Source organism: Macaca thibetana, chromosome 12 (genome assembly GCF_024542745.1).
Source record: "Macaca thibetana thibetana isolate TM-01 chromosome 12, ASM2454274v1, whole genome shotgun sequence".
NCBI lineage: Eukaryota > Metazoa > Chordata > Mammalia > Primates > Cercopithecidae > Macaca > Macaca thibetana.
In genome coordinates this window covers 44,667,478-45,244,193 of record NC_065589.1, presented here as the reverse complement: position 1 = coordinate 45,244,193, position 576,716 = coordinate 44,667,478, and the positions used below count along the sequence as shown (strand labels likewise).

The window sequence follows — 576,716 nt, the reverse complement described above, 5'->3', positions numbered from 1 at the left end:
ATTGTTATTGCTTTTCTGGTTCTAGCCATCCAGTGGTGCTACTAGGCTCTAGGCTGGTGCTGCGGAATGTCTGTGAAGAGTCCTGTGATGCAATTCATCTTTAGGTCTCCCAGTTGTGGATACCAGCACCTGTTCTGGTAGAGATGGTAGGGGAGTGACATAGACTCTGTGAGTCCTTGGTTGTAGATATGTTTAGTGTGCCTGCTTTCTCAAATGCTGGTTATGCCAGCAGTGAAGCTGTCACCTGAACAGATTCAGAACCACTGGTTAGCCAGGATGTTGCAGGCAGTGGAATTAGCTGTTGTTTTCTCCTTCCTTGGAACAGGGTTGTTCTGCCATGAGTTGCTGTAATGTCCTGAGTTGGTTGACCTCTAGCCGGGAGTTGGTGTTTTGAGACAGCACCAGAGTTTTTCACCTGTCTTGTGGGAATTTGTAGTGGCCTGCCAGTTATTTTAAAGGATCTGTGATTTGTTTTGGTTTTCCTGATATGCTCCTAAAGTGGTTGCTGGAGCAAAAGTTCATGGTGTGAATCTCCCCAAACTGTTCTGTTCATCCAAGTGGGAGCTGCACATCAGCCCTGTCTCCTGACCACCATCTTCCCTCTCCCACTTTATTCTTTTTTATTGCTGAGTAATAGTCCATCGTATAGATATATCACATTTGTTTATCCGTTCATCAGATGATGGACATGTGGGCTATTTCCACCTTTTGTCTATTGTGAATACTGTTGTTATAAATAAACACTAGTGAGATGATACTTTACACCTATCTGACAACAATTAACACAGACAATACCAAGTATTGGAGAGATCTATTCAAGGGTATATTGCTGAGCAGAGTGTAAATTTGTTTAACCATTGGAAAATAACTTGGCATTATTTTGAAAAATGGAACACTCATACTCTCTATGATCCAGCAATTTCATTCCCATGTATATATCCAACAGAAACGTTAGCATGTAGGCACCAGGAGACATATACAACAGTGTTAATAGTAGTATTGTTTCTAAGAGCCAAAACTTGAATCACTGAAGTGTATATCAATGGCCATTTCTTTTAAGGCATTCTGCTCTAAAGGGAAGGAAAGAAATGGTGCAGTAATGGAGGTTGAGTTTTTTTTTTTTTTTTAATGGGAGGAAAAATAGCACACTTGTATGCTGAGGCACTACTTCAATGGAAAAGGAAAAAAAAAAATAGCAAGAATTTCTGAATAACCCGGTTTCTCAGACACTTAGCTTCAATTTATCTGCCTGTTCTGGAGGGTGCTGTATATACCTTTCAGTTTCAGGTTTTACCTATGTTCACTTGTCATTTTTTAAAAAACTTGTATTAGGTTCAGGGTACATGTGCCTGTTTGTTACATAGGTAAATTGTGTGTCATGGCAGTTTGGTGTACAGTTATTTCTCCACCCAGGTAAAAAGCATAGTACCTGATAGGCGGTTTTTCAGTCCTCACTCTCCTTTCTTCCTCCACCCTCAAGTAGGCCCCAGAGTCTGCTGTTTCCTTCTTTGTGTCCATATGTACTCAATGTTTTGCTCCTACTTATAAGTGAGAACATATGATATTTGGTTTTCTGTTCCTGTGTGGTTAACTTAGGATAATGGCGTCCAGCTCCACCCACGTTGCTGTAAAGGACATGATCTTGTTCTTTTTTATGGTTGCATAGTATTCCATGGTGTATATGTACCACCTTTTCTTTATTTAGTCTACTGTTGATGGGCATTTAGGGAAGATTCCGTGTCTTTGCTATTGTGAACAGTGCTGCAATAAACATGGGAGTGGATTTTTTTTTTTTTTTTTTTTTTTTTTTTTACAGTAGAATGATTTATACTCCTTTGGATATATACTCAATAATGGGATTGCCGAGTCAAATCATAATTATGCTTTGTGTTCTTTGAGAAATCACCAAACTGCTTTCTATAATGGCTGAAGTAATTTACATTCCCACCAGCAGTGTATATATGTTCCTTTTCTCTGCAAACTTGCCAGCATCTGTTGTTTCTTGACTTTTTAATAATATTCATTCTGCCTGGTGTGAGATGGTATCGCAGTGTGGTTTTGATTTGCATTTCTGTAATGATGAGTGATGTTAAGCATTTTTTATATACGTGTTGGCCACATGTATATATTCTTTTGAGAAGTGTCTATTTATGTCCCTTGCCTTTTTGATGAGGTGGTTTTCTGCTTATCGATTTGTTTAAATTCCTTATAGATTCTGGGTATTAGAGCTTTCTTGGATTCATAGTTTGAAAATATTTTCTCCCATTCTGTAGATTGTCTGCTTACTCCATTGATAGTTTATTTTGCAATGTGGAAACTCTTTAGTTTAATTAGGTTCCATTTGTCAATTTTTGTTTTTGTTGCAATTGCTGTTGGCATCCTCAAAAGCAATTGCATAGGACCTTCTGCCAGGTCCTATGTCCAGAATGGTATTTCCTAGGTTGCCTTCCAAGGTTTTTAGTTTTAGGTTTTACATTTAAGTCTTTAATCCATTTTGAGTTGATTTTTGTATATGGTATAGGAAAGGGGTCCTGTTTCATTTTCTGTATATGGCTAGCTAGTTATCCAAGCACCATTTATTGAATAGGGAGTCTTTTGCCCATTGCTTATTTTTTATCAACTTTGTTGAAGACCAGATAGTTGTAGGTCATTCTTAAACTGCTGGATTAAATAAGAGCACATCAACTGAGTGTCCAAAGTTACTTTTTGTATCTCTTATACAGAATTCGATTGGCCCACGTTTCATCATATCACTACAGAAATCAGATCCAAGTTACTATATGTGTTCAAAGGTTATTTTACAGCAAAATGAATGAATTACATGTATTAAGAACATATGAATGCAGTTACATGCAACAACATGGATTAATATAGCAACAAAATGTTGAACAAAAAGGCAAGTTGAAGACTACATGTAGTATTATATCCTTTTTAGAATATTTAAATAAAAATAAGAAAAATTAAACAATGTTACTTAGACATACTATGGATGTGATAACACGAATGTGCAGGAACAAAATTCAGAACAATGACCACCTCAGGGAGGAGGACAGTACGAGAAGGGAGCACACAGATCTAAATCACTGGTAATTTTCTAGTTCAGTGTTTCTCAAACTTTAATGTGCCTCAGAATCACCTTAATATCTAAATTACTGGGCCCTACCCTCAGAGTTTTCTGATTCAGTAGGTGGGGGATGGGGCCTAAGTATATACATATCGAATGAAGTTCCAGGTGCTGCTAGTTCTGCTGCTCTGGGGACCACACTCTGAAACCATTTGTTGTTCTTAGAGTGGGTTGTAGGTTCACAGCTGCTCCATTTTATTATTAAATGTATATGCTACTTAAATTAAAGGAAAAAAAAAGATAAAAAATGAGAGTGTGTTATGAACCAGGGATTAACATTAATTCAATTCTGGGCTCCTGAGGTTTCCTTCCCTAAAAAAAATTCTAGGGTTCCATTACTAAAAGCAAACTTGAGAAACACTATTTTAGAAGAACTTAAAGACCATTAAAAAAATTAACTATTTTTGAGAAATAAATTAGAAAATTATTCTTTATGTGAACAGTGACAGCATATTGCACTCCACTTTCCTGGATCTCAATAAACTTTGGCAAGAACTTGGCAGATCACAAATCTATTTTTGTTGATTCAGCAAAAACTGTTTAAAGACTTCCATTCTCAGTTCTTATCCTTCTCTCAAGTGCTGTAGGTAATGATTTTTCATCTTTTTTCTCTCTCCCTCCCTTCCAGATTGATTTAGGCTCTGAGATAAAATTTAGATGACGTTTGTGATATTGACTGGGCATGTGCAGAGCCATATACTCTGTCTTGCAGTATGCCATCCACGGACCGGTTTTAGGCAAACGGCTCAATAAAAACTCTTGCCTACAAGCAGCTGAGCCTAGAGGGGGAAACATTCATAAATATAAAATTACAATCCAAAGCAGGAAACACAACATCTTATGCAAAGGCAAAGAGGTTCGTCTTCTTTCATAGCCTCTCCTAAACCCGGCGACTCTGAGCTATTTTTCTGGCAAGCCGCAGTCCGTTGGGGCCCTGCGGCGCCGCGGCTTTGGGCCTGCGGAGGGCGCAGGCGCGGGTGGGGCGGGGCGGGGAGGGCGTTGAAGGCCCGCGCTCGGGGCCGAGTTTCACTGGTTTTCCGGTCGGAAGCTGCGGCGCGACCCGGCTGCGCATGCGCCGCTCACACGTGCTGTCAGAACACCGCCTCCTCCGCTTGCGGCCGGTTTGCACCATGCTGGGAAAGTCTGTCCTCCGGCTGCTAGGACGCACGGGGGCTAGTAGGCTCTCTCTCCTGGAGGACTTCGGCCCACGCTACTACAGTTCGGGCTCCCTCAGTGCCCGCGATGATGCTCGTGATGCGCGCGCCTACTTCACTACACCCATTTTCTACGTCAACGCGGCGCCGCACATCGGGCACCTGTACTCGGCACTACTGGCGGACGCCCTAAGCCGCCACCGTCGCCTCCGAGGTCCCAGCACGGCCGCCACGCGATTCTCTACTGGTACCGACGAGCACGGGCTCAAGATTCAGCAGGCAGCAGCTACTGCGGGCCTGGCCCCGACCGAGCTATGCGACCGAGTCTCCAAGCATTTCCAGCAGCTTTTCCAGGAAGCCGGTATCTCCTGCACTGATTTCATCCGCACCACGGAGGCCCGGCACCGGGTGGCTGTGCAGCACTTCTGGGGGGTGCTTAAGTCCCGCGGTCTGCTCTACAAGGGCGTCTATGAAGGTTGGTATTGCGCCTCCGACGAGTGCTTCCTGCCTGAGGCCAAGGTCACCCGGCAGCTGGGCCCATTGGGGGATTCATTTCCTGTATCTCTTGAGAGCGGGCATCCAGTCTCCTGGACCAAGGAAGAAAACTACATTTTCAGGCTTTCCCAGTTCCGGGAGCCACTCCAGCGGTGGCTGCGGGGCAACCCTCAGGCGATAACCCCTGAACCATTTCATCACGTAGTTCTTCAGTGGCTGGACGAGGAGCTGCCCGACCTGTCCGTGTCTCGCAGAAGTAGCCACTTGCACTGGGGCATTCCGGTGCCCGGGGATGATTCGCAGACCATCTATGTATGGCTGGATGCCCTGGTCAACTACCTCACTGTAATTGGCTACCCAAATGCTGAGTTCAAATCTTGGTGGCCGGCCACCTCTCATATCATAGGTAAGGACATTCTCAAATTCCATGCCATCTATTGGCCTGCCTTCCTCTTAGGGGCCGGCATGAGCCCGCCACAGCGCATCTATGTCCATTCCCACTGGACAGTCTGTGGCCAAAAGATGTCCAAGAGCTTGGGCAACGTGGTGGATCCTAGGACTTGCCTTAACCGCTATACTGTGGATGGCTTCCGCTACTTTCTCCTGCGGCAGGGCGTCCCCAACTGGGACTGTGACTACTATGATGAAAAGGTGGTTAAGTTGCTGAACTCCGAGTTGGCAGATGCCTTGGGAGGTCTCTTGAACCGATGCACTGCCAAAAGAATAAATCCTTCTGAGACCTACCCAGCCTTCTGCACTACCTGCTTCCCCAGTGAGCCAGGGTTGTTGGGGCCATCAGTTCGTGCTCAGGCAGAGGATTATGCTCTGGTGAGCTCAGTGGCCACTTTGCCAAAGCAGGTAGCAGACCACTATGATAACTTTCAGATATATAAGGCTCTAGAGGCTGTGTCCAGCTGTGTCCGGCAAACTAATGGTTTTGTCCAAAGGCATGCACCATGGAAGCTGAACTGGGAGAGCCCAGTGGATGCTCCCTGGCTGGGTACTGTGCTTCATGTGGCCTTGGAATGTTTGCGAGTCTTTGGGACTTTGCTGCAGCCTGTCACCCCAAGCCTAGCTGACAAGCTGCTGTCCAGGCTGGGGGTTTCTGCCTCAGAGAGGAATCTTGGAGAGCTCTATTTCTTGCCTCGATTCTATGGACATCCATGCCCTTTTGAAGGGAGGAGGCTGGGACCTGAAACTGGGCTTTTGTTTCCAAGACTAGACCCGTCCAGGACTTGGCTGGTGAAAGCCCACCGGACCTAGAAACTCAGTTCTTACCGGCTTGTGGTAAAAAAGCAGATGTGTTATTTTTTTATTTCTCATTTTCAGGGAACTTACACTAGTATTTTCTTAAGTTTGGAATCAAATGAGCACATAAGCTCTGTCCCTGTGAAAAGAGGTTTGTAGGCTTTCAGGTGCCTACTCCTATTCTTCATTTCTCTGTGACCATTGATCATTGTCCTTTGTGCATTGTGTGTCTAAGATATCTTCAGGGGAAAGATGGGTAAGAGACAGTGTTGCTAATGCTGTTCCTTCTTTGTGCCTCCTTCCAAACCACAGTTGTTTGCCCAAGCTACCTCTCATGGCTTGTTTTTCATTGGCCTGGTCTCTGCTTCTCAGGCTAATTAGTGGAGTCACTCCTTTCATTGAGGGTCAGGGTTGGAGGCCCCTTACAGGGGCTTTTACAGGGGGATCCTACCTTGTTACACATGTTGGGTTTCCTGATAAAAAGAGAGTATTTTATTAAACCTTTGAACCAGTGTCCTAGACCAGATGATTTTTGCCCATGTGCATCCCCATTTAAATCCCTACAACTAAGGCTCCCAGCTTTAATAGGCCAGCAGTTGGGTTGTGTAACATCACACTTCAACCAGTAGATGGCTCTAGTTTCACACATTTAATTACTAAAGATTGATGTTTCAGAATATTTAGAATAAATTCGTTTTCTGCTTTCTAGTTTTGCAGATCTTTACATTTTTATTGCTTTTCTTAAAATAAGGGATAGCTTTGCAACCACTATTGTTTTAATGGAAAGCAAAAACCCCCCCAAACATCAGAATCCTTGTTCTTTTTCAGACTACTGAAAAATGACATTTACTCTGTTAAATGTTTAATAAATGAATAAGTAAATGTATCAAGTTGTTTATATAATAAATTATAAAACTCGAGGCATTTGGTATGTTAAAAAATTTTAAGATTTAATATGATTTAAAAATTTGTAAATAGTTCCAAAGGGCAATGTTTTCTTTAAATTTCTTATAGTCTTAATTTTGTTATCCATGTACATAATTTACCTCATGATTTCTTTTGACCAATCAGGATCTATAACACAATATAGAAATTGTGTAATAATTATTATAAATGTTAATACACTTAACTTTCAAGTAATTTCAACTGATTATTTCTTTTGCTCTTTTAAGTTATTAAAGTTTAAAAGTTTGTAAGTACCTTATTCAGATCTGTTCTGTTGCATTCATTGAAGGTGATGGTGAACGGAGGAACTGACCAATGCTTCAGGAATCTCAAACTGGATTTAGGAATCTCTCTAAGGCTCCATCAGAGAACATCACAGAGAAGATGTTAGCAATTTATACAGTGACTCCAACATAGTAAGCCAGAGTTATGTCTCATAGGTGATTAGACAGCTGGGCCAAAGTTCAAAAGGAGAACTTGCCTTGGAATACATTCTAAGTATGGTGGCAAGTAGAGAGGGCCCACAGTGAAGTAAACTATTGTACTGGTAGTTCCCCTGGATTTATTCTAGGTGCCACCATTCAGTTCCAGTTTCCATTTATTAATCAGCAAAATGAGGAATTTTTTGTTGGTGGAATGTTGTTTAGAAGAGAATGCTTGAAGGCTTTCTAAAGGTGGAAGGACTGTTTCCACAAATGTTCCTTGAGACCCTTCTTATTATTAAGTCTGGGCTTTCCACATGACATGTTCAAGTTAACTGCTGGGGTTATTAGCACAGACTACTAGGGCATAGGATGTAGGAGTGTAGTATCTCCTATAGGTGGATAGAGCAGAGAGTGGAAAAAGATAACATGTATTTACATGGATGAAGGAAAACATTTGAAAACCAGTGAGATGATAACCTCTGCCTTTGAAGTGCTCTTATAGCAGTGTTACAGTTCCTACCATGGATGGAGACAGTGTCTTCCACTTGAATGATCTTTCCTATAGCCTAGTGCTGGTCAATACATGGACCTTTGCTTGCTGGAGGGTGTCAGTGGAGTTCTTTTAGTGCAGTCTGTCATTTCTGCAGGCACTTAGCTGGCTACCTGGATATTTGTGATGCTGGAGGACACGAGAACATAGGGGAACCAGATAGGACATGGTGTAATTATTACAAAGACAGGATATTTTAAATGGAGGAATGTGTGGTAAATTGGATCTGACTTCTGTGGTGATACTGAAGATGAACCAGTTGGATTCTCTGTAGGAGACACAATAGATACAGCAAATATTCTTTGAGTATTCAGTGATGTGTTTGAGTTGATCCAGCAGTTTAAGAATAGCAAATGGAGAATAGGTGAAAACTGGAGGAGATGTACTTCCAAGAGGGGGCATGCTAACCACTTTTGGTAGAAGATGATACACTTGTAGAATTCCCTACTCCAGCACTGTTAATACTTTATCTGGCATTTTCTGGATTCCTTCACCAGAAAGTAAGTGTCTTCCAAATACTACCCTTGAAGTTCTCAGATGCTCATTTTGGTATGTTCCTGGAAGCAGTATTGCAGGAGGTGATAGAGCACTGCCTAGATCAGGTATTCATGGATGTCACATTAGGAGAGTAATAAAAAGACGTCAACTCACTCAGCAGACTGTAATCCTCTGCGAAGTCATGTGAGAAGTGGGCAATGCATATTTTAAGTGGCACCATTATATATTGGAGGGCTGTTTCACAAGTGAACTCATAGATTAGACACCTCAGAAGTCAGAAGACCTGTGGCTATAGGAAGGATCATAAGAAATATATATAATCTCTGATTTTATTGAAACCTCAGTTTATTCTGCATGTAGATCTCATTATTTCTCTTAAGAATCTGTGGACTTGTAGGGGCTATGAAGAGCCCAATAAATTGAATACTAAGTTGATGTCAGAGTACTTAAGAAGGGCCTAGGCTGGAACATGGGCCCTGGGACACTGGTCTTCCCCTTTCCCCCCACCCCTCAAGGTGGTTGTTCCTGTGATTGGGACTGAGCTCTTTAGCTCTGGGAAATGTCAAAACTGAAGTGAAACCAGTAGTTGGTCAGGTTGTGAGCCCTCATTGAGGATGACATCATCATGAAGTGAGACCTGGGTGCTGGTGGGTCCTTGCCTTGTCTTTTGTCAGAAAGTGAATATCAATGGACCTAAAAGGGTGTGGACATATTGACAGCCATTTGTCTATTTTTGCAGCAATGATTTACTAGTTCAGGGAGCTTGGGAGGAGCTAGGACACAGGGGTAACCAAGAGCACAGATTCTAGAAGAAAGTCCTTGAGTCTCTTGTATAACTAAGATAGTATAATATATGTAATTTCAGCACAACAAAACTCGTCCTGCCCCTTCCTCTTGCAGGAATTTTGGAGAGGATTGGTTAACTTATCAAGAGGAACACACCAAATTTGGAGGTTAATAACGGCAATAACCTAGGTTAATGGGAATTTTAACCTTTTAAGAAGAGTATCTTATTCTTTCTGGAGACAGGATAGGAGAAGCCCAGGTTAAGCTTCCTTCCTATGTCACCAATAACTACTTTGAGCAGAGGGGAAGGGACTAACCAGTTTAGAGGTGAAATTAGCTTCTTCTCTTTAGTAGGTAGTCTTGGGTTACCCAGAATAGATCCTGTGAATTAAAGGAACTACCTAGCAGGAAACAGTTGTCCATATTTAAATACTTTGTTTAGGATTGTATCACCATTAGTTTCTACTTACTTTTCATGATGAGGGATGGAAACTGGAAGGAACTACACACCAAGAGGATCTTCCTATGGCCCCGACAACTAGAAATAATATATCCTCTACCGCGCCTCTTCTGATGAGTACCACTTGGGAGGTTCAGCCATACCTGGATGTTCACCAAGGTAAGCAAAGCATAGTACATATGTTTCATCCTTGGCCTTGAGCTGAATTTCACCCCCTTAGCTAATGGCACAGTATACTCACCACGGATTTTAAAGTCCACTGCTCCTCACTTAAGAACAGGATGGTGTGAGGTGTCAAGATGTTTCAGGAAACCAAGTGTACCATCTACAAGAAGAAAATTATAGCTCCAAGGAGAGATGAGCCCTGCCGTTGAGTCACTTCTGGATGAAACATCTGCAGAGGGCCTGACTCACTGGGTTAGCTGAAGGGACAGACCCAGGAGTAACTATGGAAATGGAGGATGCCACCTTTCTTAGATTATGGTGTGGGAGAAATGGTACTAACATCTCTGCGCTACTGCTATTAAGGCCATGTCTTGTACATGTACTCCTCATTAGTTGAGAATCAATTGTTTATGGGATTTAACATGATGATGAAGCTTCAAAAACTAGATAATGATTGTTATAGCTTGGTATCATCATACTATTCTCTTAATACATTCCATAAAAATATGACCAATTACACATTTTTTCCTGATTGTATATTTTTGGAACACATTAAATAAAACAACTTCAGTAGTTTGGCTTCCTTTGAAACCAGTCCAGAAGTTTCTATTGGTTAAAAAGCTATAGATATTAAAAATATAAAGTTAATAAACATGGTATACATCTTAGGTTAATCACAAAATAATACAAATAGAATGTATTTCTTTCAAGCCAGATGAAAAGAGACGTGAAAGAAAACAACAGAAGCCAGGAAAGAACAATGCAATAGAAGGCAGGGAGGAGAAAAAAGAGGCAAAGAAAAAGGAGAAATATTATAAATAGCCCAAAATAAAATGGCAGAAATAAATACAAATATGTCAGTAATTGTAATAAAATAAAACTTCATGAGTCTTTTGTCAAAAGACAAAACTATTCAAAATTAAATTTAAAAAGCAATATATGTAGTTAAAAGGGATATACTTAAACATAGAAGAAACTAAGACATATGAAGAAACACTAGGCATATATTAAAAGAAAGCTGGTATAGCAATATTAATATTACACAATCTATACGAGGGAGAAACCATTACTAAAAAAGTAGAATTTAATGTAAAAGTAATAATGCACCAAGTCATAATTATAAACTTGTATTACCTAACCACGTAGCCTCAAAATGTAAAAAGCGAAGATTGAAAATTACAAGAAATGTTCAAGTCTATTAAAAAAAAGGCCCACACGGTAAAAGTGTAACTCATACTAGACATTAGCATTTCAGTCTTTAATGCTTACTACTAAGTGTATCATCATTGCTAAATGTCGGAAAAAAAAATTAAGGCAGTCAAGGTTTTGTGACTCTAAAACTTTGTTTTTTTCCATCTATACCTGTGTGAAAATAACAGCTTGCTTTTTGAATATAACTGTCAGCCAAATATACCTATTCAGTAGGTCCTTTCAGTGGGCTATTAAAAGGGGGGAATCACATGGCCATAATTTTGCCAAATTTTCTGTTAGTTCAGTAATAAGTTGAGGGGACAGAACCAACAGTTCTGTATTCCTTACTTGTGTTCTCTCATTTATTTTTCCCATTAGCGCCTTGAGGTACTCTTCCTGTGTTTAACCCATTTTATGCCTGAGGTTGCAATTTTTTGAATTTTTGCAATCAGACCTTGGTGATGATCTTGATCTGTAGGATATAAAATAACCCCCACATGCTTGGCGTTCCAATATTGGAACACTAAGCATAAATAGGCTAATGAGAAACTGAGGTACAGTGATTAAGCAACTTGGCTAGGGTTATACAGCTTGTAAAAGAGAAGACCCTGGGACTCAATCTTGTGTTAATGCCAAAGCCTTAGCGCCACCTTTAGTACCAACACCACAATCAGTCAATGTGTATATACTGAGGGCATTGTTTTAAGTATCGTGGGGAAGAGGAAGTAGTATAATGAGATTTAAAGATCTGAAGATGAAAAGTCCAAATAAGAACCTTGAACTGAAATACATCAGTTAGTGTTTCAAGATGAGGAATCAGTTTCTTGATAGCCAGATTATGAAACTGATGAGTGCCAAAATAGAAATTCAGAAAAATATACTTACCTTTATCATGAAATATGGTATATTTCACTTTTGCTTTTAGTATTTTCTTTTATATCCTAAACCTGCTTATGTGTGCTGGTGCAAATTGTTAAAATTTTAAATAACTGTATAGTTCCTATTTTTGTTTGTCCTTATTTTCTTGTTTCTTAATTTTAGAATGATGTTACAATTTCTAGAATCCAGCAGTCCTCTAAGTGAAAGTATATAGTCATAAATTCATGAATCTAAGTATTTTTTAATGATATTTTACTAATTGTTTAAATACACATTTATCTCTGAACATGAAAGCATCAGTATTCATAAGTTTTATCTGAATTAACTATTACGGTAACAAAGCCAGAGAATTTTACTAGAAGCCACAAACACTGAAACTTTTTCATACATAGTTGTAATACAAATGAACTTATTAATATGACATCCATTTATTAACAATTTAAGTTCTATGAATTTATCAAACATTTATTACTATATTCTTATATCTTTCCTAACAAGCCTGCAGAAACCAGATTAAATACCCTTGACTGTGGTTATTACCAAAGCAAATACCACCCCGTTAGCTAAAATGCCACAGATCGGATAATTCCTGGTGAATTATACACCTCATATCACAGTTGAGACAAGCTCTTATACCCCCAAACTAAGAGACTTTACTATGAATTGCATAATAAATACACAATGCTGTATTTTACAGTTTTTTCTGTTTTTTCTATTTTGTTGGACATGATGTGTCTTTGAAGAACTGTGTTGAGTCTTTTTATATATGTCTCTTAGCTATCATCTAAAATGTATTTAAAAAATATCAAAAGGCATTAAAGTTCTTGCTAACTTGGAAGGCCAGGAAGACCTATATATTTATTCTATGTTTAAATAATTTTTTCAGGATTCTGTCTAAATGCAAGCAGTATAGTCCCATAGCAAAGCATGTATGCATGCGTTTTCATTTTTTTTTTTTTTGTATGGCAGGTTATGACTGTTTGACAGACTCAGATTGATAGATCATACAAAATGTCCTGATAGCATATTTAGATGACCTTTAAAGCTCACTTAAGGAGTTTATAAAGACTTTCTCTTTCTTTTTTTTTTTTTTTTGAGATGGAGTCTCACTCTGTCGCCTAGGCTGGAGTGCAGTGGTGTGATCTCAGCTCACTGCACCCTCTGCCCCCGCCCCCCAGTTCAAGCAATTCTCCTGCTTCTGCCTCCTGAGTAGTTGGGATTACACCCTGCCCGGCTAATTTTTGTATTTTTAGTAGAGATGGGGTTTCACCATCTTTGCCAGGCTGGTCCTGACCTTGTAAGGTAAGCAAGGCCTCCCAAAGTCCTGGGATTACAAGCGTGAGCCACCGCGCCCGGCTTATAAAGACTTTCATAAAGAGTCTTCAATTTTGGTAAATTGAAGTTACTGCATTAATTTTTTACATTTAAATTTCTATAAAGTTTATGTTACAGAAACATCCTATATTTTATGTAAAAAGCAAAACAGTACTGAGTTCTGTTTGATTTTATAAGTAATTACTGGAATATTATATCAAGTTAAAATGTTTAAGCAGCCTATTTATAGAAGAAAATTGTAAGTACTAACATAAGCAAATTTTTGAAAATATGTATATGGTTAATTGCATGAAAGCTGATGATTGCATTTTCATGCCATTTTAAGAGTTGAAAAAAGTTTTTTTTGGCTTGGCTATAAAGGAAGTATTTTTAACATTCATTGATATTGTTTGACCTACTACAAAAAATAATAGTCCTCAAAGTAGTAAATTATTTAAATGTTACGTACATAACCATCAGCCTCTAGAAGGTAGTTAATTCATAACAAATTTTAAATAAAACACTTTTGGTTGTAACTGATGTCCTAAAATTAGTCTTTTAGCTTAAGGAGAATATGTAGCACTTCTTTTTCCACAATCCATGGAGATGATCTAAAAGTGGAGCTATCAGCACTGGGGCATAAAACCAATATAAATGTATAACTGTGTAGCTATTCTAAAAACCTAAATCAGTATGATATCGAAAAAGAGGAAAAGTAGTGAAATTTTATTGCTTAACACAGAGAGAAGGGGACTAGCCAAGTTGAACCAAGTTACTGAAACCACATCATTGGTAAGTTGGCTGAGGTAGATGTTTAAATATTCAGTATGTGAAGGCAGGTAGGAAGGTGAGTCTGAGCTCAAGAGTTTTAAACAAACTGTCTAAACAGCTAGGGCACAAGCATGAAAATCTATTTGGTAAACACAGTGAGAAGTGACAACGTGCTAGCAGCCCTCGCTCGCTCTTGGCGCCTCCTCGGCTTCGGCGTCCACTCCGGCCGCTCTTGAGCAGCCCTTCAGCCTGCCACTGCACTGTGGGAGCCCCTCTGGGCTGGCCGAGGCCGGGCCGGCTCCCTCTACTTGTGGGGAGGTGTGGAGGGAGAGGCTCGCACGGGAACCCGGGCTGTGCACGGTGCTCGCGGACTCGGCAGGCCCCGCACTCCGGAGCGGCCGGATGGCGCCGCCCGCCCCAGGCAGAGGGGCTTAGCACCCGGGCCAGCAGCTGCAGAGGGTGCGCTGGGTCCCCAAGCACTGCGGCCGGCCGCCCGCACCACGTTGGAAAACTCGGTGGGCCTCGGCCGCCTCCCTGCGGGGCAGGGTTTGGGACCTGCAGCCTGCCATGCTGGAGCCCGCACCCCCACCGTGGGCTCCCGCATAGCCCAGCCTCCCCTACGGGGGCCGCCCCTGGCTCCGCGGTCAAGTCCCATTGACGGCCCAAGAACTGAGGAGTGCAGGAGCGCAGGGCAAGACTAGCGGGCAACTCCGCCCCTGGGCAAGGCATGGGACCCAGTAGGTGAAGCCAGCTGGGCTGCTGAGTCACGTGGGGACTGGGAGAACTTTTATGTGTATCTGGAGTATTGTAAATGCACCAATCAGCACTTTGTGTCTTGCTCAAGGATTGTAAATGCACCAATCAGTGCTCTGTGTCTAGCTAATCTAGTGGGGACTTGGAGAACTTTGGTGTCTAGCTGAAGGATTGTAAATGAACCAATCAGCACTCTGTGTCTAGCTCAAGGTTTGTAAACGCACCAATCAGCACTCTTTCAAAATGGACCAATCAGCTCTCTGTGAAATGGACCAATCAGCAGAATGTGGGTGGGGCCAGAAAAGGGAATAAAAAGAGGCAATGTATGCCAGTAGGAGAAACCAGCTCTGGTCCAATTTCAGGCGGTGGAAGGTTTGGTGTTTTATTTGTTTGCAATGAATTTTCCTACTGTTGATTGTTTGGTTTCATGCTGCCTTTATGAGATGTAACACTCAGCGAGAAGGTCTGCAGTTTTACTCCTGAGGTTAAGAAGACCAGGAACCCACCAAAAAGAACGAACTATTCCAGACGTACTGCTTTTATGAGCTGTAACACTCACCGTGAACGTCTGAGGCTTCACTCCTGAAGTCAGCAAGACCAGGTAACCACCAGAAGAAAGAAACTCTGGACACATGTGAACATGTGAAGGAACAAACTCCGTACACACCATCTTTAAGAACTGTAACACTCACCATGAGGGTCTGTGACTTAATTCTTGAAGTCAGTGAGACCAAGAACCCATGAATTCCGGACACAATAGGAGCGTTGCTGCGTTTATTTTAATTTTTCCTTGGACATAAGGAAATAGACAACATTAGGATATTAAATATGTTACTGTAATTGAAAGCTATTCTCACAGACAGTTGGAAATAGTCTAAATAAAATAATGCTAACAGGTTAACCGAAGTCAGTATGTGGGTACCTATATGGGGCAGAAAAGATTTATGTGTATTAGTATCTTTTAAAATATTTTGCGTAATAGTGTAGATACTAAAGGATTTTAGGAAATTTATGTGTTGCTACAAATATATAAATGAATATTGTGTAGCATTTTGGTACCAAATTAGACATGTTAAAAGCAAAGATGCTGAGTATGATTAGCAATTAATACATACTGTACTAAAACCATCTCAAATTGTTAATGAATAAAATTATCCTTTAGATGTTTTCTCCAAAACATCAAAGGAAAAAAATATGCTTTTTAGTTATACTTTTTATATTTAGGAAACGTTTATATACTATCATTGTGTTTCACAACTATATGAGGTTAAAGATGAGAGTTTTGTCTCTCTCTTCTTTTTTATAGCATGATTTATAAAAATGTTGATAATTAAAAGTTAAAGCATTGATCTTTTATAGTTATTAAAGCTATTTTTGCTATCATGGATATGTTACATTACGAAATAAGAGCCAAATATCACAATTTAAGCCGATTAAGTTTTTTGGGGGGAATACATTAATTTTCCTACCACCTCTGTTCTTCTGTACTTTGTATTTGGAGTGAGAAAGTAACATATAATCTTTGTAGAACTGAACGAAAGTAATGTGGAAGCACATCAATACGTTTATGGCAAAGAGCCAATTGCCTAAAATAAGCTAAGAAAAACACTTCAATATCAGTGTTTTTTGAATATACAATGACTCTCAAAATTTGCCGTGTGGAACAAAAATGCTTTGCTGTACACTTGAATAAGCCTGAATAATATAGGATTAACATGTATGCCGAAAACATCAGACAAGCTGAATATGAAATAGATTGTTTCATGGTATTTTGACTAGGGCTCTAATAACACTCTACTGGGCTTGTTCTACACAGCATGTTACTTTAAAAATAACTGGCTGGGTGCGGTGGCTCACGCATGTAATCCCAGCACTTTTGGGAGGGTGAGGCAGGCAGATCACGAGGTCAGGAGATCAAGACCATCCTGGCTAACATGGTGAAACCCTGTCTCTATTAAATATACAAAAAAATTAGCTAGGCGTGGTGGCAGGTGCCTGTAGTCCCAGCTATTCTGGAGGCTGGGGCAGGAGGATGGCGTGAACCTGGGAGGTGAAGCTTGCAGTGAGCCGAGAGGGCGCCACTGCACTCTACCCTGGGCAACAGAGCGAGACTCTTGTCTCAAAAAAATGAAATAATAAAATAAAATAAATAAAATAGTAAAAGCTGCAGAACTCAGGCCTGTAATCCCAGCACTTTGAGAGGCTGAGGCAGGCGGATCATCTGAGATCAGGAGTTTGAGACTAGCCTTGCCAACATGGTGAAACCTTGTCTATTAAAAATACAAAATTAGTAGGGCGTGAGGGCAGGCGCCTGTAATCCCAGCTACTCGGGAGGCTGAGGCAGGAAAATCGCTTGAACCCAGGAGGCAGAGGTTGCAGTGAGCCGAGATTGTGGCATGGCAATTCAGCCTGGGGGACAAGAGTGAGACTTCGTATCAGAACAAAACAAAACAAAAAACCAAAACAGAACAAAAAAACTGCAGAAAAAAAAAATTAAATAGATGGAGTAGCCTTAGGGTGTGCCAAAATATTCTTTCATATAACTATGCCATTACATTTTATTCCTTAATCTAAATATTTGAGCTCAGAAACATTAGTACATTATCTTTTATGAGACAAGGTAAAATAAAATTACCTAAAGTTATTACTGGGTTATCTTCCTAATATGAGAAGATTTTTTATGTATAATTCTTATTCTTGCCCAACAGAAGGACAAATCAACTTTAGATGTTATAATGGATGTGAAATTAAAATAGTAAAATCCTAGTATTTCCTAGTATTGTGCAATCGAATTTTATTAAAGGCCAGAATAAATTTCCATGTAGTCAATGTAAATATTGCTTGTTTTATTAATCTAATCTTCTATAAAAGGCGTATAGTGTTTTTAGAGAAGAAAGTTGGGATATATATTAAACAGGCAATATTTAAAGAAAAGTTACTGTGGCAATTATTTAATTTTAAAATGTTCTAGTTACAGTGGCATTTTTTAATTGTAAAAAGCTTCTCATTCTGTAAAAGCAGGCAATCATAGCTTCTTTGTATTTAAAAGGTGAAATATGCGTGGTGGCTCATGCCTGTCCATCGTGGCTAACACGGTGAAACCCCGTCTCTACTAAAAATACACACACACACACACACACACACACACACACACACACACACACACTAGCCAGGCGTGGTGGTGGGCGCCTGTAGTCCCAGCTACTCCGGAGGCTGAGGCAGGAGAATGGCATGAACCCGGGAGGCGGAGCTTGCAGTGAGCAGAGATCGCGCCACTGCACTCCAGCCTGGGGAACAAAGCGAGAGTGTGTCTCAAAAAAAAAAAAAAAAAAAAAAAGGTGAAACATGTAAATTGGATTCAGTTAAGGTTAATGTTTTAAAAGCCTGGAAACCTCACAAACTAAGATCTGAATGAAAGATAAAAAGGAATATTGACAGTGTCACTATGTTATAGGAAGCAATATGTATTGAGTCTAACATGATATATGCAGTGAATGCTTATACTTATTAAGATACCTTAAGGGGCCGGACGCGGTGGCTTACGCCTGTAATCCCAGCACTTTGGGAGGCTGAGGCGGGCAGATCACGAGGTCGGAAATCGAGACCATCCTGGTTAACAGGCTGAAACCCTGTCTCTAGCAAAAATAGAAAAAATTAGCCAGGCGTGGTGGGGGGGCGCCTGTAGTCCCAGCTACTCGGGAGGCTGAGGCAGGAGAATGGCATGAACCCGGGAGGTGGAGCTTGCAGTGAGCCGAGATTGTGGCATTGCACTCTGGTCTGGGCTACAGAGCCAGACTCCATCTCAAAATAAATAAATAAATAAATAAATAAAGATGCCATAAGGAATAAGGATCTTTATACTTCATGTATGGATGGCCAAAGAGGGCCAAAAATAGATATGGAGATGATCCAGATAATCATTAAGTATATTTAAGAATAGTGTCAATTTTGGCCATTGTAATTGGTATAAAATAAAAATATGACAGATTTCTGGATATTTTATATATATACAGATTATATTTTATGGATAGTTTGCCAACATTTCTAATATAAACTTAAGAGTTTGAAATGTTTCATCAAAACATTTAATACATGTAAAATATACACAAAGTTAAATGCAGTAAAATCAAAATAATGTAGAAACTAGAATCTACTTGACATATCTCCCTAGCAAGATAGTGTTTTTTTTTTTTAACTGTAATATATTATACAAATGGTCTGTTGCTACGCATGCATATTCTGTACATGCCATGGCTATGTCTACAAATATGAAACAGCTGGAATAAAATGGAAAAATCTAAACACCAAAGATGTTTTTATGTGGTTGTATATGAAATTATCATGTTGACAAAATAGCCAGATAATAACTAAATTTTTCAAACTCAAGATTTTTGTTGTCTTATAGTGTAACCTTTGTTCTATTTGTTACAGATTATAAGTCTATGTTACTTAAGTGTGTGAATGAAAAAGGAAACATTTAGTTTATCCTGCACCTCCAATGTTCTGGTTACTAAGATTTCTTTAATTCTCATATAAAAGCAAAAACATTTAACCTTAAGCACATCCAAACCCTCATATTTGTTACCAGATCACATTTGGAGCTAGTTGTTTTTTATTATTGGACAAAATAGTTACCCAAGATTCTACTTAACAGAATCAGTAGATGAAGGTGGAGTAAGAATTGAATCCTCTGCTCTGAAATCTTTTCTAGGATGAAAGTGTGGGCTTTGAGAATATCAAGGTTTCAAACCTACAGAAGACGGCTGAGAAAAGCTTCTCACAGAATCTAACCTTGGTTCCTATTAAGAGATTTAAAGAAAATTAAGGTTTTAATGCATTTTAAATGGCTCTAATTTTATAATTACTTCAGGGAAAGATTTAAAAAATCAGATTAACTGGGCCTGGATTCTGTGGAGAGAAGGTGTGTTTTAGGAAATTCCCACTAGAAAAAGTAGGTGACCTTATAACCTGCTGCTGCACAAGGAGGCATTCTAGGGCTATAAAAAGAGACTCACTTCAAGGGATCTGAGGCCACATCCAATGGTATTTCTAAATTATTAGATTATGCTTTCTTTGTATCATCCCTGAACTTTGGTAAAGATTTGTTGAAAAAAAGATTTATGAACTTATGATATACAAAATTAAGAGCAGATCTGATAGGTAATAAAGCAACTATCCAAAGAAAATCAGAGAATAATTAATATACTACTTCATGTTAATAGACTAACATCCTGTTAAAACATGCAATGAATAGACTCTGTGTTCCAACAAATGATTTTTATTCGATCCACTGCTGAACATAAGGATCCTTTGAGATACTGTTTTGTTCAAGAAACTGAGATAAGGAAATTTCAGTTAAGGCATCCATAATGAGTAAATGCCTACTTCAGGAGTCAGGATGTAACCAAATCCTTTTACCTAAAAATCTTGTAATTTTCTCTGCCTGCTTTAAGTGATTTGAGTTGTGATTGAAGAAGAATGCAAGTATCAAGGAGGTGGGGTTAACCTCATAAAGATGAACACAACTTTTGAAGTAGCACTTAAGCCAAATCAGCTGCTCAGCCTGCATCTAACAACAGAAATTTAATACTAAGTGTTCTGTTAGTTTTTCCAAAAACTTAACTAGGGACTTACATAGTTAAGGGAAATTAGCTAAAGATTCTAAGGTAAAAGGCAAATTTTTTGTTAAGAGGTATGTTTGATTATATATCGTAATTTTCATGATTTGGGTACATAGGCCACTCTGCTGACTTACCAAAACATTGAGCATGTCTACCAACAATCAAACAATTCGCCACTGCTGGAATAGGTAAGTATCAGGAGCAAGTAATAAAAACAATGGATAATTTCTTATGGCATATAAGACCTAGATAACTCTAGGGTCAAGTGTTTTAAATTGTGCAATTACACAGAGAGTTTATTCTTATCAAGTATCTTAAAGCAATATGAATAAGCTCTGTGTAAATGCACAATTATCACTTGTGAAGTCATAAGATAGTCTTTCAACTAGAAAAGAAACACATTTATGGTGTATTTTAATAATAAATTAAAGGTGGTTTATCAAAATCAGTGTTGTGAAAAAAATTCACTGCAATGACAGACTGTATTCAACCTTAGGCAGTGTTATAATTTTTGAGCTAAAAATACTTCAGTGGGCAATTATGATAATGACCCATTTACCTTAGAGCCACATCAAGTTTTATCAGTATAAAAAGTCTGGTACCTGTCATTAGGATGTAAAAAGGAACACTAAACTAGAATAACCCTTTCCCAAAATAGCAAATTCTACATGGAGGGCCTGTACTAAGACTGATACATGCCTACATTGTGGCAATTAGCAAGAAAAATGGAAAGGAAGAAAGAAGAAAAATAACATTTATTTTTGGTGAATTTTATTCTTTCATAAGCAGTGGAAATGTGCCATGTTCCCAATACACAAAGAGGACATGGCACAGCCTCTAGGTATCTTTTGCTATGGCAGGGATTAAAGTTTTTCTGGGATACCTTAGAAGTTCTTTCTTCTCACGCTGTGTTCATTCTTATATTTCCCAGAATGCTGACTTGCACGCTTCTAAAGAAAATTAAATTCTGGGGTAATTTATTTCCACTATTTTGGTTAGAAAACTGGTTCATATTTAGGTTACTTGATAAAAGCATGATTAAACAGTTTTATGTTTATCACAATTTATTTCTTTTCTTTAGAAATGAAATATTTTCTGATTCAGATTCACAGATGCTAAAGGGATTAGAGTACACTTTTATTTGAATTAGATTTAATTTTGGTGATTCAAGGAAAGATGGTCCATAATTCTTACATGGGACAAAAATTATTTTTGAAAAGCATTGTGTTAAGGAACTTCCCTCTCACTCCTCCTACCCTCCTCCCGCTGCCACTCCCCAGAAATCACTTGCTTCCTTGAAGGTGACCATTTATTGGTAAAAGAAAGTTCTGAGTTCTAACACTTAATAGTAATGTCACCTTGGGAAATTCTCTTAACCTTTCTGAGCTTCACTTCTTTCCTAAAAAAGTGCCTGATTATCTAAAAGAATATTGAGTGGATAAAATGAGATAATGCATGTGAAGTGCTTGTAAATTGTAAGGTGCTATATAAGGTATTACTCTTGTTTTGAAATAATATAGTGTGAAAAAATGTGATATTTTAAGCAGGACTTTATAGCACATCATCAACAAAGTTAATACCATTTTCACTTCGAATATTATCGTAGACTTTGAACAATCTTCAATGATTTAAGCAAAGCTTTTCTGTAGAAGAGCGAACACAGGTTAAGTTACCAAAATTTCAAGACTAGTATCTTAAGACTATTCCATAGTTATAGACTCTGTTTCTTCATATATAAAGTAAGGGATAATAGGATCTCTGGGATTTATTTGAGTCCTTAAATTATATAATTCTATGATTTCATATTTATAACATAGCAAAATAGGCTTATATCTAAACATAAGTCAATCTGTTTATATAGCTGTATAAGTCACTGGCTAAAGTGGAAACCATAAGGCTTCAAGGGTTAAAGTAATAAAGCAGTCTAGGCCTAGCCTCTACAGCTTAATCCCTTTTTAGGCCACACTTTTTGATCCTGATTTAATGTTACATTTATTGTGTAATATATTAATAGGCATATTAGTTATATTCTAATTTCCCTGAGACAGTCTAGGCTTACACTTACTGTATTACTAGAATTTTAGTTTTGAAAAACAGTTTTTGAATAGGATGATTTTATAGGCTTATTAACATGGCAAACTTCTCTGTTGGCCAATAAACACATATTTCAAAACATATGTAATTTTAATTCTTTTTGGTGCCCCGTTTGCCTCTTAAGTATTCATATTTGGATGATAAGTAGATGATTACCCCATATAAGGCCTCTGAGCAGAGATCAGCAAAGTCAAGAACTGTCTGACTATTACAAGGAGCAGAAGATAAAGCAGAATTTGATATGACTGATGAAACATCAGAGGACCTTGTCTATAGGTGAATCACCTTGATTTCTATACAGATAATAAAAATCAAGTCTGCTGCTCATCAATGCAGGTGGGGGTGAGATTCCAGAGGAAATATGTGTTGGAGAACAAGGACTCCTAATTCTGAGTCCATATAATGTTGTTTCAGAGAAGGTTAAACTAATAATTACATTGGAACTTGACATGTGTCTAAGGATGTAATCAGTTCTGAGAAGAGATGTAGTTATGTTACTACACATGACCTTATTCAGGCAGAGTGTAATTGTAAGTCTGTCTGTCTTTAATAGAACTAACTGTACTTTATTTAAATAAAGATGAGATTTCTTTTGAAACTGCATGACCTGAGATTAAATCATGTCAGTAAAAACTGTACTGTCACTTACCTTTAGCTAGCATGTATGAAGATGTTTGGTTTGAAGGATGTTTAATAAGGAAAGGCCAACTGGATGATTTATATGAAGAAATGACATTTAGGATGAATTCTGGATGTTTCTCCAAATAATTCATCATTTAGAAGAAAATAAGGAAAGCTGAATTCTCTGTAATGGATATATAAAATTTAAGCAAAGGTGACAGTGATTTAGAAAGTAATTTTCAAGAAGCAAGTGAATTAATGAGTTGTACTGAATGAGTTGTACAGTGTTAGGTTTACAGCCCAATTCAAAGTTTGAATCTTTAAAAAAAGTGTTTAATTTCAAAAAGTCCCATAAAAAAACAAACACATTATCTTTTCTTCTGCTTTCTAAAATTTTCCCATATCATGGCATAACCATAATATTCACATGGCGCAGTGGGGCTAACAAAGGAGCCTGTGCACACTGAAGGTGATGTGAAAAGATGTTCTGAATTCTCCCTTGTTGTTTTTAATATGGTTACTAAGATAACAAAGTCATTTATTCACTAGGGAGTAGGGGAAAAAATAAATAATACTTTAGACTGCCAATACAAACAAATATATATACTCCAGTTCTGTAGGAAACTGTCAGTTAAACATTTGATGCAAGAAGAACTAAATCTTTTTTTTTTTTTTTTTTTTTTTTGAGACGGAATCTTGCTCTGTCACCAGGCTGGAGTGCAGTGGCGTGATCTCGGCTCACTGCAATCTCTGCCTCCTGGTTTCAAGCTATTCTCCTGCCTCAGCCTCCCGAGTAGCTGGGACTACAGGCGCATACCACCACACTTGGCTAATTTTTTGTATTTTAGTAGAGACAGGGTTTCACCATGTTGGCCGGGATGGTCTCAATCTCCTGACCTCATGATCCGCCCACCTCAGCCTCCCAAAGTGCTGGGATTACAGAGGTGAGCCACTGCACCTGACCAAGAACTAAATCTTAACAAGGAATTCAGACTTTTATATTCTCAAAAATCAGATGTTGGTCAGTTCCCCCCAAAACTAGAAATAAGTCCACAGAATTTTGATCCATTAATTAGATGGGATTTATCAGTTGCTTTTTTGATATCCTCTACAAAGGGATGGAATGATAGCTGTTAGATAAAGCTGCAAAAACTCACCTGTTAAAAAATTAGAACCTGTCTCTAGCCTCAGATTCCCAGTCCAGACACCTAAAATAGGTGCCACACTACTTGTTAATAAGTAATGTTACAATAATATTGTCTGTTCTAATTAATATATGTTTTCTCTGTTATACTTCTTTATATGTATACATGTATGCATACACATATTTGTAGATATATATATTATATATAATATAGTTATATAAAAGCTCCAGTCACCAAGATATTTCTATAAAAGGACTTCACTATAGATTATCACAAAGCCTCAAGTTTCAGATGATTATATTCCATTAGATTAATTAGAAAAACAGAATGAATGATGACATGAGCAATTTTACCCCAACGGGCATCTGAAATTCAAATACTATGAGATATTGAAGGATGAACTTAGAAATGCTTTTTATCTCAAATGCTTCATGAGTGAAAGTAAAGCCACTATTAAATACCACAAGTCCCATTTGATGAAGAAAATACTTTACTGAGATAACGCATAGATTATATGATACTTTTTAAAGGAATAAAACCTATCAAAGACAAAGGTATAGAGAGAATGCCACAGAACTTGTTAGTGGTTAGTAAAGGGAGAAAATAAATATTAAGACGTTAGGGGCAGTTACTCTGAAGGCTTTATACCTCTGGAAAGAAACCTGACTCATTATAGAACAAAATAACAACACAAAACTACCATCTTTTAAAATGATATTTTTTCCCAGGAAACAAAAACTCTTAGAGATGTGTTTTATCTTCACCATCTCATGAAGGAAGCAATGGAGAAGAAAAAAGTAGGAGTCTAATTAAAGAACTTTCTTCTTAGACATTCTCTTTTCAGGCCTAAGGGTATACCAGAATCTTATTGGTACATCCCAAGAAGTGTGAGGATCTAGGTCCCCCAAATTTTCTCTGATGAACCACCACCAACTGTTGCTTATCTCCTGAAGTGAGAAGACTCTTAGCAGGGGAGGAAGTGAGGGGCCTTGGTATCTAAGTATAGAGAGGCCGCTTCTCACACTCCTGTATTTCAAAGGGAAGAGTAAGTCCAACAAACAGCAGCCACTGTAGTTGCTAATCAGAGAGTGGTATTCAACATGGAAGGACAAAGCTGATGCCATATTTTTAACGACTTATGCACAGGGATAAAAACACTGAATAGAGTTGAAAGAAACAGCACCAATTATGAATATTATTTATGTTAATTCTTTGGGTATAATTTTCCTCTTTGCCACTTTTAAGTCTATAGTGATTTCAGGATAAATTGGAGTCAAACTATAGGTCTAGAGGCCAACGATTTATTACAGTAACAAAGAGCATGTTGAAGCATGATATTGAAGTTGTGTCGGATGCCCTCCTAAAGTCCTTTGATTCTGTATTTTAATTCTATTGAAGTGCAATTTCTGGGAAAGATACAAAGAATTTTTGTGTGTGACCTCAAATCATTATTTTATAGTTAAGTGTAGCATAAATCCAGGAAACACACTCTTACATATGGGGGTTATCATGTATAAATGTGTTTGAAAATAATTGTACTGTTCTTGTCAGTAGAAATTTATAAAGCAATCTGTTATAAACTAAATCATACCTCTTTCCAAGCCATCCTTCTGAAATCAGCTGACAAAAGAAGTTAAAGCCTAATTTCCCAAGATTCTTTGTCTTTTGACATGGTACCATCTCCTATCTCTGATTGTATTAGAGACTTTTGGAAAACAGGCTGCGAAGTTATTACCGTGTGATTTTGGTACATGTACTAATATCTGTATTATCCATTTTATTTTAACATCCAGTGAATTTCAGATAATTTCTTCAGATTGGCCTTTCGAAATGGGTCCTAAGTAAAACCTTAATTTTCAAAATTATCTATTATAGATATACTACAAAACAGAAATAAATAAAATGGGCTTTACTTAGTATACGTAAGGAGAATTTTTGTTCTCTCAATCTATCTGTTTTTAGAAGTAACATGTGTGGGGCCGGGTACAATGGCTCACACCTGTAATCTCAGCACTTTGGATGGCCAAAGTAGGAGGATCACTTGAACCCAGGAGTTCGAGACCAGCTTGGGGAACCTAGTAAGACCCTGTCTCTACAAAAAATAAAACATTACCTGGGTGTGGTGGTACATACCTGTAATCCTAGCTACTAGGGAGGCTGAGGTGAAAGGATGGCTTGAGCCCAGGAGTTTGAGGTCACAGTGAGCCATGATCACATAACTGCATTCCAGCCTGGGCCCCAGAGCAAGACTGTCTCTTAAAAAAAAAAGTAACATGTTTGGGCTATTAAGCTAGGCCATGAAGAAGGCTGAATGATATCCTCCATTTATTCAATTGTCAAACTTCAAAATTTTTATTAGCTTATCAAAGCTAAATTCTAAGAAAGTGCATATGTATAAATTATATATGTGTTTATATATGTATATAAATGTATAAATGTGTATGCATATAATCTATATAGCTGTGGAAGAAACAAACTTGGGTATCAATTATTATCAAAATTCCTTATCCAATAATACATCATTAATTTTTATTAACAGTCCAGGATTTGTTTAGCATCTTGTTTAACATTTGAAAATCAAAACATAAACTTTTTGGTTCTCAAGGATAGTGCTATTAAAAGAAAATCTCGAACATCAGTGGTTAGTAATTTTTTACTTACAGAACAAAAACTTTTGAAATTTCATTGTGGGACTTAATCTATTTACATTCCTAAAACTGAGAATAATTAATGTACTTGAGATCCTTGTATGCTAGTATACATTCATAAGGTTCTACTGTTCTCATGAAACCATTTGATGGCAAACATATTCCTTACGGTTTCAAAAGAAAACACCCTATTTGACTCACCGGAAAAACCTTTGTGATCTATATCCTATTATTTCTTCTTCTGCTGCTGAGCATGAAATACATTTGGGGTTGAAACAGGAGAGGAAAGAGATAGATTTATTAGGGGAATATCAACTTTTATGGCTCCCCTGCCCCCTCCACCTAAAATTAGGAGGTCAGTGAAAGAACTGCAAATGAATGTAAAGAGGAATATTTCCTGTACTACTGTAGAAATTTTAGAGATTAAAAACCCCTATGATTTGTTCTGTACCTTTTGAACAATGAATGACTCCCCCTCCCATCTATTTTCCAATTTTTACTATAAAATTTTATTTAGAATCAGGATCTAAAATTTTCCTTTGGTGTAAAAAATAGTTTTGCATTTTATGAAAACAATTGTCCTTTTAAAAATTAATCACATATATAATTGAATATATTGGTTGCATATAAGAAGAAAAGGTTTAAGGATTAAAGCATTCAAAGAACATTAATTTGGTGGAATTTCAGTCAATGTTATGGGATCATGTCAGAGATGAACCCTTCTTTTATCAAAATTCCAAAGGTGGATCCATATTTTATAAAATTTGATACCAAATAAGTTATGTTATAGGAATATTTCAATGTTGTCTCAAACATTGAAGAAAAAATTTAATATGGTCAAATTACATGAAAAGGCAAGAATATTGATCATGTTGATGGTATTTCTAATATTTGGAAAATGTTATAAAAAAAAGAAGTATAAATACTATTCAGATTCTGAAAACCATGGCAGACGCAAAATTAAATAAGGAGTAACAGTAACAAATGAATGAAAAATTAGACAAAAGCATATTAAATGACAAAACAGCAAAGCAAAAATAGAATTAAGTCATTAAGATTAAATAGTATACTGTTGTAAAATATATGAAAGTATTAAAAGTATTATAATTAAAAATGATTCTTATCCTAAATATGAAAATAAATATCAAATAATATGAAACATAACATCTAATAGTTTGTTAAGAAAAAATAACACAAAGCAGAGAAAATAAAAGACACCTCACTATTCCCAATGTGGTTATTATTTATGGAATGGATAAAACATGTTGTAGAAAAGGTCATTACAGTTAGATTAGCACATAAAAAACCAACATGCCACATCTACCTAAATAATTTTGTAGAACAGCTGAAAAAGCAAATTTCATCAAATTTAGACAGTTTATAGTGGAATAACTGAGTATGGTGAGGTATTAACTAACACTAAGTTTCACAACGCGCAGCTTCTAGCTGGTTCGTTGAAGCTGGATCTCGGCCACACAAGGATCATTGGACAAGAAATCAGTTGAGCTGGACTAGAGCTGCCCAATTGTCTTAATAATGAATGCTCCACACTGTCTGTTAAGTAAAGAGAAAATATAGATCAGGAAGACTGAATGGAAAAAAACACACACACACACACACACACACAAGTTAGAACAGATGAGTGCAGACCATCAATCAACATTCACTAAATATTTGCAGAACCTTGGTACAAATTAAATTAGAATGTTACAAAGTGAGAGGCTAGCAATTAGGAGGGCTCCAGAACTCAGGAAAAGCTTGTCCCTGCTCTGTGAGAGCTTAGAATCTGTATTTGACAATCTCTAGTCTAGTGTTACAGTATAAATGTTTAGTAAATAAAATGAGGGATGGGTCAGCACAGATTACGAGTTACAACATTTCCTTCTATTAGGTGTGTCTTAAAAACTTGTTTTTAAAAGGGGAATAGTGTTTTTTGCAGGAGGTTATTTAGAAAGCTGCCCAAAACCCTGGCAGGGCGCAGTGGCTCACGCCTGTAATCCCAGCACTTTGGGAGGCCAAGGTGGGTGGATCACGAGGTCAGGAGATCAAGACCATCCTGGCTAATGCAGTGAAAACCCGTTTCTACTAAAAATACAAAAAAAATTAGCCGGGCGTGGTGGCGGGCGCCTGTAGTCCCAGCTACTCAGGAGGCTGAGGCAGGAGAATGGCATGAACCCGGGAGGCAGAGCTTGCAGTGAGCCGAGATTGTGCCACTGCACTCCAGCCTGGGTGACAGAGCAAGACTCCGTCTCAAAAAAAAAAAAAAAAAAAAAAGAAAGTTGTCCAAAACCCAAAAGTATCCTTTAAGTGGGCATAAGTAGGACAGGCATACAGGTACTTATGCTGTGTAATTCAGAAGAATTCCATATACCTGTGTCATCCTGGGATTTTTTTTTTGTTGTTGTTAATACCAGTTTGGGTCAAAGAATCAACCTAGTTACTACTACCTTTTTGGCAATTTGGGCCTAGGCCAGCTTCTAATTTAGGGAATCATGCTGTCCTAAGACATATTTTAAATTTTGAATAGGCTCAAAAATTTCCATATTTGTTCCACTATCTCTAGAGCAGCGCTGTCCAATACGAATGGCCCACGTTGATGGGAATGTTTTACGATTACACTATTAAGTATGGTGGCCACTAGTTCCATGTGGCTGTTTAGCACTTGAAATGTGGTTAGTTGCAACTCAGGAACTGAATTTTTAATTTAATTTAAATTAATTTAAAATTGAAATTCAATAGCCTCATGTGGCTAGTGGGTACCATATTGGAGACAGCATGGCTCTAGTGGCTCAAATTTGTTGGGTTTGCTAAAACCAAACTCTACAGACTGGCCTAGATTTCCCTGGCCTGTTTAATACCGTCCAGTACCATTTACTAATGTTCGTAACTGTATTCCCAGTGTCTAGAATAATGGCAAGCACAAGGTAGGTGCTCAGTAAGCATTTGTTGAATGACTAGATCTACTATGATAATACACAGCCATTCATACCTAGTTAACTACTTAGAGGTTATTGGCTGTAACCTGGTATATACTGGTCCTCTCAGGAGAAAATAGAGATACATGAAGTCAAACCGTTTTATGTATGTGAAATTACTTGGTTAAAGCCTCAATGTGCTAGAGAGAACAAGGAGCAGTGCTAACTTCAGTATATTCATATATGAATAATTTAGGTTGATAAATATGGGAAAATGAGAGAACATGTCTCACTCTGTCACCCAGGCTGGAGTGCAGTGGCATGATCTCAGCTCACTGCAACCTCCGCCTCCTGGGCTCAAGCAATTCTCCTGTCTCAGCCTTGTGAGTAGCTGGGACTACAGGTGCATGCCACCATGCCTGGCTAATTTTTGAATTTTTAGTAGAGATGGGGTTTCACTGTGTTGCTCAGGTTAGTATCGAACTCCTGACCTCAGGTGATCCACCCACCTAGGCCTCCCAAAGTGCTGGGATTACAGGCATGAGCCACTGCTCCCGGCCAGAGAATGTAATATTTAATGGTAAGAGTGTCACTAAAAGTTGATAAGAGTGATAACAGGGGAAAAATTAATGTCAGATAAAAAACTAAATTCAGATTTTATGCATGACTAAAAGATGGAAAGTGAAGATGTAGAAGTCTTGAAGAAATATATAGTAATCCCGGGCTGGGCGCCGTGGCTCATGACTGTAATCCCAGCAATTTGGGAGGCCGAGGTGGGTGGATCACCTGAGGTTAGGAGTTCGAGACTAGCCCGGCCAATATGGTGAAACCCTGTCTCTACTAAAAATACAAAAATTAGCTGGGCATGGTGGCATGCGCCTGCAGTCCCAACTACTCAGGAGGCTAAGGCAGGAGAATCACTCGAACCTGGGAGGCAGAGCTTGCAGTGAGTCAAGATCGCTCCACTGCACTCCAGCCTAGGCGACAGTGTGAGACTCTGTCTCAAAAAAAACAAAAGAAAATAAATATATAGTATTCTCATTAGGCAGTAATAGAGCTTTGAAAAGGGTTTTGGCAGTGGAGAGAGAAATTAATACAGCTGATCCTTGAACAACATGGGTTTGAACTGCATGGGTGCACTTAATAAATATGTGTGAAGGTTTTTTTTTTTTTTTTGTCTGAGACAGTATCTCACTCTTTTGCCCAGGCTGGAGTGCAGTGGCATGATCTCAGCTCACTGCAACCTCTGCCTCCTGGGCTCAAGCGATTCTCATGCCTCAGCCACCTGAGTAGTTGGGATTACAGTCATGTACAACCATTCCTGGCTAATTTTTGTATTTTTAGTAGAGAGAGGGTTTTGCCATGTTGGCCAGGATGGTCTTGAACTCCTGGCCTCAAGTGATTCCCCTGCCTTGGCCTCCCAAAGTGCTGGAATTACAGGCATGAGCCACTGCGCCTGGTCACTTACATGTGAAGTTTTTTCAGTAAATATATCAGAAAATTCTTTGGAGATTTGCAACAATTTGAAAAAACTCACAGATGAGCTTTACTGCCCAGAAATATTGAAAAAGTTAATAAGGCACTTTTAAAGTTAGGCATGTCATGAGTGCATAAAATATATGTAGGGTCATTCTATCATTTACTACCATAAAATATACACAAATATTTAATAAAAAGTTGAAATTTATCAAAACTTCTACACACAGACACAGACATGGTGCCATTTGCGGTTGAGAGAAATGTAAACAAATGTAAAGATGCAGCACTATATCATAACTTCATAAAATTTACTGTAGTACATACTGTACTACTGTAAAAATTTCACAGCCATTTCCTGTTCTGTTGCAGTAAGCTCAAATGGTGAGCTCAAGTGTTGTGTCTGCCCAAAATACCGTGTGATGACAATCATCTCTGTGTGAGCAGTTCACCTCTCCAGTAAATAGCATGTCAAAGTAAAATTTAATCTCTCTCACTTTTCGCATATTTCTCGTGTTTAGTGCAATACTGTAAACCTTGAATAACACCATAGAACCCTTATGAAATGCCACTAGTGATGCAGGAAGTGCTCCCAAGAAGCAAAGTCATGACAATACAAGAAAAAGTTGAATTGCTTGATATATACTGCAGATTGAGATCTGCAGCTAAGGGTGCCCACCATTTCAAGACAAATGAATCCAGTGTTAAGGACCACGGCAAAAAAAAAAAAAAAAAAAAAAAAAAGGAAATTCATGAAGGCATTGCTGCAAGTATGCCAGTAGGCACAAACACCTTGCACTTTTTGCAAAATAATACCTTTTGATCTTGTATTGAAAAATGCAGATTTTATGTGGATGTGGGATTGCTATGGTAAGAAAGGCATACCTATAGACTCTAATATGATTCGAGAAAAAGCAAAGTCATTATATGATAACTTAAAGCAAAAGGAAGGTGAAGGATCTAAAGCTGGATAATGTAATGCCTCTAAAAGGTGGTTTGATAATTTTAGAAAGAGGTTTGGCTTAAAAAATGTCAAGATAACAGGAGAAACAGCTTCCAAAAGGCAGCAGATGAGTTCCAAGATGCCATTAAGAAAATCACTGAAGAAAAAGGATATCTGCCTAAACAGGTTTTTAATGCAGGCAGAAGTGCCTTAGTCAAAAAACAAAAACAAAAACAAAAACAAAAACAAAACAAACCCACAAAAGACTTTATTAATAAGGAAGAGAAGCAAGCACTAGGATTTAAGGCAGGAAGGGAGAGGCTAACTCTAGTGTTTTGTGCAAATGCAGTCAGGTTTATGATCAGTACTGCCCTTATCCATAAAGCTGCTAATAACTGAGTCTTGAAGGGAAAACATAAACACCAGATGCCAGACTTTTGCACTGAAGGCATCAAAGTAATCTACTTGTCCCTAAGCACAATGCCTCTAATTCAACCACAGAGGGTCATAAGGACCTCTAAGGTGCATTACACATGATATTCTATGGAGAGAATTGTTAATGCTATGCAAGAGAACCCCAAAAGAGAGAACATCATGCAAGTCTGAGGGATTACAGCATTGAAGATGCCATTGTTATAGAAAAAGCTGTGAAAACCATCAAGCCTGAAATAATAAATTCCTACTGGAGAAAACTGTGTCTAGACGTTGTACCTAACTTCACAGGATTTACAACAAAGTCAATCAAGGAAATCATGAAAGAGATTATGGATATGGCAAAAATGGTGGAGGATTGAATGGTTTCAAGATACAGATTTAAGAAAAATTAAAGAGCTAATAGACACTACACCAGAGGAATTTACAAAAGACAACTTGATGGAGATGACTGCTTCGGAACTAGTACCAGACAATGATGAAGAAGACATAGAAGACGCAGTGCCAAATTGACATTAGACAGTCTGGTAGAAGGGTTCTGATCATACAAGACTGTTTTTGACTTCTTTTACAACAATGGACTTAGAAAACTCCCTTAGGAAGACAGTTTAGAGGACAAAGAGAATTGTGCTATAATTAAGGTAGTTGATAAGAGATGAAGAAATATATTTCTTAAAGAGACATTGAAAGATCAAACTGAAGGCAAAGAGAGTCACATCTTAGGAATAATAAAAGTTGAGGACAGGCTAGGTGACAGTATTGAATTAAATAAAATTTAAGAGGGCATGGACTAGCACAAGACCCTTGGGATTTGGCTAATAAGAAGCTGTCAAATATATCTTGGTAATTATCTTAAGATGAGTAGTTTGAATAGATTGCAATATTGAAGAAATAATTTCATATGTAATAATTTCATATGGAATAAAAAAGATACCCCTATATTCCTCCCCACACCTTTCTAAGACAGATAAATTAAAAATATTAATGATGTGTAGAATACAAAATCCTGCTACCTGCTCTCATCATATGTCCTGAAAGTAGAGGAAGATGTTATCTAAAGAATGTTTAAAAAACTATTCTGTAAGAGATTAAGGTGTCATAAGTTGAATTTTATGTCATGAAAAGTACACTGCATATCCATGTAGTCTAGGTTCTAAGGGAAAAGAAAAAACGCTAGGTAAAAGGAGAAAAGAATGTTCAGTTAGAAGGAATGATAGACTCAGAATGCAAGGAAAGTAAGTGCTCAAACTAAGAATGGAAAACCATAATTGGATATGAAAATAAAACAGTAAGATTTTTCCCTATAAAAGAAGTGTAGGATTTACTCAGAATACTGTATCAATCAATCCTCATCCTTACACAGGAATGAATGAATATCTCAAATTACCTTTTACTTACACTTTCCCCCTACTTAAGTATTTTGGCTAGGAAGGGCTTATGGCAAATGTAAATATCAAAACAGCCCAGAGGCTCAGGGTCAGATAATCCATGTTAAACTAAAAAGTAGATTTAAAAGATATAATTAAAAATGAAATTATAACAAATGAATTTATGCTATATTTCATATTATACTTTAAGAGGATACATTAACCTGTTAATGGATTAACTCAAGGGTCATAAAACTATGGACAGCAGGTCAAATCTGGCTCATCACCTGTTTTATAGATTAAGTTTTACTGGAACACAGCTTTACTCATTGTTTCTGTTATGTCTATGGCTACTTTCATGCTACAATGGCAGAGCTGGGTAGTTTTGATAGCAACTATGTATTTAAGCCTGTAAAACTGAAAACATTTACTATTGGGCCCTTTTGTGACCCCTGGTTTAACCTTTCTAGGCTGGAAAGAAATTTTGAGGCTGAGAACTTCTGATACACTATGAAAGGAAACCTTAATAAGGTGCTTTAAGAGCATAGGGTGAACATATTCTTGCTATGGACTGAATGTTTGTGTCCCAGCCACATTCATATGTTAAAGCCCAGTCCCCAGTGTGATGGCATTTGGAGGCGGGATCTTTGGGAGGTAATTAGGTCATGAGGGTGAGCTCTCATGAATGGGATTACTGCCCTTGTAAGACGAGACAGGAAAGAGCTTGCTTCTGCTCTCTCTGCTTTTCACCTTGCAGAAATGAGAAGACAGACATCAGCAAACCAGAAAGTCAGTCCTTAACAGATAATAGACCTCCCAGCACCTCAGTGTTGGACTTCCCAACCTTTTTGTCTCCAAAACTTTGAGAAATAAATGTTTGTTGCATAAGCTACCCAGTCTATGATATAGCTGTTATAGCAGCCTGAACTAAGACAACTTTATAATGTGGGAATAATTTATTACCAGACTTAAATATATTGGATTCACTTTAATTAAATGAAAATACAAATCAGAAATAACAAGTTTCATAGAAACCTTGAGAGAAAGAAGCTATAAAACACTAGTGCTTTTGAGACTAAAAGAACAAGATTAACTAGACATATGTTTAGATATTTAGGAAGATAAGTATTTGTGCACTTGCTACCATGGTTAAGTTAAATCTGTATTTATTCTGTGTTTTACTGTTAGTTGAAAAAAAAATGGTGAGGGGACATCCTTGCCTTGTTGCTGACTAATAGTATTTATTCATCTCAAAATAGAAAAGTGATACCTTTGAGTCACAAATGTTCACATAAGAATTTTTAGAAATGCACATTATGGTACTTATAACTTAACCTGATATCCTAGAGAAGATCTATTGATATTTCCCTCATTTATTCCTTTTACTTGTTTCCAAAACAAGATAATTTAACTTAGGTCCTGCCAGTTTCAATAAAAAGTACAACTGAATTTTGCCATATTTAAAGGAAATAGCCAATGACAATTCTAAAGTAACAGTTAAAGTTACAAGAAAATTATGGGCTCAGGTCATGAAGAAAGCTGAAAGTTATCTTGAGGGTAAGGTCTTATTAATTATATTTATAGCACTGCAAAATTCTTCTTCAATTGTCATGCTCAATGGACGTTTGATGAACTACTGAGGATGAGCTCTTACTTAAGGCTTGTCATATGGTAGAACCCATATGTTATTTCTATGTGAAGGGCAACTTATTTATGTGATTTATAGTTAACTAACGGCCCATAATACATGAAGATTCTGCCATATTTGACAGTATGTAGCAATATGTAACAGAAATGGCAATAATAACTTAAATCCTTAAGTAAAGTTTTATTTTAGCTGTTTTTTTTATTTTTTTTTTGAGACAGTTTTGCTCTGTCACCCAGGATGGAGTGCAGTGGCATGATATTGGTTCACTGAAACCTCTGCCTCCTGGGTTCAAGTGATTCTCATGCCTCAGCCTCCCGGGTTGCTGGTATTACAGGCATGCACCAGCACGCCCAGCTAATTTTTTTTTGTATTTTTAGTAGATGCAGGGTTTCACTGCATTGATCAGGCTGGTCTCGAACTCCTGGCCTCAAGTGATCTGCCCACCTTGGCGTCCCACAGTGCCGAGATTACAGGCATGGGCCACTGTGCCTAGCCTATTTTAGCTATAGTTGTAATATTATCCTCCAATTAAACAGATACATTTTTTTTTTCAGATTAGAAGGATAAACACACGATCTGATTTTTTATTTCTGTTCCTTATTTTTAAGAAACTTACTTAAGGAGCAGCATTCAAAAATGAGAAAAAAAACTTACCAAAAGTCAATATAGGAAGTGAAAATAAAGGGAACTGAAGTAATCTCTAGCTCATATAAGCATTATATGAATAAGACAAAATTGACAGTATGGAACAGAAGAGATATCCTATGAATATTTTTTAAGTAAAAATTATTTGACCAAACTTTAAAGTTGAATGAGGAGGCCTTTAAATAAACCTTGGTTTAAGTTTCCAGGATGACATGAAGAACTCTTCCTTAAAGGTTTACAAGAAGAAATAGGCAGCTACTTTCACATTGCAATGAAGAGCTACTACAGTTTGGGTTAGGAATATCTCATTGCAGAAAGAATTTATTCTGCAAAGATAAAGTGTTCTGCAATGTACAAATACTTTTAAATTTGTTATTATTTTGAAGTTTAAATATAAACAAAAAATACAACGCTCTTTAATAACACTGGTTCTTGAATGATATACCTAAGGTCTAAAGTTCTTAAGAAAGAATGGCAAAGAAAATGTATGGAATGGAATTTTATCTCAATGTATTTTATCTGATTTAGTTGTACACAAAGAAACTAACTGAAATTGATAGAATTCTATTTAAAGTCTGCATGATGAAAAAGAAAGCAGAAAATTACTGCAAAAAATACACTAAACATTCTTACAAAGTGAACCATTGAGACGTAATTATTTCCAGGTTATATGATACATTTGAGGTAAAAGTTATTGTAAAATTTATTTTAAAAAATGGATAAGATCAAGGGGAAATGTGATCTATTTTCTCTCTTTAGAAGCTTTTGGAATTTTTCTATTATTCCTACCATTCTGAATTTTTTTCTATTATTCCTGCCATTCTGAAATAACTGGCCTTAGTGTGAGTCTTTTGCAGTAATCGTGGCAAGTAGTTGGTAGGCCCTTTCAATTTAGAGACTCTTGTCCTTAAGTTTCTAGGAGTTTCAGTTTAGAGACTTTCAATTTAGAGGCTCTTGTCCTTAAGTTTCTTGTATTAATTTATTGATAATTTCCTCCAAATGATTTTCTCTATTCCTCTTTCTCCAATTTAAAAAATATTGGACTTCTTGGATTAATCTAATTTTATCTTTTCTCTATTATTATTCACCTCAGTCTTTTTTGATGCTACTTTCTGAAAACTTTTGCCTTTAATATTTAACTCATACATAATTTATTTCAGTTATCACATTAGTGAAAAAACTAGTGACATTTTAGAATAAGGTATATAGTTTAGAGGACTGTACTGATGTTCATTTCCTGTGCCAGTGCCCTCTAGCCAAAGGATGAAGTAGGTGAAGGATATACAGAAACTCTATTATTTCTATAACTTCTCAGTAAATCTGAAATTATTTCAAAATGCAAGGCTAAACAAATTAAAAGGACAGATGTTTGAGAGAAAAAGTATCAGGCTGTCTATGCATGTACCACTTCTCATTAGTTTTTGCCTATTCCGGAGAGGATATTAATTGTAGTTTCTTTGACATTTTCTTCTGCTCCCTGCATTGTATGTTTCTTATGAATTTCTTTTTTTCTGTTTATTTTGTTCTCTCACTCTAGAGGTTTTCTTCTAACGGGCTGCATGTTCATAGTTAAGAGGGACGCACTAAAATCCTAATGGGAAGTTCTTTGTGCATGGTTTGTCAGGGATCTTCACTGCGAGGATTTAAGAGACCAGCTAACTTTTCCTCCATGGTAGAAAGCATGCTTGGATTAGAATCCTGGATCTGCCCCTTACTCAACTATGCTACTGTGGGCAAGTTACTTTTTAAGCTTAAAGTGATCAAAGTTAACACTGCCAGTAATTAGACATATTGGCATCTCATATCCCCTGATATGACACACTGATAAGGGCATATCACCTCTGTGATATTATTGTCCCAAATTCATAACCTTTATCTAATTAAGAGAAAACATAGGCCAAACTCAAAGTGAAGAGTGTTCTACAAAATAATCAGTTTTTAAAAAAAGAATCAAGGTCATGAAAGACAATAAAAGACTATGTAAATGCCACAGATTGGTAGAGAATAAGGAGACATGACAAATTAATGTAGGATCTTAGATTAGATCCTAGAACAGAAAAAGAACATAAGTGAAGAAAATGGTGAAGTTTATACTTTACTTAATAGGTCTGTAGCTTACTTAATAGTACTTTATGAATGCTAATTTCTTGGTTTTGCTAATTGTTTCGATTATGTAAGCTGTTAAAATTAGAAGTTGAGTGAAGAGATACATGACCTCTATGTATTATTTTTACAACCTTTCTGTAAGTGTAAAATTATTTTAAAGTAAAATGTTAAAAAACAGGTTAAAAAGGCCAAGGACATTTGATGAGATGGGATGATGGGGTAAAGATAACTGCCAGGATATCTATGCATGGGTTGCCTCTCATTAATTTTGCTTGAGGCATGATGAATTCTTTTTTGATTTGTAAATTCAAGTCACAGTGTTTTTGTTTTTGTTTTGCTGTTAAAATTTCTGCACATTCTTTTCGTTCCATTTATTCTGTATTCTTTTCTTGAGAATTACTATTTTTTGGTTGGACCTGTCTCTCTGCTCTCTCTATTCTAGCATTTTATCTCATTATTTCATCTTTCATGTTATTGTCTTTTACATTCTGGAAGAATTAAAAATATCCTTCTCTATCAAGGGTTTCATTTTCTTATGTGACTACTGGCCCATTATGACAAAGGCAAATATGATTCTTTCCATCATGGCAATAGTTTTTGGACAGTATTTTCTTACACTAGCCAGCAACCATTTCATTTTTCCTATTTTTCAGTTTGCAATTGTTTTTAAAAGATCTATTACTGAGAATATGGGATATATCTTAAAAATTATATTTAATTTCCTCTCATACATATGTTCTTATACATATATACATATTTATACTATTCATCCTTGCCTTCAATGTAGTGCCATATTCAATTTTTTTTCACAGAATCCATATAATATAAATATATACTTTTCTGTTTACTCATCCTTGAATGGGGATCTACCCATGACAATTAGAACTGGTGTCACAAACACTTGATTCTCCTTACTGTGCTATGTCCCCTCTTTTAGATTTACATCAAAAAAGAGGCTTGGTGGACACAGAACCTACACAATTTCTAATGTCTAAGTGGATGAGCATTTATTGCTCCTCCTGCTTCATTCTTTATGAGTAAAAAACTTATTCTAGAGAATCTGAGGCTGTCTATTGTTTGACTATGTATAGCATACATGAAAATTTATACCCTCCTTATATATTCAGAGCTACAAAGCACCAGCTTTTCCTGCCTCTGCTCTCTAGATTACATTGCTTTATGCTTGTCCTTCCTAGGTTTTTCAGAATACAACACAATTTTAGTCTCTAAATTGATTTACAAGAAGTATTAATGATACTCAAATGAGGAAATGGTTGGGAAAAAGATACTGGTAGTGGAATCTTTTTGTGAAGTAGAGATAGTTGCTAATTTTTAGGTAAGTGCATGCTCCGGGCCTCTGAACTAGAAGCAGATAGTGGTAGTAGTTCAGATCCCTCTCCAATTTATTTCTGAATCACACTTTGTAGACCACTACTTGTGTTTTTCATTTAAGTCCAAACAGTCCTTTAACTAGAAGAAATTCCTTATAGCCTGGGCAAGTGGCTAAATATGATCCTTAATAGCTGTATGTTTTCATCGATTGTTAGTAGACATGGGAGTTAAATAAAATAGACATTGAATTTAATCCATATGAGAACAATTTTATTAGATACTTATATTAATGCAAAAATGTAAAAACACTGTAAGAAAACCGAAACACTTTAGAATTCTCCACTCATACCCTTCATACCTTGGGATTTGATATTTATCTTAGAAATATAATAGTTCACATACCCAGAAATACAGATTTCCCTTTTGTTCCTTCCTAGTCTAATTCAGTGGGATAATTTTGACGTTATGTGGTTTTGCTTTTTTTGACTTTAAAACTTAATTCTCTTTTTTTTCTTTTTCAAAATTACAGATGGGGTCTCGCCATATTGCCAGGCTGGCCTCAAACTCCTGGCTCAAGTGATCCTCCCGCCTTGGCCTCCCAAAGTGCTGGGGTTCAGGTGTGAGTTACCACACGTGGCCTAAAACTTGTTTCTGTGTGAGATGTTACTGCTGAATTAGGGAATGATGGCCCTAATTAGTATCATATTTATCTAGTTACCTCTATATTGGTCTGTTTTGTATTTACTCGTTTTTGTATTTGATTTGACAGAGTATGTAAGCTGTGGCTTACAGTCAATGAGTAATTTCTGGTAAACAGTACTTCATAGCAGTTAGACTTGTGCTTCGAACTCTGCATAAGGTTTCTATTTTATGGAATAGATTTGTTGCTTCAAGATAGTTTTGACATCTGAAATTCCTACTTTGGGATATCCTCGATTAACATTCATAAAGTTGTAATCATTAGAGTTTTAAAAATGAGTTTTACACTTATAAAAACAACAACTCTTCCAAAGAATATTTCCACCTTTCTATTTTAAAAGTCACCAAGATTTTTGGTACTAGAGAAAATTTGCATTGGAAGTAAAAAAAGGCTAATGTTTCAAATGTCATTCACTAATATTTTAATATTAGTAATATGTTCTAGAAAAAGATTGTTCTGTAATGTAGAACAACATTTGTATATTAAGATTTCCATGTTATAATACAAATGCACTATAAATAAAAATAGATAATTTGCCACATAGTAATACATGCATATTAAAGCATTTCTACAGCATTATACAGTTCTAGAAAACTACAGAAGTGGTTTTGGAGTTTCTGTCTCTGAGTGGGGCATCATTTTGTATTGAGGGTCACTAAATCACCTAAAGAAAAATATTGAGTATAAAATGCATAGAACATTTAACCTTAAAAAGTAAAAATGAGAAACACAAAATTCTACATAATTGTCTTGTGTTTCAGTTTTGACTTTGGAAGTCTATTTTTTTTGTCTCTAACAAAAGAGGAATTGGTAATTATTATTATTTTTTAATTTTAGAGATCTACATGGTCCCACTCTGTTGCCCAGACTAGAATGCAATGGCGTGATCATAGCTCACTGTAACCTTGAAACTTTGGGCTCAAGTGATCAGCCTGTCTCAGCCTCCTGAGTAGTTAGCACTATAGGGGTGCACCACCATGCCCGGCTAGTTTTTAAAATTTTTATTTTGTAGAGGCAGGGTCTCACTATGGTCTCAAACTCCTGGCTTCAAGCAATCCTCCTACCTTGGCCTCCCAAAGTGCTGGGATTACAGGCATGCCCCACCACACTTGGCCAGAATTGGTAATCTTTATATGACTATATTGAAGAGTAAGATACCAGTTTCTCCGTACAATTTCTGATGTTACCTAATCACAGATCTAAGAAAATTTAGAGAAATATATACTCTTAAGCTAGAAGAATTAAATTTTAAGAACGTTTAACATTAACATCCTTTGGAAATTTCTCCTATCCAAATACCACCCACCACTCCGTCCTCTATTCAAAATATTCAGTTTGTATAATTGTATAAATTATACAATTTCCATCACTTGTGATACAGCTCTCTCTCAGTAACTGAAAATAACTATCACTTACATAATATGGCACAGCAATATCAGCCATTTCTGCAGAAGTATATTTGGAGTAAATGTTAATGACAGAAGAAGTTTGTTTTAGATATTCTAACAATACTAAAAATGAAGCCTCTATAAGTAATGTTTAGTAACACTATAGGTTTTGACAATATGTCAAAATTATTGTTTTATTTCATGTTTGGTGTATAGTGGTAAAGTCAATGAAGGGATGCAGTGAGTGGTAATGGCGGTGAGTGGTAATGGGGTGAAGGGACACGAGAAGATCGGGAGGTTCCTTAAAGTAGACTGTCTTGGTATTGAGTTCAACACATAGGATGGGCCAGAACATAAATATGAGTGTGAAATAGCTAATATCCATTATTTTAATGCAAAGACCATGCCTATCTTCCTCACCAAAGTACACTGTATACAGAATTCATATTACCATCTCAACAGTTGCTCTTTACTGCAGATAAAGTTCATTTCCTTAAAGGGATGATGCAAGAGTTTCACTAAGAAACTTGTTCATGAGGGAATAGGAAGAATTCCCTGCTACATAGTAGAGAGTCAAAATATATTGAGGATATACATGGGTATAGCTAGATTATCATTCTTTGGCCTGAATCTGACTAAGAAGGCATGAATATGATTCCCAAACTGGAAGAGGAGATCATTAATTGTTTTCATCTCCCCATAAATGTCACATGTCATCAACATAGATAATAAAAATCAGAGTACTGTATATTAAATATCTAGAATAGGCAAATTCATATAGATAGAATATAGATTACAGGTTACCAGGGACTAGGGGTTGGGAAGAAGCACGAAGGAGGAGTTTTTGCTTAATGGGTGCAGAGTTTCAACCTGGGGTGAGGAAAAGGTTTGGAAACAATGGTGATAGTTACATAGCATTGTGAAAGTAATTAATGCCACTGAATTGCACACTTAACAATGGTTGAAATAGAAAAATTTTAAGTTGCATATGTTACCACAACAAATAAAAAAATGACTATTATAGTTAATTTAGAATTATGTTTCCTTCACACGAAAGAATTTGCTAATTCTGTACTTCTGATCACAAATATGACGTAAATATCCAAAGTTGTTCCTTTCTAGAAGAGAAAGTTGGAAAACTTGAAATACAATGGAAGAAATACAGAGTAAAAAGTCAAAACAAACTTCTTACTTTAATTGGTTCAGGCTGCATCACAGGCGCAGGCATACTGATGGCACTTGGAGCATAAACCTGGTGATATGTTGCTTGAACTCCATGATCAGAATAAGGCTATTACAAAAAAAGAGAGAAAAAATATCACCTTTCATTTATTAATTCAAAATATTTACTCAGCATTTACAATATACTAATCATCTAGCTATACAATGTAGAAACAGTTAAAAACACATTCCCTTATGTTTAATTTTATAATCTGATGAGTTAATATAATGAATTAGCTTATAATCTGATGAGGGAAATAGTAGTCAGAATGATCATAAGTTCTATAGACACATATAGGGATACAATAGGCAAGGGAAGAGATTATGTAAATGCAGTTATAGCTTGTCCAGCAGATGGTGGTACCATTCACTGAATATAGAACACAAGGAAAGCTCAATACTCATGTAATTGTGTGTGAGGGGTTGGAGAGAAGGAGTTAGGTTTGTGATATACAAAATTTGTGGTATTTGTAGGAATTCTAGTAGAGGTATACTGTTGATAGATGTGGCTCTAGACCAGCACTGTCAAATAGAAATATAATGTGAGCTACATATGTTATTTAAAATTTTCCCATTGTCATGTTAGAAAAGTAAAAAAAAAAAGGTTGAATTAATTTTTAATAATGTCTTTTATTTAAACTAATACATATTAAATATTATCATATAAAAGTACAATCAATTTAAACATTAGCAAGATGTTTTACATTCTTTCTTCATGCTGTGTCTTGAAAACCCAGTATGTATTTTACACTTAGGGGACATCTCAATTCTGTCTTACCACATTTCAAGTGCTCAATTGCCACATGTGGCTAGTGGCTATTGTAGTGGATAGTGCAGTCTAAAACTCAGGAGTGAGACTGGGGCTAGATATATGGCTAGGGATGATAATATCAGAGTGAGTATATGTGGTGAAAGAATGGAGAACCAAATATGAAATCTGCTTAAAAAGGAAAACAAAAGGAGGTAAAAGCATTGCCAGAAGAGAGTAGTATTATGGAAACCAAGGGTAGGAAGAGTTTTAGAGAGTAGGTACAATGTCTCTGGGACGTCAAATAAGATTAAAAAGAAAGGAAAGTTTGTGTCGGTTAGAAAGTCATTGAGGACCTTTACCCAATGCAGCCTCAGCAGAAAGGTAATGAAGTAGACTTCAGCAGGTGAGGAGTGAATGGGTAGTGAAGTAGCAGAAATTCTGAATGTAAACTACTTTTTCTAGAAGCTTGGCTTTGAAAGGTAGCAGAAAATTAGGGAATTGGTGGGAGTGTGTGTCACAGGATAATATTGCCTCTTACAAGGTGCTGGGCACTATACAAAGAACCTTGTATACCATATCTCTAGTCTTTACATCAATCCTGCAAAATAGTTTTTCCTGATGTCCTCATTTTACAAATAAGGAAATTATGAAAGCAGGACTATGAAGGGTTAAGTAATTCCTCAAAGTAACACAGTTAGTAAGTGGTGAAGCTGTAAACCAATGGAGAGAAGACGACTTCAAATACAAGAGAGAAAAAGAACAGTAGATGGAATGAGGTCCCTCAGGAGGAGGGAACTGATAGCATCTAGACTGCAAGAGGTAGAAATAACCTTGGACAAGACTGAATGTCACTAAATAAATATAAGAAGCTAAGGATGAGTTAGGATACAGGTAAGTTTGTGTTTCAGGGGTTGGAGCCTGAGTTGGTTTTCACAAATTGGTTCTTTCTTACTCTGCAAAACAGAAGGCAAAGCTATATTCTCAGAATGACATGGGCAGGTGGTGGAGTGGGTGCAATCTGGTAGTACTGGGGACTCGGCAAAAGTTTAAAATAATCATTGAAATAAGTGAGTGAAGATGGTTACTTTTTTTTTTTAAAAGGAAATCTGACTATAACACTCACAAGAAAAGTCCTGAAGTTCTTAATTTTAGGGAAAAAAAACACTTCAACTGTAAACCATCCCACTCTATTCATTAAGTTATATATTAGTCAGACTATACCCGCTACTAGAAACAATACCAAAACAAAAACACACAAATATTTTGTATGGAAATACCACACAAAGTACAAGTTTTAAGGTAATGATGAGCAATATTTTCAGAAAAGCTTTATTAGATTCCATTAAATAGTGCATATATTCTGATGGTAAGTATCTGATATCAGGAATTAAAAATATGATCTAACGCCAAAAGAGATTCTGACAAAAAATCAAATGTAAAACCATTCTTATCTCACTACCTGTCCTTGCAAACCAGAAAACAACAAAAAGAACAAAATATACATTTTTAAAATGCCATCATCAATTAAAGAAGAAAATGCCTATGACTCCCAAACTATACACAATGTAGAATGTCTGCCAAGTGCTGTGCAAGTTGGACCAACATAAGGGAGGATTCTGAAGCCTCCTTAGGCTTCAGAAAGGATAAAGATTTCCCTAGAGGTTGATGTTCTGGAAGACCTCCTCAGAGATACTTTAGAGTCTTGAGTGCAGAAGTATGTATTGGTCAGGGTGAGGTAGAAGCACAAAATATCTCCACAGAGACCCTATTAATAATTAGGATAATAATTAAAATAATTAACAATCCTGACTTAATAACAGGGGAGGCAGAACTGATGGATACATCATGTTTCTACAATTTTTCTTGTCTACTACCTAGCCTGAGGAATACTACTGCTGGAGGTGAAGCAGGGGGAAAGTGGCAAAGGAAGTAGCAATTGCCACATCCCAATACAGAACCCCTGTGATAAAAAGGGCTTTACAAGGAACAAAAATGATCTCTGGCAAGGATGTGGAGGAAAGGGAATCCTTGTACACTGCTGGTGGGAATGTAAATTAGTATGGCCATTTTGGAAAATAGTAGGGTGGTTTCTCAGACAATTAAAAATACTATCATGTGATCTAGAAATTCCACTACTGTGTATACACATCCAAAGGAAATGAAGTGAGTATGTTAAAGAGATATCTGCATTTCCATGTGCACTCCAGCATTATTTATAATAGTCAAGATATGAAACCAACCTTAGGCTCCATCAATCGGTGAATGGATAAAGAAAATGTAGTACCTATATACACAATGGAATACTGTTCAGCCTTAACAAAGAAGGAGATCCTGTCATTTATGACAACATGGATGAATCTGGAGGACATTATGCTAAGTGAAATAAGCCAAGCACAGAAAGACAAATACTACATGATTTCATTTATATGTAGAATGTGAAAAAGTTGAACTCATAGAAGCAGAGAGAAGAATGGTGGTTGCCAGGGGCTGGGGATGGGGAGTGAGATGGGAGATGTTGGTCAAAGGGTACAGAGTTTCAGTTCTAAAGGAAGAATATGCCCTGGAGATCTACTGTATAGCCTGACTATAGTTGATAATAACGTATTATATACTTGAAAATTGCTAAGACTTAAGGTACCTTCAACGTTCTCACCGCAAACAAAAAAAAGGATAACCATGTGAGGTGATGGATGAGCTTGATTGGGGTAATCATTTCACAATACGTACATATATCCAACCATCATGTTATACACTGTAAATGTATACCATTTTTCGTTATTTACAATTTAGTAAAGTTGAGGAAAAAAAGAAAAAAGCAACCATAAAAAAATAGGTGGGGTAGGCCGGGGTGCAGTGGCTCATGCCTGTAATCTCAGCACTTTGGGAGGCTGAGGTGGGTGAATCATGAGGTCAGGAGATGGAGACCATCCTGGCTAACATGATGAAACCCCATCTCTACTAAAAATACAAAAAATTAGCTGGACTTGGTGGCACATGCCTGTAGTCCCAGCTACTTGGGAGGCTGAGGCAGGGGAATCACTTGAACCCAGGGGGCAGAGGTTGCAGTGAGCCGAGATAGTGCCACTGCACTCCAGCCTGGGTGACAGAGTGAGAGTCCATCTCAAAACAAAACAAACAAACAAAAATGGGGGGGCATGAAACAAACAATAAAGAAATCCTAGTAAAAGTATTGATAGTAAATATTAAGATCCAACTGTGGAAATTATTGTTTCAGAACAAAATTATGTATTACAAAAGTAATAAAACAATGGACTTAAATTGGGAGGTAAATGCTAATTTCATAATCTTTAATGACACTGATTTAAGACATACTATGCCCATGGTACTGGTACCAAAGCAGACACAGATCAATGGAACAGGATAGAGAACTCAAATAAGACCACACATATCTACAACCATCTGATCTTCAACAAACCTGATTAAAAAAAAGCAATGGGAAAATAATTCCCTGTTTAATAAATGGTGCTGGGGAGGTCCAGGGCAAGATGGCCAAATAGGAACAACTGTGGTCTGCAGCTTCCAGTGAGACCAATGCAGAAGGTGGGTGATTTCTGCATTTCCAACTGAGGTACCCAGCTCATCTCACTGGGACTGGTTAGACAGTGGGTGCAGCCCATGGAGGGTGAGCAGAAACAGGGTGGGGTGCTGCCTCACCGAGGAAGCACAAGGGGTCAGGGAACTCCCTTCCTCAGCCAAGGGAAGCCATGAGGGACGGTGATATCTGACCCAGATACTATACTTTTCCCATGGCTTTTGCACCCGCAGACCAGGAGATCCCCTTGGGTGCCTACACCACCAGGGCCCCGGGTTTCAAGCACAGAACTGGGTGGCCATTTGGGCAGACACTGAGCTAGCTACAGGGTGTTTTTTGGTTCGTACCCTAGTGGTGCCTGAAACCCCAGAGAGGCAGAACTGTTCATCCCTTGGAAAGGGAGCTGAAGTCAGGAGCCAAGTGGTCTTGCTCAGCAGATCCCAATTCCATAGAGCCCAGCAAGCTGAGACCCACTGGCTTGAATTCTTGCTGCCAGCACAGCAGACTGAGTCAACCTGGGACACTCGAGCTTGGTGTGGGGGACGGGTATCCACCATTACTGAGGCTTGAGTAGGCGGTTTTCCACTCACAGTGTAAATAAAGCCACCAGGAAGTTTGGACTAGGCGGAACCCACCTCAGCACCACAAAGCCACTGTAGCCAGACTGCCTCTCTAGATTCCTCCTCTCTGGGCAGGGCATCTCTGAAAGAAAGGCAGCAGCCCCAGTCAGGGGCTTATAGGTAAAACTCCCATCTCCCTGGGACAAAACACCTGGGGGAAATGGCATCTGTGAGTGCAGCTTCAGCAGACTTAAATGTTCCTGCCTGCCAGCTCTGAAGAGAGCAATGGATCTCCCAGCACAGTGCTCGAGCTCTGCTAAGGGACAGAATGCCTCCTCAAGTGAGTCCCTGACACCTGTGCCTCCTGACTGGGAGACACCTCCCAGCAGGGGTTGACAGACACCTCATACAGGAGAGCGCCAGTTGGCATCTGGTGGGTGTCCCTCTGGGATGAAGCTTCCAGAGGAAGGAGCAGGCTGCAATCTTTGCTGTTCTGCAACTTCTGCTGGTGGTACCCAGGCAAAGAGGGTCTGGGGTGGGCCTCCAACAAAATCCAGAAGACCTGCAGCAGAGGGGCCTGACTCTTAGAGGGAAAACTAACAAACAGAAAGCAATAACACCAACATCAACAAAAACGACATCCATGCAAAAACCCCATCCGAAGGTCATCAGCATCAAAGATCAAAGGTAGATAAATCCACAAAGATGAGGAAAAACCAGCACAAAAAGGTTGAAAATTCCAAAAACCAGAATGCCTCTTCCCCTTCAAAGGATCACAACTCCTCGCCAGCAAGGGAACAAAACTGGACGGAGAATGAGTTTGATGAATTGACAGAAGTAGGCTTCAGAGGGGGTTAATAAACTCTTCTGAGCTAAAGGAGCATGTTCTAACCCAGTGCAAAGAGGCTAAGAACCTTGATAAAAGGTTACAGGAACTGCAAACTAGAATAACCAGTTTAGAGAAGAACATAAGTGATGTGATGGAACTGAAAAACACAGCATGAGAACTTTGTGAAGCATACACAAGTATCAATAGCCAAATTGATCAAGCAGAAGAAAGGATATCAGAGATGAAAGATTGGCTTAATTAAATAAAGTGTGAAGACAATATTACAGAAAAAAGAATGAAAAGGAATGAACAAAGCCTCCGAGAAATATGGGACTATGTGAAAAGACCAAACCTACATTTGATTGGTGTACCAAAAAGTGATGCGGGGAATGGAACCAAGCTGGAAATTATCCAACTTGGATATTACCCAGGAGAACTTCCTCAACCTAGCAAGACAGGCCAACATTCAGAAAATACAGAGACCACCACAAAGATACTCCTTGAGAAGAGCAATCTGAAGACACATAATCGTCAGATTCACCAAGGTTGAAATGAAGGAAAAAATGTTAAGAGCAGCTAGACAGAAAGGTCAGGTTATCCACAAAGGGAAGCCCACCAAACTAACAGCAGATCTCTCTGCAGAAACCCTACAAGCCAGAAGAGAGTAGGGGCCAATATTCAACATTCTTAAAGAAAAGAACTTTCAACCCAGATTTTCATATCCAGCCAAACTAAGCTTCATAAGTGAAGGGGAAATAAAATCCTTTACAGACAAGCAAATGCTGAGAGGCTTTGTCACCACCAGGCCTGCCTTCTAAGAGCTCCTGAAGGAAGCACTAAATATGGAAAGGAAAAACAAGTACCAATGACTACAAAAACATACCAAAATGAAAAAACCATCAACACTATGAAGAAACTGCATCAATTAATGTACAAAATAACCAGCTAGATTCATAATGACAGGATCAAATTCACACATAACAATATTAACTTTAAATTTACATGGCCTAAATGCCCCAATTAAAAGACATAGACTGGCAAATTGGATAAAGAGTCAAGACCCATTGGTGTGTTGTATTCAGGAGACCCATCTCATGTGCAAAGACACACATAGGCTCAAAATAAAGGGATGGAGGAATATTTACCAAGCAAATGGAAAGAAAAAAAAAAAAAAGCAGGGACTGCAATCCTAGTCTCTGATAAAACAGACTTTAAACCAACACAGATCAAAAAGACAAAGAAGGGCATTACGTAATGGTAAAGGGATCAATGCAATGAGAAGAGCTAATTATCCTAAATCTATATATGCAGCCAATACAGGAGCACCCAGATTCATGAAGCAAGTTCTTAGAGACCTACAAAGAGATTTAGACTCCCACACAATAATAGTTGGAGACTTTAACACCCCACTGTCAATATTAGATCAACGAGACAGAAAATTAACAAGGATATTCAGGACTTGAACTCAGCTCTGGACCAAGCAGCCCTTATAGACATCTACAGAACTCTCCACCCCAAATCAACAGAATATACACTCTTCTCAGCACCACATAGCACTTATTGTAAAATTGACCACATAATTGGAAGTAAAACACCCCTCAGCAAATGCTAAAGAATGGAAATCATAACAAACAGTCTCTCAGACCACAGTGCAATCAAATTAGAATGCAGGATTAAGAAACTCACTCAAAACCACGCAACTACATGGAAACTGAACAATCTGCTCCTGAATGACTACTGGATAAATTACAAAATTAAAGCAGAAATAAATAGGTTCTTTGAAACCAATGAGAACAAAGACGCAACGTACCAGAATCTCTGGGACACAGCTAAAGCAGTGTTTAGAGAGAAATTTATAGCACTAAATGCATGCAGGAGAAAGTGGGAAAGATCTAAAATTGACACCCTAACATCACAATTAAAAGAACTAGAGAAGCAAGAGCAAACAAATTCAAAAGCTAGCAGAAGACAAGAAATAACTAAGATTAGAGCAGAACTGAAGGAGACAGAGACACGAAAAACCCTTCAAAAAAATCAATGAATCCAAGAGCTTGTTTTTTGAAAAGATTAACAAAATAGATAGACCACTAGCCAGCCTAATAAAGTAGAAGAGAAGAATCAAATAGATACAATAAAAAATGAAAAAGGGGATATCACCACTGATCCCACAGAAATACAAACTATCATCAGAGAATACTATAAACACCTCTACAAAAATAAACTAGAAAATCTGGAAGAAATGGATAAATTCCTAGACACATACACCCTCCCTCCCAAGACTAAACCAGGAACAAGTCAAATCCTTGAATAGACCAATAACAAGTTCTGAAATTGAGGCAGTAATTATTAGCCTACTAACCAAAAAAGTCCAGGACCGGACAGATTCACAGCCAAATTCTACCAGAGGTACAAAGAGGAGCTAGTACCATTCCTTCTGAAACTATTCCAAACAATAGAAAAAGAGGGACTCCTTCCTAACTCATTGTATGAGGCTAGCGTCATCCTAATACCAAAACCTGCCAGAAACACAACAAAAAAAGAAAATTTCAGGCCAACATCCCTGATGAACATTGATGCGAAAATCCTCAATAAAATACTGGCAAACTGAATCCAGCAGCACATCAAATATCTTATCCAGCACCATCAAGTTGGTTTCATCCCTGGGATGGAAGGCTGGTTCAACATATGCAAATCAGTAAATGTAACCCATCACATAAACAGAACCAACAACAAAAACCACATAATTGTCTCAATAGACGCAGAAAAAGCCTTCAAAAAAATTCAACACCATTTCAGGCTAAAAACACTTAATAAACTAGGTATTGACGGAACATATCTCAAAATAATAAGAGCTATTTATGACAAACCCATAGCCAATATCATACTGAATGAGCAAAAGCTGGAAGCATTCCCTTTGAAAACTGGCACAAATCAAGGATGCCCTCTCTCATCACTCCTATTCAACATAGTATTGGACGCTCTGGCTAGGGCAATCAGGCAAGAGAAAGAAATAAAGGGTATTCTTCAATTAGGAAAAGAGGAGGTCAAATTGTCTCTGTTTGCAGATGACATGATTGTATATTTAGAAAACTCCATCATCTCAGCCCAAAAGCTCCTTAAGCTGATAAGCAACTTCAGCAAAGTCTCAAGATACAAAATCAATGTGCAAAAATCACAAGCATTCCTATACACCAATAACAGACAAACAGAGAGCCAAATCGTGAGTGAACTCCCATTCATAATTGCCACAAAGAGAATAAAATACCTAGGAATCCAACTTACAAGGGATGTGAAGGACCTCTTCAAGGAGAACTACAAACCACTGCTCAAGGAAATAAGAGAGGACACAAACAAATGGAAAAACATTCCATGATCATGGGTAGGAAGAATCAATATCATGAAAATGGTCATACTGCCCAAAGTAATTTATAGATTCAATGTTATTCCTGTCAAGCTACCATTGACTTTCTTCACAGAATTAGAAAAAACTAGTTTAAATTTCATATGGAACCAAAAAAGAGACCGTATAGCCAAGACAATCCTAAGCAGAAAGAACAAAGCTGGAGGCATTACGCTACCTGACTTCAAACTATACTATAAGGCTACAGTAACCAAAACAGCATGGTACTGGTACTAAAACAGAGATATAGACCAATGGAACAGAGACCTCAGAAATAACATCACACATCTACAACCATATGATCTTTGACAAACCTGACAAAAATAAGCAATGGGGAAATGATTCCCTGTTTAATAAATGATGTTGAGAAAACTGGCTAGCCATATGCACAAAACTGAAACTGGACCTCTTCCTTACAACTTATACAAAAATTAACTCAAGATGGATTAATGACTTAAATGTAAGAATTAAAACCATAAAAACCATAGAAGAAAACCTAGGTAATACCATTCAGGACATAGGCATGACTAAAACACTAAAAGCAATGGCAACAAAAGCCAAAATTGACAAATGGTGTCTAATTAAACTAAAGAGCTTCTGCACAGCAAAAGAAACTATCATCAGAGTGAACAGGCAACCTACGCAATGGGAGAAAATTTTTGCCATCTATCCATCTGACAACAGGCTAATGTCTAGAATCTACATGGAACTTAAACAAATTTACAAGAAAAAAAAACCCCATCAAAAAGTGGGTGAAGGATATGAATAGACACTTCTCAAAAGAAGACATTAATGTGGCCAACAAACGTATGAAAAAAAGCTCATTATCACTGGTCATTAGAGAAATGCAAATCAAAACCACAAGGAGATACCATCTCATGTCAGTTAGCATGGCGATCATTAAAAAGTCAGGAAACAACAGATGCTAGAGAGGATGTGGAGAAATAGGAATGCTTTTACACTGTTGGTGGGAGTGTAAATTAGTTCAACCATTGTGGAAAACAGTGTGGCGATTCCTCAAGGATCTAGAACCAGAAATACCATTTGACCCAGCAATCCCATTACTGGATATATATCAAAAGGTTTATAAATCATTCTTCTATAAAGACACATGCACATGTATGTTTATTGCAGCACTATTTACAATAGCAAAGACTTGGAACCAACCCAAATGCCCATCAATGATAGACTGGATAAAGAAAATGTGACACATATACTATGGAATACTCTGCAGCCATAAAAAAGAATGAATTCATGTCCTTTGCAGGGACATGGATGAAGCTGGAAACCATTATTTTCAGCAAACACAAGAACAGAAAACCAAACACTGCATGCTCTCACTCATAAGTGGGAGTTGAACAATGAGAACACATGGACATAGGGAGGGGAACATCACACACCAGGGCCTATTGGTGGGGGGAGGCAAGGGGAGGGATAGCATTAGGAGAAATACCTAATGTAGATGATGGGTTGATGGGTGCAGTAAACCACCATGGCACATGCATACCTATGTAACAAATCTGCACGTTCTGCATATGTATCCCAGATCACGAAGTATAATAACAAAAAAATGGTCCTGGGAAAACTGTGTAGCCATATGTAGAAAATTGAAACTGGACCCCTTCCTTACACCTTATACAAAGATTAACTTAAGATAGATTAAAGACTTAAGTGTAAAACCCAAAACTACCAAAACCATAGAAGGACTGGGTGTGGTGGCTCATGCCTGTAATCTCAGCACTTTGGGAGGCCGAGGTGGGCAGATCACGAGGTCAGGAGATCGAGACCATCCTGGCTAACATGGTGAAACCCCGTCTCTACTAAAAATAAGAAAAAATTAGCTGGCTGGGCGAGGTGGCACGTGCCTGTAGTTCCAGCTACTCAGGAGGCTGAGGCAGGAGAATCGCTCGAACCTGGGAGGTGGAGGTTGCAGTGAGATGAGATCACGCCATTGCACTTTAGTCTGGGTGATGGAGCGAGACTCCGTCTCAAAAAAAAAAAAAAAAGAGAAACCAAAACAAACAAACAAACACACACACACACAGACACACACAAACCATAGAAGAAAATATAGGCAATACCATTCATTCAGGACTTAGGCACAGGCAAAGACTTCATGATGAAAACATCAAAAGCAATTGCAACTAAAGCAAAAATTTACAAATGGGTTTTAATTAACTAAAGAGCTTCTGCTCAACAAAAGAAATTATCATCAGAGTCAACAGACAACCTACAGAATGGGAGAAAATTTTTGCAATCTATCCATCTGACAAAAGTCCAACATCCAGAATGTACAAGGAACTTAAACAAATTCACAAGAAAAAAAAAAAAGAACCTCGTTAAAAAGTTGGCAAAGGACATGAACAGACACTTCTCAAAAAAGACATTTATCCAGCCAACAAACATAAAAAAAAGCTCAACATCACTGATCATTGGAGAAATGCTAATCAATACCACAATGAGATACCATCTCAGACCAGTCAGAATGGCGATTATTAAAAAGTCAAGAAATAACAGATGCTGGTGAGGCTGTGGAGAAATAGGAATGCTTTTTTACACTGTTGGTGGAAATGTAAATTAGTTCAACCATTGTGGAAGACAGTGTGGTGATTCCTCAAAGACCTAGAGGCAGAAATATCATTTGACCCAGCAATCCCATTACTGGGTATATACCTAAAGAAATATAAATCATTTTATTATAAAGATACATGCATGTATATGTTCATTGCAGCACAATTCACAATAGCAAAGACATGGAATCGACACAAACGCTCATCTGTGATAGACTGGATAAAGAAAATATGGTACATATACACCATGGAATGCTACGCAGCCATAAAAAGGAACGAGATCACGTCCTTTGCTGGAAGGAGCTGGAAGCCATTATCCTCAGCAAACTAACATAGGAACAGAAAACGAAACACCGCACATTCTCACTTGTAAGTGGAAGCTGAACAATGAGAACACATGGACACAGGGAGGGGAACAACACACAGTGGGACCTGTTGGGGGCTGGGGAAGGGAGAGCATCAGGAAAAATAGCTAATGCGTGCCAGGCTTAACACCTAGGGGATGGGCTAATAGATGCAGAAAACCAACATGGCACAGGTTTACCTAGGTAATAAACCTGCACATCCTACACATATATACTGGAACTTAAAATAATATAAAATAAATAAAATATAAAATAAAACATACCATGCACAGTTCCTGGCACACAGATGGTGAAGCTATAAGTAATGGATCAGAAATATAATTTAAAGATGCTGAAGAGGATATTAAAATTTGTAATTATAAATTTAATTTACATTTTTGTAGGAAGAATTTTTTTAGAGATTTTTTTCTTCTTCATCTTAATTATATGCTTTTGACTATTAGAATGTTAGTAACAATACAGATTGACAGGCAAAATGAGAATGCAGGGTATTTGGAATTTTACTATGTCAAAAAGATCAAATCAAAGATTAGCATAGTGGAGTGAATGGTTGATTTGGGGAACGGTTCAGAACTAGTTAGTGAAAAAGTCTAAGATGATGCATTCTTAGATATAAGAAAGGGGAAGAGATTTGAATAAATCAACAAAACAGAAGATGAAGCAGTTTCAATGAGGGTCGTGAACAAATTTAAAAAAGAGAAAAAGAAATAAATATTAACATGAGGTAGTTATAGATCAATTACTTTAAGACTAATACATACCTCTGGAACTGAAGTTTCCATCAGAGACAGTGGAGGAGGAACACATCCACCATCCTGTGCAATTTCCACTGGTTGATAAATAACCTCAGAAGGTTGCAGGTATAAGAAAGGAGCAGAAGAGGCAGGAGGCTAAAACACAAAACCACATTTCTAATTCAAATACGATTACTTATCTCTGTTAAACCAAATGACTTAGCCAACAGATGAGAGAAGTATTTGCTTTATATTTTACTAAATTTTTTTTTAGGAATAGCACAGAAGTATCTCAGCAATGGATCAGAAACTAATCTGTTATAAATTCCAATTGTGTAGATGTAAATAATCTTATCACTGGTAAGCACTAAAACTTCTTAATGACTCAGAACCTCATATATAAATCCAGATAATAATTATGGTTATATTAATATCACCAGTAAAGTTTGTAATAAAGTGACCTGTGGTATTTAAATTGACATAAATGTCTGCTCTCAGCTCTGTGACTTCTAAAGGAAGTGGGAAAATGTCATTAAACAATTTTTTGGTGAAGTACTGTTTGTCACCAAAAGTTGGAAAATAGAATACTTATTTAGGAACGGAATAAGAACTGAAGCCAAATCCAAGTGAAGCTAGAAAAATGCTAAATTTTCAAATAATACTAATAGTAAAAAAGAGTAAGTTTTCATGTTTATACAGTACACATTTATAAAATGCTTTCACTTATGCATTATCATTTGATATTCACAAAAATCATATAAGGAAACTTACACAGGTATAGTATCATTACATACATTTTTACAAATGAAGAAACTGAAAACAAACTGCCAAAAGAATGTTAATAAATAGAGGAAGGTCTCAAATCTAGTTCTCCTGACTTTAGTATTCATGCAGTCATCACAAGAATATAACGAAAGAAGGATTTAAAATTATATATTGAAAGTTAACATTTACCTGAGGAACACTCCACTGCCACTGTCCTGGTAAATACTGTGCGGTGGCCTAAAATTAAATAAAAGAAAAGAAAAACCCACTCAGATTATAAATAAGGGTTAAAGCTAGATATCTACAGGCAAAAATATGAAGTTGAACCCTCACACCATACACAAAAATCAACTAAAGCCATATACAAAAATTAACTCAAAATGGACCAGAGACTTAAATGTAAGAGCTAAAATTATAAAACTCTTAGAAAAAAACATAGATGTAAATGTCTTGACCTTGAATTAGGAAATGTTTGTAAAATTATGATTCCAAAAGCACAAACAACAAAGCAACAACAAAAAATAGTTAAATTTGATTTCATCAAAACTTTTGTGCAAGTGAAAATACAACCCACAGGATGAGAGAAAATATGGAACTTATATCAAGAATGTATAAAGAACGCTTACAACTTAATAATCAAAAGGCAAGTAACCCAACTTAAAAATAGGTAAATGATATGAATAGACTTTTCTCCAAAGAAGATATGCATATGGCCAATAAACACAAGAAATAACGCACGACACCACTAGCCTTCAGGGAAATACAAATCAAAACCATAATACAACCATAATACACTTCATACCCACTAGGATGGCTTTAATCAAAAAAGTAGATCATAAGTGTTGATGGGCATGTGGAGAAATTAGAACCCCCATAATCTGCTGGTGGGAATGTAAAATGGTGCACCCCTTTAGGAAAATAAATACTTCCTTAAAAGGTTAAACAGAGTTACCATATGACCCAGCAATTCCACCCTAGTTACAAGACCTAACAGAATTAACAATATATATTCACATAAAATTTGTATGTGAATGTCCATCGCAGCATTATTTATAACAGTCAAAAAGTAGAAATAACTCAAGAGTCCATCATCTGATGAATGGATAAACAAAATGTGGTACAGTGTATCCATACAATGGGATATTATTATTTGAGAATGAAGTACTAAGACATGCCATGTCTCATTTATCATGACACAGATAAATCTTGAAATCATTATGCTAAATGAAAGAAGCCAGTCACAAAAGACCACATATTGTATGATTGTTTTTATAGGATATATCCAGAATAGGCAAATCTAGAAAAACAGGTAAGTAGATTACTGGTTGCCTAGGGCTGGGATAAGGGGAAAAAGAAGAGTAACTGCCAACTACTCAACTCGTCTACTGTAGCACAAAAACAGCCATAGACAATAAGTAAACAAAAGTGGCTGTGTTCCAATAATGCTTTATTTACAAAAGCAGGCTGCTGCTAGAGTTTGTTCTGCAAGCCATAGTCTGATGACCCTGCTATAGACCAAAATGGTCTGTCATTATAGTTCACTTATCCCCAGTTTCTCACTAGAATTAATGAAGAGTGCTGGTTAACTGAAAGAGGATGTCATAATATATAATAAACCACAATATATTATTTACTTTAATATAAATTATGTTAAATATAATATAGCCAGAAACTGACGTATGTTAACATTAAAAAACCAGCTTGCAGTCCAATACCTGTATCTTACTTTGGGAATTATTGCTGAAGACTTTTTAGATTAAATGTTAGCCAGGGGAGCAAAACTGACCTCATTACATTTGGTAAAAGGAAGCAAAGAGTCCATCTTCTTGTATGATATTGTTTAGTTCCCTCGTGAAAAAAGAGAGGCATGATGTCAGCAAGATGGCTGACCAGAGATGCCTGGTATTCATTTTCCACTGGCTCCCCATCCCGCCACAAGAAAGGACTAAGGCAATTAATAAACAGCTACAATTTGATAGGAGCATCAAAGGGAGAGTGCTAGAGTGCAGCAGGGGAGTGGAGACACACCTGTGGTGATTGCAAATCCAGGAGCACAGCATGGAGCCACTCAGCCTCTGCAACCCCTTCTCTTTTGCTAAGATTGGATCTGCCTGGAGCCCTGCAATTTCTTATTGCAGGGAAAAGGTACGCAGAAGATCCCCACCAGCCTGCATTGCTACTGCAAACACCCACACTCCTTGCAACAGGAGAATCCCATAGTCTCAGTTTGAAGAGTTGCTGGGAATTCGTGGCTGCGTTGCCCCAAATTAGGAGTACAAAGTATGTACTCCTCACCCCCTCAATCCCATCCCGTGAGCCAAGCTGCTACAGTGTGACAGCATCTTGAGGCCACAGCCGCCTCTGAAGTGCTCCCTCTTCTAGGGGGCCAATAGCTATTGCACGTCTCCAGCACTGGGGTTCCATTTTCATTCCGCCAAGTCCGTAGCAGTGGCTGAACACAACCCCAGCAGCATGGAACCTGAGGCTTAAGATTGGCCGTGATTCTGGCTCTGTACAGTACGGAAACCACCTTCTGTTGCCCTCACCTCCAGCTAGAGGAACAATTTGGCTGACCTGCCCAGGGTGAACCCACTCTTTAGCTGGTCAAACTGCTGCACTCCCCTGAGCAGGAGAGGTCCTCAAGCCTGGTAGCAGCTGACATGCTGCCGGGACGGAATGGTTACACACCTGCATACAGGGCTGAGAAACAGCCCAGAGGTGCCTCATGCCCTGCAGACAAGCCCCTGACCTATCCTGTGCATATAATTAGAGCCCAAGAAACAGCTCTGGGGACTGCCACTGGCAGAAACGTCCCCAGGGGAGTGGAGTGGCTGTGTGTCCATGCCTCAGGCCTAAGAATTGGCCTCGTGCCCACCCCTCTAGCAGACACATCCCCAGGACAGCTGAGCAGCCTTGAACCTGTGTCCAAGGCCTGAGAAGAAGCCCCACAGGCTGCTTCCAGTGGGCATGATCCCAGGCCGACCAATAGCACTGTGCCTGCATTCTGGGCCTATGGAACAGCCCTAACAGAAACGTTTCCAGGCCAGGTGATCCACCTTGTGCCTATGTCCCAGACTGGAGAAATAGCCCTGTGGGCCACCCCCAGCAGACATGTCCCCTGGACCAGGTGAGCAGTTGTGTACCTGCATCCCGAGCTGGAGGAACAGTCCCTGACAAACACGTCTCTAGCCAACTGAGCAGCCATGCAGCTGTGTCCACGGCCTGAGAAACAGTCCCATGGGTTGTCCCCAGCAGATGCACCCCCAGGTCAGCCAAGGAGCCATGTGCCTGCATACCCAACCCGAGAAACAGCCCCACAGGCTGCCTTTGGTGGGCACTCCCCGAGGCTGGCTGAGAAACTGCATGCCTGTGCTCTCAGCCAGAGTAACAGCCCTGTGGCCCCAAGCCAAGTGAGCCAGACTTACCATGTTCATGTACACAGCCCTGACCTGAGGAACAGCCCAGCAAGCCCAAGCCCCACCACCATTATCACAGACTCTCTTGTCCTAGGTCACTGAGAAACTTGCAAATACAACTAGAGAGTATTACAGCTTAAGAGACTACACAGAGACTACCCTACTATGTCCACCTAGAACCAAGGCCAATGCACCCCACTGAACCAACACCCCAAAATCCATTCACAGAAATAAGTCTTCCCCTATGAAACCTACTTCAAATTTGAAAAGGTGACTTTTGTACCAGATGTGTAGAAATCAATGTAGGGACACATCAACCATCAAGGAAACATGTTACCTCCAATAAAAATAGTAATTCTCTAGTAACAGACCCCAATCATAGGGAAATATTTGCATATATTTCATACTGCCAGAAAAAGAATTCAAAATAATAATTTTAAGGAAATTCAGCGAGATACAAGAGAACACAGACATACAATTCAACAAAATCAGGAAAACAACTCATAATTTGAATGAGAAATTTAACAAAGAGATAGATATCATAAAAAAACAACAGAAATCCTAGAGCTGAAGAATTCAATGAATGAAATAAAAATACAACTGAGATCTTCAACAATACACTAGACCAAGCAGAAGAAAGAATTTCTGAACTTGAAGACAGGTCTTTTGAAATAACACAGGCAGACAAAAAAAAAAAAAAAAAAAAAAAAAAAAAAAAAAAAAAAAAAAGAAGAATGAAGAAAACCCACAGGATTTATAAGACACCATGAAGAGAATAAATATTCATTCATATAATGAGCATTTAAGAAGGAAAAGAGAAGGGAAAATGTGAGGACAACACATTTAATGAAATAATAGCAGAACATTTTCCAAGTCTTGGGAGAAGAGATGGATATCCAGGTCTGGGGAACTCAAAGAATCCTAGTAGATTCAATCTAACGGATCCTCTCAGAGGCACATTATAGTCAAATTGTTAAAAGTCAAAGAGAAAGAATTTTAAAAGCAGCAAGAAAAATGTGTCAAGTCACAATTAAAGGACTCCCCATTATACTAACAGTAGATTTCTTAGCAGAAATCTTACTGGGGAGAATGGATGATATATTTAGATACATTCAAAATACTGAAGGAAAAAAACCCTGCCAGCCAAGAATATTAGACCCAGTAAAGCTATCTTTTAGAAATGAAGGAGAAATACACTCTTTTACACGGCCAGGTGTGGTGGCTCACACTTGTAATCCCAGTGCTTTGGGAGACTAAGGCAGGAAGATTACTTGAGCCCAGGAATTTGAGACCAGCCTGGGCAACATAGCAAGACCCTATCTCTTAAAAAAAATTAGCAGGCATGGCACATGCCTGTAGTCTCAGCTGTGTGGCAGGCTAAGGTGGGAGGGGTTACTTGAGCTTACGAGTTTGATGTTGCAGTGAGCTATGATCATGCCACTACACTCTGTCTCTTAAAAAAACCAACTCTTTCATAGACAAGCAAAAACTGAGAGAATTTATCACCACTAGATTGGCCTTACAAAAAAAATATTCAAGGGAGTCTTACATCAGGAAGTGAAAGGATGATAACAACCCTCATGAAACATGCAAAACTATAAAATTCACTGGGACAGTCATTACACAAAGGACAAAGAGAAGAAAAGAATCAAATCTTATAATTACAGAGAACCCAGCCACAAAAAATCACCAAAAAGAGAAGGAACAAGGAACAAAAGATATGCAAAATAACCAGAAAACAATAAATAAAATGACAGGATGTCCTCACCTGTCAATAACAGCCCTGAATTCAAATGGGTTAAATTTAAAAGATAGAGACTGGGTGAATAGATTAAAAAAAGAATGCTACCAAAAAGAAACTCACCTTACTTGTAAAGACACACCTAGGCTGAAAGTGAAGGGATAGAAAGACATGTTCTATGCAAATGGAAACCAAAGCAGGCAGGAATAGCTATACTTATATCAGACAAAACCGACTTCAAGTTAAAAGCTTTAAAAAGAGACAAAGAAGGACATTTATATAATAATAAAGGGATCAATTCCACAAGAGAATATAACAATGTAAATACATATGTACCCAACACAAAGCACCCAGATATATAAAGCAAGTCTTATTTGATCTAAAGAGAGCGGGAGAAACCCCAATAAAATAGTGGTTGGGGACTTCAACACCCCACTCTCAGCATTGGACAGATTATCTAGAAAGAAAATAAACAGGCTGGGCACAGTGGCTCAGGCCTGTAATCCCAGCACTTTGGGAGGCCAAGGTGGGCAGATCATGAGTTCAAGAGTTCGAGACCAGCCTGACCAACATGGTGAAACCCCATCTCTACTAAAAACACAAAAATTAGCCTGGCGTGGTGGCGTGCACCTGTAATCCCAGCTACTCAGGAGGCTGAGGCAGGAGAATTGCTTGAACCTGGGAGGCAGAGGTTGCAGTGATCCGAGATCATGCCATTGCACTCTAGCCTGCGTGACAAGAGTGAGACTCTTTCTCAAAACAAAACAAAAAACAAAAAACAAAAACAAAAACGAACCAAAAAAACCCCCAAAAACAAACATGGATTTAAACTGCACCATAGGCCAAACAGACCTAACAGCTATTTAGAGAACATTTAACTGAACAGTTGCAGAATATACTTTCTTTTCATCAGCATATAAAACATTCTCCAGAATTACCATATTTTAGGAAACAAAACAAGTCTCAAAAAATTAAAAAAAACTGAAATTATATCAAGTATCTCATCTGACACAATAGAATAAAAGAAGACATCGATAAGAAGAAAAACATTCAAAACTATACAAATTCATGGAAATTAAGCAACATACTGCTGAATGACCAGTGGGTGAAGGAAGAAATTAAGAATGAAAAGAGAAACACAACATACCGAAACCTATGGGACACAACAGTAGCAGTATTAAGAGGCAAATTTATAGCAATGAATGCTTACATCAAAAAATTAGAAATATTTCAAATAAACACCCTTACAATGTACCTCTAAGAATTATAAGAGCAAGAACAAGCTAAACCCAAAATTAGTAGAAGAAAAGAAATGATAATAATTAGGGCAGAAATAAACAATGTTGAGACTACATAACAATACAAAAGATTAACAAAACAAAAGGTTGACTTTTTAAAAAGATAAAATCGACAAACCATTAGTTAGTCTAAGAAAAAAAAAGAAAGTAGATCCAAATAAATAAAATCAGCAATGAAAAAGACATCACAATGGATACCATAAATACAAAGGATCAGTAGAGACTATTATGAACAACTATATGCCAATAAATTAGAAAACCTAGAAGAAACAGATAAATTCCTGAACATACACAATCTGCCAAGACTAAACCAAGATTGAAGAAATCGAAAACCTTAAGAAACAAGGCCAAGCGCAGTCGCTCATGCCTGTAATCCCAGCACTTTCGGAGGCCAAGGCGGGTCGATCACGAGGTCAGGAGATTGAGACCATCCTGGTTAACACGGTGAAACCCCGTCTCTACTAAAAAAAATAAAAAATTAGCCGGGCGAGGTGGCGGGCGCCTGTAGTCCCAGCTACTCGGGAGGCTGAGGCAGGAAAACGGCGTGAACCTGGCAGGCCGAGCTTGCAGTGAGCCGAGATTGCGCCACCTGCACTCCAGCCTGGGCGACAGCGAGACTCCGTCTTTAAAAAAAAAAAAAAGAAAAGAAAATGAAAAGAAAACCTGAAGAAACAAATTTAAGTAACAAGATTGAATCAGTAATTAAAACGTCTTCCAACAAAGAAAAGCCCAGAACTACATGGCTGAATTCTACCAAACCTTTAGGTAAGAATACAGGTCTTCCCAAACTATTCCAAAAAATCGAAGCAGAGGGAATTCTCCCAAATTCATCCCATTAGTTTGAATACATTAAACTAAAAAGTTCCTGCACAGTGAAGAAAACAATCAACAGAGTGAAGACACAACTTGTTGAATGGTAGAAAACATCTGTAAACTACCTATCTGACACAGAATTAATATTCAAATATACAAGGATAAACAAAATAAACAACAGCAAAATAAACAAAAAATAAACTGATTAAAAATGGGAAAATGATCTGAATAGACATTTCTCAAAAGAAGGCAAAGAAATGGCTAACAAATATTTGAAAAAATGATCAACATCACTAATTATCAGGAAACTGTAAGTCAAAACCACAATGAGGTATTATCTACCCCAGTTAGGATGGTTATTGTCAAAAAGAGAAAATAACAAAGGCTGGTGAGGATGTAGAGAAAAGGAAACTCTTCTACATTGTTAGTAGGAATGCAAACTAGTATAACCACTGTGGAGAACAGTATGGAGGTCCCTGAAAAAACTACAAGTAGAACTACCATATGATCTGGTAATCCCACTATGCGGAATTTATTTGGAGAAAAGGAAATCATTGATTCAGAGAGACATCTGCACCCTCATGTTTATTACAGCATTATTCACAATAGCCAAAATATGAAATCAACCTAGGTGTCCAACAACAGATGAATAAAGAAAATGTGGCATATATATACATGACGGAATACTATTTGGCTATAAAAAAGAATAAAATCCTATCATTCATGGCAGCATGGATGGAACTGGAGGTCATTATGTTAAATGAAATAAGCCAGGAACAGAAAGTTAAACAACACATGTTCTCATGCATATGTGGAAGCCAAAAAACACTGATCTCAAAAATCTGTCACCTGCACAGATATTTTTGAAATAAAAAAGTTTTATTTTCCCCCTCTTTCTTGTAATAAGTGATAAAATTCCAAGTCTTTTCAACTGCTTTTCAAGCAATGTTTACAAGAGAGTAGCTTATCCTCTGCTGGTCTACACTGGTTGCTCAATTCAACTTGTATTCCTGTTTTTGTATATGCAGCATTTAGACTTACATATGGCAAGAAGGCATTTTTTTTTTAAAGGAAACAAACTCGCAAATCATGAAGTGATGTAAAAGTTGCATATGCCTACAAAGCTCTGAATTCAGGTCCCATTGCTGTCAAAAAGAAATGAATGTAACTCCTACCCTAATCCATTTTTTATATGATAAAAGTGCCTTAGCATGAGTTGCAACTGTCATCACTACAGTAAGCTGGTTTACAGATGTTTTCCACTGAGCGTCACAATAAAGAGTACCATGTGCTACAAAAAATAAATAAATAAAAATAAATTGATCTCATAGAAGTAAAAAGAATACCGGGGGCTGAGAAGGATAGAGGGAAAGGAGGAATAGGGAGAGATTTGTGAAAGGATACAAAATTACAGCTACCTCAGGAATGGAAAACCAAACATCCTATGTTCTCACTCATAAGTGGGAGCTAAGCTATGAGGATGAGAAGGCATAGGAATGATACAGTGGACTTTGAGGACTTAGGAAGAAGGGGCGGGAAGGGGGTAAGGGATAAAAGACTACAAATTGTGTTCAGTGTATACTTCTCGGGTGATGGGTGCATCAAAAATCTCACAAATCACCATTAAAGAACTTACTCATGTAACCAAATACTATCTGTTCCCCACAAACCTGTGGAAATAAAAATTAAAAAAAATAAACAAAAAATCCCAAACACCCCTAAAATTACAGCTAGATGGGAGGAATAAGTTCTAATGTTCTATACCACTATAGGATGACTATAGTTAACAATAATACATAGTTTCAAATAGCTAGAAGGAGGCTATTGAATGCTCCCAACACAAATAAATGATTCATGTTTGAGGTGATGGATATGCTAATTACTCTGATTTGATCACCATATTATATGTATCAAAACATCACTACATACCCCATGAATAGGTATAATTATCATTTGTCAATGAAAAAAAATTTAAAAAGAAAAAAACACTACCAAGGATTAACTCTTTTTTATTTTTTATTTTCTAACTAATCATTTATTTTATTTATTTTTAAAACTTTTATTTTAGGTTCAGGGATACATGTGAAGGTTTGTTACATAGGTAAACTCGTGTCACAGGAGTTTGTTGCACAAATTATTTCATAGCCCAGTACCCAATAGTTATCTTTTCTGCTCTTCTCCCTCCTCCCACCCTCCACCCTCAAGTAGACCACAGTGTCTACTGTTCCCTTCTTTGTGTTCATGAGTTCTCATCATTTAGCTCACACTTCTAAGTGAGAACATGTGGTATTTGGTTTTCTGTTCCTGTGTCAGTTTGCTAAGGATAATAGCCTCCAGCTCCATCCACGTCCCTGCAAAAGATATGATCTCATTGTTTTTTATGGCTGCAAAATATTCCTTGGTGTATATGTACCACATTTTCTTTATCTATCTGTCATTGATAGGCATTCCATGTCTTTGCTATTGTGAATACTGCTGCAATGAACATTCGCATGCATATGTCTTTATGGTAGAATGATTTATATTCCTCTGGGTATATACCCAGTAATGGGTCTAATGGTAGTTCTGCTTTTAGTTCTTTGAGAAATCTCCATACTGCTTTCCACAATGGTTGAACTAATTTACACTCCAACCAATGGTGCATAAGTGTTCCTGTTCTCTGTAACCTTGCCAGCATCTGCTATTTTTGACTTTTTAGTAATAGCCATTCTGACTGGTGTGAGATGGTATATCATTGTGGTTTTGATTCACATTTCTCTAATGAAGTATCTCTTTGTAATTAGTAAAGTAGTTGCATGAGAGAAATAAATGAAAGTTAGCTAAGAAAGGACTGAAAGTTTCAGAGAGAATTTTAACTATAATTTATGTTTACCTGGTAGTGATATGCAGGTTGCTGATAAATGGGCTGAGCTACCATCACAGGGGAGCTACATACAGAACGTGACTATAAGAGGATGGAAAAAGAAAAATTAGGCAGAAGCCTTTAAAATAGCTCACAATAAAATTTATCTCAAATTATTACCTAAACCCAGTCAACTTCTGGTTTATGATTAGAAATGTTATTTTTCTACCCCTTATTGATATTATTACCGACTCTACTAAGTCTATTTATTAAAATCATCACAACATTTCTACTTCCACGTGGTTTCATTTCCATAGTAATGCTAAAACAACCACCAGAAAAGTTGCTTTTAGTCTGAAATGTACCACCTCCAAAGATTATAAAAATATAGTTCTAAGAGAAAACTTAGAGGAAAATGACAGCAAGACTTAGTGTGACGCTGCCCGTTTCCATTGTGAGGACCAGCAGGAAACAGTTAATGTTTATAATAGTATTTACAACTGAATGAATAGCCATATCTAATTTTCCCACTAGTTACAAATAATCAATGTTCTATTCCTTTGTTATACCTATAATTAAAGCAAAGATATTTTATTTTTATTTTAGTAATTTGACATTTAAATGAGTTAATAGTTTGACAAACTTATAAGCGAAAAATCCGTGTGTAAAAAAAGTAGAGGTAACACTTGATTATTCAAAGTGAAAGAGTAAGCCCCAAAACAGATTACTTAAAACCAGATTGTCAATAAAACAGGCAAGTTATATTGCCAGATAGTAAAACTGGCTCTAATATAGCAATTAAAATTCAATGTATAATGTGGGATCTAACTTATATTGTTTTGTTTTAATGTTTGCACCCCCAAAACTGAGGAAAAGTATCATAGTTTTGTACAATTCACAGACTATGGTATGCTAATAAAACTGTATCATAGATTAACATTAGAAAATAATAATGTAATTCACTATATTAATAGATTAAAGGAGGAAAAAATGGTAATTTCAACAGAGACAGAAAATGCGTTTGTTAAAATTCCATACCTTTTTATGATTAAAAACTCTTAGCAAACATAGTAGAAAATAGCTTCCTTAATTGATTTAGGGCAGTAATTCTCAACCATGAGTGATTTTGTCCTCTAGGGAACATCCGGCAATGTTGGGAAGACATTTTTGATTGTCATAACTATGGGGAACCTAGGGATACTTCTAAACATCCTACAGTGCACAGGACAGTCCTTCACAACAAAGAAATCATCTGGCTCAAAATGTCAACAGTGCTAAGATTGAGAAAGTCTGGTTAAGAGTATCTTCCCACTTACAAAGTATGCGCATGTGTGTGTGTCTATATACATATGTATATACGTGCATATATACATGCGTATGTATATGCGTGCATATATACATGCATATGTATATACGTGCATACATGTAAAGCTTAATAGTGAATCACTGAATTTGCTCCTTTTCAAGAACAAGGTCATGATGTATTCACTACATCAATACTGTAGCAGAGACACTGTCAGTGCAAAAACTCCAGGAAAAAAAGAAGTGAAAGAAATAGAAGTATACTGAATCATAAATAATGGTGTAAATGAGAGTTTGGCAGGGTTACTGATAGAATATCAATATTGAAAAATCAAGAGCATTACTATACACCAGCTCCAATCTTCTAGGAAATGTTATTTAAAAAACAGCATTCATCAAAGCGACAAAACTATAGTCTACTAAGAATAAGTTCAACAAAAGATGTGTCAAGCTTTTTTACGGAGAAAGAAAACTTTTTTATGGATAGAAGTAAAATAAGACAAATAAATGGAGAGATGTATCATGCTCATGGATGGGAAGATTCAGTATTTTAAAATACTGAAATGTCCCAAGTTATTCACACTATTTAATGCAATTCTAGTAGAAAAACAAGGGTTTTTCACTGAACTAAACAAGCTGAATTACAAAATGTATACCTATTAACACAAAGACATAAGGATAGATGAGAGACTCCTGAAGAAGAACAATGTACTTTAAGATTTCAAGATTCATTATAAAGTCAAAATAATTAGAACTGGGCAAGGTGAACAAATACACCAATGGAACAAAATAGCAGAAAAAAGACCCACACACACGGAAACTTAGTATTTGGCAGAAGATTAATTTCAAAATAGTAGGAAATAGATGGATTAGTCAATACATAAATTCAAGATTTGAGATCCAGAAGTAAAAAGTGGCAATACTATAGCTTTAAAAATAAAAAAATAGAATATATTCTTGTAGTAAAAAAACCCAAAAACTAAAAAAGATGAAAAAATCTTGTGCCAGTTTTCAAAGGGAATGTGTCCATATTTTGCCCATCCAGTATGATGCTGGCTGTGGGTTTGTCATAAATAGCTCTTATTATTTTGAGATACATTCCATCAATATCTAGTTTATTGACAGTTTTTAGCACGAAGGGCTGTTGAATTTTGTCGAAGGCCTCTTCTGCTTTTACTGAAATTAATCATGTGGGGTTTGTCGTTGGTTCTGTTTATGTGATGGATTACGTTTATTGATTTGCGTATGTTGAACCAGCCTTGCATCCCAGGGATGAAACCGACTTGATCGTGGTGGATAAGCTTTTTGATGTGCTGCTGGGTTCAGTTTGCCAGTATTTTATTGAGGATTTTTGCACTGATGTTTATCAGGGATATTGGTCTAAAATTCTCTTTTTTTGTTGTGTCTCTGCCAGGCTTTGGTATCAGGATGATGCTGGCCTCATAAAATCAGTTAGGGAGCATTCCCTCTTTATCTATTGATTGAAATAGCTTCAGAAGGAATGGTACCAACTCCTCTTTTACCTCTGGTAGAATTCGGCTGTGAATCCGTCTGGTCCTGGACTTTTTTTGGTTGGTAGGCTATTAATTATTGCCTCAATTTCAGATCTTGTTATTGGTCTATTCAGAGATTCAACTTCTTCCTGGTTTAGTCTTGGGAGGGTGTATGTGTCCAGGAATTTATCCATTTCTTCTAGATTTTCTAGTTTTTTTTGCGTAGAGCCCTCTCTCACCACTCTTGTTCAACATAGTATTGGAAGTTCTGGCCAGGGCAATCAGGCAAGAAAAGAAATAAAGGGTATTCAATGAGGAAAAGAGGAAGTCAAGTTGTCCCTGTTTGCAGATGACATGATCGTATATTTAGAAAACTCCATCGTCTCAGCCCAAAATCTCCTTAAGCTGATAAGCAACTTCAGCAAAGTCTCAGGATACAAAATCAATGTGCAAAAATCACAAGCATTCCTATACACCAACAACAGACAAACAGAGAGCCAAATCGTGAGTGAACTCCCATTCACAATTGCTACAAAGAGAATAAACTACCTAGGAATCCAACTTACAAGGGATTTGAAGGACCTCTTCAAGGAGAACTACACATCACTGCTCAAGGAAATAAGAGAGGACACAAACAAATGGAAGAACATTCCATGCTCATGGATAGGAAGAATCAATATCATGAAAATGGCCACACTGCCCAAAGTAATTTATAGATTCAATACCAACCCCATCAAGCTCCTAAAGACTTTCTTCACAGAATTGGAGAAAACTACTTTAAAGTTCATATGGAACCAAAAAAGAGCCTGCATTGCCAAGACAATCCTAAGTGAAAAGAACAAAGCTGGAGGCATCACGCTACCTGACATCAAACTATACTACAAGGCTACAGTAACCAAAACAGCATGGTATGGGTGCCAAAACAGAGATATAGACCAATGGAACAGAACAGAGGCCTCAGAAATAACACCATACATCTACAACCATCTGCTCTTTGACAAACCTGACAAAAACAAGCAATGAGAAAAGGATTCCCTATTTAATAAATGGTGCTGGGAAAACTGGCTAGCCATGTGTAGAAAGCTGAAACTGGATCCCTTCCTTACACCTTACACAAAAATTAATTCAAGATAGATTAAAGACTTAAATGTTAGACCTAAAACCATAAAAACCCTAGAAGAAAACCTAGGCAATACTATTCAGGACATAGGCATGGGCAAGGACTTCATAACTAAAACACGAAAGCAATGGCAACAAAAGCCAAAATTGACAAATGGGATATAATTACACTAAAGAACTTCTGCACAGCAAAAAAAAAACTGCCATCAGAATGAACAGGCAACCTACAGAATGGGAGAAAATTTTTGCAGTCTACCCATCTGACAAAGGGCTAATATCTAGATTCTACAAATTTACAAGAAAAAAGAAAAGAAAAAAAGAAAGAAAAACTCAAACAAATTTACAAGAAAAAAACAAACGATCCCATCAAAAAGTGGGCAAAGAACATGAACAGAAACTTCTCAAAAGAAGACATTTATGCAGCCAACAGACACATGAAAAAATACTCATCACCACTGGTCATCAGAAAATGCAAATCAAAACCACAATGAGATACCCTCATGCCCGTTAGGATGGCAATCATTAAAAAGTCAGGAAACAATAGATGCTGGAGAGGATGTGGAGAAATAGGAATGCTTTTACACTGTTGGTGGGAGTGTAAACTAGTTCAACCATTGTGGAAGACAGTGTGGCGATTCCTCAAGGATCTAGAACTAGAAATACCATTTGACTCAGCAATCCCATTACTGCATATATACCCAAAGAATTATAAATCATGCTACTATAAAGACACATGCACATATACGTTTATTGTGGCACTATTCACAATAGCAAAGACTTGGAACCAGCCCAAATGTCCATCAGTGATAGACTGGATTAAGAAAATGTGGCACATATACACCAATGAATACTATACAGTCATAAAAAAGGATGAATTCATGTCCTTTGCAGGGACATGGATGAAGCTGGAAACTATCATTCTCAGCAAACTATCACAAAGACAGAAAACCAAACACCGCATGTTCTCACTCATAGGTGGGAATTGAACAATGAAAACACTCGGACACAGGGTGGGGAACATCACACCCCAGGGCCTGTTGGGGGGTGGGAGGCTGGGGGAGGGATAGCATTAGGAGAAATACCTAATGTAAATGATGAGTTTTTGCAGCAAATGTATACCTATGTATCAGACCTGCACGTTGTACACATATACTCTAGAACTTAAAGTATAAGAAAAAATAAAAAATAAAAAAAGAAGAAAAAATTCTTGTAAAAAAAGACCAAAAAAATCATAAAATTTTCATGAGAAAAAAATCAAAAAGAGTTAATGAACAAGCCACAAATTGGAAGAAGATATTGGCAACCCACAAAATTCATGTAACGAACTCAAGATAAAAACAAATCACCCCAACAGAAAAATGGACAATGGATATGAACAGGCAGTTCATAGAAGAAAGTAGAATGGCCAATAAATACATGAAAATATGTTCAATATTACTACAAGTTAGGCAAATAAAAGTAAAACAAAATACTACTGCATAAAATAATATTGACATAAATTAAAAAATCTGGTAATTTTAAGGGTTGGCAGATTATGGAAAAATGGGGCTGTCATAAACTGTTGGCTAGAATGTACACTTTCAAAAGCTCTTTGGCAACATCTAGTCAAAGATATGCATATTTCATGAATGTGAAATTCTATGTATATATCCTAGCCTAGGCCAAGGTACATTAGGGAAGTACAAAAATTTTCCAGTAATAAATACATGGGCATGAATAACTTTAAGAGTACGAATTTTCATATTCTAAACTTCATATGTACTGCTTTCTGATGTGATCTGCCTGTGACTGTGTCTGTGTAATATGTATTCTTCTTTTAAAATCTCTCCTTTCACCATCACCTTTTTCCTTCCCTAAAGAAAGGTATATTTCTCTCTCCTTCTGGATCTTGCTATAATGCTTTGTTCAGGAATGTAAATACCAACAGGGCATCAAACAGATATACAACTCAAGAGGGCAATGCCCTGAGAAATGAGAGAAGGCAAAGTAGAAAGAGCTTGCATAAGAAGTATTAAAGGGGAGATGATACTTATTTCATCTAGGGAACAAACTTAAATTAGCCGATGGTCACATGGATACATATTAAATCATTTATTTGAGTTTAAAAATAAAGTCGGAATTTTCTAAAAGCAAGTTTTATTCAGTAGTTTTATTTGGTTGACCGGCTTTGTTAACTGAGTTATAGAGCAGACACTTTCCACTATTAAGTAAGCTAAATCTACAGATACAAAGTTTTGATGAAAATATATAAACCTACAATATACAATATTCCTAAACTATTTAAACTTATAATAAACTTCAGATATCAACTTAAAAATGAGTGACTGTTTTCATAATATTTCAAAAAAATTCAGAGATAATTTATATAATAAGTAAAACCTTAGAAAACCACTGCCCCACCCAGAAAAACCCTCACATAATACATACAAGATCTGGGTATTCAATGTAACCTTGTTTGTAGAAAAAACTTAAAATGTCCATCAATAGAGGAATATAAAAAATTGTAATACACTCATACAATATTATAAAATATTAAAATAGGTGAACTACATATACAAGGATCAATGTGATATAATCTAAAAAGAGATAAACATGGTTTGATCTCAAAAATATAATGCTGAGTGTAAAAACCAGATTATTTATACAGTGTTTAAAAACCACTAAAACAATACTAGATGTCATTTATGAATACATATATTTGTAGTAAAAATATATGAAATGAATAGGAAAGATATTCTGCTTACTTCTGAACAGGAAAGAAGGTAAGGAAAACTGACCTGAAGCTGTCTTACTTTACTCCCCATTTTAAGAACTTAAGTAAATGTTGCAAAATGTTGATGTCTATTAAATTTAGTTGACGTGTGTTATTATTTGTAATTATCTGTGGTTGAAATATTTCAGAAATAAAACAAACATTAAAAAAATCAATGAGTAATAGGTAGAAATCCTTTTTAAATGAAATTACTTACAGGCCAAGGTGGTGGGACAGAAGTTACCTCTGGAGTATGAAAATAAGCAACACCATTATGGTAAGTATAAGGATATCCAGTTGAAGTTGTTAGATACATTGTTCCAGCTGCTGGCATTATACTAGAACCTAAAGCAAAGATTAAATAATAATAATTAAAACGTTCAATTTAACTGTTAAAAATGTAGTTTCTAAGCACTTCAGAAAAATATTTATCTTAATATACCTATGTAGCTATGGTAAAAATGGAATGTCACAGGTATTTAAAAAAACTTCCTTATGTCAAAGTATCTTTGAAGCATGTATTTTTAAACTCAATACCTTAAAGCTTTTAGTTTAAGATGATTAAAAGAAAAGATAAACAATGCTAATAAGAAATACTAAATATGTATCAATTCAGATTCCAACACCAGTATGCTACACAGAGCTTAACAATTTAGATTATCATCAGCAAAGTAATTATTTGTACAAATATAAATTATGTATAATTACTTTAAGACTATATACACTATAGTAAAGTTCCTAAGGTCTTGGCTAGACCTTTTATTTCTGAAAGTTCAAAGATGATGGAGGCAGTAGAGTTGGAGAAGATTCTACTTTCCTGAAGACATTTTGGTTCCACCCTACTAATTATTTGGATATCCTACCAGCAAACATTCATTCATGCTATGGCTCTCTTTTCTCTCTCTTTTCTATGATCTATTCTCTCTCTAGTCTCCCTTTGCTACAACTGCTGCTGTTGCAAACATGACCTCAAGTCTTCATGTGGCTAGTCTGGGGTCCCCATCTCGTTTCCCAGGCCAAGTTATATAAACCCCCACCACAAACCAAAAAACAATAAATAATATACATATTTTTTTTTGTCATGGAGGAGATTTTAAAAGTTAAATTAGCCAAATTAGATTAGGGTCTTAACCAGCAAGGTTATATAAATTAGTGAAACTGACAATTCTTCTTCCACCTGTACCAGTGCTTCTCAAAGTTTCACATAAATTAGAATCACCTAAATTGTTTATTAAAATGCAAATTCCAGGGACTTATCTTCAGAGATTCTGAGTCAGTAAATCTGGGACAGGGCCTAAGAGTTTGCATTTTGACAGCTTCCAATGAACTGATACTGTCTGCAAACCACACTTCAAATAGCACGGGCCTATCACTTTAAGTAATACTATTGCTCCTCAGCTTTTATATTTTCACTGCATTTGATCTAGTATTGTTATTATTTATTTTAATGGTTCTTAATTAGATCTTTTTGAGAATCTGATGAAAACCAGGGACCTTTTCCTCAGATATATATACAGTCAAACACAATTTTACATGCAATTCTGGAGGTCCATGGATTCCCCCCAAAAGTTATTCAACTATTATTCAAAGATAATGATAATGGTTCATTATTCAATAATGGTTTATTATTCAAAGAACATGAACCATGCTTTACCTGCTAAATAAATAAATTTTCAGTGCATACTATCTCAAGGCATTGAACTGGGCCCTAGTGATACAGCAAAAAATAAAAAAATTAGACATGAGATGGTCTGTATCCTCAAAGAAGTTAGGTCTGGTAGGGAAGATAGTAATTAGTTGATTACACAATTAATTAATTAAATACAATTTTGATAAATACATGAGGCAGTATAGGGTATGATACTGAACATTTCAATTATTATATATATATATATAAAACATATAAAAATCTCTATATATACACATATGTGGAACATTTGTGATGAAATGATGTTTCAGCTAAGCTCTAAAGAATGAATTGGATGGCAAAGAACATTCTAGGTAAAGAAAACAGTATATTAGATTCTGAGAACAGGAGTATAGTATGTTCTGGAACTGAAAGAAGGCTAGATGGCTAAAGCATGGAAAGAAAAGGGAAGAATATCTCAAAATCAGCTGAGCATAAGACAATAAGAGGTGCACTTTTGAAAGATCACTCAGGCTTCCTTGTGAATGATGGACTGGAAGGGAGAAAGATTGGATTCACAGAGACCACTTAGGATGATTTTCCAGGAATTAAGGTAAACAAAGTGGTTAGCTGGGACTCGGGTGTTGGTAATGGAGACGGAAAGAAATGACAGACCTAAGAAAAAACTAAGATAAGAATCCCTTATTTGTAAATGTACTTTTAATACCTATTTTTCTTTGCAGAAAAGTCAAAAGAACTTTGGAATCAAACAGTCCTGCATTTGAAGGCTAATGCCCCCACTCACCATTAGGCTATTTAACCCCATACTTCTCAAAGTTGGATAAGGGATGGATGGTATACCAGGAGATATGAAAAGCAGAGGCTGAACATAGTAATCTTCCTACAGAATCAGTTTTATTCAATTGTTTTTGGGAAACATCTTTATATTCAAATAAACAATATGATATTATGGAACAGAATGCAAATTATACATGATGTTTTTACATAAATCGTGAGACTTAAGAAAATTTGCAATTCCAATATGCTGCAGTGGGTTAGGAACCACAACATGCCAAGATTAACTCTCCTCTACGAGTATTTCAGCAGAAACATTTTTAAAACAATGACTTTACCTTTTTGGGATTGAATTTTCTATTTACAAAAATAGATATAATAATACGTCATGCGGTTCTATGAAGATTAAATGAAAACCCATAACATTGACCCTTCCACTAAGTAGTTTTGAAAAAACAATTAGTATATTTGAAAGCATTCAGCATAGTGCTGATTTATTTTCTATTTCAGCAACTGGTAGATCATACTATGAACGTTACTATTTAGTACATATTGCTGGTGATAATGGGCTAAAGGACTGTTACTACATGTTCTAGCTTAATCTTTGCAAGTAACAACAATAGTCTGAAAATATTCAGCATTCTGCCATATTTAGTGCATTCCATTTTGTATTAACCTACTGAGGATATTTTGTCTCCTAAATTAACAGATACTAAGCCAAAATTAAACTTAATATACGTCAATCTCTTTTTTGTTGTAGTTGTGGCAACTGTATTAACTGAATATTTATTATTTCTAAGTCAAAAGCATAACAGTCCAAATGAATACAATCTATTAATTTGTTAACAGATTATACATAATAATTACCAAATGTTTTAAACATTCCCGTAGACACTAGGATGTGGCCAAGGGAAAATAAGTTAGTTATTAATTTTACATCACATTTCTCCTTCTAGCCAAAGACTGTTTGGAATTTTAATAAATATTAAAGGTAAAAAGTTAACTATAAAGATGCCTAACTTAATAAATAGAAAGAGTGAGGAAAGAATAATAGAATTGAAAGCATTAGAGACATTTGGGGAAAGTAGATACATAACTTAGCTAATTCCTAAAGCTTTAGGGATTGTCCCCCTGAAAATTATGACACACCTGGCTGGGTTACAGTACATAGCATGCAGTGAGTTTCTGATATTAGTTCTATGTTTTCACTTTCAATATTTTTACTCTGATTAATTTTAAATTACTTTCTAATTAAATTTTTTCTCATTAGTAAGTCTAAATTATTAAATTACTAATTACTTTTGCTATTTTAAATGATATTTTCATCATGAAAGATTGTTCCTTTAATGATATAACTACACAGAATATACTTAAGCATCTTTATGTATATAAAGTTTTTTCTCAACCAAAAAAAATTGAGATACATTATTTTGTGGCAAAAAATACTCAGTTTTTCCACCAACTTTGCTAAAATAACTATTAAATGAAAGAAACATGATATTTTAATAAAGTTCTATGAAAAGTCTCATATTTCAAAAAAGAACCATGCAAAAATATTTTAAAATACATTAGTTTTCAATACATACGAGGGATCCCTACTTGTTGTTTTCTTATTGCTGGACCAATGTTCAGCTTCTTATCCTTGTAATTAAGTTTTTCAGCCTAAAATAAAGAAAAAGGAAATTATTTTATTATTTTAGCACTATTATTAAAAAATAAATAAGGAAAAACCAGTTAGAAAGAATTTCAAAAATTCAGACTATAACATTCTTTGAAATCAGCAAGGAATAGTGGGAAAGAGCAGTCTTCAGACTGAAATAGATCTGGGTCTGACCGCAATTCCCCATTTGTAATACAGTCAATCCTCATTACTCATGGATTCTGTATTCGTGAATTTACCTATTTGCAAAATTTATTTGTAATCCTAAAATTAATATTTGTGGCAATTTTGAGGTTATTAGTGGACATGTGCAGAGTGGCGGAAAATTTGAGTAGCCTGATACACATGCTCCCAGCTGAGGTCAAATAAGGTGATATTCTTTCTTCTTGTTCCAGTGCTCATACTCTAAGAGAAAGCTTTCTATTTAGTGCCACGCTTTCTCCATTTTTGTGCTTTTTTGTTGGTGATTTTGCTATTTAAAATGGCCCCCATGTGCATTGCTGAAGTGCTGGCTAGCACAAGAAGACTGTCATAGGCCTTATGGAGAAGATATATATTAGATGTACTTAATTCAAGCATGAATTATAGTGCTGTTGGCCATGGTTTCAATGTTAATGAACCAGTAATCTGTTATATATGATGCCTTTAAATGGAAAAACACATAAAACAAGGTTATATATTGATAGGTTGATGGCAATATTGTGACCAGAGGTTCTTGGGAACCTTACCTTGTATTTCCCCTAGAAAGAGTAGTTCAGCATTTGCTAATTCAGTGTTCCTAGCAATGACAGAGAACATAACTGCCACAAATAACAAGAATTGACTGTATATGATTTTAATAACATATAATTCAAATTCTACATTTTTCTAAAAAAGTTAAATGTTATATTTGCCTTAACAAAGTTATCACACTGAATTGCTGGCTATAGGCTTTTTCTGTGAATATTCTTAGTATATATAATGTTTTTCACAGGAGGGAAATCATCTCAGATAACCTCACTGTTGGAATCCACATTTGTAGTGTTTTTTAAACATTCAAAATGCTATTAACATTTTGCAAAAGACATATCCCCAAGTTCTTAGTTGAAGTAAATAAAGCGAAACATTATATTACAGTTTCACAACCATACTCGTAATGATTTTGGAATTTGCTCTTCTGCAGATTAAGTTTCCTACAGACCAATGCCAATGCAAACCTTTTTAAAAAAGCAATTGATTACTGTATTCGAACCCTGAAAAGATTAGTTTCAAATACAAAAGTTCCAGAAATGAAGTTAAATACACCAAAAGATCATACCTCTTGTAAAATTTTTTGTGCATCTTCTTGTGTTTCAAAAGTGACGAAACCATACCTAAATAAATGCATTAATTATTACTAATTAATCATTTTCTTAGAATGTTATATTAATTATATTAAAATGTTTTAAAATTTTGCTTTTAAATAATGGGCCACTGTAGAAGTAGGCATCTTTCTATGCTGCACTAGCATGGGAATCTTAGAAGAATCACTCACAGTTTAACACTGTCACCTCCCTTAGTCAGGGAACTAAAAGAAAAAAAAAAAACCCTGAGATCCTGAAACACCTTCAGCCCTCAGCTATATGCAAGGAAGAAAAGCACAAGAGATTCATGCTGTGGCTTAAAAATTGGGATGCAATAAATTTCAATTCAGAGCGATAATCTCCTATTAAACTAATAGAAGTTTGGCTAAGAGAAATCAAAGTTGAAAAATAACTAAAAAATTAAACATTTCAACACAATAAAATTTCTTACATTGGTGAATGACTATGTAAATGTATTATTTAGTTATTATTATTAGCACATATAACTGATAATGTAATTATTAGTATATTTCCCAAACAATATCTATTAAAAATATGTACAATGCAGATTTCATATCTGTTTTTCATACATAATTAACTTCAAACACAATTCATATAATGTTCAAGATACAAATACACATAAATAATGTGCTCCATGTCCAAAAAGCCAAAATAGGTAGAGAAAAAAGTAACAAAAGAAAGAAAAAGTGTCTCTCTCAAAACATAATTGCTATTTAGATAACTTAAGGAAACTCTTCTGAGTAATGCTAAATATCTTCACTATTTTCTTCAATTCATAATTACTGGATCATATACCAAGTTTCTTCTTTTAAACAAAGGAATTTCTCTTTATCTATTTGCCCAAATATTAAAAGAGTTAAGGAATTATTTTTACATTTTTTTTTTTTTTTTTTGTAGAACACACACACCACCCAGTGGAAAAGGCATAAAATACAGTTTACATTTCCATGTATGTTTTTCAATGATTAAAAAATGGATATTACCAAAACATTGCAAATTCTGTTAGTAAAACAAAAGAGGTAAATCTCACTTCATCTTAATATTGTTTGGCATTCTGAGGAAGTATCTCATTTATTTAAAAATAACCTTTCTGTAGAATCCCATCTCTTCCAGAGTATCCATCTGTCTAATGTTGTTTCTCACTAATACCACCGCAATGGGTCCCTTTTCTTAAGCCTATAAATATGTGTCTTGCCTCTCTTTCAAGAAAATAAATACAATACTTTACTGCCTTATCTATTTTCTTTTAACTTTGCAGTCCAACTCCTTAAGTGAGTGTACTATGCAAGCTACCCCTTTTTTTTTTTTCTGAAATTCGGCTTTGTACACATAACAATCCACTGAAACAGCTCTATACATTTAAAGACACAGTCTATTGCTTTCTTCTCATTTTCATTATCATTGATAGGGCAATTCAAAATCATTCTCACTAGAATTATATTTCTCATATTGGTCCCCCAATTAGGTCTCTGAGGCACAACCTACAGACATTTCTTGGTGTCAGCTGTTTTCAAATAAAGCTCTCTATAGCCTAAAGCAGGGATACAATTCCAAAAGAATCTGATTCGTTTAGCTTCTCATTCCTCAGCTAATGTACATCTGCTACTCACATTAAGTGCTTGCTGCCTAACACTGAATGGTCCCTCCACCCATGCAGGAATAACTTCCCAACAAATTAAGAAATACTACAGTGTCTCCTCCCTCCAAAATACACACACACACACACACACACACACACACAAAAAAACAAACAAACAAAATAGGAAATCAAAAGGTAGGAGGAAAGAAGAGGGCATGATAGTCTCCGCTGGAAAATGGAACCAAAGTAAACTGGCATACAAAAACCTAATAATCCAATGAAAATAGAGTTGTTAATTCTATAGACAATCTATAATGATACTAACCCTTTGGATACTCCAGCTCTGTCATTTACAATCTTCACTTCTTTCACAGACCCATACTGGGAAAAAAATTTTCTTAAATCACTTTCATTTGTCTAATGGCATAAAAAGAAAACATTAAAAAACATTTTTTAGTTGATAAAAGATGAATAATTCTCATGCTTGCTCTGGAGACAGAAAAAGTTATAGATAAGATGCATGAAAAATGCCTCTCATGATCAAAACAGTGCATAAACCACCAGGTGATTAAAATCAAAATAAATACCTTGCTTTATACAATAGCTATGTTGTTAAATTACTATATGTCAATAAAAATGTAAGCTGAATTATTTTAAAACTACAAAGCTCATTATTTAAAGAAGTCTTTATGATTCTTGTTCGCTAGCTGGCCAGTTTTTTAAAAACCAACTTGGATTAGGAATGCTATTTCCATAGTAAGGGTATATTACTATTGGCTCTTGTGGCTCAGAGACACTCACGGCACTGGAACTAGGTTATGTTGGTCTACACCAGTCATTCTATTTTAATCAGTAGTCTCAGGAACTCCTTTCTTAAGTCAGTTTTAGGAAAGGAATGTATTTCCAAAAGTGCTTCAACTCAACTGTGAGAACAATGGAGTGACTATAAGATTTAAAGTTATTAGATTCCTTATCTGTACTCAATATACATTTCAGCTAAATTCAGACATTGTTTTGAGAGTAAAATAAAAATTGGAATCATAATTACATTTAAAACATACAAAGTATCTACAAAGATGGTTTTGGCATATCTGTTTTTCTAATCAAAATAGTCTGATAATAGACTCATATCACCTTTTCTCAGAATGCTGACACTAAATTCATTGCAATTTCATTTTCAGGTTTAGCTGTAATTGTTTGTCTACAAGAGTAACTTTTCTCTAGAAAAAAATTTCTTTATATACACCAGAAAAAGACATGCCTTAGTGCAGAGCTATGCCTTTTGAGTTCAACTGTCACCTCACTACTTACATACACTATTGGTTTTTAGCTGGTAACATAAAGCCTACTAAGCTGGATAATGACAAATACTGATTCAATCTAAGAAAAACTGAATGCCTTTTATTTCAGTTAACAGGAAATGAAATCAATGCTAGAATAAGAATTGTTACTAGATATTTGAATACAAATTAATTCCAACTATTCTCTGGTAGAATAATCACAGCTGAATTTTGTAGCTCCACTTCTTCAGTGACAAAGGGACAGTCAAGAAAAGTAAGCATTAAGAGAGATAGTCTGTTCGCTTCTAAAAATGAAAGGTTAAAAAGTCTGTGACTACTTGCTATTACAGTAAATTATTTCCTTGCTGGACTTTATCTGTGGTTTTGAAAAAGGTATAAGCATACAGGAGGGAGCCCTAGCAGTTACCGTAAAGCTATGGCTGCCTTATAACAACCGTTTCCAAAGTTCATGCTGCAGCTGATGGGCTTCAGTAACCTAAAATAACTTGGCCATACACATATTTATATTTATTGATAACTTATTTTTAAAAACATGCTAAGCTATTGTAATATAAATGAATTCCCAAATTGAACATTTTTGCCAGCCATCAGTATTTTCCACAGATACAGAAAACCTTTTTAAAAATAAATATTTTATAAGAAATAATTTTTCTTACTTTATTTTTAGTGAAACAATCATATACTTGTTTAAGACTCATTGTTTTGGCAAATACACTAAGTGTAACATTTCTCTTGTGCAGGAAAAAAGAAATTCCACCCAAATTGTAACAGATTGATTATATGGAAATAGTGAGTTATAAATGTCAAATATCACACCTAATGGCATAAGGAAAGTTTTTTTTTGTCCAAAATAACTCTCCCTATAATTTCTAATATGTAAAATAGAGTCTTGGAAATCCTTCCATATATCCATTTGAAAGTAAGAGTATTCCACTTACAGTATCTATGCATGCCTTTCTTGTAGGTGTTTACTCATGCGGGGTGGGGGGCACTGCACATCATCTCATGAACTATGCTTCCTTGGAAGAGTGGAATAGCTGATTACATGATGTAAATATATTACTTTTTAAAAAACTTTTATTTTAGGTTCGGGGTACACGTGCAGATTTGTTATAAAGATAAATCGTCATGGGGGTTTGTTGTACAGATTATTTAGGCACCCAGGTACTAAGTCTAGTACTGAATAGTTATTTTTTTCTGCTTAAATATATTATTTTTAAGATGCTTTATTTTGACAAGGACACAGGAGTTTTCTGGTAATCAAATCCTAAACTCTAACATAGAAAGTGCTTTGCAAAGAATAGACGCCTAGGAGGTTGCTCAGGAATCTGAGATAAGAGTTGGGATAAAGAAATAGTATTTCATAAAACTAAGATTTTAAAGAATTGAGTCTCTTTTGAAAATTATAATCATTCATTATTTTGGTTATTGGAGTATAGGCAAGAAAGTATAATTAGTTCTGGTATGGAAGAGTGTGGAGCTATGAGACAGAAAACGAGGCTTCTAGTCTCACTCTGTCACTATGTGGCTGGCTAGGAGCCTACAGCAAGTCAATGAGGCTCAATTTCCTTGTATTTGACATTGAACAAATAGTTTTTATACTTTATGTAACCTACATGTTGGTTCGAAAGATTCTTTATAAGAAGGAAATTTGAAATCTATTAATCATTATGCAAATATGATTTTATAGCTGCACAAATAAACAATTTCTGAGAAATAAAGACTTCTAATGAAAAAATACACTTTACTGCATGCATAAATAGGTACCTTAAAGTCAATTCCTCCTACAAAGATGCGATTAGGGATCACTGTTCCATATCTTGGGGCACTTGTTGGGTTATTCAAAGGCACAGGCGACACAGGATTAGGGGATGGAGATAATGAATCTGTTTGCATCTGGTTTGATGTTTGCTGTAAAATAAAATTCTTTTACACTTTTTGCACTGGGTATAATGCAGTCTGCTTTTGATGCAGACTGAAAATGTATATCTTTAAAAAAGATGAGTCATTTAGGTAAAATATAGTATTCTAGGCTTTACTTTTAATATTATAAAAATTATAATTAGAGCTAAGAGCTTTTTAGAGCAACAGAACTAGGAAACACAGAATCTACTCCATTATAGAGATTTTAAATATTAAGTACATTACTTAAAATGCTTATATTATTATCAAACCGATTACTTAATTGTTAAGGGGAATATTAAACTCATGAAGATGTTTGAGAAAGAGAAAAACAGTCCCAGCCTGACACAATCAGCTAGGCCCTGGTGTTGTTAGGAGTTGGCCTGGCACTCACGGCTAGGCTGTGGTGTTCTCTCATTAACAGAATACCAACATCAGACAAAGTCACCCTGTGACTCTGATGGATTAAGATTAAAAACAAGACCACTCCACAATCATGTTTGAAGGCTGACTAAAAAAAACGCATTGCCCAAATCCAATAATAACCAAATATCCCTCTGTTCTGGCTGATATGAGTGACTGCCCCTTCTTTATTAGTTATAGTTTTGGCCTCGATCCATTTTTCTTTCCTTTTAGATAAAAGTTAACACATCCAATCATAGAATTACTACCATTTCCTGACGATATACATTCCAGAGTAAAGCCCTGCTTCCTTAAACCCTCTCTAAAAATTGCTCAACACAAGCCTATATCCTATGAGTTCTAACACCTTCTGATTGAGAGGCCCCATGGTTTCTGTTTTCCTTTGTTTGAACGATTAACAGACCCAACTTCACTAAATGACGCTTGTGTTCCTGGTGGTCTTTAACTAATGGTCATTGATAAGTTAATAAACTGTAACATTCACATTCACCATTTTCAGCCTGAAGGTCAAAATTTTAAATGCCCTTGTCATTTTGAAGATTGGACTGATTTTGTTAAAAATTATATACTTATAGCTCATAAATGTTTATTCCAAAGAATTAGCTCAGTACATATCCATATGTTCACAACGATAAGTTAGAGGATCTAATTTAAATTTTAATAAACATATATAAATGTATAAGCCTTTGCAGAATGGTAAAATAATAGACTTTTAAGGTATAACTGAAAGAAAACCAGGACTTGAGAATCATGTAGAAGAGAAACCAATTCAAGAACTGGTGAATTATTTTCCATCTGGAAACACTAAACACACTTCTGAGACAGTCTAATATCCTAAATGTGTGCTTCAAAAAACTTGAAGTAAACTGGGTGTTGTGGCTTGTGCCTGTAATCCCAGTTGCTTGGGAGGCTGAGGCAGGAGGATTGCTTGAGGTCAGGAGTTCAACCCCAGCCTGGGCAACAAAGCGAGACCCCGTCTCAAAAAGAAAGAAAAAGAAAATAACAAATCTTGAAGTTCATAATTCAAATTCTCTGAGAAACAAACACATGAAAATGAATTTCCAGCTCAGGTAATAGAGTTGTTCTTTTTCAAATTTGTGTTCTTTCTTCTCTGGTCAATACAATCACAATCCCTCAATTAATCTTTGCAAGATGTACAGAGAAATGACTAGGGCAGGAGTGGCAATTGGGCTATAGGCTGGACCTTATGGGCTCTCTTCTCCATCCAGCCTTAAGGAAGTACATACTCCTAATAAGGGAATACGTAAATACTTCTTTTAAAACACGGAAAAGCCACCACATTTAATAATTACTATGTTGTAGTTTCCAATGAAAGAAACTGGGAATCTAATCTTAACAACTTTCTCTCTGGGCACTTGGAGGTTATTTGTGACATCAGTCACTTTGCTCAGTAGGATATAATGCTCAGAATGGGTAATTCTGGAATGCTTAGTATTTTTCAACTGTGGATTTTGTATTGCTAGAAATAATATAACAGCTCTACTAGATGTAATCTTGTCTTTCTGCCCATTTGTTTACAGTGTCAAAGTTACCTATTTGCTAAATTAAAAAAATCATTCTTCATGAAATTCTCTTATTGAAAATAAGATGTACTAATTTGTTTGCAAGTTTAAGTAAAAGACAAACCCCATTATATTTCATCAAGGGAAGGATGAAATGAACGGAAGTAAACAGTGCTTTATTTCCAATCTCGAGAAACTAAAGGATACTCCCTGAGAAAAGAAAAACCTTTCACACTCAATTCACTTCACTCTCCTCCAGTGTCTAAGGCTCCTGCTCTAATGTGGGCTCGCTTTGCTTAATTTTTCTCCCTCATCATTTTCTAACATACGATATAATTTACTTATTATGTCCATTATCCGTCTCCACTATTATGTAATGCACTAGGGCAGGAGTTTTGCTTTTTTCACGGCAGCATCTAAAGTACTGACAGTACACAGCAGGTGCTCAATGAATATCTGTTGAACGACTAAAAGTGAATCATGTCTTCAGGAGAGTCCTGCTCACGATATGCCAAATAGGCTGAAGGCAAAAGAATACAGTATAACAGCAGTGTACTATATATATACACATGTGTATATATATATATATTTGAGACGGAGTCTCGCTCTGTCACCAGGCTGGAGCGCAGTGGCGTGATTTCAGCTCACTGCAACCTCTGCCTCCCCGGTTCAAGAGATTCTCCTGCGTCAGCCTCCCGAGTAGCTGAGACTACAGGCGTGCACTAATTTTTTTGTATTTTTAGTAGACACAGGGTTTCACCATGTTGGACAGGATGGTCTCGATTTCCTGACCTCGTGATCCGCTCACCTCAGCCTCCCAACGTGTTGGGATTACAGGCGTGAGCCACCGCACCAGGCCTACAAAATATTTTAATGTTAGCAATAGCAAGGCTCAGGTAGAGGCAACATCTAAGTTCATTATTAACAATTAGTGATGCATTGAGTTAAACAACAAAGAAAGCCTCAAATTCTAACTAGCAATAAATTCCGCACGTGTTACGGAAGCACCTAGAAGGGGACTGTTGTCGGGTCTGAAGTCTCCTCCTCTTGCTAAAACTTCCAGCACTAGAGAGTTTATTAACTTCTCCTCCAAAGCAATGTGCCCTCACTGGCTCCTCCCCTTAAGTCAACCTCGAGATCTAGCATCTATTTTGCAAAGGAAGACAGCAGGAACGGGCGGGCTAACCGTCGCAGTCACTGCCTCGGCGCTCCTCCCCCTCCAAGGCCAGCAAGTTGCGGCACTGGGGGAAATGGCCGCGGCGACAACTTCCTCGAGTTCTCTCGGGTCATCGTGAACTTGGGCACCAAAACGAGGATCCACCCCCTCCCCACCAAAGTGCGGGAGGGAAAAGAAGGCTAGCCAGCGAGAAATTTTGCCCCGCAAATCCGCCAGCAGCAGTGGCGGGAACCCTCAACGGCACAGACCCCGCCGCTGGCCTCGTGCGCAGCTGGTCCCCACCCTCGCGCGGCGCTCCCTGATTGGCTGCTGGCGGCGGGACGGGGCGGGGCGGGACGGCACGTTGCCGCTGCGCCTCGGGCCTGTGTGGGCCGTCTTCCCTCACTTCCCCAAGTCCGCCCTGACTGGCTCGGGTGCACAGCCAGTGCTACAGTGTCCGGATCCCACCTGGGCCACAGGCGGGCCCCCGCGAGGTCTCTCAGACCTTCCGGTCCTCGCTGACCAGTCGGGGAGTGGAGGCGTCGACCGCCCTGACAACTCCTCGCTCTGGGCCGATGGGTCGAAGTTCGGCCGGAGGGAGCGTCAAAGACGCTGCCTAGCCCAATTTCGGCGGGAAAGCAGTTTATCTGCTCGGACTCCGCTGGGTGCCCGGCAGCCCGCCGCCTCCCGAAACATCTGCGCCTGAGGTCCCCTGGCCCGTCTACACCCAGTCCAGGCCCCGTGGCGGCGCCTTCCTGACCCCCATGACACAGCCAGACGAGGTCTGCGGGCGGGCGGCTCCTGGCAGCGGTCGATGGGGCACCTGGCCACGTTTCTTCCTAACCAGATAGCGAGCGTTTGGGGTCTTCACCTTGCCCCTCCAGGCCTTCAGGGACCGGCTCCACGCTGCTCCTTCTCCCCGCTACCCCGCGCCCTGGGGCCCTGATCGCCGTACTCACCTGCCCGGACTCGGTTTCCATCTTCCTCTCTGCTCTTCAGAGACGCGGGTAGGGAAGAGAAGCCTAAAGTTTGAAACCACCTTCACGCCAAGGCAGCAGCGCTGCTTGTCCTGCCTGGGACTCTCGCCCCCTGGCGGCGAGGGCGGCGGTGGCAGCTGCAGGGGAGCAGGCTCAGACCCGGGCCCTGAACCTGCCACCTGGCGGGTGGGGAGAAGCAGACGGCGTCGCCTCGGGTGGCAGGCGGCGGTGCGGGCGGGCGCCGCAAGCCGGAGAGGGGCGCGGGCGGGCGAGTTTCGGCTGCGGCTCTGGGACTCCGAGCCGGGGCGTCTCAGGGGCAGAGCGCACGGCACAGCGGGGCAGGCGTGGGGCGTGCGGAGCGAGGGCTCTGTTCTGGGACCCCTCTCGCCTGCTCTCAGACGGCTGGGGAGGAGAGAGCGAGCGGTCGGGCAAAGCTCCATGCACGGCACGCCTTCCCGTCTCCTCCACTTGAGAAGAGTCGGCCTCTGGGACTGGTGGGTTTCGAGAGGTTGAGGTGACCTTAAGCCTTTACTGGGCTGGAAGAAGCCGATTGACGGGCGACTTCCGAAGACTGGTGTAATGCGAAGAAGGTTCTAGAGTCAAACTCTGACTCTCGGGGCCTGACGCGCCAAACTCGGGGGCTCCTGAGAAGCCGCGGACGCCTCTCTGCACCTGTTGCCGCCGTCACTCATCCCGCCAGGCGGGCGGGGCCGCGCGGGTGGCTTCGTCAGGACCTGCCGCTCAGCCTAGTCGGGCTCCGGTGCCCGCCCCGGACCGTGCCCCAAGCGGGTCCCGGCCCCGCTGAGCACCTCCAGCAGTGGCACAGCCTCTGGAATGGTCCCGGACGAAGCCACCCGCGCGGTAGGGGGCGACTTAGCGGCTCCAGCCTCCAACAGCCTTGTGATCGCCTTTGGAAGAAGATTGCATTAAAAAAAAAATTAATGATTAATTAACTAATTATTTTTATTTTTGTTTTTGAGACGGAGTCTCGCACTGTCGCCCAGGCTGGAGTGCAGTGGCGCGATCTCGGCTCACTGCAGCCTCCACCTTCCAGATTGAAGCGGTTCTCCTTGTCTCAGCCTCCCGAGTAGCTGGGATTACAGGTGCCTGCTACCACACCCGGCTAATTTTTGTATTTTTAGTAGAGAAGGGGTTTCACCAGGCTTGAAATCCTGACTTCAAGTGATCTGCCTGTCTTGGCCTCTCAAAGTGTTGGGATTACAGGCGTGAGCCACCCTGCCCGTCCAGTTAACTATTTAGACACGAAGGCTCACTCTGTCGCCCAGGCTGGAGTGCAGTGGCGCGATCTCACGCTCACTGCATTCTCGACCTACTGGGCTCAAGCGATCCTCCCACCTCAGCCTTCTGAGTAGCTGGGACCACAGGCAGGCCCACGCCACCATGCCTAGCTGAAAGAAGACTGCTTTGGAAAGAATACATATTTCTAGTAGGTAGCTAAAATGATTACAACTGGATAAACTTATAGTAATGATGATTATTATAGCTGCCATTTATCAAGTACTTTGTTTCAGGCACAATGCTTTATGATCAGTATCATTTAATCTTTTCATTCTCACAGCAACCTTTCAAATAGATGCTCCAATTATCGTCATAGCACGTGATGAAGCAGAGATTTGGAGGATAAGTAATTTGGTCAAGATCTAAAGCTGTAGGAGGTTTAACCCTGGGTCTACCCCCAACCCACAGTTCTTGATCTTAACCATTTTGCCATATATTTTTAAAGAATCAGCAGTAACAACTATTAAAAGTTACACCAGTAATAACTACTGTACACACTACTATAAAAGTTTGACTTTGGGTTACTTTGCCTTCAAGATATAGAATTAAAAAAAGAGTAACTATATTAATTTTTGATTTGTTCAAAGATTAGCTCTTCATATTATTTACCCAAAATAAAATGGGAAACAATTTTTGTTTATCTTACGCGAAGAATCCCTAAAGTCATTATACATTTCTGCACGCAATTTAAGCTCATTTTGTCAGGTTTAAGTCTCTGTGGAAATAGAGAATACAAACCTATTTAGATGAAAACTCATATTCTAAAGCATAATAATTTTACTGTTCAATACCAGTAGAACTAATCTTCTTTGGGCATTATTTTTTTCCTAGGACTGTTGATGGATTTGGGTAGATGTTACTATCCTGTCTTGCCCAAATCTTTTTTGACTGAAAACACTTATTTTCAAGAATTGCATTCTCTTAAAAAAATGTATTCAGCGCAGTAGGTGTTTAATCTGAAAAAAATTTACATAATTTACGGAACACTAACTGTATTTCAAGGCTGGTGTTGGGTACTAGAGGTACTTTATTTTCAGTATGGCAATTCTCTGTTCTGCCTCTTACTATTAATTCTTACACCAAAAGGAATGTTCAACTTTAAAACTTGGATAAACCCCTTAAAATTATGCAATGCACCCCAATTTAGTAGACACTTATAGAGTTCCTATTCTATGCAGTACGTAATGGAATATAATATAGGAGATATGAAGATGAAGAACAGGGTGTCCAATCTTTTGGCTTCCCTGGGCCACACTGGAAGAAGAAAAATTGTCTTGGGCCACACATAAAATATACAAACACTAACGATAGCTTATGAGCTAAAAAAGTAAATCACAAAGAAACTCATAATGTTTTAAGAAAGTTTACGAATTTGTGTTGGGCCGCATTCAGATGTGGTCCACGGGCCACTAGTTGGACAAGCTTGATAAACAAGATCACACCTCTGTTCTCAAAGTATTTTAAATCTAGAAGGATAGAAAAAACTAATTACTCAAAACAGTGTAACATAAATATGCTTATAGGAACATAAAATACAGGCATAACAGGATAAGTGATATATGAACAATGATCAACCATCTGTGGCAGCGCAGAGGATAGCATCACAGAGCACAGCATCCAGGGCTGCGTAAGGGCGTCCTTAAGGCTAGAATGCTGGTCTGGGCAGAAAACCTGAGGGAAAGATGCTGAGCCTGTATCATGTACGCAATGCTGGGCTAGCCACATTCTTTTTAAGTCTTAGTTCTCTCTTTTTCTTAGTCTCTCTTTTTCTTTCTCTCATTGGAAACCTGAGTCTTGGAGAGGTAAAAGTGACTCTCGTGGTCACATTGCTAGTAAGTGGTGGATGCCATTTTCAAAACTTAGTTCCTTTTTTAAAATAATTATACTTTAAGTTATAGGGTACATATGTACACCGTGCAGGTTTGTTACATATGTATACATGTACCATGTTGGTTTGCTGCACCCATTAACTCATCATTTTCATTAGGTATTTCTCCTAATGCTATCCCTCCCCCTGTCTCCCACCCCATGACAGGCCGTGGTGTGTGATATTCCCCACCCTGTGTCCAAGTGTTCTCATTGTTCAGTTCCCACTTATGAGTGTGAACATGTGGTGTTTGGTTTTCTGTCCTTGTGATAGTTTGCTCAGAATGATGGTTTCCAGCTTCATCCATGTCCCTGCAAAGGACATGAACTCATCCTCTTTTATGGCTGCATAGTATTCCATGGTGTATATGTGTCACATTTTCTTAATCCAGTCTATCATTGATGGACATTCCCAGTCTTTGCTATTGTGAATAGTGCCGCAATAAACATACGTGTGCATGTATCTTTATAGTAGCATGATTTATGTTCAGGCACAGTGCACTTTGTCATGTTACTTATACATGGCAATAAAGAGAATTTTATTCTGGAGACCTTTGTAAATAGGGGCCATTGAAGATGATTGAACCAAGAAGTTGTATATTCAGAGCCAAATTTTAGGAAGATATTTTCATATCAAAGAAGAGTTTTTGAGGGGCACAGACTGGAAACAGAGAATTGAATTTGGAGGAGAAAACATTTCAAGTGAAAATAATGAGGACTCGAACAAAGGTGACAGGAGTGAGAATCAAATACTGGGAAAAGGTTAAAGAGATACCAGTGAGGAACTGAGACTATTGGGCATGGGTGATGATGGAGAGGGATTGGTGAGGCTCATTCAGAAATCTGGTTTCACATATGGGAGATACTGTTTACCAAGATAAACATAAAAGTATAGCACATTACAAATTGCAAACCTAAACATCCCATTTTCTTAAGTTTTCTTCCAGCTTCCCAATGTTTCTCATCTTTTTTCTTCACACGATCTGTTCAGAACATAGTCTTTGTTTCAGGGATTTACCCAAACCTACCCTTCTTGCTTGCCTTCCCTAGTTGGCAGTTCTTCCCTTCTTGCCTCTTGAGTTTTCTAACTTTAGATTCTAGCTCCTAATATCTACTTCTGGCTCTTGTTTTCTTGATAACCCTTTAGATGCATTCTGTAGTTTATAGATGTGGATAACTATCGTGTGCCTCCTGTGGGCAGGCTTTATGCTACGGCATGAGATACAGCAATAAATAAGGCCTAGTTCTTGCTCTGGTAGCAAGACCCTTTGGCAGCCTGTGGTCTAGTGCAAGAAGCAGCTAAGTAAGTAGAAAGTTTATACATTCATTGTGCTAAGCATGGCAGTAGAAGCTAAGTTGCCAGGTACAGAGATAGCCTAGACCAGGGAGTGATTTAACTTGGTAGATAAAACAACATGAAAAGACATGTTTAGAAGATGCCTCTGTTTCCAATTTCGTTCTTTCTTTCTTTCTTTCTTTCTTTCTTTCTCTTTCTTTCTTTCTTTCTTTCTTTCTTTCTTTCTTTCTTTCTTTCTTTCTTTCTTTCTTTCTTTCTTTCTTTCTTTCTTTCTTTCTTTTTTTACCTACATGGATTATTTAATCTGGTCTCAGAGTTTACAAAAGGAATAAAATGGTGTAGAAATGGATGTATTCCTCTCCTTTCTAATTCTGACCATACTCCTATCCCAATCTACTAATTGGGCATAGGATTACAGTGAGTTTTGCAATTCCATAAGATATAATAAGATGAGTGTGCTTATTTTCATGCCAAGCAGTGGCCTTAATTCATTCAACATCACTTTGAGGAGGTCATATTCTTGCTCACCCCAATTGGAGATAGAATATAGACTGAGGCATTCAATATGTTTGGTGGACTGAGAGGGTTATTTACAATTATTTTGGTGCTGTAAATAGTGCTTTGCATGGTCACTGAACTACTAGTAATACCCTAACTCCCACCACCAGCACCAACATTGTCACCACCACCATAATAAGATCAGTTACTGAGTTAATAAGTAGGAGAGCCATGCTTTGAATCCAAGGTGGTCTGACTCCAAAGTGCCTGCCCTTTCTGTTGTGCTCTTGCTACAAAGTGTAATCTTCATAGGCAAATCCTCCTACAGGGAGTAGGACAGTTACATCCTGTTTGGTGGCACCACTGTCAGGTACTCTTAATGAGACAATTCCAAGGCTTTTGTGGTCTCAGTTCAAGCCTAAGCAGCAGAACTCCTGAGTTCAGTCTCTGCTAACCTTTCCCTAATCTCTTATTGCTCCTTGTCCTTATCTTTTTATTATTATTATTATTATTATACTTTAAGTTCTAGGGTACATGTGCACAACATGCAGGTTTGTTACATATGTATACATGTGCCATGTTAGTGTGCTGCACCCATTAACTCGTCATTTACATTAGGTATATCTCCTAATGCTATCCCTGCCCCCTACCCCCTCCCCACAATAGGACCTGGTGTGTGATGTTCCCCTTCCTGTGTCCAAGTGATCTCATTGTTCAATTCCCACCTATGAGTGAGAGCATGCTGTATTTAGTTTTCTGTTCTTGCAATAGTTTGCTGAGAATGATGGTTTTCAGCTGCATCCATGTCCCTACAAAGGACACAAACTCATCCTTTTTTATGGCTGCATAGTATTCCATGCTATATATGTGCAACATTTTCTTAATCCAGTCTGTCACTGAGGGACATTTGGGTTGATTCCAAGTCTTTGCTATTGTGAATAGTGCCACAGTAAACATATGTGTGCATATGTCCTTATAGCAGCATGACTTATAATCCTTTGGGTATATACCCAGTAATGGGATGGCTGGGTCAAATTGTATTTCTAGTTCTAGATCCTTGAGGAGTCGCCACACTGTATTCCACAATGGTTGAACTACTTTACAGTCCCACCAACAGTGTAAAAGTGTTCCTATTTCTCCACATCCTCTCCAGCACCTGTTGTTTTCTGATTTTTTAATGATTGCCAGTCTAACTGGTGTGAGATGGTATCTCATTGTGGTTTTGATTTGCATTTCTCTGATGGCAAGTGATGATGAGCATTTTTTCATGTGTCTGTTGGCTGTATGAATGTCTTCTTTTGAGAAATGTCTGTTCATATACTTTGCCCACTTTTTGATGGGGTTGTTTTTTTCTTGTAAATTTGATTGAGTTCTTTGTAGGTTCTGGATATTAGCCCTTTGTCAGATGAGTAGATTGCAAACATTTTCTCCCATTCTGTCAGTTGCCTGTTCACTCTGATGGTAGTTTCTTTTGCTGTGCAGAAGCTTTTTAGTTCAATTAGATCCCATTTGTCAATTTTGGCTTTTGTTGCCATTGCTTTTGGTGTTTTAGACATGAAGTCCTTGCCCATGCCTATGTCCTGAATGGTACTACCTAGGTATTCTTCTAGGGTTTTTATGGTTTTAGGTCTAACATTTAAGTCTCTAATCCATCTGGAATTAATTTTTGTATAAGGAGTAAGGAAAGGATCCAGTTTCAGCTTTCTACTTATGGCTAGCCAATTTTCCCAGCACCATTTATTAAATAGGGAATCCTTTCCCCGTTTCTTGTTTTTGCCAGGTTTGTCAAAGATCAGATGGCTGTAGATGTGTGGTATTATTTTTGAGGGCTCTGTTCTGTTCCATTGGTCTATATCTCTGTTTTGGTACCAGTACCATGCTGTTTTGGTTACTGTAGCCTTGTAGTATAGTTTGAAGTCAGGTAGCGTGATGCCTTCAGCTTTTTTCTTTTGGCTTAGGATTGTCTTGGCAATGCAGGGTCTTTTTTGGTTCCATATGAACTTTAAAGAAGTTTTTTCCAATTCCGTGAAGAAAGTCATTGGTAGCTTAATGGGGATGGCATTGAATCTATAAATTGCCTTGGGCAGTATGGCCATTTTCACAATATTAATTCTTCCTATCCATGAGCATGGTATGTTCTTCCATTTGTTTGTGTCCTCTTTTATTTCACTGAGCAGTGGTTTGTAGTTCTCCTTGAGGAGGTTCTTTACATCCCTTGTAAGTTGGATTCCTAGGTATTTTATTCTCTTTGAAGTGATTGTGAATGGGAGTTCACTCATGATTTGGTTCTCTGTTTGTCTGTTACTGGTGTATAGGAATGCTTGTGATTTTTGCACATTAATTTTGTATCCTGAGACTTTGCTGAAGTTGCTTATCAGCTTAAGGAGATTTTGGGCTGAGACAATGGGGTTTTCTAAATATACAATCATGTCATCAGCAAACAGGGACAATTTGACTTCTTCTTTTCCTAACTGAATACTCTTTATTTCTTTCTCTTGCCTGATTGTCCTAGCCAGAACTTCCAACACTATGTTGAATAGGAGTGGTGAGAGAGGGCATCCCTGTCTTGTGCCAGTTTTCAAAGGGAATGCTTCCAGTTTTTGCCCACTCAGTGTGATATTGGCTGTGGGTTTGTCATAAATAGCTCTTATTATTTTGAGATACGTTCCATCAATACCAAATTTATTGAGCGTTTTTAGCCTGAAGGACTGTTGAATTTTGTCAAAGATCTGTTCTGCATCTATTGAGATAATCATGTGGCTTTTGTCTTTGGTTCTGTTTATATCCTGGATTATGTTTATTGATTTGCGTATGTTGAACTAGCCTTGCATCCCAGTGTTGAAGCCCACTTGATCATGGTGGATAAGCTTTTTGATGTTCTGCTGGATTTGGTTTGCCAGTATTTTATTGAGGATTTTTGCATTGATGTTCATCAGGGATATTGGTCTAAAATTCTCTTTTTTTGTTGTGTCTCTGCCAGGCTTTGGTATCAGGATGATGTTGGCCTCATAAAATGAGTTAGGGAGGATTTCATCTTTTTTCTATTGATTGGAATATTTTTAGAAGGAATGGTACCAACTCCTCCTTGTACCTCTGGTAGAATTCGGCTGTGAATCCGTCTGGTCCTGGACTTTTTTTGGTTGGTAGGCTATTAATTATTGCCTCAATTTCAGAGCCTGCTATTGGTCTATTCAGGGATTCAACTTCTTCCTGGTTTAGTCTTGGGAGAGTTAAGTGTCCAGGAAATTATCCATTTCTTCTAGGTTTTCTAGTTTATTTGCATAGAGGTGTTTATAGTATTCTCTGATGGTAGTTTGTATTTCTGTGGAGTTGGTGGTGATATCCTCATTATCATTTTTTATTGTATCTCTTTGATTCTTCTCTCTTTTCTTCTTTGTTAGTCTTGCTAGCAGTCTATCAATTTTGTTGATCTTTTCAAAAAACCAACTCCTGGATTCATTGATTTTTTGGAGGGCTTTTTGTGTCTCTATCTCCTTCAGTTCTGCTCTGATCTTAGTTATTTCTTGCCTTCTGCTAGCTTTTGAATGTGTTTGCTCTTGCTTCTCTAGTTCTTTTAATTGTGATGTTAGGGTGTCAATTTTAGATCTTTCCTGCTTTCTCTTGTGGGCATTTAGTGCTATAAATTTCCCTCTACACACTGCTTTAAATGTGTCCCAGAGATTCTGGTATGTTGTATCTTTGTTCTCATAGGTTTCAAAGAACATCTTTATTTCTGCCTTCATTTCGTTATGTACCCAGTAGTCATTCAGGAGCAGGTTGTTCAGTTTCCAGTTTTGATTGAGTTTCTTATTCCTGAGTTCTAGTTTGATTGCACTGTGGTCTGAGAGACAGTTTGTTATAATTTCTGTTCTTTTACATGTGCTGAGGAGTGCTTTACTTCCAACTATGTGGTCAATTTTGGAATAAGTGCGATGTAGTGCTGAGAAGAATGTATATTCTGTTGATTTGGGGTGGAGAGTTCTATAGATGTCTATTAGGTCCGCTTGGTGCAGAGTTTAGTTCAATTCCTGGATATCCTTGTTAACTTTCTGTCTCATTGATCTGTCTAATGTTGACAGTGGGGTGTTAAAGCCTCCCATTATTGTTGTATGGGAGTCTAAGCTTCTTTGTAAGTGTCTAAGGACATGCTGTATGAATCTGGGTATTCCTGTATTGGGTGCATATATATTTAGGATAGCTAGCTCTTCCTGATGAATTGATCACTTTACCATTATGTAATGGCATTTTTTGTCTCTTTTGATCTTTGATGGTTTAAAGTCTGTTTTATCAGAGACTAGGATTGCAACCACTGCTTTTTTTTGTTTTCCATTTGCTTGGTAGATCTTCCTCCATCCCTTAATTTTGAGCCTATGTGTGTCTCTGCATGTGAGATGGGTCTCCTGAATACAGCAAACTGATGGGTCTTGACTCTTTATCCAGTTTGCCAGTCTGTGTCTTTTAATTGGACCATTTAGTCCATTTACATTTAAGGTTAATATTGTTATGTGTGAACTTGATCCTGTCATTATGACAGCTGGTTATTTTGCTCGTTAGTTGATGCAGTTTCTTCCTAGCATCGATGGACTTTACATTTTGGCATGTTTTTGCACAGGCTGGTACCTGTTGTTCCTTTCCATGTTTAGTGCTTCCTTCAGGAGCTCATATTTTTATTTATCTGCATTGATAAGAAGTAAATCAAGCTTTGCTAATGTTTGATATGTAGATTCCACTCTTACCCTTACTTGGTCCATACATGGGTAAAAAAGATACTTTGAGGGAAGATTGAGAGTTCTAGAACATGGAGAATTTGACAGCTCCAACTCATTGCCTGGTCCATGAGCCCAGCTAAATGAATTTTAAATTATGTTGTGTTAGTTTGAATTAAACTAACTCAAGATGGATGCATGGCTTAAATATTCCAGAGAACATAAATCAAACATAATTTTAGTGAACTTTTCAAAAATTGCAGAGCTTGCCCTTCTATTCTTACTGCAAGCACGTTCTCAGCCACATCGCGAAGTAAAAACAATGGTAATATATCTTATAAGAAGTCAGCTCCCCAAAATTGACTTTTTAGTATGTGGATGTACACCTTCTTCTGTCAACAACAGAAGGCCCTAAATAGATATTGTGTCTTAAGATATTAGCTAATGGTGGTATAAAGCCATCACCATTAGCAAAACATTTTAAAGGAATATTTGCTTCATCTTCTTATAACTCTTTGGTGTATGTTTTATAATGTGCATAAATACTAATATAGAGACATAGTAAATGATGGGCATCTTTAAAAACCAACAAGAATTTGCTATTAAAATGTGTGGAAACTCTTACAGAAGAGCATAGTCCTCAGGATCTGCTTTTCTTTTGGTTTTATTTTAGAAGGCAGAGGAAATACCTAAAAAGGCAGACAAACTTAAAAAGATGTAAATATAGTACACTTGGTATAAAGGTGTTAAAGGAGAATAAATGGTGATTTGAGGGTTTTGGAAACACTTTCTGGAAAAGACAATGTCTGAACTGAATTTTGAAGAAGGAGTGATGGTTAGCTCAAGGAAGAGAGGTGGGAAAGGGATTTCATATAACCAAGATGTGAAAAGCATGAAATGCATTTAGTATTCAGTGGATTTCAAGTAGCCTAATAGTCCTAGAGTGTGAAAGAAGAGAAGTAGTGTAGCTAGAGAGGATTCCAGGGATATAGATAGGAGCCATGTCCATGTGTGCCAAAGACCCTGGACTCTATTCAGCTGGCACTGGGAAGCCAATAAAGCTTAATAGTGGGAAGTCAGATTTGTACTTTACATAAATCCCTCTAGCTACAATATGGAGGGAAGATGGATATTAGAACATAACACATGGTCACTGTAATAAACTTAATTGGTATTGGATGGGAATCAGGACAAGACAATCCAAAAGTAGACTGAAGTACATGTAGAAATGTGATATGTGACAAGAAGGATAATTCTATTCAGTGAGGAGGCAATAGGATTATTTAATAGTGCTGGCACAAATAGACATTTATCTGGAGGAAAATAAAAATAGACCCCCATCTTATTTTTAAAAATTTATTTGACACTTATACACACTCATTAACAATTATAAATATAAAAACCAAACTTAGAAATAAATTATAAATAGGCCAAATACATAGTTTCAAAAACCAATAAAAATCTTGCAGAAAAAGGTAGGATTTACATCTACAATTTAGCGGTGGAAAACTGCATCTTAATCAACAATGGAGACTCAAAAATTATAGTTGAACTGATAGACATTTTTGATTCTGTGAAAATTAATATAATGTGTAGGCAAAAGTTTCCATAAAGTCAATAAAGGATTGTTCTAGATAACTATTAATGTACATGACATAATAAGGATAATATTTACAATGTACTGGTTGAGTTCTCTGGGAAGCATATGGAGTTAGGGGTGCAAAAGGTTTATTGGGGAGTAAAATATTTGGGGGAAAAAGGAGGAGCAGGTGGTGCCATCACTCTTGTTACAAGCTGACTCAGCCAGCCAAGTGGGAGTTGTGGAGCAAGGATGTCTGTTGGTGGAGTCCTGTGATGGTGGAAATGGAGAGAGGCATGCCCTCAGCTATCACTGCCTCACTCATTCATTGGCCATGGGCTGCCTGAATAAGAACATTATGATCTTGGTTCAAATTTGAGGTAGACCCTGAATAAGTGAATAGCTGCAGGCTGTCAGTGAACCATACTCCTCGCAGCTGGGGACTGAGTCCTTTATCATAGCAGGGTCTGGGTGTGGCAACTCCATGTTTGCCACAAAACTCTTAGAAAATCCTGAGAAAATGGCATTTGATTCAGTAGAAAATAGGGCAAAGCACATTTGTAGACAATTTACTGAAGATCAAGACCAAATGGCCAAGAAACATTGGAAACAATACTTAGTAATCTGGAAAGTGAAAATTAAAATAACAATAGACTATAACTTTATACCTATAATAGTCACAGAAATTAATGAGAGCTACAATACTTTTTAAGGTGGAATGTGAAGTATTGTAGCTCTTTGGGAAAGCTATCAGGCATTATCTATCAAAGGTAGATATACCCCTTAGACCCTAAAATTTGACTCCTGGGAATCTATTTTATACAAATAAAACCTTTGGTTGATATATATATATATATAAAAATTATTTTTACAGCATTGTTTGCAGTTGTGAAAAACTAGAAATAAATTGAATACCCTAAATAGGGCAAGGGCTGAATGAATTACGATATATTCACACCATGGAATACTATGCAATTATTTAAAAGAATGAATTAGTAGCTATTGCAGAAGAGGTGGTGGGATTTTTTACTAGCTCTTATTGAATGAAAAAAGAAAGATGCAGAGGAGTATTGTATTGGTCTGTTCTCATTGCTGCAAAGATTCTATCTGAGACTGGGTAATTTAAAAGGAAAGGAGGTTTAATCGACTCACAGTTCAGCATGGCTGGGGAGGCCTCAGGAAACTCTCGGTAATGGTGGAAGGGGAAGCAAACATGTCCTTCTTCACAGGGTGGCAGGAAGGAGAATGAATGAATACCCAGTGAAGGGGGAGGCCCCTTTTAAAACCATCAGATCTTGTGAGAACTAAGGATGGGGGAAACCATCCCCATGATTCAAGTATCTTCACCTGGTCCCTTCCACAACACATGTGGATTATGGGAACTCAAGATGAGATTTGCATTGGGATATAGCCAAACCATATCATTCCACTCTTGGCTCCTCCCAAATCTCATGTCCTCACAGTTCAAAACATAATCATGGCCTTCCAACAGTTCCCCAGAGTCTCAACTCATTCCAGCATTAACTCAAAAGTTCAAGTCCAAAATCTCATCTGAGACAAGGCAAGTCTCTTCCATCTGTGAGTCCGTAAAAATCAAAAGCAAGTTAGTTACTTCTTAGATACAATGGGGGTACAGGCATTGGGTAAATACACCTGTTCCAAATGGGAGAAATTGGCCAAAACAAAGGGGCTACAGGCCCCATGCAAGTCCAGAATCCAATAGCACAGTCACTAAACCTTAAAGTTCCAAAATGATCTCCTTTGACTCCATGTCTCACATCCAGGGCACACTGATGCAAGAGGTGGGTTCCCATGGCCTTGGGCAGCTCGGCCTCTGTGACTTTGCAGGGTACAGTACCCCCCTCCTGGCTGCTTTCACAGGCTGGCACTGAGTGTCTGCACCTCTTCCAGGTGCATGGTGCAAGCTGTAGGTGAATCTACCATTCTGGGGTCTGGAGGACGGTGGCCCTCTTCTCACAGCTCCACTAGGCAGTGCCCTTGTGGGGACTCTGTGTGGGGGCTCCAATCCCACATTCCTCTTCTGCACTGCCCTAGCAGAGGTTCTCCACGAGGGCTTTGCCACTGCAGCAAACCTCTGCCTGGACATCCAGGGGTTTCCATACATCCTCTGAAATCTAGGTGGAGGTTTCCAAACCTCAAGTTTTGACTTCTGTGGACCCACAGGGTCAGCACCATGTGGAAGCTGCCAAGACTTGGGGCTTGCACCCTCTGAAACTATGGCCTGAGCTGTACCATGGCCCCTTTTACCCATGGCTAGAGCAGCTGGGATGCAGGGAACCAAGTCCCTAGGCTGCACACAGCAGGGGGTCCCTGGGCCTGGCCCACAAAACCATTTTTTTCCTCCTAGATCTCCAGACCTGCAATGGAAGGGGCTGCTGCAAAATTCTCTGAAATGCCCTGGAGACATTTTCCCCATTGTCTTGGCAATTAGCATTTGGCTCCTCATTACTTATGCAAATTTCTGCAGTGGGCTTGAATTTCTTTCCAGAAAATGGATTTTTCTTTTCTACTGCATTGTCAGGCTGCAAATTTTCCAAACTTTTATGCTCTCCTTCCCTTTTAAATGTAATTTCCAATTTCAGATCTCAATTTCAAAGTTCCACAGATCTCTAGGATGGGGGCAAAATGCCACCAGTCTCTTTGCGTAGCAAGAGTGACATTTACTTCAATTCCCAATAAGTTACTAATCTCCATTTGAGGCCACCTCAGCCTGGACTTTATTGTCCGTATCACTATCAGCATTTTGGTCAAAGCCATTCAAGTCTCTAGGAGGTTCCAAATTTTCCCACATCTTCCTATTTTGTGAGCCCTCCGAATCTCTAAGAAGTTCCAAACTTTCCCACATTTTCCTCTCTTTTTGTTGCATCCTCTAAGCTGTTCTAACCTCTGCCTGTTACCCAGTTTCAAAGTTGTTTCCACATTTTTGGGTATCCTTATAGCAGCACCCCACTCTACCGATACCAATTTACTATATGAGTCTGTTCTCACATTGCTTCAAAGATACTACTGAGACTGGTAATTTATAAAGGAAGAAGGTTTAATTGATCACAGTTCAGAATTGCTGGGAAGGCCTCAGGAAATTCACAATCATGGTGGAAGGGGAGGCAAACATGTTCTTCACAGGGTGGCAGGAATGTGAATGAATGAACACCAAGTGAAGGGGGAAGCCCCTTATAAAACCATCAGATCTTGTGAGAACTAACTCACTGTCATGAGGATAGGATTGGGGAAACTGCCCCACGTGATTCAATGATCTCCACCTGGTTCCTCCCACAACAAGTGGGGATTATGGGAACTACAATTGAAGATGAGATTTGGGTGGGGCACATCCAAACCATATCAAGTATATATAAAATTATCTCTCTCCCACATTTTTTCTGCTAAACAATGATGAAATATACTTTATTTATATATCTATGTGTATATATATACACACACACACACAGACACACACATATACACAGATGAATGTTAACTTGAGTTACCTTGCAAGGAGTCGGGAGAGTTGATGTGGGTGGAAGAGGGAAGATATGTCCAAGACAGGCAAAAGAAGATATGAAAAAATTGTACCAAAAAAGCATACATATGATCTCATTATGCTATAATTTCTAAACCTAATAAGAAAGGCAGAATCGGGGCTTACACAGCTTGCAGTAAAGAGATAAATGAGAAAAATGGGTCACAGAAATGGAAATCACTATATGCAATTTTATTGGATATATAAAAGTCTTTAGTTTGTACCAGTTTACTAGATGCCAGAAATATTTACTGGCTATATATAAATCAAACAGTATCTGGACATATGAACTGAAAATGAAAGCATGGTTGTGGAAAGCACAGGGCTTTCAGTAAACTTACATATGTCTATCACTCAGCACTAGGTTATATCACTAGGTTATATTACAGTGACAAATGACCCTCAAATCCAAGTGGTTTACAACAAAGGATGCTTTATTGCTCATGTTATGTGTCTGTTATAGATTGGTTTCAGTTCTGCTCCATGCCACTTTCACTCAGGATTCAGCCCCTATCTGGTGAACAATCTAGAGGCTGAGAAAATGAGATCATAGTTAAATTTATGCTGGCTTTTAAAGCTTCTGCTTTGAAGGAGGTTCTTTCACTGGTCAAAGCAAGTCACATGACTGAGACCACTGTCAATGAGATGAGGATGTGTGACCCTCCTGCAGGGAGGATCAGTAAACATCCCCCAGGGTATAAAGATCTGCTTTATGACAAAGAGTGTTAATGAAGTGTTTCCGTGTGATCACAGTAGTGAATGTTATTAATGATTGGTGGATTAATGAGTGGTGAGAATTAAGAGGAGAAATAAGAGGAAATACATTGTGTATGCTACTTTTTAGAATTAAATAAATGTTATTTTTATTATCCACTGGGTGTTAAGTATAAAGACACTCTTTTTGATTTTTTGTTTCAATCACAGATCACAGACCATCTCATCACATTTTCATAAAACAAAGTAAAATCCCTTTAATTCATATTCTGAATATAGAAAAATTATGATAGGCAGAAGGGTAAAATTTTAACTACATATTTTATTTTTCTGAATTTTAGAATTCACAGCAGTTTATTGATAAGAAATATAATGATCATCACAAATCAGAAAACAGATTCCTTCCTTTATAAATTATAATATAAAATAGTACTGTTTTGTGCTTTTTGCCCAGAGTTTAAGTATTTGCTTGTTAAAGAATCTTCCAAATAGATTTTATCTGCAGCTATTAGTTTAGTTATTAAATTTTTATTTTGGTTAGGAAAAAATTTGAAGAAAGTGCTGCAACCTCTTATTACACAAAATGTACAGTACCTCTTACTCGTTGTTCTATTTCACAAGTTAAATTAAATTTCAGTCCTTTACTGTTGTCTAATATTTCAGATGTTTCCTACAACATACTTAAACAAAATTTCAAAAACAATCGTAACATTATCTGAAACGTTTCACCAGTGCAATTTATACAGAACAGTGAATGGCAAAAGTCCCAAGTGTGGTTCAACAGCTGTTGCTCCTCTACTGTGGGCTGAGTAGAGGCAGTTGTATCCATGGTGACCTATATGACTTAGTGAGAGTGGGAGCTGCGGGATTCTCACAGGGGTTAATGACAGAGCAAACGCTGGAAAGCCAGCTTTCATCAAGAATTTGGCCTCAAATGTTTTTTTTCTTTTTTTAAAAAGCAAAGGATTCACTTTTTCTAACTCCTTATTTTGTAAAGCAGACAAACTTCATATTGTGCTTAACAAAAGAGCTATATACCTAAAAACTAACTCGGAAAAAAAGGGCTTACAAAACAAACTATATTTCACTTTTGTCCTATATTTTAATGTAAAACGTGCATTATGATTTTATATTTATTCAAATACTGCATTCTGCTTCTTCCTGCCAAAAGGTTTAAGGTAGACTAGAACAAAGGCATATGAATAAAGTCTATAAAATAGGTTTAAGAGTCTTATACATTATGAGTGGAGAAAAGAAGTGCATTAGAAAAAGAAATATGACTCTGCGGTTTCTTTCAGTGGGTCCTATGACACTAAAAAGCATTAATAAACTTCATACCTTGGCATAAGTTGGAGGATTAAAAACCCCACCATCATGTAGGTGATTTCGATTTGGGGAATGCACCTGGGATTTGGGGGCTGGAGGGGAGGAGGAACCTATTGTATATTCACTTCTGCATTGAAAATATCAGGCATTGGGTGTATATCTGGTTTGAAAAGGTTTCTGTCATAACTTTGTATCTGGAAAAGATGCCGGTTGTCAAATAAAACAGAGAATCAAGTTTTTATGGGGGCCTCATTGGTGCCATTTCAGTGGTGCTTTTCATAAGTGCCTCTGGCTTCTGCATCAGTGGGGGAAAAAATCATGACATGAGCTCCACCTCCAGGATCCATGTCAAAGTAAGTTAATACATAGAAAATAAATCAACACTGTCTATTTTTAAAAGACCTTTGCCATGCACAATACAGACTACTACCAGAGGATTGGCCTGGAGCTCCTGATAGTGCCTTAGCCCCAGGGTCTTCATGGGGTAATTCCTGAGGGAATGGTGCCAATGGATAGAGGCCCAGGCATTCTGCTCTCCTGCAGACAGTAGAGGTTTCTAAAACTCCGAAAGAAGCAGCAGTAATCAGACATTGAAGAACATTGGCTGTAATTAAAGATTTCTTAGATTTATTGCCTTTCAGTACTTTAAAGATTCATTAAACTGGGGAATCTAGACCTATTATAAGCAATTCGTAACTTCTCATTTTTGTAGGACTGTTATAATGGAGCACACTTTACTTGTTCTTTGAAATAAGATTAGTTGATTTTTATGTTTTAGTTACTGAAATTTCTTAATTCCTAATATAAGTGACAAAGAAATAACTTTCAAGAAAAAATGTGAATTTCAAAGAGGTCATATATCAAGTTTTGCTTATCTTTTATTGACTTGTATGTATTTACTCTACTATAATATTCACTCTACAAATTACAAAGTCTGTTTTCTTGAGCTAGCAAAGCAAAAAGATCACCATGTATATTGGGGAGGGCTATGACTGAATATAAAGATGCATGCAACTTAACTGAAAATGCTGTATGTCCTCTTCTTTGATTATGTGCAATGCGTCTTTTAACTTATTATGAGAACTGTCTCAATATAAAAATATTTTTCTTACACATATGTGAATGAGATGATAAATGTGTTTCCACACGCACTAATGAATCAGTCATACTGGTGGTCCATGTGGATGACATAAAGGTCATGCCGATGTTGAGAGAAGAGGTTGTCATGGTTAATATGAGTGGTCCCAGGTCTGAAGGAGTGGCTCTTCATTCTCCAGGACAGCTACTGGACTTGTATCTTATGAGAGCTTTGAGTAGCAGGAAGAATGTAGGCTTTGAAGTCACTAACTTGGCCTCAAATGCTGGTTCCTTCACTTCCTAGTTGGCTATAACTTCAAGCAAGCTACTTGACCCTTTTGATCCTCAGTTTTCTTATCTGTGAAGTGGAGATGAGAATACTCCAGAGAGGATTACCTGGTACATAGAAAGCAGTTATCAAAGAGATAGTTCTTTCCCCCCACTATGACTTCCTGGTAGTATATGGAAAGTTTTAATATTTTCACTGGGTTTTTCTCAGGCCCATGGTTCTGGACTTCATGGCTGGAAGGACTATATTGACATATCTAGTCTTTTAGTCTGGTCTAGGTATTTTCAGCACTGCTAGAACTTGCTTAGTTCTTATTGGTTGTCTTTTAGTCTAATTCTAGATTTCAAGTCATTCAAATTTATAAGTGCCCTTCTTCTAAGATTTGTAGCTGCTTGGTCTGGACCTGTTCTGATTTCTGCTGTAAAATGGAATTCTAGGATCCTTGAGGATGAGAAGTTCTACCATGCAGACAGTGACAGAACCATTTTTCTTTATCAGATTGATTATTTTATTTAGTCACAGGACTGCAAAAGTCTTCTGTCCATAAATATTTATTGAGCGCTTACTCTGTTCCAGACATAGTCCTGGGAGCTAGAGATACAGCAATGAATAAAATTGCAAGGTCTTTAGGCACACGGAGATTGCATTCTACATTGCAGTGAGGCAGATAGGGGGAAAGTAAAACAGAATATGTAAGTAAACAATTCCATGGAAAAGACAGTTTGTTCACAGTGCTAAAATCCTGTGAGAAGACAAAACACAGTAATACGAGTGACATGGTACGTATTGAGGGTTGTAGGGGCAACATGAGATTTGTAGTTAGAGAGTCCTTTCTGACGTAGTAACATTTGAATTTCCTGCTCGTTACCATTATTCACATAATAATATTGTCTAGTTGAAAGATAAAACATTTTGCAAGTTATGTGCTGTACTTTCTGGCTTCTGTTTCTTTTTTTTTTTTTTTAGATCACTGACCTTGAATGTTTGCTAATAAAGTGATGCTAATTTTAATATTTGTAAAAATAATTATCATAATGGTATACAAGTCTGTAGGATGAGGAACTTATAAATGACATTAATATCCTATAACAAGATGAGTGAGATAGAGGCAATTTTACATTTTTCAGAGGACAACCCAAGAATGGGACTTTTATTAGAGTAACAAAGAAAAATGAAGCACTGACAACTGTAAATGACAGAAGTCAAATGTAATAATAGTTGAATATCAAAGAAAAAAGTGATAGCCTAAAATAAGATATATTTCTGAGGATAGTAATTAAAAATATTTCCTATATAGCGTAGAAGGGAATTCTCTGAACTAAAGGAGATGGAAGACACGTATGGTTGTTTTAAGTCTGGGTACATTTTATTTTCCTCGTGTAGTCTGTGTGTTATAAAGGCATACCCGTTGAAAAGGAAACTTTTGTTGGGTTACCCCTCCTGTCTTTTAAAGATAGGGGGAAAAAGAAGCCTTTGCTGTTATAGATGCAGTTCTCAGAATCTCACTAGAGGGTGGTGTTGGTTCTAAAACCGGAGGTCACTGCTACTCTCTACAGTACATTCATTACTAGGCTGCACTTACGTTTAAAGAAAAGGTAAAGTCAAGCGTTCTCAGTCTTCCCTAGTAGTTGGTAAATGTCAAATCTGAAACCTCCCAAGTGCCCCTGCCAGTTCTGGCTGGTTGTAGCCCAGAGGAGACAGATAAAGTAGTGAAGAGATTATCAGAGGAGTTGGGTGGCGGATTCTAATTTCGGCTCCCGCACTAACTAGTAGACAAGGCTCCCTGGGCCTTTGTCTCAACTGTAAAACAAAAATGATGTCCTAGTTGATCCCTAAATCCCCATACATCTCTACAATTATGAGATTCAAACCAAATTGTTGGTCTAAAATGCTGAATAATTTCTCATGCTCTTAGCCAGACTAAGGAACAAGTGAAACCTCAAATTATTAAATTATTAATAATTAAGATACAATGTAATAAGTGAGGTTTAATACAGATTCTAATATCAAAGAAGTTTAAAATTAAAATGCCAAGTCTTTTGTCTTGCCAGGGAGCCTTAGAGCCATGGTTTGTATCTGAGCATTCTGTGGATAATTTCAGTGACTTAATGTATCATCCAAAGATCTCTCCCTTCTTGGTTGCTAGCTTACTGGAAATGAGTAAAATATGTTTTCATATAGGATTATATAGAGAAAGGAGGCTGAACCATTGTCAAATAGGAATGTTTTAGGATAGAGACTAAACTCCCCACCTGCATTTATCTGACTTGGATTGTAGCTGTGCTTTGTTAAGAGTCAGTCTTCGGAGGGATTTAGTTGGTTCAGTTCCTTTCACCCTCATGTCTTTTCATCTGACTCCTCTTCCTTGTTATATTTACTCACATTGCAGAATGAACTTCGAATCCTTTCCTGGAACCCGAGGCAAATTATGGAACCCCGAGATCCCAGTAAGCCTTAGTTTATCTCTGCAAGGACTTGACTTCTAAGAATTGGCCTGAGAGCCTGCAATTAGCCTCTGACCACGCGAAGCTTCACCCTGTCACCCCAAACTCTGGGACATTCATACTCAATACCTCCTTTCCTCCAAATTGCTTTGTTTGGCAGAAGGTTTCTTTCTCCCCCTTCCTTCCCCCCAACCTGGATTTTGTTGCATTTCAGGCTCGTTTAGCAAATCTAAACTTCCTAAAATATGCACGGAGCGCCTCCGGGTTCGCACACGCGCGCGCGCGCGCACACCCTGGCTCGAGTACACCAGCCCCGCTGGGCCGGCTCCCAGTTGCAGAACACATTCCATTCTTCGCGCTCAGGCACACCCCTCCGCAGTGAGGATTGGTCGGGCCGACCCCCCTCGGCGAGGCGAGGCTCCTAAGAGGCCCAGACGCCTGCCAATCCCCACGGGCTGTCAAAACAAGTCTCCCTCCCTGTCACAACAGAGCTGAGTGGAGGCCGCCGCCGCCGCCGCCGCCGCCGCACTTCCTGGGACCGCTGCGCCGCAGTCCGCTGGCAGGTGGCGGGTGCGCCCGGCCGCAGTCGCCCGGCTCTGGCCCCTATCGGGCCGCGGGCGTCCGGACTCCAGAGGCCGCCTGGCTGGGCGCCCGGTGCCTTTTGTCTGGCGCAGAGCCGGCGTTTGCATCACATTTCGGATACCTCTCTCTCTTTTTTCGCCTCTCCTTCTTACTCCCGCCACCGTCCCCCCGCCGGACTGCTAGCCTCCTAGACCAAAGCCCGAGGACGTCTCTGCCCGAGCGATGTCCCCTCTCCAGAAAGTTGCCGCCGCCGCCGCCGCCGCCGCCACCGCCGCCGCTGGGCGGTGAAACAAAGTCTGGCGGGGCCGCCTCCCTGTGCAGGAGCGCACCAGTGCCTAGCGGCTGGACTCCGCTGCCGGGCGTCCCGCCTTCTCCCGGGGAGCCCGAAACGCGCCAGGCCATGGCCGAGGGCGCGGCCGGCAGGGAGGATCCAGCGCCGCCTGACGCGGCGGGGGGCGAAGACGACCCCCGAGTGGGCCCGGATGCCGCCGGGGACTGCGTGGCGGCGGCCTCTGGGGGCCGGATGAGGGACCGTCGCAGCGGGGTCGTACTGCCGGTCACCGCGGGGACCCCAGCGGACAGCGAGGCGGGCCTCCTGGAGGCGGCACGGGCGACCCCTCGGCGCAGCAGCATCATCAAGGTAAGCGAAGCCGCGCCGCACCGGGAGCGTGGCTGTGGGTGATGGGCGGGTCGGGGACCCAGGCAGGATGTGAGGTGTCCGGAGGCATCCAGGCTCGGCATTGTTTTCTCCCATCTCCTTCAACGCCAAACCTTCCTTCCTCATCTGGAGGTTCCCAGACTTAGCTGTCAGCCGTGAGACGCACGAGTGACTTCCCCCCCTCCCCCTGACAGCAGAGGAAAAGTTCCGCTTTGCGTCTTTGCGTTCTGATGGATGCTTTCCCTTATTTTCTCTGCAAGCTTCACTAAACCGTTGATGGAGGGAGGAAGGGAGAATTCAGGATAAATGCAGACCCACCGGATGGTTGTGCATTGCTTTCCAGCGAAGGGTGAGCTTTTCCCGTACAATGAAGAAAATGCACAGCTTACTCTCAAGTGAAAAAAAAAAATCCCCTCTAGACTTAAATGATCCCGAAATTCCAAGACATGTGAACTTTCCCGGTAGGCAGGTAGAGTTCTGAGTGGACCCTGCACCACAGTAAAGAGCAATGCAAGAGCCCAGAGTTTTTGCGCTGCAGAAAGCACAACCGGAAAGCAATCAATCCTCCAAGCATTATCCCTTGTCCTTGTGGTTACCACCACATCCAGGGAAAACGCTTCCTGACCTGCTAATCACCTCGCAGAATTTCTCTCCATCCATTTGGCAAGGAATTTGTAAACCTTTTTCCTCCCCTTTCTCTTTCCATCTTCCTTCCACTTGGTGCTTGTTTCTTCTATTTGAGATTTCCTCTTTTGGGAGCATGACTTTGGGGTAAGGTTATTTGGGTAAGAACCCTCGCACAGGCTCTGGAAAAGGGCCTCAGTGTAAATGCAATCAATCATATGCATGTCAAATTAAAATTGATTTTGGTGGAGCAGTCAGTATAAAACGATATATATGTATGTATATATGTAAGTATATATATGAATGACAATGAAAGATGGACTTTGACTTACTATTGAATTTATTGGGTTCACTAATATATTCAAAAGCTCTGTTCAGGGTTAAGCGGCGTAACCAGTCCATCATGCATGTTCCAAACTCCCAGCACCAGCTTAGGTAGACTGACCACAGAATGTGGCTCCAGTATAGTCTTTTTCCCAACACTGACACATGGAAGTTTAAAATCAGTGGAGAAGTTTCTATAATATAGAAAGAAGAGTGGGTGGTAATTACAAATGACTTGGAGTAGTTTCTGTTATGTTGTGGCTTTTTGATTATGTGACAGGAGTGTTCTATTCTGGGTGTGAATTTGGACAAACGGAAATTACTATTTTGTTTTTAAACCACAGGTCAGAAAGCATACTGTTTTGAAACTTAAAAAACATCACAATTAGGAAACACATATATTTTGGATTCTACGATATTGATACTACGTGGTGTCCTGTGTGTGTAAAACAGGCACCACAAGAGACTTTAAAATATATGACAATAAAGAGCAAAAGGCTCTATAATGTTGTAAAAAACAAAAGTCATGGAATATAAGGAATATACAAATTCTTGCAACTGAGTTTGCCACTTTGGAATTGTACTATGCTGGTTTATATTCTCCAAAGGGTCGTTGCTGAGTAATGGTGCCTCTTTTGTTTTGAAGTTTCTTTCTGTGACAAAAAAGAAGGGAGACAACAGAGTATTAACTTGATTTTCCCCCATTTAATAGTGAATGCAATTAACATTTGGTAAATGGCCTTTAAATATATTAGAAAATAAAGTGAATTATTATGTTAGGTTTGTACTGAAAAAGTAACACATACATATAATTTTAAAAAATCAAATGTGGCAAAGGAGTGTGAAGGAAAGACCCTCAGACACTCCACATTCCCACTTACGTAGTCCACCCTCACAGATGTTAACACTTTCTTATGTATGCTTCCAAAATATTCCATGCATATGTAAGCATATATATCTATATGTGTCTATGATGAACTATAGCAGCTCCTGATTGATACAAAAAAATTTGGCTAGAGTTTTACAAGCCTCATAGCTTTAAACATTTTTGAAGCCTAGAGGCTAGTCTAAGGTCGTTGTGATGAACAAACTAATCTTCAAGGATAATCTGGTAGGTCTTTGGTGGGCAGCAGTCATTGGGGTCTGTTCCCAGAGGCCTTAACACCCTTCTAAGTGGAAAAAAAAGGCAGGTGGTAGGCTCTGTTCCACTCCTTCTCTGAGATCAAGAAACCTTTCTGTTGACGTTCTTGAATCTGCTGCCCCGTGGTTTTTTCCCTTTAGGAGAGTAAAAATGAGTTTCCAAAAAAAGTCTAGATCATATAAGAAATACATAGCACATGTTCTATATTGAGAGAAAACGCATTTTTCACAGTTTTGCCAAGAGTTTTTTTAATTTGGAATTGAAATGTACACAAAAAGAAAAGCTTTAGTACATTTTATATCAATTAAAATATTAAATGCTGTTCCAAATAGCTGTAGTGCAGTAATAATTGATATTCATAATGCTGAGCCACTGAAAGGTTGTGAATCATCAAATATTAAATTCTTTTCAGCTCAATTTAAGGTATTGTTTCAGAATAGTGCTATCCTGCCAGAAAACAGACTGTCTTGTATATTAATAAAAAGAATGTTTTCAGTAAATTTGCCCTCCCTAATTTGTGAAAACATGTGTTTAGTTGAGAAAACAATTTCCTTCTGAGCTGAGGAAAACAATGACAACATTTATCTGTATGCATCTTCAGAAATTCTTTCTACTGTCATTGTGTTTCTTCCCCCTATATAACCAATCCTAGCTTTAAAAACATTCAATGTGAGAATTAAACTAAGTTTTAAAAAATCTGTCTACTTTTTCGTATGTTTTTCTGTGTGATTGTTTCAATAGCATTGACATTGATAAATGCTGCATGTTTTTTGGTAAGTGCATTGTTATATACCACAATAATGCAATAGAATCCATTTTAATTTCTTCTTGATGACTTGTGGTTTGAAATGACAAGTTGGATACCTGCAGTATTGATAATCCCTAACAGTTGTTTACTATTCTGCATTTAAATATATTTCCAATTAAGAAAAAAGGCCATTAATTTATCTGGTACTTGATATCAAACTTATAGTATTTAAAATATTTAACATTTTAGATTATAGCTTATAGCCATATAACTCTGTAATGTTTTCAAAATAGGAAGCAGCATAGCTTATTTACTATATTAGATGGTGGGAACTGAGCTACATATGTATTTTAAAAATAGCAGTTGATTTTTCTTCCATTGTGTGTAATACATTGACGGGTTCTACTTTTTTCGAGTTCCTTTTGTTCTACTTAAGAACAAATTCTCTAGGCAAGGAAGAATAGAAATTGTCACTTGGATCTCATGGACATGGGTGTTGAGGATGAAGATGGGAGTTGGGAATGAGGTGCTGAGACCTGCACTGAAGCAGCTACTTGGGTGTTGTTCATGTCTCATTATTTCATATCACGGCAAGTCTCGCTCTATCATGTCATCATGGGCTGGTATGGTGAATTTTTGAACTGCAGCCTCAAAAGTGCCCCTTGGGTACTAGTTGACTCCTATCAAGATTATGGCTTTCCTCAGAGGGGCAAGAGGAATGCAGTTCACATTAAGTTTCTACTGCTATGAGTCATATACTAAACTAGGAGCTTTAGTACATTTGTATCACTTAAACCTCACAGAAAACTCTCTAAACTAGGGAAGGGAGGCACAGAGAGCTACTGTTAAAATCTGGAGTGATGACTGAAAGTCACGTCTGCTTAATTTCAGAGTTTGTGCTCTTGGGTTGGCTCTCAGATGCAAGAAGTCCACAATCCACGAAAACTTTCTAGGTTAGAAACAACCTAAACACGTAAGACAGTGACAGAAGAGTATGCATCTTAGGTCCCACGGTTTGTGGGGTAAATTATCTTTTCTCAACCCTCTTTCCTTCAGTTCAGAACATTTGGAGCTTGATGATTCTAGAAAGGGGTTGCAACCTTTTCTGTCTTTGGCTATTTTGTTAGGCCTGTGCTGTACTTGAAAAGGCAGAGCAATCTGGCAGGTGTTCTGCTTGGCATCAATATACGGAGCTTACACCCTATTGTTTTACCCCAGGCCCACTTCCCCCATGTCCCTGCAGACAGTGGAGTTTGTGAAGCATTGCATTCTCTTTTAGGCTGATACGCAGGCGGAAAAAATACCTGGGTCATAGGAATATATATGAATCTAGGGGAGTAAGAAAATGGGGGATCTTCATTTGGAGCTCTGAAAGTGTGTGTGTGTGTGTGTGTGTGTGTGTGTCTGTTTTTTTAAATAGGGACAGTTATGAGGGGAAATTAAATGTGATTAAAAATTAGTTAAAAATTTTAGGCACCCTTTGGATTATATAGGCATTTATCAGCATTTAGAGATTTTATTCTCTATAAATATGTGTTAAAAGTTCCAAATAACCAACTTATGGATGGATTTTGGAGAAATAACCAGAGGAGCTGGCCAGCCTTTACTTTACCGTAAGTGTTGCTGAGAGTGTGCCCTGGTGTTTTCAGTTGCGGCTATCCTCCCGAGATGTGATTTGGCTGAATGAATGGCATGAACCTCTTAGGTAGATACGGTCTATGATCCCAGCAACTTCAGTTAGAATGTTACTTTCTCTCAAATTGCCATAGTAACATGGTCACATTTCACCTTAGGAGTGGCTTCTTCTAATTGCAGGGCCTTTCTGATGTGATTTCTTATAGCACCCCTCAAGAAAATGAAGAATAAACTTTAGCTAAACAGTCTTGTCATACTTTGATGAAAGGTTTTTGAAGTGTCTGTTGATTAGTGTTTGCTACTATTATTAGAATTTACAAAATTTGTTTTCTCTTTTGGAAAATATATTAAGGCTAAAAATGTTAGTTAATTACATAGCCATTGAGGGGTTAAACACACATTGTGATTGAGACTGAATAGTGTTTTCCCAACCTTTCCCTTTTTACAATGGAGAAAACAGCTAATTAAATTTTGTACAGTAAAATGTCAATTGAACATTTATTGCCAAATGACACCTCAGGCACAGCAGGGCATTATGAAAAGATATCAGGAGACAGCCGACCTTACCTTGGTGCTACTGAACAAGCAATTCATTAACTGCTTCTAGGCAATGCCACAGCAAACTAATCCGGCAGTGGCCCAGGCAGTAACTCAATGAAGGAATTGTGGCAGTCTTCTCTGCGCCCTCACTCAATTCTGTTCAGCTTTAATAACTGTGAATATTAAAAATAACTCCACATTCAGGAGCAATGTCCAAACTGAGATGTGCTTAACACTGAATATTAAAATAAAACTATACAACTTTAGATGCCTAGACAGAGCTAAGAGGCAGGATCTCAGCAACAGTTAATGAGCCGTTGGTTATAAGAAGGAGGGAGAGAATCATTGTGTTGGACTTTACATTGAAATCTAAGGTAATAAATCAATAAACTTTATTATAGTGAAACTTTTCAGTTCTACAAAATCTTATATTTTGAAAAGTGTTTTAATAATGTAAAATAGGTTTATTTGTAGTTTTGTTGACTCTTATTCACCACCCTATCCTAGTTCATCTCTGTATTCTAGTTCCTGTAATAGGAAACAATAGACAGAGTTTATTGTAATTAATGATTATACTAAACTGACAATAACTATTAGGGTCAAGTGGCCAACTTCTGTAACAACAGCATTCAGTCTTACATATTGGCAAATGTATTGTGTATTTCAGCTAACTTTTAATGGCAACAAAATCATAGTATGGCAAAGTATTGGAATAGTCCATTGGATTTAAAATTTGATTTTATTTGTAGTTTTATCTGTAACATCTTTTGTGAATGTAAGAGAGAGATATAACCTAGTTTATTTTCAACAGTGCCATTTAAACTCATCTTATTAATAATCAATCTAGCATTATTTTGAAAAAAGTAGGATTGTACACAGTGAGTAGAAAAGAAGCATTGTTTATATTATCATTATCACTTCAGAAAGAAGGCAAGTTAATTGTGAAAATAATACAATCTATCAAGACAAAACAACATAAACTATTTTAGTGTGTTTCGTTTCCATATGTTTCTTAATTTGTATTTGTAAATTTATGAAAGTGTGTAGCTATTATAGGCATATGTGTTTTTATAGGCATATTATATATGTGTTTTTCCTTAACCATACATCTTTGTATTCAAAAGTTTAAAATACCTTTGAAAGATAATATCTGCTTTATTCTTATGCTGACCTTTTTCAAGAGCCTTTAATTTTTAACATTTTTACTTCTTTTCTCTTGACCTTTATTTTAGGTTCAGGGGGTATACATGTGTAAGTTTGTTACTTGGGTAAATTGTATGTTGCTGAGGTTTGGTGTATAAATGATCCTGTGAGCTAGTAAGCATGGTACCCAATAGTTAGTTTTCCAACCCAAGTTCCCTAACCCAACCTTCCCCTTCAAGTAGTCCCCAGTATCTATTGTTCCTCTCTTTGTGTTCGTGTGTATTCAGTGTTTAGCTACCACTTATAAGTGAGAACATGTGGTATTTGGTTTTCTGTTCCTGCATTAGTTCTCACTTAGGATAATGGCCTCCAACTGCATCCATGTTGCTGCAAAGCACATGATTTTGTTCCTTCTTACGGCTGTGTAGTATTCCATGGTGTATGCGTTCCACATTTTCTTTGTCCAGTCCACCACTGGTGAGCACCTAGGTTGATTCCCTGTTTTTGCTATTGTGGAGTGCTGTGATGAACATACAAGTGCATGTGTGTTTTTGGGTAGAACACTGTGTTTTCGTTTGGATATATACCCAGTAATGGGATTGGTTAGTCAGACTGAACTAATTTACATTACCACCAGCAATGTAAAAGTGTTCCATTTTCTCCACAACTTCACCAACATTGGTTGTTTTTTGACTTCTTAATAATAGCCATTCTGGTGTGAGATGGTATCTCATTGTGATTTGGATTTACATTTTTCTAATGATTAGTAATGGTGAGCATTTTAAAATATATTTGTTGGCTGCATGCCTGTCTTTCAAAAACCTTTTAAAAGATGCTATGTACTAAACACAGACTAAGCCCAGGCAATATGTACAAGCAGGCAAACTTGTAATATTTACACGGTACAATATCACGGTTAGAAATGGTGGGATTGTAATGCTACTGAGTGTTCAGAAATCAGAGATACTCAAATTCAGAACACCTTCTCTGTGAGACATTCTCTGATGAGAGGGAGATGGATGCACAAATAAGGCAAAAAGAGACAAAAGAACACTTTAGTGTTAGCTGGGACCAAAATTACAATGTAGAACCCTAGAAAGCTAGATCTGACCTTGTTGTAGGCACTTTTCCCTAAGGCCCAAATGACTTCAAACCAAAGCAAGCCAAATAGCCTGTATATGTAAAGCCCACATCCCACCCGCCAGATCTGACAGCCGATAATGAGGGTAGGCACACCCTGTAGGGTGTAATTAGGGGCACACCAATTAGGGCCAGACAATAAGGAGTCAGGGACATGGTCAGCAGGGGGAGAATATGTTTCCCCTCTAAGCCTCCCTTGGTGCAGGCTAGGTTAAGGCCTGGTTCAGGAAAAGGGCAATGGTGTCAGAAGAGTGATGGCCCTGCTCCCCTACAGGTCAGCCCTGATTGTTGGGTTGGAGAGGAGAGAGAGCAGACGATGCTATGTACACTCTGACCTCTCTCTCCTTTGAAAGCTTCATCCCCATATAACATACCCCATTAATGTCCTTGAACTTGCAATTTCTTAATCATTGATGATGACTAATTTTTGGAAGTGGGGGTGGGGATGGAGGTGAGGGAATTGGAGCCTCATGCTCCCCCTAGAGGCATATATAAAAGATGCAAAGTCATCTTACAGCATTTAGTAAACTCCAGCTTTGAAATATTTTGGAATTATTGATTTCATATCATAATTAAATGTTATATATTTAGAAATGTTATTAATAGTAAGTAGCTTTATTTTTATGTTTAATCTAATATATAAAACACCTAGTAACATCTTGAATTGGTTTTCCTCCTGAGCAATTTTCTTTATAATAATAGCAAATACTAATATCGTTTGTATGATGAGTCTGGCATTGTTTTGAGCATTAATGTGTATCAAATAATTTAATTCTCACAATAATCATATGATATGCATATTATTATTATTTTGATTTTTACAGATGGAGAGATGTTAAGTGACTTGCCTTAGGTTACATAGCTAATAAATGCAGAGCCAAGAAGTAGGTCCAAATAATCTAGCTCCAGAGGTTTCTTTTAATCTTTATGCTTTATATTCTCATCCTCTAAAACAGTATTGATTTAAAGCTTTGCTGGTGTGGAAAAAATAGCAGACTTTTTATTGTTATTTTAAACACTAAGTTCAGCTGACAAATCAAAAAGAAACAATTTTTAAAACAGTTTTGGGAAACTCAAGGATTACTTGAATATACATTTTTTCTCAGTTTCATAGCCTTCCTTTCACATAAAATACTCATGACTTTACTTTAACATTGCATTCCATTTTTCCTTGAGAGGAGTGAGGCTCCTAGTAGTACAAGGATACCTCACATAATCACACTTTGCCTCGTTATACTTTGCAGATATTGCATTTTTTTAAACAACTAGAAGGTTTGTGGCAACCCTGTGTTGAGAAAGTCTACTGGTGGCATTTCATGTCTCATTTTGGCAGCGTGTGCTCATTTTGTGTCTCTGTGTCACATTTTGGTAATTCTCACAAGATTTTTAACTTTTTCATTGTTATTATATCTATTATGGTGATCTGTGATCAGTAATCTTTGATGTTACTGTTATAATTGTTTTGGAGTGCCACAAACTATGCCCATATAATACAGCGAACTTTATTGATAAATGTGTGTGTTCTGACTGCTCCACTGACCAGCTGTTGTCAGTGTCTTTCCCTCTCCTTGGGCCTCCTACTCTGTGAGACACAACAATATTGAAATTAGTTCAGTTAATAACCCTATAATGGCCTCTAAATGTTCAAGTGAAAGAAAAGGTTTCACGTGTCTCACTTTACATCAGAAGCTAGAAATGATTAAGCTTAGTAAGGAAGGCATGTCTAAAGCTGAGATAGGCTGAAAGCTAGGCCTTTTTTGTCAGTTAGCCAAGTTGTGAATGCAAGGGAAAAGTGCTGGAAGGAAATTAAAAGTGCTACTCCAGGAAGCATATGAATGATAAGAAAGCAAAAACAGCCTTCTTGCTGATATGGAGAAAGTTTTAGTGATCTGGATGGAAGACCAAACCAACCACAACATTTCCTTAAGCCAAAGTCTAATTCAGAGCAAGATCCTAACTCTTCAATTCTATAAAGGCTGATAGAGGTGAGGAAGCTGTGGAAGAAAAGTTGGAAGCTAGCAGAGGTTGGTTCATGAGGTTTAAGGAAGGAAGCTGTCTCTATAACATAAAATTGCAAAGTGAAGAAGCTACAGCAAGTTCTCCAGGAAATCTAGCAGAGATTTTTGATGAAGCTGGCTACACTAAAAAGCCTCAAATTAGAAGAAGATGTCATCGAGGACTTTCATAGCTAGAGCAGTAAAATCAATGCCTGGCTTCAAATCTTCAAAGGACAGGCTAACTCTCTTGTCTGGGCTAATGCAGCTGGTAACTTTAAGTGGAAGCCAATGCTCAATTACCATTCTAAAAATCCTAGGGTCTTTATGAATTATGCTAAATCTACTCTATGCCCTACTGAGAGATGACAATGTGCTAGCAGTCCTCACACTCAGCGACTCCTCTGCCTCCGGCCTCGGCGTCCACTATGGCAGCTCTTGAGGAGCCCTTCAGGCAGCCACCGCAGGGTGGGAGCCCCTCTCGGGGCTGGCTGAGGCCGGAGCCTCCTCCTGCTGCTTGCAGTGAGGTGTGGAGGGAGAGGCACGGGCGGGAACCGGGGCTGCACTCACGGGCCAGTGTGAGTTCTGGCGCGGGCGGGTGCAGGCTTGGCGGCCCCACACACAGAGCGGCCAGCTGGTGCCACCCGCCCAGTGCAGTGAGGGGCCTAGCACCTGGGCCAGCAGCTGCGGAGGTTGCGCCTCATACCCCAGCAGTGCCAGGTCCTCCAGGGTCCTCCAGCAGTGCCGCCCGCCAGCGCTACACTCAAATTCTCACCAGGCCTTAGCTGCCTCCCTGTGGGGCAGGCCTAGGGACCTGCAGCCTGCCATGTCTGAGCTCCCCAACTGTGGTGGGCTCCCCTGCGGCCTGAGCCTCCCGGAGGGGTGCTGCCCGCTGCTCCGTGGTGCCCGGTCCCATCGACAGCCCAAGGGCTGAGGAGTGCAAGTGTGGCTGGGGACTGGCAGACAGCTCCGCCTACAGCCCCGGTTCAGGATCCACTGGGTGAAGCCAGCTGGGCTCCTGAACTGGATGGGGACTTGGAGAACTTTTATATCTAGCTGGAGGATCGTATGTGCACCAATCAGCACTCTGTATCTAGCTAACCTAGTGGGGACTTGGAGAACTTTTCCATTTAGCACTCTGTGTCTAGCTCAAGGATTGTAAATGCACCAATCAGCACTCTGTCAAAATGGACCAATCAGCTCTCTGTAAAATGGACCAATCAGCAGGATGTGGGTGGGGTCAGATAAGGGAATAAAAGCAGGCTGCCTGAGCTAGCAGCTGCAAGCCAGTCTTCTCTTCCATGCTGTGGAAACTGTGGTCTTATTGCTCTTTGCAAGAAGTCTTGCTGCTGCTCACTTTTTGGGTCCTTGCTGCCTTTATGAGCTGTAACACTTACCCTGAAGGTCTGCAACTTCACTTCTGAAGCCAACAGAGACCATGAACCCACCAGGAAAAATGAACAACTCCAGACAGGCTGCTTTTAAGAGCTATAACACTCGCCACAAAGGTCTGCAGCTTCACTCCTGACAGGGAGACCACGAACCCACCAGAAGGAAGAAGCTCCAGACACATCTGAACGTCTGAAGGAACAAACTCTGAACACACCATCTTTAAGAACTGTAACACTCACCGCCAGGGTCCACGGCTTCATTCTTGAAGTCAGTGAGATCAAGAACCCACTAATTCTGGACACACTATGAATGGAACAACAAAACCTAGATGACAGCACATATGTTTACAGCATGGTATACTGAATATTTTAAGCCCACTGTTGAAACCTTCTGCTCAGGAAAGAACTTTCCTTTCAGAATACTACTGCTTGTTGGCAATGCACCTGGTACCTAAGAGCTCTGATGGAAATGTAGAGGAGATTGTTTTCATCCTGTTACATAAGATCCATTCTGCAGCCTATGGATCAAGGAGTAATTTTGACTTTCAGGTGTTATTTAAGAAATACATTTCATAAGGCTATAGTTGCCATAGATAGTGATTCATCTGATGGACCTGGGCAATGTAAATTGAAACCTGGAAAGGACTCACCATTCTAGGAACCATTAAAAACATTGTGATTCATGGAAGGAGGTCAAAATATCAACATTAGCAGGAATTTGGAAGAAGTTGATTCCAATCTCATGGATGACTTTGAAAGGTTCAGGACTTCAGTGGAGGAAGTCACTGTAGATGGGGTGGAAATAGCAAGAGAACTAGAATTAGAAGTGGAGCCTGAAGATGTGACTGAATTGCTTCCATTTCATGATAAAGATTGAATGGATGAGGAGTCGCTCCTTATGGATGAACAAAGAAATTGGTTTCTTGAGATGGATTTTACTCCTTGTGAAGTTGTTATGAACATTGAAATAACAACAAAGGATTTAGAATATTACATTAACCTATTTCATAAAGCAGCAGCAGGGTTCAAGAGAGTGGACTCCTATTTTAAAAGAGGTACGGTTGTGAGTAAAATGCTATCAAACAGCATTGTAAGCTACAGATAAATTTTTCATGAAGGTAAGAGTCAAGAAATGTGGCAAACTTCACTTTTATCTTGTTTTAAGAAATTACCACAGCCACCCAAACCTTCAGCAACCACCACCCTGATCAGTCAACAGTGTTCAAAATGGAGGCAACGCCCTCCACCAGCAAAAAGATTATGACTGGCTGAAGGCTCATAATCATTGTGATTGTGGCTAATGACCATTAGCACTTTTTAGCAATAAGGTATTTTAAAATTAAGATTATATACATTGTACTTTTAGATGCAATGCTATTACACGTTTAATAGACTACTGTATAGTGTAAATATACCTTTTATATGCACGGGAAACAAAAATATTTGCGTGACTTGCTTTTTTGTAATATTTGCTTAATTGTGGTGGTCCAGAACTGAATTTACAATATCTGTGAGGTATGCCTGTATGTTTTATTCTTTGACTGAAGTTATCTTCTTTACCGTGAAGCAAGAGTTTATGGTCCAACTTTGGTATAAATTATATGGGCTAAGGATGGACCATTACTTAATTACTGCAACCTGTTATGAATTATTTTATATTTTGATAGCTTTGTCTCCCAGCATAAATAAATAAATAAATAAATAAATAAAAAAATAAAGAGCATTTAAGTTTCGAGTCCAAGAAGTTGCAACTTTTGTTTAGTGGTAGGAGAGCTGATGCTATATGGTCGAGATTTCCTCCTAATTAGCTTTGAGGTAGATATAGTGCCTTATATGTAGGAGGAACATGTTAAATATTTGTTAAATTGCATTAAACTGAAATTCTGTCTGATCACTTAATTTCTTATTTTTGGTAGAAATTCCAAAGTCAATATGTGGGAAATTGAAATATATGATTATGTCATGAAATTAGTGCCACTGTGGATGCTTTATTGTGTTAAAGGTAATGAATCCATTCTGCTGTGCAGAGATTTAGTGTTATGGCCAAATGGTACCCAGAAGTTTGTCCCCATAACTTGGAGACTGCCTAGTGTTAAAGGTACAGTCAGCTCTCTTTTGTATGTCAGTTTAAATTATCTATCTGAAGTTATGTTAAATTAGTGAAAGGTACAGTTCTTTGGCTCTCTCTCTAGTATTACAGCACTTATGCAATAAAGTATTTGGTCACATTCTCTTAAAGTGATTTTTTTTTTGTCCCAAAAGGGTTCTCCCAAGCATTTGAAACCTAAAAAACTTTTTTTTTCCTGATACTTTCTCATGTTTATTTAGCGTGGGAACAAGCTAGTTTTGTGATAAATGAAGTGATGTTTCTATGTGCGTGTGTGTGCACGTGTGGGTGCGTGTGTATACTTATGCTAGGTATATTGGAAGTCAGAAGTCTCAACAGGACGTAACATTTATTTTATTTTTTTAGTAGAGATGGAGGTTTTGCTATGTTTCCCAGGCTAGATTTGAACTCCTGGGCTCAAGGGATCCTCTCACCTCAAACTCCCACGTAGCTGGAACTATAGGCCTGTGTCCCCATGCCTGGTTTTAGGTAACATTTTGATCCCCAGTTTTCTTTCCTACAACTGGGAAGATGGTCTTTATCCAGAGACATCATCATCAAAGTAAGAACTGCATAGGCTGTGAGAAGTCACAAGCAGAAATGTTAGCTGTTAAGCTTGACCAGTAGTTGAGTTTTCTGAAAGGAGCAAAGAGAAAGAGAGGGATCAAGGTGTGCTAGAGGAGAATGGAGTCAGATGGGACCATGCTTATAAATGGGCTGAGAAAATGCCTTGACAAATGTGTTTACTTGAATCATTCTGCCAGAAGTTGTACATTTTGGAATTTATTTGTTTATTTTTTAAACTTTGATTGTCTTTGGTTCTTTTGGAGAACTTTTAACTGATGGGCACCTGACACCTTCACACACTTAGCAGTGATCATTGGACACAAAGCTCTTTGGGTCTAAAGATTCCTGAGAAGAATCAAGGGAGGACTGTTCTGGGTTGTTGGTGGTGATGATTGGCATTAAAAGTAAGCGTTGTCTACTTGGCCATTTTGCTAACCCCAGCTCTAGGAAAGTCCAGGGAGATTCTTCATTGTGGCACCTTCAGTATGATAGATTTACCAATAGGGAGAAATGACCTCTGACAAACAAATCATCGTAGAAGTTGGTGTACTAGGATGGAAGTAGTTGTGAGTGCTGGAATTAGCCACTACTGCTTTAAAAAAGGCTCTAAGTATTCACATACTCAGGCAACCATGACCCTCTCTTCCTTACTAAGAAGCTGCCTTCACTACCTTCACTATTTCTTTTTTTTTTTCTTTTTTTTAATTATTATTATACTTTAAGTTCTAGGGTACATGTGCATAACGTGCAGGTTTGTTACATATGTATACTTGTGCCATGTTGGTGTGCTGCACCCATCAACTCGTCAGCACCCCTCAACTCGTCATTTACATTAGGTATAACTCCCAATGCAATCCCTCCCCCCGCCACCCCCCCATCATAGGCCCCCGTGTGTGATGTTCCCCTTCCTGAGTCCAAGTGATCTCATTGCTCAGTTCCCACCTATGAGTGAGAACATGCGGTGTTTGGTTTTCTGTTCTTGTGATAGTTTGTTAAGAATGATGGTTTCCAGCAGCATCCATGTCCCTACAAAGGACACAAACTCATCCTTTTTTTTTTTTTTAATTTATTTATTATTATTATACTTTAAGTTGTAGGGTACATGTGCATAACGTGCAGGTTTGTTACATATGTATACTTGTGCCATGTTGGTGTGCTGCACCCATCAACTCGTCATTTACATCAGGTATAACTCCCAATGCAATCCCTCCCCCCTCCCCCCTCCCCATGATAGGCCCCGGTGTGTGATGTTCCCCTTCCTGAGTCCAAGTGATCTCATTGTTCAGTTCCCACCTATGAGTGAGAACATGTGGTGTTTGGTTTTCTGTTCTTGTGATAGTTTGCTAAGAATGATGGTTTCCAGCTGCATCCATGTCCCTACAAAGGACACAAATTCATCCTTTTTTATGGCTGCATAGTATTCCATGGTGTATATGTACCACATTTTCTTAAAATGCTCATCATCACTGGCCATCAGAGAAATGCAAATCAAAACCACAATGAGATACCATCTCACACCAGTTAGAATGGCCATCATTAAAAAGTCAGGAAACAACAGGTGCTGGAGAGGATGTGGAGAAATAGGAACGCTTTTACACTGTTGGTGGGATTGTAAACTAGTTCAACCATTATGGAAAACAGTATGGCGATTCCTCAAGGATCTAGAACTTGATGTACCATATGACCCAGCCATCCCATTACTGGGTATATATCCAAAGGATTATAAATCATGCTGCTATAAAGACACATGCACACGTATGTTTATTGCAGCACTATTCACAATAGCAAAGACTTGGAATCAACCCAAATGTCCATCAGTGACAGATTGGATTAAGAAAACTCATCCTTTTTTATGGCTGCATAGTATTCCATGGTGTATATGTGCCACATTTTCTTAATCCAGTCTGTCACTGATGGACATTTGGGTTGATTCCAAGTCTTTGCTATTGTGAATAGTGCCACAATAAACATACGTGTGCATGTGTCTTTATACCAGCATGATTTATAATCCTTTGGGTATATACTCAGTAATGGGATGGCTGGGTCATATGGTACATCTAGCTCTAGATCCTTGAGGAATCGCCATACTGTTTTCCATAATGGTTGAACTAGTTTACAATCCCACCAACAGTGTAAAAGCATTCCTATTTCTCCACATCCTCTCCAGCACCTGTTGTTTCCTGACTTTTTAATGATGGCCATTCTAACTGGTGTGAGATGGTATCTCATTGTGGTTTTGATTTGCATTTCTCTGATGGCCAGTGATGATGAGCATTTTTTCATGTGTCTGTTGGCTGTATGAATGTCTTCTTTTGAGAAATGTCTGTTCATATCCTTTGCCCACTTTTTGATGGGGTTGTTTGTTTTTTTCTTGTAAATTTGTTTGAGTTCTTTGTAAGTTCTGGATATTAGCCCTTTGTCAGATGAGTAGATTGCAAAAATTTTCTCCCATTCTGTAGGTTGCCTGTTCACTCTGATGGTAGTTTCTTTTGCTGTGCAGAAGCTCTTTAGTTTAATTAGATCCCATTTGTCAATTTTGGCTTTTGCTGCCGTTGCTTTTGGTGTTTTAGACATGAAGTCTTTGCCCATGCCTATGTCCTGAATGGTACTACCTAGGTTTTCCTCTAGGGTTTTTATGGTATTAGGTCTAACATTTAAGTCTTTAATCCATCTTGAATTAATTTTCGTATAAGGAGTAAGGAAAGGATCCAGTTTCAGCTTTCTACTTATGGCTAGCCAATTTTCCCAGCACCATTTATTAAATAGGGAATCCTTTCCCCATTTCTTGTTTCTCTCAGGTTTGTCAAAGATCAGATGGCTGTAGATGTGTGGTATTATTTCTGAGGGCTCTGTTCTGTTCCATTGGTCTATATCTCTGTTTTGGTACCAGTACCATGCTGTTTTGGTTACTGTAGCCTTGTAGTATAGTTTGAAGTCAGGTAGCGTGATGCCTCCAGCTTTGTTCTTATGACTTAGGATTGTCTTGGAGATGCGGGGTCTTTTTTGGTTCCATATGAACTTTAAAGCAGTTTTTTCCAATTCTGTGAAGAAAGTCATTGGTAGCTTGATGGGGATGGCATTGAATCTATAAATAACCTTGGGCAGTATGGCCATTTTCACGATATTGATTCTTCCTATCCATGAGCATGGTATGTTCTTCCATTTGTTTGTGTCCTCTTTTATTTCACTGAGCAGTGGTCTGTAGTTCTCCTAGAAGAGGTCCTTTACATCCCTTGTAAGTTGGATTCCTAGGTATTTTATTCTCTTTGAAGCAATTGTGAATGGAAGTTAATTCCTGATTTGGCTCTCTGTTTGTCTGTTACTGGTGTATAAGAATGCTTGTGATTTTTGCACATTAATTTTGTATCCTGAGACTTTGCTGAAGTTGCTTATCAGCTTAAGGAGATTTTGGGCTGAGACAATGGGGTTTTCTAAATATACAATCATGTCATCTGCAAAGAGGGACAATTTGACTTCTTCTTTTCCTAACTGAATACCCTTGATTTCTTTCTCTTGCCTGATTGCCCTAGCCAGAACTTCCAACACTATGTTGAATAGGAGTGGTGAGAGAGGGCATCCCTGTCTTGTGCCAGTTTTCAAAGGGAATTTTTCCAGTTTTTGCCCATTCAGTATGATATTGGCTATGGGTCTGTCACAAATAGCTCTTATTATTTTGAGGTACATTCCATCAATACCGAATTTATTGAGCGTTTTTAGCATGAAGGGCTGTTGAATTTTGTCAAAAGCCTTTTCTGCATCTATTGAGATAATCATGTGGTTCTTGTCTTTGGTTCTGTTTATATGCTGGATTATGTTTATTGATTTGCGAATGTTGAACCAGCCTTGCATCCCAGGGATGAAGCCCACTTGATCATGGTGGATAAGCTTTTTGATGTGTTGCTGAATCCAGTTTGCCAGTATTTTATTGAGGATTTTTGCATCGATGTTCATCAGGGATATTGGTCTAAAATTCTCTTTTTTTGTTGTGTCTCTGCCAGGCTTTGGTATCAGGATGATGTTGGCCTCATAAAATGAGTTAGGGAGGATTCCCTCTTTTTCTATTGATTGGAATAGTTTCAGAAGGAATGGTACCAGCTCCTCCTTGTACCTCTGGTAGAATTCGGCTGTGAATCCATCTGGTCCTGGACTTTTTTTTGGTTGGTAGGCTATTAATTATTGCCTCAATTTCAGAGCCTGCTATTGGTCTATTCAGGGATTCAACTTCTTCCTGGTTTAGTCTTGGAAGAGTGTAAGTGTCCAGGAAATTATCCATTTCTTCTAGATTTTCCAGTTTATTTGCGTAGAGGTGTTTATAGTATTCTCTGATGGTAGTTTGTATTTCTGTGGGGTCGGTGGTGATATCCCCTTTGTCATTTTTTATTGCGTCGATTTGATTCTTCTCTCTTTTCTTCTTTATTAGTCTTGCTAGCGGTCTGTCAATTTTGTTGATCTTTTCAAAAAACCAACTCCTGGATTCGTTGATTTTTTGGAGGGTTTTTGTGTCTCTATCTCCTTCAGTTCTGCTCTGATCTTCGTTATTTCTTGCCTTCTGCTAGCTTTTGAATGTGTTTGCTCTTGCTTCTCTAGTTCTTTTAATTGCGATGTTAGAGTGTCAATTTTAGATCTTTCCTGCTTTCTCTTGTGGGCATTTAGTGCTATAAATTTCCCTCTACACACTGCTTTAAATGTGTCCCAGAGATTCTGGTATGTTGTATCTTTGTTCTCATTGGTTTCAAAGAACATCTTTATTTCTGCCTTCATTTCGTTATGTACCCAGTAGTCATTCAGGAGCAGATTGTTCAGTTTCCATGTAGTTGAGCGGTTTTGATTGAGTTTCTTATTCCTGAGTTCTAGTTTGATTGCACTGTGGTCTGAGAGACAGTTTGTTATAATTTCTGTTCTTGTACATTTGCTGAGGAGTGCTTTACTTCCAATTATGTGGTGAATTTTGGAGTAAGTACGATGTGGTGCTGAGAAGAATGTATATTCTGTTGATTTGGGGTGGAGAGTTCTATAGATGTCTATTAGGTCTGCTTGCTGCAGAGATGAGTTCAATTCCTGGATATCCTTGTTAACTTTCTGTCTCGTTAATCTGTCTAATGCTGACAGTGGAGTGTTGAAGTCTCCCATTATTATTGTATGGGAGTCCAAGTCTCTTTGTAAGTCTCTAAGGACTTGCTTTATGAATCTGGGTGCTCCTGTATTGGGTGCATATATATTTAGGATAGTTAGCTCTTCCTGTTGAATTGATCCCTTTACCATTATGTAATGGCCTTCTTTGTCTCTTTTGATCTTTGATGGTTTAAAGTCTGTTTTATCAGAGACTAGTATTGCAACCCCTGCTTTTTTTTGTTCTCCATTTGCTTGGTAAATCTTCCTCCATCCCTTTATTTTGAGCCTATGTATGTCTCTGCATGTGAGATGGGTCTCCTGAATACAGCAGACTGATGGGTCTTGACTCTTTATCCAGTTTGCCAGTCTGTGTCTTTTAATTGGAGCATTTAGTCCATTTACATTTAAGGTTAATATTGTTATGTGTGAACTTGATCCTGTCATTATGATATTAACTGGTTATTTTGCTCGTTAGTTGATGCAGTTTCTTCCTAGCTTCGATGGTCTTTACATTTTGGCATGTTTTTGCAATGGCTGGTACCGGTTGTTCCTTTCCATGTTTAGTGCTTCCTTCAGGAAGGAAGCACTTCCTGCTCTCTTGTAAGGCAGGCCTAGTGGTGACAAAATCTCTAAGCATTTGCTTATCTGTAAAGGATTTTATTTCTCCTTCACTTATGAAACTTAGTTTGGCTGGATATGAAATTCTGGGTTGCAAATTCTTTTCTTTAAGAATGTTGAATATTGGCCCCCACTCTCTTCTGACTTGTAGAGTTTCTGCCGAGAGATCTGCTGTTAGTCTGATGGGCTTCCCTTTGTGGGTAACCCGACCTTTCTCTCTGGCTGCCCTTAAGATTTTTTCCTTCATTTCAACTTTGGTGAATCTGGCAATTATGTGTCTTGGAGTTGCTCTTCTCGAGGAGTATCTTTGTGGCGTTCTCTGTATTTCCTGGATTTGAATGTTGGCCTGCCCTACTAGGTTGGGGAAGTTCTCCTGGATGATATCCTGAAGAGTGTTTTCCAACTTGGTTCCATTTTCCCCCTCACTTTCAGGCACCCCAATCAGACGTAGATTTGGTCTTTTTACATAATCTCATACTTCTTGCAGGCTTTGTTCATTTCTTTTTCTTCTTTTTTCTTTTGATTTCTCTTCTCGCTTCATTTCATTCATTTGATCCTCAATCGCTGATACTCTTTCTTCCAGTTGATCTAGTCGGTTACTGAAGCTTGTGCATTTGTCACGTATTTCTCGTGTCATGGTTTTCATCTCTTTCATTTCGTTTATGACCTTCTCTGCATTAATTACTCTAGCCATCAATTCTTCCACTTTTTTTTTTCAAGATTTTTATTTTCTTTGCGCTGGGTACGTAATTCCTCCTTTAGCTCTGAGAAGTTTGATGGACTGAAGCCTTCTTCTCTCATCTCGTCAAAGTCATTCTCCGTCCAGCTTTGATCCGTTGCTGGCGATGAGCTTTGCTCCTTTGCCGGGGGAGATGCGCTCTTATTTTTTGAATTTCCAGCTTTTCTGCCCTGCTTTTTCCTCATCTTTGTGGTTTTATCTGCCTCTGGTCTTTGATGATGGTGACGTACTGATGGGGTTTGGTGTAGGTGTCCTTCGTGTTTGATGGTTTTCCTTCTAACAGTCAGGACCCTCAGCTGTAGGTCTGTTGGAGATTGCTTGAGGTCCACTCCAGACCCTGTTTGCCTGGGTATCAGCAGCAGAGGCTCAGTTGAAAATGCAGAAATCACCGGTCTTCTGTGTCGCTCGCGCTGGGAGTTGGAAACTGGAGCTGTTCCTATTCGGCCATCTTGCTCCGCCCCTCCACCTTCACTATTTCTTTGCCCAAACCCTTTTCCCGAGGCTGAGTAAGGGAATGACTGGAAGGGAGAAAGTAGACTTAGAGGTTGTGGGGAGGCGGAGCTATGGTTCCTGAAGAGAGCCTATTCCTTCCACTTACCTCATTGTAGGGTGAAGAGATAATGACCCTTACTGAGGTTGAGAAAGGACTCAAGTGATGATTCTGTTTTGTTTGTTTTGAGATGGTGTCTCACTATGTTGCCCAGGTTGAACTTGAACTCCTGGCTTCAAGCAGTCCTCCTGATTCAACCTTCCGAGTAGCTGGGACTACAGCACATGCCACTGCACCTGGCAAAGAGATAACTCTTGAGTGTAAGATTGGACTGGTAATGGTGGTGGCATTTAACTGTCTCCTTCTCCACCAAGTCTCCCTGTAAGTTTGGACTGGTGCCTACCTGTCTTTTCTTGAAAGACATTGAGTTACTGGACCATCAGAGCAGATGCTCTCCTGTTTGTGGAGAAAGAGGACACTAGAAGACATCCAGTCCTCTTGCTGCTGCCCCACCCAAAGAGGTTTCTTGGGTGAAGGGACCCTGGTAACAAAAGGCTGGGACAGGAGCTGGTGAGAGGTGGTAGGGAAAAGGTCAATGTTCACGCCAAATCTCCCACACCAGGATAATAAATGTGTGAGGAAGAAGGGCACTATGGGGAATAAGCAACCCCATAAAGAGTCAGCATTTGGATGCCAATGCTGGTTTTGGTTCTCTCCAAAAGTCAGCATTTGGAGAGAACCAGTGGTCAGTTCAGTGTTAATTTGAGGAGTAGAGAAAACCAACCCAGTGGGGCCTGCAACATCCCTATGGGGCCATCCTATGGAGGAACTTTGGCTTCTTTTATTCATCCTCCAGCTCAAGCCTAGAAAGGAAATGTAGCAGGGAAGAGAAAGGGAGAAGTGGGTAGAGTAGACCCATCCCCAGCCCTAGCCACTAAATCCACCATTCTAGCTTGCCGTGGGGGCTGTGAAGTAGAGAAGACCTTGAATTAAACATGAAATTGAAGTTTTAAAATGAACAAGACTGAATAAGGACTCAAAAGAACCCTTCTGATAATGGAAAGAGAATGACACACTATGGAATCTGAGTAGGCTATCAGTAATAACTGGAGTACACAGAGACAAAGAGGATCTGAGAATGGGTAGTTAGGGAAAAAATGTTTATACCACAACTTGAGATTGTTTAATTATTCAATTACATTATTATAGAATTGGAGAGCTGAATGGGAGCTTAGAGACCATTTTCCAATTCTACCCTTTCATTTTACTAAGCCAGCTGTCTACCATCCTCCCATTCTTTCAGAGAATCATTAAAATGAGATTATTTGTGATAATTAGATAATGTAATTAAAACTGTTTATGATACCAGGGATAGGTAGTGGAGGTTTCTTTCAAGCATTCATGTTATAGAATGATAATGAGCATACCATTGTCAAGATCTTACAATAGCTTCACTTCTTGTAGCAGTCTGGGAAGACCTGTAGCTATCATTATCACTTCTGCCTTACAGATGAGGAAGCCAAGGCTCACTGTTATGCATATGTGTGTGTGTGTGTGTGTGTGTGTGTGTGTCTGTGTGTGTAGTAGGGTTGGGGGAAGGCATATTTTTACTCTTCATTTTCTTTTATCTTCCAAACCTGCAACCTGAAAAAACAAGCAATGATTTCAGAATATATTCATCTGGCTGGAATGGACTTGAGCAGAAAAACAAAAGTTAAGGTGGTTCAACCCTGGCTAGTTTTGCAATAAAAACAACCACCATTTATTGAGTTAGGTGCATATATGTTATTTCATTTAAGTTGGAAGTAGGAAGGATCTAAGAAAAAGCAATGGATCTGAAGTAATTGTTTTGGCACAACTCCTAGGGCTGGGGATTGGGCTTCTCGCTCTTCAAAACTTACATGTCAGCAACCCCAAGTATTAGTTTCTTGTTGTGCTGTAACAAGTTGCTACAAACTTAGTGGCTTAAAACAGCACAGATTTATTATCTTATAGTTCTAGAGTCATTTATTGTGTTCCTCTATGCATTGTCAGTGTAATGGGGTATGTATGCCAGCCTGTATGGTAGTGTAAGATATTAAAATAGAACAAAGCCCAGTTTTCTTAGCACTGCTTATATCAAAGTGTGATTTCCATGTAAGCTCACATCATAGGGAATCAGTTGCAATCTGGTTTCATGGATAACAAGACCAGGTTACGGAATATTTTTCGTTGCATAAAGCCTGTTAAAAGCCAGAAGAGAAAAGCAATGCTTTCTGCTGACATTAGGATCAACTGAGAATATAGTGGGCTTAGTGGCATTAAATAAGATAAAAAAGTTGAAATCAAAAATTTAAACTCTCTAGATGTAGATATTAGGTATTTATTTACATAAAATGAAAATTCTGAAGTGGATATTTTTGCTCTTCTGAACTTCTTCAAGAAAAATTTGGAGAAAGCAAAACTGTGATTTAAGTTCTTTACCCACTGTGCCTAATACCTTACTATCTTTTAAAGAATTTGCTTTTTTACAAGCTACAAAAACATTGCTCTGAGGCTTCGTATGGATATTAAAGCTTAATTGTGTTTATCTGATTACGTTTTAAACCTTTCTGTATTCTTATTAATGGTTTAAATTTTGATATTTAGGTCTTACATTTGAAAATGGCTTAAACATTTTAAAGATCAAGTAGATGGTTAAGGTGGATTATTTATCTTATTCCTATAAGGATCACCGTGCTATAACCCACAAGGACTGTCTTTGTAGTTTTCTTCGAGTGCTCTTTTTCCCCCCGATCATTTGGGTCTTCTCCTTTAGAATAGTTTATTCTGTTTTCAGTGTTCAAGAAGTATATCACTGGTGGTGGTACTCAGCCCTCCAAATTATTGTTTGCTTTGGAGGAGATAGTTGGCTTGATCTACATCTGAACTTAAAATTTCACTATAAAAATCTTTTTTAAAGGGGGAATTTAGGTGAGAATATTTATACATGAACTTCTGAACTTTTGGAGTGAAGAGGTCCACTCTCCATATTTATAAATACTTTCATTTGATGGGAGGCTATGTTGCTCTGACAAAGAGATCCCTACACATAGTGACTCAAACAAGATAGTTTATTTCTTTAATAAGTAACATTAAGCAGGTTATTACAAATTAGGTGGGTGTCTCTGCTCCATAAAGTCATTCAGGGATCCAGATTTTTTGGTCTTCCTTTTGGGTCACCGCTTAAGATGTTGACTTGTCCCTTTGATGAAAAAGGCCTATCACCACATTTGCCTTCTATTTCGTAAGAAGGGGGATGAGGAAAGTGGAGGGTGATTAGCTTGTTTTTAAGGAAGTGACCTGTAAGTTGCACAAGCCACTTCTGTTCATATCCCACTGGCCCATTGGCCCATTGGTCATATGCCATACCCAGCTGCAAAGAAGGCTGGAAAATGTAGTCTTTATCTGGGTGGCCATGTGCTTAGGTAAAGATTAGGAGATTCTTATTAGTGAAATGAGCAAGAGGAGACTGTAAGTTTTTGTGGAGGTTAAAACAGTTAGTCATGAGACATATTCTTAATTTGGAGAAGGGACCAAAGTGTTTTGTAATAGGAGGGAATCAGACATTATTTTGTTTTTGGGTTCACATTGTTTAACCTGGTTAGGAAAATTGACCAGAACATGGCTCATGTGATACTGGGGTCTGTTTCAATATCTGTATGAGCCAGTTAGCTTCAAAATGATGTCTCACAGAGATGGACTGCACTTTTTATCCTGACTTTCAAATGTATACCATATGTGAATCATAGATAAACTCCAAGCAAGAACAATTTAGGATGCCTTGAGTAACTGTTGTGTGCCACATGCTGTCTGAAAGATCCTGTGGTGAACTTTTAGGAGAGCCTTTGGAGGTCATTTTTCAGTTAACCACACTAGGGCAGGAACCCTTCTAGATGTGCAGAATTTGCTTCCAGTCAGCAGGGTGTTGCTTCTCTTACTAGGGAGCCAATTTCATTTTCAGTCTGCTTTTGTTGTTTGAAAAAATTCTTATGTTGAGCCCAAATCAAGTTATTCTCTGACACTTTTCTTAGGCAGTCCTATTTCTACCTTCAGGAGCTATAAAGAGTAAGTTTAAGTTCTCACATGACAGCTCTTGACATATTTGAAGGGAGTTACGTGGGTGTCTCCTCCCACATTCCCACTATAATAAATAACCCCTGACATTTATTGGGTGCTTACCATGTTGCAGACACTGTTCTAAGCACTTTACATGTGTTAACTCATACCAATTCTTACTAGTCTTATGAAATAAGGACTCTCTGCCCCATTTCATGGATGAGGAAACTGAGGCACAGGCAGGTTAAGTTTTTGCCCAGATTCACACAGTAAGTGGCATGTTCTGATTTGTCAGTGTTTCATTTGAAATGGTGTTCCTAGACCTCAACACTGGTTGCTATGCCAGATGCACTGTGGTCCACCATAGTGTGAGACACTATGCTCCTGAATTTGAGAGGATATGATGAGTTCCCCAAAGGTAGGCTTGATATGGCAGCTGGAGTCAATTTAATATGATGTATAAAACTATTGTACTTTTCTTCAATAGGGAAGCAATTATAGGTAAAAATCATAGGTAAAAATTCAGTTACAATGATTTTCTATTTTTCCTTTTAAGAGATGGGCTCTCCCTATGTTGTCCAGGCTGGTCTTGAACTCCTGGGCTCAAGTGATCCTCCTGTCTTGGCCTCCCAAAGTGGTGGGATTACAGGCATGCACCACTGCACCCAGCTTAAAGATGATTTTATTAATAACTATGTGAAACAATAGAAATAAATTAGGGATTAGGAGAATGGCTAGAAGTTTCTAGAATTAAGTGCTAGATCTAAGAGGTGGTATAGTACTACCATTAAAAGGCCCTAGAATTGGACTGCCAGAATTGGAATACTGATTGTCTCTCTCTCTATATATATGGTCGGTGGTTTTTGGGAGGATTTAAATGAGAGGATTAATGTAGAGTGCTTACCTAAGTGGTTGATACAAGGTAGATAGTCAATGAATGTTAATTATTATTATTTGGAAATCGGAAAATAAAATCTGAGGCTAGTTTTGAAAGGATTGTCAGGACTTCTCAGATATGAAGAAATAAAGAAATAGTAATTCTTAAGACTGATCATAGAGGGCTTTGAATAAAATGGTATGTTTGAGTCATGGAGCAAACCTTGTCTTTTGATTGCCATATCTAACCAGATTGGAGTTGTGATGGTCATCTTTCTGGTAGATGGGGCAGTTCCAGTGTCTCATATTGGTCATCATTTGTTTTCTCTAATTTCTTGCAGTGTTATAAAGAAAAATGCCTAGAAACTTTGATTTGAGTTGATATAGTAGGTACTTTTTTTATGCTTCAAATTTCTTCCAAAGAAGTTTTGTAAACCACCCTTCAGTATGTGTAATTGTCACTCACTCTGTTCCTTCTTGACAAACAAAAGCACAATTTTTACTAAAGGGTCAAATTTGTTTAAAAGTGGTCTCTGCTTTCCTCAAATTCTAGAGTAAAAGAATGAGCTATGTATGAATTTAGCATAGCTTGATTTAATTCAGTAAATTATTTTTAAGTACTTACAGAACTTGACACTATATTCTGTCCTTGATTTTGATCATTCTTTTATCTAAAATTTCATATTAATGAACAATATATAATGTTTTTTTTTTCCTTGCTTCAAGTTGATTGAAATTTTAGAAAAGTCCCTATAATTCCCATCTTGACACAAACTAAGACTTAAGAGACACCTAAAACTTTGTGAAGACATCTGTTAGAATAACTTTCTTAATTTATCCAAACTGATTGCACCTTACAATTCAATGACATCTTTGAATTTTGCTTTTTACTGAGCAGAAGGCCTCTTATAGATGATGACTTCATACTTTTTTTTTTTTTTTACCCTGGAATTATGGCCATTTTGGTAAAATTTGTACTATATACAAAACGTGAATGAAAACTTAACTATTTAAAAAATCAGTCTGTAATCCAAGCACTTTGGGGAGCTGAAGTGGGAGCGTTACTTTAGCCCAGAACCTCAAGACCAGCCTGGGCAACATAGTGAGACCGCATCTGTACAAAAAATACAAAAATTAGCCTGGTGTGGTGGTGCATGCCTATAGCCCCATTTACTCTGGATGCTGAGATGGGAGGATTGCTTGAGCTCAGGAGGTTGAGGCTGCAGTGAGCTGTGATTGTGCCACTGCACTCCAGCCTGGGCAACAGAGTGAGACCCCATCTCAAAAAAAAAAAAAAAAAGTCATGTCTGACTCATACTCAGCTATTCAGCTTGTTTGTGTAAGAATCTGTCTTCCTTGTTAGACTGTAAATTCCTTAAAAGCCAGGACAACAATTTGTTGTCCAAAACGATGATCTGTAAAGGCAGGGGCCTTAAATAAGTAATGACTGGTCTTAAAATAAAACCTTAAAATTAAGGAAAGAGGTGAACCATAAAATTGGCAGCTATTACTCATTTTATTATAAGTAATAATTTGGTTAAGGGAGTAATATTACCTTTTTTTTCCGTACAGGCTTTTTGACCAAGCATGCTGAAAATCAGAGGTGCCTCTGGTTTTTTGTCTTAGGTGTTTGTCACCTGCCAGGTTCTCGTGGGTAAGACACAAGTCAGTGGGTGGAGGAGGATATAATGAATATAACATTCTTCTACTTCTTTCTTTATTCCTATTAGATTTAAACATAGCTTTCTTTACAAAAGCATTCTGAAATAATTGGAATTTTGGCTGTAATCTTTGTGCAAGCCAATCATGGATTCACTCTGAAATTCAGCTGCCATATGACACTGGACCCAGTCCTAGCATGACAGTAAAACGGAGCCCGTGTTCCTGGAAGTTTTAAGGCTATAAGCTCTTTCAGTAGAAGGCATAGGCAGTATTCTCTTAGCGAATCAGCTATAACCTTGGTTTTCACAAGGATGAAATAAATTAGAAACTGTCCTATAAACACTGGGAAATTACAGTGTCTCCTACCAACCCTATGAAGAAAGGGACCACGTTTAAGACTTTTCTTGCATCCTCTGTAGCTCCTACTAAGTGTTAAGCACGTACTTAATTTATCTCCCGTCTCCCACCCAAACTAAACCAAGACAACTCATTCTCTTCTACCTTCCTTAAGGGAATCTTGCCCTGAGTTAATGTAGTCTACCAATGCTAGGTTTACTCTGGATGCTGAGATGGGAGGATTGCTTGAGCTCAGGAGGTTGAGGCTGCAGTGAGCTGTGATTGTGCCACTGCACTCCAGCCTGGCCAACAGAGTGAGACCCCATCTCAAAAAAAAAAAAAAAGTCATGTCTGACTCATACTCAGCTATTCAGCTTGTTTGTGTAAGAATCTATCTTCCTTGTTAGACTGTAAATTCCTTAAAAGCCAGGACTACAATTTGTTGTCCAAAATGATGATCTGTAAAGGCAGGGGCCTTAAATAAGTAATGACTGGTCTTAAAATAATATCTTACTGTTTTCCTTAACAGGAACTTAAGTCTTTGAGAGACAGTGTGGGCAGGTAAGAGGACACAGATTTGAGAATTTGATCTGGGATCCTGGAATCTCATTTTTGCTACTTTCTAACTGTGTGATCATGAGCAAGTTTAAAAATTTTTCTGAGCTCAGTTTCTTCATTGGTAAAATGGGAATTTTAATGCCTATCCCACAAGTTTGCCGTAAGGCTTGCAGGTGAATAGTGCAGTATATCTGTTACATATTTTAGAAATATTTTAGGCTGTGCCTAAAAAAAGGACTTGACCATCCATTTTCTAGCAGTTCTTCTAATAAAAACACCACCCATTGGCTACTAATGAAAAGTTCGTAATTCTCTAAAAAATTTTACGACACAGTCTATGTACTTTCCTAGCAGTCGTAGGTGCCAGTATTTCCTTCTGGGAGGCTTTTCACTGAGCCTCACAACAGCAGTGGACTAGTGTATGAGAAGCAGTCCTATCGGCTGCCACTATCTCTTAATCAAACCACATATGACATGTCTTTAGTCAGACTACCATCTGTTTTCTTGAGATACCTTGTTCGCAATAGCGTAAGTGAATGTTTGTGAATATGGACCACGTCTAGCATGGATGGCCTATCATCTACCTACACTTCATCCTGTGAGATACAACTAAAATGAAAACAGTGTTCTTTAGGTAATTATATACAAAGGAATTTCTTAGTTCTGATAGATTTTGACTCTTTCCTTCAAATATTGAAAATTGAGTTGATATATAATTGATTTATACGTGAGGGTGAGGAAGAATGTGGACCTTTTCTCTTACTATTTAATGTTTTATGTTAAATCTTTAAATGTATGCTTAGTATCTCTGTTGTGGATCCAAGGCCACTGAAATTTAACTCTACTAACAGCCTTTTTGACAATGCTAATCAATTCTTTCTACACTATAATACATTTGGCACAGTTACTTTTTGGCAAAGTTACTGATTTAGTCATTCATGTGTTCATTGATGCTTCTAGCATTCATGACAAGACTATATTTGTAATATAGAGATTTGAAGGTGAGGCAGATATACATTATACCCAATGTATTAAAACTATAAGCCCAAATAGAATATAGGTGCTGTAACAGAAGTACAGTGTAGAGCTGAGCTCCAAGCCAGGTGCTTAAAAATGTTTATTGAATGAGTGAATATACCCAGGCCTGGGTATCTGTTTGCTGGATATTTCCAAGTTCCTAGATTTTTCCTTCTCTGTTTTTCATCTCGTGAATAGCACCACTATCCTCAGTTGCCCTTGCTGGCAATCTGGATGTCATCTTTGGCTCCTTTTTCCCCTCTTCTATCATATCCAGTATATCACCATGTTCTCTTGGGTCTACCTCCTAAATAGTTCTCACTGCTATGCTAGTTCAGGCCACTAGCTTGGCCTGTATCACTGTGGCATCTTCCCACATGGTAGTTCTGCCTCCAACCATTTTCTTCTCCAGAGTAGTAGCTAGTAGCTAGAGTATTATTTCTTTTTTTTTTTTTTTTTTGAGACAGAGTCTGGCTCTGTCGCCCAGGCTGGAGTGCAGTGGCGCGATCTCGGCTCACTGCAAGCTCCGCCTCCCGGGTTCACGCCATTCTCCTGCCTCAGCCTCCCGAGTAGCTGGGACTACAGGCGCCCACAACCGCGCCCGGCTAATTTTTTGTATTTTTAGTAGAGACGGGGTTTCACCGTGGTCTCGATCTCCTGACCTTGTGATCCGCCCGCCTCGGCCTCCCAAAGTGCTGGGATTACAGGCGTGAGCCACCGCGCCCGGCCAGCTAGAGTATTATTTCTAAGTGGCAAATCCAACTGCATCATTTTCTTCCTTAAAACTTTTTGATGACTTCTCATTGTCCTAGGAATAACGTACAAATCCCTTTACATGGTTCAGGAGGCCCAGTGCAATGTGGAGCCTGCTTTTTTTTCCAGCTTCAATTCCTACCACTTGCTACTTCTCACGTTCCAGTCTATGAGATGACACTGTGTATATATGCATATATATGTGTGTGTGTATATATATATATATATATAGGCAGGCATAATGCCCTGCTCATGGTTGCTCAATATATGTTGGCTATGCTTAGTTTTCTAAACGTGCCTTCTTGGAAACTGGCACAGCTGGGAAAAATGTTTTTAGGAGCATTAAGGGAGATTGGAAGGGAGAGAAGCTTAGAGTAGACAAGAGGATATAATGTAGGTGTTGGCAACAGAGTGAATATCACAATAAAGGTTAAGAAAATAATTAAATCCATTAAACTTTTGAAAAATATATTTTTGGGTTGGTTTTGAAAAATAATTCAGTGTAGCATTAAAAAAGTACTCTGTCGGATCTTAAATTTATAGTTTCCTGAGATTATGATCTAGTTTAGAAAAGTTGCCAGATATTCGCTCTTCAAGATTTACATTGTTTTCCAAAGTCCCCCAAATGGTCATAGCACTGTTGTTAAGTGTTTAGTTGGCTGCAGAATTTCCTTAAATTGTGATTTTTAGTCAATGGAATATGATGACTCACAGGGAATGTAACTGTTTTCTGTTTTAGCTTACTGATCTTTATCTTCACAAGGTCAAGAGTCTATGTTTCTGTTACTCTCACAGATTAGCAAAGATGTTTTTTATAAGAGATAAAATAAAATTTAATTTTGCTAACTTTTTTTGTCTAGTATTACAAGTACTATTGATAACTTGAGATTGAATCATTTAGGTCATGTTTTAGAGATGAATAGAAAAAAGTTTGTCATTATAGTTTTTCTATTGTGTTTTTATAATTTGGGTTAGAAGATTCATTTTCATTAGTTTGGAGTATATAGATCTTTTGTAAATATCAGTATTCCACTGGTGTTTATATTAATTGTGTTTTATTTATAAAACAATTTGCAAGAGATTGGTAGGTTCACCTGATAACTGTTGTCAAATTGCTTTGAAATAGTATAAATGCCACATAGAAAATTTATATTATTGAGACGTTTTGATGATCAAAATCACCTTTGAGTTCAAAACTTGTTTTACTAACAGTAAAAAAGCACAAAACATTTTATTTAGTGTCTTTGTGATTTTAAATTGTAGTCAAAGTTTTGATTTTTTGCTGATTCAATATCTATATTCGATTACAGAATTGTTATTTAACATAGGATTTAAAAATTCTTATGCTTGGATTATTGTAATCTAACAATCAAGTGTGGATTCTGAAAAAATATTCGGTAATGCTGATTTTGAAGTTTAGAACAAATCTTTTAAAAGTTGTAACTTTGCAATGTCATAGGAACTTTTGTAAAAGCATCCATATAGTGATGTGAAATGTGCTTATGTGGGCAGAAAATTGATTGCTGTGATCAATTTTATAATTGTATACATAAATCCATAATTGAATATCCCAATCATTGCCATTTGGGTAAAAGCAAATACTAAAAGCTGTTATGTCCCCTTAGGAAGCATATCTAGAACAGATTGAAGCAGAATGTCTTTAACTGTCTTAAAACAATTCCATAAATGGTTACCACTTTCTTTCAAAAGTTAGGAATCCTACTGAATCCATTGCAGTTCTTTACACAGGCTGCCAGATGATTGTGTAATTACATGCCGTATAGTACAAAGCATGATTTATGATGCTATTGTTATGGTGTGCTTACTCAAAATAATGAAAAATAGTAAGTATAGTATTAGCAGAGGTGCTGTAGGTGGTTGCCAGACAAAATACAAGGCATGCAGTCAAATTTGCATTCCAGATAAACAGCACATAAGTTTTTAGTATAATTTAGGCAAAATTATTTATTGTTTATCTAAAATTCAAATTTAACTGAGCATCCTGTATTTTTATTTGTTAAATCTGGCAACTCTAGCTGTACGTGATTGGATAGACTATAGGTAATAGTAAAGAAACAGATTTTTCTGATGAAACAGAATTTCTTCCCTAAGTTCCTCCAGAATCAAATAAAGAATATCTTGGTTACCCAGCTAGCAAACCATATTTGAAGCTAGTACCTGAACTTAGAGAGTTAGCTTTAAGAGCTGTGCTCTATCACCACCTCTCATATTGGTGTTTGTGTTAGTGAAATTAAAAGTAATTCAATTGCAGCGTTATACACTATTTCATACTGTATTATGTTGAAATTGTGCATCATTAAAATTATTAAAATCCATTTTTAAATTTTACATTAGAAATTAACTTATTTAATAAATTAATGTTTTTTCTTTTTAAAAGAGGCATTTTTGATGAGAATTTTCAAAAAACATGTAGATTTTTGCTGTTCTATTTTAAGTAGTATTCGTTAGTTTAACCAAATATTTTTGTTTGCTTTATGATTAGTAGTGATTTGCCTTTCATTTTCTTGTTAAGGCTGAATTGCTGTGTTTGTGCTATGCAACTGGGAAGCAACCATAGTTTGTAGCGGCACATTGCTTTGGTTGTTTCTTTAGCTTGGCTGGCTTCGGTCTCTTCTGCTGTAGCCATCAATCATCCAGTGCTCTTTGCATGCTGTGGGACATGTTTTTTTTCCCATGAGTGACACTGGTTGCCTTTTATGACTTAGCCCTCATTAATAATTAGGCAGGGATTACATATGAGATCTTGTAATAATTCATGATCTACATTCACTCATTTATAAGTATAAATAAATGAAATCTAACAGTCACAAAACTGGAACCTCTTAAATATAAAGATGAAAACATCACATCATAAGCCCCATTAGTTAAAAATATGCTTTTGAGAATGGTTAAAATGACGTAGCTTGATTTTTAAAAACACATTGCCACCTTTTCTGCTTTAATGGAAACTTTCCTCATAGGAACATCCAATGTAATGCCAATTTGGAACATTCAAGAGGAAAGAACAACACTTTGATTAAATAATAGAAAAAGTAGACTAGGAACTATTTAGAAAGATGATAGGGACTTATTTACTAATTAATTAATTTAATTAAACATTCTTATATTAGATTATAGCCATATGTGGATCAATGTCTTTCAGAATTTTTATTCTTTAATTTACATTTTTTATTTAAAAAATACTGTGAAAGAGTCTAACGAGATGATAATAAGTGGTATAAAAGTATCAATTATGGTAATGCTTTTAAAAAAATTTTAAATCTTTATTATTATTTCAATCTTTAGCTTCAAATGTTCTTGAAATTTCTCACTATTACAGTCATACAACTGAAATGTCTATGATTTTAAAGTCTTTTGAATTCTATATTAAAATTATAGAATTTGTTGGAAATCAACAGAATGGGTGTGACATTGAAGGCCATTAAAAAGTTGTGGTGGGTGGCTGGCAAGATTGCTAAATAGGAAAAGCTCTGGTCTGCAGCTCCCAATGAGATCAACACAGAAGGTGGATGATTTCTGCATTTCCAAATGAGGTACCCAGCTCATCTCATTGGGACTGGTTTGACAGTGTGTGCAGTCCGTAGAGGGCGAGCCAAAGCAGGGTGGGGCATTGCCTTACCCAGGAAGCACAAGGGGTCAGGGAACTCCCTCCTCTAGCCATGTGAAACTGTGAGGGACTGTGCCATGAGGAATGGTGCATTCTGGTCCAGATATTATGCTTTTCCCATGGTCTTGGCAACCCACAGACCAGGAGATTCCCTCGGGTGCCTACACCACCAGGACCCTGGGTTTCAAGCACAAAATTGGGTGGCCACTTGGGCAGACACCGAGCTAGCTGCAGGAGTTTTTTTTCATACCCCAGTGGTGCTGGGAATGCCAGCAAGACTGAACTGTTCATTCCCCTAGAAAGGGGGCTGAAGCCAGGGAGCCAAGTGGTCTAGCTCAGTGGATCTCACCCCCACAGAGCCCACCAAGCTAAGATCCACTGGCTTGAAATTCTCACTAGCAGCACAACGGTCTGAAGTCAATCTGGGATACTTGAGCTTGATGGGAAGAGGGGTGTCCACCATTACTGAGGCTTGAGTAGGTAAACAAAGCCACCAGGAAGTTTGAATTGGGTGGAGCCCACCACAGCTCGGCAAAGCCACTGTAGCCAGACTGTCTCTTGAGATTCCTCCTCTCTGAGCAGGGCATCTCTGAAAGAAAGGCAGCAGCCACAGTCAGGGACTTATAGATAAAGTCGCCATCTCCCTGGGACAGAGCACCTGGGGGAAGGGGTGGCTGTGGGTGCAGCTTCAGCAGAGTTAAACGTTCATGCCTGCAGGCTCTGAAGAGAGCAGCAGATCTCCCAGCACAGCGTTCGAGCTCTGCTAAGGGACAGACTGCCACCTCAAGTGGGTCCCTGACTCTTGTGCCTCCTGACTGGGAGACACCTCCCAGCAGGGGTTGACAGACACCTCAGACAGGAGAGCTCTGGCTGGTATCTGGTAGGTCCCCTTCTGGGATGAAGCTTCCAGAGGAAGGAACAGGCAGCAATCTTTGCTGTTCTGCAGCCTCCACTGGTGATACCCAGGGAAACGGTCTGGAGTGGACCTTCAGCAAACTGCAGCAGACCTGCAGCAGAGGGGCCTTACTGTTAGAAGGAGAACTAAGAAACAGAAAGAAATAGCATCAACATCAACAAAAGGGACGTCTACACAGAAACCCCATGTGAAGGTCACCAACGTCAAAGACCAAAGGTAGATAAATCCACAAAGATGAGGAAAAACCAGTGCAAAAAGGCTGCAAATTCCAAAAACCAGAATGCTGCTTCTCCTCCAAAGGATCACAACTCCTGGCGAGCAAGGGAACAAAACTGGATGGAGAATGAGTTTGATGAATTCACAGAAGTAGGCTTCAGAAGGTGCATAATAACAAACTCCTTCGAGCTAAAGGAGTATGTTCTATATGTTCTAACCTAATGTAAGGAAGCTAAGAACCTTGAAAAAAGGTTAGAGGGATTGCTAACTAGAATAACCAGTTTAGAGAAGAACATAAATGAACTGATGGAGCTGAAAAACACAGCATGAGAACTTTGTGAAGCATCAAAAGTATCACTAGCCGAATAGATCAAGCAGCAGAAAGGATATCAGAGATTGAAGATTGACTTAATTAAATAAAGCATGAAGACAAGATTAGAGAAACAAGAATGAAAAGGAATGAACAAAGCCTCCAATAAATATGGGACTATGTGAAAAGACCAAACCTACATTTGATTGGTGTACCTGAAAGTGATGGGGAGAATGGAACCAAGTTGGAAAACACTCTTCAGGATATTATCCAAGAGAACTTCCCCAACCTAGAAAGACAGGCCAACATTAAAATTCATGAAATACAGAGAACACCACAAAGATACACCTCGAGAAGAGCAACCCCGAGAATGGTCGGGTTACCCACAAAGGGAAGCCCATCAGATTAACAGCGAATCTCTCTGCAGAAACCCTGCAAGCCAGAAGATAGTGGGGGGGGGGGGCAATATTCAAATTCTTAAACCTGACAAAAACAAGAAATGGGGAAAGGATTCCCTATTTAATAAATGGTGCTGGGAAAATTGGCTAGCCATAAGTAGAAAGCTGAAACTGGATCCTTTCCTTACTCCTTATACGAAAATTAATTCAAGATGGATTAAAGACTTAAATGTTAGACCTAATACCATAAAAACCCTAGAGGAAAACCTAGGTAGTACCATTCAGGACATAGGCATGGGCAAAGACTTCATGTCTAAAACACCAAAAGCAACGGCAGCAAAAGCCAAAATTGACAAATGGGATCTCATTAAACTAAAGAGCTTCTTCACAGCAAAAGAAACTACCATCAGAGTGAACAGGCAACCTACAGAATGGGAGAAAATTTTTGCAATCTACTCATCTGACAAAGGGCTAATATCCAGAACCTACAAAGAACTCAAACAAATTTACAAGAAAAAAAAAACAAACAACCCCATCAAAAAGTGGGCAAAGGATATGAACAGACATTTCTCAAAAGAAGACATTCATACAGCCAACAGACACATGAAAAAATGCTCATCATCACTGGCCATCAGAGAAATGCAAATCAAAACCACAATGAGATACCATCTCACACCAGTTAGAATGGCCATCATTAAAAAGTCAGGAAACAACAGGTGCTGGAGAGGATGTGGAGAAACAGGAACACTTTTACACTGTTGGTGGGATTGTAAACTAGTTCAACCATTATGGAAAACAGTATGGCGATTCCTCAAGGATCTAGAACTAGATGTACCATATGACCCAGCCATCCCATTACTGGGTATATACCCAAAGGATTATAAATCATGCTGCTATAAAGACACATGCACACGTATGTTTATTGCGGCACTATTCACAATAGCAAAGACTTGGAATCAACCCAAATGTCCATCAGTGACAGACTGGATTAAGAAAATGTGGCACATATACACCATGGAATACTATGCAGCTATAAAAAAGGATGAGTTTGTGTCCTTTGTAGGGACATGGATGCAGCTGGAAACCATCATTCTTAACAAACTATCACAAGAACAGAAAACCAAACACCGCATGTTCTCACTCATAGGTGGGAACTGAACAATGAGATCACTTGGACTCGGGAAGGGGAACATCACACACCGGGGCCTATCATGGGGAGGGGGGAGGGGGGAGGGATTGCATTGGGAGTTATACCTGATGTAAATGACGAGTTGAGGGGTGCTAACGAGTTGATGGGTGCAGCACAGCAACATGGCACAAGTATACATATGTAACAAACCTGCACGTTATGCATATGTACCCTAGAACTTAAAGTATAATAATAAAAAAAAAATAGAAAAAAAAAGAAAAGAATTTTCAACCCAGAATTTCATATCCAGCCAAACTAAGCTTCATAAGTGAAGGGGAAATAAAATCCTTTACAGACAAGCAAATGCTGAGGGACTTTGTCACCACCAGGCCTGCCTTACAAGAGCTCCTGAAGGAAGCAGTAAATATGGAAAGGAAAAACCAATACCAGCCACTGCAAAAACATGCCACTGTCAATATTCGACAGATGAACGAGAAAGAAAATTAATAAGGATATTCAGGACTTGAACTCAGCTCTGGACCAAGCAGCCCTAATAGAATCTACAGAAATTTCCACTCCAAATCAACAGAATATGCATTCTTCTCAGCACCACATAGCACTTATTCTAAATTTGACCACATAATTGGAAATAAAACACTCCTCAGAAAATGCTAAAGAACGGAAATAATAATAAACAGTCGCCCAGACCACGGTGCAATCAAATTAGAACTCATGATTAAGAAACTCGCTCAGAACCGGACAACTACATGGAAACTGAACAACCTGAATGGCTACTGGATAAATAACAAAATTAAGGCAGAAATAAATAAGTTATTTGAAACCAGTGAGAACAAAGACACAATGTACCAGAATCTCTGGGACACAGCTAAAGCAGCATTTAGAGGGAAATTTATAGCACTAAATGCCCACAGGAGAAAGTGGGAAAAATCTAAAATCAACACACCAACATCACAATTAAAAGAACTAGAGAGGCAAGATCAAACCAATTCGAAAGCTAGCAGAAGACAAGAAAAACTAAGATCAGAGCAAAACTGAAGGAGACAGAGACACAAAAAAACCCTTCAAAAAATCAGTGAATCCAAGAGCTGTTTTTTTGAAAAGATTAACAACATAGATAGATGGCTAGCCAGACTAGTAAAGAAGAAAAGAGAGAAGAATCAAATAGATACAGTAAAAAATGATAAAGGGGAGATCACCACTGATCCCACAGAAATATGAACTACTATCAGAGAATACTATAAACACCTCTATGCAAATAAACTAGAAATTCTAGAAGAAATGTATAAATTCCCGAACACATACACCCTCCCAAGACTAAACCAGGAAGAAGTCAAATCCCTGAATAGACCAATAACAAGTTCTGAAATTGAAGCAATAATTAATAACCTACCAACCAAAAAAATTCCAGGACCAGACTGATTCACAGCCAAATTCTACCAGAGGTACGAAGAGGAGCTGGTACCATTCCTTCTGAAACTATTCCAAACAATAGAAAAAGAAGGACTCCTCCCCTAACTCATTTTATGAGGCCAGCAACATCCCGATACCAAAACCTGGCAGAGACAAAACAATAAAAGAAAATTTCAGGCCAATATGCCTGATGAACATCAATGCGAAAATCCTCAATAAAATACTGGCAAACCGAATCCAGCAGCGCATCAAAAGCTTATCCACCACAATCATCTTCATCCCTGGGATGCAAGGCTGGTCCAACAAACACAAATCAATAAATGTAATCCATCACATAAACAGAACCAATGACAAAAAACACGTGATTATCTCAATAGATGCAGAAAAGACCTTCGATAAAATTTGGCCAGGTGCTGTGGCTCACGCCTGTGATCCCAGCACTTTGGGAGGCTGAGGCCGGCAGATCACAAGGTCAGGAGTAAAATCTTGTCTCTAATAAGGATACAAAAATTAGTTGGGCGTGGTGGCGTGTGTCTGGAATCCCAGCTACTCAGGAGGCGGTGGCAGGAGAATCACTTGAGCCCGGGAGGCAGCTTCAGGCTAAAAACTCTCAATAAAGTAGGTATTGATGGAATGTATCTCAAAATAGTAAGAGCTATTTATGACAAATCCATAGCCAATATCATACTGAATGGGTAAAATCTGCAAGCATTCCCTTTGAAAACTGGCACAAGAGAAGGATGCCCTCTCTCACCACTCCTATTCAACATAGTATTGGAAGTTCTGGTCAGGGCAATCAGGCAAGAGAAAAAAATATAAGTATTCAAATAGGAAGACAGGAAATCAAGTTGTCTCTGTTTGCAGATGGCATGATTGTTTATTTAGAAAACCCCATAATCTCTGCCCAGGATCTCCTTAAGCTGATAAGCAACCTCAGCAGTCCCAGGATACAAAATCAATGTGCAAAAATCACAAGCATTCCTATACACCAATAATAGAAAAACAGAGAGCCAAATCATGAGCAAACTCCCATTCAGAATTGCTACAAAGAGAATAAAATACTCAGGAATACAACTTACAAAGGATATGAAGGACCTCTTCAAGGAGGACTACAAACCACTGCTCAAGGAAATAAGAGAGGACACAAACAAATGGAAAAACATTCCATGCTCACGAAGAATCAATATAGTGAAAATGGCCATACTGCCCAAGGTAATTTATAGATTCAATGCTATCCCCATCAAGCTGCCATTGACTTTCTTCACAGAATTAGAAAAAACTGTCTTAAATTTCATACGGAACCAAAAAAGAGCTGTTATAGCCAAGACAATCCCAAGCAAAAAGAACGAAGCTGGAGGCATCATGCTACTTTACTTCAAACTATGCTACAAGGCTACAGTAACCAAAACAGCATGGTACTGGTACCAAAACAGATATATAGATCAGTGGAACAGAACAGAGGCCTCAGAAATAATGCCACACATCTACAACCATCTGATCTTTGACAAACCTGAGAAAAACAAACAATGGGGTAAGATTCCCTATTTAACAAATGTCTAGCCATATGCAGAAAACTGAAACTGGATCCCTTCCTTACACCTTATGCAAAATTTAATGCAAGATGGATTAAAGACTTAAGCATAATACCTAAAACCATGAAAACCCTAGGCAGTCCGGGCGCGGTGACTCACGCCTGTAATCCCAGCACTTTGGGAGGCTGAGGCGGGTGGATCACGAGGTCAGGAGATCGAGACCATTCTGGCTAACACGGTGAAACCCCGTCTCCACTAAGAAATACAAAAAGCATTAGCTGGGCCTGGTGATGGGCGCTTGTAGTCCCAGCTGCTTTGGAGGTGAGGCAGGAGAATGGCTGAACCCAGGGGGCGAAGCTTGCAGTGAGCCAAGCCTGGGCGACAGAGCAAGACTCTGTCTCAAAAAACAAACAAACAAACAAAAAAACCTAGGCAATACTATTTAGGACATAGGCATGGGCACAGACTTCATGACTAAAATCCCAAAGCAATGGCAACAAAAGCCAAAATTTACAAATGGGATCTCGTTAAACTAAAGAGCTTCTGCACAGCAAAAGAAACTATCATCAGAGTGAACAGGCAACCTACAGAATGGGAGAAAATTTTTGCAATCTATCCATCTGACAAAGGGCTAATATCCAGAATCTACAAAGAACTTAAACAAATTTACAAGAAAAAAACAACCCCATCAAAAAGTGGGTGAAGGATATGAACAGACACTTCTCAAAAGAAGACATTTATGTGGCCAACAAACATATGAGAAAAAGCTCTTCATCACTGGTCATTAGAGAATTGCAAATCAAAATCACAATGAGATACCATCTCATGCCAGTTAGAATGGTGATCATTAAAATGTCAGGAAACAACACATGCTGCAGAGGATGTGGGGAAATAGGAACACTCGTACACTGTTGGTGGGGGTGTAAATTAGTTCAAGCATTGTGGAAGACAGTGTGGCAATTCCTCAAGGATCTAGAACCAGAAATACCATTTGACCCAGCAATCCCGTTACTGGGTATATACCCAAAGTATTATAAATCATTCTACTATAAAGACACATGCACACGTATGTGTATTGCGGTACTATTCACAATAGCAGAGATGTGGAACTAACCCAAATGTCCATCAATGATAGACTGGATCAAGAAAATGTGGCAAATATACACCATGGAATACTGTGCACCCTTAAAAAAGGATGAGTTCATGTCCTTTGTAGAGATGTGGATGAAGTTGGAAACCATCATTCTCAGCAAACTAACACAGGAACAGAAAACCAAACATTGCATGGTCTCACTCATAAGTGTGAGATGAACGATGAGAACACATGGACACAGGGAGGGGAACATCACACAGTGGCATGTCAGGGGTGGGAGGCTAGGAGAGGGATAGCATTAGGAGAACTACCTAACATAGATGACAGGTTGATGGGTGCTGCAAACCACCACGGCATGTGTGTAACTATGTAACAAACCTGCACATTCTTCTCATATATCCTAGAACATGAAGTGTAATTAAAAAAACATTGTGTTAAAATGTGCATAACAGAAATTTTATCATTTTAACCATTTTTAAGTAGATAGTTTTGTGGCTCTTAGTATATTCACATTGTTATATTCCCAGTGTACATGTCCAGAACTTTTTCGTCATCCCAAACTGACCCTCTATAATTAATTACTCCTCATATTCCGCCCCTCCCCATTCCTGGCAACCATCATTATACTTTCTGTCTCTATGAGTTTGCAAAGGCCATTTTTAATAGAGCGAAAACTTGATATCCACTATTAATAGGAGCTGTGTAATATGGTAGGACAAATTTGGGACTGGAGCCAAACACTTTATGTCATGTTCTAGTTTGTAATCTGGGCCAAACTGTTTGATTTCTTTGAGACTCTGTTTCTTCACCTCTAAAATGGAACTAGCAATTTACTGTGATGTTGTGAGAATTACATGAGACCATGTATGTAAATCATCAGGCTCATAATAGGCATTTAATAAATGATATTAGAAATATAGAATGCTCTCAAAATATTCTTATTTTATTTTATTTTTGTTCTTAAAGTATTAACTCATTTTTTTCAGTTGTACAAGTTTTTAATGACAGGAGCCAGTAAGACTACTACAGTGTAATGATAGTATGTCATTGTGAATTCAAATCTACCTATTTCCCAGGTTGGTCCACAGTATGTTACAAATGAATTTTTTTTCCTTGGAGAGTAGAAATTACAAGTTGTTGCATTTTATAAATTGAAGTTTTAAACAAAGTTTTGTGATATCTATAGAAATAAATATTTTTGACTGTTGCCAGTAGAAAGCTGAGAAGCGATTTAACTCATGAATTTTATTTTTGGCCAGTTTTTAAATCATTCTCCAATTTTCCTATTAAAATTATTGTTTGTAAAAAATCCTTACTCTTGTTCAATTCACTGTCTGTCACTTCCGTCTTAGAATATATAGAATAAATAAAAGGAGATTTAACTTAAGCTTGGTAAAGTTTTGTTAGCTCTGATAAAACAGGTCTTCTGTATTCCAGGAATCAGAGTATTTAAACCACCCAAATAATCAAGTTATGCAAATTAGTGAAATTCCTATATTGTTAAGTTACATATTTTACTATTTCTGATGTATTAATTGAAAAATATTTACTGGACAAATTCTCTTTTTTTAGAGATGGGTTCTCCGTTGCCCAGGCTGGAGTGCAGTGACATGATCATGGCTCACTGTGGCCTGGATCGCCTAAGCTTAAGGGATCCTCCTATAGGCACAATCTATGACAGATAGCTTATTTTTTTTAAGTTTTTTTTTGTTGAGATGGAAATCCTGCTGTGTTGCCTGGGCTGGTGTTGAACTCCTAGACTCAAGTGATCCTCCTGCCTTGGTCTCCCAAAGTGCTGGGATTATAGGTGTGAGCCACTGTGCCTGGCTTTACTGAGCAGATTCTGACCGTCAAGTATTAAGTGTCAGTTTTTGTGAGAGATTAAAAAAAATCTAAATCATGATCTCTTCCCTGAAAGAATTTAGAGTCTCCTTGGAAAGAGAGGCCACTTGTGCATTAAAGTTTAAGGTTGCAGTTCAGAAGGTCAGAGTCATGGGGTTTGCGAGACTAATGACGAGTTAGGATGTAGCCATGTCATATTTGAGGTGAAGATGGGATATCCTAATTTAAATGAGACTCTGGATCTCAGGACAAAAGACTGGCATGCTATCCATCATAGACGGTTTTATATGCATTAATGAAAAAAGCAGAATGTTGGTACAATTTGTAAACTTTGCTCCCTAATTAGTAAGTATATTTTAAATATTCTACAAAATAATCAAGTTTGACAGTAGTTTTCAGTTGCTACCTCTTTCTGTGGTCTCTGTCTGCTTAGCCATTTTCTTGAAATCAGTGGCTTCTGAAAGGAAGAAGGACATCAGGAGTATGTTAGAATTGCGCCTCAAAATCAGCTGACTTCAGGTCATATATCTTCACTACTTTCAGCAGAGAAGATAGATACCAAAATTCCAGCTTGGTTAAGCTAAGGATGGGAACTGAAGGAGGGAGGATGGAGAGCTGGGATTGGGCCAGGCCTGTAGAAAGGCATCTAGTTATGACTGGCAGGTGACCCACTGAATCAACTAAGTGAGTGGATTGGTTTCAGTGCACAAAGTTAGTGTGTAAAATTGTTAACTAAAATTAGGCTTCTGGAAAAATTTTGGGATTTTATTATAAAAGCTATGTTAATCCTTAATTATCATAGAAATCATTGATCTGCCTTGAAAATGGAAGAAGATATGCATCCAATTAGAATATTATGCAATTTAGCATCACCAGGGAAGGGAAACAGCAGCATTTGTTTGAAATTAGGGGCTCCTTTTTTCCAATTACATTTTTCAAAGTTTGCTATAAACTGTGATTATTTTTCAAAGAGTAGTCATTCCTATATTGAATTCAGCTGTGTGTTTAATAATTTTTACATTCTAAAATTTGTATGGGGTATATAAAGTTTCTTTCCTCAGTAGCTGAAATCGTTAGGTTAAATTAAAGATGAAAATATCTAGCATTTGCTCTCGGCTTGAAGGGAGCAGCATGTTTCTCAGGAAGTTCTTGCCTGGGAGCTCAGTTTGTTTGAGTTCTGTTATTTCTAGTGATGCTAGCTAATCATCTTTTAGAGTTTCAGTTTCCCTTTGGCTATGTCAAGAGGTCGAGTATGATGAACTGCCTTCTGCTTTCCTCACTTAGATGGGAGGGCCCATGTTATTCTACTTTCGAAGAGCATTTAGCTTCTCCAAAGAAAAACACTTAACCAACTAGTGAATCATAAGAGTTCTAAATGCTTTTCTTAGTAATGTCTCACTTTTACTCTGTAGTGGCAGAAAAATTTAGACAGCTATTATTTTCTCAGTTTTAGTGTTGGAGAAGACTAAGGCTGGGATTTTTCAGGAAATGAATGATGTTTTAACTTGAAAAATACTGGATCACAAAGAACATAACATGCGGTATGCTTTCAGTTTCTTTTAGAAAAAAATCATGAATTGAAAAAATTTTAAAAGCTTTCTATGTATGCTGGGTACTTCTATACCATTCTGGAGACACTAATCAAAGGAATATAAACACGTATGTCACAAATGATTGAAATTTGACTTTAAGGGGGTGAGTGGCAATGGAACGCCTCGGTACACTTCTTGTTTTACAGGGGAAGAGATGGAAATTTGCAGAAAAACTGACTTAGTTCTGTCTGCATGTGTCAAGACCATGAGCCAGGGCTGGTCACCATCCTGACCCACAGTAGAATCAATAGTTCAGTTGTAATTTTCTCCCTGATTTATCTAGAGAGATCACTGTTAAGAATTCTGTTAGGAACCTGCTTTATCTTAGAAATATGACAATGAGTAAAATTGTGAAATTTTTATACTGTTTTGGTGCCTATGCATTTATGTTGAATACTATTCAATGGAAAAGTATTGCCTTATGTATCTACTCTGTTCAGCTTTTGAATCTTTCATGCTGTTGTCAACTTTTACAAAAGAATTTAACACCACATTATTTCTTCTTACATCTGTTTTTGAAAAGCAGTTATTCTCAATACTACCCTAAATATTTAAAAAGAAAAACATTTCACTAACACAAGATTTTGTTATTTGATACCTCCCTGTCAACTCTGAACAGGGTACTTTTACAAAAATCTTTGAAAATAACCTTTAGAAATAGTCTGGAATCAGTTTTTGTCAAACAAACGTATGCTCTAAATCAGTAGTCCCCAACCCTTTCAGCATCAGGGACTGGTTTCATGGAAGACTATTTTTCCAAGGGAAGGGGGGATGGTTTCAGGATGAAATTTCCACCGCAGATCATCAGACATTAGTTAGATTCTCATAAGGGGCATGCAACCTAGGTCCCTCAGTGAATATGCAGTTCACAATAAGATTCAAGCTCCTGTGAGAATCTAATGCCGCCACTGGTCTGACAGAAGGTGGAGCTCAGTTGTTAATGCTCAGTTGCTCACCTGCAGCTTACCTTCTGCTGTGCTGCCCGGTTTTTAATGGTCCACAGACTGATACTGGTCAGTAGCCAGGGGGTTGGGGACCCCTCTTCTAAATAATAATTCTAACAAGCCACCTTAATATTCAATTCAAGAAATGCAGTCCATGATCAAGTAAAATGTTGTTAGAAGAAACAGGTTTTATATTTCATATCTCCAGAGAGTCTTTAAGACCATTAGACTATTCAGCAAAATTATCCATATATTATTTTTATTTTTTGCTTCCCATTAGCCAAATGCACATATAGTATTATTACTTTTTAAAAAACTGCATTAGTATGTTCTAAAGCTTCCTTTTCATTTCTTTTGTGATTTTAATCTTTGGAGAGTGAGCTAGAAATACCTATTAGAGATGAATTCTAGGAAAATAAATGTAAGCAGTAACTCTGGTTCAATTTATTTTTCTTCTCTACAAGAACTGTTTAAAACCTGGCAGTGGAAGTCTATTCTCTTGTCTACTAAGTATTATAGTAGAAAGTGCAAGGTCATATATAAATATAGAAGATTCTAGGTTTCTAAGGAAAGAGTGTATCTTAAGAAGGGTAAATGAAATAGTTGGCTAGAGGGAAAGGGAAATTTCCTTATTTCACCCTGAAACTTGGAGCATTTCTGAAACAGAGCTTGAAGGTTTGAGATGAATTAAAGAGAGTTTGTTTCACCTTCTATGGAAGCTCTTTTGCACCAAATTTACTTTCCCCATGTCTGGTCAGGAAGGCACTTCATCATTAGAGATTTTGTAAAACTTCATTGGTTGATTAAAATGCAGAAGCGTGCCTCTCGGTGAGAAAATAATTTTAATATTGTCAGTTTTAGAGATCTGTCTACATAAAACATAGGTGAGATAAAATGTGTTTTCAAGCCTGAATTTTTATGTAGGCTTGTTCACTAACTTCTCCATTTCATCATCAGAAGCTCACCCTTTTAAGCTACTTTGCTTTGTGTGTTGTGGGGAGACTGAGGGTGGGTAAGGCATTTTGGCACAACTCAAACTGGTCCGTTTTATTTCAGATAAGTCCTGATGAAAGAGCAAATCCTACTCTCAGCATCATCTTCTTTAGAAATAGGATGAATAAATGCTCCTGAAATGGATGCACAGTAAGGAAGGGCAGGGCAGATGCCATGATCTGGGGGCAACTCTTAAGCTGATGTGTGGCCCAATGATCCTCATATGTGGAACCCAAATGGACGATAGCACCCTAGCTTCCCTTGTAGTCCTCTTTGTTTGGTTTTATCAGTTGAGGGAGATGGCCTATTTCTTTGCCATGTGAGTAAACAACAGAATACAACTAATCTTCTAGTGGAAGATCATGGAAAAAGCTGCTACCTGTGACAATAGAAGTATATTTCAAAATTTGGTGTAAGTCAGAAACAAAGTCCTGGAAAGTAGTTAAATTTATTCAGCACTTCAGGGCTAACTTTTTTTTAAGTTCATAAACTTTACTTTTTAGAGAAGTTTTAGATTTACAGAAAATTTGAGCAGAAAGTACAGAGAATTCCCATATACTCCTCACATCCCACCCACCCCAGTTTCCCCTATAATTAACATCTTGCATTAGTGTGATACATTTGTTACTTTGATAAGCCAATATCAATATATTGAGACCCATAGTTATTTATATTTTTTATTTTTTTTCTTCATGAACCCATAGGTAGAGATTCATAGTTTAAATCAGGGTTCACCCTTTGTGTTGTCCATTCTATGGGTTTTGACAAATGCATAATAACATGTATCTATCATTATAGCACCACTCAGAGTAGTTGCACTGTCCTAAAAATCATCCTGTGCTTTGCCTGTCATCCTCTTTCCCTCTTCCAAACCCCTGACAACCACTGATCTTTTCACTGTTTCCATAGTTTTGCCTTTTTCAGAATGTCATATAGTTGGACTCAACTATGTATTGTGTTTTCATACTGGCTTCTTTCACTTAGCGATGTGCCCTTAAAGTTCCTCCATGTCTTTTTGTGGCTTGATAGCTCATTTCTTTTTAACAATGAATAATATTCCATTGTATAGATGTACCACAGTTTGTTTATTTATTCACTTATTGAAGGACATCTTGGTTACTTCTGAGTTTTGGCAATTATGCATGAAATTGCTGTAAACATTTGTGTGTAGGCTTCTGTGTGAAAATAGTTTTTAACTCATTTGGGTAAATATCAAGAGGTATAATTGCTGGATCAAATGGTAAGGGCATGTTTAGTTTTGTAAGAAATGTCAAGGTAACTTCTGATGTTCTGCAAATACTTGTAGATTTGAAGAAAGAAAAATGAAGCAGAAATGATGTGATGCCTTTTAAGAACTGAGACCCTTGCAATTGATTGGAAATCAAGTGGTCTATTGCTATATGTATTAGCTTGGTTTTATTGAAGACATGTAGGGAAGATCTTACCTTCTCCATTCTTGTTCTAGGTAAAAACTGCTCAGAAGGTTTTAGACTATGTTTTTAAGAATAGCTGGGGGAAAATGAAGCCTTCAGTAAGTCCAAATTTTTTGGCCTCATAGGATCTGAGATTGCCCATTAGGAATGCCTGCTAAGTTTTGTGCCAAAACTCCCCTACATTCTTACCTTTTTCTTTATCATTCCTCCTATCTTTCCCTATTACCATAGCTTACCTGCCCCTTACATGATCTGTGAATAGTCTTGTTTATTCTCCTACCCCTCATTCTAGTTTTGAGGAGAAAGGGTGAGCACACTTCTCCTTGATTCCTCTTTCTAAAGCTTTAAACTCTTGTTCCAGTGCCATCTCTGGGAACCCTACTCCTCTCTGGAGGTTAATGGATAGCTGGCATTCTGACTTTTCTCATCCAAATTAATGTTTTCCACTGATCTCCTGGACTCTCTCACACTCTTTAGTTTTATTATTATCATTCACTATCTCATTCCTCAAAATTGTCATCCTCCATCAGCACCTCTAAACACTGTCTCTCAAAGGATCATATAATCTCTGGGAACTAATGTTCCAGCTTCAAAATTGCAAACTTTGAATCTCTCTTATCTCATTTGTCTGTTCATTATAATTCTATTTTCTCCTCGCTCACTCTTAATAAACCTGTACTTAACCTTTTTTTGTGGTTTCTGATTTCTCAACACCCATATTCTAACCCATTAGCTCTCTTGATTCCTTTCTCAGATCCACAATCAACTCTATCAATGAGGCCATTACCAGCACCTAAAATTGTTCTTATCTCTTGTCCTTATGCCACATCTGCCTTGTGAACCTCTGTCATATGCTTTCTCAACTCTATTTCTCTCCCTTGAAGGAGAAAGTTATAAGGTAGAACTTTTTCATTTCACATACATGCACAGAGTGATATTTAACACTGAGCCTCATTTGCTGGACAGTAAGGAATAGGAAAGAATCCAAATTTGTTAATGCATTCAGGTCACTCTAGCACTCCATGATCTGGCTTTAATGTAAATTTTCGTACTTGTATTCTGTTACTCCTTTATAGCCTCTCCTGCCAAACCATATTGCTTATTTTTCTCATGTTTCTTTATTCATCTGGGTGTTTTATCTTACACCAGGGATGGCAAACAGATTTCATCTTATGTGACTGTTTTGCTGATTGTGGCAATGAGCAGGTCTATGTTGAGAAGGATTCTGATTCTCAGAACCAAGTCAGCAAGAGATTGCAATGATTGACTAGTAATGTCCACCACGGCTATGGAAGATGGAAGGACCATGCATTAGCTGGGCATTGCCCAGCGTTTGCCACATATTTTCCCCTTCTGCCTTACATTCTTCCTGTGTGATTCTATACATCCCTCAAGGTTCAGATTAATTTCTAATTAAAAGAACTTACATTTTTATTCCACATATCTTCTCTTTTAGACTACCATATAACTTTAGATATTTCCTGTGTGAAGACAGGTATTATTGGGTATGGGTACATGTGTTCTTCCTTCTATATTTTTAGCTCCTTCAAGGTAGAAATAATTCTTAATTATCCTATTTTGTTGATCACAATGGAAGCATGATGAGAATCCACAAGGAAAATCTCAAACAGTTGGCATGAACACAAATGGAGTATCCTGAAGTCACTTTTGACTTAAAGTAAAGGTCAAGATGGATAGTGGAGGAAGTTTCCATCCCAGGCTCTGCTAATGCTCTGCTTCCATTTGGTTGTCCTTCCCAAAACTTTACATACTTCCAAATTGAAAGATTTCCTAGATCTGAAAGGAGAAGGAACAATTTTAGTAGGTCTGGTGAAGAATATAGAAACTTACTGTTATTGCAAATAGTTGAAACAGAACCAAGGAACATTTGTGACTTGTCTAGTTTCACAGATAATGCTAACATTAATCATGGATTTCTGAATCAGGTTTTTCATCTTTTTACTAGGCAATGCAGCACCATATTTAAAAATTATTTTACTCATTTTGGAGGAACATGTATTGATTGCTATTATTTATTTATAGCAATTTTGCTATTAATAGTAAGATTGCTATTACTATTATTTTATCACACATCAAGTTTTATGCAATTAGAAATTAACCCATGGGTTTTGTTAAGAAGTACACATTTTCTGTAAAGTAATTTTTCATTAGGAAGAAGCTTATGGACATTACTATTATTATTTTTTGGCAAGTAAACTTTTATTTGAAATATATATACAGAAAAGTGGTACAAATCTCAAATAGATAATTTGATGGATTTTCAAAACAGTGAACCCATCTGTGTAACCAGCACCAAGATCAAGAAATAAAATGGTGTCAGCATCCCAGAAGCTACCCTCACACCTTCTCCCAGTTGCTGCCTCATCCTAAAGGTGACCACTCTGCTAACTTCTGACCCCATAGGTTAGTTTGACTCATTTTTGAGCTTTGTATAAGTGAGTCATATAATATGCATCTTCGTGTTTGGCCTCTTTCCCTCCACATAATATTTGTGAGATTTACCTGTATTTTTGTGTGAAGCAATAGTTTATTTTTATGGATGTTCAGTATTCCATTGAGTACATATACCATATTCTGCATTTTAAATGATTCTTTTACACTTACCGTCACTCTTAAAGTGGAGTTGAGAAACTGAGTATAAAATGTCTAAGATTATAAGGATCTTTGTGTTATTTAACTTATTTATCATTTTCATTATTTTAATCTACTTCATGGTAATTGTGGCTAAGGATTTCTAATATAAGCTCTAAAATTTTAGTATTATATTTTAGCTTTCTGAATACAGTGAATCAATATAGTAGGCCTTTGGAAAGGTATTTAAAGTAAATATTACCTGAAAAAACTAGTTTGTTAGAGGATTAAACTCTCTGCATTCTGTTCTTATAACTTCATATATGGCATTTCTTGAAATGATTGAAGGAATTCTTGGATTTAAAGGTCATCTCGATTTTCCTAGGAAGTCATTTAGACATTATAAATGATGGTTTATTCAGAAGAAAGAAAATGAGACATAGAGATTTCCTGTCAGTGCAAGGATATTGGAGGACAGACTTCAACATATTATTTATATATATTGGTATCCAGTTCAGCTCAAGGCAGATAATAGGTGAGTGTTTTGGTGCTGTGTGTATAGGTTCTGGTAGATTAACAAGTTATTCAGTCTTGTGGCTGTGTTTTCAGATTTGAATCAATTAATATTTGTAGAACATCCATGAGATAAAAAAATCAAGATGAAGGTGAAAAAATGACACAAGAGCTCTGAATTCCCACCTTTGACGGGGCGGCATACAATTTATTCAGGAAAATGACAAGTCAAAGATTCTTCAAGTTTGACAATTAAATACTAAAACAAATATTTTACACACACGTGCTAAGTGTATGTAATTGAAGAGGGTTAAGGAGGGAAGAATACAGAGTATTTCTTTTAAGTAGACCAGGAAGAAAGGACATTTGAGTTAGACTTTGGAAGTAGGAGAAGTGAGATAATTGGCATAGAAATGTTGGTCATTAAGTGGTGAAAGCCATCTCCATGGAAAAATAAGGCATAAAGGAGCCTGGTAAGAAAAGAAAAGATTCACTGGTGTGGAGGGACAGAGAATGAGGACGTGGTCAGGCTTTTCTTGGGAATTTGAATTAGTATTCCAGGTAAAAGAACGTCAACACAGTGCTTCTCAGTAGTTTTTAAGCCCATGCCTCCTTTAGATAAATGTATATCTTTACCACTCCATCCTAAAACTCTGATTACCTTTCCTCCCCATAATATGTAGGTGATTATCTTTTCTACATTATCTCCAGCCAAGATGACTTCATTAAGCTTCACTCTCTATAGTATATAATCGTAGAGAAAGGTATCCCCCCAAATGTAAATTAGATGAGAATATTGAGTTAAGTTAATAACTACATACATCCCGGGGACATTCCAACATGCCTCTGTATGTATGTACTTCTTCATTTCTCCTCCATCCTTTGAAAATCACCAAGGCTAAGTGGGATAGCCAAAAGAATAAATGAGAAAGGTGAGGTTTCCTCCCCAGTGCACTTGATACTAATTGAAATTAGGGTCCACAGACTAGGAAATTTAGCGAAATGGGTATATTAAAAGAACTAGGGTCTGGTCGGACAGTTTACTCTGAGAGGAAGAGGGGAATAAAATAGAATTTGAAGAAAAAAATCTGAAAGTACTGTTCTGAACTACGCTATTAAAATAGGCTATATATACACTTTCTCCAGGTTTTTTGGACTCTGGATGGAAAATGAAGTGTTTTGTTTTAGCCATTTGAAGGATTATGTGTCTGCATGACATTTGGTGGAGGTATTTGATAAGTACAGGAAGTAAAAGATTAGCTAATAAGAGAAAACAATCAGGACTGGAAAATTAGATTTGGAGATGATTCATATAGAGATCATTATAATTGCGAAGGCAAATTATGTTTAGGAGGCTCTGTATAGAGTAGAGAGCAACTAATCAAACCCTGGGGGAATATTAATAGTAGTACGAGAGAAGCAAATATTAGGTTTCTGTCTGAGTATTCAGATGACCAGAAGGCAAATCACCAGGAAAATATATTTTAAAAGTTAAAATTAGGAATCATTTTGGGGAGGAATTTATTTAGATTTAAAAACACATTTATTGAGGACCTACTATGGTAAGTGCTGGGGTTGTGAGTATAAATAGGATAGAGTCCCCTAAACCTCAAGAAGCTGACAAATATGGTAAGGAATTAAGAACTGAAGACAACTGGGGTGTAATGTGATGGGTGAGTGCCCAGTAATTTACAAAATAGTTATTTTCTAACTTAATTTGGCTCAGGCAAGAAAAAATAGTGCAAATGTTTGGGGTAGGAGGGTGAGAAAGCAAAGAAGTTGCGCAAGTATTGTGGTTTTATAGTAAATGTTGGCAAGGTGGAGACATATATGGATGATAGATCCTCAGGGATGTTTTGTGGGTTTAATATATACAATGGAAATTCTTTAGAGAAGGATTTGAAGAGTTGTGCAGCCGTATTGCTGATATGAGACTTGTGGTTTCTTTTCCACGTTTTATAACTATGAAGTAGTAGGCTGGGTCCTTGAATAAATGTGTGTTCTTTGGTTTGCATGAATGGTATGTACTTTGAATTCTCAAAATAGAACTCCAGTTTATTTTCTCAGTAGTCCCAGTGAGAACAGCTGTATTTCTTAAATATGATCAGAAAGCACGTGGTGGAGGAGTGTTTACTGTAGAAACCTATGATTGTCTGCAGGTACCAGCATACACATGTTCCCATTCCTCATCCCAAGGGAATAATCTCATTATTAAACCTGTGCAACCTTCAAGTTAGCTTATTTTTAATGTTTGTTTCATATTTTAGAAACAACAAGTGAACATGGAAAAAAGTTTAACAATATAAAGGAACACATAATAAATGGTAAGCCCCAGATCCTCAGTGCCCCAGATTCTCAGCACCCCAGAGGCAAATACTGTTAACAGTTTCTAGTGGGTCTTTCATACAATATGTGTTTTTATTTTTATAGAGAGAATGGCTTTTATTTGACCTCTGGAAGGCATAAAGGTAACTGTAGTTTCCTTGCAATGCAGTTGGCAAATTATTTTTACCTTCTTTTTCCAAGCAGACTCTGAAACATGAGTTTTGAGGAGCAGGATTAAATACTCTGACCTAAGAGACACAGATATTTGGATTTTTATGTAGACATGTACTCACTGAAACTGAAATTTGGAGGAACTGGAATTAATAACATTTTCCCTCATGTAATTCATGGACCTTACTGCTTTGACTCCAATTATGCATTTATGTTATATTCTGAATAATGCAAAGGAGAATGTTCAAACATTTTAGGCCATCAGAACACTTTTCCCACTCTCAAGCTGTCTCCCTATTGTATTGGTGCTGAAATGCCAAGCTGCATGTGACAGTAGAAGAGTTGGCAGTATCTCTGTTAGAATAAGCTTTCACATGCAGCTTCAAACACCTTTGTGGTTTGGGTTGTATTTTGACAGTTGCTAGGTAGCTTGAGTCAGAGAGTGCAGCTGTGCAATTTAAGATGCGTTTTCCTATCCTATCCTTTAAAGAGAGCTAAAAAAGTAAAACTGTAATCAGATTTCTAAAGTGTTAAAGGGGATCATACTACTAAGAACTTATACAATAGAATGAAGTAGATGAATTCTGATAAAGCACATAGATACTAAAGTATACCAGTGAATGTATTTCAGATGAAACTAGGTAGGCTCATTGTAAACAGATGAGCTTCTGAAATTTCTGAACTGTTTCATTGAAAGGTAAAACAATGGGTTTGGGAGCACCCAGACTTCTTGGACAGGTGAGTGGTTAGCACTCATTAACCACCAAATTCTCACACAGACATGCTGTTTATGAAGAAAAGTCAGGGAAGGAGACTAGGATTTCTGATAAGAAAGAGTAGAAGAAAATGTAGAAATTCAACTTACTTAGTAAAATGGGAATACTTCAGGATTCGAAATGGGCTCTTACAAAACGAGAAATAAAGATAGCTTTTTCATAGGCTTCCTATTCGGAGAGTTTTTCTTGTTGATTTATAGAGTGTAAATGTACTTCTTCCTGAAGACAAGGACTAGGCCGAGGTAGGTTTGATGTAAATGTGGGGACTCATTTGTTACGAACCCATAATAGACTGCTGTGGGAGAACATTGTGAACAAAAGAAGGAGTCAAAAAATAAACAAAAAAATTTTGTTTTTTGGCAAGTTATCTAAGACAGATCCTGGAGAAGGGCTGATTGAGAAGGTAAACTAGAACAAATGGCTTTGGAAATAATAGACAAGGTCAAAATATTTCTGGGCAAGAGGGACAATCAAACCACTTGCAGGTGTTGTGTTGCTGCCTAGAGACTGGTTTGGCCTGACCCAAGTGATGGTGTCTGGAGCCAAACCTTTTGTCAGGAGAAATATAGGACCACAGAGATGAGACAAGTACTACCAGCCCTGGGGAAGTAAAGAGAAGGAAAATTCCTTTCTTTAACTAGAGGGGATGGACCCTGCAGTCCACCTGTGTACTTGCAGAGCTATATGTGTTTGGTATTCTGATGTACTTCACAAAGTATATTTTATGCCCTAGGTGCTGACTAAGTGAATTGACAGTGAAGACTTGGTATTGAAGGAATTAAAGGGCAGGTGGAGTTCTGTTCCCAAGGCTACAGTCCATAGAATATTGGCAAGGTGGAGACAAACATGACATACAATCTTCCCTGCCTTCTTTAATCCCTGGGTGGATGATAGAAGGCAAGAGAGTAACAAATACAAGGAACAGTAGGTTTGCAGTATTGGTATTCTGTCATATATGTAATTGAAAGCCACAACAAAATAGCAATAGAAAAGAAAATATTGGTGAGGCAGCTCATGCCTGTAATCTCAGCACTTTGGGAGGCTGAGGTGGGAGGATTGCTTGAGGCCAGGAGTTTGAGACCAGCCTGGGTAACATAGAGAGACCCCATCTCTACAAAATTAAAAAAAAAAAATCAGCAAAAGAAAAAAGGCTTTTTTTTGTGTGTGCACATGTGTGTTTTTGGGAGGTCTTAATTTTTGCCTTGAATTTTAAAGGAAGATTTAAATGATTAAAGTAATGATTAAAGTAATTATGAGATGTGCAGACAACATAGAATAATGGAAATTAAAAGATAAATATTTATTGCCTTTTCTTCTCTGCTTACAAAAGCAATACAGCTCAATGCACGAAATTTAGAGAAATGTAAAAGGAGAATGGCATTTAAAAATAACCTTAAAATGTTTTTTTCTTGAAATATTCAATGGTGGTGGTGGGTAGACAGTGAGAGAAAGAAACTCCTCATGGACTTTGAGGAAATCAAGAGGGTTTAAAGAGCAATAAAAGGAACTGAGTACATCTCCTTTAGGATCTGTAGAACTGGGCTTAAATCAATACAGAAATGTCTACCAAGAGGCAATCTCTCTGGGGAGATTATTAAAGTGAGAGTAGATTATCATTTGAGTGACTGATTCAGGTTCTCTTAGGTGCTCTTGCAGTACCACTACTGTTGAAGCATGTATCTGAAATTGCCTTTTAACACAAATTTTCAGTGCTTCTCTTAGAGGTTAAACATACACACATACACACACACATACACACACACACACACACACACACACACACACACACACACACACACACGACTGCAGCCAGGAAGCCTGGCTCAGTCACCAGGTAGTGGTATGCCCTTGGGCAGGTGATTTAAGCTTTCTAAGGTTTAGCGGTTTCCTCATTAGTAGTGTGACAGGATTGAATCAGATTTTCTCCAAGGTTTCTCCCTGCTCTAACTCTTTTGTTTTAAGGAATTGATCTCATTCTCTCTTCCTGTCTGTCTCACCCCACCATTTCCCCTTGTCCCAAGGTAATTAAGCCATTTCCAGTTCGGACAGTGAGCTAAGTGCTTTTTGGAACATATGAACTTAAGGAATGCATGTTTTTGTCAATTATTTGAGAAAGTATGAATCCTGCATGGAGTTTAGAATATATTATTGTCAGAATTATCTTGATAAATATGGTGTGTGTGTTTGTGTGAAATAGAGAATACATGTAGGAATAAATGAGTAAGCATATAATTTTGAGTAATATTTGGAATGAGAAAAATTAAGAGGGTTCAATACTTGTATAGAAGGTGGCTTTCATAAGTAGAATAAACCTGAAGGCCATATACATATCAGGAGAGTTACTTTATAGCTTATATGTTCCTTTCCCTTCCGATATTATAGAAGACAGGTTATATTGTCTGTACAACAACTACACCTACCCACTCCAGGTCTTCATCTTTGGAGTGGGGACCTGTGGGAATCCCTGAGTTGGTACAAAGTTTATTTTAAGCTGAAGACATTTGAGATTCAAGAACACATATTGGAGCTTCCCTTATCTGACTAAAAGCAGCAACTTGTGGGAAATGAGGCTACCATAAATCCTCTCTCCAGGAGAGTTTCATGGCCTTGAAGAAGACAGAAAGACCACTTTCACCTTCATAAACACACATTATCACAACTTTCTTATCTACCGTTTGCTCTCCTAAAAATTGATTTGCCGTTTCTAAGGAAGCCTACCTGTTTTTCCCATAGGAGCTTCCTCCTCTTTCCCCACAAAGTTAGGTATATAAGTCTCATATTCTAACCACCCCTTTGAGTTAGTCGTCATTGGGCACTCCCATATATATGTGCATTGCCCGTGTAAAGAAACTCCTTCTTTTCTCGTGCTATTTTATTTTCTGTCAGTTTAATTCACATACCTCCAGGAAATAAACCTAAGAGAGCAGTGGAAAAACTTTTTCCTCCTGACATCTGTTTTTTGTAAATGCAGTTTTTGTAAACATGAAGATAGAATTTCTGGAAACTTCAGACTTTGGGAGCAGTTCTACATACATAGAAAAATACAACAAAAAAGTCAGTACAGATGCTTTTTAGTAATTAAGTAGCTTATCAAGTAATAATCAACCTAGAATCTGAAGAGTTTTTTCTATTGCACGGTGATGGAAGGATTGATTAGTTATCTGTCTGGAATAAAAGCAGTGCTCTGATTGGCTGCAGTGGTCTTTGGTTGAAGAAGCATATGAAGCTATTGGTGTTTATGGGAAGGCATGCTGCCTGAGCCGCTATAAGAAGAAAGACTTTCCCAATGACACCTAAAATCTGGGTACAAGTGACAAGAAAGAGAAGAGACAGGAACTGGGGAAGGTAGTGAAAAGCAGCAGAGACCGGGAGAAAAGGCATTGGCTCCAAAGGGAGCAATTTCACTTCTCTTACCCCTCACCTGAAGGTCCTGATACGGAAATAGGCATGGTAGAGGAGACCAGGAGAACAAGAAGGTCTGGCCTTGGACAAAGTTCAAGGGGCCTTTAAACCCCAACAAAATGAAATAGAAGAAGTACCGGCACCTGGCCCCATTCCCCTGACTCCACCTCACCCAAACCCTGATGATTATATATTAAGATTGTGCTTCTGTACCAATGTGAGGCCACGTGATAGATGGCTTGTGGCTGGGCATTTGGATTTACTGTTAGTAGTAAAAGGTGAATGTAGAACAATTTCCAAATAGCTCTCCTCTCATATATGAATAAGGATGGTTGGCATTTGATTTTTCTGTGTATTTTAAAGCTGCAGCAAATGCCATGAATGAATTCAGTGACAGGCTTTTGCCATGTTTTTGATGTACCGGCTGGTGATAGTTGGAGGTAGGAGGGACTTAATAGCATGTGGAATGAGGGCAAAAATATCATTCAAGGCAATGCGCCTTTCAATTCCTGGCACCCCCTGTTGCACAGCTGCAATGTGGCAGGGTGGGGGAGGGAGCAGGGAGGATGGTGGGGAGATGGCACTGCTGTGTGCTGCAGCCTGCCCTGGCCAGTCAAACTCTTGACACAGCAGCTGGAGAGTACCAATCCTGGCTCTAGATTGTCGTCTGATTACATATTGTTTTACCACCTTCATAACTGTTATCTGTTTGCTACACCTTGTAAAAAAATCTCTATGCTTGGAATGGCACGGTAGTGATTAAAAAGAGAGAGGAAGCACTTAATATGCTCATTCATTTGCATTTATTATAGTTTAAAGGAGGAGATGAAAGTGTGTAACTATCTTTTACTATTGATCTCAGGATTAATATGTCATATTGTTCCTGTCATTTAACATTTTTATACTGATGGATTTTTCTTCAATGTTCATATATGTATAGAAATGTTGATAGATGCCAGTCACTGCTAATAAATGTTATAATTCTCAGATGCTGGCGGGTTGTTGGTAGCTTTGGCCAAGGTCCTTTCTTTAAACCTCTCCTATTTTGGGCCTGAGGGTGAAACTAGTCGCTCCCTTTAGAATACAGAGCTAGGCTTGAATCTCAGAGCAGCCACTAGGATATCTATATACATCTATAATATAAATCTATGTCTATTTATATAAATTTTGTTTTATTATGGTAAATATATTTAACATAAAATTAACTATTTTAGCCATTTTTAAGCATTAAGTACATTCACATTGTTCTGCAACCATTACCATCCATCTCCAGAACTTTCTCATCTTCCCCAATTGAAATTCTGTAGCCATGAAACATAAACTCCCCATTTTCTCCTTTCTCCACTCCCTGGTGGCCACTGTTCTACTTTCTGTCTTTATGGATTTGACTCTTTTGTGTACCTCATATAAATGGAATCATACAATATTTGTCCCTTTATGACTCACTTATTTCACTTAGCATAATGTCTTCAAGGCTCATTTGTGTGGTAGCAGGTATCAGAATTTCCTTCCTTTTAAATTCTGAATAATATTCCATTGTATGTATGTGCCACATTTTGTTTATCCATTCATCTCATGATGGACACTTGTGTTGCTTCCACCTTTTGGCTATTGAGAATAATGCTGATATGAACACAGGTGTACAAATGTCTGTTTGAGTTCCTGCTTTCAGTTCTTTTGGGTGTATTCCCTGGAAGTGGGATTGCTGGATCGATCATATGGTAATTCTAGCTTTAATTTTTTGAGGAACTGTGATATCATTTCCTAGGACAAACTTTAATCTCTCTGTGCCTCGCCTTCCTTATTTGTGAAACAGGAATAATCATCCTTAACTGGAAGAGGGCTATCAGGGTTAGAGATAATGTGTTAAAGTTCCAGCATTTCTTGCCTCTAGAGCCAGTAGCAACAAAACGTGTAGTTTCTGCCTATATCTTACTATTTCTCACTGCCTCTGCTCTTGTTTTCTCTCTGTAATGCCCTTTCTTACCTGGCTTCCTCCTATGCATCGTATAAGACTTGTTCAAGGGCTGCTTTCTCTAGGAAGTTGTCCCTGTTTCTACCCAAGCTATATTGACCCTCTTTATGCTTTTATGGCACCTCTATCATTGTACCTGCGACACTGAATAGGGATTATCTCTTCATTCTTCCATCTCCTGTTCATAGACTAATTTAATATGTACTGAAATATCTAATATGTGGTCAGTGCTGGGGATTCAGTGATAGCAGACACTTACAGGATCTATCTGCAGGGGGCTTCATCTGGACCAGTTCCTCAGGGTGTGTTCCTAAAGACCACCTGCATCAGAATCCTTGGAAGCTTTGGGGACCCGTGCTGGGTCTGAGAATCTGAATTTTAACATTCCTCTTGGGTGATTCTTATGCACATTATTAGCCTGTGAGTTCAGAGGTTCCATGAGGGCTGGCCCTGTGTCACTTCAACACTGTATCCTTGGCCCTGTGTGCAATTCCTGGCACAAAGCAGTTACACAAAAATATTTGTTGGAGAAGGAGGGCACTCTGAATTGAAATGGGGCTGGAATATAGGCGTGACCAGCAATAGTATGGGGTTAAGATTAACTCTACCTTTTCCCAACAAGTGGAATACCAAGCCAATTCAAACATAAATCTAAACATATACTGATTTCTTACTGAGTGAGGCTTCTCTCTGCCTCAGCCATATCTCTAGGAGATTTCCTAAAGGAACAAAATGGACCCATTTTCATCTTAAATTACATTAGATTGTTGACTGGTTGACAGTCTTCATGCTTCTTTAGTTTCCAGGGAAAAAAAATCTTCACATGAGCTTTTATTAAGCATTATAGTGTTTGCAAAGGTATATAGTGCAAGAATTTGAAATAAAGTTTTCTGGATGCCATAATTTATGTTAACATTTATTTATAAAGAAATACATACATAATATTATAAAACATTGTATACAAGGACTCCACTTGTATATCTGTATACTAGGACAATACTTTTTGTTGACGTGTAATGAGTTAAGTTTATTTTTCAGCATTTGTGTAAGGAGAAAGGGAGGGAAGATGCAAATTACTTAAGGGCCTGAAATTACTAGCACTCAGGAGTTACTTGAATTTGACTTGTCAGTTTTTTTGTACTATAATGACATGCTTTCCCCTCCCCTACTCTTTTGCTTTTTGGTTTAAAGCTTAAGCTAAATATTATTCTGAAAATTACATGTTTAAAATAAGGACAGAAGTTTTACAGCTTGTCCTGTGGTCATTGTGAATATTCTTTTGGATAACTGATATGGTCAGTCACTAGGATAAAGATCCCTGTGCTGGTTGAGGCCCTCTTTTGGCTAATATTCTGGGAGCAAGTAACTTAATAAAGCTCATAAATATTCAAGTCAGTAAACTGATTTCCTCATTTAGTTTAGGGAAACTGGAGAAAGAATTTTGTTAAACTGAGAGGTGGGCTAAGGGAATAAAGTGTTCCTTGCATCCGTGTTTGTGACTGGCACCTGACATTAGTTTTCTCTCAGCTTACATGCTTGCCCATTCTAATCTAAGTAAATCCCACCCTTCATTTTAGCTTTGCATTTTTTCCTGGCACACTGCTATTTTTTTTTCAGAGCTGAAGCCACTTAATCCCCGCATGTGCGTTCTGCCCTGCTTTAGGTTTTTCTGCCAGTCCTGTTCTTAGTGACTTAGTCTGCTCATTCACAACAAATCAATCTTTCGTTGGTTTTGCTATGCCTTTGTCTGATTCTATTAATAAGCCTTTTTCTTGTTCATTGTGACCAAAATTCTGCACTATCACTTTCTTTCCACCTTTTCTGATAGCCCAGCTAGTCTGGTGCTGGGTTGCTGCCTGGATTCAATAGGCTTCTCCAGAACAATCTAGTTGGCTGGGTTTTAATTTATCTGCTGCCACGTCTTTCTATAATTCCAAGAGCTTAGTTACTTACATCTCTAGCTAACTTTCTCCTTGCCTAATGTAGGCTTGCCAACTTGATGTCCTTCACTTGTTCCAAATCACCTCTCCACTTGGGTGAGTCTTTGTGTCCTAGCCTTCTTTAACAAGGCCCATCCTGCTTCACCTGAATCCTGATTCAGACAACCAAAGACCAATTCAGTGGCTAAATTGTTAACATCTGTGTTTTTAATCCACTGCAGGAGAAACATCCTGGTTAACCTCTGCTTCTCAGTCAGTTGTTCAGATGTGCCATTTGAGCAACATAAAATATGTCACTTCAGAATGTTACTCAGTAAGGGCATCTGTTTTAGCTTGGTCACCTCCTTTGGACCTAAGACAGAGTCCAGCCTTATCTACAGCAAGTGTCCCCACCAAATTTTGTCTCATTGCATAAGCTTTACTTTCTAAGGTGATTTTGAATGGAACTTTAAGAATATATCAGACAATTTTGATTTACTTGTCTTGCTGTGCTTTTTATCTTACTGGTCCTAGAGGAAATACACATATGCATAACATTTTCTTTCCCAATTTAGGGAGTCATGGACTACTTAGAGGTCCACAGGTCCAGCCCCGTAGGTCATAGTGACATTGTGATGGAACATTTACTTCTTTTTTATAGTTGTCATATCCAACTATGCCTATTGTAAAGACAACTGATAAATGAGATAGAAGTTGAAATAAGTTAGAGGAGAATGATGCTAAAATTTGTTTAGCATTATAGGATCTTAGATTTATACTGTTTGGCTTACTGTTACTACAACGATAATTTTCTAAATGTTATTTTTAAAAAACAACTTACCAAAAGGTATATATGTGGGAAATGAACTTGAAAAAATCAGAAAAGCATTTATTTTTAACAGAATGTTATTGTCAACATTTTAAAATGTATTGTATGTATGCAGTTACAAGTTATATAAAAGTGAGTTTTGGCTCAACCAAACATCATATTTTATTCTGGTAGGGAAGAATCAGTTGGAATTTTATTAAAATTCAACCTGGACTATTTTACTTGGAAGTTGAAGAATTACAGCTAGCCTAGTGGTTTATACAATATGTAAGTTATGAAAAACCCTTTACAGGACATTTCATTGATTTGTTTCCAAGTTTAGTTCAGATAATCAAAGACCAATGTATAGATAAAGATGAAATGAACCATTATTTTGCCATTATTTGCAATATTTGTGACTTAACATTTATTACCTACATTATTCTTCGTTATCTTTATTCTGTTGTTTAAAACTACTTTTTAAAATACATTATGATGAGGCTTTTTGAAGTTTTTTCAAAGTGGCCTACTTTTTAAAATACATTATGATGAGGCTTTTTGAAGTTTTTTCAAAGTGGCCTAACTTTAAGAAGATTGTGTATTTAGAATTCCCATACTTTAAAAATACTTACTGAGAACGAGGGGTGGGAAGAGGGGGAGAATCAGGAAGAGCAGCTAGTGGATGTTGGGCTTAATACCTGGGTGATGGGATGATCCGTGCAGCAAACCACTGTGGCACATGTTTACCTATGTAACAAACCTGCACATCCTGCACATGTACCCCTGAACTTAAGATAAAAGTTGGAAATTTAAAAAAGAATGAACTTTTTGTTTTTAAAGATCACTTTGATAAGGAGAAAGTCAATAGATTGACAGAATTTTATAGCTGAAGCTACCAGAAATGTCACCCAGGCCAATTGTCTTAGATTGAGACCCAGAGATGGCATGTGGCCATTTCCGAACCCTTCCTGTGTTCTTTTCTCTATACCAGGCTGCCTGGCATGCTTTTAAGTCACCACCAGTACAACCTCTACAGAGAGCTTCAGCTATATTCTCCATTTTTCTCCCAAGGTTAAACCTTACGCAGAAAGTTTGTTCTGTGATAGGAATAGGTACACTGAATAAACTACTACAGTACTGCTGATCAGGGCTTCTGACTTTGAAACTGACCTGCAAAACAAATGATCAGCTGATCGTATCAGCTAAGTGAGGTGAAAAGCTAGGAATTCTTTGCAAACAAACAGTCTATTTAAATGTTAAAAGAGAAGAAATCTGGTTTCCATGTTGTAGTAATGATTTACTAGTTTTCTAGTGAAGGTCATTTGAAAGGAGAGTGAGCAGTGATGGGTATAGCTGAACACAGAATGATTAATTAGACGTTATTAAAACCTGGCTTCACTTTGGGCTTATTGTGCATAAGCAAGTTAATATATGCACTTGAAGAAACTTGATACAAATAGAATGAATGAAAAAAATGCAAAGGCAAGGGCATAAAATAGGTAGGAGAGCAAGATAGCTGCGCTCAATGTTTCTGGAATTATATAAACTTGCCCATGAGGAAGCTGGCATATGGTGAAAGGGATCTCGAAAAAAAAAGGAAGCCAAAAGTGTCCCTAATTGAGGGAATATGCCTTGCAATTTCTTCATCTAATCAGAGAAATGGACAGGAAACCAGGCCCTCTTATTCCTACATCATAGGGCTGTTGAACATACCTCATGAGAGAGAAGTGCTTAGATAGGCTCTGCAGTGAGGTATGTTTCGGGATCCTGAAGTAGAGATGTTTTCAATTGATATAAAACTTGGTATGGAGTAGATTACAAGGTCAAAATGAATATGTGATCTATTGGTAGGGAGGTAGCATGAGTATTGCAAAGAGCATATGTTTTGGAAACAAAGGGACCTGAGCGCAAATCCTGGCTTTCCAGCTTGCCATCCATGTGATCCCAAGGCAAGTGATAGCCACTGAATTGTAGCTCCTCTTATTAAATAAAGTAATGCTAACTGTTGAAGTGTATTTCCTGTGAAGTTAATGAGGCTTAGTGAATGAAGCCCCCTGAACGGCCCAAGCCATGTGTTCACATGGCTATCTGTTTTTATTAAGCCTGTGGTCTCCATTCTGATTTTTCCTCTATCGCGTTTGCCCTTATGTGGGGTGGTACTGGAGTTATCATGGATATTTTTGGATTTGTAATTATGTGTTTACTTCCTTTGTATGTATATTTTGTATTATTTTCCTATTTCTATATTATGTGTACTATTTTTCCTAATGAAAACTTCCCGAATTGGATAAATTTCATGCCTCACAATCCCTGGGTCTGCCATGTTTATTTCATAAGTTTCTTATTAAGATTAAGTAAAATAACCATGTAAAGCACTTTATCAGTTATTTATTGACAAATAAAAGCCCATCCTGAAACTTAGAAGCTTAGAACAGTAATTATTTTATTTGTTCACAATTCTGTGGAGCAACACTTCAGCCTGGGCTCTGCTTGGTGGTTCTTCTGCTGGTCTGACCTTGGCTCACTCTTGTGGTAGCAGTCAGTTGGCAGAGAGTAGGTGGTCTAAGGTGGCCTCAGTCAATTATCTGGCAGTTGTCAGGCTATCAGCTGGTTACCTTGTTTCTCCTTCATGGAACCTCTCTAGTGAGCTAGCTCAGAGCTGTTCACACGGCATAGCCTTTAAAGAGGGAGAGAGAGAAAGCTGCAAGGCCTCGTGAAATCTATGCTTAGAACTCCCACTTGTGCTGCATTCTATTAATCAAAGCAAGGCATAAGATTAGCCCAGATTTAAGGAGTCGAAAAGTAGATTCCACTGCTTGATAGAATGAGCTGCAAAGAAATGTGGCTGTTTATAGTCTACCACAAGCTCTGTGCCTGAAATAGGAGATCCTGAAATATGTTAGCTTTCTCTTCTTCCTCTTCCTACCTTGCTTCTTATTTCTGCTGAGGTTAAATAAACAAGAATAGAAGAGAAGCTTCCATGGAAGAAGAGAAGAAGAACTAGACATAAGTAAGGCTCCCTCAGATGTGTCTGATACTCAATTTTATAAATTCTTAATCTGTTGTTTAAATTAGATTGAATTTTAAACCTACTTATATCTTTTAAAAATAAAATGCTTAAAAAGTTTATATATGACTGGGCGTGGTGGCTCAAGCCTGTAATCCCAGCACTTTGGAAGGCTGAGACAGGCGGATCATGAGGTCAGGAGATCGAGACCATCCTGGCTAACATGGTGAAACCCCGTCTCTACTAAAAAATACAAAGTATCTAGCCGGGCGAGGTGGCGGGCGCCTGTAGTCCCAGCTACTCGGGAGGTTGAGGGAGGAGAATGGTGTAAACCCAGGAGGCAGAGCTTGCAGTGAGCCGAGATCTGGCCACTGCACTCCAGCCTGGGTGACAGAGCGAGACTCCATCTCAAAAAAAAAAAAAAAAAAAAAAAAAAAAAGTTTGTACATGAGACATTAAAATGTCTTGCCTTTTTCAGTTTATATCTGTGAAATTGTGAAATATATACAGTGATGCACCACATAACAAAATTTGGTCAACTATGGACCACGCATACAACAGTGCTCCCGTAAGATTGTAACGGAATTGAAAAATTTCCATAGTCTTGTGAGTTGTGGTGGTGATAAAGTCGTAGTGATATGTATTACCTTTCCTATGTTTAGATACACAAATACTTACTATTGTGTTACAATTGTTATAGTACTCAGTACAGTAACATACAGTACAGGTTTGTAGCCTAGGAGTAATAGGCCTAGGTGCATAGTCAGCTATACCATCTAGTTTTGGATAAATACATTCTATGATGTAAGCACAATGACAGAATTGCCTAACAATGCACATTACAGAACAGATCTCTGTCTTTTTAAAAAGTTTTTTAAGTTCAGGGGTACATGTGCAGGTTTGTTATATAGGTAAACTTGTGTCACAGACGTTTGTTATATAGATTATTTTATTACCCAGGTGTTAAGCCTAGTACCCATCAGTTGTTTTTCCTGATCCTTTCCCTCCTCCCAGCCTCCACCCTCAAGTAGGCCCCAGTATCTGTTGTTCCCCTCTATGTGTCCATGTGTTCTCATCATTTAGCTCCCACTTACAAGTAAGAATACGTGGTATTTCGCTTTCTATTCCTCTTATAGTTTGCTAAGGACGATGTCTTCTAGCTCCATTAATGTTCCCGCAAAGGACATGATATCATTCTTTTTTTTTTTTTTTTTTTTGAGACGGAGGCTCGCTCTGTCGCCCAGGCTGGAGTGCAGTGGCCGGATCTCAGCTCACTGCAAACTCCGCCTCCCGGGTTTATGCCATTCTCCTGCCTCAGTCTCCCGAGTAGCTGGGACTACAGGCACCCACCACCTCGCCTGGCTAGATTTTTTGTATTTTTTAGTAGAGATGGGGTTTCACCGTGTTAGCCAGGATGGTCTCGATCTCCTGACCTCGTGATCCGCCCGTCTCGGCCTCCCAAAGTGCTGGGATTACAGGCATGAGCCACCGCGCCCGGCCGATATCATTCTTTTTTTATGGCTGCAGAGTATTTCTCAGTGGATATGTACCACATTTTCTTTATCCAGTCTACCATTGATGGGAATTTAGGTTGATTCCATGTCTTTGCTTTTGTGAATAGTCCTTCAATGAAAATATGTGTGCATATGTCTTTATGGTAGAATGATTTATATTTCTTTGGGTATATATCTAGTAATGGGATTGGTGGGTCAAATGGTAGTTCTGCTTTTAGTTTGAGGAATCACTACACTGCTTTCCACAATGGTTGAACTAATTTATACTCCCTCTAGTAGTATATAAGTGTTCCCTTTTCTCTGCAACTTCACCAGGATCTGTTATTTTTTGACTTTTTAATAATAGCCATTCTGACTGGTGTGAGATGGTATCTCATTGTGGTTTTGATTTGCATTTCTCTAATGATCAGTGATGCTTTTTTTATATGCTGTTGGCGGTGTGTATGCCTCTTCTGAAAAGTGTCTGTTCATGTCCTTTGCTCACATTTTAATGGGGCTGTTTTTCTTGTAAATTTGTAAGTTCCTTATAGATGCTGGATATTAGACCTTTGTTAGATGCATAGTTTTCAAAAATTTTCTCCCATTCTGTAGGTTGTCTGGTTTAGCTGATAGTTTCTTTTGCTGTGCATAAGTTCTTTAGTTTAATTAGATACCATTTGTCAATTTTTGCTTTTGTTGCAATTGCTTTTGGCGTCTTCGTCATGAAATCTTTGGCCGTTTCTATGTCCAGAAAGGTATTGTCTAAGTTGGGATCCCTGTCTTAAGTGACACATAGCTGTATTTGGTCTTCACTGAGTTTCCTGGTGTACAACTCCTAAAATCCTTAAAATCTCCAAAGTGATAAGTGTCTTTTTGTTTGCTAATGAGATGACTGGTGGCTAGCAGTCCCTAGGAAGCTTCAGGATGGGGGCTGATCACAAGAAAGAACAAGGCATGATTATGTGGTTGGAACTTTTTAAGCCCTATTCCTCAACCTCTGAGAAGGAGAGAGGGGATAAAGTTTAAGTTGATACCAATAGACAATATTTTAATCAATCATGCCTACATAATGAAGCCTCCATAAAAGCTTTGACTAAGCTTCCAGATAGCTGAACACATGAAGGTTTCTGGAAGGTGGAGCACCTAAAGAAGGCATGGAAGCTCTGTGTCTGTTCCCCCATACATTGCCCTATCCATCTCTTATCTGGTGTTCATTAGTATCCTTTGTAACATCCTTTTAAATAAACTAGAAACTGTAAATAAGTGTTTCGCTGAGTTCCATGAGCCACTCTAGCAAATTAATCAAACTTGAATTATAGCCGATTGGTCAGAAGCACAGGTGAAATAACCTGGAATTTGTAATTGGCATCAGAATGGTGGTGGGTGGAGGATAAGGAGGGGAAGTCTTGGGGACTGAAACTTCAACCTGTGGGATCTGAACTACCTCCAGGTAGATAGTGTCACAATTGACTTGAATTAGAGGACTCCCAGCTGGTGTCTGCTACAGAAGTGATTGCTTGCTTGGTGCATGGGGGGAACTCCTACCCCTACATTTGGTCACAGAAATCTTTTCTGTTGACTGTTGAGTGAGAGTATAGGAGAAACTGACTTTGGTTTTTTCCTATATTCTCAACATCAAATAAGAAATTTGCGGAAGAAAGCTTGGTTTTGGAATGAAGATGAATAGTAATTTAAAATACGGAAAAAGGAATATATTTAGCAGTTTGACAAAGGCTCATGACACTCTTCTTTTTCAGTTTAATGGAATTGTATATATGTAATTAAGAAAACCAATAAAGCAAACTTCTAGCATTTTCTTCTTTAAGTGATAATTAATTGTCTGCTTGTTGAGTAACTAAATTAATCCGAGTCTACAGATAGATGAGTTACATGCATGTTTAATAATTTAGATAGCATCTATAACTTTTAAAAGCCTGTTAAATGATCACGAGAATCAACCAGGTTCTCCAGGTTATGCCATGATCATAATAATCAGCATTGCAACTAAAAACAATCATTTGGAGAATTAGTTTGAAACACTGTTCTTTATATAACTGACAATAATAAATATTTTCTGATGAATGCTAACTTGATTTAATGATTATTGGAGAGCTAAGAATAATGAGTGAAAAGAGATACAAAAATAAAAGGAAAAGGAAGTACATGCTACTACTTGTCTTTAGTTTATTTCTAGTGAAATCAGATCTATTAGTCAAGACATTTAGTTGCAAAGGACAGAAAATGTAAAATGGGAAATTATTGGTCATGTAAAGGGAGGGTTAAGAGAAATACATTTCAGTATAGCTGGATATAGGGGCCTGAGGAGGTAATGAAGACCCAGTTTTTCTTTCTCCATGTTTTTTGTCTCTTTCTTCTGTGTTGGTGCCGGTCTCAGGCTTGATGTGGGAACAGCTTACTTGTAATAGTTTAATTCCCTGTATTATTTTGGTTTAAGTACTGTAGAAAAGAATGGTTTTCTAATCTCAGGAAAATGCCTGAGATTAGCTCTGTTTAGGACTGCTTAATCTGGTGTGAGTCATGTGTCTGTTCAACCCCAGATGAACTAGAAGGATGGAATACAGTGATTATCTCAGGCCTGTCTCCTGCTTCACTTGTTGTTGTTCTGGAACAAAATCAGGGACCCTCATCCTAAGCCCACAGACTTAGATTGGGGAAGAGTAGATTCTGGATAACAATAGGAGGCTTCAAAAGTAGGGTAAAGCCGACATGGCAAGCCAAACACAGGTAGGGTCTATTACAAATGTAACATACATGTTCCTGGAATATAGTAGATGCTCAATAATATGTCTTGAATTAGAGATGGTTGTTAGAAAAGGATATTTTAGGTACTTTTTCTGTGGAGCCTTTTCAGTTTTTGTGTATTTTGCTCTCAGAACTCTGCTAGGTAAATATAAGTAACAGTTTGCACTGTCTAGTCTTAAAGCGTTGTTTTTTTTTTTTTTTTAATGATTATGTTCCTTTCACACAGTTATTTAGCAATAATAATGTTCTGATTTTACAGATGAAAGACACTGAATATGATGAAAAGGCTTGATGCTGTTTATAAAATTCAACATTGGACAAACTTAAAATGTTTTCTCCATTAAAAATTTATAAATTGTGTTTAAAAGTACTCAAAACAGTTATATTTGCATCCATCAGTTATATAAAATAGTCTTGTGACTATTAGTCTGATAACAGATAGATAAATATGATCAATTATTGCATGTTTCTGGGTAGCTTGTCATATCATAACCATTTCTAGAATTCTTGGACGCATTTAATGTATTCCTTTAAAAAATCAGAATGGATATTCTGATTTGTTCTGTCTGTTGGAAAATTCAAGTCAGAGGTGAATTAGCTTCTGCCAACCTGGCCTATTTAAGTAGTATAGGAGTTTTATACAATAAGATATAAAATTTCCTTTTATTATCATAGATTACTGTATAAATAGGTAATCATCTAATCAATAGTCCAAACTAGGACATTGTTGAGAGTGACAGGGGAAAATTACATTGGGAGACCAGGAAGAATCTAGACAAACCAGGACTTGAAGTCACCCATGTGTAAACAATACAACTTCTATTACCTGTACACTTAATATTAAATTCTCTCTATAAGGAACAATGTCAGAGGACTTTTTTAATACTGCAAAGCACTTTGATAAGATAGCTGTTGGTCATGTGACTTCTTTGTATGGCCTATTTTTCCTTTAAGAATTAATGACATTTTAAACACTCATAGACATAATAGCATTTGGAAAGTCCCACTGCTTCTTTCTGCATTTTTCTAGCAGAGTATTTAGTAAGAGGAATAATTAATTTTTTGAATGACAGATTTAGCTCTCTAACTATGTCCCTGGTCACCTCTTAGACTAAGATAGATCAGGTCAGGTAAACTGTGATAATAATGCCTGATAAAGATATCTTGATGGTATAATTGACAACACCTCAATAAGGCAGTGGAGGTTAGAAGAACAATGAGAGGTCTTCTACTGTCCCCTGCCTCGTTGGTCCTGCCAATTTCATTATATTACATGGAAGTTGTTTTTCTGTTATCCTTGCCCCTCTGGTTGGCATTTAAGATTTGAGCATCATGGTAACAGAGGGCCAGAGAATGAAGGCAACAAATCTCGTATCAACTCTTTCTTTTTTTTTTGTTTCTCTATGTTTCTGTTTATTTTTTAAGGAGTGAATTCTCTTTGTTAAGTATAATTTCTATTCTATAATAGTAATTTAATAAATACTTAATAATGTGAATTCATATTTCAATAGAATTTTTTTTTCTTTTTTTTTTACACAGGGTCTCACTTTGAAACCTGAGATGGAGTGTAGTGACACAATCACAGCTCACTGCACCCTCGACTGGGCTCAAGCAATCTTCCCACCTCAGCCTCCTGAGTAGCTGGGACTGCAAGTGTGTGCAACCATGCCTGGCTAATTGTTTTGTAGAGACGGGGTTTCACCATGTTGCCCCTCGAACTCATAGGCTTAATCATTCTGCCTGCCTCGGCCTCCCAATGTACTGGGATTACAGGCCTGAGCCACTGCACCTGGCTGATTTTACTCTTTAAAAAAAATCTTATTTCAACTGAACACATTTTTATACACCATAAAAACATGTTAAAAATTAGCAGTTACAGAAGCAGTTAAGAACTTCCTTGTGAAAGCACTGTTCACTCAGTCTTTATCTTGCAAGTGACTTGAATGCTCTTAATGCTAATTGCACCTTGATCTAAGCCACTTTATATTAAACCCTTTTATTTAAAGTTAGTTTCTTTTGAGCCCACTACATAGAGACCCTCTAATTCTGCGTAGTGACTTGTACTTCAGTGCCCAATTAGTGTGTGAATCAAGGTTAATTAGCAACAAATCATCTTTTTATAATTGAAGAATCTAAGGTACAGCAAGGTAAGTGACCTACTGAGGGACAGAGTTCAAAATAAAATAGGTTTCAGTCACTAAATGAAGCGCTCTGCTGGGAGATCTCCCCTGGTCCTGCGATCCTTTAGTGAAATATGGAGAAACCAGCAGGGGAGGCAGGTCAGATAGTTTATAACGGTGAGTCATAGGTCATATATTATAAGGAGCATTTCTCAGCACTGAAGAAATTTCACTAGATTCCAATTCACCTTTCCAAACTATTAAAAGCAAAACAGGACTGTTTTTCAAAAATTGGAAAGTAAACCTGACTTCTTGTTAAAAATTTGGAAAATACTGAGAAGTTTTAGACCCAGTCCCTTTAACCTTAAGGAGCTCACATGCAATAAGATGGAAGGGGCAGGGGAGATCAGCACAGAAAACGACTGATATGGCTGTAAGAGCATGGAAGCTTAGGGTCAGTGAATTCTTCTTGAATTTATCTTTTTATAAATCTTTACAAACAAATTTGGCTTTAGAAAAGCACAGATACAAATTGGAAATGCTAATTAGCACATTAAGTTAGATGAAACATATCAGTGGAATCAAACTTCAAGCTTCAAATGATATATTTTAATATTTTAAATATTATAGTTTAAGCTGGACATAGTGGCTCACACCTGTAATCCCAGCACTTTGGGAGGCCAGGGTGGGCAGATCACTTGAGCTCAGGAAAAAATCTTATTTCAACTGAACACCCTAAGGAGTTCAAGACCAGCCTGCACAACATGGTGAAACTCTGTCTCTACAAAAAATACAAAAATTAGCTGGGTGTGGTGGTGCCTGCCTGTAGTCCCAGCTACTCAGGAGGCTGAGGTAGGAGCATAGCTTGGGTCCAGAAGGTTAAAGGCTGCATTGAGCCATGATCGCATCACTGCACTCCAGCCTGGATAACAGAGTGAGACCCTGTCTCCAAAAAAAAAAAAAAAAAAAAAAAAAAAAAAATTTAGTTTAAGAAATGAGCAAAAATGAATAGCTAGGCAGAAATTTATGGTAGCTTTTCTTAGATTAAACACCAAAAATATCTTGAACATTTGCGTTGGCTGAAAATGTTCTTTGTAAACAGTGAGAAAAAAGCTACAGTTTTATTTTAAAAAAGAATTAGTTATGTTTCCTCGTACTTTCACATTGAATTAATTTGTCACTTATTCTAGTGGATAAACAAGAATAGAGCTACTTACCTGAATGTTAATGTGGCAGATACTACCAGAGCCAACCCTTATCCTCAGGACCTTTCACGTTGCTCTTGTGAACTTTCTACTGTCAGCATCTGCATCTCTGTGTCTGAGGGCCGCCCCTCAAATGCTGATTTGCCCATGGACAGCAGTTCATTCTAGGGAATTAATATGCCTGCTTTTCCAGCAGCCCTCATCTAATAACTCTCTAGAGGTGACATATAAATACCCCAGCTCCCTCACCCTCAGATGAGGTAATACTGAAGCTGTGTTTTGCACTAGTTCTCAAAGCTTCTCCAGGGAATTCAGCTCCAAGCACTTGCTCTGGCAGCTGATTTATTAGATACTCTTCCTTCTTTGTCTCTCTTCCCCACTTCCCTGCCACTGTCCCTACTTGGGGTCTGCTTCTGGAGAACCCATACTAAATCCTAAAATTAGGCATTATTGTTATTACACTTCTGTGCACCACCTGGATTAACCCCATGGCGATCATGGTTTAGGAATTCTCAAGTGTTTTACATAAAAGGCATCATTCATAAAGCTAAAGACGGACCAGTAGGATCAATAGTGCACACTAATGGATTGAAAGAGTTATCTAGCATGACCTGAGATGCATTAGCAAACACAGGAAATCTGACCTTGGGAGAAAGCCCCTGAGCTGAGCCTGGAGAGTAAGACTGAAGTCAGAATGATGAGACTTCCTTGTCCAGTGTCACAATGTTTTGGATTTGCTGTGGAGCTGGAGGTTCAGGGAGGGGCATTTCTGCAATGCCTCCTTTTACATTTGCATGTCCTTCCCGGCCTGACTGATGTTGGCAGTGATCTCATTTTATTCTTTCTCCCTAAATCTTCTGCAGTACTTTACACATAGATAGTGAATACTTGTTGATTAATGGGCCACTGTGCTATGCTGTCAGGTGCTATATTAAATTCTGTTATATCAGTTACTTCTAGGATCTGTAGGTATGTTTTTTTTTTTGCACCATAAGCCCCCTGGTCTTTGTTGCTATTACATTATGGAGCATTGTCAAATATTTTGTTTTCTCTTCAAGGAGTCCTTGGTAAAATTAGCATCTGATGATTTATTTTTGAAAATTAGTGATAAAATATTGATGAAATAGACATAATTTCTAATCTTTTGTTTCTAGTCCCATTTAGTTCTGTGCATGATCTTGTGAATGGGAACTTTCTTATACTAAGGAAATCTCTTCCAGCCTTAACCAGTAGCAATCAAGTCAGTTATTCCTGACACATCCCTGCTACACCTCGCTTCTCTGGCTGTGGTTTCCTTGGATCCGCAGGGCAGTAGTTAGATGAATACTGCCATCATCTTCCCTAGTCTGCTCAAGGATTTCTAGCATGGCTCACTCTCCCCAACCAGACGTCCTTATCAGCTATTCCTTAGAGATGTCACTCTGACTCTTGTGGTGATCTCACAGAAATACTCATAAAAAATTTGAATATGCTGCTGTGTGCTGGAAATTGTCTTTCTCAACTTGAAGTCATACCGCTTTAACCACTGTTCATCATTTCTGTGACAACTGTATGAGTATACTGTATACTTTAAACATGACAATGATTGATCCTGTAGGTAAAATACCAAATGGTTGAAAACAAGCGGCAAGTATTTTTACAATTGAAAGGCCTACCCACCCTGTGACCACTGCATTATTCATTAGAAATAGGTATTATCTTAGCTATTATAACTGGAAATTTTGTGAACCTTTTGTGTCCGGTCAAAACTGCAAACTCTGCATGTGCTTGCTTATGAATATTACTTCTAGCTAAAGAAGCATTCATATAGTCTTTTCCATTTAAATACATAGCCAGGCATTTACTGAAAAGTGAGCTATTTACCAATGGTAGATTACTGCAGTGTCTTTCATATCAGCTGTTGCTTATCTGACAATCTCAACTAGGTGGAACCTAGGCAAGAAACAGGTAGGAAGCTGAATTGGCTTGTGAGATAACCTAAGAGATATCCCAGTGTCTGTGCAGTACCTATTCTTGTGTACTTTATCTTTCTTCACTGGAAAACCCTTCTACAACCACATGCAAAATGTGTTTTAAAAAAATTTTACACTTTTTTTTTTTTTTTAAAGACAGGATCTTGCTTTCTTACCCAGGCTGGAGTGCAATGGCACAATCATAGCTGACTGGAGCCTCATTCCTTGGGCTCAAGTGATCCTCCTCTCCTGGACTTAAGTGATCCTCCTACCTCAGCCTCCCAAGTAGCTGGGACTAGAGGTGCATGCCACCATGCCTGGCTAATTAAATTTTTTTTTTTAAGTGGAGATAAGGTCTCGCTACATTGTCCAGGCTGGTCTTGAACTGCTAGACTCAAGTGATCCACCCACCACCCACCTCAGCCTCCCAAAGAGTTGGGATTTCAGGCATGAGCCACCATGCCTGGCCTTTACACATAATTTTAACGGGTTTGGTTCGGTTATATAATCTCCTGGTTAGTAGCAAACAAGAAGGGAGAGAAGAATAGACTACCAGAGGAAAATACTAATAAATTATACTTTGTTAATACTTAAATGATTAAAGTTAGTGAAAGAGTGAGTTTTAGTCACATTTTAACTTAAAAACTGATAATTGCGTTAGAAGGCTTCACACAGTTTATTGAGTGCCTGTTATGCGCTGAACAATGCAATGCAATGCTTACCAGAGTCCTTTCTAGCTCTTACATCTTGTCTGTGAGATAGACATTATTATTACCATTTTAAAAATTAGAGAACAACTGAGGCTCTGATGAGTGAAATGATTTGCACAAGGCCAAGTAGTAATTAACTGAGTTAGAATTAAAACCAGGACTGTCCGATTTAAAGGCTCTATTGTTTCTGTCATATCAAATTGCTTCCACATGGGCCATTCCACAAATGTACTTAGTGAAATTATTATTTTAAGAGCAATACACTTCTTAGAGGAACTTAATAATAACCACCTCTGACTCCTCTGAATTTATGTATCCTTTTTTTTTCCTAAATGGGGGTATAAACAAAAATCATGATTATTTTGATTTATATTTAAATAATAACTTTTTCACTTTGTATGGATTCAGTTTGTGATTCTAATAATACTATTTCTGGCCTCAGGCCTGTTGATGTTCGACTCATGCAGTCACATACTTGTTCTTTAAATGGTTGTGGGGAGGATCATGTGAAGGAAGGAACAGCCAGAAAAGCATCAAGATAATTGTGACAACTGCCACTGGTGGTACAGTGATTAAAGAGAACAGATACGTAAAAGTAATTTCTTTGCTGAGCCATCGCTGGTGCAGAGAGCAAAATAATGGGGACAGATGTGACTGAAAGAAGTTTTGATGTTATCCTAGTGTTTAGTTTTAATCCCTCCCCATCAATTTTTATCTGTCATGTAAAAACAGCAGCAACAGCTCATAGTAGAAGGTATGCTGCAACGGTAAATTTCATGGCGAGACTTCTTACATAATTCAGGGATCACATGAAAGAAAACCACAACATTATCTTCTAGCTTCTTATCTGATTTTGTAAAAAGGTTTCGAGCATAGTTTTTTTTTCCATAAGTGTTATTTATCAGAAATCTTAAATGGCAGAAACCAAACTTTGTGAAACAGGAAGGGTAATAAAAATTCCCGTGTATCTGGGCGGTCACGAAGCATCATGGAGTTTTTGTTTTGTTTCTCTGTGGAGTTCACTGGTTTTAGTAGTTCTACTGAACTTTAGCTAAAATGAATTACACAAAGAACTGATTAGAATTGACTCATGCTAGAATTTGAATTACTAAAGCATGCAGAAATTAGAGTAAATGCGAAGGGGACGCCTTGCTGCTTTTAGGTTGTTTGATGTGAATTCTGATCTGCTCACATACTACCTTCAATCTATTTGATACTATAGTACAAGGGACACTCAGGTACATGTCGGCTCCAAACCATTATCTAGTCACATTTTCATGCGCCACACTGACCTTTTTAGCATAGAATGTAGGTTAGAGGCCTATGGTTCTTTTTTGCTGCGTTACAGTCCCACTCACCCAAGACCCACTGAATGAGAATCTCTTGGTGTAGGGCCTAGAAACGGGCGTTTTAACTATTCTTCCTGGGTGAGTCTGATGCATATTAGGGAACCTCTGCACAGGCTCGTAAGTATGATAACCCCTTCTAAATATGTGGCATCTCTACCATCAGAGAGTGTTACCATATTTGTTAGCAGGAAGGGAAGAGAGAAAAGTGTCAGCCTTGAACAGAGGAGAACTTTGAACATCTATTCAAAGAGTGGAAAACTTTGAACCTCTTTATTCTGCTACCCATACCTCCAAGTCCAGCTGCCTTGGTATAATTATGTTTCTTGAAGATGCATATTTTCTTTTGAGCTCGAATAGAACTGCTTCTCCTCGGATGTGGAATTGATGTGAGGTAGATAGGAGTGACACTCTTTTTTAGAGCTGAGATTCTTACTACCGGGGGGAAAAAAGACCAGGCTGCCCCTGTTCCTTATCACACTCCCTTACCCTGATCATTGCAGTTCGCTATATCTGATACCATCTGTGATTCAGATGCTCATCCCTGGAGATGAGCTGTTTTTCTAGATATTAAACTACATGACCAAGAGTGAACGTTTTGTATTTGTGTAAAATTCCATGTTTGGGATGGTATGAGAGGCAGAGATACTTCCTGGGCCTAATGCCACACAGAGAGGCTTGATACTTACCCTTAAGCAAGAATGAGAGGTACATTTAAATTACTAGACTGATTAGACTCCTGAATTTAGACTCCTAATTTAAACTCCTGAAGAGTTAGCTGAGGGATGTGAGGGGCTTGTGCAGTTGCAGACACAGATCCTGTGCTGTCTGGGGAGAACCCCCTCATCTTCCCTACATCCCTGGCTTCAGATTTTTAGGGGCCTGTTCTTAGAATGAGGTTCATAAAGGAAGGGGCAGTGTGGCCCTCCTGAGACCAGAGGGAATAGGATAGGGCAGAAGTTCTCAGGTGTTGATAAGCACCAGGAACACCTGAGGCTCTTGGTAAAATGCAGATTCCCAAATCCCCTCCTGGATCCACTTGGGGGAGTGCATTAGTTTCCTAGGGCTGCTGTAACAAATTACCACACCCTTGATGGCTTAAAACGGAAATTCATTTTCTCATGGTTTTGGAGGCTAGAGATCTGAAATCAGGGTGTCAGCAAGGGGTGGTTCTTTCTGGAGGTTCTGAGGGAGAATTTGTTCCATGCCTGTCTCCTAGCTTTTGGTGACTGTGGGAAATCCTTGGCATTCCTTGGCTTATAGTAACATCATACCCCAAACAATACAAAACAAAAATAACAAAATACTACCTAAATTAAGTTAGGCGCACTCCTTAGTGTCCCCCTCCCTGAGTGCTTTGAGTAAATCTCTAATTTTGCATTGATTGCTCTGGTTAACATCCAACTCATAAGAACACGACCAGCACTGCAACACTCACCTATCTGACAAGGACGCCTGTGCTTTCCCCTCTACGCCCTCTACAAAGGGACTTGGAGGCTCTCTAATAAACCCAAGGACATACTTTCCATCGTGGGAAAGAAGTGGGGGCATGGGGGCAGGTACTTAGTTCCTGGGACTCCTGGTGAATGGCTAGTTTGTTCAGCTGTGCTCTCACCTTATTGCTGTAGACACTACATTCCACTCTGGATTACAAACTTTTTGTGAGTAACTCGGACTAATATTTTACAATGCTGGAAGATGTAAAATTTAAAAAGCCAGTTGACCTGAAATAATTTGTTAGTTTTTTTCCCCGGCCTAATCCAAGAGCTTTCTGCTTAGCTTGTCAGGTCCTCTGATGACCTTAATTTACTTTTAGGTTGCAAATTTCCTGTTCCATGCAAGCAGAGGAAGCTCTCTGAATGAAATATAGCCAAATCAGCACAATACCAATAACCTATCCTATTAATTTCTTTATACTAAGTCTGGAAGGCATCTAGGGCCTTGAATCTCTTTGCCTGCCTGTGTCCTCCCTCTTTCTCATTTGTAATCTGTCTCTCTGTTTTCCCCATTAAACTGTAGGCATCAATGCCAACCATAAGTTTTATGTCAAACGTATGACTGGCATCCCTTGCTGGGAGGCACTGTGCCTTAATGGTTAAGGGCTATGCCACAGATCCATGACTATATTCAGCTCTACCATTTACTAGACTGTGATCATAGGCAAGTTATTGAACTGCTCTAAACTTCATTTTTCCCTTCTGACAAATGGGGGCAATGATGACAAAGATCATGATACCCACTTTATTGGATGATTGAGAGAATTAGATTGGGTAAGCTTTATAAAGGGCTTGGTCCACAATAAATTATCAGATATTTTTGTGATTACAATTATAATTATATTATTATTGTTTGTTTAAAATTCCAGGAAGATAAGCTTGAGTAAAAGATTTCTTATACTAGGAAAGAAGACAATAACTACAGGATGACAAGCTGAGTAAAATTATTTGTATAATAACCCACATTGATTAGGCTCTTAGTAGGCATTAGCACAATCCGAAGTTCTTCCATCTATGATCTCATTTGATCATCATGGCATGCTGAGAACTATTACTATTACCTCATTTTCCTGATGAGAAAACTGAAGCACAGAGAGATTAAGTACCTTGTTCAAAGTTTGTCAGAGTTAACAAGGGTCTAAGATTTACCGCACACTATGTTATAGTCATTCCACTGGCTTCGAAAGATTAATGTAGGGAAGGTTTCTAAATTGCTCATTTTTATAATATAATTATTCAACATGTTTGTTTATTCAATACAAATTGTTTACTGTAACATTATTCAAAAAACTTTCTATTAATACACATATCACAAACACATGTTCCTTTGGGGTGGGTATAAAAAACCCCAGTATCTTAACTTCTAGGTGGAACCTGCAGGCATGGAGTGCACTTTTTTTCTCTGGTAGTTGCATAGGTTATAGAGCCAGCAGAGAGTCCAGTGCCTGTGGCCAGTACAGGAATAGCATGGACCCTGCTGAGAGACTGTCATCAAGCTGTGCTGGGCAGGTTCTTACTCTTTGTGGTGGGGAACTTTCTTGCTGGGAGAGGTTCTTCTGGGCTGTGGCTGCTCACAGCCATGCTATAATTGGCTTCTGCAAAGTAGCAAGCACGTTGGCTTTGCTACCCCCATCCATCTGGCTGAGTTTTATACACATGCAAATAATGGAACCCTTATTTGTGGCTATCCCTGGGACTTATGAGTCACAACGCATACATCCATACGGTCTACAGTGTCATACAGCCAAAGCTGGGGGCGGGGATTAGAACATTTAGATTCAGACATTCTGACTTTATCGTCTCTGTGCCTCACCAATACATCAGGCCACCTTCCTCCAATAGGAAAATCTCAAAAAAGTCCTGACATTGATGTCTCAATCTTTGCCAGATTTTTAGCACACCACAATCTGAGCTTAGATTGCGATGCAACACATTTTGGACAAGGCTCAGCATTGCTACTTGTTTGTTTGCTTATTTTTTGTTGGTAACCCAGTGTAGTTCATTTCACCTCCACACTCAGCTGTTCACTGATAGCTTTTCTTCTTAAAGGAAATAATTTTAATACTTGCTGATGTTGACTTTAGTAACACAGTATTATCAATAGTATTTAGAATGATTCTTTAACCAAAATATAATTTCAAAGCAACCTTATGAAATGTTACTTACAAATTTTTCATTTTATAGCACTTGCTCTGGGAAATAGCTACTTGTCAAAATAATGACTGATTCCAATCTCAATGGTATGTAGTCACATTTCCATAGTAAATATGTAGCCACAAGTCCTTTCTGGTATTTCAAATTTTCCCACTTTGTTAATATCAACTTACTTGATGTATATTCTATTTTCTTTAGATTATTTTTGAATATTGCAATTTGAAGGCTGATGAAATTATTTTCATTATAGAAAAAAGTAACTTTAAAAATTATAATAGTTTTAGTTTAGAAGCTTTGGAATATGTAAACAAAAAGAAAATAAAAATAATTAATAATCTCATCATCCAGAGATAGCCATTGCTAAAAATTTGTTTTTTATAATGAAATTATTTTAAAAAATTTACTGCTTATTGCAGGAAAATATACTGACAGAATTATCTGTTTACACTAACCTTGATAGATTTCTTTAAAAAGAAGCCCAAGTCCTCCAAACTATTTAAAAGTAAGCAAATAAACACTTTATTTGAAATTTTAAAAGGTGAAAAAGCATAAATATTAAGTTTCATACACATACACAGGTGTTTTAGATTTAGATTGTTTATGATTTAATAGTTAGATTTTTGTGTCATGTAGCATAATGTTGTGTTGGGATTCAATTTGCATATGGTACACTAAGGTTTCTTATGCATTGGTAGCATATGTTATATATATGCTTGTTTTCTAGAGTTTGGGGTGTACTTTTATGTATTTAAATTTATAATAGTCAAAACAACCAAAATGTTCTTTAATTGTAGGATAGATAAATAATAGTTTACCTAATGAAATACTATGCAGTGATGAAAATGAGTGAACTATAGCCATGTTCAACAACATGGATAAATCTCACAGCCATAATATTGAATGAAAGAAACCAGATACAAAATAATACATATACTCAGGCCAGGCGCAATGGCTTATGCTTGTAATCCCAGCACTGTAGGAGGCCGAGGTGGGCGGATCATTTGATGTCAGGATTTTGAGACCAGCCTGGCCAATGTGGTGAAACTCCATCTCCACTAAAAGTACAAAAATTAGCTGGGTGTGGTGGTGCACACCTGTAGTCCCAGCTGCTCAGGAGCCTGAGGCAGGAGGATCACTTGAATCCAGGAGATGGAGGTTGCAGTGAGCCAAGGTTGCACCACTGTACTCCAGCCTGGGTGACAGAGGGACACTCCATCTCAAAAAAAAAAAAAAAAAAAAAAAAAAAAAACCAAAAAAAACCCCCATATGAATGTATTTATATAAAGTTCAAAAATAGATATAACTAAACTATAGCTGGGATAAGGAGAGTTAGGAAATTATAATACAGTTAGGAATTCAGGATGTTTGTTGCTTTTGAAAGGAGGAAGAGGGTAGTGATTGGGAAAGGCACGAGGGAACATCTGGGGTACTCAAAATGATCTATTTGTTGACCTGGTTGATGGCTAGTAAGGTGTACTCACTTTTAAAAAGACCGCATTGAGCTTCCTTTATGTTTTGGGTACTTTGCTGTGTGCGTGATATACTTCAGTATAAAAAGCTAAATAATTACTACAGAAGTCATATTTATTTGATATCTACTCTTTGCTCCTGCTGTAACACCCAATCTTCCTATTATTTCCTCAGGGAAATATGGTCTGCTTTACTGTCATGGTTTCCAAGGATACATTAGGCTTAAAAAAATGGTAGAACTGCTACCATTTGTTTTGTCTCTATTGTGATAAAATTTCCAAGTCATTTAAATATTTTCTAGATGGTTGATAAATTTTATTAGTTCTTGTTCACAGCAGATGTGTGAGACAGGCTGGTATTGCAGTCTCTATTGTTCAGATAAGGAAAGTAGACACAGGGAGAGTAAATGTTTGGCTGAGCCTGGAATTGAAATGTAGTTCCTTTAGCATTCCGGTGTGCTGTCTGACTGTATAACACTGCTACAGTCATAGATAACTCAGAATTTCCCCAAATCTTGGACTCCCAGAGAAAAGATTTCCATGAACACGAATAGGCACTAACTATAAAAACATTTTTGTAGATGAAATTTACATTTGTATCTAAGAAGTATGGTTAAGCACATTGAGGGGAGTTACTCACTGATTCAACAAACATTTCTGAGCATTGGGTATTGTGCCAGCCTCTGCAGGAGATGGAGCTAGGAATATTACTATAATACAAATGTGATGAGTGAAATAATAGAGAATCCCACAGCGTTTGTGGAAAATGTTGGCCCAGAGGAGGGACTGGTAACCAGCTTCTTAGGAAAGAAGCATTTGGAAGGTCTTTTGAAGGAGGGGATGCCGGAATCAAATCTGAAATATACAGGGATGCATTTTATTTTATGTAGAACTAGATAGGTGAGTTAGATTTCCTACATTTTTGCCCTCATGATATTTTGACCTCCTAATTTTAAGAAACTTTATATTCTTAGAGAACTTTTTTTGTTTTTTTTGAAATTGAAAGAACAGATTGAATTTCCAGAGATGGCAGCTAGATGGTAAACTCCTTGAAGATAGGACATCTCATGCTACCTTGTTTTTTTCCCAGGGTCCAGCAGCATAGTAGCCTGTTCGTTAAGATTATTGTGGGATTGTTTTTAGAGGGGGCTATTTTTGGTGGAAGTGAGTTCTTCACTTTAATACTACACTTGCCTTCTTTGTCAGTGAATCTAAAGTGCTGAGCTGTTAGGCTTGAGGTTGTTCAGATATTTTATTTCAGCTGAATTCTAACATCATCAAGTCATGCATATCAAAATCCATTTACAAATAAATTCAGTTGAGCTGCATACAGCCTGTTGATGGTATTAATTTTTAAAAATAGGTTATGCTATAGATTTTATTTATAGGCATTTAGATGAGTGTAAAGCTCTAAGGAAGCAAAATCCCATGTACAATACTAACGCCAACATAGGCCACTTTTCAAGGTTGACATTTTTGTTTTTCAGATGTGATGTGTGCATCATCTTATTCTTTATGTGAGGTTCAATAGAGGATCCCTTGTTTGTAAACAGAGGTCAGGCCTAACCAAATTTCAGCAATGAAATTCAGTTACAGAAAGAAAATATAATAGCATCAAAACCTTTATGCAGAAATGGTATTTTGCATTTCCTGATAGACATATCCTGGCATCTGTAATGACATCCACTAAGGTGGTTCTCTGAAATATTTTATAATTGCTGATGAGTTGTTAGGTAATATGGAGAAAATGCCTTAGATCCTTTCTCTTCTTTATGGGAGGAATGCCTGGGAAAATAAATGAAAGTTCAAGTGGGAGACAGCAGAACATTAGTGATAAAGGAAGCAGCATGAGGGGCCTGTGTTTATAAGGGCTTTTAAAGTTAATTATACCATTAAAATTGTGTAAAATGTAAAATATTGGCCCATATTATAGGGTAGCTGTGGGAAATATCTCCTGGAAGTGATACTGTCATACTCTGCCACTTTTCCGCATCATCTTAACATTTGTAATAACCTAATGATGGAAAGGAAAAAGCACTTATGGTCCAGAAATAAAAAGAAGTCATATATTTTACCAAGTGAATGGTGAACTATTCTTAGCCAATTAGTAGCCTAATGATCTGCCCAGGCCTGACTGGTTTAAAACGATGGTAATTCTAAAATATAAACAATTGCTTAAATATATGTCAATAAGAAAGGAAATGAACACAAGTCCACTGCCTTAATTTTTTAGAGCAAATCCTAAACTAAATGTTTTGGGAGGTTAGAGTAAATGAAATAAAAATGAAATTACAGTAGTTTTGTAGCAGAGTTCTTGAATTAGGGCCTTTGGATGGATATCTTCAGGGAGTCCTCAAACCTCTTAAAATTGTGTGCAAATGTAGTAAATCAAAGCCCTGTTTCAGGAGTAAGTAGGTCCTACACTTTTTATCAGGTTCTCAACAGTTAAGAACTATTGATTACACCAATTCGTAGTGTGTGTGTGTTAGAGATAGTGGGTAAATAGTTAGGAAATATAACAAGCCTGTAAAATATGCCTATGTATATGGTAACAAAGATGAAAGGAGCCTGTATTTCTGGGAATGCAATAAAATGATACCTATGTTATTAAAATGTTTGCATAGAGAACTTTATTCTTGAGATGCAAAACTTTTATTTCCCTCTGTGCTATGTTGCCTTGTCCTGCAAACAGACAATGAGAAATAACCTTCTCCGTGATTAAAGCTGTGCTTAGATCAGAAGTTTGGACATTCTGTTTATTTTTCTTCAGTTATCACACTTTGCTTGTACCACATCACAGATTGAATAAGGAATAAAGCAAGGGTGGCCTGGTAGCAGCAAGCATTTGACTTGTCACTGAAAATGAGCTTACTGGATTTTGAATTGGTTACCTCATATCCCCAAGAACAATTTGCTTCCCCAAGAATAAAATGCTATGTACAGTTTGCTTTTTGTTAAGAACAAGGCCAACTGTGATTAAGGTCAGCCTATCTTTTGGAATATGAATGTATTTTAAAAGGATTTCCATTTTCTAGGATACACAAGCAAGATATTCCTCAAGTCAATGAGGGATGAAAGTGCTCCAGAAATTATCTGTGATCCTGGATCTGTGAAAAACTGTGTGTGTGTGCGTGTGTGTGTGTGTGTGTGTGTGTATACAAAGCTCATTGAACAAAGTATGATAGAAAAGTAGTGTCTACCTTAGGATCAAATTGAAGTTTCCACACCATTTTTTCACCCTCGTTTGACTAGGTTCTCACAGTGGTCTCCAAGATTGTGGATTATCAGGTTGGGGGAGGGAGAGTCAAGGAAATATTTTACTCTGTTCTTTCTCCCTAGTTTCCCTGAGATCTCAAACTGGCAGCCAGCTGGCTGAAGCCTGCCCACAAACATGTTTTATTTGGCCCATGCAGTGCTTTTACAATGTTTGTGCCAACATTTTAATAGGAAGATTTCACATATGGATCTGCATTTCTGCATTGTCTTGAGAAATCAGAAGACATGGGAATAACCGGCTGGAGCTGAGGGGCAGTCATCTCCCTCCCCGTGGGGCACAGCTTCCTTCTGCACCTCCTTCCATGACTTCATGTGCTCACACCCAGACCAAGCGGTTATTTACCTGTTTGACTACTGGAGGCGTCTGAGTTTGAGACTGGCTTAAGGCTGCCTTTGAGATTGCCTTAGTCTTCTGATTAATAACTAGGTTTTGTATAAAACTATCTTCTTGATCCCAGAGAGCCTTGTTACTTAATAATACACAGATATCTGACCATTAAATCTAATAATTTTCAGGTTCAAAGGATTTAGAATTTCTAATTTGGGCTTGAAGTTGGCAAGGAATGCAAATAAAAGAGAACATAAATGCCTAAAATGCTTATCTTTCCTTACAAACATTTAATTTCTGTTGTGTATCAGAGCTGGTCTGAAGCTGTAATTACAGTGGTGCTGTAACTAAACTTGTGCTTGCTGGTTCTGGAATTTGATGATAGAAAATGGATTTTTTTTTTGGCCTTAAGACAAAGAGTTGATTGATTAAAAAGGCATTATGGTATATGTAGACTTCTAGGATGTTATGATTTCTTTATGCTTTAGACAAAACCCTGAGGAAAATTTAATAGATTTGGGTTGTCTCTTTAATTCATGAGGCTGTAAATTTGTAATTTTAAATGTTTAATTATTTTGGTCAGGATAAAGGGCTGTGCAAATTCAGGTAGTCTTCCTTTCCATTTGTTCCAAACAACCCTTTTTGGTTATGGGCAAATCTCCTTGCCAAAACTCATATTCAACTTGTTGGAGGGCTAGCCTTTATCTTTCTACCTAAGGTCTTTGGAAGCCATTTTTAATCCCACTAAATTCTGCAGTTTAATTAAGATAGAGTGGCTGAAACAAGGTATTTAGTAATATAATAAATGTGAGGGTAATTAATATTTAATGTCTAAAAGAAAAAAACCAAAACTTGCCAGTGTGCTAACTTGGAACAATTATATTTCTTTCAAAACAATTTTGTTTTCACATACTGCTAGCCTAGCAATGAATTAGAATGCATAAAAGCTCAGGGGATTTGAATGTGGGAATGGATAAATGTTTTATAATGAGGTAGAGAATTATTGCCCAACCTTAGAAATAAAAGCTCCACAAAATTATGAATGTCCAGATCAATAGCATTTTTTAATATTATAAATCACTTTTGGCAATGCTTATGTATGAGCAGAGAAGTGATCTAATGATTATGAAATTAGATTTTTTTCCTCTCTCTCTCTTTTTCTCTTCTATTTTTTTCCTCATAGAGGCAGCCAAAGGACGTTGGGTAAACCACTATAACTTGCTGAATTTCCCCAACAGTGAAATTTTTAGAAATATGTTTGAATGTTCTGAGTACAGATTGTATTACTTCTGTAATTTTTTAGGCTGACCAGAGGTAACATCTATTTTTATGTGAAAAGTAAAAATGAGATACTCTGAAAGAATTAATTTTGATAACTGCTTTTTTACTTTTTAAGTAATTTTATAGTTTTACTTGTCTTCAGGTGTTCTAAGACACAATGGAAAACAAAAGAAAACAAAATGAATTTCCTTTCCTAGACTATAGGGAAAAAGGCAATCTACTCCAAAAGAAATGGAAGTGAGAATATGCTTCATTAGGATTTTATCTAGCACATCTAGAGTTTAGAATAAACAACATTATGTATAGAAGAAAAGTGGAATATTTATAGTTTTTTGTTTTTTAAAAAGATGAAATCTCACTGAAGATTCTTTATATAGCTCCATTATGGGAAGAATCACCTGGACAGATGTTCAGAATAAAGTCATCATGGTCAAAAGCAAACATTTACCAATGCATGACAGTTTTTGTCTTCTTTTAGGCAGTTGCCTTCTCTTTATTAGTGCCTGACAATTTGCTAGTTAGAATAAAACCATACCTTATGCTGGTTTACTGCTTTAAAATTATGCCCATCTGAAAATGTCTAAATGTGCAGAAATGTACCTTTTAAAGGTTAGTCAATCTGAATTTAGAGCTGTAGGGAATTTAGGTTGCTAGGGGACTCTGTGGTTCTCCTTCAGAATTGTTAAAAAATTCTCTGGCAGCCTGTGAGCTCCCTGAGGGCAGGGACTGTGCTTATCTCTGTAGTATCTCCAACTCCTAACACAATTCTTGGCATATAGTATATGCTCACTTTTCTTATCTAACTGACAAGTGAAGGGGTAATCAGCTGCTAGTGTTTCTGTTGCTAATGTGTGACGGTTTCAGCACCTTGCAAGGCAAGTGTGCGACTTTGGGAGGTTAACCAAACAATCTTGCAAATTAATGTAAAATTCTTGCTTCACTAATCAGATTTTTATCTCTGTTATAGGGGGACAGCCCTCTTAGTTTTGTGAGCAGAGCATAGTTTGTGAAAGAGCCCATGGGTTTCAGGCCCAGGTGGTGTTTCTTTTGAATTCTTACGCATCTAGTTTGGACTAGCTTCATGGTTTTTGCCATATACTTCTCTGCACTGGAGCAGTCTGTCTGGAAGAAGGAACAGTGCCTTGTGTGCGCACGTGTGTGTGTGTGTGTGTGTGTGTATAAGTGAGCTAGTTTTTAGTATCACCTCTGTAACTGCTCATGTGACTTTGGCAACTCACTTAACCTCTAGGCCTCAAAGTTACTCCTTTCATGCTAAGGTTGGGATTCATAACTGCTATGGCCCCTTTAAACTTCAGTATGCTATTTGAATGCATGGTTTAGCGCTTTTATTAGTCTGTATGTTCTTATGCATTTTTTTGGTGTGTGTTTTAAAAAACTTTTTATTATCAATAACTTTGACCATACACAGAAGCAGACAGATCAATAATATGAACCCTCAAGCATTTATCACCCAGCTCCAACGATCAATCCATCAACTCATAGCCAATTCTGTCTCATTCTGCCCCATCCTCTTACTGTCCTTATTATCTGGAAGCAAATCTTAGATAGTTATTATTTAATCTGTAAATATTTTGTATTTGTATGTTTTTTCACCTCTCAGGCACCTAACACAGAACCTTGTATACATTAGGTAACAGATGATGATTTTGAATAAACGAATGAGAGTGGGTTGGGAAAGGTAAGAGATGAAGCACCTCACCCCCCACCCCAAATTATAACTATGTAAAACATTTTAAAAATTGTTAACCTATAATTTCTCAGGGTAGTGGAGGGGGAGGAGCCAAGGCTTCCAGAGATTGGGAATCCTAATGTGGTGTGGAATTTTAAAGGGCAACATTATCTGTTACATGTAATCACTGTATCACTAGGGAGCCCCAGCATGTTCCAAGAAGTTAAGGTACATGCCAAAGATAAGCAAAAAAAGACATGCAACCCTATGGGTGCATCTTGAGGAAATATATTAGTATTAGGAGATAGCACAACCTAAAGGCCAAACTGTGTTCATCTAACTTAATGGGAATTCAAAAATTTATGGGAAGGGCTTGACACTTGATGCTTCTCTTTACACTTTGCATTATGTTTTCTAAACATTCTTTATCCTTTATAATAGTCACTTTTCCTTCTTTCTTTTCTTTTCATTATTTTCCTAACAATGCTAAAGCACTCAAGGGAGTTTTGTTGAGCATTGAATTAGGTATAACATATTTTAGCCAAAGAAGTATGCATGCTTACTTTGAATGTATTACTCCCAAATGTATAGGCAATATAGTCTGTACCCACAAATAAAACAAAAACAAGAATAAAAAATTCTAAGTAAAAAACTTTCCTTTATGCACTAAAAGTATTGGGTAAGACTGTTAAAAGCAGTATTGTGTACAATAAATATAAAACTGTAAATATATACTATATGTATACTTACTATGTATAGCAGATATAAAACTTCAAATAATCTAAATATCCTTTAACAACAGAATGGATAAGTGGAATACTATGCAGTAATTAAAAATAATAAACTATGGCTACCTGCAACATTATGGATGTATTTTACAGACATAATGTTAAGTGAGAGATTATATGTTACACTACTCCATTTACATCAGATTCAAAAACAGGCAAAATGAATTTGTGGAATCAGAAGTCAGGATAATGGTTAACTTGATGGGGAAGTAGGTGATGACTGCACAGAGCTTGAGAGAGGATTCTAGATACTGCAGATGTTCTATATTTTGAGTTGAGTGGTGGCTACACAGGTGTGCTCATTTTGTAAAATTTTATCAAGCTGTTCATTTAAGATCTATGTACTTCACAGTATGTAATTATATTTAAATGAAAAAGTAAAAGAAAAAATCCTTCCTTTTGATTAATTAGAAATACCTAAAGTTTAAATCTGTTGTCAGCCTGACCATATAAAAAGTAAAACTTGCCTTACTAATCAGATTTTCTCTGTTATATAGGAGATAGACTTGGTAGACTGAGGAAGAAGTTATACATAAAGTTTTTACTGTACAAAGTATTTGTCTCTCTGCCTCATGGGATAATAATCATCAACAGACTGTGAAATGATTGTTACAATAAAGTACTGGGAGCTGTGGAAAACTTATCATTATTTTCCTACAGGGTGCATAATTAATGGATCATGTAAGGGAAGGTCCCGACTTAGAGTTGGCGTATGTATTATACTTGCCAAAGTAGTATGACAAGAGGACTTCAGAATGAAGTTCAGCATATATTTAGTTGCAAGAGCAACTATAAATATAAGTAGCATTTTAATACAATGGAAATAAACCTAGGGCTGAATTGATAGGTGAATACAGTAAAAAATGTATTGCCTTTAGAAAAGGTAAAGCAAGTGATATTCACATGATATAAATAGTAACACTTTTAGATAGGAGATAATTCTTCCTTATATCAAGTTGAGTAGGGCTATTTTGGGTATCATGTGCAGAACGGGTCCTAGATAGCATTTTGCTACTGGGAACATTTGACTCTGGTGCCTTTTTTCTTTGTTTTAAGTACAGAATGGTATCATATGAAAACAAAACACGAACTTTGGAGTTAGACTGCTATTAGTTCAAATTTTGACTCTATCTTAAGTAGTTTGACTTTGGCAAGTAACTTCTCTGACCCTAACTTTTTCATATTTAAAATGGGGGTTTTATCTAACTGGGATATTTAATATATATATCAATTTATCTTTAAATCTTTGTGTCAGGACTCAAAATAACTGTAAACACACAATAATGTATTCCGCTTAAAAGAAGTCCAGAGATAGTCTAGCACTGGTACATCTGCTCCCTGAAATGGCCAGCCACTTAGGCTCCATTTAAACTCTTTAATCTGCCATTCTTAGCACATGAGTTCTATCCTCAAAGTGGATGTTGGAGCTCCAAGACATCTTCCTCATTCCAGACAGCAGGAAGGAAGATGGGGCATGGGGCAAAAAGTTTAGCTCCCATTTGAGTTCTCTCTCTTTCAGTTGTCCTAGAAGTCCTGTACAATACTTCCATTTTGTTTCTTATTGGCTAGAACTTAGCGACATAACCTCACGTAGCAGCAGCAGGAGACTGGGAAATGTAGTCTTTTAGCTGGAATAAAAATGTGAATTGGTTACTAAGGAAGAAATGGAAAGTGATTTTGGCTGTCAACCAGGAATCTCAGTCACGATGTTCTCAAAAAAACTCTTCATGGCCCCCCTCCTTATCTTAGCAAATTCTATCACTATCCACCAGATAGTGTACTCTGAAAATCTGAGATTCATTCACCAATCCTTTTTTTCCCTTCATTCCCCATATCCAAATTAGCAGCAATACCACAGTTCTAAAATACATCCTGAAATCAGAACCTTTTATCACTACTATTAAATCCGCAATTCAAATCACCATCGTCTGTCATCTGGATTCTTTCAGTTGGCTCCTGATTGATTCCCTGCTTCTTGTATTGCTTTCCACAGATCATTGCCTGCATAACAAACAGAATGATTTCCTAAAAAAAAAAAAAAAAAAAAAAAATTGAGGTTGTATTGTTCCTTTGCTTAAAGCCCTCCAACAGCTTCCCATTGCAATAAAAATAAATGTCACCTTCTTATTTGGCCTATAAGGCCTGACATGGTTTGGCTCCTGCCTCTGTAAACTCATCATCTACCCCTTGTCCCCAGGTTCTCATGCTCCAACCACAGTGGCTACCTTCCTGTCCCGCAAATGTACCAAGTATGTACTACCTCAGACTTTTGCTCTGGAAGATTCGCTCTCATTTTGCATGACTAACCCTTTCTGTATTAGTCAGGGTTCTCCATAGAAGGAGAATCTATTGGTTTTTTTTTATTTTTAAGGAGATTTTATTATGGAGAATTAGAGTATGCCAATATGGAGACCACAGTGTGCTGTCTACAAACTGGAGACCCAAGACAGCTGGTGGTGTAATTCAGTCTGAGTCTGAAGGCTGAGAGCTAGAGGAATTGACGGTGTGAATCCCAGTCCAAAGGCAAGAGAAGATGAAATGAGATTTCCCAGCTCAAGTGGTGAGACAAGAAACAGGGAAGTGGGAACAAATTCCTCTTTCTTCCATGTTTTGTTCTATTCAAAATGGATTGACTGATGCCCAGAGTGGGGAGGGCAATATATTTTACCGAGTCCACTGATTCCAATGCTAACTTCATCTGGAAACCCTCACAAACACACCCAGTAGCGATGTTTAATCTGGACATCCCTTGCGTGGTCCCGTCAAGTTGACACAAAAATTAACCATCACACCTTCCCGCAGTATGGGTTTCAGCTCAAACATTTTTCCCTCAGATAGGCCCTTTCTGACCATCTTTCTAACTTCATGTCCAAGACATCCTTTGTCTCGCTATCTAATTATATTCAATTCAGGGCTTGACATGTACTTCCACCCTGATCCTTTAAATAGACAAAAAATTTGGCCATGTGCTGAACTGACCACGGTGTGGAGGAAGATGTATTCTGCTGCATCATCAGTGGCGAGTAAATGCATTGGCTAAAACCTCTGTAGAGGGCACTTGTACAGTATCCGCTATACTTCATGAGGGAAAGAGACTATGGCCGAAGTAGGAGTTCAAAAACTTGTTGAAAGAACGGTGAATTTGAAGATTAAATCACAGAGTATCTGATTCCAGTTCTTTTTGACTTCCTTTTTTTCTCCATAGCTTTCATCCCATATTTAAAGTGTCCTCTGCTAAGATGCCAACACATATCCTTTGAAGTAAAATTTCTGGCTGGGTGCAGTGGCTCATGCCTGTAATCCCAGTACTTTGGGAGGCCGAGGCGGGTGGATCACTTGAGGTCAGGAATTCAAGACCAGCCTGACCAATATGGTGAAACCTCGTCTCTACAAAAAATACAAAAATTAGCTGGGTGTGGTGGTACGTGCCTGTAGTCCCAGTTACTTAGGAGGCTGAGGCAGGAGAATTGCTTGAATCCGGGAGGTGGAGGTTGCAGTGAGCCGAGATCACACCATTGTGCTCCAGCCTGGCAACAGAATGAGACTCTGTCTCAAAAAAAGAAAAAAAAAAAAGTAAAATTCCTCAAATGGGTGCATCCCAGTTCCTGGGTGCTAGGCCTCAGAATAAACCTAGTGCATCTTCCTGGATTGTCAGTTTATTTGAAGGTTTGTGAAAAAAAACTTATCAGAAAGAGTATGGACATATTAAAAATGTGAGGGCCTTTTGATCTACTTTCTAGGTCCCTGGGGGAACAAGCTCAGTGTCTTTGACACTAGGGGCTATTTGATGAAGTTTGAAAAGCACTATTTAAAGGTAGCTCTTGGTGGATGTTTGCATTTTGATAGAGAATTCTTCAATCCATCATAAAGTATTTTTTGAGGAATTTTGCTTACTGGGTTTAGCTCAGGGCAGTAGGTGCTGGATCAATCAAGTCTTCCTGAAATGCTAGTGATAAAGCAATATCCAGGAAGCCTTATGTTTGTATATTCTGTTATTCTCTTCAGTTTGCAAACTGCTTTAACATACATTATTTTATCTAATTAGCTCCTCACATCAACCAAGTTGAGTATAGGCATGCAAAGAATTAAACACTTCAAACAATATTACATTTTAAAATAACTTAAATGTAATTCCCCAGAGTCCTGCATCCTTAGTTCCAGTCCTGCATCCTTAGTTCCCGTCTCTAAAGGGGAATTTCTTGTATATCTTTCCAGACATATTTTATTAAGCACATACCATCTCAGATCTTTGGGTGTGATCTCTATGTATATTTTTCATAGGCAAATGAGGAGTAAACTACAATATATTCTGCTTTTTAAAAAAAGTATACTGTTTTACATTGGAATGTAGTGTTTTATTGTATGAAGTACCCAAAATTCAGTTAATTCTGAAGGTGGGGGGACATTTGAGTTGTCTTCAGTATTTTGCTGTACTAGCTGATGCTCTTAGGAACATCTTTTACATGATGATCATTTTTTTTCTCTGCCGATATAAATAAAATAAATAACACATTCCAAGGAGAGCAATTGCTGTGTTTAAGGCTGTGTTTAGTTCTGCTAAATATTGTAAAATTGCCCTCAAAAAATTTTTAACATATGCATTCCCCACTGATGGTATATGAGAGTAACTTTTTCCTACACCATGGTCAATTCAATATATGAAAAATTTTAATTTTATTTTAAAATATTGTTGATATGTATAAATTTAAGAGGTACAAGCACAGTTATGTTACATGGATATGTTGGTAGTGGTGAAATCTGGGCTTTTAGTGTAGCCATCACCCAAATAATGTACATTGTACCCATTAAATAATTCCTCATCCCTCATTCCCTCCCACCGTTCCGAGTCTCTGGTGTCTATTATTTCACACTCTATGTACAAGCACGTGAACAATTTAAAAAGTTTTGTTAATAAGATAGGGAAAAGGCCTGGCTCAGTTGCTCACGCCTGTAATCCCAGCACTTTGGGAGGCTGAGGATCACTTGAGCCCAGGAGTTCGCGACCAGCCTGGGCAACAAGTGAGACCCTGTCTCTACCAAAAACTAAGTGTGGTGGTGTGTGGCTCTGGTCCCAGGTACTTGGGAGGCTGAAGTAGGGGGATTGTTTGAGCCTGGAAGGTTGAAGCTGCAGTGAGCTGTGATTGTGCCACTCGACTTCAGCCTGGGTGACAGTGAGACATTGTCTCAAAAAAAAAAAGAGGAAAAAAATCTTATTTTTACTAGCAGTTATTTAATTGAGATTGAGCATTTTTCCCCCAAGTGTTTCAAAGCTATTAGCAATATATATATATATATATATTTTTTTTTTTTTTGTAAACTCTCTGGTTGTATTTCTCACCAAACTTCATTGAGTTGTTGGTCTTTTTCTTTCTTTTTTTTTTTTAATTTGTAAAGATTCCTCATATGTTAAAGATAGGTAATAAACCCTTTCTGCCATATGTATTTCAAATATTTGTTCCCAGTTAATTGTTTGTTTATTGGTGTTTATGAGCAACCGTCTACATTAAATTAGGTGAAAGTGGGCTTAATTAGAAACATTAAGGGCTTATGAACTGGCAGAACAGCATGGAGAGAGAGCAAGAAATTGAGAGAAAATGTCAGAGGTTGAGTCATGGAGCCGGGACTTTCTAGCTTTATGATCTTGGACAATCACTTAATGTCAGGAGACCTCAGTTTCCTCAACTTTAGAGTGGGGATAATTACAATACTTCCTCACAGAGTCATAAAGATTTAGTGACATCATGCATGTTAAAGTGCTCTATAAATAAGACTAAGTGAATATTAGTTTTTATTACTGATTTGATAACTGAACTATCTTGCATATTGGAATACAATACTTCAGGAAATAGAAATTTCTGTCGTCAATTATTTTTTGAAAGACAAAACTAATTTTTATATCTCAGATGTTTTTCTGCTGTTAGCATATCTCATGATTCCTGCTGATTCCATAATTAAGGAAGACAAATTTCATTCTAATATTGGAACTAGAAATAAAAGATACAATTATTAAATGCTAATGAGTAATAAAGGATGATATGACACTTTAGTATTGAAAAGTAAATTAATTATATTGAAATGGTAAGGCTATATCTTATTTCCTTTTTCAAAATGTCACTGGAAAAATTTGCTAAAATGCAGTTCTTTTATTTGCAGTTTTTTTAGATTATAAAAATAGGATGTTTTCAGTTTTGTATATGTGTAAAGAGAAAGTATAGAATTAGAGCTTTAAAAATTTTTGATCTGGAAACAACCTAGACATCATCTAGCCCCGGCTTGTTTTTACAGATGAGGAAGTGAGAAATTCCGAGAAGCATAGTGACTAGTGAGTCATGTGGCTATTGCAGAACAAAAGGGAAGAAATCTTCTGTCTGCTGTCTCCCTGTGTAGGGCCCCTTTCACTGTCCTATGTCATTTGGATGCATAGGTTGCATTTCTGCTACATGTTTGGGGTTTATGACACTAGCTATACCCCTTAAACTTGTTAAATGAACAGCCATGGTTTTTGAGCCTAGAGAGTAATAAGTTATACTCAAATTTTGCTCTTTTGGAGATATGATTTCAAGCTGCTTTAACCAAAAAACAGGCTTTAAAAACTCTTCCTATACTTCTGCTTACATTGAGTTTTAATATTCTATCAAACATTTTAACTTTTTTTCCTATTTACTTCAGGTTTTCATAGAGTAAGGACATTTTAGAAGAACCCAAGAAGCAAATATGTTCAAGTTTTTAAGTTATACCAACACACATTTTTCTGTTGATATTCAAGCATAATATATATTTAAAGCATGCAAAGTTGATCCAAACTATAAAATCCTGGCATGACTAGCAAATTTATTTCTGTTTTTTTCCTTGCAAATTTTAGTTTTGTTTGTGTTTTAGGCTAAATGTTAAAATTAGGGAAATAAATACCAATAAATTGACGTGTTCTTCCTGTGGTTGGTGTGATTTTAATTTTAATTTATTTTTCTTTAAAGTATCTTGAGTTCATGTAAAATATTAATTGAAATGAAAGTTGCTTGTAGGTTTCTTGTATAGTATAAGAAAAAAGACTGGCGATATCCCTCCACCTCCCCATTCATCCTTCTCATAGCAGAAGCAATGCCCCAATTTGGTGATAGTAAGAGAAGGTCATTGACATCAGCTTGCATACACAGCTTTGGTATCATGCTAAATAGAATAAAACAGTATTTAACAAATTCATCTTGGACAGTGAACATTCTGAAAGGTGAGAGAAGAGTCAACAGGGAAGGTGAAATGAGGTTGGAAACTGATTTTCACAACTGAAAAAATTGACAACAGATAGTGTCTTTATGCTGAAACTAATTGGTATTGTCAAAATTGAGCTATATCATTTCCACTGGAAGCCACAGTTCTTATTAGAAAAGTGTTATGAGAGAAGATATTTAAGGCTATTTAAATATTTTTTTCTGAATCCCAGACAATAGAAGGAACAGTTGTGAGAGCCAGTTGCTAAGGACAACCCATTTCCTACTTTCTTTTTCTCCCTCTTAGCAACACCACCAACCTTTGGATCACTGCCAACCTTTGGAAATCCCAGTCTTTGCAAGGAGAATAAGTGAAGCCATCATTTACTGTAACAGCATTTATTCCCTAAGCATTTAAAATGTGAAAAGCTTTAAAACGTAAAAATGATGTACATGTTTATTACACAAAATTCAAATTAAGAAATAAAGAAGAGAATAAATGTTATTCATAAACCTACTACCCGCAGACAACCACTGTTAACATTTTGGTGTATATTCTCCAGGATCATTATAGACGTATGTTGCAATTTGCTTTTTTATTTTTTTGCTCTCTCTCTATATATATATCCTGGGTATCCTTCCAATCAATAAATAATCAATGTCATTTTTAATGAATGCATATTCCACTAGATGGTTGTACTGTAATTAATTTAGGTAGATTCCAAATGATAGAGTTTTAGGTTGCTTCAATTTATTTTTTAACTTAGTATATGTAATGCTGCAGTAAACTAGCAAATATTGAACACCTACTCTGTCAAGGATGTGCTAGATGTTGGAGATACAGAGATACATAGTATGCATCTCCTACATTTAGGCACTCAAAGAGGAAACAGGCATGGAAACATGTAATTGCAATACTGCGTGAGGTAGACAACAACAGAGCCACAACAGGCCGATATTGACACTAAGGATGGAGTGACCCGTTCTGTGTGGTTACACTGAGAAATTTGACCAATGATGAGACAGTCTTAAAGCATAAGCAGTTGTTTCCCAAGAATCACCTGGGAGAGTGATTAAGATTGCGCCATCCCAGTTCTGTCTCCCAGAGAGCATGATTCAGAAGGTCAAGGATGGGGCCTCAGGTGGTCCTGTTGTTGCAGGTGATCTGCTCTTGACTGAGAAATAGGCATTGGGCATATGAAGGGGCTAAGGTGGAATTGGAAAGGGGATTACTGCTAGATGGTGGAGGAGCTTGACTGTCATACTGAAGGCTTTAGATTTTTTTTTTTGATAGGTGAAGTCATTGAAGGTTTTGAATGTCATGATTAGAACTGTGTTTGAGATAAGCTAATCTGACAGGGAGAATATTATGGGAATGTTTTCCCAGCTTCTTGTGCAGAGGTAATAAATTTTTGGTTTGCTGGTTATTTTTATCAACAATAAATCAAACTAAGTGCTGGATGGGCAGTGTTCAGTGCTTCTCAAACTTGAATGTGATTATGAACTACCTGGAATCTTGTGAAAAATATATATTCCTACTTGATAGGTCAGGGTTAGGATCTGAGATTCTGCCTTTCTAACAAGCTCCTAGGTGATGTTAATGGCTCTGATCTGTGCACTACACAGGAGTAGATGTGCCAAAGGAGGGCTTTTGATTAAATGAGAATTTCCACTTTATTCTTTACATGTGAGTGTACTTTATGATCTTAAGACTTCAGGGAGCTCGCTTTGAGATCTGTTATGGTAATATCCCTAACAAAGTTCTACTTCCGTTGACCCCTTTCTCTGTGCAAATAACATCCTGTTTACTCACAATTTACTATGTGAAAGCTTCAGTGCAGAGCCAACCAATATATATGTAACTCAGAGCCAATTTTCTAGTTAAGTCTTAAGTGTTTTCATAAAACTGAAAAATGCAGGTGGGTGCAGTGGCTTACGCCTGTAACCCCAGCACTTTGGGAGGCTGAGGTGGGTGGATCACGAGGTCAGGAGTTCGAGACCAGCCTGACCAACATGGTGAAACCCCGTCTCTACTAAAAATACAAAATTTAGCTGGGTGTGTGGTGGCACGTGCCTGTAGTCCTGGCTACTCGGGAGGCTGAGGCAGGAGAATCGCTTGAACCCGGGAGGGGAAGGTTGGAGTGAGCCGAGATTGCACCACTGCATTCCAGCCTGAGCAACAGACCATCTCAAAACAAAACAAAAAACAAACAAAAAAACCTGAAAAGCGTTATTGAGTAGGAGGAACTTTCACAGAATAAGCGGTTTGAAGTTAGTTAACTCTATTGAGTTACAAAGCCACCATTACTTATTTCTTGGTATAGTTGTTCCTTAATCAAATTTCTTAATCAGATATAACCAACAGATGAATTATAAAGTAGAATTTGGAATATCTGTAACTTTAGAGTACCTCTTTTGTTTGCCTTCACTACACATATAGTGTCTTTTTTTAGATTTGAACCCTTTTTGCTTCAAAATAGATTCTGTGTGTTGGCTAGAAAGCATAAATATCCTTTAGGGAAGAATAATTTAAAAACCAGTATTTTGTCTAGTGTTCTTGAGTCAACTCAGTGCCATAATATGTTTGTTGTCAGATTTGGGAGTGAGATAGATGGCAACTAAATATTTGTACAGGGAGCATAATACATACAAGAAGTATACAACTTTTTCATTCCTATAGCACGTTAGGGCTTATTCAAAGGGAGGTCCTTCATTTGACCCTCAGAACAGTCGTGTGAGATAGGCAGCACAGACATCATTACAAATGTGACTTCACAAATGTGAGAAGGCTGAGGCTCAGAGAGGTGAAATGATTTGGCTGAGATCAAAAGCAAGTCACAGTGAATGCCTGGTCTAGAGTCCAGTGTGTTTTTCATCTCAGCATGCAAATTTAAACCCAAAGAAAGTTAGCTGCTTAAATACTCTAGGTTAGCTGGGCTTTAAGTGGCTACTTACCACAGTGTTATTTAAATCTGTTAGAGAAATAGCTTCAAGCAACAGAAAGCTTGACTTAGAGTGGTTTAAACAAATAGGGATTTAATGTTTTTGTATAATTAGAAGCTGGAGGTAGGCAGTTGCTAGTGCTGGTTCTGCTGTTCTGTGACCCAGGCTCTTTGACTTTTTGCTCTGCTGTATTTGCATACATTGACTTTGATTCTCAGGCTTGTCTCCTCCTACTTGCAAGGTGGCTTCCCTAGCTCTGGGAGAAGGGTGATGGAGTGTGTGTGCAGTAAGGGGTGGGGGATAGTGTCAGCTTCATCTGTCTCTCTTATCAGGAAAAGAAAAAGCTGCCCAGAATTTCCACCAGCTGACTTCTATTTAAGTCATATTGGCCAGAGAGTTGGTTCATGTCCTCTTGTCTATCCCCTGTCCATGCCCCATTCCTGCCTTACGAAAAGGAAGGGAAAGTGAATATTTAGCTTTGTCAACCTTAAAAGTAGAGGCAGGCAAGGGAGACAGGTGATTGACAATAGGTGTTGAGTGAGCCGGCCTACAGTGCCTGTCACAGTCTTACTGTAATTCTATTTGGAACAAATAGCATTGGATAAACATTGAGTGAACATCTTCATAGTTTCCTGCCACTGATGGATTTTGTGATTATTGCTTCTGAGTGCTAGGCAGCTCTTTTCTGCTCACTTCTGGAGAAAGTCAAATTTAAATAACTATAATTACATGGGAGAAGGGAAGGGAGAAGAATGCTGGATTCTTAATAGTTCTTTGTCAGTATAACTAGCTCATGATTTTTTTTTGTAGGGGGTACAATAGTTACACATCTACCTTATCATCCTTTGTAAATGTTTATTTTCTGCATGCATGTAAATTAGTTAAGAATAGGAATTACACTGCGACCGCTTGTCTTAAGAATTGTGTAGGATCAGCAAGCCTTGGATTGTGTGTGTTTGCCTAGAGCTGAGTGTTTTTATGAAGAAGCAAAAACCTATTCATGAGTGTGTTTAAAGCTGCAGCCAAGTGATGATGTGTATTCCGTTTCTCGGGTAAGTGCAATGTAAAGAGAAGTTTTGGAGTCAAATGGACTTGTGCTATAATCCTGGGTCACCTCCTGAACCATGGTCCCTCCTTTTCCAAGTGAGGATAGGGGATTCATGACGTGGCACATGACTGGCAGCACCACAGAGCTGGGCTAACTTCACTGTGTTTTAGCTTCCTTTTTCTTTCTAGTTCTTTGTTTTCCATACAACACCATAGCTTGTTGAACTTGGAAGCTGTTTATCTATTTCCCTTGATAAAAAGGTTTAGTTTTTGTTTCTTACGAAAAGGGGAAGTAATTTAAAAATGTTGGCCCAGTGGATTTCCCTTTTGATTAAATACACAGCAATTATGTTTAATAAAAAAGATACAAGTGCCAGATAAAATTATCATAAGTTATCACTTTGTAGAGAGCATACTCTCTACCAAGAATAAAAGTGCTCCCTTAAAATGGAATCCATTGACATCTCTCCCTACCCTCGATTCATCTCTGTTTCACTTCAGTAAGCTATCTTGAGTAAGAGAAAGTAAAAAGTGCCATTCTAGGGCCATTTTGAAAGGAAAATACTAATTAGAATGTGTGCATCTAAGAGAAGAATATAGGTAAATAAAAGATCAATCATTTTTATTTTTCTTTTTGTTATATATTTTATATATATATACACATATAAAGCAATTTCCATATGTAGAAATTCATGTAATTCTTAATGAAGTCAAGGAGCACTACTTTCCTGACGTAGTTGCTTTTGTGATATTTATAAAGCAGGTTGTAAAATATAAGTAAATACTATCATTTTGGGTAGCTAGTTATATTGAATTCAGAACATTTATATATATGTACTTTAAATAGCATGCTCTGGAAACAGTTTTTTGCACACACATTTGGTAAATAATCAAGAAGCATTTCCATGATAAGTCGGATCTTGCCGTACAAGGGCCATTTGTGTTTATTAGAAGCAAAATGTGGAACTTCGCAATTTAGTGTTATAGAATGATCACGAGAACCAACATTAACATGTGAAATATGAGCGTTGAGTTAGAAGCCTTGAAGGAGAATGGAACACATCAGTGAAGCTCTAAGGCCTGTTGGTTTTGAAGCTTATTGGAACCATACCCTGCAATTCCTATTGAATTGATCATCTTTTGATTATGCTGTCACGTATAATGATGTGGTTTTTTTTTTGGGTAATTGCTGTCCTCATTCAACATTAAATATTATTCTTTGTTTTAGGGGCTAAAATGCATTTTTGGAATACCTGGCTGAGATTAGAATTATAAATCCGAGAGCCAGAAGAAAGCAAACTACTTCTTAACAAAATTGAACCTGTGACTTTGACTCAGTAGTCTCCGGCTTTCACTGAACTAAATGAGGCAGATTATAAACTGTGTATTGTTTAGTGGAGTCTTTATGTTCTGTTAATACTCTGAATTTTAAACTGTTGTATAGATTATTCTATCTAGTGTACAAATTAATACCAAAATTCCATATTAATTCAAGTATAGTATGTACTTTACAAACTCTTAGCTTAAAAAAATTTTTTTCATTATGTGACATGTCAGGAACATGCATAAGTAAGTAGAGTAGTATAAATAAAAAACAGAGAGCATCCTAGAGCAAAGCCCTATGTGCCCATCTCCCAGCTTCAACAATTCTCAACTCATGGTTTGCCTTGTTTCACCTGTTCCTCTTTCGACTCTCTGCTTTTTCCAATCTGGAATCATATCATTTTTATTTTATCTGTAAATATTTCAGCATATGACTCTAAAAGATAAAGACTAATCCCCAGTATTAAACAGTTTGAAATGGTTATTGTATATGGTAGATGTGTAAAATGTGAGACTGGTGCTTAACATCAGGTATAATAAATTGCAGATCGACATGGTTTTGGCACATGTCTGCATTCAAGCTCATTTTCTATAAGCTAGCACTTTTGCTGCTTAAAGTTTGGTGATCTTTGTTTCCATGCAATTTAGTTAAAATGCTAAAAGAGTTTTGCATTTGTTTTCCTTTCATTGGTGGCTTTTTTCCAGATAGAATTTGTTTGTGTCCACAGAGTAATTGGTCTCTGTTTTACATGAAAATGTTATCTCTAAGACTGGTTCCATGTGACCACTGATGACTCTCCAGTTGTACTTTTCTGTCTTAAAATTACCCTCTGTATTTTAGAGCAGATGGAAAGAAGATAAAAACCCCTAAATTTGAGAATTGGGGTTTATGACAGACATGTCATTTTCATTAGAAAACTATATACTGCTTTTAGTATTTTGTGATGAAGCCAAACAGTATGGTTGAACATTTCCATAATGATACTTTTGGGGATAGAAATATGACTCTTCTTCTTCTTCTTCTTCTTCCTCTTCTTCTTCTTCTTCTTCTTCTTCTTCTTCTTCTTCTTCTTCTTCTTCTTCTTCTTCTTCTTCTTCTTCTTCTTCTTCTTCTTCTTCTTCTTCTTCTTCTTCTTCCTCTTCTTCTTCCTCTTCTTCTTCCTCTTCTTCTTCCTCTTCTTCTTCCTCTTCTTCTTCCTCCTCTTCTTCTTCCTCTTCCTCCTCCTCTTCCTCTTCTTTTGTGTTTAACTTGTTATATGTTGTATCTAGTTGTGCTGAAATAGAGGATTTAATTTGCAGATTAATATGTAAGGATGTATATTATAATGAATTTGCATTTTTGTAGAAGAGAATGGAGGCAATATAGAGTGTTTGTGGTTCATAGTGTGGCTTCTGAGGCCATACCGTCAAGGTTTGGGTACCTGCGCTGCCAACTCATAGCCATAGGGTCTTGGCTAAGTCACAGAACTTCTAAAATCCTTAGTTTTCTTATCCAAAATATCAGAATAATAAGGGTACCTAACTTATTTTTTGGATATGCATTAAATGAGAAAAAAAACCCAAAAATTATTATTGTTGGCTTTAATTAATAAGATATTTATTTGTTAATGAACTTTCTTAATGCTGTAATTACTTGTTTAGTGACCAAAAACATAAAGATTGCTGGTTTTTGGATGTCAGGTGAATGTGCATTAAAGTATTATAAGTGTTAAAGTATTAAGAGGCAAATTTGTTATTCTGAGATCTGGTAGCTACTAAATATTTTATATGAGAATTTTCCTATATGCCAGATCTGTGATCCATTCAGCTCTAGTACTGCATATCCAATGTTACTTCAAGGAGCATGTGACAGGAGCTGAAACTGATTTTTGTTATGTCAGAAGCGGCCCTAGTTTACCTGAAATCCCATTTAGATTCATGATCATGAATTTATTAAAAGTTCTTACGCTACAGTTGTATTTTCAGTTTGTGCCATATATTGTAGTAATAAGTTCCACAGGCTCACCATCTCCATGTAGAGCAGCCAGGCATTTTAGCTAAAAGGCGTCTGTCCGGTTTGAGAAGGTACAGCTGAGCTGAGTTGTAGTGGTCTGGCATTTGTTCGCTTGCAGACTGGGACTAGCTAGATCTTTTTAATTGGCAGGGCTGGATGTCTTGATCTGAACACCAAGTGTAGTTAATTCAAATTTCAGGTCTTGGCTGGCTCTTTGAGTTCTTGGGGGCCTTCTTGCCTTAACTATGCCCTGAGGTAGGTTACTGGGCTCAAGGGTCTTGATAGATCAGAGGACAGTGGAACGCTCTGAACCAGGAAAGCAAGTACTGAAATGGAAATTAGAGAGACACCTACCTGCTTCATGAAGTTGCCAGATCCCGTTCTTGGGCTCTGTGAACTTATAGCTTGTCATTCTCTAAGTGTACTTTGTTTTATTTTTATCAGGTTGGCATTTCACACCCCAGAGATGCTTAATGTGTCATTTGCAAAATTTGAAACATCAGATTACTCAGTCTCTTCTAGTCCATTTATAAAATGTACTGCAAGGCTGATCTTGGCATCATGCCCAAGAGAACTCTCATGTTTTGCCCTTCTTCTATCTGAGAAGTACCTGTTCATCCTTAACTTTGTGCTCTGTTCCTAGTTTCATCTTCCTGATAGAACGTTTTTACAATACTTATAATTTATTAATATAAAATTGTGTGTGTATGTATTTCCTAGTTTCCTTAGTCCTTGACTCAAATACCCTGTGTTTGAACCTGAACTCTGATACTTGCAAATTGGTCATACTCATCTTTTCAACCTCTGTTTCCTCAACTGTAGCATAAGGGTAATAATAGTATTTACTTGAAAAGTTGTTGTATATACTGCATACTGCACTGTAGAGCATTCAGCACAGTACCTGCCATTCAATAAAGACTCACAAAATAGTACTGGTTTTCTTATTGCCATCACCTCAACAACACAGGCTCTCTTTAACCAAAATAACAGCATATTTCTGTCTCCTTTTTGTCGTATTCCTATTTGATCTTCAATATTCATTGAGTGTCTAGTATACAGCTCAAGTACTGTTTTCCAGACACTCGGAATAGTGTTAAACAAAACAGATTCTCTACTCTTATGGAATTTACAATCCAGTGGAGGAGAAAGAGAGTACATAAATAAGAATAATGATGCTAGTGATTAAGTATCATGAAGAAGTTTTAGACACATATTTCGTAATTTATATATATTTAGGTTGTCATTTCATCTACTTAGACTAAGGATAAGAATAAGAATAAGACTTTGGAGGAACTGAATTACTGTCACACAAAGTCATTTTCACATCTAGGATGCTTTAGCGCCAGAAAATGGTTTTGTCCATCTGGCACTGTCTGAATGACTTACAGGTACTCAGCAATAATTCAAGAGGACAGTGTAGTTTAGATTATTTTGTGTTTCCTATGACAATTTCTATTTGGAAAGTATTTTAAAAAATAGTAGAATGTGTATGAACCTTAATTAAATGAAGTCTTCAGCTAGTATGATCTGATGGGCTATAGAGTTTTCTAACTATCCATTGCTATTCCTTAACCAGACTAAGAAGGATTCTGCCTCAGGGCCTTGGCACATGAATTCTTTCTACCAGGAATATTCTTCTTGTAGACTTTTGTAAGGTTTGCTACCCCCCTCTGCCCTTCACCATGCTACCTAAGCTAGCACTCTCCTAGCAGCACTTTCTAGTCCCATACCTGCCTCACTTTTCTTTATAGCACTTAACACCTCCTGACATACATGTGTTTATTATTTGTCCCCACTACTAAAATGTAAGCTCTTTGAGAGCAGGAATTTGTTTTGATCACTGCTGTATTTCCAGCACTTAGAAGAGTGAGTACATATAGTAAGTGGCCAATAAATATTCACTAACTGAATAAATTCATGCAAGAGAGCTTACCAACTTTACAGAGGAAATATTTTAGAATCTATTAAGTAGGACAGTAAATTCTAAGTTTAGGTGAAATGGAGCTAAAGATAATGATTGTTTCCATAAGAGGAGTAAGAAATAGTGATTAAGATGGAATGGAATGGGCTCAGAGGAAATAAAGTAAATCTTGAGAAATTTAAGAAAAGAATAAGAAAATGGAATTTAATGTTGTGTATTTAAATATGTTGTCCAAGAGTATAAATATTCAGAAACATTTGAGTGCAGAAGATGTTGTGGGTTTCGCCAATGTGTGAAATAATAGTCCTTGGACCTCAGGATCATTGTCTAACTTAGCCCTGGTACAAAATCCCTGAAAAATCTGGGCAAAATAAATTGAACATTGACTTCTCATTTCAGTTTTTATTACTACCTCTTAGTCTTTTGTGCTCTTATTGTTAAGTTGTTTTCACTCAACTAATTATCGTATGTTTACAAAGTGAAGGGGTTGTCATAAATAATGTTTTTTCAAAACAAGAAAAAAGTGCTAACTTTTGACAGGCAGTAAAACCTCAGGGCTTTTCTGGAAGGTTTTTCTTGGAAGATGCAAGAGTAAGCTGGTTGGAGTGGAAGTCCCACACCTACCTCAAGGCTTCCCTGTCTACAATGATTTTTCTTCAAATATTGTAAACATTTTGTTTAAGCCCTTGTTACCAGTCTCCCTCTTACTCAACTTTACTTTCTGAAATTTTGAAAAAAATCTCTAAACTAGAGAAACAGAAAAATGGATTAGGTACATATACATTGAGAAGTGATGTCTTTTGGGATAGAATTTGTGACTAGCTGATAATTTACTCAATAATAAAGATATGTGTTTCTAAAGTGTACCCCTTTCATGATAAGGGCTACAGACAGTAGAAGTGAAGTTTTTTCGAATCAGAATCCAGAATCAGTATATGAGGAGACTTTCAATCTACTTTATTCATCATTACTCAGTACAGGTTGAGTGCTTATTTTGTGTAAGACATTACAAGGCATGGGAAGTTAACTAAGAAATGAGGACTTTATAATCTAGCAGAAAAGGCAAAAATATACAATCTTTTTGATACAGGTCAGTACTATAATAAATAAATAAAATAAAAGCTGGTGAGATGCACAGGACAAAGGGATCACTACCAATAAAGTTTCAGAAAAGGCAAGAGGCAGGAAGTGACATTTCTGCCACATTTCTGCCACTTCTGTTGGATCTTGCATGAGATTTTCTGATGAAGTAGGATGACAATATAGCATGAGCAGAGGCATAGAGATAGAATGTTATGGGTCACGTTCAGGCAACAGCAATGTTCCAGAAGAGAAAGAAGGGGAGGAAGTCAAGAACCAGGGTGGAAAATGTACCTTATAGGAAGGATATTTCCAACTGAGAGAGAGAGAGAAGCAGAGACCGAGAGGATAAAGATTCAGAGCAACTTGAAGTGAACACATCAAGGAGATTATTTCAAAGCTTCAAGCTCATTAGATTTGGGAGCAAAGTTATTGGTTGAAAGGAGGCAGATGAGAGTTATCTTCGGACTGCTTATTCCAAGAAGTTTACTTCAGAAAAATACTTCCTGAGAGGTTAGGTGCTTTTCCAGTTTGATACAAGGAACTAGAACCCAGGTCCTCTCATTTCGACACCAAGTGTTCTTTCTTGTCCAAAGTTAAAATTCCCTAAAGACTTATATACCAAAATAATTTCCTATGCTAAGCACTTCTTATCAAGCAAGTAACTTTGATCTATGCACATGAAATACAGGCTGGAAAAGAAATCATATGAACCCTCATAAACATCTTATTTTTAGAGGGAAAAAGGAGATTTGTTGCTTTCAGTTAAATGAAAACAACAGAAACATTATGTGTCAAACAAGGATGGCATACTGGCTGTGGCTCCAGAGACTGTTGGGGCACCGAGCAGCCCCATTTTCTGCATTACCATCCCTTTTGTGGGCCTGATACCCAGCTATCCTAGGACAGCCAAGGAAGGAAATTCTGGGCTTGCTGCTCTTGTAAGTCTATAGACCCTGGAATGGATATAGTTCCAACCAATGTCTTAGTTTTAGTTAATTTCATGGGTTTTGCAGAACCAGAAGTTAGGTACTCAAAGTGGTTTCTGGTCATTCATTCCACTTGGTCATCCAAGTAATTGTTGGACTTTAGGCAGCATGACAAGTTTGGGTTTGGCAGCTGTCAGTCCCAAGTGTGAATGTGACATTGGGTCATTGGTGTCACAGGAGGACATCAAGGAGAACAAAGAGCTACAGCTATACAGGAAAAAGTTTGAGCAGACAATAGGCAGCTCCCCAACAGTTTTGTAGGCTAATGGATTGTTTGCCCAGATATAAAAGTGAACATACTGGTATGAAGAACAGGATGAACTTACCACTCTTGGCATTTAAAAATGACAAATGCCAGGCTTTTCCATGTGCACACATGTGTATGCTGAGACTAAAACTCTCCTTGAGACAACCCTTGGCCCGCATATGGGGAGTCCTGGAAATGAACTTCTCTGGTTCTAAGTGAGCTGAGAGTCTTCACAAGAGGTGGAGTGTCTTGGGCTTCAGAGATTTCCCAGCCAGGTTTTCAGTTACAAGCTTTAGTTTCAGAGACAGATCTCAGCATCTGGCTCAGGAGTGCTGATTCTGCACTCATGTTACTATTGATACACTGTACAAAATATGTGTCTAAAATCTGTTGATACAGTTCATGAGATTTTACAAATATGGGGCATTTAACCTAAACAAAACATTTATAAAAAGTACCAAAAAGAAATTTTGGTCCATCAGTGAGCCAACAGGTGTTAGCATATTTTGATACTACCATTTGTCCCTTAATATTAGTCTTTGTTAGTTAGGAGAAATCACAATAATTCCCCAGACCAAGGTTGGGAATTTTTCTTAAAAGATCATATAATAAATATTTTAGGATTTTCAGAAGATATGGTCTCTATTGCTACTACTTACCACTAGCTACTGTTGTAAAAGCAGCCATAGACACTATGCAAATGCATGGATTTGCTTATGTTTCAATAAAACTTTATTTATAAAAGCAGGTGATGAGCCCCAGTTTGCCTACTCCTGCTTTAGTTCAATGCCTGTATTTTACTAAATCTCAGAGAAATATCTGGCTAAAGGTCACACAGTTTCAGGCTTGGGACAAAAATGTAGATATCTTCCTTTTTACTCCATTTAAAAATAATTTTTTTTTTTTTTTTTTGTAGACGAAGTCTCACTCCTGTAGCCCAGGCTAGAGTGCAATGGTGTGATCTTGGCTCACTGCAACCTCTGCCTTCTGGGTTCAAGCAATTCTCCTGCCTCAGCCTCCCGAGTAGCTGGGATTACAGGCATGCACCATCAGACCCAGCTAATTTTTGTATTTTTAGTAGAGATGGGGTTTCACCATGTTGGCCAGGCTGGTCTCGAACTCCTGACCTCAGGCGATTTGCCCGCCTCGGCCTCCCAAAGTGCTGGGATTACAGGCATAAGCCACCGTGCCTAGCCCAAAAATAATCTTTAATCATTGTTTTAGTTATTAATTACATAAATACTCATTAGATATGTGAAAGGTGCAAAGAACAATAAAACAAACATCTGGCGTGAACATCAGATAGTCAGTTTAGGAAGCAGAGCATTACTGTTTCCTTTAGAGTTCTGCACGTTCTCCTCCCTAGGCCCTTCCCTTTCTCTCCACCTCAAAGGTATTCCCTTACCTGAATTTTGGGTTCTTTATTCCCTTGTTTTTCTTCATGGTCTCATCTCATGTACTTGTATTCTTTTTGTAGGGTTTAAAAAGTCATTCTCTTAGATGGTTTTATTTCATTTCTCTTGTACTAGAAAGTTTAGAAAAAGATAGTCAAATTTGGCTTAGTGGATAGTCGCAGATTTTCTTTATTGGTTTTTTTCTTGGCTATCACTGAGCAGGCCCAGGAAGTCGGAGTAGGGTGCCTACAGTATATGACTTTAATTCATTTCATGGCCTATTCTTGGGTTTCTTGTGCCATCATAGAGTGTCATGGGCTGACAGACGAGTGTAGGAGTTTAGTGGCTTTCTACTCCCTCCCCGCTTCCTGAGGAAATAGTTGTGGTAAATCAGGGCTGTTTCTAGGAATGGCAGGGTATATTGGTCTGACAGTGATTTTATCTTTGAACTAAATGCATACGATAATATGTGCATAATTCTGAATTATATTAATTAGAAAAATTTTTTTAAAGAAAAATTTTGTTGCATATAATAAACAAAAATGTCAATCTTAAGAATAATATTTAATCAATTATCAAAAGTATAATTAGCTCTAATATTTATGAATATCACATATGTGAATATTAGAGCTTAGAATGTGATTTAGATGGACACATTCCTAGCTTTGTAGGTACCCAAAACTTTTTTAGCACCTAATTTTTCAGGGCATGCCATAGGTGACTCTGACAAATCATTTTGTTATCTACTTGCATAAGTGCTTCATTTTTTTCTCCTTTCTTAATTTAATTTTTTTTTTAATTATACTTTAAGTTCTGGGATACATGTGCAGAATGTGCAGGTTTGTTACCTAGGTATACATGTGCCACGGTGGTTTGCTGTACCCATCAACCTGTCATCTAGGTTTTAAGCCCCACATGCATTAGGTATTTCTCCTAATGCTATCCCTCCCCTAGCACCCATCCCCCAATAGGCCCCAGTGTGTGATGTTCCTCTCCCTGTGTCCATGTGTTCTCATTGTTCAACTCTCACTTATGAGTGAGAACATGCAGTGTTCAGTTTTCTATTCCTGTTTTAGTTTGCTGAAAATGATGGTTTCCAGCTTCATCTATGTCCCTGCAAAGGACGTGAACTCATTCTTTTTTATGGCTGCATAGTATTCCATGCTGTCTATGTGCCACATTTTCTTTATCTAGTCTATCATTGATGGGCATTTGGGTTGGTTCCAAGTCTTTGGTATTGTAAATAGTGCTGCAGTAAACATACATGTGCATGTGTCTTTATAGTAGAATGATTTATAATCCTTTGGGTATATACTCAGTAATGGGATTGCTGGGTCAAATGGTATTTCTGGTTGTAGATCCTTGAGAAATCGCCATACTGTCTTCCACAATGGTTGAACTAATTTACACTCCCACCAACAGTGTAAAAGTGTTCCTATTTCTCCACAGCCTTGCCAGCATCTGTTGTTTCCTGACTTTTTAATAATCGCCATTCTAATTGGCGTGAGATGGTATCTCATTGTGGTTTTGATTTGCATTTCTTTAATGACCACTGATGATGAGCTTTTTAAAACGTTTGTTGGCTACATAAATGTCTTCTTTTGAGAAGTGTCTGTTCATATCCTTCACCTACTTTTTGATGGGGTTGTTTTTTTCTTGTAAATTTGTTTAAGTTCCTCATAGATTCTGGATATTAGCCCTTTGTCAGATGGAGAGATTGCAAAAATTTTCTCCCAATCTGTAGGTTGCCTGTCCACTCTGATGATAGTTTCTTTTGCTGTGCAGAAGCTCTTCAGTTTAATTGGATCCCATTTGTCAATTTTGGCTTTTGTTGCAGTTGCTTTGGTGTTTTAGTCATGAAGCCTTTCCCCATGCCTATGTCCTGAATGGTATTGCCTAGGTTTTCTTCTAGCATTTTTATGGTTTCAGGTCTTACGTTTAAGTTTTTAATCCATCTTGAGTTAGTTTTTGTGTAAGGTGTAAGGAAGGGTTCCAGTTTCAGTTTTCTGAACGCCACTTTTCCAATGCCATTTATCAAATAGGGAATCCTTTCCCCATTGCTTGTTTTTGTCAGATTTGTCAAAGATCAGATGGTTATAGATGTGTGGTGTTATTTCTGAGGTCTCTGTTCTGTTCTATTGGTCTATACTTCTGTTTTGGTACCAGTACTATGCTGTTGTGGTTACTGTAGCCTTGTAGTATAGTTTGAAGTCAGGTAGTGCAATGCCTCCAGCTTTGTTCTTTTTGCTTAGGATTGTCTTGGCTATATGGACTCTTTTTTGGTTCCATATGAAATTTAAACTAGTTTTTTCTAATTCTGTGAAGAAAGTCAATGGTAGCTTAATGGGAATAGCATTGAATCTATAAATTACTTTGGGCAGTAAGGCCATTTGCACGATGTTGATTCTTCCTATCCATGAACATGGAATGTTTTTCCATTTGTTTGTGTCCTCTCTTATTTCCTTGTTTTGTAGTTCTTCTTGAAGAGGTCCCTCACATCCCTTGTAAGTTGTATTCCTAGGTATTTTATTCTCTTTGTAGCAATTGTGAATGGGAGTTCACTCATGATTTGGCTCTCTGTTTGTTATTGGTGTATAGGAATGCTTGTGATTTTGGCACATTGATTTTGTATCCTGAGACTTTGCTGAAGTTGCTTATCAGCTGAAGGAGTTTTTGGGCTGAGACGATGGGGTTTTCTAAATGTACAATCATGTTATCTGCAAACAGAGACAGAGAGACATGGAACATGTCTCAAAATAATAAGAGCTATTTATGACAAACCCAAGCCAATATCATATCGAATGGGCAAAAACTGGAAGCATTCCCTTTGAAAATCGGCACAAGACAAGGATGCCCTCTCTCACCACTCCTATTCAACATAGTATTGGAAGTTCTGGCCAGGGCAATCAGGCAAGAGAAAGAAATAAAGGGTATTCAAATAGTCATTTTTTTTTTTGACAGAGTCTTGCTCTGTCACCCAGGCTGAAATGCAGTGGTGTGATGATCTCAGCTCACTGCAACCTCTGACTCCCGGATTCAAGCCATTCTCCTGCCTCAGCCTCCTGAGTAGCTGGGACTACAGGCCTGTGATACCACGCCCGGCTAACTTTTGTATTTTTAGTGGAGACAGGGTTTCACATGTTGGCCAGGCTGGTCTTCAACTCCTAATCTCAAGTGATCCACCTGCCTAACTAAGTGTAGGTTGTTCCTCAGGGATAGTGAAAAGTTTGAGCTGATCCACTGAGATACTTTACCTTCAGTTACTTTGGGAAGTAACTGGATGCTGGGATTTTTCTGACCATGGCATGGGATGAAAAGAACTGCCATGAGAGGTTGGCACTATGTTCCAATATCTCTCTCAATTATCTCAAAATATTTTTCAAATTTCAATTCCAATTGTAACTACCCTAGTGCATAATTTCACATTTTGATTACTTCATATTAGTACCTTCTTATCTGGCCTTCTTGCCTCTTTTTCAATGGTTCTTAGTTCTGGCTGCACATTGAAATCACCCAAGAGCTAAAATACTACTGCCTGGTCTATCCCACAGAGATTTGTATTTAATTGGTCTGGGGCACAGCTTGAGAATATTAAAATCATCTTACATTCTAAGTGCTCTCCAGATGATTCTAATGAGCAGCTAAGGTTGCAGGCCACTGCTCTTGTACAAGAGGGTCATCTTTTTTTACCTATCATCTGATGTGAGTGATATTTGAGAGGGAGAATGGATAAGACTTGGGAAGTGATCACATATTTAGCATGAGAAAGAGGATGAGTATAAGATGTTGCATAGGCTTTGAGCTTTTGCAATGGATGGATGAAGGTGCCATTTACTGAGACAGCAAAAATAGACATGAGCTTAAGAGAAAAAATAATGATTTAGTTTTGAACGAGAGAATTTGAGCAACCCATGGGGAAATCCCTTTGAAAATAACAATTGTTAGGAAATATGAGCGCTGGCTAGAAATAAAATAGGAATGCATTCTCTATTGCTAAAAATAGTAAAGAATCCCTGCCAGGTGCTTAACTTTTGCTTACATATTTCTAGCAAAAGAGAATGAATTACTCATTCTATCTTTGGGCAGCTAACATAGTTTGGAGGTTCTTCCTTATATTGACCCCGAATCTACCTTGCTCCTAACCTCTGTCCAGTGATCCTTTTGATGTCTTCAGAGTTATTCACAACAAGTCTACTTTCTCTTCCATGAAATAGTCGTCAAGCCTCAGAAGAAATTTACTCTCAAGTGTTCTCTTCTTTGGACCCAAGGCCACCAGGTCCTCATTTAATATGTTTGCAGTAATCATACTTTTTAACTCATCTTCTTATCAAGTCAGCTAAAAATAAATGTTAATGAAATACCTTAGACCTGATTAAGGGAATAAGCATTTCCTGATCATGTCTTTATTTAATGACATTTAATATCCTAACTTAAAAAAACCCTCTTGATATATTTGCAGTATAGAAGAAGTGATATTATTGTCTGAAATAATGCTCTTCTTTTTTTCTATTCTCCATTATGTATTTTTAAAAATTACATTTAAAAATAGAAAATGTGTGTAAAAATACTTTATATTTTGTTGAATAAAATATTCTTGTAATTGTTTTAAGAATTAGCTCAATGTGGTCAAGTACTTGATTGTTTTGTTTCACGATTGATGAAAATGGTTATTTAAAAGTCTGTAAAGTTATAGAAGAGAGGAGTCACTCAAGGACCAAACAGAAGACTCGTGCTATTTCTCTTGTAGAAGATTTAATCTTCAAGGATAAATGTGGCATTCAGTTTCCCACTGCTGCTAGTCCAGAAGGTATGCACACATTTGGATAACTGAGCTCCCTTTTCTTCCCTTGGAAACTGTTTTGAGCTCGGAATTTGTTGTTTAGATCATGATTCATACGTCAGAGGATTGGAGAGTCTCCTTTAGGTACTTGGCAGAGCCAGGACATTTTTCCATATATAGCCGGAAAAACCTTTGTTGCCCATTCTGGTTTGAAAGAATGTTATTAAAAGTTCATTCCTGCTTTTTTTTCTTTTTTGCTAAGGAACAGAAGTGGGCACTAAAAATTCGTGCCTGGAAGAACAAAGACTTGTTCCATACAAGGACTGGCTGCATATTCTGAGAACCTCTCCTAGGTGTTCTTGGTCATTCCCTTTATAGCACTCACAGGCACATCTGTGGGTGGCAATTATTGATTCCTTCCTGGCCCACTTCCTCTTCCTGGCTCTGGGAAGCCCCACAGGCTGACTTTGCAGAGATGAATCAAGGCAGTGGCTAATCTCCTGAGTCATGGCCAGAGGCCTCTTGGTTACTCTCTGAAGATGGGATCTGTTTACCTCAGAGTTCCCTCTCTGAAGGTATTTGGAATGTTGGATGGTGGCCTGGAATTCTGGAGTGGAGTTCTCTAGGGAAGAGTTGTTCTGGTAGCAGTCGGCTTATAAAGTTTATGCTGTCTGCCCTTTGATAAGGGTCATAGGATGTAGTAAATATTCTTTGGGAAAATAAAAAGTCCAGTGGACCCTCGATTCTGGCTTTGCCAGAATTGTACTGTGACCTCCAGGCATCAGTGTAGGGAAATGGGAAGTGAGCTCTCTTTGAGTCTCTCCTTTGAATCTCTCCTTCATCTCCACCTATTGCAGTTCTACTCAGATTTCAAGGTCATCTTCAAGCGAGAGTGAGACAGACTTGTGTTTGAATCTTTGCCTTTGGTCAAAGTGTGGTGCTTTGGTCAAGTTAACTTGCTTATTTGGACTTGTTTTCTTCCTCTGTAAACTGGGGTTAACAATGCCTGTTGCACAGGGATTTAGGTGGAGATTAAATGAGATTATGTGGGTTAATGTATATAAGATGGTTAGCATATCTTCTCAGGAAAGCAAGTGTTTTTAGTCAAAAGGAGGTGGATTTTGAAACCATTCACACTTGGGTTCCCTGGTGGATCTCTTCTTTCCTAGCTGCACAATTGATCACTGAAGATGCCCAAGCATTTTGTTCTGTAACCTTTGGTTTCATCTTCTGTAAAACTGTACCATTCTCAGGGGACTGTTTTAAGATTTAAGCAGACATCTTGTCCTACTTGGGCAGGAATTAGTAGACACCCAACAAATATTAGCTCACTTTCTCCAAGGGCTTTACCCAAGCCCTCTTTCCACCCCACCACCACCACCTCAGAGACAATTGCTCCTTTTCTTGCCCTTTCAGGTTTTTTGTTTGTTTATTTTTGTTTATCACCTCACCTCACTATCTGGGTGAGAAAAACTCTGTTTCTTACTGTACAACAGTCTCTTCTCTACTTCATGGTCAATTGCTTTGAAGCAGAGTCTTCATCCTATTCATCTCTGTTCTCATAGGCCTCTGATATCAAACCATATTCCTTTATTCCCAGCAACTCGAAAATATCCCCTTTCCCCTCAATTCCCTTAAACTTGAATTCCAGGTTAATTCAGAGTTAATTTCTTAACCTTTTCTGCGTGACTCAAATATCCTGCAATAAATGACTTGAGAAGTAAATAGCTTAGTGTTCATTGTAATGCATATTACATTTAGTATTTACTTCAAAATAAAATAACTTTGTGTTTCTATTATTGTTCTGCAAAATTTAAGAGGGAAGCTAGAATAAAGATTATCTAGAAGTGGAAGCTTTATATTTTGATATAAAATCAATGGACAGGGCGTTTATTTAAAGTAAACTAAGCCTGAACACATTGTGAAATGAATCACAATCCAGAGATGTTGATATTTTGGGTATAATACACCTTATTCAAAAACTCCAAAAGCATACCGACTCAGTCATCTTTTAATAATACTTTAGTTTTGGGAGGCTGAGGCGGGCAGATCACTTGAGCTCACAAATTTGAGACCAGCTTGGGCAACATGGGGAAACCCCATCTCTACAAAAATACAAAAACTAGCTGGGTGTGGTTGCTCGCCCCTTTAGTCCAGCTACTCTGGAGGCTGAGGTGGAAGGATCACCTGAGCCTGGTAAGCTGAGGCTGCAGTGAACTGTGATAGTACCAGTGAGCTCCAGCCTGGGTGACAGGGTGTGACCCTGTCTCAAAAAAATAAAATAATAAATAAATAAATAAACAAACAAATAAAGTTTAGCAATTTAGAAAAGTACTTGAGGGAATATCCAAAAATCAAGTTTTCTCCAAGAATAGAAAAAATAATCAGGTTTGCTTCAGAAATTATGGTTTAAATATTAATTAGAACTGCATAAAATATTGTACTTTATTTACCTTTGGAAGATCACCCATTGCTTCCAGGCATTAAGAGTATGAATTAGGCCAGGATTTGGGAGTTGCTAATACTGTTAATTATTCCCCTCTTTTCCTTCTCTTGTTTCTTTAGCTTCCTGCCCAATTTGTGAGGAATGCCTAATATCCTGAGTCTGGCACCTGAACACTTTTAGCATATAGTATTCACTAGGATAATAGATCAAGAGTTTTCAGTAAAACAATGGGCATTTGCTCAATGACCTGCCTTTTGTCCTGAGTTCCAGTCTATGCTGCCCTTGACTGCCTGTCAGAACACAGGGAGAAACATTCCCGGCCCCCTGGAAAGCATTCCTTGCATGCATAGGAGTCTCTGGAAAGTTATACTTTTGAAGAAAATGGAGAGAGCTGCTACCACTTCATACATCTTAATGCTTCCAGGGTTATTTTCTAATGCCAGTCCCTTTAGACTTCCTTAAAAATACATTTGAGTCACAGCTTTGGACACTTCCACAGGGAACACTGAATCTATATTAACTGCCTTTGCTATCACACAAGGTGATGGTTGGGAAGAAGGTGCTGTCTAGAATCCGTCAACTTGTTTTTCTGACTAGGCAAGAAAAATGAAGAGCTTTCTCTTATACTGGATCTTCAAATTTTGGTTTGGCAAAGGTCTTCTGACTCCAACAATGTAAGCTGAAGTATGTAGAGATAAAATGATGGGACCAAAGCTGAAAGTGTACATTTTGGCTTAATGAATAGGAAATGAATAGCTTTCCCTGTCACGTGACTTCATGGGTGTTCTCTCTGGAGGCAGAAGTCACTTTTAGTTACTAGGAAAAAAATAAGGCCAATGTGAAAACACTTGGAAGATATCCATGTATATGTTAAACATATTTGGACTCCAAGGGCCAGTTTGCCAAGTTAGAGTCCCATATGCTAATGAAGTTGCTAATTCTAGTCTCCACCAACGATATTCAGCTGTGGGAAAAGACTGCTTCATCACTAAAGCCTTTTTAGCATAAAATGCAAGTAAAATAAAAGCAGGGACAAAAAGCAACCAGTTTACAGGGGTGTTGCAAACTGACTTAAGCCAATGTGTCATGAGAAATGATTAGGTTCTTTCAATAAGTAACATTTACCCATAGTTAGAGGTGGGCAGAGGTTAGTTATTCCACTACACATTCCCCTAACAGGTTACAATAAAAGCAAGACTTGATCAAATTTCATCATACATACAATGTTTAGATGTTTTTAGGTAAACATTTATTAGACAGCTTGTTTTATAAACTTGAGGAAGTCTCAAATGATCAAGGAAGAAATGCTTTGTTCTACACATTGCATGAAAGATTTACTCAAGGCAATAAGAATACTCTAGGGGAAGAAGTCAGTTAACTTTTTACCAGAATCCTCCAAACCTATGGCTGGACATAAACTATGGTAGTTTAGGGGTCAGCCTTGGACCCCATGGTGGAGGCAAAGTTCTATTTCCTTTTCATGAAAGGGTAGGGAATGTCTTGGTAATATATATATTGTATATATATAAAATATATATAATATATAATTATATATATAAAATATATATAATATATAATTATATATATAAATAAAATATATATAATATATATATTTTAACCAATTCAGTTATCTTGAATACATTAATTTTGCCAGTGACAGTCCATTTTCAATATCCATTATACTAATTAATTTGTCATTATTTTCACCAAGGAAAACTCATTTCTAACATTCATTGTGTTAATTAGTAAAGCCTCTGGTCATGACTAGAAATAGAGAGAGTTGAAGCATTTGTAGTAATGATAGTGTGGCCTTTCTGATTAAATGTTAGCTAACCATCCCAGGAGTATGGATCCTCAATTAGGGTAACTGAAACACTTCAGGGTAGATTAAGTTAATTTACACATTCATAATGTTGGAGCACTTAAGGGTAAGTCACAGACATCATGACATGGGTGTAAAGAAAAAGCAAAAAGTGAATATCTGATTTATATTGTAGTGAAAATACATAGGTCCTATTTGCTTTCACATTATATATATACATACACATACACATATATATACACACACATATATAATATATATATACACACACATATATATATATATATATTTTTTTTTTTTGAGATGGAGTTTCATTCCTGTAGCCCAGGCTAGAGTGCACTGGCGCAATCTCGGCTCACCTCAACCTCCGCCTCTCGGGTTCAAGTGATTCTCCTGCCTCAGCCTCCCGAGTAGCTGGAACTACAGGTGCATGCCACCATGCCTGGCTAGTTTTTTGTATTTTTAGTAGAGATGGGGTTTCACCATGTTAGCCAGGCTTGTCTCAAACTCCTGACCTTGTGATCTGCCCGCCTTGGCCTCCCAAAGTACTGGGATTACAGGTGTGAGCCGCTGAGCTCCACCATATTTTTATGTTAAAATACTCAGCACATGAAAGAGATACTGTTAAACAACTTTATCAAATAGCAGTCCTGTGTCTCAGGGTAATTTATTATATCAGTTAAGCCAATAAACAGTGATTGAATACCTACTGTGTGAGGGGGTTACAGAGATGAGAGGACACAGTGCTTGTCTTTGCCTCGCTTTAACTGATGTAAGTAGGACCACAACATAAGGCAATTGCAGCACAATGGAAGGGCGCACCATTTATTACAGGTGAACAGGAGGCCCTGCAATAGTGGCCTGGAAAGGAGTAACACAGTGGCTGAGAAGGGTATGTTGTTGCCTCATAAAGTAACCTGGAACATGACTCATGTTGTTGGAATTAAGAGTTGGATAAACAAGCATTTATTTGAAACGAAGTCAGGGACGTGGAACTCTTCCCAAGGAGCCAAAATACCATTTAGAGTTCTAGAGATCCTGCATTCTTGTTTTGACTGCATGCCCTGGATAGTTTGCAGTTCAGGTAAGAACAATTCCGTCTTCCAGATGAGATTAAAGTGGTTAATAAACTTAAAGCCTAGAAGGGGTTTAATCTTCAAATCATCTGCTAACTTGAAAACAAAATTTGGAAACAGTAATGATTCACCTGATTAAAGCTGATCTCAAGGATCAACCAGTAAAAGAAGTGACGGCAGTGTCAACAACACCACATAAAGTAGCAGTATTTGTATGTCAGCAGTCCCGTTTTTCAAGATGCCAAGTCTAAATCTATTTCCTACCCATATTTAAATAAGGAGCCAGTTTGGGAGGAATTTTACTTGTCAAGTGTGAAAGAGAGAAAGAGTCAGAAGACACTCTTTCCAAGAATTCTGTGGATAAAAGCAGGTTTTTTGTTTTTTTTTTTTTAAGTCCGATGACAGCAGGATATGAAGTTCCCAGTTCAGTGGTGCTGGGAGTTAAGCAGAAGAAGGTGGAGATCTTTCTTCTTCACAGCATGTGCTCCTTTCACAGAAGCGGCTTGTTAATCCTCAGGAAGGATTTCAGACAACCTAGTGATGATTTCCAGCTCAACTGCTTCCCTTCCATGAGGCACCAATACCCTATTTGTGCATGATAAGCTGGTGATTTCCCTTTCATCTCGAAACTCTGACTCAAGTGGCTGGAGGGGCTTGGTGATGGGAAGCCTGAGCGAGATACAGAGATGGAGAGTCATTTCTTTACCAATGACACTTCTTTTGGTATCTCAGTTGTTATTGTTTCTAGAATTAGCGTAAGATTTTTCAGAGGACAATAGGAGAAATGGCTAAGTTAGCATCAGACAATATACCAGCTTTAGTTGCTCTGCCTGGAGCCTGGTAGGCATACGTCTGTGGTTGCTTGTGGTCATATTAGTGCTGCAACTTGGAGATGTTGAAACCTTCCTTTGTCCTAAGCATTACATTCTTGAGGCAAAGATTGCCTAATTTTTCTCTGTGTTTTACTTAGTAGGAGTACATTTTCAGCATTCAGATAACATTATTTTGACTACTTATCAGTAATTTGTTTCATTCCTTTTTCACAGATAATGATTTTTTTTTGTAGTTCCCAAAAATGACTGATTTGGTGTTTCAAGTATTTTTAAGCACTGGGAAAGAATATAAATTGTTTTTAGCTTTTTATCTTTCTAGTTTCTAGGCAGTATGGATATTCTATAGTGGTTAAGATTATAGGCTGTGGACTTAAGCTGTCTGGATTCAGTAGTGGCTCAGTTACTTACTAGCTGTAAACATGGACAAGCTTCTTAATGTTCTCTAGGTTTCAGTTTTCTCATTTATAAAACAGAAATACTGATAGTATTTACATCTAGTGTAGTGAGGAGGAAATGGAATAATCCATGCCGTACACTTATATATGTACAATGCAATCCATGCAATCGCACATAGCACTCAATATATCATCATCATCATCATCATCATCATCATCATCATCACCACCACCAGCAGCAGCTGCAGCAGCTTAGAGAACAGGACAGAGTCATAGTTAAGAGAGCAGGCTTTCAGAGAAGGCCAATTCAAATTGCATACCCGATACTACCCAAAAATAAGAGTGAAGGGAAAATCAAGGATGGACTCTGATGCCCAGTGCCCAGCAAAATGATGTAGGCTAAAAAGTTATTACCTGCTCAACTGAAAAATGGGCAAAAGAACTGAACAGATAGCTCACTAAAAAAGATACATGATGACAAATAAGCATATGGAAAGATGTCATTAGGGAATTGCGAGTTAGACAAGATTAGGCACGTTCAAGGTAGTATGGCTGTAGATGGGAATTGCAAATTAGAACAACAATAAGATACCACTATACATCTATTAGAATGGCAAAAATCCAAAAAAACTGACAATACCAATTGCTGGCAAGGATGCAGAGCAAAAGGAACTGTCATTCATTGCTTCTGAGGAAACAAAATGGAACAGCCACTTTAAAAGACAGTTTGACAGTTTCCTACAAAGCTAAATATAGTCTTATCACACCAGAAGTTGTACTCCTAGTTATTTACCAAATGGATTTGAAAACTTGTCTACACAAAAACCTACATGTGAATGTTTTGACAGCTTTATTAATAATTTCTGAAAACTATAATCAACAAAAATGTCCTTTAATAGGTGATTAGATAAATTGTGGTATATCATAAAATAAAATATTATTCAGTGATAAGCAGAAATAGCTATCAAGTCACAAAAAGAAATGGATGAATCTTAAATGCGTATTGCTAAGTGAAAGGCTACATACTCTATGATTCTGCTTATACGATATTCTGGAAAAGTGACTGTAGTATAGTAAAACTATCAGTGGTTGCTGGCAGAGGGAAGCAGGGTTGAGTAGGTGAAGTATAGAGAATTTTTTAGGGTGGTGATGCTATTTTGTATGATATTGTAATTATGGATATATGATACTATGTATTTGTTAAAACCCCTAGAACTTTATAGTACACAGAGTGAACCGTAATATAGGCAAATGAAAAAATAAGGGGTTGGGGGATCCTAGGATTGAATGCAGAATGTGACAAGACCATAAAAGGAACCAAGTAAAAGGAACCAAGTCTCCTTATGTAAGTGGATGATTCTAGGACTGGGCAGGAGGTATACAAGATGAGCCTGTAGTATCTTGTAGTGCCATGAAGTAAGGAAGAGCTTAAAACAAAACAATAACAACAACAAACAAATCCACAAGAATGGGTTATGTCAAAGGGACCTAGGAACCAACTGAAAGAGCTTCCAATGGCCAACACTGAAACTGTTTGAGCAACAACATAGAGTAGTACTGGAACCTGCTCCACAGCCCCAAAGAAAATAGATCCGTGAGTCCATACTGATATAAAGAGTACAGTGTGGAAAGGTGGGTTAAAGTAACCTTACAGTGGAGAAATCCGACAAAAACTAGCCAGGTGAGCGAAGTTAACCTCAACAGTGAGAAATCATTTCATAGTGTGTATTCTCTATAAATACATATTTATCACTTGATATGATAAAAATGGCACCTTACCTCTGTTGTCTTCCTCCTCCAAACCCATAAGCCCAGTCTGATCATGAGAAAAACATCAGATAAATCCCAATTGAGGGACATGTTATATAATACTTGAACAGTACTCAAAACTAATAAGGTCATCAAAAACAAGAAAAGAATGAGAAACTATCACAACCAAGAGGAGCCTAAGGAGGAGACATGTCAACTAACTGCAATGTGGTTTCCTTGATGAGAGCCTAGAACAGAAAGGGTATTAGGCAAAAACTAAGGAAATTAGAAAAAAACATGGATTTTAGTTGATAATAATATATCAGTAATAGTTCATTAACTATAAAAACATGTACCATAATATGTAAGATATAAATAGGAGAAACGGAGTGTGGAGTATATAGGAACTCTCTGTACTATCTTCATTATTTTTCTACAGTCTGCTACTGTTCTAGAAATTAAAGTTTACTATAAAAAATAATGGTCCATTTAAAAGAAGATTTTTAACATGGATAAAGTTGACTGGGCACAGTGGCTTATGCCTGCATTCCCAGCACTTTGGGAGGTCGAGGCAGGTGGATAGCTTGAGTCCAGGAGTTTGAGACCAACTTGGGCAACATGGCGAAACTCAATCCCTGCCAAAAACAAACAAACAAACAAAAAAAACAACAAAAAAACCTGAAAAACAAAAAATTAGCCAGGTGAGGTGGCATGTACCTGTAGTCCCAGCTACTCGGGGAGCCTGAGATGGGAGGTTCACTTGAGCTTAGGAGGTTGAGGCTGCAGTGAGCTGTGATTACACCATTGCACTCCAGCCTAGGCAACAGAGGGAGACTCTCTCTCTCTCTCTCTCTCTCTCTCTCTCTCTCTCTCTCTGTCACACACACACACACACACACACACACACACACGCACACACACAAAGTAAAATAATGACTCACATACAGATATAAAAATTATTATAGTGTTAAAGATTTTACTTAATTCATGATGAAGGAACCAGGCAGATGCTATAACTAGTTTAAAGATAAATCCAAAGATCAGATATATTTATAGATCAAAAATATTGAAATGAACACGCAAATGGAGGCGAAACTAGCTTCTTTTGTTGTGAGGAAAGAAAGTCAATTTAACCTCCACTGGACAGGATGTAATGCGCATGTCTATAGGCAAGAATTGTTTTGTATTGCAATCAGTTGTCTATAATTTGTAGAGTTGTAAGACAACACCCATAGGATCAGAATCAGATACCCAGAAGGATGTTTTCTAGACAATGTATAGTTTTCTACTGAAGCACAAAGTTTTCCTTGTTGGGCATTTACCCACATGTGGTTTATTATCATGATGTTTTAACATAACTAAAAAAATCAGAATCAAGGTAGTTATTGGAAACTCCACCTCCTTGCCAATTCTAATGATGTTCCCGTGTCTTCGAAACCCCCATTCATTGACTTCCTTTATAGTTGTCATTAGTTCTGTTCCAAAATATTTTGGCCGTCTGCCTTCCTGACACAGGGTAGGAATGCATTTCCTAGCCTCTTTGAAGTTAGGCACATGACTTCTAATGACCAATGATACAAGAGAAGAAGTGACTTATGTTCCTTCCAGGAGGAAATTTTAATTTTCCTGCCTGCATGAATGGGGAAATATGTGTCCAAATGGAGCTTCTGTATGCCTGATTCTCTGAGTGACTAAGGAGAGCAGAGCACTCTCCTGATTACCTGTGTTGACCTTGAAGCGTGAACGAGAAATAAACTCATTGTGTTAAGTCTCTGGAAGAAAATGACAAGTTCTTAGATTGCTTGGGTTTGAATCCTGGCTACACACCATTTACAAGTTGTGTGATCTTGGGCAAATTCCCTAACCTCTTTGTGCTTTGATTTCCTTATCTGGAAAATGAGGGTTATAATAATGCCTAGCCATAGGGTGGTCATGAAAATGAAATAAGATCATATATATTGTCTTCTGGCACAAAGTCAGTAACAACTGGGTTATTGTTTATCCATTGGTCTTTTTGACTCTGCAGCTCAAAATTTATCAGTGGTCCCTCAAATTAAACACTTGAATATGAAACATTAATCACAATGCTGTTCAGAATAGCACAGCTATTTCTACAGGGGAGAGTGAGAGGGACAGCTGTTCCACAGACTGTCTCAGAATGCTCATTGGAAGACTTGTATCATCTTTCTGTCCAGTGCTTTTGATGTTGAGTGGTTTGTGAAACATGAAGAAACTGGACGCTACCATGTAGCATGGGGTGCTACATCAGTGACAAGCGGAGGACAGAGTGCCTGAGGAAGACTGAAACTTCTTTCTTGGAATTGGAAATTATTACTATTCTTCTAGCTCCTTTGAAATGGTAACTTCATATTTTGAAAAAAATATTAACCAAATGGCTGCTTCATTTTATTATAACATTTCTGATGAGTGAAGCAATTGAAATTAATGAAATGATTGCAAAATAGAGTAAGTATATAATAACATATGCAAAAGTACCTAAGGTTGCTCGCATAGGTTTATGCTGCTCAAATTATTATAGTTCTTACAGACCATATCTGGTGTAAAAAGATACACCTGCTATGGTCTTGTGCCCTCTGAAGAATATGTATAGAACTAAGGGTGGAATGAGTTGGCATATTTTCTATAACTTTGTTGCAGCTGTTTTCCAAAAGTGGGCAAATATCCAGCATTTGCAAACCCATGTAACTTTCTTTGCAAACCATGAAAGCCTTTCGTATTTTGATTTATGAGCAGTTTAATTTCCCAGCTCAATGAGAAAGGCTATGGAGATGCAATTGAATGTATACTTATGCCTTTAGTATCTAGTGATTGTACAGTCATGTGTCGCTAATGACAGGGCATTGTTAGGTGATTTTGTTGTCATGCAAACATCATAGATATACTCACTGACAAACTTAGATGGTATAACCTACTACACACCTAGGCTACATGATACAACCTGTTGCTCCTAGGCTACAAAGAGTGCAGCGTGTTACTGTACTACATACTGTAGGCAATTATAACACAATGGCATTTGTGCATCTAAACATATATAAAAATAGAAAAGGGACAGTAAAAAATACGGTATTATAATCTGTCATATATGAGGTTGGTTGTTGAACAAAGCATTATGTGGTGCATGACTGTATTTCTTCTGAAAATTTGGTTTATATTGAATGATAGCAAACCAGCATCTATCAGTTGCTGAGTGTTACTTATAATGGCATGGAATCTATGAAATAGGAAAACAAGAGGCACCTCTATTAATTAATTGGGGTCCTTTTCAAAGTTTGGGGTGAAAAATTGCTAGTTGTGGTAAGAATGTATGCCTTGATTATAAATATGTGGTGTGGAAAAATGTCCTCATACTTAATTCAGGCAGATATAAGCTTTTATAGTTGAATTAAATAAATGGATAAAAGTTCAAAAAATATAAATCAAATTTAAATAAATAAATAAATAAATAAACAAATAAGCATTTCTTTACCTTATACTTGGAAAAACAAGCATACCTGTATTTACCAACCAAAATCTCTATTTTCATGACTTAATTTCTATGCACACCCCACTCTTGTTCCATCTCTGTACCTTTGATCACACTGTCTCTCTCACCTGACATACACTTCTTTGAGTTTAATGTACAACAGAAATTGCATATCTTTTCTGAAATATGCAGCTGACTTCTCCAGTTCACACTGCTATTTCTCTTATCAGAATTTTTACAACTCTTGTAGTGGGTATCTCATAATATAACAGTCATGCAAACTTGTGTTATTATCTTTATATTTCATGTTTCTATATTTTCTCCTTTTGTATTTGGGAGGTGTAAGTGAAGGAAAGTGCCCTATCTAGCAGAATTCCAGGTGCAGATAGAGACAAGTGCAGGCTGATTGATGAATTCTCAGTTGAGAGCAGTCATATCACAAATACACAAACATCTTTTCAGGTGAACCCTCCACTGGTATTGACAATGGAGGAAGCTCTGAGAAATTCACCTTTAGATTTAGTTAATTTGAGTTGTGGTAAATCTTAGTAACAACAACAACAGTAGCACTAAAATGTATGTAGATGCATTAGGCTAAGTATTTTATGTGTATCACTCCATTTAATCTTTACAACAACCCCTTGAGCAATACTACTGTTGTTGATACAGCACTTTACAGACCAGGGAACTGAAGTACAGAGGGCTAAACTGATTTAATGAAGCGCTCACAGGGCTGGGACTGGCTCCAGCTCACTGTTGAGCACTGTGCAGGCCTGCCTGTCAGCACAGGGAGAGCAACAATTGAATTTAGCATCCTTCTCATCTGGGGGGTCATGAGTAGAAAAGTATTCATTGTATTCTGGACTTAAGTGGTTGACTGAAAACCCAGAGCATTTCAGATATTACATCTAGGATTTTTAACGTTACATTTAGTATTACATTTAGGGTTTCCATAATATTTGGGAATAATCTAGAACTGATCATAGAATAAAGTGAAAGGAATGCAAATTTCTAGCTGATTCCCTACCTATTTGTTGAATAAATTAGGGCAAACAAACAATTCTAAAATGTAGCATAATATTATGGCTTTGGTTTTTAAGATGGAAAAAGTAGTTTATAAATGAAAAGATTGAGAATCACTTTTTTACTTTTCCTGGTGGGCTATTTTGTGAACACTGTTGTAGTTCTTAATAATCTTGAATTTATGAATGTGCTGGCTAGGAAATTATCAACACCACATGCTGTTTCCCACACTGAAAAGTATTGAGAAAAAAAATCTGTATTTATATGGGTGATAAAGTGAAAAATATAAAATAAAATTTTCAGAGTTGTGAGGGATTTGTTTATATGCTATAGAAGTATATTGGGGAAGTTTTAAAAATCAGTTAGTTAAAAAAAATCAGTTACTTTGAATTTTGAGTGGGGTGGTTCAGTTCTAGCCAGTGGATTGGTTAATCAGTCATCAACATTTAGCTTCTGAGAAGAAATTTCTTCCCAAGTGAATACAGTAGACTCTTGGCTTTCCCAGATTTAACATTTTCAGTTTCTATTATTTGGGAATGAACTTTAAGCTCTTCAATGTGGTGATTTGTAATTCTGTCAAATCATAAATATGACAGTGAGAATGCAAGACTAATTTGCTGGAGCCACTCCCAGCCAAGGAGAAAGCCTGTACCCACATCTTCTCAAGTGTGTATTTTATGGAGGAAATCATATGTTGTAGTGGTATTTACAAAAGCCTGAGGACATCCATCACAAATGTTAATGGTCTACTAGTTGTACTTAAACTACAACTTTTCTCCATGCACTCACTAACACTCCCTCCCTTCCTCCCTCCCTCAGACCTCCTCTACACCAGAGCCTCCTGCCAAACCTTCCCACACCTTTGTCATTAACCCTTCTCATTTTGATCTCTCTTTTAACTGAAGGCCTGATTTTTCTACTCAGTTTTAAATGCTCTTAAGTATCATATTTTGTCACTCCATTCGTAGCACATCTGGCCTTTCTTCTGGATCTTAAATACATTCTGAATGAAATTCAGTCTTGTTTTGAAGGTCAGCTTTCCTTCTATTCAAACCGTGTTTGTCAGTTATGGCTTTTGGTTTATCTTTGAGGAGGTCCTGTTTTCCCTCTCATCTTTATGAATCCTTACGTGCTGCTCTACAACATGTGTAAATTTCCTGTTCACAGCATGTCAGCAAATAACTTGTCAAGCTTCAGTGGCTCACTGTGATTTTTTTCTACCTCCAAAGAGTATATGAGTAGATTCAATAACATGCTGTAGAGCCCCAAACCATCCTTGTGGGAGAGGTCAGAGTTACTCTCAGCTTTTGTAGTAGAGATTCAGGAATAAGTAGTGACACATAGACAGCAAACATCAGAATGTGACAAGCAATGGCTGAACCTACTTTGTGGATTTTGCATTGCCATTTTACCTCTTTAGGCAAAATAAGAGATTTCTGTTTCTGAGCCTAGTCTATTCCCTTAGAAACTTTCCATGTTATCCTTTATATTTATGCGATGTTTCCCATATGTCAGCCATTCATGGCCATTCACCATCCCATTTTTTGCTATGAGCTTTCAAACTCAAATTATAATTTACATGATATTTAAAAAATTTGTCTCTTCAACTTTGTATTCATTTGATGTTTCCCTTTCTAACCGTGACCATAAATAAAAACCCACTATCACATGCCACAAACATAAATAAGATCAAAAGTAGTCTTTTTATCATTTATCTACTATTGGCCTGTGCATTTGCTGAACCTGTAGCCTATTCTTTCTTTCTTGAAAGTGGGGAGCAGGAAGCTTTCTGGTTATCAGTTGCTGCAAAACAAGCCACCCAAAACTTAGTGGTTTAAAATAACATTTTATTACTATCACTCACGTTTTTGTGGGTTGACTTGGCTATCCTGTGGTTCTCGCTTGGGGTCTAGCATGAGGTTTCATTTGACAGCTGGGGCAGGGATTATCTGAAGGCTTGACTGGGCTGGATGTCCATGGTGGCTGTCTTATTTGGCTGGGCAAGGGCTGCTACCTGTTAGCTGGGACCGCCTGAAGCTATTTCCTGTAGTGCCTACACGTTGCTTCTTCATATGGTTTGTCATCACATGTGGCAGCTAAGTCCCAAGAGTGAGTGCTCAAAGAAGTCTCCGTGGCCACTGAGGTTCTTAGGATCTAGGCTCTGAAGTCCCACAACATCTTAATCACTTTCTGTTGATTAAGTCTAGTTCAGATTCAAGGAAAATAGTAGGGAAGAATTTGTGGCCATCTTTTATCTATCACAGTTATTGTCAGAGGGGTGTTAAAGAATAGCAAACTTAAGTGTTCTTTGTGATGTAGTCAGAGGGATTGAAAGGGAACTGAAAGAGGAATGACTTTCTACCATGTAATTTAATGTTATTTAATTCTGTCTCCATTCATTACTTTAGCTCATCTTGGTGACATCAATGTCAGTGAGCCCCTCCTCAATGTATTCACCCTCTTCTGTGATGCTTCATATCTCTTTCCTTTGGGATTTCAAGAAGAATTTAGTTGATATGTTCTTATATCATTTTGAGGGTTACCTTCTGTCTTTTCCTAATGCTAAAAATACAAAGAAGAAAGGCAGAAAGGCAAATGTAGCATTGTAATGAACAAAATTAGTGTTTTCAAGGCAAATAGCCAAGCATTACATAAGTCAATTCACAGGGCATTTTTACAAAAGTTCTGGAGAAATGGTTATGCTGGTTTCCAGATTTAGAAACTCTCTCTGGCTCACTTGAAAGGACTATTTGGGAGGAGGGATTCTATCACTAGACACGTTTTTTCATGGGTCAAACTTTTGACTCAAGTGTGCATGGGTGAGATACTAATATTTTTCCTAAGATGAGATAATTTTAATATCAAAATCTATGTTTATTATGGAAAATTTTAAGGCTATATGGTTTCTCAGGTATAACCCAAACAGATACTGATAATTAGCACCAGTGACGTTATGGCCAGATTATGTAAAAATTGACAAAAAAATATGGTGTAGTTTTTCCCTCTTTTAGGAAAAGCACAAAGAAGGACCCATTTTGTGAAAAATGCACAAACTCTCAAGCTTAAATTTAGAACCAAGGATCATTTTTAAATGAAATTTGATGGTATGATTTTTTTGATTGGTATATTGCTTTATAGCTGCATCTAGTCATTATATGCATATATTTCAACCAAAGGTATACAGTTTTAGAAACTTCCTTTCATCAAGTGTCAATTTTTACTTTTGCATTTATTGCTCAATACATGATTAGTCATGAGTAAGCATCCAGAATGATATATGTATTAGCTCTTCACTTTGGACAAGAAATTTCTTCTAATTTATATAATCACTCAACATGACTTAATTGTCATGGTTAAATCTCCTTGATTCTGTACTCAGTGGCATTAAGCAAGCAAATGTTGCTTATTTTCCACAAGTACTAACTATGAAGAGCTGTTAGGAGCCTCCAGGAAGTTAATTTACATGAAAATTCTCTCTTGATCCCATTACATGTTTAAAGAAGTATAGATACTAGCCAATGCTGGGAATATGTCTTAGACAAATATTCAAGATGCTCTGAGTGGAATCTGTGCTAACATTATTACCACTGGTATAGTTTTTCTCTGAAGATTTATGAAATGAATTATTATTTTGAAAGTGTTAAGCACTGTTAGGGACTTCTCTCTCTCTCTCTCTCTCTTTTTTTTTTTTTTTAACTTGAACTGGATCCCACAATTCCGAAAGTATTTATGAAAACAATATGATGAAGTGTTAATGATGGAAGTGTATCCTTAAACTTTGATTTTAAAAAGGTGTTAAATCACTGACGAGTCCTTGTCTTCACCTTTGCTTAGTTCCAAGATTAAACTCAGTCATAAACATGATATTTATAAAGAATTTCTAATAACTTAGATATTACAATAGTAAATGAAACAACAGAATTGATTCACAATTATGTATACATCTCAGCACAACAATGCAAAAATAAATATGCCTGGAAAAATATACCACCATGTCAATAGTCATTGCCTTGTATTTGGATTATATTGTTTCCCCTTTGGTAATCTTTTCCTTTCCACTTTTCTTTAATTTTTTCAACTTTTCTATAATGAGAACATTTTAGCATTGACATGTGTCACTTAACTAAATGAGATTCTGTGATTGCTAATGTATATGCTTCAGTGAATTGTTAGTTTTTAAATTATGTTAATGAATAAACAAAGTTTCCAGGCCAGTCATTTTCTAGCCTCATTAATGCCATAGTGACATTTATTATACTGTACTGCAACATTTTATATAAGGGGTTTGAGCATCCTTGAATTTGGTATCCTTCTGGGGTCCTGGAACCAATCTCCCATGGATGTGGAGGGCCGACTGTAAACGCCTTCTCCTGATTTGGGTTTTATACATTTGTATCAGCAGTCTTATAAACACCCCAGAAGGAAGCTCCATCTTCCAGAAGATGAGGCAGCATGCTCCTGAACTGGTGAATGAAGATTCTTTCCTGTTTCCACTCTTTGTTCGTTGGGCAGGAAGGCTCCTGCTCCTCACTTGGAAGTGGCTGCAGCTCAGTTATTAGCAGATCAGCAGTAGTGGCCTGATCATTTCTGTGACTCACAGTGACTTAATGGGAATCACATCAAGAATTCCTTCCTTTTCTCTTGACAGTTTTCAGGTACTTCAGAAGGTTAGGTAGAAGAGATTGAGTGATTAAGATATATTTTATAGGAATAATTGAAAGCTGGGCATTTGATACGTTTTGACTTTAGAACAGAGTACTGGACAGCTTCACATTTGGATTCTGGGTAGGTATGAATTCCAATGAGAGCATTAAAAACAGTGCTAGGTAACTAGTAAAGTAAGTGACACAGAAGACTTTCCTTTAGTTCTTCGTCCATCTTTGTTTCTCATTCGTTGACTTGCATTGCCTCGTCCTTTCTCTACTCTATCAGTGTCAAGTTATAGAATAATAGAAAGAAAAAGAAAACAAAAATAACATACTTAATATCAATTTATTTATTGAATCAAACATTACCTAAAGTTGTTCTTTTGACATTTTTTTCTCCTGTGATACACAGGTGTCTCACTGAGTATCAAATAGTGAAGGGGAAAGAGTCATTCCCATGGGGTGAATCTGCATGGACGAGTGTGCAGTAATCTGTGCAAATGACTACTAATCTTAGAACTTCTGAAGTAAAGAAAAATCCATTACTACTGCTCTGTATAAATATCAACAACCTAAAAGTAACTTAAGTGATCTGCAATGGAATATGTGCCATTTAGATCTTTTAACTACTTTACACTTTTATAAGACTTACCACATATCCCAACCTCCCACTTTAAACAGACGTTTTTGAAACTGTCAGTCAAGGAGAATCTTTAATTACTACATTGCTTCAGGAAAACATACAATTTTGCTAATAAGAAGCACTACTTCAACAGATCTGTTCTCCATAAAATAGAGTACATGCAAATGCTATGACTGAACTCAACTTCAGATGTTTGGCAGTTGAGCTATTTGGTGAAATGTCTTGAGAGAAAGATCTTTGGGTTCTTTTATACTTGATGACTTTATGTGAAAATTAAGGGGTTAAAATAAAATGAAATAACTGGGTCTTTTGTTTTTCTTCTTAATAGTTTATTGTGTAAAGAGGCCTCGTTTTCCTACTATACCTTATTCTTTGATGCTTTTCATTTCCTTGTATGTTTTGGAAAAATAATGCATGTTCATAGATCTCTAGGCACCATACAGCGACCATTGGTCAGGCCTTCTGAGCTGCAACACACTGCAGATGTTGAGGAAGAATTGTAACCAGTAGGTCATCTGCCTCCATAATTTTCAGGGAGCCATCTTGCTCCTACCAGGACACATATGGAGGGGCACATTTGCAATTTTATTAATAACATCTTTAACTCACTAAAGTTCCCACATAAGGAGGCCAGCACTGTCAAAGTTCTTTTTTCTATCTGGGAAGGGCTTATTTGGTTTATTGTGCCTTCTATGATCTTGTTTTCTATAAAGATAGGCTGCTGAAAGTGGTAGAGAGTTACTCTTTATTTGTGCCCTATTCTACATCAGTGCTGAATGAGCAGGGGCTGTGGACAGAAGGTCATGAGGGAGGGGTCAGTTGGAGGATGGCAAGGCAGGTAAGTGAAGAGTTTGGGCTAAGTCACATTATGTGCTCACCCTCTTAAGTTTCGTGTGGGTAAATTCCAGCTGGAATAAAAATAAGAGCCACCTTGATGGGAAAAAGAAACTGGGAGGTGTCTCAGATGGGAAGACAGAGCCTAAGAAGCAGTATCTATTGCTAGCAACAAAGCCTGGGCTCTCTTTGCCCCCATGAAAGTGTTTAGATCTGGTCGGTGAAAGTCAGACTTAAACTTTCCTCACCCACCTCAGAGCAGCATTCTGAAATAGTTGCTATCATTTTTAGTGCTCTGAGGATATTTCAGGGTTTTGTTTTTTTCTTTAAAGGATAAAGTCATTGATTGAACTATAATTACAAGGAGGCTCAGCTGTTGCTGTAGGTGGTAACAACTTATAAGGCAGTCTACACTGGCTGATCTTCAATTAAATTATTCATTTGTGCATGCAAATTCCACCCATTCTTTTCCTTTTTATGGCAGCAGCTACCAGTACCTTTATACAAATGATCTTGGTGGGGTTCCTGTCTTCCTGTTTGGAGGTGGCCTCATTGAGTGTGATTCAAGAAACAAACAGACCTCTTGCCTTCCTCATACCAACCTACAACCATCCAACCAACCAACCAGCCAACCACCCACCCACCCACCCACCCAACCATCCAATCACCCAGACAACCAATAACCTGACCTTTTCACCATAGGACAGAGGTCTTTATTCCCAGTTTTAAATTCAGTGGGAAGCATAAAGGACTATGATAAAATTATTTCTTGAATGTTTTATTACTACATTGAACATGAAAGGGGAAGTGGAGAGGTTTAAATTGTCAAAATTGGAGGGCTGTGGTTATTTTACACAATTTACATGTGTATACTCAATTTTGTTTAAGTCTAAATTGTAAAATATCCTGCATAGAGCAGAACTGGACTATTTTAAAGGAAATTTTTTTGAATGGGTAATGAGCAAGACATGGTGTGACTAAAGGACCTGAAAAAGTGCCAATTTCTCAGTTTTAGGCTTCTGTGATCCTCCCCATACTTTCTCTGTTGGCTCATTGCTACTCATATTGATTGCACGGTTCTCTGATACTCACTCATTCCACAGTTACCATCTGATGAGATGTGGCTAGTTTCAGCGCTCTGATTCTGTAGAATGAGATTACGCAGGGAACTTGGGTATTTTCTTCAGCTTGTGATGGTTTAGGAATTGCTGTCTAGGACCTCTTTTTACACTGCACTGAACACAGTTATTTCCCATTTTGAGGTACTTACGCTTTTTTGACAACCATTTTTTAAAAATTTAATTTAATTTTAATTTAAGTTCTGGGACACATGTCCAGGACGTGGAGGTTTGTTACATAGGTAAACGTGCCATGGTGGTATGCTGTACCTGTCAACCCACCACCTAGGTTTTAAGTCCGCATGCGTTGGCTATTTATCCTGATCCTCTCCCTCCCGCTGCCCCCTGATCCCAACAGGCCCCAGTATGTGTTGTTCCCCTCCCTGTGTCTGTGTGTTCTCATTGTTCAACTCCCACTTATAAATGAGAACATGCGCTGTTTGGTTTTCTGTTTCTGCTAACTCACTATTTTGCATGTGTATAGAAAGGTGTTTTACCTTACTTCAACTCAAGATCAATTTTTTAGTCACCTACTATGCACAAGACACTATTCCAGGTATTGCAGGAGTTCAAAGGTAAGTGAGACATGAGCTGTGGCAGTAAATTGATATTAAAGCAGGGTTGGGAGATGGCATTCAGAATGGTGAAGAAATAGAAGAGCATGTTAAATACTTCACTGTGAGTGTTAAAAGGAAAAAGAGATCACCTGAAATTGGGAGGCATCCTGATTTGCTTAGGTCTGCTGGTTTTGTTTTGGTGAGGTTTAGGACCAATCAACAAAACTTAATAAGTTAGAATTTCATAAAGGAAATAGTTTAAAGTATCTACTCCTAGAAACAAAGTATGTGTGAGAGGAGCAGTTATTGGCCATCTGCTTTTCAAAATGCTTGCGCTTGACTTGAAGGTATGAAAAGAGAATTTCAAAAAATTTCAGTGAGTGTGGTGGGCACTATATCCTAGCTAATTCTTAATTATTCAGGAGCTAAATATCAAGTTGGAGAATTATCTAAGTTGTTCTCTTTTTCTCTTTCCTTTCTTTCTGCCTCTCATCTGATCTTTGTGTTGTTTCCATATACTAATTGCCTCAGAGCTGGTAGAAAGGAAAAGAACAAGATTAAAAGACTAATTGCAAATCTTTAGAAATATTAGTTAAGGAAAAGGCTGTGATATTTGGGCAAAATGAGGGTAATTGCTGAATTGACTATTTGTTCTGGTTCATTATCATTGTGGATAATTGAGAGCTAATGGAAGTCACTGGAACTGGGCCTGCAGGGTGATTTAAGATCGGGATGTTTCTTAAGGGTGGGAAGAAGGTTCTTGATGTAATACAGTACAGAGCTCTTTCTTATTCTATATTAAATGCCCATAATGGTAGACCGGATAATTGTCATGAGCTATGGCCTCTATTATATAATAATTTTGTAGTCTTACTTTCTTCCTTTCTATATATTTTTTGGGTACAGTATTTAAATTTCTGAGCTCAAAATAAACTTCCTGGAAGAGTAATCTGGGTTAAAAATGGTTATAGCTGCAGAAATACATACTGTGAAATGCTCCCGGAAATCTGTAAGGCAAATGTAAGAGCATTTTGGCTCAACACATTTAACTCTAATGCATCTCATCCAATTAGAGTTTATGGCAACTGTCATTCAATATTAGCAGCTATAGTTAAAATATGAGTGTTTTAAAATGAATGTGTTTATGGTTCCTTTTTATCTCAGTAAAAACAGTTTGGTTTGCCAGCAAGTTTTTTTTTTTTTTTTTTTTTTTTTTGTTAGATACCTTCTAAGTTGTAAATGGACAGGAAGCTGTCTTTCAAGAGATTTCTTTCTTCAGCTCTTTTAAAAGTAGTGTGAGCTGGGGATGATATATAATATGATAAAATGCCTAATGGATCCCTGAATCCACTTTCATTGAGTTCATGGAAGTTTGTAAATGTGCAGCTGTAGTGGCAGAGTGTTTATTAGTGCTGAGAAGATTACTGTTCATGCTTTTGACTTTGTGAAGTCGGCATATTCACATCCACAACGCCTTTCTTGTAACCATAGCAACCAAGACAGAAGGTTTCTTTTTTTCTCTCTCATATTCAAAAGCACTATTAAGATGATTGATTTTATTTGAATGAGGTATTTGCAGATAAGAGAGGCATAAACTTAAATTCTGACCTCTGGATAATTTTTTTTTCTTTGTTAGGAAAGAAAAATATTTTGTAGTTGACAAAGAAAAATATTTTATAGTTGACAAAGATTGTATATATTTATGGTATACCAAGTGATGTTTTCATATATATATGTGTTGTAAAATGATTAAATCAAGCAAATTAACATATCAGTCACCTCACATACGTATCATTCTTTGTTGTGAGAACATTTAATATCTCTTTTACTTCTGTACAGCAAAAGAAACTGTCAACACAGTAAACAGACAACCTATAGAACAGGAGAAAATATCTTCAAATTCTGCATCTGACAAGGGTCTAATATTCAGAATCTGAATGAACTTAAACAAATTAACAAGCAAGAAATAAACAACTCCATTAGAAAGTGGGGCAAAGGACATGAACAGACACTTTTCAAAAGACGACATACACTCGGCCAACTAGCATATGAAAAAATGCTCAACATCACTAGTCGTTTGCGAAATGCAAATCAAAACCACGATGAGATACCATCTCACACAAGACAGAATAGCTGTTATGAAAAAGTAAGGAAATAACAGGTCCTGGTGAGTTTTCAGAGAAAAGAGAACACTTATACACTGCTGGGGTGGGAATGTAAATTAGTTCAGCTACTGTGAAAAGCAGTGTGTCAATTTCTCAAAGAACTTAAAACAGAATTACCATTCTGTATACACCCAAAGGAATATAATTAATTCTACCCTAAAGACTCATGCATATGTATGCTCATGACAGCAGTATTCACAATAGCAAAGACATGGAATCAACCTAAATACCCATCAATGGTAGACTGGATAAAGAAAATGTGGTACATAGACACCATAGAATGCTATTAATAGGTAACCATAAAAAAGAACAAGATCATGTTCTTTGCAGCAACATAGATGGAGCCAGAGGCCATAATCCTAAGTGAACTAATGCAGGAACAGAAAACCAAATACTGCATATTCTCACTTATAAGTGGGAACTAAACATTGAGAACACATGGATACAAAGGGGAACAACAGACACGGGAACCTATTTGAGGGTAGAGGGTAGGAGGAGGGAGAGGATTGAAAAACTACCTATCAGGTACTATGCTTATTACCTGGTTGACAAAATAATCTGTACACCCAACCCCTGTGACACACAATTTACCTATACAACAAACCTGCATGTGTACTCCTTGAACTTATAAGTTAAAAAAGAATCTCTCTTAGTGAATTTCAGGTATACCGTATGCTATATAGTCACCATGCTATACAATAGATCTCCCAAACTTATTCTGACACTTTGCACCCTTTGACCAACATCTCCCACCTACGCCAATTCCCAGTCCCTGGCAGCTGTCATTCTATGATCTACTTCTAAAGTTCAGCTTTTTTAGATTCCACGTATAAGTGACATCGTGCAGTATTTGTTCTTCTGTTCCTAGCTTATTTCACTTAGCATAATTCCTCCAGGTTCATTCATGTTGTCACAAATGACAGGATCCCCCTTTTTTTCCATTTGAGTAGTATTCCATTGTGTGTATGTATACATATATTAAACACACATACACCCCCACATTTTCTTTATCCCTTTGTACATTGATGGACACTTAGGTTGATACCGCATCTTAGCTATTATGAATAATGCTGCAGTGCATGGAGTGCAGATATCTCTTCGGCATATTGATTTCATTTCCTTTAGATGTACACCAACAAGTGGTGTTGCTGGATCATATAATTCTATTTTTAATTTTTTGATACACCTCCATTGTTTTCCATAGTGGCTATATTAATTTATATTCCCACCAACAATGTACAAGCCTTCCCTTTTCTCTGCATATCTTTCCAACACTTGTCTGTCGACAATAACCATTCTAATGGGCATGAGGTAATATCTTATTATGGTTTCATTTGCATTTTCTTGATGATTAGTGATTTTGAACATGTTTTCATATACCCATTGGCCATTTGTATGTCTTTTGAGAAATGTCTGTTCAGGTCTTTTCCCCGTTTTAAAATCGAGTTATTTGTTTTCTTGTTATTGAGTTGCCTAAGTTTTTTATGTATTTTGAATATTAACTTCTTATCAGATGTACAGTCTGCAGATATTTTCTACCATTCTCTGGGTTGTCTCTTCACTCTGTTGATTGTTTTTCGTTTGCTGTGCTGGAACTTTTTAGTTTTATGTAATTCCATTTGTCTATTTTTGCTTGTGTTGCTTGTGCTTTTAAGGTGCTTAAGGTTTTTTACTTATGCTTTTAAGGTCATACACAAAAAAATCATTGCCTAGACCAATGTCACGTAGCTTTCCCCCCTGTGTTTTCTGCTGGTAGTTATTTATAGTTTCAGGTCCTATATTTAAGTCTTCAATCTGCTTTGAGTTGCTTGTTGAATTTGGTGTGAGATAAGGTCCACTTAACATTCTTCTGCGTATGGATATCCAGTTTTCCCAAAACTGTTTATTGAAGAGACAGTCCTTTCCTCATTGTGTGTTCTTAGCACACTTGCCAAAGATCAATTTACCATAAATGCATAAATTTATTTCTGGGATGTCTATTCTGTTCTGTTGCTTTATATATGCTACTTTTTGCCAGTACCACACTGTCTCAACTACTGTCGCCTTTAGGATGTTTTGAAATCAAGAGGTGAGCTTCCAGCTTTGTTCTTTTTCAAGATTGTTTTGGCTATTTGGGGTCCTGTAAGATCCTTTATGAATTTTAGAACTGCTTTTTCTGTGTCTGTGAAAAATGTCATTGAAATTTTGGTGGGGATTGCATTGAATCTGTACACCATTTGGATAGGAATCACATTTTAACAATATTATTTTTTCCAATCTATGAACATGGATAATCTTTCCATTTGTTTATTTCTTCTTCAATTTCTCTCATCAATCTTTTGTAGTTTGCATTGTACAGATCTTTCACCTCCTTGGGTAAATTTATTCCTAAGTATTTTGTTTCTTTGAAGTTATTGTAAATGGGCTGGATAAATTTTGCAAAGCCTCTTTGTCTCATCTCCCTCACCAGCTACTTCTGTTGATTTAGGTCACCAAGCACACTATAATGTTTTCTGCCATATCATCCTTGAAATGTTGCAGAGATTGTTTGGACAAAGACATTTTAAAAATAAACCTTAGACATAGAATTTTGAAAACAAACATAAACTATACACAGCTACAATGAAAGATTAAATAGAAATCAATCAGGTGCTTTACAAAAGGATTAAAAGAACTTACGGTCAATTAGTGCCAAAGAGAAGGTTATAAAATAAAACCAAGAAAAAGATCGAAAGAATTACGATTTTTTTTCCGTGTAGAGGAATGAATGACTTGGGGTCTCATAATGTTTCCTAAATATTTAAGGTGGTATTTGTGTGGCTGTGTTCACTTTGTGCGTTGTACTTGGGACCTGTTGGGCAACAATCCCAAGGCTGGAGATGAATAGAGAAATTACTCCCAAGTCACTGGCACAGACCTTCAACTCTGACTTGATCACATCTGTGTCTCACAGATATCTTACGTTTTACATGTTTAAATTTCTTAATCTTCCCCTGGAATTATAGTTCTTTTCCAGTCTTCTTGAGTCAATAATGCCTCTATCTTCTTAGGACCTTGGGAAGCCATCTTTGACGTGTTCCTTTACATTCAGTGCATCATCAGTTTATGTTAATTGTACTTCCAAAGTGTATGTTTACCAACTTCCACGTCCACCTCCATTGCCACACGGTATTATTACAAGCCACTGACTCTTGCGTTTGAACTTCTATAGTAACCTCCTAATTGCTCTTGTATCTTGCATAAGAGTTTCTTCCAAACTTCCAGAAGAGTTTCCTCGACCTTGTCTCCACAGAAGAGAATATGTAGAATATGGTATCAGCTTTGTTGCTATGATGTAGTATTCTCTAAATAGAGTGTTTCAGACAAGATAGACATTTAATTATCTCTCAAGTAATATCTAAGCTAGACAAGGAGTCTTTAGCTGTTTGGGTTGTCCTACCATCCTCAAAACACGGTTTTTATCTTGGGCACAAATCTCCACTTGTTACCATCTCCTACCAGCAGTTAGTGGGGAAATGGCCAGGGGAACACATACTTAGTCCTTTCAAGGGGAATAGTTAGAAACTTGGAGAGTTTATATAGCATCCTGAAGGTCGCACAGCTGTTTAGTGGCAGTGCTGATTGGATCTGAGGTTTGTGTGATTCAGAAGCCACTAGACCGCTTTTATGGGGGAAAGAAACATAATGCATGGCTGTTGCATTCTAAGTTGACACTGACGCTATTAAAATCCATATTTTGAAATACTGTGCAAAGTTTTGCTAATCCCAAGTAGAGACAAGAAAATGGCAATATTAAGAGTGAAAAAATAAATAGAAATAAGAACATTCAAGTTCGTGAACACAAATGGTTGGAATGATCCTGTTTGTAAATTGTGAATTATAGGGAACAGATATTAAATATTTCATAAGAAAAGAACATACCTTCCATTAATGGGGGTGGGAACAGAGGTGAGAAGGAGGATCAGTGGCACTATCTCCAGTGGGAGTTCTTAACTGGGATAAAGCAATGTTCTCAATAAAATACTTAATTTTCTATTTAACTTCTTGATTACATCCATTTAATAGTTTTAGTAGAGAGATGTTGCTAAGTATAAGTAACTTCTGCTTTTTTAAGTTAATAGCGAGTAGAAGACAGGTGAAATCAGATTTTAGGATAACTATAGCAGTGTCTCTTAACCCTGGATACACATTAGAATGACCTGGGAGCATTTAAAAAGCCCAGATCCAGGGTTGCCTCTGCAATAACAAAATCAGAATTCTGGGAATGGGACCTGTATTCGTTTTCTATGGCTGCCATAACAAAGTACCACAGTCTGGGTGACTTAAATGGCAGAAGTTGATTTTTTTTCACAGTTTTGGAGGGTGGAAGTCCAGGATTGAGGTGTTGGCAGGTTTGGCTTCTTCTGAGGCTTCTCTTCTCTGCCGTCTTCTCCTCATGGTTTCTTCATGTGGTCTTCCCTCTGTACGCATCCATGTGTTCTCCTTCCTTTACAAGAACAGCAGTCTTATTAGAGTAGGGCCACCCTAATGACCTCTTTTTACCTTTTTACATAACCCATCTCAAAATACAGTTGCATGCTGAGGTACTCAGGATTGGGACTTTTTTTTTTTGGCAGAGGAGGGGACACACAATTCAACCTATAACAGGATCAAAGCATAGTGTTTTTAACCTGCCGCTGTCTTCCCCCTGGTGATTCTAATATGCAGCCAAATTTGAGAGTCAGTGCCCTAGGTGGGACTCTCAAACCTGGCTGCATTAGAATCACCTGGGTAACTTAACCCAAAAAACAACACACACCAATACTGATGCATCACCCTCAGAGATATGATTTGATCAGTGTGGGGTGGGATGTTGTTAGTTTACAAAGTCTCCCAGGTGATTTTAATGTGTAATCAGCTTCGAATATCACCGCACTAATATGTGTTTCTTAACTGTCTAAATGGAAGCATATTTCTTACCTTTCTCCAAATTGTTCCTTTTGAAAGTTCTCAATAAATACAAGTTATTTTAATGAAAGACATATATTTAATGATGTAGTATTGAGGTCTAAAAAATGAACAAAATACTTTTAAGGTGTTATGTTTCAAATCAAATGTGGGTTTTGTGCTATAATTTTCTTTGTGACTTATAGTCCTTTTTTTGCTTAATGAAAATAAATCAAAAGAACTTGAGCATATCACTCAGAAAGCAAATGAAGTGAAGAAACTGACACTTTAATGATTAAGTTGACTAAACTGTCATAGCTTTTAGTGAGGTAATTTCTTGATTAAAGAAATGATGTTTTTCAGCTTTCAGAAGGGGACTAGACTTTCCTTTCCAGATGATATCAAAATCTGATAAAAATTCCTTGATTTAATCAGGCCAATTTCTGTGTTTGGAAGTAAAGCCACTTATCTGGCATTTTTCATTAAGGCTTGACAACAGCTGGCTGCTTCCCAGAATGCAGTGCTGTGACAGAGATTATGTTATAAAGTCATGGATCAGCTGCCTTTGTAATTTGCTTAAATTGATTATGTGTACATTTCTTCACTCTCTGGACTTAAAAGAAGCCTGCATTTGGGTGAGGAAACAGTATTATTATTTCAATGACAAAAGACCATGTCTATTATGCCATATTACACATAGACACATGGCCTTTCCCATGGTGCTCTAATAGTATTTTTAGTTTCAATCTTTTTGGAAAGTTATTTTAAATACTATGATTTCTATTTCGGCTGAATTTTGTAGCTTTAATCAAATAATGAAAGAAGCAGTATTTAAGATCGGAAAAGCATTATTTAAACGATGAAAGTATACAGTCTTAGGAAAGTAGTTGATTTTTATTTGCCCTTTCTGTATGTTACTATCTGATGCAGAGATTTGCTGATATGCTTTTTTTAAATTAAAAAAAAACTAATAAGTAATCATTTTCTAAAGTTGCAGGGTGCCCATATCTTGCTGAAAGTTCTATAATAATTCCAAGCACTGAGATTAAACTAGACTTAACTATACCAATAAGTTTAGATACCTTGTGTAAAAACAAGTGTAGCCCTAGAAGTCCACTAGCAAAGTACCGAAAGAGAGGAACCAAATTATGTGTTTTCCTTTTGTTGAACTAAGTGACCTGGGAAGCAAGTGCTCCCACGGACTGAGGTAATGATTTTATCAATGACAGGGGAAACCGTTTTTTTTTTTTTTTTTTTTTTTTTTTTTGAGACAGAGTCTCGCTGTGTTGCCCAGACTGGAGTGCAGTGGTGCAATCACAGCTCTCTGCAGCTTTGATCTCCCAGGCTCAAGCAATTTTCCCACCTTAGCCTCCCAAGTAGCTGGGGCTGCAGATGTGTGATATCATGCCCGATAATTTTTCATTTTTTTATAGAGATAGGGTCTTACTATGTTGCCCAGGCTGGTCTCGAACTCTGGGCTCAAGCAATCCTCCTATCTTGGCCTCCCAAAGTGTTAGATTATAGGTGTGGGCCACTACACCTAGCTGGGAGCTACTTTTGGTTGAAAATTGATTAAATAAAAAAGAATGAGAAATGAGGTTTTGTGTTTTAGTTTTAATCATTTTCACTTTGGAACAAGAAGGTGAGATTCGGCCAGCAACTCAAAGCTGCTGTAATTCCCACTAATTGTGTGGGTTAGCCCTCACCATTCTACTTTCTCTCTGTCTCCCATTGTTGGAAAAGATAAGAAAATATAATAGGCTTATTACAAACATTAACATCTTAGCCCCACTGGTGCCTTTAATACTGTTTGGAATTGTTTTATTCATATCTTGGGGATCCCTATACAGTGGCATCTAAGCTTAGCTACCCACAGAGATCCCCTGGGGAACCTGTTAGAAATGACCGGCCGGGCGCGGTGGCTCAAGCCTGTAATCCCAGCACTTTGGGAGGCCGAGACGGGCGGATCACGAGGTCAGGAGATCGAGACCATCCTGGCTGACACGGTGAAACCCCGTCTCTACTAAAAAATACAAAAAAAAAAAAAAAAAACTAGCCGGGCGAGGTGGCGGGCGCCTGTAGTCCCAGCTACTCAGGAGGCTGAGGCAGGAGAATGGCGTGAACCTGGGAGGCAGAGCTTGCAGTGAGCCGAGATCTGGCCACTGCACTCCAGCCTGGGCGGCAGAGCGAGACTCCGTCTCAAAAAAAAAAAAAAAAAAAAAAAAAAAAAAGAAATGACCTCCCAGGTTCATCCCAGACCTACTGAATCAGAGTTTCTGGGGATGGAACTGGGGAGTCTGTCTGTTTGAGTTGGTGATTCTTGGTGCAGTCAGCCTTCCTTCACTCTTATCTCTCATTGATATGCCCCATTTCATTGATTTTTGCCATTTGCTAGAAGAATCACTTTGTTTTTAACTGTCTTTTCTGGTATTTACCTCCTCATGTGAAGAATATTTCCTTTTGTTATATGAGAAACATGTCTCTAGATAGTCATTGTCTTTCTTTGAATTTCACAGGAAAGGGCACCCTGATCACAAAGCAAACCCCTCCACTTTTGCTTTTCAATCAATCCATTTCCATCTTTAGTTTCCCTTTTCACCACCATTTAACTTTTTAAAAAAATTGCATCTTGCCCCTTTGCCTTTGAACAAACATAGATCTCCCCATCTAGAAAATTCATTCCTCCGTATTGCCACTACCACTGGATTTCTCATTCTTTCCCTACCAAACTTCCAGAAAGAATGATGTATTTCTTCTGTTCCACTAAAACTTGTGATTCTTGTTCTTACCACTCTAAACCTGCCCCCCTTGCTAATTTCCCCTGTAATTATAAAATCAATTTCTCCCTCTAGCAGTTATATTGGTGTTTCAAAGCAGGAAATAAAAAGTATGAAGAGAACTATGAAAGGAAAAGATTTTTATTGATCTTTTTTAGAAATGAAATTTGAAATACACATGAAATTTGAAGGGACACATGAATTTTATCTTTCATGAACATTTGATGAGTAAGTGTGAGTGCCCCAGTAAAGATTCTGGCTTCCTGCAAAGGGTAAGGTCAGAAGTCCTGTCCTGATTTATCCTTGATGTGTTCATCACAGGTTCTCTTCTCTAATGGCCCGTAGAACTAAGTGAGGCTTTGATTATGGTATCTAATGATGAATAATCAAATAGTTTATTGCAAGATGTTTTAACCAGACCTCTCCTGATTTGGAAATTTTTTCCTGTTATTACAATGCAAGAATTCCCTTATAATAGAATATCAAGCCAGGTGTAGTAGCTAACACCTGTAATCCCATTAATTTGGGAGGCCCAGCTGGAAAGATTGCTTAAGTCTGGGGGTTTGAGACCCATCTGGGCAATATAGTGAGACCTTGTCTCTACAAAAAAACAAACCTTAAAAAATTAGCCATGTGCAGTGGCATGCGTGGGATGGTTGGGGGTGGGGGAGCCTGGAATCACTTGCGCCCAGGAGGTGGAGGTTGCAGTGAGCCAGATTGTGCCACTGCACTCTAGTCTGAGTGACAGAGTGAGACCCTGTCTCAAAAAAAAAAAAAATCAGAATAATTCCCACATTCTCTGTAGTTGCCCGTAATTTATAAACTATTTTTATTTTTCATTATTTCTTGATTATGTAAATTTAAAAAATTATGGTGAAAGTATTACATGAAAATAATTGTTAAATACTTCTATAGGATATATATGTGTGTATATATATAGAATTCTTCACTCTCTTCTCTGATTGATTTGTCCCATTTCATTGATTTGTGCCGTTTGCTAGAAGAATCACTTGAACTGTTTGTTCTGGTATTTACCTCCTTACGTGAAAATAATATTCCCCTTGTTAAATCAGTTTACTTTCTATAGGGTATGTTAGGATTTTTACTCATTTATACCTTATATTTCATATACCTTTCCTCCCTTCTTCCATATATAATTGATTATGTCTACATTTTTGGTTACATCTTTTTTTTGTTGTTGTTCACTTTGTTGTGACTACGTAAATTTTAGCTTTCCAGTGTTGAGTGATCTGCACTGGAATGTGTGACTGCCTTTTGTATTTATTTTTGTTGTCATTTTTACCTAGAGTTAGTCATTGCCTCATTTTTTCTTTTAATTTTCTTTGAATGTCTAAGTCTTCTAATATCCCCAAACATTTCTGTAAAATATCTCTCATTACAGTGTTCTATGTGGTCAAGCAGACAGATAATTTACCAGTTCCTTTTTCATTCCTCCTTCTTGGAGCCCTTTGCTTCCTGCCCCAGCATGCGCTGTGCTCTCTGGGCATAAGGCACCGCTGTCACTCTGGGAATGTCCATTGCCTCTCTTCTCTGTTTCCTAAATCCACGTTCTCTTCTTGGTTTATTCCTTTGTTTTGGTGGGATATATCCTTTAGTGACTTCTTGAGAAAGGTTACTTGGAAAATGAATTCTTTAGAGTTTGTGTATCTGTGTAGATAGCTCACATAGATTCATTCAGTGTAGGTGGATCAAACAAGTTAGCTGGATTTTTCATTGAGGCCCTCTCAACATATCATTCTGCATAAATCTTTTTTCTTGGACAGTTTTGTCTCTTCAGAGAAGAATTCTCAGTTTCCTATCAGGGGAATGCAACCTGAATGCTGATTCTGGGGTTGAAGGAACTTAGTGATCAATATACAGATTTTCACACAATATCTCTATTTTCAGCAATGGATCTTTTGCTTGCCCTCCTTTGTGACTGCTGTGCCTGAGACTCAAGGTCCTATGGCTCACATTCGCTGGAGAATAAACCTCAGATTTCTAGTGGGTGGTGGAGGTTACAACTTGGGAGCAGTGGTGTGCTGGTAAATGTTTTAACAACTAGCTCTCTGAAACAAAACAAAGCAAGACTCTGATTTGTAGCATGTGCAGTTTGTGTTGTGTAAATACTTTCACTAGCATTGATTTCAAGCTAAGAATGTGAGGTCACTGCAAAGTTGGAAAGAGACGTTAACAGTAACTCTTGCAAGCTGGTATAAGCCAGCTGCAGCTCACCAATGATGAAGAGTCTAAATACCCATTCATTTTAGCAACTTCCCTTACCTTTAGCTTCTAAAGTACCCAGCATCTCAATTTCTTAAACATTTCCAGGGATAAATCAGCTTGCTTCTTGTAGTCATCGGCTTGACTTTTCTTCTCTTTGCTGTTTCCTCCAACTGCTTTCATCTTCAAGTGTTAGATTGCAGTCACTTCTTTATTTCATTGAAACTGGAGTTTGTGGTTTTTTTCCTATCATCTTTGTGGTTATGGAATTTTGAAAGAAGTAACAAGAGCAAAAGTATCTTTCTTTTGCCATCATGAAACTGAAAGTTTTATTCATTTTTCCAAATAAAAGCTATAGAGTTGTACAATGACATTCCTTATTGTTCACAGTATTTTAAATATCTTGTCTAAGTGTTTAAAATCTAATTTATAGCATAAGATCCTGGGAAGTACTTTTTAACCTTGCTATATAGACCAAACTAGTCATGGCAGCTTTGTAACATACACATTTCAGATCAGAGGATGCTTGGGAATTACAGCAGTTTATGGCGAGATTTTGAACGGAAAAGATGTGGGGAGAATGTGGGTTGGTCTAGAGAGATATCAGTTTTTGAGTTACCTGTGTTGGACCCTCATAGGTTCTTTATTAGATATTCTAGCCAAATGCATTGAGCTCTAAGATAGGTATGCTTTTTAGGAGAGGTAGGTGAGGGTGGGGATGAGGGCATGTTTATTCAGTTTTCTGATTAGAAACAGAATTAGAAATGCAGAATGTCCCAGTAAAATGTATACACCCCTTAGATGTTAGTAGCACAAACAACCAATTGCTTTTTCCATTTCACAGTCAACAGTGTTCTTCAAGACAGGATAGCATAGTGGTGAAGGCGTGGGGTGCTTTGGTTCCAGAGTGCTGCTCTGCCAATTGCTGATTGTGGGAACTTGAGCAAGTTTCTTCAGCTTGTGGTGCCTCAGTAGTCTCATCTTTAAAATTAAGATAGAAATAGAAACTCCTCATCAGTTTGTTTTGAGGATTAAATGAGTTGATATGTTTAAAGCTCTTATACTTTGTGAAGCATAATAAGTGCTAGATAAACAGTAGTTATTATTATTGCTTCTGTTGTTATAGCACAAGTGATGACCAAATTGGCATTGGTTAACACCTGTCTACTTTACTTACTAAAATTTATATTAATATACTTTAATATTACATCAAAGTAATATATGTATATGTACACACATTTTTATTAGAATATGTTGTTGAGTGTGATTCATAGCTATTTGGTACCTTTGTCACTCCTCTCGTAATTTAACAAACATAAATTTAGTGTCACCCATGTACAATTTTACTATGCTAAATGCTGAGGTTACAGAGTTTTCCAAGTGGACTTTTTACTTGGAAAAAAATGAAGCTAGAACATTTCCTCAACCTTAACACTAAAAAAGAACTCCAGACAGATAAGACTTAAACCTTTAACAAAAACAAAGAGAGCCATAGAAGTATTGGTGGGCTATATGGTTGAATGTTTTTATATATTTGGAGTAGAAGAAGCTTTTCTATTTATTTATATGAAAAATCAGAAAGCCTAAAGTAGAATATTGACATATTTGATGAAATAAAATTTTAACTTTTGCCTGAGGGGAGTCTCTAAAACAAAGTCAAGAGGGGAACACAAACTGGGAAAAATGATGACAGTACATACGATAGACAAGAGTAAATTTAATTACCAATCAGTTGGAAAATGGCAAACAGTCTAAAAGAAAACCACAAGAACAGACCATTTACAGAAAAAAAGGTGAAAAATGGCAAGCAAAGATAAGCAAAAGTCCTCACTATATTTTGAAGAAATTTAAAACAATTTTTTTTTTATTTATTGGAAATGAGAGTGCTAGGGGAAGTAAGAAAGATACATGAACAGATAACTACCATTTCCAGAGTTCTGCAATCAAGGGAGAATATCCTCTGGGAGCAGGATTGTCTTGACCTTTGCCCTGAGTACCTGGCCTCCTCTCTGCTTTCAAGATACTCTGTTGAGTAGAACGCTCCCGCAGGCTCCTTTCCTTGGAAAAATGCCTTGGCAGGTTACCTGTGATTTAATGAGGTTTTCCAGCTGTGCATTAGTCACAGCTAGCAATTACTTCACATTCATATGAGCCAAGCATGTTCAACATTTAAAAAAACTTCCCTTCTGAAAGAGCCTGAATTGGCTGGTGTGTGGCCATTTGGTTGGGTTTTGAGATTGCTTTCTGAGACCTTCTACTGCAGATCCCTGTGTACCTTTTCCTCAGGGGCCCCCACTCTAGAAGAGAACAAAATAAAGCAAATATTTAGGGCTTCTGGAGGAGAAGGGACAAGATGGGTTTATTTAAGGGTTCATTGACTCAGTAAATATTTATTAAGTGCTTACTGTGTGTCAGATAGTATTCTCATCATTGGGCATATAGGGGTGAACATCAGTTTTCATGGAGCTTATCTTTTAGGGGAGTGGGGATAGATAATTTAAAAATTTGATAAGAATTTCAGATGACTGCTATGAAAAAGATGAAATCAGATAATAAAGAGCAAAGGGTAGAGGTGCTTAGATAAATATACACATATATAAACATTGTATATGAACAGAATAGTGCTTCTCAAACTTTAGTGTACATCAGAGTTACTAGGAGGAATTATTGAAACACAGAATGCTTGGCCCTGTCCCCAGAGTTTCTAATTCAGTAGGGGCCTGGAGTGGGGCCTGGGAAACAATTTTCAGGTGCTGCTGCTGCTGTTGCTCTGGAGACACTTTGAGAACCACTGGAGCTGGGCAGAGGGTGATCCTGGAAAGCCTCTGCAAAGAGGTAATATTTGGTTAGAGACCTGAATGACGAGAAGCAACCATTGATGTGAAGATGATCAGTGGTGGGGAATGTAGGCTGGGAATGTGCAGAGTAGAGAAGCTGTTTGTGGTTTGAAGAAAGCAAAAAGGCTCTGAGGCTGCAATGTAATGAATGGAGACATTGGCAGCAGATAAAAGCAGAGAGGAAGATAGTCTGAAGATAGGCCATGCAGAATGATGATCCTCTGCTCTGAGTGCACACTTAACAAAAACCTCCAGTGATACCGGAGCCCACCCCAAGAGAGAGACTCAGATTTCATTAATCTGGATAGCACTTAAGTATTTTTCAAAACTCCTTAGATGATTCTACTAAGCAGCAAAAGCTGAGAATGATGGATAGGGGTCCTTTGCAGCCATGGAAAGTTAAGATTTTATTCCAAGTGTCATGAAAACCACTGGAGAGTTTTAAGCAGTAGAGGACATAATTAGGGGGTAGTTTCTGGCTGCTGGTTGTAGAATGGATTTTGTGAGGGGTTAAGAATGAGTGAGGAGACCAGTCAGAAAATATCATAATGCTCCAGATTAAAAGTGATGTTGGCTTATTTTATGTGGTAGTGGTGGGAATGATGAGAAATGAGACACAGGATGGTAGTGGGATTTTGGGGGTAGAGCGGAAAGGATTTGCTGATGGATTGGAGGATATGAGCAGTGGGAAAGTGAGTGAATTCAAAGATGGCTCCAAGGTAACCTTTTAACTAGCTGAAGGGTGACACCATTAACTGAGAATGCTGGAGTAGAAACAGCTTTATGGAGAAATGACAAAATTTTGTTTTGGATTTATTAACTCCAAGATGCCTTTTTGGAACAATTAAGAACCAGGTTGTTTTTAGAGAAAGGGAGTGGGACTGAGGGTAGACAGATGCCTTACTCCTTTGACAGACTGTGATAACTCCTTCGCTAGCTGGGATAGGGTTATTTTTATGTGAACTTTGTGCATTTTGAAACCTGTAAACTTTTCTGTAATTTTTTTTTCACCCACTACCATCCATGGCAAATATTTGGCTTTTTAAAGGCGTAAATAGAATCAGCGTAGGAACTTTCTAGAGGCTTAAACCTGTGAGCGTAGGCTGGTGAAACATGGTAGGCACTCAGTGTATAGTTGCTGAATGAGTGAATGCATGAACTCACTTTTACATATCAATCCCTTTTATCATTTTGATGAAAGATGTGGATTCAGATCATACTGTATATGGAACATCAAATATCCAATGGTTAAAGATTATGTCTCAATTATTACCATACAGTAACTGTCGGATGAATTCACTGAATCCAAAGGGGCAAAGGGTTTTGGTATAAACAGTGTTGTGTTCCTTGGGTTTTCCTTGGTAAAGGGCAGTAAATAGGATCTAAGACCCCTGTGGGTTTCTAGTCCCAGGTCTCTGATCTTCTGTTTGCCCTTTGTAATGAGCCAGTGTAATCTGTGTGATTTCAGCAAAATCAGCCCAAGTTTGAGATCTGCCTTCACAGAAAGTCCTCCTGCTTCTCTGCATGCCAAAGCCTGCCAGGGGAATGTTCAGAGATCAGAGGCAAGAACTCCCATAAGCCAGCGTGGTGCTGTGTATGATAATCTAGTTGGGATCATAGCTGATTATCTGAGATTTCACAGCTGTTCAACATCTGTCTATGAGTGCCTTTTCTGATAAACCAAAAGTCAGAATTTGTTTTTAGTAAGGAGAATCAGTTCTACAACTAGAGAGATCAGGGAGGCTGCTGAGAACTGTTCCCAGACTGTATTCAGATGCCCAGATTTGTGAATGAGCAGGTGGGATCTCTCCCTAGTCCAGGATGCTATATCTGAAGATTATGAAATAGGGAGACAGCTGCACTCATTTCTCCCCCATTCAGGGACCAGTGATTCCACTTCAATCTTGTGTAATGGGGTAAAAAGTTAAACTGATGATCTTAACAGCTGTCACTCAAGTTCTTCTCAAGGAGGAAAAAAACCTATTTGTGAAAATACCTTGATAATTCACTTAGGAGTACAAAAGGAAACCAGAGAACAAATCAGAAGCTAGACGCAAGGTAGCAGAGGAGAATGGCTAGGTTGATACCCTTACATAACAAGGAGAATTCGTTGTTCTCTTTCTAAGGAGGTAAACAGAGGGAAGAGGGAGAAGAGAGAAACTTCAGGGTGAAGGGACCTGAGGAAATAACGTAGTGGTAGGATGGCTGAAATTTAATTTAAGAAGGGAGATGTTCAATGTTCAGTTGGAAATTATTTACTTTGCTGACATGTAAACTCCCTTATGCTTCCCTTTAAATAATTGATAAAGTCTCTTATATTAATGGATGCATTGTGTGAGTGAGATTTATGTGTGGGGAACTTAAGAAAGTCTGAGCTTCATATCCAGTGTAATGGTAGAGAATAGAGAGGGCTATGGAAGTGGGAGTTGAGATGGCTTTGAGAATGCAAGTTTTGTCCCCACCTCCACCATGCATGTGCCTGGTGAATCCTCAGAAATTTGGGGCAGAGCTTGGCAGGAGACTCCAAATCCAGGTGACATTTGCATTGTAACATTTTGGATAGCAGAGACAATTTCTCTTGACAAAATTTAGGGTTCTCTCTCTGTTAAAGTGATTTGGCTCATCTTCAGTTTTGCTGGATGTTTCATTCAACCCGTGCTTCTGATTCAGGGGCCTTGCCACTGGCTGCTTCCAACTAGTAGAGTGTCCTTTGTTTGACTTTTCTCTGTTTTGGATCTTGTTCTCCTTCTCTTGCCCCCTCAGCTTTGTGGGAGACCAGTTCTTCAGTTCCACAGCTGGGGGTCTGTTGTACCCTGTCCAGCACCTGAATCCAGCCAGACCTCTAATAACCAGGGAAGGGAGGTCAGACATGACTAATATTCTGGGAAATTGTTTTTCTGAGCATAAGCATGGGTGGGGCATTTGTTTTTCAAAGACCATATGTTGCATGATCAGATAGATTTAAACCAGAAAGGAATATGGCATATCAGGTAACTTTAAAAGGTCACTGAAGAGAGGAAGAAGCAATAGAAGATTCACTAGCAGCTGTATTGTAACTCCTAGAACCAGTGTCTTGAAAGTAAGCACACATGTTTTTGGAGGAAATATTTACAAATACTAATATAATAGAATTAAAAATATATTTTAATATTTTTACTGAGTCTATTTTGCTACTTCAGATTTTACTAAATATAAGTAGGCAGAATTGTAAGATAGGAATGTGGTTTATATGTGGATATTAACCTTTTCACTAGAACAGTTGCCTAATATTCTCCTATAATGAAGTTGTTTCCAGTAATAAAATTGCATTGCAAAAGCTGCTTAGGTTATCTGAGGCCAAAATTAGACACCTAGAATAGCAAGAAAATAATTCTCGCCCGAGGGCTGCTTTAGACAGGAGAAGCATGGTTGTGAAACATTGTATTGTGTTTCCTTCTGTAGAAATTGCTACTTAGGAGGCTCTTTGTGTTCTAGTAAGAGTCTGAAGGTGGGAATGGTGAAACTAGTGGGCTAAGAAGGTCAGGGATACAATAGGTTACATGACTACAATGGCTACAAAACTTATGGTCCATGATTAAGTTTGGGGAAAGTATAATTACAAGTGAACAAACATGTTTTCATGCCATACTTGTCTCTGAAACAAAACTGCATGTAAGTACCTATAATGGTCTGCTATTGTCTATGCAGCCCTTCCCCAGCCTTTCTTCTGGCAACAGCACTCTCTTCCCTTTGGGAATGACTCGAGCGTCCAGTGGGTACTGCCTTGTCCTTCATATGACGCTGCTCCTTCCCTGCTCCCATTTGCTCTCTTACCAGGGCCACAGTGGACTGGCCAGGTTGGGTACCTGAATTAAGCTGGCTCTTCCCCTGAAATTTTCGAGCATATTAGGAAAGAGTCAGTTCCTTTGGCTGTGGAATTTATAAGAGGTGAAACCCAGGAGCTTCTGACAGCCAGGTTTGCTGCCAGAGGAAGCCGGTCTGCAGTGAGAAGGTCAGACTGTGGAGAGAAGCATACTTCCTGTAGTTTGAGTGTTCAATCCCTTAATAACACAGGCTATTTTAGCATTCTTCTAATATATTTTAATTTTGCTTTAACGTAATCTAATCTGGGTTTCTGTCACTTAACAACAGCAAAAATCCCAGTGAACACATAGGCACTGTCCATGGGAAGGATGTTTTATTAAGACTAGAAGACTGTTGGCATCAAAATAATTCTGAGGTTTAAAACACTCTGAACTGGTTGCTTGTGGGACGTAACTGAGGAACATGAACTTGTGTTGGTAGAAATCCCATTGATTTATTGAGTGATTTATTGTCTTCTGATAAATATTTAATAATTCACAAGGCCAGTTCAGAAACCTGAAGACTAATCTGTCTCTTTTTATTAGCAGGACAGTTGTCCAAACTCGTTCTGTCTTTGTAATAAGCATTCATGATTAATTTACCAGGACCGATAGGATCCTGTCACTGTGACCCCTAACTGAGCAAACAAGTCCTTTGTCAAACCTGAGTGAGAACAGCCTGGGTATTTACACTCAAGACTGTTTATTGGCAACATAATTTAGCAGTGAAAGTTTTCTTTACAATCCTTCTATCCCGTGATAGCCTCTTTTCTTCTCTGTGGGATTCCCTGGTGTTCAAGAAGGTGCCCTTTCAGGAAGTCAAAGAACATTCTCTAGACTTTTTACTTTATTTATGTCCTATCTTAAACCTTCCCAGCGCTAAGTTAGTACTTAACTTGAACTTGAACTAAGTTAGTGATTAGTTCAAGAGTGTGATAACCTGCTCTGTGCTGAAGTGAAATTCATTGATAATGGCCTATTTTGTTGGTCTTTTCAGTTAGCACTTGGCTTTTAATTCACCAGATGAGTTAGTTGTGGATTGAAGACACATAGCAAGAAGGAAAATTTTTTTGTGGAAGCAGCACCCAAGTACCAGCAGTAGACATCATTAAATTTATTGATGCTGAAATTCTTCTCTCATTGGAGAGCTTCTCCATAACCATTCTTGGTAAGCAATATTTTATTTCATGTCTATATTCTGGTGGGGATCCTACATCATTGCTCTTGTGTGGATGAATCATGCCTAATATGGTTGGCAAATCTCTTCTTGAGTTGTAGCTCCCACAATTCTCACATGTTGTAGGAGGGACCCAGTGAGAGATAATTGAATTATGCGGGTGGTTTCTACCATACTGTTCTCGTGGTAGTGAATAAGTCTCACAAGATCTGATGGTTTTGTAAGGAGTTTCCCCTGTCACTTGGCTCTCATTCTTTCTTGCCTGCCACCATATAAGGTATGCCTTTCACCTTCTGCCGTGATTGTGAGGCCTCCCCAGCCACGTGGAACTGTGAAGTCATTAAACCTCTTTTCCTTTATAAGTTACCCAGTCTTGGGTATGTCTTTATCAGCAGCATGAAAACGGACTAATACCATGCCTTCATGTAGTGTAAGAATAGGCACCATTTGTAGAGAGCTGCCCTGTGCCAGATGTAGCTGGTGCCTCCACTCTGTATCTCTTTGAATTTAGTCTTGAGGACAATGTTATGAAATAGGAATTGTTACCCTCAGAGATAACATACAGAGAAATTAAGCAGGTTGGCCGAGGTCATATGACTAATGGGGAGATGTAACTTGGATTTGCTGACTCTGAAGCTTCTTTTGTCTATATAATTTCCAAAGTTTGGTTTTCCATACCATTCAAATAAACCCAGAAGACACTTACCAGTGCTGCTTCCTTCAAATTGGACTCCTTGCCTGTATAAGTTACCTTCTTACCTGCCTTTAGTTGTGGTGTGGGCAATGGGTGCTGTGTTAATCCCAAGGGAACAGAAAACCTCTGGAAGCCCACCATGGATCATGACTTAACCTAGCTGTGGAAGAGTCTTAATATCAACCAAGAATCACTAAATGATGATATACAGGCTGAGTACAAGTTGCTTGTCTGCCCTTTTGCTCAGAGGTTAATTCCTCAGGGTAATTGGGAATTATTGCATGTTACCTTAGGGTGGTTGAGTTATTGACTGAGAACCTGTGATTCTGATTCCTAGAGGCATATTAGAGTTCAGATCTGAAGGTTCTAAATGGACCACAATCATGCTCTTACTTATATATTAACTTATCAATTATGAACATCTCATCATTTACTCAATTTTAGAAGCACCTGGATTGAAAAATATATTAATATTCTTCTACCAAACTGAATTATATCTGAGACATCTAAGGATCAACATCTTTTCTATGTGTTTTTGTTATCTTTTCTAAGTGTTTTAAACAATTCTTTGTGTATTCCAGAGTTGTTTTTTTTTCTTTTTTCTAAAATATTGCTCTCTTTTTGCTAGCTTCCTGAGTAGACACCAGTGCCACAGTAGAATAAATCTGCATGTATTTTTACTGGTTTACAACATGGCAACAATGCACATCTCCATGATGGGACAGAACTGAAATAATTTTGCCCTGTGTGTACATGGTTGTTTGTTTTTTAAAATTTTTCTGAGCCAACGGTGACTGAGTACATAATACTGGGACTGACATCCTATCATTTGGATACATGGATATTTAGAACTGAAAGCTCATGAGAGACAATATGGAGGGCAATAAACTGGCATGAAAAGCCTTATGTTTTTCCATACCAGCTAAAGGACCTTGATCCTCTTTTTCTTTTGGCCTTAGAATGAGGTGACTGAGTGAAGTGAAATGAAATGCAAGTTTCATTTCAACTTAAAAGCCAGAATTCTCCAATACCAAATATTTGGAGATTTGCTTTCCGAGGTTTGATTACAAAACATTTTGTAAATAGCAGAAAACTGACCATACTTTATGTTGTTCACTGTATTGGGATAGAATTTAAAGACAGGAAGGCCTGCAGAGAGCCTCAGCTTAGTTTCTCAGATGTCTTGGCTCCTGTTTCCTTCAACATGATCAGGAGAGATTTTAATCTCTATCGTTTTTCAGCATCTGTGATTTCTTTCATGAGCAAGCATCATAGTGGGTGTCAAGAATTGTATGGTAATTTAGTATAATATGATGGCATCATGTAATGCGTGTGCACTTGAGAATAATAGTTTCGGAGGTGCTTCTTTGCTGAAGTATGATTATATTCAGAAATGACTAGCTTTGTAAGTGATAGTAGCTACTGACTTCTATGAATTTCACACTTAAGTTCATGAATGGCAGGAACTGTTTTTGGTATTCTGAGATGTGCACTATTTCTAACTATCTTTGCTCTTTCTCTACATGGCAGTTAGGAAAGAACCTCTGACAGAATCTAGGAACTAACAATCAGTGATAATTTTGATTTATTTTAATTTGAGGCTAAAGTGTATTACAGGAAATTGTTTCTTTGAGAGGAAACATTTAAAAAGTATTTTAAGAATTTGAGGATGCTATGTGGAGAATTATCATCCTGGAATTAGAAACAATTTCTAATTCCAGAGGCCATGATATGTATTCATTTTCTAGGCAGTGTATATACTAGTTACTATTAGAATATGCTACATTTTAGGAACAGGGTATCATTTCCATTAATCTTTTCCTTCCCATTCCTGTACCCATTACCTTAGTTTAGGCATTTATTACCACCACACTTCTAGATAGTTGTAGGAGTCTCCTAGCTTTTCTCCTGGCTGTCAGTCTTTTCTTAGTACAGCTTTGCAGACACTCATCAGATAGATCAAACCCAGATGGTTTGGATCAGGTAAAGCCTTTGATGGCTTCCTAGTGCGTACCAAATAAAACCCAAACACTGCAGCTTTGCAGTGAAGGTCCTTGACAGTCTGGTGTGAGTCCAGCCTTGTTCCTATAACTCTAGCCAGAACCCTATGTCCTGGTTGATTAAACTACTTTATTTTTATTTTTATTTAATTTTTTTCTTTATTTTTTCTTAAAACAAAAAACAAAAAACAAAAAACGGGATACATGTGCAGAACATGCAGGTTTGTTACATAAGTATATGTGTGCTGTGGTGGTTTGCTGCACCTATTGATCTGTCCTCTGCTTACTCCCCCACCCCCCATCAGGTCCTGGTGTGTGTTGTTCCCCTCTCTGTGTCCAAGTGTTCTCATTATTTAACTCCCACTTATGAGTGAGAGCATGCAGTGTTTGGTTTTCTGTTCCTGTGTTCGTTTGCTGAGGATGATGACTTGTAGCTTCATCCATGTCCCTGCAAAGGATATGATCTCATGCCTTTTTATGGCTGCATAGTATTCCATGGCATTTATGTACCACATTTTCTTTATTTTCCTTTCCTTTTTTTCACTTTTTATTAATTTTTTTTTTAAATTTTACCCTAAGTTCTGGGATACATGTGCAGAATGTGCAGGTTTTTTATATGGGTATACATGTGCCATGGTGGCTTGCTGCACCTATCAACCCGTCATGTACGTTTTAAGCCCCACATGCATTAGGTATTTGTCATAATGCTCTCCCTCCCCTTGGCCCCATCCTCTGACAGGCCCCGGTGTGTAATGTTCCCTTCCCTGTGTCCATTTGTTCTCACTGTCAACTCCCACTTACGAGTGAGAACATGTGGTATTTGGTTTTCTGTTCCTGTGTTAGATTGCTGAGAAAGATGGCTTCCAGCTTCATCCATGTCCCTGCAAAGGACATGAACTCATTCTTTTTTATGGCTGCATAGTATTCCATGCTGTATGTGTGCCACATTTTCTTTATCCAGTTTATCATTGATGGACATTTGGGTTGGTTATAAGTCTTTGCTTTGTAAATAATGCTTCAGTAAACATATGTACCACATTTTCTTTATCCAGTTGGTCATTGATGGGCATTTGGGTTGGTTCCATGTCTTTGCTATTGTAAATAGTGCTGCAATGAACATACATGTACATGTGTCTTTATAGTAGAATGATTTATAATCCTTTAGGTATACACCCAGTAATGGGATTGCTGGGTCAAATGGTATTTCTGGTTCTAGATCCTTGAGGAATCACCACATTGTCTTCCACAATGGTTGAACTAATTTACATTCTCACCAACAATATAAAAGCATTTCTATTTCTCCACAGCCTTGCCAGAATCTGTTGTTTCCTGACTTTTTAATAATCGCCATTCTGCCTGGCATGAGGTGGTATATCACTGTGGTTTTGATTTGCATTTCTCTGATGATCAGTGATGTCGAACTTTTTTTCATATGTTTGTTGGCTATGTAAATGTCTTCTTTTACACTTTTACACTTACAGAGAAGTGTCTGTTCATATTCTTTTACCATTTTTTGATGGGATTGTTTTTTTCTTGTAAATTTGTTTAAGTTCCTTTTAAATTCTGGATATTAGACCTTTGTCAGATGGGTAGATTGCAAAAATTTTCTCCCATTCTGTAGGTTCATTCTGATGATAATTTTCTTTGCTCTGCAGAAGCTCTTTAGTTCAACTAGATCCCATTTATCAATTTTGGCTTTTGTTGCACTTGCTTTTGGTGTTTTTGTCATGAAGTCTTTACCCATGTCAACTACTTTCTTTACTTGGTTGTTCTCTGTTTTTCCCTTCAGAGGCATTTGCTTGTGCCACCTCTTTATTGTTCTTCTTCTATCTTATAATCAAGTCAAGTCCAACTATTCAGGCCTTTTTAAAAGCTTTTAACTCCGTCCATTTTTTCCAACTCACTTCCACTAGGAATTATCTTTTCTTCCTTTAACTCTGCTAGGGTACTGAAACTCACTTAAAGCATTATGATTGTTCCCTTGTGTTATAATTATTTCTTGTGTATAAGTTCTTTATGTTGTATCCTTCTATTAGATTATGACTTTTTGAGGCAGGGGCCATGTCTTTTGTTTTATTTTCCTTTGGATAGTACCTTGCACAGGGTTGACCTTTATAATTGCTAATTGAATGGGACAGTGGATGAAGGGTTTTAGTTCTGGTGAAACCTCTTTTCTTGTAGCTTCTTTATTCCTGCTTCTTTCTTTGGTTTAGAAGCCTCTCACTAGTATAAAGTTGGTGGGTTTTGCATGATATTGGATACATGTAGATGTGTTAGTCTGCCCTTAGGCTGTTAAGTGGTGACCACTGGCATTCTAGTCTTAAATATAGTCCCCAGGTTGCTGATTCCCTCACGTATTCTCAGACCATCTCATCTACAGGGAACAGCGTCCCCACTTGTAGCCTATTGGCCTCTGCTCAATCAGGATAATCCCTCCCAGAAAACCCTTCATCCTGCTTCAAGCTCTAAATGGAGAAATGTTACTTTTTATGCCAAATGCCTTATTTTGCCCATGTCCCTATTTTCTTGAGCATATTCCTTCTATCCCAAGTTAAATTCTGTGATAGTTGTTGGTTTCCATTTTTTTAAATTTTTTACCCTCAGTGATTTAATTTTATCATACAAGATCTACAAAACATTTTCCATGTTTTAAGTTGTCCTGAAGCAGAACCACTTTATTAATAGACTAATTTTAATCTTTACAAAATCAAATGCGAAGTGATCCCAAGTTTATTTCTGGTTCTAAATGATCAAAAAGACCATCATATTTCTGGCTTCTCTCAATTTTCTCTCATGTGGCTTCCCTTGTCTAGTAGCTTCTGTATTTGTATAGTTTCAGTTTATTAGCTGATAACAACTCTTTGATTAAGGATGTGGTGGGATAAAAAGTTTACATATGAGTTAATTAGCCTTTTTTTGGTGAGGAAGAAAACTTAAGTATTCTATGAATCTGTATTATTTCTAGTTTCCTTTAGTACCAAGTTACCAAGTTATAAAGCAGGGATGTCTAATCTTTTGACTTCCCTGGTCCACATTAGAAGAATTGTCTTGGGCCACACATAAAATACACTAATATTAACCATAGCTTATGAGCTACAAAAAAGAATCGCAAAGAAAACCTCATCATATTTTAAGAAAGTTTATGAATTTGTGTTGGTCCGCGTTCAAAGCTGTCCTGGGCCACATGCAGCCCATGGGCCGCAGGTTGGACAAGTTTGCTCCAAACTAAACTATACACCTTATTCTAAAACTGCATTAAATGAAACACATGGCATGTAACCACAATGGTCTTTGCTTTAGAAAGTATTTCAAGATCTTTCAAGTGGCACATTTCAAGATATTCCACTGTGATGGTCACTATAAATGTCAAGTTAGCATGTTAGTGAATATGTCAGAACACCCATGGCTGGAGAGTTTAGTAATAATAGCTACTATTTATTACATGCCAACTATGTATGAATATTTACACCCTTACCTCATTCAATCCTCACACCACAGAGATAATGTGAGCTGTGAAGTGTACTCTACTCTCAAGCACAGGAGCTATGTAACTTGTCCAAGGCCACTCACATAGCTAGTAAGTGGTAGAGTTGAGCTTGAAATTTAGGCATTTTGGTTTCGGAATCTGTGCTCTTAAGCGCTAATCTGTATTGCCTCTTAATTACTACAGGGTTCTCAAACTTTGGCATGCATAAGGATCATCTTGGGGAGCTGCCAAGATATATCATTACTCACTCTACCAGGATTACTGTTCCAGTACAGTATACTGAAATATACTCTAGACAGGGAATTAGAAAATTTTTTTGTGTGTGCCCCAAACTAGCCATGTGACTTTGGCCAAATCACTTGTATTCGTCAGGGTTCTCCAGAGAAACAGAACTAATAGAATATGTGTATATATAGATATAGAGAGAAAGATATTTATTATAAAGAATTGGCTCATGATTATGGATGTTGGTGAGTTCAAAATCTGCAGTGTTGACTGGCAGGCAGAGACCCAGGAGAGCTGATGGTGCAGGTGATGTCTGAAATCAGTCTTCTCCAGAATTCCCTCTTGCTTGGGGATGCTGGTCTTTTGTTCTATTCAGGTCTTCTACTGATTGGATAAGTCCTACCCACATTGTGGAGGGTGATCTGCTTTATCTCAAATTGACAGATTTAAATGTTAATCCCATCCAAAAAATATTCACCAAGTTGACACATACAGTTATTCATCATATCACTCAACCCCTCTGAGTTCCATAGATCAAATCTCAATGGGAAGATCACCAGGGATTGGGCCAGATGGTCATAACTACATAATAGATGCACCAAAGTGGTGACCAATGGAATACACCCTGAAAAGTGATGACTTTAGTTTGGCTCATCTGGAGTTGTTTTTTTAAAGCAATCAGTGTTTAAAAAAATTGTTTGAATTACCAGAAGTTGCTAACAAGTTCTACATAAAAATGTATTTCTAGTGTCTTGGGGAAAAAAACCAACACAAACAACTGATGATCTGGCAACACTGCATGGCAACAGTGCAGCTGAGCCACAGATGCCACCTGTAGGAGTGGCTTACAACCTCCTGAATGCCTACTACTACTCCTGTCTCATTCACCTGGTTCATTGCACTTAATTCTGTGCGCTTCAGAGCTCTTGTAGGTGTTTAAGTCTTTGATCCCTTTCTCCATAGCTACTAAACATCTGTGGCAGCTCCACCTCTCAATTATAAATGACAAAGGGAGAACTAGGATTTCTGTAACACAATGAATGCCTGAGCTTGGGCTGGAAAACAGAGCTATCTCTTCATTGTGAGTGTGTGTGGTTTATCACCTTTTCCAGAGTTCCCTTCTCTGGGTTCCTCAGATCACTGCCTTCTTTTAAATTAATAAACAACATGCTTTTATATTCCTGCATATTTCTTTTTCATAGGAGGTGATAGAAATTGTGAGCTGCCTTCTTCAGAGTCACCTAGTGGGGTCACTAGATAAAAAGATGGAGGAACATTGATGTAAGAATAGAAGCTGCTAATTTTACATGGAGTTGAGTTAGTTCATGAAGCAATTTCAATGTAAGAATTACTTTCCCTTTAGCAAGGCTGGCTTTATAGGAAAATAGAATGATCAGTCTAATAGTAAGATTTCATTTTACATAGCCTTATTACTTTCCCACTTGTTCCCTGAATGCTCAGATTACTTCAACCAGGACAAATAGCAGTTCATATAGCAGAGATTGAGAGTAGCAACACATGACTTAGATTGACAAAGGAACAAAGTGGTGATGTTAGAGCCATACTGCAAATACATTTTGCAGGGGGGACTAGGGAAAAGATGAAACCAAGGAACACTGTATAGTATGAAAACTGTAGAAGGGAAAAGTGTACAATAATGGAGACGCTTAGAGGACCAAGATTTGCTTTACCATCTGTGCTGTATGACCGGCACAGCCACATCTTTTCTTTTCATGTTAACATGTCTATGGCCATTTTTGGGGGGACAAAATGGATATAAATTGTCATAGGGAATTGAGAATTAATTCAATCAGCCATGTGGTTTGCAAACAAGCTTTACTTTTCTGTGTTTAAAAAATGTATTTAAGATGTATAGCATTATTATGGTTTCTGTAGAAGTCATCCTTCATAAAAGTAATTCGGGAATGTTAGAATCTCTGTCAGTTTCTTGGCAAATAGTATTCGATTATAAATTTATGCTCCATGGGACACACAATTTTAGAAATGTTCTGGAATGTTTCCAGATTTTATTTTGGAACTTGGCATTTGGTTTCTCTTTAATAATCTTAATCAATAATGGTTTATACTAGTCATAAATGTGTTAGCTTTAAATAGCTGCCATATTCCATTTCAGTAAAAATGCTTTTCCCTTTCCCATAGTGTATATTTGAATATTGATTTTTGTGTGCAAGATTTTTCCTTGATACTTGGATTCCTGTGGGTAAATTATATGAAGATCATTTGGTGGGAGGAGAGAGAGAGAGAGAGAGAGAGAGAGAGACAGTGTGCATAGGTTTTAATGTCTAACATTAGATTTTTTGCTTGGGAGGCGTATGCTTGCCTCTAGATTTTTCATTCTTAGAACATTTTCTATTACTTTTTCTTTCTATTAATTTTGAAGATATTAGGGTCATTATTAACTCTAGCCAGTTGCTTATTTAAATTTTGAATAGATTTATAGCTTTTTTATTTTTAAATCTACTTAACAGTTTATTTATATATCCCTTTTCCTTGAAATCATAGAAAGAGAACTATTATACTTAATACTAGTTTTGTACTTCCTATAGTATCTTTTGGAGTAAACTTAGTAAAGGACTGACTATAGTTGTTGGAGGATTGCTTATTATGCTTTTTGGCTAGGAACCATAGTCTTATAATATTAATATTTGGCTCAGACAAAATAAGCTTAGGTCCTAGGGTCATGGCAGTTAACGTCTTTTTTCTCCAACCAAATAATAGACTCTATGTGAGAGGTGGTTTTGGAGATGAAACTTTAGACCTTAGGGGTTGTTTTGATTTACAGGATAGGTGATAATGGTGCTTTCTCTTGAAACAAAGGATGAGATATTTCCTGCCTCTTCAACTGAGGTAAAGAATGGAAAGTAACAAGAAATATATTGTGTTTTAGAATATAAATAAATGAACTGGGAGGAAGGCTGTATCTGTTTGAAGTAGTTATTCTATTATAATTAGTAACAAAAATAATTTGTATTTGAGTAATATAAGTGATCAAACTATCCTTGAAATTTATGTGGCATAGTATACAGTAAAGTTGTTTTTAATGAGAGAAAAATATATTTTGAAAGACTCTATGCCCTCAGAATAGCTTGCAGAGTTTGTTCTTAACTCCTTTATCTTAATTCTTATCCTCCTTCTCTCTTTAAACATCTATAAGCACAAAAGGAATGATGGTACGTGTATTAATAAGTCATTCAGAATGTCAATGTAGAGATCACCCAGCATAGCTATGAGCAGACTGCTGATGCTCAGAGTCACCACTTGCAGTTTGGAACATTTAAAGTGGAGTAAAATATAAACGGCTTATCTGTGTGACCACTTGATTAACCACAGGTGGATTATCCTTAGTGACTTCAAAATTTATCATTAGTTTTTCTCTTCAACTCAGAGTTCTTCTGGACCATCCATCACTGTGTGGTAACTAACGTACACTAATTTAATTTCCTTTAATTTTTAATTTTTGTAGGTACACAGTAGGTGTATATATTTATGGGGTACTTGAGATGTTTTGATACAGGCACACAATGCCTAATAATCACGTCAGGGTAAGTGGAACATCCATCTCCTCAATTATTTGTCCTTTCTTTGTGTTACAATGGTCTGATTATACTTTTAGTTATTATAAAATGTATAATACATTATTGTTCACTGTAGTCACTCTTTTGTGCCATCAAATACTAAGCCTTATTCATTCTAAATATAATTTTGTACCCATTAATCATCCACACTCCCCACTCCCCCAACTACCTTTCCCAGTCTCTTGTAATTATCTTTCTACTGTCTCCATGAATTTGTTTTTATATTTAGCTCCCACAAATAAGTGAGAACATGCAAAATTTGTCATTCTGTGCCTGACTTAACATAATGTTCTCAAGTTCTGCCTATGTTGTTGCAAGTGGAAGGATATCATTCTTTTCTATGACTGAACAGTACTTGATTGTGTATATGCACCACATTTTCTTTATCCATTTGTCTCTTGATGGGCACTTATGTTGTTTCCAAATGTAGGCTATTCTGAACAGTGTTGCAATAAACATGGGAGTACAGATATCTCTTTGATATACTGATTTCCTTTCTTCTGAGTATATACCTAGCAGTAGGATTGCTGGATCATATGTTAGCTCTATTTTTAGTTTTTTGAGGAACCTCCAAATTGTTCTTCATAGTGGTTGTACAAATTTATATTCCCACTCCCTATGTATGAAGGTTCCCTTTTCTTCACGTCCCTGCCAGCATTTGTTATTGACTGAATTTGGTTAAAAGCCATTTTAGCTGGGGTGAGATGATATCTCATTGTAGTTTTGATTTGCATTTCTTTGATGATCAGTGATGTTGAGCATCTTTTTATATGCCTGTTTGCCTTTCGCATGTATTCTTTTGAGAAATGTCTATTCAGATCTTTTGCCCATTTAAAAGTCAGATTGTTAGATTTTTTCCTATAGAGTTGTTTGAGCTCTTACATGTTCTAGTTATTAATCCCTTGTTAGATGAATAGTTTGTGAATATTTTCTCCCCATTCTGTGTGATGTCTCTTCACTTTGTAGGTTGTTTCCTTTGCTGTGCAGAAGCTTTTTAACTTGATGTGATCCCATCTGCCCATTTTTGCTTTGGTGTGCCTTTGCTTCTGGGGTATTACTCAAGAAATCTTTGCCCAGTCCAATGTCCTAGAGAGTTTTTCCAATGTTTTCTTGTAGTAGTTTCACAGTTTGAGGTCTTAGATTTAAGTCTTTAATTTATTTTGATTTGATTTTTGTATATTGTGAGAGATAGGGATCTAGTTTCATTCTTCTGCATGTAGATGGCTATCCAGTTTTCCCAGCATCATTTATTGAAGAGGAGATCTTTTCCCCAATGTATGTTTTGGGCACCTTTGTCAAATATGAGTTCGCTGTAGAGCTATGGATTTGTTTCTGAGTTCTCTATTCTGTTCCATTAGTCTATGTATCTGTTTTTAAAACCAGTACCATGCTGTTTTGGTTACTGTAGCTTTGTAGTATAACTTGAAGTCAAATAATGTGATTCCTCTAGTTTTCTTCTTTTTGCTTAGGTTGGCTTTGGCTATGGTGTGTCTTTTGTGGTTTTATATAACTTTTAGGATTGTTTTCTCTCTTTCTGTGAAGAATATCATTGGTGTTTTGATAGGGATGGCATTGAATCTTAGATTTCTTTCAGTAGTATGAACGTTCTAACGGTATTAATTCTTCCAATCCATGAACATGGAAGAATCTTTCAGTTCTTTGTGTCCTCTTCCATGTCTTTCATAAATGTTGTATAGTTTTCATTGTAGAGATCTTTCAGTGTTTTGGTTAATTCCTAGGTATTTTATTTTATTTGTAGCTAATATAAATGGGATTGCTTCATTGATTTATTTTTCATATTGTTCATTGTTGGCATATAGACATGCTACTGATCGTTGTATGTTGATTTTGTATCCTGTAACTTTACTAAATTTGTTTATCAGTTCTAATAGTTTTTTGATGGAGTCTTCAGGTTTTTCTAAATATAAGATCATACCATCTGCAAACAAGAAAATTTGACTTCTTCCTTTCCAATTTCAATGCCCTTTATTTCTCTCTTGTCTGATTGCTCTAGCTAGGAGTTCCAATTAATGGTGGTAAAATGGGCATCCTTGTCATGTTCCAGATCTTAGAGGAAAGGCTTTCAGTTTTTTTGCTATTCAATATGATACTAGCTGTGGGTCTTTCTTATATTGCTTTCTTATGTTGAGGTATGTTCTTTTTATACCCAGTTTTTTGAGAGTTTTTATCATGAAGGGATATTGGATTTTATCAAATGCTTTTTCAGCATCAATTGAAATCATATGTTTTTTTGTCTTTTATTCTGTTGATATGATATATCACATTGATTAATTTGTGTGTGTTGAACCATCTTGCATTCCTGAGATAAATCCTACTTGGTCATGATGAATGATCTTTTAATATGTTGTTGAATCTGGTTTGATAGCATTTTGTTGATGGTTTTGCATCAGCATTCATCAGGGATATTGGCCTGTAGTTTTCTTTTATTGGTATATCTTTGTCTGATTTTTACATCAGGGTAATACTGGACTTGTGGAATGAGCTTGGAAGTATTCCCTCATCCTCCATTTTTTTGCATAGTTTGAGTAGGAGTAGTATTAGTTTTTCTTTAAATATTTGGTAAAATTCAGCAGTGATGGCATCAGGTCCTGGGCTTTTATTTGCTGGGAGAGTTTTTACTACAGCTTTGATCTTTTTACTTGTTACTAATCTCTTCAGGGTTTGGATTTCTTCATGGTTCAATCTTGGTAGGTTGTATTTGTCTAGGAATTTATTCATCTCTTCTAGGTTTTTCAATTTATTGGCATATAGTTGTTCATAGCAGCCTCTCATGGTCTTTTGAATTTCTGTGGTATTGGTTGTCATGTCTCCTTTTACATCTCTGATTTTATTTATGTAGGTCTTCTGTCCTTTTTTCTTAACCTGGTTAAAGGTTTATTGATTGTTTTTAATCTTTTCAAAGAATCAGCTTTTAGTTTCATTGATCTTTTGCATTGTTTTCTTCATTTATTTCCGCTTTCATCTCCACTATTTTTTTTCTGCTAATTTTGTGTTTGGGTCGCTCTTGCTCTTCTGATTCTTTAAGATGCATTGTTAGGTTGTTTATTTGAAATTTTTCTTCTTTTTTGATGTAGGCACTTATAGCTATACATTTCCCTTTTTGCTGTATCCCATAGGTTTTAGTATGTTGTGTTTCCAATATCGTTTGTTTCAAAAAATTTTCAGTTTCCTTTTTAATTTCTTTATTGACCTATTGGTCATTCAGAGCAGGATCATGTTTAATTTCCATGTGTTTGTATAGTTTCCAAAGTTCCTCTTATTAATGATTTCTAGTTTTATTATACTGTGGTTAGAGTCTCACCCAAGGCCCATAGCATGTACTACCTGGCTACCACTCTTGACTATTCAGGGCCCCAGGGCTCTTTAGTCAGCAGGTGATGAATCCTGCAAGGACTGGGTTCTTCCCTTCAAGGAAGTGGGTTTTCTTCTGGCTCAGGGTGTGTCGAGAAATGTCATCTGGGCATCTGGGAGGTAGGGCCTTGAATAATGTCCTCAGGACTCTGCCTGGTGCCCTGTCCTACTATGGCTGAGCTGGTATCCAAGTTGCAAGACGAAGTCTTCTTTACTCTTCCCTCTCCTCTCCTCAAGCAGAAGGAGAGTCTCTTTTGGAGCTGTGAGCTGCGTTGCCTGTGGTTGTGGAAGAGATGATGCACATGAGCTGGTCTCACTAGGTCACATGCCCCCAAGTTCACTGGCTCTGAGCCCAGCACAGCACCAGGACTTTCCCAAGAATTGCAGTCCTTGTGGCCTAGACTGCCTTTCAAGTTTATTTAGGACCTCAGAGTACTTTAGCCAGGGTGATAAGCCTTGCCAGAATTCAGGTTCTGACTTCTGGGATGGTTGATTCCCTTTTGTCTAGGGCTGGCCTGAATTCTCCCTCCATTGAGTTTTGCCTGTATTGCTTTCTGCTGTGACAGGGTAAGACTGAGTTTCAGTGTAAAGTCTAACGATCACTGTGCTCTCCCTTCCCCAAGCTCATAGATTCTCTCTTTGAACAATGCAGCTGCTGCAGGGGATGGGGACGGGATGGCACTGGCAATTCAATACTACCTTTCCTACTTCTTCAGTGCATCTTTCACCAATATGAAGTTAAAACCAGGTACTGTGGTCACTTACCTGATTTTTAGTTCTTATGAGGGTCCTTTTCTTCCTATGAATAGTTGTTCAACTTGGTGTTCCTTCAGGGAGGATGACTGATGGAGGCTACTATTTGGCCGTCTTGCTCTGTCTCTATCCATACTAATTTTTTTATATCTGCCTAGGCCCTATAGCTAGACTAAGGTCAGAGTCTGGGGCAGAAGCAAACATGGAAGCAGAGGCTGCTGCTCTAGCTCAGAGACTAGAGGGTCAGAGAGTTGAATGGGTGCTGACACTGTGGATCCCCAGTGAGAACTTGTCCCTGTAGCCTAACAAGAAAAACTGCTTTTCTACAGGAGAATCACCATGTTACATTAGCAGGTTTTTTTTTTTCTTTTTTTTCTTTTTTTTGAGATGGAGTCTTGCTGTGTCTTCCAGGCTGAAGTGCAGTGGCATAATCTCAGCTCACTGCAACCTCCGCCTCCCAGGTTCAAACAATTCTCCTGCCTCAGCCTCCAGGGTAGCTGGGATTACAGGCACGTGCCACCACGCCCAGCTAATTTTTGTATGTTTAGTAGAGATGGGGTTTCACCATGTTGGCTGGGCTGCTCTCTTTCTGCTTACTTATTGATAACCTTGACCTAAATTTAGAAGTAACTTGGGTATCACTAGATCCATATGGGCAACTGGAATGCATTCTAAACTGAGTAATTAGAATTGAAATAATTACTCTGCTCAAAAGTAGGAACACTGCTTTCCCCATTTTATATTTCTTTATTTACTTTGGGGGTTTCTTTAGTGACTCTCCCCGGACTTGTATGTGGGTTCATTATTTACTTGACAGTTAAAAAGTTGGTCAGAAAAGTTATGTCTGCCTCCTGGTCATAAATGAAAAGGTAAGAAATCCAGAGGAAAAAATTACATCTTCTCTCTTGGTTTATTTTTAATATCAATAAAATGTCAGTGCCTTTAAATGCTGAACTTTATAATGCATATGTACTTTGAATTATTTTTGTTCAGAAGACAGAAACGTGGACAGAAATTATATATTCCCTCATATAACTCAAAAGCCTGATCCATCAAAGCTTGAAAAGCTATTGTCATCTTGGATGACTTTTGGTTTCTCCCTTGTTCTTGTAAGGCCTACTCTTTTCCACTCACCAATATCTTCTAGTAGCTTCCCCCGGTGATGTGTGGCTGGCTGAGTAGCTTCTTGAGAACATAGCCATTATTGAGCTTAATTGTCTTTCACTTATTATTCTAGTGACATTCTATTACCTCAAGATAACATACAAGTCTAATTTACCTAAGTGGATATTGCTTTTGTGTGTTACATTATGCTTTAGAATTTCAGGTTCTGAAATTACTTTATGCTTTTTAGGACTCCAAAAATTAAGCTGTTTTCTCTTATTTTCTTTAATCTTCACTAGTAAATGAGATTAACATGGATGGAGGTCTGACCTTGGGAGAACTAAGCCCAAGTGGTCACGTAAAACCCAGGAACTATGGCAGCCTTAAAAGGCCAATCCATCATTCCTAGCAACATGAATGTACCACACAGAATTATCAGAGAACCCCCCACCCCGCCCGCTTATGAAATAGTAATAACAAAAATATTTGTCATTTTTGGGGTACTTTCTAGGTTTCCTTATAAAATGGTAATAACAAAAATATTCATCATTTTTGGGGTACTTTCTAGGTTTCCTTATAAAATAGTAATAACAAAAGTATTCATCATTTTTGGGGTACTTTCTAGGTTTCCAACTCTTTAGAGATATTACTCTAAGGCAATCAACTGGGAAGATAGAAATAGTTAAAAATCATTTTCTTTGCATTGAAGAGCTTCCAGTATACCATGGTGCTAACCTAATTTTCCAGTTTTAGTTTCCCTTCCTCTATAAAAAATTATTTTATCTAATCAGAATGGTCTGTTTCTCAACAAAGCAGTCTCTCAATACCAGCACAGGATGCTGATTAGGAAATTAAAATTGTTCTTCTGGAGACTATCTTTGGTTTTTCACGGAGTTTCTTATTCTACTGGAGGTTTTCAGAACATAGTGCAGGTATCAGTCACTGCACATTACTCCCCTTACCCCTCTTCTGAGATCTTAGAATGTTCTGGATGATCTGACGGCTGGTTCAGAGATGGCTGTTTTATAAGTTCAGAGTGAGTCATTTAAAACAGGGTCCCCAACCTCCGGGCCATGGTCTGATTAGGAACCGGGCCACACAGCAGGAGGTGAGTTACAGGTGAGTGAGCACTATCGCCTGAGTGATCCACCTCCTATCAGATCAGTGGCAACATTAGATTTTCATAGGAGCGGTAACTCTTTTGTGAACTGCACATGCAAGGAATCTAGGTTGTGTGTGCATTATGAGAATCTAATGCCTGATGATCTGAAGTGGAAGAGTTTCATCCTGAAACTACCTCCCACTCTGGTCCATGGAAAAATTATCTTCCATGAAACTGATCCCTGGTACCAAAAAGTTTGGCGACCACTGATTTAAAAGAACAATTTACATAAAATCACCCTCAAAGTGCACGTGTGAGTCTAGCATATGTTGTACTGTACACTTTTTATAGGGTGTGTGTAGTGGCAAAGTGTTCTCTATAATAGAGTTGAGATATCTGCTTTCTCAAGGCTAGACTCGAAGTTAATTAGGTGGAGTGATCCTCCATATGTGTAAGACAGTTCCAGGCAAGTGCTATTTATGGATGCGTCTCCATTGGTGCCAGCAGTATCTTGACTCTCCCCTCAACTCCCTAAGCCTTTTATCTCTCTCTTCCTGAGAGCTTTCATCACCTCCATCCTGTGTTGTAGATCTAGCTATCTACTCTTTTTCTCCCTTCTTGCTTTTCACATTGCTTGATTCATAATGTTTGCTTAATACATATGGTAATCATTGATATCATACAGCAAATATTTCCAGCTGTCAGTCTTCTGAGAAGGTGATAAGATTGTACTTTCCACCATCTTTGGCTAGATGACTCACTTTGACCAATAAAATGTGATCAGAAGTGATGCAAATTATTTTCAGGTGAAATCATTTAATAGCCACTGCTCAACTCCTACCTTTCCTTCCTATTCATTGTGATGGTATATAGAGATGAAGTCTGAGTCCCTGAATGACTGCAATGTCCAGAGTCTCCTGCTGATCTGCAAAGTACATGTGGCTTAAACTAGAAATATACTTTTGATGCTTTAAGCCATTGAGACTTTGGGGTTGTTTGTATACAGCATAACCTGACTTATTCTGACAAATGCACTGGACGTGTACTTTCCAATATGATAGCCACCAGCTACATGTGGCTATTGAGCCCCTGAAGTATGGAATCTTATTTCATTTTCTGTTGCTATAACGGAATACTCAAGACTGAGTAATTTATAGAGAAAAGAAATTTATTTCTCACATTTCTGGAGGCTGGAAAGTCTAAGAACATGGTACCACCGTCTGATAAGGGCCTTCTTGCTATGTTATCCTGTGGTGGGAGGTAAGAGGGCAAGTGAGTGTGTGCAAAAAGAGAGAGCTTGTGGGCCAGGCTCACTTAATAAAAACCTGGACTTGCAATAACAAACCCACTCCCATGACCATAGCCTTAATCCATTCATGAGCGTGCAGCCCCCATGACCTGATCACCTCCTAATACTGTCACAATAGCAATTAAATCTCAATGAGAGTTTTGGAGTGAACATTCAAACCATAGCATGTGGCTAGTCCAAATGGAGATATACTATAAGTGTAAAACCCATGCTGGATTTTGAAGACTTAGTATGACAAAAAGTACGTGAACTATCTCAATAATTTTTGAATATTAGTTACGTGTTGAAATAATATTTTGGATATGTTAGATTAAATAAAATATAGTATTACAATTAATTTTACCTGATACTTTTTACTTTTAAAAAGTTACACATGGTTTACATTATCCTTCTGTTAGATAGTGCCGCACTGAACTACAAGCTTATTGAAGACAGGAGTTGTATCCGTTTTACCTTTCTCCCCCCACAACATCCAGTAGTGTCTGGGATATGAGATATGCAACATTAATGTAGGTTTAGTGAACAAACTGTGTCTCCATTTATATGTAGCTTAACATTTAACAAATAATGCCGTTCTCAACATGAAGTTTGTTTGTATTTTTGTGTTTAATAATTCCTTCTTTTAATTCCTTTCACTAAAGAATAACTCAAATCTTTTTCAACCATCAGATAATTGAATCTTATATTTTGATGTTATGTTTATGCTATAATAGAAAGGGTGGGGTTATGCCCATTAAATACTTCTCCTGATGAAATTTTTTAGCAAGGTCACTCCTGATGGCTTACATTTTCTTATCTTCGTAAAAATAACAAAGAAGCCCGTTTGTTCAGTCATAGTTGTGACCTTTATTTCTTTTCCAATATCTACCACTTAGGATATTTGTTAAATCAGGCCCCTTTGCATGGGGCCTTGTGCTACAAACCAAAAGGACACAGAAAAAGAGAAGTGGAGCTGCCATGAAGTCTTCTGCAACATCAGCTGTGGGGACTCCACATGTGAGGAAGCAGCGCTTTGGATTTTCAGATGAGTGAGACAGAAAGTAAAATAGGTGGCAAAAGGAGTCACTGAAAGGAACAACATACCTTAAAAAATAAAGGGTGGGGGAAACACAAAGTACCAAATAGGCTGGAAAACATGTTAAGCGCTTAATACATTATAGCTATTGCCATGATAGTGTATGAACCCAGAAGGAGTTATGGAAAGATGCATACTAGGCTTTTCCTTTGGCTAAGGAGTGGCAGGGGAGGTGACACAGGGGAAGGGGAAGATAGATACTCTCATCAAAAGACCATAGAATTAGCAAGAACTTGGCCACAAATCAACTCATATACTATTCCATGTGCGTAAAATCACATATTGTGTATGTGCATAGAAAAATATTACAACAGTGGCTACCAAACTGTAATGATTCTTTCTCTGGATGGTGACTGAATCTCAGGTGACTTTTACTTTCTTTGTTACACATTTTGAACTTTTCTCCAAATGAGCATGTATCATCTGTATACTCAGCAAATAATCTGATCTAACATTTTTGCATTTATGGGTAACATCAGGACAAAGATTAAGAATCCAAACAAAAATTGTCTATATTATTTGCATTCTGTTGAATGCTAATTTTTTAGATAAAACTGTCATATTATTAGAAATATAAAAGTAATCAGAAATATACTGCCAGTACATGCATTTTGGTTATCAGAGAATATTTTAAATGTACATATTTATAGGCCTAGTATACTCCTCCCTGAGTTAGGCTCCTATTGATTTTCTAAATGACACAGGGAAGTAGTTGGTTCAGGTCATGGAGGCATCTTATCTGAAAGTGAACAGTTCTTCAGAAAGGAAAAATGCTTTTGTAAGATTATAGAAGATTTGGGAATTATGCCATGAGGGCACATGCTGAGTAATATGTTTTTGAGGCAGGCTGCCAAGTTTTGTCAAAGAAAAGCAAGTACAGGGTTTGTTTTGCAATGTCTGGAAAACTTGGAACTCTAATTTCTTGGAAAATCTTTCCAAGATAAATTCAGTATGAAGGCATTCTACCTCAAAAAATTACATGTAGCAAGAGCAAAGGAAAAACAAAGTGTAACAAGATGTGAGATGAGAAAAGGAGATTTTTTTCCCCCCAGGAGATGTGACCTTGTTGAGTTCAATTACATGTCTGACAGCATCAGAGAAAACTTCCTCGTAATGTTAATTTTACTCAAACTCCTGAGTGTGGGTAAAGTAAAGGAATTATCCTTCATCATCAGTTCACTTTTATCCGTCTTTTAAAATGTACAAAATATAAGGTGTCATATATCCAAAACTATTCTGAATTGCTGGAGATCTTGAGCAAGTCATTTACATTTTCTGGGTCCATTTCTCTCCTTTGTCTAATCTGGAGGGTTTAGATGTAAAAAGTGCTATGGTCTCTCCTAGGTTTAATTTTTTTAAGTAAAACAAATTATTATTTTTGATATATTCACATAATCTTTGATATATATCAGCAAAACGTTTCCCTTATCAAGGTCTAATTCTTATATGGTATAAAAAGCACTGTGGTTACTTCATAGACATGATAGAAAACTAGGACCTTCCCAATTGTCCCTTCCAGTTCTCCATACACTTTGAAGCCTTTGCATGGTTGTCAGAAGGGTTGTAGTGATTGACAAACAGGAAGAATCCACTGACACAGGTTCTGTATCAACGAGATGGCTGTGCAGAGCAGGAGACTCAGCAATATTCTCCCCCTGGAAAGGATAAATTAACCTTGTCCTCAAGTCTTCTTGGAGCTGCCCTGCTGCTGGTGACTCTGCCTAAGGAGGTGGGAGATCTGCTCAGGTTCTTTAAGAAATACAATTTGGGTCTTCATGAGGCGAGTTCCTACTGTTCTGAGAGGCTCTCAGCCACAGTAGTGCATGGAGGTATGAACTAAGAAGCTGTAGAAGGATACAAGTGCACTTTGCTTGGGAACTGCTTACCACCATCTTTCCTTATGGGCTTGGGAGCTGGTGGAAACCAGTTCAGCAGATTTTTGAGTGACTTTTGAATTGAAGGTGAATTCTAGGAGACCTGACTGTCCCAAGTGGGATGATACTTTAAGCCTTTCTGATGTGTTTACCATAATTCAATTGAAGAAAATTTATGTATAGTTTATTCATGAATCCTACATTTTTTGAGTGCCTGCCATATGCCATTTTGGTGGGGAGAAGTATACAAATAATAAAAAGTATAATGCAGTAGAGAATGATGAGGTGCCAATTAAAATTGAGACAGACTCATAGGAGAGGTAACATTTCACTTTCAGGGAAAAGAAGAGCAAACCATGAAAAGGTTTGATGTCAGGATATTCCGGGAGAGGGACTGGCAAGGGAGTGGTGGGGAGGAGCTTCACATGTTCAGGGAAAAGGAAGGAGTCCAGTGTGGCCAGAGTACATGAGCAAAGGGGAGCATGGCAGGAGTTGAGGTCAGGGAGGTGGGCAGGTGTGAGGTCGAGTGGGCCTTGCAGGCCATGGGGAAAAATTTGGATTTTGTTATAAGAGCAGTTAACCATTAGAGGGCTTAAGCAAGAGAATGATAGGACCTGATTTGTACTTTTCTTGGTTCCTTTGGCTTCTAGGTGAAGAATGGATAGTGGAGTAGTAGAGAGAATAGGGAATTAGTTATCTAGTCATCCAGCTGAGATGTGATGGTGACTCAGACAAGGTTAGTGGCAGTGGAGAAGGAGAGAAGTGTCATGGCTTTGGGACATATTTCAGAGTAGAGCCCACAGGACTTGCTGATGGCTGCCTGTAAGAGAATAAGAAAAAGCTTAAATCAAGGAGGATTCCTATGTGTTGGACTTGGAAAAAGTGTATTTATGAGGAGGGAGAGACCTGGGGAGGAACTGGTTTGGAGGCTTACCAAGAGTTCTGATTTTGCCATGTTAAGTTTGGGTGGCCTAATAGATACTGAAGGAAAGATATCAGACAGGCAGCTTGAATTGCTATGGAAAGTCCTGGGCTGGAGATTTCAACTTGGGAACCATTGGCATGGATCTGATGTGAATTGTGAAAAGATAAGTAAAAGTTTAAACCAGTCCTTTAATTCGTCTTGAGCATGTGCTACTTTCAGTCAGGGAAAAAAAAGAAACCCTCCTTTATGAAATGATATGGTAATTATTGCTTACTACTTAGACTCTTTGTAGCAGTTGATTTTTAGGCAATTAGAATAACCACATCACTTTTATCTGATAATTAGAGCTAATTTGCGAGTACTGATGATAGGCTCATTCACTGAATAAACAAAATGCAGAGCACAAAGTTTGTTTCTACAGCCATATATGTGAAGTTGCTCTTCAGGTCCTTTGCAGCACAGGGCTGCTGAATTAATGCAGAGTTTAATTCAGAATTGTCACTCTTGTTCATTACTAAGCTCATGGCTTTATTCTGTAATGGTATTGTATACTTTGGGAAGAATGCCGTTGGGGGAAATTCTGACCCCTTCTTCTCCCAATCTCAGCTGCGCTGTCAGAAGCTGTTTGCCCTGACAGGCCTGGGAGCTTGGAAGCTAGCTATAGTAAGAGAGTGATGCTTCACATTACTGAGTGTCCACGAAATGCTTATGACAATGCCAGTTGTTTTGTATAGATTATCTCTAAATTATATTAAAACCCCTGCAAGGTAGGTATTTTTATTTCCATTTTAATGATGAGGAAACAGAAGCTTAAGGTCACATGGCTAGTAAATTACAGAATCAGGCCTAGGGTCTGTCTGCTTCTGAAAGCATATACAATTTTTGTTCTGCCAGGCTGTTAAACTGCCAAAATTTGCCTTAGTTTATTCTTCCAGTCCTACTTTCTCCTATCAACTCTTACGTCTTTCCAGCCAAAAACCAAATTGGCTCTCATCTACATTTCTGTCTTTAAAAATCATCCCGTAAGGGCCAGACACCCCTGTAATCCCAGTACTTTGGGAGGCCTCGGTGGGAGGATTGCTTGAGGCCAGGCGTTTGAGACCAGTCTGTGCAAGAGAATGAGACCCTCATCTCTAAAAATACTTAAAAATTAGCTGGGTGTGGTGGCACGTGCCTATAGTTCCAGCTACTCAGGAGGCTGAGGCAGGAGCATTGCTTGAGCCCAGGTGTTCAAGGCTGCAGTGAGCTATATTTGTGCCACTGAACTCCAGCCTAGCAGCCTGGGTAACAGAGCGAAGCCCTTTTCACCTAACAACAACAACAACAACTACAACAACAACAGAATAAAACAGAAAAAAGTCCCCTGAAGTATACACACCCCTACTCTCTTATGCTTCTGCTTTCTGTCTAAATATTTCAGCCCCATCCTCAACTTCATACCTTTCTTCTCCCCAACCATACCTTCCTACTATACTCTAGGATTCTATTACTTACACAGACCTCTCATTCTTTAGCTTTTCCCTTAACATTTCCCTACACTCTTGCCAAAACTCACTGTTGGCCTTATTCTAACTTACAAGTTCCTGAGCCAAATTCGTCACTTGTGGTCACTTCTTTCCCTTTTTTCTGGCTCTCAGAGTGAGGAGCAGGAGCCAGAGAATTTCCTGCTTCCCACCAGAACATCCAGACTATTGCTTGTTCATTGTCTCTCAAGAACTTGTGTTGTGAACTCCACTCTATCCTGTATACCACACTTCTTCCATCTTACATTCAACTCACACCTTCTGCTCACTTCTCACCCTAGAAGAGTCCAATTTTGCTGACTCTCTCTTTCTTCTATCATCTCCTGGAACCTGCTAAACACTTTACCTGGTGTTCCAATCCCTGGCCTCAGAGATCTTTGACTTGTGGACCTTAAGGAACTTTTCTTTTCTTTCTTTTCTTTTCTTTTACAGAGTCTTGCTCTGTCACCCAGGCTGGAGTGCAGGGGCATGACCTCGGCTCACTGCAACCTCCGCCTCCCAGATTCCAGTGATTCTCCTGCCTCAGCCTTCCGAGTAGCTGAGATTACAGGTGTGTGCCAACATGCCTGGCTAATTTTTGTCTTTTTAGTAGAGATGGGGTTCCGCCATGTTGGCCAGGCTGGTCTCGAACTCCTGATCTCTTGATCCACCCACCTCGGCCTCCCAAAGTACTGAGATTACAGGCGTGAGCCACTGCGCCCGGCCAAGGAACTTTATTTCTAAGTCACTCTTGCTCCTTATAGGCACAGCCACACTTCAGACCTGCTCAACATTTGAAACTGCCCCTTATCTGAAATGATCTTCTTGCATGATATCCAATTACAGTTCTGCCTCTTTGCAATCTTCTCTCCTGCTGAATCTTGGCTTTATTCTCACTGTAACAGCTTCTTGCCTCATCCATTGCCTTGACATGCTACACTGGCCTCACCTGCCTCTCTACTCATGTGGACCGTTTGGTCTGCCATTTGAGCTCAGTTTTTGTTAGCTCCATGGACTTCAGGCTCTGGTCCTATTTTACTTGCTCTGCAAATCTCTGATTCTAGGGATCACCATCTGATCTCTCTCCTCCTCCTCTTGTGTTACTGAGTACAAAGAAAGGACATGATTCCCGATTTTTATTAACGATAAGGAAAATTTACTATGACGTTTTAGCATGTAACCCACAGTCCCATGATTGGTTAATTTAGTGATCCAATAACATCACCAAAGACCTTGGATCTTCCCATTCCCCCCCCTCCACCTAACCCCCTGTTGTCCTATTAGGACAGCTTCAGTCTCTAGCTAGCCACCAGCTGCTTCATTTCCAGTGGCCATGCAGAGACCAGACTCAGCAGAAAAATTGGTTTGATTGGTTTTACCACAAATATCAACCCACAATTAGAACCTCTTCTGGCTTCATTGCAGTCTCATTACAAATTAGCTCCTACTTGTGTTTCTCACTGGAACTATTCTGAGCTTTTTCCAATTCCAATCTTATCAAGCCCCACCTACCTGTTTCTTTTTTTCTTTCAAAAGTGTCTTCAATATCTGTTTCTATTGCCCCTACCCTTACTTGCAGCCAACAACTGTTTACCTTGCCCCCATCCATTCATTCCCCTGTCCCTTTCCTGCCAGGTTGCTGTTCCTGCAGCTGGCACTGAGTGTGGCACTTTTTTGTTCACCCTGCCTCTGTGGGTTCCTGAAGTTCTGATGGCTTATTGTGGCATTTGGGATCCATTAAGACCTGGCCCTGCACTACATTTTCAATTTTAATTTCCATTATTTCTATTTGTGTACCTGATAAGCCAATCAAAATGGAAATCCCTGACTATTCTTTTACTGCTCCCCAGATTTTCCCACCTCTGTCTTTGTTCCCTTTCTCTGAAGAGGACTTCCCCTCAACTCTGCAAGTGAAATTACTGTACGCTTTAAGGTCTAACTCCAATGGCACTTCTTTTAAAAACTTTCCTGGCCTCTCTCATCCTCAGCAAGAAATTACAATCTTTTCTGAATTTTGTAGTAGATTATCTTAGGTTACTTTTTAACTCTGTATGATATTTTTTACTGTAGAAAATCCTCACTTTGTTCATACGTTCTTGGAAACTGCGACTTTAAGTGAAACCAATTTTACCATAGGCTGATTGATATAAAAAGTAAGTTCCGGCTGGGTGCTGTGGCTCACGCCTGTAATCCCAGCACTTTGGGAGGCTGAAGCGGGTGGATCACCTGAGGTCAGGAGTTCGAGAGGAGCTTGGCCACCATGGCGAAACCCCGTCTCTACTAAAAATACAAAAATTAACTGGGCATGGTGGTGTGTGCCTGTAATTCCAGCTACTCAGGAGGCTGAGGCAGGAGAATTGCTTGAACCTGGGCGGTGCAGGCTGCAGCAAGCTGAGATCATGCCATTGCACTCTAGCCTAGGCGACAGAGCAAGACTCCGTCTCAAAAAAAAAAAAAAAAAAAAAAAGAATTAAGTTCCTGCAGCATATTTCTGGCCACAAAAACATCACCAAACCTCTAAATGAAGACAAAACACTTCTAACATTAAACATTAAAATAAATGTAAGCTATACATACATTTAAGAAAGATTAGTAAAAACAAGTAACATAATTATTTAGACACTTACTCCAAATCAGAGTTGTGAGTAATCAGAGTCTATCCTGGCAGCTCAGGGTAGCTCAGGGCACAAGGTGGGAACCAACCCTGGCCAGGAGCCATTCCCTCCCAGGGTACCCTCAGACATGCACCCACACTCACTCAGACTGGGACCATGCAGACATGCCAGTTCACCGAAGGTGCACGTTTTTGGGATGTAGGAGGAAACTGGAATAACGGGAGAAAACCCATGCAGACATGGGGAGAACCTGCAAACTCCACACAGACAGTGGCCCCATCTGGGAATCGGTTTTTGTTCTTATCAACATAATAACAGAGTGATGCTATTCGAGGACCTGCTGTACATCCACTATGGGTTGCTCTGTAGCCCCAGTTTTCACAGTTTCCGCTAATATCATTTGAACAATTTTTCAGTTGCTTGGTGTTTGATTGTTTTAGTTGTTTAGACTTTTTTCCGTTTTCCTGACCTATGATCCTACGAAAGCTAATAGTATCTGCTATGGACTTAGAGGACATCCGGCTTCTGAGGCCCTTTGGGACTGTACATGATTTTGCTTGGAAAAAGCCCAAATACTGTAACTAAAATTGTTCCCCTGGTTATTTTGTCCAATTGATATGGGGTTGTTTTTGTCTTTTTGGTTTTGATGCAGTGTTTTAGTAAAGAAACATAGCAAACAAGATTTTACTAATATCACTAAGTTAACTTTGAGGTACCCAGTTGTTGCTAACGTAGTTCTCTATATCACCAAATATTTCTGATCCTACCATTACAAGACCTCTGGAATCTATCCCTTTCTCTCCCTTCACACTGTAGGGGACTGATTTCTGACCCTCACCACCTCTCTGCCACTAGCTTCATCCTACTGCTATCTGTCTGCAGAAGAATAATTTCTGGTGGTGCCATTTCTCTGCTTATGCACATTTTCTGATTTCCTGTTGCTTCCAGAATTAAGTCCAAGTCCATTTGTGGGACCTCTGAGTCCCTTTAGATTAGAATCCCAGTTGCCTTCCCCAGGTTCCTCTCTTGTCACTTGCTCAGCTGTGTCTCCTGTCCCCAGCCACACTGAGATTTTCACTACTCCCGGAAAGACCCATGCTCTTCTGGGGCTTGAAAGATCCCTCTAATTTCTTACCCTGACCTATTATCACTCATTATTTAATAACAACTCAAGTATCACCTCATCTGTGATGCCTTTCCCTACTTCCTCAGAGAGCAGCCCCCTTTCTGTGTTCCTGTGCCATTCGTTCACTCATTCACATATTGAAATCCAGGTAGTTAAATACTGCTGGGGATACAGTGACCTAGAAACCATAGTCCCTGGACTGTAAGGGGCTGTATAGAGATGTAAAAAAGAAAATGACAACATTGAGGGCAGGGAGGGGACCAAATTAGAGAGACTCCATGCATTAGAACAAACTTGAGGAGTTAGTGCCTGACTCTGTGTGTGGGAATGCAGAAAGTGGAAGAGAAGAGACCAATCCCATATTCCTGCCTTGAGTGACACAGGTATGTGGCTGTCCATGGACCCAGGAAATGAAAGGGAGGAGCAGGCCAGGTGGGAAGTGGGACCAGTTTAGCTTTGAGGTGCCTGTGGGACATCAGAGTGATATGTCCCACATAAATCCCAGTGTGCAATGGGATTTATGGATCAAGAGCTCAGGAGAGGAAGCTGAGATTAAGTTTCTGGGAGGTTCCAACAAGCAAATAGCAGTTGATGTTAGGAAAATTTCTGAATGTACCAGGTGCTCCATGCCTTTTGTTTGTTCCATATTATATTGTATATCTGGTGACATGCCCTGCTTCCCCATAAGGACATTCACTTATTAACTCACCTTGTATCCTCAGTGCCTACTACACTGCTTTGCACATAAAAATTTCATTTCAAGTGAGAGAATGAATATGAGTTCACTCAGCCATGTCTTTCTCATGGGTGAGAGAATACTGAAATTAATCCATTTAATAAATAATGTATTGAGCACCTTCTATGTACTGGGAAGTCTCCCGGCCGCTGGAAATATAGCAGTGGAAATGATAGTGGGGGAACAGTAACACAGTAAATAAGCAAGATCATATCAGATCATAAAAATGATAATAGCTAGTACTATGGAGTTCTTATTATGTGTCAGGACCTGTCCTGAGCATTTAACATGAATTTTAAAATTTAAACTTCACAATATCTCATAAGGTAGGGAAATTAAATGAGTAATATGGTGGCAAGTGGTCAGAAAAGGCTATTTGCAGTTACAATGGAGCTGAACTGTGAAGGAGCCAGCCTCAAGGAGATCTGGGGGAAGAATGTTTCATGCACAGTTCAAGTACATTTAGGTTTTATTAGGTTCATTTTTGCCATTAAAAGTAATGGCTGAACTGCAATTACTTTTGTACCAATCTAGTAAAACCTTCTTCTTTTAATGTGAAAAGAATACAGACTTTTCTTAATCACTGCAAATCGCATTCACTAGCCTTCAAATACTCTACACCTTAGTTCACCTACAACCAATCAAACTAGCAGTAGTTCATTGTAGAATCTAAGGTTAGGGCAAAAAAACCTTTCCATGTACATTAAGACACACATGTAGCTTGTAGTGAGTGGGGATTGGGGAATTTTACCTCATTTGTACTCCCTAATATATGAAGATAAAGATCAACAGGAAAATGATATGAAAACAAATGTAGGAAAATGATTTAGATTCTAAGGTAGATTAAGTTAGGAAATAGCAAAATCATAAAGGTATACCTATTTTATCTGCACACTCACTCAGACTAAATTCTTAATGGAAAAGTTTCTTAGGAACAAGCAAATATAAACAATTACTTTTTAATTCATTTTTCCTCATCTATATAGGTTATTTGCATATAAATCATATTGACACACAAACTTTACTTTGCCAGTCATTTAGGGCAACTATGAAAAGATTAATACAGTAGTTGACCTTTTAATTTTCCATCTTGTTCTTAGATAGGATTTTGATGAGACTGTGATGGCTAAAGGGAGGGAGGAAGTTCATCAAGGGCCCGAAATGTCTGTCTGTTATTAAAAAGGAGCCTTCATTTTCCAGAATGAATTTATCAATAGCAATGTGTAAAATAAATCTGTGTAGAAAGACTTCTCAAACTAGGCATGATAAAAGTTAGGGCCATACTGCAGGAAAGAAGCTTAGAAGGATCTTCTCATCCAGCGCCCTCAGTTTATAACCCAGGAGAGGCCACCTGTCTTATTTAAAGTCACAACCTAGAAGGGATGGGATTCTAGGTAGCATTTCTTGATAAACTTGCATATTTACTTAGAATTATGCATTTTTAAGCTTATCTATGTATTTTTATTAAGTTAGAAAGCTGCAATATAGTTTTAATTTTTAAATATAATTATATTTTATTGCCTTAAGAAGCAATAGTTTAATTTATGTGGGCATTTTGTATTTAATCGTGGGAAAGTAAAAACTGTTATAATTCAATTTGATTTACTGAATTAGTGAATAAATTTATTTTTGTCCAAATTTTTATTAAAAGAGATGAACTTTAATCAATAGAATATATATATATGAAATATATATATATGAAAGTCTAAAATTGAAACAAAATAAAAAGGTAGTGCAATTAGGAGCCCTTTTATATCTCTGCTATCTTTTGCGTTTCCTATTTTTGCATTATTTCCACTTTTATTGATAATCAAGCACTTTCCAAATGTTAAGTGTATAATCTCTGAGGGCTAGTTAGGAATTTGCTGAAGAGCGGTAGAGAAAGCCATACTTTTAACTATCTTTAAGCCTCCTCATGCTTTCTAAGAAATTAATCTTCTTTTCCTGTTTTCTGATCTCTTCCCTTCTGTCTGTTTCACCTGGTACTAGATCAGCTCTTATCATTCCTCCTGCAGTTTAATCCACATTCTGTTGCCAGGATTTTATGAATCTCAAAAATTTGAAAGCTACTGACCATTCTGGAAAATAATCAGGTATGGGTACACTTACACATATAAACTTTAATATATCACTTCACATTTTAAGTGGACCTTACCATTGTTTTTGCTTCCTTTTGTGATATAAACGTGGGGTAATCTGATCTGCTGAGGGAGTAGCTGTGATACAAAGATGTGAGTTGAGTGTCCACAAGGCAGGGCTGAAGCCTTGGAGGACCTTGTATCCATCTTGAGCTACAAGTCCACTGGCTTCTCAAGAACAGAAGAGCCTCAACAATTTATTGATTCAAAACTTTTAAATATCAATTTTTTTTTTTTTACAAATTAGTGGTTTTATTTGTCTAACATTTAAATGTATATATTTTTTCTTAGCTAAATGGTTGTTTGCTTAATTTTAAATTGATAATAATAAAAATTGGCTTACAAGTGAACAATTTCGATAGGATACATTTTAGTTCATTATTTGTAAAATGCATATTTTCCTTCCCCTTTATCCCTGTGTTCAAATGAGGAGTTATTATTTGCTTCAGGAAGCGTCTCTTGGGGATTAAATAAGCTTTTTCCCTTCCCTTCCCTTCCTTTCTGTCTTTCTCTTTCTCTGTCTCTCTCTTTCTTTCTTTCTGTCTTTCTTTTTTTTGACAGGGTGTTGCTCTATTGCTGAGGCTACCAGGCTGGAGTGCGGTGGCGCAATCACAACTCACTGCAGCCTCGACTTCCTGGGCTCAAGTGATCTTCTCACCTCAGCCTCCCTAGTAGCTGGGACCACAGGCGTGTACCACCACGCCTGGCTAATTTTTAAAAAACTTTTTGTAGACATGGAGTCTCCCTGGGTTGCCCAGGTTGGTCTCAAACTCTTGGGCTCAAGTAATCCTCTCGCCTTGGCCTCCCAAAGTGTTGGGATTACAAGCATGAGCTTCTGCACCAGGGCTAAATAAGCATTTTCTATAAAAGGTTTATTGGCATAGTATCTGGCCTATAGGAAGGATGGAATTTATGTTTGTTGTTGTTGTTACAACTATTATTGCCAGACCCTGTGCTAGGCACTGAAGATAGAAAGGAGATGAAAGTGTACTATCTCAAAGGCATCAAAGCCTGGTAATGAGGCCTGTAGGGATCGAGTTAGAATTACGTTTGTTTTCTAAAGATGGAGCTTTGTGGCTATTTTGTAGTTTGGGTCTGGAGCCTTCTGTCAGTTTACACACCAGGTCTGTGCATCTGTTCTTTAATGTAATACGTAGACCTGCAAAAATACACAAAGGATTATAGAAGGTGAATAAAGAGTACTATTTCCATAACATAGCATGGAACCCCAGCAGCCTCTAGTTAAAAAGTTTTACTGTGCTCCCAAAGTTCTTGATTTGACTTTATTAGTTGAATCTTCCATATGCCTTCAAGGGAAGCATAACTGAAATACAACTAGCAGTTGTATTTATATTAAGCTTCATCTAGTTTGTTATCAAAGTATAATTCTTGCTTTGTTGAAGAATTTTTTGGATTTGTTTTGATTAGTCAGTGTAGTGATTAGGCAGATCTGTGGAAAACGGGTACTTTCCAATTTCTTGAAATTCTAAACATGTTTTAATGGTTTGTTTCAACATGTTTTACTTTCAATGTTTTAGTAGCTAAAGGCGCATTACTGATTAGAAGACAAATACGCTCTTTTGAGTTACTTTACAAATTTTCATTTATCTCTCATGGTAATTTACAATTACTAGAGAACTTCGGTTACCTTAAAAACATTTGAGACAAATTTTTCTTAGCACCATAGATGGTAATGTTGATATGTGGAACAAAATCTTCAATAGTGACTGGCTCTGATTTCCAAGGAAGTTGAAGCCACATGAAAAACATTTCATTATTAAGAAAATACATTAAAAATAATCCGTTTAAATATGCTCCACTAGGTCCTCAATAGTATTTCCTCAATAGTAATACTATCATGTTCACAGCTTCTTCTGTTAAATATTTGGATTTTTCAATAATGGGGTTCTTTCCTTTTAATAGTTCTCTCCTGGGTGGTCCATAATACCAACTTTGTTAAATTTGCAAAAGAGATTTATATTTCAAATTTAAGTGCAAGAAACAGTTTAATGTTTCTACTGATGTTGTTTATAACAAGAGAGTGAGAAGGCCCAGTGAAACTGCCAGAAGAATGATTTATCTTACTTTCTGCATTAGAAATTGGCCTGTTAATACTTTGTTGGCTTCTACAAAAGAGCTTGTAAATAAAATGTTATAGCCTTAATTGAAAATAAAAGGATAGTGAATGGAATTTAGCCCTATTCTTCCTTTTGGATTTAAGCATGATTCATTTCAGCTAAAAATTTTCAAAATCCTCACTTTCATTATGAACTTTTTTTTTTTTTTTTTTTTTTTTTTTTGAGACAGAGTCTCGCTCTGTTGCCCAGGCTGGAGTGCAGTGGCGCGATCATTATGTACATTTTTAAATGAAAGTTTAATGAGTATCTACATCTCAAATTAGCACAGCAATTTTTTGAGGCATTTAGAAATTCCCAGGTATAGTACCATGGGCAGCTAAATGCTTTGGTGCAAGCGCAAGGTAGGATCAGAGGAACCTAGGGTGAAATCCTATTAGCTGCGTAACTGTCGCCCACTAGCTGTGTAACTCTGAGCCAGTTGGTTAAGCGTGTAAAGTCTCATTTTCTTTACTTGTCAAATGGGGAGTAAAACAACCACCTCACAGGGTAGCTTAGAGAAGAAAGAGAAATTCATTATACAGAGCATCTTGCAATGTTTTGTTAATTATACTTGGAATCTTTTTTAAAAGGATGGCAGTAGACTGAATTACATTCCTGCATGGCAGTAGTCTGAATTCTTACCCAATTCAATATCATCTGATATTGAATACAGCTCACTTCATATAGGATGAAGTGAATAGTCTAAGCCAGAGGAGTTGGCAAACTATAGGGCCTTCTGCCTGTGTTTGTAAGTAAAGTTTTCTTGCTAATTACCATGATTTGAGAAACATGACACTGTACCCCATAAATATGTACAATTATTTTATATCAATGATACATAAAAAAGTTGTTTTATTGCAGCTCAGCCTTGTTTATTCATTTAAGTATTGTCTGTGGTTGCTTTCATGCTATCATGGCAGATTAGTTGTGGCACAGACCTTGTGACCTGTAAAGCCTACAATATTTACTGTCTGGCCTTTTAAAGGAAAAGTTTAGCTACCCTTGGTCTAAGCTGTTGTCAGGGGATTGCTTAACTGATATTATGAAGTGTTGCAGTTTGCACAAATGAGAGGATCCATTTTAAGTGAATTGCTATAGGAATAGACTACAGCATTACTTAGTTATTTTTGGGCTCACCAGAGAAGTCCAAGGATTATCTGTGATTAATGGTGAGATCCTCTGGAATAGTTGGGAATAAAAACCTAGGACTTACAGAAGGGCATTCGGACCAGACCAAAACCTCCTGTGGTTCAAGTACAGAGTAGGGAGAAACTGGGGAGTGATATTAGATTTATATGACATCCTTTATCAGCCTACAACTATGGAAATTGTTCCAAGCATTCATTACAAAGTAGATTTAGTTATTCTTAAAAGGTCTTTATGAATCATCCTAAATCTTAAATTAAAAGATCGTAACCAGATATTACTATGTAGAGACCCTGGCATGTTTGAATTTTACCTGGTTATTAGAATTGCTGCTTCAGGAACCAGAGCAGGCAAAACTAGACAAAGCTTCATGTGCTGCAAATGACTGAAGATCTGAAGCCGTATTCCACTTAATGTAATCATTTTTAAAAATTATTTTAGAGACAGGGTTTCACCCTGTTGCCCAGGCTAGAGTGCAGTAGTGTGATCATAGCTCACAGTAGTCTCAGACTCTTGGGCTCAAGTGGTCCTTCCACCTCAGCCTTTGAGTAGCTAGGACTATAGGCATGCACCACCATGCCTGATTAATTTTTAAAATTTTGTAGAGATGGAGTCTTACTATGTTGCGAGACTGGTCTTGAACTCCTGGCCTCAAGCAATCCTCCCGTCTCAGCCTCCCAAAATGTTAAAATTATAGGCGTGAGCCACAGAGTCTGGCCTCAATTTAATAATTTTGATAGATTTAACATCAGATCAATTGCTGGCCTCTACTGGAAGTTCTGAGAAGTCTTTCATTTTTCATAATAAGTAATATTCTCCCATCCCAAAGTCTGCTTTTCTCCTTAATTGATCTTTGGGGAGTTAGACAATACAATCATCATTCCTGAGAGCTATTTGGTGCTTTAGAGTTTACAAAGTGCTTCCATTTACACAATTTTATTCAAATAACATAATCACCTTACAAGTTAGAAGGGTTGGAATCATCTCTATTTCATATTGATAACATCTTCAGGTTCTAGGAAGTTAAGCCACTTGCCTAAGGCCATACAACTCTAAAGGGTGAAGGAGGGACTTGATTTGTCTTCTGACTTCATATCCCATGTTTTCTCTGCCAAGCTATTTTGTCTGATGTTAACTCTCAGCCAAGTTTACTGAAAAATAACTAAAATATAAAGTCTGATTAGTTTTTAAAGTAAGCATCCAGAGGAGGGAACATAGAGACCTTTTCACCAGAAAGAAACACATATCTAGATCAGAGTTGGCAAATTGTTGGACCATGAGGTCTCATCTGGTCTGCAGATGTGTTTGACTTAGCCTGTATAATATTGCCCTGTACATGGCTTTATTAAACAATTACATGGATTTAGCTGTCAAGTAACATCACAAATAAGTCCTGATTTCCAACTTCTTTAGAAAAGTCAGATCTGGCCACACTGTGCCCACATTCCTGCATGGCAGTAGGCTGAATTTAAACAATTGTCTCCTTTGGAGGGGGCATTTGCTTTCTAGTTTCTACAAGTCACTATCATTCCCTGTTGCCTTCCCATTCAAACCTCACTTCAGTCATTCAGGGTACGTATCTGACTCCTGGAAGCATTTGAGTTTGTGATCCCTGATCTAGACGAGGATACTCATTTTGTGACATTAGAAGTAGTAAGCCAATTAGGCAGCACCAAGATTACAACTTGTTTTCCTGAGACAGAGCCCCTTTTCTGGATCCTGGCTTCATGGCCAGATTATCATTACTGAAGAATAATAAAACAGCAAGGGAATAGTAATTAGAAATGCCAAAATGATGCACACTTTTAAATAAATGGATGTGGTTTTAGTGAGGGTCTGCTATATATTTTATATTTATGCCATATCAGCCACATTTAAAATATTTCATTATCAGACTAAACATCAGACTATGTATTATATGTTTCAGTTTTGAAAGCATGGGCCACTGTAAACTGAATGAATGAATTTCATTTTCTTATGTTGGAGAAGTTGATTGGAGGGTGTATTTTTGAATGAATTTCAGCACTGAGACTGAGTTTCAGTTTTAGAAACAGAAGGTGCCTCATGTTAGATAATAGCACATGTTAAACAGGAAAGAGCAGTGATGGGGTATTGCAGGTGTATACTGAGAGACTGGGATGAGTGGACACAGGAGTGGACTAGCACTGTCAACCACAAGGAGGAGCATGCAGAAGCTGAGTGAGAATAGGCAGTTTAAAGGAATTGACAGTGGGACCTACTCAGTGATGAGAAGGGGTGTCAGATATACAAATGAGCTGAGTGAGTATAGTGTTTATCACTTATTTTATTTTTATGTCAATAGCTTTTGAGGTACAGTGGTTTTTGGTTATATGGATGAATTGTATAGTGGTGAAGTCTGAGATTTTAGTGTACCTATCACCCGAGCAGTGTACATTGTACCTAATATGTAGTATTTTTTATTCCCCACCCTCCTTCATCCCCATTCTGTGTCCATTATATCACTCTGCATGCCTTTGCCTAACCGTAGCTTAACTCTCACCTATAAGTGAGAACATACAATATTTGGCTTTCTGTTCCTGAGTTACTTCACTTAGAATAATGGCCTCTGGTTCCATCCAAGTTGCTGCAAAAGATGTTATTTTCTTCTTTTTTAATGGCTGAGTAGTATTCCATGGTGTATATATACCACATTTTCTTTAGCCACTCATTGGTTGATGGGAACTTAGCTTGGTTCCATATCTTTGCAATTGTGAATTGTGCTGCAATAAACATTTGTGTGCAGGTGTCTTTCTGATATAATAACTTCTTTTCCTTTAGGTAGATACCCAGTAGTGAGATTGCTAGATCAAATGGTAGAGATAGATTTTTAGTTCTTTAAGAAATCTCTGTACTGTTTTCCATAGAGGTTGTACTAATTTATGTTCCCACCAGCAGTGTATAAGTGTTCCCTTTTCACCACATTGACACCAACATTTATTGTCTTTGGACTTTTTAATAATAGTCATTCTTGCAGGAGTAAGGTGATATCTCATTGAATCACTTATTTTTTTGTGAAGTGTAATTTCTAGGATGGATTATATAGTTCAAACCCAAGGGGATAAATTATATCCTATTGAGTGAAAGAGCTAACTAGGGGAATTGCAAAAAATAACTAATAAACAATGAAGAGTAGAAAGTCTTGTTTTTTGAATGAACCCACAAAATGCATACAACAAAATATTTGATGAAAACATTTTCAGATTATGATGGCTGTTCTTGTTACTATTCATGCATTCAATAATTATTTATAGAAGTTTGCTAGGTGTAGGGCACCATACTGAGCATTGGGGAAAGGTCTCTGCCTTTGAGTTGCTTTTGACCAAGTTGGGGAGATAAAAAAGGAAGACATGGAATATTCTACATAAGGCAAGCCGATGTAAGTCAATGTTTTGGTGACTTAGGGAAAGAGAAACCACTTCTCCTAGCTTGACTTTCTGAGGGATGAGGACGAGGGATTTGAACTAGACCTGAGGGGATGAGTAGGATTTGAAATACCAGAGGAATGGTAGGAGTTTGTTTAGGGAGGGCCTTGACTCCCAGGTCAGATAATTTGCATTTCAAAGAGATGGTTTCCAAAACTGACCAAGTGAGCTTGGTGCTAAGATCATAATATACATTTAAAACTGTTTTGGCTACTCAGGAGGCTGAGGTATGAGATTCACTTGACAGGAGGCAGAGGTTGCAGTGAGCTGAGATCGCACCATTGCACTCCAGCCTGGGCAACAGAGTAAGACTCTGTCTCAGAAAAAACACAAAACCAAACAGAACAAAAGTGTTTTGGGATAGATTACTCTCAGTGGAGTTTGTAAAATGCCTTTGTGAATAGCTGCAATTTAGAAAACAGCTTGCTCAGGAGAGAATCAAAACCTTCCTAAGGAGAAATAACCCCTCAGACTTGCACCTGGAGTCCACTTGGAGATTCTCCGAGGTATAACTTAGGTTACACAGAGACTAATGTATCAAATGAAGGAAAATGTACAGGTGAGTGCCTACTGGTAATAGATTACAGTTGGAGAATCCCATTTTGCTAAAGATAGTATTGAGTCTGGAATGCTATTTAATTTTCGGTTCCTGTATAAGCCTATGGAAGTCACCTTATATTGGAGTCCTTATAAAGTCTCTCATGTTACAGGGTGCTGCTCAATTACCTTATTTTAAGCAGCAAACCACTTGAAGACACATTAGACTTAAATGACCTCATCAGAGCTATTTTTATTTGCTCATAGAGATGTAGCTGACATGATGGGTAAAAAAAAAAAAAAAGGCAAAGAAATAGAATGCAGTTTCTGTTATTATTCCTAGAGATATGAGTTTGTAATTGCAGGTGCTTGATATAATTTTAAACATGCCTTTTAAAGCAATGCAGCAGATATTTATATTGTGGATATTACAAACATACACCTCAGGACAAAAGGAAAGCTAACCTAATATGATTGGAATTCATGGTGTATGATAAGATTTCCAGCGAGGGTATATGTTAGTCCATTTTCATACTGCTATGAAGAAATACCTGAGAGTGGTTCCACATGGCTGGGGAGGCCTCACAATCATAGCAGTAGGTAAAGGAGGAGCAAAGGCACATCTTACATGGCAACAGGCAAGAGAGAGCATTCAGGAGAACTGCCCTTTATAAAACAGTCGGATCTCATGAGACTTATTCACTATTATGAGAAAACCCACCCCCATGATTCAGTTACCTCCCACAAGGTCCCTCCCATGACACATAGGGATTATGGGAGCTACAATTCAAGATGAGATTTGAGTGGGGACATAGCCAAACCATATTAGGGTAGATTCAGAAAATGTTTCTCTAACAATTTAGACAGATGCAAAGATGTAGTTTTTGGAAAACTATTTGATGACTTAAAGTTTAAGTGGAAATGAAGAGTCTGGATAAAACTCATGGAATTTATAGCGTTCCAAGAATATATAATTTTATAGAATATGGATAATTAAATTAACTGTATAATCATTAGGTTTGAACAAGTATTAATCCTGGAGACAGTGAAGGTTAATTTTACAGTCAATTTGAGTGGGCCATGGGGTGCCCAGATTAAACATTGTTTCTGGGTGTGTCTGTGAGGGTGTTTCTGGATGAGATTAGCATTTGAATTGGTGAACTCAGAAGATTTCCCTCCCGGTGAAGTTGGGCATCATCCAATCCATTGAGAGCCTGAATAGAACAAAAGACAAAGGAAAGAGAAACTCACCCTTTTTGCTTTCTGCCTTTGTACTTGAGTTGGGACCTCTCATCTCATCTTCTCCTGTCGTTGGACTGGGATTTATAATTTGGCTCCCCTGGTTCTCAGGCCTTCACACTTAGACTGAATTATACCACTGGCTTTCCTGGGATTCCACCTTGTAGATGGCAGATGATGGGATTTCTCAGACTCTATAATGGCATGAGCCAATTACTCATAATCTCTCTCTCCACTTCTCTCTCTCATTCTCTCCTTCCCTCTCTGTGCATATATTTGGTTCTGTTTCTTTGGACAACTCTGGCAAATACAGATGGTCATTATAAAGCAACTTTATTTTTATCACCCACTTTTGTTCTTTTAAATTTATTCTGTGCTCCTACTTATTATTGCTCTGGTTTGAAATTTAGACACAGCCTCATGGTTCTTCCAGTCACTTCTACTTCCACTGGAAGTATAGTCTGCTTAGTATATTTGTTCCAAACTTCAAAGTTTATTGAAGTTAAAGCTTCCCCTTTCTCCCAGTGCAGGACTGCTGCAGACGAGCCCTCATTAATGGGAGATGTGCTGAGAAGCTCTTCTCTTTCCCACTCAGTGCTTTTACTTCTTCTCATCCTCTCCTAGCTTACTCCCCTTGAAACATGGTGTGGTATGTCATCAGAGCGAGGAGAGGTGGGAGCTGAAAGCACTCACTGTCTTCTGTGGGGCCTGGAAATCTCTCCCTCACCAGGGATGGCTCATCTGTGCTTGTTTTCCAAGGATGAAAGCGTTTCTCCTGATTCGTCTCTCCTGATGCTTTGCTCAGCACTGCACACACCTCCAGTTTCCTTTTGATGAGGCCCCTTGCTTGCTTCTCAGCATTCATTTTTAAAACTGTGGCAAAATATTTGTAATACAAATTCATCATTTTAACTATTAAATTAATTTATTTTTGAGACAGGGTTTCACTCTGTTACCCAGGCTGAAGTGCAGTGGTGTAATAATGGCTCACTGCAGCCTTGACCTCCTGGGCTCAGGTGATTCTTCCACTTCAGCCTCCTGGGTGCCTGGGACCACAGACACACACCACCATGCCCAGCTAATTTTTGTAGTTTTTGTAGAGACAGGGTTTTGCCATGTTGCCCAGGCTGGTCTCAAACTCCTGGGCTCAACCAACGCCCCTCCTCAGCCTCCCAAAGTGTTGAAATTACAGGCATGAGCCACCATGCCTGGCCATTTCAAGTATTTTAAAGTTATAGTTGTGTGTTTTTAAGTATATCTATAGTGTGGTGCAACCATCACCACCATATAGCTTCAGAACTTTTTCATTTCCCCATACTGAACACTGAAACTGTACTCATTAAACACTAACCCTCCATTTGCTCCTCCCTCCAGCTCCTGGCAACCACCATTCTGCTTTCTGTTTCTATGAATCTGACTACTCTGGAACCTCACATAAGAGGAATCATACAATATTTGTCTTTATGTGACTGGTTGATTTCACTCATGTTGTAACATGTGTTCAAAATTTTCTTGTTTTTAGAGGCTGGATAATATCCACATTTTGTTTATTGGTTCATCTGTTGAAGGGTACTTGGGTTACTTCCATATTATAGCTGTTGTGAATAATGCTTCTATGAACATAGGTATGCAAATATATGCTTGAGTCCCTGTTTTCAATTTTTTGGGGTATATACCCATAAGTGTAATTGCTGGATTATATGACAATTCCATGTTTAATTTTTTGAGGAACAGTCACGCTGTCTTCCATAGTGGCGGTATCATTTTACATTCCCATGGGTTCCAATTTCTGCATATCCTAGCCAACACTTGTTCTTTTCTGTTTTTTATTTGTTTGTTTTATAATAGCAATCCTAATGGGTGTGAAGTTGTATCTCATTGTGGTTTTGATTGGCATTTCCCTAGTGACTGGTGATGTTGAGCATTTATTTATGTGCTTTTTGGCTATTTGTATATCTTCTTTGGAGAAACGTCTATTCAAGTCCTTTGCCTGCTTTCTAATTTGATTGTTTGTTTTTATTGTTGAGCATCAGCATTCTTGGGTAGGATCTCTGGTGACCCTGTGCTGGTCCCTGTGTGCCCCATCATCAGGGCCGGGGAAGCACACAGATGGCACACTCCAGTGGAGGAACTGAGGAGAGCTTGGTGGAGAGATTATTCTCAGAAGTATGGGCAGTGTTGAGATACCAACAAGGGATGTTGAAATGCCTTGTGTCATTATTGCCTCTGGGCCTGAGGGGGCAACAACAAGGCATGAGGACAGAGAGCCTAGAGAGAGCTACATCTGCAGGAGAGGACTGCCCAGCAGAAGCTGTCGACTTCTCTAGAACCTGTGCTAACCTTCCTCGCTCTTGTCTTCTGCAGGTGCCTCCCATTGGACAAATATAGCTGGAAGTCTGTGATTCTTTCCATCAAGGTCAGCCTCTTGGGCATAGAGCAGGATGGTAACACGTGGAGGCTGGGTCTACAGTGGTAGACAAGATATATCCAGCACAGGAGTGGAATTCCTCTTTGGTCCACAGGATCTTCTACCCATTGTTGGGAGTGCAGTTACTTCTCAAACCACAGGCTTTCCTCTGCTGCCCTAGGCTGCTTCAGTGAATCACTTACCCTTTAGGATTCTCAAGAGTGTGAGTTAGTTGCTTTCCACCACAACCAGGAAACATGTGAGCTCTAAAAATTCCACTGAAGCTCCTTACTCTAGGCTTGAGGTGAGGGACAAATTCTTCCCCAGTATCTTCTTCTTGCAGGAAAGAGGAGACTCATAGCACACCAGTAACTGTCTCCAAATAGTCTTCTGTAATCTCCAACTACCTAGACTTTTATGCCCTCAGTATAGGTGAGGAGAAGGGTAAAAGTCAGGAAACTGCAAGCTTCACACAGTACTTTCACACCTCATTGTGGAATATGCTGGCTATGGGCTAGGAACTTGAGCAGAAACTGGGGCTGAATTGGTTCTTTTTTAACACCCTGTAACAAACATCATATGCAGTCCATATCCCTAAAAGTTTGTATATTTTGGTAAATACAAACACATTTTTAAGAAAGTCATCTGAGTGAGAAATGGGAAAGATTGCTTTATATTTGGGATTACTTCATATTTGGGGATATAAGATACGCTTTCTTTGACATTTTTCCAATGTAGAAACACAGGCCAAATAGGATAACTCATGAATTCCATGAAATTTATCCAAGTATCTCTTAGCTTTATATAGCTAAAAACTAAATTAGGTAAATGAAAATATTTCAACATTTGGTAAGGTGTGCCTAAATTAAAGTTTACACTAGAAACATTCTTGTTTAATTTCAGGTGAGTTCAATAGAGTAGTTTCGTTGGCATAAATAATTTCACATCTAACTGTTTATACTTTTAAATAAATTTTACTTGTGAAGGCCTAATTTCTGAATCTAGTTTAGAATAAACCTCTAGTCATTTTTTTTTCTTATGTATGTGATCCCCAAAGCACATGTGTCCTAGGAATCAGTTTTCTTATCTAATCAGAGAACCAGTGGAGAAAGGAGGAACCTATCATCTCCATGCAGAAGCAAGGGATTAAGCTGTCATTTCTCAAAGCCTTTCTCCAGTGCTTGCCCCATGAGTTTCAGGTTTTAAATGAGTTTAGTGGAATTCTGCAGTCTTAACATATGACACATATCCATGACTTTAGTAAATTACAGGTACTAACTTTTGTCCTTTCTGGTGCAGATGTGTTATCATTTTGCTGTGTTTTGTTTTATAATGTCAGCCTTCTCTGTGTTATTAATGTAGTATCGTGTGCTACCATTTTAGGTAAAAAGCTTTTTCTGTTGTTTCCTATGAATCTCCTAGGAATGGACCCATTTGGAGAACCAGACTGTTCATTCTTTCCTTTCCCTCCTTTTCTCTTCTTCCATTCCTTCGAAGTATTGGTTGAGATGCTATATTATGTGTCACAGGCATTGTTCCAGGTACTGGAGAATCTGAAATGAAACACAAAGTCCCCCTGCTCTAGGAGCTTGCCATCCAGTGGAGAAGAAAGCAACAAGAAACAAAACAAAACAAAAACAAAAAAACTGCCACATGATATACATGTCAGATAGGAGACACATGGTATAATGAGAACACCACAGAGGGACCTAATGGGGTGACGCAAGCTGGGGCCTGAGGGTTTATGAGGCAATAGTTCCATAACCAAGGAGAAGAAAGGCAACCCTGGGCGGAGAGTACAGCATGGGAAGGCCAAGACCAGGGAATCCCTGGCATTTGAGCAGTCAACAATCTCAGCGTCAGCCATGTCCATGGTGTGGTACACTGGTACTTTTGCTGAGGTATAAATTTTAAATTCATGCCCTGGGTGGCCAGCGTGCAGGAGCAAGTCACTTAATGGGGGGGCGGGGGGGGGGGGGCGGGGGGCATGTGCGAGCCCAGCTGGCTGCTGATATCTGCTTCTCTGTTTGGCTCTGTCTTTTGCTTGCCATCCTAGATGCAATAACTTCTATGAAACGAAAGCAAGAACTTTCTGTCCTGTCTTAGTGACAAATGGTCATCTTATGAGAGTTGAAAGGTTAAATTGTCACATGAGTATATGCACAGGAAATGTGATTTGGGGGAGAAACAAGTGCCTCTGCAAACATTTTTGTATTTGGGAAGTGGGGGTAATTGCAAGGTTTCTGCCTGCAGCCAGAGGGAGGATGCTGCATACATCATGTTGTGTGAAGAGACAGGGGGCATTGGAGGAAGAGCAGGTTTGTGCAAGGTAAGGGGGAAGAGGGAAAGGGAAAGGAGGGAGAAGAAAGATGGAAGGAGATGATGAATTCTGCTGAGTTTGAAGAGATATCCAGGCCAGAAGTGCTATTTAGGAAGGCATTGGTGCTGCATGGTAGTGGAAGTCACAGGAGTGGACTAGGTCATTTGAAGAATGCACAGAGAGATGAGAAGGCTAAGGAAAAATCTGACATACAGCACAAGGCATTTTTAGGGTAGTGAAACTATTCTGTATGATACTGTGGATATGGTAGATAAATGACATTATATAACTGTCAAAACTCATAGAACTACATAACACAAAGAAAACTCTATTGTGAATTTTGGAATTTAGTTAATAATAATGTATCAATATTGGTTTATCAGTTATAACAAATGTACCACCAGAATGCAAGAGGTTAATAATAGGAGAAATTGTGCAGTGTGGGGAGAGGTGAACATTATAGGAGCTCTGTATTTTCTGTGTAATTTTTCTGTAAACCTGAAACTGCTCTAAAAATAAAGTCTATTAATTTAAAAAAAAAGCCAGTGAAGATCAGTTATGGGCATAGCAACTTTACTTCTGCAGAATCTCCTTGGTGAGAGTGCTTTTTTCGGGCTTACATAATACAGTTAAAAGAGAGAAAAATAACACTCCCCTCACAGAGAAATAATCAGCTGAACAAATCGCTAGTTATCAGAATGCAGGCTGTAGTACATCCTGTTTTTCTAACTCTTCTAAATTTACTAGTAAAGCAACCCAAATTGCATGGAGGAGGGGAGGTCATTGCTTGCTGTCAAGGCTACACTAATGACATTAGGGTGGCATTAGAGTACCAGGGCTCTCCTAGTCCTCACTACACCACATTTTGAATGAGTTTTGCTTGGGCAAGGGTTGAGGGTGAGGTGGCGGGAGAGGGAAGGAGAGAGAGAATCTGTGCTTTGTCCTATTACCTGAACCAGACTCAACTGTCAAACATTTTTAGTGTCATTTTCCTGTGCTCATGGAATCCTGAGAGTGTAGCACTACCATGGGGAGGGAGGGAGCCAACAGGTATAGCTGGCTTATCGAAGCGTTTCTTCCTTCCCGTCTGTGCACAGTGTAAGCGGCACAGTTCACAGAGTCCACTCCCATTTTCTCTCTTCTGGCTTTGGGTCAGAGTTCAAGTGGCAGCCGAGTGGTTTCTTGTGATCTGCTGAGGTCAATTTCTGATAATTAGAAGTTACGGGTGATGACGCCTGTTATTGTAACCTGCAGCCACACTACCTTCCTCTGGTTCTGAGACAATGTGTAGTAGAAATGGTTATTTGTTCATCGAGCTGGTCCCCACAAGTCACACCCAAAGAGGCCTTTTCATGGCCCTGCACACACTGATGGCTGTTTCAGGTAGATAAGCCCAGCAGTGTGGAAACCCAGATATCTCCCATTCTGTGTGAAGGAGCTAAATAGTTTCTGGAATTTAACTAGATTAGAACCTCAAGTGATGCATTAGAGGTCTGAAGAAGCATGCCAATCATGACCTTTATCTTCCATTTAATGAACCCTTGGAGTGGAGCCTTTAGAAAGAGGAAACAGCAGAGAGAGGGCCTTACCTTGTGGCCCATGCAGTGACATTTCAGGAGCTGCAGAAAGGGTGCCTTTGCCTCCCAAAAAGTTCCCTGAGGCTGATTCCTTTAATTCTATATTTAGTGTTTCGTTTAGTAACATTTTAGATTGAGGATTATCGTTTTATGTTAAAATATAAATATCTTCTGGGTATTACTCTTTTCAGTTATAGCCTTTATGGTAAATGAGTTGCCAAGAGCTCAGACTTTGATAAGGCAAATGGAAGAGAAAGCATGAGGGCTTGGTGGGTGGGAGTGGTGGAGAGTGATATGGAACGAGACACAAAGTGAAAACTGAGGCCAGAGAAGAAACTGCCTATTTATTCAGTTTTTCCTGGGAGTTTCGTTGAGAAGAATGGAGCAGGGTGTGTGTGTGTGTGTGTGTGTGTGTGCATGTGATATGAGATTGCTTGTGTGCATATGTGCATGTGTGTATGTGTATGTGTTGAATGATACTGTGGGAAGGTTGGGATAAGAAATAATAGCTGGGAAGAGCCAGACATCGAATGCAATCTTCTCAACTAACATTCCTCTTCTTAGAATGATGTTTGGTTCCCTGGAGAATTTATGATCATGAGTGCCAAATGTGTGAGGTGTGTGTGTAGGGAGGCAGGCAATACACAGTGGTGGTTTCATAGATGTCCAAGATGCTGCTACCTTTGTAAAATCATTATTTGTCCCTTCATCTCTATCCTGTTAGGTACCAATGTATTTATTGCCCACCTGAACTACTTCCTCTCATCATGGGGGCCTCCTGTTTTTGCGGCAACATGGGAAATTAGGACTGATGACGCTGCATCAGAAAAGCTTTTGTTTTCACTTGGTTGAAGTCTGATAGAGAAGTTGGCTGCATAGCACCTCCATAGGAGGACACTTGCCCCAATGATTTAAAATGAATTTGTCCTCTGACTCAACTCTCCACAGTTAGCATGTGTTCATTCACCCACTCCTTTTTATGGTCCTTGGATTCACCCAATCCAAGGTGAACTACTTCCTTACCTCTGTGTCCTCACTGTCTTACAATCTTCATCAAACAGACGACACACTCAGCGAAGATGTGGGTGGGAACGTAACCCACCCACATGATTGTGAATCACCTAGAGACTGGTGGCAGAAGAAAATCACTGCCACCCTAAGCCTTGAGTGGCCAGAGGAGAGAGACACATTCATTTTTAGAACTAGTGAGAGCTACAGCTCTGGCAAGGAACCTCCCAACAGGAGTTGTGGCCATAGGTAGGAGAACTCAAGACCATTACCTGTCAAGGAAAGATCAGAGAGGAACCAGTATCCTGATCTTTCTCTATTCAGCTGATTCTTCCCATTGGTGGAAGCCCAAGAGAAACACAAGACCAGGGTCCCTAAAGGTCAGCTTCCCAAGGCACAGAGCAGGACACAGAAAGGTGGTGCATCATACTCGAGGGGCAAAAAAGCTGGCACCATCTCACTTTCTCCATGTATAAAATGAAGTTGTAAACTGCCAGGATTAAATGTGATCTACATACCAGCATTTAGCACAGCACCTGGACAATTAAAAGGACCCTATAAATGTAGTTTAGTAGTAGCAGTGATAGTAACATTAGAACATTTTTACTACATTTTAGCTATATCATAACTAAGTGGCTCTCCCTGTAGCCTAATAATTAACATCCCTTATCATATCCTAAAATTTGTAAGAAATAATCTCAAGTGAGACTTGTTTGTTTTGTGATATTCATACCTATAGATATGAATGTATAGCTACATGTTCCTTTAATTTAGACAGAAATGTACAGTTGTAATTTCATGATTTCAATTCTACAGAATTCTATAGATTAGATGTGTAAGGCATTGAAGCCCTAATGGATACCATAACAAAGAAATAGCCCGTCTTTTCATCTCTCCATGATTAGCATCTGCCTTAGTGCAGATTCTGGAAAGGAGGGGATGGACCATGAACTTTAAATTGCATATATAGATTTGGCTATGGAAATAATATAGAACCAACATTCCTCCCTTTCTTCCCTCTTCTACATATTATATATGTAATACATGTGTGTGTGTGTATGCATATCCACAGAATGTGTGAGTTTCAGGAAAAAACAAGATAAAACAGATTCCATAGGTAGTGCAGTCACACATAGCTGAAAAACCTGTATGAGTTATCAATTACATATTTGTTTGGACCAAATTCCTGCAAATCATTAAATATACAAATTGCCACTTTCATTGTTAAATTACCCAAAGTATAATCTCAAATAACCTCTGACCTCCCGGAGTTGATGACAATTTTATACTGAAAATAGAATTTTTTTTGTACATGTATAGTGTATCTTAAATTACCTAAAAGAAAGATGATGCCAGAGTAGTTAAGGAGGGAGGTTTCAGTTTTGGCCAAGTTTCTAACATTTTAATTGCGATACTTTGCACCCCATGGATACCTGTGAGTGCAAAGATGTCTGCTTTGTTTGGAAATATATTTATTTTTATTGTCTTCCCACTTTTGTTTTAGATTCAAGGGATCCATGTGCAGGTTTGTTATCTGGCTATGCTGTGTGATGCTGAGGCTTGGGGTACGAATGATCTTGCCACCCAGCTACTGATCATAGTTGTTTCTAGTTGTAGAAGAAAAAATGAATGAGACTCAATTTAACACTGGTAATATCCCTTCTTTCCCAGGGAAATTTAGTGAGTTGAAAGTTGCAAAAGTAATGCTGTTAGTGTTAGTCGCTTTTCAAAAGTGTTTTGCCATTTAATATTCCTTTTTGGGGTCTTCTGTGTGGTCATATGGGCCTACTGTATTATACTTGGAAGAGATCAGTGAAGTTATATGGTTTAAACTTTCACTTTATGAATGAGCAAACTGGTGTTCACAGGAGCAACGTGACTTATTCGAGGTCGTAACAGTGGTGAGCTGGAGAACAACCTGCTATCACTTTATTTCCTTTTTTTTTTTTTTATCTTGGAGACTTTTATTGAAAGGAACTATTCAAACTTTAAAGGTCCATATTTCTGAGTTCTGAGTGTTCTAATTTGGTTATTCATCAAAAATATACACAGTTCCTACTCTCATGGAGCAGTAGTTGATTTATGAATATGTGCATATGTATCCTGTTTACAAGTCATCATAACTAAGTTAACTTAGTTAAGCTAGTTAACTTTTCAGAGCCTTAAGTTTCTTGTAGGCCCAGCAAGTTTTATTGGAAAAAAATGGGCTTTGAAGGCAGAGAGGTGTGGTGTTTTTCTGTTTACTAGCTGTGTAAGTAACTCATAGAGGAATAATAGCCTCCTCCTTGGGTTGTTTAGAGGGTAAAATGAGGTAACTTACATAAAGTACCTGGTTTATGCATTCCTACTATATCTGTAAGTTGGAGATGACACTGTGCAACCTACTTACCACGTGGCATTGTGATTACTATGGAGACAGTGGTTGGAAAAGGGCACTGTGAACAGTGAAGTGCTACTGTCACATCACTTATCGAGGGATTTTTTTTTGTTTACTTAGTTATTTTAAAGTAAGCTTTCTATTGAAGGACAACATGCACACAGAAAACTACACAGAGTGTACAACTCTATGAATTTTCACAGAGTGAACACACTTGTATAACCAGAACCTAGATAATAAAATAGAACCTCCTAGAAGGCCCTAAGGTACCCTTTTCCAGTCACTACCTCATCTCAAAGATAATTATCCTAACTTCTAACTCCTAGATTAATTTCTCCCATTTTGGAACTCTTAACTAATGGAATTATACAGAATGTTCTCTTCCCGTTCTGGCTTCTTAGACTCCTATTATGTTTGACAGGTTGATCCATTTTTTTTCTGTGTAGTTGTGGTTCATTCATTCTCATGGCTCTAGAGCAGGGGTCCCCAAACCCCGGTACGGTCTGTGGCTTGTTAGGAACCAGGCCCCACAGCAGGAGGTGAACAGTGTGCAAGTGAGCAAAGCTTCATCTGTATTTACAGTCACTCTCCATCACTCACATTACCACCTGAGCTCCACCTCCTGTCAGATCAGTGGCGGCATTAGATTCTCATAGGCGTGCAAAACCCTATTGTGAACTGCATGTGTGAGGGATCTAGGTTACATGCTCCTTATAAGAATCTAATGACTGATGATCTGTCACTGTCTCCTATCACCCCCAGATGGGACCATGTAGTTGCAGGAAAACAGCTCAGGGCTTCCACTGATTCTTCATTATGGCGAGTTGTATAATTATTTCATTATATATTACAATGTAATCATAATAAAAATAAAGTGTACAATAAATGTAATGTGCTTAAATCATCCCGAAACCATCCCCTGGTCCATGGAAAAATTGTCTTCCACAAAACCAGTCCCTGGTGCCAAAAATGTTGGCGACTGCTACTCTAGAGTGTTCTGTTGTACCCCACAATTTATGTATCTGTTCTTCAGTTGATGGGCTTGTGGGTTGTTTCTAATTTTTGGCTTTTATGAATAGTGCTGCCATGAACATTCTTATATGTGTCTTTTGAGAACATATGCATGCATTTTTGTTGTGTATATATCTTGAAATAAAATTTCTGGGTGGTAGGATGGGTATACAAAGTTTTGGTTTTAATAAATGCTGACAAATAATTTTCCAAAGTATTTGTTCCAATTTACATGACTACAAATAGAATATTTTTTAACATCTGTAAAATTGTTACAGTCATAGTGGGGATATACAAAAATACAGCTTGAATCATTGAAAACTGGGTTTATGTTTTTCTCTTTTGTTGACATTCTATTTTAGTTATGTTCTTAGATTGCATGGAATACAGCCTCACTTCCAGTAACTTAGCTCGTGGGGAAGAAGGGTGTTATTGTAAAGATTCTTATGCATATAAACTCAGAAAAAGCTAAACAGTGAAGCTTTACAAAGGCCAGAAAATGTACAGGTTCCAGGCTGTGGGATCTTGAGTGTTCTGCTCTTTAGGATTGATTCTGGTATCCTGAGGGTCTGTCCATTCTTGTGGGGCCTGTATTCAGCAGGCAGGTATCATAAGGTACTGCTGTAGGCCAGCATCCTTTCTGAGTGAGCATCTGTTTTGGTTGGTTGCTCCTCTACCATGCACTTTGCTAAACCTTTGGTCATCATCCTGCTTAAGGGGAGCCCATATTTGCAATCACTTGTCAGGATTTCCAGCCTTCTGTGTGAACTATGTACCATTTCTAAGCAATCAACTTCTAGGAGTTACCTGCTCTCATCAGTTCCCAAGGAGTAGATGCATGTACTGTCCACCCTTCTAGATTTAAAGGTTGTTTCATACTCTTTGTTTATACTAGATGTTAAATGAACTACACAGAACCATAAGAAAGTCATAAGAAAACTTTAGCAATCACAATTTTTAACTAATAATGTGAGTTTTAAAATAATAGACATATAATTCTTAATGTAAACTACTGAGACTACTTTACAAAAATTTTTTTTAATATCTTAAAAACAAGGGGCACTTCTTGCCATTTTGTGCTAACTTAGTCTTTATTGGTTGAACCAGTTTTGGGCAAGGAAGGAATTCGCTATAGGGAGCAGGGAAGACAGATCTAAATGGTTCTGCACTTATGAGCAAATTAATGAATAATGGAGATGTTCCTTATGGAACCCAGGCATGAAAACCATCCTTGGACCTGTCACATCTTGGAGTTATGTGCTGAAATCTTTTATTGGTTCGTTGACTTTAGTTGTAGTTTAGGAAGTGATAGCCAGAAACTTTAAACTTGAACTCTTGCTTCTAGCTTTTAGACCTTCTACTTAAGACAGAAGAACTACATATTTCACCTCATCTAACTTCTAGTATTTCAGATAATTTCTTCTCAGATACTTTTTTTTGGCTCAACCTATGCTTAATATTTTTTGCTAATGTTCACTCTGTCATCATTAAACTGGTTTGCAGATGAATATATGGCCTATGCAGAAGAATATATGGTCTATGCAAATAACTTCTCACTGTACATTCTCTATACAGACCTATACAAATATTTTCATAAAACTTCTGAGCTGGAGGTGGAACTATTACAAAGTGTTGTGGTTGGAAAAGGTTGATGGATTGAGGTTATTCCTCAAGACCTCTTTCCACCACAAAACTGAAGATCCTAATTAGAGAATCCATTAGAAGGAACTTGACCAAGTCTGTGGCTTAATTTATGCCTCAAAGTAAAGTGATTAATATTATTCAATGCATGCATGAGACCAGAAATTCTTATTTGAATAAGTTTTCCAACTTATAGTGTAATTAAAAACTGAAACTAAACTGTCATTTCACTGCTATATTCCTATAAATTGAATTAAACTTTAAGCATTATTTAAGGATTCAACATGATATATTTAGCTTTTTTTTTTTTTTTTTAAAGCAAGTCTGGAAGCTGGGCCAATTTCTATAAATGTTCTGCTCAGTAGCTAGCCTTTTGTGGAAACTCAATAGATCTTAAACACTTGGTTCATTTAAGTTACTCTTCTTTTTGTTTTCAAGAAAGATTGAGGAGAGTTACAGGGAAGTTTAGTGGATTAGTCATTCAGTTCCTTGATGGATCACTTGCATGTGCCAATGCCAGGAAATATTTAACTGATTAAAACCTTCTGAATGAATTTGTTATTTGGGGGTACTCTTTGAATGAATATCTTTATTGCATTGACTATGTCCTGCTGATATGACTTAGGCTTACTTCCAACATTAATTCTAAAGAGGCTCTGGCTAACTTATCTGTAGAATGTGCGTCCAAGTCAAGTTCGTGATGTATTTGGTTAAAAAAATCTTTGTGGCTCTTGAAAGAAATACAAAGATTTAGTAGTCAGTATTGTTTATAAAGTCTAGGGTGGTCATGTTTAAATAATAAATCTAAGAATTAGATGAGTACTGTTACACATTTTTTGTTAATAAATCTTAAATACTGGACAGAATAGATTTAAGAAAAATATTCCAACATTGAAAACCCAAGTATCTAAACATATTTCAGTCTCACATACCAAAAAATATGAATTTATAGCATTTTTGGTCAGGATAAACACCTCCTGCATCTTATTGTATAAGAGGTATTTTGAATGAAAATAGACTTGCCATGTCAGACTGATTATTTGAAATTTAAGTTCTATTTTCAATTTTAGGTTCTTAAAAAAGGTCCAGCTTACCCAATGAACATAAAAGTGTTTACTGCTAATTTAGCTGCTGCTGCAGAACATGAAAGGAAATCATGAGGCCGTTAACACATCTAGAAATAGTCATTTTCTAGCTTTCGGTTCCTAAGATAGCTTAGTGAAAATAAAATATTCAGACAAGGCAGGGTAGGGCGGTGAGTTTTTAAAGGATTTTCTTTTTAAATTTTCCTTCCTTCCACCCTTGCTCCCTCACTTCCACTCTCCTTTATTTCTCCTTTGTGTGTGTGTTAACTTAGAACTTCACTTCAAGATCTTCTGAGTGCTAAGTGATGGGGCAGTGAGGTATACACTTTATTTCCCTACATAGGCAATGAGTAAAAAAGTTGTGAAATTACGGCAAATTCACTAGTGGATTACAAAGGTGAAAATGCCCTTCTTGTACCAGCGTTAATATGATCTCCAGCCATCCATACGCAGCAGATCATGCTCACTCTGTTGATGGCAAAGGAAAGTTCTCTTTGAGGCCTTGTAATGGAAACTGCACATCATGTCTGGAAAGTCCCTCCAGGCTATTGTTCAAGAAGTCTTTCTTTCACACTTCAGTTTCTTCATTGTATGATATTTGTTGATTGCCTACCCTACGTAGACCCTGTGTTAGGTCCTGCAATCCTGTTCACAAGGAGATTATAGTCTTGAGGGGAAGGCAGACATTCATTAAAGACTCACCCCAGTGCTGACGAACACTGGGATAAAAAAGTATGGGGCACTGTGAATGTGTAACAGGTGTAGGCGGTGGTCAGGGAAGGCTGAGACTGGTTAACTGGGCAGACGCAAAGGGTTGCAGGCAACTCTCCTGAGGTGGAGAGGCAAGGCTGGTGGCAGGGGCAGGGAAGTTGTGGAGAGTCGATATCACAAAAGGCAATGCTGAAAGATGCCAGGGGACTGAGGACTTCTTTCAGCTGAGCAACAGTGCACATTTCTTCCACTCAGACTTTTCCTTTTCTAATTAAAAAAATGGGGACATCCACATCTTGATAACACAGTTAATGTGTGAATATAATAACTGCTTAATAAATCCTTGTTGAAATAGGAATGCTGATTAAGGCACTTAGGCCAGCAGCTGAAGGAGGCTTAATATATTCAGAGATGATTCCTAGGTATCTAGAAAAGGGTATTTTAAACTAAGAGAAAAGAGAGGCAGTTTACCAGTTTCTCCCCTTCAAGGGAAACAACATAAAAGGACTGGAGTGGTTAAAAGATGGGGTGAGAAGTCTGGTGACAGAAAATGTGAGAAAATGAAGTTTGTGATGTTTTTATGCAGAAGTAAGTTATCATTATTGTTGGGTGATAATGGCATTAATTTTCTGAAGATGGGCAGCTCCTTTCATCCCATTAAATGTGTATGTGTGTGGGCATGTGTGCTTGCATACTTAAGGCTAAATTAATTTTTGGTACAATAGGGTAGGGTTGCCAGATTTGGCAAATGAAAATACAAGACATCTAGATAATTTGAATTTCAAGTAAACAAAGAATAATTTTTGGAGTATATATATATGCCCCAAATACCCTACTAGAGGGAAATTTTCCTCTAAGAACTCTGGAGGCGTGTTGCCTCATTTCCCCCATGTTTTTAATTATTGCATGTATAATGTTTATATTTATGTCTATTCTCAGTTATTTCTGCCACATATATTTTTAGAATCTAAATTTTCCCAACAGTCTGGAACCTTTGATGGGTGTATATAACGTGATGAAGGATTCTCTTCCTGGAGAGGCTGCTGATTTATAGCCAAGATTCTGTCTTCGTGCTCTGGGCTTCCATCTCTCTAGTGTTAATATTTCAAGAATGAGACTAGAGCGTTTTGCTTACTTTAGTGCCCGTTGGAGCAACAGAAAGATGCCTTTGCTGCAAAGGACCCTGTAGAATGATTGTTGATCTGCTTTCTAGAAACTGAGCTGTGCCCAAAGCCTCTTACCAGTTTCTAAAGGCACCTGCTTCCCTTTTCTTAGGAAGGTTCTTTAGGTGAGCGATAGTCACCCCTACATCTCTGTAATACCAAGTGAGCAGCTTGTTGTATGTGGATACCATGAAATAGAAACAGATTCATGAAGATAAGGATTAGAAGGTAATTTTTAGATTACAGAAACAGATTCATGAATATAAGGATTAGGATTTGTGAATGAAAACAACTGTTGCTTTGGATGGCTGGATTTAAAAATGTTCCTCAATATTGGTGATGTGGTATTTTAATTAAAAAATAGGATCAGATCAGGACACGCAGAAGAAGCTATAATATGCATAATGATCTGCTTTTCCAGGAAATGAGTATCTTTAGGGGTCAGCATTGAGCTCACCACACATGATAAAAAATAAAACTCATTGGAAATATAGAAATTGGCCACCTAAAAATTGAGTCAAAATGTGTTTTAACCACCCCACCCCCCTCTTGATTGTTTTTATTCACTTCTGATAACCTACTGGCTGTTTAGTTATATTTTGTGGTTGTTTTGGCTGTCACGAACTCATACAGAAAAGCCAGAATTATCAGTCTCATCAGGGACCACAAACACATAATGTGTGTAATTCAGTACACATATTAAAAAATAGCTAATTTACAGTATTACAAACACAAAGGAGCCTACTGACGTGAAGTTTCAGCGAAACAGTTCAAAGAAATGATGTTAATTAAATATCACTAATTCTCAAAGTAAAGGATGTCATTGTATTAGTAGAATGTTAACCCTGTCTTTTATGGGTCAGTTATATCAATTTCATCATAAACCCCCTTCAAAAACGTGCATTTTAGCACTTGGATGTAGTCTGGTCTGTGTTTCATTAAGCATTTGTTTAAAGTTCAGATTCCAGCTCTCTTGCTCCACAACCATTGATATTTCTCAATTTATCTATGATTTACACCCTGACTGCCTCCATAAAAGATACCGTGTTTATAAGAAAGACATATGCAATTAGATAATAATTTGAACACTTGTACAGGGAGAGGGAAATAAATATGCCACTCAAACATAGGCTAATACATTCATTGAAAGTGAGTACTAATAATTATTTCTAAGCCTCCCAGCAGCCAAGGCAAAAAGGGACTCCAGTAACATAACATGCTCATTATTTCATTGTTTACTTTTACTACTCCTTATTCCAAGTTGAGATTGTTAGAGATATGTTAGTGATTACCTCAAGTCTTATTATTTCCAGAAATGTAAAGTTTGGCTTAAAATCACAATGAATTCTTCCAAACTATATTGCATGTGCTTAAGTAATTCTTTGGGTTTGGTTTTAGATTTTTAAAAATTATGGTAAAAAACACGTAACATTAAATTTACCATCTCAACCATTTTTAAGTGTAGCTTTCAGTAGTGTTAAGTATACTCACATTGTTGTGTAGCAAATTGCTACCACTTTTTCGTCTTATTACGCTGAAACTCTATGTTCATTAAACAACTCCCCATTTCACCTTCTCAGACCCTGGAAATTACCATTCTACTTTGTGTTTCTATGAATTTGACCACTTTAGATACTTCACATAAGTGGAATCATACAGTATTTGTCATTTTGTGACTATTTCACTTAACGTAATGTCCTGGAGGTTCATTCATATGTAGCACGTGACAAGATTTTCCTTTTTCTTTTTTTGGCTGCATAATATCCCATTGTATATATTTACATTTTCCTTATTCATTCATCTGTTGATGGACATTTGGACTGCTTCTATCTCTTGGCTATTGAGAATAATGCCACAAGGAATGGGTGTGCAAGTATCTCTTCAAGATCCTGTTCTGATTCTGAATTCTTTTGGATATATACCCACAAATGGGATTGTTGGATCGTATAGTAATTCTGTTTTGAATTTTTTGAGGAACCTCCGTGCTATTTTCTGTAATGGCTGCATCATTTTACATTCCCACCAATAATACACAAGGGTTCCATCTTCTCTGCATTTTCGCCAACGCTTGGTATTTTATGCTCTTTTGATGAGTATGAGGTGATATCTCATTGTGGTTTTTATTTGCACTCTTCTAATGATTAGTAATGTTAGCATCTTTTCAAGTGCTTATGTGCCATTCGTATATCTTCTTTGGAGAAATGTCTGTTTAAGTTCTTTGCCTATTTTAAAATCAATTCTGTTGTTGTTGTTGAGTTGAAGTTTCTTATATATTCTGGATATTAACCCCTTTTCAGATATATTGTTTGCAATTAGTTTCTCCCATTTTATAGGTTGCAATTTCACTCTGTTGATTGTTTCCTTTGACATGAAAAAGTTTTTGTCATTCCATTTGTTTATTTTTGATTTTGTTGCCTGTGCTTTTGGTGTCATATGTAAGAAATAATTGCTAAATTCAAAGTCCTGAGGTTTTTACCCCTATGTTTCTTTCTAGGACTTTAACAGTTTTAAGTCTAATTTTTAGATCTTTAATTTATTTTGAGTTAATTTTTATGTATGGTACAAGGCAAGGGCCCAAAGTCATTCTTTTTGCATCTGAATATCCTGTTTTTCCAACACTACTTGTTGAAGAGGCTGTCTTTTCTCTATTGTGTGATCTTGGCACTCTTGTTGAAAATTATTTGGTCATATATGCAGTGGTTTATTTCTGGGCTCTCTATTTTACTCCATTGGTTTATATATCTTACTTTAGGCCATACCACACTGTCAGAACCTACTACTTTGCCATAGGTTTTGCAATTAAGTGTGATACCTCTGACTTTGTTCTTTCTCAAGATCATTTTGGCTCTTTTGGGCCCCTTAAGATCCTGTAGAATTTTATAATTATTTTTCTATTTATGGAAAAAGTGTCATTGGGATTTTTATAGAGTTTGCATTGTATCTGTAGATTGCTTTGGAAAATCTATTGTTAAAATGGACATTTTAACAATATTAAGTCTTTCAACCCATGAGCTTGGGATGTCTTTCCATTTATTTGTATCTTCTTTGAATTCTTTTAGCAATGTTTTGTAGTTCTCAACATACAAGCCTTTTATCTCCTGGGTTAAGTTTTTTCCTAAGTATTTAATCCTTCTTGAGGCTATTGTTAACAGAATTATTTTCTTAATTTTCTTTCCAGATTGGTCTTGTTAATATATAGAAATTGCAACTGATTTTTGATCATCGATTTTGCATTCTGCAAACTTTTCTAAGTTCATTTATTAGTTCTAACATTTGTGTGTGTGTGTGACTTAAAAGATCATGTCATTTGAGAGCAGAGACAATTGAGGTTCTTCTTTTCTAATTTTTAGGCTTTTTATTTCTTTTTCTTGTCTAATTGCTCTGGTAAGAACTTCTAGCAATGTATCGAATGGTCGTGGCAAGAATGGGCATCTTTGCCTTGTTCCTGATCTTAGAGTAAAAGCTTTTAGTCTATTCCCATTGAATATGATGTTAGCTGTGGGCATTTCATATATGGCTTTTATTATGTTGAAGTAGTTTCCTTCTATTCCTAGTTTGTTGAGTGTATTTATCATGAAAGCATGTTGAATTTTATCAAATGTGTTTTCTGCATTGATTGAGATGATCATTTGGTTTTTGTCCATTTGCTTAATTTGGTGTATTACATTGGTTAATTTTTGTGTTTTGAACTATTGCATTTCAGTTGTAAATCCCTCTTGATCATGGTGTAAGATCCTTTTAAGGTGTGATTGAATTTGGTTTGCTATTATTTTGTTTAGGGTTTTTGCATCAGTATTCATCATATTGGTCTATACAGTTTTTTTTTTTTTTTGTTCTTGTGTCTTTTTCTGGTTTTGGTATTAGGATAATGTTAGCCTCAAAGAATGAGTTTGGGATTGTTCTCTCTTAATATTTTTTGGCAGAGTTTGAGAAGAATTGGTAATCATTATTCATTAAATATTTGATACAATTCTTCAGAGAAGCCACATGGTCCTGCGATTTTCTCTCTTGGGAGATTTTTTTTATCACTGCTTCAATCTCCTCACTAGTTATAGGTCTGTTTCAGTCTTTTTTTTTTTTTTTTTAATTTATTTATTATTATTATACTTTAAGTTGTAGGGTACATGTGCATAACGTGCAGGTTTGTTACATATGTATACTTGTGCCATGTTGCTGTGCTGCACCCATCAACTCGTCATTTACATCAGGTATAACTCCCAATGCAATCCCTCCCCCCTCCCCCCTCCCCATGATAGGCCCCTGTGTGTGATGTTCCCCTTCCTGAGTCCGAGTGATCTCATTGTTCAGTTCCCACCTATGAGTGAGAACATGCGGTGTTTGGTTTTCTGTTCTTGTGATAGTTTGCTAAGAATGATGGATTCCAGCTGCATCCAAGTCCCTACAAAGGACTCAAACTCATCCTTTTTTATGGCTGCATAGTATTCCATGGTGTATATGTGCCACATTTTCTTAATCCAATCTGTCACTGATGGACATTTGGGTTGATTCCAAGTCTTTGCTATTGTGAATAGTGCTGCACTGTTTCAGTCTTGATAGGTTGTATGTTTCTGGGAATTTATCTTTTTTTAGATTATCCAATTTATTGGCATATAATTGCTCATAGTGGTGTATTATGATACTTTTTATTGCTGTGACATCAGTTGTAATGTCTCCTTTTTCTTTTCTAATTTTAGCTGTAGAGTCTTCTCTCTTTTTTCTTTGTTAGTCTAGCTAAGGATTTGTCAATTTTGTTGATTTTTTTGGGAAAATCATCTGTTGGAGTCATTGATTGTTTCTATTCTTTATTTGATTTATCTCTACTCTAAGTTTTATGGTTTCCTTTGTTCTGCTAACTTTGAATTTAGTTTGTTTTTCTTTTTCTAGTTCCTCAAGGTATAAAGTTAGGTTGTTGATTTTAGATCTTTCTTATCTTTTAATGTAGATGTTTACTGCTATGCACTTCCCTTTTACTACTGCTTTCACTGCATTCTATAAGTTTTGTATGTTGTGTTTTTCTTTTCATTTGTCTCCAGATAGTTTCTAAATTGTCTTGTGGTTTCTTCTTAGACTCATTAGTTGTTTATGAGTGCATTGTTTAATTTCCACATATTACTGGATTTTCCTATTTTCTTTCTGCTATTGATTTTTAGTTTTATTTTATTGTGATTGGAGAAGATATTTTGTATGATTTCAATCTTCTTAAATTTGTTAAGATTTATTTTGTGGCCTAACATGTGGTCCATTTTGGGAATGTTCCGTGTGCGCTTGAGAATAATGTGTGTTCTACTGTTGTTGAATGTTGTATATCTATATATATATATCTGTAGACCCAGTTGGTGTGTTGTGTTGTTCAGGTCCTCTGTTTCCTTATTGATCTTCTCTCTGATTCTGTTGATAACTGAGAGTAGGATACTGAAGTCTTCTACTTTATCGTATCGGTGTCTATTTCTCTCTCCAGGTCTTTCAATTTTGTTTCATTTATTTAGGTGCTGTAATGTTAAGTACATATCTGTTGTTTTTTTTTTACTGTTATATCTTCCTGGTGAATTGACCCTTTTATCATTATACAGTATTCTTCATTGTCTCTTGTGACAATTTTGTCCTAATGTCTACTTTGTTTGATACAACTATGGTCACTTCTCCTCTCTTTAGGTTCCTGTTAACATAGAATATCTTTTTTTAACCCTTTCACTATAGCCTATGTGTGTCTGTAAGGCAGATTCACTGATTGCCAATCTGTAATTTCTAATTTCTATCAACTGCATGAGTCTGGTGAGACAGAACACTCAAACAAGTTAAGTGAAGCAACCTTATAGGCACAGTTAGGCAGCAAGGGAAAACAGAAGCCTAGAATTCATAGTTTCCCAAAGCTCAGAGTGAATGGAATCTTTCTGTGTGTTACCTACTTTGCAGTGCAGGTGAAGAACTTTGAAAGCAGTCTACTCTGGATTGTATATCCAGGGGAAACAGTGATTGCTGGGCTAAAGTGATGCAGGGCATCCTATTCTTGGAGGGACAGGTACAGAGTCCAAGCTGTTTGAGATACTTTCTCCTTATCTCAAGATTCTGCACTCCTGGCACATCCTACAGTTATTTTTGAGAACTACAATTGAGAAAGTGGGGAAGAGTGCAGTCAGTCAAGGCCATCTTGGAATTTGTTCTGCACTGTCTCTAGAGCTAACGTGAGTCCCTTACAGGCATAGCATATGGTTGGACCTTATTTTTTTAAGCCGTTCAGCCAATATGTGTCTTTTAATTGGTGCATTTAAGCTATTTACATTTAAGGTAATTACTGATAGGGAAGGGCTCACTATTGCTATTTTATTGTTTTCTTATTGTTTTTCCCTCATTTCTTCTCTTGTTGTCTTCGTGTTTCATTTTTTTTTGTAGTGACATGTTTTGATTCTCCTCTCATTTTCCTTTGTGTGTATCTGTGTGTATATGTAAAAATATATATATATATATATATATATATATATATATATATCTTAATGAATTTGAGTAGGAAGCAGTTCATGAACTGGGAAACACCAAACTGAAAGAGGTTTAGTGTTCTGATGACAAAGCATCCCTTACATATATTCTGTAGATAATTTCTTTGTGGTTACCATTGCAATGAGATAAAACATCTTAAAATTATGACACTGTGTTTTAAACTGATAACAACTTAACTGCACTCATGTAGAAAAACTTCTATTTTACATCTCTGCCCCCTCCCAGTTTGTTATTGATTACACAATTATCTGTTGCTGTATTTCATATCCATGGACATAGACTTATCATTACTTTTTATGCTTTATTAAATAGATTTTTAAAATCTATACCAGATTTATAAGTGTTAATTTTTCTAGCAGGCTTTGATATGGTTGGTTTTGTGCTTGCCTGGGGTGCAGGATCCTTTTAACTGGTTTCTAGATTTCTCTCAGGGGCATTGGCCCATTGGCCATTTTTAAGTTAATATTTTTGTGGTTGAAGGGGAGTCCAGGGCTTCCTATTTTGCCATTTTAATGATATTGCTCCTGGTTTTAGGTTTTATGTGTGGTGATATTGAAGATCAGTTTGTGATTGTAAGTGCTGTGGCTGAATGAGACTGTCATCATCATCCTTTGATTGTGACCACTTTATTAGGACTGTTGTTTTTCCTTTAAGCCTTTTTGTTTCCCGGCTGAATCCCATTAATTGACTTTTGGGATTTACCTTTTGGGCAAATCTTCTTACTCCAAGACTCTAACTGTGTCTAGGTACCATGCTGATTAATATTATACTAGAATGTGGTTTGCTGTTTTATTCGACTACAGCTTAATTAAAAATCTTTTGACTTTCCCTAAGAAAATCCGAGAAGGCATTCCATAGGTGGTCTGAATTTAAGGCAAATATGGGTGGGGATTAGACCAATTATAGATAAACATGTAAGAAAGCTGTGAGAATGTATGTGAGGTGAATAATTATGAAACACCAGTGAACCAGTGCAGCTGGGGATTTAAACATCTAAGTGGGATTAATGTATCATTTTATATAGCTGAAGTAAATTAAAACAGTATTTTATGTGAACATTAAACTTTTCTTCCTTTGGTATGAATACTCTGGGGATTTGGAATAAGCATGATTATTGTAATTCACACCTCTTTTAAAATCTTAATGTTGTTTGCAGCTAGTTGAGCATGTGAGACTATAAAGTAGTGAACTCTGCTTTCTTTATGGCCACAGCTTTTACTCCTAATTCTTCTTGGCCTGTTTCAACCTGTGTGTCATGATGTGTGTCATGACTCCCAAGTTGAACTAGGTAAAAGAATGTGTATGTGAATGGATCATCATTTCTAGAAAAGCATCTCAGAGCATAGTCTATTTAGATAATTGGTTTTAAAAGTAGCCTTTTATTTCATAGAAAGCAGCACAGTCTAATACAAGGAACTGGTGTGCTACACATGAGGACATGCTCTGGCTTAATGATTCTCTGGCTGTCTTAGGTAGAAAAGTTTAGGGTTGAAAGAAAAGTGACGTCTGTTTTCAAAGGAATGACAATTCTTAGGGTATAACAATAGCTTGTTAGTGAAGAGCCTAACTTTGGCTCAAGCATCAGACTGCTTGAGTTCAAATATAAATTCCTCCATTTACCATCAATGTGAGCTTGGTTAAGTTATTCCTTCAATAGTCAGTTTCCTTATCTGTAAAGTGAGCACAATGGTAGAACCACAATTTAATTGGTTCTGATTGGAATTAAATGTACTACTCTCTGTATAAAGAAGTGATTAGCCCAGTGCCTCGCACATGATAAGCTCTCAGTAGGTATTAGATCTTTTTTTATTGTTAATTTTGTTGTTGATGTTATCTTTATTATAACCATGTGGGAAGTTTTATGCTGAAAAATATATAATACTAAATTTTTTTTACAGATAATGTACAACAGCATCTGTAATGACTGCACAAACAATTCTTGCATTTTCCTCAAGTGTTTATTTTAAATGATTTATTCATGACTCAGTTCAAGTGTACACACAGATTAGCCTTTACAAATAATTCACTTAATACTAGCTACACCCTGTGGCAGTTCTTTTAAGGTTTTTGATCTCTAGGGAGTGTACAGAAGTGTTCTACTTGTGCAAATTGTTTTCCTTTTTATGTCAATTCCAAAAATGTAGGTTTATTACAGGAATTTTTTCCCCCCAAATATTTTTGAGCCTCATGCAATTTTGTATAGCAGTAACCAATGAAGTTATCCATATTGCTTCCTCTGATACAGTCTCTGAGTCAATTTGTTTTAATGTTTAAAAACTTATTGCCTGCTTTGTCCTTGACACTTACACGTTCGGAGGTTCAGCGGAAGATAATATGAAGAAACTCCTAATTTCCACTCCTCTAGAAACAGTTTTCCTTCTATTTCATCAAATTTCAGCGCTTACGGAGATTATAACTGCATGTTGGTTATTTTACCGTTCTTGCCTATCTATCCGCCTATCTATCTATCTATCTATCTCTCTATCTATCTATCTACCAATCTCTCTTTCTATCTTGTTCATTTTAGGTATCATGAAGAAGCATTTAGTGGGACCCCACAAGCATAATAAAAAGTGTCACTGGAAGATATATTTACAAGCGTAAATATAAAAAGCAATATAGTACTTAGCAAAGAATATAACACATTCTCTCATAAGGCATATTTTTTCCACACTTTTTTTTTGTTTTTACAATTTAAAGTAGTCACTTAAAAATCAGAAAGCAAAAGATTTTTTACCTAGATTTAGTTGGTTTATAGTAAATCTTGTTGGTTATGGTGAGTAATAAGTTAATACTTGTTAAGTTAATAATGAAGTAAGAGATATATTGACTTTATTTCTTGGTGTGGAAGTGACTTATTCATTCAACAGATATTTATTAAGTGGGCCAGGTACTGCTTGGTAATACAAGTGGTGAATAAAGTGGCTTACACTCTAATGAGAGAGACAGACAGCTCCGAGTTAACAGATGAATAAAAATATACTTACATATGTGATATACGTAGTAAGATAACGAGAGTGGTCACAGTGGTGGTAACCTACTTCAAATAGTGTACTCAGAGCATATGCATGATAAATGAAGCTGTTGCAGTATGTTTAAAACACTGGAGCCAAAATTTTGAGTGCTCATGTGAAAACACTTTATGGTAAAGCAGGTGCTTAGAATGATGCATTAAAAAATATATATGACTATCTTGCTGAAGGTAAACTTTTTTTACAATTTACCTGACACAATCTTTCTAAATTACAATAGATTGTATGTGTTGGAAAACATTTTTGTAAAATGTACAGTGAGTCTGACATGTGAATGAAAAAAACCTCTTTTCTTAACTTTCAAAAGTGCTAATATGCCCTGTGTAGTATCCCGTAAAATAGTGACACTAATACCTCACTCAGTGGGGAGATGGATGTCGCTGAGGAGGGACAGATGAATGGATCTAGTCAGTAGTAACACATTTGAAGTTCTGGCTGATCAACAGAGTCTTTTATTTCTAGGGTCAAGGTGGTAACAGTCAATTAATAGGAGAGCAGGTTGGAAGAAGAGTAAAAGATCTACATGCTCATGTTACTTGTCCTGCTCACAGAAAACAAACCAGTTTTGTGTGAGAAAATTGTTTCCCCTCAACTTGAAAGCATTGAGTTTGCTCACCCTGGAGCTTTCTTTGATGCTCCTCTCTTCAAGTCCCTTGTGGCTGTCTTCCTTCTAAGAAAGCTATTTATAAACTGCAATGCTCTACGCAACTGTAAGCACGGTGGCTGCAGCCTAGTGGAAATATTTTGGTGTCATAGGTAGTTCTGTATTCAAATCCCAGCGGTGGCTCTTTCTTGCTGTGTGACTTGAGCAAATTATTTAACTTCCTGATCTATAGCTTCCCCCACTCTAAAATGGGGGTAATAAAACTTCCCTTAGAGGACTGTGTGAGGATTAATGAGACTGACACAGGTAAGGCATCTTCTATCATGGTTGGCACTTAGTCTGTTTTGCTTATTATTTAGGGCTCAACTTTGAACAAACTTGAGGTTAAAAGCTCAGTATCAGGTTATCCTCATGTTGTTTCCTTTGTAAGCCTCATTTCTCCCAGAGCATGGTGAGAGTCTTGAGGACAGGAAACATTTTATGCTTTTCTACCTTCCTTGTGCCGTGCAGAGTCCTCAGCATCCAGTCAGCACTTAATGCTTATACTGTCACTTCTGGACTGCCTTTCAAGTTTCTCAAAGTTAGAGACCATGAAGGGCATGGAGACTGGTACTTTTCACACTGTGCTTCTGCAGATTTTGGTGGGGAGGTGGTAATAGGGGAATGAAGGTAGAGCCATATGAAATAAACTCTTAAAGGTATGATAGTGACCAGGAAAATAATATGTACCATATCGTGTGACAATCCCTATACATTGCCATAATTGCCCAGTGTATTTTTATTATGATTAAAACCACAATGACACACATGATGCCCATTTAGCATGCTCCAAAAACACAACAGGAATTCACCTTCACAAAGAACAATAGACATGGGGCCAAGACCTTGTATTCTGACCAGTTTTAAACATCTGCTTCCTCCTAAGATAGTCTAGCATTATCTTACAGGATTCAGCCTTAGAACTGAGGGCATGGTTTAAATTGTAATATCTGAGGAGACTCAGGTTGGCTGAACAAGAAGGGTGGCAGTGCCTTTGTCCAATTAGATCTGCAGAGGTTGTGTTCCATCCTATGCAGTTGCCTACCATAAAAGAGGAATTTAGGAAAGATCTTCCATATAGCAGGCACGTGGTGCTTATGTAATGAATGAAAGGACAAAAAGAAATTGTTCTCTTTGTATATCTTTATGTAACCCTAAGAGTTCCAAGCGAATTATTGACATTATTCTAACATAACATAAAGATTTGGACAGACCTGTGTAGCACATTGTAATGATATTTGGCTTGTTGATTTCTCAGCTCTAAGAGAATCTCTGCTTTTGCCAATAGGGACACATAAGAATGTTCTTAATGCTTTAGGAATAACATAGTTACCCAAAATGTTAAACTTTATTCTGCAAAACTTTAACTCGAAAAATATTTTTCATCAAGTTTACATGTATTCCCTGGGCAACACTGGTCAGGTATTCATTCAACAGTAAACATTTAAGTATGTACTATATACTGTTCTTGATTGTGTGGGAATTTCAAAGATAAATGAGATTGTATCTTTGCCATTTAAGACTTACAATTCTTGGCTCCCAGGCAAGATGGCTGAATAGGAACAGCTCCAGTCTGCAGCTCCCAGTGAGATCAATGCAGAAGGTGGGTGATTTTTGCATTTCCAACTGAAGCACCCGGTTCATCTCATTGGGATTGGTTAGACAGTGGGTGCAGCCCAGGGAGGGTGAGCAGAAGCAGGGTGGGGCATTGCCTCACCAGGAAGTGCAAGGGGTTGGGGAACTCCCTCCTTAGCCAAGGGAAGCCAAGAGGGACCCAGCTGTGAGGGACAGTGCTATCAGGCCCAGATACTATGCTTTTCCCACAGTCTTTGCAACCCACAGACCAGGAGATTCCCTTGGGTGCCTACACCACAAGGGCCCTGGGTTTCAAGCACAAAACTGGGCGGCTGTTTGGGCAGACACTGAGCTAGCTGCAGGAGTTTTATTTCATACCCCAGTGGCACCTGGAACACCAGAGAAACAGAACCGTTCACTCCCCTGGAAAGGGGACTGAAACCATGGAGCCAAGTGGTCTTGCTCAGTGGATCCTACCCCATGAGCCCAGCAAGCTAAGATCCACTGACTTGAAATTCTTGCTGCCAGCACAGCAGTCTGAAGTTGACCTGGGACACTCTAGCTTGGTGGGGGGAGGGACGTCCACCATTACTGAGCCTTAAGTAGGCGGTTTTCCCCTCACAGCGTAAACAAAGCCACCAAGAAGTTCGGACTGGGTGGAGTCCACTGCAGTGCCACAAAGCCACTGTAGCCAGACTGCCTCTCTAGATTCCTCCTCTCTGGGCAGAGCATCTCTGAAAGAAAGGCAGCAGCCCCAGTCAGGGGATTATAGATAAAACTCCCATCTCCCTGGGACAGAGCACCCACAGGAAGGGGCGGCTGTAGTTGCAGCTCCAGCAGACTTAAACGTTCCTGCCTGCCGGCTCTAAAGAGAGCAACAGATCTCCTAGCACAGTGCTTAAGCTCTGCTAAGGGACAGACTGCCTCCTGAAATGGGTCCCTGACCCTGTGCCTTCTGACAGGGAGATATCTCCCAACAGGGGTCGAGAGACACCTCATACAGGAGCGTTCCAGCTGGCATCTGGCAGGTACCCCTTTCAGAGGAAGGAATACACAGCAATCTTTGCTGTTCTGCAGCCTCTGCTGGCTATACCCAGGCAAACAGGGTCTGGAGTGGACCCCCAGCAAACTCTAGCAGACCTGCAGCAGAGGGGCCTGACTGTTAGAATGAAAACTAACAAACAAAAAGCAGTAGCATCAACATCAACAAAAAGGATGACCACGCAAAAACTTCATCGAAAGGTCACCAACAGCAAAGACTAAAGGTAGATAAATCCATGAAGATGAGGAAAATCCAGTGCTGAAAGGCTGAAAATTCCAAAAATCAGAATACCTCTTCTCCTCCACAGGATCATAACTCCTTGCCAGGAATGGGAACAAAACTGGATGGAGAATGAGTTTGATGAATTGACAGAGGTAGGCTTCAGAAGGTGGGTAATAACAAAATCTTCCAAGCTAAATGAGCATGTTCTAACCCAATGCAAGGAAGCTAAGAACCTTGATAAAAGGTTAGAGAAATTGCTAACTAGAATATCTAGTTTAGAGAAGAACATAAATGACCTGATGGAGCTGAAAAAAACAGCCCAAGAACTTCATGAAGCATACACAAGTATCAATAGCTGAATCGATCGAGTGGAAGAAAGGATATCAGAGACTGAAGATCAACTTAATGAAATAAATCATGAAGACAAGATTAGAAAAAAAAGAATGAAAAGGAAGGAACAAAGCCTCCAAGAAATATGGGACTATGTGAAAAGACCAAACCTACATTTGATTGGTATACCTGAAACTGATGAGGAGAATAGAACCAAGGTGGAAAACACTCTTCAGGATATTATCCAGGAGAATTTCCCCAACAGCAAGACAGGCCAACATTCCAATTCAGGAAATACAGAAAACACTACAAAGATACTCCTTGAGAAGAACAACCTGAAGACACATAATCGTTAGATTTACCAAAGTTGAAATGAAGGAAAAAATGTTAAGGGCAACCAGAGAGAAAGATTGAGTTACCCACAAAGGGAAGCCAATCAAACTAACAGCGGATCTCTCAGAAGAAACCCTGCAAGCCAGAAGAGAGTGGGGACAAATATTCAACATTCTTAAAGAAAGGAATTTTCAACCCAGAATTTCATATCCAGCCAAACTAAGCTTCATAAATGAAGGAGAAATAAAATCCTTTGCAAATAAGCAAATGCTGAGGGATTTTGTCACCACCAGGCCTGCCTTACAAGAGCTCCTGAAGGAAGCAGTAAATTTGGAAAGGAAAAACCAGTACACTGCAAAAGCAAACCAAAATGTAAAGACCATCAACACTATGAAGAAACTGCATCAACTAATTGGAAAATAACCAGCTAGCATCATAATGACAGGATTGAATTCACATATAACAATATTAACCTTAAATGTAAATGGGCTAAATGCGTCAATTAAAAGACACAGACTGGCAAATTGGATAAAGATTCAAGACCCATTGATGTGCTGTATTCAGGAGACCCATCTCACATGCAAAGACACACATAGGCTCAGAATAAAGGGATGGAGGAATATTTACCAAGCAAATGGAAAGAAAAAAAGAGAGAGAGAAAAAAAGGCAGGGATTGCAACCTTAGACTCTGATAAAACAGACTTTTATGCCAAAAAGATCAAAAAAGAAAAAGAAGACCATTACATAATGGTAAAGGGATCAATGCAACAAGAAGAGCTAACTATCCTAAATACGTATGCACCCAATATAGGAGTACCCAGATTCATAAAGCAAGTTCTTAGAGACCTACAAAGAGACTTAGACTCCCACACAGTAATAGTGGGAGACTTTAACACCCCACTGTCAATATTCGATCAACGAGACAGAAAATTAACAAGGATATTCAGGACTTGAACTCAGCTCTAGACCAAGCAGACCTAACAGACATCTACAGAGCTCTCCACCCCAAATCAACAGAATATACATTCTTCTCAGCACCACATAGCACTTATTCTAAATTTGACCACATAATTGGAAGTAAAACACTCCTCAGCAAATGCAAAAAATGGAAATCATAACAAACAGTCTCTCAGACCACACTGGAATCAAATTAGAATTCAGGATTCAGAAACTCGCTCAAAACCACACTACTACATGGAAACTGAACAACCTGCTCCTGAATGACTACTGGGTAAATAACAAAATTAAGGCAGAAATAAATAAGTTCTTTGAAACCAGTGAAAACAAAGACACAATGTACCAGAATCTCTGGGACACAGCTAACGCAGTGTTTAGAGGGAAATTTACAGCACTAAGTGCCCACAGAAGAAAGCGGGAAAGATCTAAAATCAACATAATAACATCACAATCAAAAGAACTAGAGAAGCAAGAGCAAAGAAATTCAAAAGCAGAAGACAAGAAATAACTAAGATCAGAGCAGAACTGAAGGAAATAGAGACATGAAAAGCCCTTCAAAAAATCAATGAATCCAGGAGCTGTTTTTTTTAAAAGATTAACAAAATGGATATCCAGAGTAATAAGAGAAAAGAATCAAATAGACACAATAAAAAATGATAAAGGGGAGATCACCACCGATCCCACAGAAATACAAACTACCATCAGAGAATACTATAAACACCTCTATGCAAATAAACTAGAAATTCTAGAAGAAATGGATAAATTCCTGGATGCATACACCCTCCCAAGACTCAACCAGAAAGAAGTCGAATCCCTGAATAGACCAGTAACAAGATCTGAAATTGAGGCAGTAACTAATAACCTACCAACCCAAAAAAGCCCAGGACCAGACAGATTCACAGCTGAATTCTATCAGAGGTACAAAGAGGAGCTGGTACCATTCCTTCTTAAACTATTCAAAACAATAGAAAAAGAGGGACTTCTCCCTAACTCATTTTATGAGGCCAGCATCATTCTAATACCAAAACCGGACAGAGACACACAAAAAAAGAAAATTTCAGGCCAATGTTCCCGATGAACATCAATGTGAAAATCCTCAATAAAATCCTGGCAAACCAAATCCAGCAGCACATCAAAAAGCTTATCCACCATGATAAAGTTGACTTCATCCCTGGGATGCAAGGCTGTTTCAACATACACAAATGAATAAATGTAACCTATCACATAAACAGAGCCAATGACAAAAACATTATTATCTCAATAGATGCAGAAAAGGCCTTCAGTAAAATTCAACACCCCTTCATGCTAAAAACACTCAATAAACTAGGTATTGGTGGAACATATCTCAAAATAATAAGAGCTATTTATGGCAAACCCACAGCCTATATCATACTGAATGGGCAGAAGCTGGAAGCATTCCCTTTGAAAACTGGCACAAGACAGGGATGCCCTCTCTCACCACTCCTATTCAGCATAGTATTGGAAGTTCTGGCCAGGACAATTAAACAAGAGAAAGAAATAAAGGGTGTTCACATAGGAAGAGAGGAAGTCAGATTATCTCTCTTTGCAGATGACATGATTGTATATTTAAAAAACTCCATCATCTCAGTCCAAAACTCCTTAAGCTGATAAGCGACTTCAGCAAAGACTCAGGATACAAAATCAATATGCAAAAATCACAAGCATTCCTACACACCAATAACAGAATAACAGAGGGACAAATCATGAGCAAACTCTCATTCACAATTGCTACAAAAAGAATAAAACACCTAGGAATACAACTTCCAAGGGATGTGAAGGACCTCTTCAAGGAGAACTACAAACCACTGCTCAAGGTAATAAGAAAGAACACAAACAAATAGAAAAACATTCCATGCTCATGGATAGGAAGAATCAATATAGTGAAAATGATCATACTGCCTAAAGTAATTTATAGATTCAATGCCATTCCCATCAAGCTACCATTTACTTTCTTCACAGAATTAGAAAAAACTACTTTAAATTTCATATGGAACCAAAAAAGAGCCCACATAGCCAAGGCAATCCTAAGCAAAAAGAACAAAGCTGGAGGCATCACACTACCTGACTTCAAACTATGCTACAAGGCTACAGTAATCAAAATAGCATGGTGCTGGTACCAAAACAGAAATATAGACCAATGGAACAGGACAGAGACCTCAGAAATAACACCACACATCTACAACCATCTGATCTTTGATAAACCTGACAAAAACAAACAATGGGGAAAGGATTCCCTAATTAATGAATGGTGTTGGGAAAACTGGCTAGCCAAATGCAGAAAACTGAAACTGGACCTCTTCCTTACACCTTACACAAAAATTAACTCAAGATGGACTAAAGATTTAAATGTAAGACCTAAAACCATAAAAACCCTAGAAGAAAACCTAGGCAATACTATTCAGGACATAAGCATGGGCAAAGACTTCATGACTAAAACACCAAAAGCAATTGCAACAAAAGCCAAAATTACAAATGGGATCTAATTAAACTAAAGAGCTTTTGCACAGCAAAAGAAACTATCATCAGAGTGAATAGGCAACCTACAGAATGGGAGAAAATTTTTGCAATCTATCCACCTGACAAGGGGCTAATATCCAGAATCTACAAGGAAGTTAAACAAATTTACAAGAGAAAAAACAATCCCATCGAAAAGTGGGTGAAGGATATGAACAGACACTTTTCAAAAGAAGACATTTATATGGCCAACAAACATATGAAAAAAAGCTCATCATCACTGGTCATTAGAGAAATGAAAACCAAAACCACAATGAGATACCATCTAATGCCAGTTAGAATGGCAGTCATTAAAAAGTCAGGAAATAATAGATGCAGGAGAGGCTGTGGAGAAATAGGAATGCTTTTACACTGTTGGTGGGAATGTAAATTAGTTCAACCATTGTGGAAGAGAGCGGGGCGATTTCTCAAGAATCTAGAACTAGAAATACCATTTGACCCAGCAATCCCATTACTGGGTATGTACCCAAAGGATTATAAATCATTCTACTATAAAGACACATGCACACATATGCTTATGGCAGTGTAAGTGCTCACAATAGCAGAGACTTGAAACTAACCCAAATGCCCATCAATGTTATTCTGGATAAAGAAAATGTGGCACATATATATACACCATGGAATACTATGCAGCCATAAAAAAGGATGAGTTCATGTCCTTTGCAGGGACATAGATGAAGCTGGAAACCATCATTCTCAGCAAACTAGTAGAGGAACAGAAAACCAAACACCGCATATTCTCACTCATAAGTGGGAGTTGAACAATGAGAACATATGGGCACATGGAGGGGAACATCACAAACACTGGGCCTGTCAGGTGGTGGGGGGCAAGGGGAGGGATAACATTGGAAGAAATACCTAATGTGGATGACGGGTTGATGGGTGCAGCTAACCACCATGGCACATGTATACCTATGAAACAAACCTGCACGTTCTGCACATTGTATCCCAGAATCTAAAGTATAATAATTTTAAAAAAGGAAAAAAAAAGACATAATTATTTTTGTATGAACAGTGGCATTTCATATCTTAAAGCAACTGATGTTTAAGAATTACTACATGTGGTGGCTCACGCCTGTAATCCCAGCACTTTGGGAGGCCGAGGCTGGTGGATCACATGAGGTCGGGAGTTCGAGACCAGCCTGACCAATATGGAGAAACCCCATCTGTACTAAAAATACAAAATTAGCCAGGTGTCGTGGTGCATGCCTGTAATCCCTGCTACTCAGGAGACTGAGGCAAGAGAATCGCATGAACCCAGGAGGCAGAGGTTGCACTGAGCCAAGATCATGCCATTGTAGTCCAGCCTTGGCAACAACAGCGAAATCTGTCTCAAAAAAAAAAAAAAAAAAAAAAAAGGAAGAAAGAAAAAAAGAATTACTACAATGAGTGGATTTTTTACATTAGTATCTTTTATGTGATGTCATGAGAATTTCTGATGAATTAATTTCACTAATTAATGTAATTCCATTATTCCTAGTGACTTTAATGTAATTCCTAATGATAGCTCCATAAGCAACAGGACCACTGAATTTTTGAGATTTCTCTGTGGTTCTTTTTTTCCTTAAGATATTTTCCATTGGAATGTATGGTTGAAATTTGATGTTTTAAAGTCTGCTTGATGTATAATTAGGCTTATTTCTATCAGTTTGTTTTTTATTTTTAGGAGTTGTTTTGAGATTTTTTCCTTTCTATTTAATCTTGGTTTTTAATTATCTAAAACTTATACATGATTCCAAAATCAGAACAATGAAACAAGGTACACTTGGAGTATTCATTCCTGTCTGCTCTCTGTACCTTTTAACAAATGAATTACAAAAAATAGTTTTTAGTGTATGTTTTAGCTTACTTATTTCTTTTTAAAAGTACAAGCAAACCCACACACATGCATATATAAAAAGTAATATGAATATTTATACATATATCTATTCATAAATCTTTTGCCCTTTCTACACAAATGTAGTATACTAGATGCACTCTACTGGACCTTGTTTTCTCATGTAGCAGTACATTCTGAAGATCATTTTATTTCTTTTGATAGCTGCACAGTACCATATTATGTGTCTACATAATATTTTTTTCATTAGGTTGCACATTGATAGACATATGGGTTGTCATATTGTGCTTTAAATAAGTATTTCCCAAGTGGCTGATCAGGTAATCTGAATGTCTGTCCATTGGTGGTTATATGTCTCTTGGAGACTAATACCTAACAGAAATCAATTTTTTTGTGTGAGTTGAATATCATTTCTTTAGTTTTGGCACAACCTTGAGGAAAGCACTGTGACAAGCCTGGCCCCAGATCCCATGGAGAACTAACCCTGGACAGCCTGGGAAAACTCCTATGTAAACATGGAGAACCCAGATCAAAGAGTGTTTGGAGAGTGGTAACAATCACTTAGGACTTACCTTTTCTGAAAATCTTAAAAATTTTAAGATTGTGAATTTTTAAAATAGTGATTCATAAACTATTTAGGTGACTTGCTCTGGAGCCATTGGACCAAAGATTTTGTTCAAAATGTAAAACAACATGTAGTTAATCGTATTTGTGATGGGGCCATTGTTGTCTCTTTATAGGTTTAGTTTTAAGGCTGGCATTAAAGAGTTTTGCAAAATTATTTATCTATTTTTTCTAATTCCTGGGCACTGTGTCTGCCACCTTGAAAGAGGCCTTCAGATAGGTGTGGTGTATGCATTGGTCTCATGAACTCATGCAGTATTTGCCATAGTGTTCTCTTGGGAACAAAGTGTATTATTGGGAACAAAGAGTTCCATAATCAAATACATTTGGAAAGATCTAAGTTTATTTATTGCAAGATTTCTTAGAGCTTCTAATAACTAATATGCATATGACTTCTCAAGACAGGGATAGAAAATGCTGGTTTTCACAGACTTTTTCCTTTATGGAGTGCATTTTTCATGGAGCATGTTTTGGGAAAGTTAGATGTAATGGTTAAGTTTCCTATAATTGTGAATGATTTAGTGAGTTAATTGGAGGGAGAGAGAGAATTAATTGAACAGAGTAGTTGTTATCATTTCTATGTTACAGGAGAGGAAACTGAGGCTTCAGTGTTAGTGACTTGCCTACCGTGGATTGAAGACAGATTTCTAGATTGTAAATTGTCAACATCATCATATTTAAAAACTTAAAGGAATAAAAAGTATGGCAAGGGTTTAGTAATCCTCTTAAAAAATATCCAATTTGTATAAGGAACTCAATTAACTAGAAAGAAAATAAATAACTTGATTAAAAATTGGGCAAAGGACCTGAATAGACCTTTCTCAAAAGAATACATACAAATGGCTGGCAGGCCATTTAACACAGGCTATATAAAAAAAACGCTCAACATCACTAATCATCAGGGAAATACAAATTAAATCTAGAATGAGATATCACCACTCACCTACTAGAATGGTTAGTATAGAAAATACCAAAGATAACAAATGTTGGCAAGGGTGTGGGGAAAAGAGAATTCTTGCACACTGCTGGTGGGAATGTAAATTAGTGAAGTCATTATAGAAAATAGTATGGAGATTTCTGAAAAAACTAAAAAAAGAACTACTATATGATCCAGCAACCCACTATTGGGTATATATCCAAAGGAAATTAGTATGTTGAAAAGATACAGCTGCATTCTCACGTTCATTGCAGCATTGCCGACAATAGCCAAGATACGGAATCAACTTAATTGTTTATCAGTGGATGAATGGATATAGAAAATATGGTATATATACACAAGGAATACTATTTCGCCTTTAAAAAAAGGAAATCATGTCATTTGCAACAACATGGATGAACCTGGAGGCAATTATGCTTAGTGAGATCAACCAGACTCAGAAAGACAAGTGTCCTCTCTCATATGCAGAATCTGAAAATGTCTAATGGAAGCAAAGAGTAGAATGGTGGTGGCTAGGAGCTGGGGGAATGGAGGATTGGGGAGATGCTGTTCAAAGGGCACAAAATTTAGTTAGGAGGAAAATGTTGAAGAGACCCATTGTACAACATGTTGACTATAGTTAATAAAAATGTATTGTATACTTGAAAATCTCCAATAGAGTAGATTTTAAGTAGGCTTATGACAAAAATTGATAAATATATGAGGTAATGCAAATATTAATTGACTCAATTCAGCCATTTCACAATGTATATGAATTTTGAAACATCATGTTGTATGCCATAAATATATACAATTTTTATTTGTCAGTTGAAAAAATCCTAGAAAGAGGAAAAAAGAGTATTAGTAGAAAACTGATATAATTCAAATAATATCTGTGGTTTACTTAATAGTACTATACTTATGTTAATATCGTAGTTTTTGATAACTTTAGTGTGGTTATATAAAGTGTAAACATTAGGGAAGGCTGGGGAAAGGGTAATTGGGAACTTTGAATCTTTTTCGTTTCTTTTCTTTTTTTTTTTGTTTGGAGAGATGGGGATCTTGTTCTGTCAACCAGACTGGAGTACCGTGGCACGAATCGTAGCTCACTGCAGCTTCAAACTCGTGAGCTTAAGTAATTCTCCCAACTCAGTCTCCTGAGTAGCTGGAACTACAGTTATGCACTACCACACTTGGTTAATTTTTTATCTTTTCATTTATTGTAGAGATGGGGTCTTGCCATGTTGCCCAGTCTGGTCTTGAATCCCTGGCCTTAAGTAGTCCTCCCATCTCAGCCTCCCAAAGTGTTGGGATTTCAGGCATGAGCTGCCATGTGCGGCCAGGAACTTTGGATCATTTTTACAACTTTTCTGTAAATTTACAACGTTCTCAAAATAAAAAGTTAAAAGTAAAAAATTATACCAATATATATGAAATGAAATAAAAATGCACATATTACATCAATTGTTATTATCTAATGCAAAAATTTCCTAGTCTTATTAGGGTTTTTTTTTTTAGACTAAAACATTTTCTAGGCCATTCAGCAGGAGTGGAATTGGGCTTGCCACTGGCCTTCCCACTGCTACAGATGTGGGCCTGTGGATGTATGTAAATACTGTACATCAGATGGCATTGCCTTTGCTCAGAGTCCTTGCAATCAAAACCCTGATGGGAGGATTTATCCTGCTTTCAACTTAGCAGAGAGAAAGAATTACTTTTACTCTTCAAACAGTTTATCTTTTCAGTCATTCTGTTTCCTTGACATTTTTCCCCCTTGACTAGAGTAAAAGTAGTTATCCTTAATGTGACACTGGAAGAGAGAGATCACGATCATTTTTTTCTACACAAACCTTCTGTACATCACATCACATTGACCTTTTCCTGTTTGGGGAGAAGGGTATTTATTGCTTGCTTTCTCACCAAGTTCTCTAGCTTTTGATGTTTAAAGTTGTTATTTCATGAAATGTCATGAACCTATTTTCTTTGAGGTTTCTAACATGACTTTGGCCCATTCATACAAATTATTCCATCTTGGAGTTCCCCCTGCCAGTGCCACCACCCTGTTTTTCTGATTTTTATGGAACATACATACTAAGTCTATTTAAAGAGAAGATATTACAAACAAATATACAATACTATTCAAACATTCTGAAATTAAATGTAGTTGGATTCAGATGAATTGAATAAATAAAAAGACAAATTCATGAGTGACATTTCTTAACTTGGTATATTCACAGCCTATCAGTGGAGGAGTAAGGAGATTTACTTCGTTATTCAGAGCGTGGTCATGATCTTCAGCAGGTGTTCAAGAACTCTCTGATGCTGAGACTAAAAGTGATTCATCTTCCTAAAGACTTTCTGTCTTTGGGAGGGTGATATTTCCTGTCTGGCTATTTTGATGATTCTTACAGCGTAATTACTTTTGGCATGTCCAGTTGCTTGCTTTATTTACTACACTGTATAGGTCAAACACCTGAACCTCAGGTTTATGTTTATTTTATCAAACTTAGAGAATAGAATTATTTACAGAGTAATTTTCAGATTAGCACAAACATACATTTTCTACTAGAGAGTATCTATTATTTAAGCTCACTTGTGAGACATTATATTTTTCCTTTTGTGAGGATGAGATGTCATTCTCTTTGGGATCTAAATTACTTCTGAGGCAGGCACTTTTGTGTGTTGTTATCACTATACTCATGAAGAACAACCGGAGTGCAGGAAAAGCAGGATTTTAGACAAATGAAAGAGGGATATACTGTCTGGGCTGATGGCTATGCTTGGCATCACCAAATGGAGCCTTCTGCAGCCACTGCTGGAGTGGCTGATTATTCTTCCAGCCATGTCTCTTTTTATTGATTGATTGATTGATTGATTGAGACAGTCTCACTCTGTTGCCCAGGCTGGAATGCAGTGGCACTATCTAGGCTCACTACGACTTCTGTCTCCTGGGTTCAAGTGATTCTCCTGCTTCAGCTTCCTGAGTAGCTGGGGTTACAGGCGTGCATCATCACGCCCAGCTAATTTTGTATTTTCAGTAGAGACGGGGTTTCACCGTGTTGCCTAGGCTGATCTTGAACACCTGACCTCAAATGAACCACCTGCTTCAGCCTCCCAAAGTGCTGGAATTACAGAGGTGAACTACCATGCTGGGCCTTTCTTTATTTTTTTAAATTTTAAGTTCAGTCAGGGGTACATGTGCAGATTTGTTACACAGGTAAAACCATGCCATGGGGCTTGTTGCACAGCTGTCATCACTCAGGTGTTAAGCCTACTACCCAGTAGTTATTTTTCCTGATTTTTTACCTCCTCACACCCTTCACCCTCCACCTTCCAGTAGACCACAGTGTATGTTGTTACCCTATATGTGTCCATGAGTTCTCATCGTTTAGCTCCCACTTATAAGTGAGAACATACAGTATTTGATTTTCCGTTCCTGTGTTAGTTTGCTAAGGATAATGGCCTCCATCTCTGTCTCTTTCTTGCTTGCTTTTGTTAAGCTAGGGGTGGGGAACGCTGCCCGGTGATAGTGTCACCTCACTCTGTCACCCCAAAATTTTGGATTCCAGATTAACTAATAAATAAAAGTTTTTCCACATTTGGGGAAAGGAAGATAAAAATGTTTAGGAAGCAAAGAAGATGGTAATGGGGTTTGTACGGGCCTTCCCCTCTTTGAAGGCCAGCAAGGTAGTTGAATGTGTGTGTACAGATGCCACATGCTAGCAATAGTATGATGATAATCCCAGTAGTTATCATTTTCTGGCACCCACTATGTGCCTGATGCAGTGTAAATGCTTTACATACCATCAATGTGGTTAGTTTCTTTACCAACTCTATGAGGTGAGTGTATTGTTATTCTGCTTTGCTAATAAAAAAACTGCAGCGTAGGGAGCTTAGTGGAGTATCCTAACCAAGTTTACAGTTAACACACTGCAGAGGCGGAATTCTCACCAAGGTGTTTTCTACTCCACTGTTTCTGATTTGACCCAGGAGGAATGGCGATGGTAGGCACCTAGGCTATTGAGTGTTGTAATCTAGAAGACAGACTTTCCATGTTCGTAAGGCACAGGAGTCTGCTAAGGATTTCCTTTTTTTGCTTCATTTTATGTTTTATTCAAAGGTTCAAAATTGATAAGCTCAATTGAAATATCAGTTCCTTAATAAAGTGCCCTAAAACATATTTAAACAAAATCCCATACATCATGCCTTAGTTGCTTTAGTAATATAATGTTAAATAAATATTTCCTGGCCAGGCATAGTGATTTACACCTCTAATCCCAGTGCTTTGTGAGGTGGAGATGGGAGGATCACCTGAGCACAGGAGCGCAACACCAGTCTGGGCAACATAGTGAGACCTTGTCTCTACCGAAAAAAAAAAAAAAAATAGCCAATAGCTGGGTGCACATACCTGCAGTCCTAGCTACCTGGGAGGCATGAGGATTGCTTGAACCCAAGAGTTTGAGGTTATAATGAGCTATGATCACAGCACTGCACTCCAGCCTGGGCAACAGAGCAAGAGGCCCTGTCTCTTTATACATATACACACACCTGTATAATATATAATGTTTTCTAACTTTTGTGGTTATATAATTATAGAAAGATTAGCAAAATTAAAGGAAGGGGTAAGATTTTATATTTACCAATTGTATGAATTGACCATTCAGTAATACTATTGATTGATTGATTGAGACAGGGTCTCCCTCTGCCACCCAGGCTGGAATGCAGTGGTGTGATTAGGGCTTACTGCAGCCTTGACCTCATGGGCTCAAGCAATTCTCTCATCTCAGCCTCCCCAGTGCTGGGGTTACAGGTATGAGCCACCATGAATGGCCAGTCCTTTTTTTTTTTTTTTTTTTTTTAAATCTCTCTTCTTACACATCACTTTTGTTTTTATATTATTGTTATTCATATATATGTCTTGTCACCCCCCTATTGAATTGGATGCTTTTTGAATGTTTTTTATTTCATAGGTTCTCAATAAATATTTATGTCACAAATGACTGAATGTTACTTGTTACTATGAAATTTGTGCCTCTAAATATGTTGGGTGACATTTAGAAAACTAATAATAATTATTGCATCAAAAATAATTTGAGAGCACAAATCTTATAGCATTGTCATGTAAGATGGGTACATATAGATTTAGGTTATCCTTCATTTGTTGGGCATGTAGAATGAATCCACAATAAATTCAGTAGAAATAAAGCTTATTTCTGCATGTATATCTAGATAAACATAAAATATTGATTCTCTGTTTTGGAAAAAAAGAAAAGATAATGACTAAAATTTCTTTGTGGTCTCTATGATGGTTTAATCACATGTCTCTCAAAAAACTAATCATTTTCTAAGAACCAAACTATCTGTGTGCTAGCAGACTGTGAAAACCTATTGGTTTCTTTTCTTTCTTTCTTTCTTTTTTAAAAACGTCAAAAGAAGTCAGCCTTTAAATATTTGGACGTTTTCCTCTGAGATACGGCTGCACTAGGCAAACACACTGACATTAACATTTCTAAAGCAGACTCAAAATAAATGAGAATTAAAAAAAAAAAAAAACTCCTTCTAATACCTAATTGCCATTTTAATTAAAGCTTCTGTGTGTCATCAGTGACAAGAGATTGCCTCAGAAAGATAAAATAAGACTGTGTGTCCTTGGCTTTCATGAAGACAAAAGGATTGTGCAAGAAATCAAATACCCAGATAACTTTGCTGTTACTTTTTAAATTAAACAATTTGCTAAGCATCAGGTGAACCAAATTTTTCGTAAATTAACTTTTTTTTTAGGCCATTACATCTCTAAATCTAGTTTATGGATGGATTTCCTGGTTTGGGGGCTTAATCTAGTGTGTTCTAGAATCTTATATCACAGACTGTTTTATAGAGATAAAGGAATCTGGAAATGGAAATCACTTTCTTAAATGGTTTTTGATTTGAAATTTTATTTATTCAGGTTACCTTAAGGTTGTAAGATCAAATAAGAACATACTAGAAAGAGCTTTGTGAAATATAAAATATTACTTGTTATCTTAATTATTGTCTGGAAAACAAAGTTAAATGCATATGTTTATTCCACCCCTCCCTCTGACCCAAATTACTGTATCAGGAATTTGGGAATTTGCTTTGGTGCATCTGTTTAATTGCTAAGAACTGGGACGTGGGATTTGCTGCTCAAGAATCACTAGCCCAGCTTCCTAAACTTTACAAAGTCAAATAATAATAGGATCATCAGGTAACATGGAAAGAGCAGGGTTATCTTTCCTCTCAGCTTCTGAATGAAGTTGGCAATGTGTTTTATTTTAGAACAGGTAAAATGTGATTCTTATAAATGGGAACAAAAGAATAATTTTAATGATGAAGACGAACCTGGAATCTGAACAGCAAAGATAAAATGCAATCAGAGAAGCACTGAAGACTGTGCAGTGCATTTATACCAAGAGCAGCATTAGCACTTTTCTGAGGCCTTATCTTAATTAAACTTGGCCAGATGACGTTTCTTTGGTAAATGCAGGTTCTTCTCACAAAGGCTTTCATCCCTTATTGCAGGGAGAACCATATTTTCCAAAGAATTGCCCCTTCATTGGAGGGAACCCAGACAGCAAACCCCAGAACTTACTGGCATCAAGAGTGCTCCATGAAAGGGTACCATGAAGATGGAGATTTGGAGATATTGGGTGTTCTCAAATGTGACAGATTTTACCAGTACCATTTTCTCTTGGGATCAGTACAGTGTAAACCTCTTGAGAACAGTATCTGAGTCTCTGTATTTCCTCAATGCATACTATCCAAGTATTCAAAACACACATGTGGTTGAATGCGTACCCTTAAGCCCAGACTGCTGACTGTAACCCTTTATCCAACCTCATCTTGTTTTCCTTTGTGTAACATTGGAAATCACCCATCCCCTTTTCTGTTGGAAACTTAACTTTCCTGATTCTCCGTTTACATGATTTATTGCTGCTGCTCTTTCTTTCTCTGGGTTCCAGTCTTCACTCCCTCAAGCTGGCTATTTCCTAAGATTCTGTTTCCAGCCCTCTTCTTTATAATTCTTTGTCTGGCTGGCTATGCATTGAATTGCCTGGGAGGTAACCACTGCCTGCCCTGCCCTGCCTCGTGTGTGTGTCTGTGTGTGGTGCACACGTTGTTGTTTTTAATGTTTGCAAGTAAGTTACAGACTTTCTGTCCCCTTATACGTCAGTGTGCATTTTGAAATACAAGGACATTCTCTTGTATTACTAACACAATACAATTATCAAAACCTAAAAATTAACGTTAATAGACTTCATTCAGATTCTGCTGATTGTCTCATCAATGTCATCTCTAACAAAGGGCAGGAACCAATTTTTGTGGTCTAGGAAATCAATCCAGGATCATATGTGACGTGCTGTCATTTTTAAAGTCTCTTTTAACTTAGATCAGATCTTCAGTATGTCGTTGTTTTTCATGACCTTGACATTTTTGAAGTGTACAGGCCAGTTATTTTGGTTTCATCTGATGTTGTTTAATGATTAGATTCAGATTATATGTTTTTGGCAAGAACACCACTGAAAGAATGTTGTGTCCTTTTTTCATGTCTCATCATGATATCTATTTCTGCCCTTACTTGTGTTCACTTAATTAATGTGGTATCTACCATATTCTGCACTGTAAAATTACTCTTTGTCCCCTGTAATTAATAACTATCTTGTGGGAGACACACCGAGACTGTGAAAATAAATGTATCTATTAGGGATAATGATGGTCAGTTTTCTCATTGTTGAAGAAGAAAGGAATTATAGATATGAAAAGGTAGAATGCTAGAGGGAACCCGTGTGCTGTTGGATTGAGATTAGAGATAACTGTATGAATTCATGGTTTTTATAGCTATGTAGATCAGTCTAATTGCCTAGCTCTATCCTCTGAGAGGATAAAGAAGCAGTGATAATTCAGTAGCAATTAGCATAACTAGTACCATTATCTTGGTTTCTAAATACTATTCACCAATAAAAATCAAGCAAGTCTTCTTCCTTGCTGGTGCAGGAAAAGAACAAGATAAGCCTGGAACAGGTGTTGTTTTTTGTTTTTTGATTTTTGTTTGTTTGTGTTTTTTTTACATTTGAAAGTAAGAGAGTGAGGGAAGAATGATGGAGACATGTCAAAAGGACACATGAGCCAGCTTGAAGGGGCTCCTGCTAGCCAAATACAGGACAATGTGACCATAAAAATAAATGGTAGTAACAAATGGAATAAGAATCCATGAGTCCATATTGATAAGAATAAATAGATGAACAAATATGTAAAATGGAAAGTTAGTTGTTCATTACAATAGAATTCCAACAAATAAACATATCTGGTATGGGTGGATGTGGTGGCTCACCCCTGTAATCCCAGCACTTTGGGAGGCCAAGGTGGGCAGGTCACCTGAGGTCAGGAGTTTGAGACCAGCCTGGCCAACATGGTGAAACCCCATCTCTACTAAAAATTCAAAAAATTAGCCAGGCATGGTGGTGTGCACTGGTAGTCCCCGCTACTCAGGAGGCGGAGGCAAGGAGAATCCCTTGAACCCAGGAGGTGGAGGTTGCAGCAAGCCAAGATTGTGCCACTGTACTCCAGCCTGGGCAACAGAGCAAGACTCTGTCTCAAAAAAAAAAAATGTATATAGTATGATTGATTGAAAAATCGTCATTTGTTAACTACCATATAGTGGTTGTTTGAGGCAAGAATCATCAATGAATTCTCTTTTTAAATAACATTAGATTTGTTCGTCTGACTTCTCCTCATCCATTCAGCACACAACTTTTCGCACACAATTGCCTTGGTCAAATCAGTTCTTAAGCTGAGCTTCCCCTTCCCATTGTACCATGTGTGTGAATATTTGAGACCATAAAATAACGCTGCTTTTCCACTACTGAAGTAATATCTTACCTCATCTCTGTTTAGATTCTTCACACGTTCGAAGGAAACACTTAGCTAATTTTCTATTAGTTTGAATTAAGATGAGATGCTAGAGAAGTTTGCTAGAAGCATTTTTCATTTCCAGCGAACATAAGTGCATTTTCAAACATGCTATTGATAAAATCTGGATAAGTTAGAGGGACCTATCTGCCTGGGAAGCAGATAAGTGAGAGTCCGTTAGGGGCAAGTGAGACTTTTGGGGTTCCTTGTATATCATAGAATAGATGGGCCTATAATTTCATCTTCTGCCTTGAAGACAGGTGTTGAGAATTGACCTAAGCTGATTTGGTCATTCGTAGCCCTTAGTAGTTTTTTCCTCCATGATTCATACGTCAAAAGAGGTTTGAACTGAACTGAGTGAGTGTTAGGCACTACACAAAACTTTGCCACTAGTTCATAATGAAAGCAAGCCAAACAAAATTCTGCTACACACAGAGACCATTGATTACATGAATACTTAACAGCAAGCAAAGTAAAAAACATTTTTTACAGCTTGTTATACAACTTGTTAGGAAGTCCCAGTTCTGCTACCTTGCATAAAGGTTCTTCCAAGGCAGACAGGGCAATATCCCAGAGGCCGGATCCTGTTACCTTTATCACTCCAGCAGGCAACGCCAAATCTTCTTAAATCAGCAGGGGGACACTGGGCCATTCAGGGAAAAAACCTCAGGTTTGTCTCCGGGGAAGAGCCTCTCTGGATCCTTATCCTCCATTACACTAGAGAGAATATCTCTAAAATATTTTTGCTACTCCACATATCCTTGGTTGTCTTTAATTTTACTTGAGAGAGTCCATTTCTTCATATTTCTTCATATTAATAAGCCACTAGTTTTACCAATTAAGATCCATTGCTAGCATACATTATACTGATTATCAAAGTCTTAGGTGTTAATAAAAATCAGGTAATAGAAATACTTATAGTGGTTGCTTCTGGAGTATTACCTTTCTGATAAAATACTGGATAAATGTATAGTCTTGATTAGGGCAATCTACTGCCCCAGAGTTAAAACTTGAACTAACAACTGGTGTGAACATAATGTCACACTGTTCATACTGAAGTTTTTATGCATAAATTACACAAGTCATAATGGAATTGGAAGAGGAGGAGATGATCTAAGCACCAGGAGGTACCTAGGAATCTCAGTCCCATGAAGTTCTTCATGAAAACAGTCTTTGATCAAATACAGTGGGAGAACATTACATACTATAGTGCCATCTTGGAAATTAAAAATGCATGTTAGGTATTTAAAGGTTAATGTCCTGCAATAAAGGAAATCTGCTTAGTTTTGTTCGACCTTGCATTTCCCAAACTTAGTTGACTCCAAGTCCTTTTTTCCATCACACTCTTGAAATTAGTTTTTCCTGGGACAGGCTTTAGAAAACATTGCTTTAGAGACCATAGGAGAAGCTTCCTTCAACATCCACTTAACTGACACTCAGCATTCCCTTTATAGAACTGGAGGATAATAGACACCTCTCTTAAATACTCTCTATCAGTTGAGTTCTGTGCTTACAAAGAGTCAATTGAGATTTTTTCCAAAACCGTTTTATTCTATTTGTACTTGTAATTACAATTATATAACTTAATTAAATATTACATAATCCCATGACTTTTGAGTGTAAATATAAAGAGTTATTGTTTCTTTGAAAAATAAATTAAATGCTTTGGAAAGACTCTGGAAAACAATTGCTGAAAGTGTTATTAAATAAGGTGAGGGTAGGACAACTATGAAAGATTTGGGAAAATATAAAAGAGAATTTCTAATACGACTTACTTTGTAAGCGTCTTTTAAGTTATTGATGCATTTTAAAGAAACTGAAATGTATCATTATTCAAGAAAGAGTTCAAGTAGAGAACTTGCATTAGTGGAGCCATACTCAAAAGCCTCACATTTAAATAAAACATGTATACTAAGTCAGAAAAGGGCTTTTGTTCTAGAGAAAGAGAGGAGAATTAAAGAGAAGACTTCACAAAGCAAAGTGTACACACACACACACACACACACACACACACACACACCCCTTGTGGTATGTTTTAAAATATTCCACATAGATTTTGCCCATATTTCCTCAATCCAGGCTCAGTTGTCTTCAGAACCCTTTGGCATTCTTGACACACTGCTTTTGGTTTTTTTTTCAACTTTATTGTAGGTCTGTGGGATTGCTTAATGCCTTGTTGAAGAAAATTAGACTTAAAAATCTAATTTCTCTCTGGGAGTGGTCCATATATATATACACATGGTTCATGACTGGGAACAAAGTTTACTACTAGTGTATTTCTTCAGTGTTATTTTGTAGTAAAAGTTCTTAAAATATTGTGTAATAAATAATATTTGATTTCTATCTATGTTCTCTTAGGCTTGGTCCCATGGCAGCCTATAAGTGAAGGTTAAGAGTATGTTGTTATTTAAGAATTTTTAACATCTGTACTTGTATGTGCTGCATAAACAAAACAAGTTATTCTATTGCAGACCAGTTTTTCCTTTTGAAATGTAGAATACAACAATCACTTCTCAGGTTTAATTAAGACTATGTTTTCATATATACATACGTAACAAACCTGCACGTTGTACACATGTACCCTAGAACTTAAAATATAATAAAATATAAACAACAAAAAAGACTGTGTTTGTACAGAGATCTGTAGTTTATAAAAGCAGTGAAGCAAAGAAGTGCTTTTGTTATATAAAAACAGAACAAAAAGGGAAAATATTGCCTTGATCCTTTCATTAAAGGTTTAAAAAAAGGAAAAAAGAATTCAGTCAATTTTTTATCTTGTGTTTTTTCACAAATACCGGAAACAGAGCTGTAAGATAGTAATTTGTTAAACTACACATTAAGCTGGTATTTGAATATGAAAAGGTATTTCCACTCAGTGCAATGTTGCTTTTTTGAAATACTAAAAGCCCTTATATTCGGGTGGTAATTGAATGAATGCTTGAAAACAAATCCTGTCTGCTTCATTTTGACAGCTTCTTTGTACATTTTTCTGGAGGGTAAACATGTCAGGATGTAGTGGACTAAGGAAGGAGCTCATATTGAACAGGGTTCATAGTCAAAGTGACATAGTTTCTCATTCTCAAGAAGAGTAGTTGGCGTGGTTGTTTTGGGACCTGCAATGTAGTTTTTCTAGATTCAACATGGAAAACATTATTCTAAACTCTAGTGATCTATCTGCCCATAGTTTATGCCGAGCAGCATGGATTATTCATTTTTGATACCCGTAGACATTTTAGGAGCCTTTGCTTTTTCTGAGGATGCAGCCATCCTAGGACTATCATGACTGTCATGTGGTGTTGAGAGAAAGGAAGGTAGAAAAAGGATGCTTTTTGAAAAGCTTTTCCCCAAGACCTATCAGTAGATCTTCTTTCTTCTGGTGGAGACAGGGGAGGAGAGGCAGAGAGGAACCCAGCTGTCAGCAGTGGTGCAGCGGGTCCAAACTGCTTCTCCTTGGCGGGTGGAATTTCAGTTCTGGAGGAGGACCTGAGGAGGCTTATGAGCTTTCCTGGGAATTGCTTTCTCTTCCAACTTCTGAAAGGTTCTCTTCATTTGGCCCCAGGAGGAATGAGGAACACACTACAAAGCTTTCCATTCTACAGGCTCTGTGAGCTGAGTGGTGAAGTTGCAGATTTTCTAATTGGAGAAAACATGTTCCCATACATTTTAGGTTGGCTAAGAAGAAAGCCTGAGATTCATGATTGAAGTGTGCCTTCATTTGGTCTTCTGCTACAGTTTCATGTAGAAACTGATAGATGAAACAATAAATTTACCCACGTAAGTGAACCAGAAGACTGTGTGAATAGAGAGGGACTGATTGTATCTACTCAGTAAATAGGTCAAAGAAAGGGCAACAAGCAAATCACGAGGACTGTTTAAAGCCCTGGCCAATAGGGGGTTGGGGGAATTGTGTCTTTTGCATAAGTTGCTCCCAGTTTGAAATCTTCTTAGTACACTCCCAAAGCTGCTCTGTGGCTGCCAGCAGTGTTAGGCTGAGATCTCTTAATCCTCATATAGATCAGCATCTCCCTAAAATAAATCACTTGACTGTTTTCTGCCTAACATTGCAGGGAATGGCTTAGGAGACTAACCCTTAGATTGGAAATGTCTGAAAACTGCTTCTTTGTTTGACAATCTTGTATTTTACTTAGCTCTGCTGCTCTTTTTTAGCTTTCTCAGAAAAAGCGGATTATACTTTGCTACCTATGCCACTGAAGTACAAATATAATCGTTGTTATTTTCTTGTCTTACAGAGTATATTTTGACTGAAATAAGTAGGTAATGTTCTGTTTTCTAAGTTCCAACCACAGTGTTTTTTTTGTTTGTTTGCTTGTTTTACACTCAGTAATTCACACATTGTTATTTCTAGGTAATTATAGAATTTTTCAGTCAGTAATTTACTAAGCACATATCATGTTTTCAGCACTATGCAAGGAACTGAGCCATACAAATGAAATCTGAGGCGTGGTTCAAGTCTTCATGTAGGTTACAGTATTTGTAGAGAAATAAAACCAAATTAGAGGAAACAAAGAACAATTAAATGTTCAACTGTGTAGTGCTCACGATAGGAATCTCCTGTAAGTAAATACTGAATATGGATAAATGAATGAATGAAGTGTTCATTCAAGGAAGAAATCATTGTGGACTAGAATGTGTCATTGAATAGGTGGGATATAAACATAGCCATGAAACATAAATAGCACTGGTAAGTGGAGGAGAGAATATTCTAGGTGAAGAGAGCAAAGGTAACAAGCTTGATCATGGAGTTGAGCATGGCATGTGTTTCAGACAGTAAGAGGAGGCCAGACGACAAAAATTGGTATGCAAGAGAAACAAAAAAATAAAGCTGGGTATTCCACCTTCCTTGATAAGTGAACCTTAATTTTGTGCCTGTCTGCTAGTGATGAATCATGATTGGTCTAATCCATTCATGATGATTCTATCCTCTGCCTTCCCAGTCTCCTTCGGAGCTAGGGCAGCTCTGTGATCTTGTTCTGCCTTCAAGCTGAAGTCTGCTGATGGCATTTCTGGAAATGTTTTTGTTCTTTGATAAAATATTGGCACCTCCTTTTCCCTTCCTCCTTACTTGAATGAAGCTGTAAGGTCTGTAAATATACAGCAACCTTGCTGTCATGAGGAAAAGGCAAAGAGGTATTGTTTCTGATACTGCTGAACTGCTAAACCCAGGCCAACAGCTGTCTACCTCTGGACTTCCTGTTATGTGAGAGAAACCAACCTCTGTTTATGTAAAACAATATGAGTTACGGTTTTAGTTATTGGCAGTGTTTTAACATTATTTTAGAAAGGTTAATCTGCAATAGCACACCAACTGAACTGGAAGGGGATGAGAATTGAGGTGGTGGTTTTAGCAATATAGGTCTTAGGTGAAGAAGCTCTGGGCAAGACTTGTGGCCAGGGGAATACAGGGAGGAAGGCAGACATCTCAGAGAAGAAGCAAAAGTATTCAGTGCAGATTCAGTGAAGGATAGAAGAAGCTAGATAACGTAAAAGTTTCTAATCAGAAAGATAAGTGGGACTGCATTACAGCTTTGGGGACAGGCAGATAATGGTAAAGATGAGTTCTGTCTTAAGGTATGTTGAGTTTGAGATTATGATGATGGAACATCGAAGTGGAAATGTTATGTGCATAGTCACAAATTCAGCATTTGAATTGAGGTGAATCTATACAATGCCTATGACCTTGGGCATGGAGAGACAGAAAAGTAATAAATGATGTTATGAGTTGAGAGGAAGAAAAGAGGTCGTTTGCATAAATAGAGACAGAGAAAGGATATAATACGGGGTACAGGGGTGAATATGTTATCATCAGTATCCAGTGATCTAGAGAGATCAAGAAAGGTGAGGAATGAGGAGAGAATTTGATAAATCTGACAAAAAGTGAATCTGGTAAAAACAGGACACCAATGATTTCCAAGAGAGAATATATTGGCTGCCCAGATCTGAGCAGCAAGTGGGAAGGGAAAGGAGTCGAAGATGAAAGTGGTGGTGAAAGATCGTTCGTTGAAGGAGCTGGGAATTGAGAAAGGCTGATTCTTGCAAGGGTGGTAGACTTAGTAAAAGATGGTTTTAAAAAGAGTGAAACTGGGAGGAAAGAACTTCATGGAAAGGACCAACATTTAAATGGAAAGAAAGGTATAAACACACAGAGAAAGTTAAAGAAGTGTGTAATGTTGGAGAAAGACTTTAGTTTCAGGGCAGTTCAGATATTTCTTTGATATTGGAGGCAGGGATGACAAGGAGGCTCTGGAAACTAATGAGTGGAAGCAAATATACTTGTAAACAGCTGTCCCTACCGGGTAGGTGAAGTCCGGTGTTAGGAGCTAGGCTGGTGGTAGGGAGAAGTGAAAGGGAAGCTTGCCACTTCATGCGGTTACAAAATCACGCAGCCTTGCCATCAAAGTGGCAAGGATTGTCAAAGGCAAGGCTGTGTGATTTTGTATCTTTCTCAGGCAGGACCATAGCAAAGAACTAGAAGCTGAGGAGGAGACCCAGCATCAGGTGGAGGTTCTTAGGGAGTTGTGAAGGGGAGAGAATCTATAACAGTGTTCCTGGAGAGGGAGGAGAAATCCAGTGTTCTCAGGAAGAAGTTAAAGTCCAAGGGCAGACTGTCCAGAGAACAGGTTTGTTTGGGGGAGGTGGCAGAGAAAGGGATGGTGACTTGAGCAGAGTAAGTCCAAATCTCAGACAGACCTTGAAATGGTGAGATCCAAAAATTGCTTCTGAGTACCTGGACACAGCAGCTTTTTACAAGTACAGATTTAATTCTTGTTGTTATTGTTGTTGTTGTTGTTGTTGTTCTTCTTCTTCTTCTTTATGAGAGACTAATTTGTCACACATTTCTTTTACTTTCTCTGTGTATTTGTACCTTTCTTTCCACTTAAGTGTTGGTCCTTTCCACGAAGTTCTTTCCTCCCGGTTTTCACTCTTTTTAAAACTATCTTTTACTAAGTCTACCACCCTTGCAAAATTACATAGCATATTTTCAATATATTCTGGTGCGTTATTTACTTATAGATAAAATTGAGGCCAAGTATAAATAAGGTACACATTTAATGAGTTTTATCTCACTTTGGTGATACTTCTTAAATACAAAGTAAAAAGCCATCAATGTTCCAATTCTCGCAATATTTTCCCCTTCCACACATTCAACTACCCTCTTGCTGAACTCAACCTTGGGTTTCTACAGTATTACTGAAACCTGCCATCCATTCACAGTGGCTTCTCCTAGTGATTTCCATGAAACACAATTTTTTAAATGTCCTTAAAAAAGCATGCTACTTTAATTATATGGCAGATGGTGTGTTTCATGGTTTCCTAAGTGGTGTTACTTCCACACTGTAATTGAACTATATAAAGAACTTTGCTCTCAACTCAGGAGGAATCCTGCGAAGCTCAAGTTTATATTAACTCAGGAATAATTTCTGTATGCTGGGACAAATTTTAATATATATGTTATAGTACTAACTTTATTATGTAAAAACCACACATAAACCATAGGGGTTTAAAATAATCAATGCAAATTATGATTAATTTAGTAAGACTTTAAATTTTCTTCTGATTTTTACAAGTGAGTCATTTTCATGGTAGAAATTTTGAAAATGGAGAAAAATAGAAAGAATAAAAATTGTCCTTAATCTCAACTTCCTGGAGGTAATCACTCTTCACCTATTTTTTGGTGAGGGAAGGGGCACTTTATTTTTATTTTTTTAAACTGGAATCATATTAAACAACCTTTGTTTCCTACCTCAATAGGTCAATTAACTTTTAATTCTAGTTTCATTTTCTGAAAACTGTAAGGTCAGCAAGCAAAGGTATTAGAAGTAGGTAGTATATAACATAAGAATTAGCAGATAGCTTATTTCTGTGGGAAATAGAAAGGCTGACTAATCTGTGACCTCTAGTAACTTTTTACTCAGAAAAATGTGGTTGCAATGAGTGAAATCTCCTATGTCACTATTCTGTAGAAGATAAACAATGTTTAACTTTATTATGATTTATACCATATTCTTTTCAGGATTAACTCTAAGCATAGAACATTTTAGTTTTATACCTTGATTAGAATCGTTTATTTATATCCCAAAATATAAAAATTAATTTGGGGTGATAAGTCCTTTTGTTGTCAAGTTATTTTTCTCTTAACATTTGTGTATTTTTTTTGGTATTATGTTTCCTAATGGAACTCACATGTCCATTAGAGTCAACTGATTATTCAAGACAGATTTGATTTAATCTCCCCGTGTTTATTCAGTTTCGTTTAATATTGTACTTTTATGAGGGGTATGAATCATAGGAATGTAGATAATATGAAACATATTGCATTATTTTAGATGGAAAGTTAGACTGTAATTTAGATAGGTTCTCCTCATTTTATAACATAGGGCATTTTCACTATTATCTTAACTGTGGAAATATTTGATGAGTCAGTTCATCTTGTTTTATAGAATTTCCAAATTGACAATGAAAAGAAATAATTATTTTGCATTAATTTATATTTAATATAAGCCCTTGAGAGGTAACCAGGAATGGGAGGAAAGGAGGAAGACTTTCATGGATATGCATTCTAGAGTAATGAATTTCAACTGCCAGGAATCAATGGCTCTGCCAGATTCATATGTTAATTTTTAATGAGTAGACATTTACTTAGAAATTGATTTCTTTGGACTCAGATGAAAAGCAAAAACAGCTGAAAATTGTCAGTAATAGCATACAATTGCCTCTTTAGGTTTAGCTGTGATTATTTTTGAAATAAAATCCTCAGGGATGTTGGAAGTGAGCCCTAGCAGGGTACACATGTACCACTTTATTTGACAGAGATCTTCGTTGCATATATCTTACCACTTTTCATTTCAATGTAACGAGCAATCAAAAACTGCTTGTTGAGTTTGAATTAAAAGGGTGACTGGTGGAGGGGTAGTATTTGTCCCTTTTGATGTTTTTATAGTTTAAGTTTGAGGTTGGCAAACTATAGCCTGCAGGCCTAGTCCAGCCTGCCATCTGTTTTTGTAAATAAAGTTTTACTGGAACACAGACACAATCTTTTTTTATGTATTGTTTATAGCTGCTTTCATGCTACAGTGGCAAAGTTAAGTAATTGTAAGAGGAGCTATCTAGACTACGAAGCCTAAAATATTAGTATCTAGCTCTTCACTGAAAAAAATTTTCAACTAAGTTTAGTTAAACTTGTCCCTTATAGTACTGTATTTCTTAAACATGATGGTATACTGTTGTTTAACATGTCAATATGGAATCAAATTACCAAGATGCTAAAGGAGAAAGAAACCTTTGCTTTGAAAAATTTTTCAGATAAGACATAAATAAGCAAAACAGAGGAAGATATATCACTTTATAATCAAGGACTAAATTGTATGATAGTATCAAAAAACCCTGGCCAGGCCCAGTGGCTCACACCTGTAATCCCAGCACTTTCGGAGGCCCAGGCAGGTGGATCACTTGAGCTCAGGAGTTCGAGACCAGCCTGGGCAACATGGTAAAATCTTGTCTCTACAAAAAGTACAAAAAATTAGCCAGGTGTAGTGGTGTGTGCCTGGTAGCCCCAGCTATTTGGGAGGCTGAGGTGGGAGAATCATCTGAGCTTGGGAAGTGAAGGTTACAGTGAGCTGTGATTGCACGCATGCACTCCAGCCTGGGCAACAGAGTGAGACCCTTTCTCTAAAAACGAAACCAAAACAAAAAAACCAAAACCTTCATATATTCTGTGTCATATGTGAATTGAAAGTCACTTTAATCTGGTCAGAGTCAGAGTTCTAAAGTTCTCAAAATTGCAGTTAGCATACTAATATAGTAGGATATTTTTTGATGTTTTCATCTAGAAATGGGAACATCAACTTTGTGCCATATAGTTGTATCTGGGTTAGCCAGGATTCTAAAGGAATCTGGAGTTTTTCTAGAAATTGTGGGGTCAGAAAGGATGATGTACTAGGCTTGCTTGAGTATGAGTCAGGAGAGATGCATTTGTTTGTGTGTGTTTTGTTTTAAGACGGAGTCTTGCTCTGTCCCCAGGCTGGAGTACAGTGGCACGATCTTGGCTCACTGCAACCTCTGCCACCTAGGTTCAAGCGAATCTCCTGCCTCAGCCTCCCGAGTAGCCGGGACTACAGGTGCACACCACCATGCCCAGCTAATTTTTATATTTTTACTAGAGATGAGGTTTCATCATGTTGGCCAGAATGGTCTCCATCTCTTGACCTTGTGACCTACCCGCTGTGGCCTCTCAAAGTGCTGAGATTATAGGCATGAGCCACCATGCCTGGCCAAAAGATACAGTTATTTCAGGTAGTTCTATGATCAGTATATAGGGATGCCACCACAATTTTAATAGGACCTAGGTAGGGAGGCTTGGGATTAAAACATGTTGAAAATCTGTCTTCAAGGACTAAATGGAGCTGGAATAAATAACATGGCACACAATTGAACATATATTGGGGAAAAGGGTGATCTTGGAAGGGGCATTAGAAGCAATTATAAATTGATGTGAACTTATGTGTGAACATAAATAACACAAGATGATACATTGGTAATTTGTGTCATTTACATTTGGTTTTGTATCTTGAGTGTCTTGCATTATAATAAAGCAGATTCCAGCTTTAAAGAGTGGAGTGTTTCTGCTCTATATTGAAGTAGCTATCAGAGGGCAGGGAGGTTAAAATCAGAAGTAGGTATACTCCTTGCATAACTTCCACGTGAGTGGTGGCAGATTAAAAATCTCCTGTAGTAGAACCATTTTGTTACACATTGCCAACCACAAAATTTCATAAAGTCAAAAAATAAAAATAAAAAAAGAGGTCAATGTGGTGGCCTGGACTAGCTGGGAAAAGCTTTATGGAGAATATTGGATTTTCTCTCAGTTTCTGTTCTGAGTAAAGTATGAAGCTGCCTTTATAAAGAAGCAAGATGGTGACTCTGGGATTTGAATGAATTTCCTAGTCCTGTTGGGCTACTATTAAAAAATATCTTAGGCTGGGTAACTTATAGACAACACAGAAATTTATTTTTTTACAGTTCTAGATGATGGGAAGTTCAAGATCAAGGCACCAGCAGGTTTGGTGTCTGGTAAGGGCCTGTTTCTCGTCAACGATACCTTTTATGTGTTCTCACAAGGCCCAAAGGGGCAAACAAGCTCTCTCAGACCTCTTTTATAAGGGCACTGTATTAGTCCATTTTATGTTGCTATAAAAAAATGCCTGAGACTGGGTAATTTATAAAGAAAAGAGGATTGATCTGGCTCACAGTTCTGCAGGCTGTACAAAGAAGCATGACACCAGCATCTGCTTCTGGTGAGGCCTCTGGAAACTCCCAGTCATGCAGAAGGCAAAGAGAGAGCAGGTGCATCACATGATGAGATAAGGAACAACAGAGAAGGAGAAAGAGAGAGAGTGGGGAGGTCTCAGACTCTTTTCAACAACCAGATCTCATGTAACTCATTACCATGGGGAGGGCACCAGGCCATTCATGAGGGATCCATCCCCATGACCCAGACACCTCCCACTAGGCCCCATCTCCAACATTGGAGATCATATTTCAACATGAGATATGGAAGGAACAAATAACCAGGCACTAACCATATTCACCTCCTAGCTGCCCCACCTCCCAATACCACTGCACTGGGGACTAAGTTTCAACATATGAATTTTGGGGAGCATAAGCTTTCAGACCATATTCAGCAATGAGCATGATTTGTGTAGAAGAACTTGGGCAAAGTGAATGGCTTATGCCTCAAGTTGAGTGGATTAGTTGAGTAGTAAGAAAAGTGAGGGAGATGAGGGTGGGAGGGTAGTGAAACATAAGGGAACTAAGGCACCACTTGGGTCAGCCTAGTTTCTGTGATTCCGTTACATTATGGGATTGAGTGTTTAATGCTTAGAGACATTTCACAGAGTGAATCATAGGGGGACCAAGCAGTGTGCACAGGTCTACCTGGTTTGGGAATCACTGAGATTGTTTTGCTCTGCTCCAAGTTGTAACTGAAGACAAATCACATTCCTGGAGGGAAAGGAACATCAAGTGACTAAAATGCAACAGCATAAATGCTCTCTCACAATAGACAGCACCTGTAGCCTTTTGACCCTTTGTTCTAAATCTTTTATAGAAGAGCATAAGATGTAGACAGGAAGTAAATAAAATTGCCTCCTGATTTTATTTCACTCTGGAGCTGGTTGGGAGTCTCTTTCCTTTTGAGAGAAGCCACAGAGAGAAAGAAGAAAAAGCAAAGGCAGGACCCCTTCTCTTACATATCTCAATTGAGTGTTGGTGTTGCTTTTTAATGAAGGTGGATGGCTGAGCGAGATTTTCAATAAAGCTTAACCATAAATTTTCTTAAGGGAGTGAGATGGTGCTGTCCAGTACTCCAGGGTGTGGTGGTGGAGCTGGCAGAGGCTACAAAAGCAGCAGGTGCCTATAGGTCCAGAAATCCCCAGCTCATTAGAAGTGCTGTAAATCATGCCTCTTGAGTGAAACTTGGCACCTCCAGCTCACAACTGTGTGGTAGTCACACTGTCCCTGACTTCAATAATGTTAACAGATGACAACTTCCATTGAATGATGAAACTGGGTGAGCCAGGGCCAGTAATGATGGATTGGGTGGCTGAAAGATTCTGCAGAGAAGACAGGAAGAGGATGCCAAGGAAGCTGGTCTGTGTGTAACTAAAAGACTGGTAAATATGAAGAGTTGATGGGCACATCTATCACCCACGGGGCCACTGTGTCCTGAAAGACCTTGTATGAAAGTTTTGAGAAAGGCTTTGGCAAGGATAAATGCCCCAGCACTTAGACAAGTATGGGTCTCTGCAGGCCGGACTGGTTGGGGAGGGCAACGAGGTGAGGTTTCGTGAGTTGGAAGTTGGCCTCCTGTAGTGTGTAGTCTGACACAGAAAAGGTTCTAGCTCACAATTGCCTGGCTGGAGCATGGAAACAGCCCCAGCTTAATATTCAGGACATCTGTCTGCCAAGGCCTGTTTTTTTTTTTTTTTTTTTTTTTCCTCTACTTTTTCATGGCTGTAATTACTATTTGTAGACAGTGGTAGGTGAGATTTGGAAGAAATAAGAGACTTGAGGAAAACAGACATAAACAAGAAAGTAAAAGTAACTCTTCAATACCCAGTACATAGTTAATATGTAGATACTTGAGGATCATTTATCCCTCTTATGTCTCAGGAGATGGGGTGCTGGGGTCGGGGGTGGGAGGTGCAGGGGAGGAATAAGGGCAAAAGGGAAAAGAAAAAGAAGATATCATCTATTTGAGTATATAAAATGGAGATGTAGTAAAGATATCATTTTGGGAACCTTGAGATTGATTATAAAAAAAGAAAAATATACCACTTACTAGATCTTTTTCAGTTCAAAGCTGAATGCTAAACATGACAGACAAATATTTTGAAATATGTTTCACAACATTCCTCTGGCTTAGGTGGTGATACTTAAGTTAAGACTTACATATATCAGTTGGCTAGTTTGACGGACAGGAAATTGTTTGGAATTAAAAATTCCCCTTGTAGCTTTTCCCTTAAAAAGTCCCTGTCTTCATTCGTGATTGTTCTCTCCTTTGCCTCTTCTTTCCTAATTCTTTATCTTCTCCCACATGCAAAAGAACATCTGGCAACTATCTCTTCAGAGGCATCTGTGATCCTGGATTGAGTTTGTTATCCAATCAGCACCTTCGTGAGCTGTGTTTGATTTTCTGAATTTGAAGGGAAAACATTTTAACGTGGTATAATCACAATGTAAAGAATGAAATTATGCTGAGTGATTCTGTCTCTTTCAAGTTCAAATTGGTAGGTTTTCCTGGCTTGAACACAAAATGAAATCAAATTGAAGGGTCAGAGATACAAGAAAATTATAAGGAGAACAAACTCACTAGAAAGGGAACTGAAAAATGGATAACAAAAGGAACAAATACAGGGATCTTCCATATCTAGGGAAAAAAAAATCCGTAGGTTCTATGGGGACTTTAAAAATAGAGGATTGAGAAAAAAACTTTGTATTTTGCAACAATTTTAGATTAATAGAACATTTGTAAAGATAGCATAAATAGTTCCTGTATACTCTATATCCAGCTTCCCCTGTAATATTAAAAATATTACAGTTTTATGTTTTTAATGGTGATGATAAACATGAGTCTATGATTTATAGATGTCACTACTTTCTTATAGTATTAGAAGAAAATTAGACATAATAATTTTCTACTTGAAAATTTATATTCTTGTTTACACTTTACGAATATGTAATATCTTCCAACTGCATTCATATCAAGAAGAACAAAAACAAACAAACAAAACCCCTGATCATATCTTAAAAAACAGCACTTCTCTGGGTTATTTACTTTTTTAACAGGATGCAAAACTTTATGCCCAGGTTTTCCAAATTTAGGTATGTTACCTAAATTTGGAATATGCCATTTAGGTATGGCATTTTATCCTGGAAAATTGCTTTGACTGGAAGTTTCTTTGGCAAATCTCACCTTTTTTTTTTTTTTTTTTTTTTTTTTGAGACGGAGTCTTGCTCTGTCCCCAGGCTGGAGTGTAGTGGTGCGATCTCGGCTCACTGCAACCTCAGCCTCCTGGATTCAAGCGATTCTCCTCCCTCAGCCTCCCAAGTAGCTGGGACTACAGGCACCCGCCACCACGCCCAGCTAATTTTTGTATTTTTAGTAGAGACAGGGTTTCACCATGTTGGCCAGGATGGTCTCAATGTCTTGACCTCATCGTGATCCGCCCGCCTTGGCCTCCCAAAGTGCTGAGATTACAGGTGTAAGCCATGGTGCCCAGCCCAAATCTCATTATTTTTTAGATGAAAATGAAACTATTGTGGGATATAATGTAAATTTATGCATTTTTAAAAGCAAGAGATCGCTTAAAATGGGACTCTTTGGTGGTCTCTGGTAGTGTGCAAACTCTGGTGGTATGAGTTCACTCTGTTTTGTCTTTATAGCTATAGAGGTTGAAAAAAAAAAAAGAAAAAGCCATTACCTTACACTAATTTACATAAATTTTGGAAGTGTTATTTCAGCGCCAACCAATATAGGTTTCCCATAGTCCTTATTGGATATCATAGAATTTTTGATAAATATTCATGAAATGAAGCAATGAGTAAAAATAAGGAATATCATTTTGAAATGTGGGGCCTTTTCTGTGTCTCCTCAAATCCCACCTGGGAAGTGCTCACTCATTCCAGGTAAGACAGGGTCTGCTGATTCTGGGCCTTGGCCTGGCGGGGGAGAAGGGACTGACTAGGTTAAGTATCTCCTCAAGGTGCTGGAGGCCTCTAAATAAAATGAGGTACCTCCCCCTTCATTCCCATCCTGGAAGAAGACTGGAGCCTCGAGATTACAGTTACAGTTGCTGCTTATTAATTAGAAGTAATCACATGCTATAGCCCATGATGGTATAAATGTTGTAGCTGAAGAGCAGCTGACAAGAGAAGGCAGTGGAGACTTGGGAAAAAGTGGGATTTTAGGTCTGAGAGATCTTCAAGTTCTAGCCTGGGCTGCAGGATAGAACCCTAGGTTTGGTACTTTGACCCTAGGTTTGGTACTTATCCTCTTGAGGCTATATTTTGTTATATAAAATGGGAAGTCAGTGATCTATAGTGAGAGCTACATGTAAGAGTGAATATATCTTATGAGCTAATCATTGGCCTTTTTGCTGTCAGATCTATTCCTTTGCTCCCACTCTGTTATCTGCATGGCTGAGGGTTCAACCCCTGCAGGCTGATTTCCTAGCTCTTTCCTAGCTGGGTTTAGCCAATGGGAGGCACTGGCAGGAGACAGGCAGGCAAGCACAGCTGCTGTGTTTGCTTTATGGCTCCAGCTTGTGTAAGACAGGCCCACTGTGGTTCCAACTTTTTCCATGACTCTGGCCCTTTGGTGCTGGTAATACCACCCTCTCCTTCTGTCCCTCCAGCCAAGGAGTTTTAGTAGCTACCTGCAGTTGTTAGTCTCTGGGTTGCCTCTGTATTCTCTCTTGGCTTCTTAGCTCTTTTAGCAATGGTCTATCCAATTCACTGTATTACATTCCCTCTCTTTAGAATGTTGGAGTTGTTCCTATTTCCCTCTTTGGACCCTGATTGATCCAGTCCATTTCAGTAATCTAGCTGTGAGCTGATGTACTTCAACTAGGCTGGTTGTGATAGAAATAGAAAGGAAGGAGAGACCTGCCAAAGATAAAGAGACAGAGCAGTAACCTATTAGATAGATGGGGAAAAGATCAGGAGAAATCAAGCAATTCAGATAATTGTAACTGCCATTGTTGAAGACAGGCCTTTGGAATGGAAACTGGTTTGGGTGTAGAAGCTATGGGTTTGGTGTAGAGCGTGTCAAAGAAGATAAAGTTCATGATGTCACTGCCTCTGAACCCTTTGCCTTTCCCACTTCAGTGTATTGCAGCTGCGAGAGTATTTATGGAGTTGCCTTTCTCTCTTGGGAAAGGGTAAAAAAAGTTCAGAGGAAAGAGATCAGGGATAGCTACACTTATATCAGACAAAAATAGACTTTAAGTCAGAAACTACAAAAAGAGGCAAAGAAGGTCATTACATAAGGATACAGAGGTTAATTCATCAAGAAGCGTAACAATTGCAAATATATATGCACCCAACATCAGAACACCTAAATACATAGGTATAATAATGTGATTCAAGTCCAATATTCACACATTTACACATAGGTGTAAAAGTGTAATTCAAGTCCAATATTTATTGATTTTTTGTTTAGATGATCTGAACAGAAAATCAATAAGTATTGGACTTAAATTACATTTTCGACCAAATGGACCTAACAGACATATACAGAATACTCCATCCAACAGCAGTAGAATACACCTTCTTCTCAAGTACACATGAAACATTCTCTAGGATTGATCACGTCTTAGGTCACAAGACAAGTCTTAACAAAATTCAGAGAGGACAGCAGTGTGTGGCCCAGAAGGGAATGCCTGCTGGTGACTTGCTAAGCCTGGAACACATCTAACACCATTGTCTCCAGCCCCATCTCTGTAACTTCTTTGGGAGTAGAATAGGAACCCATTCTTTGCCAGCTGGGCAGCAGCTCTTTACCGAGGGACCACGATGAGCAGGCTGTTCCTTTTGTCAGTGCAACATTTGTAAGAGGAGTACTGTGGGAGGAGATAAAAATTGACTTCCAAATGGCCAGCAAAATTTCAGAGACATTTTTGGGACTGGCTTTTAGGTTCAGACTTAATAAGTAAAACAGCAGATACTTGAGATTTTGATTTCCCTGTGGGTTAAGATAGTTCATAGTGGGGATGGCCAACATTGCTACAGCAAGCTGGAATCCACTTCCTCAATGTACTGGGGCATTGTGGAAAATAATGATCTCTGAGGGAGAGAAATGACTCCACATCTTTGGAAACAATATCTAGATATATTAAGAAATGACCTCAGATGAACAACAAATATAAAAACATTTTGGCAAATCAGAAGGTGCACATTATATGGCATTCATGATGTTTTATATAGTATATGTGTGTTGGGAAAGAAGAGAAGAGTCTAATAAATGAAGACAAACAGGAAACCCTTCCTAAACTCTCTTCCCAAATACTTCTTAGTCACGTTGTACAGGTCGAAGGTTCTGGGAAGAAACAGCTAGTGCTCTGACCTGCGTTCTGCAAATATAACGTTTCCTGTTTTGTAGGAACTTGGGGCTGAAAAATGCATAAACCAATTGATTTAAACTTTCAAACCCATAATATTCACAAACCTCAAGGACTGCTGGTCAAAGCCTCTCTCTCTCTCTCTTTCTGTCTGTCTCTGTGTGTGTGTGTATGTGTGTGTATGAGAGAGAGAGAGAGAGAAACAGAGAGAGAGAAAGATCTATTCCAGATGTTTATGGAGTATCACATTACATCTAATTTCCAGATAGTCTCCAGATACTTGAATAATTGATTCATTTGAATCTTAATTACATCAATATTCTATAGTTTCTCAAACCTTTTATTTTCTGTGTATTTTTTTTCAACTCTGAGTGAATTAGGTTTAGTTGGAGAAAACCATTTGTGTTATGTACTTCTAAAATATGATGAGGTGAAGCATGAAGCATGGTTCTCCTTGGAGTGATGTTTACATTAATAAGGATTTTTATCTCACAACAATGTAGATAATATAAAATTAAAATCAACTGCTGATCTCAGGGAGCAAGCAGATTTTTATGATAAGAATTATATAGCCACCTTTACATCTTTTTCTTCCTTTTTAAATAAATGATGAAAGCTCCAGTGCTGTCATAAAATCAAATTTATTTATAGTGATAGGGATGAACTAATCCCTGTTTCATCACCCTGATCAGCGGTCACATACACATAATGGAACCTGACATGCTGGCAGCCTCGGCTCATTACAGCTTTCCAACGAACTTCCAAGCTCATGGCTGGAAGTCAAATGGGGTGGGCTGGTTCCAAGTAGGAAAGAGAAATAATTGGCTTTGGAGATAAAGGGATTATTTAAATTTCCATATGAAATTTCCACAATTTCTTGGCTTCAAATTGAGAGGGAGTTACACTAAGATGCCTCTGTATCAATTTGAAAATTAAAAGCATTCAAAGAAGTGGAGAAAATTATTATAGACAACAACCATTTCAATAACATTTCTCTGTCTTCATGTTGTTTATCACATTATTAATTACCTGCTAATTAAAAACAAAACAACTGGGAAAATCCTAGCAACAAAATTTTTCATCAGGAAGGCTTTTGGTTTAATAATTTTTTTCTTATCCTTACAATATCAAGTTGTTCCCCTCCCCCCTATAAGGATTGATTAGTTTAAAATCGATTAGTTTAAAAGATTGGTGTTTGACTGGAATACAAACATCAGTGGGACAAAGTGGGACTTTTCTGGTACTATGTAGTTTTTAGAGACCAAGGCCTCTGAGTCAGACAGACCTAGGATTACATTTAAGCTATCTCTCCTTTGACCCAGATTTGAATCTCAATTTATCTTTCCACTTCGTGATCTTGGATAGGTTACTTAATCTTTCAAAGTCTCAGTTTCCTTATCTGCAAAATGGTGATAATGAAACCACCACGAAGACCTGTTATGAGGGGAAGATAGGATCATATGTGTAAAGAGCTTACATAACAGAGAGCCTGGCATATAGATTCATGGTAGCTGTTTTTTAACAAAATTATTTTTGCACCATTTTCTTTTGTGACTGTTAGCATTTGGCAGTGTGCATTACTAAGTTTTGTTTTGATAGAGCAGTCCCTGAGCGATGGTTGAGACCTCACAATGTAGATAGACCTGTCAAAGAGTTGGGTGTTGCTGACTTTCATTTGCACCCCTGGATACCACATTCAGCACCTGCATAGCTTTAGCAGCAATGGCAAAAGATGAATTCCATTTCAGTCAGTGCTATCCACAATCCTTGATTTGGGGTTTCTGAATAAAAATAGGGTTTTATGCTAGAGGATATAGCACACGTTGAGCTGCTCAGTGAGACTGCACCTGGCATGTGTGGGTGCCCTGGTGAAAACTCAGGGAGCTTTGCATTTCATTATATTTTTAATAATGCTTAGCAAGTAGCAGAATTAAACTTGTGAATCATTCGAACAACCACTTTTCTTAATGGAGATGAGCCTCTTTATCTTTTAAGAGTTAATACTCTGTGGTTCTAAATTAGAGTCCTCGATGTGATTGTATTCCTCTCAAACAGTATTAAGAACTTATTTTATAATGGAGAGGTTCATCATGAAAGCAGTCTGGGGAACAAGGCATTCCAGGCTCTTGATGGTGCTGGGTTGAAGGAGAGGAGGAGCTGGTGAGGATGTGGCCAGGACCTGTTCCCTGGTGTGGGGGTGGTAGGAAGGATACTAACCTTTATTTACTGTGTACTAGATGCTTTGTACACATTGTTTCATTTAGTCTTCTAGGTACACCTTTAAGGCAGGTATTGTCATGCCTATTTCAAAGGTGCAGAGAGATGATTTATCCAAGATTACATAGTGAATAGAAAAGTAGTAATAAAATGAGAAAATAACAGTTTTGGTTACCCAGTATATTTTGTGAAAATCCATCAAGATGTATATTTATAATTTGTGTACTTTTCTGTGTATATGCTCACTTCAATAAAAAGTTACTTATAAAAACAAACAGATCTGTCTGACAAAGTCTATGCTCTTTTCTATCATACTGCCACCAAAAAAGTATGATGCATGGAACTCCAAGTGCTTTACAAGGAATTTCCTCCATCAGTCACAGCTAGGTGTGGCAAGAAATAGTGCTACTCTTATTAACTAGACCCGATTTTGAAAGACTTGAATATTTCCAAGGGAAGATACACTTAGAGACGTATAGTTTCCTAAAACTGCAGATGTCTGTGTGTTAGACTTAGAAGATTATTTCAAAATTGTGTTCTGAAAATGCATTCAGCTTGTTGCAGAGTTGTTTATAGTAATGAAAAATTGGAAGAAAATGGAGATATCCATCAAAGAGGAATTCAATAAATAAATACTATGTGACTTAAAACTTACCTATTTTGAATGATTCCTCTGATATAGTGTGGAGTGAAAACTGGTTTTCGAACTGCAGATATAGTATGATATTTTTGTAGTCGTTTTTTCTTTATGTAACATATTTGTATAAATAAGTGGCTGGAAAGATATTTGCCAAAGTATTAATAGTGATACCTCTGCATTTTTGTGATACTGGTTGAATTTTATTTCCCATTTTATGTCCTTCTGTATGGTTGGTTTCATATAGACATTGCTTTCCTACAATTCTATACATCAAATTCTAATTTTTTAATCAAACAGTACCTTTAATCAAAGACGGCATCTCAAATTAAGTATATCCCTTCTCAAGGTGTCTATTGTGAAGGAGGAAGAATTCATTTTAGTGTATGAGTTTCGATACTCAAAATAATATTAAATTACTTTATAGTCAAATCATAGAAAAGAATTTTCAGGAATAAAAAGTGCCATTTAATAAGATCAAACACATGCAATTACCAGGCTGCTTGGCTTCTGTGAACATTTTAAAAAATCATTTTGAGGGATGTAGTTTATCAAATTAACAATTATCATAAACAATTTTAATTATATTAATAAATATAATTAAGAACTACTTTAATTATATTCTATATAAGCAAGTTGCTCTATCTACCTGTACCAGATATCAGCAATCTAAAAAATAGCTGTTTTACTTATACAAATATATGTCTTATATAGGTCAGTTTGAAAAATTCTGCTTTCTTTTTAGATTTTAGTATGAAGATAAAGACACATAATTGCTTTATTTTATTTTATTCTACTTATTTGTTTATTTATTTTTGAAATGGAGTCTTGCTCTGTCACCCAAGCTAGAGTGCAGTGGCGCCATCTTGGTTCACTGCAACCTCCACCTCCCAGGTCCAAGGGAGTCTCCTGCCTCAGCCTCCTGAGTAGCTGGGACTACAGGCGTGTGCCACCATGCCCGGCTAATTTTTTATTTTTAGTAGAGACGGGGTTTCACCATCTTGGCCAGGCTGGTCTCGAACTCCTGACCTTGTGATCCACCCGCCTTGGCCTCCCAAAGTGCTGGGATTACAGGCGTGAGCCACCACGCCCAGCCTATTTTATTCTATTTCATTCCATTTTAGCGATTCCTTCAATCAGGCTGAAGACAGAATTAAAATTATGCGCATTAAATACTCATGCAAAAACAGATTATAGAGCAGGATATGACTTTCATTTTTGTCTTTTTCTTAGAGATTTCTAAGCAACTAACCTAAGAGAATCCTGAGTACATCATACTGTGGGTGTCATTAATATATGCTGTTTCATTGCCTATAACCCCCAACAGGAATCATGAGCTGTGGCTGAGTTCATATAATTACTACCCCCTGAACACTTAGCAGTCCTGCCATTTGCCCCTTCTGGATAAGCAGGTTCCCTATTCTGGCTACTCTCCCGCATTCTTGTGTGACTTTATCCATCAGAGACCAACTCAAGCTTTTGGGCCATAGCCAACACTCCCCTCTAAACATGTATACCTATGTAAAGGGACAACATGACCTGACAAAATTCTCTTTCTGATTTGTGAGTTGATACATATGAAAAGTCTTAGAACATATAAAAAGAAATCAAAGATTTAAATTTGACATATCTCATTTTAAAAAAATATATGAGGAATCAGGATGTTATTATCTGGAAACATCTGTTTGGTTTCTGTGTAGTACAGTAAAGTTGATTTTTATGTTGTATATTTTACATACTTTGAGGTAGAAAATTATCTTTAGGTTAACTATGTCTGACAGACATCATCTCTTTTACTTAGGCAAGGCATTTCATGTGTGGGGGAAGAAGTACTTTGCTTGACAGAGAAGAGACCCCAAGGAGCCTGGTGTAGTTGGAAGAAAGTAGTTTTGGCACTGACGGAGGAGAAAGCTGAGAGAGGATGGGAGAGTGGGTTCAGCCAAGGGAGCCCTCTGCCTCCTCTACCCAGGACACACACAATCAGAATCTTATGTACAATCATGGAGTTTAATTATGTGTGGATTTCTCAGGAAATTGGGAAAGGTTCTGAATTCTCTGTTTTGCAGGCGGGGAGACCTTTGAGAACAGAGGTAGCCCAGGCAAACAGATTAGGAAAGAGATGGCATTCTTGTTGCAGGAATTCCGTCGATGCACGAGGACAGGGGGGCTTTGCACTGTCGTGGGCTGTGGAATTGGAGACAGGCCATGCTTCAACTGATCTCTAAAAGTGTTAGGTTGGCAGGGCAGTGCAAGGTTATCTGGCTGCGCGCACTGTTACGGGCCTGGGGTGTCCCCTCCCTGTGTACAAATGCAGGGGCCACAGGTGCTGCTGACAGCTCACAAGCTTCTGATACCCCACTGAATTTGAGTCCTTTGAAAAAGACCACTAGTTGGCTTTTCTCACTTCTTTTTCATTAAAAATGAACAAATCAGAAACGACCATTCGCTTAAAATGTGGAGAAACAAAACCTCCGATGGTCTGTCCATTCATTTCCTGCCATCTTCACAGCCGAAAAGTGTACTAACTTTAAATGACTACAGTAAAGGGCAGTGGATCCCAATTCAAAATTCAGCAGAAAATTTCTGATCTAATTTTGATAGAGATATGTGAATTACCGATGAATTGAAGCGGTCTCTGTGTTAAGTCATTACAGATGTTAAATTTAGCAAAGACATAGAAACTCCTGGGTGTGGAGACTGCTGAATATTGTAGTGTTCAACACAAATGCACTGCTTGTTGAATTGGTCTCAGATGAATTTTGCTGCTGAGCTGACACGGTAGTTCTGGCCAAGTTGGAACATTCCAGTCCTACAGTTCACCATCATGCTGTCAGTTTATCCATGGAGATAGTTTGTGGGAATGGATTGACACACAAGTACGTGCTGTTGGAATCTGGATGGATTTCTTTCTTTCCTTCCTTTCCACTGCCCCAAACTTTTGTACAGAACTTTTTGATTAGCATATTTCAAATTTATGTTTTGAAAATAATTAGGTTCAATTGATCAGAGCTTTCTACCTTTGCATCACTGTTTGTTTAAAGAAATAATGTTGATTTTTTTTGTTGTTATAAAATGGTAGATTTCATCCCTTGAGGTGACTTGAAAAATGCCGCCTTCCTTTAAAGTACTCTTAAGTAAAATGAACATAAGGAATGTTAATCGGATTGTCTCAGGATCAATGCACTGATATTGATGTGTCAAATATTGCGGTTATTAGCTGAAAGTATTTATTAACCCTAATAAGCCAGCAACTCTATGGAACTTTCTATTTAACTTTTCTCGTAAGCTACTTTGGAGGTAAACAAATCCCAGTTGGAAGTAAGGACTGCAAATCAACCCAGCCAAGTGTAATGATTAGCAATGGAAATGTCCCATTGTGGAATTCTAGTTCCATCTGCTCGTGAAAAAAAGATTACAGATGATTATAATTAGGAACTCAGTGTGTGGGAGTGAAAATAATGATCGTGGTGGGAGTGGGGGTGTGTTATAAAGATGTGAACATTTTATCTAAAACGTGCACTCTGTTCATTAGTAACTTTCAATACAACTTATATCCTACAGGTACAATTTCTATTATTTCTTGAACACTAGGAAATGCTTGAGGTGTGAATAATGTTTTCCAGTGTGATTTGTACTACCTATACATGATAAAGGGATGTTAACTGTTCGAATCCTCTTTAACGGCCCCCAGAGTGAAGGAGGGTGGGCAGGGAGAGGAACAGCTGTTGCCTGAGAGGGGAAGGAAGGGAGGGAAGGGGAACTGGAGAAGCCGGCTTCATGGGTATATGATCTGGGATAATGGGAAGCACTGATTTAGGAATTATCAAATCATTCCTCCATTGCAAATGCATTATTATTATTATTATTATTATTTTTGAGACAAGTCTCGCTCTGTCGCCCAGGCTGGAATGCAGTGGCACCATCTTGGCTTACTGCAACTTCCACCTCTTGGGTTCAGGCAATTCTTCTGCTTCAGCCTCCTGAGTATCTGGGATTACAGGCATGTGCCACCACACCCAGCTAATTTTTTGTATGTTTAGTAGAGACGGGGTTTCACCGTGTTAGCCAGGATGGTCTCGAACTCCTGATCTCATGATCTGCCCGCCTTGGCCTCCCAAAGTGCTGGGATTATAGGCGTGAGCCACTGTGCCTGGCTGCGAAGGTATTATAAAGGTCAATAGGTATGTTGATTCTTACATTTTCCCTGAATATACATCGCACAATACTGAGAAGAAATGTATTCGATCCTGTCTAGCATGGCAGTGGTTGGACTTGAATCAATGACAGCTCCCTTCCTCTTCATCTGAGTACATTGAACGGCTACAATTCATTAGTCAGAAATTTGAATTGTTTAGAACATGGTAAGATTCTGGAGCCTAATTCCAGGAAATGAAGTGAAGATTCAAAGGAAGCCCCAGAATGCTCCAAGCCTGCCCTTCAAATTATTTGTCTAATTTACACGTTATTTTTTGAAATGGCAAAGATTATCCTTTCTGATAAATTTTGTGCATTACAAAACAAGTTTTATCTATTCTAGGGGAGCTCCAGATTTATACAAGACAATTGTGATAAATTCTTTCTTAAAGGAAGAAATCCTTTATTATGCAAATAAAGCTTCTTTATTAACTTCTGTGTATTTGAATGGAGGTTGGACTTTTCTCGGTTACCTACAGTTTACACGTAACTCAATTATATGTACTTCTCTAGAACTGCTCATATAAAATAATATTTCTTAACACATTTAATGTGGTGACTCCCTATTATATTGCAATACCCTTCCTCTTTTTTTCTGAACTAACAATGGAATTAAAATTCAAGTGCTGAAAAAACATGGTTTCAGTATCCTTATATTCTTAATATGGAACCATCATATAATTAAATGCAATGTCTAGTTTTTTCATAAGTGTACGAAGTTGAATATTCTGATTTGGTGCAGTGTTTTCAAATTTCCCTCACCATAAGAATCACTTGGGGGTTAGCCTAGGGTATCAATAAATTCCTGGCCTCCCCCCTTTAACCTACTGAATCAGATGTGTAGAACCTGGGAATATACTAGGTCAATGAGCTATCTCAGGTGATTCTTATAATCAGGTAAGACTGGGACCAATGATGTAATGCACTAAAACTTAAGGGTGTATCAGAATCACCCTTGTCTTATTAAAACCAAATTTCTGAACCCCACCCCCAGATTCAGTGGGTGTAGAGTCTGAAAATCTGCAGTGTTAACAAGGTCCTTGGTAATGCAGTTGCTGGCAGTCCAAAGATCACACTGTGGGAACCACTGATGTAGAGGAAAGAATGTAGTCGTGAGATGAGACACTTCTGGGTTCCAGTCTCATTTAATAGCTGGAAAGTTTTTAGTATAGTTACTTAATACTATACTAAATACTTAATACTGTAATATACTGAGCTTTTTCCTCTTTATTTTCAATTTTTAAAAATATCTTTAAATAAATGTATACGCTCATACATATATATTATGCTTGGGTATAAATGCTACCTTGAATAAATATGGAGCACAGATGGAAACCAAGAAGAAGGAGGCAGAAATGAGAGCAAGGAGGAGTCTGATAAGTAGGTTCCAGGGAGAATGAGTGGTCTGCAAAGTAATAACTGTGTCCTAGAGTTAACCAGAACCCAGCAAAACAACATAATCAGAAGCAAACTCAAAGTGAACTTATTAAAAGTCAAGCTAACTGTTTACTTTGCAAGGAGACGAGAAAGGTCACTTTGCTGTATGAGTATGATAGCATTGATTAATTTGAATGCTTTGTCTGAATCATTACTGTCGAGATTCTGAAAGTTTAGATACTGAAAAGAAGAAAACAATGTTGACATGGAGAAACTAATCATGTGAAGGCTGTTTTTCATGTCAGTGAGGATAAAATCATTGCTACCTCCTCTTTTTATACACATGACTAATGACATATTTGTAAACTTAGTTTTCTGAGAAAGAAATATAGCCATCACATTTAGGGTTCAAACCATTATTTAAATACGTATACTGTGTTTCATTAGCTTTTCATGGGAAGTATTTGTATTCTCTCTGATGATGTGAAAAACATAAGCCAATTTGGGTGTAAAATCCAATGTTCAGGCAGAAGCCTTATGTGGAGATAGTGTTCCCACAGAATTGAACTCCTGGAGTAGTGGTTAAGAGCAATCACCCCAGGAGTCAGATATCTGGGTTCCAATCTTGCTTTCACCTCTTAGGGCCCATCCCGTTGCCATAGGAGTGTTTAATAAGCTAGTAATCATCATAGCACATAGCTATGGGATTTCTACAAGCTTTTATTCAGCAAGTATTTATTGAGTGCTTGAGAAGTGCCAGGCATGGTGGCAGGTACTGGGGATATCCACTCTCAGGGAGCTCTGGGAGACAGGCAAGAAACCTGTGAATAAGAAAGTTAATATAATAATAGTAGGTGTTAAGGATGGAGCAACTAACAAAACTAAAACATAAGTACCTACTCCTCCAAGTTCCAGTATAGTGCCTTATATTCTAATTTGTTTACCTTCCATAAGCTCATCAAAAGTCACATGTGACTTAGATTTACTGACTAGGTTGCTATTTTACTCATCAAACTGAGCTCCTTAATTCAGGGATTTAACAGAGATTAGTTTGCAACTTAAACTTCATTTCTATCCTCTCTTAGGCATTAATAGATTTTGTCCATATTACAAGTGCAAATAATAGCGAACTTTATGTTTTTATTCTCTATTTGATGTGCTTGTAATTTACGGCTTAGCCACAATTAAAATGTATTTATGTTCACTCTATAATCTATTAGAAATTCTATATAATTTAATCATTTTCATTTTGTTGAGGTCAAATTTAACTACAAAATCTAGGAAGCTATTGATTCCCTCTAACTGCACCATTTTTATAGACTTAGTTTGTTTGAAAATTTAAGTAAAATTTGTTCCCTGGGCCAAAAGGAGAGTACTATTTTAGTTTTGTGGAACTTTGCCAAAATTGTATTAATTATTAGCTGTGATTCATTTATGACTGTACTTCTTCTATAGGATTTTAACTAATTTAAAGCAAAGACTGAATAAAAGTCTGTATGTTTTGCAGACAAGAGAGCACCCATTTATCCTCAGCAAATGAATTGTTGGAGCAAATAATTTCAGTGGACCATTTGGTATAGGAAAGCTTATGGAGACAGAAGCTTATGGAGACAGAAAATTCAAGGGATTAGGATTTAAGAATGAGGGGCAGCCAAGATTTATGTAGTTTTCAAGAACATAGATTATGCAAATACACACACCTACATTCTGTAGACTGCATTGTAGGGAATAATGGACATACTCAATATCCTCTAAGATTAGGATAGAGAGAAAAGCTCCACTCTATTTGAAGGAAGGGGAATTTTTAGCAAATCAGAATAATATTAATCTAAGTTTTTCATTTTCTTCAGTGGTAGTCCTTTCTCAATTGGTTTAGTTGCCACCTTGCCAGAAAACTTTAGGAAACTTCTTTAAAAAAACTTCTTTAGTCCAAGGGGTACTCTCAATCCAGGATGAGTAAGGCTTTCAACTTTCCAGACCAAGTAAATAAGTCAGAAAGCTTTTCTAGTCTAAATAACCTAATTCTTCTTACAGAATTCTCTCCACCAATTGCTTGGTAAATGTCAATTCAATGAAATGACATTCACATTCAGAATTATGGTAAATTTTTGTTTTTCATATCCTTCAGAATCATTTTTTAAACTTTCCCAAATCTTTGGCTTATCAATGACACATTATTCTGTCACCCTATTAATGTATGCTTTCTTTGTCATTCATAAAATGTTTGTATTGTTTGGCCTTATGCAAGGATGTTGATTAAGCACCTGTGAATGTTTGCTTTATTGGCATTGAGAAAGAAGAGAAAATGATTTGTTTTGCTAACAATGAATTATTGCATCTGTTTGTGGCTGTTAAATAATTTAATAGAACTTAAAGGGCCTGTTTTCCGTTGATTAAACTATAGGAAAATATCAGTCTCTGCCTCGCCTTGGATACAAAGTTGGATGTAAAACATGTTTTTAATTTGCCTTTTGCCAGTTTAGATGTTGATAAGACTCTGAGGGATTTTTATATTATGCCATTTTTACATTTAAGTTGAATATCTCTTTAAGCTTGAGACAAGAGAAAAGAGTGTTATAAACAACTTTATTTTTAAATAGCTTGTTCACTTTTATCATATGATATTAATAATCATGTCAAATTCCTAATTATACCAAATATCAGAGGGCTAGGCATTATTATTACTGAAAATTTCAAGGAATATGATTTATTTAGTGGAAATCCTGAGATTACTGATACCACCATTTTCCCTCTCCTTTGTTAGCTTTTCTCCTAACCAAACTCAAAATGTTCTACATTCTCAAAGGTCACTGCTAGGTACTCTTCTCTTTTTATTCTGCCTTCTTTCCTTAAGTTATTTCATTCAGCCCCATGATTTCAAAAACCACTAATAACCTGACAGTTTCTAAATCCCATGTTTTTATCTTAAACTCAGAGGTTTATCTTGGGATCTAGTTCCTTATTTACAATTGTATTCTCAATACTCTAGAGCCACTTACAAATATGTTCCTTCTATAGACTTCTCTGTTTTTGCAAGCGGCTCCTCCAGCCTCTCAGTTACCCAAACCACAGATCTGGGGATCCTTTTGCCTCTCCCCAATGCTCCCACTCCAGTTCATCAGTAGCTCCTCAAATAAATCCACTTCTCTCTTGTTCTCACCCTAGTTCAGTACACTCGGAACTCTCTTGCAATCACCAAGTGGTTACTCCATTAAATTGTATCTCCAAATCCATTCTCTAGCAGCTAGATATGTTTTTTCTTTTGAAAATGTAAGAACTTTTACTTCTTTGCCTTAAAAACCTCCATAGAATAAACTCCAGATTTATAAAAAATGGCTTTCACAGCCCCCTGCGACAGCTTCATTTCATTTCCTTCCTCCTCTCCTATGCATTTGCTATAGAGGCCTGTGTTAGTGGAGTCTCCTCAGGATCTTCCCGTGCTGTTTCTTCTGCATGGAATAATTTTCCCACACTATTTGCTTGGCAATTTGCCTAGCTTGTGTTAGTTCCTCAGGGGATGCGTAGTACCCCGCTCCAGTCTAAATTAGTTCACCTCTACCTAAAATACCCCGTATTTTCTTTCAGAGCAGTTCTTACGGTTTTAAATTACATGTTTGTGTGATTATCCTTTAATATATCTTTCTTCTACAGGTGCCATTACAGTATATGCACTATACATCCAGCTCAGTGTCTGGCACTAAATTGGGACTCCATAAATATGTGTTGAAGGACTTCAAATATTCCAAAATATGAAGAATTTTCCATACCATGTCCTCTTTTTTGTGGCCCTTTTTTTTTTTTTTTTTAGAGACGGAGTTTTGCTCTTGTCACCCAGGCTGGAGTGCAGTGACTTAATCTCGGCTCACTGAAACCTCTGCCTCCCGGGTTCAAGTGATTTTCCTGCTTCAGCCTCCCGAGTAGCTGGGATTATAGGCGCACGCCACCACACTCAGCTAATTTTTGTATTTTTAGTAGAGACAGGGTTTCACCATGTTGGCCAGGCTGGTCTCGAACTCCTGACCTCAGGTGATCCACCCGCCTCGGCCTCCCAAAGTGTTGGAATTACAGGCGTGAGCCACCACACCCGGCCTTTCTGGCCCTCTTTTTGAGTGGCATTTTTGCCAAGTAATATAGCACTGTTGGAAAGAGATAATTAGTGTAACAGTTCTTTTTATTCAACATTCAGTGAGGGAAAATATCAATAATGGTAAAACTTGTATTCCTTCCCATAGTGAAGGGTGAGAAAATACACTGGGAACTAGAAAAGTATAGTAGTAAAATGCAGAGGTGGTATAAATTTAGAGGAAAAAATTTCTTCAGGAGTAGAAATACCTGGGTTGGCATTCGACTCTGCCACTGATTTATGTTTTTGGCATGTTGTTCAGTCTCCTGTGTCTTGCATTTTCTCATCTCAAATCTTGAGAGATCTCAACAGAAAACAAATGTGGAAACCCTTTGAAAAGATTAAAACTTCTTAGAAAGGTGAGATGCTCTTACCCTCCTTATTTTGATTTTCATTTTTGACCATAACGTGGTTTTACTTGGGGGTTCTTAAAAAATAATGAACACAGTCACTCTCATAGATAAGACTAGCTGTCACTTTCTCTCAATTCATGCAAGTTATTATTAAGAAACCACTAGGGATGATAATATGAAATTAAGTGTAGTGAATTCATTATGGATTGCCTTTCTCATTTTTTACAAGGTTTCCTGATAGCAAAGCTAATAAAGTTTAAATATGTTGAGGTGTCAAGTCTTTTTTTCTAAGAGATTAATTAGAGCTCAGTCCCTAAGCTATTTGTAAATTACTATACTTTTTCATTGTAAAGTGTTTAGTGGAAATGCTGTTTTAATAACATGATTATAGATTATAAATGGTTTCATTAAGTACTTTATTTCCCTGTCACTATACCAGTTCTACAGAAATAAATGACTTTAATGTTCTTTTTACTGATAATTTAAATGAGATCTAAAAGATGAAACATTATTTTGAAACAAATTTAATTCAATTGGCCTAGCATGGCTTGGAATCTTTGCTGCCCATGATCCTTTTATGATTAAATACTAAAGAAGAATGTGTAATGTGAATATTTTTCTTTTATTTCTACATCATGGGATTCACACTCCCTGGGGTGAAATATCTTATTCTTTCCAGAGACTATTAGTAGATGTACTAGAAATTTATCCTCTCATGGGTTGTGCCGGTCAGTTTCATCAACAAATGGGAATTCAAGGTCCCTTAGTAAAATGAATGAACTTATGTAACAACCACGCCCTACACAAATCCAAATGTGTGTTAAATATCTTTATGTTCAGACAAATTGATAGCCTAGAGATCAGTATGTGCTAGCTTATAGTCCTGCAAACAAGTGTGATGTTTATTCCATTTAAAAATTGCCTAGATAACCAAACATAACTATGTGAAATTTCATAAGAGTTTGTAAACTTCTCTCAGTACCAAGAAAGCAAACGACCTGGCAGTTTTGTTTTGTTTTTTTTTTTTTAAGTGAACCAACACACAAGGATATATGCACCAGAGCTGGGCACGGTGGCTCATGTCTGTAATCCCAGCACTTCGGGAGGCTGAGGCGGGAGGATCACTTGAGCCCAGGAGTTTGAAAACAGCTTAGACAACATGGCAAGACCGTGTCTCTACAGAGATAAAGAAGCAGCCTGGAGTGGTGGTGCACGCCTCTACTCTCAGCTACTTGGGAGGCTGAGGTGAGAGGATTGCTTGAGCCCAGGTTTTCAAGGCTGCAGTGAGCCATGATCCCACCATTGCACCCCAGCATGAGTGACAGAGCAAGACCCTGACTCATAATAAAAAATATGCACCAGAATTGAGTGTTAATATTTCACCTGAATTTGGCTCAGATTTACATGGGCTATGAGAGCATTTTTAAAATTTTAGTTACCATTTCTTATTACTTGTAATTATATTCTCATTCTGCGGATATTCTCAGGAGGCAATAAGCCTGGTGGTAATTGAACAGATTTAGTTTTTTGAAAAAATATATTGACAACTATAGTTTTCCTGACAGTGTAAATATGGTTTGGAAAGTATCTGCTATTTTAAGTAACATTTTGAGTGAAATATTGCATTCAGTAGTTGAATGTCCTGAGATTTCACATGTTAAATGTAGAGTTAAGTACAATTAGTAGAAGAGTGTTTTAAGTGGCAGAGATGGGCAGAAATTATTTTGAGGGGTAAGATTAGTTGAGTTCAGATAAGGACCCTCTATTAAAGAAGAAATAAAGGAATGAGGATTAAAAGACAATGAAAGACTTTTTGGTGAACTAATGTATACTTTCTGAAGATTTGGGAGTGTACTGGGGGGCAGAATGCAAAGGCAAATTTGTAGTTACATATCTAGACATGAAAATAGAGGGATAGGCCAAGTTCACCTGATGGAGAACTTTTAAGGCTACATTCTATATTTGATGATTGTGGTTGAAAATTTTATAATTATTAATAGTATGTATGCTCTGAAAGGTAAAAGACCTTGTAACCTATATGGAATTCTTACTGAGTCCAGTACTTTGGGATATACTTAAATCCTAATTCAATATAGCAGATTTGAATCTTATTATCAATGGAGTGCATTTAATTGAAATCAAATTGACTTAAACATCTAGTAAGGAATTCTCAAGTTTAACCTTCTTTTCCTCCTCTGGGAACATTCATATGCTTACATCTACTCTCAAAACTTAGAGGTAGAAAAAATTTGATTTAAGAGAAGATACACATTTTCATTCAAATTGATTGTTTAAATATTTATGAGACTAATTTTCCAGATACATTAAAAAACTGAATTGTGCTTTGGACATTCTTTTCACCATAGCTAACTAATATTAGTAGTTCTAAAATGTAAGATACTAAAATAATTTCCAAATCAAAGATCTGACATGATATTTAAGGGCTATTTTTATATATTGTATTAGAAGTGCATTGACCATTCCCAAGAATAATAAATATTTCAAAAATTGTATTTAACTAAAATAACACCAGTGTAATTATTTTAATAAAAATAATTTCAAAAGAGCCCTTGAATTCCTGGGCTCTTTGAAATTTTAACCATTTTAGTTATGACTCAGAAAAGCTTAAAAAGATGGATGTCATTAATCTCTACAAGGTGTATCTATCTTTCTGATAATTCATGAGGTAATTATAGGACTAATGCTTTCTAATTGTCTTTAATATGTTTTCTCATAATATATGCTAATATATGTTAATTTTAAATAATTTGAGCAATACAGAGAAAGAAAATTCCATAATTTTGCTCCCTTTTTCTAGAGATAACCACTATCACCAATGGAAATATATTCTTCCAGACTTGTCATAGGTAAATGGTAAGCTCTCAAGCTCTCATATTATACTATAAGTACTGTTCTGTTATCTGCTTTTTAAGTATACACACACACACACACACACACAATGCATTTTAAGATTTATAGGTCTACATCACCCATTAAATGGGCTGTATAGAATCCTGTTACATGAAATGTACCATAATTTATTTTGCCAGTCCTTACTGGGAATGAATGTTTAGTTTATTAGTTTGAACTTACTTTTTAAAATATCAGCAGCATGGCAGTGAACCACCTCTTACTTATATCTTTGCTCATTTACTCGAGTATTTCCTTCAGATTTCTTTAAATTCCTAAAAATTAAATTGCTGGATCAAAGTAGATGCATCTTTAATGTTTTAAACATATTATTACATTACCTTCCAGAAAAGTTGTGCAAGTTTATATTCAATGTACTCTTGTATAAAAATTTCCATTTCCCTACAATCTCACATTTTTTAAACTTTAGTAATCTGATAGGCAAAAATAGTCATTTTATTTGTGTATACCTTTGTGTGTATATATATATATACACACACATAATGTATAATTATTTGTTTGAGCATCTTTTTATATATTCTCTAGACAGTTGTATAATTTTGTGAATTTGTCTTTTCAAAATTCATTTGTGAACAATTTTTGTAAATTAAGAAACATGGAGCAAATATATTCCAGTTTGAATTTAAAAAATATATTAATACAGTTTTAAGTTTCTCTATGGTCAAATCTATCAATTTTTTCCTCTATGCTTTCTGGTCTTAATATATTTGTTAAGAAAAGGTCTTCCTCACCCAAAACTATACAAAAATACTCTTATAGTTTTTCCTAGTATTTCTGTGTTTTATTTAATCTTTATTTAAAATTATTTTTTGTCTGACATGAAGCAGAAATCTAGTTTTTTTCTTCAAATGAATACTGAATTTGTTAACACTAATAATTGAATAACATATTGTTTCCTTTGTTATTTAAAATGCCTCTTACAACTGCATCCATTGAAACTATCCCATTGGGCTTTTCATTACAATTTTATTGTGTTTTTCTGCTAACTTGTGAAGAATTTGAATTTTGCCAGTAGTATATTTTTGGTAATTTTTAATGTTTTTATTTATTTAATTTTTCCTTTTTAACTTTAAGTAAAATAAAATTCTGTATCTAAGTTTTGCACACACCTTGTTAACTTTATTCTTGACTTGTTTATATAGTCTTAATTACTAATTTGAATGGTATTCCTCTCACCCCCACTCACCCCTGCCATTATGTTTAGAAACAGGTTGGCATATAAGGCAGCTATTAATTTTTCTATATTTACATTGTATTTTGCCACTATCACTTTTATTGGTTCTAATAAGTTTTTCATTTGATCTTTTGAGATTTTCTAGGTAAACAGTTATATTTTCTGCAAGTAACAATGATCTATCACTTTCTTTACAATATTTTACTCTTAATTTCTTATCTTTACCTTATTGCTTTGACTTAACTATCCAAAATTATATTAAAATATAAAGTAAATAAATAGTAGGCTTTTAAATTTTGTTTTGCGTTTTGATTTTCATGAGAATGCTTCTAAATCTTTACCAGTTGGTAAAATGTTTCCTCTAGGATTCTGAAATGGTTTTGATTATGTTAAGGAAGTTTTCTCCTCTTCTCAGTTTACTGAGAGTTTTGTTGTGAATTGGTACTGCATTTTGTCAGATGTCTTTGGGGTAGTTTTAGTTACGATCAATTGTTTTTCTCTTTTAATCTGTTTACTTATTGAATTTCATTGATTGACTGTCTCATGTTGACTCATTCATATGTTCCTGGAATAAATCTGACTTCTTGAAGAATATATTTATTTAATACATTGCCGTATTTTACTTATTTTCATAAAAAGATCTATAATTCACTTTTGTGGAATTTTGTCAGACTGTGGTCTGTGTTTTACAAAGTACTTTAGCATGCTTTATTTCCTTTATTCCTTGACACAGCCCTATGAATCAGGCTAGGAATTATATTTTTTTGACAAATAAAAATTATAGACATAGAAATTTGCTTTGCAAAAAGTCATGCAAGTAGGTGGTGATGGTGAGTAAAATTTATTAATCTCTAATCCAATACTTTGGTTTGGAGAGAAGGAATTTAATTAATTCAGTAATTTCTATCAGTATGAAATTTATGGACTTTGAGTTTTATTATCTCAAATAAGAACTATGCTTTCATAGTTTTCTTTTACATTTTTCTAAGTTAAGAGAATGAATTTGTTTCCATTTTGACCATGGAGCCTTCACTGGGTATGAATGGGGGTGAGGGAGAGTTCACCCTAAAGGAGTCCCTGAGCTGAGAATATTCATTCTCTGAAATCTGCCATCTGTTCCTTGAACATGAGCAGATGCTGATGTTCAGTTAATCAGAGGTAATGCAATAAGGATTAAAGTGTTAGATAGTTCTAACCCATTCCGGAAGTTATGGGTAAAATTTAAAACCTTTAATCAGATTCATCTTGACATTCAAGCCAAGGTGGCTATTTGGGCCAAAGGTTCTATATCTCTATGATAACTAGTCCCAAAGGACATATTCTATTATTGTCCTAAGAGAAAACATATTAAGGATGTGTTTGCACATAGCATTGGGTCAAGATAATTGACATTCTATTTTATATGGGGTTCAGGGATCTGTCTTATGGAAAACTCAGAGATTGCTTTAAGGGGTTTATTTCAAAAGAAATACTCAATTAGGCAGTTTAAAATAATTTAAATGTCAGTTTTACAATACAGACTTAATACAAATGCAAGAAGGAGTCCATTTGTTAATATATACACCAATTTATTAAATGGTAGACTAGACTTCTCCAAATCTAGAGAAAGATAGAAAGATCAGTTTAGACTATTAATGTATTATATCTTAAGTTTGAATAGAATTGGGTTTTTTAAAAATTGAAATTTAGTCTCCTTGTCCCAAGTGACACACATTTATAAAATATTTTTAAAAAGCAAATTCACTGTTTTTAATCTTCTACAGAATATTTTTTGTAATGAAAAACCTACATGTGTATATTACTGTACAGTACAATAGAACTGATTTCATTTCTAAGAACTACCACTAGTAGTTATATATTTTATGTCATTGAGTTGAATTTGTAAGTGATGCATATAACCTGGAGTTTTGTCCTTAGCAAATGTTGCACAGAAAACCATTAATTCCTGGAAATTGACTATTTTTCAAACTATTTCACTGATGAAAACTTTATGCTCTGAAGAAAGGCTGATTATGTCTCTTATTTCCACTTAAGATGGTATAACTGTGAATGATTTTATTTTTATAAATCATATCTGTTCTAAAACTCAGCTCCAATAACACTCTATTGATAATAAATGGCAAAACTCACATAATATTGAGGCACATTGGGTATTTCCTTTTCAGTTTTAAATATGCTTAATTCAAATTTAGATGACTAAAGAATATATTTGGACTCCAAAGTGACTAAAATCAATATAAATAATATATTGGTGTGTCATAGTTGAGGGCAAATATTACCATTAAAAACTGAAAAGTTGCAATGAAGGAAAAACGTTTCTGTGAACTCACTACATAGGACACAAAGAGAGGTGGGAAATTTTGTCAGGAATGTTTGTGACATGAACTCTATTTAATAATGTTTTATTTCTGTTGATATTTTAATTTTTCAGAAAAAGTATTTTAAGTAAATGTGCAACATTAATTAGAATAAAATATAAAAGTATGCGTCAATTTGAAAGCCTACCTAATTACATATAAGTTTCTGGTGAATGCCCTAATTAAGCATCAAGTTATATGTTTATACCTGTGAAATAATTGGAGCATTACATTTAATCTTTATAACAATACATTGAAAGAGATGTATTAGCAATGTAGGTATTAAAAGTATACATTTAGCTAGCCTTCATCATTGATTTTCCTTTTAAAGGGACATGACATCCTGTTTTCCATAAAGAGAACATCCAATTAATTGTCACACCAGAAACAACAGTAAGTGCTGGCATAAGCTCTGCCAGGATTCCTGGGCCCTGCTGTGCAGGGGTCTCCTGAGGAAGGGCAGAATCGTATCTCAGTCTCCAAGCCCACTTGGTTCTTGGCACCTCTGCTAAGAGTTGCACAGACTACCTATTAATTTTAAATGTATTGTTTTTGAGTGTGAGGCAGACATCTGTCTTAGAGGGACTGATAGACGCAAGTTGTTCCTCAGAGGCCGCTGAATAAATCGTCAGATGACCTTTATTGCAGTCACCCTCATTTTGTTCAAGTTGACGCAGCTAAAGCACAGTACTAACAAAACTACTCATTGCATGCAGCAGTGGGATTAGTGAAAAGGACCATGTTGTTGACTAGAAAAATGGAAGTTCACATACCTCATAACTGTATACGAAGCAGTGGACTGTGAAGGATACAAGAGGAAATTGGCAAGATTGAAATAAGAAACGAGGCCTTTCCATGAAAGCAGCTGACACTACAAAGGAGTGTAGTACTTCTGTTTAATATGCCTCATCAGCCTTTTATGCTCCTTTGTGGGCTTGGCTCATGAACATCTTTAATGTTATTTAAAGCTGTTTTTATTGTTTATTTAGAAGCATTCTTTATACATTTTACCCTAATTATTAAATTTGATGATCTTTGTTCTTATTTACTAATTAGCTACAAAATTCATACATTAATATTTATTCCAGACAACATTAGTGTTGGGATTAATGATTTTTTAAAGAACAAATCACTTGTACAATGCATAGCCCAGAGTAGGGGTTCAGTGAATCTTTGTGTAAATGAAAGTTGTATTTGAAATAATCCATGGGATGTGTATAACAAGAAACATTCTTGCAGAAGAACGCTAACTGGATGGAAACTATGCAGAAGAAGAGCTTGAGATAATCACTTTTATTTAGAGTGTCCCTTCTTAATGAGTTCTAATGAGCAAATGATTGCAGTGAGGTACAGCACAGGGGAAGCGTCTTCTGTTTAACGAAACAAATCAATGGTACTAACTACCCACTCTGAAACTGACTGTTTTTTTGTTTTGTTTTGTTTTGTTTTTTGTTTTTCTCTGCACTCTATCGCTAGCTTTGCCTGTAGAACATCAATTATTTTTGCTTCCAAGTGAAGAGAGTCATTTCAGAGAAGATGTGTAAAATTTAGAGGGTCACTGGCTGCCTATATTTTAATTAGTATCCCATCCGCACCACAGCATATGTATCAGAGTGGGTTTCCTAAAGGAGATGGCTTTAGTGCATTTTGTTAAATGAATCACCTTTTATAAATAAAATTTAATGGTAAATTAAGACATAGAACTTAATTTGGCTAGAGAAATGTGCGTGCATACACTTAGCATTGCCTTTAATTAATTCTGTTGACTTAGAAGATGATGTAGACAATAAATGCTTTCTTTATTGATCATAAAATAACTGTTCAGATCCTCACCAATAAGGCACCCACTAGGGAAGGTCAATGGTTTACTTGGGTTATGCTTCAGCTACTTCTCAATAGTGGCTATTAGGACCTCCGCTCCCACTGTATCACACAGTGACCCTGGGTAAGTCACATGGTGTTAACCATAAATAAGTGCATCACCTGTTTGTGTCTCTGCATTAAGTAACTGGAGTTGACCGTGGGAATAATACTTGGGAAATTTTAACACGAAATTAATGGTATAATTCTACAGTTGCAGTCTTTCCTTTTCTGAAACTTGAAGGCAACAGATATAGTGATGATCCCATCTCCCCCACCACCTTGAATTTCGTGTGAAGAGTTAGGCCTTGTGTATGGGTATGGGTTTTCTCCAGACCACTTAACTGCCAAACATGGATGTGATTTTGGGCATAGGCCCATTGGACAGGCAAAGTGTGTGCATCAGAGCTGAATTCCATTCTGTGATCACAATCCAGGTTAGTGAAGCCAACATTTTTGAGGATAGCCCTCTCCTGGATTGATTACTCTCTGCCTCTGCCTGTTGTTCAGTCTCATTTGGGGCCACTCTATCTCACTTAGTGTATGGTAGCCATCCTGGCTGTCTTTCCCACTGCAGGACTTTTGTTCCTTCCCTGGAACCCTTTACTCTCAGCTCATATCATGGCTGCAGTTTGGGTCTCATTTTGTTCTCTATCCTAGGCATCTTAAAAGGAACATAAGACATTCTCTTGCCCAATTTGCAGTAACTGCTTAACTGCTGAATTCAGTAAGCTATCTTCAGATCTTAATTTCCAGTACGCTTTCCTTTTAGTCTTGCCATCTGTGGAAGCTCATACTCCTGGTTTTCTTACCCTTCAGCTCTTTTTTTCTTTTATCTGCCCAGCCTCTAAATACTGGTGTTCCTCTGGGTTTAGCCCATCTCCAACTGCTTTTATTTAATAGGTGACTCTACTCTGCTCAAGATTCTGTTTACTCCTTTACAGGTGTAACTTCCAACACTGAAACTGCAGCCCAGACTTCTCCCTGGAGGTTTGACTCATATATCCAACTTTCCATTGGACAACTTCACCTAGATGGCCCATAGTCATATAAAATCCACCATGGCTCAAAGTAAACTTAGTTTCCACTTCAACTTCACTTCCCCTGATATTTCATACCTCATTTAGTAATATTTCCATTCACTTCTCACTCAAACCAAAAACCTAGAAGTCATCCTTTATTCAGTCAAGAAGTTCTTGTTTTACCTCATGTTTCTTGATATTTACCACTCCTCTTCATCCTTTTTATTAGGAACCTACCTAATCCCTTCATCCTTTTCATTAGGAATCCTTTTTATTGGCATACCTTCCTAATCTACCTAATACTTTCATCCTTTTTATTAGGAATCTAGCTCAGGCCATCATTATCTCTTTATTGTAATGCTGAATGAAATAGTCATGTAATGTACCATTTTCAGTTTTGTCCATATCAAATCCCTTTAGCACATATGCAGAATGATATATCTAAGATAAAAATGAAACCTTATCAGTTTCCTCCAAACTCTGTAATGTGCTAGGCTCCATCACAGAGTAGGTACCTATTCTTATTTGTCAAATGAATAAATGAAGAATAAGACCAGAGGTCTCTCAATATCCAAGGTTGGAGCTTATCTGGATTCTAGATTGTGTATTGTCTACCATCCTTTGAGAATGTCATGTATCAACCAAATTTTTGTTTCTCAGTTTTCCTTGGAACTTCACAAAACCAGAATGAATAGCATATTTTTATAGTGTATAGGTTGTATATAAGAACAGATAGGGTCCCTATGGTGAAAATCAAACCTATGTGCTATATGCTTATCTTTTAGTATAATCTATTAAATTTTTATTAATCATATCTTAAGAGAACTTTTCAAATATAAATCTTTCCCTCCCTTACACTACGTAGCTGGAGTTCAGTGTTATGAAACAAAGATTCCTTCTCATCACAGTTTGACAATTGGTGTTTTGATTTCTAGTCTTTAGAGTTGTGTAAATTTGTTCTAACAAAGAATCATTTTAGAACTGTTTGCTTAAAACAACTTGCCAAAACACCAAAAAGTATATGTGATGATATAATTAGATGTTTAAACATGCTAATGAGGTCAAAGGCAGGGAAGCTTGGGCTTGGTATTTCCTTTACTCACTTTTAAATTTTCGTACAGTGTTTCAGTGTGCATTTTCCCCGCTGTGTGTTAAAATATACATAACATAAAAGTTACAATTTAATCATTTTTAAGTGTGTAAGTACACTTAAGTACATAACCATTTTTAAGTGTATAAGCATTAGGTACATTCACATTTTTTGTGCAATTTCAGTATACTTTTTCCTGAAATTATATTTAAATAATTCAATATTTTCATGATTGACACCCAAAACTTCCATTGAATAAGTAGAATTTTGGGGGGGCTTATCAACGTGTTTTGAAGAAAAATGATTTTGTGTTTTTTTATTTTGGTTAAGGAGCTTGCATTATATCCAATCTTATTGGGCTTAGGGAAAGCAAATGTCAATGGAAATTTATTTGATTTATCTGAACTTTGTTTCTAATTTTAGCTTAATAAAATAATTAAATATTTAAATAAATGTATTAAAATATTAAATATTTAGGAAGCTGAAAATCTTTTACTGTTGTGAAGAGTCCCATTTAATCATGATTGGTATCCTATTCCTAACAGTAGTAGATAAGCAACAATGTTGTAGAAAATAATTAAAAAATTGAAAAGACATTTGGCCATTTCCCCCTGTATTTTGAAATGATTTCTAAGTTTAGAAATCAGACCTTATAGCATAAGATTAGATAGAAATTATCTTTATTATATACATATATTAGAAACAGTGCTTATAGATAAGTCAGTCTTGTGTTGTTTTAACAAAAGAGTAAAATATTTGTCTATTGCTTTACTAGTTCATGAGACTCTTCTTGATTCTGATGATTGAATCCTTTATAAGATATTGATTGATTTCAAAAGACAGTAGATCCAAAATGTGAAGTATTATTTAGAGACATTCAGAGACCATATAAACCCAATTTTGTTTATTTTTTTAGTTTAACTTATTTAAATGTGATTCCTTTCTTGAGAAATGATAATGTGGAGACTTATGTATAGAATGTTAGAAAGTAGAAAGGATTGAATTCAATGTCTGACTAATTATTGGACTCAACTGCAGTGTGAGGTTAAGCTTTAATGTAGGGGACAGAGGAATGACAATGCACTATTTATCTTAATAAATTTAAAGCTTTTGTTGTAAGCTGCTCAAAGAGAAACTTTGGTTGTGGGACAGGAGTCGGGTGGAAGTGGTATTGGTACTTCAGCCTCTTGCCTTCATTCTCGTGTGAGGAGAGTTAGCTTTGAAATAAACTGAAAGACCTTGGAGTTTATAAAAATCTCCTGGAAAGATGTTATGGTCATTGGAATCAGTTCAATCATCTAATGAGCTAGACATTGACTGGAGCACACTTGAACTGATAATAAACTTGGTTTCTTTTGGAAAGTGCCGAAAGTACCCATCTTCCCAATACATACATAACATAAAATTTACCGTCTGACCATTTTTAAGTATATAGTTGAATTGTGTTAAGTGTATAGTGAATCAAATTGACTCTCATTCAATCATCATCATCATAATTATTATATTTTGTATTTACCAAGAATGAAAACTGATACCTAACCTTCAACTTTTTCTAGTCTGTTTACCTTAATATTCCTTCTTTCCCACCACCAATCTGCCAAGATCTTCTTGAGGGAATACAGATGTAGGGGTGTAGGACTCTGGTGGTGAAGAAGCTTAGAAGATTTGGAGTCTTCCACCCTTCCTGTCTGCTGAGGCACCATTTCCATCTCCCCTCTTCTTTCCCAGCCTGTCAGAGCCAATAGCATGGCTATTGAAAGAACAGCATGATTGCTCTCTGAATCCAGACATTTTCCTTTCCTGTGGCAGACCTGGAGAAATATCAGAGTCCTGAACCTTTTCCAGCATATTTTGAATGTACATAATCTTGGCTGTAGTAATCAGCAGACAAACTAATTATTCATTCACACATGCTCTGGCCAAGTTTTAGCTCATTTGGAAACTTGTAATGACTTTGGATTCTGTCCTTTGTAAAATGACAACCTAAGAATCATATCTTTTTTGCTGGTTCCAAGTTTTAGGTGGGATTTTGATATAAGTTTTATAATCATGTAGGAATTGTGGGTCAAAACAAGAAATTAGCATTATGGGCAGGTGGATTCTTTTGCAGGCTAGATATAAAACATATATTTCTTGAAGGCTTGTCATGCTAGGGGGGAATGTCTTGATTTAAGGAGATATGGCAGAGGAGAGCCTTGTAAGAGAAAGCTATTCTGATAAGAGTGGTTTTGTTCTTACAAATAAACAGTGGCTCAAGTCAGTAACAGAGCGATAGACTATGGAGAATGCTAGCGTAATGTCATACTTGGGGTATAGGAACCATATACATTCATTTAGAGTAGCATTAATTTCCCATTTAATATTTGTTAGAAACTATTATAGATTTTATCACTCTGCTGACAACAATTCTATTTGGAACATGAACTGCTTATATAAAAATCATTTTTAATGTGAAAACTCTCATTAGCTTAAAACGCAAGTCAAATGGTTAGCTTTAAAAGCTGAGTCACAATCTCATTTACCATCAGAATTCACAGTTTTCTTCTTTATTTTACTTGGTAGATTAATCCCGTCTCAGCAATGCCATTAGGTGCCTGCCTTGATGGTGTGGAAAAATACACACAAACATCTGATATTTCTAAGCATGTGAGTTGTGACAAATTTAAATGTGTTCTAATAGAGCATCTGTGTATAACTAGCTGAAGATTTATAGGTGTTTTTTAACTTAAGGATGAGGAAATTGACCACTATAGGATAATTAAAAATAGCAACTCTTTGTAAAAGCAGGAGCTAAGTTGTTAAATGCCAGGGCACCAACAGGCAATATTCTGTAATCTAAATTGGGTAATTTCTATCATTGTCACTTGAAGATCTGATATATATTGGAGTCAATGAATCATCCCACCAACATCTCATAACTAAAGCAAATTTTGTTTCCTTTTCATGGGTAGAGTTTTAGTCAATTGAATAATAAATTGTCCTGTCTTTTCTGAATCATAGGATAGGCAAGTTTATATAGGCAGAACTGATGAAATGAGATCCCAGAGAAGATATTCTACCCTGTTTTAAAATATTTCCAATGAAGGATACGGTCCAGACTACTTTGGTTATAGTTTTCGGTATTTGAAATAGTAATCTCATGTGGTTGTTTTAAAAATATTTTCAATTTATCACTGAAGATTTGTCTGAAATGTTCAGAAGTCAGGAATGAATTAACTTCTGTATAATACCCAATATCCTGGTCAGTACCTACTCAGTCCTACAGTTACTGGGTGTATAAGGCAATGCTCCTCTTCCTTTGAAAAGCATAACCTTTGAAGCCCTTACAGTTTATAAAGAACAGTCATGCACTCAGTCTCACAATGACACTATGTTATATAAAAAGATTACTAATTCCTATCAGAAATTAAGATTGAGAGAGGTTAAGTGACTTACTCAAGGTCATATATTTAGGGAGTGGAATAATTACAACTCAAGAACATGGTGGTATGTGCCTGTAATCCCAGCTACTTGGGAGGCTGATGCAGGAGAGTCACGTGAACTCGGGAGGCGGAGGTTGCATTGCACTGAGGTCATGCCACTGCACTCCAGCCTGGGCAACAGAGCGAGATTCTATCAAAAAAAAAAAAAGAACAGTTATTTTTTCTCCAAGGACAAGGTACTTTGGACTCTACATTTTGCTGACTCTTTGGTATGCTTATAAAATTGGGCATGGTAAACATGCATTATGATGCTTTTGGGAAATTTGTTCCTGGGGCAGTCATGTGAATTAGGATGTGGTTGGGAGCATCATTAATTGAGTCTGTGGTCAGAACAGAGACTAGTATAAAGAAATACCCAGTTTAAGTGGCATCAGTCAGATATTCAGTGTAAATGAATTGGGAATGATAGACACAGTGGACAGTCCAAGACTGAAATGAAATCCATCATCTCATCGGTATTCAGAGGACTGGAACTGTATTTTAGGAAGGATGATAGGGGAGAAGGCCTAGATACAATCAAGAGGGAAACAGTCTCAAAAAATAATAAACCTGCTTAAGATACTCTCTTCTGAACGGATGAATTTTGATGACCTGTTGGCCCTGTTGGTCAGGGAAGGGTGAAATGGGCTGAGGAAACTGGAATTCTATAACACTAAGATCCAAGGACACTTCCAGAAATGGCATTTGCAAGGTGGAAGTGTTTCCTGTAAAATCTTCCGGCAAAGGGCTTTGAAATTTAACTTATATTGGAAGATCCTTAAAAAGATAGTAGAGCCATTCATATTTCTATTTGGTTTAAGCTGTGCCTACTAATAACATTACACTGAAATGCAGGTGTGAATTCCTATAATGTTAAAATCAAATTGTTTACCTCAGTTTGAAAATTTGCTCAAATGTGAGTGATTGGCTATTGTTAGCTCTCAATTTGACTTTCAAGACACCTTGAAAAAGCTCGAGAAAAAAAGTGATTTCTAGTTAAGCTGTTCAGTTAAGCACTTTGTGATACAAAGTATGTTAAGGTAAAACCATTTATTTAAATCCACCTTAAGAAAACCTCTTTAAAAGGTTGCAAAGTATAAATGAGGAAACCTTTAAAAATATACAGCTTTATTTCTGTTGCATATCTATTGGGAGTTGAGCTAGGTAGTTGAGGCACCAGCATGAGGTTCTTAAGAAATCTGCTTTAAGGAACAAATCAGAGTGATTTGTACTTAATACTTGATTTTGTTTCAAAGACCACACAGGCATCTGAAAAATAAGTTTTTGCCTGAATCCTGTAATTTCAGTTTTCTTCGCAATTTCTCTTTTCTGAAACAGTGAAAAAGTAAACTTTAGGCTAGCCTCTATTCAAATAATCACAATATGTGAATTGAAGTTTGAGGAGTTCATAGAGTGTTACTGAATTTGTCTGTTTTCTAAAAGATATTGATTCATTCTTTTCAAATTGTTTTACAGGATCCTTCAAACCAAAAATGTGGTGGAAGAAAGAAAACCGTGTCCTTCAGCAGCATGCCATCGGAAAAGAAAATTAGCAGTGCAAATGACTGCATCAGCTTCATGCAAGCTGGCTGTGAGCTGAAGAAAGTCCGGCCAAATTCTCGCATTTACAACCGTTTTTTCACTCTGGACACAGACCTCCAAGCTCTTCGCTGGGAACCTTCAAAGAAAGACCTCGAGAAAGCCAAGCTTGATATTTCTGCCATAAAAGAGATCAGACTGGGGAAAAACACAGAAACATTTAGAAACAATGGCCTTGCTGACCAGATCTGTGAGGACTGTGCCTTTTCCATACTCCATGGGGAAAACTATGAGTCTCTGGACCTAGTTGCTAATTCAGCAGATGTGGCAAACATCTGGGTGTCTGGGTTACGGTACCTGGTTTCTCGAAGTAAGCAGCCTCTTGATTTTATGGAGGGCAACCAGAACACACCACGGTTCATGTGGTTGAAAACAGTGTTTGAAGCAGCAGATGTTGATGGGAATGGGATTATGTTGGAAGACACCTCGGTAGAGTTAATAAAACAACTCAACCCTACTCTGAAGGAAGCCAAGATCAGGTTAAAGTTTAAAGAAATCCAGAAGAGCAAGGAAAAACTAACCACCCGTGTGACCGAAGAGGAATTTTGTGAAGCTTTTTGTGAACTTTGCACCAGGCCAGAAGTGTATTTCTTACTTGTACAGATATCTAAAAACAAAGAATATTTGGATGCCAATGATCTCATGCTCTTTTTAGAAGCTGAGCAAGGAGTCACCCATATCACCGAGGATATGTGCTTAGACATCATAAGGAGATATGAACTTTCTGAAGAGGGACGTCAAAAAGGGTTTCTTGCAATTGATGGCTTTACCCAGTATTTATTGTCATCAGAATGTGACATTTTTGATCCTGAGCAAAAGAAGGTTGCCCAAGATATGACCCAGCCATTATCTCACTACTATATCAATGCCTCTCATAACACCTATCTAATAGAAGACCAGTTCAGGGGGCCAGCTGACATCAATGGGTATGTTAGAGCTTTGAAGATGGGCTGTCGAAGCATTGAACTCGATGTAAGTGATGGTTCCGATAATGAACCAATCCTTTGTAATCGAAATAACATGACAACACATGTTTCCTTTCGAAGTGTCATAGAGGTAATAAATAAATTTGCCTTTGTTGCTTCTGAATACCCACTCATTCTTTGCTTGGGAAATCATTGCTCCTTGCTACAGCAGAAGGTAATGGTTCAACAGATGAAAAAGGTCTTTGGCAATAAACTCTATACCGAAGCACCTTTGCCCTCAGAATCCTACCTCCCATCACCAGAAAAATTAAAAAGAATGATCATTGTGAAAGGAAAGAAGTTGCCTTCTGATCCAGATGTGTTAGAAGGAGAAGTAACAGATGAAGATGAAGAAGCTGAAATGTCTCGAAGGATGTCGGTAGATTACAATGGTGAGCAGAAACAAATCAGACTCTGTAGGGAGCTCTCTGATTTGGTATCTATTTGTAAATCTGTTCAGTACAGGGATTTTGAACTATCTATGAAAAGCCAAAACTATTGGGAAATTTGTTCATTTAGTGAAACAGAGGCCAGCCGCATTGCAAATGAGTACCCAGAGGATTTTGTTAATTATAATAAGAAGTTCTTATCAAGAATCTATCCCAGTGCCATGAGGATCGATTCCAGTAACTTGAATCCACAGGACTTTTGGAATTGTGGCTGTCAGATTGTAGCAATGAATTTTCAGACTCCAGGTCCAATGATGGACCTTCACACGGGCTGGTTTCTTCAAAATGGGGGATGTGGTTATGTTCTAAGGCCATCTATCATGCGAGATGAAGTTTCTTACTTCAGCGCAAATACAAAGGGCATTGTACCTGGGGTGTCTCCTCTAGCTCTTCATATCAAGATCATCAGTGGTCAGAATTTCCCAAAGCCCAAGGGAGCTTGTGCCAAAGGGGATGTCATAGATCCCTATGTGTGTATAGAGATACACGGAATTCCAGCGGATTGTTCGGAACAAAGAACTAAAACTGTACAGCAAAACAGTGATAATCCTATTTTTGATGAAACTTTTGAGTTCCAAGTAAACCTACCTGAGCTGGCCATGATCCGTTTTGTTGCTCTGGATGATGACTACATTGGGGATGAGTTTATAGGGCAATATACGATACCATTTGAATGTTTGCAGCCTGGATATCGGCATGTTCCCCTGCGCTCTTTTGTGGGTGACATCATGGAGCACGTAACCCTTTTTGTCCACATAGCAATAACTAATCGAAGTGGAGGAGGAAAGGCACAGAAGCGCAGTCTTTCAGTGAGAATGGGGAAGAAAGTTCGGGAGTATACCATGCTCAGGAATATCGGTCTTAAAACCATTGATGACATCTTTAAAATAGCAGTTCATCCATTACGAGAAGCCATAGATATGAGAGAAAATATGCAGGTAGGAGAAACATCCTGCACTCTCCTTCCCTATTCCTGCTTATTCCTACCCTTATAATGTTTTATTAATGAACTGGTTTGCAAAAATTTATCAGGAAGATTGTTTAAGTCTGGGCGCGGTGACTCATGCCTATATCCCAGCACTTTGGGAGGCTGAGTCAGGTGGATCACTTGAGGCCAGGAGTTCGAGCCCAGCTTGGGAAACATGGTGAAACCCTGTATCTCTAAAAAAATACAAAAGTTAGCGAGGTGTGGTGGTGAGCATGTGTAGTCCCAGCTACCCAGGAGGCTGAGGTGGGAGAATTACTTGAGCCTGGGAGGTCAATGATGCAGTGAGCTGTGATTGTACAAGTGCACTCCAGCCTGGGCAACAACAGAACAAGTCCCTGTCTGAAAATGAAAAAAGAAAGAAAGATGTGTAAACCTGTGTACCATTGAACTAAGTTCAGTATTGTCTGTGATAAAACAGATATATTTTATGTTTCTAACTGTGAATGCTGTGTTCAGTTCGGACTGAACTAAGATGTAGCAAAATGCTGTATATCCATTAAATATCCTTAGTACAAAACTGAATCGATATATGGAAATGTGCATCTGAAACAATGGGAAAAAAGTAGAATATACAATATATGTGTGTAATATATAAAAAATTATACAAACACACACATACTAATTACCAGTGTATATATAACATATTTGCAGATGTGAACATGAGAGAGAATTTGAAGTGATATAAAACAAGTGTAATGCCTATTAGGTTATTTTTTAGTTTTAAATTATGTATAATGACAACAATAATAAATTACTCCCCACAAGAACAAGTAAAACTAAACAAAAAAAAATCAGCACTCAAACTTGTTGAAAAATATTTAACCTTGTCTTAGAAATGTGGTTTAATTGAAAGAACATGGGTTCTTGATCAAATCTATCCCTGTGCGATCTTCAGCAAATTATTTCAGGTCTCTGCTCATCAATATTCTCCACATAAAGAAAGAAAAATAATTATACTTATCACAAGATTATTATTAGAGTAAAATTAGAGTATATGGAAATTGACTAGCCTCAACATTTAGAAATTCAATGTTAAGTTTTCTTTCCTTCATTAATGCTTATAATCTGAGACAGTGTTAAACTTAAAAAAAAAACTACTTAATATACTTATTAGGCTAGTGTTATTAGATGCAAACAATAACAGATATTAACTGAGTACCTGCAATATGCAAAGTGGATATTACTCAATTCACTTTATTTCTTTAGCTGATGTGTTTATAATAATCCTCACCAAAAATCCCTGTTTCCAAGATAGAGAATAAATTTGAAAAGGTTAATGCATTTCCTAAATATTGCAAGTTAACAAATAACAATGTTAGCCTTTAAATCCAGGATTGCCAGTATTTAATAGAACAACAGGGTGAGTATAGTTAATAATAACTGCACATTTTAGAGTAACGTAAAGAGTCTAATTGGATTGTTTGCAAGTCAATGGATAAATGCTTGAGGGGATGCATACCCCATTCTTCATGATGTGCTTATTTCATATTGCATGCTTGTATCAAGACATCTCATGTACCTCATAAATATATATACCTACTCTGTACCTACAAAAGTTAAAAATTAAAGAAAATAAATCCAGGATTGCCTAATACCAAAATCCATTACCATTATCATTCACGTGATGCAGAACCACAAACCCATGACACAGTTAAATACTTGTGGTGGGTTGTCTTAGCCACCATTTAAAAAATAGAATCCAAATAATATCAGCATATTCTATGTACCTTTTTCTGACATAATTCTAGTACTATTATAAATCCCTATGTTAGATTACTTATAAACCATTTCTGCACTTAACTTTATAGATTAGACTTTACATATTTTATATAATTCTTGAAATATGTACTTTGCATATTTTATATTATGTATTTAAAATACATAGAAGAAGACTTATAGATAAAGCATATCCAGGTAGCATTGATAGTTCATATTATCTTAACGTAAAGTCTTTGGGGTTAAGGATTTTTTGGAGTCTCATCAGTAGAAAAATGAAGGTGATCATTGTCATGAAATTCATGAGACACATAATAAATTAGGTACTGTTTGCTGTGGGTAAAATGTAAAATAGTCATAATTTCTATTTCAAATAAATTTTTTGAAAAGACCGTAACATGGACAAATGTAGCTCTACATGAAATGTGCTTTCAGTGTGTGTGTCTGTCAGGTGCCTTACTGATGAAGTGACAAAGGAATGCCATTGATTAGTCAGATGGAGGGTGGTGAGCAGTAGCATCCTGCTACCTTGAGGAAAAAAGCCCTAGCGAAATGCACTCCAGTATACAACCCCTGCCATTATGTTTTCCTGATCACCATGATACAAATCATACATGGCATTCATGATCAGCCAGTACTTAGTTGTGTGACTATCCCAGTGCTCTGCTTTGAAAAGCACTGCATAGCCTTGTGTCCCAATCTGCTTTGCTTTCATGGGATGTTTGTGGTTATTGGTAAAAATTGGGCAAGATGAAGTATAGTCATGAATAGCTGTGTGTATTATCTTTTAAAAATGAATATACTTTTCTGTAAACCTGGGAGTGCTGAGGGTGATGTGTCAGGTGGTCAGAAGTGTGATTCCATGTTTTCTTCCTCACAGAACGCAATCGTGTCTATTAAGGAACTATGTGGACTCCCTCCAATTGCCAGTCTGAAGCAGTGCCTGTTAACTCTGTCATCTCGGCTCATCACCAGTGACAATACTCCTTCAGTCTCACTTGTGATGAAAGACAGCTTTCCTTACCTGGAGCCTCTGAGTGCAATTCCAGATGTGCAGAAAAAGATGCTGGCTGCTTATGATCTGGTAAGAAATTGCGACTCCAAACGTGTCTCAGTGCTGCCTTATGATGGTTGAGACAAAATTTATATGGAATCTGTATTTTTCCGCTAATCCCTATAATGTACCTCTTATCCTCATGGTCCAAAATGGGTGCTGAGCTCCGGCAATAATATCTGCATTCTAACCATCAGGAATGATGAAAAGAAGTAAGACATAGCTTCTTCCTTTTAGGACATTTATCTGAAATAGAATAGATCATATTTGCTTTTATTTCATCAGCCTGGAGTTGACACATATCCACACTTATTTATTTCATCAGCCTGGAGTTGGCACATATCCACACTTAGTTGCAAAGGAGAATGGAAAATATCATTTCAAGGGTCCATATGCTAAATGTTGTCTCTTCTGTTATGAGGTAATAAGGGGAGAATGGATATCAAGGGACAACCAATAGTCTGCTAGAGAGGTGAATAAGCAATTCACCCCCCCCGCCCACCAAATAACAATGAAAAGTGAAAAACAGTTAACCTTAAAATTAGAAATTAAGAAAATATAGTAAGATATTCCCCTCAACATTAAATTGACATGTTTTTTTCTCTTTAAAAATAGTACCTCTGATCAAGGATTTAAGGAAGTGGATACCCTCATTCATCTACCTCTAGTGGAAAAATGAATTGATATAATATTTCTTGGAGAAACAATTGGCAATACAATTTAAAATGCTTATTAGTTTGATCTATAGAGTTCGTTTTCTTGGATTTATTCTAAGCCAATAGAGAGATGCATAAACATTTATGTTAATAATGTCAACATAGAAAGATTAGCTAAGTGAAATGTAATAATCTATATTATAGATTCCTTTGAAGATATTAAAATCATGTGTTAGAAGAATATTTAATGGTATGGAAAAGTCTTTACAATGTTTTGTAGAAATTTTGATTACAAAAAAATGGGCAATAGGATTTAAATTACATTTCTATGTATATGTACCTACGTTGCTAGCAGGTTATTAATAGTGATTGTTTTTATATGAGAGTGAATTATATTTTCTTGTTTATGCTTTTCTATATTTTTTCTGTATTCACCAAACTATAATGAACCCAACTAATTTTATAATTGAATAAAATTAACCTTCAGGAAGAAAAGATGAAGATTTTATCATTAAAAAACAACTAGAAGAAAGATATTTGAGGTAAATGTTCTATGAATGAAAAATAAAAATTTCCACAGGGCATATTCTGCTTATGAATGACCATACCTGTTATAAACTGTACTTCATGGTTGCTAGGGAAAAGTTTACCTATTACCTGTATCTCATTTTTCATGAAATCAATTTTTTCAACATAAAAATGAGGACTGAAAGCTATTCAGTGAATAGGTATAATTGCCATCTAAGAGGTGAAATTAGGGTACTAGTTGCCATAGAGACAGACAGTAGAAATCACTTATTCCTCCACTACTCTTTTAAGCTAAGAAAGAGAAATCATTCGTGGCGAGGGAGCTCCCTGAAGCTGACCTGTAGTAAGCAGAAGGATACCTGGTCTGGGGCTGGGCAGTTTCCATTTCACATCCCCGAGCGTGTGACAGTGTCTTGTTTTTTCAGTTTTTTCTGCTGACGCCAAGACTGAAATATTAGCCTTCTTCTCATCTGTATTATTAAAATGCAAATTGTAATTGCAGGCAGAGCATGGTTTTCCAAAGATTAATATAAAAGGCTACGGTGGAGGCAGAAATACTTATAATGAAGTCTTTCATGTACAGTTCTCTATGGAAAACCATTTTGGGAGGGAATTGAGTGTAAATATCCCGATACCACATGGTAAACTTGGTAGAATTCAGAAGTGGTTAAAAACACCATTGTCATCTCTGTTGAGTATTTATTTTGAGGGATGGGGTGGGTGGGGACAGATACATGTAATGAGGATATTGGCCTTGAAATTAAAACACCATTTTTACTTTCTAGGATTTGCATTGTTATGGTTGGCATCTTTAATGCTCTTAGTGTCTTACTGTTTGTATTAATCTTAAACAGGTCTTCTAAGATCTCTTCAGATCTAGAGTGAACATTTAAAAACATAGATCAAGGGTCTGGTTTACACCTGCAATCCCAGGACTTCAGGAGGCCAAGGCAGGTGGATCACCTGAAGTCAAGAGTTTGAGACCAGCCTGGCCAACATAGTGAAACCCCATCTCTACTAAAAATACAAAAATTAGCTGGACGTGGTGGCACATGCCTGTAATCCCAGCTACTCGGGAGGCTGAGGCAGAAGAATTGCTTGAACCCGGGAGGCAGAGGTTGCAGTGAGCCGAGACTTTGCCATTGTACTCCAGCCTGGGTGACAGAGCAAGACTCCATCTCAATCACCATCTCAAATAAAAAATAAAATAAAATGAAATAAAAACATAGATCAAATCAAGTCACTTTCCTGCTTAAAATCCTCCAGTGGCTTCCATTAAAATACAATGGAAACTCCTGACTGTGGCTTTACAAGGTCATTTATGATTTGCCCCTGCTTGTCTACCTCACATGCCTCTCCATCCTTGCCCAATCTCACTACGTCTCCCAACCTCATCCACCTCTCCCAACCTCACCCATCTCTCCAGCCTCACCTGCCTCTCCCAACCTCACCTGCCTCTCCCAACCTCACCCATCTCTCCAGCCTCACCTGCCCCTCCCAACCTCACCCATCTCTCCAGCCTCACCTGCCTCTCCCAACCTCACCCATCTCTCCAGCCTCACCTGCCTCTCCCAACCTCACCCATCTCTCCAGCCTCACCTGCCCCTCCCAACCTCACCCATCTCTCCAGCCTCACCTGCCCCTCCCAACCTCACCTGCCTCTCCAGCCTCCCCTGCCTCTTTAGTTTTACCTGCCTCTCCCAACTGTACCTGCATCTCCAGCCTCACCTGCTTCTCCCAATCTCTCCTGCCTCTTTAGTTTTACTGCCTCTCCCAACCACACCTGCGTCTCCAGCCTCATCTGCCTCTCCCAACCTCATCTGCCACTCCAGCCTCACCTGCCTGTCTCACCTGCTTCCCCAGCTCCATTTGTCTCTCCCAACCTCACCAGCTTCTCCCAGTCTCGCCTGCATCTCCAGTCTCATCTGCCTTTTCTAGCCTACCTGGCTCTCCAGCTTCACCTGCCTTCCCCAACCTCACCTGCCTCTCCAGTCTCATCTGCTTCTCCAGCCTCACTCCCACACCCTCTATTTTGCTCACCCTCTTCCAGCCACACTGGCTTTCTTTGCACATATTTATGAGGTATGGTGTGATGTTTCCATACTTGTATACAATGTGTAATGATCAAATTAGAGTAATTAGCATATCCATCACCTCAAACATTTATTTCTTAGTGGTGAGACCATTTAAAATCCTCTCTTCTGGCTATTTTGCAAGGCAGCTGTACTTACCACTATACCATTGACACCACCTCTTCTAGCTATTTGGAAATATACAATATATTATTGTTAACTGTAGTCACTACTGTGCAATGGAACACTATAATTTATTCCTCCTTATCTCTTAATTCTTAGCTCAAATGTCATTTTCTCAGAAAAGCCTTCCCTAACTACTCTCCCCATCCATCCCTTTGTCACATAGCCATGTTTTATTTCCATCTTCCTTCTTAGCAGTATTGAAAAATACTTTGCTTGAACTTTTTAATTTCTGTCCTCTTTTACCCCTCAATTTGAATGTAAATTCCATGAGGTTAGAGATCCTGTCTACTTATTACTGTCACCTCTAGCACCCAAAATAATGTAGGCACATTAGCACGTAACGAGGTAGTGTTGATTGAATAAAAAGAATAAATAAAAGCATCTGTTGTTGGTGAAAATCATGTAGTTTCCATCCTATAATTGAATATGTTTTATGATAAATTATTAAATCCCCTTGATTTTACCTCTCTGATACCACCCTTGCTGAATTGTTCCCTGTCTTATATTTGGCTAAAAAACTTACAGAGTAAGGCAAAACTATGGAGACAGTAAAAAGATTACTATTTGCCAGGAGCTTTGAGTTGGGCAGGGAGGGATGAACTGGTGGAGCACAAAGGATTTTTAAGGCAGTGAAACTATTCTGTATGATACTGTAATGGCAGATACATGTCATTATACACTAGTCAAAAACCTATAGAATGTACAACACAAAGAGTCAACCCTAATGTCAACTATGGACTTTAGCTAATAAGAATGTATCAATAGTAGCTTGTCAGTTGTAGTAAATATACCACACTAATGCAAAATGTAAACAGTAGGGAAAACTGGGAGGTGGGGGTAGAGTTAGAGGGTGAGAACTCTGTACTTTCCATTTACTTTTTATGTAAATTGAAACTTCTCATAAAAATACAGTCTAACCACCCCACCCCCCGCCCACCACAGACTATTAATAAAAACTGATTTGGATGAATAAGGGGAAAAAGCAAATCCAGGATTTATTGCCTAGTGGTGGGGTTGGCGTGGGGAGAAGGTATTCCAAAATGAACGCTTGGGTTCAATTTAGACTTAAGTTGCTTAAATGTTTGGATTTCTCAAAAATGGTAATGAACTGCATAGATGCCATCCAAGAGGAAAAATTGTTACCACTAAAAAATGCAGAATATGTTTAGAATAAAAAACAACCTGAAATCTTTCCTGAACAGATACAGATGTTTTCTTTTTTCAGTATGGAAAGAAATAAATCAGGCAAGTTGGTAGCCTACATTTGTTGAAAGCAGACTTGAGTCCATCAAATTATACTATTATCAAGGGATAATAAAATAAAATATTCTAGAAAACACTGAGCCTGAGTTCATCTGCACAGATTTTCCCCCTAAATTTAACTTTCCCCATTTATTACCCACTATAAATAAATAAATAAATCCCACTATTTATTACCAAACACTTGCTCATTAAATATTTGAAAATATTTCCTCCTGAGGGTTTTAAAATTCAGTCTTAAAAGTAATTTTTTTCTCTCCTTTTTTTTTTTTAATTTGGAAATGGAAGAGTCTCGCTCTGTCGCCCAGGCTGGAGTGCAGTGGCGCGATCTCAGCTCACTGCAAGCTCCGCCTCCTGGGTTCACGCCATTCTCCTGCCTCAGCCTCGCGAGTAGCTGGGACTGTAAGCACCCACCACCACGCCCGGCTAGTTTTTTGTATTTTCAGTAGAGACGGGGTTTCTCCATGTTGGTCAGGCTGGTCTCGAACTCCCGACCTCAGGTGATCCCCCCGCCTCGGCCTCCCAAAGTGCTGGGATTACAGGCGTGGGCCACCGCGCCCAGCCTTAAAAGTCCTTTTAATATTAGTCTTGCGATTATAATTCCATTATAGTAACTGTGTTGGTATCAAGAAATCAAAAATCAAATGTATTTGTAGCAAAATGGGCCTATTGACATGGCATAATTTCAGAAGAAAGGGAAGACACACTCTCCCCTGTCTTAGCACATCTTATTTAAAGTGTACGTTTTCTGTCTGCTTCCTGGGACTTGAAATTTCAAAGTTACAACCAGTTCCCTAGGGTTAAGACTTTTTATCTATTTTAAATGCAGCAACATCCCTGTGAGTAATAACACATTGAGCTATTAGTAATTCATTCATACCTTCTAGTGAGTTTAGCAGATCCTGTTCTACAAGTGGGTTTTAACCTGGGAAAGAGAGAGATGGTAATGACAGAGGGTTCACCAAGTCTAGGTAAGGTGAAGATGGGGTTGCTCAAAGAATTGCAGTTTGCTTATGGGCAGCCCAGTTTACTATTACCATTAATACTCTGAATAGGATGTTGCTATGTAAATGCCTATCTAATATTTTGTGCAACTGAAGCAGAGATGACTTTGCTGATATAAAACGTGTCATGGCTGGAGGTGGGAAGTGTACAGCTTCTAAAACAGCACTAGAGGGAACTGGGAACACTATCAGTTAATAACTCTGGCAAGTAGAAAAGGCTCTCAAAGTCAAAGGTAGAATGGATGCCTCTTTCGCAGGCTAAATACACAAAGAGAAGAGCTGTTGGCATTGGATTGTTCACTACAGTGCCATTTCAGTGGCCCTCTGCTCATCAGGAAAGTTTTCCATCAACTGTCCCTGGAGCTTAATTTGAAATCAGAAGACCATTTCTAAGTGACTCTTCCATTTATTTTACTGTAATTCTTCTTTTTTGCCTCAGGTCTCTGAAAAAGCAAGCATCACTTCCCCACTGTGGATATTTACTTTCTCTGGAAAAATACCCCATTGAAGTAGGTAGTATAGTCACAGAGTCATTGTCTTTTAAGGCTCATAATGTCATATTATATTTGCAAATAAAAGTAATATGACTTTTTTTTCCATTTAGGATTCCTCTTAATTTGGTGGTTGTTAAGAATGAAAATTGGTTACAGAAAGAGTTACTTAGTGTTATAGCCAGAAAATGGAGATGTTTAATTTGATAAACATTTTCTGAACTCCTTTTAATGTGCAAGCCACTGCATTAAATGCTGTGGAAGGTTCAGCAGACCTTGTGCTTCAGCAGCTTACCAGCAGGAGACGTAACATGCTGAGGTACTACCCAGCCCTAGGAGTCTATGATTGAGTACGTGAACATGTTACTCATCATTTAACATGGAGTTGTAATAGCAGGTGATTAGATTGGAAAACATTTTGTAATTTTAGTAGGGCACTATCAAAACTAGTTTGTTTGAATGGGTTTGACTTTTTTCATTCTGCAATAGTGTTTTTAGGCATGTAGATTTAGCTCCAGCCCTAATGTTTTACTCTAGTCACATTTCTACATTTTATTCTATGTAATCAAAGATGAATAAATAGAGACAGAATCAGCACAGATAGTCGTGATAGAAAGAATGGCAATTCTGTAACTCAAGAGAATTTCTACATTTTTTTCTATGTAACCAAAGATGAATAAACAGGGACAGAATCAGCACAGATAGTTGTGATAGAAAGAATGACAGTTCTGTAACTCAAGATAAATAGGAAAATGTGTGGGAACACATAAGTTTGTCGCTTGTAAAATAACATTTTCTCATTTGATATGTCATTTTGTATATGTCTTTAGGCTTTTAATTAGTCAACTAAGCAAGCATATTTTGGACACCTACTATGTGCAAGGCAGTGTGCAAGGTGCTAAAGAAAGAAATAGTATGAAGCAAAACTTCTGTCCTTGAGGAATGGGCAACCCTGATGGGAAAGGAAGACTTACACCTGAAAAGGGAAGGAGTAGTGACACGCAGTGTTCAGAGTTGACCACATGGTATTTTATGTCCTTAGTTGGAGTCTTAGATCATTTAGTCCGATGATGGTCTTTTCACAGTGACTTATAACACACTTCTTCTACCCCCTCTGCCACCTGGTACTCAGCAGAATTTTATTTGCAAGTACATTTGAAAGAAAAATATTATCTGACTTTATATACTTTTTTCTTTAGATGGCTGAGCTTTTCCTTTTCAGCGTTCTCACCTTTCTAATTTTTCATGCAGTCAAGAAGTATTTTCCTAATATGTTTGATCATTTCCAGTATTTTAAGTTGTTATGAAAATATTTGGGTAATATCTTAAATATATCATTCTGAAGTGGAATAGATACAGAAGGTTACAGCTGTAAGAAAGAAGCCCAAAGCATTCTCCAAAGGTGACTTCTGTGCTAACTTATTTAACATTAACATAAAAGTTAAAACTTTACTATGGTAAAAACAAAAATTTTTTAATTTGTTGTTTAAAAAAAGGAAATCAAAACAATCTAGAGAACATAAGTCAAGGGTTATTTAATCTTTTACTAAGTCAGTTGGGGGGTGATTTGGAGAGCGGTTGATTGTGCTAGAGGGAGCAGGAATCCAGCAAAAAAGAGCTAATTGCTGTCTAATCCTGCTTGCAATGGAACAAATACACTAGTAAGTATTACAGTTAAGCCAGGTGTAATGGTTGGATTAAACACATTCTCTTATATCAGTGTTAGAACCAGTATATATTCAGCCTCAGGATGGGAAAGAGTTGTAGTTATATCTACAGTTCCCTAATTTAGTTTTGCTTTTTGAAATCCATTTAAATTAAGATTGGGTTAAGTCAAAGATACTCTCCTTCCATCACTGTCTCTCATTGTGAAGTTTGTGTGGAACTCTATTAGTTTGCATTTCAAGAAGTATCTTTGCTTGTATAGTAATAGAACCTAAAAAAAGAACTGTCTGCTGGTGTGTGCCCAACCAGGGCTTGGTGTTTAAAAACAACATGCTGTGCACTTGGGGCATGGAACCTTCCTTCACATATGGGTACAGCAATGTCTTTGGACACGTTTTCTGTGTAAGGGGAAAATTATCAGCATTTTGAGGAGTGACAAAATTTCCACTTGGTACCGGGATCTCTAGGACCATGGATATCAGAGATACATATCCATAAGCAAGTATTTCAGGTTGGCTATTTTGCGGAATTTTGTCCATGCATACTCAAAGTTCGCTTTGCATTCTTGAATCCTCAGGCTTTGTAACACTTTTGGTTAAAGGTAGTAAGGTAGTCAAATTGACCTGAAAATGCTGGAGAAGGTTTACCAAGGCTACTCACCTGGAAGTTTTATGAAGGAGCTAAATTGTAATGACAGCTGGATAAAAACAAATATTTCTAATGACTACTCAAGGTATAGCTGACAACTGTTTGGGGAACAAAACAACAAGAGAAAAAAAATGATCTGTTTATGCCGAAAGGGCTCCCTGAAGTAGATTTTGTCACCATTGTGAATGGGAAGACAAACATCCTCTGACCTGTTGTGTGTGCGAGTTCACTTGTCCTGTGCCATTACAAATCGGGCTTGCAAATGTGATGCATTAGTCCCAGGATGGAGAGCTCTGCATACACCAAAGGCAGTGGACTTCCAGTGAACGTGCAAATATTCTGACTTTACACTTGTTTCTGTATGACTGAGAGTTGATCACATTGACAGGCTTGATTGCTTAAAAACAAGATGCCAACCTATTAGCAATGCTTTTATTTGCTTCATTTTAAATATTTAAGGAACTCAAGAATTAAAGGAAATAATCTTCATTCTAGTTAGCAACTATATATGTAAGAGCAATCTGATTTACAAATGTACCAAGTTTAATAAAACTCATCTTGTTTTAAGTGATCTGAAAAGATGAGCCACTGCAGAACCATAGAATCAAAACCCAGTTTTTTTTTTTTGTTTTTGTTTTTGTTTTTGTTTTTGCCTAGAAGGTAAGTAAGAGCTAGAGGGATTATTCCAGTGTTCTGAAAAGGAGAGGACGAAAAAAGTCTAGAGTAGTGTAGCTTTTTGTTGACTCACATTTTCTCGAGCAATAGCTTCTCCAAAGTTCCTAACTCCTTCCTGAAAAAGCAGAGGACTCAAGGAAATACATTTCTTCCTATGTTTCATATGAAAAAATATTTATCATGGTTGATATGTGTTGTGAATTAGACTTGGAGGGAAAAGCAGTCATGGCAAACTTTATTTTCATGATGCTTAATTTGATGAATGTTACTTTATTAAGTGTTTATCACCAACTTACACTTGCAATAGGAATTCTACACTTTAATATGGTCTGCTCCTCAAGAATGCCTAGATTCTAGTCTAAATTATTTCACTAGCTATTTGTGTGGTTTTAAGCAAGCTAACTTTTAGCTCAGTTTTTTTTTAATCTATAAAATGTGGTTGTCCATGATAGGCTGTCTGTAAGATGACTTCTAAGTAGAAAGATTTGGTTCTAGGAATTTAGATCTAATTCAGGAGAAAATGGGAATCTGTGCAAGATTTTTGAGTCCTGATATGATGAAAGTTCATCTTTTCAGTATTATTAAATAATTACATTGACTCTGCAATGATTCTGGGCAATTAGTTAAACTTCTTACTGGAAAGAGCTGGAAGGATACTTTCTTCACAAAAGCGGAACAATTTAATCCATCTTTGAGTAACAGTATCACTGCCCCCTTCAGTAAAGTTTTCTTTTAAAAGACATAATTTTACTCTTAACTGGTAACTTTACACACCCCTGCTCTGGATACATCTAATGCATAAAGTAATGTCAACCTTTATCTGGGTAAGTCCTCTATTCTTTTAGAGACAAAGCCCTGACAAGGAAATAAGATGCATTAGGAGAGATTCATGTGACAGAACCAGAGAAAAGCTCTTTGTATTACTACAACAGGCAAAGGCAACTAGCAGCTCAGGCTGAGACATCAGATATGTAAATCAGGCCACTGCCAGATTCTATCGACTGAGTCAACCCAGCCGTCATGGCTGAGTCGTGCTGACTTCCAGGCTCAGGGATTATCTGAGGACATCTTCTCACCTTCTCTGCTTGGCTTTTGCGCTTTGTGTTTTATTTACATCAGTATCAGTTAGAGATCTAGGAAGGAGATGAAACTCAAATCGACCATTTTTTCTCCCTGCAACTTAGATAAATTACTTAGTTGAGAAGAAAATTTGAAATTTTTGACTTAAATTGTGATTTGGATTATTGGTGCATTTTAACTATTCATCTCGTTTGTTTTTTCTCTAGCTACTAATAATTGAAAGCTGACTGCAGAAAATAGAATAAATTTATTATTCTCAATACAATAGAAGCTGTTGACATAGAGAAAATCAAATGCCCTTATGAAACAATTTCACATGAGCAATGATTTTATGTTCTGAGAGTATTAATGATGAAATATGTGAGGGCACAATTTGGGACTTTTATTACTAAAAGATTTCAGGTTATTTCTGAGGAATCTCAAAGAGAAGCTTGTTTTGAGGTAAAATTATACTTGATTATCTCTTTATGAGGTTTATTAGACAATGAGAAAAACAGAAACAACTTATACCACCGGGTTAACAAATATTTACTTGGGGGCTTTTGAGAAGAACTTGAACTATAAGGTTTTGGAGTATGTTTTGATCCTAAATTTATTTTACCTCAAATAAGCATGTAATAAAGTTTTAACATTTGTTTTACTTTCTGATATTTGAGTATTATATTTCTATAGGGGTAATCCTGTTAAAAGCTTTATGCTTATTTTTCAGTACTTAATTTGAAAGAGAATTAAGAGCATACAAAATTACAGAAAAATGAGGAAGCCTAGAAAGAAAAAGAGTGGAGAAATCTAGAGACAAAAAGACAGATGGGAGTTCAAAAAGATAATTACAAGTTTAAGAAGTGGTCAGTAATAAATAAAATGTTTTATTGCACACACATATGTGGGTAGTAGAGAGGGAGAAGAAATAAGTATCACAAAAGTAAAACAGGGGAACAAAGTGATTATGTAAATGGATGGATGCATCTGGGAGTACAAAGCTGAATAAGATTGAGTCCCTGCTCTACTGGAATGACAATTTACTGGAGAAGCAATAAGATGGAAGAATATAGCTAAAGAATAAATTATAAGATAGAAAATAAAAAATTCCACGAACAGATTTAAAAAATAGAATGTTTTGGGAATATGGGGAGTGAGAAGGAGACAGAAGCGGAAATCAGGAAACAAGTAGAGAAGAAGGCACTGAAGTGAGCTTTGAGGCCTGTCAGGATTTTGATCAGGGGAGATGGCTTAAGAAGGCTTCCCTAACAGAAAAATGTGTGGGAGGAGGAACAAGTAGGGTGTGTTTAGAGAAGCGTGATTCATCCATGTCATATGAGACTTAGGGGAACTGGAACACCATAGCTCTAGGTTAGAAAAATTTTACTTCATTCAGTAAGCAAGGGAGAAAATGACAAAGCCGAGAATTAGTTAGTACTGTACTTTTGGATGATGATTCTGGAAGTGGCATTTAGGAAGGAGTGAGATGGGAAGGACCAGAGCCTGCTGGTAGCTGACTTCAAACCCACCTTTGAGTGCTACACAGGGAGCTTTGAGAGAATTTGGAGAAGATAGGAGATACTTCATTTTTTGGTGGGAGTGGGGTGGGGGAGAGACAGGGAGGATAAAATGGAGCAGATAATATTTTTAAGGGTGACTTTGCTGCCTCTGGAAGGATAAACAACCCTATTCTTGTTCTCATTGCTATTATGTTCCAATACCACTTGCCTTGATATTGCAGTAATCTTTGGTGTTAAGGGAGTGGAATTAGGTATTTATGATTATGACCTGGGACATAAGGAATGTATGTACATTTATTCGACAGCTACTTATTTGGTGCCCACTGTGTGCCAAGCGTGTTACACAAAGGAGTAATCATAAGGAAGGTGACACTAGCCTCAGTGTTAGGATGAATGGGGGTTGGAACAGAGCTCATCCTTCCCATCCCATCTGTTGTGGTGAGACTATGGCTTCCTGTTACTGGAGGTATCACGTGGGTCTTTCTGTATGTCATCTTCCCAATGAGCCAGTTCAAGGATTCTGACAACCACCTTTTTGATGTTTGTTTTGTAACAGATGATTCAAGAGAGCCGGTTTCTCATAGAAATGGCGGACACAGTCCAGGAAAAGATTGTACAGTGTCAGAAAGCAGGTAACTGTTTTTATTTTTTTTTCTTTTTTTTTTTTTTCTACTTTGTTTAGAAACTATAATAATTCTTGGTAGATTTTTTTTCAAAAACTTTCTGCTGCTTCTCTTAAAATTCAATTATTTTATAGCATTGCTTAACTATACTTTAAGTTACACTTTAGTCTTTGTTTAGTACAGATGAAATCCAAGTGATAATAGGTGGGGGTTGTATGTGAGTATACAGGGTTGGGGTGGTATCTGAAGATGTCTAGAGGGATAAGGGTTTCTGAATCTAGTTTTGTTGTTTGGAACCCCATCAAAATCTTCTACTGCTGGTATTGAAGCTATGATTCCATACAGTCCCTTAAAACCCACTTCAATTTTACAATTGGAACCAAAATCCTATTAGTCTTCTAGGCTTGTGCCCCATTACTAGTCTTCACTTTAGATTTAGATTTGTTCTTTCTTTTTAAGTATGAGATGAGTCACATATCTGTGAGAGTGCACTTGTTTATTTCTGTTCACCTTCATCCATACCCTTGTGCTTTCATCTTCTGGATCCACAGCCTTCTCTATCCACACACATGATAATGATGATAATGATTATGACGAGGAAGACGACAACAGTAGCAACTGCTTGATACATATGCATATGCTATACCAAGCACACACTGTTTTACTTATGACAACTCTGCAAAGTAATCATCATTATATCAGATTTATAGATGAGGCACCTGAAATTCTGAGAGACCGAGTGACTTACCCTAGGTCCCATATCAACACGTGGTGGAGCTGCCCTATGAATTCAGACCAAACTTTTAAAATGGTGTTTTTCACTGACTGACCAGCAGGCTTAGATGTTTCTGTTGACAGGAAGCACAAAAATAATAATACCTGATACTTACATGATGCCAGGCACTGCTCTGAGATCTTTATATGTATTGATTCACTTAAACTTTACCTCAATCCCATGAGGTAAACCCACTTGTTAACCACAAGTCACCAGTGAGGAAATTGAAGCCCAGAGATGTCAGGGTCTTCCCTAGGCTCACATAGCTAGTAAGTGGTAGAGCTGGACTCCACACTCCTGTTCTTTACTATGCACTATGTTTGTGATGTTAGCACCAGGAAAGTTAACGTGGTCTTAGGCTGCATTAATAAAAATATAAAAACTAGAACAAAGAGAATGGTGGTAGATCCCTGACCTCATGTGGGCTTCTCCAAGCTTTTGAGCATAGTGTTCACTCCTGAAGGCAGGTTCCCACAGAGCTCAGCTCCAGGAAACTGGGCAATGCAGTGGCCTTGCTTGGATGCCATCCTTAAAGAAGAGTTTCATTGGTAAGCTGAATATGTTCGAATGGTTAACCTAGAGAAGACTTAAAGGGATTTTACCCAATATCTTTCTTCAAATATCCAAAAGCTTGCACTGTAGAAAAGAGTTTAGAGCTTTTTGGTCTGCATCCTGCTAGCACCAAGGAGTAGAAGTTCCAGGGAAGGAGAAGAAGTTCCAGGGAAGCTATGACTCGATATCAGTCATAGCTTTCCGAAGATGGAATGAGCTGTTCATAAGAGAATGTGACTTCCATCTTTAAGGTGCTAAGACAAAGGCTGAAGAAACATGATGGTGATGGTTTTCATAATCTTCAAGCTCAAGTAGATGGTTGAGCTAAAAACACTTTAAGGTCATTCCCAAATCTGAAACACTTGGGTGTTTCCCAGAATGGTATTTTTAAAAGAGTCTTTTTATTTTTAGTCAACATTGCTAATTACTTATTGTTATCTATGTGGACTCCAGGGCCTACTATTAAGCCACAGGGATGGTTCATAAAGAAAAATAAGACATATGCATTCCTCGCATATGGTTGCCATGGACACATCAGATCATTTCATGCATAAACCAGGAAGAGGACAAACAAGGTCGATGTAACCTGTTGGAATAATTTGCTTCTTATTTACTTAATAAATTTTTTTTTTTAATTTTTAATTTTTATGGGTACAGAGGTGTATATATTTTTAGGGTACATGAGGTGTTCTGATACAAGCATGTAATGTGTAACAATTATATCATGAAAAATGAGGTATCCATCCCCTCAAGCATTTCTCTTTTGTGTTACAAACATTCCAATTACAATGTTTTAGTTACTTTTAAAAGTACAATTAAATTATTACTGATTATAGTCATCCTATTGTATTATTAAATACTAGGTCTTATTCACTCTTCCTATTTTTTTGGACCCATGGAATTTACTTTTTTACTTCTCATGACATTTTTTATGGCTCCTGGCTGTTTTAAATGCAATTTAGTCCAATGCATTGACTATTGTCAATTTGTGCATAAGGACACTACTTGGTGGGATGAACAGAATGAAAAGGATGATTCAATTTAGGGATTTGGAAATTATGAGAAGACAGGAATGTGAAATTATATTTTACTGATAATATTTTCATTATAAGATGCCCATTTTTCTGAGATATATACTCAGATTTCTTATGCATTCTTTCTTCAAAGGGATGGAGTTCCATGAAGAACTTCATAATTTGGGGGCAAAAGAAGGCTTGAAGGGAAGAAAACTCAACAAAGCAACCGAGAGCTTTGCTTGGAACATTACAGTATTGAAGGTAGATGAAACATTCAGAAGTCCCCTCTGCCTTTGCTTTTCTCTTCCTCATCTCTCCAATGTGTAGAGAAATGTCAAGGATTAAATATGATGGTTTGGATTTTTTAACCTCTACTTTAGATTCAGGGTTACATGTGCAGGTTTGTTATATAGGTAAACTGCATGTCACAGGGGGCTGCAGTACAGATTATTTCATCACCCAAGTAATAAGCATAGTATGCAGTAGGTAGTTTTTTGACCCTCTGTCTCCTCCCACCCTCCATCCTCAAGTAGGCCCTGGTGTCTGCTGTTCCTCTCTTTGTGTCTATGTGGTCTCATTGTTTAGTTCCCACTTACAAGTGAGAACATATGGTATTTGGTTTTCTGTTTCTACATTATTTGCTTAGGATAATGCCCTCCAGCTCCATCCATGTTGCTGCAAAGGACATGATCTTATTATTTTTTATGGCTGTGTAGTATTCTGTGGTGTATATGTACCACATTTTCTTTATCCAGTTCACTGTTGATGGACATGTAGGTTGGTTCCATGCTTTGCTATTGTGAATAGTGCTGTGACAAACAGACATGTCCATGTGTCTTTTTTTTTTTAAATTTATTTATTATTATTATACTTTAAGTTCTAGGGTACATGTGCATAACGTGCAGGTTTGTTACATATGTATACTTGTGCCATGTTGGTGTGCTGCACCCATCAACTCGTCAGCACCCATCAACTTGTCATTTACATTAGGTGTCCATGTGTCTTTATGGTAGAAGGAATTATATTCCTTTGGGTATATACCCACTAATGGGATTGCTGGGGTCAAATGATAATTCTGTTTTAAGTTCTTTGAGAAGTTGTCACACTGCTTTCCACGTGGTTGAAAGAATTTACATTCTCACAAGCATTGTATAAACATTCACTTTTCTCCACAACCTTGCCAGTATGTGTTATTTTCTGATTTTTAGCTATTCTGACTGTGAGATGGTATCTCATTGTGGTTTTAATTTGCATTTCTCTAAGGATTAGTGATGTTGAACACCTTTTTATATGCTTGTTGGCTGCGTGTGTGTCTTCTGCTGAAAAGTGTCTGTTCATGTCCTTTGCCTACTTTCTAATGGGGTTGTTTATTTTTTGCTTGTTAATTTAAGTTCCTTATAAATTCTGAACATTAGACCTTCGTTGGATGCATAGTTTGCAAATACCTTCTCCCATTCTGTAGGTTGTTTTTTTGCTGTCTTGATAGTTTCTTTTGCTGTGCAGAAGTTCTTTAATTAGGTCCCACTGTCAATTTTTGTTTTTGTTGCAATTGTTTTTGGTGTCTTTGTCATGAAATCTTTGTTAGGTCCTATGTCCAGAATGCTATTTCCTAGGTTAGCTTCCAATTTCAATCTTCTGCACATGACTAGCTAGTTGTTCCAGCACCACTTATTGAATAGGAAGTCTTTTCTCTATTGCTTGTTGTTGTTGACTTTATTGATGATGACATGGTTGTAGGTGTGCAGCATTATTTCTGGGCTCTCTATTCTATTCCATTGGTCTATATATCTGTTTTTATACCAATACCATGCTGTTTTGATTACTGTAGCCTTGTAGTATCGTTTGAAGTTGGGTCATGTGATGCCTTAAGGAATGTGTGGCTTGATCTCTAGGTTCATACTCTAGGAGATGGGGAGCTGCATACTGGAATTGACATGGTTTTTGCCTTAATGAGGCAATGAGGTTTTTGGTGCAGACAGGGTACAGCCCATGTGCAAGATTAATTTGCCTGGTGTGTGTGTGTGTGTGTGTTTACTCACATGAACACTTACGTTCAAGTTAATATGGCTGTTCTTATTTGTGGAAAGAATAATGACAAATGCTTCTGGGGAAGGTTCCAACACAAATTATTTCGAAGAGACAAAGTACAGAATATCTAGGGCCATTGAGGATTTTTATTTTAAGAACAGTTCCTATAAATACATTTCTTTTTGCAAATAGCTTTGGAAGTAATTTTCTTGAGAATATGATTTGCTCTCTGCTGCACACTAATTTTAGGATTTTGAAGTAAATATGGTACCTTTTATATTTTCTTACATGAAAAGAGAAATGATTTAGGCAGACGGAATATATTCTTTACAGCTAAATGGGAGAAAAATAGCTACAAAAATTAATAATTGCTGACATTTAAAGAACACTCATTTTGTGCTAGGTACTGTTTTATGAGGTTTATATGAATTAACAATTTAACACTCACACCACCTCAGTATTGTTATTAATCTCATTTTACAGGTGAGAAAACAGAGGCATTGCAAGTCTGTGTATATTTCCTTAGGCTGCTCAGCTAGTAAATGGTGGAACTAAAGTCTGAGCTCAGGTAGTCTGGCTCCAGACCCTATGTCTTTAACCTGTGCTGCAGAGATACTGCCCATGTTTATGTGAAAGTGTTAGGTTAACTGTAAAACATATTACAAATGTCTATTAAAAATTCAGTCCACAAGTGATAAGCCCCTACTATGCATTGGGCTCTGTGTTAGGCATTGAGGGATACATGGAGATCACAAGATGCAGACCCTGACCTCATGAAGTTAGCAGTCTGAGGCCGGTGGAGGAGGGGGATGGATAAGGCATCATTTGCTTAAGGAGCAGGGATGACCTAGAGCTGTAGTGTTAAAGAGGTGCTTATTATAACCCTAGATTATAATGTGGCAGTGTGAACCCTGATATAAACACTTTATATTCAGAAGATTTTATATGGGCTTGTTAATGTACCAATCACAGAAAGGTACTAGGGATTCAAATAACAAGAAGATTACCTGGGTCTCTAAGACTAGTCTATAAGGAGAGACAGACATGTAATAATGGCCATCGATTGTTCAGCACTTAATGTGTGATCAGCACTCAAGGCTAGGTACTTTATAGACATTTCCCCTTTCTTCCTTGCCACAACAGTGCAATCTTGCAACATGACATGCTGACTCTGGTAGGACTCTCTCCATCTCACAAATGAGGAAATTGAGGCTTGTGGGGGGTTGAAGTTTCTTGCCTGGAGTCACACAGCTAGTAAATGGCCAGCCTGCAATTTTTAACTCATGCCCATGGTTCTATCCACTACACTGTTCTGCCTCCTCTAAAACTCCATCCATGTGGCTGAGTCCCTGTATTAGTCTTTTCTCATGCTGCTAATAAAGACATATCTGATAATGGGTAATTAATTTATAAGAGAAAGAGGTTTAATTGTCTCACAGTTCAGCATAGCTGAGAGGGCCACAGGAAACTTACAATCATGGTGGAAGAGGAAGTAAACATGTCCTTCTTCATATGGCAGCAGCAAGGAGAAGTGCTGAGCAAAAGGTGGAAAAGCCCCTTATAAAACCATCAGATCTTGTGAGAACTCACTCACTATTATGAGAACAGCATGAGGGTAACCTCCCTTATGATTTGAGTACGTCCCACCGGGTCCCTCCCACAACACATGGGGATTGTGGGAACTACAATTCAAGATGACATTTGGGTGGGGACACAGCCAAACCATATCACTCCCGTTGGGTTCAGGCAGCCTAGTGCAGAAATAAGAATGCAGGCCCCGTGTGATTACCTGACAGTGGTGAGACTAGCCAAGTTATATAATCTCCCTCAGGGTGGTAATAATACCTACATCCCAGATTTTGTGAGAATTAAATGAGATAATACATACAAAAGATGTAAGTCACAATGCAGAAAACTAGACAGTATATATGTTGGCTGTTAGTTTTGTTTGTTTGCCAGGTGAGGATGAACATGGAGGAACTAGTTTTTGTTATTTTTGTTTCTTTGTTAACTTCTGACTTAAGGCCACTTAGTGTTGTCAGAGATTTGTTAATGTGTCTGGTTTAGTGACAGAAGCTTATTGCTAGATGTGAATGAGCAAATGCTGTTCAAATTATTCCAAGAGAAAGCTTTTCAGACAGAATTGATCTTCTATTATTATAACTCACATACTAGCTGCTGGTATTTCAGCTTGAGCACCAGAGTAGTGGACTACTACTCAACAAGAGTAGAGAATATTTCCATACTTCCTATAGCTCCTTCTTCTCCTCCATTGAGTTTGGGGCCTGTTAATCTGGTGTCCTTTCCTCAAGAACTGGACAAATGACCTCCTCTGAGTTTGAATCGTTAGCTGAGATAAAAAGAACCTGGGCTCTGTTGAAGACTTTTTATTCCAGTGGTGCTGCTCTAAGAAGACATCTTTTTCTATAAGATTCTTCCTTTAGTTCTTATGCCTTAGATCTGAAACACTTGGTTCCTACTTGATTCTCTAGCCTTGCTGTTGATTTTCTGAGCTCCTCAAAGTCTTTTAATAAATACTCTTTGTTTATAAGTTTACTAGATTCAATTTACTCTTGCTTCCAGGTGGTTGAATGATTAATAACCATCCTGGAAAGACATTATCACTGAATTAGGAGGCTGTGGCATGACTTACCTATACAATTCTGCATTGCCTACTGAAAAAGTTTCCTTATACATGATTTAGACTAGTATTCCCCACTATCTAGAGAGAGAGAGTGGGAATTAACCAATACTGGTTAAATATATTGGTTTATATTTCTAAAAAATATTTAATTCCAGTGTTATTTCCAATAAATAAGGAAGGAGCTGGAAAAAAATGAGAAATGTGCCCTCAGCCAGTTGGGGGATTGACAGCATGGAGTGGTGCAAAGGGGCATAGGCTTTAGAGTAAATTGAGCTGAGACTGAAAAATAAATTGTTTAGTGTTTTCTGCAGTTCAATATTACATTTATCTGATATTAAAAATGACAGGGAAGCTGGAGAAAAAATTGCAGAAATAAACATGACTAACTCTACAATATAATGAATAAGAATTATAATTACAGTGTCCAAATTGTTCCAGAGACCAGGACTTAGTATTTAGCAAGGAAACTGAAATCAAGGTGGTTCTGGAAGATCCCATACTTGTGTTTTTCTTTAATTCATATTCTAGCACCTACATGGGTCCAGTGTAGGGACTTGCTTAGCGTATCTTTTGCATTTTTCCACACTTTTGCCATATGTCTATATCCAACTGTAGCAGTCAATTTCCTCTTCCTTTCTTTCTTTTTCACTATTGTACACAAAATTGGTCTCCTTACATAGCCACTGTATTTATTTAGGATGATAGGATGACTCAGTCCTCAGTACCTTTTCAAGACAATCACTGAATCAAAATAACTCCATTCCATTCCACCCTCACATGTTAACAGACCTTTCCCTCTGTTTCTTCTCCATGATGTCCTTCCAAAATGAGTTTTGTGTCTTAGTCTGTTTGTGCTAATATAATAAAATACCTGAGACTGGGTAATTTATAAACAACAGAAATTTATTTCTCACAGTTCTTGAGGCTGGGAAATCCAAGATCAAGGCAGGAGTGGGTTTGGTGTCTGGTGATAGCACAGTCTCTCCTTCCAAGATGGTGACTTCTTGCTTCGTCCTTTAGAGGGGAGGAATGGTGTCTCCTCAAATGGCCAAAGGGAAAGAAAGGCAAAATAAGGCAAAAGGGCCTAGATAGTTCCCTTCAGCCCTTTTATAAAGCACTAATCACCTCCTAAAGGCCTCACCTCTTGATATTATTGCATTGGGGATTAAGTTCCAACATGAATTTTGGAAGGGACACAAACATTCAAACTATAGAAATTTGGTTGTTAGCAAAATATTAAAACTCACAATGGAAATTTTTCCTGTTTTTTTAAGGCTTTCAGAAAGGGATACTACAACTTCACTTACATAGCCAACATATTCTAGTACGTTGTTAGTAATTTTGGAAGTGTTTCACTCATGAGAGTTCTGAGGATCTCTTGGGAGCAAGATGTGGACTTACACTATATCACTGATAAAATGCTATTTGCAATGAAGTGGAATTCATCTAAAGTCTTGAACTCTATCCAGAGTGATTTGACTTTTTAAGTAGAAAACCAACTGCATTGTAAAGGTGATCACATCTATAAAACTGAAATCAGAAAGAACCCAAGGGGAGCATTCTAGTGAGCTTTCCCAATATGTATTTTTCTACCTTGTCCTGTTGGCTACTTTAAGAAACTAAATTTTATTACTTTGTGTTTTTAAAGGTTTTATGAAAAAATCAGTTTTAGCAGGCTGGAGAAGTGTCAAGTACAGATATATAAAAATAATATTAAAGAAATATAATTAATAAGTATTTTATTACAAAGGAAAAACTATGAAGTATGCAATCACTAGGGCTTAAAGAAGAAATAAAAGGGTTAAGAAGTAGCTACCCTTCTTATTTATTCATGAATTTCATTGATTACTAGTTGAATAACAGGCAATAAATAAAAAATGAATGAAACTATTACCCCTTCAATGGTCATTCCTATTAAATATGTATTTACACTTTTCCTGGATAGATTTCCAACTTATAATTTAATGGATTCCAATGTGTGCCACGATTCTGGGCTGCTTTTATAAATTTATGTTTAGTATATGTGACTGTTATTTTTCCCCCTAACGGTTTTGCCTTTTATCACTACTTAAGCCTTTGCTCTTTCTGCTTTTATCTAAAACATTTTCAGTTTCCGTGGGAAGAGCCGAGATTGAAGCTTCTCACTTCTCCATGTGTAGTTGTGTTTCTAACCCAGGCAGATTCCCTCGCAGAATTCCCAAATTTCAGGACCTCACAGTTCTGGGGAATCTTGCTACATAGGGGAAATTACATGGATGTCATTGTAATTTCACTGTCAAAGAAATATGCTTTCAGTCAGAGCCTGAAAACACATTTGAAGTCTCTGTTCATTGTTGAGAGACAAAAGAAAGGAAACAGATGATGGGCTAATGAGAAAAGAAGTATGAGGAGAAGCATCCATCTCTGAAAGCTGAGTGAGAGTGAGAAGTGGGCTACCCTTCACTTACTGGCCATAGATATTTAAAATCATTCTATGAGATACTGTGGAGAGGGGGCTGTTAGTGTGAATGTTCAGACCAGGCTCTTCTAACAGACATAGTGACTGTGCCTTTGGGAGCTGTCTGAGGGTATATAAAGAAGGAACATGCCCAGTGTCATCTACATTGTCCATTGAGAACTTTTCCGGTGGTGTCTCTGGCATCTGCCAGCTGTTGTTGCTGTAGAATCTAGAGAAAGGCTAGGATTCCTTTTGAGTATTCAGAAAAAAGCACATATTTACAAGTCTAGAAACAGACCTCCAAATAACAACAATAATGCTTTAATAATAAACCATTCTTAATATTGATATTATTATACTATCAATTATTGAGAAACAGCAGGCAAAGTGATTTAGTGTACAGACGCTGCAACCAGACACTTCCTAGCTGTGTGTCCTTGGGAAAATTTTGTTTTGTCTCTACGCTCTTGTATCAATTGGGGTATGCTGGGTTGTGCTATAGTAACCAAAATCTGAAAATCTGCTGCAATATAACACAATGACTTATTTCTTGCTTGTACTACGTGTCCATCACAGGTAAGTAATGGTCACTCAGGAACACAGGCTAATGGGGACTCCATCCCAGCAAACACTTCTGCAATCCCAGAGGTAGGGATGAAAAATGGGCTTTAAAAGCTTCTGCCCAGTAGAGTCACATGTCCCTTCCACTCACATTTGACTGGTCAAAGCAAGCCACAGTCAAGTCTGATTTCAGTGGAGTGGGACAAATGTAAACCTTCTCAGGGAAGAGGAGCAGATATTGGTAAATACGGTCTACTAGTGACAGGTTCTTCAACTATCCCCACCTCCTAGGGTTATAATGAGGACTAAATGAGTAAATATATATAAAACAGTATCTGGCACATGCTATACGAGTGTTTGTTATTTTTATTAATAAAAATGAACATTCAGTACTTACAATAATCAACATTTTAATTACTTTTAAGGATAACCCTGTAAAATTACTCCTATTATACTCATTTTACAGATGGGGGAAATGAGGCTCAAGAGGTTAAGAACCTTCCCATTGGCATATAGGAAGTGAGTGATGGAGCAAGGATTTAATTCTAAAGGCCGTGTTGTCATCCCACTATGCTATATTGTCAAAATACTTGCACACCATAATAATAATGGTTTGTATTTACTGAGCACTTACTATGTATTAACTATCCTACCAAGTGCTTTATATTCATTATTTTACTTATCTAAGGGAGTGAGTGTCCTATCCATCTAGTGTGACTATTTCAATCACCTTGACAGAATATGCCTACTGTCAGTAGTCAGTGGTTAGTGCAGAAAGCTACAGTGAGAGAGTGTAGCTTGATAATAATTTATTCACACTATATTTACAAAGAAACTCTTTTTTCTCAATCTAGTTTCCCAGGTATACTTTTCTAGTGGGAAATAGAATGAATTGACCAAGTGACATAACTAGTTCCATCTGCCCGGTAGTCACATTTCTCTTTGTAAGTAAATCAGTTAACTTCCTTTTTTATTGGTCCATCTCCTGTGAGCTTGGTTAGCATGAATCAGCTTCGCAGGGCCTGATCACCCCTGAGCGAATGGATACAGTTGAGTCCTTGGACAGGTATAATTGAGAATCATGAAAGCAAAGCAAAACAGCAACAATACCAAAGCAGAAGACCAGACCCAGGACCCCTGAGAGCCCAGTCAGCCTCCTCTTGTTTCTCTTGGACAGCTTTGCTCTTCATTGGCTTTTAGTATGGACATTGCCAGCTGCCATTTCTTGATGGGACAGAGGAAGTTTAAGAGCCATGCCTCTAGCAAAAACTTTACAAAGGCTATACTCCTTTCATATTCCTTCCTCATGCCCCCTCCTCCACAGCCACAGTTCTACTGTTCAGACCTACAATCTGCCCTTTATCAACTGAGGAGTTAGAGCAGAATCTATTCTGTGTCTTCTCTAGGCAACATTTACTTCTTCAATTTTCATTTTGTTGTAAAATTTATTTTAATTTTTTTTTGTCTATTAAACTTTTAAAAAGAATGTTGGAATTTTGGCAAACAGTTATGGTAACAGCCAGAAACATTTGGTGAATGCAACTGGGAGGGTCAAAATAGGGATGAAGCTAAAACTGAGGGTCTTATTCCAACGGCAGCCAGTTTAGTCTCACTCAACCTAGTAAGCCCTAATCTCACTTGGAATCTTAACCAGCTGCTTTACAATGGATATCATTGATTATCAGGAAGAAGGTGGGTGACAGAAGGGAGAGAATGGATAGATCAGTTCTAGAAAAACAGCTTGAATCTCATGTGTCAGTACCATTATTTTTATACACAAAAGAAAATATTATTAGGCCTTATAAAGTGTAGAGCATACATTTAGAAGGTATAACATCTATCTGGGGGTTATAAACTAAGTTTGATATATTTATCCCTGGACTGGGTATTTGAAAAGATGCTCCTAGACACATTTGTAGAATATTGTTATTGTTTGGCTAATTAGTGCAAAATAAAGACCCTTCTCTCCCACTTCAAGAAGGTGATTTCATTTATTTCCACATCGACATTTATAGATAAGGAGGTGCAATGCATAAATGAGGCTTCTAATCCATAAATGAGCAAATAATAATTTAACGAACTTTTATTTTATTTTTGGTGAAACCAAATTTATTAATTCAACAAATGTATCTGTTGCATCTTTACTGGGTGACAGGCTTTGTGCTTGGTAATGTACTGGTGAATAAAAATGTGGCCCTCTGGTCTCAGAGCTGACAGTCTAGTGGGGGAAGCTGTCGCTTAACAATCACACAATGTGTGTTAGATTTGTCCTTATGATGGGTGCCTTTAAAAAGTGCATGGCACTATGAGAGTATGCAATGGGGTTTGACCTAATCGGAGAGGTCAGGGAAGTCTTCCATGAGGAAATACCGGTTCAGCGGTGAGTAAATATTCTAGCCTTTCATAGATTCCAAAACCCTGCCTTGTATCTTGATACTTGAGTGTGGTTGTCAAAACAATTTGAAAATAATGGTGAAAAGAAAACACATCAAAATAAAGATGTGCTGGATCTCTTCAACATGGTCTAGGGAGGTCTAAATTTCTGCCTTGCTCATTTAATTACCACTCATTAGCATTATGGCTAATTTGTTATTATATCAAATCTGGCCATATTAATAACAAATTAATTTAATCATCCACCTTCTAAAATATAATCTGCGGCAAAGTTTTATAACCATGTGTATCCATAAAATTCATTTGATAGCTTATAGTTGCAGAGGAGGATGTTCATAAGGTTGGTTTTTGAGAAATATCTACAATTTAAAGCTGAAAAGATGCAGAGAGAGAGAGAGAGAGTTATATAATATAGAATATTAGTATTAGTGTTAGATATATGGGTAAATTTTTTGAAGTATAATTGATTCATCTATAATTTAAGAAAAGCCACAAGTTTAAAACATTATTTCAAATAGCTCTTATCTAACTATATAGGACAGTTCAAATAGAATGTTAATGCTTCTTAGCAATAGGCAGATTGGTTACATGGTGTCCAGATTTCTGCCTTGGGTGGCTGCATCCCAGCTGTGCTGCCCAGGAGTTTAGTAGAAATAAAAGCCAGGCTGTTGACATGATTATGGAAGCACACACCACTTTATCTCCAGTAGAACTAAATTTAGCATTTCTTGGAGGTACACTTTTTTTTTTTCAGATGAAAGCTGCATGTTATAATGAATCTGAATAATTCAAAAGTGGCAGGATCCTAATGAATAGATGCATCATAGGCCAGAGGACTTGGCTCCAACTTGTGAAGTTACTGAAGGTCTTACTTTTCTTTCAGGAAAATTTTCTTTAGAGAAAATTTTTTCTTACACACAGAATTTTAGCCTAAGGTGAGTTGTAGCTTAAGTGAGTTTGATGTCTTAACTCTGCATTAACTCTTTCTTACAGTGATATAAGTGGAAAGAAAACATTGATAACCAAATTGTTTCATTCTGGTTTCTTACAGCCCTTGTAGGTTTTATAGTCACAAGCTTCTTTTCTGATATTGTTACTCAAGGAAGACAAAAATGGGCTACATCTATCTAATTTCCTTATTGTTAACCCAAATCAGAGCTAAATGATTTCACTTCTCTGAATGTGTGTGTGTGTGTGTGTGTGTATATACACACACACACACACACATATGGTACAAACACAGACATTGTCAAATAAAATCAAATCTGAATTTAGATAGAGAATCTGTTCAAAAGAATTATCACAATAAGGAGAGGGGACTACTGTGATAGGGGAACTATTGTAACAGGGAGAATGCTCCTACCTTAAGATCTATAAGCATTTGAAAGGCCAGGCAGAAAGGATTTTTCTTTTATAGGGAAGGGCAAAGGAGGTCAGAAAGAAGCACATATGAGGGAGTGGGTAGCGTGATCCCACAGTTGATCCTACAGTTAGGAAACATCTTTCCTGTGGTCAGCCCTTTCTTGGTAAGAGGTGATTATGGAGAGGCTGTGTGCTGGCTTAGGGTGAGAGTGGGTCAAAATTCCAGGGCCTAAGGGGAAGAGAGTAGCCTAATTAAAGTTTGGCCAAGTCCAGGTAATAGGTATTAATATTTTGTCCAGATTGGTTAGTGGACACAAACAGTTCAGCTAATAATTTATGAGGCAAGAAAGGGAATTTGAAAGGTCTGTGTCTGGCCTTGTTACAGATAAACAAGGGAGATTCCGTGAGTCTTAGCTGAGTCCTATGGGGAAGAGGCGTTCTTTGCAGTAAGTAAGGTCTTTTGAGGAACACAAAAGGATGGGGGGATTTCTTAACCATCCCTGATTTCCTGGAACACAGGGCTCAGATAAAGTTGAACATTGTCAACATGTGCATTTATATATTGTATTAGTCTGTTCTCATGCTGCTAATAAAGATATACCTGAGACTGGCTACTTTATAAAAGAAAGATGTTTAATGGACTCACAGTTCCACATGGCTGGGGAAGTCTCACAATCATGGCGCAAGATGGAAGAAGAGCAAAGGAATGTCTTACATGGTGGCAGGCAAGAGAGCTTGTGCAGTGGAACTCCCATTTATAAAACCATCAGGTCTCATGAGACTTATTCACTACCACTAGAACAGTATGGAGGAAATCAACCCCATGATTCAGTTATTTCCATTTGGCCCCGCCCTTGACACATGGGGATTATTACAATTCAAGGTGAGATTTGAGTGAGGACACAGCCAAGCCATATCTCATATATATATAAATTTATTAAATATAAATTATTAAATATATAAAATATATACATATAAATATATAAAAATATACTTATTAAATATATAAAAATAGATACATATAAATATATATGTATGCATGTGTATATATAAAATGTTATGTGTATATACGTATATGTGTACATACATATATGTAAATGTAAAAATCTAAAGGATAATTTAGGTTAAGTATAATGAAATTAGATGCTACTTTTTAAAAGTCACATTGAAAAGATCATAATTATGGAGCAGCAAGAAAGTTACCCTGGAGTCATAAGTGGTTATTTTCGAGTTTAATTAAACATTTCTCATTTCAAGTAGATACAGTGTGCTCAAAGAAACATCATATATGAGATTACATACTCATAGTAATAGGCCAGAAGGATATATCTTTTTATCTCATTTCCCACTTTTTATAAAATGATTTTGTATTATTAATTACTCTCCATACATTATTGATACTTTTAGTATTTGTGGTAAGTGAAGATACCTATCTATGGATGCAGAATAATTAATTTTCCCTTTGAGGAAAAATTCATGGCTTTATGAGATTAATTATAGATTCTTTGAAAAACATATCCCCTTGGAGTTTTAAAAATACGTTTAGATTCGTAAAAATTTACACATAACTCTTCAGATAACTATTTAAATAAGACAGGAAATACAGATCATTATTATAATTATATTAATGCTTTGAAAAAAGGTAACTTCTGGAAGGAAAAGACTCTCACAGAACCATGACTTAGAATTAAGTATTAGACTTTGGCATCATTGCATAATATTATGGAAAGGTTAACAAGTAGTTACGTAGACGCTCCAGGGTTTCAGAGACAAAGAAGAGAATCCTTCCCTATACAGTGAAATGCACTAATCCCTCATGATGGGATTTGTAAATCTGTCAGGACAAAGCTATGTGTTCTAAAAATAGCTAAAGTCTTTGAGTGTTTATTTAAAAGATAACTATTCTCAATGGATTTTTGAGTCAGTTGTACTGAGGGATGGAAAATTTTTAAATTGCTTTACGATGTTTTCCAGGGAAAAAATATTGCGATTCAAATCTCTCAGAGATATTCCTTAATCAACTAGAATATTCTGGATCTCCCAGTTGTCTGCTACTCAGCGGCTGGCATTATGAAAAAAACTAGAATAAAATTGGTTCGTGAATCTGTTGCCTGGGAATTATTCTTTTCTTGGGTCAAAAAAGTTCCTGATCAATTACAAATAAATCTAGTCTCAGAAAGTTAAGCTCCTTTTCTTAAGCATGTGTTAAGAGATGTGTTTTTCACATACATTTAAAATATACTGGATGCCCTCAAAATATAACTTGGATTTCAGCAACAAATTCTGATTTCCTTGGGTCAGAAATATGAGTCTGTATCAGTCATTTTCTGTTTTTTTTCTCTTTTTTTTCTCAGATTTAATTGGGCTTCACTTTTTTGTAAGCAAAGATACATAGAAAGGGAAAGTTAAATGCGTTAGAATTACTCATGTTCTCTGGTGGTACATTATTGTAACAAGTGTATTCCTCCAAACTGCTTGGATGGGCACAATTTGAACATATGCTTTAACAGTCCTATAGACACTTGAGAGTTACATACAGTTTATTTGCTGGTGAAATCATGGATGGTTACACACCACTTCCTCATTCCCTTACCTTCCAGATGGCTCTTCACACTTACCACACATGTTGCAGGAAACAGGTTCTTGTTTATCGTGGGTTTGCTATCAACCAAGAAACTGATATCTAAGACTGCTAAAAAACAAAGCGAGCGTATAAAGTCTTGTATATGAAAAAGTATGTTTTAGAGGTAGCTATGTCCTAGTATTAAATTTGAGTAAGTGAGACTGAAGCTTCTTAACAATGTATATTGTGTATCCTCTCAGTCAGTCCATGAGTCCTTACATGTACTCTGAAACTAGCAAGGGAAAAAGCCAGCAACTTCCTTCCTGTTCTACTTTATCAATAGTACATTTTAGCCTGGGAGAGGAAGAATACCATCGAAAGGAACAATTGTATGTATGCATAGTGTGTGTTTGTGTATGTGTTATATCATAGGCTCTGGTTTCTTATATTAAACAACTCATTTATTAAACCCTGCTTATTGTAAGCTCTGTAATAATACATGTAGATGTGATAATAACAATAATAGAGGAATGAAATTTTCCTTGGAGGTTTTGGTTAACTAAATATGTTCTCAGCTGTTCTTATGAAAAGCATAAAAATGTGTAAGCAATATAATAATCACAAATGCCATCACGATGGAAATTACATTTTTAAATTCTGAAAAATAGAGTCTTTGCTACTAAATCACAGTTTTATCAACCATACTGAATCATTCGGTCATCCTCTACTTAATAAACACCACCTTAAAAATTGCTGGGTTCATCTCAGGAAGTATAATTTTGTTCTAGAGATTTTTCTCTGGTCAGAAAGAGAGAGAGAGGACAGAGAGAGAGGAGCAAATAATAAAGTGATTACTACTGTCCTTACTCTTTAAATAACAGCTCCTGGGAAGGTCAGCTCCTTTGGCGGTGTTGTCAGAGATATCCGGGAAGTTTTCATAGAGATCTCTGAACTACAGGAACCTTGAAAATTAATTACATGAAACTTTATGAGTTTCATTGAAGTTAAACATCAGCACAACCAGAATTATTTTCCTGGAGCTTTTGATTAGACATTTCTATACCAGTTTGTCTGTCATTTCTCTTTTGCAGCATAAGGTTTAACAGTCTAATCCCTGAATTGGCCAGAGCTGCTGCATACTCCTATGTCGGTTGTGTACCGCACAACCGTAGGGGGTGCCATTCCCACTGAATGTATGTGTGTGAGTAGTGCCCTCTGGATTTGTCATGTAGTTACCATGAAGTTGTCAGTCTAAGCATTGTTCTATCTCTAGCCTTTTGTTCTCCATGAAGTTTTGCGTGTCTTTAACTATTATTACATTAATTATAATTATTGTCTAATGTAGTGATTTTCCCTACTAAGATTTACATTTAGGATAAATCTTCAGTCACTTCAAAAGGATTCATATGCAGTAGTGTGTCTTCTTGTGAAACTATCGTTATTTGTGTACTGAAGCACAGTAGAGAAGCCCAAGAATCCAGAGTCATACATCAGATGAGGAAAATGTCAATTGTAACTCAGCTAGATCTTAACTTTGATTGGTTTTGACGACCAAACGTAGTTGATTCAGTTTGTAACTTGACAACAGAAACTGTAGACATTTGGAAAATAATATCCAGTCCTCTTTTCAAATCTAATACATCCTTCTTGTGTAAGAAAATTTAATTAAATTCATTTAATCTTCTGAAAAATGCTCTAAATTCATTTAAGAGAGTTAAAAATAAATAAATCTTTTAAAAAGCCTAAGACTTGAGTGAGAGAAATGATTTGATGTTAGTCTGTTAGCTTCAAGAAAAAATGCCAAGTTCTTGACCTCGATAGAAGGTCCTCTGTGATGGGGTCTTTGCTTACCCCAGTCTCTTCCCATGTTATATTCTCCGTGCCCGCAGTTCTGTTTCTTAGAAATACCAGGCAGTTTTGGGATTCCATGCCTTCGCACTGCTGTTCCTGCCAACTGTGATGTTCTTTCCCTCCTTAGTCACCCGCCAGCCCCTCTTCATCACTCAGATCCAGCACTAGGGTTATCCATTGCCTTTCTAGTGAAGCCTTCCCTGCTCTTGTCTCTCCATACCCCTCACCCCGCAATTCTCATCAAAACAAAATTATCTCCTGTTTAGTGCCAGATCTGTATCTTATTCACAACTTTATTCCCGTGCTCACCATCCTGACTCACTAAATGTTAATGATGTGTCCCTATGTCTTTTTCTCATACAAAATCCAGCTCCTTTAGGGTGGGGACTGTGCCTTAGCACAGTGCTGAGTTTTAGATGAGGAAACAGGATTACAGAAGCTCTGCAAGTTGTTCAAGATGATGTGACTAACTAGTAAGCCATGAGGGTGGGTGAACACTTTGATCTGTGTGACTCCAAAACCTATCCTTAATATCCAAAGTCATGATGTCCAATGTAACTGTACATGCCTGTGTACCAAAGCTTGTTCTTCATATTGGACATTGTGTCCACCGTCACCATTGGATGACACCATGTGTCATTTGGGAGGATGGGCATTTCTGCAGTTCTTGGCAGCTCCATTTTCTCATGGGGTTGAAATTTTGTCCTGTTCTTCCTACTTCAACCTCTGGGGAGTTTCATTTTTCCTGGTCTACTCTTTTTAAAAAATTAATTTTTGTGGGTACCTAGGTGTATATATTTGTGGGGTACATAAGATGTTTTGGTACAGTCATGCAATGCATAATAATCATATCATGGAAAATTAGTTATCCATCCCCTCAACGATCTATCCCTTGTGTTTTAAATAAACCAATTATACTCTTTTAGTTATTTTTAAATATACAATTAAATTATTATTGACTATAGTCACTCTGTTGTGCTATCAAATACTTGGTCTTATTTATTCTAACTTTTTTTGTACCCATTAACCATCGTCATCTCCCCTCATCCCCCACTACCCTTCCCAGCCTCTAGTAACCATCCTTCTACTCTCTATGTCCATGAGTTCAATTCTTTTAATTTTTAGCTCCCACAAATAACTTAGAACATGTAAAGTTTGTTTTTCTGTGTCTAGCTTATTTAAATTAACATAATGACCTCCAGTTCCATCCATGTTGTTGCAAATGACAGGATCTCAATCTTTTTTTATGACTGAATAGTACTCCATTGTCTATATGTACTATGACGTTTTCTTTATCCATTCATCTGCAGATGGACATTTAGGTTGCTTCCAAATCTTGGCTATTATGAATAGTGCTGCAATAAACCTGAGAGTGCAGGTAACTCTTAGATATACTGATTTCCTTTCTTTTGAATATATACCTAGAAGTGGGATTGCTGGATTGTATGGTAGCTCTATTTTTAGTTTTTTGAGGAAGCTCCAAATTTTTCTCCATAGTGGCCGTACTAATTTACATTCCCACCAACAGTGTATGAGGGTTCCCTTTTCTCCATATCTTCACCAGCATTTTTTATTGCCTGTCTTTTGGATATAAGTTGTTTTACTGGGGTGAGATGATATCTCATTGTAGTTTTGGTTTGCATTTCTCTGATGATCAGTATTGTGGAATACCTTTTCATATGCCTGTTTGCCATTTGTCTTCTTTTGAGAAATGTCTATTCAGATCTTTTGCCCAGTTTTTAATCAGATTATTAGAGTTTTTCCTATAGAATTGTTTGAGATCTTTATGCATTCTGATTATTAATCCCTTGTCAGATAGGTAGTTTGCGAATATTTTCTTCCATTCTGTAGGTTGTCTCTTCACTTTGTGCGTTGTTGCCTTTGCTGTGCAGAAGTTTTTTAACTTGATGTGATTTCATTTGTCCAGTTTTGCTTTGGTTTCCTGTGCTTGTGGGGTATTACTCAAGACACATTTGCCCAGACAAATGTTCTGGAGAGTTTTCTCAATGTTTTCTTGTAGTAGTTTCATAGTTTGAGGTCGTATATTTAATTCATTTTGATTTGATTTTTGTAAATGGTGAGAGACAGGGGTCTAGTTTCATTCTTTTGCATACGGACATCCAGTTTTCCTAGCACCATTATTGAAGAGACTGTCTCTTCCCCATTGTATGTTTGTGGCATCTTTGTCGAAAATGAGTTTACTATAGGTGTGTAGATTTGTTTCTGGGTTCTCGATTCTGTTCCATTGGTCGATATGTCTGTTTTTATGCCAGCACCATCCTGTTTTGGTTATTACAGCTCTGTCTTATAATTTGAAGAACCTGGCCTACTCTTTTACTCAGTTTCATCTTTTCCTACCAGAGTATTCCATCTTTTCAGAATACAGGCAGGCTCCCATATGCACTGGACTGGTAATTTGCTTTTGGCTTTTTCTCTCAATAGAACGAGTGTCCACCTTTATTTTTCTCTTCCTTCTGGTGGCCATCTTTTGACTATCAGGCAACTGGTGACTGTTCCCAGGGTTATTTGATATAATTGCAAGGTTTCTAGATCAGTGCTTCAGCTCCTTCAAGCCATTTCCCTCAATTCATACTGTGTACAGGCATCCATATACATAGGTACACAGATATCCTGAGTATACAGTATATACAATTTTTGGTGGCCCTATTCTACATTCTATTCTTCTAGTGCCTATGTTTAATTTTTTATTGTTACTATAGAAGAAGCACACAAAATGTGCTCAAGATGTGATTGATGAATTGAATTACATGAATTTAAGTCTATAAAAATATTAACAATTATCCCAGTGCTAGAAGACATTGGTCACTGTTGCCTTTGGTTACTCGTAAGAGGATTAAAAAAAGACACTTTAATTCCTTTTAGGTTTATTGTCTTTTTCCAGCATGGTTCAGATATTAACAATCAAAGTGACTGAACTTTAGATTTTTTATATGATCTTTTCTTAAAATCTGGGTAACTTTTATCTTTGAGTTTCTTCCTTCCTTTGTGAATCATCTCCATCTTCATCACTGCCAATCTTTAAATATTTACCAAGAACTCATCGTATATCTAGTGCCATAAATATATAAAAATGCTCTTAGAAAATGCTCTCCTCCCTGGTATTCACTTATGTTCCAAATTGGCAAACCCTTTGGTCTCAGTTACACTTTTGGAATAATCCTCTCATCTTGAGATCTCATTATTTCTATTCAATAAACTAGGGAATTATTGTAAAACAAATTGGGTATACCAGAAAGAAGTGGGACATTTTAGAGAAAATCAGAATATTCACCATAAAGCTGAAATCAAGCATATGACTGATTGGAACTGAATTTGTTCTAATTTTAAAATATATTTTTAAAATGTAAAATACACTTAAACAACAACAAATAATCACTTATTGTTATAAAATATGTATTCTCTGTAGACAGTGTTCTAAGTGTTTTGTACTTAATAAATCAGTAAATTCTAATAGCAACTATGTGATATATGTACACAGTATTATGATATCCATTTTCTACAGGAGAAAACCGAGGAACAGAAAGGTTAGCTAATAGCTAATGATTGGCAGTGCCGTGATTGAAACCCAGGCCGTGTGGACCCAGAGTCCTGTCCACAGTCTGACAAGACTGCCCCACCTGGTACATAGCTGTTTAATATACAATGAATGAAAAAGCTCAATAACAATGGTAAATCCACACTTCATAATAACAATTAAACTCCTAAACTTGTAAATATATAAAAGCAAAGAGATAGATGCTCATCTTCAGATGGGGAGGGAAGGGTTTGTTATTCATGTTACAACAGGCAAACTCTCCCTCAATTTTAAACACAGAGGGTTCTAGTGTGGTTGGCTGCAGATAACAAATCCACTTGCAACAGAGATTGGAACATTAGGAGGGGTTGACTGTTATGGACTTGATGGTGTCCCCTTCACAAATTTGTATGTTGAAATCCTAAACCCCCAGTACCTCAGGATGTGGCTGAATTTGGAGATAGGGCCTTTAAGGAGGTAACTAAATTAAAATGAGGTAATTGGTGGTGGTGGGGGGGTGGATAATACAATATGATAGGTGTCATTGTAAGAAGAAGAAATTTAGACTTAGACAGGTAGAGAAGGAAGACCATGTGAAGACATAGGGAAAAGATGGCCATCTATATAAGCTAAGCAGTGAGATCTCAGAAGAAACCAACCCTTCCAACACCTTGATATGGGACTTTTAGCTTCTAGAATTGTCAGAAATAAATTTCTGTTGCTTAAGCTACGGAGCAACCCTTGCTCCGTGACCTGTTAGGAACCAGGTCGTGCAGCAGTAAGCATTACTGCCTGAGCCCCGCCTCCTGTCAGATCAGCAGTGGCATTAGATTCTCGTAGGAATGGGAACCCGATTGTGAACTGTGCATGTGAGGAATCTAGGTTGTTTGCTCCTTGTGAGAATTTAATGCCTGATGATCTGAGGTGGAACAGTTTCATCCTGAAACCATGCACCCGCCTCCAGCCCCCTAGTCCATGGAAAAATTGTATTCCATGAAACCAATCCCTGGTGCCAAAAAGGTTGGGGACCCTGACTTAAGCCACCCTGTCTATGGTGCTTTGTCATGGCAGCCCTAGCAGACTAATACAGGGACCCAGGAGGAGAAAGCTAAAGTTTGAGTTCCCTAGTGCAAAACTCATCAGGAAACAAAACTCCACAGTTTTCTTTTGATCTTTGGCAGAAAAATGTAATTTAATTAGGATGCATTTTTATGTAAAGTAGGGTGCCCTTGGCCACATGACTTGTTCTTTATGTGGGCAGATGGAACAGTCTTCTTAACCAGCATGATTAGAATTTCACTAGCTTATCTCTCAACAAATACACACACTGTTACTCCGCTGGCTTCTGCCTTTCCCAGATATACCTGTCATAATATAATATAATTAAAATAATTATAATTCCCTCTGACCTTGAAATTACTAATTAGCATAATGGTCAGTCCTTTGGTAATTTTCTCCAGAAAACTCTTGTTAAAATGGGCCTGCATAAAATGTTGGGGGCAATGTACTAGTTATAAAAGGATGGGCTAATTTTTGGGTAAGTTGACTATTCCTTGCCAGAATTAAGAAGTCAGAAAATGAGGTTTCTTGGGGGTGGTTAGTCATGGTCCTGGGAAATTGGGACCTAGGCTGAGGACAGTAGGTATTCAGTGGCACTCAATTTATTTTTTCATTCAACAAACACTTTGGAGTCTGACTTTGGCCGGGCCCTGTGCTAATTCCTGGGATACCTCTATGAACATGATACAAGCAGCTATTGCATTCAGAGTTTATGTTCTTATGGGAGATACAGATATTACAAAGTACAAGCCATAATTAGTTATTTAATTGTAATTGTGGCAAGTGCTACCTCTGGAAAGAGGCTAGAGAGAATGAAAAATAATTTTATTTAATTCATTATCTTGCTGAAGGTTGGCACCTTTTAGCCTGTGCTGTCCAATGCAGAAAGCACTAGCCATAAGTGTGCTATTTTAAGTAATACAAAATAACTACAATGGAATAAAATTAGATATTCTATTCCTCAGGGGCATTCTTCACATTTCAAGTGCTCAGTAGCCACATGTAGCTAGTGACTACCGTGATGGACAACAGAGATATAAAATGTTCCTACATCGCTGAAAGTTTCACCAGAGAATGCTATCTGGGCTCTAGAGTGGTGCCAGAACAGTAAAGTCAAGAAAGAGAGCCCTTAACTTAATTCCTTAGAGAACAGAAGATATATATATCTACCAAAATAGTCCACTTTTGGCTGCAGGCCATAGTATAAATCTCCTCGTAGTCTGGCCTTCAAAATGAAGAATGGGCTTGGTTTTCAACCAAGGACAGATTTCCTTTCCTCTTAGTCTTATGAGTATTGGGGTTTTGCATTTTGTGAGTGCTCTTTTTCATATGTATGAGCAAGTTGTCCATAGGAACTAGGGGATTCTTATATTTTTCCTTTTTATTTAAAATATCTGACTACATAAAATAAACAACATGTGGTTTACAGATATGAGGAGTGTTGGAGTCTGTTACTTTAAAATAGTATAGCAATGTTTGGGCTTTTCACAGCTGAAAGAATTAAAGTCGGCTTCAGTACCACCAATCCCCATTTTTTTTCAAGTACAAGAGAAAAAAGAAGAAAAGAATATGTGGGTGGAGAATACGGAAACCAGCTGTGATGGTTTAATACCCTTGAAGTTGACATTAGTAGAAGACTTTATTAAAACATGCAACCTGAAGCTGAGGATTATAAAATATAATATGTCATGGTGGGAGATACGCTTTGGCTGCCACACCTAAAGGTCACTCTTTGAAGGGAGCTGAGATGGCTGCCAGGATCCATCGATTTCTTTCTAGTACTAAAACATCCTCTGGCAGGTGTCAGCCTGGCTGTTTGAACAAAAAGATATGGGAAAAGTAAAGCGTAAGCAAGAATGGGCCATGGGATTCTCCTTGTAGACTCAGCAGAATGCTCCAGTGTTTGTTCTGAACAGACGTGTAAATTTTTGCTTTAGCAACACAGCAGACATATGCAGTATTCAAATATTATTCAACATATATTTTCTTTAGTGGAATATAGCTTCTCAAGTCTCTAGGATAACAAAGTTTTAAAATCCTGTCTAGGTGTATATAATTCTTTAATTTGTTTCTAGTGGGGCTGCTCCCTCATGTAAAGTAGGACACTTTCCCTACAACAGATTTTGTTTTTCTTTGGTTAGTTTCCACTTACTCCCTCTGCTCCTACCATGGCCATCCCTCTGCAATTCTCCAAATATGCCATGTGTGTTCTTGCCTCTATGTCTCTGCATACACCATTTCTCTTCTGTGCTTACCCCCCATCTCCTCTACAATCTAGAAGACTCAGCCTTGACATCTTTTTGAACAAGAATTGCATTTATGATGATAAATCTGTGCCTGTCCTACAAAAAAAAAAAGCCCTTGTCTCCTTCTGAGGTGATTTTGCTTACTGGCTAATCTTTTCAGGTTTTTTTGTCTTTAGGTTTTGCAGAAAATCAGAAAAGATGGAAGAAGTGAGAGGTGACATGATTTGCTCCCTGGGCTGTGGGGACCACCCAGGGGCTGTGTGGAGGGAACCACCCCTACTTTAGCGCTGAGCTCATAACCATGGGGATTCCAAATCTAGGTGCTCACATTCATTTTGCACCATTAGCAAGTTAAAAATGATAGAGCCAGGCCAAGCGTGTTGGCTCATTCCTGTAATCTCAGCACTTTGGGAGGTTGAAGTGGGCAGATCCCTTGAGCTCAGGAGTTCGAGTCCAGCCTAGGCAACCTGGTGAGACCCCATCTCTACAAAAAATAAAAAAATTTGCTGGGCATGGTGGCATGTGTCTGTAGTCTCAGCTTCTTGGGAGGCTGAGGGGACGGTCACTTGAGCCTGGGAAGGTGAGGCTGCAGTGAGCCATGATTGCACCTCTGCACTTCAGCCGGTGTGACAGAGTGAGACCCTGTCTCAAACAGCAACAACAACAACAACAAAAAGAGCCATTTCCTGAGCAGATTGGCAGGTGAGGGATGCTGGTTTTAGCTAGTATAGTGAATGAGTGTGTGTGTGTGTGGGGGGGGGGGTGTTCTTAGTCCCTTTTACACTGACAGTTGAAAGACTGACCTTTGCCCTTCTCTCTCCCATGTTATTTCTGATGTTAGTAGGCAGTTTGCAGCACAGCAGGATGGGAGAGTTGCAAAGGGAGGTGTCTATGGTGAACCTTTTCAATGGCCCTTCCATCCACATACCCTCTTCACTGTGAATAACCATAAATGCATAATGATAACATTTTCCACATGCTAAATCATGCTAATGACCCCTACCAAGTAGAGGAAAGAACGTTGTCTTATAATACCAACAAATTATTTAAACCTGAGAGCTTTACATCATATTAGACTAAGTTGTGTATATTAAAATTTTCCAAAAGGATAAAGATACTGTCTTTTACATATGAGGTATGACTATTGTAACCTGTTTTTTCAATTATATGAAGTAAACTTTATTGGACATATTTTTATATTACCATTTTTTTCTCCTTTCACCAAATTATGAAAGCACATAGCTAGATATGCTTTCTCCCTTTGAAGAGGCATGACAGTTTCGGGTTTTACTAAGAAAGATAGTTTCCATCTGAAACTGTGTGTACATAGTGTTTACTTCTAATTTAAATGCCTATTTACACAGATTGGGGATACACCAATGTTTTTTGATGATGTTGTAAGTTTTCAAAATCTATTTGAGGTCATTTTTATATGCTTAGAATGACTTAGGTGCAAGTCTACATGGAAGCAGAGGAATAAACCACATGGTTTTAGAAGCCATTTCTGATCACTGGAGCACAAGCTTTTTGTGGACAGCAGGCACTCCCTCCCTAAGTCCAAAGCAGGGGAGCCACCTGCTGGCCTGTGTGAAAAATCTTCATTTTTCTGGAGGTAGTCATCCCTGCTTTTTTAAAGTTTAGGTAGATTTACTTACATATTGAAATTTATGTACTTTGTGTTTTGCTGAGTAAATTTCTCACTTCACACAAATAAAGGGGCTCTAAAATAAGGAGAAAAAAATTAGGATGCTATGAAACACAAATTTGAACACAATGATCAATCCTAGAAGTAGAGGCTTTTAGTCATTCCATTTCATATTTTGAATTTTTCCTTTTACTCGTAGTTCAGCCTAACTGCATTTATATTATAAACCAAAAATAAAATTCTAAGCCCCTTAACCGACTGAATGGACCTCTCCTCTGGGGACAAGGGGATTCCAAAAAAATCCAAAAAGCTAGTTCAGACCATGATGGGAACCTGATGGTGTAACCACCCAATGGATTCACCTTTCACGCTATCTAGAAAGAGCTGATTTATCAAGACAGGGGAATTGCAATAGAGAAAGAATAATTCGCACAGAACCAGCTGTGCAGGAGTCTGGAGTTTTATTATTACTCCAATCTGTCTCCCCAGGATCAGAGTTTTGAAAGACAATTTGTGGGAGGGGAGGGGCAGTGAGTCAGGGAGTGCTGACTGGCTGGGTCGGAGATGAAATCATGGAGAGTAAATCATGGGGCGTTACTGTCTTCTTGCGCTTAGTCAGTTCCTGGGTGGGCATCATAGGATCAGATGGGCCAGTTTCTTGATCTGGTGATGCCAGTTGATCCATCAAGTTCAGGGTCTGCAAAACATCTCAAGTACTGATCTTAGGAGCAGTTTAGGGAGGGTCAGAATCTTGTAGCCTCCAGCTGCATGACTCCTAAACCATAATTTCTAATCTTATAGCTAATGTTAGTAGTCAAGAAGGGGATTTATTTTGGGAAAGTGCTGTTATTGTCCTTGTTTTAAACCATAAACTATAAACTAAGTTCTTCCCAAAGTTAGTTAAGCCTATGCCCAGGAATGAACAGCTTGGCGGTTAAAGGCAAGATGGAGTCATTTAGGTTGGATCTCTTTCACTGTCTCAGTCATAATTTTGCAAAGGCAGTTTCAATGGTAAAAGGGGATTGGACATGCTGCATTATAGTCTCCTCCCTTGGGAATTCAGCTGAACCGATCAGCCTTAAAATTAAAACAGAGATCTTAAGACAAAGTAGACTCTTTGTAGCAATAAGATACCAAATTCCAACCTGACTCCAGTATAGCATCACATGACAGATAGCAGGCCCTGAAAGAAATCAAGTATTTTACCCCAAAATATATTTCTTTGACTTACTTTACAATGGCCCTGCAAAGCTGTCTCCTGTGGGGAAAATTTACATTCTTTAGAGAAGCCCCTTCCTTTTCCAGGTCTTTTTCTGATCCTAAAGAGTTTAGCTGAGAGTCTGGTACCTTTTAAAGGTATGAATAGGAAGCATTCTATTGCCTCTAAGGATGGCCACCTATAAGACTTCATGTACATAGTAAGAACGTTGGTCTTCAACACCCCTTATCTTTGCCCAGACACTCCTTTCTATTGATTCCAGATTTTTAGATAATAACTTAACTCCTTCAACCAATTGCCAACCAGAAAATCTTTGAATCCACCTATGATCTGTAAGTCTCCGGCTTCGAGCTGTCTTGCCTTTCCCTACCAAACCAGTGGATGCTTCACATGTACTGATTGATGTCTTATGTTCCCCTAAAATGTAAAATATCAAGCTGTAACCCAACCTCCTTAGCCACATGTTCTCAGGACCTCCTGAGACTGTGTCACAGGTCATGGTCTTCACATTTGGCTCAGAATAACTCTCTTCAAATATTTTACAGAGTTTGGCTGGCTTTTTTCATCAACAATATGTATATAAAAGGGCTTTTCTAAAGGACTTTCACCCCTCCTCCTGCTCATCTCCTTCCTCTTTCTTTCCCCTGGCCTACATAGTCAAACTTCTTATCAGGGTTGTTTATACTTGCTGAATCCACTTCCTTACCTCCCACTCACTTCTTAGCCAACTTTAATCTTTCTTCTTCTCCTGACACTCCATTAAATCATTCTCGCCAAGGTCACCAATAACGTCCTTGTCACAAAATCTCATGGACACTTTTTCAGTTTTTATCTTTTTTGACTAGTTGGGAACATTCTACATGGCTAATCACTCCCTACTTGTTTTTTTCTTTTTTTGTGTGAGACAGGGTCTTGCTCTGTCACCCAGACTGGAATGTGGTAGCATGATCATGGCTCACTGCAGCCTCGACCTCCTGGTCTCAAGCAATCCTCCTGCTTCAGTCTCCCAAGTGACTGGGACTACACACACATGTCACCACACCCTGCTAATTTTATTTTTTGTAGAGATAGAATATTGTGATGTTTCCCAGGCTGACTCCCCACTTCTTGCAACACTGCTGCCCTTGATTTCTGGGACACCATCCCCTTCTCTCTTCTTCCTACATCTCTAGCTCTTTCTTCCCAGAATCCTTTGCAGGTTCCCCTTCCTCCGCTATTCTGTTAAATGCTGGTATTTCTTAGGGTTCTAGCTTAGACTATCTTCTCACTCCACCTTCTGTCCCTGGGGGACACTGTTCATGCAAAGGGTTTTGATTATCTTCACCAGGCTGTCAAATCTCAAGTGTGTATTTTTGGCCCAGGTGTCACTCTTTATCTCTAGATGTTCTCTGCTCATCCTCCCACAAAGTTTATACACCAAATTACCTCCCAGGCATTGTACCTGGGAGGTCACTCAGCCACAGCAATGTCGGCATTTCTCAAACTGTGCTTCTTTATCCATATGTCCTGCTTACCCTCAGTGACACCTCTGGAATTCCTACTTGAATGAATAAATGATAACTCAGAGTTATCCAAGCCTTAATCCTGGGGGTTATCCTTGATCCTTTCCCTAACCCTCCACCTCTAATTGGTTAGCAAGCACTGTTGGGTCAACCTCCTAAATACCTCCCTAGGAAACCTCCATTCCCATAGCTGTCACCTTAGGTTATCTTCATTTATCGCCTGAGTTAGTGAAAAGTCATTTCTCCTCTTTCCTTGTCCCACCCCATAGCCCAGCAGCTGGAGTGATCTCTTTGAATGTAAAGCTGGTCATGACCATTCTTCCTTCTTAAAGCCCTTCCACGGCTTCCCACAGCTCCTCTTAACTTCTCTTCTGAAGCTCTTTGTGGCCTGCCTTCTCAGCTCCCCTCCTTCCTCTCCAGCTTCGTCTCTCTTTGCCTTCCTCTTCCATGCACTACTTCAGCCACACGGAACTTTCTCCATTTCCTCAGTGGCACCAGGGATGCTTTCGTGCTGCGTGGTCACATGGACTGTCCCTTCTTCCTTGAAAGTGTGTAACCCTGCTTGTATCCCTGCTCCCTGGGAGCCCCCATCCTGTTGTTTTCACACTGCATGGGGCACTGTTACCTGTGCTACCTGTGTTTGCTCAGGTACGGAGTCTTCAGGATGCCTTCACGGATACCTCCTCTTCTCCTGCCTCCCATCTTCAACAGAGTTAGGTATCCCTGCATGGATTCCCACAGAACCCTGCTATTCCACTATCATAGCACTTTAATTGCTTTTTATCTTTCACTAGACAGTCTGTATTATTTTAAGCAATTAGGTGATGAATTTTAACATAGCAATTTTAACCTGATCCCTAATTATATAAACAATAGACTTTTGGCATCTGAGGACAAATCAAAGAACGTCTCATTAAATCCCCATGTTTTGGAGAAAAGGAAACTGCTGCCCACAGGAGTTAGGGACATTTCCAAAGTCACAAAGTCAATTCATAACTTAATAATCATTCTTCCCACTGCAGACGTCAGCCATAACCCCAATTCTTTCTATCCTTTTGACTGACGCTGGTTTTCTCTACAAGAAGCTTGAAAGCCTTAGCTGGGACATGGTTTAAACTCTATTTTGCCTTGGTTATCAAGCAATCAAATGGTGTGGTTAAAATTGTAGCAGGCCTGTCATTTCTCACTTAAAATAAAACAGGACTCATTCAGGCTTCTTGAAGTGAGACTGCATGTGACAATGCAGGGAACACATCTCCTAGGAAGAAGAGGAGCCACAGAATGGACAGCTCATGGAATCTCAGGCTAGAAGATCCTTCACATTTGAAGCAGGCTTTAGAGGACTGTGTTATCTTTTCCTTTTACATTTCCCCTTTCCTTGCCTTCAGAGCAAGAATTGTAGATTTTCACTTTAGTGCTGTGTCCTTACAGGGGCTCAGCTCTGCTGCTCTTTCTTTCCTCTCTGTATTTTCTAGCGCTTCGTTCTGTTCACAACTAAGACTCTTAGAATTTTTCAGTTTCAATCTCAGAAAGAGTTAATCCAATTGCTTTATCTAATTACTGTCATTACTGCCTGACATCAGGACATCTCATGGGTCACTGGTCAGCTACTGATAGGCTGTACTTGGCCCATGTGTGAATCCTTGGTCCAACCAGTTTTGGCTGGGGAAGTTGATTCCAACATTGCAGAGCAGGGCCATTCCAACTCAGGGTCAGCCTGGGGCTATTTTCTTTAGCAGAGGTCTGTGGATGTGGACAGCGTTGCATAAGCGCTGTCAAATAAACCTCTGGATTCCCTACATGGTGATAATTTAAAGTTTCTTTAAAAATGTGTTTTTTTGGAGTGTTCACAATTCAAAATTCTAAGAAATCTCAACTACTGACATATTAAGGAATTGAATATGAATGTCCTCTCCCACTAGATGCTGATAGTTTGATTTTCACAGTAAGATATTCTGGGAAGAAATCTGGATAGGAAGGATTAGGGAGGCCTTATCATGACACTCACAAAGTTGAATGGGTTGGGTGAATGTATGGTGAATTTTTTCCAGGCATATATACTTATAAAGTTGATTTAAAAATAAGAATGTAAGAGTGATGGTATTTGACATTTAGAAGAAATGTTTTGACAAGTGTATGTGATGATTTAATGGTGCATATTCCATAAAGTCGACAGGAGTGAAGCTGTGGAAATGTTTGTCTTTTGAGTGAGTGGTATTTACTGCTGTGAATTTGCTGTTCCGTTTGCCAATACACTTTCCCTCACTCAAGCTTTTACACTAACTTCACATAACTGAGTTGCTATTTTCAAAGGTGCTAGTAATGTGTGATTGGATTCTGGATTTTTTAAAAAAGTAATAAGATGTTTTGGGACAACTGGGCAAATTTAATATGTACTGTATATCAGATGCAATTACTGAATGAATGTTAATTTCTTTGGGGTTAATTAGAATATTGTAGTTATGTAGAATGTCCTCATTTTCATGATCTGCCACTGAGGTATTTAGGGTGAAGTATGCATTGTTAGACAGATAGGGATAGATAAGTTGATCAAGCCAACACGATACAATCTGAAAAACTGGGAAATATGGATGCTACTCATTCAATTTTTGTGTAGGGTTGAAAAATCTTTGAAAAATATAAAAAGTTAGAGGAAAAAGCGTAACTAGTAGTCTGGTGGTGTAGATGGCTTGAGTCTGAGATCTGAAATTGTAGCCAGTCTCAGATTAGAGAAAATAGGTCTTGACTTTCCTTGCAGTAACATTAATCTGGTGTTTAAATGAATGCTTTGCTGAATCTGGGGCACCGAGAGTGAATATCTCATTAATGACCAAATCTACAAACCAGTCATTGTGGAGGAAGCTGAGTTGGCCACATCCTTGATTTAACTAAGAACTAGCATGTTTTATTTGATAGCTGCCTTAGCCTCATTCATTAAAACCTGACTCATTGGGTGGAGGGTGGAAGAAATTGCCCCTTTAGAAATATCTTGCTAATAACTATTTGGCCACTTCAGCTAACACTGAACCTGGAACTCATGTCAGCATAGAAGGGTGGCTACAAGGCTACTGGATGGGCCAGCCATACACATGCCATGATTCATTCTCAAAGAGGACGATTTCAGCCTCTTAAAAAGCATTATGATTTTGCAGAGAATAAAGAATAAATGTCCTTGGTAAAAGGACATATCTAGACCAGATGTAATGCAACTGTCATTGGGCTATAGGGAATGCCATGCACGTAGAAGGCAGGGTGAATTGTGCCCCTGGAGTTGTGTAACAAGGGACAGATGCCATGAAAAACCATTTACTTGCTAAAATCCAGCACTGTGGAGGTGATGAAGCAGTTGAAGCCGTTTTTGTGATCAGTTCACTCTATGGTATACTGTTGTTATTGTGTCTGCACTTTTGTTCTGGCATGTTTGCAGAATTACTTTTTGGACGGATCAAGTAACCAATAATTTGAGCAACAATTTAACAGTAACTTTTTAGAGCGAAACCTTACCAACCAAATACCAGAATGTATTTAAAAAATATTCTACTAATATTCATAACTATCTTGATAGCCTTTGCTGTGGGGTTTGGGCCATCCTCTGTCTTTCAAGCTGTTATAAATGATATTTTTTGAAATGGGAATAGCATAAATTGGTCAGGTAGAGAGTTCTATAGAAGCTCCTTCTGTATTCAGCTTATGACACTCATGGCGGTAGTATGAATTCAGATCTCAGGGTCATTTATTATCCATGGAAAGTTAATTTGAGATATTGGAACTTTTAAACAGTGTTTGTTTATTGTGCTAATGACGATCTATTACTAAATCTCATTTGAAATGCAATTAATTACCTTCATCACCTTGCTAAAGATTGACATTAATCTTCTGTCCTATCCTGTTAGTTCTGTTGACATAGAGGGAGATGGTCACAATGATGGGAAGGAAAGAGCAGAGAGCAGGGGAATCAGCAAGCAGTGACTGCTATTATTTTGTTGAATGGTTCTTTTATCAAAATGACTGCAAGAAAATTCTTAGAATACCAGTATCATCACACAAACCTAAATTCATAAGGCTTCCTGCAGTTGAATCATATTTTTAAAGTTTAGCTTGGGGTTTTCTATTATTCAGCTCACTGGTGTTGAAGCAATTTTGTTGACATTTTCTGTAAGTGGATTAGGCTTGCAGTCATTTGCCCAAAGCAGACAGATGGCTTCTTAAACAGAGCACCCCCGTAGGAACCTATCTTATGGTATCTTCAGAAATAAAACAGGTCTGTCACAAAATATAATGTTTGGCATTAATTTCTTTTGGTGACAAATGATTTCAGTTCATTTTTACTTTCTCCGCTGGCTTAAATGAAACAGCTGTTTTACATTTTTTATTCCAATAGGAGCAACGCTTTTGTGTTTGACACTGAACAATGTTGTAGTCTCTAAATTATGAATAAGAAAATAAGCTTTTGAGAGGGGAGAACGATGCCTTTTGGGTTTCCCCAAGGAAAGTTGCCACATTAATGCAATTGTCATTTATTGGACTAATGAGTAATGCAATCCCGGCTTTTATTCCGTCGCATTTTATTCTCTCCACTTTGTCAACTTGTCTTTTTAAGTTTCAAAGTGTTTTTGTTTCCTCACATTTTTACGAGGCAAAGGACAGTGGACTTATCTACAACGTTGTTATTTCTGTTTATATAATAGAATATTAATTGCTAACCATCATTAGAGTTTTCCACGTATGGCAGGCATTGTTCTAAAGAATTTAGATGTATTATCTCTCTTAATCTCACAAAAAATCTATGAGGTGAGTACAATGATTATATCCAGTTTATGGATGAGGAAACTGAGGCACCCAGTAATCTTGCCCAAGGTCAAAAAGCTAGTAAGTCTTGGAGCCAGGATTTGAGCCCAGCTACAGTAAGAGTGGAGCTCATGCTGTAAATTCACTTGTAAGAATGGTGATATGGTTACGATTCAAAGTCTCTAGTCTAGATTGTTATTCTGTGAGAGAAATGAGGAATCCTTAGAATCAGATTTATTTCTTCATCACTCCTGGGGTTCCACTCCTCAGCTTGTGTGTTCTGCCATCTTGGGCAGCCAGCTTATGTGGAAGGCTTGTGGGGGCTCATGGGTGCTGCAAGGAGAAATCGGTACAGGGGCCCTGAGAATGGACTGATGAGGCCTCACATTAGTAGTATCTTTCAAAATCTTCAGCGGATGCCTGTCATGAGTATGATTCTTTAATAATGTTCTTTTTGGCTCTGATCCGTCAGGGCTTATGATGATACCTTTGAAGTGAAAACTAGTCATTTTTTCCAGCACTTCTCCCACTCGTGAATCCTCTATCATTGCTTTTGTATTTCAATTTTCTGAAACTCTGACTCAGATTAAAATTACTAAATGCCTCCAAACCCTGTACCCACACTGAAGACAAAAGCTAGAAATCGGGGCGGAGCAAGATGGCCGAATAGGAACAGCTCCAGTCTCCAACTCCCAGCGCGAGCGACACAGAAGACCGGTGATTTCTGCATTTTCAACTGAGGTACTGGGTTCATCTCACTGGGGAGTGCCAGATGATCAGTGCTGGTCAGCTGCTGCAGCCCGACCAGCGAGAGCTGAAGCAGGGCGAGGCATTGCCTCACCTGGGAAGCGCAAGGGGGAAGGGAATCAATCCCTTTTCCTAGCCAGGGGAACTGAGACACACAACACCTGGAAAATCGGGTAACTCCCACCCCAATACTGCGCTTTAAGCAAACAGGCACACCAGGAGATCATATCCCACACCTGGCCGGGAGGGTCCCACACCCACGGAGCCTCCCTCATTGCTAGCACAGCAGTCTGTGATCTACTGGCAAGGCAGCAGCGAGGCTGGGGGAGGGGCGCCCGCCATTGCTGAGGCTTAAGTAGGTAAACAAAGCTGCTGGGAAGCTCGAACAGGGTGGAGCTCACAGCAGCTCAAGGAAACCTGCCTGTCTCTGTAGACTCCACCTCTGGGGACAGGGCAATAACAAACGCAGCCGAAACCTCTGCAGACGCAAACGACTCTGTCTGACAGCTTTGAAGGGAGCAGTGGATCTCCCAACACGGAGGTTGAGATCTGAGAAGGGACAGACTCCCTGCTCAAGTGGGTCCCTGACCCCTGAGTAGCCTAACTGGGAGACATCCCCCACTAGGGGCAGTCTGACACCCCACACCGCACAGGGTGGAGTACACCCCTGAGAGGAAGCTTCCAAAGCAAGAATCAGACAGGTACACTCGCTGTTCAGAAATATTCTATCTTCTGCAGCCCCTGCTGCTGATACCCAGGCAAACAGGGTCTGGAGTGGACCTCAAGCAATCTCCAACAGACCTACAGCTGAGGGTCCTGACTATTAGAAAGAAAACTATCAAACAGGAAGGACACCTACACCAAAACCCCATCAGTACATCACCATCATCAAAGACCAGAGGCAGATAAAACCACAAAGATGGGGAAAAAGCAGGGCAGAAAAGCTGGAAATTCAAAAAATAAGAGCTCATGTCCCCCGGCAAAGGAGCGCAGCTCATCGCCAGCAACGGATCAAAGCTGGACGGAGAATGACTTTGACGAGATGAGAGAAGAAGGCTTCAGTCCATCAAATTTCTCAGAGCTAAAGGAGGAATTACGTACCCAGCGCAAAGAAACTAAAAATCTTGAAAAAAAAGTGGAAGAATTGATGGCTAGAGTAATTAATGCAGAGAAGGTCATAAACGAAATGAAAGAGATGAAAACCATGACACGAGAAATACGTGACAAATGCACAAGCTTCAGTAACCGACTCGATCAACTGGAAGAAAGAGTATCAGCGATTGAGGATCAAATGAATGAAATGAAGCGAGAAGAGAAATCAAAAGAAAAAAGAAGAAAAAGAAATGAACAAAGCCTGCAAGAAGTATGGGATTATGTAAAAAGACCAAATCTACGTCTGATTGGGGTGCCTGAAAGTGAGGGGGAAAATGGAACCAAGTTGGAAAACACTCTTCAGGATATCATCCAGGAGAACTTCCCCAACCTAGTAGGGCAGGCCAACATTCAAATCCAGGAAATACAGAGAACACCACAAAGATACTCCTCGAGAAGAGCAACTCCAAGACACATAATTGCCAGATTCACCAAAGTTGAAATGAAGGAAAAAATCTTAAGGGCAGCCAGAGAGAAAGGTCGGGTTACCCACAAAGGGAAGCCCATCAGACTAACAGCAGATCTCTCGGCAGAAACTCTCCAAGCCAGAAGAGAGTGGGGGCCAATATTCAACATTCTTAAAGAAAAGAATTTTAAACCCAGAATTTCATATCCAGCCAAACTAAGTTTCATAAGTGAAGGAGAAATAAAATCCTTTACAGATAAGCAAATGCTTAGAGATTTTGTCACCACTAGGCCTGCCTTACAAGAGACCCTGAAGGAAGCACTCAACATGGAAAGGAACAACCGGTACCAGCCATTGCAAAAACATGCCAAAATGTAAAGACCATCGAGGCTAGGAAGAAACTGCATCAACTAACGAGCAAAATAACCAGTTAATATCATAATGGCAGGATCAAGTTCACACATAACAATCCTAACCTTAAATGTAAATGGACTAACTGCTCCAATTAAAAGACACAGACTGGCAAACTGGATAAAGAGTCAAGACCCATCAGTCTGCTGTATTCAGGAGACCCATCTCACACGCAGAGACATACATAGGCTCAAAATAAAGGGATGGAGGAAGATTTACCAAGCAAATGGAGAACAAAAAAAAGCAGGGGTTGCAATACTAGTCTCTGATAAAACAGACTTTAAACCATCAAAGATCAAAAGAGACAAAGAAGGCCATTACATAATGGTAAAGGGATCAATTCAACAGGAAGAGCTAACTATCCTAAATATATATGCACCCAATACAGGAACACCCAGATTCATAAAGCAAGTCCTTAGAGACTTACAAAGAGACTTAGACTCCCATACAATAATAATGGGAGACTTCAACACTCCACTGTCAACATTAGACAGATCAACGAGACAGAAAGTTAACAAGGATATCCAGGAATTGAACTCATCTCTGCAGCAAGCAGACCTAATAGACATCTATAGAACTCTCCACCCCAAATCAACAGAATATACATTCTTCTCAGCACCACACCGTACTTACTCCAAAATCAACCACGTAATTGGAAGTAAAGCACTCCTCAGCAAATGTACAAGAACAGAAATTATAACAAACTGTCTCTCAGACCACAGTGCAATCAAACTAGAACTCAGGACTAAGAAACTCAATCAAAACCGCTCAACTACATGGAAACTGAACAACCTACTCCTGAATGACTACTGGGTACATAACGAAATGAAGGCAGAAATAAAGATGTTCTTTGAAACCAATGAGAACAAAGATACAACATACCAGAATCTCTGGGACACATTTAAAGCAGTGTGTAGAGGGAAATTTATAGCACTAAATGCCCACAAGAGAAAGCAGGAAAGATCTAAAATTGACACTCTAACATCGCAATTAAAAGAACTAGAGAAGCAAGAGCAAACACATTCGAAAGCTAGCAGAAGGCAAGAAATAACTAAGATCAGAGCAGAACTGAAGGAGATAGAGACACAAAAAACTCTCCAAAAAAATCAATGAATCCAGGAGTTGGTTTTTTGAGAAGATCAACAAAATTGACAGACCACTAGCAAGACTAATAAAGAAGAAAAGAGAGAAGAATCAAATCAACGCAATTAAAAATGATAAAGGGGATATCACCACCGACCCCACAGAAATACAAACTACCATCAGAGAATACTATAAACACCTCTACGCAAATAAACTGGGAAATCTAGAAGAAATGGATAATTTCCTGGACACTTAAACTCTTCCAAGACTAAACCAGGAAGAAGTTGAATCCCTGAATAGACCAATAGCAGGCTCTGAAATTGAGGCAATAATTAATAGGCTACCAACCAAAAAAAGTCCAGGACCAGATGGATTCACAGCTGAATTCTACCAGAGGCACAAGGAGGAGTTGGTACCATTCCTTCTGAAACTATTCCAATCAATAGAAAAAGAGGGAATCCTCCCTAACTCATTTTATGAGGCCAACATCATCCTGATACCAAAGCCTGGCAGAGACACAACAAAAAAAGAGAATTTTAGACCAATATCCCTGATGAACATCGATGCAAAAATCCTCAATAAAATACTGGCAAACCGGATTCAGCAACACATCAAAAAGCTTATCCACCATGATCAAGTGGGCTTCATCCCTGGGATGCAAGGCTGGTTCAACATTCGCAAATCAATAAACATAATCCAGCATATAAACAGAACCAAAGACAAGAACCACATGATTATCTCAATAGATGCAGAAAAGGCTTTTGACAAAATGCAACAGCCCTTCATGCTAAAAACGCTCAATAAATTCGGTATTGATGGAACGTACCTCAAAATAATAAGAGCTATTTACGACAAACCCACAGCCAATATCATACTGAATGGGCAAAAACTGGAAAAATTCCCTTTGAAAACTGGCACAAGACAGGGATGCCCTCTCTCACCACTCCTATTCAACATAGTGTTGGAAGTTCTGGCTAGGGCAATCAGGCAAGAGAAAGAAATCAAGGGTATTCAGTTAGGAAAAGAAGAAGTCAAACTGTCCCTGTTTGCAGATGACATGATTGTATATTTAGAAAACCCCATTGTCTCAGCCCAAAATCTCCTTAAGCTGATAAGCAACTTCAGCAAAGTCTCAGGATACAAAATTAATGTGCAAAAATCACAAGCATTCTTATACACCAGTAACAGACAAACAGAGAGCCAAATCAGGAATGAACTTCCATTCACAATTGCTTCAAAGAGAATAAAATACCTAGGAATCCAACTGACAAGGGATGTAAAGGACCTCTTCAAGGAGAACTACAAACCACTGCTCAGTGAAATAAAAGAGGACACAAACAAATGGAAGAACATACCATGCTCATGGATAGGAAGAATCAATATCATGAAAATGGCCATACTGCCCAAGGTAATTTATATATTCAATGCCATCCCCATCAAGCTACCAATGAGTTTCTTCACAGAATTGGAAAAAACTGCTTTAAAGTTCATATGGAACCAAAAAAGACCCCGCATCTCCAAGACAATCCTAAGTCAAAAGAACAAAGCTGGAGGCATCACGCTACCTGACTTCAAACTATACTACAAGGCTACAGTAACCAAAACAGCATGGTACTGGTACCAAAACAGAGATATAGACCAATGGAACAGAACAGAGTCCTCAGAAATAATACCACACATCTACAGCCATCTGATCTTTGACAAACCTGAGAGAAACAAGAAATGGGGAAAGGATTCCCTATTTAATAAATGGTGCTGGGAAAATTGGCTAGCCATAAGTAGAAAGCTGAAACTGGATCCTTTCCTTACTCCTTATACGAAAATTAATTCAAGATGGATTAGAGACTTAAATGTTAGACCTAATACCATAAAAATCCTAGAGGAAAACCTAGGTAGTACCATTCAGGACATAGGCATGGGCAAAGACTTCATGTCTAAAACACCAAAAGCAACAGCAGCAAAAGCCAAAATTGACAAATGGGATCTAATTAAACTAAAGAGCTTCTGCACAGCAAAAGAAACTACCATCAGAGTGAACAGGCAACCTACAGAATGGGAGAAAATGTTTGCAATCTACTCATCTGACAAAGGGCTAATATCCAGAACCTACAAAGAACTCAAACAAATTTACAAGAAAAAAACAAACAACCCCATCAAAAAGTGGGCAAAGGATATGAACAGACATTTCTCAAAAGAAGACATTCATACAGCCAACAGACACATGAAAAAATGCTCATCATCACTGGCCATCAGAGAAATGCAAATCAAAACCACAATGAGATACCATCTCACACCAGTTAGAATGGCGATCATTAAAAAGACAGGAAACAACAGGTGCTGGAGAGGATGTGGAGAAATAGGAACACTTTTACACTGTTGGTGGGATTGTAAACTAGTTCAACCATTATGGAAAACAGTATGGCGATTCCTCAAGGATCTAGAACTAGATGTACCATATGACCCAGCAGCCATCCCATTACTGGGTATATACCCAAAGGATTATAAATTATGCTGCTATAAAGACACATGCACACGTATGTTTATTGCGGCACTATTCACAATAGCAAAGACTTGGAATCAACCCAAATGTCCATCAGTGACAGATTGGATTAAGAAAATGTGGCACATATACACCATGGAATACTATGCAGCCATCAAAAAGGATGAGTTTGTGTCCTTTGTAGGGACATGGATGCAGCTGGAAACCATCATTCTTAGCAAACTATCACAAGAACAGAAAACCAAACACCACATGTTCTCACTCATAGGTGGGAACTGAACAATGAGATCACTTGGACTCAGGAAGGGGAACATCACACACAGGGGCCTATCATGGGGAGGGGGGAGGGGGGAGGGATTGCATTGGGAGTTATACCTGATGTAAATGACGAGTTGATGGGTGCAGCACAGCAACATGGCACAAGTATACATATGTAACAAACCTGCACGTTATGCACATGTACCCTACAACTTAAAGTATAATAATAATAAATAAATTTAAAAACAACAACAACAACAACAACAAAAGCTAGAAATCAAAATATCAGCGCAAGGATAGTATTTATGTCTGGGACATTCATGAAGTTCTATCAAGAAATTCTTTTGTAAACCAAAGAAGTCTTAAGCTAATTTTTCTTTTCTGCATTTCTAAGATCTATTTGATGACATGTGCACCATATCATGTAATGTACCTAAATTAAACAAAACACACACACAAAAAAATAAACAATATAGTGATTAAGAAAAACAACTCTTGGCCCGGGAAGCCGGCATTATTAGTTATTTGCTTCACACTTGTTTCTTGTGTGAACCTGGGCAATGTTTTTTTTGTTTTTTGTTTTTTTTTGTTTGTTTGTTTGTTTAGCTTTCTTGGGTCCATTTATTTACCTGTAAAGTTATAAAAGCAGTCCTTTGAATAGCTCAGAAATTTGAAATAGTTACTAAGAACTGTTATTTAACAGAACTCAACGATACTGTCACTAAAAGACACTTCATTGTTTTCCACTTTCAGTGTTTCTTTCAGTATAAATGTCAAGGAAACAAAATAAATCCTAAATAGAGAAAACATAAGGAAAAATGGAATGTGTTAGGCAATTTGATGCTGGGCCATAAAGGCGGTAACCTTCCAGAACACTCTCCCATACCATGTATATCTGTATCTGTAAGACTGGAGGAGGATTCTTGCCTCTCCTCCAGGCAAGTATCAAAAAAATCCTTGTACTGCATTTCACTGATCATAAGATGCCAAGAAATAAATGAAGATGCCTGCTCATCTTGCAAATCATAGCTCTCTTGTTACATTCTGTGGGAAGGCTTGTCTAATCTCCTAGTCCTCACAGCAATACATTCTTTTCCCTCAAATACTTAGCATAATTTAAGGTTAGATATAATTTTATTTTTGTGGTTATTTTATATATACCTGTATCCCACACTAAACTTAGGTTCTATAGGGGCAGGGATGATGTCTGTGCTCACTTTTGTACTCCCCAGAGTCCAGCCTGGTGATTCTCAATGAATCACCAGTACTGCCCCCTAGGGTGTGTTCTGGAAAATTGTGGAGGTGATTGGGAGGATTCTCCTGCCATTTATTGGAAACAGACAGGAATATTTGATGTCATGCTCTGGGCAGGACAGTACAACATAATGAAAAATTGCCCTGTGTCCTGCAAGATTTCCAATAATTCCTGCCTGAGTAAACCCTCTATATTAGTCCATTGTCATACTGCTATAAAGAACTACCTGAGACTGGGTAATTTATGAAGAAAAGAGGTTTTATTGACTCAGTCCTCCATGCTGCACAGGAGGCGTGCCTGGGGAGGCCTCAGTGAACTTACAGTCATGGCATAAGGCAAAGGGCAAGCACGCTTCACGTGGTGGCAGGAAAGAGCAACAGCTAAGGGGAAGTGCTACACACTTTCAAACAACCAGATCTCCTGAGAACTCACTATCACAAGAACAAGGGGGAAATCTGCCCCCATGATCCATTCACCTCCCACCAAATCCCCTCCCGCAACACTAGGGTTTACAATTCAACATGAGATTTCGGTGGGGACACAGAACCAAACCGTATCACCCGCTAAAATGCAAATCAGAATACTTTAGTGTATGATATTAATTAATTATTATTATTTTTTACAAGAAGTTGTTTGAAGGCCAGTACTTGTGTAAAAGGTAGTTATTGAGAGGTATGTCTAAATGAAATAAAGACATTGTTTCCAAACTATTGAATAATTTACTCACCTTGGGTATTTTGTCCACTTGATCGTATAATTGCTACACAGTAATATTGGAACAAAGTGGAAAGAGAGATAATGGTTTTAACTTGATGCTTTATTTTTTATTATTGATAATCCATGGTAGGCATCCGCCTGGGTCCCACAAGGTATCAGATGATATTATCAATCACAAGAAAAATGGCCTTTGAAGTACTTTTAAAGATTTGGCAGTTTTGCTGGGCATGGTGGCTCACGCCTGTAATCCCAGCACTTTGGGAGGACGAGGCGGGTGGATCACCTGAGGTTGGGAGTTTGAGACCAGACTGACCAATATGGAGAAACTCCTTCTCTACTAAAAGTACAAAATTAGCTGGGTGTGGTGGCCCATGCCTGTAATCCCAGCTACTCGGGAGGCTGAGGCAGGAGAATTGCTTGAACCTGGGAGGTGGAGGTTGCTGTGAGCCAAGATTGCACCACTGCACTCCAGCCTGGGCAACAACAGCAAAACTCAGTCTCAAAAAAAAAAAAAAAAAAAAAAAAAAAACAGGTTCAGTAGTTTTGATGTGGTGTATGGACATTATTTACTTCCTCATTTATGGGATTATCAGCTTTTTCTTTCCACAGTGAAGGTTTGTATTTGTCTTGGCATGTTATGCCTACCTTAATTGAGGTTGTTTCTTTCCTACTTTTATTCTGTGCAAATACATCCATTCTATTGCCATTATTTGTTTTCATACTAGTGTCTATCTGTACATTTGCATTGTCATTTTTCTATAAATATGTATTTTTTGTGTGGAATGGCATCTGATCTTATTTCTCTTTCATATCTAATTGCATTCATATTAAGTAGAGGCATCTGCCTACTTCAGGTTTCTGGTGTGCCTGCCTGACCATTCACATAAGGTAATACATGTTATTTTATTTTAAATGACCATTCCCTTTTTCTCCTTTATATTATAGCTAGGGTATTATGTCTACTTTATTTTAATAAGAAATAAATAGGTTATATTATCTATGAATTTAAGTTTAGGGTAATAAAGGAAACCTTACAAAATATTTGTTTCAAAGGGTTGGTTTTGATAGGTTGAGAACCACAGGCCAAAGTCTGGTATACAGTAAGTGTTTAACAAATATTTGTTTGCTGGATAAGTGAATGAAATGAAAACTAAGGTGCAAGTCCTCATTAATAGCTAAGAGAGACCACCATTGTTCCCAGAGTACAGGGAAGAGATGGGTGTATCTCAGTTCACATATACTTAGCTTTGAACAAGGTATAACAGGGGCAATAAATGGGAATTTGAAACATTAAATTTAGTACTTTTTTTTTTTTTCCAAGATGGAGTCATGCTCTGTCACCCAGGCTGGAGTGCAGTGGCGTGATCTTGGCTCAATGCAACCTCCGCCTCCCGGGTTCAAGCAATTCTCCTGCCTCAGCCTCTTGAGTAGCTGGGATTACAGGCGCCCGCCAACACACCCAGCTAATTTTTGTACTTTTAATAGAGACGGAGTTTCACCATGTTGGCTGCGCCTGGCCCATACTTCTTTGTTAAGCTCTGGTCACCAAGTGCATCTCAATGCAGTGGGTTTTATTGAGTGATACAGATGTCTTCCTCCAGTAACAGGACCTGTTGTCAGCATTGTTGCCACTGGATTATTAATAGGTTTTTATTATATTATTATTAGTGAGTAGTGTTTAAATAATGTTGAAAGACTTCACTTATATGTAGAATTCTATATATACAAGGACATAAAAATTGTCTCCTTATATTAAAACTATTTTTAAAAACATGGCTAATACAAGGGTTTTTTGCTTAAAATGCAGTCATTACTATTTTGAAGTAACTGGAGTCCTTCATTTCTTCAACATTCAAGTTAGTTGACATTTCTTGATAAATAAAGCTATTGTAACAAAGAAAGCTTGATAAGAAAGCTATTGTAACAATGCAGGTGTTATTTGAGAAGGAAATGTGGGAAAAGAAGATCTTTCAAATTTAACTTTCAAATTTAATTTTCATTATGTTGAATTTTAACAGGGTATGATTTCAAAAATTTTTGAGCCTTTCATATGGCTTATTAAACATGTCATCTGCTACATTTAACAATTTTCTGGGGACTCTTTGGCATTAAATTATTCTTAACATTTCTTTAAAGTGTCTTCTATACTTTATAAATTATTTTTTCTTGAGAATTAGATTCTCAGGAACTAAAAAGATGTATTTATATTCGGTTTCCATAGTTTTCAGAGGTATTCAAATTAATCAGAGTTCATGACCAATCCTAAAATACATGTTTTACATAACTAATTAAAAAATGAACTTTATGTACAGTTACCAAATCCAGTGTCTCAGGTGAGCATGTCCAGTGTAATTCTCTTCACGTTCCTATACAGATTATTTTTATTGCATTATATAATAAAGATTTGAAAAGCAGAGTTTCACTTGTTTTGGGTTTAGAGTTTCAGAAGAATAACAGATAAAGCTTCATTCAGCCAAGACTGTTAAAACAGAACTACTCTACGACTATCCATCCATATTTCTTGAGTATTCATGGAGTAAAAATTTAACTTTTTAAATAGCAAGTAGAAGGCAGTTGAAATATTTGGTTGCTGAGGTGTTGCAAAACAATAAATCTGAACATTGATGACTTAGTGCAGTGGGCACTTCTATTTTTGTGCAAAATTAAGGTATTTTATATGCAATTTCCTAATAGCTACACCTTTGTGCCTTTTAACTCTTGTTAACATCTTGTATATATTTCCTTCACAGATAGGCTTTCATTCTAAAGAGCAAGAATTCCAGGCCATCTTTAATAACTTCACCCAGTATTCCAAACAGTGTAACATACCAAGAGTGTAACATCAAAAAAAAAAAAAAAAAAAAAAAGTCTGACATGACATCAAAACATTTTTGATCTGTTGTTTTAATTTCTCAAATGGAGGACATTGTAGCAGTTGTTTTTACCTCTTCAGAGCAAAGGAGTAAACTTCTTAAATGATAGAGTCGCAAAGGATGGTTTTTGAGTTAGTAAGATGGCAGTTGTGCATAGCCCTCCACAGTGTGGTCCACCAGTGGACCAAATAAAGAACTACTCATCCCACTATGATGTCCGTGACTGGTTTCTACTGCAGCACTGTCCAAGGGTGATTCCACTGTGGGTATGGATTCTCTCATGGATAAAAGAATATCAGAAAACTCAGTCTGCTGATGAGTGTGGGCTGAGAAATACCCACACGAGTTGACCTGTGGACAGAGCTGCATTTGTTTATGTGTGTAGTTTTGTATATGTGAGGGTTTTACTATTCCCAGAGTCCCAGTTAGCTGCTTTAAATATTTGTGTTGTGCTCTGAAACAACCCACTCATTTCCTTTACACGTGATGAGAACACTAGTTATGATGTTCTCCTGCTCTTTTGTGTACTAATATCACAAGGGACAGTGCGGTTCATGGGAAAAGTGGTTGTGAAGGAGCCAGGGATGTCTTTTGTGAATAATTCTGCCAGATTTGTAGCCAAAACCATTTTCAATGGTGGTGGGAGGAGGACTGCATTTCTTGGTAAAAATGGAAGTCACAGAAATCCTAAACAGCTTTTGATGGATTATAAGATATATAACTAAAAGATAATTTACGTGTAGAATTCTACCCTATTTTATGGTTAGGATATAATGAGATGTGTGTGAATTGGTTTATGTTTAGTATATTAAGTGTTCAATAAATGTTAGCTGCTGTTTAGTGTTGTGACAATATTTCTTGTCAGTAGTAAATTTATTAGTAGTAATCAAAATTGTGGAGATACATCACCACAGCAGTGCATGGCAGCCCAATTTGCAATCTAAATTGCATCAGTTATTTCCTGATTTCTAGATAATGTATTTTAATTATAAGTTAATGCAGCTGGAAAGATTTAATAAGGAATGCTTAATGTTTGTTTTTTAAATATTCACTAATCATCACTCATTTTAAATTCAGAATTTCTATAATGATCTCTGTGGCTTTGCATGAGTCCATGTCACTTTCTAAATGTGTTGGTCCTGCCAATGGAGCCTTACATCTCCAGAAGCCAAATCACTGTGGAGGCTAAATGGTGGACATTGCTCTTGGGAGTTCTGTTAGTCTTGTTGTCCCATCAGCATCAATCTACCTGAGCTGCTCTCTATTACCCTTACTTTCTTTTGAGTTAAAGCATCCTTCTCTTTTTTTTTTTTCCTGAAGGATCTGCAGTACCAGAGGATACTTCAAATCCCCATGAGATTGCTAGTATAGAAATGCCGGCAGCAGCTTGACATTTTTTTTCAAGTTGAGTGTTCAGTGATCAACTCATACATTAATTCTGCATTTCATGTCATAACAACCCTAAACTTATTTTAGTATACAAGAAGTGTTTCCATTTCTATATCGCCAAAGAAAATAAATTCTCCCGGGGTTCCTCTTCTTCCCCTAAGACCTCTGTTTAGGGAGAATAAGATTAAAACACTTTCTTAAGAGTGACTTGTCAGATTATTTTTTAAATACATACTACAGACAAATACCTTTACATGGCTTGGCTGACCTGAATATCGTGGGGGCGTGTCGGGGGATGGTTTGGGGATGAAACTGGATCAACCTCGGATCACCAGGCATTAGATTCTCATAAGGAACACACAACCTAGATCCCTTGCAGGTGCAGTTCACAATAGGGTTCACACTCCTATGAGAATCTGATGTCTCCGCTGATGTGACAGGAGGTGGAGCTCAGGCAGAAATGCTCACTCACCCACCGCTCACCTCGTGCTGTGCAGCCTGTTTCCTTACAGGTCACAGGGGCTGGTATCAGTCCATGCCCAGGGCTGGGGATACCTGCCGTACCTAATACATTTTGGAGGAAATGATATACAGGACAAAGATGTTTAGAGGGAGATCTGGTATAAGCTGCCTGGTTAAGAGAAGTCTGGGGGTGTTTGTGACAGAGTAGAGAGAAAGAGATTGCTAGATGATTAGGGAAAGTTGCTGCGTATAAAATGGGAAAAAAGCCAGCATGCCAAAGGAAAATGCCAGGGTGGTGGTTGTTAACAATCAAATTCGCCCTCTCTACGATTGTCACCAGAATGTGTCTTTTCTGGTTCTGGTGCCTTGATTAGGAAGATCCAAAGAAGAGATGCAGGTTGTGATTCCTTGAACCACAGAACAGAAAGATGACTGCTATTTCTCCTTCACAAAAAAAGAGAAAACAAAAGTTTATATCGGTGTTTCAGTGTACACTCTTCACAACATAGCCTTTCATGTTTGCTTCTTTCAGTAGTTAATAGTTTAACGACTTTTTTCCGCCTGTATGGGACAGCCAGTGTGTGTTGTCTCCAGGTTCTCAGGAGATGATGTAGCTGTGTTAGTTATGCCCTGGTACAAACTGTTTTCTCCCATTGGCCATTGTTTTCTACAGAGACTGACTTCTATTTACCAGAAATGGCACAGTCTGGCATTTGGATGCCACCTCATAGAACCAATGAGATGACATTCTGGATTATTAAAATATGTTTCATGCAATGTTGTGGGAAAAGGGGATGTGAGAACTTTGTGCATTAGTAGGATAAAATGATGGTTTTGCATGTTTCACTGTTCTCTTGCAATTAGGAAAGTTGCCAGTTTTTCTACTGCTATGCTTTTAAAATGCTTGATGAAACTTTCAAAACTAAATGAAAAGGAAACACTTAAAAGTAATACTCTGAAAATGAAGGAGGATATAATCTCATTACTAATAGATTATTTTTAAAGGAATCTTTCCATTTGTAAAAATAGTAGTACATATACATTATACATATCTCTGTAAAACAGACTCCAGTAGATGCGTTTTAAATATTAGTCAAATTCTTAATAAAATATAGATAGTACCAAGATACTTATTATATATAGTAGCAGATAATGTTAACCACTTTCCAAATCACCTTATAGCATTGTGACTCCTATACTTATGATCATTTAAATCATAAAGAGCCCTTCAACATATTGTCTTTAATCTTAGAACTGTGAGGAAGGCTGAAGGATATTTTCATCATTTTTGCAGAAGAGAAAATGGCCCAGATAAAAATTGGTGGAAGATGCTCTGACCCTCGTCCCCACCAGTGTGTTCTTGCTCTGCCCTGTCTTCTGATTCCGGATGCTATCTCTAAGTTGTGTCAGGCTGTGTCACATGGGCAATACTTTTCTTTTTATCTGCATTGCTTCCATGGGTAACAATGAATAGGAGTCTTTAGGGTGCGTTGCAGAGAGTGCCTGCTTTGCTGTTAAAAGATGCCTATCAGGTAGTGGTTAAAACCACAGACCCTGGAGCCAGCTGCTGGACTTTAAGCTCCAGCTCTACCACTTAGCAACTGTGTGACTTTGGGAAGGGTGATTGTGCTCTGGGCCTCAGTTTTTTAAATCAGTAAATTGAGAATAATGAAAGTACCTATCTCATAGGGATGTTGTAATGAATGATTGAATGCACATATATAAAGCACAAAGAGTGACCACACCGAGCAAGTGCTTCATATGTTGGTCTGTTATTATTATTGCTGAAGAGTTGCACTTTTCAAAGTGGATGTGACTTCACTTATTGTTTTTTAACTTTATGTTCTGGGATACATGTGCAGAACGTGCAGGTTTGTTGAGCAGACTCATTCATGATGTCTAACCTGTTTAAGAACAGACTTCCCAAAGTCTGCTGGTATAGTGGATGTTTTTTCTTTAGAAAATATATCTCTCACTGACAGAGTCTTTAGGCTCTAATCTCTAGTCTTTAGTCTCAGACTAGATTGTGAACATGGTGTGGGGAATAGAGCACTGATCCAGGAGGCTGAAGGCCTGAACTTTAGTCCCAGCTCTGCTATTAACCAGCTGTGACCTTGGGCCAGTCAATTAACCTTATCAGGCTCAGCTTCATTTCTCCTCATGAGAAGGCAGAACTATCCACCTCCAACTCTTCTTTCAAAATCCCATACCATAATTGACGTACTTGAGAAGAAGTCCGCTTTAACACAAACATCAGGCAAAGCCCAACTATTTAATCATCCCATATAATTAAAAGCTGCTATTAGAAGGATTTAGCTTTTTTGTTTTTTTTTTTTTTTGTTTTTTTTTTTTTTTTTTTTACAAAGGATAGAATTGGCAGGTGCACGTTTAGGTTTTGAGAAATAAAATATTCCAAGCTTTTGTAAAATACAAGTTTCTTCGTACATCCTAAGGAAAAAACATTTATCAAATTAAAAATATAGAATGGCCTTTCATAAAATAGGTGAATTATCCTTTCTCTGACCCTCTGCTTTGTAGAATAATGCTCCAGCAATCGTCATAACCCCACATCCTCCATATTGTCCTTTACTTTCAAGGTCACACTTTCAGGCACTGCCGTGAGAATGGAGAGGAGAGGGAAGAAGCTACTTCCTCCTCTGTCTATGCACCGTAGACACCTGTCCCCGCTCCCCCACACTCAGTCCTTCAGCCGTTGGGCCAGTACCAGCATATGCACTTTACCATTGTAACAATGAAGTAAAATAAGAAATAAAAATAGCAGGAAAAGAGCTCTGTTGGGCACTGATGTAAATGACAGCTAATGTGTTCCTGTAATCTTCATTTCCTTTTTGTTTTGATTAACATGTTGAGCTTCTGTAGATTCTTCTTCTCCATCTGCCAGGTGGGAACATTGTCTTCAGGATGACGGGAAAGGCAGAAGTAATGTGGGTAACTAATAATTTAACAACAGGCAGATTGCAAGGATGACCCAGTATATTAAAAACCAGCTCACCAAGCATAAGGGTATGTGACTTTACAGAAGACACTTTGCTTTGTAAGCTCTTGTACAGAGGGGGAGATTTTATTTTCACTTCTTTAAGGAAGAGCTTCTTTCCTTGTTTTCTCCCGAGACTAGGAATGCTGGATCTGGGTGGGGTAGGTATTGCAGCAGTGTGCAGAGTCTCACACCATATGGTGATGGAAGAGTTGATGTCCTCAGCACATAAAGAGGAGGGTTCCTCACAACAAGAATCTCAACAGACTGCCAGCAACCACAGCCAGTTGGTCAGGCTCAGGTTGAGGTACTTGGCTTAACAAGCAAAGTCACTTAATAATGTTAGAAAAGAACCTTGGGTTAAACCCTGGAAAAGTGAGCTTGTAGGTCTGGGTCTGTTTCCTTATTCAGCAATGGGCAGTAAGGACACAGAGTGATGTCACTCAGCACATTCCTGGCCCATAACTGTCTTCTTTCATGCCTATTTTTTTCTGTTTGTAGGGCCAAGGAGATCTGTTGAAGAATGCCAAGAATGAAGCTTTAGAAAACATGAAGCAGATCCAGCTGGCATGCTTGTCCTGTGGACTGAGTAAAGCCCCCAGCAGCAGTGCTGAGGCCAAGAGCAAGCGAAGCCTGGAAGCCATAGAGGAGAAGGAAAGCAGTGAGGAGAATGGGAAGCTGTGACTGGGCATTATTGACACGTTCACCCATCTTATCAAGGACTCTGGTTTCTCATTCTTGTTTTCTTTCTTTAAATGTTTTAGAAGTTCACAAAATCATGCCCTCTATGGGGTATTGCATATAGATATTTTCACAATGTCAGTAGTTTAGTGTAGTTAATTTATCTAAATTAAAGCCTTTAGTATCAGTATTTTAAATTCTGAGACAAGTGTCAACACCCCTGTGTGGATGCCTGTGGAAGAGGGTGTGTGTGTGTGTGTGTGTGTGTGGGTGTGTGTGGCAGAGAGAGAGAGAGAGAGAGAGAGAGAGAGAGAGAGAGAAATTCTGTTACAATGTATTCCGTGTTGCATTATTCATTTAGTGAGTTATTCCTTGATCATTTTGGGACAATTGTGTTCATCTGAAATTCTGAAGAGCACTTACTGTAACCTGTCGCTGTGTTTAATTTTACTTCTCTGCCTTTGACATTTAATTTAGTAATCATAGCATAGTTTATTATTGAAGGAAGCCAAATTTATCAAAGCATAGATGTTTTGGTAGATTAAATATAGATTAGAAAAATTCCTAAGAATCAGAGTAGAAATAAAAGTGAATGAAAGATTAAACAGATGATCAGAATTTCTAGAAAGATTAGCAAAGTCATTTCTTCAGTTAGAAAACTTTAAAAAATATTTATTAAATAAAATCAAATTTTAGGAAGTTTTCTGTAGTCATTTACTAAGCATATTATTTCACTAGAAAAGCTGATCATAGGTGAATTTATACCTACCTGTGTGGTACTCTGAAACACACTGAAAGCTCTGTTGCAATTAGGATTTTGATGTGACAATAATATTGTTGTATAATTTCAAGATTTGTAGGAAGGTCTCATTCTTCCAAACTGAGAGTCTAGCACTCATTTTCTGTAACAGATATGGCAGCTTAGAGGTCTTGGCTTTATTTGTTTGTAATTTAGGGTACTAAATTTAAATTTAAAGATATTGTTCAAAGAATATCATGTCATCACATTGAGCTGATATAAATTCTGTGGGTCAGATAATATCTTTGTGATAATTGAAGAACTAACCATTTACCAAACATCTATGATATAACCCTAACACACGCAGAAAAGCATATGTGCAAAAAGAAATGACAAATTAGGGTACATTTATAATTGCATCTAGATAATTTTTACCCTAATGTCTTCATAAAGTACTTGAGTGTAATGTTTGTTACCTCCAACAGAACTAGATGTTCTATGGTTATGAAAGAATATATTTATTTAAAACATTGCTTTTATTTTGAAAAGCTTCTTAATTAATTTGATTAACAAATATGTTAATTTGGGGAAACCTAGAGAAGATAATTGTTGAAATTTTGCAAATATAAACATCTCCTATAGCTTCTGTGTTAAGTTATTTCTGACTTCTTAACACTATTACGTTCATGTTGCACATTACTGAAAGAGTAAAGATATGATAAAAACACTTATTGTTTTCTTTTATTGCAAATTGAAAAAGCAAAGCTAATGAAAATGAGTTACTACATCAAAAATATCTTAAAGAGTTTGCTATTTCCATGGACCAGATATGATGAAATTATTCCCTGGGTTTAAAACTGGGCACTCGAGGAGGAGGTACCTGAAGTCATTTGAAGGCAAGTTTCCAATGATACTACAATGACCTGAAAAAATTTCTTTACCCTCTATTATATTTAACTTGCTGGTGGGAGGAATAGTGGAATGCAGTTGTTAAGCCCTTTGCGGTGAAAAAGAGGTTCTAAAGACAGAAACAAAACCCACCTCACATCAGCTGATTGGTTGATTTTACTAGTGTACCTCTTCATCTACTTGAATTCCATTTGGTAAATCCATGTCTTTACTGGATATACGGTTAGGCGGGAAGAGAAGATAAAGGATGGCAAATGCTCAAACGATATTTATACATTTATTTACTCCAGAGTCAAATCCAATCCTTGGAAGTAGCTTCCCTAGTTTATTTTATTTGTCCTAGAGCTCTACTCACACTTAGGACCTACCCAACACTTCTCGAAAACATAACATGGATTCTGCCTCATCTGATGCTACTGCTGGCAGTGGGTCGTCAGCCATACTCTGCTTCATTCCACTGGGTGTCCTTGCTAGATGAGGAGTGAGATGTGGAGCAAGGAGGAGCTTTGGATTCTGGGAGTGGAGCAGTGGCAAGGGAAAAGTCTAGCCTCCTGTGATGTTGCTGTCTCCAGATAGAATAGCAAAAACAAACAATGTTTTTGTGTGTGTATTATGCCTCCATGACATTGTTACATTCTATGAGGAGCATCTGCCTCCTTTCTAGACTTGAACTGTGGTAGAAAAAGCCCCCTTCTCTCTTCTATCTACTTAGATTTGGTGATGCTAGGAACGTAGTGTTTTAGATATTAATTCTATTTTTATTTATTCATATTTACATCACCAATGGGATCTGAGGTGGTGATGATAGGTATTATCACTGGCATTTTACAGGTGAGAAAGCCCAAGGCCATTGAGGTATAAATGGAATAACTGATTTTGAACTCGGGTCTGTCTGATTTCATGTGCAAGATTATATACTTAGTGATTTTGATTTTAAATTTATTCTCAACATTTTAAACCAGACTATTAACTCTTACCTTTATAACTACAGATACAAAGAGCTGTATCATTTATTTTCTGAATATAAAATATCAATGGTCAATATAAAAATACAAAAATAGAGAACTATATACAACAGAAAAGCAAAATTACCCACTATTAACATTTTGATTTATATCCGTTTAGACACTGTTTAGAGTTTATACATACATGTAAATATGCTTTTATTTTAACAAAATTGAGATATTATATAAACTGTTTGTAGCAGGGTGTTTAAAATTTTAACAATATGTTATGGATATCTTTCTATGTCAATAAATGTGTATTTACATTAGAGTTCCAAGCCTTTGAACTGAATCTAGTCCAAAAACGATGTGTTTTATTTGGTCATTGAACATTTAAAAAAATGTTTAAGCAATAGACAGCTTTTGAAATTCAGAAAATGTTACGTACAATTCAATGTCCTGCGTGTTTTAAAATACTGGATAATCTAACAACAGAGGACACCTCCCACTCCCCACCTCACAACCACCACACATATACTTTCTTGCTTGGCATCAATTAATTGAAACTGCCCTCTCCAAAAGGGGCATATGCTGTCCAGTTTTCTAGAGAGTCTTTTCATTCATTTATGTTACATCTGGACCCTGTGGACATGATAGGTGGTGAAACTTGATGAAAATTATCATTTATTGAGAGGCAAAATGAGAGAATTGCTTGAGGCCAGGAATTGAGACTAGCCTGGGAAACAAAGTAAGACTTTGTCTTTAAAAAAATTAAAAAAAATTTAATGATCATTTATAATAATTACATAGTATCTTATTATATGGCTTACCAGAATATATTTAACCGATCTCCTATTGTTAGACTTTACTCACCTAATATCTTGTTATATAAACATTCCAGTAATAAAATCAATTTTTGCAAAGTTGTTCAACTTTTTCTTTGGGATACATTTCTAAAAGTGGAATTCTTGGGTCAAAGGATACAGAGATTTTTTGTTTTGTTTTGTTTTTGGTTTTTAGGGATTTTGAGATACATTGCCAAATAGTCTCTGGAAAACTTGTTCAATTTAAAACCCCACCAGGAGTTTATGAGGGTGCTCAAATCTTTGCTAATGATAAATTTAATTTTTCTTATTTTCATCTTTGCCAATCTTCTAAGTTACAAAAATCTTATTTCTCTTTATCTTTAATCTAGAATGAGATTGGATGCATATTAATATGTTCATTGACTCTAAATAATCTCATTAAAAGTAAAAACTTTCATACTCCAAAGGATACTACCAAGAAAGTGAAAATAGAAACCACAGAACAGGTTTGCAGGTCATATATCTGATAGAGACTGGCGTCCAAAATTTATAAAGAACTATTACTTATTAAAAAGAAAACCAAATTTTTAAAAACTGGACAAAGGATTGGAATAGACTTTTTTCCAAGAAGATATGCAAACAGGAAATAAGCACATAGAAACATGCTAAAGATCATTAACAACTAAGATCGCATAAATCATAGCCACAATTAGATATTACTTCACACCAAATAGGTTGGCTATAATAAGAAAAAGACAGATAATAACAAGTGTTAGCAAGGATGTGGAGAAATTGGAACCATCCTACCCTGCTGGTGGAAATGTCAAATAGTCCAGCTGCTTTGGAAAATAGCTTGGCACTTCCTCAAAAGGTTAAAAAAACACGGAGTTACCATATGACCCAGAAATTCTACTGTTAGATTTCTACCCAAGAGAAATGAAAATATATGTGCACACAAAAGCTTGTACACAAATGTTCATGGCAGCATTATTTATAATAGTCAAAAGTAGAAACAATCCAAATGTCTATCAACTGATGAAAGGATAAACAAAAATTACATATTCATACATTGGATTACTCAACAATAAAAAGAAATGAAGTACTGATACATGCTACAAGAGTATACCTTGAAAACATTATGCTAAGTGAAGGAAATCAGGCACAAAGGCCACATATTATACAGTTCCATTTTTATAAAATATCCAGAATAGGCAAATCAATAGAGATAGAAAGTAGACTAATGATTGCCAGTGGCTGTGGAGGTCTGGGAGTGACTGCTAATGGGTATGAGTTTTCTTATTGGTGTGATGAAAATGTTCTGGAATTAGGAATAATGGTGATGTTTGTTTACATAATTTGTGAATGTACTAAAAGCTATTGTATATTTTAAAGAGTGAATTTTATGGTATGTAAATTATCTCAGTGAAAGGGTTATAAAAGGAGAAATAAAAAGAGAATTTAAACAATGAACAGGGTATCAGAGAATAGTGAAATAGCTTCAAGAATCTAATATATATGAAACTGGAGAGAAGAGCAGGAAAGAAGAAAATTTGAAGAAATAATGGCTAAAAAAATTCTCTTTTGTAATGAAAACTATAACCCCAAGATCCAAGAATCTCAAAAATTTCAAGGACAAGAAACATGAGAAAAACAAGTTAGTCTGTTTTGTGCTGCTGTAATAGAATGTCACAGATTGTGTAATTTACAAAGAAAATAAGTTTATTTGGTTTACAGTTCTGGAGGCTGAGAAGTCCAAGAGCATGGCTTTGGCATCTGCTGAGTGTAATTCCATGCCAGAAGGGGAAAAGATGGAAGGTCAAGAGAGCCCATATGAAGGAGGTTTTGCTATTATAACAAAGTCACCTCCTCTACAACTACCCCACTCCAATGATAACACCCTTCATGAGGGTGGAGCCCTCATGACCCAATTACCCCTTATTTGGCCCCACTTCCCAACGCTCTGGCATTGGGAATCCAATTAAGTTTCCAACACATGAGTTTTGGTGACACCTTCAAACCATTGCAACAACCAAGGCATATCATAGCCAAATAGTTCAAAAGTAGTGATAATGAGATAATCGTAAAAGCAGTCAGTAAAAAAAGACATGCACAGAGAAAATAAGAAAGATAGCATATGTCTTATTGTTACCATGCAAATGAGATGCCAGTGGAGTAACTTCTTTAAAGTATTGAAAATGAAGCAAAAACTGTAATCCTAGAATTCTATACCCATTAAAAATGAATTCTAGAATTCTATACCTATTCAAAAATGAAGGTTATACAAAAAAATTTTCAAAAGTTGAATTCATCACCAATAGACTTACATTATAAGAAATGTTAAAGGAAATCCTTCAGGCTGAAGGAAAATGATTCCAGGTCAAAATATGGATGTACAAAAACAGATGAAGAGAGAGAGCTAGAAATAGTAACTGCAGGGATAAATATGGCTGGCGCTTTGTATCTAGAGGTTGTGCATCTGTGGATTGAACCAATAATGGATTAAAAATACTTTAAAAAATCGATAAAAATAACAACACAAAATTAAATACAAATAAAAATACAGTATAATTATTTACATAGCATTTACATTTAATTGGGTATTATAAGTAGTCTAGGGATAATTTAAGGTATACAGGAAGACATATAAAGGTTATATGCAAACACTATGTTATTTTATGAAAGAGACTTGAACATCTAAGGATTTTGGTATTTGCAAGGGGTAAATGGGGCATTTGCAAGCGGTGAATGAGGAGGCCTGGAACCAATCTTCTGCTGATATTGAGGTACAACTGTAAAAGGTGTACTACTTAAATCTCTTATTGTATTGTAACTTGTATAAGTAATGAAATTAAAAGGCAGAAATTGTCAGACTGAATGAATAAAATGAAAAGGCCAAATAATATGCTGCTTACAAGAAATGCAATTCAAATATAAGGACACAATTAGTTTAAAGGACAAGAATCGGAAAAGATACACTATGACAACACAAGTCAAAAGAAAGCTGCTGTGGATATATTAATATCAGATGTAGCGGATTTCAGAGCAATGAATATTGCCAGGGATAAAGAAAGGTATTACATAATAATTAAGGCATCAATTAATCAAGAAGATGTAATAATCCGAAGCATTTATGCAACTAATATCAGAGCTTCAAAATACATGAAGCAAAAACCAGTGGAATTGATAGGAGAAACACACAATTACACAATTATAGTCAGAATTTTCAATATCTTTCTCAATAGAGAGAACAACTAGACAGGAAATCATTAAGGATATAGATGATTTAAATTATATGATCAACTACCTCGACATAATTGACATTTATGGAACACTCCACCACCAACAGCAGAGTACATATTATTTTCAAGTACACAGAAAGCAGTTACCAATATAGACCATATTCTGGATCATAAAACACATCTCAATAAATTTAAAAGAATTAATGTTATATAAAGTATGTGCTCTGACCACAAAGGAATTAGAGATCAATAAAAGAAATATTTTTGAAAAATCTCAACATATTTGAAAACTAAATAACTCATTTCTAAATAACTCCTGTGTCAAAGAAGAAATTAAAAAGGAAATCAGAAAGTACTTTGAATTTAAGTGTCAAACATCAAAATTCATGGGATAACACTAACACTATACTTAGGAAATTTATAGCAATTAACACCTGTATTAGAAAAAAAGAAATTTCCCAAACCAAAGACTTCCATTTTCATCTTAAGAAACTAGAAAAAAGAGAGAAAATTAAGTTCAAAATAGAAACAAGAATAAAGATTAGAGTAGAAATAAGACAGAAAACAAATAATAGAGAAAATCAATAAAACAAAAAGGTTGAATTTTTGGGAGGATCAATAAAATTAGTAAACCTCTAATTAAACAAAGAAGAAAAGGAACACTCAAATTACAAACATCAAGAGTAAGATCAGACATCATTTCAATATTGAATCAAAAAAAGGAGTAAGAATATATCACTCCAAATTTTAAGGATATTAAAAGGATAGTAGACAAACATTATGAAGACTTTCTGCCTATAAATTCTACAACTTCATGAAATGGGCAAATTGCTTAAAAGACACAAATTGCCAAATCTGAAAATGGTGAGTTAAATAACTCAGACAAAAAGTACATGCTGTATGTCCAGTAATATACATTTCTAGAAACGCAAACTGATGAATAGTAACAAAAAGTAGATAAGTGGTTACCTGGGGTCAGTGTGGAATGGGGAGGGTGAGATTACAAAGTGGATAAGGACATATTTGGGAATAATATATATGATTATTATTGTGGTGGTGTTTTCACATGTTAGACATATGTCAAAATTTAAATTGTATACTTTGAATATGTGCAGTTTGTTTTATGGAATTATATCTCAATAAAGCTCTTAGAAATACATAGGAGCACCTCTAAGTTAATAATTTTAAGGCAGCTTTTAAAAAATATAATAATTGGCCAGGCACGGTGGCTCACGCTTGTAATCCCAGCACTCTGGGAGGCCGAAGCAGGTGGATCACAAGGTCAGGAGATCGAGACCATCCTGGCTAACACGTGAAACCCTGTCTCTTCTAAAAATACAAAAAATTAACTGGTCATGGTGGCAGGCACCTGTAGTCCCAGCTACTTGGGAGGCTGAGGCAGGAGAATGGCGTGAACCTGGGAGCAGAGCTTGCAGTGAGCTGAGATCGTGCCACTGCACTCCAGCCTGGGCGACAGAGCAAGACTCCATCTCAAAAAAATAAAATAAAATAAAATAAAAATAAATAAAAAAGTTGAATTTGGCCGGGTGCAGTGGCTCACGCCTGTAACCCCAGCACTTTGGGAGGCTGAGACAGGCGGATTGCCCGAGCTCGGGAGTTCGAAGCCAGCCTAAGCAACATGGCAAAACCCCGTCTCTACTAAAAATACAAAATAAACGAATAAATAAGTTGAGCATGGTGCAGCCACCTGTAATGCCAGCTACTCAGGAGGCTGAGGCAGGAGAATCACTTGAACTGGGAGGCGGAGGTTGCAGTGAGCCAAGATTGCACCACTGCACTCCAGCCTGGGTGACAGAGCGATGATGTCTCAAAAAAAAAAAAAAAAAAAAAAAAAGCAAAACAAAAAGATAGCTGGAGATAGTTGAATTTTTCTTTTGTCTTGGAATTAGTGAATTCATAGATTAAGCTTTTTTCCATTTATAGACATTTTCTTTTTCATATTTTTATTCTTTTTTGCGTGTGCTGTGTGCATGTATGTGTGTGTTTTGAAATTAGAAACACATACATGCACACAGCACACACATGGAAATATATAAGAATATGAAATATTTGCTTTTGTTGCAGCTGCTTTGGATTCTTTGGGAACAGCAGTTGGCCATGTCATCATTATATCCTTTCCCTCATCTTTTCTGTAATCGTGTTGATTTTCTTCACTTTCCTTTGAATCATGGGAAATATTCTTGTACCTTTCCCATGCACCAAAAATTCAACTTCATACACTTTTCCTTTATGGTACTTGACCACATTTTGCATGTCAAAGCATTTCTTATTTATCTCCTCATCCAGCTCCTTCTTTTTTCTTATGATTGATTGATTACATCTTTAATAATTAACGTTTACTATGTCTTCTATATGTGAAGTACTGTGTTAAATGCTCACATACATAATCTTAGTTAGTTCTCAATACAGCCCTAGAGGCCAGGTGTGGTGGCTCATGCCTGTAATCCCAGCTCTTTGGGGGCCAAGATGGGAAGATTGATTGCTTGAGCCTAGGAATTCAAGACCAGCCTAGGTAACATAGTGAGACCCTATCTCTATAAGAAATAAAAACAATTAGCCATGCATGGTGGTACATACCTGTAGTTCCAGCTACTCAGGAGGCTGAAGTGGGAGGATTGTTTGGGCCTGGGAGGTCAAGGCTGCAGTGAGCATGATTGCACCACTGCATTCTCTGCATTCTAGCCTAGGCAACAGAGTGAGACCCTTGTGAAAGGAAAATACCTTGGACCCCCAAAATCGCTAAGGAAAACTCAAGCTGGAAACTGCTTAGGGCAAACCTGCCTTCCATTTTATTCAAAGTCACCCCTCTGCTCACTGAGATAGATGCATATCTGATTGCCTCCTTTGGAAAGACTAATCAGAAACTCAAAAGAGTGTAACCATTTGTGTATCACCTATCTGTGACCTGGAAGCTCCCTCCCTGCTTCCAGTCTTCCTGCTTTTGCTTCAAGTTGTCCTACCTTTCCAGACCAAACCAATATATGGCTTACATATATTGATTGATGTCTCTTGTCTCCTTAAAATGGATAAAACCAAGCTGTGACCTGACCACCTTGGGCACATGTCCTCAGGACTTCCTGAGGCTGTGTCATGGGTGCATCCTCAATGCTGGAAAAATAAACATTCTAAATTAACTGAGACCTGTCTCAGATTTTCTGCATTCACATTCTGTTTCAAAAACAAAAACAAGAACAAAAACAAAAACAAAAGTAATCTTAGAGGTTGGTATTTGATGTGTTTTGGCTGTGTCCCCACCTAAATTTCATCTTGAATTGTAGTTTCCATAATCCCCACATGTTGTAGGAGGGTTGTGGTTGGAGGTAATTGAACAGTGGGTGTGGTTACCCCATGCTGCTGTTCTTGGGATAGTGAGTGAGTTCTCACAAGATCTGATGGTTTTATAAAGGGCTTTTCCCACTTTTGCTTGGCACTTCTCCTTGCTGTCACTATGTGAAGAAAGACATGTTTGCTTCGCCTTCCACCATGACTGTAAGTTTCCTGAAGCCTCCCCAGCCCTGCAGAACTGTGAGTCAATTAAACCTCTTTTCCTGTATAAATTACCCAGGTTCAGTTAATTTATTAGCAGTGTGAAAATGGAGTAATATGATAAATTGATGCTGCAGAGATGCTGCTATAAAGAAACCCAAAAATATGGAAGCAATTTTGGAACTGGATAACAGGCAGAGGTTGGAACAGTTTGGAGGGCTAAGAAGAAGACAGGAAAACGTGGGAAAGTTTGGAACTTCCTAGAGACTTGGAAGGCTCAAAGACAGGAAAATGAGGGAAAGTTAGGAACTGCCTCCAGACTTGTTAAATGGCTTTGACCAAAATTCTGATCATGATATGGAAAATAAAGTCCTGGCTGAAGTGGTCTCAGATGGAGATGAGGAACTTGTTGGGAACTGGAGTAAAGGTCACTCTTGCTATGCAAAGGGACTGGCAGCATTTTGCCCCTGCACTAGAGATCTGTGGGACTTTTAACTTGGGAGAGACGATATAGGGTATCTGGGGGACGAAATGTCTTAGCGGTGAAGTGTTCAAGAGAAAGCAGAGAACAGAAGTTTGAAAATTTTGCAGCCTGATGATGTGATAGAAAAGAAACCCATTTTCTGGGGAGAAATTCAAGCCAGCTGCAGAAATTTGCATAGTAACCAGGAGCCAAATGTTATTCACTAAGACAATGGGGAAAATGTCTCCAGAGCATGTCAGAGACCTTCACAGCAGCCCCTCCCATCACAGACCTATCAAATACCAACCTCTAAGATTGCTTTTGTTTTTGTTTTTGTTCTTGTTTTTGTTTTTGAAACAGAATGTGAATGCAGAAAATCTGAGACAGGTCTCAGTTAATTTAGAATGTTTATTTTTCCAGCGTTGAGGATGCACCCATGACACAGCCTCAGGAAGTCCTGAGGACATGTGCCCAAGGTGGTCGGGTCACAGCTTGGTTTTATACATTTTAAGGAGACAGGAGACATCAATCATTTTCCTAGGAGGAAAAAATGGTTTCATGGGCTTGGCTCAGGGCCCCCCTGCTGTGTGCAGCATAAGTACTTGGTGATCTGTGTCCCAGTTGCTCTAGCCATGGCTAAAGTGGGCCAAGGTACAGCTCAGGCCATTGCTTCAGAGGTGCAAGCCCTAAGCCTTGGCAGCTTCCATGTAATGTTGAGCCTGCAGGTGCACAAAAGTCAAGAATTGAGGTTTGTGAACCTCCAGTTAGATTTCAGAGGAGGTATGGAAATGCCTGGATGTCCAGGAAGAAATCTGCTGCAGGGGCGGGGCCCTCATGGAGCACCTCTGCTAGAGCAGTGTGGAAGGAAAATGTGGGGTTGGAGCTCCTACACAGAGTCCCCACTGGGGCACTGCCTAGTGAAGCAGTGAGAAGAGGGTTACCATCCTCCAGAAACCAGAATGCTTGATCCACTGAGACCTTGCACCATGCACCTGGAAAAGCTGCAGACACTGAATGCCAGCCCATGAAAGCAGCTGGGGGTGGGGGTTGGGGGGGACTGTGCCCTGCAAAGACACAAGGGTGGAGCTGCCCAAGGCCATGGGAGCTCACCTCTTACATCAGTGTGACCTGGATGTGAGACATCGAGTCAAAGGAGATCATTTTGGAAATTTAAAGTTCAATGACTGCCCTATTGCTTTTCAGACTTGCATGGAGCCTATAGCCCCTTTGTTTTGGCCAATCTCTCTCATTTGGAATAAGTGTATTTGTGTAATGCCTGTAGCCCCATTGTGTCTAGGACATAACTAACTTGCTTTTGATTTTACATGTTCATGGGCAGAAGGGACTTGCCTTGTCTCAGATGAGACTTTGGACTTGGACTTTTGGGTTAATGCTGGAATAAGTTAAGATTTTGGGGGACTGTTCAGAAGGCATAACTGTGTTTTGAAATGTGAGGACATGAGATTTGGAAGGGCCCTGGGGCAGAATGATAGGGTTTGGCTATGTCCCCACCCAAATTTCATCTTGTAGTTCCCATAATCCCCACGTGTTGTGGGAGGGAGCCCATGAATCATGAGGATTCCACCCATGCTGCTGTTCTCATGATAGTGAGTGAGTTCTCATGAGATCTGATGGTTTTATAAGGGACTTTTCCCCCTTTTGCTTGGCACTTCTCCTTGCTGCTGCTATTTGAAGAAGGACATGTTTGCTTTCCCTTCTGCCATGATTGTAAGTTTCCTGAGGCCTCCCTAACCCTGCTGAACTGAGTCACTTAAATCTCTTTTTCTTTATAAATTACCCAGTCCTGAGTATTTCTTCATAGCAGTATGAAAATGGACTAATACAGTCTTATTATAATTCTCATTTCAAAAGAGGAAACTGAGGCTGAAGGAGTGCTCTGCCTATCTACTGCTACATAACAAATCACACCCAAACCTGAAGCCCATTATTTTGTTTACAAATCTGCAATTTACGTAGGGTTCAACTTGGGTGCCCATTTCTGTTCTACTGGCATCACTTGGGAGGCAATTTGAAGGAATAAGCCTGGAATTATCTGGAGGCTTGTTCTTGCCCATGCCTGGCGGTGGATGCTGACTGTTGGCTTAGACCTTAGCTATAAGTAGAGCTAAGGTCTATAAGACTATAAGTAGTCTCTGCATGTGGCCAGGGCTGCTTCACAACATAGTGGTTAGGTTCCAAGAGTGAGTGTTTCTAGATAGAGCAAGCCAGGAAGAAATTGTTCTATGTATTATGAGCTACCTAGCTTTACAAGTCACATAGATAATTTCTATCACATTACATTCATTGAAACAGCCACAAAGGTACACCCAATATCAGGGAGGTGGGTGGGATAAACATTAACTCTTCATGAGGTAACGGCAAGGTTCTGGAAGAGTATGTAAAACCAGAAATGTTGTGGTTGCCATTTTTGAAAATTATACTATTCTGCAAATAAATTAAGCAATTTTTATAAGGTCATACAATAATTAATGGCACTGGAATTTCCTATTTCATAGAAATCAGTTCTTCTTAAATTTGAGTATAAAAGAGATGCTAATTCAATTTAAAACTTTAACAAGTGTGACCTTACATTACTCTTGTTTCTTTATGTTATGTGGTCTTGTATTACAGTATCTTACTTTATATTACAAAATATTTCTGTAAGATTCATTCTGATTTTTTCTGATTACTCTTGTAATTTTTTATCTAAACCTTTTTTTTTCTTAAAAAATGACATGCATTTATTCTTGCTAGATTTTCTTTTTGGGTTTTATGTTATTAAAATTCTTAAATTTGAGTGAAAAATTAAATATATGGTCTTAAGCTGCAGAATCTGATGTTATTATTTAGTGATCTTCTTATTTTAGGGGTAAGGACCTAAAACAAACCAAAGTGCAAGTGTTTCACTTCCTAATTAAAAAAACAACTATATGGTAATAAAGGAGAATGACTTTACATGGTTTTCAAATACAATTTTATTATTATTTTTAGAGATGGGATTCAGCTACATTGTCCAGGCTAGTCACAAACTCCTGGGCTCAAGTAATCTTCCTGCCTTAGCCTTCTGAGTAGTGGGGATTACAGGAGCAAGCCACTGCACCCAGTGGTTTATTTTATTCCTAAATGGTGTAATAATTTCATTTCAGTGTATAGTATCTATGAAATGATTTGTTTTGCAACACTCCTAATGTTTTACAACAGTTTTTAACATCTTCATTTGGCTACTGGGGAAACCAAAGCATATTTGTTTTTCTAGTAGATCCTAAAAGTTATACTGACTGGCTCCTTATTTAGTATTGATTCACAAGAATTTTAGCAGTATCTTGTGAACAAGATAAAGGAAACCAGAAAGTAAGTCATTCAAAATATCTTTAGGGCATAGCTGATTTCAGTTTAAACTCAAGGAAGTTCTGAGGATGTAATGATAGGCATTTGGATTCCTTTCTTTATCATAGTGATCATAGTGAGCATGTTATTGGCATCATGGTGACATTACATAAAAATGATCTTCCAGGCTCTAAATTATTTCTAAAGTCTTCAAATTTCCACAGGCCCAGATTGGGAAAAAATGAATACATATATTGGATATATATGTGTGTGTGTGTGTGTGTGTGTATGTGTGTGTGTGTGTGTATATATATACACAAAGATATGTATTATATTGTAGTCTTATTCTATCTGTGAAATATATTTTTCATAATTGTTTAGAAACTGTGGAAGAAGGACAGAAGTAATGAATGAATAGTTTCTTGCTCCAAAATGTATTTTAAATCTTAGAGGAGTTATATATATTCTATTCAATTAGCCTTTCAAGCAAGAGAAATGCCAAGCTGTCTGGAAATATATATATAAAATATATATACCTACATACATTATGTATATAATGTATATACATACATGTTAGAAAATAAATATGTAAGTTGGAATATATACTTATAGGAATGTGTATACAGTTGGCCCTCTATATTCATGGGTTCCACATCCTTGGATTCCAACCAACTACGATGGAAAATATTTGGAAAAAAATTGCATCTCTAATGAACATGTACAGACTTTTTTCTTGCCATTATTCCCTAAACAAGATAGTATAACAACTATTTACACAACATTTACATTGTATGAAATATAAGTAATCCAGAGATGATCTAATATATATGGGATGATGTGCATTGGTTACATGCAAATACTATATCACTTTATATCAGAGGCTTGAGTATTTGCACAGTTTTGTATTCAAGGGAGGTCCTGGAATCATTGCTCCTCAGTTGCTGAGGGACAACTGTAGTTTGTTCATTTGTTGTCTGTTGTTTGGTAGATTGGATGCTGCTCTACTGATTTCTTTGTGTCTGCATTGGTCCATTTCCAAATGTGCCACATAAATATTGTCATCTCCTCTGTACTATGTCTTCATAAAATGTAATATATAAATGTTTAGATTTTAGAATTACTAAAATAAACAAACATACTAACAGCTTCTGACATATTGCTTAGAAGTCCTTTTAACTGTCTTTTATTTATGTAACCACAAAATTCAGCATTTCTCAACAAGGAATTCACAACTCCTTGTTGAGAAAAACAAACCATTGACATAGGCGAGAATAACAATAGCTTTTATATAAATATTGTACAGCATCTCTTATCTCTAAAGAAAGTAATGAGACACAGCTGAATGGGAAAAAAATTTTGTTCACATAAAATCTTAAGGGCATTGTAGCTATTCAATGATTAAAAGTTTAGCTCAGTGGCTAATATTAATGTCTATATTTTTAAAGTTCTCTTTATCTGTTTTACTTAGAATATACAGTTGCTACCAATCAGTGCATTTAGTATAAGTAATTTGACCTTGCAAGCTGGAGAGTCCAGATTTTAGATTTTCTGCCCAGAGTCTCTCATCAGTATATCTATACTTGAGACACTATGTATTCTGATTTTTCCTTCATAGAATATAACGACTTAGGTTAAAAAAAGGCCTAAATAACACATTGTATTTGCAGTATTCCAACCTCTTTGCCATCAGATTTGGGTCAGGTTTCAGTGGATAGTACCTATGAAGGCCTGTATTCCTTTTGGCAGAGCAGCAGGGGGACACATGGGAAAAGATCCTGGTTTACAATTATAGCTGCTTATTCTGAATTTCTTCTCTCCCTTCTCATGGCAGTCTTCTTGTTGCTGCTCCACTACACTTTGGATATTTTTCTTTGTTTCCATGATCTGTTCATTGATTCCCCCTCCTGTGCTCAAATTTTCAATTAGCCTTTCAAGCAAAAGAAATACCAAGCTGTCTGGAAATATTTAAAAACATCACTCATAGACCACCATACAAAGATAAGGCAATTAACACTCTGCGTTTGTTCCTCCAACAAATCAAATCCTCTATTATCCTTGTGCCATCTTTATTGGATTTTTAACTCCTATGTGCCATTCTAACTTCTAACTGATTAATTCTTCTAGAAGAAGACATGTTTCTGAACCTGTTCCATGGGCCAGACATTTCCTGGTGAACCACCCTCCATTGTGAAAACAAAGGGCTTTCACACTGAAGCTGTGTATTGTAGCAGTCACCAAGTGAGGAGGCTTTTGTTTTGGTTTAAATATCACAATAGAGTTCTTTACTATCAATTTCTCTGTGCTGTCAATTCAATGTAGTTGTGAGGAGGAATTCAACATGACAATTTGAGGAATTACAATTCTGCTACTTTAAAAATCAATGCTATTAAAATTTGTTTCTATATTTGTTCATTTGTTACCAGTGTCAGATTTTACCAAATTTTGTTTGGAGAGAACATTTTGACACCTCTAAGATTTAAAATAAATTTCTGAGTAAGAAAGTGTTCATTCATTACTTCTGTCCTTTAACAGTTTCTAAATAGTTATGAAAAATATGTTCCACGGATAGAATAAGCCTCATGGATTATGTGTTCATTTTTTATCAGTGATAGATTGTGTTGTTTCCTCAAGGTATGTGCAGGGAATGCCTCTTTGTTGCAGTTTACAAAATAATGCCTTCTTTCTTTCTTTTTTTTCTGAGAAGGAGTCTCGCTCTGTCGCCCAGGCTGGAGTGTAGAGGGGCGATCTCGGCTCACTGCAACCTCCACCTCCTTTCTTAAGTCATAAACATGCCGGCAGTATTCACTACCATCATAACTAGAAAAGTTTGAAGCCAAAGCATCATGTAAAAAGTCTTGATTTCTCAACAAGTACATGCCTCTTACCACCTGTCCTTCCCCCAGTCTTCTCCCTCTTCCTCAGCTGCATCGACATCTTCCTAGAAGCTCAGGCTTGAAGCCCAGAAGGCCATCTTCATGTCACTCCTCTCACTGCCCATATCCAATCTATGACAAGTTTCTGTCAGCACCTCCTCCTAAATATCTCCTGGGATCTTCCTGCTTCTTTCTATCTAGAATTCTGTCATCTACTTGTATCACCTAGCATTGCCTTGTCAGGGTTACTGAAAAAGCTTCCAACTAAATTCCCTTTAGTCTGTTTTTCTCTGCAGTAGTCAGAGTGAATGAAAGAAATGTATGTATATATGTGTATATCTGTATCTGTCTAATGATACGCGTGTGTATAGTTGTGTCATGCTTCTACTTAAAACCGTCAAATAGCTTCTGTTTGCATTTAAAACCCAAATTCCTAAGCATGATCCTTATGACTCATAAACTTTGGTTCCTGCCTACTTACTGCCTTTAGCGTCTGCTGGTCCCTCTGCCATTGTATTCTAACCTCAAACCCACAAGATTATACCTGCCTCTGTACCAGATCTTTCTCTCCCAGTGACTGGTTTCTTTGGGTCATTCTGGTCTCAAATGTTGCCTTTTTGGAGTGACCTTCCCTGACCACACAATCTGAAGTAATGTCCCCAAATATTCTCCAGCTAATTACTGTTTTATTTCTTTGGAGCATTCTGTTTATTTGTTGGCTTCCTTGTTTATTATCTGCCTTCTCCAAGTAAAATATAAACATGAAGAGACCTCATCTGTCTTATTCACCAACCTATCCCTGGCTTCTAGTACAGTACCTGGAATATAGGATATGCCCTATAAATATCTGATTCATGAAGGTTATAAAGCAACTAACATATGATAAATTAGCTAACAGAAATTGCATAGGGAAGATCAGACTTCGGGAAAAGCTGACTTTTCCTGAAAAGGATTCATTCTGGAATTCTTTAGTCTCCACTGGAATATTTTTGCAGGTACAATAATTCTACACTTTAAAACTGAACTTCTGGCTGGGTGCGGTGGCTCACGCCTGTAATGCCTGCACTTTGGGAGGCGAAGGCGGGCAGATCACCTGAGGTCAGGAGTTTGAGACCAGCCTGGGCAACATGGTGAAACCCCGTCTCTACTAAAAATACAAAAATTAGCCAGGCGTGGTGGCACACACATGTAATCTCAGCTACTTGGGAGGCTGAAGCAGGAGAATTGCTTGAACCCAGGAGGCAGAGGTTGTAGTGAGCCAAAATTGTGCCATTGCACTCCAGCCCGGGTGATAAGAGGGAAACTCCATCTCAACCACCTCCCACCCCCGCCAAAAAACCCTGAACTTCTTCTCTAGTGTATCTGTTGTTACTGTGTATCTTATCTCTGAAAAAGGGCATTATTATAATTTGAGTTTAATATAGTAGGCTGCCCTTTGTATAGCAAGGGTAGCTGATGTTTTCCATGTTTATGTACTCAAGACAATGTAATCTCTTTTGCCTTATTTCCAGACTTGGTACCTTGCAATATGGCTAATGTTAGCAAGTGAATTTACTATCATTCTGTAAGGGTCAGCTCTGGGCTTCCAGATTACTTTGGTGAAAAGTGTGACATAGTGAATAATAAAACTTTCTGCCTCTAGTCCTCTCATGGGACAAATTTGGGAGATACTTTTTATGCTGCTCGGGAGGTCCTGGTGAACTCAAACCCTTGCCATCACTGTTGCAACAGCAGTGACTCGCCTATATTGTTGTTGTTGTTTTCCCCCTTTCTTACTCTTCCTGGTGGCTCATTCCTCTGTCCTGGAATCAGCTCTCAAATAGACTACTAACACACAGGTCTTGTTTCAGGCACTGATTTGCTGGGAAGCTAAGGCAAGCCAATTGGTATCAGGAATAGCTTTCGAAAGCAGCGGGTTAGGATAGATTCTGGAACACTCACTCACCTGTCAAATAGTTACAAGGACCTGTTGCTGATTCCTGATGTAACCTGTGGCATGCTGACGTATCCCCAAAACGAAGACTCACCTGGGTAGATTCAGATGAGGTACAGGTGGGAGGCGAGGGATTTACCCACACAATAGCTCAAGCACTGAAATAGTAGGAGGGGCGTGGTAACTTACTTAAAAGATTATGGCACTGGCTATAAAAGTCCTCAAGAAAGAAAACCACTGGGTCAGTTTAGCCATTTACTATCAACTCAGAGTGAGTGTAAAATCTGAAAGTCCTTCAAGGGAGCATTTAAAGAGATTCTCTTCTCCTAAAGCCGCAGGCAGACTGTGTTGAAAATCAGGCCTGCATTGCAGAGATAAGGGGATGAAACGCACGGAGTGACAGGTTTCCTGTGCAGAAAATGAGGGCCCTGATAAAGAAGACTTAAGCTGGGAATATTTGGATGCATGAGTCCAAAAATGCTAGAGCCTCCAGATTCTTCTGGACTATCTCAGTCAGCAGAGGCAGCCACTTTCTCCGTGTCTTGAGGTGGAGAAAGCAGCCTGGAGACCATTACAGCGCTGACCTGAGAAAGATGCCGTGGGAGGTGGGGCTTGTCTTCCTCAAGATTCATCATCACCTAGCCTCATTCCTCCAGACCAGTACCTGAGGTAAGGGCTCAGCATGGAGGGGAGTATGTCCCTGCTCCTGGAGAACATAGCTTACTCATGGAGAAAACTGGCTAATGTATACTGGTGAAACCAGGAGAACCGCGTGGGATGGGCTGTTGAAAGTGTTGGATCGGGGGAAATAGAATACAATGCTTGCAGAAGGGGATGTATTGACCTGGGGGAATTCTCCCATAAGACAGGCTTCCTGGAGACAGCAAGAACTTGCAGCTGGACATAATGTGCTGCTGCATGACTCCTGCAAGCAGGGACACAACAGTGCCCTACAATTTTAAAAAGGTGTAAATGCCCGGTGGGGTCAGTCTCAACAGTCCCTGCTTTCTCCAAACAGACCAAAGCAGCTCTGTTCCCAGTGCTTTATCACTGGGAGTTCCACATAAAGTTTTGCTTAATACCAGCTTCCTGCTGCTGTTAAAAAAAGTGAAGAAAACTCTAGATTAAATGAACCCCTTCCCGGCCCCAGCTCACCATAGACCCTGACTGGTTATGCTCTGGAGTCTGACTGCCCAAGGTCAAAGTCTCACTTCACATCTTCTGGGCTATAAGAAATAGGACAAAATATTCCACCTGCTTTAGCCTCAATTTGATCTTAAAATTGGGTAATAATTTTATCTACCTCATAGTTATTGTCTTAAATTATAAAAACCACACATAGTTCTTAGCACAGTGCCTGACACATAGTAAATACTCAGTACTTACTAAAAATATAGAAATGTCTAAAAAATAAATTCCTTTAGCCAGGTTAGATAGGGCATAAATGATATAGTTATGTCTATACAATTATATAGATTTTAAATCATATAGCATTTTAAATATCAAATATAAGTGTTTAGTAGCTGCACTCTAAGTACAGCCTAGCAGAATAACAATTTATTAGGTGGAAATTGCCATTTTTATAGGTCAAAAGAGGCTGAAGATAGGCAATTCCTTATTTTTAAACCTAATATCCAAAATGCAGCAACTTTTAGAAAAGGATGGGCCTTCCTGAGGTACAGACTGGTAGGGGTGTTGGCCAATGACTCCCTACCCCTGTGAATGTAGCACTAAGCTACCTATTTCTTGGCGATGACCTCACAGTGTCCACGGACTGCTGATTAGGCCAACTTTCATCACGACTTCCAAACATGAGTTCTGTGATGAAGGACAGAGTTATATGAAGTCAGAATAACTTCCTGGTTCAGTGTCCGTTGCAGCAAAACCAGTCAGCTTAATCCTTAGGACGCTTATTTGAAACCCAGATTAAGACAAAATGTGCACGAAGGTAGGCAATGGAGTGGCTACAGGCCTCATGATTGTGTGAATTGCAAAGCTTAGTACTGCTTGTCTTGGGAAAGAGTTAGAGACATGAAAATGAGAAGTCTACTGGTGTTTTCAGTGAGAATGTTGTTATCCCGTACATTATACTTCAAGCTTTCATGGGATTACAATTTAGGCAATCTATTGTTATTTTCTCTCATTTTGCTTTTTTGCAGTTTGTATAGCAACTAAAAAGAACATTCAGATAGAAATTTTGTAATGCCTGAGTCACATAAAGACTACTTATATATTCCTTTCATCTTGAGTTTTTCCTTCTCTAGAATTTTACCAGGTAAATATATGAGCACAGGGTTGATGTCTAAAAGGAGTCCTTTCCACTCAGCTTATGTGGTCCCTGGAAATGTCATAGAATCTTTGGACTCATTCCCATGGCAACAGGCAACTCTGTCACCAAGAACACTGCCAGCTTTTCTTAAGGTTTGCTCTGTATTTGAGATGCAAAGCTATCTGCTTTAATAATATTTATTTTTGGACGCATTATGATGCACCGTGACTGCAGAAATGGCTTATTTGTTATACACGCTTGAGATGGGAAGATAATCAATGCCTCTTCACTAAGGAAGCAAAATATGGATTATGTTTAAAGGGCTTTGCTATGCTGCATTATTGGAAGTTTTTGTATGGCTAGGCACTGGAATAAGCTAAAGGAATGGGGATAGATAGAAAATAACAAATTAGGCATTGCTAACTGGAACACACACACATACACACGTGCACACACATACATACATGCACACCATCAACAGCAAAACAGTGGACATCATGGAATAATAAACAGCCACTGTGCATGCTCAAGCACTAAAGCAGAAGGGTTTATTTTCAGCCATCTTAACTGTGAAATTTGTCATGGAGATAAAAGCTGTATTCAGTGGTGTCTTGTCACCAAGTGCCTGTGCTGTTAGGGATATTAGCAAGGGTCACTGGGGCATGACTGTTTTTCTGCAACTGAACCTCATTCTTTTGTCCCGTTTTCTATGATGCGACATGAGGGGAGGAAATTATTGGCGACGTCGGTAGATACGATCTATTAAAAGAAGCATGTCTGGTGAAATGAAAACAAATTTGAAACGCTACACAAGGGAGACTGAAAAAAATTAGCAATGCCTCCCCCACTCACAGAGGATAGTTTGGGGTGGGACTTACATAGGTTTAGAAAGATCTCCAAGTGATTCCAAAGTTTGACCAAGACTGATTGGCTTAATCACCTTAGAGATTATTAACATTTAACTTGGTAAATGTTTCTTTTTGCACAATATCACTCTGACATATGGGCCTACATTCCAGTTTTAATCAAGATACACTAGGTTATTTTAAATCTTTCAAGATATCCTTATCCATATCATCTCACTAAATTATCAGAATAATCTCATTAATAGGGAATGTACTACTTTTTGCCAGAAAAAGAAGCAGGCATCGTGTAACTCAATAACACAGTCACATTTGTGGCATACGATCTGATTCTAATGCTGGTATTTGACTATTCCACACTGTCTTCATCAACGTCTATCAGATTATATTCTCGGAACTCGAGGTTACCATCCCTTTTTCCTAAAAGGGGATGGCAGAAAGTGAAGGACAGGTTTGGGCATATTAAGGTTGACTGTTTCTCTGTGTATTTGTTTCCTAAGGTTGCTGTACAAAGTACCCTAAATAGAGTGACTTAACACATTTTTTTGCAGTTCTGGAGGCCAGAAGTTTGAAATCAAGTTTCCCTGCAATCCTGGCATTCCTTGGCTTGTAGCTGACTCACTCTAGTCTCTGCTTCTGTCTTCACGTAGCCTTCTTTGCAGCTCTTCTATGCTTCTGCTGCAAACCTCTGTATTATTTCTCTTATGGAGACACTTGTCATTGGATTTAGGGCCTATCATAATCTAGGATGGAGATCTCATCTAGAGATTCTAAACTAATTACACCTGCAAAGACTCTATTCCCAAATAAGGTCATAGTCTGAGGTTCCAGGTGGCCATGAATTTGGGGTGGGACACTATTTAACCCTCTGTACTCTGCAGTTGACATCTGGATCTACTAGTCATTCCTCTGTGAGGAAAGCAGTGCTTCTGTCTCGTGAGATTTGTACAGAATGGAAAAAGAAAGGGTGAGAACGGACAACTGAGAGGCAGGCTTTCTGGGAGCCCTGGAAAAAGCCAGGCAGGTTCTACAGAACATTTCTAGGAGATCTTCTGAAGGATTACAAAGCAAACTGTGGAAACCTTTTGCTCTCAAGGCAATTAGTCACTGATGTAGAGTGGCAAAAGAAGGCTTGTCTTCCTATCTATGCTGGTTGGTTTAACAGGAATTACTGGGTACAGTATTTGCGGTTTTGTTTTTGTTTTTGTTTTTACAAGCATTAAACAAAATTGGGGGCACAGAGAAAAAGCTATGGACTCTGATCTGGAGGAGTTGACAACCTGGAGGATGAGGTAACTTTGTCTCCTACCAGAGGAGCTGAACAGGCTTATGGGAATACCAGCTAGCTTGTCAGCTAATGACAAGAGTTCCTAATAAAAAGAAATAATCCATGAAGGAAATGGGCAAAGACTTTGACCAGGCAAACAGAACCGAAACCAGTGTCAAGGTACCCTGGGGATATCACGCTGTACATTCACAGAAGATTCTTCCCACAAAGGATGGATCTGTGGCACATGGAGGGTAAGTGATGTCCCTTGTTCCCTGGAATGTAGCAGGGATTCAGAGGTGTTGGTGGATGGGAAGAAACCTCTGACTATTCCCAGGAGGAGTTGCTTTATACAGACAGGTTTTTGCTGGGAGGTGATAGAGGTGGAGAAGCTGAAATTGCCTTGGTTAATTGGAAACACTGAGTCTCACACAGAACTCAATGTCCCCTGAAACTTATAAACTCCACAAGGTAGAATTTCACCTGTTGTCGACCAAGGTTAGGTAACCCACTGAAGTATGTTTTCTAGAGAGTTTCAGCAGCTTATGGGTGGTCTTGTAGGGCTTGAATGTGTACCAGTTGTGTCTGGGTCCAGTGATCTTTCTCCACCCTACTTGAAGAGAAGTGTGCGTAAACCATGATTCTTCCTCCTCAAAACCTCTTGCTTATTCAAGTTAAGCTAAAGTTTTGCTTTTAAGAGGTTTTAGAAAGAAAAACCATAACTTAAGAATATAAATTTTTTCCAGAAAAGCTTGTTCTTTTATTTCATTATCTGCAAGTAAAGCAAGTACAGGACCTTAAAAGTCACTTGCAGTTAAGGAAATACCCTAACCTCACTATGTCTACCATGTTTCCCAAGGCGTCTCTCTTCGCCTTCCCGCCCCCTTATAATTCTCTACTTGGACTATACCCTGTGGCTTTCCTTGTGCCTATTCACTTGTACACGTGTTCCCATTTGCGTATAATGGCATCCTATTTTAAGATCCTTGTAGAGACTGAGACTAAATCAAATGAAACCATTTAAGATAATGGTGTTAGTTCAAACAGCACAGGTTTTTCCACTGGTGCATTTAATTACTGTATTAGGATTCAGAGCTGGTGGTGAATACATTTTCTTCCTAATTAAAATACTCCAGGGAAAGTGACATTGAAAGGATTTGACCCAATTCACTTTGGAAGTCTTCTGTTGAGGAACCTTAGAAGACTTTCAGTGTTGAATATTCAGGGCCAGAGGTACTTTATCGGTATTTTGTTTCTTTGCATTTTTGTCGATGGGAATATCTATAGACGTCAGGAAGTAGTATAGGTGTCAGGATGTTTCCTCAGCTCCATAGCTTACGAATACACATGCAGGTCACGTTAAACAAAGTAATCGATACTTTTATCCCTCTAACCCTCATAACTGTGATAGGACTTGCAGTCCCACTTAGGTGAAAACCTCACCCAGTTACGGCTGAGAGTCCTCAGGGAACATCCCACATGCTTACAAATACCTTTCTCATACTGTCTTCCTTTCTGACCCCTCTCTGAGGATTTGTTTGGGAGCAAGAGGTGATGTGGTGATTGGAACAGAAATGTCATGGTCACAATAATGTAAATAGCAGTGGTTACATCAATTTGGTATGAATTTCTTTCTGGTAACCAAAACTTAGTTTGAGTTATATAGGATATAGTATAAGTACAGCTTTCTTCATCCAAAACTATTCTGGTTAATTTAAGAAATGTGTTATGTGTTGTAAGTCTCTAACTTCGTGTATAAATTTCATAACCTCAGTATTTCGATATTTGACATTTCCACATTTAAAACATTACTAAAACAAAAATTAATTTTGCCTTAAATTTAAAATAAGAAGAATATGTTTAACCTTGTAGATGTTGGTAGTATCTGAAGCCAGGTTGAATCTTGTGTCGGGAGGAAAGTAAGATGGCTGAAAATCAAGGCACTGATTCTTAAATCACTATTTCTCAGCTCTCCGTTGAAAGTTGTTAACAGGCCAGACATGGTGGCTCACGCCTGTAATTCTCACATTTTGGGAGGCTGAGGCAGGAGGATTGCTTGAGCCCAGGAGTTCGAGACCAGCCTGGGCAATAAAGTGAGACCTCTTCTCTACAAAAAATAGAAAAAAATCAGCCAGGAATAGTTGTATAAGCCTGTAGTCCCAGCTACTTGGGAGACTGAGCTGGGAGGATTGCTTATGCCCAGGAGGTTGAGATTGCAGTGAACTGTGATCATGCCACTGTACTCCAGCCTGGGCAACAGAGTGAGACCCTGTCTCAAAAAAAAAGTTGTTAACAATCTTTTTCTTTATGCTACTCAAGGGATTTCTAGAATTGTGATGTTTACCTTGCATAATTTATTGTTACAAAGACATTTGTATTTATACTTGACCTTTATTATGCTCTTCTGGAATAGAGAGAGCCATGGGTGTCACCCTCTCTTTCCATTTGAAGACTTGGAGGCTCAGGAAGGCACTTAAGTGTCCCAAGATCATACAGCTTTTGTGTGGCAGAGCTGAACTTTGTAGCCAGGTCTCCTAGCTCCAGCCTTGGCACATTCCCTCATGTGGCCTTTAGTGGCATGAGAACAAGTGTCCCTGTTCCTGTTTACTCAGCATCAGGGATTCTTTCTATGGTCCTGGCTAGCCTGGGCTGCCCAGGAGAACACATGGCAGTCTCAGTTCATGGCTTTCTGTCTTGGAGAAAAGAAACTGACTTTTGAGAGCCTAGGATGTGCCAAGCATCAAACAGTTCTCGCAGCTACCCTATAAAGGTAGACATAATCACCAGTTTTTACAGATGAATTTTAGATTCAGAGAGGTTTAACTTGCCAAGCACCTCATTCAGATGATGGGAAAGTCAGGATTTAAGTCCAGGTCATCTTGTTCTTTCTATTGTATCAATTGCCTTCTGACTATATCTAAAGAGAATAGACAAGGAAGCAAGAAAAGAGTCATGGAAAAAAATACTGTGCTCAGAATGAGGGGAGATGGGAGGTTCTTCATGCTTAGACGAACTTTATTTAGTGAAGGTTAGATACTGCGCTAGTCTGACTACTAGGCAGAGATGTAACTGCTTAACTTGTGTGACTTGAGAATCCCTGGAGGACTCCTAAACAACCTGAAAATGTTTCTCTCACCAACATGCAGGAAACTATATCTTGGAGTCCTTTTTAAAAAATCAAAATGCTCCTGCAAGGATCATATACATTAGGGTTAGTTTGTTTAACTAGAGATTAATATAAGATTCAGTAGCTCTCTGCTGTAAACTCTAATTAAGATCCTCTGGGATAAAAAACACACAGCAGGTGTGCTGGAAAGCAGTCGGTGAACAGGGGCTGATCTGGACAGAGTAGGCTGAAGAGGGGTCTCAAAGAGGAAGATGATCTGTAAGCTGGCAGGGACCAAAGCTCCACATGAAGTTGTGAAAGTGACCAAAATGGAGAGGAGAGAAAGTTCCAGAGGCCCATTTTTGCCCATTTGTACCATGTATTTCACTGCTACTGTTGCTTACATTTGTCCCCTGCTTTCATTTCTATGGAAATTCCTGAAGTTTTCCTTCATCATTAAAAGCAAGGGTATTTTATTTTCATAGACCAGCATTTCAAACATTCTGTGAATTCCGATTCATTATTTTTCCATACTCTGCAAACAGTACCATTCAACAGCAAAGTATTATCACTTGATTCATAAAAGCTTACTCTTGACAGTTCATTTTTGAGAAATACCAACTCACACTCACTTGTCTGTATTCGTGATCCTGCAGCACACTAACTTTTTTGCTCTCAGTATTTGGCAAAATCTTACTATCGCAGCAACTGTTCCCCGAAATTCTCCTGTTGTTCATCACAGACCTGACAGCCCACGTGCCTCCTGCTGCTCTTGCCGACACCCATTTTAAGCTTGGTGCACCATAAATAGGATCCTCGGCCCCTGCTGGCTGCCTCATTATCTTCATCTGATTTCTACTCCTTTACACCTATTGGGTTTTCTATAGCCAGTCAAGCATACCCATAATTAACGAGTAGTTTTCTACTTTTTCCTTCTGAATATAATACACAGTTTCTTCCTAACAGGTCAGGTGTGTGGTTTTACTTGTTAATTTTTTCTTTTCAGCTAACTCGGAAATCTGCCATCCAACATCATCACTCACAATGTGACAAGGCTTGGAAACCTCGGGCAGCACATGAAAGGGACAAAAGATAAATTAGTGAAGTTGATCTGCCTGTAATTAGAGGACCCAATTTCTTTTCTGTTGTCTTGTGTTTACGGCTAGTGAAAATGGTCAAGAGACCACATTTATATTTTGCACACTGATTTGTTTTGGCCTGTGTTTTTTAACGACAAATGAGCGTAGTATAGTTATCTCAAGTCACCCTGACTCTACAGAGACCCTGCGATCCAGATGACAGCATCTAGCCATTAGCTCCTTCAGGATCCACCTTAGCTGCAGAAGGGTACTCAGTTTATGCTGACCCTTTCCTGGTCAGCTGCATGTAGTGAGTCAGTGTGGCAGGGGTACAAAGAACCAATTGTCTGGATGTGACTTGGGACGTACTTACCAGGGACACCTCAGAGTTCCCCTCCAAGTTGACCAAGGCTTTGCTGGCCTTGGCCACAGTTTGATTATCCTTCTGCCCAACCCTCTTTCAGTCCTGTCCCTTTCCTTTCACAGGCTGGTTCCTCATAAATCTCTTGCCCCCAACTCAGTATCAGTATCTGCTTTCAGATAACCCAACCTGTGACAGTGAATGACACTATTTATTTTAAATAAGTCTATGCTTTCTGGGTTCTTGGAGTCTCACAAATAGAGGTACCTAGGTTTCTCTTAGGATTTCTGAGACGCTCCACCTGGGCCAGGTCAGGCAGTCAGGGTGGAAGGGGAGGCGTGGAAGGCAAGGACACAGGCTTATTCCTGGGAAGGCCTGTGGCTCTGACTCTGATGACTGCGAAGCTCCTCTGTGAAGAGGCAGCTTGTGTCTTCCTAAATAGCCTCACTCCAAGATCAGAGCATGCAGGATTAAAACATGGCAGGCTGTTATTTACAGCTTGGTGTCAGTGGTTAGACTTTCCATGCTGCAACTCCTTCCTGTCATGCAAGAGAAGGTAGCACATCATGGTGAAATGTGCAGGCATTGGACTCAATGCAGGTCTGGGCTTTTGATAGCTTTGTTGAGAGGCAATTAACATATAATAAACCACATATTTAAAGGTTTTGACTTATATAGCATTTAAAAAACTGGTCTGTTTCCTGTGTGTGTGTGTGGGTACACAAACATACCATTGTCACAATCAAGATAACAAACATATCCATCATCCCTAGAATTTCCTCTTGACCATTTGCAATCCTTTCCTCTGCCTCTCTGCCCCAGCCCCCATCTCCAGGCAACAACTGATTTGCACTTTGTCATTATAAGTTTTCCTTTTCCCACAACTTTATATAATTGGAATCATTCAATATGTAGTCTTCATTTTTGTCTGCCTCCTTTCACTCAGCATAATTATTTTGAGATTCATGTATTCATTATTTTTCATTATTCATTATTTTGTGCTGTTTCATGTATCAATTATTCATTCCTTTTTATTGCTGAGTAAAATTCCATTCTATAGATTTACCACAATTTCTTAATCCCTTCACATATCAAAGAACATTTGGGTTGTTTCTGTTTTTTTTTTTTTGGGGGGGGCAATTATGACTAAAGCTGCTATAAATATTTGTGTTCATTTCTTTAGGGAGAGATCAACAACTTTTTTCTGTAAAGGGACAGATTATAAATATTTAGGCTGTGCTGGCCATATAGTTTCTGTTGCAACTCCTCAGCACTTCCCCTGAAGTATAAAAAGAACCACAGTCATTACATAAATAAGTGTGGCCGTGTTCCAATACAACTTCATTTTCAAAAACGTGTGACTCTTACTTTAGAGTAAATACTTTCGAGTGGAATTGATGGACCATATGGAAAGTGTATGTTTAATTTTATAAGAACTGCCAAACTGTTTTCAAGAGCAGCTCTATTTTGCAATCTCATTAGCAACATATGAGAGTTCCAGTTGCTCCTCATCCTCGTCAACACTTGGTATGAGTAGTTCTTTGTTATGTATTTTTTATATTTAGCCTTTCTTATAGGTATACATTGGTCATCTTTGTGGTTTTAATTTACATGGTTGTTGTTGTGGTTTTTGTTTGTTTGTTTGTTTTGAGACAGAGTCTTGCTCTGTCATCCAGGCTAGAGTGCAGTGGTGTGATCTTGGCTCACTGCAAGCTCTGCCTCCTGGGTTCAAGTGATTTTCCTGCCTCAGCCTCCCAAGTAGCTGGGATTATAGGTGCCCGCCACCATGCCTGGTTAATTTTTGTGTTTTTAGTAGAGACGAGATTTCACCATCTTGGCCAGGCTGGTCTCAAACTCCTGACCTCATGATCCACCACCTCGGCCTCCCAAAGTGCTGACTGATGTTTCATGTGCTTGTTGGCTGTCAGTATATCTTTAGTGGAGTGTTTGCTCAAATTTTTGGTGCATTTAAAAAAATTGGTCTGTTTCCTGCTTGTTGGGTTTTGAGAGTTCTTGAACCTGGATACAAGTCCTTTGTCAGATTTATGGTTTGCACATATTTTCTCCCAGTCACTAGCTTGTCTTTTCATTTCTTAACATTTTTTCAGAGCAAAAAAGTTCTAAATTGTTATTGTCTAATATGTCAACTCTTTTTGCATTATAGACTGTACTTTTGTTGTTATATCTAAAAACTCTGCTTGGCCAAATGTCACAAAGATTTTCTTCTATATTTTCTTCCAAATATTTAATACAATTTTATTAACTATAATCCTCATTTTGTACATTAGAGCTCTAGACTTGTTTATCATACATATATGTTACTTCATATCCTTTGATGAAATCTGCCTGTTACCCGCTTCCTGTGATAACCATTGTTCCTTTATCTTTGTAGGTTCCATAGTTTTGTTTTTTTTTTTTTTTTTTTTTATAAATTACACATATAAGTCAGGTTATGCAATATTTTTATTTCTGTGTCTGGCTTATTTCACTTAGCATAATGCCTTTCAGTTTTATCTATGTTGTGGCAAATTGCAAGATCTTCTCTTTCAAGGCTGGGTAATACTCCATTGTACATATATGCCACATTTTATTTATCCACTCATCTGTTGATGGACACTCAGGTTGGTTCCATACCTTGGCCATTGTGAATGATGCTGGATTGAACACGGAAGTGCAGATATCTTTATGAGGTGGTTATATAATCTCCTTTGGGATATACACAACAGAGGGATTGCTGGGTCATCTGGTGGTTCTATTTTTAATTTCTTTGGGACCCTTCATACTGTTTCCGTAGTGGCTGTACCAATCTGTATTTCCACCAACAATGTTCCAGGGTTTCTCTTTCTCTACATCCTCACCAACATTTGTTATTTCTTATCTTTTTGAGAATAGCCATCCTAACAAGTGTGAGGTGATACAGTGGTTTTTACTTGTATTTCCCTGATGATTAGTGATGTTGAGTACAATGTGTATCTGTTGGCAACTTTTATGTCTTCTTAGGAGAAATGTATGTTCAGGTCCTTTGCCCATTTTTTAATCTGGTTATTTGTTTTTTGTTATTAAGTTGTAAGAGTTCTATATACATTTTGGATATTAACCCCTCATACAATATGTGATTTGTGAATACTTTTTAGTTTGATATAGTTCCATTTATTTATTTTTGCTTTTGTAGCCTGAGTTTTTGGTGTTAAAAAAATCGTTGCTAAGGCCAATGTCAAGGAGTTCTTCCCCTGTGTTCTTTTCTAGGATTTTTATGGTTTCAGGGCTTACATTTAGGTCTTTCATTAATTTTTGAGTTGATTTTTGTGTATGGTGTAAGATAAGGGTCCCATTTTATTCTTTTGCATGTGGAGATTAGTTTTCCCCGCACAATTTATTGAATACACTATTCTTTTACCACTGTGTTCTCTTGGTACCCTTGTTGAAAATTAATTGACTATTTGTTTGAATTTGTTCCTGGGCTCTCTATTCTGTTCCATTAGTCTATGTTTCTGTTTTTATGCCAGTACCATACTGTTTCGATTAATGTAGCTTTATGGTATAATTTTAAATCGGGAAGTATGCCTCTAACTTTGTTTTTCTTTTTCAGTATTGCTTTGACTATTCAGGGTTTTTTGTTGTTGTTGTTGGCAGGCAGGGTCCTATACAATTTGTAGGATTGTTTTTTCTATTTCTATGAAGAATGCCATTGGAATTTTGAGAGAGATTACATTAAATCTTTATATTATGTTCAATAATATAATATTTTAACAATATTCTTCTGATCCATAAACACAGAATCTCTTTCAATTTATTTTTGTTTTCTTCAATTTATTTCATCAATGTTTTGTAGTTTTTAGTATACAAATCTTTCACCTTCTTGGTTAAATTTATTCCTAAGTTTTTTTTTTTAATACTTTCATAAATGGGATCATTTTCTTGATTTCTTTTTCAACTAGGTCTAATTTGTACACAGAAATGCTACTGATTTTTGTATGTTGATTTTTATACCCTGCAACACTCGTGAGTCCATTTACTAATTCTAAGTTTTTTTTTGTAAAATCTTTAGGGTTTCTATATGTAGAAACATATAGGATCATGCCATCTGCGAATAGAGATAATTTTATTCCTTCATTTTCAATTTGGATGCTATTTACTTGTTTTCTTGTCTAATTACTCTCACTAGCACTTCCAGTGCTGTGTTAAATAGAAGTGGTGAAAGTGGGCTTGCCTGACTTGTGCTGGTTCTTAAATATCTTTTAGTAGTTCCCTATTGGTTATGGTGTTAGCTGTGGGTTTTTAGTGAATGGCCTTTATTATGTTAAGAATCTCCCCTTCTATATCTAAACTGTCCAGAGTTTTTATCAAGAAAAATGTGCTGAACTTTGTCAAATGTTTTTCTGCATTGAGTAAGATGAGCATGTGGTTTTTATCTTTCACTCTATTAATATGATGTGTTATCTCGATTGATTTGCATTTGGTAAACCAGCCTTGCATGCCAGGGATGAATCTCACCTAGTCACAATGTATAATTTTTTTAATGTGTTTTTAATTCAGTTTGCTAATATTTTATTGAGTTTTTTTGCATCAGCGTTCATCAGAGATATTGGCTTGTAGTTTTCTTGAGGTATCTTTGTCTGGCTTAGGTATCAAAGTAATACCTAATTGTTTAGGTATTACTGGCCTTGTACGTGTGTTTGGAAGTATTCCCTTTAGCTCTATTGTTATGAAGAGTTTAAGAAGTATTAGTGATAATTCTTTTTAAAATATTTGGTAGAATTTGCTATATTCATCTTTGGTTTTGAAAGATATATTCAATGGGTAAAGAATTCCAGTTGCCCATTTTTTTTCTTTTTGTACTTTCCAGATGATTCTCCACTGTTTTCTAGCTTGCATTGTTTCCCACAAGAAATATACTGTCACTCTTATCTTTGTTCCTTAAAAGATAGCATATCTTTTAAGATATGATACTTTTAAGATTTCTCTTTATCACTGATTTTAAGAATTTGATTTTGATATGCCTTGGTGTAATTTTCTTCAAGTTTCTTGTACTTCAGATTTGTTCAGCTTGTTGGTATGATCTGGGAGGTTATACTTTTCATCAAATTTGGAAAAATTTTGACCATTATCTCTTAAAATATTTTATGTCGCATTCTGCCCTTTCAGGACTCTAATTACATACATATATATTTAGCTGCTTGAAAGTGTCCCACAGTTCATTGATGCTCTGTTCATTTTTTTTTTCAGTTTTTTTCCCTTGCTGTTTCAATTTGCATGGTTTTTATTGCTATCTCTTCAAATTCACTAATCTTTGTCCTGCAACATCTAACTGCTATTAATGCCATCTATGAGGTTTTCATCTCAGACATCTCCAAAAGGTTCAAACCGGGTCTTTTTTATATCTTCCATGCCTCTACTTAACAAGTTTAATCTTTCCTGTAATTTACTGGGCCCGTGGAATACAGTTACAATAACAGTTACGGTACATTTACAATAATAAAATAATACAATAATACTGTTTAATGACTTTATCTACTAATTTTATTTTCTACATAATTTCTGGATCCATTGTGATTAATTGATTTTATTCTTATTATGGGTTGTATATTTTTGCTTTTTTATCTGCCTGGCAAGTTTTGATTGGATGCCAGAAATTATATATTATATATTTTAATAATATATAAAATACAATATATTTTAATAATTGTATATTATTTTTGTAATCCTTTAAATATTCTACATAATTTATTCTGCAATATTCTGCAGTGCAGTTAAGCTTTTTAGAAACAGTTAGATCTTTCTGTGTCTTGCACTCAAACCTTGTTATAGTGTTTAGTCAAGCTTTAACTTTTTCCTACTACTTAAGCAAAAGACTTTTTAGTTCTCTAACCAATGCTCCATTAATGATGAAGTTTTCCACTCTGGTTTCAGAGCAGGAGCTATTCTTGATCCTATGTGGTCTTTGGGCACTATTCTTGCCAATCCTTTCCAGCTACCACCCCACCCCGTACCCCAGCCAAGACCTCAGGTTGTTTCCTTAAATACGTGTTCTGATCATTACTCAACTGAGTACTTGAGGGGGACCCTTCGAGTTCTCTCTCTGTGTAGCTATGACCTTTCCAGTACCATGTCCTTTGAATTTCAGCCACCTTGTGCTCCTTAGATTCCCAGCCTTGTATATCTTCAACACAGAGAGATCACTGGCTCTGCCTCGGTTCCTGCTCCCTACATCACAGTCTGGATAAAACTTTCTTTAGGCAGTAATCTGGGGCACTCATGGGGCTCATCTATTCCCCATCTCTTATATATCACTGTTCTTTGTTACCTGATGTGCAATGTCATAGGAGATGTGCAATGTTTAATGTCAGTGTTTCATATATATATGCATATTTTGGTTTTTTAGTTGTGTCACACAGGAAGATAAATCTGGTCTCTGTTACATCATATTGGTCAGAAGTGCAAGTGCAACATCTGGGCTCCATTCCTCTCCTATTTCATTTTCTTTACTCACAAGTCTTGAATGCTGCCATGGTTTTAGAGATGGAACTAGAAGGACATCGTGGAAATAGCCTCTGGCCTATAGGCCCTGAGAATGTGTTTGGCTAATTCATAAGGCTCTAGTATGGCAAGGGCCAACCTTCCTGCAGTTCAAACCTTTCCCATTTGGCCTAATGCTGTGGGCTCTGACCTTGACCTTTATCTCTTTGGAGTTGCTGCCAGGCTATTATCCTATCCAAGACTGACATAGGTGTTCGCATGTTGCTGACAGCCCTGTAAGTGAGCAAGGTTCTATTTGGTTTCTCCTGAGGCCTCTCTCCCTGGTTTGCAGATGGCCACCTTCTTGCTGTGTCCTCACATGGCCTCCTCCTTTGTTGACTGTATAATGAATGATGCGGTGATTCTGCCACATACAGTGACTATGTATGCACATCCCTGGTGTCTCTCCTATGCCCGAGTCTCCTCTTCTCATAAAGACACAAGTCAGATTGGATTGGAGCCCACCCTAATAACCCCATTTTAACCTACTTATCAACCTCTTTGAAGGATCTATCTCCTAATACAGTCACATGCTGAGGTGCTGGGGGTTAGGGCTTCAACATGTGAATTAGGGGGAGACATAGTTCAGTCCACAACAAGCAGGATGTTGATCTTTGTGATTCTGTATGATAGATACATGGGAGTTCATCATATATTTCTCTCTACTTTTGTTTTATGTTTGAAATTTTTCATAATGAAAGAGTTAAAAAATACTGCATCCTTGAGCTAACACATGGGAACATTTTGCTGAAACAAATATTTCTTCATGAAAATGTTTTGTTTTATTTATTGTCCTCTTGGGACATGATCAACACATTTGCATATACACACACTCACACCCACAAACACACATACACACTCCTACACATAGCATTGTAACCTTAAGCTCTCTAAGTTCTTGGAGCGCAATTACCTCTGTCCTATGTTTATTTACACATACCCACTTCCTTTATTGCTCTTATCATATTGGGCCATGACTATCTTTCCAAGTATACTGTAAGAGCCCTGAGCAAAAATTGTGCCACTTTTCCTTGAATGTTTAAAACTTAGCACCACATCTAGCATGAAGCAAAAACTCAATAAATGTTAATTGAAAGAATAAATAGAATGCAAGATTTACTCAATAATTACTGCTATTATTTACCTGATTCGCAGAGATAGCTTGATCTCTTGGTTGGTCTTCCATCCCAATTAGCATTTGTCACCTTCTACATAATTCACAACAGCAAAACAAATAGATCCATAAAAAAAATTTTTAGGACTCAAACGTCAACTATTATTTCTATATAGTACAGAAATTTAACATTTCTTAAGATTTTTTAAGCACTATATCTCAAGTACTATCAAAACTGGCTTTGACAACAATAACCACAATGGTAGTTAGCATTTATATATTGAAAAGAGGTTGCACATATTTTTCACATATTTCCCATTTGAGCCCCAGGGAGGCAGGCAGTGTGGGTGATAGTATCTTCAACACAGGGGTGAGGAAAGGAGCTCCTGGGCCAGCAACTTGCCTCCACTCCCCCAGGTGATATTTGCAATGCCATCAAGTGCCATGGCTTCTACTCCCCCAGGTGATATTTGCCATGCCATCAAGTGCCATGGCTTCTGACTCCAACTGCAGTGAACTTCCCTGTGGATATGTTCCCTTCATGATGGAACAATCAGTCGTAATTCTCATATTATTTTGCTCTGTCTATATTACAAAAAACTATGGTTGAATGATTATACCTCTGGAAATGACCGCTTTTAAATTGCTGTCAGTTTGTGTTAAATGTTACTGCTTCAAACTGGCACTTTCATCTATCAATATCAAAACCTGCTTTCATGTCTAGCTGATTGTGTTTAATTTCTGAAGTGCTGAATCTTATGATGTTTTTATATTTTGGGGAAGATTGAATTTACAAAATGGACACATAGGACAACTTGATGCTGTGTAGTATATTTTGCTTTCTAATGAAATAGGCACTTCTAAGTATCATCTTTGTTAGGATTATTGCTTTCTCGGGTTTATTAGTTATCTTGATGTGAACTGAAATACTGTTCATTTCAGAGGAAGGCTGGGCTATAAATAAGGAAAACCTTTTCTGTGAACTTTTTACCTTCAAATCTGTCCTCTGAAATATACTTTCATCATTTTAGTTCAAGAAACAATTTAAATGTACTCCAGGAGTTCAGAATGATTTTTTCCCAAGGACAAGAATACCAAGTTCTCCTTTCTCAAATACCATGTGCGATAGGATGAGATATTAATAAAAAGAAAATAAAAACTGTTATTCTCCTTCTTGTGAACTATTTCCTTTCACACCCGACCCCCACCCCAGAAAAGAGAAATCTGACCTTGCTCCCTGGAGGCGGGCCTCCTTTCCCTCCTGCCATCCTTACCTGTCAGTCCTCTGGGTGGAGCAGTTGAAGGGTTTTTAGATCACTGATTTGGATTAGCCTGGATTGTCCCAAAGGTAAATGGCTGAGGGTTAGACAAGGCAAGGGTGGACAAACCCAAGAGACAGAAAGTCATCTTCAGAAAAAGGGGGGATGATGGGGACTGAGGGTTTCCTTCAGTGGTAGCACCAGGCCCAACTTGCATGCAGTGGACAGATAAGGAATGGCTGGACAATGGCTGTGGCACTAGACACCAAGTGCCTTGAGAGCATCAGTGAGGGTCTCTGTGACCATGCCTGAGGTTGAGGAGAGAGCTGTGGAAAGGGGTGCCTATAAGTGTACTCAGAGAGCACACTCAAGGGATAGGGCCAGGCCAGGCACAGCACAGCCATGTAGGGTAGCAAAGGGAGTGGCAGCAAAAATGACAATCACTGTGGACTACCAGTTTCTTGCTCTGTTTATATCCTATCCATTCACTCATTTATTGTTGGTCTACCTCTGTGGTAAGTTTCTCATTATTTTATGATTGTATAATGAATGATTCAGTGAGTTTTCCAACTATTATTTAAAGCTCCTCAATTCTTATATGACAACAGAGAAGGCTCCAAAACATGTCTAGTTCAAATTTCTTGCCACCCTGTGAGTCCTGTTATTGTTCGGATCTGTGTCCTCACCCAAATCCTATGTTGAATTGTAATCCCCAATGTCGAAGGTAGGGCCTGGTGGGAGGGAATTGGATCATGAGGTTGGTTTCTAATGGTTTAGCACCATCCCCCTAGTGCTGTTCTCATGATAGTTATTGTGAGATCTTGTTGTTTAAAAGTGTGCAGCACCTGCCCTCTCTCTCTCGTGATCCTGCTCCACCATGTAAGATGCCTGGCTCCCCATTCACCTTCTGCCATGATTGCAAGTTTCCTGAGGCCTCACCAGAAGCTGAGCCAATTAAAACTCTTTTCTTTATAAATTACCCAGTCTCAGGTATCTCTTTATAGCAGTGTAAGAATGGACCTATACCCTTGTTTATATGTTAAGCCTTAGCAGCACCCTCTCTCCTGTTGCAGTGATACAGGTCCTTTGAGTAGTCCTGGTACTCTTTTCATTATGTCACTTCAACATTTGAATTCCTCAGAAGATACTTGTGTGCAAATAAATTTGTTCATATCTTCTAGATATTTGTATCACTTGAAATGGTTTTGGTTGTGCTTTGGTTATCTACTGCTGCATAAAAAAAAGTAAACCTTGGTGTTTTAAAACAATTTGTTATATCTCTCATGATTCTATAATTTGTTGGGGCTCAGCTGGGTGGTTCTTGCTTGGTATATTTTGTGTGGTTGCAGTGAGATGGCAGCTTGGGCTAGAGTCATCTAAAGACTTAACTGGGCTGGATATCCCAGGTGTCACTCATGTGACTAGCAGTTGATGTGGCTGTTGGTGACAAGGAATCCCTACTTGAACAAACTTCAGTCAGGCTTCTCCAAGCCATCTTCTTTACCAGACCTCATCCTCGGCCTCTCGTTCTTGGTCTGCCTAGCCTAGTTTTATCAAGAATCCTGCCAAGCAAATTTAGCAAGAATATTCTACCTTTACAGCTTATCAAGGTCACCTTATTATTTTTCCATCCACTGACTTCCTTATCCTGCCTGTTAGCTCTAACCCCCCAGTTGCTACTGTTGTATTCAGAGTTCAGTTCTATCTCTCTTCCCTATTGCAGTAGCTTTGAATAAAGTCTTTCTTGCCTGCTTAACTTATTCGATGCAATTTGTCTTTGAAACTGGCTAGGAAGTCAGGTTGGGCTATCAGTTAGAGTACCTATGTGTTTCCTCTCCATGTGGCTTGGGCTTCTCACTGCATCACGGTCTAAGGATAGTTGAATTTCTTACATTGCCACTACTGTCTTTCAGAGGGAGCCTTTCAAGAAAACAGTATGGATGCCAGGCATGGTGGTTGACACCTGTAATCTCAACACTTTGGGAGGCTAAGGTGGGAGGATTGCTTGAGCCCAGGAGTTTGAGACCAGCCTGGGCAATATAGTGAGACCTCATCTCTAAAAAAATAAATAAGTAAATAAAAAGAAGACTATATGGGAACTGCAAAGCTTCATGTGACCTAAGCTCATAAGTCTCCCATTGTATTCTATTGATCAAGCAAGCCACTAGGGTTCACCTGGATTCAAGGGGAGAGGAACTGGACAATACTGCTCAATAAGAGAAGTAAATAATTTATGGACATCTTTAATCTACCATAGACTATAAGGAATAAAAGGAAAACACACCAAAAAGTGACCTAAGTAATAAGAATACTTACTATACTGCATACCTAGAAGTTTGAAGGCAGGGCAATTCTAAGTTTGCCTCAAATGTCAACAGAGACACTTTTATTTATGTCATCCTCTTTTGCTGACTCCCACAGTGGCTGCTTAGTTCCAAGTAATCTTATGAAGACAAGAATATCCAGAGGTAGAAAAGGGGAAATATTCCTGTTTTTGCTTTTTTGTTTTGTTTTGTTTTTTAAGAATAATGAAAACCTTTCTAGAATCATCCCAGTTGATTTTCCCTCACTTATAACTGGACAGAATTACATTATACATTCATATTTAAACCAGTTACCTGGCAAGAGAATAAAACAACCATGAATGGCTTGAATCAGTCATGATTCAGTCCCTGGGCTGAGGGTAACCTCAACAAGAGAACATAGCTACTCAGAGAAAAATGAACAAAACTAGGGCTTCATGAGGAATAGGTCCCTGAGCAACATAACAATGCCAAATGTCTCCTGAGGTTAGACATGAAGCCCAGCCCCTAAGGTCAAACCTTTGAAAATCCATTAGGAAGGTGTCATGGTAGAGATCAAACACCATCTCTTACAAGTCTGACAAAGTATTAGAATGGATTTCTGTTTCTATAATTTAGCACTAGATTAAATACCTACGTTTAGATGCCTTACTCTACAAAAAATTAAATGTTTGAAGAGATTAGTTCAGCAAGATGTTTATATTGTGAGAGGCATGTGGGTACCAAATGGCTGAGGGAACAATGGATATATATCTCCCATTTGGAGGTGCTCAGTGCCTGGAAAACAATGTAGCGATTTCTCATTTATTCTTTCTTTCTAGTCTCCTCTCTTTACTCCTTCTCCTCAACTCCTACCCTCACTCTCTCACTCCCTGTTGTGGAGCAGAAGTAGGTGAATGTGTGAAAGCTAAGTGTATGTACCGTGCAACTCTACTGTCCACCACGTGGTTGCTAGATCCCTCTAGAGTCCCAGCCATCTTACCTCTCTGGAGAGCCTGGGCTGACTATGCTCAAGGAAAGCTTTGCTTTGGAAGCCCCTTTATTTCTCTGTCTCTTGATTTTTCCTTCTTCTCTGCCCTGCTCCAGTTCCTTTTAGCTCTTCAGAATAAAAAATAACCTGCAGATTGAAGGTATCTCCAGCCCCCAAGTGGACCTCCAGCTGACAAGGTGGCCACTAGAGACCCTGAAACAGCTTCCCAGGGCTCTTAAATCAGCTTTTCCACTCAACAAGCTTTTAGTAAACTTTTTATGGTGCCAGGCTCTCTGCTAGGTAACAAGGACACTGTGGGAAACAAAACTTAGTCATAAATCACATTCCTTCTAAAAAACAAACAAGAGTTTAACCTAGTGCCACCTGTCTTTGTACCTCATGGAGCATATAGGAAAATTATATTTTGTGTTACACACCTGGACTTGTGCTACATTGTAGCCTTTATAGAGGGCTCTCTGTAGATTGCTATTCATCCAAGCTTACCAGCAAGATAAGAATTCATGAGTTCAGGAAACATTCAGAGAGACCTTTACAAAAATACTTGTCAAGCATAATTTCAACTGTTGTAAATTTGGAAATGACTCAATTTTGTCATCACTGAAAAAAAGTACAAACATCAATATCTTGTAGCACACCTGTTATCTATTTGCAGAACCTCTAGTTTAATGAATTCTTTCATTTTTCCCTAAAATCCGACCCACAGCCCTCTAAAAATTTTAGGGAAGGAGAAAGAAAGAATTCACCGCCTCCAGGCTGGGCACTGTCCTGAAGCCCTCGTTGCCCTTCTCTACGGTGGTCTTTGGTGTTTGTCTTCATTATAGGTTGTTGACTTTCATTTCTTTTTTTAAATTTTTATTTTTTAGAGACAGCGTCTTGCTTTGTTGTCTAGCCTGGAGTGCAGTGGCGTGATCATTGCTCACGGCAGCCTTGAACCTCTAGGCTCAAGTGATCCTCCTGAATAGCTGGGACTACTGGCATAGGCCACTGTGCCCAGCATAGTTTTTACTGTTTTGAAGAGATGGGGTTTTGCTATGTTGCCCAGGCTGATCTTGAACTCCTGGCCTGAAGTGATTTTCACCTCATCCTCTGAAAGTGCTGGGATAACAGACATGAGTCACAGAGCCCAGCCTACTTTCAGTTCTTTTAGTCTTCTAACAGAAAGCTAGCTCAGGCACAGCCCAGGCCCTCGTTGTCCCTTACTCCTGTCTGCATACCACCTTCACCCCTGCTCTTTTCTCCATTGCCAGGCTTCCAGCCTTCACCTGTCTCTGCTGTATGGCAGTACCTACCCTCACTGCGTCTGTGTCGAGTGGCAGTGACCTTTGTGGTGGGCACACATGCTGGTGGGGGACTGACCATGGTGTGGTTAATGTCTGTGTGAGTGGGAAGGAGTTAGGAGCCATCAGAATCTTTTATTTCCCATTTTCATCCAGGACAAAAAAGATATTGGATAATATCACTGTTGTAAGCTAAGACCACTTTAAGGTTTTCTTCTTCCTTTCTCGTAGCACTTGCTTTTGGAAGTGAGGAAAAGGTCCAGATAGTCCCTTCAGTCACTCATGGATGCTGCAGGGTGAGCAATACATAACTCAGGTTTTCTCTGCCAGCTTCCCCAACATCTTCTGGCTTTCAGCACATTTACAGTTGTCTCTGGTCCAAGTTACTGGAAAGAGACCTCCTCAGCATTCCAGGTTCTATGAGGAGCTTATTCTTATTTAAAAACCACAGACATGTTGCTGCCGTGGTTTAGTCTATCATAATTTCTCATTATTATTGTAATATAGTAGTTCACAATAGTTTTCTAAGTGGTCCTCTAGCTCTCCTCAACCTCAACTCCCTGTCACCACTCCAAGCCATTAGCCAAAATTGGCTTCCAGAAAAGGAAATCTTATCAAATCACATCCTTACTTAAACTCCTTCATGAACTGTCCCTGCTTATAAAAGCTTCCTTCATTTGCATTCTCTGTGCAGATGCCTTATCAGACACCACCCTATCTCAAATAGCACCCACCCCTCACTCTGTGTCTCCTTACATTGGTTGATTCTTTTCTTTTCTTTTTTTTTTTGTGGAACTGGGAGTTTTATTCATATCGAAATCCACAGTCATGGCTTTTCTTTTTTATTTATTTATTTATTTATTTTTATTATACTTTAAGTTCTAGGGTACATGTGCATAACGTGCAGGTTTGTTACATATGTATACTTGTGCCATGTTGGTGTGCTGCACCCATCAACTCATCAGCACCCATCAACTCGTCATTTACATCAGGTATAACTCCCAATGCAATCCCTCCCCCCTCCCCCCTCCCCATGATAGGCCCCGGTGTGTGATGTTCCCCTTCCCGAGTCCAAGTGATCTCATTGTTCAGTTCCCACCTATGAGTGAGAACATGCGGTGTTTGGTTTTCTGTTCTTGTGATAGTTTGCTAAGAATGATGGTTTCCAGCTGCATCCATGTCCCTACAAAGGACACAAACTCATCCTTTTTGATGGCTGCATAGTATTCCATGGTGTATATGTGCCACATTTTCTTAATCCAGTCTGTCACTGATGGACATTTGGGTTGATTCCAAGTCTTTGCTATTGTGAATAGTGCCGCAATAAACATACGTGTGCATGTGTCTTTATAGTAGCATGATTTATAATCCTTTGGGTATATACCCAGTAATGGGATGGCTGGGTCATATGGTACATCTAGTTCTAGATCCTTGAGGAATCGCCATACTGTTTTCCATAATGGTTGAACTAGTTTACAATCCCACCAACAGTGTAAAAGTGTTCCTATTTCTCCACATCCTCTCCAGCACCTGTTGTTTCCTGACTTTTTAATGATGGCCATTCTAACTGGTGTGAGATGGTATCTCATTGTGGTTTTGATTTGCATTTCTCTGATGGCCAGTGATGATGAGCATTTTTTCATGTGTCTGTTGGCTGTATGAATGTCTTCTTTTAAGAACAAAGCTGTAGGCATTAGGCTACCTGACTTCAAACTATACTACAAGGCTACAGTAACCAAAACAGCATGGTGCTGGTACCAAAACAGAGATATAGACCAATGGAACAGAACAGAGTCCTCAGAAATAATACCACGCATCTACAGCCATCTGATCTTTGACAAACCTGAGAGAAAGAAGAAATGGGGAAAGGATTCCCTATTTAATAAATGGTGCTGGGAAAATTGGCTAGCCATAAGTAGAAAGCTGAAACTGGATCCTTTCCTTACTCCTTATATGAAAATTAATTCAAGATGGATTAGAGACTTAAATGTTAGACCTAATACCATAAAAATCCTAGAGGAAAACCTAGGTAGTACCATTCAGGACATAGGCATGGGCAAAGACTTCATGTCTAAAACACCAAAAGCAATGGCAGCAAAAGCCAAAATTGACAAATGGGATCTCATTAAACTAAAGAGCTTCTGCACAGCAAAAGAAACTACCATCAGAGTGAACAGGCAACCTACAGAATGGGAGAAAATGTTTGCAATCTACTCATCTGACAAAGGGCTAATATCCAGCACCTACAAAGAACTCAAACAAATTTACAAGAAAAAAACAAACAGCCCCATCAAAAAGTGGGCAACGGATATGAACAGACATTGGTTGATTTTCATCCGTAGCACTTACCACTGATACAGGACGGGGGCAGGGCAGTGCTGGGTAGAGAAGGGCAGGGTCCCTGGTGAGGGCTCCACCCTCAGGCCTATGCCCACAGACCTAAGTGAGGTAGGCACTCCTGTTTCATGCCCAAATGTTGCATTTTTTCCAAGACCGCTCTGACCCACCATATCCCTCATCCTGTGACTCTAAAACCCTCAAGACCCTAGTGGGCGCACAAATAAGCAACTGGAAGTCGAGAGGAACACACAAGCAGAAGAAAACACTGGCAGATGCCGGCAGGCCATCGACGGCAGAAAGAGGCAGATGCCGAGGGGAATTTCACTGGAAGAGAGTCTAGTGGCTGGGTGGCCCGACTCCATGGGAAGACCACCTTCCCACTCCATCCCACTTCTGGCTTCCCCATCTACCTCTCAGAGAGCTGCCTTCACTCAATAAAACCTTGCACCCATCCTCCAAGTCCACATGTGATCTGATTTTTCCAGTACACTAGGGCAAGAATCCCAGGATACAGAAAGCCCTCTGTCCTTGCGGTAAGGCAGAGGGTCTGATTGAGCTGATTAACACAAGCCGCCTGCAGATGGCAAAACTGAAAGAGCGCACTGTAACACACGCCCACTGGGGCTTCCGGAGCTGTAAACACTCGACCCTAGATGTGCTGTGGGGTCGGAGCCCCATGACTTGCCCCTCTGCATGTTCCCCCTAGGGGTTTGAGCAGGGGGACGCAGAAGAAGCGAGCCACAGCCCCCATCGCATACCCCGTGAGGGGGATAAGCGAAAACTTCTCCTGTTTCATTACCACATGCCACAATATACACGTTTATTGTCTGTCACCTCCACCCCTAGGATGTAAGCCCCATAAAGGGTTTCTGTCTGCTTTATTCATGGCTGTGTGCTGGCATGTAGTAGGTGTTCAGTAGATAGTTGATTGTGAAATGTTGAATGAAAGTATCTTTTACAATCAGTTCCCAGCCCACATTCAGTCTCTAGCCCTGCTCCCCTACTCCACCCCTTACTACCTTCTTCACACATGGAATTTGCCAGGTGCTTTCAGATCTCTATAATTTAATTTTTTCTCTTTGCCTGCTTGTTTTCTTTCCCACCTGCACAGACTACGCCTTCTCTGTTCCTTTCGCACTTGGAACAGAGTTCTCTTTGGGCATGGAACACTGTAATTACCTGTTTATTTGGAAGGTAGTAGAAAGTCCTGGATATGATTATGGGAACTAGACACAGGTTGCTAAAGTTTAAATAATGACTTCATCATTTACTAACTGTGACTTTGGGCTAATTGCATAATCTCAGTTTCTCAGTGTACTCATAGATAATAATGAGAAGGATGATGGCAACTATTTATATAGAGTAGGGCCCGACACATAGTAAGTGCTCAGTGAATGCTACCAGGGGTAGCAATGCTGTTGCTCTTTTCCATGTGTGTGAGTGGATCATGGGCAAAGATTTTTTTTTTTTTTCTTGCGTCTAGCAATGTCTCTGTCCTCAAGAGGACCAATCAGTATTCTTTCTTTTTCTTTCCCTTCATTTCTCTCTTTCTCCCCCTCTTTCATTCATCCACTATTATCTATGCAGGCGCCATGTTAGATACCATTCATAGATACATAAGTAGAATTTTAGTACAATGTAAAAGGTATGTTAATAGAAGTAGAAATAGTTCGGTGCTTTGAGAATTGTCTTTGTGAATGAAAATACTATGTGAGCTGAGGACTTGGTGTCTTGAAGGGCCAGTAGAATATAGATTGAGGTCATTTCATTTAGAAAGTGATAATTACGTTATTTTGTAATGATAGTTTAAAAGGCATATTTAATGAAAATAAAAATATATACAAATAAAATTTCATTTTTAATATCTTTAGTTTGTAAATGAATCTAATACCATTATAACTTAAGACCCACTAACTTTGAGTACGTGTTGGAATTTATTTCTGAACCTAGTTAAGGCTAACTTCATCCAAGCTTTTCAGCAGCTGAAGGATAAAAAGAGGTACTCTTTCTTCCTCCCCTCTTCTTTGTCCTTGTGCCATTTTTACTCTTTAAACTTGCACTCAATTTATCTAAGTAGTTCTGTGATCTCTAGAAAATAGATTCTGAAGTCAGTCTCATACATATTAAAATCTTTAATAATTCATATCTTTATTTTTCATATTTTAATGAGTGGAAATAATTCTTTTTAAAGATACCTGCTATAGGTTGAATGTTTGTATTATCCCTAAAATTCATATGTTGAAATTCGAATCCCCAATATGATGGTATTAGGCAGTAGGGCCTTTAGGAAGTGATTAGGTCGTGAGGGTGGAGTCCTCATAAATGATTAGTGCTTTTATAAAAATACAGGAGAAAGCATCTCTCTCTGCTCTCTGCTTTCTGCCTTCTGTTCTCTGCCATGTGAGGATACAATGAAAAGATGGACATCTACAAACCAAGAAGCCGGTCCTCACCAAACACTGGGTCTGCTGGCATCTTTACCTTGGACTTCCCAGCCTCCAGAACTGAGAAATACGTTTCTGTTATTTAAGCCTCCCAGGCTTAAACAACATTTTAAAACTAGCATCTTGCACTAAGATACTACCAGAGACAATTCCTTTTAACTCAGTCCTTGTGCATTTATGTGCAGTAGAAAAAACACAGATAAGTTAACATCTTTACTACATGTTAGCAATTTGATTTTGGGCAAATTAATCAATCTCTCTGAATATTGATGTCCTTATTTGAAAATTGGGGCTAATTATACTTACCTCATGGAATTAGCTTTTTGGAGAAGTAAATCTAGTCCTAAACATAATGTCCTTAACACAGTACCTGACTCAAAGGCAAGCAATTCATGAAAGCTTGCACCTCCAGTGCCTATGTGGAATTCACTGTAATAGTTCTGAATGGTGGTATCAGCTATTTATTTTTTCAAGAATAGATAATCGGGTTTTATTAAGCATTTCTTATCCCAGTCTCATCCAAACTGCTCCTTTTCCCAGCTGGCTTCAGTAATATTTTCAGAAAAATCTGGAGACAAAACCTGGAGGGAAAGAGGGGAGCATGTTCATAAAGAACTAAAGATTCTTCTAGTAAGGGATGGGCCCTAATTTTGTTCTGTGCACATCTATCATGTCCCTTGCTGGTAAATTTCTGGAGAACAGGCACCATATCTTAACTGGATTCCTCACTACCTTTCACCTTATTTGAAAGTGAGACATATTAAAAGAGTAACTACAATACATGGCCACACATAATGTTTTAGGGACCCCGGAGTGATAGGAACATAGTGATAATGATATCTCACCAACATGGAAGTCACTTAAGCGTCTTAACTTTAGCAGTGTTGGGAATGCATGTGGAAAAATCAGAGCTGGAAGGAAGCCAAACTCAGTGAAATTCCAGGCTGTCTCCTTCTATTTCTTCCTTCCTTGCTTGGTAATTAGATTTTAGGAAGAGTGACAATGAGGAGAAAATGAATGGAAGGGTGGCAGCAGAAAGGTTATTTCAGGGTCATGTCTATAGATTCAAAAAAAAGTGAATGAGTGAAAATGAAATAAAGCTGCTAAGAGAAATGAAACATGTTTCCAGTCCCAGAGTTATCTCACAGTCTTTCACAAGTTTCAAAGTCAGGAAGCTTGCTCTTATATGATCAAATCTCTCTGGTTTAATCAGTCAAAATATTTCAGTGTTTATCATTCTCTCTTGGTGAATTGATAGAACTAGACGTTCTCAATTGTTTATTGTAAAATAGGTAGTAGAATGTCAATTATAGAATATGGACTCAGTACATTTAGCAGGGTTATATGATGGAAATTTGCATAAATTACTGAAGTTTGATCAAAGCTCATACCTTTGCTGGAAAAAATAGCAGTTAGACAAGCAATGCCAAGGAGATAGCCTTGTATGGTCTATTGCATATGTAAGCCAATATGTATCAGCAATGATTTCAGGTTTTTAGGTATTAGTAAGACTTTATTTGGAAAGAGAAAAGTCCATTCTCAGTTCTGTAGCATGAGGACCAAACATGCACAACTAAAGAACTGAGACCCACTTTCCCAAAATTGACCATTGCCATGGTGACCACTTAGTTGTCCACTAAAACTATTTTTACTTTTATACTGAGCACGTGGCTGGACTCCATTTCCTAGTCCTCCTTGCAATTAGGTGCATCCACATGACTAAGATCTCATAGTGGAATGTGAGTGCAAGTGAAGGTACCTCCTTCCCTGGGCCTGAACACAGTAGGTAATTCTCCTCTAGTGTTCTTCTCCTCTATGCATTCCTCCATGTTCCTTTCTCCTCTGTGATGGTCAGTTCTATGTGCCAACTTGGCTAGGCGATAGTCTCCATTAATTTGATAAAATGAGAATTGAGGTATTGATGTGAAGGCATTTTACTTATTTATTATTAATTAATTAATTTTAAATAGAGTCAGAATCTCACTATGTTGCCTTAGCTGGTCTGAAATTCTTGGGCCAAGCAGTCCTCCTGCGTTGGCCTCACAATATGTTGGGGTGACAAGAGCCACCACACCCAGCCTGTGAAGGTATTTTATAGATACCTTCTGTACCTGTGATTGATATCTGAGTTGGATTTACATAAAAGATGTTATCCTTGCACTGGGACCAATCCAGTCAGTTGAAAGTGCTTAAGAGCAGAAGTGAGATTTCCTTGAGGAGGAAGAAATTCTATCTGTGAACTTTAGTTTCTGTTGTAGAGTTTACTACAGCCTGCCCTTCCTAAGGTGCCTGCTCTATAGATTTGAGATTTTCCTAGCCATTATTCCTTGGATTCCTACCCAAAATCTCAGAAGCCAATTTCTTGCAATAAATCTCTTGATATATGTATTAGTCTGTTCTCACACTGCTATAAAGAACTACCTGAGATTGAGTAATTTATAAGAAATGCAATTTAATTGACTCACAGTTCTGCAGGCTGTACAGGAAGCATGGCTAGGAGAGGCCTCAGAAAACTTACAACCATGGCAGAAGGGTGAAGGGGAAGCAAGAACATCTTCACATGGTGGCAGGAGAGAGAGAGTGAAGGGGGGAGTGCTACGCACTTTTAAACAACCATATCTCCTGAGAACTCAATATCACAACAGTAAAGGAGAAATTCACCCCCATGATCTAATCACCTCCCACCAGGTCCTTCCCCCAACACTAGGGATTACAGTTCAACATCAGATTTGGGTGAGAACACAGAGCCAAACCATATTATTTCACCCCGGCTCCTCTCAAATCTCATGTCCTTCTCACATTTCAAAACCAACCCGTCATTCCTGACAAGTCCCCAAAGTCTTAATTCATTCCAGTGTTTACTCAAAAGTCCAAGTCCAAAATCTCATCTGAGGCAAGGCAAGTCCCTTCCACCTATGAACCTGTAAAATCAAAAACAACTTAGTTACTTTCATGATAAAATGGTGACACAGGCATTGGGTAAATTGTCCCATTCTAAAAGGGAGACATTGGCCAATACAAAGTGGCTATAGGTCCCATGTAAGTCCAACACCCAGCAGAACGGTCATTAAATCTTAAACTCCAAAATAATATCCTTTGACTCCATGTCTCACATCCAGGGTATGCTGATGCAAGGAGTGGGTTCCTATAGCTTTGAGTAGCTCTTCCTTTGTGACTCTGTGGGATACAGCCCCCGCAGCTTCTTTCACGGGCTGGCATTGAGTGCATGAAATGTTTTCAGATGCATGGTGCAACCTGTTGGTGGATCTACGATTCTGGGGTCTGGAGGACAGTGGCCCTCTACTTATAGCTCCACTAGGCAGTGCCCCAGGGGGGACTCTGTGTGGGGACTCCAACTTCACATTCCCGTCCACACTGTCCTAGTAGAGGTTCTCTATGTAAGCTCTGCCCCTGCAGCAGACTTCTACATGGACATCCGTTTGTTTCCATACATCTTCTGAAATCTAGGCAGAGGCTCCCAAAGCTCAACTCTTGTCTTGTCTTCTGTGCACCCGCGGGCCCAACACCACATGGAAGCTACCAAGGCTTAGGGCTTGCATCTTCTGAAGCAACAGCCTGAGCTTAACTTGACCCCTTTTAGCCACTACTATAGCTGGAGCAGTGAAGACACAGGGAGCCATGTCCTGAGGCTGCATAGAGCAGCAGGGCCTTTGGCCCAGCCCACAAACCATTTTTCCCTCCTAGGTTTCCAGGCTTGTTATGGGAGGGGCTGCTGTGAAGATATCTGAAATGTGCTGGAAACATTTTCCCCATTATCTTGGCTATTAACGTTTGGCTCCTCTTCACTTATGCAAGTTTCTACAGCCAGCTAGAATTTCTTCACAGAAAATGAGTTTTTCTTTTCTACCACATGGTCAGGCTGCAAATTTTCCAAACTTTTAAGGTCTGCTTCTTTTCAATATAAGTTCCAATTTCAGACCATCTCTTCTTGAATGCATATGAGCATATGCTGTTAGAAGCAGCCAGGCTACATCTTGATCACTTTGCTGCTTAAAAATTTCTTCCACCAGACACTCTAAATCCTCTTTCTCAAGTTCAAAGTTCCACAGATCTCTAGGGCAGGGGCATAATGCTGACAGTCTCTTTGTTATAGCATAGCAAGAGTGACCTTTGCTCCAATTCCCAATAAGTTCCTCATCTCCATCTGAGACCTCATCAGCCTGGACTTCACTGTCCATATCACTATCAGCATTTTGGTCAAAACCATTCAAAAAGTCTCTAGGAAGTTCCGAACTTTCTCACATCTTCCTGTCTTCTTTTGGTCCCTCCAAACTGTTCCAAACTGTGCCCAATACCCAGCTCCAAAGTTGCTTTTACATTTTCAGATATCTTTATAGCAATGTCCCACTTCTCTGGCACCAATTTTTTGTATTCGTCTGTTCTCACACTGCTATAGAGAACTACCTGAGACTGGGTAATTTATGAAGAAAAGAGGTTTAATTGACTCACAGTTCCACAGGCTGTACAGGAGGCCTCAGGAAAGTTACAATCACGGCAGAAGGGTGAAGGGGAAGCAAGTGTGTCTTCACATAGTGGCAGGGGAGAGAGAGTGAAGGGGGAAGTGCAACACACTTTTAAACAACCAGATCTCTTGAGAACTCACTATCATGAGAACAGCAAGGGAAAAATATGCCCCCATGGATCCAATCACCTGCCACCAGGTCCCTTCTTCAACACTGGGAATTACAATACAACGTGAGATTTGGGTGGGGACACAGAGCCAAACCATGTCAATATATGTCTATCCTACTGCTTCTGCTTTTCTGTTAGAAGCCAGGCTGATATGTGCTCTTTTCTCTTGTCTCTTCCATGTTCTCTTCTCCTTTTTCACTGGCTAGAACTCATGGTGACCTAGTTTTGACCATGTAGATGGTGGCACAATCCCCAAGAGACTGAAAGAGCTGTATGAGAAAAGGACTCAGGTCCTTGAATGTCCATATGGACAATAGTTGCTCTGCCAACCTGGACAACCCACATTCGAACTGTAATGTGAGTGGGAAATACATTTTTTGTTTTAAGCCACTTTCCTTATGAGTCTCTTTGCTACAGCTATGTACATCCTTTTCTTCTAATATAATTACTATTTTGAAAGTACAGTTGATTTTGGTGTTTCTATTTATAGATATTAATGCGAAGAGAACTCTGACATGTCTTTATATGGAATATACATGTGGGTTTTGTCTGCGGTCCAACCAAACTTATTCTATCAATCACTTTAAAAGTATTGAGCCCTCACTTATACCAAACACTCTGAAAACACAATAGCATAAAAATTAAATGTTGTCACCACCATTATTCACATTAATAGGCAGTAGCAGAGAGAAGAACAAAGTTTATAATATGTTTGAGGAACAGAACAATATTCAGCATGGTAGAAGATTGAGTATAAGAAAAAGTGGCACAGGTGTTGGGGCTAGAGAGATATACAAGGAATGGTTAATACTGGACTTTTTAAGCCTGGCTAAGGTGGATGAGCTTTATTCTCAGAATATCAAGGAGAATAGTAACATGATTATACTTACACTTTTCCAAGACAAATCTGATTGCACTATGGAGGACAAATTGGAGAAAAGCAAGAATATAAGCAGGGAAATCAGGAGTCTATTGCAGTAATCGAGCCAGGTGATGATGCCTGGAATGAAAGTGTCAAAAGTGGGCATAGAGAAAAGTGGTTGGATTCCAGAGAGCTCTTGACAATTAGCCTTGTATAACACAGAGGAGGAAGGACTCAATATTGACAGATGTCCCTTTTTAAAAATTAGGTGGATGAGGTAATAACTGAGAGAGATCAGAGCTATAGGAGAAGGTTAGGAGGGAGGTTGGTGGGGAAGAGGAAGATGATGAGCTTGTTTTGTGTCTGGTTATATTTAACAAAGCTGCGGACGCAATTAAATATGTGGGTCTCTATTAGTTAAGGTAAATACTGTTAGTTATTGAAACAGACAACCCTTTAGTACAGTAGTCCCCATCTTATCCATGGGAGATACATTCCAAGACCCCCAGTATCCACTGAAACTACAGTTAGTGTGGAATTCTATATATACTATGTTTTTCCTATACATATATACCAAAGATAAAGTTTAATTTATAAATAAGGCATGGTGAGAGATTAGCAACAATAGCAATAGAACAATTATAACAATATACTGTTATAAAAGTTATATACATGTGGTTTCTCTCTCTCTCTCTCTCTCTCTCTCTCTCTCTCTCTCCAAATAGCAAATTGTATTGTATTGTTGTATTGTGGGTAACTGAAACCACAGAAAGCGAAACCGTGGATAAGGGGAGAATGCTGTTTTAAACTAAACACAACAAAAGCTTATTTCATAGTCACTTAAAAGTCCAATGTGGGTGGGAGTGGTAGAAAAGGAATCTGCTCCATATGCTAATTGGCTCCTTTCATCCAGGACTTTTGTCCAGGTCTCTGAAATTCTTTTATTCACCTGGCAGAATGAATATTGCCCATGGGAGGATTTTATGGGCCAGCCCTAGAAGTAGTAATTTTACTTCCAGAGTAATATCAGATAATCACTCTGAACAGCACAAATGGCTGAAAAATACATTCTAGCTTGTACCTGAGAACTAAGAGGAGAATATGGAGAATATGGGTTTTGGTGAACATCAACAGTCTCTGGCATGGTTCCTGGAAGAACAGAGCAGAAGATGCAGAGTTAGTAGTCATTTGGTTATAAATAATATGTAAAGTCATGAATGAAGAAGAGATTGCCAATGTAAAATATGCAGAATGAGAAGGGGGTTTAGGGCAACAATGTTGAGAAATACTAACCTAAGGAATGAACAAAGAAAGAGAACTCACAAAGGAAACTGAAAAGAAAGGCCAGAGATGTAGGAGAGGAGTCACAGAATCGAAGGGAAGAGAGTATTTCCAGAAAGTGGAAATGATCCTCCAGGTGAAAGGATTCTATGAAGTGTAAGGTGTGGGTTAAGGAGGATATTCCCGCTTTGGGCAAGAAGTATTAGGGTTGAAAACCATATTTCAGTAGGTAGAGATTATAGGATACGAGTAGTAAGACTATTAAACTCTTTCTAAAAGATACAAACAGCAAACACAGGATATAATTTTTAAAAAATAATATACTACTCACAGTAGAATTAAACACTTAGTAATAAATCTAACAAAGGACAAAGGATTTTAGATTTTGTAACAGAATTTTTTATTTACCATATAGGGAATATGTATATTTTCACTGTACCAAACCCAAAACCCAAAGTATTAAAAGAAATCTAGAAATAGAATGTGTTTCTCTATATAGTTATAAATTATATATATTTATAAATATCTATATTATAAATATATGTCATATATTATGAATATTATAAATATGTTTATAAATATGTATAATTTATAAATAAATAATATAATTTATAAATAAAAAATATAATTTATAAATAAATTATACATATTTATACAATGTATATTTATAAATATCTATATATCTACTTTTAACACCATGGAATGACATTATACATTTTTTTTACAAGTCATTTTTTCTACTCACAGCATTACAGACATCTACGGCAGGAACTGCTTGTGGCATAGCCAAAGACCATTCATTTCTCCCCTTCACCCTTGATAAAGAATTCTGATTTGGTTCAGGTACTCATCTCTCTACCACAGGAACATGTGCTTCATCAAGCTATTTGTTACAATTTTATTGTTTTTTCCAGGGACTGATTTAGGAATGAGTGTTTACAATGTCGATGAGATATGGGGGGAAGACAATTAGAAAGTGTAGAAAAGGTTTTCTTTTTCCTAAAATGTGACGCAAGGCTAGGCATAATGGTGTGTGCTTGTAGTCCCTGCTACTTGGAAGGAAGGAGAATTCTTTAACTCAGGAATTTGAGACCAGCCTGGGCAACACAGCAAGACCCCCATCTCTAAAATAAAATAAAAAAATTAAAAGTGACCACCCCTTTTCTGCTGGACACAGCTATACTGGCATGTGACAAATGGAACTCTAGCAGCTACCTTGTAACATGAGGAGAACCAGTCTCAGGACAGGCTGTTGTGCTACTGTTGACACCGTGGAAACAGGAATAGAAACTGGATTTTTTTTTTTTTTTGAGAGTGTCTCATTCTGTTGCCCAAGCTGGAGTGCAGTGGCATGATTAGCCCAGGCAGTCAGGACTGCTGTGAGTTGTAAAGTCATCTTCCCAGCTCTGTCTCCTGAGGTGCTGGAACTACCGGCCTGCACCACCATGCCTGGCTAATTTTTTTCTATTTCTTTTGTAGAGACGAGGTCTCACTTTTTTGCCCAGGCTAGTCCTAAATGATCTTCCTGCCTCGACCTCCCAAAGTGCTGGGATTACAGGCTTGAGCCACCATGCCTGGCCTGGATTTTTTTTTTTTTTTCTAACTATAGCTTCTCTCCTTAAGAACTCCTTATATGAGAATTTTTTATTTTACATGTCTTATTGATTTGGGAATTTTTCTGTTATTTGCAGCCAAAACACTAACAACATAACGTATTTTCATATCAATTCAGAGATTCAACTATTTGCTTTAATCGCTGTATGGTATTTCACTGTGTGAATGGCTCATTACCTATCCATCCACCCAGGCTTTCAGTCATTCAGCATAAACACTGTGGGCCAAACACTGGGGATAAAGCAGTGGACAAAACTGACTTTGTATCAACCCTCTTGGAGCTTTTTATTATTTATGTACTATATGCTAACCATGGGGAAAATGACATGTAGGACATAAAATGAGCTATAATATTTGTAATCCTTCTGTATCCCAATTTAACCCGACCCCTCTGTTTTTAGGTCTTCTACTAGTTATAATTTTAACATGTTTATGCCACTATGTCTTGAGTGAAGGGATGTTTGAGGTCTGAGTAATCAAGGTAGGTTTTCTTGGGCAGTGCATACACAAGTGAGAAGCAGGTGGGCAGGCTGGGACCACCACAAGCATCAAGGTATAGAGGACATTGGCAGTGTTTCATTACTGGGTAGAGCTACGTTTGCCTCTTTCTGCACCCCCTACCCCATGTCTACTAGAATGGTACTAGTAGACATGGGGGAGAAAGAGAAGGATAGCAGAGTTACCTCCAGCTCTGCGTTTTTTCTCTTTCTCTTTTAAGCACTCATAACTGTCAATAGAATGATTATAAGCAGGCAAGTAAATATGAAAAGAATATATAATTTTATTATTCAATAAACAGATAGTGGTGAAATAAAACTTTGCCATCAAGAAGTCCAGAATTCTACCCAAATGGAACAGCAAACACCGGTAAAGATAAAACTTGACAGATACCTTGCATATTGACTTGGTTGGCAAAATACATCTTAACTAAAAGGTGTGGACTTAGGTTTGCTCATTGACATCACAGATTGTGAATAACTATGAAAAAAGGGCTCACAGTGTTCACCCGTGGCTTAGGTAGACTCATCCTGTAATTTACCTCAGATGCCACGTCCTGGCCTAGAACTTTCGACAGATAAGGCACCTATCAGCATCCCAGGCCTTCCACCCAATGACCTCAGTTTTGTTGAGATGGTAAATCCTCTCCATTTATAACAAAAATATTTAAGCACTAGTGGAGATGAGTCTTTTCTCCATTGCTTGTTTTTGTCAGCTTTGTTGAAGATCAGGTAGTTGTAGGTGTGTGGCCTTATTTCTGGGCTCTCTATTCTGTTCCATTGGTCTATGAGCCTGTTTTTTTGTACCAGCACCATGCTGTTTTGGTTACCATATCCCTGTATTATAGTCTGAAGTCAGGTAATGTGATGCCTCCAACTTTGTTCTTTTTGCTTAGGATTGCCTTGGCTATTTGGGTTCTTTTTTGTTTCCGTATGAATTTTAAAATAATTTTTTCTACTTCTGTGAAGAATGTCATTGGTAGTTTGATAGGAATAACATTGAATCTGTAAATTGCTTTGGGCAGTATGGTCATTTTAATGATACTGATCTTTCCTATCCTTGAGCGTGGAATGATTTTCTATTTGTTTGTGTCTTTTCTGATATCTTTGAACAGTGTTTTGTAATTCTCATTGTAGAGATCTTTCAGCTCCCTGATTAGCTGTATTCCTAGATATTTTATTCTTTTTATGGTAATTGTGAATTGGATTGCCTTTCTGATTTGGCTCTCAGCTTGGCTGTTGTTGGTGTATAGGAATGGTAGTAATTTTTGTCATTGATTTTGTCCTGACACTTTGCTAAAGGTCTTTATTAGCTGAAGGAGCTTTAGGGCTGAGAATATGGGGTTTTGTAGATATAGAATCATGTTGTCTGCAAACAGAGATAGTTTGACTTCCCCTCTTCCTATTTGAATGTCTTTATTTCTTTTTCTTGCCTGATTGCTCTGGCTAGGACTTCCAATACTATGTTGAATAAGACTGGTAAGAGATGGCATCCTTGTCTTGTGCTGGTTTTCAAGGGGAATGCATCCAGCTTTTTCCCATTCAGTGTAATGTTGGCTGTGGCTTTGTCATAGATGACTCTTATTATTTTTAGGTATATTCCATTAATACAAGTTTATTGAGCGCTTTTAATATGAAGCATGTTGAATTGTATTGAAAGCATTTTACGCATCTATTGAGATAATCATGTGATTTTTGTCTTTAGTTCTGTTTGTGCAATGAATCACATTTATTAATTTGTGTATGTTGAACCAACCTTGCTTGTATCCTGGGGATGAAGCCTACTTGATCATGGTGGATAAACTTTTTGATGTGTTGCTGGATTTGGTTTGCAAATATTTTGTTGAGGATTTTTGCGTCAGTGTTCATCAAGGATATTGGCCTGAAGTTTTTTTTTTTGTTGTGTTTCTACCAGGTTTTGGTATCAGGAGGATGCTGGCCTCATGGAATGAGCTGAGTTGGGGGAAGTTCCTCCTCCAGTTTTTTGGAATAGCTTCTGTAGGAATGGTACCAGCTCTTCTTTGTACATCTGGTAGAATTCAGCTGTGAATCCATCAAGTCCTAGGCTTTTGTCGTTGTTGCTAGGTTATTTATTACTGATCAAATTTCTTCATTCAACTTGTTATTGGTCTGTTCAGGAAATCAGTTTCTTCCTGGTTCAGTCTTTGGAGGTATCTTTTTTATAAATTGCCTTGTCAGTTAATTTATTATTGATCAAATGTGAAACTTTAGTATGTTAAAAGGAAAACTTTTGATAAATTTAACAGAGTTTATTTTTGCAAAAAATGATTCATAAATTGGGTAGCACTTAGAACCAGAAGAGGTTCAGAGAGCTGTGCTCTGCAAAGTACACAATGAGTGTTTACAGATGGTACGTGGAAGTAAAGTATAGAAATATAGTACAGAAACGGCTTGATTCCTTAAGCTAGGTGTTTGCCTTATTTGGACATGGTCTGATCAGCTGACTGCCTGTGATTGACTGAGGCTTACCTGCTCACTGACTGGACTCTGCTGTTTGTTATACTCCTCAGTTAGGTTTTCAGTTTGTTTACATCCTATGTTAGTTGTGTTTTGTTACATAGGAACTAAAAGTATGGAGAATGCCTTGGGCCAATGGCCTCCTGCTCATTTAATTCAATAATATAACAATTATTAGATTCATAAAAATTTAAAGAAATTGTAAGTTGAACCTAATGGCTGAAAAATAATAATGCTATACACTCAAGCATTAAAAAAACAAACAAACAAATCAACAACTCTCAGATTAATAGAACCTTCCTCAGGCAGGTCGCTTACTTTCTTTGGAAAGCAGTTCTCTTCCAAGCTATCATCTAAGACAACTTAGCCAAGAGGCAAAATTTAGGCTCCATTACTGTGGCCTTGCTTGAGGATCCAGGGGCAGCAGGGAGTGGAATCACCCTCACAAGTTGTTCAACCTTTACTCTCATAGAGGGCAGGATAAGTTGTATCCTTTTTCAGCATCAGTTCCTGGATTGGTACCTGCCCAGCAGGAATGATGCTGCCAAAGAATTTGCATGGATCCTTTTTTTTTAATTTCCCATTCGTAGTGTTCCATGTGGATCTAGAAGGCTTTGATTTATGGAAGGACACATGACTCAAATTGATTCAATCAGAACTAATCTGGAACTTTTGTGAAGTTGTCTTGAAAGACTGGCTCTTTCTTGGGGCTACTGAGATTATTGGCTATCAGGTTGGAGTTCCATTCTGTGAGTAGAGGACTTGCCTTGAAATAAAACCAATATAGAGCAGTAAAGCTGAAGGATGAACAGAGTAAGATCTGCTGGCTGATGCCTGATATTTGAGCTCCTGGATCTACCTAGCCTAAAAATTTATTCTTAAGTTGTTCAGTTACACAAGTCAGTAAGTTCCATTTTATTTCCTCTTAAGCTAATTTTTTTTTAACTGATCACAAGAAAGCTGGAATAACCTTTAAGATAATTTAAATGGAGCTTATGACAGTTGCAATTAAGAGATCTTAATTTGGAAATACATCAATAAGATTTGGCTATTATAAGAACAAAGGTAGAAGGGAATATTTTCCTTCCTAAGAAGAATTATAACTTCACTGTTAGGTAGGGCTTGCTGTCTATTGCCAGTGTAGGTTGACCTACAGCAAGGACAAGAAAAACCACCCATCGCCTTCCAATGATCTCTGCAGTAGCCTATTTCTCATATGTAACATCCTATAATTAGACATTTATTATTTGGCCTTAAGGTGGTACTTTCCAAGTGTACTTTATTATTTTATATTATTTTATTTAATTACACAATTATTTTGTTAGATTATATTATTTAGGTTTTCATTTCATTTATATTTTAACAGAAAAAAAAGCCTTAAAATTAATGCAAATAGAAGTCCAGTATATAAAGCAAATGGGAACAGAGGTACTTTAATAACTGAAAGAATAGTGGGGCTAAAACAGTTAAACAGCTCAGACAGTTTAACTTTGTCTGAGTCAAATAAGCACGTGTTTTAGAAAGGTATATAGAATTTAAGGATATATAACAAATTTGAAGTCAATGAGAAAATGACTTACTATTTCTGTCTTCCTCCCAAGCCATTCCACTGCCTCATTCACACACACCCTGGTCCCACTCACCAATGAATAAACCATTTTCAACATTTTTAACTATTTCTTGTGATACTACTTCCACATTTTAATATAAAATGCTTGAATTATCACTTCTTGTAGTTAATTGGAGACATAATTTGTTATATTTTATTAGTAGATGAGAATTTAGTATTTAGTATTTATGTAACTCTCACTTCCAATTCTCTTCCATCTATCTTCCCAATATAGTTACAACACAGTTGTTCCATAGCCAGTATTTATTTGAATTATTTTGGCTGTTTAATATTAGTCTCTGCTAGTCAAATACTGTAGTGTTATTCTCTTTTTTCATGACTCTTTTCTTGGACTTAACTGTTTCCATTTTTTCACATGCTTTTTTGGGCTATTATGACAACACATCATAAACTGCATAGCTCATAAACTATAGAAATGCACTTCTCAGTTCTGGAGGCTGGGAAGTTTGAGATTCGGGCACCAGCAGATTCAGTTTCTGATGAAGATCTGCTTCTGGTTTATAAATGGTACTTTCTAGCTCTGTCCTTACAGGGTGGACAGGGCTATTTAGCTCTCTGAAACCTGTTTTATAAGAGTACTAATTCTATTCATGAGACTTCTGCCCTCATGATCCAGTCACCTCCCAAATGCCCCACCCACCTACTAATACCATCCCATTGGTAATTACTTTTAATATTAATTTTGGGGAAACAAGCATTCCTGACCATAGCAACCTATTACTAATTAGGCCCCAAACTGGAACAGATCTGTCATCCTCTGTCAATACTATTTTTCAAATAGTATGTTTAAATAAAACCTATCAGTTCTCCCTCCCTCCTCTCCCACTTGATCTCTTCTTTCCAAGTCACCACTTCTTCTCTCCATTCTATAATACATGCTTTCATGACCTTCTAAGTAGTTAACCTGAGATTTCTTTAACCGTCATCTTAGAATTTCTCTCTGCTGATCAGTTATGTTGAGTCTCCTATATACTATGTCTTATATTTTTTTCCTTTATGTATTCATTTGATTTGCTGCCTGGCTTGCTGGTAGTTTTCTCTAGAAGGCGCTTGGCAATTTATTTTCTAGGAAATCTATGCATATTTGAGAATGTATTTATTCTACTTCTAAATTAAGCTTTTTATTCTGAGATAATTGTAGATCTGTGTCCAATTTTAAGGAATAAAACAGAGAGAGCCTGTGTACCCTTTACCCATTTTCTCTCAATGGTAATATTTTGTAAAACCGTAGTACAATATCAACCAGGATATTGATATAGTCAAGATACAGAACATTTCCATCACTACTAGGATCCTTTAACTGGTCCTTTATAACTATACTCACTTCCCTTCCTTAATGCTCAGACTAACCCCTAGCAACCACGAATCTATTCTCCAGTTCTATAATTTTCTTATTTTAAGAATGTTATAAACAAAGTCATAAAGCAGATAAATTTGCAATTTTTTAAAATTCAACATAATTCCTTTGAGATTTATGCAAGTTGTTTTGTGTATTATTTGTCTGTTCCTTTTTATGGTCAAGTAGTATTACACAGCATGGATGTTCCACAGTTTGTTTAACCATTCAACTGTTGAAAAATGTTTGGGTTGTTGATAGTTTGGGGCTACTATGAATAAAGCTGCTATGAAAATTCTTGTACAGATTCTTGTGTGAACATAAGTTTTACATATTTCTGGGATAAATGCCTAGAATACAAATGTTGGATTGTATGGTAGTTGCATGTTTAGTTTTATGAGAAACTATCAAAGTATTTTCCAGAGTAATGTATCATTTTGTCTTCCCACCAGCACCGTATGAATGATCTAGTTTTTCTACATTCTCACCAGCATTTGATTTTTTACACTTTTCAAAATTTAATTCACTACAACAGGTATGTCATGACATCTCATTGTAGTTTCAGTTTGTATTTTATTGTGGTTTTAATTGGCATTTGGCACTTAATTTGTATTAATGGAAATTAAATATCTAACACTGTTGGACATCTTTTCATGTGCTTGTTTGCCACCTGTGTATGTTCTTTGGTGAAATGTCTGTTCATATCTTTTGCCCATGCTCTAACTGAAATATTTTTTACCTTTGAGTTTTGACCAGTACATAGTTTAAAATTTTTATTTTGGTCACTCTCTATTTCCATGGAATATTTCTTATTCTCTGAATTCCAAAAATAAATAAAAATGATCCTGATCCATTTTCTAAATGGGATACAATGGCTTCTCTTACTTTTCTGAGATTATTAATCATATAGATTTCTTAGAGGGAGCTTTCTTCTGACATCTGCATTTATCTTATCCCTGGGAAATTCCTTTGCTTTGTTTGTTTTATATTTTTTCTTCATTTTTCTATCGAGGCTTTCCTCAGACGTCCTGGGAATTATGGTTCAGGGCTGCCACTAATATTTGTGGGGCCCGGTACAAGAAACAAATGTAAGCCTGTATATCATATACCTAAATATTTAAAAATTATGATTCAAGCTAACAGACTGCAATTCTCCTATCTTGACAAGTATAATTCCAAACAATGATGATGATGATGATGATAATAATTATAAATTTATGTAAAGCTAGCTTTTATAGGACTAGAAGTCATCAGAGCATCAAAGACAATTGAATTTAATTATTATAGCTCATTTCTGGGTGTTCTACAGATCTATAGATGTGTGGATGAGTAATAAAATAATTTGTATATTCTATTTATAAAATGTAATATATAACATGTAACAGAATATTATAGATTTATAGAATATATTTATATTATAATTTATATATTCTATTCTATAAATTATTTTTCTTGCCTTTAAGCAAATGCACTAAGTATGTTATAAGGAAGATTTTTACATAACTTGTTATTGACAATAAACATTTTAATCGAAAATTTAAGTTAAAGTGAATGTAAAATAAGTAAAAATTTTATTTTTTGTGTATATTGTCAAAAAGTTCATTTTTGTTCAAGATATTTAGAGGGCATGTTTAAGGTTATGGACCATTATATTAGCTTTGTGATAAGTCCAGAGTGACTGTGTTCTTTAATAAATTAAGTTTTCTACTAATGATATATGGGGATCTCTAAAATGGAGGGCTAGGGAAGGGGCTACCCCTGTCCAGGCCCAAGAGTGGTTCTGCTCTGGCTTTTCACTCGTCACGGAAAAGGGGACTAAGAAGACATTTTTCAGGGTGTAACAGTGAGGCTCATCAACCTGCAGGGATCTCTGTGTGGTGAACAGGCATGCATCCAGCCCTTTGTTAGATTTCCAGTTGTCAGTATTTGAGGGTGTTCTCTCTGAGTAGGTCACTTTCTCCAGAGGAGAAATCTCCGATCCCTTCTGGCTGCTGGAATTCTGGAGGCTGAATAGATGTTCAGACTCCCACACAATCCCCCCGAGCTCAGCCACACTTCATAAGTCTCATCCTCTGCTGATCCTGGTTACATGTCTTCAGCGCAAATGAAATTCTGGATCTCCTGGGGACTGGAGAAGGAGATCCAGAATTTCAATAACGTCATATACAGGCTTTCAAGTTATCTTCCTTTTAAAGGCAAATGTCTCACCCAGCTCCTCACCTCCCACCCCACCTTTCCCTGCTCCTTCTAAGTCCTTACTTTTTCACACGTGTGGCGAGGGGAAATCAGCCTGTTGCCTCTTAGTATTGTCTGCCAGATTGCAGTTTTCTGTGCTGTATTTATTTGGTTATTATTTCTCTGTCCACTTAGTATCTTCTAAATTTTGCTTCTCTAGTTCACTGTTGCCTTCTCTTTCATTCCTTTATTCTTATGGATTGGTACCTGTTAAATGTTTTAATTCTGTCAGTGGAATTTTTTATGCAAAGGAGATACATCTACCATGTTTACCTGGAAGTGATATCTTTTGGAATTTTCAATCCCCTGTAAAAGGCAGCATGTCTAAGTTAAGTAATGTTTGCTTGCAAGTGCCACAGCTCAATCATACCAATTTAAACAAATTCTACTACTAGTAGTAATAGGAAATTGTACTGGAAGGTGTTAGTCTGGCTTCCAGCAGGAAATAGAATTCACCCATATGGTTCAAATAAACATTAATGAGAAGAATGCTTACAGAGGTTCAGCAGTGCTGATTATAATTCTGAAAGACACAATCCAGAATGCCATAATCCCAAATGTTGAAATCCTGAAAGATAAAAATCCCTAAACTCTAAAATCTCTAATGTCTAAAATTTTGAAAATCACAGTTCCAAAATACTAAAATCCTGAATGTTGAAATCCTAAAAGCTGAATTCTGGGGAAGGGGTTAGTGCATTTTTGGCTGCCTGATAGTTGCATCATGTTAGTTGCATCATATTAGGTGGAATTATTACCCTGTTATTGTCTTTACTTGGAAATTAAGTACAGTTTAAGGAGATGTGTATGGGTGCCCAGTTGACAAGGGGTGAACTTTCAGACTTAATTTTAGGCATCAACTTGATTGGATTAAGGACTATCTAGGGACCTGGTAAAACATTATTTTGGGGTGTGTCTGTGAGGGTGTTTCCAGAGGAGATTAGTGTGTGAATCTGAGTGGATTAGGTCGGGAAGATGTTGTAAATGTTGCCTGGCACCATCCAATCAGCTGGGGGCCAGGAGAGAACAAATTCAGAAGGCACAATTTTCTCTCTCTGAGAGCTGAGACAGATTTCTCTTCTGTTGCCTTGGACATCAGAACTCCAGGCTCACTGGCTTAATTATTATTGGTGTCGTGAAAGCAGAAAATTGCTTAATTGGAATGGCTGAGCAATAACCAGACTTTCAAATGGGCATCATAGACTTGCAAGATTTATAGGCCACAACCACTCTCCAAATACAAGTGCAGTGAGGGTTTTCAAGGTCATAGAAGTGAAAACACAGGCAGAAAATACAAGAAATTTCGCCTGCCAAATTATTCAATCATGTCCCTTCACATAGTGCCATGCTTGCCTTCAAAAATCACTCTTCATTAGAGAATAAAAAGAATTTGACAGGATCAGCGACCTTCTGAACCAAAGACACTTGCTGACATAGAGGTTTTTCTAATATTAAAAAGTACATTACACACAACTAGGTTTTGTTAGAATTTGTTGAAGAAGATAGACTTTTTAATATGTAACACTAAATCTAACATAGAAAAACTAGTGCATGCTTCATTCTGACTAATGGATGGCACTTTAAAAATGGTCCCTACTTGGCTGGGCAGGGCGGCTCATGCCTGTAATTTCAGCACTTTGGGCAGGTGGATCACTTGAGGTCAGGAGTTTGAGAGCAGCCTGGCCAACATGGTGAAACCCTGTCTCTACTAAAAACACAAAAATTAGCTGGGTGTAACCCTGTCTCTACTAAAAACACAAAAATTAGCTGGGTGTGGTGGTGCCCACCTGTAATCCCAGCCACTCTGGAAGCCAAGGTGGGAGAATCGAGGTAGAGGTTGGCAGTGAGCCGAGATTGTGCCAATGTACTACAGCCTGGGTGACAGAGCAAGACTTTGTCTCAAAAAAAAAAAAAAAAAAAAAAAAAAAGTCCCTACTATTTTTTTTTTGTCAACTATATGCAATTCATGGCCCTGTAGGATCCAAAAATTCTGTAACTTATTTGCTTGTTCATGTATCAACAGAAAAAGCGAAGCACTTTATAAACTCTTACTTGAAGAGTTGGTGAAATTTGCAGAAGAAAATGAATTTCAGAGAGTCCTCAAATGATAATGACAGATTTGGAATCAGGTGCAATCGAGGCTTCCAAAAGCAAATTTCAAAGTGTTACCAAAAAGTTGTTTTTTCTGTTCAGTCCAATGAATTTGGCAGAAAATTCAGATGAGTGGATGGGCCACACGACACAGCAATGATAGAAACTTCAGTTCAAAAATGTGTCATTTTTCTGAATGAGCATTTCTTCCAGCTGATGACATTCTAAGAGCTTTTAATAAATTAAAGCCACATTTGCCTGAAGAAGCCAGTGAAGTTACTAACTGGTTTGAAAATAATTATGTGGCCGGGCGCAGTGGCTCACGCCTGAAATCCCAGCACTTTGGGAGGCTGAGGCGGGTAGATCATGAGGTCAGGAGTTCAAGACCAGCCTGACCAACACGGTGAAACCCTGTCTCTACTAAAAATTCAAAAATTAGCTGGGCATGGTGGTGCATGCCTGTAATCCCAGCTACTCAGGAAGCAGGAGAATAACTTGAACCCAGGAGGTGGAGCTTGCAGTGAGCCGAGATCGTGCTATTGCACTCCAGCCTGGGTGACAGAGCGAGACTCTGTCACAAGAAAAAAAAAAAAAGAGAGAAACAAAAGAAAATAATTATGTGTGTGGCAGGAATAGTAGGATAAAAAGACACGTTATGCAATGGTGTTGCTGTTCCATCACCAGTATTCTTTCTGCCAAATTTGTGGTTTGTATATGAGTGTGAACAAAATGAATTTCCGAGTACCCAAAATAACATAGAAGCATGACACAGAAGCTGAAAAAATTTAATAAGGAATGCTCACATTGGTGTATGTTAAATTGTAGAAGAATTTCAAAAAAGTAGAGTCATGTAAAAAATGAATGTGAATGGGCCGAGTGCAGTGGCTCACACCTGTAATCCCAGCACTTTGGGAGGCTGAGGCAGGTGGATCACCTGAGGTGAGGAGTTCGAGACTAGCCTGACCAATATGGTGAAACCCTGTCTCTACTAAAAATACAAAAATTAGCCAGGCGTGGTAGCGGGCGCTTGTAGTCCCAGCTACTCAGGAGGCTGAAACAGGAGAATTGCTTGAACCTGGGAAGCGGAGGTTGCGGTGATCTGAGATCATGCCACTGCACTCCAGTCTGGGTGACAGAGTGAGACTCCATTCCCCCCCACCCAAAAAAAAGAAAGAAGGAAGGAAGGAAGGAAAGAAAGAAAATGAATGTGAATGTATTCTCTGAGGAGAGCCACACTCTATAAGGAAAAAAAAAAAAAAAAAAAAAAAAAGGCAGCTATTCATTGGGATGCAGGACTTCAAAACAGTTGATGTGAAAGTTGGCCAGCTCTTATGGATTCTCTCTGTGCGACTGCCCATAATCTAGCCTGGTAATCCACTTTTTCTTATGGCACATTTTCATTTTAGGTTTTTTTTTTTTTTTGAGGGTTTAAAAAAAAAATTTTTCCATTATTTTAAATTGTCAGCATTATTTTTCACAATTTGCTATGCCAGGTATTTCATCTTCACATCATTTTCAATACAGGAGGTACAAAATTATGTATAGACTTTTAGAGAGTTGTAATTCATTTTATGCATTTTTTTTTTTTTTTTTTTTTTTTGGCAAATGTGACTCCATGAAAGTGCATTATCACAAGATTGTGTGTGTAAGCATTGTGCCTGTATGGGAAAACGTTGAGACTTCCTCAGTAAATGAAGAGATGTCTTTTTGCATATCTGTATTTATGAAAGATAAAATTTCTCAGGATCTTGGATCTTGGAGTTACTGGTGCATGGTGATGTGGTGATAACTTATCCAGGTTTTTGACTGATCTCATCAAAAGACTGGGGTTGTGCATCACAGTATTTCATGTCACTGCAGTTATAAAGCTGGGTGCACACAATTACTAACCACAGTGATATGTGTTTATACATTTAGCTTTTAGGCCTATTTCTTTATAAATATAGTTTGTTCGTAACTGTGTGACTGTCAGTATACTTATGTGTTTGTGCTTACAAAAATATGTATGTTATTGCCAATTTTGTGCAAAGTGTCCTATGAAACTTTCTATTGTGTTTTTATGTTTTTCAACTAAATTTTCTTTTACAGTGTAAATAAATGTCTTTTAAATAATTAAAAAGATTTTTTTCCAGGATTATATTTTTGGGATTTTCATCTTTCAAAATTTTAACATTGGCCGGGCGCAGTGGCTCACGCCTGTAATCCCAGCACTTTGGGAGGCCGAGGCAGGCGGATCACGAGATCAGGAGATAAGACCATCCTGGCTAACACGGTGAAAACCCGTCTCTACTAAAAATACAAAAAATGAGCTGGGCGTGGTGGCGGGCACCTGTAGTCTCAGCTACTCCAGAGGCTGAGGCAGGAGAATGGCATGAACCTGGGAGGCGGAGCTTGCAGTGAGCCGAGATAGCACCACTGCACTCCAGCCTGGGTGACAGAGAGAGACTCTGTGTCAAAAAAAAAAAAAAAAAGATTTCAACATTGTGGATTATGGCATTCAGGATTGTTTATTTTAGGATGAGGGCCCAAAACTCAAATGCAGATTTAAAGAAATAAACAAGGGATGGTGAGGCAACAAAGCCCAGCAACAGTGTGAAATCATTACTGCCTCTAGGGCTAAAGGGAGGAGGGAGAAAATAATATTGCTAGAGCTTGGTGAAAGTTGAAAGCTTTCTAGATAGCCTGATGGGGGTTGTAGTTGTAGAGGAATGCAGCTACTAGCAGAGAAGGCACTGAAGCATGAAGGAAGGGAGAAGGGAAACAACACTCTGGTTTCTTTTTCTTCCACCGTTTGATGACCTGCAAGTGCCTCCCATTGGCCAACTCCAGGGAAGTCAGGTAGCAAGAGAACCAGAGTGATGCAGAGTACTTTCGTCAGCTCCCAGGGCAGGAAAGAGGGGGGACAGGGAAAATTGGTCTGGGGAAAGCGGAGATAAATGTAATATAACCAGTAAAGAAGAACAGACTGTCTTGTAGATCAACAGAAGCTGCCAGACTTCAGAAAGAGTGGTATCCCAGCCAGGTACAGAAACTTTAGCACTTCCTCGGACTCTACTGCTAATGCTTCGCACTGATGATGATTCAGTTCCTAATACTTTCAGTCACCACATTCTTAATTCAAATTCTTGATAGATTTTTGTTGGCCACAAGTCAGTCAGTCTAGCCTCTTTTCTTTGTTTGATATTCCTCATAATCTAATTAGCTATGACCAGAGGTTTAGATCGTGTAGTATGGATATGACTGTAGGAGTTTACTTCCCTGAGTAAGAAGGCAGTTTCAGACAGGAGCTCTGGCTGGGCAGGCACCCCCAAAAGTGTTGGTTCTCAAATGTAAGATGAGTAGTTATCCTACATTGCATGAAGTCATGAGCATATTATCAGAGCTGTCTCTTTAGGACAGAGGGTTTGATGGTTAACTCTAGGCACTGTCAACTAATGGCCACGAATAAAAGAAAGTACTAAATATATGTGTGTAGCTGGTGAGTGGGTTACTGAGTGGGCTGTACAGGCTGTGTGCAGCACAACTCCAGACACCACTGTTCTGCAACAATGTGAATCATGCTCCCCTGGAATTTTGCTGTCACATCCTTGTCCTCAACTTTGCTGAAGGCTTATTCTACCATGAAATAACTTATATAGCATTTAATAGATTTGTACCTGAAACTAGGGGGATTCCGGAATCAAGTGTTATCCTCTCCCCATGTCTACCACTCATGGAAAGCGACAAAGCCAAACAGAGGTTTCAGTAGCTTCACAGGGGGTGTGTCCATAGACACCAAATGGCAACAAAACAGAGGTTTCAAAACTCAGCTGTTTGCAAAAAGCATGGTATTATTAAAATATCAATTGGGGGCTTTCTTAGGATAATATCCTTTTTTTTATCTATTCACTACATACTGCATCTATGAAAGAAAGGAGATTTTTTAAATGATTGATAATTTTAGTCAAATTACTTGGGAAAGCCTGTTTTGGCTTGTCAGACAGTCATACTAGGATTTAAAAAATACTGTAAAGAAGTGGTCCCCAGACCGGCAACATCACTTGGGAACTTCATAGATGTGCAAATTCTCAGGCTGGCTACAGTTTGAGAAAGTTAGAGAACTGCTGCATTGGAATCACCTGATGTACTGGTTAAACCCAAGATTGTTGCCCTCCCCACACTGTTACTAATTTAGCAGGCCTGCCTGGGGCATGGGAATATGCTATTATTGGAGAAAAAGTTTTCTTAAACGGTTTCCACCCAAAGACTGGTAAATGTATTAGGAGAAGTTTTTTTGGACTAGTGAAAGAGTATATGTCTCATGTAATCCTTGGGAGGACACTTTCCAGACAGTTGGATTGCCTACATCAAAATATAAAAAGTTTGGCAAGATTTCTCATTTCTGATGTTATTTGCTTTGCGATGGTAGAGTCTTAAGAAATCTTCTATAAAACATTAGCCCAGAAATAACTTCAAGAACTTGAAGTTTTAAATTTTGGAAGAAAAGTCAAGTCAGACCCTGTGTTTTACACATGTAACTAGTCATTACTGTAATTAAGTGAATCTGAAGAGTGATTTTTGATGAGTATACAAATCAAAATTGAGTTCATATTTCAGTGTTATTTGAGAATCTTCTACCTTTAAAATCAAACATAGCAGTATCCCTAGACAAAGAGGAAGTGAAAGAAGCTTCTGGATAACATATCTCACAAAATTGTCTCCCAGTTCTTTGGTATTTCTATGCTGCTCACAGACCCAGCAATTGCTATCTATGTGCATTAGAAGGCTGTGCACTTACTAACACAGATGCACCACGCTGGTGAAATGACTCTTTGGAAAAAACATCAGTGAGTCTATTAAGACACTGGGTATTACTATCACACCTGTTACTGAACTGCTCTAGTGTCATAGTAGATGCAAGATTTATGTTTTGGATCCATTGGAAGCAGTCATGACACATACTTTCATCTCTTTCCTAATTTAATGACTGTCACCACATATGATTATCAGACATCCCCACAGATCCCAGAATGTGGAAAGTCATTGGAGCTAGAGCAGAGGAGACAAGCAAAAATACCTGCAAGGGATTTCAAAAGTGATTACAGTTCAGTTGCTGTATTCTCAGTGAGAGATACAGATGATGAAGCAAAGAAGCATCTGCCTTAGTTTCTTCTGGTTCTGTGCAACATTGTGGCATGCACACCCTGCATGACTGCAATCAATCACTTCCTGGAGCGCAGCTGTAGTCATTCACATATGTGTTCATTCAACAGACACTTATGTCTGATAAATATTTACTAAAGAAGTATGATCAATGTCTGTTAGCAATAGTTTGGGGAGCAGATGTTGTTTTGGGAACTTGGTAGTCAACATGGACGACAAGAATGTAACATATTTTTACACTAACACCTGACAATGATATGATTTTCCACAAGTTCATAAGGTGGCTTCATACACAGTGTTTTCCGTTCACAGTTCCAGTTCTGGGATTAGATCAGAAAGAAATTATCCCCACAGTGAGGCAATGAAACCTACACTGAGTGATTTGCCCAATGTCTGGAGCTAATAAGTAGTGGGGTGGGTGGACACTTATGTGTAGATTTTTAATTCTCAAGTTCTGCATTTAACAAATAACAAAAGCAAAGATGTTAGGGTTTGGTATTATCATTTTCCCTTTCTAGAATATTAAGGGTTAAACTTTTCCCTTTTTCCAGATGTAATTTAGCAAATGAAAACAGGTGTTTCCTCCACCCCTGCCCCCAACAATTTCTTTCCCAAGGTACAGCTGACTACACCATTAAGGATGGAGGTAAGGCTAAGCTTGGTGGCTCACCTGTAACCCTAGCACTTTGGAAGGCCAAGGCGGGCAGATCACTTGTGGTCAGGAGTTTCAGACCAGCCCGGCCAACATAGTGAAACCCCATCTCTACTAAAAATGTAAAACTGCCCCAGCCTGGGCAACAGAACAAGACTCTCTCTCAAAACAAACAAACAAAAAGCCTAGCAGCCTAGCCATGGTGCCCAAAGTTCAGGTACATTACAAGTGTTGGGGCCTGAGGCCTGGGTGGTTGGAAAACTGTTGCCATTGAATGGGGGCTTCCTTTCATTGCCAGCACCAGTTCCAGCTGGTCCAATCCTGCTCCCTTCTGTAACGTTAGCTTTAAAGGCTGGTCACTCCTTCCTTAGATGGTGAAAATGACTGTTTTTAGCTGGAAAAATAAAGCGAGTACCTTGTAAGAGGAGTGACACGGTCTGTATCTCATACAGCATTATGGCTGCTGATTTTGCTGCAGGGGAATATGAGAAGCTTCATTGAGATTCCTCAGATTCCATCGCTAGCTTCATATAAGCTGAAGTAAAACTGTACAAACAAAGTATATTCCATTTTAGCTCGGAGTATAAAGTAAAACAAAACATGATTCAAGGTTTCACTTGAGGTGCCTGCGAGTCTTGCACCAAGGATATGAGTATAAATAAAGTCATATTTGTGCCTACTGATGTAGATAGGCTATATTTCTAAGCGTTTTGTGTATATAGCTGGTAAGCGATATCGTTGCATGTTTAGTTTTAAAAAGCTTTATTTTTTACAATAAATTTACTAACATGCTAGACACCAAAGTCTTATTTTTAGCAAAAGAAAAAAAAAAATCCAAAAGCCTGCTTACCCTGCTGCAGAGGGGCAGATTGCTCTTCTCCAGTCCTGACAAGTTATTCCCAAGGCTTCTTTTTCAAGATACACAATGGTGTTTGTTTTGGTCAGGGCAGGGAACAGAAATGCTACTTAAGTCTGGGCAGAAACAAACTTATTACAGGGTAATCAGCTTACAGAATCATTGGGAAGGTTAAGGATTGAGCCTTCAAAAATCGATTTAGGAACCCAAAGGGGGCCAGGTGCTGAGGCTCAAGCCTGTAATCCCAGCACTTTGAGAAGGAGAGATGGGTAGATTGGTTGAGCCTAGGAGTTGGAGACCAGCCTGGGTAATATGGTGAAACCCCATCTCTACATAAAAATACAAAACTCAGCCAGGCGTGATGGGTGCACACCTGTGGTCCCAGCTATTCAGGAGACGGAGGCAGAAGAATCACTTGAACGTGGGAGGTGGAGGTTGCAGCGGGCTGAGATCACCCCCTGCACCCCAGCCTGACTGACGAAGCCAAATACTGTCTAAGAAACAAAAAAAAACCCTAAAGGCTACCAAGAAGCTTCTTGTATTGGGAAGTTGCTGGTGCCAGAATCAAGCTGCCCTGCCACAACCCAAAGAGCCCTTATGATTAGGAAGCCCCTACAGCAACACAAATACATCTGATAGAGTAGCATCAATCCATTAACTTCTATTTTAACTTCTAGCTGCAAAAGACTCTGGGAAATGCAATTATTTGGCTTTCTAGCATAGAACTCAGTAATACGCATCCACCACATTTACCTACTTTTTTTATTTCTTGTTTTTTGGAACGGAGTCTTCCTCTGTCACCCAGGCTGAAGTGCAGTGGTGCTATCTCGGCTCACTGCAAGCTCCGCCTCCCGGGTTCAAGCAATTCTCCTGCCTCAGCCTCCGGAGTAGCTGGGATTATAGGAGCTTGCCACCATGCCCAGCTAATTTTTTGTATTTTTAGTAGAGATGGGGTTTTGCCATGTTGGCCAGGCCGGTCTCAGACTTCTGACTTCAGGTGATACACCCCCGTTGGCCTCTCAAAGTGCTGGGATTACGGGCAAGAGCCACCACACACAGCCCTTACCTACTTTTTAACTTATCTACTTCCCTAAGATGGACAACCAGATTGCTTGTTTTCTCCTGCCACAAAGCTCCAATGAAGATTCTTCTAGACTGTGTGATGTTTTCTCTGGGATGGATACCCAGGGGGAGGGACAGTAGGGTCATAGGGTATATGGACACTTTTTTTTGATTAAGTACTCTCTAGAATATCTCTATTAGTCTAACTCCCAAAAGTTTAATGTAAAAATAATTTTATATTTACATATAATATTATAAACTGAATAGTTTCTACTGTCAAGCAAGAGTTAATTTATATTTAAAAGCCAACAGCATGGTTTAAAAAAATTTCTTAAACAAATCTAAAACAGTATAATTAAGTAGAAGATAAATCAGTAGACAGAATACTTTATTAAAATTATTTTCATTCATAAAAATGGGAGGGTAGGCTGGGTGCGGTGGCTCAGGCCTATAATCTCAGCACTTTGGGAGTCTGAGGCAGGAGGATCACTTAAGCCCAGAAGTTTGAGACCAGCCCAGGCAATGTAGTAAGACCCTGTTTCTAAAACCAAACAAACCAAATAAAAATTAGCTGGACATGGTGGTGCATGCCTGTAATCCCAGCTACTTGGGAGGCTGAGGAAGGAGAATCGATTGAACCAGGGAGATGGAGGTTGCAGTGAGCCAAGATCGTGCCATCGCACTCCAGCCTGGGCAATAGGGCGAGACTCCATCTCAAAAAAAAAAGAAGAAAAAAAAAGTTTTAAAAATAAGAATGGGCAGTAGCAGGGCAGTAGAGAGAATACTGCAACCTCTTGCATCAGACAAAACAATTCAAATCCTGCTTGTGTGAGGTCAGGCAAGTTCCTTAACCTCTCTTTGAGTCTAATTTCTTTGAGCATCAGTAAGATGGTGGTAATGAAAATAATGATATAATGTTTTTGAAAAATAGAAGTTAATGGATATGAAGCAATCAGGACAATGCCTGGCATATAGCCCTTCTGCAGGATATGTCATTGTTATTCTGATAAGCACCTGTGGATTTGTCCCTGTGATTGCTCATTCACACCTTCCATCTGAATGAATTTTTGTAGCACACAGAGACCTAGACTGTCTATTCGAGTTTCTTCTGGCTGCCCCCTGCCCCACCCCAGGGGCTGGAAGACAAGACAAAAGTTTCCTTGTTGTTCTTGTTGCTGTCTTTGGAACTCAGAACGTAAAGAAGACAGGAGAACACACACACACACACACACACACACACACACACACACACACACACACACTTTTTTTGTAACTTCAAGGATGACCACAGAGAATCACCTAGAGAGAGGCGGCGGCAGAGTGCAGAGGCAGCACTAGATGGTGCAGGCCTCCTATCTGAATGTGGAGAGTGCAGGCCTGAAGCATCACCAGCCCCTCTTGAACAATGACTCTTGCACAGGTGCACGGTGGCCTCCCTTGGCTGTTTTTGACTGCTCTCTGTCTTTGAGGGCCCTTCATCTGACTTCCCATAACAACCTACGTTTCCTTTTAATAAGACTTACTACACTGTGCCGTAATCTTCACTTTCATCTTATGAATGATTAAACAGATGTGTTCAGTTATTTGGCTACACTCAGGCTTGTTCTTGCTTTCTGGAAGGTTCTGAGAATTTCAGGTGGCATGTTTGCATGATTTATCGGTTTGGGTGTAGACAGGAGGGAGAAACCAGACCGGTTATTTGGAAGGTGTGAATTTCATATAGAGAGTTATATGGAAAGATAACTGGAAAGGAAAAAAAACACTGTTCCATCTCAGAGGTAGCAGCTGCAGGTACTGCCCTCCACTAAGGCTGGGGACAAAAGGCACAGGTTGAAATTTCTGAAAGGCAGAAGTTTGGAGGAGGGACCTGTACAGGTAAAACTCAGGCAGGTGGAAAGAGCCTGGTCCACTGAGGGGAGTGCACTAAGGCTGGTTCTGCAAGTGTTAGAAAAACTGCAAACTGCATTGAGCTGCTGCTACTGCACAGAAGGGAACCGCCCTGCTTGGTGCAGTATACTGCAGGGTGACACAGGAACTACAAGAGTACAACAAGTAATAGAGTCAAGGAGACAGTGCTTTCCTCCTCCCCTAGCAGCACTCTTCCTGCGCCCCCTTACTCAAAGAACCTAACTGGGAGTCAGCCTGCAAAGCAGAAATGGAATTCACAGAGTCTCAGGTCCAATAGCCTGAAACAGTTTATAGAAGGGTCGATTTGAAGCTAAGAAATAATAGCATCATAACTGACACACTTTCTGAAATACTTTATGCTTAATTTTTTAAAATTAGAGGGCATATTCAAATGTCCATCAAAGGATGAATGGATTAAAAAATGTGGTATATATATACCGTGGATTATTATTCAGCCTTAAGAAGAAAATCCTACCACATGCTATAACAGGGATCAAACCTGAGGACATTAAGTGAAGTGAAATCAGCCAGTTACAAAAAGACAAATACTACATGATACTACTTATATGAGGCATCTAACGTAGTCAAACACAGAGAACCAAAAAGTAGAATGGTGGTTGCCAGGGGCTGGGGGGAGAGGAAAATTGGGAGTTGGCTTAAGAATTAGTGATTCAGTTTTACAAGATAAAAAAGTTCTGGAGATCTGTCATACAATAATGTCAATGTTTTTAACACTCCTAAACATCACACCTGAAAACAGTTAAGATGGTCCATTATATGTTGTGTGTGTATGTCTTTTTACCATAATTAAAAATGTTAAAAAATTAGGTCATATAGGCACTAGCTATTAATATTTCTAAGGCACTTTAAGTCTCTTCACTAACTTCTCGGCCTGCTTTTCCTAGGTTTCTCTACATTGCTTTGCGGAGAATCCTTGATCTTTATCCCACCGTTAACTTGATTATCCCATGCTTATGCTACGGAATAATCTTTGATCTCTTCTTCATTGTTACTTTATGACAAGTATTTACTTAATTCTTAATATTCAGAATCAAAATGATAAATACAAGTGACTACTTATGAGATATGGTTGCAAAATAAGATATAGTCATCTTGCAAAGAGGCCCAGCTCTATGGCCACTGTTAACATTCTATATCAAGGCTGGGTACGGTAGCTCATGCCTATAATCCCAACCCTTTAGGAGGCCAAAGCAGGAGGATCCCTTGAGCCCAGGAGTTTGAGACCAGCCTGGGCAACATAATGAGACTTCTGTTTCTACCAAACAAAAAAAAATTAGCCAAATGTGGTGGTGTGCAACTATAGTCCCACCTACTCGGGAGGCTGAGGTGGGAGAATAGCTTGGGCTCAGGAGACTGAGGTTGCAGTGAGCGGTGACTGCACCACTGCACTCCAGCCTGGTGAAAGAGTTGGGACCCTGTCTTGAAAAAAAAATCCTATATCAACAGAATAGTCCAAAGTAAAACAAATTGTTTAGGAGACCAGCAAAAGCATTTTAATTAGGTTTACAGGACACAATGAAATTTCTTTGTTGAAATTCGTGTGTAGTAGAGCCAGGGCTATGCTGTTCCACGGTCCATTCTCTTTGTTAAATTGCCTGCTGGAGCCAGTCTTTGCCATGTTGCCTCATAAACTTTTACAATAAATATCCCATTATTGGACACTGGAGTGGGGAGTGATAGAAGGGAATGTAATTGTTTTGGTTTTAAACTTACCCTTGTCTAAATTTGTCTTTCACGTACAGCACAAGGAGAGCCTGTAAGTCATGAAGGCATTCACCCTTCTTAAGGCTGGATTGCATTTAAACCATTCCAGAGAGATGAGGGAAGCACCCCTTAGGAGAGGGAAGAGGTAATCCCACAACCTCGCTTAGTAAGTCATCTCATGTTTGACAACTCTTGCCACCAGGGTCTTTGTAGTTAGTCCATGTCTCATCTGCTGCAATTTCCTCCTCCCCCTACCCCCTTTTCTGGTTACATCATTAAAGGATATTAAAACCAGCTGGCCTCCTCCTTCTGTATAAGAGGTTTTATAGATATAAAAATGATTCAGTTTGTCAACTACTTTGCTAAACAATACTTTCCTCTAAACTTGCCCCATAAATTTTATTTCTCAGGTCCTTTAATTATCTTTTTGATACTTCTCTGAATCATTAATAAGCCTACCATACTACTATAAAATTGTGGGATTCAGGTTTTCATGGAATGCTAGTATATTTCTAAACATTTTTGAGATTAGTAGGAGAATTACTCATTCTTATATAATAGTCATTACAAAAATCATTTTTAAATCACCTCTTTTCAACTCAGAAAATCAACTTCTCTTTGACAGATTTTTAGTCTATAAGGAAAATAGCTGGTAATAATAGAAAACATACAATTATATGTTGGTAAAAATGAGAATCAGTTAGGATGAGCATGTATAACTACGAGAAGCTCTCCCCATATCATAAATTTTTAATTATCCTCTTATTTTCTTAAAAAAATATAATGAACAAAGTTAAAAACATCTTAAATCACACCATTTTGAGGTATCAGGATTCCACATTTTAGTGACCATCTTTTTGTGTTTCTCTTTATATTTATTTTCACAAATTTATAATTTATCTTAAATGTGATTATGTCATTATTTTATTGGTCATATTTTAAAACATTTTCTGTATATATTCTTGTCTTCACCTACTCTCCCTTCTCCTCCAAGTAACTAATGTATTTATCCTTCCAGTCCTTTTCCTTGGATATTAATTATATTTGAGTATGTATTGAAAGGCTTATCATTGTTTATTTTAGAGAAAATTATATAGCCTTTTATGCGTCTTGCTTTCTCACTAAACAACTCTCTGTAGAAATTTCTGCCAGGCAACCTGTATACATTTAACTCATTTATTTTCATGGCTTCATTATGGTATGGGTGGAACACTATTAAATCAACCAGTCTCTCATGTGTTTGTAATGTTCTTAGTTTCTATATCAGGCTAGATCTTCAGAATGTGCTTTTATTGCCATAAGTATGTCAGAACAGTAGTACACATCCTGGGCAACATAATGAGACTCCTGTTTCTACAAAAGCATTAAATAACTATGCCAATAAAATGAAAGTAAATGAATGGTATACCTTACACAAAAATCTAGAGAATTACAAAGGAAACAAAAAAGGAAGCAATTAATAAAGATAAAATGGGAAAATAATGTATTAGAAAACAAAACAAAAAAGGAGTACTAAAAAATAAGTTCAGAATCTGGTTCTTCGGGAAAAATCAACAAAATAGACAAACCACTGTCCAAATTAATGAAGAAATAACAGAGGAAGCTCAAGAATACACAAATTAGAAACAAAAAAGTCCAGAGGAGAGAAAACTTTAAAAATTATGAGACTACTTTGCACTACTCTCTGAAAATAAATTTGAAATGGGTAAATTCATGGTGTAATGCAATTTAACAGTAGATATAGAAAGCTTAAATGGACCAATTAAGAGATAAGAAATAGAAAAGTCAAACAACACTCCACTATGAGGCCCAGATGGTTTCACATAGGAATTTACTACAACTTTAAAGATCAGTTAATCCTAACAGAATTTAAACTATTCCAAAACATGGTTTAAAAATAAGTCTTCCAAATTCTTTTTATGAAGTAAATTGATCCCAAAACCTGACAAAATTTGCTCCAAAAAATAGAACTACAGGTCACTCTTACTGTCTTGTTCCTTTTGGGCTGCTTTAACAAAATACCCTCAGATTGGGTAAATTATAAACAAGAGAATTTATTGCTCACCATTGTGAAGGTTGAGAAGTATGAAATCAAGGCACTGCAGATTTGGTGTACAGTGAAGGACAATTCCTCATAGAGGGCAACTTCTTGTGGTATCCTCACATAGCGGAAGTGGCGAGCAGGCAACCTCATGCCTCCTTTATAAGGCATGAATCTTACTCAAGAAGTCTCCACTCTCATGACCTAATAGCCTCCCAAAGACCCCCCACCTCTTAATACTTCACCTTGGGGGTTACTTTCATCACATGAATTTGGGGAGAACACTTATATTTGATCATAGCACTCATCGCCATCAATTAAAATATTCTAAATATTGTCAAAAAGAACCCAATGACCAATTAATGAGATAATACATTATGACCAAATGAGTTGTTTTCCTGCAAAGCAAAGCTCATCATGAGAAAATCAGCTAATATTATCTATCATTTTAATACAAATAAGGAGAAAAATTATATGATTATCTCCATAGATGCAGAAAAATAATTTGACAATATTAGACAACAGTTCAATAAAATAGAATATGGTGGATACTTTCTAAACAAGATAAAATATGTATACTTCAGACTACTAAAGCCAGTTTTACTTAATAGACAAGCATAATAGGACTTCCTGCTAAAATGAGAAACATTGCAAGGTTGTGCATCTCTACATTATGTTAGAGGTAGTAGGCAATGAATTTAAATCAGACAAAGTAATCAGAGAAATAAGAATTAAAATGAAAAAACAAAGCTATATCTACTTGCGGATAATATGATTATGTATCTGAATAGCCTCCAAAAATCAATATGGAAAGTACCATAAACAAAAATTTAGTAAAGTAGCAATTTATAAAACAATATAAAAATTAAAGAAAAGTGAGTATTACAGGTAAATATGTATTTAATGCTCAACAACAGTCATTTTGTGCCTGTCTCTCCAGATTCTAGAAAAACTCATTTTCTAGAATTCTTAGGAAGTATTGATGGGAACAATATTTACTCAATTCTTATATGTTCACAACACTTTTTCTGTGGTTTTATATTGAAAGGTCAATATACTTACATATGAAATACTTGAACTGGGCACGGTGACTCATGCCTGAAATCCCAGAACTTTGGGAGGCCAAGGCAGGTGAATCACTTGAGATCAGGAGTTCGAGATCAGCCTGGCCAACACAGTGAAATCTCGTCTCTATCTATAATACAAAAATTAGCCAAATATAGTGGTGGGCGCCTATAATTCCAGGTACTCAGGCGGCTGAAACAGGAGAATCGCTTGAACCCAGGAGGTGGAGGTTGTGAGCCGAGATCGCACCACTGCACTCTAGCCTGGGTGACCTAGTGAGACTCCATCTCTAAAATAAAATAAATAAAATAAAATAAAATAAAAATACTTGGGTCATATTTTCTTTTCTTGAGCCAGTTTGATGTTATTCAATTGTCTTCTGGCATAAAATACTGCGGTTTTAAACTGTCTGGTCAATCTGATTTTTCTCCCTTATAAGTGACTTGGTCTGTTAGTCTGAATCCTCACATCCCCTATTCTTTTGGGTGATAGTTTCATTAGACAATGTTTTGATGTTTGACTGCCTGGTATAATTTTTTTTCCAGGTAGACAAAATGCCCTTCAAATATGTACCTTTCTTTTTATTTTAGGAAATTTTATTGAATTATAGATATTTTGTTAACTCCTATTATATGTATGCTGAGGCTTCTTTGCCTGTCTTCTACATTACTTTCTTTCAGATCCTTTTAATCTTTTCTATCTTCATTTCCTTTTGGTTTTTAAAACTTTCTTCCTTTCATCTCCTATTTCTTTTATGGTACAATTGTTTTCTCTTGTGTTCCTTCTAGTTTGTCTTAATTCCTGACTTACCTTATGATTTTTCTGCTCTGTCAGCTCTCTTTTGCCCAAACATCTCATTTCTGAGATTTGAAAGTTATGATTTAGGTTGTACTTTTGTAGCTTCTACTATTACCTTAAATTATTTTAACCTGCTTAAAATATTATATATTTATATTTGTACATAAATTTCTGGATGACTTTGTTGTTTGCAGTAATATTGTTCTACTCTTTATTCACTTTTTGCTTATAACTTTATGGGGAATTCAATTACAATCATTCTGTTGCTAGTGTTTAGGTGAGATGTATTTTCCTGAACTCCTCAGAAGGGGAGAGGTCAGTATAGTTTTCTTAGCTTCACAAATCTAGTGCTGTCTTTTGCTATCAAGAACTGTTTAAAATTTTTAAATCATGTACTCTCTGAGATCTATCTTCTCCACTGCCCTGCTTTTTCCCCTCCCACTCTGCTGTTGCTGCATCCACTGTTGGGGTATCCACCACTGGTTTAACTCCCTCATACTTTTCCCATGACCTGTGGAGGAGAGGTCTCATTCTGCTGACTCAGCTGACCCAGCTCTTGGTGAAGCTGTAAGTTCTCCAAGGTCTAGCTGTGACTCTCATTTGAAACTTGATTTGGGTGGTCAGTCCACTAGCTCTCTACTACAGAGTCAGTTTTTCAGCCCTTCGTAGCCCGTTAGAGTTTGTTTTGACCTGCCCTTATTGCTTTGGGATCTGGGTGTGTTTCCTGATGTATCATCCCCTCTGCCATATCTGTGTTTTAACTTTGGTTGAGGTCAGGGATAGAGCCCTTTCAGAAATAACTCCATGTATCTAATTTGATCTCTATTTCTACCATTTTTTTCCTTTTGGTGGGAATATTGCATCTTGCATCTTTTTCTACTCTCAGTGCTCCAGATTCTAAAACTTTGAGTTTAATACATGTTTGGTCTTTCAAAAAGCCGAGTTCTTACAAGAGGAGGTCTGGCTTTCATGGAGTAACTTTCCATGATTGCTTTAGCTAGGTATTTAATAATAATATTTAGAAATTCATCCATCTTACTTTTTCATGCTTCCTTCCCTCAACGGCAGCACAGATGAAAAGCTGTCATTGTTATCACTTAAATGCTTGAGGAGAGGGTAATGAACACAAATAAATGTGTCCATGAAGACTGTAAAAGAAAATTGCCCCAATGCTCATCTGGGACAGAACTTTTGTGTGATGTAATTCACAGTCTCCTTCGAGGGGGGTGGGAAATAGCATTCCTGAAAAAATATTTAAGCAATTTCCTGAGGGATTTTAATGGGATCAAAACTTGTTTTGGGAATCCAGTCACTCACCTAGCCAGCTGATGTCTGTCAAGAATTTAATCACTTTTAACAAACCATTCTTTTTTGTTTTTGTTTTTTGAGTCTAACAATGTTAATCTAACTGTGCTTTTTAACCAAATGCAATTTTGTCCCCCAGGGAACATTTGGCAATGTCTGAGGGTATTTTCTGATTGTCACAACTTGGGGTGTTGGTGTTACTGGCATTCAGTGGTAGAGGCCAGGGATGCTACCAAATATCCTGTACATCCTGACAATGAAGAATTATCAGGTCCAAAATGCTAATAGTGCTGAGGTTGAGAAACACCCATAGAGTCATTGTTTATTCCTCCAAAATACCCTACTGAATCTTTCAATTGGTCTGCTAAGGACTTTTCCCTTGAAGCAAGATTTAGTACAATTTTGATATATTTTCATAACTAATTTGTTTAAAGATTATTGTTTGTTTTTTAAAACAGGGGATAGGGAGAGAAACCTCAGTTAATCCCTAAACATATTATCCTACTATACTGGGTAGCTGTCAGGCCGCTGCGACCTGACCTGCTTTTCATGTGTACATAATTCCCAGGCCCGGCAGGAAACGTCAGTCTTTTGCCTTAAACAAGGACTTCTAGCATAAGAGCTGATAATAAACTGGTATTGACCTTACTGATGTTGACCACTGAGGTTAAGCCCAACAGCGTGTTGTTTAGTACTGTCTCCTAATGTTTTAGTTTCTAATTCAGCATGGCTCACAACCCATCAACTTGTCTCCTGGTTGTTTGAGTGCTTGAATTTATTTTTTGTTCTTAAGCAACGGTTTCCAACAGCATTTCTCAGTTGACTACTTCCCCTATCAGCAAGGGGAGTCTGCTTTACTGACACAGTTTTTCTTTTTGGCTAAACGTTGTATTTGTAGAAACTAGCCTTCTTTTCCTCTTCTGCCACCAGGAAAGGGGAATATAAAGATCTGCTGGTGAGATGGGGAGGAGAAAAGTGGAGAAATACCAAGAGCACTTCCATCCTGCCTGTGACAGAATACGGAGTGCAGGAAAGACAGCGTGTGAAAGAGAGTACAGCCTTGTCTCCGAGTTTTGACAAATACCTAGGAGAAGAATGTATGTACCAGATCTTCATTTTTGCAAGACAGATGGAGGTATTGGGAGTCAAGCATGTGTTCACAAAATGGAGACAGCAAGAAGAGAAAGAAAATTCTATAGAACTGTTTGAAAGAGATTTAGTAGGTTTTTTTCCTCCTACATTTTCATGGAAAAGGGGCAAATTTTTAAAGACGCAATTTACTTAGTGGAGGCTTTTAGTGCCTAGAAACACAAGATAATTTGTCTTTTTTTTTTTTTTTAAAGAGATAACATTAGCCAAACATTTATTTATTCAAGGCTGTAGGAAATTGATGTAGAAGCTGGGAAAAATGTATTTTTAACAAGATATTTTTTCTTTAAAATAATGGCTTAAATGTACCTTTGCTTTGCTTGAAGAAAAGTGAGAACATTTGGAAAAGTATGAGATTCTAAAAATATACATTCCATTAGACATCTCCTTCTACAATATTAAGACAAAATCAGGAAGATTTTTAGGTATTTGAGATTATTACTTTGTACTATTGGCTCACATCTTGTAACATTATTTTTTTCAGTAATAACAGACTGCTGATTATTTTCCAAGCACTCCCAACCACTAAGAGTGTAAATCTCCGCCTAAATGGCCTGTCATCATCTAACAATTCTCCCACGTGTCAGTCAGCAGGCTCCCCTTCAATTCACCTCTGATGCTTGTGCTCACTCTTTGACTTACTTTCCTTCAAGTTTATTTTTCTTTTCCCTAGAAATAAATTCTTGGAGTTTCTTTCCAATTTGGGCTACCTTCCTCAGTCTTACTCAGTTGTCTGTTAAGATTTGTTTTTATAAATTAGTAGACCTGGTTTAAACTCCCAAGTCAATTCTGAAGGTGTTACTATGTATGACGACAGTGACGAGGATTTGAAGGAGTTCATGTTTCTATCATGTTCCCTAAAGTATTAAGTAGAGTGTGGTTTTTAAAAAGAGATATTAAGATATTTGACTCCAAGCATGCAAAATAAGTAAATAAATAAAAATAAAAAGAAGAAGAGAGTCACTTGATGAAAGTAGAAGAATAGCTATCTATCTCCCCTGCAGTGTGTACCCTGCCTGGCATTGGTGAGACAAGGATGAACAGGAGAACAGAATCCCTGCTTTACTGGGTAATACCAGGACAGTATAAAACAGGATGAAATGTGGTCTGATAGTGAAGTAGAGGGGGTGGCAGAACCATATGAAAAGGACATGAACTTAGGGAACTGGGACTTTTTCCTGGGAGAAGAGACATTTAAATTGCAAACCAAATGACCCCCTTGTATAGTTCATTCTTATATTGCTATAAAGAAATATTGGAGGCTGGGTAATTTATAAAGAAAAGAGGTTTAGTTGGCTCCCTGTTCCACAGGCTGTACAGGAAGCATGATTTAGTACCTGCACAGCTTCTGGGGAGGCCTCAGGAAACTTACAGTCATGGTAGAAGGCAAAGTGGGAGCAAGGTGTCTCACATGGGGAGAGCAGGAACAAGAGGGAGGGGAAGGTGCTACACACTTTTAAACAACCAGGTCTCAGGAGAACTTGCTATCCTGAGAACAGCACCAAGAGGCTAGTGCTAAGCCATTCACAAGAAACTACCCCAATGATCCAGTCACCTCCCACCTAGCCCCGTGTCTAACACTGAGGATTACAATTAGACGTGGGACTTGGTGAAGACACACATCCAAACCATATCACCCCTTTTCAGTTTCTTTTTATCCCTGGAAGAGATAGAATCTTTTCTGAGAGTAAAAAAATCAGTTCTGTTAACACATTGACATGTTAATATTTTATTCTTGAGAAGCAGCTAAGAGCGGCAAAAGGAAGGTTTGTTTTTCCTTGCAAATGAGGAAAATTATATAGCTAAGGTCCTATTGCTCAAAGTAGGACTTGGGCTAAAACCAGCAAATTTATCTGTGGTTTTTGTGTTTATAGATATGTGCCTAAATTTTATTACAGATGTGTCTTGGGACTAAAAATTAACAAAGCCAAGACACTTGTAGAGAAGTTAGGTAAATGATTTGTCCTTCTTGAACTTCACTCTGTGTTGCGGAAAGAGGTCTTAGGCTGCTGCCCAGCCACAGGCTAAATTGACCTTGTTGTCTTCAATTCTCCTTTTGAGTGGGTGATAGTTAAGCAAAATGTCTTTTTAAAAGTGTCTAATATTAACAGCTAGAAAATTCCATTTAGTCTTTGCTTTGAGGCAGAGAGGCAGAGTAGCTATGATCCTATCCCCAGCAGGAGATTCATGTATGTGCATCAGGGAACACTTTCAGAAATAAACCTTGGTGGACTTTGGCCTGGTCCTCACCGGGAGTGATCTCAAACCCTGGCTGCAATTGACAAGTAGAACATGTGGATAATTTCTAGGCATGGGATCCTGGTATTGGTGTTAAAACATGCTTCCCTGCTTAATTTAATGGGCAGTCAATGTTGAGATACTTTGTACCAGGGAGTAGCATGCCGGGAAAATTGATTTTCAGTTCATCTAGTCTCTTAATCATTTAAGAGGCATTTGGGAATGGGTTGGCATTGTTAGTAGTTACTTATATCTACTGTTCAAGCAAGCAGGTGGCCAGCATCTGCAGACAGCGCCACGTGACTATAAAAACACTATGAGAATGGTGAAGGAGAGCCTTCCCGATGAGCCCACTGGATTCCACACTACCTCCCTGCTTTCCCCCAGTAATGTGGTATATTCACAGGGCTTTGGAAGTTTGGACATGCTACTATATGACCCTCCCTATTTGTGTATTCTTCTGCAGTAAACTGTCTCCTTTACATATATTTGCATGTAACTTTGTCCATCAGCACCTTTCTGTCAATTGCATCCTGCCAGCCTTGTGAGAATCCTGCAATTACACTTTACTCTTCTGTAGGGAGCAAATATTTGAACCATGAGAACTGTGGCAGAATGAAATATTCTTTTTCTTCAACCATTATTTTACTTCCACTTTTTATCCCTGGAAGAGATAGAATCTTTTCTGAGAGTAAAAAAATCAGTTCTGTTAACACATTGACATGTTAATATTTTATTCTTGAGAAGCAGCTAAGAGTGGCAAAAGGAAGGTTTGTTTTTCCTTGCAAATACTCCACCCTGGAGAATTTGACTTTATTTCTCATGATGGATTACACCTACATGCCCTCCCAGGCAACATGGACATGAACAACAATACGGAAAATTTTATGAAAGCAGAGTGACTTGTTGACCAAATATTTGCAATTCCTTTTTTAATAATGTAATTCTTTAAAACAATTTGTAATCTTTAAAAAATAACTTTAGTAATATATATTCATTGAAGAAAAATCAGAGAATAAAAACAATTAAATATAAGAAAATAAGACTATTATAACCCAGAAAAACAATAACATTCTTCTGTGTAGATGAACTTCTAGGAGTGTCTCTGTAAATGTACATTTACACACATACCTCCAAGACCTTCTGTACCAGATCCATTTGTGATCAGATCCATTCTTTCTCTGCTCTATAGGCAAAGGATGGGAACTGGAGTGACAGCTGCAGACAGTGCTTCCTGTTGTCCTCAATTTCCCACTTATCTGGCTTATATTGGGGTTTGACCAATGGGACACCTTGGTGAGAGATTGGAGGGCTGCAGCAAGGAAGGAGCCAGGGTATTTTGACCACCACTCCCTGCATTCGGCTTTGAGGGACATCTCTTCCAGTTTCTATGTGACAGGACCATCAAGGTCCTCACTTCAGACAGCATCAGCCTTTGGGCTCCACTGTCACCAACTTTTCCTTTGTTCCCCCAGCCTAGGGTTGGGGTAGTAGCTTCTTGCTTTTGCTAATCTCTTATCTTCCTCTGATTTTTCAACTCTTTTATCTCCTGTGTATCCAATTCTCTGACTTAAATTCTCTGTATTTAAATGTTAGTGTGGTTCCTGTGTTTCTTGCTGAACGCAGATTGATATGGGTTCAAAATGATATAAAAATAATTTTATTTTATTTTTTAATTTTTAGAGATGGGGTCTTGCTATATTGCCCAGGCTGGAATGCAGTGGCTATTCACAGGTGTGATCATAGTGCACCACAGCCTGGAGCTTCTAGGCTCAAGCACTCCTCCTGCCTCAGTCCCACAAGTAGCTGGGACTACAGGTGCTCACCACTGCATTGGGCAAGAAAATATTTTACTCTCATCTAGGAGATATAAAACATAATATTGAATTTCATCACAACTGGCTCTAACTGACTGAAATCAATTAAGGGCTATGAACTTTGGACCTTTCTGGAACTAACTGAAGCTCTGATCAATGAGCTATGGGTCTTTTTTACAGACCAATGGAGTTATTTTATCATATCCAACGGGGTAATTTTCAATGCTTACTTAGCGTAACCGCTATGAACACACCTCCTTTTTAGCAATCTCAGTTGAGATTAAGCTGCAGAGAAAATGAGAACCAAAAGAAAAGGTAAATGAGAAATAAATAATAGTGGATCTCTTCAGTGGCCTTTTCATCATCCAAATCCTCCCTCCTCCCTTTTGTTCAGGTGTTCAACCCAGCCTGCCTCAAGACTCCAGGGGTGGGCCTATACATAAGCTTATCCCCCTTTCTGAGGACTGGTTCAGGAATTGACATAGGACCTAATTTGGGCCAATAAGCACTAAAGAGTGCTGTCCTAGAGATTATGAGGAAAGTGCATCTTTTCTCTTCTGGGAGAGTGTTTTGTTTTGTTTTGTTTTTTCTAAGCTTCCTCTGAATGTTGTTGGCAGCTGATGTGTGCCCAGAAGTGCTCCAGTCACTTCATAAGCAGGAAGCCACACGCACCAGAGGGCGAAACAGCAGGACTTGGAGCCAGAGACACAGACGTTATCAACTCTGAAACCTGCTTAGTGTTCTAGACTTCCAGTTATTTAAGCCAAGGAACTCCCTTCATTTCAAAGGCAGGTTGAATTAGGATGTTTGTTACCTTGTAGTATAAACTATCCTAATTTGTACAGAAAATTAGGAAAACAAGTGCTAGAGGTAAGTGTTCTGAGTCTAAAGGTTAAAAAACAAAGGAAGAAAAGAAAAAGGAAGAAGGAAAAAAAACACCTAAGTGATTGTATGTCAGCCAATTATATGTGACCAATCACCTGACAAAAAGTCTAGAGACGCATTATTTTTAAAACAAATATGTTTTAAAAGAAGTTCTGACGTGTTTGTTGATATTTTATGTTAGCAATTCAGATGAAAGTGAAATTGCCATGATATATGCTGTTTCATCAATGAGATGAGAAGAATTTGCTGACTTGGAAAATAGTTTTAGAATACTGGAAAAATGTTTCCTCAACTTTTTTGCGCTCTTTATGATGTAATGGTTGCATTATATCACAACATCCTTTTAAATGTGATGTGCATGAATATTTTCTCCATCACTTTGTTAAGTATGGAGTGACAGCTGTAGACAGTGCTTCCTCTCATCCCCGTCATCTGGCTTTTCTTAGGGTTTGATCAATGGGATACCTTGGTGAGCAACTGGAGGGCTGGAGGAGGGAAGAAGCCAGTGTATTTTGACCAACCCCTCTCTGCCTTGAGGAGCATCTCTTGAGTTTCCATGTGACAGGACCAGCTTCCATGTGACAGGACCAGTTTCTATGTGACAGGACCATCCTCATTTCTTTCAGCTGACCTCAACCTTTGGGCTCCACTGTCCATGGGTCAAATCTGGCTGCCACCTCTTTTTGTAAATAAAGTTTTATTGGAACATAGCCATGATATTCATTTACAAATTGTCTGTGGCTGCTTTTTCACTATGACAGTAACATTGAGTAGTTACGACAGAGACTGTATGGCCTGTAAAGCCTAAAATATGTGCTCTCTGAACTTCTGTCAAAGATGTTGGCCAACCCCCAGTTTAGACAATCAACAGAACAGTAATTCAAGCCCTGGTCTGTAGCATTTGCTGTTTTCTATGGTGTAAACCTGACCATCATGGCTGATTTCAAGCTACCAACATGATGTCACTGAATTCGAGGCTGGGAAGAGATGTATGTTATTTTGTTGTATTTCCACCATACAACAGATATAATGGATATAAATCACTCCAAGAGTATAGACAATAGTAAAATGTAGTAAAATTATTAGGAAGTGATGAGTTTTGAGTATTCATCATCATTACTTGTAATATAATTTTATTATACATTTATATAGTTTAATTTTTAATTATGGCTATATTTAACAACTGACTTGCAAAGTTCCTGAAAATTTAACAATTGAATCTTGCAGGCTGATATTAGCCAGCTCCAGCACACCTCTATTTATGCCGCATGTTGTAGTATAAGCAACTTAGGTGAGTGAAGTAGGTACTGGTAGTTGCCTTTCTATATTCATCCTCTACCCCAGTCACATAACTTGAAGATTGTAGAATGTGGACTCTCCTCTAACACCTGTAGCACAGAGATTTCCAGACAGTATTTCTCAATGAACATTTGTAGAAAAGTTCTAGTGATTCTAGTACATAGCATATGCCCAAGTATCTGAGTGATTCTATAAGCCAGGGGTCCACAAACCCCACAGCCGTGGACTGGTACCAGTCCATGCTGTACCAGGCCACACAGCAGAAAGTGAGCAAGGGGTGAGTGAGCATTACTGTCTGACCTCCACCTCTTGTCAGATCAGCAGAGGCATTAGATTCTCGTAGGAGTGCGAACCCTATTGTGAACCACGCATGCGAGGGATCTAGGTTGCATGCTCCTTATGAGAATCTAACTAATACCTGATGATCTGAGGTGGACCAGTTTCATCCAAAACCAGGCCCTCCTCCCTGCCCTGGCTGTAGAAAAATTATCTTCCATGAAACCAGTCCCCCCTGGGAACCACTGCTACAAGGTAACCCTTGTCTTCTGATTTATTATGTGTGTTACTTTGGCCATTGTAATTTTATGTGAGTCTAAGCATCAGATACTCTTTCACTAGTGAAAATTATAATAACTGCATTCATTTTCCCTCAAAAGAGTGAGGGAAAAATGGCTGAATTCATTTGAGATCCATTCATGACTAGAAACAAGTGAATTTAAAAGAGAATCGAGCTCCAAATGATCCAACCGCTAGATTTTTTTATACCTTGAATTGTGTTCAAGAGAACATAGGATGTGCTGTGGGATGCTATAAGAATCAAAACATCCATTCCTCAATATATGCATGCTTCGAAACATCATGTTATACATGATAAAAGCATACAAGATTATCTGTCAACTTAAAAAATTAAAATAACCTATCTAAAGGAGAATTCATGAACAATTTCTAAGGTAAATTTATGTAAATAAACAGGTCATTCACAGTGTTCAGTGTACTGAATTCAGGATTCCTAGTTAAGGCAGAAAGCACTTTCTAGAATATGTCACCTCTAAACCAGGTCAGTTGCTCTCAGGTTGAGTCTGAAGCCAGTTTCACCGGGCACAGTTTTCTGGTTCTTGTTGCTCATGTCTTTTCCCCACTCCACCTTCAGGCTGGGCTATGGTGGAATCTTTGAACATTGAAGCGGATGTGAGTTTCCATGGAACCTACTGGATCTGAAAATATCTTTGTGCCTGGGGAGGTAGACCTATCAAATGAAAATCTCTGGGAGTACAGTCAAATAATCTGTACCCCCAGGTAGTTCTCATGAGCTGTCAGATTAGAAGCCACTGCAGGCTTGTTTTTTACAGACAGAAAACCAAGATTCAATAGTGTTAGTGACTTAATTGAGCCTACCTACCTAGTTAGTAGAACAGTGAAAGCCAGTGGCCACATCTCCTGACTCCCAGATTAGTGTCTTTCCACTGTCACCTGCCAGTGGTCCCTCCCTGCCAAGTTGTCCCTTCCTATGTGGACTGGCTGACACTGGGTAAATATAGGGCTTTGGAGGAAATCAGGGAGACTTTTCTCAACTCCAGCTTTGTCTGCCTTTAAAAGGCAGTCACTTTAGCCTAGGCCTTACAATTTTCTAAGTGCTATTTATTTTACTATTTCATCTCCAGGATTTAATACTTTTCTAAATAAAATGTTTATTATAAACATCCTTTTGCTGCCTCCTGAATAATTACAAACACTTTAGCTGCCTGTGAGCCATGCTTGTAGCAGCTGTAGCTCAATATGAGTTCCAAAGATTTGTTTCTAATTTAAAACAAGAATATTATGGTGAAGGTACTTGGCAAGAGACCTTCAGGCTACTGAAGTCACGGGTAGCTGCTGCCACTGAAGACAGAAGTGACTGAGACCTGCAATTAATTCTCCAAGTATTTCTCACCTGCATTCAAATCACTGAAGGGGAGGTGGTTGTTAAAATTAAGACTTCTGGGTCCTGACCCAGGCTCACTCCATTAGAACCTGCAATCCTAAGACCATGTGAACTTTTAACAAGCATCTTTGATCAAATATTAAGCAAACATCGTGAGCTTCTGTGTGACATTGAACAAAGACTTCTTTGGGTCTCACTGGTAAAATGAGGGGTTTCGCTTCTCTGATTTCATGAAACACATTAAAATTGATTTTTTTCTCACAGTGAGGGAAATTCATATGAAGGAGGCATGAGTAATAATTACAGTTTAAATTTTGCTGTTTGTTTAAAAATACATGCACGTACCCCTTTGTGCTGTAAGCATTCTAACACACGCTCTCCTCTTGCCATGCATTTTTGGCAGTGATAGGCATTCGTGGCAGGACTACTGTTTATGCACAGTCTTGGCTGTCAAATGGAGCATCATTAAATCTAGATATGTTCTGGATGAGAGCATCCACCCTGCACTTGGTGCAGGAGCTGACGGAACAGCAGGAAGGCCTCATAGGACAAGTTAAAGATGGAGTGTGCTACCTAATGGATGCTGTGAAGGCTGTGAAGGTTGTGAAGGTTGCTCTCCAAGTAGTTACAGTGGATTGGCTCCTCTTGGGGCAGGTGGTCTGCCTCAATTGAGGACACCAGGTGTAGACTTTTACAAAAGGCCTCTGCTGCCAAAGATGAATCAGACGGGTGACATAGGAAATAAACAATGTGAATACTTTTACCCAGCTTGTGTTTACTGACCAATATCTGCTCTTTTTTTCCCTACTGGAACTCCACAAATTATTTGGTGACCAAAACTTTCATGGTTTCTACCAATACTTGAAGATCCAAAAGAGTAGAAACCTATCCACAAATTAATGTCATGGTAGCTAAAAAACATGAGTTGGACTACACAAGAACACAACATTATGTTCCCATTGTAACATTTCCAAATGGAGACATTTGCCTTTTTAATGTCTTTGGTGGGAGAATGCGGATCATCTTGCCAAGCTCTCCTTCATAAGGCACTTAATTTTTATGTTTCACTGCTTGTTTGCTTAGAACTGTACATCCTATTCTCCTACTCCTGCTTGTTTCCTGAATGTTTTAGCAAAAACATATTAACTCAAAAATGACAAAACCCCTTGGCCTGTCAAGGGAAAATCAGTTGTCACAAGGAAAACATGTGGTAGAGGCAGGCTAGAAAGAACTTGGACTCCTAAGTTGCTCTTAAATTACTGCCGGCTTGCACTCAGACTTTTCCAGACACAGCCTGTGGAAGACTCACTCGTGCATATTTTCCAAGGAGCATTTCACAACACAGTCTCCATATACCAAGACTGCCTCCATGCAGATCAAAGTCAAGTCCAGACCATAATGGGATTTTGCCCACCACCTCTCTCTGCTCCCATTAATACTCCTCACTTCGCTTTCACTAAGACTCTGAGAAGTCGGAATTAAGTAAGAGGAAATGAATTCCGAGATCCTAAAGAAAAAGAACTTTCCAGGTAGGAAGAAATTTCTAAAGTAGCGTTAAAACGAGGAACAATTTCTAGCTAATAATCTCTAAAACAAAGTAGGCATGGTGGTTCCAACTGGATGGTTTAAACAGCAGAAATTTATTTTCTCAGAGTTTTGGAGGCTAGAAGTCAGAAGTCAAGGAGTCAGGTTTGGTTTCTCCTGAGCCTCTCTCCTTGCCTTACAGGAGGCCACTTTCTTGCCATGTCATCAGGATTGTCACTCTGTACACCCACCTATGGTGTCTCTGTGTGTGTGTGTGTGTCCTAATTTCCTCCTCTTATGAGGACACCAATCAGATTGGATTACAATCCATCCTATGACACCCTCATGTTAACTTAATTACCTTTTTAAGTGTCCTATTTCCAAATACCTTCATATTCCGAGGTACTGGGCGTTAGGGCTTCGCCGTAGGCATTATTGGGGGCACAATTTAGCCCAAAATACCAAGTAACCCAGATTATTAGCAATTCACGAAAGAGATCAGCACAGGAATGATTTTAATTTTCTATCTAGTAATACTTAGGAATTGGCTTTTGGTATGTTAACAAGGCAAAACTACAGGATTAGCTGGAATAAGCATGTTTAGAAACAAATGTTTTACTCTAGTTTCCATGGCCTGCATCTGTCAACAAATATCAACCTAACTCCTTTTATTCAGTGAATTACCTCTTTCCAGCTTTCTTAATCACAGCAATTCCTGAGTGGCCCCTTTGAATCCAATCAGTGTTTTTTCACCTCACCTCAGCACTTCTTTTCTGTGGTCACATCTTTGACCTCATGATTTTATGCTTCTGAAGTCTTGAGTCCTAGCATCTACTAGTCTACTTGAGGCATCTTATTTAGCAATGCTTTGACACCATCCAGACCTTTAGCCCATTGGCCTTACTGCTGTCTCATTATGAATTACCCTCACCCCCATCAATGTGTCTTCTCATTCTTATCCAACTTAGATTTTAAGGTCTATCATTGTAATTATCTTTAGCTTGTTTAGTCCTCTCTCCCTCCAGGGTTGGCAGAGTTACAATTGTGGTAAAAACCAAGCTCTCTGCTTCTTCCATGGCTTCTTTCCCATCAGCTGTAGAAAAACGCAACTTTTTTGACTGTATTCACTTCTCAGTCATCGTATGTGATAGACAGAGTAATGCCCCCACCAAGGATGCCCGTGTCCTGATCCCCAGAACCTGTGAATGTGGGACTTTGCAGATGTGATTAAATTACGGCTCTTGAGATGGGGGGATTATCCTGGATGACAGGGTGAGCCTAATGTAATCACACGAATCCTTATAAGAGGGTGGTAGGAGGTTGAAGTTCAAAGTAGGAATTGTGAAGATAGAATCAGAGGTCCGGGAGAGGGAGAAATTTGAAGATGCTACCCTGGTGGATTTGAAGATAGGGAAAGGGATTATGATCAAGGAATGTAGGAAGCTGGAAAAAGCGCAGAAATGGCATCTCCCTTAGACTCTCCAGAGGGATGTGGCCCTGATTGTACCTTGATTTTAACTCCACAAAACTGATTTCAGAGTACTGACTTCTCAGACTGTAAAAGTTTCTGTTGTTTCAAGCCACAAGTATGTGGTAATGTGGTAATACAGCATCAATAAGAAGCCAATACATAGAACAAATCTTAGATGACCACTCACTGACCACCATCTGGCCATAGCCCTGTTCCTCCTAGTGTGCTTGTTTCCTACTGAAATAGTCATTCCCAAATGATTATTTCAAGGCTACCTTCTTCACAAATCTCCTCTTATACCTCTCCCTACCTACTGTCTAACATTGCCTCATCTTTCGTTGAGAATATAGAAACTTTCCAAAAAATATTATAGACCCTCCAGCACCATTTTGACCTGCTGTGTCTGCTTTGTCTCTAGTTACAATAGTTTCCATCCCCCTGTAGAAAGCATACTCCTCTTCACGTGTTCTGGGTTCACCCTCTTCTTACCTTCTGAAGACGTTCTCTCTCCTCCAGTATTGTCACATATATATATATATGCTTTCATATGGGTAAAACAAGGCTTTTTCCTTTAGAATAAAAAGCTACTTTAATATTTTAAAAAGTCTTCTCTTCACTTTGTATCTTCCTCCAATTTAATTTATATGTAAAAGGAATGTGGACTCACTTCCTTATAATATAATTAACTTAAGTGTGAAACATTTTATTTTTCATTTGAGTTAGGTTTACAAAACAACTTAGATTTAAAACATTTTTAAAAGTTAATTTATTTTGAAATACTTTTAAACTTTCAGAGAACTTGCAAGAACAGCATGAAAGTTCTCATGTAACCTTCATCTGTATTCTCCAACTATTAACATTTTGCTACATTTGTTTAATCTCTCACTATTATCATTTTTCTGGAACATTTAAAAACAAATTTTAGACATAATGCCCAATATCCTTAAATATAACAGTGTAAATTTCTCCAAACAAGGACTCTCTCCTATTGTAGCAACCACAAAAAAAAAAAAAAAAAGTGTCACTTAGACCTCCTGTTTCAGATCTTAACTGACAAACCCAGCTAATTTAGTACCACATTCTTACTAGTCAAGGCTCACCCTGGCTGCTCCCAGCCTATGACTGAACATGTTAGTGGTACCAGTGCAGGACACCAGATTCCTCTAATGGATGACTTTGAAGTCTTCCCATCCTGGCCAAAATTTTCTTAGAACTGTGATGCATCTATTTCTTGAGGATCTAAACTAAAGTGATGGTACTGGACATGGGGAGGTCCAAGAAAATTGACAATAAGATGAATATTTGGGAACTAGCTTGCTTACTCCCATCGGGCAAAAAGGCACCACCCTGGATGATGTGTAGGGCATTGATTATTTCTGGTGCATGGTGGTGGTCCAATTTCTAAAGGTTTCACTGGAGGTGATCAGAGAAAATGTCCCTGTGGATGAGAACACCCTTGCAGGTGCCATAATTCAGGTAATTAAAAGATAGAGGGCAAAAATGCCTATAAAGACAGTGGAGGTAGCTGGTTATTGCTATGATTTATTGCTCCCAGGCAGAGGGATGAGAAACTGAGATTAATAAGTAGTTGACTGAGATTAGTAAGTAGATTAATAAGTGGTATCCACAGAAGAGGTATACGGAAACAAAAAGAATAAATTCTAAGTGGGAGCCAGAGGCATCCTTATAATCTAATTGTAGAAGATTCTTCTATAATCTTCTTCTTAAATAATAAGGATGTCTTTATCATCTGCAGTGGAAGAGTGCACACAGTTGAAGAGCAGACTCGGGATCTGAGTTGACATTCCTATCTGGAGAACAGATTCATCGTGAGACCCCCAAGTGGAGACCTATGGAGACCAGTAACAAATGCAGTCCTAATTAAAGTCAGGTTCACATTCTGCAGACCTACCTAGTGGTAACATGCCCAGCCTCTCTAAATGTATAATTGGGATTGATATATTTAGCAGATGGAATAATACCCACATTGCAGCCTTTGGCTATAAGAAATAGCATAGTGGAGAAAGTGAAGTTGAAACCTCTGAAACTGACCTGCCTACTTTGGCCAAGATGAAATTTAAAAAAAGATTCAGAGTGCCTGGCAGAGAGTTGTGCTGCTCATTGTGATCATTAGTTGTATTGTCAATTATTTTAAAGTTCTACCATTTCAGAAATTTTGATAACAATTCTAATATGAATCAGAAAGATGTATACTTTAAAGGAAGAATGAGATGGCTGAGTTTTATCTATGACTTATTCTGTTTAACAGGGTTATGTTAGTGCTGTGGACCGAATTGTGTACACCAAGAACTCATATGTTGAAGCCCTACCTCCCAGTGTGATGGTATTTGGAGATGGGGCCTTTGGGACATAATTAGGCTTAGATGGGATCATGAGTTAGTCCTTCATGTAAGGATTAGTGGCTTTAGAAGAAGAGACACCAGAGAACATACACTCTCTCTCTCTCTTCACCCATGTGAGGACACAGTGAGAAAGGACAGCTGTCTACAAGCCAGGAAGAGTGCCTTCACTAGGAACTGAATCTATCAGTACCTTGATCTTGGACTTCCCAGCCTCCAGCACTGTGGGAAATATTTGTGGTTAAAGTCACTCAGTCAATGGTATTTTGTATGGCAGCCCAAGCAAACTAATATAGTAAGAAACTGATATTCTACCAGCATGAATTCATCTAAGATGGCCAATGAATATATTTAGAATTGTTTCTCATACAACAGATATAATTCTTTCCAAATGACCCATTGTATAGAGGAGAGTGAGGAAGCACTTCATTTTCCAATATGTTGATTACACTGAAATGTATTTTACCACAGACAAAAGGGTGACTCCATAGTATTTAAAAGTAGGACAAGAGGAGATAACATTACTGAGACTGATCTTTAGACCAATGTGTGGGTCTTGGGAAAATAAATGTAAATAAGAGTTGATGTAGAAAAAGAAATACTAAAGGTTTTAGAAAAGAAAAGGTTGAAGAAAAATTAGGAGATAAGAAGTTTTATCATTGTCTTGCAGAAAATCATTTAGAAAGGTCTTGAGAATAAACTCAAGAAGGTTCACAAGGGATGTGAGTTTAATGAAAAGAGACTATTTCTGTGTGATCAGATTATACTTGTTACTATTTCAGTGCAAATTCTGAAATGGAAAACTAGGAAAGCAATTCTATTTGAGACATCAAGTGTTGCAGATGGAGGCTGAATTGATCTCTAGAGGAATAACTACAGAAAATCATTCTGAAAAAAGGATTTATTTCCTCAGTGACAAGATGTGTTGAGAGAGAGGATCATGCCTTTGACTAGGAATAGAAGCAGGAGTAAATACAAGAAAAAGATGCAGGAAATACTCATATTATTTAAATCAAGACAATTGTGTTTAATTAACTTACTCAACACCCATTTATCATTGACCTTATGCCAAACGTTGTACTAGGTAAAAGGAGATAAAATGACTAACGTAGGTGCTGTAAGTTACTTGACTGTATATACTGCATTCGGGGACAAAGGCTGAATTCACTGTTATTTTCAGACACACATTGGCACATTTGAAATACTTGTAAAGAGAGCTGATCCGACATAGATTGGCATGAGTGATCAAATTGCTGAGGTTAACACTGATTCCGGTTTTTTTTTTTTTTTTTTTTTTTTTCCTGCTCTGTCACTCAGCCTGGAGTGCATCTTGACTCACTGCAACCTCTCCCTTCCAGGTTCAAGTGATCTTCCGCCTCAGCCTCCCAAGTAGCTGGGACTATAGGCGTGCACCACCACGCCCAGCTAATTTTGTATTTTGGGTAGAGATGGGATTTCACCATGTTGGCTAGGGTTGTTTCGAACACCTGACCTCAAGTGATCTGCCTGCCTCGGCTTCCCAAAGTGCTGTGATCACAGGTGTGAGTCACCGTGCCTGGCCAATATTCATTATTTCTTAAGGGTATTGCTTCATGTGTTTGAGTAAATAAAATATACACAAAGTACCCTAATGCATTGACTGACTACTCATGTCCTTCTATATCACTAGTAGTCATGAAGAAGCGGAGGATTTTCTTTACATTGGTGAATTCTCAGAGAGTATCTTATTTTCAGGTTGCTGGTGTTAGACACTGTTACGTTAAGAATCTCTGGCTGGGTGCGGTGGGTCATGTCTGTAATCCCAGCACTTTAGGAGGCCGAGGCGGGCATATCACAAGGGCAGGAGTTCAAGACCAGCCTGGCCAACATGGTGAAACCCTGTCTCTACTAAAAAAACACAAAAATCAGCTGGGCATGGTGGCATGTGCCTGTAATCCCAGCTACTTGGGAGGCTGAGGCAGGAGAGTTTCTTGAACCCGCGAGGCAGAGGTTGCAGTGAGCCAAGATCGCGCCACTGCACTCCAACCTGGGCTACAGGGCAAGACTCCATCTAAAAAAAAAAAAACAAAAAACAAAAAAAAAACTCCAATTACTGCATTATAGGCTTTTATATATATAATTCATTAGTGAAGTTTAATGACGTATTTCAGGTGATTCATTAAACCAGTCCTCACTGAGCCCTTCACTTTGCTGCTTACTGTGTTGAGTGTCAGGGATACAGAGATCCACGAGAGGTGCTATTCCTGGAGGAATCAGAGTCTAGTGGTAGTGGCAGCCATGTGGGCAGATAATTACTGGATAATATGACATGTACTTTTCAGAAATAAAAGTGGAAATGGAACTGCCAAGGAGGGAATGACCAGTTTTCAGGATATCAGAAAAGGATTTATAGAGGACGATGTATTTTGGTTTTAAAAGACAAGCAATCCAGACAGGTTAATGGAGCTACTGAGTTAGAAAAAAAATGAAACATACAAAGAGCCCTGTGGTAGGATTTCTAGGAGTAGAGGAGGCTGATTTGAACATAATTGTCAAAGATAATCAGACCGAGGTCAGTATATCCAGATGAGCAAATGAATATAGCTAGAGCTTGATTTTTAAAAAAGCATCATCTCTGCTAAAGATGAGCAAAGCCTATACTCAGAGCTGTCAAACGATGAGCATCTTTTTCTGAGGTGTATTCGCCTATGCAACTATTAGGAGTTACTGAAAATTTGATGTAAATTTTGGAAAATGGTTATAGTTAGTAACTTCTTTCCACCTTCCTAGTGACCTCTCTTGATTCTTACCTGATGGACCAATAAATACATTTAGAGAAAGAACACAAATTACATTACGGACATATGCTTAGATTCAGAGAGACAGAATTGCATCCACGTTTCAGTTGAAAATAGGAGAAGGTGTACTTTTAAATCTGCTGTTTGGTTACCTTAAAGTTTAATAAGTGTTTATCAATTCCCATTGATGTATAAAATATATTCGAAGCAAATTCAGAGATACAGTCCCATTTTTAGTTTGGAATAAATTGAGGATCAAATGTTTCAACTCTAAGATAAGGGGAGCCATAATGGGAGCATAAAGTTCCCATTAGGCCACAAGGTATAAATAATCTAAGATAGGTTGGTTTTGGCCAGGAGTTAACTGCCAATGACTTTCAGGTTTTTAAAGCCTGAGTACATCTTAAGTTCTCCTTCAATTTTGAAGCTAGTTATGTTGGATGTAAATTTTTTGGTTGACAGATTGTTTTTCTTTCAATCCTTTGAATATCATCATCCCACTGCCTTCAGGCTTCAACAATGTTTGATCAGAAGTAAGCTGTCAATTTTATTGAGAATCCTTTGTATATAATGAATCACTTTCTTGCTATTTCCAAAATTCTCTCTTTGCTGTTGTCTTTTGACAGTGTGAATATTGTTGAAAGAAAAACGTTGGACAGATTAAACTGAACACAGTTTAATTGAGCAACTAATGACTTGTGAATTGGGCAGCCAATCAGAACCAGTAGTTCAGAGAGCTCCGCTTCATAACATGGACAAGGAGTATTTATAGACAGAAAATGGAAGTGAGGTACAGAAACAGCTTGATTATGTATAGCTTGGCATTTGCCTTATGTCGACATGGTCTGATCAGTTGGCTGTCTGGGATTGGCTGAAGCTTGACTGTTGTTATTGGCTGAGACGCAGCCAGTTGTTACCAAAAATATATTCTAAGTTAAGTCTTTATGTACTAAGTTAGGATGCAGTTCCTTATGTAGGGCATAAAGATATAAAGACAGCCTCAGGGTCAAATTTAGCATAATTTAACTGTATGATATGTCTAGGTGTGGCTGTCTTTGAGTTTATTCTATTTGAGAATTGTTAAACTTCTCAGATGTGCAGATTAATCATTTTTATTGAATTTGGGAAGTTTCAACCATTGTTTATTTAAATATTCTTTATTCCCTTTTCTGTCTTCTCTTTTTGGGCTTTCCTTATGCATATACTGGTACATTTGATGGTGTCCCATAGATCTCTGAGACTATATATATTTTAATTCACCCTTTTTCTTTTATATTCCTCAGGCTGGATAATATTAACTAGTCTGTTTTAAAGTTTACTGGTTCTTTCTTCTGCCAGTTCAAATATGCTGTTGAGCCCCTCTAGCGAGTTTTTCATTTTAGTTATTATTGTATTTACTGTTTTGTTAAACCATATACTTGGATATAATCCAATGGAAGTTTAGCACTGAAAAATGTACAACTGCTACTGGATGGGGCGACCTTTAGAATCCAGAGAACCAGACTCGTGTTCCTAGGAAGTCTTACCAGGACACTCATGCTTAGCTCTAGAACAGGTAGGGCTGCTCCCCAGCCTACCTCCAGGCAGCTGACAGTGACTTGATCCTCATTACCAGGAAAGCAACAGAAATTGTTTGTTTTTGTAGGTGTATTATAAATAGCCATGGGGCAAGAAATAGGTAAAAGGGTTTTGCTCTCACCAAAGGCTAAGGGTTTATGAAACTGCCTCTTCACAGGTAATTGACAGTGGGATATCCACTGTCTTCTTCAAGGACAGTCCTAACTCTACTTACTGGGTGTGGGTGTGACCTCATACTCTGGCCAATAAATTAATGACCTCAGAACATAATGATCTAAAATCAGCATATTTCTCAAAGTCTGGGTTGTCTCAGGTGAAGCAGCACAAAAAGAACATTAACAGTGTGTTCCTGCTTGCAAGTCATTAGGTTTTGTCCAGTCTTTTCTGAGTCCCTTTTCTAATTTGATTCAAAGAAGGCTTTATACATGCTTTTCCCAGGTTTTCTGATTTTAGCTTCTCATCTCAGAGTTTCTGCTCAAACAAAAATACAATCTCTTCACACAAATGAGGAATAATTTTTAGGTGTAGTATACTCTAAGTTTCAAAGGAAAAAAAACATTTTCTCTTCCTGACTGCCTGTCCCATAAAAAAAGCAACAATGTCTGCAGAGACTCCATCCAGTTTATATCAGTGCACTGAGCTGATAGTTTCTCTTTCCTAATGCCAGCTTCAGTGTTTATGGAGCTTCAGAGTTATCCCCAAAGACAATGGATTAATACTTATTTTTTATTTTTATAGCTAAGGGAGCCCATTCACTCCTAATCAAAAACAAAGAAATAGCAAGTCTCATAAGAGAACTGAAGTGACTTATGTCTTGCAAGATAAAATATTTTTACAGGTTTTAAATGTCAGTTTTTAGTTTTTTTCCGGCTTCTACTCATGATAATTTCAAAATTCTCGAGGATCTGATTTTAAAGGGGTCATCCTATTGCAAATGCACTGTTTTCTTAAAGTGTTTCTAAACACACACAAACATAAGAAGCAGGGTGACCCTTGGTTGTAAATAAAATATTGAGTGTGTGTTCTCCAAAATCACAAAGATAACTATTTGTGAAACAGTGATTTAACGGAGGAAAATTCTCTCTCCTATTTCTGTTTGGAGGCAATTCAATATGCCGTCTCTCCTATTTCTGTTTGGAGGCAATTCAATATCCCCACAGCCATAAATTTCTGGTTGAGTGTTTGATATTATAAGGACTTAAAGACCTGACAGATGGAGACAGAAGTATAAACTACTGCAATACAAGGAAAGAGTCATGTAAGTTTTCCTTTAAAGAGAACAGAGAGAACCTGAAGTTAAACTTAGCAGGGAATAGTTACAATGAGCTTGGATGTCTAGTTGAGCACAGGCTGCCTGTGGACAAACAGATGATGGTCTTTTTATAGTGATAAGCAGGGTTACCAGCACAAATTTGGCACAGCCCTGTCTGCCATGACTCCATTTTCTCTATATCAACGTGGGACTTCTTGTCCTGAGTAGAGAGAAGCTCCAACAAAGGCATTTAGTAAAAACACAAAAACCCTAATTTTAGAATTGAGAGAGAAACTGGTTACATTTTTGCTTTACTCTGTAACCTACTTCACATAAACGGAATGGAAAGTTTTGTTCTGATTCTATCAAAAGTGATAGAGTGCTTTGATTCTGGACTCATCTTCAAAATTCTTGCCGCCTCATCCGTCATTTCTGGGACCTGCGCTATAATTAGTTATGGCATGCTAATATCCTCAATCACAAAGTGGAAATTAATACCTGATATTTCTGCATATGAAGATCAAGTGGATAAAACAGATATGTAAGTCTTATAGGAATTACTTTGTTTTCTATGAGACTTCAGTTTTGTGAATTAAAGAAATAAAATATATAGATCAAAAATATTTGTGATCATAACTGTCATAATGAGGAGTCCATGTTGTGTTAATACATATGTGTTGAATGAGTAACTGGAATAAATGTCAAATCACTGCATATCCTAACCATAATTATAATATATGCAGAATTCAAATATAAAACTATTCATCTTAAAGAAAAAAACAGAGAAAAAAAAACCTTGTTTTTTTTTAATGAACCCTGAATGATTAAATGTATCCCCCCCCTTCTTTTTTCTATGAAAAGGCTTCAGCAAACCAGTCTCTTCAGGAATATTTGAAAGAGTTTACTTTCAGAACAATATGCTCAATTTTCTAATATCAATGATACTAGAAATCTTGTGAAGAATGTAACCTAATAAATAAGGGGCTGTTGATTTCCCTAACAATTAGTTTACTTAAACCCTACAAGATATATTGGGTATGCGTGTGTGTGTTGGGGGTGCTGGGCAGGGTTGTACTGGCGGTGGAAGTCAGGAGAAAGTTGTTGATTTACTCCTTCCAGTAAAAACAAGCTGTTACCTTATCTTCTGAGCAGTGAAAACTCCCGGTTCTGGGCACAGCTTTTGTACCTCACGAACAGCCAGTCAGAAGCAATACGTAAAGACCTAAAAAGAATAAAATGAGCTCTTGCCTGCTGCCATGTATGTCATGATTTGCTTCTTATTTGCCTTCTGCAGTGATTGTGAGACCTCCCCAGTCATGTGGACCTGTGAGTCAAATAAACCGCTTTCGTTTATAAATTAAAAAAAAAAAAAAAATTTCATTTATGAATGCTGGAAGTAGTGCTGGAAGATCACTTATGAATTTTATTTATGAAATATGAATTATGTAGTTCATGGGGCCAATTTTCAGTATCAATAGGATATGGAAAATACGACTAATTCCATATTGAATTTTCTTGAAATCTCACATTATCTTCTTCCAGATGACAAAGAGGGTTGATTAACTGGAGGAGACTAAGGTTTGGGAAGAAAGGCTATTTTGTGATTTTTCAGGGCCTATGTTCCTCAATGATCTTTCCATTCCAGTCTCTTTGGGTCTGTAGCCCTTGCACACTGAAGCTCTTTTCTGCCACAGGGCCTTTGCATATGATATTCTTTTTAATCAGAATATTCTTCCTACACACATCACCTAGTTTACTGCTATTCTTCAGATCTTTTAGAAAATCCTTTAAAAATCCTAAATGATTTTATATCCCCATATTTCTCTTCTTATATAGTTTTAATTTATATTTGGGATATTAATTAATGTCTTACTCTCCATTAAACTGTGTGCTCCACAAAGGCAGAGCACATTATCTCTGTCTGTTTTGACTTCCCATTGTATCCCCAGCACAGTACTTGAAATAAAGCCTTTACAAGATCCAGAGAGAAAATGATTAATTTTGCCTGGAAGCGAGTGAGAGATGAAGTAAGCATGAAGCCTGACACACATAGCATATCAGTTGAGCTTGGTGGGAGAGAATGTGCCAGATAAGGAAAGTGTTCTAATCATAGGAACCACATGAATAAAGGAGTAGAAGCAAGTGCAAGATGCATTCAGAAATCAGCATGGATGTAGAGAAGGGAATGACTGGAGACAGGCTTACAAAGGCAGATTGGGACCAGATTGTTTTGAGCCTTGGACTTGTTAAGGAGTTTGGACATTTTCTAGGCAGTGCCATTTGAAGACTAAGTAGTAGAATAACACAATCCCATCTGTGTTTCAGATATAACTCTAGCAGCAGTGTGTCAGGCTGCTATCTAAAAATAGGATAATAAGTAATGTGCACATCACTTTTCCCCTGTTTGCACAGTAACCCAATTTTTAGCCTTGACATACATTCTGTTTGTGCAGGGAAATTCCTAAGCCTAAAGAAGCAGCTCCTTGTCCTACCTTAAGAAGAGTTTTGTTATAAAGCAAAAGGGAAAAGTGGCCATCAGCCATTGTATTGTGTCATGTGCCAATAAGTGTTCAAAAATGAAATCATTTAACAAAAATAATTTACTTAATACATGGAACTGTAAAATTCAAGTATTGTTCAGACATTCTCAGAAACTGACCTTTAGGAAATATTGCAGGTAAATAGCTTAGGGAATCAATTCTGAAGCTTCCAACAAAGTTCCAGGTCATCAGGAGAAGTCTATGAATTCTAAGACAGTGATCAGCAGTTTCCTAGAAAGAGCAAGCTATGGAAACCTATAATATTTCTTCATCTTACTAGACATCTTACAAATGACAACACTTATGTACCAGGGACATAATAATATTTATGAAGACCCTCTTATGCACCAGATGCTGTTCTGTTTAAACACGATTAGCTTATGTAATCTTCACAACTTGATGAGACACTATTATCATCTCTATTTTACATATGAAAAAATAGAAATGTAGAGAGGGTAAATAACTTGTACAAAGTTTCACAGGTAATAAATGGTATAAACTAGGCAGTCTCACTCCTAGTCCTCACTCTTAACAAGTCTAGCTCTATCTCACCATGCAGAAATATGCTTCACTTGGAAAGTTCCCTCTGTCTTTTATATCATCACACCATGTCCCATCTTTTTTTCTTTACAACTAAAGAGAATATATTAATAAATCTAGGGTTATATTTGATTCTCTTTCACTGTCTTACATAAAATCACATGGATTTTTGCTTAGTAAGATTTTGTAAACATCTGATATTAATCGTGGTCATTTAAAAAATTGATTCAGGCTAGTCCTGGCTCAGGAGGTAAGAAGTACTGGAAACAGAAGCTGTTAGAAATTCTGACTCAAAATGTGTCTACAGAGGCTGTAACTCTAACACAGAACCATAATTATCCTACCTCTTGGATATCGTCTTAAAGTTTATTATTTAACCCTTGAAAAATTAGTTTTTTAAAGAGTGCACAATTCAATTTTCTTTTCCTAGTGCTCTGTTCCTGGAATTTATGCCGTTAAAGAAAAACACAAATAAATATACATTTCCTTATGTCCCACTTTCACATATCATTCATCTTGTAAAACCTCTACAGTAACAGGTACATCTGAACTGCGTTTTGTATGATATTCTCGGTGTTGTATTTGAAAGTATTCTTAAAAAGATCCTGACGCCTCTTGGTGGGCTTGAGTAATGGAAAAAAATTTAGCATACTACATGACATGAGCTACTTTGATATAATAAAAACTCATGAATGAGAAGATTTGAAGCAGTTATATATTAATAACTTAAAAAAGATTCTCACATGGCGATACTCTTTTGATCATGATAGCCTCCTGATTCTATGCATGCCTTAGTTAAGTGACTAAACATAGTCTGAAGAAATCAATAGAAACTATTAGAATACATTGTCTTTTTAAGTTGTAGACCTCCATTACATATTGGTTACATATGGTTACAATTGGTTACAATTACATATGTTTAAGCTTCGAGAATAAATGCTGTTGAGTGATTCTTTAGAGTCAACCAACTATAGGCTCCTCAATGATCTTTCCATTCCAGCCTCTTTGGCTCTGCTGCCTTTGTATGCTGATGCTCTTCTGCCATGGGGTCATTGCACGTGATATTCCTTTTTGTCAGAATACTCTTTCTGCCCCTCTCAGTTAAACTGGACTTATGTTTAAATACCATATTCCTCCCTGACTCTCCGTCTGCTCCCTAAATCAGTTGTGTGGCAGTTTCTGCAGGATTTGTAAACTCAAATGCCTACAGGGATCAGACCATGATGTCTGATGAGCGCAGCAGTACTAGAGATCCTTCTCTCCTCTTTCTTGAAACAGGCAATACTCTCTGCTATCTTTAGTTTTTCTACTTTAAATAGAATAGAAAAGATTTTCTACTTTTCATGCTTTTTAGTCATCAGCACAGGAAAAAGTTTCTTTACTGTGAGGGAAATTATGGTGTAATTTGAGGAGATAAATGGCAGCTGACACAGCCTTTGGGTAGGGATAACCAACCTTTAGGTTGGGACACCGGGTTGCACACTGCCCTCTGCTGGCCTGCTTCCTCTCTGCCAAGTCTGTCTTTAAGAGGTTTATTTTCGCATTCTTAGCACTTAATTCTATGTGCAATTCTAGAGTTGCACATGAAGGAAAATGTAATTAAACTGGCTTTAATAATGAAGGAGTTACACGGTTTACATAACTAGAGGTTGCACTGCAGAGGTTTGATCCAGTCTGTCTCCATGTCAATGTTTCTTTTGGCTCTGTCCTTCATGTGTTGACCACATTCTTGTACTGACTTCTCCCAGCTAGTCGAATGGCTGTAGCAGCCTCGGGTGTCCCAGCGATACACCATATTGTCCAGAACAAGGGAGGGGTTCCCTTTTACCCTAGTCACCAAACAGAAATCCTGCATGTTACACTGATGGGCATGGTCACTGTGGCCAGACAGATGAGAATATAGTTATGAAACTTTGTGTCCATCCCTGGAGCTGAATTTTGCCAGTCCTCTATACCATGGCTCCTACTTAATTGGGAACAAATGGAAAGGATTCTGAGACGCTCTAGGCTTCAAGGTTCTCCCAGGTCAAAATCTCAGGGAGAAGAAAAAGACTCACTCAGGATCCATATATTCGATATCACAGTGTGATCCCCTACTTTGGGGTTTGATCTTGTTTGATCCTTGGATCGATGGCAGTATGGAATATCATAATTGGGAAGCCAAGGATTGGATCATTTGCTCACTCTTGTGGACAGATGTCAGGAAAGATCCTATAATTATAATTGACACTTACTCCCATATCACATGGATCAGGAAAGAGCATTTTCCTCGTGGAAAGAGAGAACCTAATGGATAAGAACAATAGATGCTCATACTACCTTATACTTGAGTTTTCTGTTCTTCAACAAGGAGCTAATATCTCCCAGCAATAATACCACATCCTCAGGTATTAATTTTTAAGAACAGAATCATAATGACACATTAGTGTATTTTTAAAATACTGTGAGAACAATACATAGAATTTATGTCTAAATGTATCTAACAACTAATATTGTTTGGATATATTATACATTATAAGCTTGCTGAATGTAATCCATGAATCATTTTATGGTATACATGTTCCTTAACATGTGTCCCCATTTCAGTTCTTAGCACAATGTCCCATACCACCCTTTCTTCCCGTACAGCATAAAAACTCACTAGAGAATCAAGAGACAGAATCTGGCCTCATTTCATTTCTGTAAGAATTTCTCTTTGCCTAGTAGGAAGGGTGAGCATCATGCAGGCTCTGGACATTGGCTTACATTGACCAATCTCCAGAGATCCTTACTGAGTGGGTTTAGGGTGGAGACCAGGCTTTTGAAAAGCTCCCCCCAGGTCATCCTGATAACTAGTATTTTTGCAAACCTTTAAAAATGGATGCGCTATTTTCTCTTCACCAAGATATTTATAGCCCAGTTCACAGGTGACATAGTGCTGGTCTCTTCAGCCTTGGAAGTTAGTGAGCCTTCTATGTAAGACATTTAGAAAATTCCTTTTTGATGGGGTCTTGAGCTTCCTAACATCACCAGGTGACCTTTTCTGTTTGTGATGGAAACGGATTTTACTAGAGGATAATGGAGATGGACTATTCTCTGCCTGGGTTTATTCACATCCACGTTCCCTTCCAAGACAAGATCTATGTGAAGAAGGAACACATGTGACTTTGGCTAAGTTCCTACCTATGCCTCCTTCTTGGTTTAGGAACCATGCTCATTTGCTTCCTGTGTTTCTAAAAAAGAAGGCTGCTCTCCCCTGTGTTCCTGATAGAGTAGTGGGATGTTATAATGGGGCCACAGTTTCTGTCCCTTGGAAAGCAATAAAGGGGTCAGAGCTACTCCCATCTCCTCACCCGGAACATTGCCCAGGTAGGTTTGTGTCCACATAGGCTTGGCTACAAGCCGTAGGCAATTCCTCTGTCCTCTGTCCAACAACAGAGTGACCAGGTCAATTCTAAAGCTCAGGACTCCATAGAGCAGCGGTCTTGGCACCAAGGATAGGTTTCATGGAAGACATTTTTTCTATGGACTTGTGGGAGGAGGGGGTGGTGGAGATGATTTCAGGATGATTCAAGAGCATTGCATTTATCATTAGATTCTCATAAGGAGTGCCAACCTAGATCCCTCGCATGCACGGTTCACAATAGGATGTGCGTTTCTATGAGAATCTAATGCCTCTGCCGATCTGACAGGAGGCAGGGCTCAGGCGGTAATGCTCACTTGCCTGCCACTCACATCATGCTGTGCTGCCTGATTCCTAACAGGGCATGAACCGACTGGGCACTCTTGCAAAAGTTGAAAGGATTCCACCTTCCAGGGAAGGGCAGGGCTAAGGGAGAATGAGTAGGATTCAGATCAGCACTATCCAACAGAAATACAATGCAAGCCACAAATGTGAGCCACATAGGTAATTTTACATCTTCCAGTAACCACATTAAAAAAGTAAACAAATATAACCCGACATTGATTTTGATAGAGATTAAGAGGAAAGTGCAGTGTTTTTTTTTTTTTTTTTTTTTTTTTTTTTTTTGAGATGGAGTCTCGCTCTGTCACCCAGGCTGGAGTGCAGTGGCCGATCTCAGCTCACTGCAAGCTCCGCCTCCCGGGTTCACGCCGTTCTCCTGCCTCAGGCTCCCAAATAGCTGGGACTACAGGCGCCCGCCACCACGCCCGGCTAATTTTTTGTATTTTTAGTAGAGACAGGGTTTCACCATGTTAGCCAGGATGGTCTCGATCTCCTGACCTCGTGATCCGCCCATCTCGGCTTCCCAAAGTGCTGGGATTACAGGTGTGAGCCTCTGCGCCTGGCCAGTGCGCTGTCTTTTTTGACTGATCTCTTTTTTGATGACCTACAGTTTTTGTTTCACTTTGATCAAATAAAGGAAAAATAATCAAGAAAGGTCTGGTCTGATGAAGAAAGGAGGCAAATCTTTGGTAAATGCTGAGACAGAGCCCCAGTATCCATCACATGGGGTGCAGAGAGGGAAATAGACTGTTGTTCCTATTGCTTGTACTGAAGGGCACTGTGGGATGATTCACTAGTGTATTGGAAGTACAAGGAGAAGAAGTGAGTTATTAATACATAGATCTGAAAGTTAAGCTTCAAAAGCTTTGTCTTATAAATATGTCTAAAGTGTAAGAGATTAAATAGTTGGAAGGTTATGTGTTTGTATTATCAGGGAATGGTCAGATAAAAATACTTGTCAGCTCAAAGAGATATTGAAGTTTTTTTAAGGATTTAAATCTACACACGCACAGAGCAGCAGCCTCCTTGCACAGTTACAATTAGAAATCACAATCTTTGTGGTATTATCCTTGTCACAGTTTTTTTTTTTTTTTTTTGGTAATAAAATGAATGTCTAGGTTTGTGTAAATTAGGGTTCTCAACAAAGATTTGCATGAATTGAATAGCTAACCTCAACTAAAACTGAAATATTGAGAATGATAGTGATTCAAACATCTACAAATTGAAATACACTTAGTTTAGCAATGATGACTACATTTCCAAGTGTAATTGAAAATGAACATGAACAACGTACCTTTACCTATATGAACAAAGGGTTGGCAAAACATGTTAGGTTCTCCTAAATCAAACTAAAATTTCCAAAAGCTATCTGCCTTGTTCAGGGAGAATATGAAAATACATCATGTTCAAGATTTATTGTGAAAGGTACTGTGGGACGAAAGGAAATTGAATGCTGAGCCTTCATGTGATTAATTGTTTTCGCATCTCTTTTAGTTGTCTTATAGGCTTGTGTAGATTAGGAAATGTAGAATAATAATAAACCTATAATAAATGATAATTTAAAAAGAAAAAAATCCCCTGAATTATAAAGAGAATAATAATAAAATTAAAGAAATGGTTCATTATGACTTTGAATTTTTCCCAATGGCCAATAACTAGAGTGCTATAGCTACTGCGAATGGCATTTGACTTTTTAAAAAAAATTAAATTAATTTTTGCAAAGATGGAGTCTATCTCTGTTGCCAAGGCTGGTCTCAAGCTCCTGGGCTCAGAGGATCCTCCTGCCTCAGCTTCCCAAGGTGTTGGGATTACAGGCATGAGCCACTGCATCCGGCCAACATTTTTCTTTAAATAAACACCTATATGGTATGAAACATCATCCTCTTTCAATAGCTACAATTGAATTGTTCGGTTCCTAACAGATGCAGACACTCTGAGGCACCCTCTCCATTTTCTGCCAGCCCCTAGACTTGCTGTGGCTGAGGTATTCGTGATCAGAAGGTGGATGTGCCTCTCTTATTCGATACCAAGCTCTGGTATAGATGGTATGTCTGTAGTATATAGTACTAGCTTTTATTCATGGAAAATATTTCATTTTTCATTCTCACTCAAAATATTTACTGAGCACCTACTGTGGGTCAGGAACCATGATAGGTGCTAAAGGATACAAACAAGAATAGATGAAATCCTATACTTGAGAAGTCCACAGTCTACTTGAGGGTAAAACAGGCTATATCTACAATGTGAGGTGAAAAGTGTAATAGCAAAGGACTTTGGAAACATTTTATACCAGTCAGCATCAACCATCGTTCTTACTGTAATACTTTAAGTTGATAGCATCATGTTTCTTCAGTATTCCATTCTAAAACCCCATGTGCATTAAGTTGTACTAGTTCAGCGGTCCCCAATCTTTTTGGCACCAGGGACTGGTTTTACGGAAGACAGTTTTCCCAGGGATGAGGGCGGGGGCATGGTTTTGGGATGATTCAAGTGCATTACATTTATTGTGCACTTTATTTCTCCCATTATTACATACTTACCATAATGTAGAATCAGTAGGAGCCCTGGGCTTGCTTCATGGAACTAGATGTTCCCATATGGGTTTGATGGGAGACAGTGATAGATCATCAGGCATCGGATTATCAGAAGGAGCCACCTAGATCCCTCACATTTCACAATAGGGTTCAAATTCCTATGAGAATCTAATACTGCTGCTGGTGCAACAGAAGGGGGCGCTCAGGCAGCAATGCCTGATCACCTCCTACTGTGTGGGACTTTTCCTAACAGGCCAACAATCAGTACTGGGGTCCATGTCCTGAGGGCTGGGGACTCCTGTAGTAGTTGGCAACTGAAAGAAGAATATGGGACTTACAGGCGTTTGTACCCAGATGGGGAGAGGAATAATTTAGAGGCATTAGGCCTCATCGAGTGGAGCAGGCTTAGAACAGCTCTGTGTAGCCAAGTGGCATTTTAAGACATCTAAGAATTAGGGAGGATGACCAGGCAGGGTATTGAACAGGGGAAGAAGGGAAGTGCCTGTTTTTACAATTTTAATCAAAATTGGCCCTAACTTGGTCCTTTTGCTTTATTTTGCTCCCATGTGCTCCTCAAACATAAAGAAAAATTTAATAGAGTCAGGGAACAGGTCTTGTAGAGAGCAGTAGCTAAACACTCATTAACATGCACTGGGCCAGTACAATGATGAATAAGCTGTACTCGAAGTCTTTTAGGCTAAGAACAAGAGGAGCCAGGACCCAGCTCATTACTCTGAACATTGATAACTAAAGGAAAATGATGAACCATTCATCTCAGCTTTCTGGTATAAACTGTTTTTTTCAGGACAATCAAATGGCATTGGTTGATGAGGAAAAAGTTTTCAGTGCAGAAAAACTCTGGCTAATAAATGCAGAAGGAATAATAGAATTTGAAAAAAATTATTTTGTAGGCTCTAATAAAATATCTGGTGCAGGTAATAGTCATTGAGATGGTGGTGGAGGCCGGGTGCAGTGACTCACGCCTGTAATCCCAAGACTTTGGGAGTCCGAGCCTGGTAGAGCACCTGAACTCAGGAGTTCGAGACCAGCCTGGCCAACATGGTGAAACTCTGTCTCTACTAAAAATACAAAAATTAGCCTGGCATGGTGGCATATGCCTGTGATCCCAGCTATTCGGGAGGCTGAGGCAGGAGAATTGCTTGAACCTGGAAGGTGGAGGTTGCAGTGAGCCAAGATTGTGCCACTGTACTCCAGCCTGAGCAACAGAGCGAGACTCCCTATTAAAAAAAAAAAAAAAAAAAAAAAAAGAAATGGTGGTAGAGAACTGAACTCTGATTAATCTTAAGCATTACTAAAAGTAAGAAAACCAAACAAGAGATATTCCTGATATGATGCAGGGTGAAATACATGGCACCATCTGTGAAGTAAAAATCATGTAAAAATAAAGCCTGACTGAGCACAGTGGTTCACACCTATGATCGCAGCACTTTGGAAGGCTGAGGCAGAAGGTTCACTTGAGCCCAGGAGTTTGAGACCAGCCTGGGCAACATAGGGAGACCCCATCTCTACAAATAATAATAAATAGCCAGGCATGGTGGTGCATGCCTGTGGTCCCAGCTGGAGGGACCTGAGGCAGGAGGATCACCTGAGCCTGGCAGGTTGAGGCGGCAGTAAGCTGAGATTGTACCACTGCACTCCAGTGCTCTCGGTGACAGAGTGAGACCCTGTCTCAAAAAACCTGTCCCCCTCCCCCTCAAAGAAAGAAAGAAAGAAATCAAACTTGAGTCTCATTAACATTAGTTAGAAATCTAACTTCCAAATCATAGGAAACAGGATAGAATAAGTTAAACAACATCCGACAAAGGTGATCAGCCAGAACTAGGGTGGGGGACCTTTGCTATGTTGACTGACTCAGTTTCAAGTTTTAAACAGACTTTTCACAAAGGATGGAACATTTCGAGTAAATTAGTGTTAGAAAAACTGACTGTGCTTCTATAAGTTTGTGTATTCTACAAGTTGTTAGTGGTGGTACACTAATATACATTCAAAATTTTAAAATCCTGCAATTTTGTCAAGTTGCAGAATCTGAATTTGAAAGATTTGTAGACAGATTCATTTGCTAATGGAGAAACCCATAGAGATTCTCTTCACAGACTTTTCTGATTTTTTTTTTTTGTCAGAAATCGGTGTAGTGACAAAGAAGAAACTTGATGCATATCTGAAAGAATGAATTGGTTATTCTGTCCAGTCTGCCAAATTAGTCTCCTGTTGATTTGCTAAACTACTATTTGTGGAGAGATTTCAGTGAGTTTAGAATTAAACCACTTTAAATCAATTTAAATGATATAAAGATTAGGATTAGCCACTTTGAAAATGCACCCCCTCCAAAAAATTATGACGTATTTTATTTTATTTTATTTATTTATTTATTTATTTTGAGGCAGAGTCTCACTCTGTCCCCAGGCTGGAGTGCAGTGGCACAATCTCGGTTCACTGCAGCCTCTGCCTCCTGTGTTCATGCAACTCTCCTGTCTCAGCCTCCCAAGTAACTGGGATTACAGGCATGTACTACCACACCTGGCTAATTTTTGTATTCTTAGTAGAGACGGGGTTTTACCATGTTGGCCAGGCTGTACATACTCTATCTTGATACTGGAGATTATGATCCCTTGTGGTCTATCACTTAGGATATGGTTCGGCTATGGTGATTGAGAAATACTACTAGCTTAAATAGCAAGGTTTCTTTCTCTCCCAGAAATAAGGAGTCTGGAGTTAGGGAATTCAGGGCTGTTCTGGCATCTCCCTGGTCTCCTTCTTCCTACCCCACTGTCTTAGTTGCATCTTATCCATTCTGTTTGTACCAGCTGCAAGAAAGAAGGAGATAGGGGCCGGGCACAGTAGCTCACTCCTGTAATCCCAGCACTTTGGGAGGCTGAGGCTGACATATTACTTGAGGTTAGGAGTTCGAGACCAGCCTGGCCAACATGGTGAAACCCTGTCTCTACTAAAAATACAAAAATTAGCAGGGTGTGGTGGCTGGTGCCTGTACTCCCAGCTACTTTGGAGGCTGAGGCAGGAGAATTGAGTGACCCTGGCAGGTGGAGGTTGCAGTGACCTGAGATGGCACTGCTGCACTCCAGCCTGAGGACAGAGTGAGACTCCATCTCAAAAAAAAAAAAAAAAAAAAAAAAGAAAAGGAGAAAGGACGAAAGAACAAAATATTCCTTCTCCCAGCTGAGTCAGTTCCCACTAAGAAGTCTTCCCAGATGTTCCACACAGGAGTTCAATTTATATCTCTGACCACTGAATTGCACAGGTAAACCTAGGTGCAAAGAAAACTGGAACTTCGGCCTTGTAGCTAAGTGCATTGCTGAATCAAAGAAAACGAGTTCTGATGCTAAGAAGGAAGGGGCATGTGGATTGGGGATCTCTATCAATAAAGAAAACAGACATATAAAAGGAAATTAAAATTACTGTTTAAATAATTTCATTTCTGAAAAATGCTACAAAGTAGAACATTCTATTAGATCTAATTTATATTAAATTTATATTTTGTGTGTGTGTGTGTTTTTTTTGAGAAGAAGTCTCACTCTGTCACCCAGGCTGGAGTGTAGTGGCACCATCTTAGCTCACTGCAACCACTGCCTCCCAAGTTCAAGAGATTCTCCTGCCTCAGTCTCCCCAGTAGCTGGGATTACAGGTGTGTGCCACCATGCCCGTCTAATCTTGTATTTTTAGTACAGATGGGGTTTCACCATGTTGCCCAGGCTGATCTCGAACTTTTGACCTCAAGTGACCCACCGTTTTGGCCTTCCAAAGTGCTGGGATTACAGGTGTGAGCCACCCTGCTGGGCCTTGTGTTATTTTAAACAATATGCCAGATTCTGTGATTAGAGGGGATTTAAATCTGTTGCATGCATTATTTTAAAGGTTTTTGGGGAAAGCCCACTGGCCCTTGTTAACATATACCATTTTATCTGTGTGTTACATCCACCTTGATAACTTTATAGCTTATTATTTTGCTACAAGCTCTTGTGTGATTTACTGAAAAACGTGTAGAACCTCCATTAACTTCACCACTGTTCCCTTTTCATCCCATCTCCATAATGTGTGTTAGGCCAGAACAATGACGTTTGTAAATCAGAGGTTGTTTAATAGTTGAGTAGCACTGTTCTACTTTCTTGTCTAATAAATCATAACCGAAGTTGGCAAACTGGTAATTGTCTGGTCTGTGGCTTGGTTTATCTATTTCCTTCAAAGGCCAGTTGTCTGAGGAAAGTGCACACAGATAAGGAAGTCTGTATAGACTTCTAATCTTTGAAATCTTGTGGGTATAGGACTCGTTAACCTTATTTTGCAAAACTTCATTCATGATTGGGATAGCTCATGATTTTAACTGATCCAAGTCAGCTTCTCTAGAGGTAAGTTCCTAGAGAATAGGACTATGCAGAGTTCTCCTGGCCCCAAATGCCACATATGATAGCAATGTGTTGTTTTGTTTTGTTTTTTGAGATAGGATCTCACTTTGTCACCCAGGCTGGAGTGCAGTGGCATGATCATGGCTCACTGCAGCCTCAACCGCCCAGGCTCAAGCGATTCTCCCATCTCAGTCTCTTGAGTAGCTGGGACCACAGGCATATGCCAACTATGCCCAGATAATTTTAAAAAATTATTTGCAGAGAAGGGGTCTCGCTATGTTTCCCAGGCTGGTTTTGAGCTCCTGGGCTCAAGTGATCCTCCTGCTTCAGCATCCCACAGTACTAGGATTACAGGCAAGCACCATTGTGTCTGGTACCAATGCATTT

The 576,716-nt window shown here is 37.9% G+C and overlaps 3 protein-coding genes and 1 long non-coding RNA gene across 11 annotated transcripts; 2 read left to right on the top strand and 2 right to left on the bottom strand.

The window, feature by feature from the left end:
- The first annotated feature begins 4,160 nt into the window (after positions 1 to 4,160).
- Positions 4,161 to 12,902, top strand: MARS2 (methionyl-tRNA synthetase 2, mitochondrial). Its single transcript, XM_050750717.1, has one exon. It carries the CDS (start codon positions 4,195 to 4,197, stop codon positions 6,034 to 6,036), a length of 1,842 nt encoding a protein of 613 aa, XP_050606674.1. The 5' UTR covers positions 4,161 to 4,194; the 3' UTR covers positions 6,037 to 12,902.
- A 14,801-nt stretch (positions 12,903 to 27,703) lies between these two features.
- BOLL (boule homolog, RNA binding protein) lies at positions 27,704 to 88,115 on the bottom strand. 5 transcript variants are annotated; one of them, XM_050750738.1, is made up of 11 exons: positions 87,632 to 88,115; positions 83,436 to 83,579; positions 80,693 to 80,784; positions 78,743 to 78,797; positions 77,372 to 77,447; positions 73,581 to 73,708; positions 66,728 to 66,799; positions 56,777 to 56,824; positions 55,850 to 55,978; positions 43,032 to 43,130; positions 28,109 to 28,441 (listed from the first exon to the last, which is right to left on the bottom strand). In XM_050750738.1, the coding sequence occupies exons 1-11, from the start codon at positions 87,650 to 87,652 to the stop codon at positions 28,418 to 28,420; spliced, it is 888 nt and encodes a 295-aa protein (XP_050606695.1). In that variant the 5' UTR covers positions 87,653 to 88,115; the 3' UTR covers positions 28,109 to 28,417. The 5 variants fall into 5 exon arrangements, with proteins under 5 accessions (XP_050606700.1, XP_050606695.1, XP_050606697.1 ...); XM_050750740.1 differs by lacking the exon at positions 87,632 to 88,115 and adding an exon at positions 86,703 to 86,957; XM_050750741.1 differs by lacking the exon at positions 87,632 to 88,115 and adding an exon at positions 86,510 to 86,638.
- Positions 88,116 to 108,769: 20,654 nt separating this feature from the next.
- Positions 108,770 to 468,980, top strand: PLCL1 (phospholipase C like 1 (inactive)). Of its 4 annotated transcripts, none has more exons than XM_050750685.1 (7): positions 242,661 to 247,911; positions 282,122 to 282,242; positions 392,397 to 394,871; positions 397,518 to 397,721; positions 410,012 to 410,087; positions 412,573 to 412,682; positions 461,005 to 468,980. In XM_050750685.1, the coding sequence occupies exons 1-7, from the start codon at positions 247,844 to 247,846 to the stop codon at positions 461,185 to 461,187; spliced, it is 3,237 nt and encodes a 1,078-aa protein (XP_050606642.1). In that variant the 5' UTR covers positions 242,661 to 247,843; the 3' UTR covers positions 461,188 to 468,980. The 4 variants fall into 4 exon arrangements, with proteins under 4 accessions (XP_050606641.1, XP_050606642.1, XP_050606644.1 ...); XM_050750686.1 differs by lacking the exons at positions 242,661 to 247,911; positions 282,122 to 282,242 and adding exons at positions 379,778 to 379,899; positions 390,022 to 390,105; XM_050750684.1 differs by lacking the exons at positions 242,661 to 247,911; positions 282,122 to 282,242 and adding an exon at positions 108,770 to 109,504.
- Positions 389,172 to 392,915, bottom strand: LOC126932159 (uncharacterized). Its single transcript, XR_007718123.1, has 3 exons — positions 392,817 to 392,915; positions 390,895 to 391,071; positions 389,172 to 389,270 (listed from the first exon to the last, which is right to left on the bottom strand). It is a non-coding gene; the product is annotated as an uncharacterized LOC126932159 (long non-coding RNA).
- Positions 468,981 to 576,716: the final 107,736 nt, after the last annotated feature.

Excerpts from the sequence above, each read along its gene's own strand:
- PLCL1 (XM_050750684.1), top strand. The coding sequence starts at position 109,265 with ATGGCCGAGGGCGCGGCCGGCAGGGAGGATCCAGCGCCGCCTGACGCG. Across the intron at positions 394,872-397,517 it reads ATATGAGAGAAAATATGCAG|AACGCAATCGTGTCTATTAA; the intron begins GTAGGAGAAACA and ends TCTTCCTCACAG. Across the intron at positions 397,722-410,011 it reads TGCTGGCTGCTTATGATCTG|ATGATTCAAGAGAGCCGGTT; the intron begins GTAAGAAATTGC and ends GTTTTGTAACAG.
- BOLL (XM_050750738.1), bottom strand. The coding sequence starts at position 87,652 with ATGGAAACCGAGTCCGGGCAG. Across the intron at positions 83,580-87,631 it reads TGGAAACCGAGTCCGGGCAG|CAAACATCAAACCAGATGCA; the intron begins GTGAGTACGGCG and ends TTTATTTTACAG. Across the intron at positions 56,825-66,727 it reads AACCTGCATATCACTACCAG|GCCACCGCACAGTATTTACC; the intron begins GTAAACATAAAT and ends ATTTAATTTTAG.
- MARS2 (XM_050750717.1), top strand. The coding sequence starts at position 4,195 with ATGCGCCGCTCACACGTGCTGTCAGAACACCGCCTCCTCCGCTTGCGG.